The 570,470-nt window shown below is 46.6% G+C and overlaps 15 protein-coding genes and 2 long non-coding RNA genes across 40 annotated transcripts; 7 read left to right on the top strand and 10 right to left on the bottom strand.

Annotated features, from left to right (window-relative positions):
- Window positions 1-385: 385 nt before the first annotated feature.
- LOC135313258 (uncharacterized) lies at window positions 386-5,082 on the bottom strand. Its single transcript, XM_064450829.1, has 10 exons — window positions 4,425-5,082; window positions 4,136-4,290; window positions 3,614-3,913; window positions 3,341-3,504; window positions 2,706-2,837; window positions 1,822-1,955; window positions 1,582-1,721; window positions 1,330-1,497; window positions 889-1,018; window positions 386-657 (listed from the first exon to the last, which is right to left on the bottom strand). Exons 4-10 carry the CDS (start codon window positions 3,364-3,366, stop codon window positions 386-388), a joined length of 1,002 nt encoding a protein of 333 aa, XP_064306899.1. The 5' UTR covers window positions 3,367-3,504; window positions 3,614-3,913; window positions 4,136-4,290; window positions 4,425-5,082.
- Window positions 5,083-52,707: 47,625 nt separating this feature from the next.
- Window positions 52,708-56,161, bottom strand: NPFFR2 (neuropeptide FF receptor 2). The gene is made up of 3 exons (XM_009501539.2): window positions 55,743-56,161; window positions 55,070-55,169; window positions 52,708-54,482 (listed from the first exon to the last, which is right to left on the bottom strand). Exons 1-3 carry the CDS (start codon window positions 56,107-56,109, stop codon window positions 53,642-53,644), a joined length of 1,308 nt encoding a protein of 435 aa, XP_009499834.2. The 5' UTR covers window positions 56,110-56,161; the 3' UTR covers window positions 52,708-53,641.
- On the top strand, window positions 55,869-79,980 carry LOC135313208 (uncharacterized). Its single transcript, XM_064450729.1, has 15 exons — window positions 55,869-55,995; window positions 56,932-57,146; window positions 57,236-57,389; window positions 59,529-59,646; window positions 60,958-61,051; window positions 62,034-62,233; window positions 67,603-75,830; window positions 75,965-76,119; window positions 76,342-76,634; window positions 76,744-76,907; window positions 77,411-77,542; window positions 78,293-78,426; window positions 78,750-78,917; window positions 79,279-79,363; window positions 79,583-79,980. Exons 10-15 carry the CDS (start codon window positions 76,882-76,884, stop codon window positions 79,875-79,877), a joined length of 840 nt encoding a protein of 279 aa, XP_064306799.1. The 5' UTR covers window positions 55,869-55,995; window positions 56,932-57,146; window positions 57,236-57,389; window positions 59,529-59,646; window positions 60,958-61,051; window positions 62,034-62,233; window positions 67,603-75,830; window positions 75,965-76,119; window positions 76,342-76,634; window positions 76,744-76,881; the 3' UTR covers window positions 79,878-79,980.
- A 9,209-nt stretch (window positions 79,981-89,189) lies between these two features.
- Window positions 89,190-90,316, bottom strand: LOC135313207 (uncharacterized). The gene is made up of 3 exons (XR_010372844.1): window positions 89,990-90,316; window positions 89,716-89,895; window positions 89,190-89,375 (listed from the first exon to the last, which is right to left on the bottom strand). It is a non-coding gene; the product is annotated as an uncharacterized LOC135313207 (long non-coding RNA).
- Window positions 90,317-94,124: 3,808 nt separating this feature from the next.
- Window positions 94,125-100,038, top strand: GC (GC vitamin D binding protein). 4 transcript variants are annotated; one of them, XM_064450724.1, is made up of 13 exons: window positions 94,125-94,230; window positions 95,848-95,917; window positions 96,362-96,494; window positions 96,590-96,801; window positions 97,010-97,142; window positions 97,286-97,380; window positions 97,665-97,794; window positions 97,946-98,148; window positions 98,353-98,485; window positions 98,598-98,695; window positions 98,946-99,078; window positions 99,169-99,232; window positions 99,862-100,038. In XM_064450724.1, the coding sequence occupies exons 1-12, from the start codon at window positions 94,173-94,175 to the stop codon at window positions 99,220-99,222; spliced, it is 1,452 nt and encodes a 483-aa protein (XP_064306794.1). In that variant the 5' UTR covers window positions 94,125-94,172; the 3' UTR covers window positions 99,223-99,232; window positions 99,862-100,038. The 4 variants fall into 4 exon arrangements, with proteins under 4 accessions (XP_064306794.1, XP_064306795.1, XP_064306797.1 ...); XM_064450725.1 differs by having other exon boundaries at window positions 99,850-100,038; XM_064450727.1 differs by lacking the exon at window positions 98,598-98,695.
- Window positions 100,039-107,876: 7,838 nt separating this feature from the next.
- SLC4A4 (solute carrier family 4 member 4) lies at window positions 107,877-339,561 on the bottom strand. Of its 9 annotated transcripts, none has more exons than XM_064450721.1 (27): window positions 339,373-339,560; window positions 330,675-330,801; window positions 272,834-272,907; window positions 254,834-255,013; window positions 205,388-205,523; window positions 199,534-199,694; window positions 196,672-196,851; window positions 185,665-185,741; window positions 168,198-168,355; window positions 159,223-159,310; window positions 157,742-157,896; window positions 157,173-157,286; window positions 155,566-155,740; window positions 150,168-150,301; window positions 145,105-145,376; window positions 140,668-140,738; window positions 136,634-136,822; window positions 134,347-134,460; window positions 133,834-133,995; window positions 128,977-129,155; window positions 127,516-127,588; window positions 123,485-123,553; window positions 121,647-121,820; window positions 118,943-119,104; window positions 114,797-114,893; window positions 112,748-112,827; window positions 107,877-111,495 (listed from the first exon to the last, which is right to left on the bottom strand). In XM_064450721.1, exons 2-26 carry the CDS (start codon window positions 330,683-330,685, stop codon window positions 112,784-112,786), a joined length of 3,249 nt encoding a protein of 1,082 aa, XP_064306791.1. In that variant the 5' UTR covers window positions 330,686-330,801; window positions 339,373-339,560; the 3' UTR covers window positions 107,877-111,495; window positions 112,748-112,783. The 9 variants fall into 9 exon arrangements, with proteins under 9 accessions (XP_064306791.1, XP_064306793.1, XP_064306784.1 ...); XM_064450723.1 differs by having other exon boundaries at window positions 196,699-196,851; XM_064450714.1 differs by lacking the exon at window positions 114,797-114,893.
- A 3,664-nt stretch (window positions 339,562-343,225) lies between these two features.
- Window positions 343,226-355,163, bottom strand: DCK (deoxycytidine kinase). The gene is made up of 7 exons (XM_064450710.1): window positions 354,902-355,163; window positions 353,533-353,651; window positions 350,224-350,417; window positions 349,271-349,418; window positions 348,293-348,408; window positions 347,708-347,807; window positions 343,226-344,541 (listed from the first exon to the last, which is right to left on the bottom strand). The coding sequence occupies exons 1-7, from the start codon at window positions 354,969-354,971 to the stop codon at window positions 344,515-344,517; spliced, it is 774 nt and encodes a 257-aa protein (XP_064306780.1). The 5' UTR covers window positions 354,972-355,163; the 3' UTR covers window positions 343,226-344,514.
- A 1,150-nt stretch (window positions 355,164-356,313) lies between these two features.
- Window positions 356,314-403,465, bottom strand: MOB1B (MOB kinase activator 1B). 2 transcript variants are annotated; one of them, XM_064450712.1, is made up of 7 exons: window positions 403,241-403,465; window positions 402,563-403,153; window positions 375,255-375,421; window positions 370,926-371,019; window positions 364,660-364,793; window positions 362,191-362,354; window positions 356,314-361,640 (listed from the first exon to the last, which is right to left on the bottom strand). In XM_064450712.1, the coding sequence occupies exons 3-7, from the start codon at window positions 375,307-375,309 to the stop codon at window positions 361,563-361,565; spliced, it is 525 nt and encodes a 174-aa protein (XP_064306782.1). In that variant the 5' UTR covers window positions 375,310-375,421; window positions 402,563-403,153; window positions 403,241-403,465; the 3' UTR covers window positions 356,314-361,562. The 2 variants fall into 2 exon arrangements, with proteins under 2 accessions (XP_064306782.1, XP_064306781.1); XM_064450711.1 differs by lacking the exons at window positions 402,563-403,153; window positions 403,241-403,465 and adding an exon at window positions 397,746-397,861.
- Window positions 401,830-412,339, top strand: GRSF1 (G-rich RNA sequence binding factor 1). Of its 2 annotated transcripts, XM_064450709.1 has the most exons (11): window positions 401,830-401,872; window positions 403,780-403,898; window positions 404,580-404,724; window positions 405,596-405,751; window positions 406,043-406,183; window positions 407,606-407,735; window positions 410,124-410,284; window positions 410,431-410,555; window positions 411,243-411,378; window positions 411,595-411,678; window positions 412,206-412,339. In XM_064450709.1, exons 1-10 carry the CDS (start codon window positions 401,845-401,847, stop codon window positions 411,651-411,653), a joined length of 1,200 nt encoding a protein of 399 aa, XP_064306779.1. In that variant the 5' UTR covers window positions 401,830-401,844; the 3' UTR covers window positions 411,654-411,678; window positions 412,206-412,339. The 2 variants fall into 2 exon arrangements, with proteins under 2 accessions (XP_064306779.1, XP_064306778.1); XM_064450708.1 differs by lacking the exons at window positions 401,830-401,872; window positions 403,780-403,898 and adding an exon at window positions 404,013-404,218.
- A 2,040-nt stretch (window positions 412,340-414,379) lies between these two features.
- RUFY3 (RUN and FYVE domain containing 3) lies at window positions 414,380-465,926 on the bottom strand. Of its 9 annotated transcripts, none has more exons than XM_064450700.1 (18): window positions 465,552-465,925; window positions 437,846-438,019; window positions 436,384-436,501; window positions 434,557-434,658; window positions 433,438-433,561; window positions 432,705-432,766; window positions 431,530-431,595; window positions 431,365-431,434; window positions 429,176-429,268; window positions 428,382-428,462; window positions 427,608-427,775; window positions 426,779-426,876; window positions 423,192-423,311; window positions 420,204-420,306; window positions 418,316-418,395; window positions 416,966-416,993; window positions 415,891-415,969; window positions 414,380-415,173 (listed from the first exon to the last, which is right to left on the bottom strand). In XM_064450700.1, exons 1-18 carry the CDS (start codon window positions 465,880-465,882, stop codon window positions 415,142-415,144), a joined length of 1,929 nt encoding a protein of 642 aa, XP_064306770.1. In that variant the 5' UTR covers window positions 465,883-465,925; the 3' UTR covers window positions 414,380-415,141. The 9 variants fall into 9 exon arrangements, 8 of the variants coding, with proteins under 8 accessions (XP_064306770.1, XP_064306769.1, XP_064306772.1 ...); XM_064450699.1 differs by having other exon boundaries at window positions 414,380-415,176; window positions 415,895-415,969; XM_064450702.1 differs by lacking the exon at window positions 465,552-465,925 and adding an exon at window positions 457,481-458,164 and having other exon boundaries at window positions 414,380-415,176; window positions 415,895-415,969.
- A 5,179-nt stretch (window positions 465,927-471,105) lies between these two features.
- On the bottom strand, window positions 471,106-472,809 carry UTP3 (UTP3 small subunit processome component). The gene has a single exon (XM_064450698.1). It carries the CDS (start codon window positions 472,753-472,755, stop codon window positions 471,175-471,177), a length of 1,581 nt encoding a protein of 526 aa, XP_064306768.1. The 5' UTR covers window positions 472,756-472,809; the 3' UTR covers window positions 471,106-471,174.
- A 4,480-nt stretch (window positions 472,810-477,289) lies between these two features.
- Window positions 477,290-483,790, top strand: JCHAIN (joining chain of multimeric IgA and IgM). Its single transcript, XM_064450713.1, has 4 exons — window positions 477,290-477,390; window positions 481,112-481,244; window positions 481,794-481,874; window positions 482,357-483,790. Exons 1-4 carry the CDS (start codon window positions 477,327-477,329, stop codon window positions 482,556-482,558), a joined length of 480 nt encoding a protein of 159 aa, XP_064306783.1. The 5' UTR covers window positions 477,290-477,326; the 3' UTR covers window positions 482,559-483,790.
- A 14,994-nt stretch (window positions 483,791-498,784) lies between these two features.
- SDAD1 (SDA1 domain containing 1) lies at window positions 498,785-515,938 on the top strand. Its single transcript, XM_064450697.1, has 22 exons — window positions 498,785-498,971; window positions 499,448-499,552; window positions 499,956-500,054; window positions 500,620-500,730; window positions 501,480-501,551; window positions 501,641-501,741; window positions 503,105-503,162; window positions 504,071-504,145; window positions 504,682-504,783; window positions 505,243-505,312; window positions 506,050-506,153; window positions 506,871-506,928; window positions 507,341-507,399; window positions 507,765-507,841; window positions 508,910-509,007; window positions 509,421-509,497; window positions 509,876-510,008; window positions 511,223-511,320; window positions 511,779-511,972; window positions 512,486-512,570; window positions 512,973-513,134; window positions 515,500-515,938. Exons 1-22 carry the CDS (start codon window positions 498,882-498,884, stop codon window positions 515,548-515,550), a joined length of 2,079 nt encoding a protein of 692 aa, XP_064306767.1. The 5' UTR covers window positions 498,785-498,881; the 3' UTR covers window positions 515,551-515,938.
- A 1,424-nt stretch (window positions 515,939-517,362) lies between these two features.
- Window positions 517,363-530,071, top strand: NAAA (N-acylethanolamine acid amidase). 2 transcript variants are annotated; one of them, XM_064450694.1, is made up of 11 exons: window positions 517,364-517,688; window positions 518,170-518,334; window positions 520,124-520,250; window positions 521,016-521,106; window positions 524,178-524,254; window positions 525,627-525,799; window positions 526,669-526,731; window positions 527,318-527,384; window positions 527,936-527,964; window positions 528,852-528,933; window positions 529,716-530,071. In XM_064450694.1, the coding sequence occupies exons 1-10, from the start codon at window positions 517,471-517,473 to the stop codon at window positions 528,925-528,927; spliced, it is 1,086 nt and encodes a 361-aa protein (XP_064306764.1). In that variant the 5' UTR covers window positions 517,364-517,470; the 3' UTR covers window positions 528,928-528,933; window positions 529,716-530,071. The 2 variants fall into 2 exon arrangements, 1 of the variants encoding a protein (XP_064306764.1); XR_010372841.1 differs by lacking the exon at window positions 527,936-527,964 and having other exon boundaries at window positions 517,363-517,688.
- Window positions 530,072-530,866: 795 nt separating this feature from the next.
- On the bottom strand, window positions 530,867-549,340 carry LOC135313206 (uncharacterized). The gene is made up of 4 exons (XR_010372842.1): window positions 547,657-549,340; window positions 544,062-547,539; window positions 539,725-539,812; window positions 530,867-531,429 (listed from the first exon to the last, which is right to left on the bottom strand). It is a non-coding gene; the product is annotated as an uncharacterized LOC135313206 (long non-coding RNA).
- PPEF2 (protein phosphatase with EF-hand domain 2) lies at window positions 537,422-553,460 on the top strand. Its single transcript, XM_064450695.1, has 15 exons — window positions 537,422-537,645; window positions 541,292-541,419; window positions 541,970-542,027; window positions 543,197-543,372; window positions 544,375-544,489; window positions 545,744-545,790; window positions 546,221-546,508; window positions 546,596-546,745; window positions 547,533-547,868; window positions 549,337-549,522; window positions 550,203-550,345; window positions 550,854-550,960; window positions 552,025-552,188; window positions 552,545-552,632; window positions 553,278-553,460. The coding sequence occupies exons 1-15, from the start codon at window positions 537,585-537,587 to the stop codon at window positions 553,454-553,456; spliced, it is 2,226 nt and encodes a 741-aa protein (XP_064306765.1). The 5' UTR covers window positions 537,422-537,584; the 3' UTR covers window positions 553,457-553,460.
- A 1,436-nt stretch (window positions 553,461-554,896) lies between these two features.
- On the bottom strand, window positions 554,897-570,061 carry NUP54 (nucleoporin 54). Of its 2 annotated transcripts, XM_064450693.1 has the most exons (12): window positions 569,883-570,058; window positions 565,205-565,288; window positions 564,937-565,071; window positions 563,984-564,213; window positions 561,021-561,208; window positions 559,935-560,131; window positions 558,142-558,196; window positions 557,630-557,723; window positions 557,011-557,118; window positions 556,502-556,621; window positions 556,042-556,152; window positions 554,897-555,723 (listed from the first exon to the last, which is right to left on the bottom strand). In XM_064450693.1, the coding sequence occupies exons 1-12, from the start codon at window positions 569,932-569,934 to the stop codon at window positions 555,595-555,597; spliced, it is 1,503 nt and encodes a 500-aa protein (XP_064306763.1). In that variant the 5' UTR covers window positions 569,935-570,058; the 3' UTR covers window positions 554,897-555,594. The 2 variants fall into 2 exon arrangements, 1 of the variants encoding a protein (XP_064306763.1); XR_010372840.1 differs by lacking the exon at window positions 554,897-555,723 and having other exon boundaries at window positions 556,502-556,634; window positions 569,883-570,061.
- Window positions 570,062-570,470: the final 409 nt, after the last annotated feature.

Genomic DNA, 570,470 nt, shown 5'->3' with positions numbered 1-570,470 from the left:
TGGGGGGTGGTTGTTGGGGCATGGGAGGGAGGCTGGTGGGCAGTGGGGTAGGGGAGGTGGGTGGCCACTGAGGTATGGGAGGGGAGGGCTGGTGGGAGGCTGTTGGGCCATGGGGGAGGGTTGGTGGGTGGCTGTTGGGCCATGGGAGGGGGGAGGGCAGGTGCGTGGGCCCTCACTGGAGGTGGGGGCCTGGTCGCGTTGTTCCCCAAACTTAGGGACGCCGGCATGCACCAGGCAAAATTAAACGCATGAGATAGTCTCTGGGCGAAACAGCACTTTTCAGGCCTTTTTTCATGACTGGTCAACTCTTTATTCAAGGTGTGTACAGCTACTGGGAGGGGCACTGGGCCATATTTAGACCATGTACAATTATGACAGTTCATATTCATAGAGAACTTCTGACAGTGATTGATTGATGACCTTGGCAAAAAGCCAGGAGCAGTTGAGCAAGCACAAGCTGGAGCCAAAATGGAACTGGAACCAGAAACCAACTGGAGATGAAGCACAACAGGAACTGGAAGCACAGGAGATGAGTCCAAACTGGAGTCTGAAACACACTGGGGCTTGTTCTTCTTCTTTCCAATGAAGTGAGAATAAGCTGGAGCCACATGAAGAGGAGCTGAAATGAGTCTGAGCTGTCCATAGCTGCACCTGGGCCTGAAAGAAAGGGGAGCCTGAATCAGCAAACCAATCAACATGCACACAGCAAGCTGGACCCAAAACAAACAGAAGAACTAACATAGCACACACACAGAGAAATGGGGGGCTTAATCTAACAGAGAGACCCAGGAGCCCAAAGCCAGTAACAAAACACAAACGAACAGGGCCCAAACCCCTCTGCTGCGAATGAGCCAGAGCCATAAATGAGCTTGGGCAGAAACAACCAACCTGGAGCTGGAGTGACAGTGAACAGGGGCTGAAACAGGTCCGAGCCATCCATGAGCTGCAGCTGTCGCTGTCCGTGAAGCTGGACCTGAAACCAGAGCCAAAAGTGACCTGGAGCAGCCACGAGCTGGACCTGAAACAAAGGGGAGCACCAATCAACAAACAAATCACACACACAAAAATGGGGGCCCAGATCTGGACCCAAAACAGAACAAAGAAAACCAGGAGCCCAAACCAAGCTGGACCCAAAACCAAACAGAAAACGCAGGACCAAAACCAACTGACCAAACACACACACAAACAAATGGGAGCCCAAACCAACTAACAGAACACACAACAGGGCCCACACACCAGCAGACAAACCAACGCAAGCGAACAGAAACAGGAGCCCAAACCAACAGACCAAACACCCCCACACATAAAGGGGGGACCCAAAGCCCTGACCTGGAGCCGCGCGGTCCGGGCAGCATCTCCGGGCGGGCGCAGGCGGGGCTGTCCCCAGCCAGGAGCGGGGTCGCGCGCAGGGCGGGCGGCAGCGCAGGCAGCTCGGCTTCTTCTTGGGGCTCCGCACCCCACACGGGTCTCGGCGTCCGTCTGTCCGTCCACCCATCCCTGCACAGGGAGGGAGATGTGGGATAATCAGCTCCTGGCAGCGCGGCCTGTCCCAAAGAGCCCCCGCAGCTGCTGCCCTGCAACCTGCTGCCTAGAGCAGCCCCCAAGCTGGAGGTGGGAACAAGCTGGAGCCCGAAGCAGCAAAGCGAGCTGGAGATTCAACTGCACTTGGAGATGAACAGGAGCTGCAGCCAAGCCCGAACTAGAGCTGCCTGGAGCTGGACCTGAAAAAAAATGGGTGCAAAAACAGGGACCTGAAGCTGCAAACGAGCCAGAGCCATGAAGGATCTGGAGCATCCACAAGCTGGGGCAAAAACAACCAACCTGAAGCTGCAGGTGAGCTGGAGCCACAACGAACAGGAGCTGAGACAAGCCCAAGCCATCCATGAGCTGGAGCTGTCCATAAGCTGGACCAGAAGCCAGAGCCACAACTGACCTGGAGCAGCCAGGAGCTGGACCTGAAACAAAGGGGAGCACCAATCAACAAGTAAGTGACACACAGAGAAACAAGCGTGAGGCCAGTCAGAGCGGGACCCAAAATAAACAGGGCACAGACCGACTCCAGCAGCCCCGGGCTGGGGTCAGGGCTGGCACTACGCTGGTGCCAGCAGCATCTGGGCCAGAACCCTAGAGCACCCACTCCCACCTCCCCAAATGCCCCTTGCAGCCACAGTGTCCCAAAACGGGCAGCCCAGACCTGCCCAGCCCTGGCTCAGCGTGGGCTGTGGGGATGGGAACCACCCCTGTGCCCACAAACCCTCTGGCCACGGGGGGGACCCTGCCCAGGCAGGTGCGGACCCTGGCCCTGCAGCGCCGAGCTCCTGGGAGCCCCAAGGGACACACCCTGGCACCCTCACCAGCACTGCCCCAAAGGCTCCAGGAACCCCCTTCCCCAAAGGCCCTGCAGGGAGCCCTGCCGAGGTACGGCACCCGCCCTCCCCATCCCTCACCACCCACAAGCAGGACAAGGGGCAAAGCTGAAGTGGCCCGAGCACACAACTGCTCCCTGGAGCTCCTGACTGCCTGACCCCCCGAGGCACGGCACCCCCTGAAACCTACCTGCAAGCCAGCACCCCAATCCCACGGCTCATGGAGGGCTCGCCCCCCTGCAGCACCCAGATATCCCCACCCGGTGCAGTTAGCCCCAGGAGCTGAGCATCCTGGTTCCCACCGCACAGCTCCGCTCGGCCGCGCCTCGGGGCACTCACCTCACCCGGCACGTCCTCCGTGGCCAGTGTCCCCTGGTGCTCGCCGCTTCGGGGCCGTGCTCCTCATCCGGGCGCCCCGATGAGCCTTCCCCAGGCGTCAGCACAGCCACGCCTGTGCGTCGGTCCCAAAACCTGCCAGGAAAGTCAGCGGGCCCCAGCTGGGCACACCCGGGGATCCCGCGCCAGGGGAGCGGGGAACGGAGCACTCACAGGTGGTGCCCCGCGTGCCAGAGCTGGAGCAGAGGAGCGGAACAAGATACGGCATCTGTCAATGAATTCCCAACCGGCCCATGCAGAGCGAGCTGAGCGCCTGGGACGCAAAGCACAGAATCACAGGAGGAAACACTTGCTGATGCGCATGAGGTGTGCGGCCAAACTGCAGCACCCCAAACGTGGGTCCACCCCCTTCAAACGTCCAAGTCCCACACGCTTCACTAGTCCCTGGCACCCACGCTAACGATGCCCATCACAGAAACACTTGGCAAAGCCACTTCGTTTCTGCAGCGGTCTTGCTGCTTGTCTGTTGATCCAGACAACCCTGGAGTCCGTCTTTACCAGAGTCATGTCTCTGTGACACTGGCCGGCGCCAGGAGTGTTTCAAAGCTGCGTTGGAGGGGCTGGGATGGCAGCGTTACCTTGGGCGCCCGGGGGTGTCCCTCATCCTTCAGGGACTTCCACGAAGCAAAGTCCTTGTGTCCAAGGCTGGGCCGTCCTTCCGCGTGTTTCACTTCACCACAAACACTGCCCACGTCTCCGGTAAAGCTCCACCACCTCATCGCACTGCGGTGTAGAATGGGAACTAGTGCAGATTAGCAAAGTTAATACGCTTTCAGACCCCCCGCAGCTCCGCCCCTCTCCCCCGCACCCCCAGCAAAGTCACCGCAGCCACCACCAAAGTCCCCACTCACCAGCGGAGGCGGGAGCGGCCCCAGCGTCACCTGGCTCCCCCGAGCCGTGGCTGCCCCGACGCCGGCAGCCCTGCGAGCGAGCGGCCGTCGTACCGGCACACGGCAGAACCCCGCGGAGCTGCCGGAGCACAGCGACGGCATCTCCCGCGGTCGGGAAACATCACGGCCAGCAGCCAGCGCCGCCTCTGCCCACGGTCACTCGTGGGCTCCTCCAAAAACCCAGCGGCTCAGACGGAAGGTTCAGGCACACGGACGGGGAGGGCTCGCAGATGGAAGGGGGACCACAAAACCCTCCATTTTCTAGCAGGGAGAAAGCAAAGCACGGTAAACATCAGCACACAGACACGCCAACTGCCGTACAAAGTCAAAACTCGCAACTTTAATCTTAAGTTTTACCTCTACACCTTAACCATAACCCCTGGCTGGCAAGCACACGCAGGGGACTGGCAAACAGCTGCTTAAACACGCCAGCTAATAAACCGCATTAACCAAAGGGAGACAAAAGGGCATTTAGTTACGCACCCTCCACCTCAGCAGAAGCTCCTGCAGAAAGGCTGTTCCTGTCTGCGGGAGCTGAAGAACCTCTGCAGCGCTTCCAGTCCCAGCCCCGTTGCCCCCAGCAGCCCAGGGGGCACGATACCCCCCAGCCCTGCTGGGAACCAGCTGCACCTCTCGGCCTTTTGGAGGAAGAAACAAAAACCCTTCATCAAAGTAACTGCCGACACCCGAGGCCGAAAACCAGGAGCAGCTGTGGACAAAGCCAGGCAACGCAAGGCAGGTGGAGCCAGTCCAGGTGCCCCCCGTTACTCACCGTGATTAGGGCGGTGACGGGGGAACCCCCGGGCACCCCGCCAGGCCACCCCACGTCCAGTCCGGGGGTTCGGGCGATGCCCGGGCGCCCAGGGAACGCCCCGTCCGCGCAGCCAAAGGCACCCTGGCCCGCCCGCGGCGGGAAGCGGGTGCGGCCCCGAGCCATCCAGGCACAGGGTCCCGCTTTGGGACCCCGGCCGGCCCAGCAGCGCGTGCCTCACCCGGGGACCGTCCAGCCTGCACGAAAAACACGTTACCCGCACCAGAGCGGCGGCGAACCGGGCGGGTTTGTGCCGCTGGTTACGCGGTGCAAAGGGCCCCGTGACCCGAACCGGGGCGGGCCCCGCCGCCGACCGCCAGACCCGCAGCGCCGCGCAGGGAGGCGCGTGACGTACCCACGGGCGGTTTGGGGACCCCGCCGGGCGCGGACCCTTGTGCCCACAGGCGGGCCCCGCGCCCCCTCCCCGCCGGACGGCACCTGCGTGCGGGGATCCCACGCCCCCCGGCTGAGCCCCGTGGGGATGCCCGGGACAGCGCTGCCCCCACTCGGCTCACGAGGAAGCCCGGAGAAACCGACCACCCCCGCACCCAGACCAGGCCCTAGCACCCCCTTCACGCCAACCCGCCCGTGGGGAGGAGACGGACAGACCCGCGGACACACACAACCGCCCCCCACCTCCAGGCTCCACCCGCACACAGACACCCATCCGCGAGCCGCCGCCCAGCCTAACCGTCCCCACCCCCGGGCCGGAGCGGGCCCGGAGATAGCCCGCACATCCCGCGGAGACCCCAAGCATGAAGAAGAAGCCCCAAGTGTAAAAAAGAGCCCACACACGCACTCAAAAACCTCCCAGAAACCCCCACAAAGACCCCCACTAGCCCCCTCCCCCGCCAGCACCTGCTCCCGCCGCCACGTCCCGCGCCGCCGCGAGCCACCCTCCCGCCGCAACTGCGCCCCCTGGCGGTGACAAGGGGAATTGCGCCCCGGGGCTGCTCAAATACTCGCGCCGGCCAATCAGCGGTGCCGGCGCCTGCTGCGAACGGCCAATAGCAAGGCGTGGCGGGAGGGGCGGGGATAGGCGCGCTCTGCCCAATCAACGCTGCAAACGTCACAAGAGACCAGCCAATCGTCAGCGAGGCGGGAGTACATAACGGTCGTTGTCTCACGGCGTTTCGGTGTTCGTGAGGTAAAATGGTTTTCGCCTTTAGTCGTTTATTGTGTTTTACGTGGGGTGTGGGTTTTTGGTTCAATTTAGTGATTTAAGGTGTTTTGTAGTGTTTAAAATCCCTCTTAAGAGGTATTAAGTTGTTCCTTGTGAGGGTGTGGCTTGGTTGGTGTGAGGGAGTATTTTCTTTTTTTTTTTTTGTAGGAATGGTTAATAATTTTTGTCTTAAAGGTTATTAGTGTGTATGTTTTAGAAATAAAGGTTTTTAATTTTTTGAAGGCTTTTGGTTTAATTAAGGCTTTTTTTCCTTTTTACTTTCTATTTTTAATGTTAGGTAGGCTTTGACATTATTCTGCATGGGTAGGTTGAGAGTTTCCTGTGTCCTATTGTTATAGCTCTTTTTTGGGAAGGGTGTATGCTGAGTGTAGCTGCTGTTGGGAATGTAGTGTTTGTAAGCATCTTAGTTTACTATGTGTGTGTGAAATACTTGAGCTTTTATTGGGAAGATCAGAGTTCTTCCTGAAAATGAGCAATTGCAAATTTTTTCACTGGTGTTGTGTTGTAGAGAGCTTATCTTTCTTTAATTCTATTAATGATCTATTTCTTGTCTGTGAAAATAGTTTTATAAACTGTAAGACAGCTCTAATTTATGTATACCATGATGTCTGAGCTTTTCTTGAGGCTTGGTAGCACAACGGTGGACAGAACTTGTACGTTGTTAAAGCTGGTTTAAACAGTAAGCATTATAAAACAGCATGTAAAGCTTGGAAGATTTAAGATATAAGTAAGTCTTAGAAGTATATCAACTTGGTTTCTTTTAAATAAATTGTCTATCACCATATTTGTCAACTCTTCCTGGAACCACTCTGATGATAGCATTTCCAAAATGCGTTTTCTAACTCTCATCTCCCCCCAGTCAGATAGGGCATGTTTAATTGCCTGGTGCAGAGTGTGCTGTAACTATGAGGTGTAAGGTTGAGCTCAGATGAGGTGGGGTGCTTGTTAGGTAGTAAGTCCTTATGTCAGCAGCATGCTACTCTAGTTATTCATGTGGCAGGGTTACCTGTATGCCCAGGTTAGTTGGCTTGGTGTTGCAGGGCTTAACTGGTGAGCATTGTGTTGTGCAATGCAGATAGGCTATGAGAGGTACAGTGACCTGTGAGTTCCAAGTCCTTCACAAGTGCTCGTGGTTTCCACAACCTGCAGGTAAGTGTTTTTTTCCCCTGTGTGTCTAGTGCTGCTGCTCTGTTGTTGTCTACTAGTGCTTTTTTGTCTTGCTCTTAAATGGTGTCTGAGGCTTCTTGTCTATTATAGCTGATCCAGGGTATGTTTCCCCAGAGAGGCAGGGCTTTTAGGGCCTGTATATGAGTTCATGGGTTTAATTTGAAAGGAGAAAATGTGGTTAGCATGTAGAAATGCTATTATATTTGGTAGCAGCGTTTGTTTAGAGTAGGTGCTTTTTTACTTGCTTTCCATATATAATTATTTTTTGTTACTTATGTCAGTAGGTGGAGTGTGAGATGTACATATCTGTCACAAGTGGATTGTGCATGTCAAAGTAGGACAGAGTTGTGGCTTTCCTGTTCACCTTTCCCTGTTGTGTCTTTAAGTATGTGCAGCCCTGGTTTGACACCAAGTTCAAGTACTGGCTCTGTTGTTTCATCATTGATTTCTATGAAACGCCTTTAGCAGCAGGTACTGTGAGGCATGAGTACTGCTTTTTGATCATTTTTCTCCCCTTTGACTCAAAATAGAGTGCAAAACTCTCCCATTAAAGGACTCCTTTAAGAGGGCACTTAGCAGCCTTTTGTTGAGTGACTTAGTGTAGCAGACTTAGTCATACTGCTAGTTCATGCACTGGGTATTGTCATGGGAAGCAGCAAAGCTTGGAGTGTGGTAGAGAATTGGGGGTCCCTATAGGCACCCTGACCAGCCTCACCTATTACCTTGAGCCACCAGTTCTGCCTGTTGATCCAGGAGTTCCAAATAATTATTGCCTTAAATGGCTGCCCAAACCTTGTCTGAGTCAGCTGGCTGGATATTAGTGTAAGATGCAGTTATGCTTCTCAAGTCCCTTAAGCTGGGAACCGATTCAATAGATAATTCTAAAGACAAGGTCATAATGACATGCAGTGAAAGAAAGATATCAGGTGTAACATTAGCAGCTGGATTTTTTTTTTGCCTGAGCTGTGTTAAAGGTGCTGTATATTGCATGCTATGCAGAGCTTGTTCCTAGCTTTCTGAGGCTGATGAAGTTCCCTATTTGACTTAAACAGCTGATGCAGAAATACAGGGTTAGAATTATTGGGTTTATCAGTGTGCTCTAAAGCTCATAGCCAAGCTTCTTATCCTTGACCACATCTGCCTCAGATGACTCAATTAAGATCACATTTTGTTCTTTTGTCTAATATCTGGATAATTCAGGTAATTAGAGTCAGTTCTTAGACACAATACAGTTTTTTCCTCACAGAAATACTGAGTTCATTGAGATAAGACACAGATGATAATGCGCTGGAACTTAAGGGGTTAATAAGTCTTGCCAGGTGGTTCTCTTTAAGTTCAACTTAAGTGGAGCTCTACCTTAGAGTTGGAACTAGAGTCCTGAAACAAAATAAGCTGTGCTGCAAAAAAATGGTAGGCCTTGGTTTGAGCTTAACTCTAACTATTCATGGTGTTCAGCTGATGTGCTGCCTGTCAGAGAAGCGGAGATGAGCAGACAGAACAAGTTGTAGTTAAATGACTTGGAGGCATTTCATAATAGATGTGGAGCACTGAGGCAGAGCATCCCGTCTGTCTCCTGGGGAGTACTTGAACACTTGTAGGATTGGTCTGTAGGGTACCTCTCTTGTGTGGTGCTTTTCAGGCAGGTTGTGGCTGAGAAAGTGAGTACATCATCAGCTTGCTAAGCTGTGTAGCTGAAAAATAAACCAAAAAGGCTAAGAGGTAGCTGTCTTTTGTCAGGTAAGAATTGTCTTGTGCATAGGTGTCAGATATGTTTGACTTACGGATCTGAGCCACCTGTATTAACTTTAGCTTTGTTTCACTCTTTTGTGCTTTGCTGTCTTGTTCTACTCTGTAGCTGGGACATGAGTGCTGTGCAATATGGGGAATTAAATTTTCAGGAAAGCTGATGGTCCCTGTCTATCAGGTGTGGGGAGTATTTTGACTTAGTGTAGGCAGACTTGCGAGGTACGTGGTGTCATGCTTCCAAGGGAAAGGAGAGAGGTGAACTTCCTAGGCCTGTCCAGATAGTACCTTGTGTTAGTCATAAAACCATCTGAAAGAAATGGATAATATCCCTTCATGAGAAATATACGTAATCTTATTTTAAATTAGGAGTGTTGACCTTGTTTGATTTTGTGTTTGGAAAAGGAGTTGAGAAGCTTAGCGTCCTTCAGAGGAGCTGTCACTGGTCTTGCATATATGCTCATGGAGGACACTTGTGTTTTTGATATTTTAGGCTCTTTATTAAGGGTGGAAACAGTGAAAGAGTTGCTGGTAAAGATGTGTCATCATAACTATGCTATTCCTTCTGTTCTGTGAAAGCAGCTGACCTTTAAGTGTTACCTATTTACGTGTGGTAAAAATAAAGTTGGTGATTTGTTTCTGGTAACAGCAGTGAAAGAGAACAGGTTTTTTTTTCTCATGGAAACCCTTGAAATACAAGTTAATATAAAAAAAACATTTAAAGGTGGTAGTGATGGGAATGGGTAGTCAGTAATGAATATTTTCTGGAGAGTCTTGGTGTTCTTGGTCTAATGCTGTTCTGTCACCAAGTAACACAATTCTCATTTAATGTATTTTTTAATGTCTTGGAAGTACAAATTAGAGACTAGCAGCCCAGCATATGTGATAACTTTCATCTTAAGTGACTGCTGTGCATATGTATATAGTCTCTGAAATGCACATATATTTAAGGTTACCACAGAAAACCTGCTTGGGAGTAGTTCTAGGACAGGAGTGTAATAAAATTAATATCTTAATAGGTAGCTCGATAGTTTTTTTTTAAGTGCTCAAAATTACAATCGACAAGTGTTAATGCTGTAATTTTTTATTTTCCTGTTATCTGCGTTCTCTAAAAGCTGTCCTTAAGTACTAAGGCTAATGCCGACAGAATGCCTGTGTATTGGAGCTCTCCATGTTTGCCTGCATGCAGTGAGGTAATTCACTACATATCTCATGAAAAAATGTGCTGAGTGACATGAGTTCAGGTGATGGCTGCAGACACGAGAAGCGTCATTGGTTGCTGGAAGTGGGACTAGGGGTTCCTGGATAGGGGGGAAAACCCTTTCTGTTCCTGGTCTAGCCAGGAATGATAGTTCTTCTGGGAAGCACAAAGAGTTAGGTGAGGGACAGCAGTCAGAAATCCGGCTGAAGACTGCTTCTCAGTAGTTCAGGTAACCTGTGCTAGAAGTGCTTTAAACCTCAGTGTGCTCAGCACCTGTCCCTTTAGGCTTTTATGCACTGCGAAACATTTTAGGGTATATCAGTTAACTCGGTTAATTGTACTAGCTAGAGATGTTTATGCTAACCTAAAAGCAGTTTTCAAATCCAGCTACTGCAGGGCTTGCAGTAGCCTACAGTGAGAGCAAAGCATTATGAATTGTCCCTTTCAGGGACCATAGCTGCCCATGAGGGCCAGGTCAGCTGGAAACAGTACTTGCTGTCAGCTTATTTTCCTCTCAGGTAGTAGGGAAAAAACACTTTGCTTTACTAAGCAGGTTTGACTGAGGCTGTCAAGTGCAATACAGAGCATCTAGGAAGCTGCTGTTGCTTGGGGACGTGCTGTTTGGTATGCAGATAAAATCCCAGCCTGTTTTCTCCTGGGTTTGATATGCGTTTACAGGAGTAATTCAGTCTGGGTCTACCACCCACTCCACACTTAATCTACTGAAGACCCGGGACCAGTGAGTCTGTGAAGCTTGAGGAAGACAATGAGTTGAGGGAGAGAGGGAAAGGTGAAGCAGTACATGATTATTGCCTAAATCTTTTTCTGTCACTGATTGCAACTGGAAGGGGGAAAGGCTTTTCATTCCTGCTGAGAGCTGTTTTTCAAGTGGGCAGTCAACATGATCCTAGTGATCACTTGTGTGACAGCACTACTCTTGCTAAGGTGCCATTGCCAGCTTGACCACCAGATGTCTGCACTGAACAGAAATGAAATGCAGCTTGAGATAAACGCTTTCAAAGATAGAAACGGAACCAAGTGGCAGGGAGGGGAGAAGCCTAGAGTGGTGGGAAGGGCTTTCTCCCAAGACTGGACACTGTTAAGGCAGGGATGATTTTTAGTTGTTTCTTGTTGATCTCTTGTTTCACAGTCCAGGACTAAGTCCATGTTACCAGAACTGGATGCTGAAGTGAGGACGTATCAGTGTTTGGAGAGCAGGAGAAATGTTCTTCCTGTGCAGGATGTCCTTGATATAGGGCTTGATGGGTGGACAAATCTTCTATTGGCATTATGGGTTTAGGTTTATTTAATCCATAGGTGGCAACATGCGGCTAGCTAAAATGCCTCAGGCCAGAGGGGAATAGTCGGTTGAAGACACTTGCATTTGGATGTTGGGTCATGACTAAAAAAGAGCAGCTGGACCAAAACAAAGGCTTGCTGTGATGCATGTAGATTTGGGTCCTGCCTGGCTGCAGGTCTGCAGCAGCTACAGATGCTGCAGCTTTTGGTGCTGCTGTGTCCTGGCCTGCATGTAGCTGGCCCAGGTACCTTTGGGGTGTGCCCCCGAGTTTTGGTTTGGCCCTTAGCCTCTGTGTCTGGGCCTTAGTTACCTGACAGTTGCATCAGAGCAGGTGGTGCTTGCTGATCAGATCAGAGAATGCAGCCAGACTCTGGGATGTTTCCTCAGGTCTGCAGCATCCTTGTGGCCTGCACCTTGCAGAGGAGAAGCGATGTATCACTGGGAACTTCCTTGTCAGTTCATGTCTTGCAGTAGTACTGCCTAGGATCATGAATCCTTTATACTTCTCATATTATTCCTACCTCTAAACTTTTTTGCTTTTTGTTTCCTTCTAGTGGAAAAGTGTGCCTGCTCAAATCCGGCTAACAGCATGCCTTAAAATGTCTCAGCGTGGGTGTAAGCCCCACTGTTCTGTCAGTGCTGCCTGCTCTTGGTACAGATACCACTTCTCCATTTGCCATCTGCTTGCTGAAGTATGGGAGCTGGGCAGAACCCGGAGGATCCAGGTGAAATTTTATTTTCTGGTTTATTTTAAGGGACATGAGAGATGGGGTGCAGGCATTTGGGAAGAGTGTTTCCCAGGCCAGAAGGGAGAGGTAGCAGGGAGAGTTTCAGTGCTCTAGATCCTAACAGCATTGCAGAGTTCTTGCTTTAGTGGTAGGAAAGATAGCTCATTGGCATGGGTAGTAAGAGGCTGCTAACCTAACATGGACTTGGCAAGGCTTTGTCAGGACTGTCTTGTAAGACACTTTTATTTGAGCTTCTGTCTCAGTCTGTGGAGCTGGTTTTGGTTCCACTGCAACAAGCACAACAAACTAGCATTTTAAAATGGCCAGGTGCTGTTGCCTAAGGGAATAAACATTGGTTTTATCATGACAGCTTAAGTGTAACTTATTTTTAGCTGGGTTGAAGTCAAGTGTGTTGCTACTGTGTAGAGTGATATTTTTTGTTCTTGTCAATGCTATAGTGTAGAATACAAGTCTGGTATGAGAGCAGAGGCCTTGACATGAAAGATACATGGCACACTGTACAGGGTTGATAAGGAAGGGGTACAGGATGACAGTAGAAACCTGGGGCCTGTAAGTAACTCTAATATAGTCAAAGAAATGGTAACCTGCGAGCTGGGTATCAACTTCAGGGGTCTCAGAGAATAAGGAAAAAACATATCATAACCCATGTGTTTTTGCATGTTGTGGGCTGGAAGGTAAGTGAGGAGCAATGCATGAGTTAAATGTAGGCAGAGAGAGAAGGGGGAGGTGCTGCCTGCGTAATGTTTTTCTGGCCAAGGAGTGAGGACTGGTAGATTGGCATAACCTGTTTCCCAATTTAAGTCCGACATCAGAACCTGGAGAGGTGTTTGAAGGGTGAGCTTCACAGTGGAGGAAGGGGTGGGAAGTAACTGACTTAAGTATAGCTGTTAAGTTAGTGCCACCAGGGTTTGCCTGGATTAGAGGGAAAGGCAGTGCCCTGCACTGCAGGTAGCTCCTGTGTGGGCTCCCTGGCCTTCCCAGAGCCATTGCGCTGCCTAGTGACCCTCTGTCACAATCACGGCCCTGAAGAAGCAGCTAATGGCTATGTACTGTCTTTCTAGTCACAGACATGCTGTGTAAGTTGATGGTGCAAGGCTGTTAACTCAAAAATGTTTATCTTTACACTGCAGGGGCTTTGTATTTACAGGATTATTTAATTTCCTATTTGGATAAGCATAAGAGCTTGTTCCTTATCCATTAGGTATTTGGCATGTAGTGTCAAGCAGTGTATTGGCTCTAGTCCTCTCGGATTTTGCTTTTGGTATGACTGTATTTAGCCTTTCATTTATCTGCAGGCATGAAACTTGAATGTGAAAATATATATGTCGAGTTGTGTGTTATAATGTTTAAGAAATTATGAAATGACAAGTTGCAGGTAACCTGCTTATGTTAGTTAGTAGAAATAGCTCTAAAGCTAGCAGTGATGTGCAAGTTGAAGAGACACATGAACATCAGGAGATTGGAAGCAAGTCCCAGAGTTTATTAAAAAAAAGATGAACTTTTCCAAAGTGTCTGAAAAGCTTTTTTCTTAAAAAGAATTAGTAATCAGCACTTCTAAAGGCTTTAGTATTTCTCTTAATGTGTTCTGGGTGAGGTGCTTACCAAGTACCTTACTTAGAGCTGCTGTTGGATGAATGGGTGCCCTTAATTTACGTTTGGCGTCGTAGTTAAACTGCTTTTCAAAACTTGTACTGTAGACTTAATTCCAGTGATACCTATAAGGTGACTTGTGGTGCTCCTAAAACTAGCATTTCTTCCTGCAATGACAGATCACTCATGGATGCAGGGTTTGTTGTCTGTTACAGAAGCAGTTTCTCAGCTTGAACTTCCACAGGCAGAGTCTTCAACTGGGCTGTCCCCAGCTATGCTTAAGTGGTGTTGCTGGTCTGCCTAATCTTGTCCTTTTTAGAAAATATATCTCATGCAGCTTGACCTCTTCAGAAGCGAAGTGTTAACTGTGACAGGCTTGGAATCCTCTTCATGTTACACAGACAGCTCTCACTGACAGGATGATTACTTTTGATTCCCTGGTTGACACTTGAAAAGCACTGAAAGGGCCGTAGTTGCATGGGTAACAAAATACTTAATGGAAAAGCAAAGCCAGGCATGTTTTGGCTTGAAAAAGGCAATTTAGTCACCCTTTTCACTTACAGTATGCTGAGCTCACACAACAGGGTGTAGTGCTAAAGTTAATATATTATTCTTGCTGAAAAGATAGCCAAGTAGCCCAACTTCAATAGAAGAGAGAACTGTATGCAAACCCTTGGGGTGGTTCGTAAGGTTCTGTTTGCCAAAAGGAGCATGACGAATGTCATGGAAAATCAAGTGAAGGATAAGAAGAGACACCCACTGGTTCTCATGAAAAAGCGAACTTAGTTCAGGGAAGCAAAGGCTATTAGGGAGATTTTGTTTGCTTCAGGTGTCCTAAGTACCTTAATACGTGTCTTCTGAGGCACCAGTGCAGTGAAGTTTTCAGCATCAGTGCTTGCTGAATGACGCTGCTTGATCCACAGTGGTTCAACAGATGTAACTATAGCTACGCTTGGCTGAGATGAAATGTTGCAGGCATTAACATGAAAAATGAGTATTTCCTCCTGACAGAGAGCTATGGGTAGAAGCAAAGATGATAGAACAAGGACAGCACCAGAAACAATTTGCTAAGGTAACTTAAATTTGTTGGCCAACCCAGGAGGTACAGCCACTTTGGCAGCATGGGTTCTACAGCCAAGCAAGCAGAACAGGTGTGGGTTAATTCAGGCTTGCTGGCTGAAGGCCTGAAGCTACGCAAATCTCCTGCGGTGCTATGCCTGCTATTTCAGCTCCTCTTCTCAGTACAAAATGGCTATGACTCCTGGACTACGTCAGCTTGTGGCAGAGGCAGTGCCAGTTCCCATGTGTTGGTACTGGGTGTTTGGAAGGAGGAAGGGTTGGGTTCAAAATCTGGCAACAGGGAAAAAGCCTCCCTGGGAGTTAAGCTTTGGGTTGTTTACATGCTTGGTGGTCTTTCAGCCACTGTAGAGAGCAGCAAAATTGGTGGGTATGTAACTCTGAATGTTTTCAGGGAGCACGTTTGCTGGCTTAAGTATGCTTTCAACACATCCTCTGACTCTGCCTGGTATTGGATCAAATAAAATACTGTCATTACTAACTAGTGCTGTAAATACTTCTTTCTCTGCTTGTAATAATTTCAGGTAAGCTTTCCATCTAGCATATGTATGTCTCCTGTCCTCCACCTCTATCATCTAATAATGGCTCTGGGGCTTTATGTGCAGCATATCAATGTTTATAACGGCTAGCTACTAAGAAACCCTGCAAGATTGTATGTTTGAGCACTTGAGTTAGCCACATGGTATAAATGCGAGGTTGTAACCTGTGTTCATGAAGTGTATTTGGAAAGCTTTGCTTGTGCAATAATAGCAGTTTAGTTCAATAACTGAATTAGGATGTGCCTTACTGATGAAAATAAATAAGCTTTGGCTTCAGAGGAATAATCTGATATTAACCAGTGATTTTAAAAATATCTGAAAACGATGACTTCTTGGTCTTGTAAATAATTACCATGCAAGATGTAGGCATCCCTGAAAACATATGGCACTACTGCCTCTTTAGCTCTACTTGGGTCTAGCTAAAATTATTCTCTATTGCTTTAATTGTAGTACTTAAATCCTGAATCAGAGCCTATCCTCTAACGTAAGCCTGCGTTTCAAGTTACCACTAGTAACCACTGCTAGTTAACAACCTGGTAAGGTGCACAGGCTGATGCAGGGTGACTTTTGCAGACTGTCCTTGCTCTTCTGATCTGCTCCTCAGTGATGGGACTGCTGTGTTGCTGCCACCACACGGATGGCTCAGGAGTTACTGTTATGGTGGAGAGTTTTGGTTCATTCCTGTCTGGCTGTGTACTCTTTGGGTGCTTGGTGGCCCTCTTTCTGAGGCCTTATAGGAGTCTGCAGAGTCCGAGTCCCTTAGCATCTCACAGGTCTGTAACTCTACCTGGGTTTCTATTTCCAGTTGAATACACTTGATGTTAGGCAAACTTTGCTCTTCATCTCTACAAGTATGATGTGACTGCTGGTCAAGGCTATCTCCACCTTAGCCATGAATGGTATGCCTTTGGGAGGCGAGAGGCGAACCTGGATTGAGTTGGTTGGTAAGGTATGGTTCTGCCAAGTTGTCTTCATGTTTCCCTTCTGAGAGCTAGATGAGCTCTTTCTGATATAATACAATGGAAGGATACTGACCTCTTGGGGGCTGGAAGGCTTTCTGTTATTTTCAAATGCTTTACCCTTCGTGTTCTTCTCCAGAACCTGTATGGATGAACAGTCAACTTAGTTATGCAATGGTGGTGTTCCGCTTCTTCTGCAAGCATTACTCCCTTAAACTGACAGAAGCAGCTTTGCTTACATGAGTAATGTTGAAAATCAGCAAATTGAACACCTCAAACATGGAGGTCTTGTTGGAAATTGCAAGTCTTAGGGAAGTAACGCCTGTTCGTTGTGGATATTGGACCTAATATGTGTTAAACACTTAATGGCTTAGGATCACTTCTGTTTCTCTAGATGGTGGTTACAGTTAACACCAAGTCACCTTTCCTAGAATATTTGTCAAGCTAAAAAAGAGAAATGAGCTTGGCAGAAAAGGACCTGTGGAACAAAGCAGAAGTAAAACAAGTGAAAGCAGAAACACAAAAATTGCTGCAGGATCCTGGCATCCTTGTTGTAAGATGGGTGTAGTAATGAATTTAAGGGCAGTTGTCCTGCCTATGGTGAATGGCAGATAGATAAGAGCATGGGCAGAGAGCATCTGGCAGGAACAGTTTTTAGATCTACCACTTCATTGAGATTCCTCCTGGTGGATCTGTGCTACTTGAAGTACAGAGACAATAAATCTTGAACTACCTGTTCATTCACTTCTTGTTTAGCTTGAGATATGTACTTCACAGGAAATTCCAGAAAGCTCCACTTACTGTAGTGGCCAGAGAGACAAGCAGCTGAAGCTGTTGACTGCCCTTTTGTTTACAACCTTAACATCAGTTGCTTTTGATTCCAAGTAATCATACATCATGCTTGCATTCTAGGTCCTTGCTTAAGGCTTTCTAAATGTGGGAAGGTAGCCTGTAGCTTCCCATTTGTCTGGAGGACCTGTTGCTGGAATATTCCCATTTTAGGGACTTGTTTGAGTTCCCTTGCCAGAAAAATATCCGGGTAAGAATGGAAATGAAGAAAGCGCCCTGACTAGGATGCAAGTATGCCTATGCCAAGCAGTGTGGTTACTTCTTGGTATGTGTTCTCCAGAGAGCTGGTCCAGTACTGTCTGCTCTTGGTTGCTACTGATGGCTTGTTCCTCAGTGGTGGCTGGTAGCCAGATGGGCATGTGTTGCTTAGATGTGGTAAAAGGCAGAGCAGGGTCTTCATTGGTGGGATCGGGGTGTGGTGGTGAAGCAGAACCTTGGTGGTTAACTTAAGCTTCAGCCTTTGATGATGTTTGACTAAGAGGGGGAAAAATCACACTCTTGGTGTTGATTAATTGTCTTAATTCACTTGTTGGATGAGCAGGACTTCTTGTTGCAGACATTATGAGCCCAGATACATGAATCTTTCCTCTTCAGAGAAGCATTGCCCACCAGTGTCATCCCCTGCCTCCATGACCTGGTAAGATTTTATTCTTCTGAGCCCTACATGCCATTTCTACAGGCCTGTGTTCAACTCTAGCTATTGCCTACTGCGAACATGTTTGTGTTGCAGCTCAATAAAGTCAATTTCAGTGTTCACTGTCTGTTACTTCTTTATGTAATGATAAGATCTGCTTCCCTACTATATCAATTGCTCTAAATTATTCCCCTGCATGCACTTTGTTCTGGTCCAAAAAATGGGATTAAACAACAACCTTTCCTATTTACTGGATAATATAGCCATACTGGGGATCTGCATGAGTGTTCTATTACAGAGCAGGCTATTTACTCTAACCTTAATACTATTTAATAACATGAGCAGAAGCTAGGGTTTGTCTAGCGTGTCTAAAGGGCTAAGGCACTTAAGTGCAGGATGAGACATTCTGAAGTGAGTAACAGGTAATATACCAGGTTAAGGCCCACAGTGAGAAGAAAAACAGAAGGGAGGTCTGTTTCACTTCACTAGCCAGCAGCTTGACATGTGGGCCTGTAGTTGAAATGCTTCACAATAAGCAAGAGGTAGAAAGGAATATTACTGTTTTTATAAATGAACACTAAAAGCTGGTGAAATGTTACTTTTTGCTGTGTAGTAGTGCCTGTGTGCATAGAGAAAGTGTGCTGCAGTGAATTTCAGCGCTAAACCAAAGCAGCAGCTGTCAGAAGGGTTGGCTTTGGACTTGCTCACGTATCTCCTTAGCGCTGTACAAGGTGCTAGAACTTGGCCTGCTCCTTAAGCACTAAGGGAGAGCATGTAAGGATGGCAACTGTCTGCTTGCCAGCTGCTGCCTCATACCACAGCTGTTTCTTTTGCTGTGGTTTTTCCTTGGTATTACTATTAAGGCTTAATTCTGAAACAGCAAGCCACGCAATCTTCTGGTTCATGTCCTCATTGAACTCTGAAATTGCTCACAGAATTAAAGGCCTTTACAAGCCAGTGTGTTCACAGCTTATATCTTCCTTTCTGTGCTGTTCTTCAACTGATTCTGGAGACAGGAGTGTGGGTTTTTCTTTTCTTGAAGTATGATGTGGTAGCTGCCCAGGATCTCCACTAAAAATCTCAGGCCCATGTTTTATTAGATTCAGCCAGCACAAGATGGGAAAGAGATGGTGAGCCAAAGTTAACAGCAAGGTAGATAGAGTGCCTTAGTGCATTATGCATAATATTAGGTGGGGTATGAGGGGAGGCTTGGAGAATAGTAGCAAATAGAGCAATCTGGAAAAAAGACCTATCTTGGTAAAAGAAGAAAGCAAGAATGTACTTCTCGTCTAGTTTCATTAGTGATGTGAACATCATAAGCATGCAATGCTAAATGTATCTAGGGCACGATCACTGTCCTTGTTTTGATTAATCATTTTCTCCTTTATTCTTTGGCCTTAGTACTGTCCTCTTGACAGAAGCAAAAAATACTTCAGTGTAGTAGCTAATTTGATCGCAATCCAGTGATGAATCAGTTAAAAAGGGGGAAAAGTGCAAAGGGCATCCTATTGCAGAGAAGTTTTTAGGAAGAAAGTGCAAATAATTGGCTGTGTTTACATGCATTTCTGTTAGTTATCCTTCCTGTTACCAGCTGGGCTGTAGAGACATGCTTAGCCTGTGGTTATCATCTGAAAGTGATGTTACTAAATTTGTCCCAAGTTTCTGAAAGGTTAATTGCAAATGCTCCTTTTCTAATAGGAAAGGTCAACTTAAACGACTTCTAAACACAAAATTATAGGTGCTGTCCAGGATCAGCATCTGTGTGGTTATGTATTATTTACACTAGAGACAGTTGAGCATTTGCCTTACCTGCACAGGTCAGTTGTATTTGATGTAACAGAATTGGTGTGGACTGGCAAGGCACAGATGTTTTAATGTTTGCTGAAAAGTCTTGAAGCCTTTCTTTGTCATGTTTTTGAGGTAGTTCTCTGCCTGGTTTCTCCCTATAATATATGTTGGTGGATTCCATCGCAGGGTGTTTCATTTTCTTCTCAGCCTTCAGTTCTCAAAGGCTTTGGGCACAAAAGGTTCAAACACAAAAGTCCAGGTTGTTTATTAAATGGAGTTGGTTGTCAAGAGATGTCATCACCCGTTTGACTGAGAAAGTGCTTTTGTTCCCTTACTGCCATATGATGTGCAAACTGACTGAACAATATCTGCAGAAGGAGGGGAAAAATCTTTGACTGTGATTCTTGTAGCACAGCTCTGCGATCAGGGAGCAGAATTAAAATATAGGTGTTCTAAAGGGATTGAAAGGATTTGCAGAAATTTTTTGTTCTTTAGCAGAGGGAGAGTTTTTGACTCATATTTTGCTCACTGACTTTTTTGTCTTCCCTTGTTTCTGATAACTTAAATTATTGCAGTAAGCTGCCCCAGTGCTGCACCTGGGGGATACTCCTGTTTGTTTGTTTCAGGTTCAGTACTTAAGTGTTTCTTGTGATCCAGTGTACTAGAGACCTGTCACTTTGTCCAAAGTAAAACATCAAAGAATTGAATAACTAACATGGGCTTTATAATGGAAAGTTCTGTTAAAATTAGGCTAAAAATATATTAATGAAAATCAACATGCTTTTTACACCTGAAAGAGGAATAAAAATGTTGAATTAGGGCACTTGTTTACTTGGCTGTCATGTGTAATTTTTATGGAGAAACACTCTATAGTGAGGAATCACAACAAAAGTGTGAAAATCAGGGTCCTTCGACTTCCACAGTGTACTTAACTTTGTTGTTTTCCCCCTTTTTCAGGACAGGAAAAATCACTTAAGGTGGCGTGGCTATGCTAAATACTTAGTGCTTGATGAGCAAAAACCAACATGCTCCCTGCCCCAACAGCCTGTGCTGAAATGGCATCTAGTTCTAACAATGATATGGGTTAACTGGGAGGGAAGTTTTTACCAGATACATTTCTTTCTCCTTTCTGCTTGAGAAACTCCAACAGACATTTGGGAGTTAACCCCAAATGACATTTTAAAACTTGTAATTTGGCCCTACATGTGTCCTCTGAAAAATGGTAGAATTTAGGAGGCATTTGAAAAAGTCATTTTTGGAACTAATGCTATTGGATTACTTCTACAGAAAAGTATGCTTCATTAAGTCAAAAACATGATAGACATCATATACTGTACATGTTTGCAATTCAGAAACAGGGGTAGAGTCAGACCCTTGGGTCATGTAATTTTCTGCAGTTTCATTGTTTTAATGGGGTTGAGACCACTTACATGAGGTGATCAACCTCAGTGTTGTTTTCACATTTAGGGGTCTTGATGACCCCTTAAATGAGCATTTGTCTCTTTTCCTCTGTTTTGCGTCTTGCATCACAGCTTGCATTTTCAGTTTCTCTGCTTTTTCTTCACTGCCTACAGCTGAGAACTGAAAAAAAGCTTTTGAAATGTGTAGGGCTGGTGATACAGTACAGTTTGTTCCAAAGCACTGCCTGGAGGCAGATTTGAAGGCGTCAAAAAGAGCAGCTATGAAAGAAACATCATGGAGATGCCACGGAGTAATGAGATCAGAGTTTCCCTGTTCTTTCCATTTTGTAGAGGCTGCTTATTTATGGATGAAGAATTTGGGAGCGACAGAATTCGTTTTATAGCTTTCCAGACTGTATCACATCTGTCCAGAGGATGACTCCTGGTGGAAAGCTTTCAAGAGCAAAACAACTTCAGAACTTGTGTGTGTATTTTACATGAGATAGACACTTAGGGGTTAAATTTAAGTAACGCTACAGGGCTTTATCTAACACATTAAGAAGCAGTCTTTTTTCTTACTATCAACAGAACTTGTTTCTGTAACAGCAGGAATACACTTCCTCTTTGTGTATGCTCCGCATGTGTCTACTTTAACAGCATTCCGTATATCTGTACCTATCTATAATGGAGCTTTATCCACTGGAGCAATGTAGGAATTTCAGCAAATTGCTTTTCTGCTTCTTCAGTCCTGCAGACCGCTTTTAGCCTGAGGCACGGTCTGCCGTGCGCCAGTCTCACAGGAAGGTTGATTCTTCTTGGCTTTTTGGTGGGTGTTGAGGTCAAAATCTACAACGTGGGTCATTAGTCACGAGATGAAGGGCCTTACTGAAATTAGTGGTGGCATTTCACAACTTGACTCCCTAGTGGTGATAATTATATTTTGTGATACTCTCTTGAATCATGTCAAGAGTCTGTGGCTCAGGTTAGGTAAGAAGCATATTTTGGTGTTAATGGTGGGGTTTTTAGTTCTGTTTTTTTCCCAGCTGAATCATGACTCTGGAGATGGTGCATGTCTGAAGTACTTATTTATGTGCATGTCTGGACTTTTTGTTGGAGATACCATGTTGAAAAGGATTTTTTGAGAAGGTTCAGTGTCCTGCATGTGTAAGTATCAGCAGCTCCGTTGCAGGTGACAGATATTGGGCAGTCTAGTAGGTAGCAGATTTTGACTGTGGTTCATTAGCATTTGCGTAGTGTCGTTGGCTCCTGCCAGGTGACTGAGCCTGGGGTCTGGAACATCAGCTTGTATCAGTGGCCTGCATGTGCTTTAACATCATTTTTCATTTTCTATTTTTTTCTAAATGGCAGGTGATAACATTTTCCCAGATTTTCATAATAGCCCTCACTTGCAAAAGGTAATTTAGTTGTGTTTCCTGCAGATTTATGCTGGTTTATGCAGATTGATATTCTGCCCTTAGCTTGCCAAATGCTACCACCCATCCTTGATGTGCGCTTCTATGAATAGTCTGTGTCATTCTACATGATGGCTTTGATTAGGGGTCAGAGAAGTGAAATTACTTCTTATTATCTGGAATCTTTCCAAAGAAAAGTGGGCTGTTGTGTTGCTCCTCCCAATAATCAGTCAGAGCATATGCGAGTACCTCAGTGCTAGCACAGTTCTCCAGATAATAACGATGTTTGAGAGACTTAAGTATTAATAACTACTCCATTGTCACTTGATTGCAAGGATTCAGCCCTACAGTTGGACAATTAGGAGGAAAGGAAGGAACAGAAGTTGACTGAGGAAGAAAGAAAATGAATGCACTGAAACTGTGAGAGGGGGGTGTGCAGCCAGGGCTCTAATAAGACATAAACTAGCAAATCTAGCTATCTCAATAAAATCATCAATTACCTCCTGCCAGTCTTTTGGCACTCCTGTTATATTTGTAATTTTACCACCTGTTTCCTTTCAGGAGGAAAAAGAATTGTCTCTTTATCTTTGAGAGGCTGTGAAGCAAAGGAAGTATTTTTCACTAGGCGGCCACTTGCCTGGTTTTGTCACCCTTGCACTCCCACTGCAAAGCATGTGGAAATGGCTGGGAGTTCTATGAGGGTAGTCCAGTAGTCCTGTTAATTCACTGTAGTCAGAGGTGTTCTGGAGCACCTGAGGGTTTATTCTTTCTTCTGAATTTAAGTCAGAAGCAGAAACCTGGTAAAATGTCTCGTGGATTATTTGATCAAACTTCTTCCTTCCTTTTCTCCCACTTGAGTCCGAGAGGTGTATTTGCTCACAGGCTCCAGTGCCATTTCTGCTCCCCTTGCACTTAGGAAAATAGTAACAGGACACGGCGTGGGAAAGACAGCTGGTTTAGTGCCTTTCAACAATGCATTTGCAAGCATAAGAACAGCTCCAAAGCTCAGAGGGCTTCAAAATTTGGGAATTTATTCTCAAAAATTTAATGAGGTGAATCTGTTTTCTGGGGCAACAAGAAAACCCTTATTTCTGGAGTTACCTTGGCCCCCTTCTACGTAACATGGTATCACTACCTATTTGATAACTGCTGTTATTCTTAAATTGAAAACTAGTATTTTTTCTGTTCTCAGGCAAGCCAACTAATTGCCATGGAAGAACTGCTGTTATTCATTGTGCAGACTTTTAATTATGTTGTTTGATTTACTGTCAAGGTTATTGTTATGTTCTTGTTTTCTTTTCAAGCTGTCTTTGGCATATCTCTCTGGTGGTATGGTAAGGAATCTGTTTCTTGCCAAAAAGTCTTAACAATAGTTGCTGTTTCTTGGTTTGTTGCACTTAATTGTTTGAAGCAATGTTAATATAATGTGGGGAAAATATCAAGTTAACATGAAGTGAAACCCTTTTTCTCTAATTGCTTCAAATTATTTGAAGTATTACAAGAGAACCGTTGAAACTAATGCAAGCATGCTTTGTTTAACCACAAAAATACCCAGGAACACTTGAGTTTTAGGGCTGGAAAGGACAAAGTGTTTCTTGTGAGGCTGTAAGACTTGCAGGACCAAGATGAGGGCACGTTGTGGAGATGATTGATGTTTTGGGGTATCGATAGCTGCTCTGTGGTCCCGGTTAAAGCTAGAGTCTGAGGCTGGGAAAAGTGAACTAGAGCTGATGTGGCCATAGCGATCTACAGGAAGGACCGATTTTTTCCCATTAGCTACTAACATATTTTAGAATTGTGAAGCAGAAGCACTCTGGCAAGCTAAAAATAAGATTTTGACCTCGTTTTGTGGAGGTAATGGATGATTGTTTATTGAAAATAGCATGCCTTAAGTGGCTTAATTAGATGTGGTACTGTGCACTGCTAATGGTCAGAGTACAAGTAGGGAGGGCTGAAGAGCAGTTATTTCCTAATATATCACTTTGGGCAGCAAAAGGAAGACACACCTCTGGTAATAATAGATACATTGCAAGCTTTGCAGAAGGTAAGGATTAGAGTTAGAATACGGTAAGGAAAGAAAATGAGGTTTAACTACTCAGCATTTTGAAGAGCTGACAGATGCTGATGGAGTATTGGAAGGAGTGAATGATTACTGCTGTGGATGGAGATTTGCTATGTCCTTTGCTATGTCTTGGGAAGCTTTGGAACTCAGAAGATTTTGTTCTCAGCAATGACTCTTGTTAATGACAGCGAGAACATTCCAATTGGGGTTTGGTATATTTGTGCTCACCTACGAGTACTGAGGAGGCCAAGGGAAAGTCGGTTTCTGAGGTTACTTTGAGGCCTGTAACCCTTCAGCAAAGGCTGGTCCCTGCAAAGATTTCTGCTTCACAGTCAAACTTGACCTTTCCCTGTATTTCCAAACTCTACAGAAAGCTTGACCTATTACTGTGTAAAACCAGCAAGTGAAGATCTTGATTTACTGGTCCATCTTGTACGGGCTGTAGTGCTAGGAGGGACTCTGGGCTGTGCCAAAGTCCCATTTACTGTGTCATCATTGGATCTTGTTTTAGAATTGGAGTCTGTGGCTGCAAGTCCTAGAACTTAGGAGCTTCTCTCTTCTGGTACCGATTGCAAAGTTTGTGTCACTAAAATGAGTGCCTACTTTTGTGGTGATAGGTAATTCATGGCAGATTATGGGGTAAGTGTATATTGCTTAGCTTGGTTAAAATTTAGATTTAGGATTAGAATTTGGGGCTGTTCAGTACAAAATCTTATGAAGTCTGAAGGACTGGAGTGATGATTGTTCTCAGCAAAGGTAGGTTATTAATATTAGGTCAGGTTTTCCTGCAGCTATGGGCAGGAAAGACAAGGCTTTACTTAAGAATTTTGAAAGCAAGGACTCTATGACTGTTTATTTATGAGTGTATATATAAGTCTTTCAGGATTGGGACAAGGACTCTTCCAGTTACGGAGCTGTAATTGGAGGTGTTGCAGTTTTGAGCAATCCTGTTTCAAAATTACAGGAAATTTTCAAGGATATTTCAAGAGCTCCATTTGTAGCTGGATCTTGCTCAAATTGCAGCGATCAGGTGAGGGCTCTTACTGGTAAAGCCTAATGCCTTCTTGTCAGCCTAGCTGCAGCTGTAACTGTCACATTGTGGCTGGGACAGCTTTTCCAATAAGCCGGAGGTAACTAATGGCTGGTGCTCCGGAAAGCAGGGACCATACAGTTATTAATCTTTGCAAAGCTGAGATGAAGGCTTTTAGAAGTAGTGCGGAATTATTATCCTTGTGTTTTTGTTGAGGATGTGTTAGTCATCGTGAGGGATGTGCAGCAACATTGTTGGTTGGGCCTGCCGTTCCTGAAGGAGAACGTTTGTTCTGCAGTAACAGCTTTCCGAGCTACGGGCTCCCTTTCTTATAGCTTTGCTACGAGTATTCTGGCAATGTTCTCATTGGGATTAAATTCTAGGATCACACTTGAGGTCAGAACTTGGTTTCATGGTAAGAGAGACTGAGGAGCTACATTTCTAAATTTTGCATTATCTATGTGATTAAAAAGAGGTAGTAGTCACAGGGGCTGATCGTTTCTGAAATATTTTCCAGTTACAACTGGCATAACCACATGAGGACTTGCTAATGCTGGTACTAGAAGAAATGTGGCTCTTATGGATTTTGTGCTTATATAAGTAAAAGGTTCATGTTGATAGAAGTGACTGTACTGTATTTAAGATGGATTCAGGTAAGGCTCAATGTTCAGCTTCAGGCTTAATGCTTGGGTCCACATGCTGATTTGAAACAATATTAGGGTGGGTGGCAGCAACCAAATAATTGCTTTGTAAATGAAGAAAACCACAAAGCAAGCAATAGGGAAATAACAAATCTCCAAAATCTGGAGCCAAGGACGGAAGCAGCTTCCCATTAACTTAGCACATAATAAACGTGTAGTTCATAGACTGGACCCCAACTAACATGGGATAGCATATCGGCATAGAGGGGTCAGCTCAGTGCTTTGCAAGGCACCAGCGAGGCTCGCTTGGTTTGGATTGCAGTGGTGCAAGGGTGTTGCATGGCATTCCTTAACAGTCAGGCTGCTGTTTACTGTAGGCTTTATACAGATTATATAGGTTTCCTCACCCTTTTTATTTTTTCCCCAACTGATGCTGCTGAGGCTAAGAATGGAAATTTGTTTCATCTGCTGGATGAGTTTGGGGGTTGTTTTTAAATGGAGAAGCTGAGTCAGACAGCTGGCTGCATTTCCTGGCATCCTGAGATTTTAAGTGGAAAAAAGGTAGACCTGGACATTTCAGGGGCATTGCTGGTATTTTTCTCTCTTGCTTTGCCTGTTGTGGGCAGTTTACTCTGGGAAAAAATGAAATACCGCTGGAAAAATAAGGTAAAACCATCTATCAAAAGAAATAATGCTATTTAGAGAAAGATCAAACCTGTCTGAAACAAAGTGTTCCTCTGTATGGAAGTCTTTAATGTGATGCCTCTGCAGGAGAGGCCAATTGCAGGGCAGTCTGTCTACAAGACGACTGGGAAGAAAGGTTGAGTGCAGGTAAAATATCTGCAACATAAGAGATTTGGGTAACTTTCTCAGCATTCAAATGCTTTTCCAAATTGCAGTTTCCAGCCCCAGAACCCACATGATATTTTGGGGCTTTAGGGTAGATGCAAGAGTCAGGCAATGCAGTCAAACTACAGCTTCTAGCAAATGACAGCTTAGTAGGGAAGTTTTTGTTACTAATTGTAAGCCAGGGTTGCTGATGCCTCTTAAGCAGAACAAAATTTTCTAGAAAGACTCTCTTTTCCTAACTAATTTCTCTGTAGGAAAAGCTCCTAGTAAAAATCTACAGGGGATGAAGAGAACAGATTTCCTTTAAATCCTCTTAGCATGGGAAAAGAAGAGGAATTGTAGTGTCCTCTGCCAATAAATTGCATACTTTAGGCACTCCTTTTGTCATGCTTATCATCCACATGAGGCAGTTTGCTTTAATAAAAGTATTTGAAACTCTAAAAAAAAAATAAATGTGGAAAGTAGCAGTGCTTTGTTATGGAAAAGCAGAAGTTAGTGTATTCCCTGAGTATTGTGAGATTTGCTTTTAATTCTCCCCGGTTTAATCAGAATTAAACAATATCAGGAGAAAAAAACCTAGATTTGGGTGTTGGAACTGGATGATCTTTAAGGTACGTTCCAACCCAAACCGCTCTAAGATTATGAAGATGGCAGAGGGAATGTTGTTACAACCGGTTACGCGTGTGAGGAAAGCAAATCCCTGTTGTTGTTATGCTTGATAACCAGGGAAAAGGAAATAAATGTGGTCTCATGCTTAGAATGTAGGTTTCCACTGTCCCAGAAGAAGCACCATTTAAGGCTTTAATGTGGTTTAACTGGTTCAGTCATTAACTGCTCTGGCCTGCAACCAGCCCTTCATTTTCCCAGTTATAGGTTACATCAGCCATGTGGGCAGTCTTGGATGTAACCTGGGCAGCATGGTAAGGTATGCTCCAGCCGTGCTGTAGGCGTGTGCTTCTCAGCCCCAGATTAGACTGATGAACGAGCCCTCTCCTCTTGAACTACGTAATCTTAGGCTTGCCCTTTATGCTTGCAGTTCCAGAAATGGAGACCTGTGATCAGGGTGAAGGGGTCAGAGCAGAGCTGCTGATGTACTGCACCTCTGCCTGCCGCTGAGCCAGCCCTGGGATGAGGAGGGACACAGCTGTGGCTTCTCTCTGCATCTGAAGGTCCAGCTATCTTAGGCACAGGTTTAAGGGATGTTTTTCAGTGCATTGGCTGACACAGTAAAATTAAGTGAAATGCACTGGGAAATCCAGACACTGGCTAATGGTTGTTCTGCTAGAGGAACCTCCACAGATAAGACTACTAAGGAAGTGGAGAATCTTGAGATGTAGCTACTGCTGTGGCAAGGCAAAAGGTGCAAGTTAGTATTGGTAAATGTGATAGACTTCTAGGTATCTGATACCTTTGGTCAGTGCTAGGCAGCGAGGTGCGTTTTGGTTCCACAAGGAAGATACTATTTTGCAGTTGATGCTGCTATTAATGATGCGTAAAGATGCTTTGAATCAGGATTTACCCCTTACAACTCCTCAACTGTCATTGTGCCAGTAGAGAAGAAGAAAATATTTGTGGCCTGAAAGATGCCAGGTCTCTCTTGGCTACTGTGTTGGAAGTCAAATGTCTGCTCTACGGTAATGAGGGTAGTAGATGGTGTGGCATCTGATATGGCTGAGGTGACCAAAAAACCACCTGATTATCTGCTTTTTGAGAACTAGGTTTTTTCAGGGTATCTTGAAAAAGGTGTTCAGAAGCTGTCCCCAGAACAACGAGGGATGTGTGCAGTGTGCCGCCTTATGGCAAGTGGAAGCTGATCAGGATGAAAAAAATAGGCCTGTTCTTGCTGTTACTTATTCTGATGTTGGGCAAGCCTTACTAATTTTGCAGATATTCAGTGGCAATGCACTTGTCACTTGCTAGGTGCCTCGGCAGATACTCTACAGCCTGGTTGAAAGCTGTGAATAGCAGTCACAGCTAAAAGTCAGTGGATACACTCTAAGATGCTAAAAAAAAATAGTCCTCTAAAGCACAAGGCCACAGGCACTTCTCTTAGGATGCTTTCATTAGTGTGCATATTTAATACTGCTACTGCTGTGCTTTGGCTCCTAAGCTATGAAATTATTATGTGAGCATGAAATGATTAATGCTTATGGACCAGCTGGATGGTGCAGTGCTCACTATTGGAAAGGTCGCAGAATAACGGATGCGTCCACATTCAAAGCAGGATTTTAGTTGTGGGCAGAAAAGATGATCTGACTAGATGTACCACAAAAAGGAGCAATCAGAAAAAAAATAGACATAAATGGGGAATTATTCAGTGCACAAAGAGTGATAGAGAAAATACACGTGACCTGTGTCAGTAGGCAGTGTTATGGCATGTTAGAGCTACAGGGAGACCATGTGGGGTTACTAGGGGTTGACTGTGCCCTCATCACCTCCCCTGATTTTTATGACTTAGTGTGCTTCCAACAAGGGTGAAAGCAGTTTGCAGTAGCTGCTAGTTGGGTAGGAGCACATAAAAGCTTTTGCATGAAGTGCAGGATGATATGTGGGCAGGTGTACCCTATAGCAGTCTTTGTTACAAATAATGTTGCTGCTTTTTTTGCTCCCAGACCTGCTCATAAATTTAGGTGTATACTCTTTTCCTTTGCCCTTCACCCAGTATTTTGCAGAGACTTTGTGTGTGAGTCTGCATGTTAGGAGGGAGAAGGCTTTGCTGTAGCCAGGTGTGTGGGTCTATTATCTCTTTTGTTTTTGGAAAGCATCCAGGAAGTATTCCTTTTGCCTGCAGGATTATCACTCTATGGGACCTGCTCCCTCTGTTCATTGACAGAATAAGGCAAAGCTCACCCATGATATCTCAATAAGCCTGAAGCTTAACCAGAAACCCTTACCATGGTTATTCTGGAGGAGAGGGGAGCCAAACTTGTATAACCTCAATGGGGTAGAATAGCAGGCCTGAGTGTTGGTCAGCACACTTGCAAGCCCTGTAATACCATATGATGAACCGTGCAACCCATGGTCTGTTTGGAGGGCGGTAGAATGTTTCCATTTTCTTCTGATGGGAAATAGTTGACTCAAGTGTTAATCTTGAAGGCAGCCTTTAGTCAAGTTCAAGGTTAACTTGTCTGAGAAACTTTGTCAGAAGTTGTACTGCAGCATCTGTTCTTCTAGTTCTGGAGGTTGTTGGTACTGTGGAACTCGGAAGCCTCAGCCATTCTTGCCCAGAGCGAGATTTATGTACTTGGTAGTTTGCTGTTGGAACCAGTGTAATCATGGATTTTCCTGAATAAAGCTAGCTTTCATTAGTTTGTCTGCAATTCATGCCCACTAATGTGTTTTTTCTTAAGCTGTTACCTTAAGGTCTAATGTAGAGTGTCATTAAGAGAATACAATATCATATCAGTCAGTTTGAAAAATAAAGCGCATGCAGATTGCTTTTCTTTTGAAAGTTCACATCTCACAAACATCCAGACCTCTGGGCTATTGAGCACAAAGGAGTGCAAAAGCATTAGTGCATGTCTGAACCCAATGAGAATTTCATTATTCAAAGTGTAGGCTTTCTGTAGGGCCTCTTACTGAGGAGATATATATTTACACCCTCTTTAGGGAAAGTAGGAAAGTGTACAGAATATATATTTCATTCACACAGTAAGGCAGTAGGTGTATTAAAACTGTGCAGATTTAGTGCCTGCTTACTCTTCACAAATTAATTTGTCTAAAATGTTTGGGAAGATGCTATGGAAGAGATGGGTCTTGCTGCTCAGCCCTGCTGTCATTACAGGAACACCTGCAGCTCGGCTACTCGGCAGTGCCCTGCCTGAGTTGCGGAAACCACTTCCCAGGCTGTGGGAGGGTGATTATGTTTCCTGCTGAGGCAGAAACACCAACTGAGATCAGTGGTCTCTCTGCATATTCTCACATTTGAGAGATGCTGTGTATGCACCGCATGTCCACCGACTTGAAAACATCCCCTGCTTTTAGGATCCTGCAGTTCGAACAAACAGAATAGGATGAGTGTGTGAATTACTGTCCTAGGCTGACACAAGCAAGCCTGGCAGGCTAGCAGTTGAAGCGAGCTGTCTTAGCTTGCCTGTCCATCATTTCCCACCTTTTGACGATCAGGGGATCGTGATCCTACGAGTGTCTCGCATGATACGAATTTTAGTAGAAGCAGGACTGAGACAAGTCAAACTTTTCCCAGCTGGCAGACAGGAGAAATGTTGACCTTTCTTCAGAATGCATGGGCTTGAAACCTGTTGCCTAGATGAGAAAGGCCCTAAGCTCAAAATAGCACTGCTCTGGTTAAACCCTTCTCTTGTGTTGGGAGAAGGTTACAGGTTTCATGTATGAAACCAGCAGTGATGGGGCCAGAGTGAGCTGACTGGGTGCACAGAAGTGCAATAAGTTGAGTCCTATCTCATGTTCTGTGTGCCTGTGTGGCACAAGGCTCTTCTGTGTTGCTGCCAAGCTACAGTTGAACAGGCTGGATCAGGTTGACAAAATTTTGAAATGAGCAACCATAGAGTTTGGCAGGGATTGCAGAGGCAATTAATACTACTTTGGACCTTTTTCCCCTGAAATAGTCTTTCTGCTCTCCTGTCCATTCCCCTTCATCCTGTCCTTCTGCGAAAGGTTTGTTAGTGAAGATGGGTGTTGTGTAGCCTCTGTTCTTGCTCTGGCATGGATGTCAGTCTGTCCACATTAGTATTCAGCACTTGTTCTCCATCAGTAAAACTGAGATGGTCATTATTTCTGCCTCTTCACGGTGTGTTTCTAATTAACTTCGGAGTTCCAGTGCACTTTGCAGTAATAAGTATTTAAAGCCCACAGCATTGACTTACAGCCTGCGGTCTCCGGATGTCTGGAGGTTTAAGATCCTTGTGTGTGTCATGAGAGCTAAAAATGAAAGGCAGTGTATTCTAAGTAGGTTTAGTTTGACATTAGGAGAGAGGCAGTTCCACTGTAGGGTCCACAAACAAAGCAATTTTGATGTGTTTGGACTTAGTTGTGGATGTAGTATCTTTGAATTTAATCATGTGCCTTGTGTGCATTTGTATGAGGATCATTATTCATCACGCTTCTGTCCATACCATCTGCTATAGAATCCTTGTTATATTGATAAGGTTTTGGTGATTGCTTACAGGTTACAGTGGAAACTTTGGACAACGAGAAGCACAGACAAAAGAACTAAAGGGAGGATGGGAACTAGACATAAAGCCAGGAACAGATGGAGTCAGGTGGGTTCCCAACCCTCAAGGTTTGCAAGTGGGACAGGGTGTTTGGGCTCCCCTTTGGCATAGGCCAAAGTGCTTTGCAAAATGTGCGTGCCTGGGAGGACAATAATGGAGCTGTCTACAGCCAGGTCCCATACCTGAGCACATATGCCCCTTTCAGCCCAGTACGCTGTGTCTGGGAGCAGTTAGTAACACTTGCTGCAGAGGAGAGGCTGTAAACCTTACTGCAGTAAACCGTAGGCAACCTTCCCACAAGAGCATGAGCTTTTCTCTCCACAGAATGCAGAGAAGGCTAAATGTGCAAGGTCTGACCAGTGTGATAAAATGCTTAGTGGAGCTGGCTCTGCTCCTTGCTAGTGTGATTGTTACACTGTGGATTAGACTGTTTATTAGTGGTGTCTGTGCAACAGGATTGCTTGGTGCCATTGGTATTTCAATAGTTGGAGTATCAAGTAGCAGGAGTTCCGGTAGGGCTGCACTGCTGAAAGTAAGCACTGAGTACAAAGCAATGCTGAGTTTAACAATGTTTTCCGTATGTCATGTTAGAAATGCAGAGTCCAGATGGGAATTAGTGTGTGAGCTGTTCGCTGGGTAGGAGATTTTGTCTCGTGTTAGTTATGTCCCTGGCGTGGCTTACAACTTCAGCATGCAGGATCAATTCTTACTGACTCCCATCAAGAACTGAGCGTACGTCTTCAGATGAGAAATGTCACCCTCAGCTGCAAAAGTATCTTTGTGGAAAAATCTATTGAGTATTTTAGGACGAGTATTAGCTTTTCAGGAGCTGTTAAATTTACACTGGTATTGTAGTGTGCAGTTCTGGGTAACTATGGTTTGCTACTTTGTACTGTTAACTTGCTCAGCATGCTTCTCATAAATGGTTTTGCTTTTTCTTCTAGCTGTGTTTACCTTCTTTGCCCACCATCTGCATGTAAAGTTTCGCTACCCACAGGGTGATGATAGGAATAGGTTCCTTCATTACTCTTCCTTGACAGAGCTCTCTGGGCTTATAGGGCTTGTTAGAAGAGTTTTTCTCTTTGCAAGGAAATGGTCATTGGTACCTTTTGCCATGTGCAGTGAGCTGTCAGCTGATAAAATTACTGTAATGAGGAGGATATGCCATGGGTCTACAGACCGCTGCAGGGTGTATTGAAGAGGGGAAGGGAAAAAAGCACAGAGGAAAAATTGACATCGGTAGGGAGAGGGTTCAACTTAACACAATGATGTGCAGCTCCAGCAATGGCAGGACGGGATGAGTGAGCCTCAGGGCTGCGTTCACATGGATGTCAGTGAAGTGGCCCTGGCAGAGACAAGAGGCTTCCAGCATCCAGGATGACAGAGGTGTCATTCCTAACAGGAATTTGTGTGCTGTAATGAAGAGTGGAGGCGTGCTTCCTTTTACTGGTGAGGGGCAAGGTGCCTTGCATGGTGTTCCCTCAGTCCCTCTGCACTCCTTGTATGTCATGGTACCCAGTTGTTTGCCTGCCAGACAGGGCTGTTGCAGCATCTTTGGAAATTATGCAGTTCTTGCTCCCTGCTGTCCGAGCACCATGTTGCTAATGCTCTGCTGCTTCCTGCTTGTGCACCTCCTTTCTGAAGGCTCAGATTGCTGAAGAGTGCACTGGTGAAAGCTGAGTTGAAAACTAATTTTAGAGCTTGATGGCACCTTCTCTTGCTTGAGAAGAACCTTGTGCTCTGTTTGTATCTCTCTGGTCTTGCTTTTCTCCTTTTTTCCAGGTGGTTTGGCTGGCAGCATATGATGATGCATTGGCTGCCATTGCAAACAACATACAATTTGAGTATATTCATGTGTGAGAGCAGGGAAAAGGGAAGAAGCAGGATTTTCTCCATACCTGATGCCTGAACGGGTAGTATCTCTTCTTTCCAGTGTTATTCACTTAAAATTGTACTATACCGTATAATCCTATCTGCCTAGCTTTGCCTTGGTAACAGTAGCAACTATAAATGCAGAAGAAATGAGTGCTGCAGGTTTTATCAAAGATATCTCTTTGGATTTGTTAAGTAATAGAAGGAAGAGATACGCGAGACAGACAAAGACTTGTTCCAAAGCCCCAAGTGAGGCAGTGGGAAGGCTCAACTGTTTCTCAGAGGCTTTGCATCTGCTGCTAAGCCTGCAGAGCAGTGTAATGTTTTGTGCTTTGTGGTTTATTTGCAATTACTGTACCAAGGCACTTTGACTTGAAATAATGATTATCTGTGTGCCTGGGAAGTGCCAAAAATACCCTGGTGGTTCTGTGGCGCATGACCGGCTCACATCCGAGAGTTGCTTAAGTCTCATTTCACTGAGTTTATGGAGGGCTGATGACTCCTTGCAAAATAAGGCTGGAAATGCTGTGGCAGTGTTCTGTTGCCAAATTCTGTTGCAGCTCCTGAACTTAAAATAAAAAAATCAGGAAAAGCAGTTTCCCCTCTGCCTGTGAAATTTTGTGTGAATGTGTAATGAACATGAGAAATATAAATGGTGTCATAACCAATGTAACTTGAGTTTTAGTCCTCATGGTACTGTAGAATCGGTTTTAGGGAACAGTAATTATACTTGTTCTTCAGTGCTTAGGCTACTTGTGACATTAGGTCAGGTACTACTCTTACTATGGGCCTTAGGGCATTGGCAGGCAAGAGTTGTGCCCTCAGTTCAGAGGGCATCCGGGCAGTGGCTGCAGTTACAGCTTGTGTCGGGATTTTTCTGGATCAGAACCCTCTCTGCTTGGACTGAAGGCATCTGAGAGCCAGTACCACTTAAAAATCTGGGTTGGTAGGAATGTGATGAAGTGCCTTTTCTTAAGATCTCTTTAGGACTGTGAATACTGACCACTTTCCCCCGCCCTCCACAGAAGTTAGCAAGGTTTTTAGCTCAGAAGGAAGAATTAAACCTTTGGATGCAAAAGCTAACAGCCAAAGACTTTTCTAAAACCAGCCTTTGTAAATCACATGAGGCTTCCAAAAGCCTCCTGCAAGGCAAAGCTCCTTTTTCCATCTTTGTCCTTGTGGGACAAAGAGTAAAATAAAACAGCCATATTGATATCTGCTTCGTGACTAACGATGAAGTAAAATACGTGACTGATTTTAATTGTGCATTCCTAAACAGTTTAAGCGTACAAAAGTAATAAGCTTACTGCGTCCGAAAGAACCATCCTGCTGCGCAATTACCATCTTTTTTGAGACAAATTGCAGCTTTGTCAGAAACGAGACAGATGTGATTTTAGGCTTCAGGAGAACCTTAGCAACAAGGTATTCTGCTATTTGGAAGATTGTGGAATATAATTCATCTCTGGCAGGACTTGACTGATTTCTCTATATTTCTCTACACTTAAATACTGGGAGGCCAACTAATTCCTGCTTGTACACCAGGTAGGTCAGCAGTCCAATGATAAATCAGAGTATGTGGTAACTCAACACACTGGAACTGTTTTTATATTTTAATGTGCCTTTTCTTACTTGAAAAATACTTTCATCTATGCCACTTTATTACATCTGAACATTTTCTGTGGATGTGAAAGGCTCAGTGCAATAGAGGCAGAAAAATCCCATGCATGTGATTTCCTTGGAAAATTTGGTATATTATTTATAACCTAGTATTAAGCAATGCTTGTCCAGTGTCCTGCATGCCCTCCTGGCTCTTGAACCAGCAGAAAATACTTAGTCCAAGTACTACTTCTAATTAGAGAAGAGGACAGCATTCTTCCCTAGTTGCCTTTGAGCATCTCACTATGCCTTGTCTGTGACCCTTATTGGCACCATGACGTGTCAGTAGCCTGGCATACCCTCTGTCTAGTGCTTTGGAAAATCAAGCAGAAAAGTAGAAGTAGGTGGAATAGTGGCGAAGGACCGAGGGAGGGGGTGCCCTGCGTGTGCAGGTTGAAGGTGTAGCTCGGGGATCAGGTAAGGGAGGCTTTGCTGCACATGTGGCAGTGGTGCTGGGTTGGCTGTTCCCTGGTGTGTATCCTGCATGGGGTGAAGCTGAGTTACAAGTGTCTTTTGTTATTTCTGGTGATTAAGGACACTGCTTAAAAACAGAAGCAGTGCTTGAAACCTGTCCTGATGGTTGTCCAAAATAAGGTGCGCTTTTGCTGCAAAAGTAGCAATGATGACCCTTGAAACTCCCTGATTTTCCCAGTTGAAAAATATAATTTATGAAATATTACTACCCTGTAACAAATGTGTACAACTGAGTCTGTCTTAAGGTGTGTGGGGAACCTATCTAGTCACAGGTGCGTTATCTTAACAATTGGCCTTTTTCTCCTGCTCATTTTTTCACTGTCTTGTGAACCTAAAAAACACAGACTATTTCCAGAGCTGTTTTGCACCTTCAGGTGAGCTGGATCAGCATGATATAAATATTCCCTTTTCCCTTGTCTTGATTTTGAGTTCAAGTCATCAGTAGGTTAGTCATTAATGTCCAATCTCATGGATTGAGTGTACTGTGTACACAGTCACTTAGCTCACTGCTCACAGACACAAAAAGTGAAGGCCATACTGTGTTTTATATGTAGATTAAAGCATTTCTCATAGCCCATACTAAAATAAAGCTACAGTTTTACACCACACTTTAACTTATTATTAGGGTTTTGTCTACTATTCTGCTGGCAAAACTTTTAGACAAATATGAACACTTACTTCACAAAGATAAGTAGTGGATGCAACTAATCAGATTAGACTGACACACTTATTTAGTAAGGTGAAGAGGTGTGATTTTTCTGGTCACAAGTCTGGCAGTGGCTATTTTAAAGAGCAGCAAACCAGTCCCTGATGTTGCTCTTCTGGTCTGGAATTCTTTCTTTATTAGTGTGACATTTAAGGCCATGAAAAATGTAAATGGTCTGTGTGTTGCTCATGCTGCTTAATACTTTCTCACTTGGAGACAAGCTGAGCTGCAGTCACTGCAAATGCCACCTCACCTGGGGAGTTGTGTACTTCTTGCAGCTATTCACAGCCTGAAACACAAGCTCATGTTTGTGCCTTCTATACTGTCTGAGCGTTGTCTGGAAATGTGCTTCAAATGCATCATCTGTGTCAATAGTCCTATTGTTCCGGACCGGCGGGAGGGAGTGTTGTTGAAAGTTTAGGCTTGTCTGCTTAAAAGTTGCATTTGAGAAGTCACTTCAAGTTTGAACCGGTGCTTTCATATATATGTGACAGTCTGTTTTCTATTTGAGGTTCTCATCTGTGGTAGTGCTGATAGTTCAACCTTTTAAACTCAGCCTAGCAGATCAAAGACTATTATGTGAGTATTTCTTTATACTTTCCCTTGCAATAGCTTAATCTCTGGACTGCCATGAACTATTTATCTGTTTCTCTTTGAGAAAAGCAAATTGCATGGGCAGTTTGAAAAGGAGACCGTAATTCTGTTATGACACAAAGGTGCTGACAGTCTAGTCTGCCTGTGCAACCCAATATTGCAATATCCGCATAGCCCATGAGAAGACTAGTCAAATATTATTGAATGCAACAAAAGTAATTCATTGAAGAGGTTTTCTGATTTGCAAATCAGTTGCCAAATAGAGTTTTGCCTCAAAGCTTTTCACAGGTTCTGATGATTGTTTGGATTATTTTGGAAGTAGAAATAGCTGGCTTTTTCGATCTGGTGTGTTAGATTTTGGAGTGACAAGGAGGAAAATGATGGGGGGGAAAACCCCATGATAGTTACTTGCAGATACTTTAAGGATTAGCAGATCAGTAACACACCCATGGACCGGGCTGGTTCGAGGCTGTAACTTCTGCTTGGTAACATCATCTCAAATCTTGTAATCTTCTTTTGAATTGTATTGGAATGAAAAAGTTATTTTACTACGCAATGAGATGAAATGTTGTTACATGTTTACCTTTCAGAAACTGGCCAGGCAGACCACTTAAAATCAGTTAGGCTTCTAGAAAGCATCATTCAGATCAGCAGTTTTTTAATGAAATACTTCAACCTTGACAGAACATATACAGTTAACTTAGGCAAAAATACTGTCTAGGTCTGGGAACAGAGTGTCCATGAAAGAATGAAGCCCTGGACTTCCTGACTTAGCGAACTCATCTTAGTGCAAGCAAATGGTCTTTATTCCATCTTTCCCATTATTCTGATATTCTTGCTGTGCACAAAGAAACGCCTTTCCAAGTATGACTACACTTCTTAACCCGAGACCTTTCCTTTCCATATTGAGTCACCAAATCAACTACTGCACGTGGAGCTAGTGCATTCACTTCCTACTTAGGCATGATGAGCATGTTAAACACAGACAAAATTTGTCTAACACTTATTACACTTCAGTTCTTAGTCTAGACAATTGCAAAGACTAGAAGAAATTTTCACGGCCACAGAAACCCTTTTGACTGTCCGTTCTGTCTGTCTGTGGAATTACACAAGCTGCTTAAATTAATCATTCATTTATGAAACCTAATGCTGTCTGAGCTAGGCTGGAGTGTGGCCTGACAAGCTGTGGGGGAGCTGCCTTTCCAGAGAGGATTGAGTCAAGCAGGACAAACAATTGATAGTTTGTGATGCTGGGGAGCTGGAGGCTGTTAGGCACTGGGTGAAACCCCCCTATGAGGCATTATCTGGGCAGGTGGGTCTTGTTTTAAGTTGTCTGTAAACATAAGGATTTCACCCACTGCTCTGGCTGGACGTACTTGTTTACCAGTGTTAAGTTTGGCAAGCAAAATATAATGACCTGTGCCTACTACTCATTGTTCCCCTAATAAAACTCAAAAGCACGTGTTGTTTTGGGTTGGATAACTTGAAACTGCCTTTTCAATTTTCTTAGAGAATGAAATTACCTCTCTGAATTGGGCTGAGTTCTTCCTGCAATGGACTGTCAACCTGCTCAACTGCAGTTCTGAAAACTGCCTTGGGATGGTAAGGGTCATGTCAGGTCTCAGATGGGATTGCAGTCAAAAATATTAAGTCATGGCAGAGTATGATGACAGGGCTGCTCCTATTTCTGATTGCATCTTTTGATCTGACAGCTATTTGGCAAAAAGAGGCAGGCAAGGAAGTGATTTGGAGCTGATAGTTCCAGCGTCTTTCTTGCATGTACAGCTATTTCTGCTTACTTGGTGACAGAGGTGTAACTGGCAGGTGATGCAGAAACGGAGCTGGCTGATTTCGGGTGCAGAGCCAGCTCAGCCACCTCCCCATTGCTGAAAAAGACACAAACCACCTCAAAGACAAATCTATTATTACTTTCGTCCCCTTGACCACCTAGATGCCTTTGTAGATTTCTGGGCACGGCTAGCTAAAGGTGTGCAGAGATGCCTGTTGTTGCATAGATCACCAGCTCCTTCGGTGTCCCTTCTGCCAGGACAGCAGTTTGTTTCCTTGCCAGTGCAAATTCTTCTCAGATTCCCAAAAAGCATCAAAGCCATGAAGCGTTAAGTAAAGAAGTGGTGACTGGAAAAGCAAGAGAAAAATAAATGTAGAATAGAATCAGGACTAGGCTAAGACCTGAGTACAGCGGACAAGAGGACACTTCACAGGAGTGGAGGTGCTGCATAGGAGTGTGGCCACAGAGACTCACACGAAATCAGACAATATCCTGAAATGAAGTCCAAGTCTGTGCCGGAGCCTTCCCAAGTCCCGCAGTCCACAACGTCACCCCTCCTTCAGGCAAAGAGATTTCTCAGGTAAACTGGTGCTTGGCTCCTGCTCTACTCTTCTAATATGTAATTGAGGACCATCCTTTGCAATTCAGAGAGCTTCATCTCTCTTAAAACTCACTTGTATAAATCACTTGGATCTTAAAAAGTAAAGCCTTAATAGCTGCCAGTTACCCTTCTTTTTACTTGGAAGATTGGAAATCATTCTTAACTAGGTGAAATATTTTTTTAAATTTACCCTTTTTCTGCCTTTCTGCTGATAGATCTTCTGTTCCTGTCTTTGAATTTACAGGTATTCCCTGTGTCACTTCACCTGCAGCAATGAATTCCTTACAGCTCCTGGCTTATGGTTGGTATTAAGATGGACTTTCCTCGTCTTGTGTTTTTTAACGCACATCGTAGCAAGGCAGTTATTTCAAGCCAGTCTGACTTCTTTTCCTGGAAATGGACTTGTGCTGTTGGATATCTAGTCCAGTGTTTGAGAGTCAGTCTCAATTATCTACTTTCCTGTTAGCGTTTTGAAACAGGTGTAATAAAGCCAGCACCATCCCCAGTATGTGCCTGGATTTAACCAAGTGAAGCTCATGAATGCTTGTCATCTGCATGAAGGTCATCCAGGCTGTGAAACATTTTTGTGTTCAAGTACTGGGTTTTTTCCTCCCAGATGATAGAGATGTTTACTGAGGCTGTAATTCTGCTTCTCCGTGCTGTGTATCAGTCTGTATCAGATATCACTTAGTGCCCCCATCTGGCACTTGCTATGTCATTGTTGATCCACAAATTTCCAGCCTATTTAGCACTGAAAGAGCAGCGATTTGCAAATGTATAGAGCTCTTTCTCACACTGAGAACTGGTGTGGGGTAGCCAGGGTGGCAAATGTGATTCAGCGTGTTTGGAGCAGTAAGCAGCTGAGCAAAGTTCAAGGGCTTCCATTTCTTGTCTGAAAACTTCCAAAATGGAAATTTTCCCTGGGAAATGTCCCCATGGTATGTCATGAGAACTGCAAGGTGGGACTCTCATCGTCCTTGGTTTTTTCCTGAGGCCAGGTTCCTGCACGAGTGCATCTCCCACAGTGCAGAAGCTGTCTCTGCCCTTGTTGAGGCAGTAGGAATGATGGCTTGTGAGTACAGATGGGGTGCAGTTAGCCATTTCTGCCAAATGAATTCAACTCCTACGAAGCAAATATTGCACTAACAAAAATTTCCTTTGCTATGAAAGTTATCCTTGATGAGTACTTCCAGTCTACCCTCTCCCACATTGCCAGCTAGCACCAACACTGTGAGCCTTTACCAGGGTGAGCTGAAAGCTGGCGACCTCTTTTACCATGCTCGGTTGAGACTTTGAGCTCTCTTTGGCCTTTGAAATGCTATGTCTGAAGAGATGACTACTATCAGTTAGTGAGTCTGCTCACAGCTAGGAGGATTCGTTTTGCATCCATGCAATTTTGCTTACGACCACACATGCAAGCTCCTTTTCTAGCAGGATGTTTGGACATGGATGTGCACATCTGTTATGTTGGTAACTGACCATGGAATCAGAGTAGCTTGGGTTGGAAGGGACTTGTAAATGTCATGTAGTGACTGTGAGTAACTGCTTGGTGTTTAGTTCTTAATAAAATAGTGCATGACAGGTGCCCGCAAGACAGTTAGAAATGCTCAGACAGCACTTGTTCAGTCAAAACCCCACAAAGCTTACTGTCAACCTTGTTCCAGGGACTTGATGTGAGCGGCTCCTAGCCAGGAGAAAGCTGTGTGCTCTCCTCCTGTTCACAGATGCAATGGTCAGTCTGTGAATGTAACTGTTATAGATTCCTCTAGCATTAAGGGAACTATGTAAATACACAGATGTTCTCTCTCCCAGCTGTTTCTGGAGGTAGGGTGGTAGACTGTAATCTGTCCTTCAAAGAAGATGTTGGTGCAGCCTGTAGCTGAATGCTGACGGGGGTGATAGTGGAGCTATCTTAACACTAATCTTCATTTGGTGAAAGGGGTTAAATTTTTCAAAAAGCTGGGATTTTAGTTAAAAATTACATTCTCCTTCCAATTATACCACCACCACAACAAAGAAAAAAAATGCATTAGGCTTTTATAAATTGTAGGTAAGGTGTATTGTAAAGGAGAAACTTAAATATATCTTGAAACAGAGGATTTCTGCTACACCAGTGTAAATTCCAACAGACTACTGCAATGAGCATCATCTCGTCCTTACCATTTTCTCATTGCTGTTCTCACTTAAGTATTATCTGAGTACTTTAAGTAACCTGGCTGGTATCTGATTTTTCTTTTCACCTTCTCTGCAGGAGTTGCTTGGCAATTGTACACATGGTTGGTTTTGAAGACTTAATGCTTTTTTAGAAAGTAGTTCAAGAATAAGTTAGAGCTGCTTACTAAACCAGGCTTCAGTGTAATGTTTTGAAGTTAAGAGCTTGTAAAGAAATGAACGTTGTGTAATGGTAACTCAGAGGAAAACTTTCATTGGGTAAGTGAAAACAAGCCATGGGAAGGCAAACAGAAGACAGCGGCACCCTTGCTAAGCTTTTGACACATTTATTACGGCATAATTTGCTGGACTCCCTTGATATTCTGCTGGTGTGCGATCATGTCATTTTAATGACCTCTTTTTACTACCCAGCAACAGTGTTTACTTTCCCTGTCAGTGTAATTCTACCAATTAGTATCCTTTTTTTACATCAGCTTAATATTTTAAATGTTGTCTTTACCTTGTGGCAGACATGCTAGCTGCTGGCTTCTTACTCTCAGCGGAATGGGAGAGCAGTATGTGCTTAAATGGAGGATGATTAGTTTTGTAAGTCTTCCAGATTTGCAGGGTGTTTGCCAAGTGGTTTTTGATTTGCTTCAATATCAATGCCTATGACAATGACAAGTTCTGTTTACTTTCCAAATGAGGCAAGCAATGACATACACAATTTTTAGAAGATGGTAAAATGTCTCTTAATTTTTAGCAGTATAGTGATGAGTCAGTTAACATTAACAGTATACCTACAAATGTCATGTGTGAAAGACTACCTTTTCTGCTAAGTAACACACGGATTTATAGAGCAACAGTCCTTGCACCCAAAAGCTTGCACTGGAAAGGCTGCAGGTAAGTCATGAAGGGTACCAGAGAGAGAAAGCCTGGACCAGTGTGTTACTGTTGTCAGTTCAGAGTGTGCAGAGGGAAGGGGAAATATTGAGAAATCATCGGTTTGTTTCTTTCTAAAAAAGCATAGAGTTACTTTTATTTGTCTTTAAGATTCTGAGCTCTTAAAAGCACACTTGCTTAGGAATTGCTCCTAACATAGGGACAAGTGTAAAGCAGGTTATATTAATAGGAGTACAGGAGACATGACATACTGAGGAACTTGGGTATCATACTTGGACTCACATAATATTTTAGTGGTCAGCAAGTGTGTTGTGATCCTCTTACCCCTTTAGTCACGGGTTTGTCCACATACATCTTATACTCCGAGTGCCCAACAATGTCTCTACTTGATGCAGCGGGTGTCCGCGGTGTCATTGTGTGGCTGTGCCCACCCATATAGTGCAGCTCCTCCACTGTGTAACTGCTGCTTCTCTTACTACAGGTCCTGTTCAGGTCAGAAGGACAAGAGTACCTACCCTGTTGGAGCTGCTCCAACTTCAGATCCAGTTGAAGCCTCAAGAACTTGGGTAAGGAGAATCCGAGTGCATCTTGGAGCTTAGGCCGGAGTCCTGATAGGGTTTTTCACTGAAAGAGGGTAGCTTTCATCCTTCTTTATCTCAGCTTTAAATGTTGTCTTCCTCCATCCAGAAGTGGTAAGGCAGAGTGTGGTTTCTAGAGCTTGCTGGCAATCTACTGTCCTCAGACTACTTGTGAATGGAGTGAGTCTCACCAGGTTGTGTTTCTTCTCTGCCAGCAAACAGGCAGCTCCCCACCTCTCTGGGTGCCTGACTTGCCTGACTTAAGTTATATGTTCTTGGCTGGGTGCCACCATGTTGGGTCTCCTGACCCAAGTGGAACAACACAATTCTCTTCCTGATGGAGGCAGAATTCAGAGACACCTTCCAGGGTAACTATAAAAGAAACCATTGGTGCTAACAGCCCAAACCTGCAGTTTTACCAACTCTGAGGGAAAAACTGAAGTACTGAGCATTTCCTGAAGACATCACCTTTCATCAGGAATTAAAAAGCATGGTGGAAAGGAAATGCCTCATGTGATTTAGCCTTAACTCATGTAGCAGTTGCTGAACAGTGACATGGAAATGAAGATGGCAGAGGTCATAAGCTTGAAAAGGCAGGGTGGAAAACCTTAGCCAAGAGAAGAAGTCCAGGCAGCTCACTTTAATCATAGAAACAGCTCAGTCCCAGAGGTCTGCGGTGACCTGACAGCAGGATAGGTCAAAGACCGTGTCTGTCATGAGAGGGTCTTCCAAGTACTGCTGACAGCAGTATTCACAGGGACCAGCATGAGAGGTGTCAGCAACAGGGTGTTTAACTGTAAAATTCCAGCCTCAGACTTGGTGCAGGAGAGATTTTTGCTAGTAAGCAACATAAGAGGAAAGCACTTTTCTGCTGGTGTTGACATGCTGAAGCGAGATGCAGGGCCTTTGTCAGTGTAGTTTTGCTTTGCTGTCCCTTTGTAGAGATATGTTAGCTTTGTAACCAGCTGTGTGTTTGCTGCTGTTTGTGCTTCTATCTTTGTACCCTGACAGCTGTTGAAAAGCTCGATATTTACAAACTGAAAACTTCCTGTGCTGTGGTTTAATAAGCACTACAGTGTGGGTAAACCACATGCTCTCTGGCTTTCACAAGTTTCCATATTAAAATATTGAAGAGATAACATAGCTGTAGGAAATTTTTCTTTCTTTTTTATTCTCTCCTTTCATAGAAAACATGTCTATGGTCATCTTTGAGACTGAAGACTCTAAGAAAGCTCTTTGCCCATGGTTGGGCAAATAGTTATTATCATTTTCAGGCAGTTGTTCCTGCTTGTCAGCTGCTGCTGCAAATTCAGACCAGAGTGCTAGGCAGTGTAACGCCAGAATGTATATAGTGTTCAGTTCTGTTTAGTACAAGCTGTTATAAGACACATTGATTCATCCCTGGAAACTGAAGCTTGCCTGATGCCAAGTCTAAAATACTGTGTTGAGAAAGCAGGAGGTTAGAGAAATGCAAATACAGCTGTAAATTCTATGCCTTGTTCATCAGAGGTTGTATTGACAGGTGTGTATCTCTTGCTGGTCATGTGGGATTTTTTTCGTCCTCTTGAGACCGCAATTTCTGTAATTAGCCTTCAAAATATGGAAGGTGATGGACCAGAACTTTCATTCTCACAGAAGCTGTCAGCTTAGATCTCCTCATCTTCGGCAAACTACTCATATGAGGCATCAGCATGAACATGCTTGGTGGGACCGAGCACCTGCAAGCCTTGCTGCGACCCTATGGCAGGGTGTGTGGGGTACTTAGTACCTTTTCAGTATCTGTTCCTTTTCCAAGGAATGGTTCACAAACAGTTAAATATCACAGGCAAACTGGGGGCTGTATGTAAGGACAGCAGCAGAGCCACAGTAAAATAAATGAGATCTGAACTGAAAGATGGGCCAGGAGGATTCTGCCATAGCCTTAAAATCGTTTATTACCGTAGTGTGGTTTGGGGCACTGATGAACAGGGAACTAATTTAAAGAGTTGTCAGCTAAAGGAATGCTGAAATATAGAAATTCTCTGCATCAGGAGAGCCTTGCAAAGATGTGTCTGCCTGGGATTTTGAGACGAGGTCCCATGCTGTCTGTCTTACCACATCACCACGGGCAGGTGAAAAATGAAGGAAATAGAAAACTGCAGGAAGTACAGAACACAGAGAACGGATTTTTCTCTTACTGAAGAGGGCAAGAGAAGGAGGTGGGATGCTGTAACTGGTTACAGACTTCCAGTCTGCCATTCCTGTCAGTGCTGAAGTGGCATAGCAGACCTCTTCCGGCATCAGGGAACACAAGTCCAGTGACACATGAAGGGCGATGGTTGTGAATTAATGCCAAGGTTTTCAAAACTGGCTTGTGCTTAGGCTGCTTCCACACTTTTGGAGCCTGATGAGAGTCTCAAACTAATGCCCAAGGAACAGAGCACATAAATATTTTTCACTGGAAAAACTTTGTGGGTGCACTGTCATGGACAGGGACTTATCCTGCATGATTCATGTCAGTGAGGTTATGAAGAATTCGTGTTTGCAGGACGGAGAACTTGGCAGTTCCAGAGCAGTGTCTTTAGTGGGTGCAAAGAGATTGCTTTTCTCTTGGACTTGGGCAACTGTCTAGGTGAAGTCTAAGTGGCAGGAAATCCTTCACATTTTTGGTGGAATTTAGGACTTCAGTATTCTACAGTAATATGCCATGTCATCTGATCTACAGAACCAAGCTTTAAGAAGAAAGTAACTTTATTGTCTGTGAGCTGACGGACTATGAAGAGTCAGTTAGGTTTGATCCAGTAAGTACAGTTCAGACTTGCTTAGTGTGCTCTTATGTTCTTAACTTGAATGGTCAGATGTTGTAATAGCAAGAAATAATCCCCCAGATGGGTAGAGTGTGAAGGGAGAAATGGATTATACATGGACTGCTTTTGGATCTTGAGTTTCTGAGGTTCACGGAGACTGCCTAAGATTATATTTTCAGATGGGAATGGAAAAAGTTTTTGGCAAGATCTTTTTATTTACTTGAAAAACACTTTTACTTGTTTGGACTATTGAAAAAGATCCACTGGCTGTCTAGCTGACTTCACCTCCCAGCTTGCCTGTCTCTCTTCCTCTTCAAAGTCCTTCCTGGAATTTTTACTATTTCCATAAATTTTTTTTATTTGCAGTTCCAGGACCCCTAACTGCAGCCCTCCTTGACACAGGTCTGTGTCATTACTCCAGTTATGTCACACTTCCAGCCCCATCTCTTGTGCCTCCTTGATGTTGCCAAGCTTTGTTTTGCTCTTTGTAAACATAAACGGTTGTCAAATGCTTTCCTGCTGCAATAACTTTTCTCTCAAACTATTTCCCTTCTTAATCCTTCATGTCAGTGTCTTCATGCTCAGTTACCTGTTAGCTTCTGTATTGTTTCCCACTCTTTATTCCTCATTTTACATTAATTTTGCACTTCATGTCCCCACAGAGGTGAGTCACTACAAACAGGAGAGCTAAAATCCATCAGTTGCAAAACCACCAGCTTCTCCTACTTGAGCAAAGGAAGGTTCACCACACCGTACCTCCTGTCACCTGCCTGGCTCAGGCACTAGACTCTAAGAGTGTATGTATTCCTTGAGACTGGTGTCAGCTTTCTGCCTTTTGAGATACATCTGTGCATGTACCAGAAATTCAGGGTTAGCTCAGCTGCTCCCTTAAAGGAACCAAAAGACCCCAACAGGGTTTATACTGATCTTGAAAGCTGATATTTGCTTTTAGGCAAATTGCAGTTGGAATATTTCCCCTCTATTAATTACACGTAATTTTTTATCTGTTTGGAGTATCTTGGGTTTGGTTTTGGTTTTCTGGGGGGATAGAGATTCAATAAGGGATGTATATATTTTTTCCTAACCATCAGGTCCAGATCTGAACCATGTTCAAAGGTTGAACTTCCATATTAAAGTGTGTTCCATCCTTACGTACCCTCCATGCAAAGAAAAGGTATTTGGTTGCTATTTCTTCTACAAGAACCCTTAAATATTGGAAGAAGGCTGTATTTTGCCCTTCAAACCTCATCAGTCTTCTCTTCCTTAGAAAGCACAAGTCTTTGAAGTCAAAGATGAAGGGCTTCTCTCACAGTGATATACTCCGAGCCTCTTGTCCCTGTTGCTGTCTTTTAGGCTTCTTTTGAGTCTGTTCTCAGCTTTCTGAAATTGCAGTGCCCAGCCCAAACCATACTAGGGCTGAAAGGAGTAGAATGACAACCCTGGTAATACTTCCAACTGTTTAATATTAGCTTTTCTCTTTGCAACACCATTGCTGCTACTACCTTTTCAGTGCTCTCCAGTTTAACCCACCAAAATTCCCAGATCTAGTATTGCAGTATTGTTACACAGAGTAATCCCACTTTGTATTTTTAGATGTAGTTTGACCATCTTCCATGCAATACTTAATCCTTGCTGATTTGGGATAATTTCCATCTTTGAGCAAGGATATTGTACTGTCTCCTAAAGCTATTGCCTGAAATAATTTTCATGACTTATCATATAAATGGTCAAAATCTTTTAGGACTGAATCACTTATATAGTGAAGAGGATATTTTTCATTATTGATGTAACTGGTAAAAATATTTTAGTAGATTTGAACTTGGATAGACTTATGTGACGACAAATTGAACCATCTTCCACTGAGAATGACCAACTGATAAGTAAGTTTTGAATATCATTTTTAAGTCAGCATCCAGTGTCACTGATTTAAAGCGACTTCCTTCATGCCACAGTTCCTTAGTTCCTTAAAGTAAACAGAGCACTGTAAAATGCATGCTCTTCTCAAAACAGTCTATATGTAACTGTTTCCTTTTCTTTTATTATGCAGGGAGGAGCAGGGGCAGGCTGCACCAGAAGGGAGGTAATCCAGGACCCAAGGCTGGCAGCAGGGCAGGGACCTCCCAAATGAGGGCATAGTCCCACAGCATCCAAATGAGGAGCAGAGTTGGTCCTGTCCAGGGTCAGCCACAAGCCAGATAGCCAGAGCAGCCTGTAGCAATGAGGAAGGCCTGCAGTCACGCAAGCTCAGTAAAGCCAGGTATGACATGGCACACCCGCAGTGTCACTCAAGGAAGGGCCTGGGCCTGCTTTTAACTTCAGCAAGATTAGTTTGAGTTGATTTGTACTTCAGAAATCTCCACGAGCCTTTTGGGAGGATGGTTTTCTGGGGTTTTGTCACTTCATGTGACGGGGACAGGCAGGTTCTTCTAAGAATCCTTGGTAGAATGAGAACAACTGGCCACAGGACTATACTTAGCATCTTTATATAATACTAACTCTAATTCTAGCAGAGGATTTCTAGCAGTTAGTATAGCTTTCCTGGTACGCAATATTTCAGCTACCTACACTTGTCAGTTACCTGGACCCTCTGCGGAGCAGGTCAAATAGTTAATAATGAGCATGCAATAAAATCTTAACTTAAACACTGATGTTAAAAAGCACACGAGTCAGTCAGTCTGCAGAGGAAGAAGGATGGGAGGCGGTCTTGTGGTACTCCAGCTGATGGTGTTCCCTATATCACACAGGGAAGCATGAAGGCCTTAGCAGTTTGGCTGCTGTTGGATCTGCTTCAGAAACCTTCAGATAAGCTGATGTATTCGTACCTCTGAGTTTGGTCTTTACCATCTCCATAAGTTAGGGGATTCTGAAGAGGCTGCCAGACAAAGTATGTATTTGGTCTGCAGGAGACGGCAAGCTGCAGGCAGTAATGGCTGCGCCATGATCTTTATTTCCTCATGTCCATTGTGTCCTGCCTGAGGACACAATATTTCTCTTCAAAACAGAAGCTGAGGGAACACAATATATTGAGGATTTTAACCATATCTCTGTCTCTGTGGACTTTACTTCCCTATCTAGTAATTTGCTTCAGCTTCCAAAGCAATCTCATTTTTAACTTTGTCTTTTTCCTATTCCGGGCCATTTCTTTTGATGCCAATAAAGAGCTCTTGACAGAACCAGTATTGGTTTCGTATTATGGTTTGTCGTAGGGAGAGTTTTCTTTTGACAGCATTGTCTGTTCCAGTAACTGTTAACTCCCTTACACTCGTTTATTCTTGTTTCTTTTCCAAAGAAATGTTCATCCGGTTCCATGCATTGGTTGATATTTTCTTGATCCTGAATGCAGTCCAAATCTATCTTTGGGAAGACTTGCGACTATAGGGAATTTACAGCACAAACACCAGCAATACATTTTACCTAAATGGTGATGCCCACAGAGGGGGTGAGGAGCGGAAAGAAACTTAACCTCAGCTTCCAGACACTCTAAAGCAGTACCAAAGTTGGTGGCAACAGTGTTGTACAGCTGGTTTGCTCTGCTGTATTACATTTGTAGGCAGCATATAAATGTCCAGTAAAACACTAAGTAGAAATGTATTCATTTACAAAGGCTCTGAATGCAAATAGACTGAGTTGTTCAAATGAATAGCATATATTTGAAATGTCGTCAGGCCCAAATATAGATAAATATATTCACAGATTTCAGTTAGGGATTTGTTGATGTGGATTTCCAAGTTACATAACAATATGAGTCTTCATCCAAAAGCAGAGCAGTATAAAAGGATAAATCAATGGTGTTGAGGCTAATGAGAATGCTTAATATGTGGGGAATTTAGGAAGTATTTAGGAGTAATGTGACCAGGCAGCTTAAAATAGATGAGGCTGTGGAAACTTCGTACCTTACTTGTGGCAAAGGATGTTTGATTCTAATTCAGTCTGAGTGGAAGGCCTATGTTGGTTACCTGGGCTTTTGTTGATACATGATAAATATATCTGATGTGTTTTGAGGTCTGTGGTCCTTTGAGGCAGGGGTTCCAAGTCATGAACTGGCCCTGAGGACAAGCAAGTGGTGTTAAGGTACAGATCCTGTATTAAAAACAAGTTGAATTACCACTGTTTTTAGCATCATTTGGTGCTGATGAAAAAATAATTTGTGATAAAAGCCTACTAGTGAGCATCCTGGGCAACAATAGTGCAAACCTAAGCATAGACCTAGACCTGCTCCTCCTTTTGTGAAATAAATCAATTGTTGGAGAATCTTGTGACCTGAATAGATGTAAAGCAGACACTTGGAGAGGGTTAAGGCAGGTCAGGTGCTAGAATAATCCAAACTTGCTCTCACAGTTGGGAGTTGCTCTGTACTCATGAAATGAAGAGGTAAGGACTTCTCTTGAAAACAACTGTTTGGTAAACCTTGGTGTTTTACCATTAAACTCTCAACTAACTATTGAAAGTGCAGTGATGTCTAAATGGCTGTGTGGTTGTGAATCCCGTAACCGAGCATGGTGACTTTTCATTAGTGCTACTGGAATCACAATAAAAGAGAAAGCAGTACAATGAATAATCTAATTGAGCCAAGGATTGTCAGAAGCCAGAGGACAAGCTGTTCATAGATGGTTGGTTAAGAATGCACCTTTGATGTAGGGCCAAGGGGAAAATGCATGTCCAGCGAGCGAGTGTACCCTTAAGAAAATTCAAGTACTTCGTTAAAACCTGTCCCCCTAGAGAATTTTGTTTTCCTTTCAGCCATGTCTCTTCAGTTCATAGAATCACAGAATGTCTGGAGTTGGAAGAGACCCACAAAGGCTAATTACTTCCTCAGACAGCATCTCCTGAATGAAACATTTCTTTTCTTAAAACTTTTTTACAGTTTTTGTTATAGTTACAGATGAGTGACAGTGGGGTTTGTTGTTTTGGGGTGGCATTTGGAGAACACTCTGAAATTCCATTTTGAAAAAGACCTTTAGTTTTGTCATACAAGCACAACTTCTGCATTAGGCACAGGCCAGTGTCTAGTGAAAGCAAACCCTTCAGTGGCTTTTACTTCAGCATTCTTGTTCTGCACTGAAATGTTAAGGATGTCTTGAATCACCTGCTTGAACCAAAACACATTGAGGTGTTTTTGTTGTCCTCACACTCACTTAGAGTAATTTTTGGTTTTTTGGGTGTTCAGCTAAACTGAGATGAACATGAGCATATACTTGGACTTCAAAATAACCTTGAAACATTACTGAATCATTTGGAAGAACAAAATGATACAGGTCAGACAAGACCTCTGGAGTTCACTCAGGCTGTAGTTTCAGTCAGGCAAACGTGTCTTTGATAAAAGCTTTCTGAGGAGGAGAAGAAAAACCCACCTACTGTAAAAAGCAGCTCTCTCAAGTATGAGCATATTAAATTTTACTCTAAAATGAATACAGGACATGTACTGCAAGACAAATAGCAGCCACCCTTCTCTTGCTGCAGCCCAGGACACAAGTAGCTTTCTGGGCTGCAAGCATACATTGCCAGCTCATGTCTGATTTAACATCCCTCCCTAACCTCGAGTCCTTCTCCCCTGGGATTCTCTCACTCTGTGGATAACCCAGTCTGTATTGATATTGGGATTGCCCTGACATGGGTGTGGGACCCTGCACTTGGCTTTGTTGAACTTGACTATGTTTGCATGGGTCTGCTCCTTGCGCTTGTCAGTGTTCCTCTGGCTGGCATCCCTTCCCTCTAGAGTAACAACTGCAGCACTCGGCTCGGGGTCATCTGCAAACTTGCGGAGGCGTGCTCGATCCCTCTATGTCCCTGAGCAAGGATCTATATCAGCCCCAGGTTGGACATAGCGATAATCTTTGGGAATCAACGCAAGGCAACCTTTGACAGGCAAAACAGATCTCATTTTTCTCAAACTACACATGAAGGACAAAGGGGTGGATGGAAGGGCTGCAGGAAGCGTGGAGTGCCTGCAGCACCAAAAACCTTCGTGGTGGGGTTTTCAACACAGCACAAGGGGATCAGGTGTCCACGTTTAATTAGATCCTGTGAAAATCCCAGCCTAGGTAAAATGCATTATAAAAACAATCTGTGAAATCAGACCTGTTCTGGCAGCTTTTCTTCCTGTTACTCCCCAGATGTTTTCCTTACTTTTTGGTATTCAGAAAGGAACATAGTTTGGGATGGCACACCTTGAAAAGTTGTCAGTTTTCCTTAGTTATGCAAATACATTATGATGTGAAAGGTACTCCAGTTTACCTCAAGGAGGACTGCACTTGGGAGGAACCTTACCTGGTAGCTGGGCCTTACAGACCCTCACAGGGTAAGACATGGTGGTGTTATAATCCTATAGCAGATCTGTGTAGGCTGGTCTTCGCGCTAAACTGCATTTCTCAGTGACTTCAGGAGCCTCTCTGAGATGCTTCTGAGATTGCTGTCTGTACAGGCCGAGTTCTGTCAGATCGAACTGGCCCTCAAGGTGTTTTGTCTCCTGCTAGTATTGAAATTGCAGTATTTTTAGGTGACTTGTATCCCCCAAAAGTAGAACTGAGTTTCCCCCCAAAATGTACCCCAAAAGCAATTTTTTATCTCAAATAGTTATTCTCAAATTTTCACTCTTATTTATTTGTCTAGATGAAACAACAATATCACAGAATTAACAAGAAGGGTGACCAGAAAGGGGAATAAACAGAACATGACTGAAGATGCTTACTTTTTGTCATTTGGGCAGGAACCAGTTGGCATTCAGAATGTCCGGGCAGAAGCAACATGAGTACAACCACAGCGAGACCCAGGAACTGGTGAGTTCAGTTCCAATACTCAGACTGTATCTCTGCTATTTCAGTTAACGAGAGTTATAGAATAACGGATTGATAAGTTCAAGGAAGAGGCTTATGCTTCACAGAAGAAGCTAAAAGAGTAGTACCAAGGATCTGCTGCTGAAAAAAGAGATTTTATGGTAAACTGAGAAGTTGAGTTTATGGGATTACTCTTGTTTTTAGCGGAGGGCTTATTTATAAATCTCGTTAGCAGGTATTTTGGTCTACAGGTAGAATTATTTCCTAATGCCACGAGGGGGATCCCCTCAGCCGCACTGGCTCGGAGCTGCCCTGAGCCCCAACAGTCAAACCCTCAGGAGGGGGCATACGCTCAGGGCCCTCGCGATTCCCTCCTTTTTCCAGCTCCACAGTCTAGCTAGATGCTACAAACAGCAACGATGTTTTCATCATCGGACACCAGAAGAAAACTGTAGGTATTAACAACAACTAGCCTTGCATGCCAAAACGTTACCGTAAATATTGTTCGAGCAATCGTATTTCAGCTGCTCTGAGAGATTCACAGAAGAAAATGAATGAACGTTCTCCTCTTCATCAGCGAGTATCCGGAGTAATTGTATCAGAGTCAAAAATCAGTTCTCTTTTTCTCTTGTGTCACAATAAATGGAACGTAATCCTGTGTTAATCACGTCTTTGCTCCAGCCCAGTTCAAGAGCAGTGAGTCGTCACTGACTGCAGGGGAGTTGCCACTGGTTTAGGCTGGTAGGCTTAAAAGGCTGAATTTGGTTCCCCACTTATATCAAACTTTCAAATATTATGTGAGTTGCGTATCTCCTTCAAAACAGAAACATCTTGACAGTTTTGTCAGAAAGGGCTTGCAGAGCATGAGTTTCACAACGCAGTAAATAATCTCTGCTAGGCATAAATCATTTGAATAGTTCATAGCGTGCTTCACTTAATGCCATCGTTGCAGGGCTCGTCTAGATCCTCCATTATCAAATCCTGCGGGTTATTCACCCAATTTCCTTTCTTAACTGTCTTCCCCTCCTCCTTAGCGTTTTGGCAAGCTCGATTCTGGGGTGTCTGGTAGTTGGCAGCTGGCAAAATGGCATTGCTTTGGCCTCGCTGAGAGCAGACCTCCCTGTGAACGATCTCTCTGGAGCAGAGCTGAAGTTTAAAGGCTGCCTGAAAGCCTCGGCGAAAGTTTTCGTTGAAGAAACCGTAGATGATAGGGTTGACGCTGCTGTTGAAAAAGGCCAGCCAGTGAGCAAAGGGATAGATATAAATGTTGATGATCTGCAACTGGATATCTGAAAGGTTGGTGTAGTCTGAGAGCATCATCAGAGTCCACAAGGGAAGCCAGGACAGCGTGAAAAGCAAAGCTACAATAATAAGCATTTTGATGACTCTTTGTTTCTTCTTAGACACACTGTGCCGCTGCTCCTGGCTGTGTTTTCCCGCCACGGGCATTGCTGTGTTGAAGAGAGCAATGCTTATCCTAGCATACATGATAATAATGAGCGCCAGGGGCGCCAGGTAGATGTTGGCAAACAGAACCGTCGTATAGATCTTTCTCATTCCCGGGTTAGGCCAGTCCTCCTGGCACCAGTATACAGGGCGGGTTTCATTGCCATAGCCAAGGATCACCCTGAAATGCTTCTCCTCTTGTACCTGCAGCATGACTGCAGAAGGACACATGATTGCGACAGCCAGAATCCAGATGACCGCTATAACGGTGACTGCCGTTGAAATGGTCAGCTTCTGCTTGAACGGATAAACAATGCATCGAAACCTGTGGCAAAGACAGCAGCGATATACGTGGAGAAGCCATTTAAGGAGTGCTTAATCAAACAGGTAAGCACATATGCACATTTTAAGTTGTATGGTTTTTAAAAAGCATAGATGGAATAATCTCCTCGTCCTACATAAACCAGTGGAGTTGCGTTTAGTTGCTCCGTTTAAAAACTGTGTTGGTAAAATTAATCTTGAAAAAAAGTCACATTTAAAATTCTGACTCTTAATTTAAAATGTTAAAATTTCCTTGTTTTGATCTGCCTCTATATTGCCTGCTGTTTCTGCTACTTAGTTTAACCAAAGCAGGTACTAGTGCCTCTGATACCTAGCTTAATAGCTAAGGAACAAACCAATTCCAGGCAGCCTGGCGAGCCCAGCTGTACCATCTTTAAGAGATACCAGCGCAGGAGCAGATTGCTATGGCTGCTCTTTAGGCCTGGCCACGTATTGTTTTGCTTAATAGCCTTAGGAGCAAAATATATCTAATCTATTGCAGCGTTGTGTGGATTAATGAATTGGCCTCAGCCTGGTCAGGTGGCCAGAGGAAGATGAAAGCGACGGTTTACGGTCTCTGCATCATCTTACCTGTCTACGGCGATAGCAACTAGAGTGAAGACAGAGGCGGAAACAGAGATTCCTTGGACCATGCCGCTCACCTTGCAGACCAGGCTCCCAAACGGCCATCCTGGAAGGAAACAGGCGATTGAAATTGCCGCTTTCTCACTGCAGCGCTATGCTTATATGCGCAAGAGGAAATTTCCTCCCCAGAAGTAATACCTTTCTTTTGCTCTGTCAGGCCATAGCAGGGGTTAGGGAGGCAGAGGTTACGTAAACAAATGCTTTGCCAAATGTCTCAGGTGAGTTTCTGATGTTCCAAAGAACCGCAAAGCAAACAATTGCGGTTTAACATCCCCCTTAAAATGAGATCTTCAGACACGAAAGGGAATCGACCGCTACAGTTGCTTGTTCTCTGTATCTGGCTCACAGCATCTGCCACGTCTTCCTAAACATATAACGTGGTAGTGGGAGAATCCCTTCCTAAAGATGAGGGATGTGGAAGTCAGCAAGGACATCCCCAGTCAGAAGGTGGATTAGAGGCTCGTCCTCCTTGCCTCTGACTTCCAGAGGCTTGAAATGCCTATAAAGCCCACTCAGAAATAAAGCACCTGGCTCTCAGGGCCGCTGGGGAGGCCAGCACTCAGAAATGCAGGTGAGTCCCCCTCGAGCTCTTTCTGCCACACGGTGCGAACCAGCCTACCTGCAATGATGCTGTCCAGGAGGGTGGTGGGCATGCAGAAGATTCCCACCAGTAAATCGCTGACAGCCAGGTTCAAGATGAAAAGGTTTGTGACTGTCCGCATATGTTTGTTCCTCAGGACGATAAAGCAAACCGCTCCGTTGCCGACCATACAGAGCAGGAAGATGAGGAGGTAAGAGATGATGAAGACAGCTGCCACCGAAGGCTGATGAAGGTAGAAGTCCACATAGGAGATGTTGCCTTCTAAGTAGAGGTACTTGTATGTCCCGTTATGATTCGGCGTGTGAGGCCAATCAAATGAGGAGTTTGAGTCTGTTTTCTCGCTCATGTTGTAATGTGCCTTAAAAGATATTTTTAAAAAGGTCATTTCACTATGCTTGAAATGGATCTGAAGAAAAGCGACTCGTTTGGGTATACTGTGTGCTGGAATACATGCAAAACTTAGGTACACTCATTCCTCCGTGGCTTATTTTAACAGTCCGTGTTCTGAGCCTCCCCAGATAGGAAAAGCAACAAATACTATCAGTTTGATTTTACAACACAGGTGTACAAAAGTGACCAGTAAGACTGCTGAAGGTTTTCTTCCTTCTGCAGGCTCTATAAACAAAGTCCTTCCTTTCCCCAGAGGAGAGGAAAGCCAGGCAGGATGTAAACTGGCCTATTGTCTTGTGGCAAGTAAACAAACCCACAACCTGAACAGTTTGTTTTGAGGAAAAAAAAAATGAAATCTGAATTCTTGAGAAATCCATTTACTCAACAGCTTGAGTAATCTGGCGCTTAGGCAACAGTGAGATTGCTGAGCCATGACAAACAGTGATTAAATTAAAGCTTTCTGAAGCGGCACAAGCCTTCTGCCTGAATGTATCCAAATCTAATCCCGTTTCATTGAAAAAGAAATATTTTTGTGTACGGTTGGTGTTAGACCACAGTTGATTTCCCTTCCCTGCTTACAAGCTACATAGATCAGGAGATGAGCCTGCAAACATGAAGGACTACGCTGTGTTTAAAACGTGCTGAAGTTCAAGATAGCTGGATTCATTTCCTAGCTCTGCTGCCCAATTCCTGCGTGATCTTGGGGAGTTCCTCTTCTCTCCCTGTTGCGGTTTCCTGCTATAAAATGTGAGTGATACTTTTCCCACATGGTTTATTTACACTGTGAAGTAAATTCTCCCGTTTTATATTTTATTAGATTACTGGTGGCAAAAGCTACAAGCTTCTTCTAAGAGAGAGTTTTTGCAAGTCTGAACTTTCTTGATATCGTATTGTCTCGGTTTCAAGCTACAAGTATCTATGCCCGCTGTGTTGTAGTAGCAGTGCTTTTGCTGGTGCGACGGCTTGAACGTAAGGGGGACAAGACTTTTTATTCGACTGCTTGATGGAGCTGAAAGAATCACTTTAAGGCAGGTAGAGAATTTGTACGCCCCAAACTTAATTCCAAATTTAACTGATTGAGATGAACTTTGTAGGCCATAGTCTGTTTTCTTGCCCTGTAGAACCTGTAGTTACACGAGACACTGCACCAAAATTCCAAATCAAATCTGAACCGTGACAAACTTCTGACGTGTATATTGTGTAACTTGTGTAGAAATGGTATCGGTCCACGTAACAGGCCAACACTGGCATCTTGACTTCTACAGCTGACACCAGGTAACTCGACTTGGAAGCAGCATTAGAAGTTTTTTTTCCACATTTATTTTATCTACCAGATGGAGAAGCCTAAAGAGGCAGCGGGGTGGAGGAGTTCCTAACTTAAAAGGACAGCAAAATTAATGGTGGCAGAAAGCACAAACTTAATGTATGGGTGCGGGTGCCTTTAGGTCTTTTCTAAATTCTTTAATATAAATCCAATTTCAGTAAAGGCACAAGTATCCAAATCCTGATGAGCTTGTATGTGAGGGAAGGAAAGTGCTGGCTGCACCTCTTTCCTTATGAAAGGAAACTCGGAGCAGGCCCTTTTTTGTGCAGCTGAGGTGCCAGCTGCCTCCCCAGCTACCTCATGATGACGAGGCGCGTGCTGGTTTTCCCATATCTAGGGAATAATGATGGAAGGTGACATTCTGTTGTACCTCCACGTAGGGCATCCCTCACTCTGGGAAAAGAAAATGAGTGTTAGGTACCAACGCTACAAGGGCAGGTGTTTTTTTATTTCATTCTTCTTGCTGGATTTTACTTTAAAAGAGTTTCTGATTTACCTTTTGCCTCCCTGCCTGTTGTTGTCTGATATATTTACTCACTCCAAATTCTCAGGAAAGCATTGCAGCTTTTCAGTATTTTGCTTGTCAATGAAATTCAGTAACATCAAAGCCTCTGCAAGTGTCTTACTTCAAGGTAGCAAGTGTAGTAAAGAAAAAATTTCTTCTAATATGCCTCAGGTTTGGCATAAGCAGAGTAGTGAAAAAAACATTGTGTTCTGATGTCTTCTGCTTTTTTAGAAGTCAACACCAGTACAATGTTTGTAATGAGACTGTATTTTTACGTATTCATTAAAATGTCTCCACGTTAAGGTAGGTAGACTGGAATCTCTCAGAAAAAAATGGCTGCCTGTATGTCTTAAGAAAGCAGCATATACGAGCTAGTTGTAGTAGTTGTGTATTCTCTTCAGCTGTCCTTATGGAGAAAGGCTGTTTATTTCTTTGGTGTTTTAAGTAACGTGTTTTCAAAAAGATTGAAAATACTTTTATTCAGATGTATGTGCCAAATGCTTTAACTAGCCAGAGATCAGACTCAACTGCCGTAGAAGGTGTTTTAATGCCAATTTTACTATTTCCTCCAGATAGCAGGTGCTGATGCATTTGCATACAAACATGCCTGACACGAAGAGCATCGACAGAATTCAAACGTAGATATTTGACAATAGTAGTTTACGCTGTTCCTTTAATCACAGATCTGGAGCTACGCTTTATAAATCCCAGGAGATGCTGCATCACAAATAGCCCATTTAAAGCTCAGCATCTCTCGCGCTCCCTTTTGACCCGTGACAAGAAATAGACTTGTTGCTCACTTCCCTCATCTTCCCCCAGCCAGTTTCTCAGGGTAGCAAGGAGCAGGAGCCCAAGCTCTCCCTGCCCAGGGAGATGGCCCTCTGGATGAGAAGCAGAGCTTACCACAGGAACTTTCTTCACTGGGAAAGGCAGTGGGGTGCCTAGCTTGGCGTGGCTATGCTGGATGAGGCCCAAATCTGTCCCAAGGAATCTAACACGCCAGCGTTTGCTCCGTAGCTCTAAGTCACTTTCTGAGGCTGCCAACCAATGGTATTAATCTGGTTAGAAATGCGAGGTTCAAGCCTTCTTTTCCTGAATGCTAGTAATGAGAGTAAGCAAGGAGCTTGGTTTAACACAGGGGAAGGCAAACAGCAAGAAATGGAGCAGGCACTGCCAGTAATCTGACGCTTGTTACATGTCTGGAGCAAGCAAAGCAAGGGATGGAGCTACCCTAGACTAACGGCTGCATTTCAGACAATAAATGCAGCTCTATGAAAAAAACCGGAGTTCTGCTCTGTGCAGAGTGAGCCCAAGACTTTTCCTCCTGGTAGGTCTCATGTTCGGTTTTGAAGATTTTAGCAATGAGTAGCAAACACACCTAATCCCAAGGGTTTGGAAAAAGTCAGGCCCTCTGCCCCTTCTCATCCTCTAACAAAAATAAACCTGTATTTGGCTCCTCTGAGGTCTCACCTAAGTTCATGCTCTCTAACGTTTCTCAGCAAATAGGACAGCCACAAATGTATTCTTTCTATTATTACTGTTATAAATTAACACTAATTTTCTTCTGTAAACCTTTGCTTCCCAGAGGCGGTGGTTTCAGAAAGACATTCCAGCTTGGGGAGGATGGCTTTTGCCTCACGCTGTGTTCTGAGTCTCCGTGACCAACGGGACCTGCGCTGTCACGAAGCAGCCCTGCACATGAGGTAGAGGTGGCTTTCGGTCCTTGCCTTCTGTAGTTTGGCAGTAGTTCTGTAGTTGATGGTATGAGGGAGTAGTTCTTTGTCATTCCGTGATAGAGAAGCATTGTTCCTCTGTGCAAGAACAGAGAAGGAGTATCTATGGTTCAGATTTTATTGCGGCTTTGCACCTTATATACACAACCATTCACAGGCTACAGAGGCTTTGCTAGGCTTTTTACAAGTACAAATTGTTATGCAGGTAGTACTAATAGGAGGCATTGGTCCCAGGAATACAAACTCTTGTGGGTCATTCCTGGGCAATGGAAGCGTTCTAGTGAATAAATGAATTAAAGTTCTGTTCATTAAGACAACTGAAATGATACCTTATCACACTAAACACAAGGTGAATAATTTTAGTTATTTTTTGGATGCATATCTTAAAATTTCTCTTTTTTCCTGACAGTGCATTGTAAAGCAACAGCTTTCAATCTTTTCAGTAACCAACTCCAGAATAGTTTTTGTTCATAACTGATAAACAAGAAGTTGCAAACAGCCTCCAGGCAAAAGTGGAGCTGTGTCTGCTTGTCGTATTAGTCTGATCACAATTCTATTAATGAAATTTATATCATTGTGGCTGTAGCAAACATGGTGAATTTGCTGTACAAATACCATAACTTAGAGGAAATGAAAGAGGTAGATGGTGTTTTATTATATTGAAGCTGAGGTGGAAAAGGATTGGCTGGAAGGAGAAGGAAAGGCACTGCCTTGTGTTTTCACAGTGTTCTCTGCAGCTAAAACAGACAGTGATAAATAACTGAGAGGCACAGAGGACAGAAACATAAGTCATCTAAGAAAATGGAGAAAATAATGCAATGCATTAATCTTACAAGATAATAAATAGAAGTAATTTGCTTCCACATGGTAATTTGATAAGGGCATGGCCTCCCTACTTAATTTAATGTACAAGAGGAAAATCTGTAAAGAATTAAAGCAAGAGCCGCCACTAATGAAAAACTGCCCAGTCCCACACACTCACTTTCTAAAGACACAAGGCTCATACGCTCTTGAAATCCCAGTAGCAGCACCCACGTACAAGTATGCGGTCTCAGGTCTCGTAGTGTGACCAGGACAATCGCATGCCACTGGATATGGAAAACCAATTTCCTATTTTTTACAATAGCAGTTGAACGTAATTACAAAGTGAATGCAATTATTTTTGTTGTGTACACGGAGGAAATCTGGTAACCACTGGAGTCGGCCAGCACTGCTTCACCTTTGTGCACAGCTCTCTGGTTTTATCATCTTGATTTTTGTGTTTGTGAAATCTCACGACAGATTCTTCTCAGGCTTTAGAAGCTGAAACAAAGATAAGGAACCTTCAGAGACAGACAGAACAGAAGCATGTTGTCATAGAAGAAAGTTTGATGTGGTGAGTGCTAAAAAATTTGTTCTTCCCTTGTCCTGAGCTCTATACCCAGTCATGGGTCAACTAGAGAAATTCTCTGGCGACCCTGGAAAATGGTAGCATCTCAGGTCTGCTGGAAGGTTAGAAAATCCTGCTTACAGAACGCAGCTGCTGAGGGCTGGCAAAAATAGCAGTACCTCGTTCTGGGAGTGTCTTAGAAATCGGGAAGAGACAAATGCATGGATTATCCTATGACTCGGTGGATCAGAAAAAGCTATTGACCAAGACAAACAACTTGTTCTTGCCTAAGAAATAAAGTAGTCTGAGAATGGGCAACGGTCACAAACGACCTCTGTCTTGATGAAAAGTAATGTGTTTTGGAGGAAGCAAGAGCAGGGAAAGGGGTCCTATTGCCAGCCAGGCACTTGGGTTGCAAAACACCATTTCCTATGGAAACCAGCTGAAAAACAAAACACTGTTCAACAGGGCCACACTGCACAGCAGTATGCAGTGAGGCAGGAAAAAAACCTCAGGGGAACCACTGGCTGTGCGGTAGTATTGTGGACAAGGGTCTGGGTTTGTACCAGGTTACCAGCTGCACGGGAGGCAACAGCAGCATGACATACAAAAATGGCAGGCACCCTAATAGCAGGACAGTAGCTTACAGCACAGATTAAATACCTCCATGCTCTTCAGTACTCAGAGCTCATGTCACTTGTTGCATTTAGTTCTGGGCAATTTAATTCAACACAGATTTGGATCAAGTGCAGGAAGTCTATGGGAAGTCACAGGCAAGATCAGAGGCTCAAAAGTATGACCTACAGGGAAATATTGTAAGATACGAGGTCATTTCATCTAAAAAGGTAAAACGTGGCAATATATTCTCCCATTTTGCTGTAAACCTCAGAAATGCTTTATCAGTGTGTTATACATTTCAATAGGTTAGACGTGAAAGCTATTTGTCTGCAGTTTGTTGCAAGCAGAGCTCATCTTTGCTCTCTTCCAGAGAAGGAGTGGGGCTTCAGCCACAGCCAACCGATGAGCTCCAGACTGAGGCTCAAGTACGTGACAGGCAGAAGTGCAGACCGTGTCACTGACAAACTGGAGCGCTTGGGTCTGCCAACATAAATGCCACAGGCAAGACAGCCTGTTTGCCACGTCAAGACTTCATTAGAGTATCATTAACTTCTTGGAAATCGTTTTAAGGTACGTTTTAACAGCATTTTGTACTTAATGTCAGTTTCCCATAGAAACAGAAGTGTTCACTCTGTATAAGATTTGAACTGCAAAGTACAAACTCTGAGGTTATTTATGACTTAGAGTAGTAGAACTTACTCAGAATATTCACTTTTTCATACATCAGAATTTCCATGATATTTTATCTGAAATACCTCAGACCATCTTATCTCTAAACAAGCACTGGCTATCACATGGAAACCGTAGGCTTTCAGCTAGGAGAAAGGAGCTGTGAGAGAAAAGCCACACTTAAAGCAGCAAGTTGCAAAAAAAATTTTTTCCTTACTGACGTTTACTTCCATGGAGAAAGACAAATATGCAATGAGAAGCAAATTTCTCATTTTTAAATGAGCAGTCCCAGGGAGACATACCAGTCTTGCTTGAAGTTGCATGCAGAGCTCTTATGAAAGGACTTAAACTGTTTATCCTCCCCTACCAGTCATTTATCTGAGCTAGGACCAAAGAAAAATATTTTGTCAAAGGACTTATTTTTAAAGACCTTAAACTCTTCCTATCCTGTCTGATGATAAAGAAAAACACTGTCAGTGGGATTGCTATCATAAATAAAGCAAGACGTAGTTGCAGATTGCTCATCCACTTGAGTTAGGAATATAAGACATTTTGCCAAAAAGCCAAATCTCAAATATAAATCAGAAGATGCTAAAGGCAGGTAAGGCATTCACAGCAAGTTTGTTGTGTTCCTCTCAGATCATTTTTTCTACTCCGCTTCATTCTTCTGACATCAAATAATGTTACACAGTTTTCAGGTCAAACATTGATTTTGTTACCACACTAAACAAGGAAGAGTAAAGCTGAAAATTGACCAAGGCAAAACCTTGCCTTTCCAAGCACTCCTACCAGTTTGCCCAGAAATATTCAAAATCTGAAGTATCCCATTTGGCTAATAGTTGAATACGGGGTAGAAGTTGCTTGTTTTGCCTTTTTACCCATCATGAAGCTGTAGGACACACTGCACGAGGAGAACGGGGATTGATAGCATAAACAGATACAGTCACAGTGCTTCTAACGTGAGCCGAGCGAGTCCTTGGTTACACAGTGAAGTGTAAGTTACCTAACATTTTGTTAGCACAGAAACACAGAGAAATCATTTTCTGCATGCATGTTATGATAGCTGTAACATAACATACATGAATTCTTGGAGAATTGGAGTTTAGGCTGCTAATCCATTGTGTGTCATTATACTCCTATTTCTGCTTAATTCTTAGTCAACCTTTAAGCTTCCAAATGTAAATTTTTTCTATTTGATGTATCACAGGCTGTTTAAGTTTTTAACCAAAAAATCAGCCAACTTCCCTGAAATAAGATTGAAGATTTAAAGAGGGGCACTTACACAGCCCCTTTATTAAGAAGCCTTAAGTCATCATAAGGTCTGAGCTCCCTTACACTTGGAAATGGCTTTTTGTCATCTTCACCAGCATTCCCCTAAGACCCTCACAACCTAAGTCTCAAAGTTGTGGAATCTAAGGGGTCTTTTCAGCCTTAGTCTTCTCGGCCAGCAGCAGGGGAGGGGAAACAAGGATGGTATTACCTCTAATGTTAGAGGAACAGGGGAAAAGAATCATTGGGCGCTCAGTTGAGTAGAACGCAAGGAAAGCGTACAACACTTTCAGGGCAGGGCTTGGCCTGGTCGTGATAACAGACTTAAACCCAAGCCTTAAATTCCTAGCTGCTGAGTCAGAAACCTAGCAGATACGCGAGAGAATATCTGTATAGAAGTTTCACAATACCTAACTGAAAGCTATTGTAGTTCTTACTGAGGCAAAGTTAAGGTATTAGAAAACGCTTCCTGTGTTTTCTGCTCTGCCGCCTGGTAGTGTTCTTGTCTTTTTGGTGTAGTATTATACTGAAATCACAAGGATGCTGAGAAATACCCTTTTGTAAGTAACTGCCATTTACCTGGTGCTTAGCCCATGTTCAAAGATATTAATACTTAGGTTACCTTCCCTTTAAAGGCTTCACACACCCCCCACTGTATCATCTAGCACTATAAAGATAAATACAGGGCCTGCTACAATAAAGGAATGAATGCTGTACAAGCCAGAACAGTGCAGAAAGCAAAGTGCACTCATTTCATCTTGCCTTTGCTATTCAGACACACATTCAGCAGAGAAGTGATGAGTTTCTCATTAAACTAAGTGGGTCTCTGTGGCTAGGCAGTAAAACTTCAACAAAAGTGATGTAGAAAAAAGGTAATACAGTGAGAGCAGCGCTCTCCCTATTCACCAGGACATGCATTGTCCCTGCACGCAGCAGCATTAACAGTGTTTTGAAAGTAGGCTAGTAAACCCATCAGCTCTTGCTCTTCCCTTTGCTAACGCTGGCTGACCAAACCCACCACTACTCCTGTGAGCCAGCCACAGGGCATGACATTCTTGGTGCCCTCTGCTACCCCCTCCTACCTTACTTGTGTTTGGCCATTTTAATATATTACTTGAATTCGTAAGTTGACAATCCCTAGCTGAGAAGCTTTCGGTAGAGTTAACATATTCAGTTAAATTCTCCCAAGGTCCAATCTTTAAGTAGCACATTTTGATCCATCATGAGAAATTGGCCAGGGACCCCATCTAAACTGGTCTGAGCTTTTTTCACTGGAGTGCTCCAGTGAGCACTTAAATTAATCCACAACACTTATTGCTATAGGAACAGTTAAACGATCACTGCCAGGCTTTCTGCAGCACTAAATTCCACACTAATGGGAAATGAGCCCCCTAAATTACTGCCTTCCAGCACAGCAGCTGATTTTCACTATCCCCAGTCCTTCAATATTGGCTGGATGGTAGGCACAGAGCTGAATCATCTAATCTTAGGTGCATGTTAAGGCTCTGTACATGAGTCACTCCCTGTCAGCACACTCAGGTAGAGATGACAGCCGTGTCATTTGGAGTATTGAGAGTGAACAGAGTATTTGAGGGAATAAGTAAAAGGAGGAAGCAAGGGTAATCATAGTTTAGGTAGAAGCTGAAAGGTGGCACAACAATTAGATGGTCCCAGTTGAGGGTAAAATTGGCAAACCAAATAGGCAATTTCAGAGCCCATCTGTCAGGTTGCAAGCTAATTCAATCGGCACAAAGAAACAGGCACTGCCTTGATGTATTTTAGATGTGTATGTGTCCCCTGCGCAAATGGGGGAGTATGAGGATCCTGTCATAGCTACAGACTGAACAACCAGAACTCAGCCCGAGGTTTGCTGTTACCAAGTTATTAGTCTAGACAGAAGTGCAGTGTGGATGTGTTACTTTTTAGTCCACTGCAGAACAGCAAACCACCGAGAGATGTGGCAAACAAATCTGCTCAGTGTTGTGTCCTCTGCAGCAAGCCTTGAGGGAAGCAGCTAAGCGCTTGCTCAGGAAGCATGGACGTGTCCCCACAGCAAGTCCCATTCTGTGGGATGAGATGATGCTGTTGAGAAGATAGGGTCTTAAGTCAATAATAGAGCATGTTAGCCTACTCTGTCCCCCATCCTTTCCCTGCTGTCAACCCCTCCAGGGAGCTGAAGGGCCAGCATTGCCTTACAAGTCAACACCCAGACAGAGCAGGGAGCAGTGCAGGTAGTTCAGGTCCCACAACAGAACCATTTGCTCAGACTGTCAGAGTGCTCCTTGGATCAAACACACACACAACTGAAATACAACTTTACACTGAAACACAACAGTAACACTAAAACAGTCTGATTTTAAGCCTTAAGTCAAACAAATTGTGTCCAAGTTAGAATTTTATTTAATAACTACAGCAGCTACTGTCACACAGCTACTGCTCTGAGGGCAACCACAGATGACAAGATTCAAACCAGCAGAAGAGTAATTGGAAAAGCAAATACAGGTAGAGATTATTGCAGCCATCCCTCCAGGTGGAGTTCAGCATTAATAACACAGGATATGTAATTGGCTACAAAAAAGCTACTCTCACTATGGCCAACTGAGAAGACCAGCATTAAATAAGAAAACCACAACTATACAAGCATAAATTACAAGAGCTAAACTCAAGAACTAGTGTGCTTGTGACTGTTTCCTCACTTGCTATCCTCAGCCCAGTCAAAGCACTTTCATAATAAGCCAAACAGGATAGCATTTTTTCCCCTGAAACTGAGGGCTTGGGCAATAGAATTTGCCAGTGTTTGACATGACCTCCTGCATGGCTTTTTAAAAGTCAAAAACAACACTTAAAGATGTTTTTTATTTTCTTTATTATTTTACCCATAAAATTGGTTTCCAGCTAGAATTATCCAAGTGGAACAAAAATTTTTGTCCTTCTCAGCCTCCTTTCTCCCACTTAAACAGATGTGAGCTGCCAGCAGTGTAGACAAAAATCATACCAATAGCACATCACAAGGCTTCTTCACTCTAGATTATATCTATGCTTATTGTGAAAAATGAGCAAGAGCCCTATAATCATTTGTTTTAAATCGATTTTAGCATGGAAATGTTATTGCCCAATATTAGATAGGCATGAAATCACACACCATTATCTGAGGTATATTCATTTATTTCCTTCTCTAGAAGGCCCACCTCAATGCAACTTGTGCTAAAAATATCTATGTGGTGTACAAGAGAGCACAGGTATTTTATTTACTGGGGAATGGGAATATATATATCAAAACCAGATGAAGCTACCAAATAAGCATCCATTTCTGACAAAAATCAGAGTGGCAGGTCCAGACTTGAGACAACCCCCCCTCCTTCCAGATATTAGCTGCAATTACCCACTGAATTACCATTCTAACTTCCCAATGAACTACCTTTGGGAAGGAATAAGATGTTCCCTGCACAAAAAAGCAGCCTAATGGAACTAGAACGAAGTCTTAGAATAACAGCTACAAGCCCTGCATGGTCTCAGCCCAGGCTTGAGCTAATGCTGCTGTTTGGGTGACTTACATGCAATAAATAGTTTAAGTCTAATACTGACATTGTTTTGGGGAACAACTCAAAAAGAAAGCCTTTTACCCCCTCTATACCACTTGGTGTACTAGTACTAGTTCAAACCCAGACAGCTGCACGCTTCATATCAAACTAATTGTAGTGTTTACATGGTTTGCATTCTTTATCAGGAATCACTACTCTCAAACTCCCATTTACTGCCTCAGAGACTTGATTTTCATTATGCATAGAGTAATGAACACCACTAAAATATTAAGCCTCACCTGGATAACATAGATAGGTAACTCTAACGGGGGTCAGAAATTTTACATATCCCTACCATACCAAGAGGTAACCTCTCAATAACCTGTGGGGCTCAAACTGTCAGGTTTGTAGGCAATAGCCTGTGTTTGTACAGAAAGCCACCTTATCGTGATCCATTCCCCCTTTCCTGTGTTCATCCAGGCACACTGCATCCTGTCAGGGATGAAAGGGAGAGCAGCATGCAGCTTGAGTGACATGAATGAACCCATCAGTCTCAGCAGCATTGGTAAGCTGTCCTGCGTTGTCATCTCCTCTCTGCTGATGATCCCTGTAGTCACTGATTAGCATCAAGAATTATTTAACTTTGTTACCACTGCTCCAGGACTTGAATGAAAGTAGCTACTGGAAGCTACCCTCTACCTATTATAAGTTAGCCATGCCTATGTATTGCAGCTCTGAAGAGGTTTTTTCTGTTTCACACCTGCACTCTGGAGGCTTCCATCACAATGAACCTGAGTTCACATATTGCACAAAGCATTCTCCACTCCCCTAAACCCAATTCTGTTCAACAAGTGATAGCTGTAACTCAGGTGTGCCACAATAGTTCCCAACAGCATTTGCTTCTGTATTCCAAGCAGCTTATGCTGGAAAGTGAAGTAGATTTGATGGGCCACTAAGCTATCTTACCTGTTAGTGTGATTATATACCTTAACTAACATTACCTGTACCAACCATATTGTAACACGGACCAGCAAGTTGCTCTAACAACCTAGGTTTACCCACTGGAAGGCAACAGCAAAACAAGCCCCCTCTACCCTTATTGACTAGCATCACCTGGTGATTAGTACCATTTTAATGAAACCCTCAGGGTTTTTGGAATTCTGCTGTAGTCATAGATGAAAACAAACTGTACAGTAACTCTTCCCTTCCAAATGCAGAGTTTATGACTGCCTTCAAGAGAGAGAATTTCTTTTCTGTCAATGCTGTGCTCTTGATAGCTTTCATTTACCCTGTCAGAAAGCTAAAATTAGTCAGGTTCCTCCTGCTACAAGGAGACATCAGCCAAAACTTTCCAAAACCTTATCCTTCAATTTTAATGCCATATGGGAAATATTTTTAGTCTATCAAGGGACCTATCATTATACAGTTAAATAATCACCTCTCCTGGTTTAAAGGCATTAACACATCAAATCTGGCATAAGCTACTACTGGACTACAACTGTTAAACCTCCACATAAATAAAGCAATTCTCACCCCGTACACATGAAGCCATGCCTTTGGTTTGTAAGAGTTCAGCATTCAGCAGGTCAGCAGCTCAAGGCACAGCTGTCCTGTTGGCTGTGACCCTGCTAGACTCATCCTACACTGAGCTCCCCCTTGAGGTACCTCAGTCCCATGAGCAGCGACAGCCAGCAGAGACAGCCCTGTTCTGTTTCTTCAGTGGCAGTAGCTGTACTGTACACACATCCTCATCTGCAGGAGAACTGCAAGTTCAGGGTCAGTCGTCTCATGCACTGTGATTCACATAGTAACTACCCATTGATGTGGCTTGATAAGGTCAGATCACAACATGACTAGAGCAATACTGTGAACGCAGTTGAGCCAGCTCAGTTGACTGGTACAAAGCTGCATGTTTTCTCCCCATCTTCTTGTTACTCCTTTGAAGAGCTCTGCAAGCTTATACAGCAGCAATACCCACGCCACCCCCGGCAGCTTGCTACCCACTTGTCTCTCCACAGCCCTCTTAACAAGCCTGTGATTGCCTTTGCCTTTAGCATGGCTGTACATCCCTGTACCATTAGCCCCAGTGGATTCAAAGGTTTAGGTCCAGATGCCAACAAAATTAATGAGGGTGACAGAAGGCCACCATATGAGGATTTGCAGGATATATGCTTTTTGCAGGATAGGCGCTTCAGTCTGAGGTCTACACAATTAGATTGCTTACCAAATCACATAGTACATAAATTCAACCTCAATCTTCAAGAATCTTAGATTTCTGTGGAAGCAACCAGGTTACACCAAAATCCTCATTAGAAGGATATTAACATCAACACAACACAGGATTTAGGATGTGCCATAGGCAAAAGGTCAACTAAGCCAGGATTTGGGACCTGCAATAGCCATAAGGGAAAAATAATCAGATAGCGGCTCTGCCTCAAGCAGCAAGGACTAGAACTAACTTTTCCTCGCTAAGATTTTCTTTCCGAGAGAAGCAGCAACACAGGTCCATTACTTAGGTTTGAGATGCCACCTTACAGGTACCTAAATGCAAGCCTCAACAAATGGTTCTCCATTGTAGGGAGTTACATTCAATTAATTACCCTTTCTCCAGCAAAACACTTGAGACAGATCCCACAGCATTTTACACTAAACAGCTCCCGAGTACGGTTCAGATTGAAATAACAAGGCACTATTCTTTTCTAGATCGAGTTAGGTAACAAAGGTACTGCAAGCTCCAGATGCTTTTTTTCCTACTGCAGGTTGTTGCCATTGATACAAAACCAAGATAAGAGCATGTAAAACTTAGTCACTGAGAAAAAACATGAAGTGACACCTTGGAGAGCCATTCTGATGGAAATGAGTAGTTCATGGGACTAAAATGGGTTGTCCTTGACCTAAAACATCCCAAATATATCTCCCGTGAGAGTTTTCATGTTGATTCCCTTCCAAGCAACACAGAGGTTTAGTTCTCCTCTGGACACGTTTGGTGTCTGATCTTAACACAGTTACACTGCTAGCACTAGCAGAAACACCGTGTGGACTATTAGAGGTAGAGCCAACAACAAACTTGCTCTAAAACACTGTCCTAAGCTTTCCACACCTTCTTTTACAGCAAGGTGAATATAACTCATTCCTGGCTTAGCAGTTTCCCAGACTCAGCAGAGTAACTGTGTTAACCAGCAGCATTTGACAACTGACCCTTAAAACGTTATTTCAGCCCTTGTAACTCGACAACCATTCGTAAAAATCAATCAGGAAAAAGCAAAGCAAGTGACACAAATGACTCTACTCACCCCTCTTCCACAGAAGTGCTCTTAGTGGCCACAGGCCCTTAATAAAAGCCTTGAGCTCAGCACAGCAATTAAGCAGCCAGCCCATTCAGATTGGCACTCTCAGCAGCAAAAGCACAGATGCTGTCCCCTGTCACACACAGTCACCCTTGCTGGCCATACAGCTGCCTTGTCCCTGCTGGTGGGGGGAAGCGTTGTCATGTCTGCCCCCAGGTTTTGAACAACAAAGCCGTTTGGGTCAGAGGCATCTACTGCCACTGCCTTTCCCCGCCCAGCGCATGAAGTGGTCGGTATTGCAGCAGTGCACTCCCTGGAACCAACTTGAGCAGCATGCAGGGGGGACTTGCTTGCCAGAAAGCAGATGCCTGGCATCCCCAGGAGCCCCATGTAGGCTGTGTTATGTCCTCAAGTAAATTGGGACCCACCTCCCACCTCAGAGCAGCAGGATCAGCATCCCACCTCCCACACACAAACCTGTTGCTCACAAAGCTCCTCCAGTTTTACCCCAGCTCCCAGCTACAGCAGAGAGGAAGAAACAGCCCAACCCAAGTTAAAAGCAGCCCCCCCACCCCACTCGATACCCCCACTTACAGGTGCCAGAGCTCTGCAGCAGCTCCTTGTTCAGTGCAGCGAGGAGGAAGACTGCAGCCCCAGGCACAGCAGAGAGGGAAGAGACCCTGCAGCTCCTGCCTGATGCAGGGAGGAGGGAGAGAAGGAGGGACTAGACAAAACAGCCCAAAGCCAAGCTCTGGGGCTAGAGGGGTGTCAGCCGCAGCCACCGCTGTCCTGGGGTGGAGGGGGATCCCTGGTTTGCACATTAGGGCTGGGTTTCTTCCCTATCTTTCATTGCAGAGCCTCACCCTTTTGCTCTTTCTGAGGCATCCCTTTGCCTTAGGAAGCTTGTTATCAGGGTCATGCACTAACAGCTCCCTCAGCAGATGCCAGCCCTCTGACACACACCCCCAGCCATTACAGCTGGGGGGAGCCATCATCCAGAGCCATCCCCCATGCACCCAGCACTCCCCAGCACAGCCTGCAACTCTCAAGCTCTTGTCCTGCATGCCAAGTTACAGCATTTAAACCAAGCCCCTCTGCAGAGAGGGCAAGGGTAGCTTTTCAATCAGCAGCAGGAACCACGAGAAAAAGAACAGTCTGTATGGCCCAGATTAAATCAGTTAGCCCTTGTGTTCAAGACTACATTTTTGCTTTGCCTGTTTCTGCCTCCCCAAAATCTAACTCCCACCCAGACCCCACAGCTGAAGTCTGTAACAGTCACCCCACCAACATCACCAGGAGCTTTCTCTCCTCATACAGCTAAAGGGTAGAGGAAAGAAATCTCAGGAAGGCCAGCCAGTGCTCCACACCCAACTTACCTCTCTGCATCCAGAGCAAGAAAAGAACTTCCAGGGCTCTGTCTTACACTGGAAAAAGCGTCCTTGCTCTCCAGGGGTTCCCCACGGTACCCCTCCAGGGGCACAGGTTACCAACCCAGCCCTTCTAGCTGAACTAAGCTTCCACAGCTAATAGGAGCCTTACCAGAGATCAGGAGAACAAAGGGTTTTGCCATAACACTATAACTGAACTGAGCTACATAACCAGGGTATGCCTGATATTTTATGCCTTCTATAGACGTCAACAGCAGCCCTGTGTTTGTAATGGGGCCATACTTTTACATGTTCATTAAAGTGTTTGCACATTAAGGTTAGACTACGATCTGAAGTCTCTCTCACATAGCCTTTAAAAGAGACAGTGCTTTACTTCTTCCCTTCCACCACTTTCTCTGCAATCTGTACTCTCTAATTATAGAAGCAGGACCTCTTTTTTTAAAACTCAACTTGAATTAATTAAAATTAATTCATTTGTAACACAGCAGAGGTCATGCCTTAGATGTAAGTAGTCCTTTGTTTCACTAAAGGCTGAACTTCACCATGAAAAAGCTAGTCCCTTCCACATGAATCAAACCTGTCTTACAGCATAGGCTTTAAGACAATACTGCAGCCTTGTTTTATCAGCTAGTAGAAGTCACGTACTGCCACTAACTTAAGTAATTCATAAAGATCACAGTAAAACTAGAGAACACTCAAACCTTATAACAGCACAAAACCACAACCCCCCTCCACATGCTCAGCCACACAGTACCTAAGCAGGAATCCAAAGCAGCCAATTAATACTACCTAAAAAAAAACAAAAAAAGGGATAAAATAATAATAATAAAAAAATTACTTATAACACAGCTAGGACTAAATTGAGAAACAAAGCCCCTGGCCTGAGCTTAAATGCAGAGCTGGGGCCAATGGGGAAGGGCGTGTGGGCGGTGGAGGCTCCAGGTGAGGCCGTCAGGGCAATGGGGACCTGCTGGGCACTCGGAATGCATCCGTCAGCAGCTGGAACCAAGCTGCTCTGACACCACGCTGACATCTCCAGTGGTCTTTGTGATCTGTATCGTTAGATCTGACTATGTGGTGAGTTCAGACCTTTTTTTTTCTCACGACAGTAGGAAAAAATTGATGGGCACAGACTATGAACTGAATGCTTACTCTTTGATTTGCCTATTGTCCTTCAGGTCAATCAACAACAGCTGAAATTAGAAAGACCCCTTTAAAATAATAAATGTGAGGACGGACAGAGAAGGGAGAAATAGTTTCAGGTTTTCCAGATCCCAGACCCATCCCAAGCACATTAAGTGCAAGTACCAGGCTGTCAGGATTTGTGGCCAGCAGCACAGAAGCAAGGAGGTCTCTGTGGATTCTGTATGGGGTTGGCAGCGTCAGTCTCGCACTTAGATTAGGTGTGTACATTTTGTTACACGCCTCAGAATACATTGTGAGGCTTGTAATGGTCCCATCTGGCCTGACAAAGGAAAAATATCATCTGAAATTGGAAACACCTCATTCCAAAGAAGCCTTTTCTGCCAGGGAAAGATTGAAATGTCCCTGTTCAGCTGGTAGTGCTGATTTTGTGCGTGAGTGTGCGTACACTGAGGTGTGCCACTGCCTTGGGTGAGGGAACCTGCAGCCAGCAGAGCAGCACTCCGATTTGTGTCCCGCGTGAGTTGCTCATGGATGTGACGGGGTGACTATTTGCTGCCTTCTCCTCAGAAGGGCTCACCAGGTGTCGATGCGCTGCGGGGCTGTCTTGTGGCCTCATTTCTTCTCCTGATTTGGAAGTCCTTTAGCTGTTACAGGGGAAGTTGCTGTGCAGGAGGTGAACTACGCTTGGGCTTGCGGTTATAGACTCGGCTTTGTGCTTTAGGGCCTGAAGCAGCCTGGGACATTGCTGCTGCGTGGGGCGTCATCGGAGCCGCCTGCGATAGCCTCAGAGGATAATGATCCCCTCTCCTCTGTATACCGGAGCAATCGTTCCCAAAATGTACCCAGTGCAGGGTGAGTGCTGTTGATTGCACCTGCCAATAACGTGCGTGCATGTGAGCGGCAGCTTGCCTGCTCCCTGCCGGCCGCTGCGCCTGTCGGAGGGGTCACCTGCCCCCCCAGGCACCGTGTCGCAGGCGCGTGTGCCAGCGCTACGGGCTGCCGCGAGGGGAGGGTGGCCTGGGCAGGCACGGCAATGAATCCGGTGTCAAATTTTGTACTGAGCGCGGGGCCATGGTTTGATTTCGGGCTGTTAAGCCTGGGGGCTCTTCAGTCACAAACACCAGGGAAGAAGGAAGCTCTGGGTTTATGAGCCCAAGGAGAGGAAGCGCAAGTTAGTAACTCGGTGGGACCTTAGGGCAGCACGACACGAGGTATTCCTGATGGGGGGTGGTTTTGGAAGTCCCCAGGAGCATTAGAAAGCCTTCCCCTGCGACAGTCTGTAGCAGTCAAAGCCCCCGCGTTCAGGAAAGGTTAATGTGAAACTGGCCGAGGACGCCCTTTGTAGGAGAGGGCCTGCAAAGAGCTCCCGCCGAGTGGCCCCTGCAGCGCGTGCTGGGGCAGGAGCTCGGGAAACAAACCCAACGTGTTTAGCTACAGGAAAGTATTGCGAGGGCCCCTGTCGCGGGTCAGCTGGCAATGAGGCAATTTAGGTAGGCAATCAGAAAGCACTTTCATAGGGAAACCATAAGCAAACAGTCCCCCCGAGTGTGTTTCATAGGGGATTTTTTCAGCCTGGCAGAAACGCTGCCTCGGGAACTGTGAGCTCTGAGCGAGGCCAGAGGCTCCTGGGCAGCCGCCCTGAGGTGACGTTCCCCGGTGGGAGCACACGCGCTCTGACCGGGGAGGCCAGGGAGGAGCGAGCGCCGGCAGAGGCTTCTTGGGGCGCCTTTCAAAGCTTTTACCCCCGTGCTCCCCTTCCTCCCGGCGTGGCACAGCTGCCCTTTCTCCCCATCCTTAACGGATGGCAAGGCAAAGGCCAGCTGATCCGGCCGCGGCGACGCCCTCTCGCCGGCGGCAGCCGCTGGGGCTGGGGGCGGCGTGTGGGCCGGGGGGGGGCGGCGGCTCAGGGGCACCCGCCCGGCGCTGCCCTCCCGCCGCCAGGGGGCGCCGCGGCCTCTCCACCCCGCCCCGCTATTGGCTGTTGGCCGCAGGCGCCGGCACCGCTGATTGGCCGGCGCGGGTGGGACCGGCCCCGCCCGGCAAGTGCCCGAGGGTTTCGCAAGTCCCGGCGCCAGGTTCCGCTCGCCGCCGCGGGAGCAGGTGCGAGTGTGGGAACTGCGGGGCGTCCCGGTAGGTGTTGGAGGGTCCCCGAGTCCGGGGGTGCCCTGCCGAGCTCGGGGCCCTCTGTCGGGGATGCGGGGTCCCACCGTACCCTTGAGAAGCCCTGGGGCTGCTCAGCAGTCGGGGGCGGTTGGGTTCGGCGAGGGAGTGTCTGGAGCCGGGCGGTGCGCGGCGGGTTCGTGAGTGTCCGTGGGTTCGTCCGTCCCGCGCCACGGGCGGGTCGGGACGCGGGGGATGCCCGGGCATCCCCACGGGGCTCAGCCGGGGGGCGTGGGATCCCCGCACGCAGGTGCCGTCCGGCGGGGAGGGGGCGCGGAGCCCGCCTGTGGGCACAAGGGTCCGCGCCCGGCGGGGTCCCCAAACCGCCCGTGGGTACGTCACGCGCCTCCCTGCGCGGCGCTGCGGGTCTGGCGGTCGGCGGCGGGGCCCGCCCCGGTTCGGGTCACGGGGCCCTTTGCACCGCGTAACCAGCGGCACAAACCCGCCCGGTTCGCCGCCGCTCTGGTGCGGGTAACGTGTTTTTCGTGCAGGCTGGACGGTCCCCGGGTGAGGCACGCGCTGCTGGGCCGGCCGGGGTCCCAAAGCGGGACCCTGTGCCTGGATGGCTCGGGGCCGCACCCGCTTCCCGCCGCGGGCGGGCCAGGGTGCCTTTGGCTGCGCGGACGGGGCGATCCCTGGGCGCCCGGGCATCGCCCGAACCCCCGGACTGGACGTGGGGTGGCCTGGCGGGGTGCCCGGGGGTTCCCCCGTCACCGCCCTAATCACGGTGAGTAACGGGGGGCACCTGGACGGGCTCCACCTGCCTTGCGTTGCCTGGCTTTGTCCACAGCTGCTCCTGGTTTTCGGCCTCGGGTGTCGGCAGTTACTTTGATGAAGGGTTTTTGTTTCTTCCTCCAAAAGGCCGAGAGGTGCAGCTGGTTCCCAGCAGGGCTGGGGGGTATCGTGTCCCCTGGGCTGCTGGGGGCAACGGGGCTGGGACTGGAAGCGCTGCAGAGGTTCTTCAGCTCCCGCAGACAGGAACAGCCTTTCTGCAGGAGCTTCTGCTGAGGTGGAGGGTGCGTAACTAAATGCCCTTTTGTCTCCCTTTGGTTAATGCGGTTTATTAGCTGGCGTGTTTAAGCAGCTGTTTGCCAGTCCCCTGCGTGTGCTTGCCAGCCAGGGGTTATGGTTAAGGTGTAGAGGTAAAACTTAAGATTAAAGTTGCGAGTTTTGACTTTGTACGGTAGTTGGCGTGTCTGTGTGCTGATGTTTACCGTGCTTTGCTTTCTCCCTGCTAGAAAATGGAGGGGTTTGTGGTCCCCCTTCCATCTGCGAGCCCTCCCCGTCCGTGTGCCTGACCCTTCCGTCTGAGCCGCTGGGTTTTTGGAGGAGCCCACGAGTGACCGTGGGCAGAGGCGGCGCTGGCCGTGATGTTTCCCGACCGCGGGAGATGCCGTCGCTGTGCTCCGGCAGCTCCGCGGGGCTCTGCCGTGTGCCGGTACGACGGCCGCTCGCTCGCAGGGCTGCCGGCGTCGGGGCAGCCACGGCTCGGGGGAGCCAGGTGACGCTGGGGCCGCTCCCGCCTCCGCTGGTGAGTGGGGACTTTGGTGGTGGCTGCGGTGACTTTGCTGGGGGTGCGGGGGAGAGGGGCGGAGCTGCGGGGGGTCTGAAAGCGTATTAACTTTGCTAATCTGCACTAGTTCCCATTCTACACCGCAATGCGATGAGGTGGTGGAGCTTTACCGGAGACGTGGGCAGTGTTTGTGGTGAAGTGAAACACGCGGAAGGACGGCCCAGCCTTGGACACAAGGACTTTGCTTCGTGGAAGTCCCTGAAGGATGAGGGACACCCCCGGATGCCCAAGGTAACGCTGCCATCCCAGCCCCTCCAACGCAGCTTTGAAACACTCCTGGCGCCGGCCAGTGTCACAGAGACGTGACTCTGGTAAAGACGGACTCCAGGGTTGTCTGGATCAACAGACAAGCAGCAAGACCGCTGCAGAAACGAAGTGGCTTTGCCAAGCGTTTCTGTGATGGGCATCGTTAGCGTGGGTGCCAGGGACTAGTGAAGCGTGTGGGACTTGGACGTTTGAAGGGGGTGGACCCACGTTTGGGGTGCTGCAGTTTGGCCGCACACCTCATGCGCATCAGCAAGTGTTTCCTCCTGTGATTCTGTGCTTTGCGTCCCAGGCGCTCAGCTCGCTCGGCACGGGCCGGTTGGGAATTCATTGACAGATGCCGTATCTTGTTCCGCTCCTCTGCTCCAGCTCTGGCACGCGGGGCACCACCTGTGAGTGCTCCGTTCCCCGCTCCCCTGGCGCGGGATCCCCGGGTGTGCCCAGCTGGGGCCCGCTGACTTTCCTGGCAGGTTTTGGGACCGACGCACAGGCGTGGCTGTGCTGACGCCTGGGGAAGGCTCATCGGGGCGCCCGGATGAGGAGCACGGCCCCGAAGCGGCGAGCACCAGGGGACACTGGCCACGGAGGACGTGCCGGGTGAGGTGAGTGCCCCGAGGCGCGGCCGAGCGGAGCTGTGCGGTGGGAACCAGGATGCTCAGCTCCTGGGGCTAACTGCACCGGGTGGGGATATCTGGGTGCTGCAGGGGGGCGAGCCCTCCATGAGCCGTGGGATTGGGGTGCTGGCTTGCAGGTAGGTTTCAGGGGGTGCCGTGCCTCGGGGGGTCAGGCAGTCAGGAGCTCCAGGGAGCAGTTGTGTGCTCGGGCCACTTCAGCTTTGCCCCTTGTCCTGCTTGTGGGTGGTGAGGGATGGGGAGGGCGGGTGCCGTACCTCAGCAGGGCTCCCTGCAGGGCCTTTGGGGAAGGGGGTTCCTGGAGCCTTTGGGGCAGTGCTGGTGAGGGTGCCAGGGTGTGTCCCTTGGGGCTCCCAGGAGCTCGGCGCTGCAGGGCCAGGGTCCGCACCTGCCTGGGCAGGGTCCCCCCCGTGGCCAGAGGGTTTGTGGGCACAGGGGTGGTTCCCATCCCCACAGCCCACGCTGAGCCAGGGCTGGGCAGGTCTGGGCTGCCCGTTTTGGGACACTGTGGCTGCAAGGGGCATTTGGGGAGGTGGGAGTGGGTACTCTAGGGTTCTGGCCCAGATGCTGCTGGCACCAGCGTAGTGCCAGCCCTGTCCCCAGCCTGGGGCTGCTGGAGTCGGTCTGTGCCCTGTTTATTTTGGGTCCCGCTCTGTCTGGCCTCACACTTGTTTCTCTGTGTGTCACTTACTTGTTGATTGGTGCTCCCCTTTGTTTCAGGTCCAGCTCCTGGCTGCTCCAGGTCAGTTGTGGCTCTGGCTTCTGGTCCAGCTTATGGACAGCTCCAGCTCATGGATGGCTTGGGCTTGTCTCAGCTCCTGTTCGTTGTGGCTCCAGCTCACCTGCAGCTTCAGGTTGGTTGTTTCTGCCCCAGCTTGTGGATGCTCCAGATCCTTCATGGCTCTGGCTCGTTTGCAGCTTCAGGTCCCTGTTTTTGCACCCATTTTTTTTCAGGTCCAGCTCCAGGCAGCTCTAGTTCGGGCTTGGCTGCAGCTCCTGTTCATCTCCAGTGCAGTTGAATCTCCAGCTCGCTTTGCTGCTTCGGGCTCCAGCTTGTTCCCACCTCCAGCTTGGGGGCTGCTCTAGGCAGCAGGTTGCAGGGCAGCAGCTGCGGGGGCTCTTTGGGACAGGCCGCGCTGCCAGGAGCTGATTATCCCACATCTCCCTCCCTGTGCAGGGATGGGTGGACGGACAGACGGACGCCGAGACCCGTGTGGGGTGCGGAGCCCCAAGAAGAAGCCGAGCTGCCTGCGCTGCCGCCTGCCCTGCGCGCGACCCCGCTCCTGGCTGGGGACAGTCCCGCCTGCGCCCGCCCGGAGATGCTGCCCGGACCGCGCGGCTCCAGGTCAGGGCTTTGGGTCCCCCCTTTATGTGTGGGGGTGTTTGGTCTGTTGGTTTGGGCTCCTGTTTCTGTTCGCTTGCGTTGGTTTGTCTGCTGGTGTGTGGGCCCTGTTGTGTGTTCTGTTAGTTGGTTTGGGCTCCCATTTGTTTGTGTGTGTGTTTGGTCAGTTGGTTTTGGTCCTGCGTTTTCTGTTTGGTTTTGGGTCCGGCTTGGTTTGGGCTCCTGGTTTTCTTTGTTCTGTTTTGTTTTGGGTCCAGATCTGGGCCCCCATTTTTGTGTGTGTGATTTGTTTGTTGATTGGTGCTCCCCTTTGTTTCAGGTCCAGCTCGTGGCTGCTCCAGGTCACTTTTGGCTCTGGTTTCAGGTCCAGCTTCACGGACAGCGACAGCTGCAGCTCATGGATGGCTCGGACCTGTTTCAGCCGCTGTTCACTGTCACTCCAGCTCCAGGTTGGTTGTTTCTGCCCAAGCTCATTTATGGCTCTGTCTCATTCGCAGCAGAGGGGTTTGGGCCCTGTTCGTTTGTGTTTTGTTACTGGCTTTGGGCTCCTGGGTCTCTCTGTTAGATTAAGCCCCCCATTTCTCTGTGTGTGTGCTATGTTTGTTCTCCGTCCAGCTTGCTGTGTGCATGTTGATTGGTTTGCTGATTCAGGCTCCCCTTTCTTTCAGGCCCAGGTGCAGCTATGGACAGCTCAGACTCATTTCAGCTCCTCTTCATGTGGCTCCAGCTTATTCTCGCTTCATTGGAAAGAAGAACAAGCCCCAGTGTGTTTCAGACTCCAGTTTGGACTCATCTCCTCTGCTTCCAGTTCCTGTTGTGCTTCATCTCCAGTTGGTTTCTAGTTCCAGTTCCATTTTGGCTCCAGCCCATTCCAGCTTGTGCTTGCTCAAGTGCTCCTGGCTTTTTGCCAAGGTCATCAATCAATCACTGTCAGAAGTTCTCTATGAATATGAACTGTCATAATTGTACATGGTCTAAATATGGCCCAGTGCCCCTCCCAGTAGCTGTACACACCTTGAATAAAGAGTTGACCAGTCATGAAAAAAGGCCTGAAAAGTGCTGTTTCGCCCAGAGACTATCTCATGCGTTTAATTTTGCCTGGTGCATGCCGGCGTCCCTAAGTTTGGGGAACAACGCGACCAGGCCCCCACCTCCGGTGAGGGCCCACGCACCTGCCCTCCCCCCTCCCATGGCCCAACAGCCTCCCACCAGCCCTCCCCTCCCATACCTCAGTGGCCACCCACCTCCCCTACCCCACTGCCCACCAGCCTCCCTCCCATGCCCCAACAACCACCCCCCAGCACCCCAATGCCCACCTACCTCCCTCCCATGCCCCAACAGCCCCCCACCAGCCCCCCAATGCCCACCTGCCAGCCTCCCACCAGCCCCCCAATGCCCACCTGCCTCCCTCCCATGCCCCAACAGCCACCCACCCCCCAATACACCCCAACACCCTCCCAAACCCAGCCCCGGGCTTTGGCCCCAGAAACAGTGACCAGGGCCCCAGTTCTGAGACCAAAGCCCGGGGCTCAGCCCCCCACTCCCCTCCCAGCCCCACCATCACCCGCCTGGCCCGAGTCCCCGCAGCCCCTGAGCAGCCCCGGTGACGTGTTGGGAGGTGTTGGGAGGCCCGGGAGCCCCGGCGGGGCGGGCGGTGCTTGGGAACTGCCCGGGGGGACCCGCAGGACGGGCCCGGCCCCGGGTGGCCGCGGACGGCCGGGCCGAAGTGACGCTGGGGCGTTGGGGGCGCCGGGCTCCGGCCCTCCGGGCTTTATTCGCCGGCGCCCCGAGAGAGACCCGCGGCTCCGCCCGCTGCTCCTCCCGCCGGGGCACCGGCAGCGCGGCCGCCGGGGCACCGCGTACCGGCCCTCGACACCCGCCCCCGGGGTCGCGGCACCGACCGACAGGCCGCCGCGCCCCGTCCGTCCGTCCGTGCCCCCCGCCCAGCCTCACCTAGGCCCCGCCGGGGGAGCCCGGCCCGGCCGCTGCCGCCGCGGGGCCGCGCCCGGCGCCGCCGAGAGCGAACAAGCAAATGGGGGCCGCCGGCCGCCGGCGGGGCTCAAATGTGCTCGGCCCCGCCCCGCGCAGGCGCCCTCCGCGCCCCGCCCGGCCGCACCTGGGCGGGACACGCCCCTCCGCGCAGGCGCGCTGGGACACGCCCGCTCGCACCTGAGCCTGGCCACGCCCACCTGTTCGCGGCCACGCCCCGCGCATGCGCCCTGGGCCACGCCCACTCGCACACCTGTGCCCGGCCCCGCCCCGCGCAGGCGCGCCCAGGCCCCGCCCCCCCGCGCCCCGCCCCGCGCCCGCGCCCCTTCTTCCGCCGCCAGAGCAGCGCCGTCACTGACCGCAGCGGCCGTTGGTACCGGGGCGGCGGGAGGGGCCGGTTGCCCGGGGCGCGGGGCTCTGGGCCGGGGCCTCGAGCTGGGCTTCGGGCCGTTGTTGAGTCGGTTTCGGGAGTTGGGGCCGGGCCTTGCGCGGGCGCGCGCGGGGTGGGCGGGCGGTTCCGGGCGGTGGCCGCCTCTGGCCGGCGCGGTGCGGGTCCCGGGGCCGCAGGGCCGGCTCGGCGCCGGTCCCGGTCTCGGTCTCGGCCTCCCGCGGGGCGCCGCGGGCGGGAGGGCCGCACTGCGGGCAGGGCCGGGCCGGGCCTCCCTCGGGCGGGGAGCGGGGCCCGGGGCTGGGCCTCCCTCGGGCCCAAGTCCCGCGCTGGCCGCTGCTGCCCGCCGTGCCGGGGCCCCGGGCACGGAGCCGCGGGGCGTCCCGGGCCTGGGCCGGGGAATAAAGGGCTGTGGTGGGGAGGGGTGCGGGGTCTCTGGGCCTGGGCCGGGGAATAAAGGCCTGTGGTGGGGAGGGGTGCGGGGTGGGTCTGGGCCTGGGCCGGGGAATAAAGGGCTGTGGTGGGGAGGGGTGCGGGGTCTCTGGGCCTGGGCCGGGGAATAAAGGTCTGTGGTGGGGAGGGGTGCGGGGTCTCTCTGGGCCTGGGCCGGGGAATAAAGGCCTGTGGTGGGGAGGGGTGCGGGGTCTCTCTGGGCCTGGGCTGGGGAATAAAGGCTGGCCTGGCCTCCTGTGCCCCGGGGCCTGGAGAGGGGTTGCTCTGACCCCCGAGGCTGGGGCTTTGCTGGTGAGCACCAGCCCAGGCCAGGTGAGCCTGGTTTCAAGTCCTAAAGTAGAGGGTGGGTCTCTGCTATGAGCCCTAAAGCTGGCCAAATGAGCCTGCTCTCAAGCCCTAAAACACAGCACTTGGTCTCTCTTTCTCAGCCCTAAAACTGGCCACATGAGCCTTGTTTCAAGCCTCCCCAAATGCAGGACTTAGTCTCTGTTTGTAAGCTCTAAACCTGGCCCAATAAGCCTCATTTTGATCTCCCAAAACGCAGCACTTAGTATCAGTTTCTGAGCCCAAACACACAGGACTTGGTCTCTGCTTTGAGCCCCCAAAACGCAGGACTTAATCTCTCTTCCTGAACCCAAAAACCTGCCTTAGTGACTCTGGTTTCAAGATCCCAAAACGCAGGACTTAGTTTCTCTTCCTGAGCCAAAACAGCTGGCCACATGAGCCTTGTTTCAGGCCCCCCAAATGCAGGACTTTTAGTCTCTGTTTCTAAGCTCTAAACCCGGCCCAATAAGCCTCATTTTGATCTCCCAAAACGCAGCACGCACTTACTTAGTATCAGTTTCTGAGCCCAAACATGTAGGACTTGGTCTCTGCTTTGAGTCCCCAAAAGGCAGGACTTCTAGTCTCTACTTCTGAGCTGTAAACTGGCCCCATAAGCCCCCGGGACCTGGTTTCCAGTTTTGAGCCACAAACGCAGGACTTCTTAGTCTCTGTTTCTGAGCCTGGTTTCGAGCCCAAAATACACAGCACTTGAGCTCTTGGTCTCTCTCTCTCAGTTCTAACACTGGCCAAATGAGCCCAATGTCAAGACACAGGACTTAGTCTCTGGTTTTGAGCCCCCGAAACACAGGGTTTGGTCCCTGTTTCTAAGCTCTGACCCTGGCCAGATGAGCCTGGTTTCAAGCCCTTAACAGGCAGTACTTTGTTTCTGAGCCCCAAAACACAAGTCTTGGTCTCCATTTCCCAGACTTGAACACTTGTAACGGCCTCATCTCCGTGTGCCTGAGTCCCAAACCCCACTGGACCCACTCGCTGTTTATGAGCCCCAAAACCAGTCGCTGAGGCCCACGCTGGCCTGGTGCCAAGCCCCACCAGGCTCTGTTTCGGAGCCCGGAGACCCCAGCAGCCACTGCCCAGCACCGTGGGACTCATCCTCTGCTCTGCAGCCCCCGACCAGAGCTGGCATCCAGCTCCACTGAGCCCCAGGCCTGGCTTTGCACCCCCAGGCCAGGCTGCCAGCTCATCCCCAGCCCGTGGCATCAGCAGCATCACCCCCTGGGGGGCTGCGACGACACCCTCGGGCACGTGGCAGGGGGAGCAGGAGGGGCTGCTCTGCCCGGGGAGAAGCGGCGCTGCGGGGCCAGCAACGCCCGAGGGGGGAAATTGGGGAGAATAAACCCACCCTCAACAGCAGCAGCTTATTCGTGACCCCACCACACGCATAGGACTTTGGTTGAGGTACCACTTTTCTCTCAGATGGGTTCCCCCACAGCTGATCACGTCTAAGGGGCAGTGTTGAGAGTCTACATCACACCCATGGCCTGAGCTTAGGTGCAGAACAGAACAGAGCAGCTGTGAGGCTTCCCTTTACCCAGTGACCAAAATTCAACCCAGGAAACAGAAGGGGGGTTCCAGGTGCCTCATAAGGCTCCAGTCATTCCAGGCTGAGGAAATAAGTGTTTTTCCCTGTTAAGACTAACAAACCCAACCTCTTCAGTGTAAGAAATCAGCCTTTTGCACGAGCCTGCCCTTCCCACCACGGCCAGAGCCAACACAGGGGAAGAGGGGCCACAGCAGCCACCGGAGCCGCTGTCCTCCTCCTCATTCCCACTTCTCCCTCCTTTTCCTTGCTCTATGGGCAAAACACACCAAGTGGGGGGCCTGGGGGGAAATGCCAAGTGCAAAAAAAACCCCCAAAATCAGGTCTGACCTTGGTTTTAACCAGGACTGCTCAGGTGTTATTTAGGCTCAGCTGGAGCACTTGGGAGTGGCTTAGGAGAGGCTTCTCTCTGCACTGCACAGCCCTAGGACTTTGCACAGGCTCAGCCTAAACCCTGAGCTACTCTTGTTTGGGGGAATACAGTGGGAAGGGGCTTTGTGGGTTCCTGTGCTGGGCCCCCCACCCCTCCGGGGGCCGGGCAGCTGCCCCTCACCAGCCGTGCCCAGGGCAGGGAGATCACAGTGGGGGTTTGCCCCCCCTCGAGCCCTTTGTGCCACAAACCCCCCACACGCAGCTTGTTTTCCCCAGCGGAGCCACAGGCACCTCTGGGCTTTCCCAGGAGACCCCACGTGCCATCGCCTGCAGGCAAACAGCCCCGGGGAGCTTCTCCTTGGCCTTTGGGGCATTGAACTGAATTATTTTGGCAACTACGGCATCCCCGTGGCCGGGCGGGCGCTGAAGCCCCCTGGGAGGCTGGGTGCTGCCGCCACCCGCACCTTCCCTGGCAGGGAACCCCACCCCGCTGCGTCCCGGGAGCGGCCGTGCTCGGCCCGTGGAATACGACATTGTACTCAAAGCCAGGGTGCGACACGAGCTTTATTCACCAGAACGTTACAGAGAGCCCAGAGCAGCAAAGCCAGGCTCAGGCTGGGCCCAGCCGGCAAGTCGGGTCTGGGGCACCAGTAACAAGTGACACACGACCCCGCCGCCCCAGCCCAGCCCCAGCCCCCCCACAGCCCCGCACCCCCAGAAATGCCCCGGGCACAGACAAGTCCATCGAGGGCCCAAAGCAGCCCCCCGAGCTCGCGCCGCCTCCTTACCGTGCTCCGGGGCAGGGGGGCGATGGGAGCCACGGCGAAGTCTCTCTCCCGGGTGCCCACAGCAGGGCTGGGCTCTGGAGAGCAGGAGGGTCCCTCCCCAAACCCCAGCCCACCCCCAGCAGCCCGGGCTGAGCCCTGAGCAGGCTCAGAAGAGCCACCCACCTGTGGGCAGAGGCTAAGAATCAGCCCTAAGGGGCTCCTGCTGATACCAATGAAGAGTTTGGGCACCTCCTGATGAGGGGCTGCCCTTTGCAGTGCTGGGGGTAGGTCTGGGCCCCCCACCCGCCCAGGGAAAGCCCAGCTCCCCCTGCAGAACTAGCCTCACCCCCTGTTCGGGCTGGGGGTGCCCAGGCTCACAGTGACAGCAAAGCATTAACACTGCTAAGAATTAACCAACTCTGATGGCCTCTTCCCCCCTCTAAGCGCGCCCAGAGCTCTCTGCAGGGGCGGCAGGGACCCCCGGCTCTGTGCGGCCCCCACGGACCCTTCGCCGGGGGGATCCTGACGGGGGGAGCGGTGGCAGCCCGGCCAGTCCCCGTGCGTCCCCGGTCCCGCAGCTCCTCGGTGCGGTGCCGGGGGTCCCGGAGGAAGATGCGGCGTGGCCGTGCTGTCACCGGGAGGGCCACGAGCCAAACGAGCACCCCCGGGGCAGGGGGCTGGTGCTGCCCAGCGCTGCCTCGGGGCACGGAGCTCCCTCTCGGGGGTCCGCAGTCACTCCCCACTGGAGAAATCGCTTCTCTCGCATCCTTTGGGTTGGCACAGTGCGATGCTTTCCGTGGGAAACGCCCAGAGCGAGGTGCTGGGCTCCCCCGAGGCTGGTCCCGCAGCCCCCACACGCAGCCCAGGGTCCCTGTGGTGCCCCGGGCCGAGCCCCCGCAGCGAAGCTCGAGCCCAGCCAGCCCCGGGGACGCTCACGGGGACATCAGGGCTCGGACACATGGACAGGGCTGGTCTCCTCAGCACGGGCAGGCTCCTCGCAGCCCCTCTCCAGGGCCGCACACCAGCCCCGCAGCGGGTGAGGGGGCTCCCCACGGCCAGCACGGGGACCCCAAAGCCAGCCCCGGGGACCTGCTGCCGTGGCGATGCCCCCAGGCTCCGGCCGCCCCCGAGACCAGGAGCTGGCCCAAGGTGCGGGAGGGCAGCAGCAAATCCCAGACCCCGGCCCCAGCTCCCCCAGGGCCTGGGGGGGCCCAGCAGCACCCAGCCCCCTCCCTGCACCCCGACTGCCCAAAAGCAGCCCCGCCCCCCACCCCCATCAAATGCCCTTCCCCCCTCCGCCCCCAGCCAAGCCCACCCCAGGTGTGGGTCCTTTCTCATCAGTGGGGAAGTGGCCCCACCTGTGCAGGGTGAACAAACAGACAATGAAAAAAAGAGATAATAATAATAATAATAATAAAGAAATATAATAAATATATAATAAATAATAATAATAAATAAAAATATGGGAAAAAACAGGAAAAAAACAGATAAAAAGAGAAAAAAGTGGGAAAGGTGAAAAAAAGACCAAAAAAATTTTAAAAATAAAAAAAAAAAAAAAAAAAAGGAAAAAAAAACCACCATGTAAATATAATACTAAATCAAATAAAAAGCACAAAAATAAAGCAGGGGTGCCAAAGACGCTGCCCCACAGCCGGTGCTGGGGAAAAGCTGGTGAAGCACAAAAACAACCTGCCTAAAAAAAAAAACCCAAAACCAAAAACGAAACAAAAAAAGACCAAAAACCCCACACAAACACATGAGGCTAAGTAAGGGGGGGGGGAAAAAAACACACCCCACCAAAAAACCGACGAAGGCGCCCAGCTGCTTCGGGCCCCGCGAGCCCAAGGCGCCGGGTCCCCGGCTGCCGCCCGCCTCCGGTGCCGCGTGTCGTGGGGTTTTTACCATGAAAACGCAAAGGCTGGGGAGGGGGCGGGGGGGCTCCACTGCATCGGGGGTTACTGCGGGGATGGGGGCACCTCGCGGTGATGGGGCACGCGGCTGTGCCGGGGGGTCTCACGGTGCTGGGGCACAGCCATCGCCGCCAGCCCTCTCCCCCGGCGGGGGTGCCAGGCAGGGGGTCGGGCACGCCTGGGAGGGCTCCACGCACTCGGCGGCCCCGGGGGCTGCTTGGGCCCGCCGGAGCCCTGCGGGTAACGCCGGCCCGAACGCACCCCTCGGGGCAGCACCCGCTGGGCCTCAGGCACAGGCGGCTGCACGGCTGTAGGGCTCTGGAGCGGTGCCTCGCTATAGGGCTGTAGGGCTCTGGAGCGGTGCCTCGCTATAGGGCTGTAGGGCTCTGGAGCGGTGCCTCGCTATAGGGCTGTAGGGCTCTGGAGCGGTGCCTCGCTATACGGCTGTAGGGCTCTGTAGCTGTACACCACTACACGGCTGTAGGGCTCACTGTGTGCAGCTCACACGTATGCCGCAGGCTGTGCACGCCGTGCTGTGGGCGCTGTACGAGGGTGTGCGACCCCCGCCCGCAGCCCCACGCGGGACCCCAGCCCAGGGGCAGCCCTTGGCCCAGGACACGGGGCGGCTGCAGGCTGAGCTTGGCCTCAGCGATGGCGTCCCTGTGCCCTGGGAGGGGGGTCTGGGCCGCAGAGGGGCCCTTTTTTGGCTGGTGCCCGTCTCCAACCGAGCGGCTTTGGCCCCGCGGGGCGAGGGGCCGGGGGGGTGCCCCGCTGGGCGAGGGGCTGGAGGGCACGGCCCGCGCTGCGGGATTTGTGCCGGGGGAAGGCAGCGCTGTGCGGCCCCACGGGCTTTACATCCATTTCACCGCCCCGGGGCCCAGCCCTGGGCACAGGCGCTCACCCGAGGAGCCCCACGGCTGGGCGGGATGGGACGGGGGAGTCCCAGCCCCTTTCTCCCTTCCAGACCCCTTCTGGGAAGTGCCACCCCTGCGGCCGGGGGTTTATGTGCAGCAGCGGGTGCTCGGTGGGGCCGGTGCCGGGTGGGGGCCGGGGCTGCTCCTGGGGGGTCCGGCTCCGGCTGGGCTGGGCTTTGCCCCGCGGAGGACGGGACGGGTCAGGGGCTCAGCTGTTCCTCCAGCAGCAGTTTGCGGCGCAGGCGCGCAGGTTCCCTGTCGCGGGCACACGCCGTGAGACTGAAGCACGTGGGGCTTGGCACAGAAACGCGGTGAGGTCGTGAAAGTAAATATAAGGAAATTAAACTGAATTTTAAAAAATAAAACACATTTTCTTCAGCAAGCCATCCTTCTCGAATCCTTTTTCATGCAGTGATGGCCAAGGGCGATGCCCTGAGCACCACAGCGTCTTTCCTAGATGCCGCTTCCCCGTGTGTTGTGGGACGTGTCGCCTTTTCCACATGCTCCATCGCCGGCTGCGCCTCCATCACCAGCTGCGCCGGCTGCCCTGGCCTGAACAACGGGCTGGGTTTGTTCAGCCCAGTCCCTTCGTCTGGGCTCACACAAGGCCATGACATGACCTGCGCAGGGCGCTGTTAAGTCCCTCTTAAATGTGAATCTCTTTCATCCCCCGTCCGGCAAATGGTGCCACATGTTGCTGTCACCTTTCTTCCTCCCCAGGGATTTGTTACAAAAGCACTGGTTGTTCCTGGGGTGCCGGCTGTCCGCCAGGGCGTGGGGCGCCCCACTGTGAGCCCACGGCGGGGACCCCTCACCCCCAGGCACTGCCACAAGCGCCAGCGGCACCAATGCTTGGGGCTGCAGCGGTGACAGCTGCTCCCGCGGCACCCCCGTCCCGTACCCCTTGGGGTACCCCAGCCAGACCCGAGGGGCGACCCGCGGCACCCCCATCCCGTACCCCTCGGGGTACCCCAGCCAGACCCGAGGGGCGAGCCGCGGCACCCCCATCCCGTACCCCTTGGGGTACCCCAGCCAGACCCGAGGGGCGACCCGCAGCACCCCCATCCCGTACCCCTCGGGGTACCCCAGCCAGACCAAGACACAACCACGGCACCGGCCGGGCAGGCGCTGGTGCCCGGGCTGGGCCCCTCTTGCCCCTGCACCCAGCGGGGTGATGGGCTGGAGCCCCCACATCTGCCCGACTCCGCTCCTGTCGTCTGGGCTAAATATTTGTTTAAAAGGTTTCTTCCCGAGGCAGCTCCTGGCGTGGCAGCGGCCCCCCCGGGCCCGCCGTGGTGAAAGGCCGTTTTCACGCAGTCGTTCCTCCTACGCCGCCCGGCTCGTGGGGGTCCGTCCGGCACAAGAAGGCCTTTGGGGTGCCCGCCGGCCCGGGCGGGTCGCTGGGGCTGTTTCCCCATGGGGATGGGCCGGGGGGCTCCGAGCAGCCCCGGCCCCTCGCCCCTGCCTCAGGCGCAGCCCCCCCGACGTGCAGCCCCCCGCTAATGACCAGCTGAGACAGGACTGGGGTTTCACGAGTTCATTGGCAGGCTACAGTAACGCAGTAATGAAAGAGAGCGATTTATTAGCAGTGATTAATTGGTTTATTATCGTGGGCTGCCAGCGGTGTCCTCAGGCAGGCGGCTCCAGCTTCCCAGGGGTCGCTTGGCACCTCCCGGGGCAGGCGGCAGCCGATGGCCGGGACACCCCTGCACGGGAGGGGGCTGGCCCCATAATTATGGTGCCGTCGTCCTCCTCTTCCTCATCGTCTGCATCAGATACCGGCGACCTGTGGGAGAACAGAGCCGCCTGCGAGTCCCCCACCCCACGCCCTCCGGCCTCGCCACCCCCCCATCGCCCGCCGTCGGCGTCCCCAGGACATCCCCGCGGCGCTGGGGCCACGTGTCGCCCCCCCCTTTCACCCCCCACCCTGGTGCCGGCCCTGGGCCTTGTGGGGGCCCCCCCGGAGACAGGAGGCGGGGGGCCCCGGCGCGCGACGACACCCCAGCGCCGGGTGGTGATGCAGGGGGGCAGCCAGCCAGCCCCCGGCGCTACGGGAGGAGGAGGGGGTTTGCCCCGATAAGGGGCCCGGTGCAGTTCTCCCGCCAGCGGCAGGATGGGGGACAAACCTCCTCCCCGTTTCTCCCCCAGGCACCGAAACGGGGCCGGGCGCTCCCCGTCCCTGCTGCCCGAGCTTCCCCAGCGCGGGGCTTGGGAGGCTGCAACGGTCCCGCACCCCGGGCGTTACAGCCAAGGCAAGGCAGGGGCTTTTTAACAGCTCCGGGCGTTTATTTTCTAATGGCAACACCCTGCAAAGGAAGAGGGGAGCGTAAATCAGCACGGTGACAGAGCCGCGGGCGGCCAGGTGCTGAGGCCGATATACACAGCCGGGGCTGGTGTTACCTGCGCGCCCGCCGCGGGGGCCGGTTCGGCAGCCAAAGCCCCCCGGGCCCACGCCGGGGCGAAACCTTTGCGCTTCAGCAGAAGTCGCGGCTCCTGCTTTTCCTCTGGTGACGAGCACGGCGTTGACCGGCACAAACATCGCTGCTGCCCTGCAAAGGGATCTCCCCGACGCTCCTCCGAGCCTGCAAATCCCAAAGGGAGAGGCGGCGTTCGCTCCCACGACGGCCCTGAACGCGGCAAAACAGGGCTCGGCTCCCCCAGCCCCGGCCCACGTGCGTTTGCCGAGCGACCGACGAAGGCCGCGGCCGCGCCGGGGTCCTGCTCGCCGGGGTGGGCACAGCCGGCTCCGGGCGCAGCCCCGTGGCTCCCCAGCTGCCGATGCCCCGGCGCCCGCGGGGCCGGGAGGAGCCAGAGCCGGCCCTGCAGCCCCAGGATTGCCCCCAAATCCTCCCCCGGGCGGCAGGGGGCCGTGGCCTGAGACGCGGGGCCGCTGCCGCGGGGTCGCTGGCTGCAGGGGTCGGGCCCAAGCGGCAGCTCCCAGTAGGCGCGGGGCGCCGGGGAGCGGCTCGGAGGCCTCCCCGTCGCCCACACGTGCGCGCCTCCTGCCAGCTCTCTGCCGAGGAAATACCTGTTTTCACGGCCTTTTGTCCCCGCTCTCCTTCCCTCTGCAGCCACGCACCTGCACCCAGGCCGGGATTTTCCCCACCCTCAATTCAAACTCCATCGAGGGGGAAGGGGGCTCTCCCGAGGCCGCAGCGCAGCAGGGAAGCCGCGCGTGCCTCCGAAGAGCCCCACGTCACGTACGACCCTGCACGGAGCGGGGCAGCGGCAGCTGCCAAATCGCAGCCCTATAAAGGGCCCAGCCCTGCGGTTCCCTGGAAACCCCGGACGCTGCCTCGCAGCAGCACCAGGCTCTCTCTTGCCGCCCTTTGCCTTCAGCCTCCCGCCCGTACCCGCGGCCTCGTCGGCCGAAACACCCCGAGGGAGCCCGCCGACGGGCCCCGGGCACGGCCCGAGCCCGGCTCGTGCGCCTTTGCCCGCCCTGAATGACCAGCTGGCTTTGGGGGGCAGCGACCAGCGCTTACGTGCCTGGCGCCGCTGCGAGGCGGGGGGGCCCGGGCCCCTCCCTCGCGTCTGGGCACCTCCGTTGCTTTAACCCTCGCTGCCTTCGCCCCCGAGGAGCGGGTCTAAACGGGGACCGCCTGATCTCGGGGGGGAACATCGGATTTAAAGGGGAGCGGGGGCAGCGGGGCCAAGAGACCCTGCCTGCAGCACGGCGTGCACAGAGGCTGGGCGGATTCGGAGTCCAGGGCACGGGGCAGCAGTCGCGCTTCCAGCCCTCCGGACCCGCTTCCCTCTCAGCAACGCGCTCCCCAGGCAGGACCAGCCAGGACCTTTTTGGCTGGTTTTTTTCCTGTTTCCAGGACTGACTTTGGATGCTGGAAGAGGATACTGTGTTGAATTTTCATTCTTCAGGGGGTAAATAGAAAGCTTAGCTCCAAGGAGACCCCGCAGCGCTCTACAACGCTCCCAGCTGGGGCAGGGCTGGGACAGACGTACCTGGGCACGCCTTGGCCGCTGAAGCCTGGCTGCCAGGACCGACCCCCCGGGGCGGCTGGGAGAGCCCCCGAGCACTCTCGGGCTCAGCCAACATGCTCGCAGGTGCCGCTGCAACCCCCCAGAGCCAGAGACACAAACCCAGCAGCTGCAGGGGCAGGAATTTAACCCGATGCTGTAAGCTTGCCGAGGCATTCTCTGGAGTTGAGCTGCCCAGGGTAACAGCCAGCTTCTCCCAGCAGCGTTGGACGCTGCGGATCCCCGGTGTTTATCACCCTGGGGTGGGGTTCATCGATGCTGCCCACGCTCATGGGATGATTTTCTAGGGAATGAGGCCCTGAGGCACGGACCGGCGCCAGCACCAGCTGTCAGGGTGCGTGTTGGGAGACCCAGCCTGGCGTCTCATTGATTATTGTGCCTGACGAGGGCAGTTGTGCAAGAGGTTTGAAGGGATGGGAGGGCAGCTGAGATTTACCTCTAAAATCCTGCCCTCGACGCTGCGTGGGGTGAGCAGGCAGGCATGGCCTGAGCCGCTGCTGAGCAGGGATGGGAGGCAGGACCACCCTCCTGGCAAATATACAGCGTTTCATTACATTAAGTAAGTGCTCATGTCTACACTTGGGTATTTTCTGGTGTGTTTCTCAATCTCGCTTTGATTTACTCCTCTCTGATTCTTCATTAACTTCACCTGCCAAAAAGATGAGAGTGGAGAGGGGGGCAAACTTGTATATGGGATGTCTTACATACATACCTTACACATGCACACGTGTAATTGGGCGTCATATACACACCCTTTCTAGAAGCAGCCGAGCGCAGGTGAGCGCACACACCCCCCCTTACCGTCTTCCAGACAGACACCTTGCAGAACCCAAATCCCACGGGATTCGGGCACAGCGGGATGGCAGAGGCAGCTGCCCATCCCAGAGGGGCTGAATTTGGGGGGGACGCAGGCAGGAGGCCGCCGCCGTGCCCGGGGGAGGAGGGCTGGCTGGTTTCAGCCTGGCACACCACCAGTTTCCACGCCCTGCTCCAGCAGCTGATGAGCCCTTCAGCATTCTCCTGCTTTGCAGTGATTTTTATGAGCAATTATCTTCCATCTGGTTTAACCGATACCTGGGTTTTTGTTGAAAATCGGCTGAATAGGTGGCAATCTGCCAGCACGCTGCTGGGAAATGACAGCTTGACTCATACAGGGTAGTCACAGAAGAGACCGAATACCTGTGTTTATAGCCAAGCAGCCCATTAGCCAGGTTAGTCCCACAAGCACAGGGTAATCAAACCCTCCTCTGACCTCTAATGGCTCCGAATCCTCCTGAGCATCCGCACTATGCCGTGGTTTCTGATTTTATCATTCCCCTAATCTAGGAACACTGTCCCTGTACTAAAGAGCATCTCAGTACAGAGGGCAGATACAATGCAGTGCCAGATTCAGCTCGGTGGGTCTGCTCACAGGGGAAAGCGCCTTTAGTCCCGGAAAAAGCAAGAAAACCCCCTTCCCTGTACTTCTGGACATGCACACGACCAGAGTCATCTCTGTTTGCACCCAGAGCCCCCTCTGGACCACAACTCCTGCTGGACTGTTCCAAGAAATAAGCCCACCACTGCAAGGTTTGTCCCAGGACTAGCAGCAACCAGCTGCCCCAAACAGCTGCAAAACTCGCTGTACCCTCACCTAGAAAAAGGGATATTTAAGATTTGGTTGCTGTAGTCGCGACTAAGCTCTTAAAAAGCACCAGGGCAGCATCAGTCCATCCGCCCATGTGAAGTCACCTGAAAGGAGCTGGTTGTTTCAGCAAACAGCGCTAACCTGCGGAGGTATTTGCTGGATACTTATTTTGCCGCAGCCTCGGGCCATGGTGCCTGCGTCTGCCTTCCTAAGGCTGAGTAAATAAGCCGTTCCTAATCCTGTTGGCTCTGTGCTCCCTCTTAGCCCAAGCGCCAGCCCGGCATCGCGCCAGTGCCACGTACAGCACCCGCCGCCCCTTCTGCTGCAGCTCCCGGGGGCTCCGCCGCCAGCCCAAGGAGGGGGAAAAGCAACGCACGCCCTCCAAAAGCAGCGAACCTTCAGGCAGGCGACACCTGGCCATCGGTCACGTCGGGCGGGAGTCACCCTGACCCAGCGCCCGTGCAACATGGTCACGGTGGAGCGGGACACCGCATCAGGTCACTGTCGCCTCGCGGAGCTGCTGTCCCCGCCTAATCACCTCCCTGGGAGGGTTTGGTGTGCTTGCACCCCGAAAGCGGTGCCTCCTTCCCGGCACGGGGCTGGGAGGACCGTTCCTCAGCCCGACCGCACGTGGCTTTGCACTCGTCGGGTGCACGGGATGCTCTCCTCCGGCACCTCTCCTCTTGTCGTTCACGTTGCGCCCGTCATCCGTCACGGGCAGGAAGACCCTGCGTGAGGTCCCACAGCAATGCATCCCCATTTTGCTGAGTTAATGATTAAAATCAGTCCAATTTTGGAGGCGCTGGCACCCAGGCTGTGGCAGGCAGGCCAAGGATGCTCGCCCTCTGCCCCGCCGCCAGGATTAATCATTCACCCAGCAATTGGCACTACCTCCGTATAAACACCGGGACGGGTTTCCCAGCACCGCTTTTCAGCAGGAGGAGGGAAACCAGCCCCGACATGAGGGCGGCTCTCGCTCTGCTGCTGCTTTTAGGCGCGGCGTGTGCTGAGCACCGAGGTAAGGGCATTCATCACGCGCCTGGGGCTTTGCTCTCACCAGGGATGAGGGGTATGAGGCTGGGGTCTGTCAGCTCCGGTGGTTTTTGGCGGTCTTCCCTCTCCCCAGCCCACTGCCAAATCACTGGGCAGGAATCGGAGGGAGGAAAGGGAAGGCGTGGGATGATGTTTCGGTAGCCAGGACACCCCTTTGGGGTGATGCTGGAGGAGCTGGGAGAGGAAGAGGCTGGGCTGGGGTTGGGGGCAGAGGGAGGAGGAGAGGACAGTGTCGCAGGGCCTGGATTCATCCCTTTGCAAGGGAAAAAAGAGGTTTCCTGAACTGCTTCACAAGCACCATTTCACTGTAAAACCCACCCCTCGGGTGGAAACAACGCTCTCTGCCACCCCTTGCTGCCTTCGCAGCTCCACAGGGAATCATCCACCTGCGAGAAAACACCCTCAGAACCTAATTCTCCCAGACCACCTTGTGAAATTGAAAATAAATGCCACAGCAGGCACTGACACCACGACCACCAGCCTCTGTTCCTGCGAGAAAAGACAACTGCCTTTTACCACGTCTTCCCCTTCTTTCCCAGCACTACCAGCCTTGCAAAAGCCCCCCCCCCCCTTTCTTTCCCACCGAAGCAATGTGACCTTCGGTGTACAGCACATAACCCCTCGGTTTTGGGGAGCTGACCCTGCTCTGCATTGTAATACCAGTAAATACTGGTATCAGTGTTTACCCTGCCAGTACCAAAGTCTAACCAATGCAGTTTGTAGCAAAAATCGATAGCGTTTTTCCAGGGATGAGAGTTGCTGGGGATGTCTTCACTGCTGGCTGCTCCTGACCCCCATGGTCCCATCTCCAGAGCTCCCAGCCCTCACGGACTCCAAACCCTGCCAGAAAAACCAACACCATGCATTTCAAATGCGCAGGAATGTCCATCTGGACATGGGACGAACGCACCTAATGTTTTACCTACAGCTCTCCCAGCTACAGGGAGGGGTTTTCCCCCCCCGCCCCGTGCTTTGACTGCAGAGCTGGAGCAGCAGCCTGGGTACCAGAGGTGCTTCTCCGAGACCGGCAGCACAGCAGCAGCCTTTGCTGGTCTGCAGCGCCGCGCCGGCATCTCCCCAGGGACTGCCACCAAATCTGACTTGAGAAAAGAAGCAACTGAGTAAAAAAATAACAGTCCTCAAAGGAATAAAGCGAGAGCCCTGCAGCCTTTGAACCACGTTCTGTGGTGGTGTGGCATCCCTCATTCTCATGCCGCTGCTGCTCTGGGGAGGGAAGCGAAAAGCGAGACCAAAATAGGGGGTTAAGCGGGAACAGGCTGTTCCCCAAATGATCATTTTCCCTGGCAAAAAGCAAAAAACCTGAGTTATTGTCCTTAGGAGACTCAATTAGGCAGAGCCACGCTGCTTTGGGGGTTTTTTCCTGCAAGGGGAAAGGTTGCGGGACACGAGCTCCGTTGCCACCCGAAGAGCGGGGCGCAGGAGGTGGTACTGCAGGGGGGAGCACAGCGGCGCTGTCCCAGACCCCAGCCCATGCAGGCGCACCGGTCCCGGCTCCCTGGCCGCCACCCAGGCTGCACCCGGCCGAGCCAGGGCACAAATCCTCCTTTTTCTGCACTTACAGGCAAAGCTTATGTCCGGGACAAAGTCTGCCAGGAGTTCCAGGCGCTGGGGAAGGAGGACTTCCGAACCCTGTAGGTACTTCCTGCTGGATTTGCCGTCCCGGCACGCTCGGCACCTAAGCCAAAACCAAAAAGGAATAAATAAAAACAATCTTAGAAACGGGAAGATTTATTCACTCCCTGCAAACGAGGACTCTGATTGCTCTTAACAGGAGAAAAGTTTGCTTCGTTGTTGAACTCAAAACCAATTAGGTGCTTAAATAATCAGGAATTCTAACAGCGCTGGCACGCGATCCCCTGGAAAGGGCAGCCCCCAGCCTGACACCCGCTCCAGGTCTTTCCCGTCTGTTTTGCAAGGAATACGCTGCTGTTTCTCGCAGCACCGCAGCTGCTCCTCTCCAGCTGACGGTGTTAAACCCCATTTGGGCAGGACGATGCTGCAATGCAATTTTTGATTTTTTTTAAAGAGAGAGAAACAGGCCCCCGGCTCATCCTCTCCTTGCTCCCTGCCCCCAGGACCATTATCGCCAACAGCAGGAAATTCTCCAACGCCACCTTCGAGGAGATCAGCCACCTCGTCCGTGAAATCGTCTCCCTGGCTGAAACCTGCTGCACTGAAGGCGCCGACCCCTCCTGCTACGACGATGGGGTGAGGCTGATCGAAACTGGGCGATGCACCTCAAAACCGGGAGCTGGGCGGGGGCGGGATGGCCCCTGGCACGTAACCTCCTTTCCTTCCCGCAGTCCTCAGCTCTGTCGGCCAAATCCTGCAGCGGGGACTCGCCCTTCCCGGACCACCCCGGCACGGCTGGCTGCTGCGCCCAGGAGGGGCTGGAGCAGAAGCTGTGCCTGGCCGCCCTGCAGCACCCGCCCCAGCAGCTGCCCCGCTACCTCCAGCCTTCCAACGAAGAGCTCTGCCAGGCCTTCAAGGAGGACCCCAAGGACTTTGCAGACAGGTAAGCCGGGCTGGGGATGGCACTCGGTTGAGCCCAGCTGCGTGCTGGCGCTGCTCGGCGGCTTGGTGCAATAAGCCGGCAGCAAGGGGTGGTACCTGGAGAGGGCTCCCATCCCCGAGCAAGCCTAGCACCCCAAAACCCCCACATCTCCTGTACCCAAGCACCCGATCCCAGGGTGCCAGGTCTCCTCAGCCTGCCTCTGCCACAGGTTTCTGCACGACTACGCCAGCAGCTATGGCCAGGCACCCCTGCCCGTGCTCCTGGGTTCCACCAGGACCTTCCTCTCCATGGTCTCCACCTGCTGCATCTCCTCCACGCCCACCACCTGCTTCCTGAAGGAGGTGAGGTCCTTCGGACCACCGGGCTCATCCCCATCCTCGCTCCCCAGGGAGCCAGGCAAGCACCGTGCCGATGGCCTGGGAGAGGTGGCTGGGAAAGGCTCGCATTTCCCTTGGAGGACACCTCCATCTTCTTTTTGTGGCAGAAACTGGAAAGACAAACCATCTCCCTCCTCACCCTGATGTCAAACCGGCTTTGCTCCCGCTTCACAGCGTACGGGAAGGACAAATTCACCTTCAGGTAAAAGAGGGAAATGGCCTTTTCTCTCCTCAAACACAGGCCAGGCTGGGAGCACGTTCCTATGTGGATCCTATGTGGACAAATTTGAATTAAGATGTAAAAACAAGCAGTCTGTAGCATCGCGTGGAAATGCTCTGTGTATAGCAGAGGTGGAGAGCGAGCCCTGGGGCTCGCCATCGTCTCCCTCCCGCACCTCTATGCAGTGAAACGCCTGTGTGGAGCTGTTAACGGGGAAAGGGGGAGCCGAGCTCCCTAAGCCCCTCGTACGCCTTGTGCCTGCCCAGCTACCTCACCTCGCTTGCTCAGAAGATGCCCGGAGCTTCCTTTGAGGACCTTTTCCCCCTGGCAGAAGATGCTGCTGAGATGTTTTCTGAGTGCTGCGACTCGGTGGCCGAGGACTGCATGCAGAAGAAGGTAGGAAAGCCAGGCCCCCATCCCCAAACCACCTCCCGAGTCACAGCAGGGGCTTAGGGAGTGAACCCCGTCACAGTGGTGGGGGGTCTGCAGCCTCACCAGCCCTGGCAGGACGCCGAGCCCTGCACACCCTCCGCTCCCCTCTCTGCAGTTGTCGGAGCACACGGCCAAAGCCTGCGGCGCGCTGCCGGCCCGAGACGAAAGGTTCGCCGACTGCTGCAAGGGGAAAAACCTCATGCAAAACTATTTCTGCATCTTGGCCTTGCCACCAGCGCCTGCCCTCAAACTGCCGGAGGCACAGAAGCCGACGAACGAGCAGCTCTGCAGCGAGGAGGGGGCTCGCCTCGCCACGAGGTGAGCGGTACCCGCGGCAGCCGAGTTGCTGCCCCTTCCTTCTCCCCTTGTCTTCATTATATTGTTTGTTTATTATTAGGATAACTGGGGGAAGCATCCTTTCTTCCCCCAGGGCTGCACAGAGATGCGAGAAGCAGCCCCCATCCCACACTGAGCAGCACCGGTAACAAAAACTCGCGTGGCAACTCATTTTCCCCGCTCCAGGTATCTGTTTGAGCTGGCGCGGAGGCACACCAGCGTCCCCGACGCCCTCCTCTGCAAGCTATACGACATCTCCAAAGAAGTCAGGGGGGAGTGCTGCTCTGCCAAGGACACCTCCGCCTGCCTGGACAGCAAGGTGAGCGCAGGGCCGGCTCCGTCGGCTCACCCTGCTCGGCCCCAGCCCCACGTCCCCCAGAGCCCCGCAGAGGCTCTTCCCAGCGTGGTTACAGCCACCCTCTGCCACCCAGCGCCAGCAGGTGGGAGAAGAGCTTGTCCCCTTCCTGGAAAAGACCAACAAGCTCTGCGGGCAGTACACCCAGTTAAATTTCCTCGACTTCAAGAAGAGGTAAGCCTTGGGATCCCCCCCCGCCCAAAACCGGATCAGCGAATGCTGTCAAAATTTAGCCAAAATTTTGAGGGTGCACGAATGGAGCTGGTGGTTTTGAGCCCGAATAGCAGCAAAATACAGGGAAGCACATTGGACATCCTTTGCACCCAGCCCTGCTCCCGCTGCCATCCATGCACGCCTCTCCCCCTGAAAATGCCACATGGGTATTTAACGTCCCCGCTATAACCCGCCGGTCCTCCCGCCGCAGGCTGCGGGACAGCTTGATGCAGAAGATGCCAGGGGCCACCCCCGAGCTGCTGGGGCAGCTGGTGGAGCAGCGAGCAGACTTCGCCTCCACCTGCTGCCCCCACAACTCGCCCCCCCTCTACTGCGCCTCCAAGGTAAATCCACGGCCCCCCACCACCCTGTGCTGCCCTGGTGGCCAGCCCCACGGCCAGGGCTGCCCTTCGGCTCTTTCCCCCCTCTTGCAGGTGAGCGCGGAGCTGGCGGAGGCATGCCGTGGGGGTTCCTGCCTGCTGGACTAGGTGCCCAGAGGTGAGCGGCTGGGGCGGGGGTCCGGCGTGCCGGGGTGGGGATCCAGCACGCCAGCACTGGGGACCACTTCTCCGGTCATGCACGGATGGAGGGGGGAGCGTATGGGGCCAGGGAAAGGGGTCACAGCCACGCACCTGGGGCAGAGCTCTGCGGGGCACGCAGGGACGTTGAAAGGGGGCACGAGGGAGCTGGGCTGGAGGACGCCCGATAGACGCCCGCTTGCACCAGGAGAGGAAGGTGGCCCCGAGCCCACGGCTCCCCGCCGCGCACCGGCAGCACCTACGACGCATTCCTGCAGCTGCAATAAAAACTTAGACAAAGCACCCTCGTGGCTGCTGGAAAGGCTTTCTGCACCCCCCGGGCGGTGGGGAGGGCGGGGAAGCAGCACAGCCCCAAATCTGCAGGCAGGAGGGGGAGGAGGAGGTCCCGGCTCTAGTCCTGGGAGCTAATGGTCTAAAAAATAAAGCAAGAACACTGAAAACAGTGCTCTTTGTGAAAGAGACTGGCTGAGTCTTGGGGAGGGGCTGCAGGCTAAGTGGCCCTGGGTTGGGAGGCAGGAGGAGGGCAAACCCCGGTGGGAAAAGGACAGGAAAATCCCCCAAACCCAAATTTGGCAGGTTTTTTTGCAGGAGAACAAGATCTAAATATACCAAGGAATACAGACAACGACACCTGGATGTGCAGAGATGTGCCCTGCAGAGATAAACCAGCAAATTAAAACCGCCCACGCTCTAGCAGAAAACCATGGATGAGCTGAAGTGACGTTCAGAAGAAAACAATAAATGAAATAAAAGGATACAAACGGAGCAGCGGCCTTACCAATGGGGCAGAGGGACTCCATCTGAAAAGGGAAAAAACTGCAAGGAGCAGTGACTGATGGGCAGAATTGGGGGAAATCAATTTAAAGCTAATTAGGGCCTGAGAAAAATACTTTTCAGAGAGCATTAGCAGACAAGGGTTGCCACAATCACCAGACCCCGCCTTAAGCAAAAACAAGAAGAATCCCCCATTCATATTAGTCCCTCTCTGGCCTGGAGAGCATCATTAGCCCCCAGGTCTCTGCTTAGTTTCCCCACAATGGGAAAAATGAGATGGATGTGGCCGGCGCGGTGCGGGACGAAGGCGGCAGCGCAGCCTGGGCTGCGGGCAGGTCAGCCCCTGCCAGAGTCCCTCCGGCAGCTGCAATGCTGACAACCTCCTCTCTGGGAAGCTGGGGGGATCATCAAAATCTGTCCTCCTCCCCGCCTGGGAGCCTGCAGCGGGTGCTGACGGTGCTCCAGAGCTGCCATCGCTGCGCGAACCTTTTCCTAGGAAAGGCCTCATCCAGGCCCCCACCTTTGACCGCGGCTATCCTTGCTAGCAAAGTTACCCAGGGACCGTGCCAACCTTGTGCCCTGGAGTTGCTGAGACCCCAAAACCCTGCTAGAAATAGAGCAGGGGCACGCTTGGGTGCTGCCAGCATTTCGACCAGGGCAGCGCTGCTGCACCCACCCACGGGCGGCAGCGGCAGGGACAGGCAGGGACCCCTGAGCCCGGGGAGCAGCAGCAGCATCTCCTTGGGGTGGGGGGCACAAGGGGAAAGGAGCCTCACCCCTCTGAGGCTGCGTGGGGTGGCAAGGCGTTATTATTTCTGGGGACAGAACTAGAAAGAAAGGCTAACTTGCTTTCTCTGTGCAAGGCGTCTGTTACCGGGCAAGAAAAACACCCTTGCTCTGCATCAGCACCCAGATGTGCGGCACGCTCTCCCAGCGGGGCGGCGGGCAGTCGTTATCACTAACCTGGGACTTGTCCCTGTTGCGTGGTAGCAGCAGAACCACAGACACTGAGACACCAGTTCCACCCACAACTGCGTTATATTGTGCTTTTGGCATTTATTTTCCAAAACAATTAACAGTAGTTTTTCACCCTCTTCTGTTGGGGTGAGACACCCACATCTCCTCCATACACTTGGCATTGGCAGCGAATTCTCTCACCTTCCCTGGTACATCAGTATGTCTGTAGATGTGTTTCCATTTCAGCTTCTCTCTCCAGGCTGTACCCAAGGCAGCAGCTCTGGGAACCAGCCGTGGTCACCACCGTGCATCGGGTCCCGGCCGGACAGAGGGCTCTATCCCCCCGCTCCCATAAAACCAGCTTAGTCTCTGTCAGGCACAAGGTTACTGACCGGCCCGAGCTTTCCCTCCCTTCCAGCGTCATCTTTGCACCCGTCAAATACAAGATGCACGTGGTAAGGGCTAACAATTACAGAGACCTTCTGGGTTTCCAAGAAAGAAGTGGGGAAATACAATTAAATAAGCCAAGAACATCTCTGCTCTGCGCCTGTTTCTAAGAAATATGCTTTTTTTTAAAAAAAAAAAAGGAAATTAAACCAGCACTGCTTATTACCATTGCAGCTTTCTGGGCGAGAAGCACATACTGCAATACCCCAAGGGTATTTCCTAATGCCAAAAGCGTGGGCACACTGGAGAGAGCAGAAAGCCAAGCCCAGGCTCTCTCCGGAGCAGGCTCCATCACTCATCCCTTCACACCCACAGCACAAAACCTCTGGCAAGGGCTTTGCTCTACACATTTTCAGGAGTGGGCATCACTTGCTGCTGTGGTGTCCCATCGTCTTAGCTATCGGGGGCTTAAAACAACCTGAAGCCCTGCTGGCCATCGGCAGGTGAAGCCAAAGGGCACGGGGATGTTTAGCTGTTTGCTACTCCCTCGCCCCAACCAGGGGCTGAACCCCACCATGCTGATGGGTGTCAGGGGGATGCCCTGAAATGCCACACGCTGACAGCCAAGCTACAAACAAAAAAGCAAGCCCAGGGCATCTCCTGGAGCCACGAGCAGCCTCGACAGCCACAAAATGCTGGGATGGAAGCGTCCTGTCTCCGTCCACATGCCGGCAGGGCGGCTGGCCAGAGGTTTCGGCCCCCAGCTCCCCCGCCCTCGGCACAGGGCTGGCCTGCCAAAGCCCACCCGTGCTTGATGCATTTTGACTCTAACAGCACGAGACAACGCTGCCTGCCTCGGCAGGAGGCTTCGGGCAGCAACGTGGACACTCAGCCCTCTGGATTTCTTTACCAAGAGTGTTTATTAGCATCCATGTTTAGGCTTCTCTTAGCTTTAATAACATATGGGAAAGCCCCGTTCTGCTGCATCTTCCTCCCCACAGACTTATTAGGCAAACAATAACACTGAGCCATCAAAGAGACCGCAGCCACTAAGGATTTCATTTTAGCAATGGGCTGCTTCTTGGAAACAGGTGTCAGGACCTTCCCCACACATCCATCCCCGAGCAGACAGCCCTCTCCATCCCAGCCCGGCACGAAGGACGTGTCCTATTTCCTTTGCACCAGAAGCTGCCCACCATCACCTGGGGAGCTTCCAGCTTTCCAGACGGAGGAGCTATGTGTCATACCATACCAGCAGAAAAAAATAAAGCCAGGAAAGCCCGCAAGCCCGTTCCCCTCCTGAGGAAAACAGCACCTTGGCTGGCAGCAGCCTGCGCAGCACCCGGCGAGGGCTCCCGGGAGGCATTGCACAAGGCAAACGCACCCCGTGACAGCAAAGCCTCCACCGCTGCCACTGCTTACGTGGGGACAGAGAAAAAAAATGAACCCAAAGAGTAATCAAATGTTGTTTAAAAAAACCCCAACAAAACCAAAACTCAATATTTTATTTTTTTATTAAAACCAGCCATCTTCTGAGAAAGCCTGGCTGCTCTCAGCTGATGCCACCCAGGGGCACTGACTTGGCCAGCAGCGCACCCCCGAGGGATTCCCACCCAGCCCTCGGGCAGCCCGGGCAGAAACCACTTCCCTTATCTAGTCTTCATTGCAGTGGGGATTTTTGTTTGGTTTTCTATTTCATTCTGTTCACTGGGTCTCCTTCCTCCTGCCCTCTGAGCCCCAATGAGCACGAGGCAGATTTGCCTCCTGCATTTTTGTCTCAGCAGCTCTCTAACCCATTTCCAAAGATTTGAAACAAGCAGAAAAGTCCTTGTTTATTAAAAAAAACAAACAAACAAACAAAAAACCCCAAACAAATAACACACCCATCCTTGTTGCTCAGAGCAACCCTTTCTGGCTGGTCCGTCTGCTTGAGACCCCACCACCAGGGCACCCAGCAAACCTCAGGCCACCTCCAGCACCCTTCCACCAGGCAGCTTGCAAAGCCTGAGGCTGAGCGTGCCATGAGGTTGGAGCAGGCAATGCAAAAAGGACAGATTAAAAAAAACCACCAAAAACCCAAACCAAACAGCTCTGCCAGGCAGATACCGTTCCCAGTCACAGCCATCTCCAGCTGTTAGTCACAGTAATTGCACCACTGATTAAGCAGCAATGCATTGCAGGCACGGTGGCAGGGTGGGAAAAACAAAACTAAAGGCTTCCAGCCAGGGAAAGCGGGGCTGGGATGGGGAAAGGGGTGACCAGAATTGCTCGAGGCACTAAAAAACCATCAGCGCTGAATAAAACAGCTCCCAACATTTACCTTGCCGGTGCTCGCAGCCCATCCAGGGATGCCCAGGCTCCTGTGGAGAGGAAGGCACATAAATGCTCACTAAGTCATGTGCAGCAGGGTGGCTCTTCCTAAAAATTGGAAAAACCCCTCCAATCTTGCCGCAACATCACCCAGCCTTTTGGGGGAACACAGGGAGTTTCTGCCTCCCTGCCAGGCACCTAAGGCATGGGGGAAGTGATTTGTTCCTGAAGAGCAGGTAAACCCAGCACAGAAGTAAACAAACTGACCAACTTCTGCCTTTTTTTTATCTATACTATCAATTACTAGATCCAGAAAAACATTAAAAAAGGTTAAAGGTATTAGTTTTATCTGCCGCTGAGACCCAGGAGTCTGTTTGCCTTCCCAATGACTCCATCCCCCAGCCATTCAGACCAGAGTTTCCTCTTTTCAGCCAGCCACATCCCTGTCATTAACTTAAGTACACACAAAAAACCACCAGCAATTACACAGGTTCATACCTCCTTTTAATTTTATTTTCCTTTTGCACTGCATACAGGGCTTTCCTAAAAGGAGCAGCAAGCATTTTCCTCTTGCCATGACACCCAACGTGCCTGCAGAGACAGGCTAGGCAAAGGTTTCCAGCCAGCTGATAGGAACTAATCAGCAATTTATAGGGGAGGGGACCAGCTCACAGGTGATGTTCATGCCACCCAGCTCACACCCAGGGCTTCCAGCAGCTGCAAGAATAAGTAATTAATTTCCCCAGGGGATAACCCTGGTGCCCCAGTGCAGAAATGGCTCCCCAAAACAGAGCGGAGTTCTAAAATACCGCAGAACACTTTCCACGCTGGCAAAACAGAGGAGGTGTTGGATAACACACGGCTTTTGGTCCTAGTTTAAGAGCGGAGGGCTTGGTGCTGCCCTGCAAGTACACAGGAGCAGCAGCCAAGGGGAAAAAGCTTTGGGGACCCGCGGCTTGGTCCAGCACTGCCACTGCATCAACAAGAATGTGACCCATATTCCTTAATAAAAAAGTTACCTCAAAATACCTAGATAAGTGTTGTAACGACCCCATCACCTCCTGTGGCAGGGAGGGACAGGGGTTCTGGAGGAGGTGATGCCCCATTACAATTCTCCGTCTCTGCCACGGCCACTCACAGCGCTGCTGGAGCCGGAGAGGTGTTGACGCTGTTCCCCCAGCCCCACATCCTCGCTGATGGTTATTCCTGGCCGAGGAACATCGAATGCAAACAGCAAAGTTTGGTCATGACAAAGTTCAGCCCAGAAACCAGGGGTTTCTTGGAGAAGCCCAGGCCACGCTGGGCTTAGCCTTACCTGTGTGCAGGTGGGCAGGGAGATGCTGTGTCCCTCCCGGGCCTCCTGGCCATGCTCCGGATCTGCCCCACGGCTGCTCACCCAGGTGAGGGGCATCGCCCAGGGTCCCACCCTCCACCAAATGACAGGGCTCCCAAAGCCAGGGGCTCGCACGCCTGAGCCACACAGGACAGCTTTGTAGCGCTGGTCCTCAGCAAACATCTCCTCTGGCTTTGTCTCACCCTGCGTAACACGGAATGGCAAGATGCCCACCCCCAGGAGAGCTGGGAAGGGCAAATGAAGCCCCAGTTCAGCCCAGCTGGGGAACCAACCCTCAGCATCCCAGGGCTGCCAAACCCCCAAGGCTTCTTGCCGGCAAAGGGCCGGCTCTGCTGCCCAGCTGCAGCACGATTCCCACCTGTGCCTGGTGCTGCCCACCCCCCTAAGCCCCATTGGGGCTCCCCAGGGCAGGGCAGGAGCAGGGACCCATGCACGACCCAGAGCTGGACTGCCAGGCCTCCCCGCGCCTGCTCCCCAAAAGCTGTACACCCGAGATATCCCCGTCACACACCTCCCCCTTGCCCTGGGGAGCCTCTTTCCGTGGGCAAGTGTTTTGCCGGAGCTACAACGCAGCCCCAGGGGAAAGACGTGCCACACCAACCCACGTCCCCAGGCCATTCATGGTGGTTGCGTGCCACCGTGAGGGCTCCAGCCATGTCGTGTGAGCAATACTGACTGTTTTCTGAAGGCTTCTGATGCAAAAACGCAGAGGCTGGTGCTTATGAAAGGGGAGACCTGTGGGAGGAGCACCCCAACACCACAGAGGTGCTGTAGGGCCAAGCATGCGGTGCCTCACAAGCTTCAGCATCGCAGCGCTGTGCAAGGGAATTGCCCGCCAGATAATGAGGAAAAAAAACCAGTGTGAAAGGATGAACGGATGCAGACAGCCCCTCCGGCAGACCCAGCCCTGCTCCCCGCATGGCCCCATGGCTGTGATGCTTTTGGACCCCCAAGCGCAGCCCCCGAACGTGGGCGCTGATGGTGGCTCACCCCTTTCCCACCACGGCCCGCTGACAAACTAGCCGACGGTTTCTCTAGTGGTTTTCATAATTTTTCAACCCTGCTCTTCGTCTCGATAGCGTTGGCCGTCTCGAGCTGCCACCAGAAGTTATGCTTGCCCACGCACGGCAGCCGGTGAGCATCCCTCCCCGCTGCCCCTGGGGCAGGTGAAACGGCGGGTGCTGGTGAGCCCTGCGGGACCACGGGGTGGGCCGGACCCACGCCTGCAATGGGGAAGGAGATCAAGCCCACGGGCACGGGCAGATCCTGAAAAGCCGTGAGCGCAACCCCTGCCCGCACCAGGAGGAGGGCAGCGCGTCCTCGCCTGAGGCCTTTTCCATAAGGCACCTTAACCTGTGCAATGTTTTCTCTGGAAATCCCAAGCGATGCTTTTTAGCTGGCTTGAGGGGGGGCGTTTGCGTGTTGGGGGCGGGAACAGGTGATGCTCCAGCCCCACCAGCCCCAACTCCCACCACTGCCCAGGACCAAGCCCCTGCCACCACTGATATCCCTAAGAAAATGCAATTTTTGTAACTGTCCGCTAAAGGCATAACAATGAACTACGCGAGCCCGGCAAAACAGATATCGAGGGCCAGAGACGGGAACGGAGAGATAGAGAAGTGTTTGTTTTACAACTATACCCTTGAGGAGAGCCGAGAGAGTGGTCACAGCAAACATCCCGCCCCAGAAGCTGCTGAGAACGGGGTGACAAAGTGAGCAGTCAAGGAGAACAACTAATAGGGATATAGACAAGAACTAAAACAAAGAGCCCAGTAGGGGAAATATCCTTGTTATGACACTAGAAATCAGGCCCATAGGCCAGAAACCGCCCCCCCTCTAGTGAGTCCCTTAACCTGCGAGCGTGGGTGGTGACGGAAAGTGAGCTGTACTGCTACATCCAAGGGAGAAATAAATTAACCAACTATTAGCTGAGGCGTGTGAGTATTAGCTGTGATTTACATTTAACCGCACAAACGCCTTGTAGCGCGGAGTGCCACCTTTGGGGGTTACCACCCAGCACCCACCTTTGCTCAGAAACGAACTTAATAAAATGCCGCCGCTCCGCGTGTGGTTTGGCGTTTCGCACACCGGGGGAACGAAGCCGCTTTTCGGGATACCACCACCGCGGCGACCACGACCCCTGGCTTTGGGGCGCGAGGGGCCCATCCCTGTTACTGGACCCCTTTTCCACACTCTTTGTCTAACCCCAGGTTTGCCTCAGGGCCCCGCAGCACGGAGCCCCTCGAGGGCCTTCCCTGCACCCCCGAACGATCTTCCGTGGGGTCGGTGAGGGTGCCCTCGCTCCAACGCCGGCGGCTCGGGGAGCCCCCACCTCCACCGGCACCTTTCTGGCTCTGCTGGCTTCCGACGTGGCGCCCAGCAAGGAGCGGCATGGGAAAGGACCCACCGAAAAAAAGCAGGCGTGGGGCCGGGATTTGTACCTGGCTGCCGCCGTCTGCTGCCGCCCCGTCCCCACTGATGTAGGGAGGTGGGGCTCGGGTCTCTTCCCCTTTATTTGTGAACGAGTTACGTCTCACTCTCCAAAAAGCTTCGCTGGATTATCTCCAAAGAGAGTATTTCTGTCGCTAAAACTCACTCCTACAGCCATGCATCCTAAACTCCTTTATGGCTTGTTAAGAGACTTTCCCTACATTTTTCACATGTATTTCTGGGGCTTTTCCTAAGCATCCTCTCCCTCCGGAGTGCGGCCAAGCGTCTCCCCTCGGAAATGGAGATGACGACAACAGGGACACGGGGATCTCGATGCAATCAAACCAGGCTGGGTGCAGAATGAGGAAAAACACACACACAGACTCTCCAATAAATGCATAAAGTTACTTTATTTTCAGTATACATTTAATTTTGAAAAATATAAATGCTAAAATATCTCATCATCTTCATCTTTTGATTCCATAAAAGTCACAATAGAAAGCTTCATAAAACTGTAAAATACTATTATGTTATAAGGAATTTCATGTTTTATATTACTGGAAAAAAAAATCATTTTAATATATTGAAATGTTTTCTGCTTTTTTTTTTTTTTCCGTTTTGTTCCACCATCTTGATCCACTTCATTTTATACTAGGTTTTTATTCTTTCCTCCAAAGCAAATAGACTTACGAGAATTAAAAACAATAATAAAAGTATCTGAAAGTGCGTGTTGATTCAAAAAAAAAAAAAAAAAAACAAAACCACAAAAAAACAACAAAACAACCCAAAGATGTATCGGCCACGATGACAAGCGAGCGTGGGCTACAGAGGCAGGCGGCCACCACGCTCCCGGGGCCGGGACAAAGCTGCCTGCAGCGGGGTGGCTGTCGCGGGGTCCCAGCGGGACCCAGCCCCGTTTTGCTCTGGGCAGGTCGTTTCCTGACAGCTGCCTCTGATTTCTGAGGGCTTTGGGTCTGTCTCCACACCTCTTTCCATAAGTGCTCCCCCAGGCTTTTCCCACAGAATCCCCAATTCTGATTACAAGTAAGTTTTAGTTATTTTCAAAGGTCTAAGAAGTGCGGTGGAACTTTCCTTGTGACGCCTGCAGGCTCCTTTCCCTGCCGGCAGAGCTCCCGGTTGTTCTTTGCGTTGGGTTTTGGTTTGTTTTTTTAAAGGAAAAACCAAGAAAGGAGACACCGCCGCCACCAAAGCGCTCCCGGCAGGCACCAGGCAAGGAAACCTTTCCAGCTCCTGTCACCAGAGCTGCGTGTTTTTCATGGAAAGCTACAGAAACCTTTGTCCCGTGCCTTCAGCAACGCCGCCCTCTGTATGAGCTCCCTCGGGTTATAATAAAAAAAAAAAAGTAAAAAAAAATAAAGAGAGAGAGGTCTAGATCAGCAGGCAACACATTTCAAGTACATTTAACACGGTTCGGGAGTGGAAGACCCCGTTTCTGTCATCTGGTTTCATCTTTCCTCCGTCACTTACCGGAATTCCTACAAAACAAAGGTCTGGGCAAAACACAACCAGCTCCCGCGCGCGCCGTGGGTGACGCTCGAGCCCGTTTCCCCTTTGGGAGCCCCCTTGTCTTCACCAAGGGAGGGGAACCGCCGGCCGAAGCCGGCGTCGCACTTCCCAGGTTATCTGTCCTCCAGCTAGCGGGGCCTGGCAGCAGAAGGGACCACAGAGCCGCTCCTTTTCTGGCCGTTTCCAGCGTCTCCCCAGCCTTTCCCAAGCGGGTTTGGGCTGGGTTCCCGGCGCGTCCCTCCGAGGGTCAACACACATTTCATGGAAGCCGAAAGTGAGACCCCCTCGAGAACGAGCCGGGGAACGCACGGGCGTGCGTGGGCAGCGCAGGCGCCTCTGCAGCTCCACCCGTGCCGCAGCAGATCGAGCTCAAACCATCGCAGTCCCTCATCGACTAACTCATCCTTGAACCTAAGCACGGTAGGGAAAGTTAAGGTGCCCGGCTGCTTCTACAGCACGTCTGGGAAAGAGAACAGCAGCTCTATTCTGTACCTCCCGTTGCCGGAATGACTTCTACGAGCGAGGAGATGCTAGCATTTGGCATGTGAGGTCTCAGCACCATCGTGAGTTTCTGTTTCCTTAACCAACACGGACTTTGGTTTAGCAAAGACAGAAGTGGCAGCAACGTCCCTGTCCTCTGCGGCGGCATTCTTCTCCACTGGGGAATTAGCCCTTACACCTGGGCTTTTTTTTTTTCCCCTCCTTTTATTTTTTTTTTTGATGAAGCTTTCAGCATGTTACACGTAGTCCTCACGTTTCATCACAGAAACGCCTTGGTGAAGTCCAGTTTCCCGAGCGCACGTTCACGTGCACACACAAGGGCGTAGGCGCTACGGAGAGAAAACCATCTCTCCCAAGGCGATGTTTGCTCGCCTGGCTTACAACCGAAAGCCTGGGCCTGCCCGTGCCGAGCCTGCTTGGCGCTGGCGCATCACCGCGTACGGATGGACGGGTCTAGCGCCGAGCACTGAAAATTTAGGGTGAGTTCCGTAGGTGACGGTCAACAGATGTGGGATGCTAGAGGATGCAATGCCTGTGAGCCTGGCCAACACGAGCGGTGGGAGGAACAACCCAGCAGGCCACCTTCAGCCGTCTGTCTCCGCCGCCGCGCTGTCACCGCGCCCCAAGTGCAGCGGGGGGTCGCCTCATGCCTGCGCCTACGCGCGCTGGTGTGCCGGAAGAAATAATTCGAACAATACCGCGTAGGGTAATCAGCGACACGAATACAATCAGCGTCTGACCCCTGACGCCGGTAGCCGGTCAGTATTTCGCTTAACCACCATTAGATTTAAGACTCTTCCTAAACCACAAGAGATTTAAGTTACATCCCGTCTCCTTCACAGTAAAGTTAGGTTACTTATTAAAAAAAAAAATTAAAAAAAAATCAAACAACAAAACAACATGACCCTAAGTAAAACAGATGCTTCAGAGTAGAAGGTGTTAATCAAACTGATCCAGCCCTGTGCCACGTCCTGGGGATTGTGGTGCGGTGGTGCGGTTTTGTTTTGTTTGGGTTTCTTTTTTTCTTTTTTTTTTTTTCTTTTTTTCTTTTTTTTTTTTTTGTAAAAATCACATTGTATATGGTACAATACATTATTTTTTTTTTTTTTTACAGAAAGCCTGGCATCTAGAAAGAAGAGGTAGAACTACTCATAACTATATGTTTCCTGCTGCAGGAAAAATTCATTTTTCTTTACAGTAATTAAAAAAAGGTTAAAAAAATTGACAAAAAAAAAAAAAAAGTCGTAGGTTAGGCCCCCATAATTTAAAGTAATCTAGGAAAATAACACTCTTCAATGTACCTGACGGATTAAGTCCATTAAAGTGTTTCTTTAAAAAAAAAAATTGCATAGGAAAGGGACGTTTCAAAACACACGCTACAACGATGGCAATGGTTTGTCTGTGCTGGGAGTGAAGTACCTTTTCCTTTTCCTTCCCGCGTTAACTACAAGTACAGGCTTTAGGGGCGAGTTAGTATTAGCAGCACTTTCCAGCATCTTCGAGCAGTGTAAGCAAGCCTTGGAATTAGCCTGGAGGTCAGTTCTGTTCTGCCAGACGACAGACAGACAAACACCGATTCACAACTACAGTAACGCCGGTTCCTCCGACACCTCCCACAGGGACACGATACCCGTAACGCCTCCGCCCTCTGCATGCACATGAGAGGTGCGCGCGTGTCGGGGCGACAGAGGCGGCAAAACGAGTCTTGGTCAGCGTGGGAGAACGGGGCCGGGGGGGATCAGAGGAGGTCTGCGGGGCGAGGGTGGAGGGGCAGCGCGGGATGTCTCGTTTACCTATGCAGGTGGGGAGCGGAGAGCGTTTTAGTATTTGGCTAGTGACAAAATAAATTCCATAAAAGATTTAACAGACAGACAAATTACAAAGTAGTTTCTGTTCCCTTGCTCCTCCAGAAATAACCATTGTCTTCAGGCTCAAGTTCTATTCTAATTTGAGGCACAACTTTTACTGGAGTTCGTGGAGGGCTGCGAAGAAAAAGACAGACAAGGTAAGCGTGGGGACCGCCTCCGGCCTTCTCAGCCGTTCTTAACGTGGTCTGCCGTGCTCAGGGCTTCTGCCAGCACAGCTTCCCGGTGACCACGTCCTGAAAAAAAAAAATCATCTACAACTTGCCCGAGAAAACCAGCATTTTACAAACAAAACAGAGGGGCAACTGGTGTAAACTGGGAAAAATGCAGATCCTGGGGCTTACTGGGAAACCCAACAGTCGGCGTCACATCTAGAAACGGTTCAAGCGCCCCATTCCCAGTATCGGTTCCTTGCATTAGCTCTTCATATGATACAGCTTTCTGAAACTGGCAGCATGTAAGTACCAAGTAAATAACCTTGACAGGCAGCTGTAATAGACAGCTGGTCTTAAGATAAGGCCTGTCCATCACATAAGGTAATTTTAATGAGTTGGTCTAAACACTGCTCACGTCGGGAGGTAAACCCACCCGATTTCATTGACTGAGAACCTCCAAGTATCCAGCACTTGTGCTTCACACCAAGCTGTGGCAACACTCATAAACTGCCTTTGAAACAACCTGGTTATAGCCACTGAGATTAATTTCACGCCCACTCTAACACCTGGAAGGGTAGATACTTCTTTGACCTCCCAGAGGACTATTGCTGCCTTGGTCTAGGTCTGACTCCTGGCACTGGGAGGCCCAAGGTGGCCCCAAGGGGCTGAGCCGTGGCTGAGCTCTGAGAAATTGTTACTTAACTCTCCCTTGCTGCAATTTAAGGTTATTATTTACTCTGTTTTCCACCACAGACATGGGAAAACAGATTACTTCCTCCTCGCAACATCCTGTCACGTGACTGAAGGAATGCATAGCAGCAATTTTCTCTCACCATTTGTCTCTATTTTTTTAAAAGCCCAATGAATTAAACTTTCCCCTTGTAGACATGTTTTCTAGTCTCCTCCCGCTTGCTCCGCATATTCCTCAGTTTAGACCCCAAGCCAGCCATCGGTACTGCAGCTGGGGTCCGACCGAGGCTGGCGGAGCCCCCAGGCCTCCCGCCGGCTCTCCACTCCCCGTCCCACGCACGGGGAGGCCGTGTTGGTCATCACCCTGGGACGCTGCAACCCTGCGGAGGGAATTTTCTCCAAGTGCTTTATAAGAGTTTCCTGCAGGGGGACAGAAACTTTCCCTCGTTGACTTTTGTTATACTGAGGAGTAGCCGAGATGCTTCTGAGGGAATCATTATGAAGCGCGTTTTTTGGGTGCTTACCTTGGCATGGCGTGTGAGCGAAGGAAAGGAATTGTATCAGCACGACGTGTGGCGTTCAAGGAATGTTGGTGATTTTTCTCCTGTTGGGGAGGGAAGAAAGTCTTGTTTGTCATTGCCTGCAGCACCGATGGCTTCTCAAGCCCTGCCTCAGCTTCTCCAGTCCACTCTCAGCTATTTGGCCATGCTTTTTTACTGCTGACTGCCTGCCAGATGAACTTCACAGCTTGTAAATGAAAATACTCAATTTCTCTCTCTCTCCTCCAAGACAAAAACCCCTTGAACCGCCAACGTGACCAAAAGACTTATTTCCCAAGGCTTTCACCACCTTTAGGTCTTGACACTTACCTTCTATCTACACCTCATTAGTTACCCCGTGCTCCTCACTGCCGCACCCAAACTCCTTGCGAGCAAATAGGTGGCTTGCTGCCTGGACTGGCTTTCCTTTCCCGACTCAGCGTGGGCAAGTGCACTCTCTGTTAACAATCATCCCATTCTTGCTATTGCTGAAGGAAAGCTAACCTAAGTAGTATTATTAGTAATATACTTTGAATCGCAGAGCACAGCTACATTCAGGAACAATACCACAGTGTTGCTGGCTTCCAGCCACTTTTTGTAGTCCAAGGGCCTGATTATTTTTTTTTTTGGGTGGGGGTGTGTGTTATTTTGAATTAAAAAACAGCAAATCAATTACTGGATTCTAAAAATGTACAAATACGCGAACCAAACACCGCTTGATTCACGGGTGATTTACCCTGCGCTGGCTCAAAGGGCATTCCAACAAACAGGTTTGCGGCAGAATTAATGTTTCCTTAACTATTTCAGCTTGAAAGGTGTTGAAAACAGTGCATCTGACCGTAAAATCCTGTGTGACAGCATTTACGATGCAATTTGGTTTTAGCACATCAGGACGTTATCACAATAAAATGAGGAGGATCTGTTCGGCTGTCCGAGGCTGATGTTGCCCCTTTTTCTCATTGCCAAAGCACTGAGAATGTCTAAATAGTCAGGGAAACGACTCCTTCTCTTTGGCTCTGTTGTATGACGCCAACCCCTCGGTGTTCCTGTATCTAAAAGCCACAGAGCGATGCTTAGGACTGCCTAAGGTATCTAAATGCCATGGGAAGGCGAGGGACTTGGGTACCAGCTCTTCAACTCAAATGATAGTTTAAGGATCTTTAGGTCTGTGATTTGGGGTCCTACCCCTAGAAACCACCAGCCTTGCAGCAGTACTTATCCACTTCTATCGCTCGTATTTCTCCCCTCCCGCCTCATGACAAAACAGCATATTTATCTCCAGGTGGCACCCGATGCTCGTAGTATTTTCAAAAGTCAGCGCCAAGGCAAAAAAGCTAAGGTCAGTTGTTATTCCCAACTCCTCACTTAAAAGACTACAACATGAAAGGGGAAAATGACTGAAAATGAAGATCACGGTAATCAATTAGGGATATTAAGGTAAGAAATCAAAAAGAAACAGAAGAGCACAAAAGCAAATCGCCTAAGAAGGGAAATACATTAACGGTCAACCGAGCACTGCCTTGTCAGTTTAATGCGCAATGCGGATCAATGACACGCTTAATTACTCTTTTAAGCGCTGATTTTTGCAACTGCTTGGCACCTGAGGAAACAAACAGTAATGGGACAGCGATGCAGTTTAGACATGCTGCAAATCCAGAACACTAGGCTCAGAGGAAAAACTATAAATCAAACCATCAGCAGAGTTAACACAAAATGGGAAAGGTCAGAAAAGAGAGGAGGAGGGAGTGAGTGGCCAAGAGACCCGTTAGTAGCCGGATAAAAGCGCTTAAGCTGGAGGCACCAGAGGGAACAACATCAATTTTGTAACGAGCAAAGAAAAAAAAAAAAAAAGCTCACAAAACCAAAATCTGTCATAAATCAGAGGCCTGGAAATTAAAAAAGAGAAAAAAAAGAACAAGATAAAGTACTTCTCAAGTAATAGGAAAGGGTTGTTTTGTTTTTTTTTTTAAATAACTCTAAATATATATATTTTTGTAGAGTCAATCAGGCATGCAAGAGGTTAGTTCTACTCACTGTCGGCAGGTTTGCTATCACTTAGGAAAGGTTCCTGCTCCATGATGTCCATTGGTATTTTAATACTTGGGACTTTTTCTGAGTAGGGGCAGTCAGACTGTGAAAGAAACGTGTACAAGGTCTTAGAATATTTTCACTGCTCTCTCTTGTATAGTCTCCCACAAATTAAAATTATCCTTCATATAGTTTCTGTAGGAATGAGGAAAAGAAAAACCAAAAAAGCATCGTCCAGCTTAGCTGCCTGCTGGTTTCCACTGGTTCCCCACTGCACCCCACTTTCCCTCTTCCTTCGCACTGCAGAATTAAAACAGGTTGAAAGAGTAATCTTGTGTAATTGTCATCATCCCCCTTCCCCACCTCTCCAGCTCCTTTGCCACCAGCTTATAAGACACCATCCAATTCAGCTTGGCGTTGGCTGCAGGAAATACAGATGGAGAACGCATTCGTAGGCAGAAATAGCAGGGCATCGGCTTCTGTGAAAGCTCATCAAAACGTTTTATCCTGCTGTGATTTCTGTTAAAGCCCTTTTTCCCTTCCCAATTGCTCTACGAGGACAAGGGCCAGACACGATATGGCAGAGGTTCCTTAAGCCGGACTGTCTCAACTCCCCCTTTTATTTCAGTCGAGTCAAACCCAGCCTCAGTTACACCCCCATTTACCGTGAAAGCGCTGATCAAACCCAGGGCCTCTGTAAGAACTCGGCACTCCCGGCCAGCCGGGAGGAACAGCGAACCGGAGTCTGGGTACCAGCAGGATTTACACCCCACTGGCTTCGATAATCCACCTGCTTACGCTTCGCAGAAGGTACTCAGATTTATTTTGCTTTTTTTAAGATAAAAGTAACTTCTCATAACCAAGGAAAGGCTGATACTGCATAACTTGGCAAAGGAAGTGAGGTGATATTCGCCAGGAACGTTAACACATCTTTGTTCCTGGAGAGAACTAGACACAGCTCCGAGCATAACGCTGGGTGGAGGGAGGGAAGGAGACCTTCAAGTGAGGGCAGGACAACATTACAGAGGTAAGAGAATTGCTCTCCCTGGATTTTTTTTTTTTGTTATTCTTATTTCTTTTTTTTAACAGAACTGACATACGGTGCAGTATTTCACACTCCAATAGCAAACTGTTTCCTCAGGAGTGTTTTTCCAAGTCTGAGGGATAAGCATAGCTCAAATAACGATGATTCTGCAGAAAAGCGCTGAGGCAATAAAGCCGTCCCCAAATTCCCACCCGTTTGGGGCCATGCTGTGAGCAGAGCGTAGGAGCCGGGCAACCTCTCCAACGTATCACCTTTCAGTGCTAAGAAATAAATGTAAGAGGTCTGTGGAATGGCAATGCTGACGCTTATGGCCTGCTTTAAACCTCACCATCTAAAATGAACAGAGACACAGAGAAAGTATCTGCAGTTGACAAAAAAATGCCCTGACAGGGAGAAGAGACCGTTACACAGCACTTCTGACTCTGGAACTAAATATACTAGCCCAAGATCTTGAAAAACAAAACAAACAACAAACCACAACTGTCTGGCTTTTTTTGGATCGTGCATTTTTTGACATAAAATCGGAGGGAAAACCAAGGCGCTTGAGTGTTCATCAGGCAAATGCTGCGATTGGTTGCACTAGTTCGTACTTGGTAAAGACAAGCTGGAGGGAAAAACGGTGAGATTACTGAAAAACTTTCTTTGCAGCTCCTTTTCCGCTGTCCCCGATTGCTAGCAAACCCCCAGTGGGAACTTCAGGTGAGTCCTAACTGGTGCTGGCAGCAGTCCCCGCTAGGCCAGGTTTTGCCGTACTCCTTCATCTAACACCACTGCATCAGCAACGCCCAGCAATTCTCCTGGCTGAGCTCTGACCGTGTATTGCCTGCCAAATCCCACGGGACTGACTAACTTTGGTGGGGTGTGTGTGCGAATTTCTGGAAGGGAAAGGGTGAAAGCAATCAAACTAATAATGCCAAGTGCTTTCCATTCAGGAAGCTGGTAGAAGCAAGCGCTGAAAAAAAACCCAAGAAGAGTTAAGAACCAACATTTTGCATAAGTTCTCTTACCCATTAGATCAGTTACTGATGAAAAGCCTGAGAAGAGAAGAGATCACTTAAAACACATCAGAGATACGGGAGCCAGGGCTCAGGGTACAACACTGCTGGGCTCAAATCAGTCGAGAGGAGGGGACGGAGTCAAACCTTTGCTGACTATTCGCTATGTACAGCTGGGCGTTCTCTCTCATTTCCGTTTGCACAAAGTTATCTGCTGAAGGAAACCCTTGCCCTCGGCCTCCCAGGAACTGGAGGAATGACAGAATCTGAAATAAGAGCAAGCTTCCCAGGTGGAATTCAGCTTGATGTAACAAGCCATGGATCCAGGCTACCTCCTACAATGCTGCACCCTCACCTAAGAAATCCCTAGTTTCATCTCTTGCAGCGTACATGATCTACTTTAGACAGCATGTGTTCTTTACAGAAAGGCCTTTGCATATTTTCTCACCGGAATAGCCTGTGTTGCCTCTAATGCAGACCTGCAGAGGTGTTACACAGCTCTCACACAAAGAACTCATGTTCTAGCTTGTCCTCCACCAGAACTGAGGTTGCCTTTTCTGTCCTCACAACCTTGAGCAACATCAGGCATCGGGATGGCCTGGGGGAACTCCCGGAGTTGCCATTTTCCTCTTGAGGACGCCAGATGCATTACCGAACACACAAGGATGGCTGATTTGGTAGATCTGCTCAGCGCAGAAAGGATGCAGATGATACCCAGAGAAACCCTCCAAGCACACAGTGAGGCACAACCACCCCACAGCACCTGAGACCCTCCGGTTTGGTGGCAGCGGTGCCACCTTCAGGCTTTGCTGCAAGAAGCCCTCCCGGCAGACACAGCTGCTTCTCGGGGACGTCGCCGTTGCCCAGCTCAAATCAGCTCAGGAGGCCAGGGAGCAAGCGGACCAGCAACCGGTGCGGCTGCCGCTCTGCCGCGCCACACCAGGCTGCGGTTCAAAACCTGGGGCTGCAGGTCAGAGACCTGGGCAGGAGGGCTCGAGAAAGGGCCAGCTGACTTTTCCTGATGCCTGCCTCCTCCCAGAGCGCGACCCCTTCTCATTCATTTCTCCTGCTCTATCAAAATATTGTTTTTTTTTCCCTAGCCTCAGGTGATATTACCCCTGCCTCCATCATAGGAAAAGCCCTTCGTTGTGAACCCTGGACGGTTACATGAGCAGAACAAGTGACACTGTGCTTAGGTCTCTCCGTGTAGCCTTAAAGTTATTAAAGCCTAGCTCCCTTTTCACACTGCAAAAGGTGGTGCTGACCGAGGCAGCCAGCCCTCCAAAGCCAGTTCACACCTGCTATACTACGTGCTATATAGCCAGTGTGTTTAGCACTTCGCTATAAATTTGTAGGATTTGAGTTCAAGCTAGACCTGGGTCAGAGAATGTTTAAAGGCACAAGGACTACATTTCTTGTTATATATACAGTAAAAAACACAACAGTCTAAGGCACATGGATCTGGTCTAGTGAGGTCACCGCGCTTTGTAATGACATAAGCAGCTACGTTTCACTATTTTAGGGCACGCTGCCACCTGAGGTAGGACCAAAGAGGATACTGCAGAAGGGCATGTATGTGTTGAAAATACTGAGGTCATAAGTATTATCAACAGAAAGCAGTCTTTCCTGCAACATGACAGGTCACATCTTTCTGTGCTTTTAAAATGAGTAATTAAAAAAATATCAAAAAAGAAAACCAGGATATTTTCAGAAGTAACAGAGCTGCTGGCGAAAACCATTCTCCTCCTAAAATGTAAGAGACGATGGGGGCGAAAGGCAGAGGAGGGAGAGATGAGAAAGGCAGGGTGATGAAAGGCATTCTAGTAAAGGGCATGACACCTCGGCAGGTATCTAGTGCTCTTGGGGAAAGTGTGATTTCGTTCTTGGCAACGCAAGTACCACCTACCATAGGCTGCTGACGTCTGGAAAAGGGAAGGCAATGCAGAAAAGTTTTGTTTGGGGCCGATTTGCTGCAGCAGCAAAAGACTGAGCAGGCTGGCTTCGCGAGAGGCTGGGAAATCCCTGGCCCCAGAGCTGGGGAGGGGCACGGACCGTCCCGCGGGGTAAGCTAGCTAGAAATGAGTACATTGACAAGAGCAGAAAGCTCCTTACATCATCGTTGTCACTGTCCACACTGCCCTTCTTCTTCTTCTTCTTCTTCTCGTCCTCTTTCTTCTTCTTGTCCTTTTCTGGAATGACGTCGTCAAGAAAGCTTAAGTCATGCTGGGAGAAGAGGTAGTCCATGGCTTTTCTGACTGCTACAAGTGCCAGGATCTGAAAAGACAGAGAGGGACTTCTCAGTCACGTTCTACCTTTGATTGGGAACACCCTGTGCCTTCCTCTTGATGCTGCTTCTTAATCCCACGCAGTTTGATTCTGGTTCTAAATGAACACACAGAGAACAAGGTGAACACCTGGGATACCTCTACCGTCTTGTAAGTCTGAACTGTGACCGCTTCACGTCGAATAAACAGAAGCAACGTACAGAAAAAAAAAAAGTATGTAATCACTTAATACTCCTGTAAAGACAAAGGTCATCTTTAACATCCAACTGACAGGCATCAGGCAAAATAATAGAGAGACGAAAAAAATTAGTATTTTCATTTATTTTTGGATTCAGCCTACATATGCAGGTTCACAGGGGCAGCCTGCGTAACTGTCTTCACTTTTTTCTCACCACTTCCCCAGATGTAATAACTCTTTAGAAATTAGACAGGGGCCAAACTGTGCCCTCAGAGTTTGCGGAATGAAGCTTACTAGGATTGTGGCTGCATGAAACTGGAGGAAAAGCTTTTTCTGGGCAGGACTGCAATCAAAGGCACCAAGGAAGGAAAAGAAGGGACATGCCTGAAATCGGTGTTTACATCAACGCTGGGTTTAACACCACCACCAGATGCCTACCAAGATCACAGGTACGCTTTGCCAAAGGCTACACCGACAGACCGAAAGCTCGACTTGCCTACGAAAAGATACAATCCATTCCTGACAACTGAAGACTTCTTTTAAGATGAAGAGTTTGTTCCGAGTGATGATGATCAATGGCACAAACAATTCCTAGGAAAGGATCTCAAGCCTCCACTTGTGTAACTTAAGACGCCATTACAGACGCGAGAAATGACTCAGGGGGTGGAAAGATGCCACGTAGACACCCATGATTATCCCATTATGAACTACTTCTGTATTAAAACTGCTTTTCCATCAAATAAACAGAGGTTTGGCTATCAGCTGGATCTTCATAAATTGGAATTTATAGTCTTTTTGTTTCTGAGAGCAAATAATTAAAGTTTTTCCATCAGATCCAACTACATCTAAGCTGTGACTGTACTTTCACTGAGTTTGCACCATGATAATCAACCTCAGCAGACTAAGGGTTCAGTCAGATTCTCTTTATTATGGGCAAAGAGTAAGAGCATCTAAATCTTAGATTCAGCTTTGAACAGCAGTACCACAGCCATGAAAAGGCAGTGGAACAGCGCATCAGTGGGAACTGCTGATTTTTAACACCTTTATATATGAGCATGCGTCCCAGCAAGAACATTTGGAGGGTTTTTTTTCCACTTGCATAATGTTTTCTTTTCTCATTTCCACAGCATCAGAGAACAAATGCTTGCCCTTGTTCTGTTTTCTGCTCTCTCCTCCTCCCCCTTAAATAAGCACTGCAGCTCGTAACGGCACCCACAACTGAAACTTTACTTGTCCGTAAACCTGAAACTAGGTGACATTGGGCCCAGATTTCTTAACGGAGTTTCATTTTTGACTTTGCAGCAGTCTGACCCATCTCCAAGCCAGAGTCTTGACATGGCACAATCTCTGTGTGTGCAGCTACGGTCCCATTGGATCCACCAGCCCCACACTCGATCCATTTGGCCCTACGGCCACCTTCCCCCTAGCTGTTCCAGCTGAGCTACAGGTCAGGCATGGAGATGGAGAAGGATCTGCTCCGTGCTCCCTCATTTAGGATCCCTGGCCATAGGTTTCGATGCCTGAGGCAAAGTGTATATATGAACTCCCCTTAACACTTGTTCGGTTTTTATTTGGTGTCAGTGCCTAATTATGTTTATAGCTCTAGTAATACTCTAAATGCACAGAAAGCTGTTTCGCTGTTCCCCTTCCTTGATGTAGAAATACTCTATCAGAGTGACTGCACGGTGTATATTTAAGAAGCAGTTGTTCTGTGTGATGAACATTTTATCTCTCAACGTCCAAAATAAGTTTAACGTGACTCTGATAGGCATTATTAGGAAAAGGACGTGCATCCTACAAACTTAGGCATCATCCTTCCATGCGAAACGCTTGAATCAACATTATTGCCTTTTTACTTAAGTTCAAGGAAAAAGATATTCTTTTTTGCTCTTGGTTTAGCTCACCCTTTCCCTCCACTTGGCACACCTCTCAGCAGTAAGCCTCACCCCTGGTTTATGTCAATTTGTGCTACTGAAAAGCAAGAGAGATGTTTTCTCTATGGTAATTAGTGTGGACTAAAAAAAGGAAAACTACGCACCTCTCATTCATTCGTGCAGCTCAAGGAGAAAACGTGGCAAATCTAACCTTGGCAGCCAGGAACGGTCAAGGCTAACTACGCCTTTCTGGAAAAAATTAACTTTCCAGGCTCATTTTCCTCCAGAGGATTTATGTAAAGGCAGCCACTGCAACACTGACCCCGTGCAGTCTTACATGAGTGCCATGAACGGAGGCAGAGCCCCGAGCTAGGGATTTGACAGGGAGAGGACGGATTTGCCCGTTTATGGGAGGGTATGACCACGCGTGGAAGGCACAGGCTGCCAAAGGGAGGGATGTGACGGAGAGCGTCTCCTACCATGACAGGGAATATGATAGCAGCCACGGTCGACTTGAGGATCCAGAGGAGGGCCAGGCACAACACCTGCAGGAAGGTGAACAGATGGACCCTGCGCAGCGGGACGTGGCGCAGGTAGATAAAGTCAGGCTGGTGTTTTAGAGGCATCAAGAGCAGCTTCAGACGATCCATGAACTGAAAAAGAAAAGAAACGGACATTTAAACAAAACCCAGGATACACAAAATAGGGATACAAAAGCATTGTTCCACTATGAAGCGTGACCTTGAATCAAGTTGCTTGCTTTCCAGGAAAGAAACCCAGCAGAAAACCCAGCACAGCAACTCTACCCTGACTTGTGCTTAACATGTTATATCTCAGCTGTCTCAAGTGAAGGTCTTGGGTCTACGCTATATGGGGCAACTAAAGAGAGACACAGAGGTGAAGCAGCTCTCAAAGCAAGGCCTTGAGGTGCCTTTATTTTAAGGCTCGGGCCTCCACGTGCTCTGGCGATCAGTGTGTAAACCAAGGAATGAAGGTGTCGGTGGAAACTGCTCTGCTGGCTTCGAGAGAATGGGCCTGATGTGCTGCAGCTGCGGACGCAGGGAATTTTCTCATGAAGGGAGCACTTCAATACCCACAAAACAGAGAAAACCCAATGAATGCCCAAACTACAGTCAGTGTCAAACTCTGGGTCACTTCTGCCACCCTCCCCTGCCCCGCTCCTGCCGAGGAAAGACATGCAGCATTTAAAAACAATGCGGCTTTTTTTTTTTTGTCCAAATAAATTGGGAGCAGAGGTCAACAGAGGTGAGGGCAGACATCACGTTACCGGAGAATAGAAAGGCACCTAACTGAAGGGTGAGGAAGACGGGCAGCTTTTCTGGCAGCGTCCCTTGCCCTGTGCTGGACCGGATGGACTTGGAGTTAAACCAAAATCAGGATTTCTCATCGAGTGAAAAACATCCTTGATCAGGGGAAAACAAGCTGCCCAGTCCCCTGACCACCTGGGCCGGGAAGCAGGGGAAATCTCCCCCAGGAGAACCAACCCCAGGGCGAACACTACAATCCCCTCGTTGTCCCCTGCCCGAACACGGGTTTGCTGCCCGCTGCTGAGACCAGATTGATCTCACACCAGTGAATGCAAGCCGCGGCTGTTTCAAAGAATACCCAAGGAAATTCTCATGGTGCTCACAGAACAGGCTGTCTTTTCCCGTTAGAGCACAACCAAGCGCTAAAAAGAAAGGCCGCAATTAATAGGGTGCCAGAAAGCAACAAAACCACTTCCAGCTTCCTCGGGCCAATTACAGACACTGCGCTGTGAGAAAGGCTCCTTACGTAATATTTCCTCAATGACAAAGAAAGGGGCTTGGCTTCCCCTCCCCGGCAAACAGCAATGTTCCCGCTCGTTAACATTGCGGAATAACGCCACCGCCATAAATCATCCTCCCTTGTTTTCCTTCAGCCCGCGACAGACGCTGCGGCAGAGGACCCGAACCGTCCCGGGAGCGAGCCCGGGTACTCTGCGAGCGTACGCTGCCCTCAGCATCGCTGAGCTGAGGGAAGGAAGATGGACCCCAGGTCTTCACAAAGCACCCCCCCCCCTTGCTGACAGGGCCCCGACTTGACCGCTCTCCCGCTGAGCGGCTCGCTCCCCTTTGGTCTCAATCGCAGGACAGCCAGCCTGCGGCAATGTTTGTAAACAGCTGCTGCCCTCCCTGGGTTTCTTGGGAAGGAAAAGGAGGCGATGAAGGAGAAGGGAAAGGCCGGAGGGTTGTGAAAGAAACCCCGCCTTGGTTAATGACTGCCGTCTTCTGGAGAAGGCCCGGCGGCGAGTCTGCTCCCGGCCGGAGGGACTCACCTGCACGCCATTGAGGGAAGCGACACCCATGTAGAGGAAGACGCCGTAGAGCACAGGCATGGGAATGAACTGCGGGGGAAAGAGCAGGAGAAACGGAGTGAACAACCTCCCCATACACAACGCACCGTCAACGCGCGGCGAGGACATGACTCCTAGCCTGTGATCGACTCAAATTGCACCTGCGAGTGGACAATGCAGAGTAATAAAGCGAGCAATCCTGCTGTGTTTTGAGAGCTGCAAGAACATTTGTGTAATTACTGGAGGGCTGAGGAGCAGGGCAGGGGCCGAAGCAGCCCTGCCCTCTCCCACTTCCATTGGGACTGGGACGTCTCCCCAGGAACCGAAGGGAATGAAGCCAGCCAGTGCCAGTCAGTCATTAAATTAAAGAAGAGGTGGGGTAAACGTGTTTCAGTAAGCTTCAAACTGCTTTTCACCTCTTGGGTTTCCGGTGAGACTAGAAGCAGAGGTAGAGAAGAAGAAAAGGCACCATGATCCTGTGGCATGTCCGGCTGAGTAAGCCATGGAAATCCACCCAGAAAGGCTCTTCTTGGGTCCCACCTCAGTGATGAGAGTCATGACAACCAAATCTCTGACTGCTCCATCTTTCGCTCACGTTAATCCATAACTATTCACAAATACAGGACCGTGAATTACTTCCTTCACTGCCAGGAACCGTCCTTTAAACATCCATTTCTGCTCCCTCAAGTGCTAAGCGCTGCCCATTCCTCCACGGTAACAACATACCCGCTCCCCAGAACGAGTAACCATCCCTCCGACCTCAAGCTTTGTGCTTGGCTCAGCGGCAAAAGCCACCGTGCGGCTGCCAAGGAGGGGGAGCGCTCCTCGGCCCCACAACAAAACTGTGCACAGCCAGCGTGGCGGGACGGGAATGGGAATACCTGGGCACGCACCCGACGCAGGAGCTGAGTAACGGCCTTCGTGTGATTTATTTGAACCCTAGAAGGACGGAAAGAGCCCTGCCACCGTCGCCGAAGGAAAGCCTTCGTGCAGTGACGGGCGGCTGCCACTGAACGGCAGCCGCAGCCCAGCCGAGGCTCCCACGCAAGCTGCGGCCAGCACTGCTGCTGTAGCAACACGTGTCTCCCAACCCGAGCGTGTAACTCAGTAGAGAGGCAAATAACACAGCAGTTATTCAGTGTTTTATCGTATTCCCCACCACTTTATTCATCATTTACTGCGTCAGAAACATAGTGCCATGCATATATCCCGGCAGGCCTCGATCCCAAATGCTTGCATTTCTCTTGGGGCACATGAGCACCAAAGCCATCAGGCCACATGCCACCCGAGACCAAAGCTTCCCTGCCTACATTTTTCCCTTCTTTCCCCTGAGCCTCATTCCCTATCAACTCCTGTGAGCTTCCTCACTACGAATTCAACCTTCTGTTGGATTTATTTGCTTCCTTGAGTGAGCTGTGTTGATATTTCACATTAAAAGCCAAATGTTTTTTCCACAGCCTGGGTTCAACGGTCTGCCATCACCGCGCACTGCTGTGGGAAGGGACAGGGAGCCGGCATGTGGTTCACATAGCTGTGGGTGTCCAAGGGATTCAAAGCCCTCACTGGATCTGAGGGATCAGACAAGACAAGATAATACCTCCTCCGGCAAGTTGGGTAGGAGCCTTTCAGAGTTTAGCTTTCTAGTTCATTACATTGTTCTCCTTCCCTCCCCTTCTATTTCTTTCTGTTTTTCAAAAAAAGAAGAAAAATGTCCAAATATTATTTCACCATTCCTCGATACTTAATCCTGTAAATCATCCCTAGGTGAAAATTCACTACATTATCCTGTGAGTAGCAAGCGGCGCTTTCATTTCAGAAGATGATGTTCTTTTGGCGAAGTATTCGCTAACTACAGGGTTGCTGGCTTAGGCACGCCGAGCAAACCTGCTGCTAGCCAAGAGAATTAAAAGTGTATTTATAGGAAAGTGCATGTCATTCTCCTAGCAGGGCCGAGGATGTTTCTGTGGAGATCTGCCATAACTGAGCAGAAACATCAGTGACGTTCAAAACCAGCACAAACACTGCGAAACCCACAAAAGACAAAGATGAGATTATTCTGTGGATTGCCTGCTTTATTGAATTTGGGGTCGTTAGCGTTCAATTTGCCGCTGGCATGAGAAGACTTAAATGTTCTGCAATGCTTTTAGCAAAGCAGTTCTCTCGAGCAGGAGACCCTGCCACTAGAGTTTGTTAAAGGTCCTGAAACGCTGCCAGGTACTTCTTGCTGGCACGTGGGCGAGGAGCGTGCCGATTTATCCTCAGGCGTCCTCCCGCGAGGATATTCCCCATACGCGTTCTTAGGGGAAGCACAGGCGAATAATTAATGAATGAAGCAATAACAGGGGAAATAATAGACCCCAGTGGAATAGAGGAAGAGCGATCTTGCAGGGAAAGGTCACATGAACTAACAAACAGAATTATCACAATCAGGCATTAAATTAAGGGCACGGAAATGCCTGTTTGTGCAGAGGAGGAAACTGTTGCCAAGACACAAACATTTGCTAGCTGTAAAAACAACCTTAGAAATCAAGAACAGGAACACACTGACTTTGTAAAGGCACTTTCTCCACTCTATACACAGGCAGCATCATCGCTCTCTGCTTGCCTCCTCCCTTTCAGGCTCACATCTAACGGCGCCTCACGGCCCCTCTGGCTTCCAAGCTCCTCATGACCAAAAAGTTCTTTGCTTTCTCTAGAAACTCTTCTCCAGACACCCGTCTGCTCCGTCGCAGAGTTACGATGCATGGTGCCACTGTTTCAGTACCTAAGGTACTGCCCTGACACCTTCTGCTCGCGCCATCGGCCTACAGACCCATGGGGACGGGCTCCTGCAGCTGACACCTCCTGTTGCGCAGGTGCTATCTTCCATGACACATGGATAAGCAGGTTTTCCAGTTTCGTTCTGATGATCCACTAAGGATCTGTTTCTCTGTGGCTACATCCAATTTCAGGCCTTGGAAAATACCTCCCCACCTAGATTAAATGGTACATTAGCAGCACATCTGCCCAGAGCCTTGGCTAAACTCACACAAAAAAAAAGGCAGATTAAGAAATCACATTTAATTGCGCCGCTTCCTCCAGAAACATGTTTTCCATACTGCTGAGCTGGGCGTCGCTTCTGAGCCATAAGGCATGTACTATTTTAGGAGAAGCCAGCCTAGAAGAGTTAGGCTGTAAACAAACTCAAACACTCAAACAAACCAAGTCTGATTGCTGTGGTGGCTTTCTTAAAAGAAGCCGGGCAAGCTGCAGGAGCCTCGCGCTGCAGAGGTGTGTGCCCTGGCAGCTGCCCCGGGCAGGGTACAGCTCTGCTACGGCAGTGGCAGTGCTCTCTAAGGTTTTTGGCTAAAACTGTACCCACGGACTAGCACCATCACCTGTAGGCTACGCTCGTTGCCACCAGTTCTCCATATTCTCTCTCATCAAAAAACGCCCCTCTCAGGGGGCCAAGCACATAGCCTATGAGTAAGCCCCAAACTAAGGTTTTCTTCAGGTGTATGTGTGAAGACGCGCGCACACTCAAATAAATGCAAGTGTGTTTTTTAAACCACATATCCATCTGTTAGCCTGTGTCTTCCACAGAGCAGCTCCACTGCACTGCCAACCATCCTTCCGTCATGCGACCAGCAGGCTCTCAAGCTTTATCCGCAATGTATTTTCCATAAAACACAGGCACGGCAGAAGTATCAGCGTGCAAAAAAACCAGAAACCTAACTTCATGCAAACATGGAAGAAAAATCTTAACGTGGCAAAAATCAGAGCCCCCAAGACCGCCAGCCCTGAACTTTGCCACTGTTACTAACTAGCACACTACAACGTTATTTTTTTTCCTTCCAAAAGGTTGGTATTTAAGCTTGCTGGGAACGGTAAAACTGCATCAGTAATTCTCAGCAATCTCCTTTTCGACACTTCAGGGATGAGCTTTTTTAGTAGCATAAAAACAGCCTGACGGTTGCTGTGGCCTTACTTCGGCTGTGTGAGCAGAAGGAGGCAGGAAAGGTGACGTTCCTTACCTTTAGGATGGGAGCCATGAAGACAGACACCCCGGTCAGAATGAAAACGATGACTCCAGTGACTCTCTGCTCCCTGAAACAAAATCACCGGGTGAGCAGGACGGCTTCAGCTTTCGCTCTGGTTTTGCGCCCTCTCAGAGAACTCAAAACCAACACAAAGCCTGACGACTCGGTTTCGCAGCCACATTTTCAAAGCCGACTGGCCGTTACAAGTCAACACCGTCAGACGGGTATCTTGATCTTAACCAAGCCTCGTAGGCCTCTTTTTTCCAACACCAGAGCAGTGTTTGTATGCTGCCTTACCTCCGCTGTTTGTGGATCAACAGAGTACTGCTACTGAGTAAGGAGGGGTGTGTTTACGTGTGAAACATTACAAACTGTTAACTAGCAATCGAAATTCTCCGCATGTCAGTACTGACGGCATGCAAACGGGTAATAAATCATTAGATCTCCACTCTTAGATTAGTAGCATATTTTGAGTCCTGGTCATAGTACTCCAGCAGAGGGGTAAATGGTCCAGGCGTTTATGGGGTGCTGAACGTGCACCTTTATGGGCACCCACAGCCGCTCCCTACGTCCAGAAATACTGTCACCAGTAATATTTCAGGGTACTGAAAGGTAGGCCATTAAATTTCTATTTAGCCGCCTAAACAAGTGACGGGATTTCCAGAAGCGCACCTATTGAAAAGCACTTCAGACCACTTAATTAAGGCAAGCAAATACAGAAAAATTTGCTTGATTGAGTAGAGCTGATTGCTCTAGGCATGACAGGTTTACATTTTTTACCATTATGTTTGCTAATGAATGCCTGTCTGATTTCCATGGATAAGGAACTCTGCAGTAAATTCATCTCCTTTCTCAAACACTGTAAAACTGCGTCTGATCTTTAAGTGATGCGTCTGATCTGAGCCGAATAAACTTTTGAGGAGTTACACGGGGATTTGGGCAAGAAATTGCCAGAGAAATTGGCTGCTAAATCTCACAGTGGGCTTGGAAATACAAAGAAAGCAGCACGGAACTCTTAACGACAACTTTGCCGTGTCCCATGGGCAGCAGAGCTCGCTCCGTAAAGCATTGTGTATTTTGGGGTGACTTCAACGTGCATGCCCAAAGCTGAGTGAGAAATGGTCTAAGCCCCGGTGCGAAGTTCCCTCCCTTTGCTCCCCCACGTTTGCAGAGGCTCTCCCCTGTTTCCAGGCACGCACGTAGTACAACAGTTTTCTTCCTTTTCAAGAAAGACTATTTGTGAAGGGCTGTGCCAGATAAACTGCTAACTGGATGGATCCTCTGCGGACAAAACAAGCTGTAAGGAAGCACAGCTGATCTGAAGATTTACAGCAAATCTAACAGCTATTCCCCCCTGAACCTCTGCACGCGTCCTGCCCGAAGCAAGACCATTTATAGTACAAACTCATCCTTGCAGGCTAACAAGGCGATTAAGGCCTTTCTCGTTTGACATACCTCACTCCCAAAAACTTGGGCTGTTCTCCAGGGGCTGAAGTTTCCGTCTCCATCTTCAAGCTGTCGATGTGAGCGATGGAGATCACGGTAGCAGCAACGTACCAGGGCAGACCCATAAAGGAGCATATGATCATCAGAATGGCCACCCAGAACAAATCCAGATGATATCCAGCACCTTTCTGTGAAGGGAGACAGACAACCTTCAGCTTAATTATTCTAAGTTCCTATGGAAGAGGCGGGGCTCTGGCCCAGGGGGCAGAGGCACACCAAACAAGCAGCATTTCTCCCCCCCCCAGCATCTTATGGCCAACAGAAATTGTCGTAAGAAGTAGCGGAGTAGGACACATTGCTCCTTAAAGGATCAATTACCTGCCTCCCACGGAGAAATCAGCTCTGGCCAGCTCTGGAAACAACAGCATACATAGTTATGCATGGAGAGCATAGGGTAGGAGAGCAGCAGACTTGCAAGCAGTCTGGCAAAAGACCAAGTGCTTGGAGGCTGAGTTGGTACAAGCCAAGCCCTGTGACCAGTTAAATAGGTCTTCACAGAGGTACTTGACACAGCAGGCGATGAGTTAAAGACAATCAGGGAGCACCACCTTCACCAAAAAATGTTTGGCGAGATACACATCCTATCCTGTAAACAGTATAAGCAAGCTCTATCTCTCTATTTTTTTGTTACGTATACACACACGCACATATATATATATCTTGGTTATAATACATTTATAGTGTTCTGAAGGAGCTCTGCATTGCCTCTTACAAAACAAAAACGACACCCCATTAAAAAGTGCTATTTTTAGAATGATGTGTTCCCCTTTTTTAACTGAGGTAACGCAGAGACAAGAAACCCAACGCCCAGCCCCATCCCACCCCGCTGCTGCCTCCCCGCAGCGCGTGCAAAGAACACGACGGCCCGCTGTCACAGCACGGGACAGTTACGGCAGCAAGCGAGCTTGGAGAGGTACCTTTGTGCGCCAAGTCATCTCGCCTCCGGGTAAGTGACAGTTTGGATGTGCACAGAGCTTTAAATGCTCAAGCCACCCTTCAAAACTAGCCCAAAGCCTGATTTTAGTTTTAAGCAGCTGTTGTAAAATAAATCCCAGTGTAATGACATCACGAAGCCTACCTGAAAGCAATCGCACAGAAATATGGTGCCTGCCTAAAGGTAACATTTGCCATTTGCTGTCTCGGAGCGATGTGAACTCCTACGTTTAGGTTAGGAATCAACTGCGGCATCTCGCAGTTGGGACTTCGCAACTGCTCTGGGCCCTGCTCGTTGTGCCTGGTGCTGGTGGCATCTCCCTCGAGTCCCGACCCTAGGCTCTCTTGGGGAAAGCAACAGTAACAGCTGACGGGTTCATACCCTATCGAAAGGAGAAAGCTGCCCTCATTCTTTTCTCCTTTTTAAAGGCCTACAGTCTTCTATTTTTTAAATCCTTTAATGAACTAACACAGGAAATCCACCAATCTCAAGTGCCAAGAGAACTGAAGAAACAAAAGAGCCACCAAAGAAAGGGATCTTCAGAAAAACACTAGACAAATCTCTAAGGCTTGCTATTTTAGAGGAGGTTAACCTTTTTAAAATCCTGTTCAATTTGATTTTATTGGAAAGAACAAAAAGACCCAGGCGGGAAAGCAACCCCGCTCGTCTTAAAAAGCGCTCGTTGTTCTCCTCATACAGGCACTGCTTACCTTGGCTGGCCGGCAGCACTGGGGCAGGCACCCAGGGACACCCTGCCAATACTTTAGCAAGCCACTAGCAGAAAAAAAACCCCATCCTTCCTTTGGCCTGCAGTAGATTTTTTTGTACAGAGGTGTTTTTTGGGGCAGACAACAGGATCAGACTCGAGAACCCCCAATTGAACAAAAGCATGTGCTCACAACCATAATAAAAGAAGCGGTAATATATTTTTTATATTAAACAATACTTTGCTGGAGCATTTATACTTTGCTACTAGAAAAGTGCGCCCAGTGCTGATAGCATAACCACATTCAGTGCCTATAAGCTGAAGAGATCAGGGGCCTCTTCTTCATGGAGGAAGAACAGTGAGTGTAATCTTCCCGTGATTAAGAAAACGGTACGTCTGCTTAGTTAGGTGCAGGAGACAGACCTGAAACTGAGGCCATGTCAATGATCAGCCTCCTCCTGAGGAAGATGTGGGCACAGGATTGAATATATCTGCCCAGATCCAGATGGCAAAAAGGGATGTTCTGAGGGTGTTTTTTTTAAAACCAGCCCCATAAGACCATCAGCCAGCACTCACCACTGCGCACCACGAACCTCTCCCATTCCCTGATACTCTGACTTTCTCCTCCAGGTCAGGCTCAGGGCAATCTTAAATCACACGTCGGCTGTTTAATGTCCATGGTGACCATGTGAATTGAAACAACCTCCTCTTTTTCAAGTAAAAGCTCCATTCACATTTCCAACAGCTCTCAATATAAGTGATGAAGCAGATATCTAAATAATGACCCAGTGTCACCCATGTTTTGAGGGAGTCTTTACTCTCATGGGTTAGAGCACTTGAAACGTGTCCCGTTAGCAGGAAGGGAGAGTCTTCTTTTACAGGAATTTAATATTTTTCAATAGACCTGACCGTGCAGGGAAAGGAAAAACCCTACAGGCATGAAAAACTGCATAGCACCGGTCTGGAAAGTTTATTTTAAAAACATTACTACATCCTGGGCTGTTATATGTCAGTGGATATAAAGCTCTTCTTTAAATAACATCCAACCGTGGCTATGCCCTTGGTATGTCCCAAATCTCTTCAGCTCATTGCTTGTGTTTTGCAGCACTGTACAGCCAACGCAGCTGTCGTACTCGGGCCACCTCTGGCCATACCCACCACAGGGGAGGCCCTGCAATCTCCCCGACACCCCAAAACCTCCTTCAGAGCAGCTGACAGCCACACCGACTTGCCATGCCCGCTCAGGGACGGCCACGACACAGAGACCTCCTTCTGCTGGTGGCTGGGAACATCCACCAGCGATCGTCTTGCATGATAATCGCAGTAACAGGTGCTTGCCAGATCCAGAGAAGCTTTGCTCGTTGTGTTAAGGTGAGAGAGATTTTGGCTTGGATGCAATAACAGAGTGCTGTGCAAATTCAAAGTAGGTCCCAGCTCGGGTTAAAGCAGAGCTCCTGAGCGAGGGGGCCCTTCCAAGCTTACAGCAAGCCTGAGCTCCCAGAAATGGGCACTCTCTGCAGATCTGTGCATGACCTGGTGGACCCACTCTGGTCACCCTCGTTTTCCTTTCCACGCTGATGCATCAGATTCATAAAGTATCCCCTTACAGTCTGTGATGGAAGCGCAGGAAGAAAGCTGACCACAATCACAGCGCAACTTTCTCACCCTAAAACCATCAGCACGTGATAGGGAATAGGGCCGTGACTTTGAGGGAGGAAGGTAGGAGGAGGAAAATTAGGTGTTAAGAGTCATTTGATGCTAGAGGAGAGGTTTGAGTTAGCTGGACTTGAGCCTAGGACTATTTACTCTAGAGAACTGGAGTGTGAACGGCCATTTGGAGTCACCAGCACTATGAAACCCCAGCAGTTTTGCACACCAGCTGTAAGGCAGCAAGCGATCAGACCCTTCTGCTGACCCCAATCATCTTCCTGAAGGCCTCGTTGAAAAAAAATGCCAGAAAGAACGTCTGCCAAGCTTCTCACTGGAAAGCATCCTATCCTTCCTAGGTGTACCCTGACATCAGACCCGGGGACTTATTTTTTAGGGAATGAATAGTTTTGGTAGTGTGCACAGCTGTATTTCCTGGGCGTAGTGGACAGTATGCATTAACCCTACACAAGCAAACATCAGGAATGACAGACATCAACCAGTTCTGACTGCGTTTCATTTAATGATTTCTTACCTCCGGCTGGAAAAGCAGAGCATGCCAGATGGATGCTTAAAGGAGACAAGCATGTAACGTGATGTTTGTGGATAGATGCGCACCCTCTTTCCTTTTCTAATTCTTCAAATGGCAGAGTCTCGCAGAATTACCAAGGCAAAGGACACCTCTGGGGTCAGGGCTAGCAGATTCTGAAATTAACTTTATCCAACCCTCTGCTAAGGTAGACAGTGCGACTACCACGAATAGAGTTGCAGGGGCAGCGAGGTTCTGAAGGCAGCTAGATGTTGTTTACATCGGTGTTCTTGGTAAGACAAGTTTTGACTACCTATACTTAGAAGTTGCCTTTGTCATTCTCCAGTATTTATGGTGGAGAGTGAAGCTCTGGCAAGGAGAGATCCAAATACTGTGAAGATTTTCAGAAACTTTTTGGTTTTATGTTGACATGAAAAGGGGTTTTAAACAAAACTGCCTCTCAAAGGAGGGCTGCTCTAATTTCTTCTGGTTCTAGCCATGTCTTTGCCAGATGAGCAGTGGGTAGGACGCAATGGGTCTAAGTCCTTTCCTTCCCCTAGACGGGAAGGGATAGTTGCCTGGTTTTGTGAAACCCCGCTGTTCCTGGCACGGGACCTGTTTGCGAAGGAAAAGGGAGGAGCAACCCCAAAGCTTCGCATGTGGGAATCCTTCAGGCTGCACAATGGCGAAGCCAATCAAAATCAGTGCTTACTGAACGTGACATTGCGACTTGGCCCTGCGCAGGGTTCTTGCTTTAGGAGGAAGGCAAACGCTGTTTGCGCAACACTCAAGATCTTCAACTGAATCAGTGTTTCTCCCGGCAAAAACTCTACGCTAGCCAAGAAAACAAATATTGCTGTTCAACACCAGCAATGGTGTTTCTGAGGTGACATGTACATTCAACACCGCCACGGGCCCTCCTCCACCTCTAGCACAGGAAAAGCAGCGGGCAGGCTCTCTGCACGCGTGCAAGACACGAAGCACACCCACCTTGAGCTTGTGCTCCTTCCTGTTGACGATGACGGCTGTGATCTGCTGGTCCATGAAGATGAGGATAGTCACCAGCAGTGCAGGGATGGCTGCTGCCAGGTACACCCACCACGGGTTCCCTCCAAAAGGTGGGATAAACCAACCCCTCTCGGGACTGGTTGGCTTTTAAGGGCAAGGAAAAGGAAGTTTGTATTAGAGCAGCGATATAGGAGCGATGATATCCTAAATACACTTGTACACCCAGCAATGGGGCTACAGGGAGACACTTGAGGTGTGCAACAACTTCATCCTTCCCATTAACAGCAACAAAAGGTTTCAGGTATGGAGGCAGGATTTAGGAGATAAATCAGCCAGCCAAATGACGTTAACAAAAAGAGAATCACCCGAGTAAACCGGTTCTTTCCAGATAGCTGACTACTCTCCTGCTTCGAGGGCAAGTCATTTGATACAGGGCAGATGGGTGGAAAAGGGAACCTCTTCCAAAGGCCACCCAACAAGCTGACAATGACGTACCTTGAATTCACTTGGCACAATCAGTTTTGGTGTGTCCACACCTACCAGGGCATCTATTCCACAGAAAATCAAAATGGACAAGATTATGGCAAAGTCACTGATGAGCTTCCGGGCCTGAAACAGAAGTTGATATCGTAAGAGTAGTTAGCACTATGAAACACCATTTCACCCATGCTTGAGTTTCTACGTGATACTCCAGGCTCGCGTTTGGTGGCAATACAAGCTCATCGTTTCTTCTTTTGTAGAAACAAAGGTGTGCATTGTCACGTCTGGTGCCATTTGCCTAATGTGCCTTGGTACTTCATTGTGTTGTCTGAAAGCCAAACAATTAAGCCTAAAAGGAAGTATAAAAACAAACCTAAGGAAAAAGAAAACTGCTTTTGTAAGAGACTCCCACATTAATTCTTCAAGGCATTCTCACTGGTGTTATGCTCGACAGCAGCCAGCAACCACTGGTATGGGAACCTAGTTCCTCTGCAGCAGTGTCTGAAGAGAGCTTTCAGGATCAGCTTCCCATTTTAATAGATGTTGAACATTTACAGATAAACCTAAAAAAATCATGACTTTTTTAGACATATAAAATATTTTCTCCTGTTTCTCTTGCGATCTCTGGTTCTCTAAGGTCCATATATTCATGTTTTCCTACGCAAGGCCAGAGACGGCGTTTTTGACACGAGTCAAGCTCCTTGTGTTATCACAGGACTCCCAAGGTGTGTGGCTTTAACAAAAAATACTGTGTTAACCCCAGACTCCATTCTCTAATTATGACTCATTTTGCAATGCAAATTAATTAAAAAAAAATTGGAAAGGGTAGAAATGGTATTTTACACCAGACAATGGAAACAGTCACAAACTTCCCTCTAGAAGATGGCAAGACCCAAACTTCCCCGACAGATGAGATGTTCTGTAACACTGACAGACATTACATTGCTTTCTGTGCAAGTAATAAATCAACCTGAACAGGCAGGGAAACAAACTAGGCTTCTCAGCTGAATCCTCAACGTGCCCTAAGAGTGCAACTCTACTGAACAGGACAACTTAAAGCTGCCACCGGTCAGACCCAAAATTTAAAGGGGCAGGACCCACTGTGCTTGTCTGTAACTGTGTGATCTTTTCAGAGCTGTTGTTCCTTCCAGGTTTCCTGGGTTCACATGGTTACAGATAAATTGAGCTGCATTCCAGCCCGGATGGAATTTGTTTCCTTTTTATTAAAAATAATAGAGGTTCAGTTGTAACACAGCAGAACAGTAAACATCCATGCAGGACAAATCCCCGCGTGTCAGAATGCCAAAACCGGGGGGGCAGGTCTCAGAGAGAAACGTGGCTTTGGTACACACGGAAGCCGCCAGCTCCCACGTGTTTTGTGGTAACTTGAGCTGGGGAGACAAAACAAGCAGATGCACCTGAGAGGTGCACATAAGCTGGCTGAAAGTACGAGCAATACCTCGTACGAGCTAAGGACAAGATCTGCGTACGCACATATCTAAGTACGAGCAGTGTTATTTAAACCAATGCAGAGGTTTTTCAGGTCATCCTTATTTTGCATCTGATCCTCAGGGAAGAAAGGGAATTTCTGCTTTAGGTCCTACCGTAACAGGTAGACCAGACGTACTGTAGTCGACTTCAACATTTTTGCATCGATTTCTGAGTATTTCAAACGCAATGTGGTAACGTCAAAGATGCGTCTCTGTTATCCTGTCCTATACGGACAGCTCGCTTACACGCTTTTACTCAGCGACAAAGCAAAGGGCTTCTTTTGTCTGCCCCAAATACTCCCTCTGGCTATAAGCAGGGAGAGTTTTGACACAACGATTAATGGCCCCTTTTGGTCTTTGATCTCTGCAGAACGGCCATGCATCCCACCCCGGAGTCAGTGGATCACAGTAAGCTGCGTATCTGAAACGGAAAATGGCCAGCTGAAGCCACGTACGCCTGAAGGACTCTTCTGGTATCTTAAGGCTGATAAGCTACATCATTGTGTATCTCAGCGTGGAAGTGTTGTCATCAGTATCTTTAAAATCCCTGCCACATCCCCATGACAGATTATGGCTCATTTTGGCTCTTCTGCTGCCTTAACCGTGCCCTTCAGAAACACCGAGAGAGTAAAGCTAAGCAATCCTACACATACCTTGGTTAACCAGTACCCCTGTTCCTCAACCAGCGCAACCCGGCTCCCCTGCAAAGCATTTCTGCCTGTGTGGGTGACAGCTATACCAAAAGGAAGGCTGATCTTTGCACTCTGAAAAAAGTGAAGAAACGGACTGCTAGGCTGAAAGGAGATACTTACAGTGGTTGGAAAATAGCGACTGGTCTTGAATTTCTTCAGGGCCATGGAGCAGGTGTAAGTGCCAAAAAAGAGGATGAAAGACATGAGGGTGATGTCAGGGACATACCCACAGTTGTTGCCCACAAGCTGTCCTCCGTATTTCAAGCATTCCTCCTTTGTCAGAGATGACCAGTCAATGGTGGTGTTGTACTGCAGAAGAAGAGAGAACATTTCCATACAGCTGTGCCCGTGCAAACAGTGCTCACGCTAGGACAGGAACGGGGACAGAGCATCAGGAAAAACACTGGGAGGAAAAGGCAGGCACGGAGCAGAGGCTAAAAATCCCTGCGCTTGTGCGCAGGCGGAATGGATTTTAACCCAGACAGAGGGTGGTACTACCTGGGAACTGGAACTAAGGACAGCCTGGGCTTCAGAAAGAAAACAGAGATCTTTTGACCTCTGCTGTGGCCTGCCAGACACACTCCGCATTTTCTCCAGCGGAAAGGCAACGTCGGAAACCTCACACAGAAGCTGGAGCGGCCTGAGACCAACCGCTCCCCACTGCGGGGACCAACAACACCAAACCCGAACGTGCTTCTCTCGGATCAAGACCAGCACAGTTTCCACAGCACAAAATCTCCCTCCTTGTCCTTTCTAGAAACAAGCCTTGAGCTCGCCTAATGCCCGCTGGAGGCTTCTGCACACACGGCGCCGCGCCACACCGCCGTTACTGGGCGTCCCGGGATGCTCCGAGCACCTCCACCACGCAGCGCCAACCGCCCCGGGCTAAGGGACGGGTGCTACGCTGGTGACGGCTGAGTAACCTCGCACAGGGGACAGCCCTGCTGCCGAACGAGCTGATCTGGTCTTGCGGTGCACACAGAGTTCAGCTCTGGGATCCTCCTATCTTGTGGAAGCCATCAGTTTATCGGTGCCCGCAGAACACCAGACATGCAAAGAAAAAACCGACGCATACTGGAAATATGAAACGTTAATTGTGCTCCTCCACACAGCTGGAGTTACCAAAATCCCCTCTGTTTCACAGACCAGCAGTCAGAAGGATGCTGAGGTTCGGTTTCCCCCTCTGCTCTGCCCCCGCAGACCCAGGGCACCCCGGCGTGCCCTCCCCTGGGCACTGAAGCAGCGCAGCGGCAGAGCAGGACTCTGCTGAGCTGGTAAAACCTGCCTGGAGCGGCAGAAATGCCCTAGAGCACCAGCTCACCTGCTGGGACTGAACCCAACACCCCCCAGATACAATGGTTTCCCTTGATTTCAACAAGAGCTGAGGGTCTCTTCCCCACAGCCTTGCCAAATAAGAACCTGCAGTTGAACTTCCTTTAATTGCTGCCATTCTCGTTTGAATAGCTCGTTACTAACGACCGCAATGGCCAGACAGGGAGGCACTATTTGGGTTTCCACTCCGACTGTGGAACCCAGAACCACACAGGACGTGTTAGATGATCATCTGCTTTTCCCCTCTCTGCCCTGCGTAATTCATGCAGGGACAAGGACAGAACAAATGCAAACGCACCAGAGGCCACGAATGTAAAGGTGCACGTAGCAGCAAGGTCGCGGGGCTATTCCAGGTGTGCACAGAGAGCACTGGCTGAGGGGGGGGGGGGAAAGCAGAGAGGATATGCTAACACTAAGAAAAACTTGAAGGATTTTCAGGTACCTACAAAATTCTGTCAGTCTGGGGAGTTCTAGAATGGCACTGTCTCTGCTCCTCCTTTTCTGCATGAAAACCCTAAGGAAGGAAACCACAGTCCCGGGAACCGTGACATCAGAGAGGAAGATTATTTTAAAATATCTCAAAATTAATAAATCCATAGAGAGGAAAGAGTATTTTACACCAAATAATTAAGTTTTAGTGAACTTATCACAAATGTGGCCATAGACTAATTCAGACCAACAAGCACTTTACCCCAAAAAGGATGTTCTTCAGGCAAAAGCACAAGGCACAAAATATCCTTTTGTTTATAAGTGACATTTTTGAGTAGGAACGCCCCCCCCAAGCTTATACCAGGAATCTTGAAAATATATAAGGTACTTGCTGAAGGCAAAAGGTTCATGGCCTCATGTTGCATCTGTTAGCATCTTGTTCGTATGTGTACACTGAAAAATACATCACATCATAAGCATCCACACTGGGTGCTTATAAAGTTCTGGTCTGAAGCTGCACGTAAAGAACTACAGCTTCCTCAGCAAATGTTGCGAATCCCAAGAGCTGACCTGAGGCGTGATTTTGCTGACACTGATGGCAGAGGGGTGAAAAAAACAACAGCAAAACCCCAGCTCTGTGCAGCTGTTTGGCAAAGTGCCGCCACACTTGCTCCCTCAGCACCGCCTCTCTCCGCGGCATCAAGCAGCAGCGCTTTGTCCCTCCTCGAGAGGATCTCTGCAGATCTGCTCTGACTGCTAACTTCGGGACGGTAACAGAGGGGAGGGTGAACGTGACTTTCAAAGCAGGGAGATAAACTAAAATGCAAATATTTGGGGGCATATTTTACATTCTGCCATTTTGCACCTACAGAAATAAGCACCCGAGAGCGTTCAAGAGGTAAGATTACCAACGTGGGGTATCAGAGAGCAGAAAGAGGGCATCTCTCTTCTTTGGGAGACCCCTCAATGTGATCCTGCTTCACCCTCCTGCAAACTGCCTGGCAAGATTTGTACCGGGGCTGCTCTTCCCATTCCCAAAATCCTTGTCCCCAGACACTTGTTTTGCTTTGAAACTCTACAGCATCCAAAAAGGGGCCTGGAAACAGACGTAAGCTCTGCACCCTGGGCTGGACCCCTTGGTGGGGACCAGGGCTGAGGGAGAGCACCCTATCCAGTTTTGGGGAGGAGGGCTGAGATGCTGAGATGACTGTTCCAAGAAAGGAGAGCCTGCAAATGCAACTCCTTGGGTTGTTTTCATGTCTTGAGGCCTCAGTTCAGTTCTCTGCTTTCCTCTTAGGCTTGTCCCCCTTCTCCTGAGACTGGCAATCAAATGCTAAACCCACAAAACCCAAGCAGAGTTGTTCCCGTTAATGGAAGAGAAGTGGCAACGGGCCACTGACGGGCGGGTGGAGGCATCCTGACGGCTGGCACTGTATCGGAGCTGGGGGCTGTTCATCACCTCCCCAGGCGTTATTTTCTGTGGCGGGCAGCTGAACAAGGAGGCCCTCATCTCCCGCCCTTCTAGAGGCAGCCAGCTCAGATGCTCAGGGACCACAGCCTGCCGACGGCAGAGGGGCAGCGAAGAAGGCAAGGAGCAGTAAAGGGCGCACGAGGTGCAGCCTGGCTGTTGGGAGATCTCAGCTGCTATTTCTTCACCCTGTGACCGGTCCCCTCAGGGACCTTGGGCAATGCTCTTGCCTTCAGGTTCGTGTCTCGTGCTCCTAGTGCCTGCAGACAGCGTGCCCAGCTAGGAAACCATTCCCTTTCTGCTGGGTCACTTGATGCCACACAGGAGTAGTCACCACGTGAAAAGAAACACAGACATGTAGGATCTATATTCTTCAGCAGAAAGTGGTCATTCTGTGTCTCAACTTACTTCCCCTGCATCAAACACAAACGTATCTGACGCTATCGAGCTCCGTATCTTTCTCCTCGTCATCCAAAGCTCACCACCAGAGTGAAATGTGGAAACACCAGGGTTAGCTACAGGAACATCAAAGCACGGGATGGAAGTAGGACCTTCCAAAGGAAGGGCTGGCCACAACACTCCTACCATTACCGCCCTGGACACAAGGATCTGACTAACCCCCCGCGAGAACCATTTGCATCCTGCCAACACAGAGAGGTCAGACTGCAAGAAAAGGGGACGCTATTAGCAGGTCATTAATATTATGAAATGGTGCACGCGGTATTCCGTACGCAGGGCTACGCGAAGTCCCTGGGGCACCGAGCGAGCATGCCAAAAGGAGCAGTGTCACGGGCAACGGGGGAGAGCCTGCGTGAGGGCGTTCTTCATGCCATCAACTCCTGCTCTGTTGGCACAGGGCAGCCAAACGCACCGCACTTACAGACTTCAAAGACCGCATAATCCCTGCCCTCCGAAGGGCACTTACCGTCTCAGCAGAGGAATGGAACAGCTCACTGGCCGACGGCACCGTTGTCCTGTTAAATAACGAGCTATTAACTGCAAGAGATAAAGGAATACTGTGAGCGTGGTGCCGAAGCAGCTAGGAAGAAAAGCAAATTTCAACTATTAAATCATTTAACGCCATCAAACTGTTTGCAATCTCTTTGCTCAAGTAAAGTCAGTCAAAAGTATTGCCCCAGAGCGACTCAAAAGCTATCATCAATCACTTAAAAAATGGAAAGAAAAGGCTAAGTGAAATATAATTCAAACCTAACCGGATTTTTGGAGTTCATAGTAAAAAAATTACAGAGAAACAGACAGACAATATAATATTTCATGGTTTTGCAATATTTTTCTAACGATTTCTGCATTAAAACAAATATCCACAGAATGCTCCTAATTATTAATTTAAAATGAATGCGCAACCCCAAAGACATCTAGAAAAGCAAAATGCATTTCAAATCCAGCACAAACACATTTTTTGAGTTAATAAATAAAAAGATAAAGAGTAATTGAATTCAACAGGATGGAGATAATTTATTTGAAGAATGGGGCAGCATTCACGGTGACAATGACACATGTTTTCCTTTTGTTTTCATGGGATTAGAAACGATTTATTTGAAATTTCATTGAGAAATGCAATCCTCCCTGAAAATAGGCCTGCCAACTACGTCCTCATGTTTTATTTAGGTCTTAACATGCACTTTTATGGCTGATAAGAATATTTAAGTTGTATTAAAATATCACCTAGCTCACATTTGTTTAGCTGGATAAACAGTAAGTGCATTTCTCTTCTATACCAGTGAAATCATACTAGGGTCTAAGTAAGTAGTAGAACATCTTCATATGTCGGCAGTCTTTGCCAGGCGCTAGACAAGTAAGATCTCACGACTCTTGCCAAGACACGGGTTTTGCCGTGCCTCGAAGCATGACGGCAGGTTTTGCTGGCAGCATCTTCCTCGCGATGGCAGGGATCTCTCTGGAAAGGCCAGGCCTGGGAACGCCTGCGCAACCGGCGTGGGCAGCCTGCTCCTAAACCCCGAGGGCAGGGAGCGCCGCGCTGCGAGGACGGAGCTGAGCCTGCAAAACCACGCGATCCTTTTCTGGAGAGGTCAGTTTGAGAAGAGGTAGTAAATGTTTCTCAGAGTGCTTCATGTTCTCTTTCTAGCATCTCCAATCATGTCCAAACCCCCTTGGTAGGCTTGACAGATAAGGTAAAAGGCCTTTTGGATGGAGCAGCTTGTCCTCTCTGAGCAGAAACATGCCAGGCGGTCGCTTCAACAAGCATCTTCGTGCTGTCACATCACTACCCAAAAACTGCACGGAGCAGGGAGCAGCGAGCTGCGATCTTCTAGACCCCCAGTCCCCCCGCTGCGCTGTCGAGCCCCCTCGGCACCCAAGCGCACTGCCCTGACACTTGCCTTTTGGCTTATCTGTTGCTACACGGACGCTATTGCTCCTGCAGGTGGATGGAGCGTGGGTCTGGCCGCTGGTATTGCCTTTTAATGTCTTGACCCACGTAATAAAACGATGCGTGTTAGCTCAGAGACGCAGTTTGGAAATGGAAGGATCAAAGGCAAGTCCCCGTGGGACACACCAGGTAATTGCTGCCAGAGCACACACAAATCCTGTTGGTGATTTCAAAGGTATTATTTTAAGGTCCCGCAGAAAGCATGGTGGGGCTGGACAGATGCTGCTCCCCAGCAGCACCAGAAAAGGCCCCTGCGAGTGGGAGTGTGGGCAGAGCCTGGAGCAGAAAGCGAGCAATGCAAGCTAAGGGCTGGTGCTAAAACTCTGGAGCCAGATCTTAACGACACAGAGATGAAAACCAACAGTAAAAAGCCTGAATCAGAGTATGAGGGAAAAAGAGCCAGCTTCACCTGTGGCGTGACAAAAATCAATAAAGCTTTACCTGTTCGTTCTTTGGGGAAAAAACCCACAGAAATCTCCCCCGCTGCCTAACGCAACCCCCGACAGCCTATCAACCACTGCTTACGACACCCCAACAGCAGCTGACTTTATCTGCACTGGAGGAAAAGCCCCGGGAAATAAGTACATGCTACCACATCACGCTTTGTTTCCCAGAACCTGGCACCCCCTTTTGCTCATCTGCCATGTGCATTTTGCAACTCCATTTCCCGATGCAAACTTCCAGGGAGGATAGCATCAAGGATAGCTGACATCCTAACACTCTCTTGGTACCTGCTTACCCACCTGCTGCTGCAAGACCTTTGCAGCCTCTACTTTGCCACCTTATATAGGGCTTTAAAAAATGCAGGACATGGAGAATAAGGCCACCTACGTTTAATGAGCAAAATGTTACAGACTGACTCCCGCTGCACGGCTCTAAGCATCTGTACACAGAGCAAGGCGCTATCTTTAAAAATGAGCAAACTCAGAAAGGCTCAGAAAGCCTCTGGCTTAAACCCTGTCCCGGCTGTGGCTCACTACTTTGCCGCTGATTTACCGTTGCGTGGCAAGAGAGGAAACCTCTGCAACTGTGATGAGCAGCTCATGGGGAAACCTGCTTATTTAGGGAGCAGGAACTAAATCTGTGCCGTCTTTTGCTCATGGATGCTGTCAGGGTTTACGCACAGACACAGCTACACAGACACACGCATTTATCGGTGTGTTCCAGCCCTGCGGAAGGCCAAGCTGTCAGAGTCGTGCCTGACATGCTAGCAGCTATTTAACAGGCCGCTTGTTCCTCTGGAAAATTCCTTGCTTCTGTGCATCACATCCACCGTGGAAGGACACGCCACCAAGCAAGGGATGAGAACAGCCAAAGGACCCAGCCAGTGCCACTTGCTCTGCCAATACTGGAAGCCCAGCACTTGCTGCTTGACACGCAGAAACCTCCAATTACTTGTTCTGAGCTTGTCACGGACTGAGCTTAAATATGGGATCGCTCTGTTCGCTGCTCCGCTCCCAGGCAGTTTGCTGTTACCAATCTTCGCCCTCAACTTCGGCAGCTTCTGAGGCTCTGGCCTTCGTGCCTGAGGTGCAGATCTGCGCAGGAGAGCTTGGTGTGGCTGGAGCCAAGTCCCAGAGGGTTACCTGGACGTATTGCTGTCAGCACCTCCAGTACTATCTGGTGACTCCTATTGGAGGTTTATTCAATGCTACTTGAAAAACTAAGGAAGAACCATTTGGAGATGATGACGATAAGGTCGGCTTTACCCTCTGAAACAAACGTCTGGCGGAGAGGCAAATCAGCTGAAAAGAGAACCGTGGCAGCGAGGGTTTGTGAACTTTATCAAACCACATATGCTGATCCTCCCTCCGCTTGCTTACAACGGTGAAGACCAGCGTTGTATTTCCCGGCACAAATCTCTTGTGAAGCAACGTGTGGGCTTCCTCCACAGGCTCCATTTCCTCTGCACACTCCAGCTGGACCACCACGTTTGCCCAGGGCACTGGGTCTGCGCCGCAGGCGTTTAGATGGGAAGCGGAGACTTTCAATTTGGCATTGACCATTCCCCATCGTCCTAACTCCGAAAAAGAAAACACCCTGCCATTGAAATGGAAGCAGAACCGGACCACCATCCAAGTGTTTGCGGAGATCCTACCTTGAATAACTCCTGTAAGCACACAGCTCCTAGGGACCCAGTTCCTGACACTTTTTGCCCAGAGGCAGCCAGCAGCAACCAGAAGCTTTTCCAGTTTGACAGGTATGTCGAGATAACCTGAAGTTTACTTTGAGCACAAACCAAGTTTCTTACTCTCTCCTCATTGTTTGAAGGATCCTAGGAGTGGTCACAGCTTCCCGAATGGTACGAGCCAGTGCAATTGTGTTTGTATTTGAGTTTTGCAACCTTTTGTTCCCAGCTGTGTTGCCAGATCTATACGTACGCTGGCTACACCTGCCTTGCAGCCCACGCTCTAGTGACAGGCTCAGCTTTCGGATGTACTTCCCTTCTGCTCTAGCAAGGAACTGGTCATGCTTTCGCACTCATACACGCAGCCAGGAGGTGGAAAACTGCCCATGTTTGGGTAACACCCTGAATAAACCCAGCTCCTGCACTTGATGAAAGGGCACAGCGGATACCAGGAGTGACCTGAGCACCACGGCAGTGACCTGGCCACCCCTTTGGCCCCTTCACAGACTTCTCAGAGGAACACCATTCAGAATTAACAGCCCCAGAGATGCAAGGAGGCAAGCGGACAGAGACAGCTTGTCCACTGGTAATGACGCTGACATGAGGAGGCCCAGGAAGGTTAGCTATAAAGTCATTCCAGTTGGCACACAGGGTGAAATTCACCCCTCAGCTTCAAAATATGGCTAAGATAGGATATCTGAAGACAACTGATAAAGAAGGATTAACCTACCTGTTTATTACCTGGACTGCAGCACAATAGAAAAAAAGGAAGCAAATGCAATCTCCTGTGTGCAAATTGAAGAGCTAATTTAAAATTCTCTTACCTGGGTCTGATGGTTCACAGGCACAAGAGTAATGCGTGATATAGTCCACCTTGAACTCGGAGTTGATCGGGTAATGATCTGCCAGCTTGATCATCTTCTTGAAAGCATCGTAAATGAAGATGAAGCTAATAAGGGAGGAGAAACCTTCTTCGGTGAAGCGGGTGAAGTACTTGACCAGGAAGCTGGCGTCAGTAGCGACAAGGATGAGACACTGGAAGGCTGACCAAAGGCCGATCCAGAGACGAAACTCCAGGTAGTCAAAACCGTTGTCTCTGCAACAAGACAGGGGTGGCAGGAAGAGAAAATACCGGGGTTAGATAAATCCACACGGGATGGTGACTTCCCAGTGAGAAGTGGCGACGGCACAGCCTCGGGGACCTGTGCTCATTTAGACTCAAAGAGAGCGTTACCAGGAGCCAAGCTCTCGGTTTTCAGCCAGTCAACTCCATGAATTTATGTGGTGCAGTTCATTAGCCGAGGTTGCAGAAAAGCATACAGAAGTGATCAGTCTTGCTTACGCCTACACTAACAAATGTTACCAGTGAATTCAAGCTCTTTCTAGGCTTCCCAGTAAAAACCCTCCCTTGGCAAACACACACGGAGCTGTAAGGGCCCAAACATCCAGCTGTCCAGTCCAAGAGTAGCTCAATGCTTCCCGCCAGCTGAAGATGTAACCACAGTTTACAAACCTCCTTCAGAAAAGCGATCTCCTGCCAAGCCTCACACTCAAGAGCCTGCATTTCCATCTCGCGGGCCCTTGCACTATCTGCACACATCAAAATACCAGCAGGAGAAGATCAAAAAGTACAAAGCAGAAGATGACGAACCCCGGTGCCAGGATGCGGAGGGTCTGGAGAACCATGGAGCGAAGTGCATCATTCCTTCCTGGGAAGTCTGTTTGCCCCTTGTTTGCTTCTCGAGGCTGCCGTGCCCTGATGGCGTAGAGTCCAAAGGCAGGCTTTTAGGACCGAACAAAAGCAAAAAGCAAGCACCAGAGCAGATAAGGCCCCACCGGGGAGGTTATGGCCGGCTCTGGGGAAGGGTGTGGGGGTGCCCGTCTTCCCTGGAAGCCAGGAGCCCTGCAGTGTTGAAGGACAGAGGAGGAAGGGCAGTTCTCTGGGAAGTCTCAGAGCCAGGGCTCTAACAGTGTCAGAAAGCTCTGGGGAAGGGATGGGGCCCAGGATTTTATCCCTTCCTTCCCCCATCAAGCGTTGTAAGAAAAACTGGACATCTCCCCCTGCGAGGCTGACTTTAAACAAAAAGCAGCAAAAGCCGTCTTCAAGACACCTTAGAAATGCAGGCTAGACCAGATAACCACCCACAGCTCTAAAACATAGTAGCAGAAAAGCACCTTCAAGTCTCCCTCCAAGGCACGAGGAAGAAGGAGACCGCTGATTGCCCTGCACCACAATCCCTCCAGGCCTGTTCGTGGTGAAATGACAGGCGTCGGTCAGCATCAGCTCCTCCAGAGAGCCACACGTGCCTTGGAGAGGTTTTAGCTCAGTGGCAATGCCCTTGGTAGTGTGTTTCCAACCTGGCAACACTGGATGCCTCAAGAGCTGCCTACAGGCTGGTCCCACCGCAGATGGTCTCCCTCAGGCCTTGCGTGGTAATAGCGAAAGATGTCCTTGCGTCTCCCATGTACCTGTTTTTACACATTATTTCCAGGCAGATATGGTGTGCTGTTACACACCTCTACCCTTTGTGGGCATTCACCCACAGGCGGCAAACTCTGCAGCAAGTTTGCTCGCCGCTCCCCAAGCACCCACCACCACCAGAAATCCTGGCTGGGGACGGAGGGAGAGAGAGAGACCGGAGAGAAAGAGATGGGAGAGAAATCAGAGGGGCTCGAGGGCAATTTTCTAGGGCATGGTATAAAACTGCAGAGTAGAGAACAAAAGAGCACCTCCACAGGGGGAACTGCAACCTTGCGGTTCTAAAATGGGAGGAAAGGCTGCAGACCAGGCAAGGTGCCAGTTAAAAGCTTGCTGCTGGGCAGCGTCATGCATTTCCACAAGGATCCTGGGTTGGATGTCAGGTAGCTTCAGATAGGGTCATGCACGGGCATTCAAACCAAGTCTCTGCAAAGCTTTCTCCTTATTGCAGACAAACATCTCAGGGAGGGCAGCAGCCTTCTCACACCGAGAGTCTGACCTGGAAGTGGGGTAAGCAGCAAGGATGAAACAAAGTGATGATTCAGAAAAAGAGAAGGGGAAGAAAAAAATAATGAAAGGCCCCAGTGAAATATCCGGGGCCATTGCCTCCGAGGGCAGGAGCTGCCATCCATCTGACCAAGTGTGTGGAGAAGATGGCTGGCAGAAACCCAGATGGCATCCTGACTGCACACCACTGAAGGACTTCAAAAGGCCTTAAACTCTTGGGTTTTTTTTACCCCTTAAAGTCCTGCAGCACTTCTGAAGCTCACAAAGCAAGTGAAAAAGCACAGGACATCTCGTATACGCAGTACAACAGGCTAAGTACTTCTGCTGTGATTCATTTTCTTTCTGAGGACTCTGCAGGGGAAACTTTCCCAACAGCCTGCTCCTGTGGCTGGAAGGCAGGAGGGCTGGGGTCCTGCTTTCCTGGCGAGCCCAGCGCCTCACCTCCCGCTGCTGCAGCTCGCAAACCCAGGCTCGTTTCACAGCAGGCATCGGAGAGGCTGTGCTTTGCAGCAGAACTCACCGGCCAGGATGTGAGCTGACCCGGGGTGTCCTGTAGCACTGACCCACCCTGCTGGCAACGCGGCCAACCCCGCTTCTGCAGGCACCCAAAGCTAGATGCGTGGCCGGGTACACAAGGCTTTTTCAGATATCTCTTCATACACACACACACACACACACACACAGAGTCAAACTTTAAATGAATCGGTAGATGGGAAGTCTTTCTAATTTTGCTCCCAGCGGGGAACAGGGTGTTGTGAATATGAACAACCACAAATGCATTATTGAAAAATCACAGTACTTGATTCCAATTTCCTTGTGAGAAAGACTCCCTCGAAAAATCCTGCCATTCTACTCCGGCAGGTTGTTAGGACAATAGCTTTTATAACCGGCACCTCCTCCTTGGGTTAAAAATAACCACCTTCTCCCTCTCAAAACCGTACAAAGTGTTTTTCCACCTTGCTTTTCTCCTTCTGTGTGCTGCACCTGGGCTTTGACCTGACCGCCAGATGCCAACAGCTACAGCACATCTATTCCTCATTTTATTCATTTATTCCAGTCCAAGAAAGAGAAGAAAGGTGCCCCCCTCTTGCTCTGCTGCGGAGCTCTCACCAGTCAGCTGCTTCCAGTTCCCCTCCCGGGGCTAGTCTAATTTTCTGCCCATTAGTTCCAGCCTCCATCCCTCCCTGCCTGTGCTCCAGTGCAGGGGGAAGAGAGAGGCTCAAAGCCCGTCCCCTCTGCCTTTCTTTGGCAGGACTGAGCAGACCGTGCCGAGGAGGGCGGCGGTCCCAGGGCCAGGCAGGAGGGGACAGGTTGGAAGGCGCACGTCATCTCTCCCCACAGCATCCTTGACTCCAAGATGAGCTTCTCCCCAGCTTGACATGAACGCGGCTCTGTCTAACAGCAGTCAGAGTGCACTGTGAGGCCATTCAGGCTTCAAACCCGACAGTACTGATTATAAAATAACACCAACTTCGACAACACGGCGGGAGAACCAGACCCCGCCTGTTTCATCCTGCCCTGCACTGTTTTCACACACACGGCCACGAGTTTTATCAAGTGAGTTAAGTAACCAAATGAAAGCATCTCACTCCAAAAGAGTCCAGCCTAACAGTGGCTATGTGGGATCACATGTAAATGTACTGCCTGCCTTAGCAGAAGCTCTGTACCTCAAAAGACTTCTCCGGCATGTAGGATATTCACAGGAAAGACATGATTATATGCTCTCAATTATTTTTGAGTAACTACCCACAGAGATTAAATATAATGAGGATGGAGATACAATTAAACAACCAAACATACACCGTGTCTCCTGCCTTATTGCAACCTGCAGCCATGTTCAGCTTAATAATTCAATAGACCTCTCCTAAAAATAACCACCAATGCCAAGGAGCTGTTCCACGTCACAGGTGACTGCTTTTAAAAGAAAGCCTAGTAACGCCTTAACTCCAGAAGCTCTTGGTTTTGCGTACTGAAACACAAGTCTTTCACAACTTGCAATGCTGTGAACACTCCCTCATGGGGGAAGGGAGGGCTACAAGTCATTTGGGGCGTTTTCTGCAAAACCTGAAATCATCTCCTTGCAAAACACCGCCCAAACTATCAGCAGTCCTACACGTAAAACCATGAATGAATATACATGTAAAATCAGCACTGAATATGCCAGTTCCTTTAGGGATTCTCATTTTATTTCGCCAGCATTGCAAATGTTGTGGAAATGTCGAGATAGTAAGTGCGAACACCTAACAAAACGGGCTCCCTTTAGCTCTGGGTGTCAGCTATCACTGCTGCATCAACGTTAACATGGGGGACGGGGGGAGCAGAACCTCTTTATAACAGTTAAAAGGAAGAAAACCCAAGAGCATTTAATGAAGCACAGCTCCACTGAGACATTCTCGGGACAAACAGATTGATAGCTGTTTCTATCATAGCCACTTTTGCTTTGGTAAGTAATCGTGATTATTTCAAATGAGTACTGATTTAAGGACAATTTTGGTAACCTTGAGACCTGCCGGATTTTGTTAGCGAAATCACTGGGAGCTGGGTTCCTTTCTTTGCTCCTGCAGGAAACACACAGCAGCCAGGGGAGCACATGCAGCGGCTGTGGAGGAACAGCACCCTGACTGCAACCAGTGCAAACACCTCATGGAGGACAGGCCTGGCCAGGAATTTCCAAGAAGCCCCAAGGAGATACGCACCCACACACCGGGCAGCGCTCTGGGACGTGCGTGCCGGTGAAAATCCCCGATTGGATTGCACTGCAATCTCAACAAGGATCAAAGAGATGTTTCATTTCGTGCACTAAATCCCCTCCTTCACCACCGCTAGCCATCTCATTCCGTAGCTAGTATTTCATTAGTGTGAGACATTCCTCCCCTCCTCCCTCCTCCCCCCCGTACTTACTTGCTGAAATTAAAGAGAAGCCGTTCAAAGACAAGGACAGGTCCTGTGCTGCTCAAAATGGTGAGTGGCTGACCAGCGAAAAGGCAAAATATCGCACCGGTGACTGCTGTGCCCAGAAAGCTCTCCAGCACGCCCTACGGTAGACATAGGAGAGAAGTGAGTTCTACTGAATAACCCTTTCTACTAGCACTGTTGCAAGAAAATGAGTAGTTACATCGGTGACCGGCCGCCTGCTGCATGCCGACATGCCCAAGACTAAGGGAAGACCATCTCCTGTCCCCTCCCGCAGCTGCCCACAAAGTCGCACTCGTCCCACGCAATTCATAGTTACTCAGGACAACCCCCTTGTTATTTCTGAGGCCCAGAGTTTAATAACACTGTATTATATTTTAGATTTGACAAGAGGAGGAGAGTGTTTTCAAAGACCACTTAAAGGATTTGAGAACTCCTTGAATGTCTCCCACATCTTTGACGGTAAAAGGCACACGTGTGCAGGGCTCCTCAAACAGACACGGCAGAGTGTGGCCAGAGGACAGCGCTGACACCCTCCAGGACAACGGAGGGTGAGATTTTTTCCTTCTCCAATTGAGCAGACACTCTTTCTAGATCAACAAGTAACTGTTTCAGTAAGTGGGACACAAACCAAACAAGGCTACTTCACCCAGCAGTCATGTGCTGAGACCCAAGTTCATCAGATGTCACCAGCAACGAATAAATCCCGTATTTCATGGACTTTACAATTACCTTTGGTATATGTAGCAAAACAGCTTCGCTGGAGAAGGAAAAAAGCATGCTTGATGCATTCTTGGATTTTCACGTCCAACTATAGCTGGACAATATCTACTTTTAAAATATAACTTGTGGGTGAAATATAAATGGCAGCAAAATGTGATTATTGACTGAGCGTGCATCGTTCTACAAAAATGGCAGAATTGGCCGGACCTCACCTCCTTTGCTCTCACAAAAACTCATCTGTTTACACTTGACTGAGTTTTAAGGAACAACAAGAGCATCATCTACTGAATAGCACGTGCAGCCGTTAGCATCACCCCCTCCAGGAACACTTACCCAACAACCAGGGGCAGATTTAAGCATCGGCTTATGTGCTTCCTTGCAGCTGCAATCGGCAGCCTCATTAACACCGCATGTGCTGAGCAACCAGCAACTAACGGCACATGCGGATCCTTATTTCCATCCACAACAAACTGCAGGGTTGGGGCTGGAGTTTTTCTGACTTATCAATGATAACACAAAGAATTTAAACTAAGTTCTGTGTCTTTCTTTCTTGGGAAGACCCAAGTTACTGTTTACACTGAGGAAGCTATACTCGTACTGTCACGTCAAACCGGTATGTTAATATGTAGAGCAGAAGATTTTTTTTAATATTCTAAATTATTAGCAGAACTTTCTCGAAAGCAATCTTAAAACTATTTTTCTGGCCACAAACATGATCCCAAAATACCAGTGGTCCAGCACTGTTACTGCTGGGTAACTAAAGCAGCAGCACGACAGCTGTGCAGAGAAGCAAAGGTACGGAAGGTTTAAAACCCACCCGCTCCTGACACATTCAGTCACCCGCCAAGCTAGCCAAGCTGCTGCGGAGAGGACAGAAACCACCTTGCCTTGGCAGGAGGCGACATCCTTGGTCCTTGCCATTTCTAAGAGTTATCGGCGATGCCCGTCACTAACGGCCCTTGCAGGGATCGGCGCGAGGCAGATCTGCTTTGCTGTGACACCCCGCCGCCTGCGCACAACGATTGCGCAGGTTTGTACCGGGGACGCGGACAGGAGCCTACGAGCCTTTGCTTGCTGCCTTTGGGGGACCTGTGAGCGTGAGGCAATTGCTCTCGGGGCAAGGAACGGCATTCGCACAGCAGATCCCCTTTGCTCCTCCCGCATTACTCATGGAGAGGGCCCTCGCGGCCAGCGCATCTGGAATCTCTTTTCCCTGCATTCTTCCACGTGTCTGTAGCTAAGAATAGTGTCTTTTCTCAGAAACATAAAACTCTGAAGAGAGCTTTTTAAAGAAACGTTGGCCCTGTCAGGCTCTCCAGGGCAGGCAGCGTGAGGTGGGCGATTTTTACTGCCTGACCCAGCAGCAGTCACATAATTGTTTACAAGAAACAAGAAGCATGAACTGTGATGTGGTAGCCCCCAAAATACTGGTTTTTGTGAGGACAAAATGCCTGGGGGAAAGCTTCCAGGTGCTGCTCCTCATCAGTATAAGCTGGCGTAACCTCGCCTCGCATTTCTGAGTATAAAGACTCAGTGCAGCTCCTGCTCTGAGATGTCTTACAGAAAACCACCCTTCCAAACACTTTCCCTCCGAGGGAATGTGCAATGGTTTGAACAGCGCTTGACGTGAACCTGGACTCTGATCCCACTGAGCGGCTCCCTGGAGGAACAACTTCAACTGGGTGCCTGGGGACGCTTCACGCCGGCTCTGATGATACAGGGGCGCTGGAGCACGAGGAACACGCAATTTTGCTCTTCTGTTGAAAACCTGCAGTCTAAACCCTCTCCAGGCTCCTGCAGCAGCCAAGAGACCTAATGCCTTTTCAAACAAGGATGGTTAATAAGGGTTTGTTGAAGGGAGATGGCAAAGGAAAAGCCAGTTGTGCCCAAGCTCTCTGAACCTCTGATCCACCAGTGAACTGTTCAGAAAAACTGCTGGTACTTCAATTTTAAATCAGTATCTAAATAAAAAACAGTGAATTCAACTGGTTGTTGTATATGAGAAGCAAGTAAATGTTGAAGTGCACAAATGTGCACAAATAACAGACACCGTTTTCCTGCCTTGAGCCTTGGCTATGTTATCGACTGGCTGAAGGGATTTGGTTTTTCTAGCAACTCAGCGATGATTTTCCTGCACTTTGCTCCGCTTCTGGGAACTGAAGCTTAACGGCAAAACAGCTACGGGGAGCGGGTGGCCGGGGGGCACATCCACAGACCCCCCCTGTTGCTGCCAGTGCTGCTCTCTGGCTACAGCCCAACTCCCTCCTCACTGGGCACAAACCCCGGCGAAGCAAGGGGCAAAGCGTTCGGCAGGACTCGTGTGCGGGCTCTGTCTGCCGCTCCTGCAGGTTCTGATATTAACGGCGACGCCGCGTTTGTGTTTGCTGCAGAGCTTCCCCATTACCGCAGCGGTGCTCTTAACTGCACAGCATCAGTGGTTTCCCTTTTCGACATGAATAAATCACTGGGCTCAAAGCAAACTGTTCCTGCAGCTTCCGTTTTTCCATAGGGACTTTTTTTTTTCTCCGAGCAATAGGAAAACTTAGACCGGGTTTTATCTACTGCAGAGAAAACTATGGACTAAAGGCAACAAGCGGTTTCTCTTCCTTCTATCTTTCCCCGCCCCCATTGTGTCTCCCCTCCTATGCAGCTCAGTCTCAGATGTACTTTGGCGAAATGAGGCTGTAACGTTCAACAAACTAATACTATTTTAAATCAGAGGCAGGCAGCACACTCGGATATAATCCCATCAAGAAGGTTCGTGAGGTTCTTGGAAGCATAACCTCACCCCAGCATGAGAGATATTAAATGAAACACATTTATGCATCAATCCCTGGCAGGTGGAAGACAGCAGAGGGGTCCCCCAGGAGCACAGGGATTATCAGCCCTTCTCCTGGAGGCCTACCTTCTTTTATCCCCGCTCTCCTTCCCTGGTGTAGGCTGTGAGCCTGGCAGCACAAAGCCTCCCAAGGAAAGAGGGGCAGCGGCAAAGACCAGCCGCAAACCATGAATGAGGCCGTGCACGGCCACGCCACCAAGCGAATCGGGCAATGCCAGCAAAAGGCCTCCCGGGGAGGCTGTCGCTGCTGCCCCCTTTGCTGCTGGAGATGGGCGAAAGGCGGGGATCTGCTCCCCGGCACAGCCGGTGCTGGTGATCCAGCAGCCAAGCGTGCTGTGGCTTACTGCAAATCCATGTGTCCTACTCCGACACCACGACTAAGCGCAAGCAACGGGACTGTCATTGCTTAATGGGGCGGCGGTTTTACCGTCTGTCAGGTGAATGACATATTTTCCAACTTTCTGCAATGCAAAGTGATTGTTTTTAAAAATATTATTAATTTTTTTTTTTTGGCGAGCATTAAGAAACTCTACTGTCAGCTTCAGTGGCAAAAAAGTATTTTGCTTCTTGATAATAAATGTTCATGGGATACGAAGTAACAGAAAAGACTGTTGGACGCAATACAGTGATTTTGTGCACTAAATCTGGAACGGGGTAACATTTCCCCTTCCTCCCCCTCCTTTACAGACCGTACCTCGTGCAGACGTAGAGCAGACAGACTTGGCTCTGCCACGCAGTGACAAAGAGTGATGCTCACTGGTGGATCCTAGCGGCCTTTCCGTTCTCTACTTCCATTCGCTAATATTTCTTTTTAACGTCATGCACCATGCATTTGTTTGCACGACTGCTGCAGAGCTGAGTTTGGGAAGAGAGAAACTGCATTTGTCCAGGGGAGAGGGAAGCTTGGCGCTCGGCTGGCTACTGCACCTCACCCTAGGCTGTCATTTATCATAGGGGAGTGCAGAGCTCCAGACAGGTGCCCCCCTTTTCTATGTTTGGTTTAATTGAACCTGCGTAAATTCGTAATTCAGCCATTGTCACTGCGAGCTTAATTATTGTTAGGAGATTCAATGTGGCTGTACTGAATCTATCTAAATACAACCTCCTATGTTTTCTTCCTCTTCAAAAAGCCAAAGGAATACTACAGCGTACTGCTAGAGCCTAGCTCTGCTCCAGTCAAACACGAAGGACCTACAGCAACAATAATACAGAACTCTTTCTTTAGACTTCACCCAAAACTGGGTCGTCCTTTGAAGCCCCTACTTTTGTCTTCACGGCTGATCCAGCCTGTCTCTGGATATGCAGTATGGTTCTCAGGATCTGATCTTCTGCTATTATGAAATGCACCTTTCTGAAGGAGCCCCGTTCTTCTCCTGTGTCACATCTCCTGATTTACTGGCTTTCCTATGCATCCTAGGCTTTTCTTTTCACCAGAGAGGCAGAAGTCCGGGGATTGTAAGAGTCACACAGAGGATACAGTGCTATGCTCTGGTGACATGGAAAATCGGAATCAGGCTTAGTAAACTAAATTGGACTGTAACCAAACACGAGGAGTACATCAGAGGAACTTCTCCATATAGAAGAAGCAAGGACCTTCTCTGTCACCCAGGCATCTCTCAACCACCATTTAAGGTAACTGCTTGTATGATTTTCCCAAGGACAGCCATCCAACAGCAGCGAAAGCAAGGCAACTTTCAGCGGAAACGCAGGATACCTCTGCAATTGTACCCAGAATTCAAGCTCTGTCGGTGGGCAAACACCCCTCTGACTGTAGATAACAGAAGACAAATGACGTATCTGTTGCTTCTGAAAGCTCTTGCTAACCTGCATGTTTTCCGTAGCATCACCAAGCAGTCCTCCAAAAGTGATAGCGTTGGTCACCGTGGCCAGGTAGATGAAAAGAATGGCTGAAAGGGCTTGAATATTTAAAGCATCGTAGAAATCACTGGCATAGAATGGTGCTTTCCTCTTTATGTCTTTGATTAAGCCACCACAGAATCTGAAAATACAGGCAAGAGAAGACACGTGTAGTATGTTTTACAGTGAATGTCACCAAGATAAATAATCAGAAATGAGGCCAGAAATGAAGTATTATCCAAAAGGGGTGAGATCATCACATTACATAATAGTCTCATTGCAACTGTGATGGTCCAGGGATATCACTGCGATAGTGTGGTAAAGAAAGGTAATACCTTGAACATGTGATGCAGCCAGAGAGAGACAAATTTCGGGAGCACAAGCCCTACTTCTGCTGAAACAGACCACTGAAGTTTGCAGTTCAGGAAGCTTGTCTGTTGTTTGTTTGTTTTTTTTTCCCCCCAACTGTATTGGTTAATGTAATAAAATATATTCACTCTCGTCTAAATCCCTGCCTAAATTTCTCCACAGGGCAGACACAATGGTTGGGTGAGCCAAACAATCTGCTGAATGGAAAAAATGCTTCAAACTGTTAACCAGAAAAAGAACTAGAAGTAAGAAGGCACGTAAGTGAAATCGTCTTGGAGGACACGAGAGCTCCACTCGCAGACATATTCTTTTTGCACAATCACAGGCAAGACAGTATTTAACTCTTATGAACCCCACGCGGCTCTGACACCGCCAGCATGAAAAATGTTTCTGTTTTGCCTCTTGTCCCCTTGCACGCAGTTCACCACCGCCGCCAGGACTGTTCAGACACTGCACGCAGAGGGGTACACGGCAGCTAGGCACACATTACTTTCTGACCCAGACTCAGGACGTATCGACTGCCTTCTACACACCAAGGTGTAATTTCAAGACTTTCTACTAGACCTTAAAAAAATACAGGCTGGGCGGGAGGGCACAGCGCCACCCCAAAAACCTGCGTGTCGCCCCTGAAATGCTGAGCGCGCTGTTTTATAGCCCCCTGAACTGCACTAACACACTAGGGGACTTTTACATGGCATACAAGCAGAGTGATAAAGCAGAGATCAAGGCCTTGCGCTCTGTTACCTTCTGTATTTCTAGCCCATAAAAGCCTTCATCGGTGCAATTCAACTACAACAGGAATGTCTGGAAAAGGGAACGTCTCTGCTTTTGGCTAAAGCAAAAAAAAAAGCACTTCCAGCAATCTGAATGGAAACTGTGGCTGCACCTGCCGCATTTACGTCCCTTACAGTCCGTCTGACTTCACAGACTTTCAATAGCCAATACCTACCCTGGGCCTTCTTTCATTTTTGAGTGCCTCATTTAAGAGGCTTTGTAATTTGCTGAGCCTGGATGTTCGGAGCCCTTCAGACAGTCTCAGGCTGGGCGCTAAAAACCCCCAGGACACGTTCTGGGGTCACAGCTCAACCTACACAAAGAGCGTGTCAGGGTGGAAAGCAGAAGGGGCGAACCGGTTCTGCAAGGGCGACGTTGCCCCCGTGCTCGGATGACACCAGGTGCGTCACGCTGAGCGGCGCGTTGCTGACCTGCCAGTTCGCTGCAGTTCTTCACAGTCCCCGTGGCCCCCGCCGCCGTGTCCTCCGTCGTGAGGCGTGTCTCCGTTCATCTGCAGATTCTCTCCACCGGAGTACATGTTTTTCCTAGGCAAGAAGGCAAGCCAAACTGAGGCTCACTGCGTTGCCCCACGGCTCCACGAAACGTCATCCAGACGTGGTTCCTCCAGACAAGTGTTCCACAGCCTTGCCTGAAGCCACGTTGTACAAAGGAGACGAGCAGGCTGACCTGCTGTCAGCCAGCGTGGAACGCAGCGTGTTAGAACGACCCGGCAGACCCAAAGTAACCCCTGTGTATATAATTATATGCCTACAACGTCATCTTAAAGGGTACAGAATTGCAAGAACATCCTCCCTCCAGCTACCGAGAAGTCCTGAAATTCTCTCTAGTACTTTCTCAATACAGACAGACGGATGTGGGTCACACTGCTGGCTCAGTACACCTGGCACAGCCAAAGCACCGGCTCTTCCCTTCACCTTTTCAGAACTGATGCGCACTGTCCTTCATCACAGAGCTAAACCTGCCCATCTCCCGCGATTACCTTTTATCAGAAGAAGGAAGAGACTTGGGGGGCTCTATCCTAATGGCCGGATCCCATTCCCCGGGGGGGAGCACAATGACTTCATCCAGAAACTCATCGATGCCAGCGATCAGGTCCTGCCGGTCCTTGGCTTTATAGGCAATGTCATGGAATACCTGCAAGGAAAAGAGAGATTCCATGTAGAAAAGGTTAGCGGTTTTTTGTAGCCCAGACTCCAGAGGCAGCTGCCGAGTTTTATTTGACAAAACCGACTTATTCATGCTCAAAAACCTCTCAGAAAGAATCAGGACACTTGGCACATGGCTGTGTGAACCTCAGGAAAGCCTTGGTTGGTCGGTTAATGATACAGTTCCTTTTCTTGCAGGCGTATTTCTAATTTTTAGCAAAATATACATTTCTAACCTTTTAAAAATGTTACTAAAGCAATTATGCATTTCTTTCATTAAAAAAAAAGTTTTCCTATAAATAAGGAGTTTCAACTGTATTTTGAAAAGACATTTTGACAAAGCCACAGAACAGTGCCAATCTTCGTTTCCCACCTACTTCAGTCCATTAAAAAATAGGTTTTTCAACCCCGTGACACAGAAACGATGACAATATTTACTCAAAATTAATGACAAGAAGCACAATCTAGTTTTACTGAAAGGCCTAGTATTACTGATGAAGAGCAGATGAGAGAAGAGGGGAAGAAGAACATTAATGCTGAATTTTACAGAAGGCTTTTGGACTACTTGGAGTGAAGGTGGATCAGCACACGTGATAGACTTAATACAAATAGTTGGTGGTAAGGAGGAGGACTCTGGGGCTATGGAAACTAGACCACTGCTCCAAGCAGTGGAATGACGGAACACAGAGGAGCTGAGACCGAGCGAGCAGTCATCAAGGGAACTGTACGAGAGCAAAACAACGTACGGAGAAAGCAAGAAACAAACACCGTGTAAATCAGCCCCAGATGCGCAAAGCCCAGGGGACACTGGAGGAAAGAAGCCGTAAATGAATACTGAAAGCCCAGTCATCTCATTGAGGTGTACGATTAGCGAGTAATTGCTAGCTACTCGTGGATAATATATAAGCACTGCCTGAATGAAGAAGAGCTCTGCGATATGTCCTGGGTGTAACCATCTCTGCGGCCGTTACTCGGAGCGCAGCTGCCGGGTACTGTGGTCGTAGAATGTGACACAAGGCGCACACCGCGACAGGACTGAGCCAACAATGAATTCATAGTCTGTTTGAAAGGGTGATTGCTACCAGGAAAATACACACAATGGACAAAAGCTTCCTCTGGTCATGCTTTTATAAAAACATGAGGCCAGATGAAATAATTATGTGAACAGATGGAATTAGGAGGTGACATTTGGATATTCCAGCTCTATGTGTACGCCCATTCCTGCCGGCCACGCTGGAGGAAAGGCCATCATTATTAGTTAATTAAGTGAAATCTGGGAGAACCCGTTTCACACAGGAGGTATCACGACACCTACCTCATCCGACATCAGCGTGGCGATGGCTCGGCCGATCTCGTGATAGGACTTTGCTTTGCCCTTCGGTCCCAGCAGAATGAAGAGAAACCTAACAAAACAAACCAATTGTTCCCATTTAGGGCAGCAAAATGGATCGCTTATTACTTAGACAATATCTAGACAGAAATTCAACTTTAACAGGTTGTGACCCTCGTTAGAGATCCAGAGGCTGCCAGTGGCCTCCAGTGAACTTGGGAGTAGAGATTACACCCTACAGCCCATCGTGATTCCTTGGACAAGCGAGACACTTGCCAGAGTTATTCTCCCAAAAAGCCTTAAAAGTAGCCTTGAGAGCACCACGGCCAAATGCTATCACAGCCCTACGCAGAAGTCGCTACTGTCCAGCAACCTAGTCTTGAGGATGAGGTGAAGGAAGGATATTTTTCCAATGTCCAATACCTGCAAGTGAACTACGCGCAATGGAAGCAGCTCCAGCGCAGTGCGGTCGAGAATCCACGCCCTGTGCGCCACAGAAAGCCCATCTTCTATTTGATATTTGATTTTTTGAAATTTATTTGATATTTGAATGCCCATGATTTATTTGATCATATGTTACTGGCTCCTTGTAGCTGTTCAATCCTTGTACAAGGTATCTGTGTTAAAGGTTCCCCTAGTGCTATTCCAGTGCCATTTACGTGACAATAGCACGGATGTAACTGCTGCTAAACAGCCGGGAGGGGACAGAAGATTTAAGGACTGCTCACTCCGTGCAGCTCCAAGGGCAACACCACACCCGAGCACCCTCTGCGCGGCAGGATGGACCAAGCGGGGCCAGCACAGCAGCAGGCACAGAGGCAAGATGCTATTAATTGTCCACATTGCTCACTGTAAACTACATCGCTCCCCCGAGCTATCAGATAGCACTCTGCGTGCTTATTAATGCTCTGCTGGGGCTGGGATCTCTGTTACGGTTCAGCACCCAGAGTAGCTACCCACACGTGAAGGGAAACCATTAATCTAGAATAGGGCTTTAGCTCTAAATAATTAAGCCTAACTCGTATGCCCTGAATTTCCACTCCTGAGTATACTGTACATACCAGAGACCTGTAAGCTCATCTGATAGTTTCATAGTCACAGCTTAATTCTTAAGCAGGCAACTTGATTCTTGAGGGGTAAAGCTACTCCTGTGGTAGGCACCATCAGAGAGGGTGACTGCATCTACAAGGTATTATGAATTCGTTTCTTACACGATCTCTTTGGGCAGCAACTACGTCTGAGTCACTGATAATGAGCTTGAAAACCACCATGATATGGAACCTTTGGAGAAAGGAAATTACTGCTCTTTATCTTTCCCACCCTCACTTTTGTCCGTGCTAATGAGCTATGAATCAGGGCTTGCCTACATGACAATATGATCTAATGAGATTCCTTAATGGAAAAGGCTATACATGGAAAATGGATGCTTCTGCCAATAAAATTGCCTAGCAGTTGTGCCAGAATAACGGGAACACTGGTGAAAGGTGGCCAAGTTTTCCAACCTCTTAACTGACGCTCGTTAGAAAAAGTTTTAAGTATGGCCTTAAGTTTGGATCTTCAAAGTTACCTAGATCCTCCTGGCTTGGAATGAACAAGAAACCAAACCAAACCCAGAACAAAAATAAAAACAAAATCAAAACAACCAACCAACCAACCACAACAACAAACCAAACCAAGAAACGTACCATTCAAATAATACTTAATTCGGGAAAGACCTAAGCCTTTTCTTAGACACTCTCAGTTCCTGAACAGCATTTCACATGCAAGGCCAAGGTATCAATGCTGAAATGGTAAACGCCATTACCTCCTGTAGAAATACTCTTGATTTCACGCTGCAGACAGGTGCCAAGCTAGCAGCTACTTACTCACACAGCATCTATGGCCTGGGGTGTAGAAACACAGGCTTCCTATAAATCCCCTGTTCAGATTTGTCCCAGAAAAGATGATTTGATTCATGGCTATAGGATGAAAATATATCTGTGTTCATGCTCACCTCTTTGCCTTGCTCAGTGGCGCGTTAACAAAGCCCCGTTACTTCTGGTGGCCATCTCACACAATGGCCAACATTTGGTGGCCTGTGGGATTTCAAGGGAGACCATCGTACCAGTCAGATGGCGTCATTTCAAGCGTTCAGCCTGGGCTGGACTCTAACTAGTGACCTTTAGATCCAAGTCTCTCTCCCTCACACTTCCACTCATCTTCGCAATTAGCAACAAAAGAAGTCACACGGCAGGAGCCCAACTTCTCCATTTCACCTAATTTAGCAGTGACTGGGAATTACTGGGACAATTTTCAGCAAACTCTGTATCAGCACACGTTTCAAACGGAAACACTAAGAGCTGCTCAAAACAACTTTAAAGCTTCCTGAATTGAGCCTTCTTCCAATCACAGCTGTACCTTTCAATCAGTAATGGAAAAGAATCACACTATAACCTTTGGTAAGTTGTCTCATCTAAAACCTCTTGCATTACTTCCAGCGTGAATGTGGGTTAGCTTCAACTTCCAGGCATAAATTTCAATTGTCTCTCATAGCTAGATTGAAGAACCCTCCATAATTAAACTCCTTTAAATATCCTCCCCTATCAATCCAGTCACCCGTAGCCATCTATCTGTCAGTTAGGCTAAGCCATTTGAGGCTTCTCTCCCCTCTTTAGTCACTTTGATGGCTCTTCTGTGAACCTTCTCTGACGTATCCGTGTCTTCCTTAGGGAAATCATGCAACAGCTGGCAGTTTCTCAGTGAAAATACATAGCTGAAATCACCTGCGCCACTCAGGAACTCTATGTGAGCCTGCTTTCCTGAGGAAATGACCTTAGGAGCATTGAGTTAGGGGACAGGACTTCAGGTGTGGACGAGCACGGCAAGTCCTAGGAAACGAGGCAGGATGACGAGGAGAGCTGGGACTACTGCCGTGGTGGAGGGAAAGGACACGGCACGTGCTTCTAGGAAAGCTGGTTTCAGTGGTTCCGGCACTGATGGACTCATCTCCTATAACCAGGGGTGGCCCCAGCCCTTCACCGACAGCATCACCCACGGAAAACTGGTACTCGGCACACGGCTCTGCCGCCTGTGCACTCCCTCCCTAGAGGGAGAAGCCGACACGGGGCCAAGCTAAAGCACAAGATGACCAATTGCTCTGGGCCACGGAGGCACCCTCTTCCTTATTTGTCAACCTTTACTATCTTAACTGTACATTTTCTCAAGAGCTGCTGATAAAATGTGAAACGCAGCAGGGTTGAGAGGTGTGACACCTCACCAGAAGTACTCCCCTTACAAGCATTGTATTGTACTATTATTTTAGCTTCCTAAATCAAAATATCATGAAGTACTAAGTCAAATGTCTTATAAGGTATATTATGTCTAAACAAGTACTTTCTATTTAAAAAAAATCTAGGGTTCTATAGACAAAAAAGGCATCCAGTTCGTAGTGCAGGATCCATAAATCCATATTAATTGGTACAACTAACAGTTAACACTTCCTAATCGAGTTCTTCATGAGGCTTTCAAGTGTTTTACCTAAGGTTCACCTGGAGGTGACTCAGCTGTACATGCCTAGGGTCATGTCCTGTGCCCTCCCACTACCTCCTGGAACTTCCCCTATTTCATGAGTTATTATAAAACAACATTAAAGGCAAACTGTTCCTCAGCCAACTCTTTTAAAACTCTAGGATGCAAATTTTCCCAATACATTAGTTTTAAAAAAAAGGTTCCTAACTTCAGAAGTTGCTGCTCGGTGTTCTCCTGATCTTTCAGGGGAATGAGACATTTTCATAACCATCTTCTGAAATAATGACATCAGCTGGCTCTCTTCCAATGCATAACAGAAGCACCTGAATGCTCTTGCATTTACTAAAACCAGAAACTCAGTAATCCATTATTCTTTTGACCTAAAGCACTATTCCTCCTCTCATTTTAGCACGCTTTACCCTTCTTAAGCAGATGATGACCACTGACTACGTACCATTTGCCTTTTAATCATACGGACTATGCCACCAACCCCAAGAAGAATAAATTCATCCTCACAGATGAGTAATTCCAATTCGAAATGGACTAACGTGCCCTGGCCAACACCTTGTAAACCCAGCCAATGCACCTAGACCTAAACGTAGCACCTCAGCAGTACTGCGTACAAGCCCAGTAACCTGGGGTTACGGACCTGCTACTGGTGACCACAACCCTCCTGGACCTTGGCGGGTGGCGACACCAGAGACTGCAGGGCGGAATTTCAATCTAGATCACCCAAGGAGGCAGCAATGCTTTACATGCTGTGCTTCAGAGGAATTTGGCTAGAAAGCTCCATGAAATCACATGGAGAGCACACTTAGGAGCCGGGGAGCGAATACAACGTGACAGGCTCCAAAGTCAGTGCAGCACTAATATTTTGCCACCATTTGGGACACCCTGCAAGGATGTAATCTGTAACGTCCCTGCCTATCAAGTTCCCATACGGGGTAAGGGTCGTGGTGAAAACTGTCCCAGGACCAAGCCTCACCATGGCCTCTTTGCAAGCTGACTGTCAGCGCAGGAGACAAGGTCAACCCGTGTCCTGTCCCCCTGCTGCCAAAATTTAAAAGAAAAAAAGAAAAAGAAGAGGAAGAGCAACTAAAACAAGATTCAAGTTCAGCCTGATCATCCACGCCCAAGTCTCAAATGTGGAGCAAGCAAGAGCGGCAACTCCATAAGGGTTAAAGGCACCTACTCAAAGGAAACTCAGCAAGGTCCTGGAGAAAATGTTCTTGAGAGGGGTGGGAGGAAGCAGTCCTCCTGTTGTCGGACACTGTGTGAGATTCCTGCAAGGCATCCAGCATTCCCAACAGAGACACATGCTGATGGGCTCAAGGGCTGAAAGAACAACCTCTTGATGTACTTTTCCAGCAGAACCCGTGGCTTGGGCCGCTGATGAAAGGAGCGCAACCTGAGAGTGCCGTAACGAAAGGAGACGGTGAAGTGTTTGGTCTATCTTCTATTTCACCCAGGTGATCCTTCAAGTTTTGGGCAATGTACCAACACTGCAGGCTTCTCACATAGTGTCCAACACATGAACGCAGCCAGACAAGGGTAGCCCTTTGCTGCCAGAGCTCTGATTTCCCGGAGCAAGTCCTCCTGCTGGAAAGGTGCTAACGGACACAGCCCCGAAACCCATTTCAGTGCTGTAATTAATGAACAAGACGTACATTTCATCCTCACTTCTGAAGAAGAAAAGATGCCTTTGTAGTTAAAAGCTTAAGTTCGAAGGCAAGGGAGGAGAAACTGACTCCTGGTTCTGCCACATGCTTCCTAAGTGACCTTTGGGCAAGTTACTTCATTTCATTTGAGACTTGTAGACACAGGCAATTTCCCAGCACTACATATTAGACTGTGCAAGTCTGTACTGCTTATCTCCAAAAAAATCTTCTCCTTGCTCATTCTTCATCTTTTTTCCCCATCAACATTACATTAACGCAGCAGACCTGAACACGTAATTGCACATTTCTTTTATGAAACTAAAAAGCTACATCTATTGCATTGTCCAGAGGAGAAGCAGCCATACCCAAGCCATGGTGCAAGCACAGTAGCTAAGTGCTTGCCAAAATGAGGAGTTCACAGCGCTGTGGAATTAAATTCAACACGAGAGAACCAAAGTCCTTAAAGGATTTTTCAATCTGATCAGTAAAAAGAAAACCCACCACAGTGAAAGGCTGGGGTCTCTCTGTATCAGTTTCAGATCCCTGATTTTTATTACTAGGGCTGTACGAAAACACCCTGCTGAGAAACTTTTCGTGGAGAGTTCATCAGTTCTTGCTGGTATCTTCTAAGTAAAAATTTACTTTTCGGTAAAGGAAATATTTAAAATCCTTAGCAAGGAAGTGTGAAGGAAAAAATATATAGAAAAATTATGTATACAAGAAAGAGTCACTTCTCCACAGGGAATTTTATTTCTACAAAGTGTCCAAACTTCTGTAACCTACAAGAAAAATCCAAGCCAAAAAACGTGTGGAGGAAGTAAAAAACCAATCAGCAGAAGTAACCAACCCATTTAACTGGAAGTCTACACGTTGAATGCTGCCTACCTTATGCACACAATAATCCTTTTTCCTTCTACAGCACTAGGTCGACACAAATAAACCAAAACAGGGCAGATGCTACAGATATCACAAGCCTTTCACCTCTGCAGGGCTTGGTGTGGTATTTGCTTCCATACGACAAGACTGTGGCGATGTCTACGTGCCCAGCTTATGGACGCAGCCCACACACCGATTCCCAGTCTAATGAAAGCTGCCGCAGCCCTCTCCCTGCAAACCCTGCCCCATTAGTGCTTTGAGAAGCAAAACGTCAAGATGGCTTCGTGCATTTCTGCAAGCATTTCTGTTACAGCTGGGAATGCTTCCTTCCTTCTCCCCGCTCCTCGGGAGAGCTTTCCCCATCCCTCTGCCACTGATGCAACACGCCCTGCGACCATCACCTCTCTGGGGCAAGGCACTTAGCTCCCGGGGCGTAGGCGGCGTATCTGGAGTGGCTAAAGAGCAAGAGGTTTGTTCCTAACCCAGCACACCAGAAACATGAACCGGACCGGTGTGCGAGGGCACCTTCGGCCGTGCACGTCCCCGCGGAAGAGATGGCCGAGCGAAGGACACCTCCCCTCTGCGTTACAGACGGGCACGCCCCCGGCCCTGCGCCGAAACCTGGGCGTTTAACCTGAAAAAGCCACATGAATACCTGCTGCTTTCTAAAGAGAGACACAGACGCAGGCCACGCTGCGGTTACTCCATACGCCTGGGTCCCCATACTCCTGCAGCAACCCACAGCGCTAGCTCATGTTTATTTGGAAACCCCAGGTGGCTTTGCACTGCCTAGCTTTGATGGCGTGGTTTTGACAATTTTACCAGGAACTCGATAATTTAACAAAATAAAAGGAGAAGCCCCGAGGGAGCTCGGGGGGGGCCACACCAAAGGCTCCAGCTCTGGCAACTTGCGGAGCCTGCGGGCTGTTAAGCGCACGTCCACAACAGGAACACCCGCTGTGCAAGATGGCCGAGGCTCAGTGCTGACGAGGAGACGCTCCATCATAGCTTGTCTGGGCCCTGATGGGATTTCCTTGATTGAATTTCACAGGATGCAGCCATTGCAAATGGCTCTGCATTACTCATGAAAGCCATCTAATGACGCGCCCTGCTCTGATTACGGCTAGCATTTGGTTGGGAGGACAGCAAATGGGTAATACTATTTCCTGGAAAAAATATTGGCATGGAAGGACATATTGTCTTGATTAATGCTATTGAGTAATGAGGTCGTTCAGCCATCCTAGATCTAACTTCCTGGCTCCCACTACCAAAACAAACAATACTTAATTTTACATCTGCTGAAAAGCATGAGATGTGTTGAAAAAAAAACATGAGTAAGTGGGATTAGACTTCGAAGCTGAAATACTGAAGTACCCAGAGCTCAGTAATACTGAGGAATGAAGAATGATCCTCTACAAAAATTAAGCCACTTCCATCTCCCCATACTCCCACCAGAATACCCAGTGCGTGTAAACAGCTGTTGACGTGGTTATTTTAAGGAGCCGCTTAATGGAACTCCAACAAATACAAACACTGCTGCGTTACTAGAAGGCAATTAAACAAACATCACAACCAGATCATCTTCTGCCTTTGTTTTGTACATGGAAATAAGGTACAGCTTATAACAACCATGTATCTTTCATTCCATACAACGGCCGTGGCTGGTTCCAGTATCAGTCAAGTCTATCCCTGTGCTTTTGTCACGGTACTACGTCTCTTCTCACAAAACCTCACTCGATACAGCCTCAAACCCTCGAGGCATTATTCAAATCACAGCTTTCGCTCTGTATTGAAAGCCCTTGAAACCATTCACATAAAATATGTATTTGCACATTAGTGATGCGAAAGGCACTATTTGAACTCCATCATTACAAGCAAAGTAAACCTTTTGTAAGCTGATACCAAAAGCCCGCCAGAGCCGAGGAACAAGGCGCCGCGGAGCTGCACGGGGATACTGCAAAGCAGCCGCAGGCTCCCCACCTGCTGCCTCCCTTGTCCCTCCCACTGAAGCTCTGCTGCGATCTCTTCTTGGTGCACTTCAGTGCCTTGTAATACTCACCATTTTTCCAGTTCTTACCTCGGTGGGGTGTTTGTGGATATATGTGAAGCAAAGATATACTACCAAATAATGCTCGCACACAGCAGATGTTCTGGACATCTGTACTGACAATTCTTCTCTCATGTGTTACATGATAAATAATATGCAACTGTATAACTAAGGGTAATACGGGTAATACTGCGAAGAATTCAAGCAGGACTTCAGCTTTGCTATTCTGGTTAGCTATATACACTCACTGTACAGCTATCCATATTCAAGCAGTGAATTCAAATATTTAAGAACATGAAGAGGTATTTGTGAGCCTCAGATTACTTTGAACATGAGTCACGATGAATAAAATATTGATATGACATTTTTCTCCGAACCAGTACGCGTTACAAAGCGACAAGCAGCGTGAGCACCCCTGACAGAACTGTATGCCCCAGCTTACCTGACTTTTGTTTTCGCCCCAGCAGGGCTGGGATTGCATCCTTCATCTAATATCAGTTTTTAAGGAGAAAAATATGTTCTGCAAAAACATGCAGAGGGAATGTGAGCTATGTACAGTGTGCATGTGGGTAATCATAAGGGGCAGGAAAAAAGCTCCAGTAGTTGAATTTCCCATTGATAGTGCCCTGTACTGTCAAGTTAGAGTGTGTGTGTATTTTACAGCTTATACCTTACAGCCAAATTCAGGACCCAAAAATTATGAAACAGCTACAGTGAGTTTTGTTACTTTAAACCAATAATCCTGACCGTTGCACGTGTCACATAATGGAAAGCAACAGGGAATGCCTTCTTCTGACCTGGTGTTTTTATTTTGAAAGGTAGAAATGCAGTTTCCAATTTCTGTCCCCTGCCTGGGGGCTGAATTCTCTTACCGGGTAGGTACGGGGACTTCAGTCAGAGCACCCAGCATGACCGCCTGCTGCAGCCGGACGAAGGCAATGAAAGGAGTCTCCAGGAAGTCTACCTCCCCCACCAGCACATTGGAGGCCTCAGCATCACGGGGCAATTTCTTCATGAATTTGTTCTTCAGCTGCATCAGTGAAAGAGGAAGGAAAAGAACCTTAAGTCTTGTTAGGCACGCAAACGGGGATGCACAGTAGAATCTACCCAGCTTTCACCCACGTTTCCCCCTTGGTCAGAATATATCTTTGGCCAATAGGCATCATCCCCACAGAGTGTACTGAGAGACAAACGCTAAGACGATCAGCCCCAGAAGAACAATGCTGATATTGGTGCTTGGAGCCAAGGCATCGCTGAGAAGACGATGTCTCTTGGTGCTGCTGTTTCTGTTTACAGAATACCTGAGATGGTATTATTTTGGGGAGATAAAGGTGTGCACCACTGAGGAAGACGAGTAGATCTGGGAAGGGTTTCAGGACGAAGTGCTGCACCGCCCCGCTGCCTGACCATCCACACGACGGGGAACGGCAGGCGCTTTTACGAGTGACAGTGCAGCTCCGCGTTCTGCAGCCGCTGCTACAGAAACAACTGGCCTGAGGAAAACTAACCCTGAAGGGTGGACGTCAGGAGCTGGGCACCTGCATTTTGCTGCGTACATGTCTTTCCAAGTTCCACGGGAAAGACTAAGCTTCGCGCAGCCTTTTAGGAGCACGTTTCTGAGCCTGCGGCTTCCCCCCTTAATCAAAATTTGCTTGAGGCTGTCCAAAGCCGTTGATGCCATCGCCTGCGCAGGCCAGCACGTGAGGAGTCACCGGGCAAAAGTAGCAGGTTTGCGGGTTCTGAGACTATGCTAATGGTCTCACTAACTGTCTAGGTGAGAGACTGGCTCGTTACTGCTTCCCACCATCACCGCCCAGCCCTCAGCCCTCCCGCAGGCTGCTGCCCCGAGAGTACAGAGCGGGGCAAGGCCAAAGGCGGACAGAGGAGCATATGCCATCATTAGAGTCCTTCTGTCCAGGAGAAACCCCCTTCTCAATCCTACAGAACGATGCTGGATGGCTGCTACATCCCTCACCTCCCAAAGATCTGAAGAAAGAGAGAGCCTTGGGAAGAAGCGAAGTGAGAAGGGGCTTCCATGAAGAAATCAGGGAGGGTTTCCAAGGAAAATAAAAGCGCCAGACGTGGACGGAGAAGCCAAAGTGCAAGTGGGGGAGGATGATGAAAGGAATGGCTGTGAGCGGCACACCTGGCCTCTGCGTGGGTCCTGAGCCAGGAAGGGTTGGGTGGCACAGGGAACCCCCTCCAGACGCTCATGGTGGGGGCTCTGCGTTAACTGCTCCCCCTCCTGACGAGGGCTAGCCCAGGTATGAATACCAAGCAAGAGAGGGGGAGGTGTGTACATCTATCTCAAACCCAACTATTTCTTTGACGTACAATCATATCCACCCTTAATGAATTTCTGTAATTCGTACAACACCACCACAACCATGCGTGCGGAAGTTGAGGGTAAGGGCACTTTTTAGAAAAGGGGTCAGTGAGCAGGCAGGTAGCAGTAAATGCCTGGCTTCATCCTGTGCTTCAATAGCACACAGGAACTCCCTCCTCCATCCCCGCCATGTAACTGAAGTACTTGTAGAACCCCACCACAGGCAGGCAGCTAAACAAGGTTGCTGGTCACTGTGTAACTAAAAGACCTCTCATATTTCCACCATCAATTAAACATCCATTCCTTTATAATTAAGTTACTGCAGCCCATGTTTTACCCTGCCACAGCAACTCCTAACTTGCTCCCAACTCTGTCCTCTGTCCTGTAATACCTTTCTATCAGAGAGAAATTTTAAGAACTTCACACAAATTTAAGTAAATGAACGGCTAACATCTGGAGCGCATGCATATACACCACTCTGCCTGATGTGTTGAAAAAACAGTGCAGCCCAGTGGCAAAGGAATCCAATTCAGCAGAGCCACGCAAAATCCGCAGCAGCTCACAACACGGACGGGCTCCACAAGCTCTCAGAAGCCCCAAAGCACACACTGACTGATGGCTTTAATATTTATGAACTAGAATTCCTTGAGCTCACAATAAAGAATAAGGCGTATGATAATTCCCCAACAGAGCCCTTGTAACTTTAAATTGATGCTGCCAATTGCTCGCCGCTCGATAACGTGTCCCTCGGAAGAACGAGCAGATGACAAAATGCTGGGATGCACGAGTTTTAGGGACACGCTCAGCAAAACCTGCCAAGGAAATCTGGTGCTCATTAATGGAGAGCTTCTCTGCAACAAGACTTTGCTGAGCCAGGGATTGTCTTTGGAGTGCCAAAGCACTTAAGTGCCCTCCCTAAGCGAGTACAGCAGCCACTGCTGCGGACACGCACCCGAGCTGGGGCAAGGCGGCTGCCGGGAGGAGAAAGGTGAGGTGCCCAGTGGCGGCGGAGGATGCTGCTCCTAACCCTCCTTTTCCAGGCAGCACGTTAGGGGTTTTTCCCCGAGCATCTCTAAAAGACACAAAATCACCCCCTCTGCCAGTCCACCAAAGCAAGATTCATCAAACACCCTTTGCCACGCTCACGGGAAGCTCCTCTCTCATGACCCATCTGCCCTCTGATTTTCCCAAGAGTCTTGTTTGAAAGCAAAGAAAGAGCAAACACTTTGGAACTTGCTGATGTTTTGAAACAGGGTTTTTGGAGTTTTCTCCCTTAATTTTGGGGCTAAGATACAATTTCAGAGCAACGTGGTGTCGTGGCAGCAACAAGGTCCCGTGTGGCACAAGGATAAAAGCATAAAGATATCTAACTTTTCTGTTGAGGAGGTAAAAAGACCAGCTGGGAGCAGGAACGCAGCCAGCCGGCAGGCTTGCTCTGACCACCTGTTTATCCCCAGAGGCTCAGGCTACCCTTTCTAACGGGTGGTGAAAGTGTGTATTGACCTGAAGATCAAAATCATTGTTGGAAAAGGACAGATCCTTCCTAAGTGCACCCAGGTAAACAGAGACGACGGTATATGAAGAACTCGCTCATTTCAGCCACTATTTTGTAGCAGAAGAAATTCAACTAGGACACCGAAATGTCTTCCTGATCACTCCAGTAATCCCATTTTCTTACCGACCCAGGTTATTTCAACAATGTCCTTCCCGTGATGCCCTTCTAGCCTTATTCTTTCTTTGTACCCTTACGATCTTTGACTGCTCCTTTCTCCTCAGTAACATGAGCCTGAGTTGTTACCTAAGCTTTTTTTTGGGGGCGGTGATGCTTTTTCTAGTGTTCCTTCACTCTCTTCCTACATTTTTGCCTTTTTCTTCATTAACAGTGACAACAGCTGTGCCAGAAACATGACAGAGGGAGTTGATGAAGCCACCACGAGCATACAGCAGTGCAATTGCACTGCTCATCTTCAAGCTTTCTCATACTTAAACCCAAGTTTTTAGTCTATTTGCAAACCAACACAACCTGATTTTTTCATTTCAAAAAAAGGTCGTATATCAAAGCAAAACCATGTAGTTATTTACTATATTGTGTCGTATTAGAAATTAAGTATTTAGCAGAATTTCTGAACAATTTTTGCTGCTCAATGAATAAGAAAAGCACATTGAAATATATATATTTTTCATCATATTTGGAGTTTAACTCTTCATTCATGGCAAGCCTACCTTAACTGTGGCTCTAAACATGGTGTATGCATGGCCCCTCCTGCCTCCTCCAACACCTGGACTGCAACGTGTTGCAGCCAACGTAGTGCCTCCTAAGGCAGCCTGGCACTGCAGAGTGGAAATAAGCTCTGTGCATTTGATCTAGAGATAGCTGGCCCAGCTCCTGCACCGGGATACGCACGAAGCCATTTTCTGACTGGGAAAGGGAGGCCACACAGAGCCAGACCTTCTGCTCCCTACACCTTGGGTCTTTCTGAGGGCTGTCTGCTCGCTGCACAAGCGCCGGGAAAGCCTCGAGCCTGGGAGCAGCACCGGAGGAGCCGACGTAAGGTGAATCCACCAGCAAGAAAAGCAGCACTGGGACTTCAGGCGCCATATAAGCAGCGCTTCTGGAAATGCAGCAAAGCATCTGTTGACGGGCAATGGGGCTCAAAACTGCAGGGAAGCGAGCTTAGAAGACGACCTATGAAGCCGTATTTATTAATTTCGAGCAATCCTTCCCGAGCCATCCGAATGGTATCCGAGGTCCAGTTCCGTGCTCATCAGCACTACACCAGGGTGCCAGAAGAAATCTACTGGCGTGCATTCTATCGTTCTCATCAGCCAACTGCCAGGGTTACACTCATTTATACATCTTCTCCCAAAGCGCAGCTATAGCTTCATGCTAAAAATAGCTCCTTACAGCCTGAAGGTTGTTCTCCTCATCTCTGCACCTACATACTGACATTGTGCCCCAGCGAACGTGAGCGGTTTCACAGGGCTCTGCAACATGCACCATCCAGCTGACAAACTACTAAGTCCAGCTATGGAGAAATGTCATCAGTTGTGTCTGATTTGATAATGGGAAAACACTGAAGCAGCGGAAGCAGCTGAGTTTTAAAAATCAGCCTCTCCTGGTTCTGTTCCGGTATCTTCCTGGCATTTGAAATCTCTTTAGCCTGGCACAAGACTCCTTTTTCTGCTAGGTTATTAAATTAGCCCCAGCAGGCCTGCTGCACGGCAGGGTGATCTGCGCAGCGCCGCTCTTACCCCCAGCCTTCCCCAAAGCACCAGCAAAGCTCCTGCAGCCTTGGCCACGCTGGTGTGGGGCACCCCCCCACATCTGGCTTCGCACTCAGGCTGTGCCCTCGCAGCCGGGGAGGGATTTCCAACTGTCCTCAGATCCGAGACGGCTTTGTTTTTAACTTCAGCAGTGGCAGAATTAATTTGAAGTTGAAGGCTTTTGAAAAATCCTGCCCTTGGTTGGTTCCCAACCCCCTCGGCCTCACCCTGGGTGGTCTTTGGAGATGCTCTGTGTTTGTCTGGCTAAGGGTGAATGGCGAGGGAGGATGTACTGCCAGAAGCACCGACGGGGGGTAACACTCAACTGGGCTACGAATCCATAACGAGCATTGCCAGGTGACTCAAGGAAGTAGCAAAATGGAAAACATCTCATGAAAAGGCATGAATTATTGATTCAGCAGAAAGAAAACTGCTGGAACAATCCTACTCCTGCACGCTTCAATCAGGATTACCATCAGAGAAAATATTAAATAAACATCAAGGAGCTCTGTGCAGGAAGCCTGGAAAAGTGCTACCAGCTCTTCCATGAGCCCTGTTTTGGAGGAAACTGGGGGTAAAAAAAAAAACAAACAACCAACAACGGGAAGGTGGCAAATCCACAATAAACATTCAACTTGGCTGAATAGGCAAAGCAGGCTTACGCGTGTTGCTGAACAAGCACAGCGTTGGCCCAGACCCAGGTGCCTTTCTGAACCAGAACGGACAGGCAGGATCTCAAGTCCTGCGGCTGACCATCTCCCGAGGCCGAGGGGACCAGCCCCTTTAGGCTCTCCTCTGCCCAGCGTAACTAATTTTGAAGAGCTATCATGATAGTGGTTTTTTTTTTGCTCCAAATGAGTTTTGCAGCACCACTCGCCACTTTCTTATATCATTTATCAGACAGGTGATGGGAAGGGTGCAGTCAGCACTTAGAATCCATTTTGAACCATTCCCTGAAGAAGCTTCAGAAAGATCTGAGTCCTCAGCAGCACCTGAGAGCAGGGAAGGAGGGAGGGAGGCCGCGCAGCTGGAAGCACTACATTCACTTTCCCTGCACTCTGCTAAATTGAGCACGGTTCCAACCCGACCACTTACATTAGGTTAAAGGCCACAGATCTCCAACGCTGCGCTTGCAAAAGGGCACAGCAACCTGAAAATCACTATTCCCGTAAATGTATTTTAACACCCCGTTATCACCAGCATCGCTTAAGATTTATTGGAAATGAAAGCAATTCCCGAGCACACACGGCTTTTATTGTGTCCGCTCGTTTGCTCTCAGGCACATTACTGTGCTGTAGATCTGTGTGCCTTGCCCTCCCGCAGATGCTGCCCCCCCACCCCCGCAGAGGACGTGGCCGCACAGCCTGCGAGGCAGCTCCCAACCGCTGCAGTTTCCAGCCTGAAATGCAGGTGCAAAGGAAAGGTAAGCGGCCAAGCTCGCGGGCCTGGGAAGCGGGAAGGAGCAACGGCAGTCACCAGGGCCAAGAGAGCGCCCAGGTCAGTTACGTGCCCCTGGACCTCCTGGCGAGATATTCAAGAACAATTTAAGGGACAGAGTCAGACTGATTTTCCTAAATTGCTCAGCATCAAATATTTTTTGAAGGATGCAAAGCTTCCTCCCTTCTTTTGGGAGCACCTAGCACAACCGAGAGCGTAGTGGCCCAACAACCGAGAGCAAGAGAAGACGAAAAGGAGCACTTGGCTGAACGCACACATGGCTCCTGCCTGTGACCCCTGGTACACTCTGCAGGCTTGTCCAAGGCAAGAGAATACCCACGGCAAGTGGAAACTCCATTAAATGAGTCATTCGCTGAAGCATCAGAAACACAAAGCTAACCAAAAACCCATGATACAGCACTACATTTATAACTAGAGAAGCCCTTTGGCTAATCACATTACTGTAATGATGCTCCAGACTTTGCAGAGCAGCCTGCAAGGAACACGTAGGCACTGATCTCTGGAAGAATCTCTTTGCCCTTACGTGCCGTAGTCGTATCTGATCACCCCTAGCCTAAGGAAGAGTTACCAGACAAAAACCTCCGGCTGTGTGAGCTGGAGTTCAGGTAAAACACATCACCCGGCTCAGGAACAGCCTCCTTTGAAATTGAGATTACAAGCCTACGAAAGCTTGAGATGAATTGCTCTTTGGGGACGCCGTTCTGCAGCGTGCCATACGGCATCAGCAACGACCGCTGCCTTTGCGCAGGACACCTCAGCGCACCGAGCGCCGCGATCAATGCCTGTTGACTTCGGCTACTCACCCGATTAGCATCGCTCGGATTTAACTGCCAGTTGCGTGGGGAGAGTAGTCCCGACTAATTGAGATGGGACAGAGCTAGTCCGTTCACACCCCATGTTATGCTACCTATTTTACACACGGTAAAGCTTTTGCGGCTACACCCGGTTTGAAAAATCAGCCCTAAGTGACAGGATGGCTGGGACGAAAGAAAACCCGGTAGCGAAGTGTGAGGCCATGACTCATTTGAGCTTTTCTGCTATGGGTAGAGCAGGTGCCTTTATGAGATATCACCACTGTCCTCACCTGATGATAGAGCCTGCCGAGTTTGCAGCAGGGAAGCCCCCACATGCTTATGGCAAAAGGAAAAAGAAAAGAAAACTGTTATTCGGGTCTAACGCCATTGCACAGATGCAGTAGATAGCTAACAACCCCTGGCTCATCCTCACAATAACAATATTACTAAAACAAAATCAGACTGAAAGGGCCACCCACTGACTTCACCTAAGGAAGCTATTAACAGATACTAATTTCATATGCTGCCTTCCTCCAGCCACGCAGGATCCGATGTGCCAGCCTGAATTCCCCTTCCCATTAGCAGCATTAGTTGCTATCATCAGTGGAACTGAGTGACCAAAGCAAATGCCACTGGCATGAGAAATTGAGAACGCTATCAATCTGGCAAATATCAAAGACAGACAGGTTCCAGGCTTTTGTGTAAAAGCCCAGGAAGGCAGCATTTGGCAGTCCCGCTCCGGGAAAGCAAAGCTACCAGGGCTATCCCATCCAGTGGTGAAAATGTTCCACCCCTCCTCTTCTCCTTTATGCTCTTCATCATATTACAGGTGTCCCACCACTTCCTCAAGCCACACGTTTTCAAGCTGAAGACCCCTAGATTACATTTAGCGTCTCCAACAGAGTCCACTCCAACCTGCTCTTTTTCACTCTACTTTTTCCAAGTTCACTATATTCAACAACCTCCAGCGTTGCACTACTAAAAATAGCCAGTGCTTGATGTGGGGACGACAAGAGGAGCGGAACCCATGTGAAGGTTAGGGTACGATTTGGCTGCAGGCTCCTACTCTTGCTTAGCTCACAGTGCAGCAAAACTCAAACCCACTAAATGCAGCTTTTTCCCCCTCAAAGTACAGCAAAACCTGAGCATTTAAAATAAAGACTGACCACGCAGATGACCATCACAAGCCTAACTGCACACACACTGCTTTGTGTAACTGAAGGTAGGCTTAAGGGTCCCTGATCACAGCGGAAAGGGACGCAGTTCCCCAAATTCGTACTGCATCAAACCGAGCGCAACGCAGGGGATGCGCCAGCCTGGCAGGCTGCACCAGGCTGCCCGAGAGCACCAACAAAGGCGCGGGGGAAGAAACCCCTCCGCAGGTACGGGGCGGGGGGAGACCAGGCGAGGGCTGCATTATTTAACAGAGGCCCTTTCAAAATCCCCTCTTTTCTGTTCAGCCTGCGCAGGGGTACGCGCGCTCACCTCGTCACAGCATCGCGTTTCATCATGGGGCTCCCACACTTAAGCACAGACACGCAGAGTACTTAAGAGAGGTTAATTTCCCCAGGAATTTGAATCTGCCTCTGCCTCTCTGGTTTTCTCTGTCTGTTCACTTACACATTTTAAGATTACCTTCCCATAAATTATCCCATCAACCTCAAGGGACACCTTCAACGCTCTGCGTTGTGCCTATGCACAGAACCCCATCGCCCAGGAATGCTTTCGAGGTGCGCTGGTGATACACTGCAGGGAGAAACGATGCGAGCAAAACTGCTCTCTGCATCAAGAAAAAAGGCCAAAATAAATGAAATTCCAGTTAACTGAACTTCCTAGAAACTTTTCCTTTCCTTCAGAAAGGTGGCAGTGATCCGTACTGGAGGACAGAAATTGTCGTTTGAGCTCCGTGGAGGGAAAGTAGGTCATCCAGGCTGACAGACCTCAAAATAAGGCATGTCTGCTCCTGGCTGTGGAGGTGAGTGGACGTTCAAACAGGCAAAGCAGTGAATCACTCCCACCATTAATCACTGGACTTCATTCCAAACAGTGGGATCCCATCAGCGCCCGCCCCATCCATCCATCCGTCCCCCAGGAAAGGCAGGAGGGTTTCTCTCAACAAGGCCAACTTCTTTTTTAACTTTAGAGCTGGCTTTGGCACAGCCTCCCTGTTGATATGGAAACACGGGTTTGAATAAACAGTGCACACACCACAACAAATAAGAAGGGTTTTGTGCCTCTCTCTGACTGACCATATTCATTCAGAGCTGGTTCTTGTCCCATATACAAGCCCTTTGAAAGCGGAGATAACGCCAGGTCAGTAAACTCCCCTTGTATCAACATACACTCATTTTCTATATGCTATTGCATCAGCTCAGTAATAACAGGTCCCTGAAAAAACAGATATTTTTTTTTTAACGTCCCCTTTATTTTACATCTAGAGCATTAAAGAATTCCTGGCGATTCAGCCATTCGGAGCTGCCAAGGACATTTTAACAGAGCTTGACCAAAGGATTTCTCACGAGAGGAGGGACAGAAGTGGGAACAGCAGCGGGAACTTCACCCAGCTTCCTATGTTCCACTTGCACTATGGCAACACAGGAGCTGACAAAGGCTGTAGTTGACTCTTCTCAATCACTTCTGTTCAAAGATAGCACTGAAAAAATGATTTTGTACATTTTCAAATGAAGACTAGGTGAATCAAGAGCTAATTTACAATGCCGGCTCTAACACCATAAATGACAAACTGTCCCCGGGGCACTGCAAAGGGGATTGCAACCTTGTCCTCCCCACAGGGCTGCTCAAACAGCGAAGGGATGTGTCTGCAGGCACGCTGCGGCTGGAGACATCTTCCATGGGACGGGCAGAGTGAAACTCCAAGGTACGCTGCCAAAGGAGAGCTCAGCCCAAACACGGCTTAAGCAATACTAAGTATAAGCAAAGCCACTAATATTTTCACAGATTAATCATGTGTGGATGCTTTTATAAACATTTTCCTGAGGCACTTGTGACTCCAATAACTGCAACTACAAGCCAGCATGTGGCAGTGTAGCCTGAAACTGGCTAGAAAGCTGAAAACCTCACAGAAAATCCTATCTTGATGTGCACTGAAAATAAGAAAGAAGGGAAAAGTAAGACTAGCAAAATGCCCGGGCAGCACCGGGCAAGCCGCCGCTGTTACCGGCACCAGCAGGGGAACGGACGGCGAAGAGCTGGGCGATGAGGAGCACGAAGCCAACCTTCCAGGTGTAGGCATAAACCACACGTAGAAGTTTCGCTGGTGTAGCCACATCAGTCGGCTGTGTGGAAAACCCCCCAATCTCTTGGCATACATAGCTCATACCAGCAAAAGGATCATTTCCCACCAGCGCAGATCACCCAGTTAGGTGGTTCCAGCTGGGATAGGCCATGGGTCTGCCACACGGGCTTGCCAGCACAGCCTAATAGCACTGGTGATCCCTTTGTCCTGCAGACAAGCCTTTAATAAAAAGAAAATGAGACAGGAGCGCGGGATGCCACCAGAAATGAAGAGTGAGGTTTGGGATGCCCCTGCACAGGCCCTCTCCCGGACCCCGGCAGACCGACCTGCTGCGGCCGCCCAGCGCTTTTCTTCCATCCCCCTCTTGTGGGCACCGTCTTTGACAAAAAGCTACCTGTAAGCTGGCAGGAGCTCAGACAAGAGCAATCCAAACAAGCAAGTGGCCAAGAGACAGAAATATAACAGAAAAGCTTATTTGCATTAAATATATAGACGGTGGATAACTTGGCTAAGAAGCACCTAAACCAACATCCAGCTGAACAATCTACCTGTACGTACATGTGTACGTGCCCCTCACCTTCCCCAGGTTTGCTGGACAGCCCACCAGAAGCACCTGGTTTTTCTAGACCTCTCTCTGCTGTGGACCACATTAGGGTAAACCACAAGGTTGTCTGTTGTAACAGCTCAAGGAACCTTTCATTAGGTCTTTCAGTGTGGTGATATTCAATATAGTGTCAGAGAAAAACCTGAGCAAACAGCTTGACCTTCAAGACCTGGAGGAATTGTCCTGCCATGCGAAGTCCTGGTCCTTCAGACACCGCTCTGGTACCACTGTCGTATCTGGCGATAGAGAGCTCGGAGCCCAGGACAGAGTAGGAAGCCTAGATGCTGATTTATTAATTGAAAAACAGAAAAGAAAAAGAAATTGTCCCAAAGTGCCGCTGCCTCTGCTTGCCTATCTAGCTGCAAATGACCGGTGCATTAACTGCAGCCAGCACCTCATAAAATCAGACAAATGAAGGCATATCACTTCTCCCCACTGCCACCTCAGAAGCGGTGTCCTGCCAACACAAATACAATGAAAGGGGACACACCGCTTCTTCCCTAATTATCCTTATAAATTGCCAAAACGTCAAACAAGCCCACAGCAAAAACATGATAAAACAGCAAAACCGAGATTCGGTGGCCTTTATTGAAGCCATTTATCACCAGAGCGGTTTGAGTCAGGGCCCTGGCATCTTCTGCAAGACGCTCACGATGCTCAACCAGCCTCTTTTGCAATCTCAGTGTAACACAGCCCAGTGAATCAAGCCGTCGTTCTCATGGCAGAGAGGAGGCGGCTCATGCAAATTACCCGACTTCAATATTCATAAATAATACACTCTTAACCAGGCATCGCTGTTTGGGTGCTCAGCACTGCTGACAGATACGAGAGTGGCAGGAGGAATGAATCAAAAGCCTTTTGTTTAGCTACAGGGCAAGCTTCCCACACAGGCTGGAGGCGGAAAGGGAAGACTTCCTTTGGAGCTCCCCTTTTTGTTTTCCAGTTCTTACACCTCCTGCAAGACAGCGTCTTTACTGAGCGTGGCAGCGAGAAGGGGAAGAAAGCTTTTATTCCCGTCTTCGCTTCTTCCCCCACAAACCTTCGCCTCTTGTAGACATCATTAAAAATCCTGTTATGGCTTTTAATCCCACGAGCTCTGCTGGGAACCCGACGGGCAGAAAGCTTTGGAACGCTTTGGTGAGCCAATGCCCCCAAATAACAGCGTAAGAGTAAATCAGGGCTGAACGTCTCTTGGAGAAAATACACATATCTCTGCTCAACCAGAAATTCTGGCTGGCTGCTGCCTGCGGATGCTCTCTACCACCTGTTCTAAGCAGGCGAATGCTGTACCGGCAGCACGGCTGCTTCGGCAAAGCTTTGGTGTCCGCACGCTGTGTTGCCACTGACTGTAACCGACTGCGCTACCAAAATAAACAATAAAACACTGTCCCGATCATTTCCCTTTCCACAGACCACCAGTCGTGACAACCAGCCTACCAAGAGCAGCCGCTACCTGCGGTCGAGGCGGGGGGCACTGCGGTTTGTCTGTCGCAGGCACACGACATCCCAATCAATGTTATCGATGCAACTTTTGTGACGAATAATCTGCAGCTAAAGATTTTCTGCAAACTCTCCCTTTTGGTAATTGGCCCTTCCTCTTGTTTCAGCTTTACGATCATTTGCTTTCCATAAATTAAAGGGGCAAAAGAGTAACATGACAACTTTAATTTAGCAGAAATCCCAGCCTTACAAGTAACCCAGGACTTTATTACTTTCAGATTTCCACATCATTTTATGATTTCACCCAGCCTTATTCTGATGGCAAAATTAGTTCATCCAGTCTCAAATATAAGGAGGAGAATTACACAAAGCCAACGAACATGTTCTAACTCCACCATTTTCCATGAAGCAGTCTCTCCTTTGCTAAAGCTGCTAATCTGACTGCTTATCACATGTCCGTAAACACTTTATGTCATAGGGGGAAAAAAGAGAATAAAGAAACAGACGTTAAAGTTATGGCAAGATTTGTTTGGGGTTTTCCTAGTGGATCGCAGTACACTGAAATTGTTTTCAGAGGACAAAATGACAGGAGAAATTAGCGCAATGATCTTAAAATTATCAAAGAACAAGTCCCAGCCCTTGTGTGGCCATCCCATCACGCAGGGCAGGCAGCAGATCCAGATCTAAGTTATATATAAAAATATATATATTAAAAAAATACACATATAAAAATGCTGTCATAAAATTGCTAGCGCCAGGACCGGTCATCCGTAGAGAGCCAGGCCAGTGGAGAACCTTTTGGGAAACCCCCATCCGTGAGCGCAGCCTGCGTGTCGCTGCTCCTTCCTTGCCTTTCAGCCAGCGAGCCTCTTCCCCTTCCCCTTCCCCTCGAGCTGACGGCTCTTTGCCCCGGCAGCGAGGGAGCGGGCAGCACTTTTTTGGCTGGTCCTTTGGAAAGAGCTGGAGCGTCCTCTGTCCTTCCCTGACTCCAGCCTGTTCCAAGAGGGATCCTAAGTTCATTTTCTTTGTGAAAGAGCTTAATAGTTACCCAGTAAGAAGATTAACTCTAAAAAGTGTATTAAGAAGGCAAAGAGTATGAGAAAAACTCTTTGAGGTTCAACACTGGGAAGTTTTCAAAAAACAAAAGCCAGATGAAAGTAAATCCCTTCTGTAAGGGCAGAGGAACCAACCTCACAACAGGGAAATACAGGGAAATCTGAGTGTTCTCTCTGATTTTAACAAAACCATATCTCTCGTCATTCCCACTGGCTGTACTCATGTCAGCGTGCCTTGGGACCACTGCGAATATTGCCCCTTACCCTCAGCGCTGTCTGTCTTCTCAATCATCTTTGCAGTCTGCGAGAAAGGCGCTGAGCTGAACGGGACACCTAACCAGGTTCAGCATCTGTGTAGTGAAGCGAAGCCCGGCTCCTCGTTACACACAGGTTTCAGTCACGGGAAAGCTGAGGGTCCTTGTCTTCTCTCACTCCTCTGGATCACCCAACTCTTCCTCTGTCCCGGAGAGGCCAACCCAATCGCCGCCACCTCCATCGCGCATATGCCTTTCAACACCGGCATCTTTCCCCATTTCTCTGCCAAGTGGGACAAGCAGGCCCTCGCACACCTCAGGGAGGGCATCCTCCGGGAGAATTCTCCGACAGATCTTCAGGGATGCCCCGTGCCCTCTAGCACGCCCCGCTGCCATGCCCTTGGCTAGAACCCACGCAATTTTAACACCTCTCCGCCCTGCAGTGGCAGAAGCGCCCACCTCACCCACAGATGTATGAAAGCATAAATGCATCTGCCCTAGCTTAAGCCTCTTCACAGAGCTGTCTATGCCAGCAGGGCTTCTTCTCCAGCTAGTGAGGCAATTGTCCGAGAGGCACCCAGCCTCTGCAATTCCAGCTCTCTGCAGGGACTGAAAAATAAGCTCAGGAGACCAGGCTTGACAACAGGCACCTCAAAGAAGTGCCTATGTTTGGAGGGATCAGTCTGGGCTTTTGCCTTTGTCACTGAGGTGCCAGCTACTTACTGCCCCTTAACTGGATTATCTAAAAAAAACAACCACCACCCAAGCCACCTGAAAGCAGCCTGGCCCAGGTGACCACGCTCAAGCACCGCTGCCAATAACAGGCCGGCTCCAAGAGGAGGGAGAAGGGGCCAAGTGCATTAGATAACTCACCAACACATGCCACTCTTCTGCACAGAGCCCTCCCCCACCCATAGTGTCCTCTTCTGACCTTCTCCAGGCTTGTTTTGTTGCCTCTAACCTTGAAGGCTATCTTTGGAAAACCTCAGCATGCCAAGAGATCTGCTCCTGGTTTGGCTCCACAGAGAATGATCCCGAACAAAGAATTATCAGGGTCGTAAAATGGGAGACACCAGTTTTCAGCTTGGACCTTACAACAGCAAGGGGAAGGGAGCGGGGAAGCCACAGGTGGATGCCCAGGACCTGCCTGCTTTTCCAGAAGCAGGCGAGGGAACTGTTGCTAAGCACAGACAGAGCATCTCAGAATGGAGAAAGTTAAATATCACTAGGGTGGGAAGCTGGTAGTTGGGTAAGAAGACTTTCCCAGGTAGGGTGAAGGTACTGGAAGGCATTGCTGCTTCAAAACGTTACAGCTGCTTCCAGCTAGATGAGCGTACAGGGCAAGAGCCGTCCTACGGCACGGTCCAGTGTCCCTCTCCACGCTGTCGTGTGGGTGACAACCACAAACCCCACCCCACCAACCTAAGAAAGGGAGGGCTTGAGGTCACACTGCAGCTACAAAGCACTGGCCCCCAACGCTGCTCCATGAAGGGAAAGGGCTAGAAGACTTTACCCTTTTATTTCTTTTTGTTTCTGACTCTGAGGAGCACAGTTCACAGTTTGAAGAGAGAGCTCTGCTCCAAATTTACTTGGGTGTCTTTCTGCTCAGGAAACACGTACTGAAACGCAGACTAAAGGAGTATGCTGGCTATAGTAGCGCTACACTGTTAATGGCACCATTCCAATTCGCATTAAAGGTTGCAGAACCGAAAATTAAGGATGTAGGTAGGCAAGAAAGTTATTGAAGGTATACAGAAGTTTGTTCAAAGCCCTTCCTCCTTTGAAACACAGGCACACCCCTCTCTTTGCAAAAATAGCGATCGATGAAAGAGCTTAGGTCCCGGTCCTGCTCCAAGCAACTGTTATAAACCGACTTCAGCCTGTTGCAGTTCTCATACACACACAAATAAATTAAAATTGGAATTGCCTCTTTCTCCAGCAAACTCATACCTCTCTATATGGCCTCATTAACTGTCAAGCTTCCAGATGGGATACCAAAATAATGAAAGCCAGCCACTCTGCTGTCAAGGCATGAAAATCTGTTCTCTTTCCAGCTCCTGTTGTCATAACACGATGGATTGTTCCCTTGCCTCCTGTACGGCATGCTAGGTTCTGCTCAAGAAAGTTGCCAGGCACAACCACGGTTTCACAAACTTTATCAAGACAGGAGTTTCAGTCAATCAGTAACGAAAACTGAGATCTAAGGTGATTTCTCAGGCCAGCTTCGAAAAGCATAGAGTACAAGGGTTCCATTGTGCAAAGTTCATCAGCAGGACACGGGCTAATTAGCTAAGCGGCTTTTTGGAACTAGTTAGTTTTCAAGTAACGGTTTTCACTACAAACAGTAAGGCATTATCTACACTGGAAGTTAAAAACATTGGAGTGCACTTCCAAACTGGATTTATTAACAGATTTCTCTGTTAGCAATATTGAAACATCTATTTTTATAGCCAATTCTACACAAAAATCTATTATCTGTGTGCGTCCAGAGACACTTCAGCAGGAGCGGCAACTGAGGCTCTTTGCACTACCGAGATCTACGAAGCCCGCTGCAACATTCAGACCTAGTTTTCTGCTAGTCCATCTACAAGACCCCAATTATAATGTGATTAAAAATATAAAACATAGCAGTCTTTCCAATTAAAAAAAAAAAAAAGCTATTTTACAGTCCTACTCCTTCCCGAGGTGTGGCTGCATCTATTTAAGGAAACAGATATTTTGCAAATACATAGATGTACGCTACATCTATGACACTGAGATCAATGCAAAACATGTTGCCCCCTTCTCTTTCCATGAAAGTATATTTATTTGTATAAATATTTTTTTTTCATTTTTTAAAATATTTAATTGCTCTGAACTCACTTTTCTACATTGATTACGTTGCTGTGTCCCTTTAAGGCAGAGTTGCACTTCGAGAAGATTGCAACCAGCCATCATTTGAAGTACTAGAGTCATTCTTAGCTGGCCAACATTACTGGCTACCCAAATAATTTTCCAAAGTAACTCTCATTTGCATTCAGAATAACCACGGGACTAGAGAACGCTGAAAGACATGAAAAAAAAAAAAACAACAAAGATTCTCCGAAAGAAACGGTCACGCTTTGAGAATAACCCACTTTTTGAACCAGGACAAAGGTTTTTTGAAATTTGCACAGAGACCTTATTCAGACCCCAGTTTTCTAAGAGTTGAAATAAACTCACTCTTACCCCTCAGACTCTTCAGCTCTCCGAAAGGACGAGAACAGACACAAAGACAGCCCATATGATATACTGCAAACATTACCCTAATCTAAGAAATTGGTCAAATTCATGGAGACGTGGCACTGAAGGCCAGTTGTAACTTTATTACTCAACTCCACGGTCCTTCCACGGTTACCTGTCAGCGCAGGTGCCTTTCTATAGCGGTGCACAGTCACACAGGCTGAGCTAGCATCTGCTATTCCACCAGCTGCTGTAGTAGGGACACATTTCCCTGAATGCTCCCCATCTGCCCCATGGATTTACCCACAGCCCTTGTGAACACGCGTGGAGTGCTGCAGGACCGTAGCTCCCGTGCAGACCCTTGCTGTAACCCCTGAAGACCCTCTTCTCAGCAGGAAGAGGATCTGAAATACATCAATATCTGGATGTCTTCCCTCCTTTCTCATGGGCATCCGTGAGACACCATGTACATGGCGTCACTTGCTTCGGGCCTTGCAAGAATTTAACCTGCTGTTTTCAAGGGCTGGTGCTTAAAAAGTGGAGGATCCATTCACAGGTCTTGGAAATATTCTACTTACCTTGTTTACCCTCTTCTTCTGCTTCAGTTTTGTGGTACAGAGGCTCTTTCCCTACCATCCAGCTCCTAACCATACACATCAGCAAGCAAAGTCTGAATCTGAAGCTTACCTGATCTTTCTCAGGCTTGTCAGAGATGTCATTCAGACTGGTGGAAGTCAGGTTTCTGTGAGTCATGCCTGGGCTGCCTGTAAGAACAACGTCAACACCAGTTAAAGCACCTGTTTCAATCCAGGCAGAAGGACACAGAGGCTCAGGCTACAGCAACACCCTTCCTTGCACAAAGGAGGTTCATGTGGGGAGTTTAAGACCCTGACAGGCTGCTTTCTGTGACTTTACGTGGCACATGGGATATTAAGATGCTAACGCTACATCGTCTCTGACCCACAGTGATCCCATGACTCTTAGGACAGCAAAAGAGTCTAAGGACTTCCCATAACTCCTGCCTGTGGGGGAAAAAGCAAAGCAGCAACCGGCTGCTGACACTGATGCTGCTGGGTCATGCAGGACCCAGTCACAAACCTGTCCCTCAACAGGGCTGGGACCCTTGCGGTCATTCCGACCTGCAAACCCCTCGCCTAAGCTCTCCTACATAAGTGGCATCTGCCCTACACTCCTCAGCATCCCAGCCTTCGGTACGCAGCTCAGGCAGCGAGGGAGGTTGGTGGCTCTTGGTCCTTCGAAAGAGCCAATAATAAAAATCTACCTTTCTTCATGTAAGCTCATGAACCTTAAGCGCTTTACTCATTAAAACAACGTGTGCACCACGTTGATTGGCCAAAAGCCACCAATTCCTGACACCAGATACCCCAGAGAGATGGAGAAAACCTCCAGAGACAAAGAGCTGAAGCAGTTCACCTCCATTTCTTTTTCCAAGACCAACCACTCGCCTGTAAACCTGACGTGCTGGCACTTGAACGCTGCGGAACAGCTAGCAAGGAGAGGCTTGCTCCCTTACGGACTACTTACCCTGCTTATTCTTGCGTTCTCAGAGACCACCAGAACATATGGAAATAGTTCTACAGAACTTGGGAAAAAGCCCCATGATTTCAGAATTCAGTTCTACAATCCCACTAAAAGCATTTGGAGTTAAAACTGGAAAGGGCTGTAATTGTAAAAGAAAAAAGATAATTTAATCTATATCTATCTATATAAAAAAAGACTCTGGATGGATACTGTATCATAAACTACAGCGGTCAGTATGCATTTTTTTAATTATTCTGAAATTTTCCCATCCCGTCTCACGCACGCTTGCAGAAACCAGAAGCATAGCAACAGAAGCTGTTATCAGAGAGTTTCTGACTAGGAACCTAACTGGAAAGACAGAATATACTGAAAAAGAAATGGTACTGAGGCATTTCCCAACTTAGGCTATGTTTTGAGACAATATTGATTAGAATTATGCTTCAATATTCATACCAAAATGGATGTTCAAGCTTTCAGTGTTCATCCGCTCCCAGTGCAAACAAGCTCTAGAATAAAACAGCATACTGGGCAAAAAAAGAGGGGAAAAAAAAAAAAAAGGAAGAGAAAGATCTGGACTCCCAGAGCTGGGCCTCCTTTACCACATATTCAACGTACGTGGAGACAGACTCTTTCTTATGAGCCACCTGGAATCTCAAGATAGCTGCTGTTTGTTATCGCCACATCCAGCAACCTCAACGTAGCAAAAGCCAAGCACAAGCAGAGAGATCCAGTATTACAAAAGGGGGATCCCCAGTTTTTCCTCTTCCTGCTGTTGTTGCGAGCCAGGTTTAAGACCCCACCTGTCTCTTCAAAGGTTTTACAAATATATTTGCTCATAGAGTGAGAAATGCCACTTGGAAGACTGGTTTAAGCTACATATATTTATATTACTAACCCATTCTCCTAATTAATTATTAGTAAGCCAGACTTAGAGATGTCCACAAATTTTGACTGAATGCTTGATATGAATCTGTAGGTAGGAGATAAACACGTAAACAGAACAGGAGGAAAGCGATCAAACTTGCTCATGCATGATGTGTCTGTTAGATGGCTAGACATTACTTTGTTCCTAACACCTTCTGGATACGCGTATTTAATAAATAATTCTATTCAGTAAAAAGCAAAGCTGGACAAAAAAGCCTGCAACTAAACCCAGGTTATTGTAATCCTGAAGCCCATTATTGAAAGCCAGGGCTCCTTTTTCTTGTATGGTGCAATTAATTATCTTCTAAAGGTTGCACAGACGTTGCCAATTCTGGGAAATCTTTGATGAGTATATAATGTACCCATAAATTAAAATGAAAGATTGAAGCTCCATGCAGAGATGCACGCAGCTGCTTTGCAAATCTGAGCCAATGATACCAAACAAGGGATCCAAGAAGCACTTTCTTTAAAATGCAAAGCTTGTTCACGCCGATAGTCGGTGTCACGCAGCTCAGTGACTCCAAGCGAAGTTTCTGTCCGTTTCTATCACCTGACTGCTACCGAGGGAGAGAAATTAAAGGAGAAAGTCTTCGGCAGAGTTAAACAGATCTGGAGAAATTCAAAGACCCGTGGAGATGGGAATACAGGTGGGCTGCTGTCAGAGCTGGGTACCCCACACTGCCCACCTGCCCAAGGCCAGGTTCGGGAGAGCTGCTCTTCTGCTGTGGATGGTGAGACAGCATTGCAGAGATGGATTTCCTCTCGTCCTCTTCCTCCTGGCATGGCTAACAGACTCCAACTGAGAAGGAACTAAGCATGGCTTCCAAAAAGCTTTGAGCAAGGGTACAAAATACTAATGATTTTATTTTATGTAGTTGTTTAATGCTCTTTCAATGCTTTTTCTTCAGAAGAGCTGCACTATGTAGCTGTAGAGAAAGGCATCTGCTGAAGGTATCCCTGCAGACCGCTTTGGTGGTTTTCCAAATTTCTAGGTCCAGTTCTGGCATAAACAGACTAAAATCAGGGCCCACAGCTTTCTGAGCTGGTGTTTTTCCAGATTACAACATTTGTTTGCTTTGTTTATTAGATGTCCAGGGCTGAATGTTTCTTAGGAGATAATTACCCTTCTTTCTGGAGGAAGCGGCTAATGACTTGATCGCCTCTTGCTAGCAGCGTTTTTCTCCCAACACGATCAACATAACCACATCAAATGCAGAGCAGCTCTTCTCAAGGCATCTCATATTTATTCCCTACCTGGGCAGACCCATGTGCCAAAACACCTGACTGCCTTTTCCAGTTCTACCCCTTGATTTAATAAATACCACACTTCCCTACAAACATGACCTTGGACTATACTCTAAAGCCATCGCAGCTACAGCAGCACTAGCACTGCACGGCTCGACAAGGGCAAGCGCACGGAGCCTAGACGTGAGGGACGTCGGACACAGCCCCGCACAAGGAGCAGGAACCTCCAGGCAGAGGGCTCTTGGGCAACTCCTCCTGTCACAGAGCGCTTCGGACGAGGAATGTCGCCCTCCTGCCCTCAAATCCCTCGCTGGCAATTCAGCGCCGCTCTCATATTTTCTCTAAGGAAACTGCTTGTGAGAGAGCCGTCCTGTTCCAGTCAGTGACAGAGCTCCTACCGGGAAGGAGGAGCTGAGCCCAAGAGGAACGCGAGCCTGCACCTGCGCTCATTTCTGAGTTATCCCCACAAAGAGCTGTGAGCACGTTAGCCATGGCTCCAACTTCTTGGCACAACACACAGACCTTATTCACTCCCTTTTTCCGTCATCAGACTGGCCTTGCATGAAGAGATCTGAGCACCAAAACTTTACAACGCACTCTTTGTTCTTTGGAGGTAGAAAGCGTCTCATAATCCCAATTTAAACAGGGCTCTCACAGGTAAGACGATTCCTATCTCCATCTCCTTGCAAGAAACCTTACACTTAATGCTGACAGCCTAAACCTCTCGAGCACGTAATATGACTGCTCTCCAGTGAAGTCTGGTGTCTGTGCATATCATCTTTTGAAGATGCCTTACCAGGTCCTCAAGTTCAGACTAGTCCCACTCATTACTGACTTTGATGATCTCCAGGACACAGGCTGGAAACCACAAGCTTCACCTTTAACCAGCTTTGCTGACCTAAGGAACTTGACAGTATCCCAGCCTCCATTTGGAAGTTTTCCCCAAAACCCTGAATTTACCTTGACTGCCAAGCAAAGTCACTAACAGAAAAATGCTGCTAGAAATGCAAGACTCGACACGTACAACGTTGGCTTAAAAGCCATTTGGCTTTGTGGACACTGTGGCCCAAATCTGTACACCCTAAATCCCTTCTGACTCAGGTTCCTAATGGTTGTGCACCTTTGAAGACCCACAGCCAGGAAGGACATGTCCAGTACTCATTTTTTTACATTTTTATAGCAAGCCTGCTCGTAAGAGTAATCATACAGCAGATCCAACTGTTTTGGGGTTACAGTGACACGAGGCCATCTCAGTCTCTGGGGTAAGCCTTGCAATACCACTTCTGAGAAAGACCTGAAAGAGGGGAAAAACCCACTGTTAAAAACTAGGGAGTCCTCAGGCAAGCAGCTTCTCTGAATCGAGAGGAAATACGGGAGCAGAAGGAAGCAACAAGCCTCTCAGTCTCCAGGCTCTCAGAGCCCTGAACAAAGCAGCAGAGTAAAATGATTCTGCTGCCGAGACCTCAGCCAAAGCCCTCGGCACACGATGTTCACCCTCATGCAGTTTGCTAAGGCTAATTTCCTGATTCAGGCCTAATTTACATTTCCGTCTCTCTGGCAAAGGCGATGCGAGCCTCTCCTTGGCTGTGCTCAGTTAAGTCCTGGTGCAAGAAGGAAGGAAGGCAGTCCAAACTCCCCATGTTATTATCTCATTCTACTAAGAGGCTTGTCAGTCATCTTTCACGGGGAATAGCCCGAAATCCAGATTTCTGTAGATCGCTACGGCCTACAAAGAAGGTCTCTGTGCCATCAGCGCAAGGAGCTGTGCCTTCCTAGGGGAACAGCTCGCTCCTGTGTGAACAGCAAGGCTCCTCGTGAGTAATGCTTTACAAAGGATAACCAGAGAGAAGCAGGGCCTGAGAAAAGTCCAGCTCATCACTGAGAGATAACGCCGGCGGGGCCTGCTAGCTGTGTGACAAAGGGAGCCCATTTTTTGTATTTAATTTACATGGAAATTAAAATATTTAAGCTTGTTGCAGTTATAATATTGCACTGGTGGTGAAATTAATGAAGCCCTTTCAACAGCCAAAGGATACTTCAGTAGACGCCAGAAATGTCACTAGATGGCTTAGGAGGGAGGCCACCGCCAGAAGGGGCGTGCAGGCCGACCTACCTATTTCATCCCAGGTGAAGAAAAAAAGAAAAACAGAGTGAAATAGAGCAGCGGGAGGAGATCGTGGGGCTAACACAGGCACCCAGAGCAGCAGCCATTCCTCAAGCAACGCTTTGCAGCCTTCCCACTGTTAATGCAGCAGCAAGCGTTAGGAGACCGGCTGGTGCGAGCCACCCGTTCCTCTTCCTCTCGTCTCCCCCAGCCCGCCCGCCCTCACCCCTTCTGCCCGTGACTTACTGAGCCATCCCACGCTGGGGCTGCGCTGCACTCGCATTTCATCATCCAGCGTGCGGGTTGCTAGGCAGGGCACGGAGCTCTCGAGCGGGCTGCGTGCTTGTGCGGCGCAAGCAGGAGACAGTAGCAGCAGCAGCAAAGAGGAGGAAGAGAGCAAAGTTGAAAAGTCAAAGGGAAAAACAAAAAATGCAAGAAAGAGACGCTCAAGCAATTGCACAAGCAAGCCTGGAAGGAGGCGGAGTGTTGGGACAGTCGCAGTTACACACAAGTGTGCCTTCCCGCATAGTTCGGTGACCAAAGTGATAAGCCTACTTGTTGGGAGCACACCACCTCCTCCGTAGCTCCACCCTTCAGCTGGCAGGTCTGGAGCCAGTTTTCCATCCCTGGTGCCTAAAATTCAGGCATCTTAGAAGCGGATTTCCAGGAACTGAGTAAGGCAGCTGCAGCACTAGCGCTGAGCAGTCCCAAGCTGTGCCGTGGTCAGTAAGAACAGCAGACACACAGCGCATCTGAAAAATGATCAGGTCACGTCCCTGTAGGAGCCAACTTTGAGCATCCTGACCACGTACGCACCCAGGCACACCAATTTGGGCTTGGAAATACGCGCCCTAGCCTGCAATGCTTCAAAGAATGCAAACAGCTCAATACATTGGTGGGGTTTTTCCAAGCATTCCTTGAGAAATATCTCATTCCTGACTTAAACGTCTCTCCTCCTGCGCTGGTATTATCGGGCTGACACCATCACTGAACTCTCTTAAGGGACTGAGGATGCAGTTTGTATGCAAAACACGTAACTGAATAAAGCTGAACTCTAACATAGGATAAAAACTTTAGAGGAGAAAAGTTTTCGGCTGTTGCTAGCTACCCTCTCAGCGCATCAGCCAACGCATTGCAGGCAGCCAAAGTGTTATTTTAACTCAACTGTTTCCAAACTACGCTGTCGGCAGAACAAAAATAAATAACGTTTATGAGGGGTTTGGGCAGCACAGGCACCATCCGCATGGTGACGGGTTATTTATGGTGGTTAAATGCTCACACTTACACACATCACAGTTCTCTACAGCCTCTGCCAGCTCGGTTTTAGCAGGATCCGACCGCTTCTCTTCAACGCTTTTGCCAAAGGGCTTTTGCCAAAGGCTCTCACAGGTGTTAAATTACACAAAATGCTGGCGGGCAGGAAGCTTTTAACCAAAAATGTCAAAAATGCATAGCAAATGTCACCACCAAAGCACGGGTAAACACTGATCAGACAATCCTCAGGCACCTGCATAAGGAAGGGTGACCGCGGTTCTCATTTTATACAGTGGCAAACCTGAATTACAACCCAAAGGTGTGCCGGCTGGGCAAGGACTGCTGGAGAGCTGCTAACGTATACGTACGTTATTTATAGCAGGGCTTCGCGTCAAGTGCTGTACCCAGGGCCAGGAAAGGCCACAAAGAACCCTTAGAAAGCCAGTCCAAGAAACAAGGCGCCCAAAAAGACCTGTGAAAACACACTGCAGGAGTTCAACTGAAATGTAAAATTGAAACGTCCTCGTGGAACACTTCATAGAGCTCAACCTTCTGCCAATAAAAGAAACGAAAAGGGTGGTGTCTTTGGAAGGTAACTTTGAGTAATTACTTGGTACAGCTTTGCCTGCTCGGCTTTTTGATACTCATCTTTTTCCTGCTGAATGGACAGCAAAGGAGTGCTTTGATTTATCCTCCTCCGTCTGTTGCCACACAAGAAATTACCATCTTTTGCTCCGTTTCTTTCCCAAGAGCAAAAAGACCTCTGAGAAAACATCCTCCCACACGCATGACCCAAATATCAATCTTTACAACACAGCAATGAATAAAAGGCACTCAGCGCACACCTTTGCCGCTCCAAAGTTCCTTGTTTCTGCCCATCTGATTGCTGCTTAGTCTTATCTTCTAGAAGAGCAGTGAAATGAAAGAAGGGGTCGGAGGATGACTCTGCTAGCCAGGGAACCATTGGCCCAGGGGATATTTCCAGATTTCAGATTTAACAAATACCCTTGAAGAATTCTGTCATTATTTAATTTGGATTTTAAGCCCAACTGCCCTGAATTTTTTTTAAAAAAGGCAGGGAAATCATGGGCAGAATCCATGGTAATGACATCACGCTGAAGTGCCTCCTAAATAAATGTTTTTGAAAGTACTTTAATACATGTAGGTACGTATCAACATCATCGGTTCCAAACCAATTGTGATTGCCCAGTAAGAGCCAGTAAGTTGCATGACACCTTTACACCTACAGCAGGGTCTGGTTCAGCTTCAGTAGAGATCGTTTCATTAACAACCCTTAATGAACACACAATAACCGCGTCCGTTAAATGAGCGGCGTGCTTCGTAATTCACATCAGCGCGCTTTATGGGGAAACTAGCGATGAGAAGTTCCCCCCTTTTAACAACGGCAGTAAAGGCCAGTCGAGCAGAAAGCCGAGCCGCTTCCCAGCCCTACCAGCCCGTAACCCTACTGCGCGGAGGGGAGCACCAAGTGAGGCGCAGAGGGGCTGTCGTTCTCACGAACCTGGCGGCAACGTGAATATTGGATGGAAGTTTCGCTGGTGCTGAAATGAAAAGGTAGACGCTGAAAGGAAACACCTACCCGGAAAGAAACTCTCGGGGAAATTTATGAGCGCTTGGGGCTGATGGCACTTTCATTACTGTGATTAGCCACGTTGAGAGACAGCTGCACTCCTGTGGGCCGCATTAAATTTTTATGTCTAAAGGACAAGTTCTGCCTTTAGAAACACGTGAGAGGCACTCAGTGCATGCCAGGGGGCATGGTATGACTTGATCAAATATATTCTCGTGTTACTGTTATTTATTATTTACAGTTTAATGAAAAAGTAACAACTATTCATGAATTATCTCCCTTTGTATCTAAGCCTCTCCCTCCTTAAGTCTCAAAGCACTTGAACTGTCATGGAACATAATGTATTACATATTCTCATGAAACATAAACATCCCAGGTGGGGAAACAGAGGCAAAACAATATGAAATGAGTGGTTGAAGGTCAGCCAGCAGGCTAAGCAGAGCCAGGGAAGAATTTCTTGAGAATCAGTCCAACTGAGACAGTTGGCCCCTTTGAACAAGAAAAAGAAATGAATGAAAAACAAAGTCACCTCGGATCCCAATAAAGGATGCCCTCGGCCATGAAAATAAGCAGGGGCTGGAGCGAGAACTTAAGACGAATGCCCTTTGTCAGCGTCACCCTTCCCAGGATAAGCACGCGATTATTTTCTCCTTAACCAGCCTGAAAGCCTAGCTCCGGCACAGCGAAGAGACAGGGCTTAGCATCTAAGGTACAGCTAAATAATACACTGAGCATGATTCACCTTCAAACCCCTCCACTAAGTTTTAATTTGTCTTTAACACTCTGAGGGTTTGATGGCTCCTCAAGGAAGGACGTTAACTGCAGAAAGGACGAATCTGACATTCACCAGCTGCTGACAAAAAGCGGAGGCTGTTGCAGGCATAGGGTGCAGTAAAAACAGATGCAATGCAGAGGTGGAAGGTGGATGCATGCTGTAAACGGAGACCATTTTAACCCCTTCAGCTAAGACTCTTGTTGTGTCCCTCCACGTTAGCATATCCCTCGGCGTCGCAGTGCCTACCTGCAGGAGCGGGGTTTGGGGCAGGAGCCGAGAACCGCGGGCACGGCCCACCCCACGCGGGAGGTGACCGAAGCACCCAAGCGCCGCGCGCTGAAGTCATGTCTGCCTTATGTTTTGCCTCCCATACAGCATGGCTACAGTCCAGGATCCTTCTCCTCAAAGCAAACCTGTTCATCTTTTCAAAGGTCCAAAAGGAGCTGTAGTCACAGAGGTGGCAGCTGATATCTATAGACACCACCACAAATAATGCTTATGCGTTTTACCTGCAACGGCCGTGAGATGTGTGAGATGCCTCTCACACAAACAGCGGGGAGGACACAACGGAAAGCCCCAGAGCAGGTACTGGAAAGAACGTAATGTCTTAATGCCAACTGAAAACAAACACGGGTTACCCGCCGGGTGCCCAAGCCTGGCACGACTGAGGCATCCTCCGGGCATCTGATTTAAGTGCCTGGCTGATTTTAGGGCAAGAAGCTGAGGCACCTACAAATTTTATGCCTGACACTAATGGAAAATGAGCAGTGGACCTTGAGGAGCTACGGTTTAGCTAGAGCTCCTGAACACCACCCCTCTTGGATCTGGCCCTCCTCAGGCGCTCCCACCTGTGTATACTACCCAGTCAGCACAGTGTCTGCCCAAGGCTTGTGGGAATTTGCAGGCCAAAAGCAAAGCTTGGTGATGCCCAGAAGAACCCTTCCCCTCACTGCAGTGCGCTCTGGAAGAGGATCCCCTGTCTTGGGCTTGCACCAACCACCTCAGCTGGCCATGCTGAGCTCCTTCCCCACAACTGGAATTTATTTATAACGCTCTCCAGAGCATCGTCCCTCTCTTTGCTCCATTGGACTCCTGCAGGGATATTCACCGAAAAGCTGCGCGCCCAGGACGTTCCCTTGATTCATGTCATTGCGCCTTTGTGTTAATCACTTAGGCACTGCATTAGCAAGGCACTCGTACGTGACAAGATGCACCATCGAGAGCAATAAATATTCTTCGCATGCACATACACACCTGTTGCAAAAGCAAAGGATGATAAAAAGTAGGAAATACTGATAAAGTAAGAGAAAAGGTTAGGGAGAAATATTAGGGTGAGTTTTTGAAGCAGAACACAGAAAACTAAGAGGCCTTAAATGTAGCAAGAAGAAAATAATTCCTTCGCTTGCTTTCATTTCTGGGTATTTTAAAATGGCAGCTTCTAGACAAATTTCCAGACTGCAAGAGGAGGCAGTTGACAGAACTCCAAGACATGAAAATAGGCTTAAAACTCCTCTTTTCTGATCACCACTAGTAGGAGGGCTGCGAATCTCAATGTACGGACAAGTACAGAGCCGCTGCCAAGGCCTCTATAGCTGTCTGCATCCAGGCGCACACACACTTCTACGGACACCACTATAGACACGGCACTATCTATCGTGCCATATTGTGAGAGAGAGACACATTCACAACATACACCACAAAACAATTTTAGGACGAATAAAGCAAGGTGGAAATCAGCTTTACCCACACTGGACAATGATTGTATGGCAATAAAATGCAAGCTAGATGTTACTACCACGTAGTTTTTGATTAAGAGTGTCATCGACACCATCCCTTACAGAAATCAAACACGCGTGAAAGCTTTGTCTCTGCCCAAACGCTTCGGATGATCGGCCTTTTAGTTCAGGCACGGCTGGAGTTTTTTTGTAAATCTCTCTTTCCTGTGATGGTTCCCACGCCATCTCCTACGCACCAGCCGCAAGAGCATCGCCCTGCCTTTCCCTGCGCCTCCTGCACCCTGCTGCCTGCCTGCTGCCTCCCCTCCTCTCCCACTCAGTCCAGTGAAGATACGGTTAGAGCGATGTGCCACGGCCAGAGCAGCCTTCAGAGCCCACCACTGACGCGGTTATCAGTACGGGTCTCGCTACACTAATCGTGGGTTAGAAAAGCATTGTCAAGGCAACGCAGTTAGTTTTTGGCGGGCAAGTTTGGTGGGTTGCTTTAAAAGGGAAGGCTATAGCCAGTTAGCCTCTGCATTACCATTATCGGGGTTGGTAAACATCCTACTTGCACTGGAGACGGTCTTTCCAATGTCAGCCAGAGAGCGCAGGTTGGACTTCTTGGTCTGGTGCCGGTGCTTCCTGAGCAGCGTGTAGGTGACTTTGTCCTTCAGTTCTGATTTCAAAAGCCCCGTCTCGATCTGATTGTCAACGATCATTTCTGTGGAACGCAAAGAAAGGGGTGAGGGAGAGGAGGGGACGATTAATCACAAAGCACAAAACGCAGCTGCATCAAGGGAAAGCAGGGGGAGAGGCAGATCATTTTCACCCTACCATTTTGAAGGCTTTCCTTCCCATCTCAAAACCACCAGATTTCACCATTTTTTAAAAATTTGGAATCTCTTTTAGACATTTCTTTCGAAACAGAACGTAAGCATTTCCACCCAGCAAAACCCATCAGCCACCAACACACACCTATTGCCCTGAGACTCCCTTCTGTTGTGTACATACGCGCCACTGAGCCTGTTCCAACTCAACACGTACCCAGGACGAGACGCTCTTAGCTCAGAAAGGGAATCTGCTCTGACCCTCTATTTCAGTGAAGAAGCTACAACTACATTGCGATTTCCAGTATGCTCCCAAAAAGAACATGGTAAAACTTCTATTGGATTCAACAAGGCCTGAGTTCACCTCGCAGGCCCCCAGTAAAACCTAATCTAATGATAGGAAAAAGTCCCGGAGATGGGTAACTAATTAAATCACTCGCTCTCAGAACTGCAGTAAGATGACGGCAGCTACTCAAGGCAGAGCCTGCTCCAGTTGTCACAGGATCTAACACGTGGCCTTGCCTTTAACTGAATCTCCGGGAAAAAAGGCTCCCGGCCCACTGCAAAGACACTTCCCATTCTCTCCTTTCTCTTCCCCTATCCCAGAAGGGGAAAAAAAAGGCAGCCAGATTTATTAAGAATCTCTATTGTGCATTGAATCTCACATTAAGTTGTTCCCTTGATTACTTCAGTTAACGTGCTGTCCCCCAAGGGAAAGTGGCAGCTCTTATTTGTCTACCAGTAACTTTTATTTGTGCTAATAATAAGAGTTATGGGAAAGTGGAGGCAGAACATGCATCACATTTGCTAATTCAGTGAGTCAGAAAGTCACCTTCTATATGCTGCCCAAGAATTAATGCCTCTTCAAATCACCAGGGCAAAAAGGCTGGTTCTTCCACCCCGGCTCAGAAAAGGATGGTTACAGGCACGTAGAGGTACGGTTACACAAAATGTTTGGCAAAAGGTTGATTTTTGTCAAGTGCCATTTCTCTACACGTTTCTGTTGCTCATATTTTTTGCTAGTGAGTTTTGGAATACTTCCTTCAGAACAACATGTCTGCCTTCATCAACTCTATCCTTCTCTGTTTGGCAAGCATTTCTTCCCTTCCATGTTTCTGATATGAGACAGAGAGAGCTCTAAGTTTTCCTTTCCTGCATGTCACTGCTAGACACCAGCCAAGTGATCGTGATTAAATAATTCTGGAAACCAAGACTGCAGGCTTCTTGGACAGCCCCGTCTATCTGATTAGGGATCTGGGCCAGCACAAGTACCCCAACTCAGGACAGTGTTACAGTGACAGCAGCCACTGATTTGTCATTTAATCTCCCAGGACTTAGATTTAATTTGGGTGCTGAAGAAGGATATTGAAGGTGACATCTCAAAGCGACTTCAAAAAGAAATTTAATGTTTGAGAGTTAAAGTTTTGTACCACTGACATCAGCTGCTGTCTTCTGAAGCACATTCAGCTTCAGCATAAAACTTCAGAGGTTTGGTTGGTTTTGGTTTTGGTTTTTTTTTAAAAAACTTTGCGAAGCCGTGCATTTGGATGCACAGACACAGAAATAAAGGAGGATAAATGCCACCATAAGCACCTACAAAACTAAGCTTAAAACTCTGTAGATAACTTCAGAGTCAGCTTTTGTAATTCCAAGTCTTACAAACTAGTGCAACACCTCATATTTGATAATTTCACGCCAGGACAATTTTGAGCCTGCTTCCTGAGATGATAGCTCAAAGCACAGAGTTTTGGGGGGTGTGGGGGTGTATTTATTTTTGCTCTTCTGCACCTCTTCACACAATGGCTTCTGAACTCAGCATTTTGGGTAAATGCACCTCCAGTGGATGGCTCACTTTTAAAATTTATTTTCCTATGTCTTCTCCCACGTCATCGGGAACACGGTATAGCTCTCGGCAATGTCACTACGTGTCATCCCAGGCCATGGCTGTTTTGACTGCAAAAAAAATTGCCATCCCATTCCACAGAGTGAAGCATCAGCTGGTGCTGCGGCTGCTCTTCGCTCTCCTCTGCCGGAGGGGAGCCCCCCATCCTACACAGAGCCTCGCCTGCCGTCAGTGGCCCACGCTGGGACCTCGGCCAGAACCAGGCTGTGGTATAAGCACGTGGGCCAACGCTCTGCACGAAGCAGTACTTGCCAGGTGCCTCTATCCTGAGCGAGCTGGCCTTTTACATGTTATGTTTCTGGCAGTGAACATAAATCAGTGTATGCTATTCCTTTCACCCACGTGTAGTGATATCTTAGGATATAACTCAAGATATGTATTTCAGGATCCAAATGGTTCTGTATAATGACCAAAAATTAAGCACTAATTATCCTTGAAGTCAATTCTTTTACTCTTCTTTCCAAATTGAGAACTTCTTTCACTGATCTGTTATCCTTCTCTAGGTACTTTCTAGTTTTCCCTTTCTATGTACTCATTAGAGGATTATTTCCTCATTTTCCTCTTCTATTCAATAAGCAGCGCTTTCATTAAAGCCATCAGTGAAACCATCATCAGGGTTAACAAAAATTCATAGGGAAGAGTTGAGGGAAGGAGCCAAGGCAGCTCTACTTACCCACCACCTGTGGGAGAGAAGTGGCCTCCATATCCAGCATTATCGAGCCTTTCTCTATACACGTCCTTAACTCAAACAGGCTGTGCAGGGACAAGGTGGCCACGTGAGGTTTGCTCCATCGCTCCCCACCTTGTTCTACCTTCTCCTCAAACTTGATCCACCTACGAGAGGGCAGAGCGACGAGACCGTGTTAAAGCAGCCGGCTCCTCGCAGACATACATCTCGGACAGAAGCGAGACAGCTCAACCGTCACGGCATACCGACAAGTTCAAGCACAGGCATTTTCCCACACGTCTCCGAGGCCACAAATCCACGATCAAGTTGCAAAGGCTTAATGAATCGGCATGTGTCAGCTGAGCGGCCGCAATGCTCTGCCTGCTGGTCAACTATTGCAAACGGGAGGTAAAACGTGTTATCTTTAATAGCTTTCACCAACACTAAAACTGACACCACCCTTTAGCTGATGTTTGCTCCAGGCCAAGAGTACACAGGCAGCTTCAGCGACTCAGCTGAGACCTGGTTGTTGCCTCCCCGGTTTGCACACCCGGTCCCTAACAGGACACTGCATCAAACCAAGCACAGCTCCTCCACCGCCGCTTCACCAGGCCCAACCGAGAGACAGAGTGGTAACTACATTCACACTTGAATAATCTCAGGTGAGAAGGGCTGAGCACCACAGCTCCACAAAAAAGCAGGGCAAGGGGGAGCAATCAGCATTTCTGGGAATAAGGTGACTTGTATTCGAGCATTCAAATCCGGACAATAAAATCTGAAAACTTCAGCCGCTGTCAAAACTCAGCAGCACTGAATAAATACTGCCCCGTAGCCACAGGCTGGCGGGAGGCAAAGGGTGGAGGGGAAGAGCACCTCCCAGCCAAACCTGAAGATGTTGTTAGCAGAGCAAGCGAGCCACCAAAGGAAAAGACACAAATTAAGGGGCTTGTCATTTCCCTCTCCACTCTTTAGCCGTTGTTTAATGATTTAACAAAGTAGGTCTGAAAAAATAGGAAAGCTCAGCTCATCTCTAGTTGAAGATTAGAGCAAAGGTTAAGTTCTGTTCTGTGCAAAATACTCCTGACACACCTAAAATGATGTTTCAGCTCCCCGAGCGCCAGGCTGCAGCCCGCCTCCACCTCCACGGCTTGGCCCCGCTGCGCCCGGCCAGGGGTCTGCACGGGTGGGCGGCCTGGGACGGAGCCACCAGCTCCTTCTGCGGGGTGGAGGAGGAGATCTCAGCCGGCTCCCACCTCCCCTGCGCCGGGACGAGGGAAGAGACGCCGCAGGCCCTCTTCCTTTATTGCAGCAGCCAGCTATGGCTTTGGTATCAGCTCAGAGTGCAGGACAAAGGAAGCGTTTTAATATCACCTAATTGCAAAGCAGAAGTGCTTTTTAATCCTGCCTTGAGATACTATTTTAATATATGTGGAAAATGAAAATCCCAGTGACTAATATAAGGGGATTATTAAGACAAAAAACCACACATGTAAAGGTAAGGAAGCTCATAAATTGGTTCAAAAGAATATTATTAACACCAAGTGAAATTATATTTAATCCTGAAAAAATGTGTTACTTGAGGATTAATTAATTATGCTTTTCAATTGCAATAATCTCTTTTTGAGACTACTTTTTTTTTTAAAGCTGCTTTTAAACTCAAGCTAAAGGTCTGAATTTGATCTCAGATTAATAAGGTTCTATTTAGTTCACAAAATCCAGGTACTTCCCAGGACACCTAAGGGACCTGGGCAGCTGCAAACCCACGGATTTCAAAGGCAACATGTTAGTGGGACTGAGACGCAGTTTACCCTGCAACAGCACGAAGGCTGCAAATTACAAAGCGTTTGTCTTTTCGGTGAAAGCGTATTCTTCACTACAATCAGTATTTGCTTTCTGTTTACTTTCCTCACTATAACCCACAATATAAACACAATAAACCACATTTAACTTACAAACCTGTTTGAACTAGCCCCCGCTCCACTGAGCACAGTCCCCAGAACGCCACTCTCCCCAGGGAGCCTTCAAGCCCATCCGTTTCAATGGGGATTGAAAGCGAGGTGCCTCCAAACACCCTGAAGCAGCTTTAGACGCTTGGTTCTTAAGTCCCTCCTGAAGCCCTGGTGCACACCATCTCCTGCCAAGCCAGCGTTAAGCAAAGCTGTCCACGTGGCTTCCCATACATTTAACCAATGCCGCCTTCTTTACTATTTTTTTTTTTCCATCTGTTTTTGCACAACAGCTCGCTCACAACTAGAAAGTTTCACGGGCAGCTGCAGAGCACAGGAAAAAAGTGCCGGCCTACCAGCGTGGAGGGTAATGGAGAGAGCAAGAGAGACAGCCGCAGGGTTAATGCTTCTTATCGCGTGAGCATAGAACGGTGCAGCTCTCGGGAGCTTCCCAAGCATTGAAAGCAATGCTCTCTGCAGCCTAGCAGCAGCGTACTGTTTCAGGGCAAGAGATTATCTCCACTGTCATTTGAGAAAACAAACAATCAAATTACCTTCCTCCTTTCTATCCCGCTCTGCTCTCGACAGCTACATATTCCTCCTGTCTGCCAGCTGTACTTCACTTACTTGTGACCACACCCGAGAAGCAGCAAGGTGTGACATACAACACCCACGGTCTGCCAGGGCCCTGGAAACAACGCTGACGGCTCCAGCAAGGCTCTCCTGGTACTGGGGACTATGGAATTGAGGTACCTCGCAAGCAGCATTGGCTCCAAAGGGCTGAGGCTGGCGAGAAAAAAATCCGGAGGCAACCAAGTGCCGCTGGTGGCAGAATACACCCTGCACTCCCAGCGTGTGCCTGGGGGCCAACGGCACAGTCCATGTATGCATATTGTGAAGCCGGCCAGCATCTCTGCTAACCGGGATGCAGGAGCTTTTCCTTTTTTTTTTTCCATTTTAGAGCATCAAAAAGGATTGGATAAAAGGTGTGTTAATGTTATAATGTGTAAAAGGGTGAAGGATAGAAACGTACTGCCTGACAGAGCTTACGTAATAAAATAAGACTGTAACAGAAGACTAAAAAAAAAAAAAAACCACTTATCCGCCATGCCACTGTCCTTTCGTTCCTTTGCTCTGTAACCTCATGCTCTTTCTACCATCTCCCTGCCTTGTAGAATGACAATCCCCACGCTACGGTGGGCACGTCTTGCTCTCCAAATGGACTGTACTGAGCCTCAAAACAGACTGGTGGCTTCCAGCTGCTGCAGGTCTCTTCCTTTTCCTAGCTTGCTCTGTATCCTGTAACTACCGCTGAAATGCAAACACGCGCACGTTAGTGCAAAGGCTTGTCCATCCACACCAGGTAAATCGATTACGAGCGCCAACAAAACGAACAAGGAGTGCCCAGTGACCCAAATCTTCAGGTTACCTTTTAACAGCAATAAACCTTCCCTTTTACTGCTCTACTTCTAACGCGTTTACACGGCTTTGTTGTGAAACCCTGTGTACGCTAAGGATGTTTTTCCAAAACGGCCCTTTATTGCGAACGGTGGCGCGACGCCACGAAGCGCCAACAGGCCACAGGAGCGCGCAAAGGAACACGCCACCCTCGCGCCCTGCTCTGTCAGAAACGTCCCCATCTGCAGGGGGACAACTATAGCCCGTCTGTACTGGGGCTGCAACACAGGCAGCTCAGCTCACAAAAATCAAGAACCAGGATGGGCAACTAAAGGTCCCCTTCTGGGAACATCTTTTATTTGGTAGCTTTAAGGTTCTCGCTAGAAATTTTCTGTGACACGTACCATTTATTTTTCTATTGCCCAAAACAGCTCTGGAAGGGATGGTATCATTTGCTAGATACTTTTGATACAATCCTCTTTCAAGTCTTGGACCAAAGAGCTGCAGCGAGCGGCTCAGCTGGCAGCTCCCCTGCCCGCTGAAGCGCAGAGCTGGCCAGCTTTAGCCAGTATGGCCTGCTGCAGGAGCCGCTCCGTAGCTTACAGCAGGTTTTGTTGTGCAAGATCAAGTCACTTCAAGGAAGCTACTGAAAAATCCTGAACAACCATACACTATGCAAGATCGCTATCAAGAAAATAGCATGCGAGTCAGGAGGGTGGGCCAAATTTAGGAATTACACAGTGCCTCAAGAGGGTGCTTAAAGCATCTACTGTACATATGTATCTTTAAAGAGAGAATCGTATATACAGCTCCATCCAGCACTTCTACCAAAGACGTGTGAAAGCACGTAAAACCAGAAATCATTTGCCAGAGAAGAAGAAAATCTCCCTTTTTCTCTACAGGCACCTGACAGTACGAAGAGCGCAGGCACATCCCACTGTAGGGTCCTTTCAACGCAAGAGCGAAGAGCTCCTGACAAACGTCCCGCCAGAAAAAAAAGCGCTTTGCGATCCGTCACGCAGGACTCGGGGCACCTGTCTGCTGATGGCTGCCACCTGTGGACTCAAGGAAAACAGAGCTTCCCAATATTCATACTGCAAAAGAGAGACCAAAGAGACTGCTCGATAAGAAATAGCACGGTAAGGTCTGAATCGTGGAAAAGCTCTAACAAAATGTCACGAAAACGCCTTCCCAAAGACCTATGCCTGGCGAGAGGGAAGCACAATTTCCCGTGAAAAGCAGAGGTGGGCGGTACAGATGACAAAATGCAAGTACTGAACTAATGATAAGAGAGAAGAAAAGCAATAAAGGGAGAAAAGGATGACCAACAAGTAAGAAGTTAAAGAGTAAAAGGTGAAAAGCCTTTAAATAGGTTCTCCAAGTGACCGAGAAGTAAAACTAAAAGAAGATAAGGGGGTAAAGGGGTAGGTGGTGGAGCAGTTCATTAAATCGCAGGTAAAGAAGATTAAGGTAACCAAACAACACGGGCTAACTACGAACACAGGAGGTACCCTTAAGACTGGAAGGTGGGGAAAGAGCTTAGCCCAGCCACAATAAAGGAAAATGAAAAGCCCCAGGGTAAGCGATGGGGCTTGGGAATAGGGAAGGTGGAGCCCTGAACCGCTCCCCGGCTGGCTGAGCGCCTCTTTCTGGTGGGACATTTCAGGCCTTCACAGCAAACAGGCTGCAATTAGGGGCTTACCTTTTATGGCAAAACCCAAGAAAGGTATCTTTACTGGATAAAACCATCAAAACTTTTTAAGGCTAGAGGCTAAACAGCAGCCTTTAGATCACAAATCCAATCCAATGGCTCTTTTGGTGGTGCTCAGAAATAAACTCTACGTAACTTGTGTCAACCAGATCAAAAAACCATGCCAGTGTTTTGGAATGGTTTTTTGACCAAACCAACAGCATTAGCAAAGAAACAGGCAGAGAACCTAACCAAGAAACTCACAGCAGGCAACCCAATCCAGCATTTAACACGCACCTTGAGTAACTTCCTCAAAAGAAAGAAACCTTTAGGGTTTTTTGCCTATTTAAAATGAATTTCAGCAGTAACTCGCTAGGAGAGGGACACTGTCAAAATTTCCCAACTTGTGGTGCGTGGTGGGGTCAGGCTCAAACCTACTTTTGGCCAACGAAATTGAAGTAGTTTTGACACACCTGCAGAGGCTTTATTCAGGCACCCATTGCTGACAGCTCCGGCCAAGACATCAGCATTCTTTGCAAAGCACTAGCAAGCCCATATGTCTGGTGGCTCTCCATAGGCAAACTACGCAAATAGATCTGGCACTCCTTTTTTTCCTAGTTTTTCTTTTAAAGGAATATTTAAAGATATCCTCAGTTTCCCTCATTTACCCAAGAAAGGTTCTTTGAGCTACACAGGCTCCTTTCTGTGGATTCCCCAAGCGACCCTGTAGCACAGCTATTACCCCAACTGAATGCTAAAAAAGCATTTCCTATGGGGGTCCTGTGCAGCTGCCCTTCCCTTTCAGGGTAAAGGAAAAGCGACCCACCTTGCAGTCTCCTTCCATTCCATCTCTTGTCCATCAACGGCCAGAAGTTCATCCAGCTCCGTGAAGAGCTGCGGGGGCGCCGGGCTGTCATCTTCCTCTCCGAGGATGAAGCGGATGCGTTCGGCAGCAGGGGAGACTGCAGAGGTGAAAATACTGCGGTTAACGGCCTGAGAGATGACCAGGGACGTGCGGCTCCTCTCCTTCCCCTTCTCCCCAAAGCCATTCAGCTGTTTCTCCACGCTGTCTTTTCCATTTGACATCCTAGTCGCTGCGGACGGAGGGGCGTGAGTGAGGGTACGTCTATCTCCCTCTCTCGCCTCTCACTTAACGTCTTAAAAGTTCAAGCTGGGAGTAAAGTTCAGGAAAACTTGCCTCTTCCTACAGTCCTTAACTATGTCACAGCAATTTGCAGCCCTTGTAAAAAAAAAGCACTATCAAGCTCAAAACCAATATGCTCTATGGTGCGTGCCCAAGGACCTTTCGTACTCTGATCAGCTGAGATCCTTCGCCCCCTTTTTTATATGACGTAAAACCAGTTTCAGCCAAACTATTTTGGGGCTTGCTGTGACAGCATCCCATAGCTGGCTTTCCCCTCCCTGCCAACAAGGCTCGGGCTCCCATTGGCCTGCGAGGCAGGCTGTAACCTCCCCAGACCTACTGCTGGAGAACACAGGAATATTTAACAGAAAGGTTGTCTCATCTATACATGAAGAATGCGACCCACCGCATTTAGTCAGGCACCAATGCACTGAAAAAAAACAACTGCTCCCATTGGGAAAAGACTTCCCATTTAGGCAAAAGAAACTATGTTCAACGCATGCCCTTCTCATAGTGCAAGCAAAGTTCATTTACATTATTGGCTCGTGAAAAATTAGCAGAAACCCTTTCCTGGTTAAGAACCACACGTGATTCAAAATTAAAACCCGAGAACATCACTGTCCGCATCCCAAGACCTAAGGGCATCTCCCAAAGGCAGCTGGAGCTCATGCCACAAGAGCCACCTTGCTGGATGCCTTCTCAGGGTGTACAGTTTTTTTCTGATCCTATCACCTTAAAATGAAGGTGTGATCATGTGAGATTTTAAGACAGACATCCTTTCTGCTGAATGTTTATTAGCATTAGAGTTAAACAGCAGACTATGAACTTTGAACAGTTCTGCTAAAAACTCCTTTCTTTTCAAAAGATCAGCTGTCTGTCTGTTGCAAAATAATTAATTACACCAGGTGTCCAATCACCATTGATTTTTCCAGGGTAAACAAAGTCTCAAGTTGTAATGTGAAAAAAGGAACCAGTAAGAAACATGCCCTTTCCTCCCCACCTTTTTGGTTTTTTAAAAGAAACTTTCATAGCTTTCTTCTTAAACTACGAAGCAAAGGTTGATGCAAACTGATTTCTTCATCAGTTAGGGTGATAATACTTTCATAACATAAACCAGATTTCCTTTCTATTGAAAGTATATTTGCAGCCATAAATGCCCTTGCAATTCCCTGGGCATCCAAGCATGCTGCCCCACACCAGCCCTACAACTGAGGCAGGAGGGATCACTCCACACCGAGCCACGCACCTGGAAACCCCTGCAGCACTCGGCCCGGACGGTACGGGGAGCACAGGTTGTGGGGCACCCTCGCACCTACCACTCTTTTGGCTTTAAATGTTTATAGAGCAGCCTCGTGTCCCTTCTTTAACATCCCAACCCAGCACCAGAGAAGGCAACCTCTGAAGAGGTCTTCAGAGGACCCCATGTCTTGCTAAATAGGCTGGAAAGTGATGATGATCTCTCACTTAAACGGGAGCAGGGACATTCACACGCCCCTCCCTCCTGCCGTGAAGTCCTCAGCAGCATTGCCTTCCATCACAGAAGCACAATCCCATTAAGGAAACCTATGAAAGCCCTGACCACCCCTTCGTACAGAGCACAGCAGTGCAGCCTCTCTCCTGGCCAGCTAGGCGTATCCACCCGTGTTTGCTAACACCGCCGCCGTGTCTGCACCGGTGAAACCCGCTCAGGCACCACAAACCGGTGCTGGTCCACACCTCTTCCCAGAAATCCCCATCTACTCTCCCCCTCCATTTTCACTTCCCTGAGACGCGGCCCCTACAGCTCTTCTCTGCAGCCCTGCCGACCCCCAGGACAAATAGTTAACTGCACGTACACCCCGGTGACCGCGTATCGCCACTCCCTTCCCGAGCTCGTCGTTTCAAGGGTACCGTTTCATAACCGCAGTTGCCTTAGCCACGACCGCCCCAGCCCACGTGCTGCAGCAGCCCTCCACCGCAGAGCGGCCGGTCTGCGCCTCTGCCACCACATCACGCTGCCCACCATTCAGCGAGATGCCCAGAGTGGCTCCACAAAGGCTTTCGCATTCCCTATCAGTCCTCCCTTTGAGAGAACCCGTCACCTCCCACAAACCCAAAAGCTTTCCTTTGATATGCTCCGAACAGGAGAGAAGAGTATTGCTAAGCTGGATTTACAGACGTTTAGTTACAGAAAAATACATATTAACCACCGTGGTAATTAGCACTCTTACACAACCACTAGTTCCTACAGATTTTCTTTTTTTCTCAGAATCTGTGAGGTGCATAATGAGCGTTTGATTATTGTACTCAGATGTAACAGACGCACTTTGCAGAACGGTTCCAAAATGTATCTGCAAACACAGAACCTGATGCATGAAAATTGTCCTTGCAATTATAAAAGCAATTTGGACTAAAAATCTGCATCTAAAACACCTTTAAAACAAACATTAGTCTAAATAATTAGGATTATCCTATTCTAAAAACACAACTAGGCGTAACGCTTGAGCTCGCCTTTGTACAGTCGGTCCCAACCAACCACTGGGGCCAGAAGCTTGTGCTGAAACCAACATACCCCAGCGTCAGGAGGCAGGGTTCGATTTCTGCACGTGCTTCAGGGCAGAGGCCTCTCACTAGGTGTACATAGGAAAAAATACCTCTTGAAATAGAGACCAAATATTCAGGTAAGGCCTTTAAACACAGAGAACTAAAAGACGATGCCTGGCCGAAGAACACACAGAACAGCTTATTGCAAGAGGTCACAGACTTCCATGATCTGCTTCTCCATCTACCCTTAACTGGTTTGAATTCAGCTCAAGAACACCACCGTCGAGCGGTTGCCGCTCTCCAGCCGTTCGGTGGTTTCGCAGCGGTGGAAAGGGCCTGGGGAATTGCAGCGGGACGACCACAGCTCGTGGCAGATGGTGTCTGAACTCTGCTGTCACCCTCCAGCCGAAGAGCAAGACCTGCTGGCGGAGTGCCCGTAACATGCATGTTCCATCATCTTCCCTCTCGGTCTGCACTCCTGACTCTCAATATGCTTTTGGATTCTGAACGGAATTTAAATATCACAGCTGGAAAAGCAATAAAATAAATTTACATCCTACTGCTTCAAAAAGCAACGTGGAGCACAGCAATCAGTTGGATGGAAGAGCCTGTAAGAGAAGTGACCGCGGCGCTTCCAGAGCTGCTGGAGGCCTTGGTTGCAGCCAATGGGAAAATTCTCTCTTTTCAGTAATTTTGAAGTGGTTTTATTACACAGAAGTGTTACCCCTGATCCTCGGATCCCCTAACACGATAATGCCACAACCACCCACGACATTTTGCTCACTGAGCATCGTGAGAGGCGTTACAGAAGCGCTCCCACCAAACCTGGACGCGCACCATAGGTCACCCCTTCTCTCTTTTCTTCTTTCTTTTGCTTTTGCTGATTTCCTATTAGCTGCATTTAACACAGATGATAAGGTCCAAAATCCAATTAAGGAATTTGCTGGGTCACAGGTCTCCTATAGCTCACTTTACCACATGTTCTTTATTGCGATTTTGTAGGTTAATGGGCCGTTTATGGGTTGTTTATGTGCTCTCTTTTAGCAAGGAGAACATATTTTCATCTTAATCTCCGGAGCGAACACTGTGTGCTCAGCGCAGGGCAGACAGCTGAGTACCAGGCTTAAGAACTGGAGAGCAATTAGCCCGGGGGGTGAACTCTGCAGACCTCCCCCTGCCTGACCTTTGAGCATCAACCCCACCAGCCTCCCCCAGCCTTGACCATCACCTTCGCTTCTACCTAATCCATCCAGTTTAGGAGCTGCTGGAACCAGCGCCATTAACGACAGGATCAGCTGCCGCCGCCGCTAAGTCTTTTTAGTATTATTTTCCTCGCTGTCTCATTCAAGAAACAACCTGACGATGAACAGACATATGTAGCAGAGAAAATGCTAATCCACAGATTTAGATGGCTACGATTATATTTTTCCCCTGAATGGGAGGAATTAAGGTATTAATTGCAGATGGTAAAATGCTCCAATGCAACATTTGAACAGAGATATCGCCATCTGTAAGCGACCCTGTTCCCTTTGCTCTTCTTGCGTTCAGTCGCAAGCGCTCCACGAGGCGGCTTATAAAATACATCACTTGCAGAAGAGAATGAACACATCAGCAGTTTCTCCTAGTTCAGTTCAGGCCAATTACGAGTACGATTTATACCCTCGGGTTCCCAAAGGCAAAATCAATCTCCATCAACAAAGCGAAATCTCAGGGAGCTCAGAAATAGAGAGAGACACATTCTAGCGCGACAACCTCAAATCAGCCACAGATGAACTTCCCAGCCCGACGTCGGTCCCACTCCCGCAACCGCTGGCTCTGTTGGGAAGCCTTCCCTCCCTCGCTGCCCGGCACGATGGAAGAGCAGGCGCGGCGCCTGTGGTGCTCCCCGCTGCGCACGGAAATGCCGGGGGGCTTCGTGCTACCGACCAGTATCCTAAAGTCACCTCCTGCTCCAGTGCCAAGTTACAAGCGCCTCGCTTGCCGTGGCTGGAAGTTGTTTCCGGGTGTACGATGCTGCCTTGGGTTTGGGGGACGGGGGGGGATTCATTTGTGTTGATGTACAATTAAACAGCCTCTTCTCCAATCAACCAACACGGTTTTCCTCCTGTTTTTTCAGCTTCTTGTTGCCTGTGACGCTTCCATACGCCCTTGGGACCTGCACCTCAGTCAACCGCTTCCTCCATTCAAGGCCAAAAAGACCATCTCACATGAAGGTCTCCATTACTCTGGGGTACATCAGCAGCTACAGAAATCCCCAAAAGACCTGGTGTAAATCCTTCCTCAAAGCCTGTGGTAACATTATCAAGGAAGGCTATTTGTCAAACGTGCTTTCCAAATACTTATTAAAATAGGACATGATTATACTGCCATTAATTTCTGGGGTTGCTCTCACTCAGCCAAAACCTGGTTCAAATCCTTCTGAAGCCAGAGCAAGCTAGTTAAACCTGTGCAGGCACTGTCGTCAGATTTGAAGTCGTTTTCTTTCTAGTTCAGCTGACTTCAATTCCAAAACCAATCCATTACCCACAACAATTTTAATTGTGTGTTAATGTCTATGCAAGACCTTACGCAGTTTAATCATTTCCCTTATGATCTATACCTCTGATCAACTGCCATCCATTTTCCTGACCGTTCTTGCATAGACAAGCCCCGGAGTTTGAGTGTGTTTAGACGCAGTTCAAGGCATTATCTGGGGGTAAGTTTCTACTACGGATAACTGAGGACAAAACCCCATGCTCCAGTCAGCATTAGCGATGCGAGCAGCAAACCAGGCAGTTTTATTATTCTAATCCCCCTAACAGCAACAACCCCTTCTCTCTCTCTAGGCTTCACGCCTTGCAGATCACAAACAGCGAGACACAAGGACAGAGCTCTGCAGGCTACGGACAGTGCAAAGCTGCTCCGAAGGACAGGAGGCCAGGAAGAAGGGCGGGGGCGGGGGAAATCACAACTCACTTGAATTTTGATTCTCCCTTCGTACCGACTCCAGCTGCAGAGCAGACTGTGGACACTTACCATCTCCCCTTGGACCCCTTTCACAACAGGGGTGTCATCAGAAGCAGCAGTAACCTGGACCAGCGCCGATTACACTTTGCTGATAAGACCAGAATTCACGCTATCTTCATTTCGCAGCAAGATTCTTGCTCTGCATCTACCTGGCTTGATTAATGTAGGCAAGAGCTAGTTCAGCTACTCAGTTTGGCAAGAACTGCTTCTGAATCGAGGCCAGGGTAAGATTTCACAGTGAGAATGAGAGATAAGACTTAAGAGCACCACCTAAAAGCATGCAGGAAAGGCTTCTATGGCTCACAGTTTGACCAGCCTCCTTGAAAGACTAACCCAAACGGAGTCACACCTAAAACCAGGAGCGACTAAAAATCATCGTATGGGACATCTTCACCGGTTCATGTCTGGCTTCTGACACACCGAGCCAAGGCCACAAGGTAAGGCAAAGGATGCACTTGGTTTACTAGCGTTTCTGAAGCACTGCATAGACTCTCCCTGCTATTCTTGCACCTTTACGGGTAAGAACTGTTATTCCCATTACAGAAGAGATAAAGGTCAAACTAGGTAATACCAATTTCTGCAGAACAACCTGGCTGAGAACTGATTTCCTGATTCCCTGAGTGCTCTATCAAGTGAAAGCATCCTGAGGCGCCCCTGAAGAAGTCAGCTGCACCGAGATTTACACGTGGCATCTGCTTCACAGACCTGTTTGCACCTGAGAACGCTGCTCGGTGACCGCACATCGGGCCTTTCCCAGCGTCTCGCAGAACCCACCTCTGGATGATCAACCCTCCAGCTAATCGCTCTAAGCAAGCGTGAGATTTTCTTTTTTGCTTAGTTTGTTCCTTTTCTTACAAACGATCACTTTTTGACGCTGCACTCAGTGCTGGCCGGTCACAGGGCAGATTAGACTTGTCCACAAGCTGAGCTTGGCAGCCTGCGGGGAACACTCGCCACGCTACCCAGCTCCCAACCCCGGGCCATTTCTTTCACGACTAGAGTGGGTACAGAAGTGGAGAATGCTATTCAAGCTGCCTGATCCATCTTGAAGCAAATATCCCCCCCCATCCCTCAATCGTGACCCTTTACAGCACATAATGAATAGCACTGGCTGCCTCTCGAATAATCCATTTTTTCCTGGACTCTTGTACTGCATGGTTGTACACATTCTGCTGTAAGCTCCTCTGCAGCATGTGGCATATATTAAGTCTTTGATCTGCAAAAAATCTTCAGCATTAGACAAATGCTTGCTAATAACACATTCTCTCAAGTGCCAGAAGAATGGCAGCTTTTACATAACAATTTGCTGAGCACTCTCAGCTCCTTTTGTCTTCAGTGCTCTTGAGATCATGTACGAAAGTTTTGTCTACAGATATTTTATTGAAACATTCCTTGGGGATACAGGGACAGAAAAAAAGACCCTTCTTCCAAAAATGTCTCGAATCGACTCATCTACAGCAGACAGCTCAAAACAACATCACCTAATGAAAAAGCTGGCCAGCCTGAACATAAAAGGCACTGCCTATAAAAGAAGTCAGACTGCTAATTCCAAGCACACAGTTATGCCAGAGAGGCCATCGCATGCTATACCGCCAGTCTAATTATGAACTCCTCCCAACGTTGTTCCACGCAGGAGAGGCTGTCAATAACTGTTGGCAAAGTTTGCCCGGTTTCTTCAGCTGCAGGCAGTAACAACGGTGTCCATATAACACGTCAGGAGCAGAGGCAGCTGCATATCCCAGGTGAGATGCATTATTGATAGCCTCCCACAGATACACAATTAGCAGGTTGAGCCAGACTGAATGTTTAATACATGAACGACGCGAGACTCTGCCTGCTCAAATCGATGCAAGGTTCCACCGACCGCAAGGGTGCGGAATCGGGTGTATGTGGGTCGCGCAATTCTCCGGGTATGCTGCAGCTAGATGCTCAGCAGCAGCGACTGGCTTCCTAACTGCTAGAAAACAGGGAATCTCTCTTTCTCTATCACTTTTTTTTTTTTTTTTCATTTTCTACATTCACCGAGTGCCATTTTTCATTACATCAAAGGCAGCGATGCCCCTGACGCTTCTTTTTACTGAACAACTAGCCCATGCTTCTGTACTGTAGCCTGTGCCCTGTAACAAACCGCACTGTTTATAAGCCCTGGCATGATATAAACTACATAACAAGCAATTCATTACAAAATATGGATAACAACGGTATTTTTTGACTAGCCCTGGAGGTCAGCCATCTTACTTCCAAGTTGTGTGAAACTGCTACAGCAGCACATTTTTAAGGAGCTATTACCGAGCAGCTGCCAAAAAGACTTTAATAAAGAAAAAGCAGCATCTAGAGAAAGCCTGGCTTTTTTCTGAGCTTTGTAACATTTCCCACCGTCACACAGATACGAGATGCTGTCTGGCACCACACCTCCCTTGGACCTGAGTTCAAGTCAAGTCTCCAGTTAAACCATTTAGCAGCACAGTGGCTGCCATATATAACAAAGTTCAAAAATTGCTCCCTAGTTCTCAGCGTTTTTCTTTTTCTTTGGCTTTTCTCTGTTTTCCTGTTTAAAGCAGTATGGCTTTCACAGTCTCTTGCAGAGACGTGCGCTGTTTACCTCTCTGGAATCCTGCCAGGGTTGTATTCTAGTATCTTAAACGTCTTCACCACATCAGTGACCGTGCACAACCCCCCTCCCCGTACCTCCATCGGCGTCAACAGCACAACGTGGGCACAAAGCATAACATAAGCTAGCACAAGAGAAAATACCTGTCCCTCTGGCGAGCAAAATAAGGTACCATTTTCTTTTCCAACACTAACGGGGCTCCCTCAAAGACAATTTTAAAACTTGTCTTGATGTGATGCAGTCCTTGAACAAGTGTGGTCATCTCCTTGCGTCAGCTACAAGCCCTCCTGCCTAACTGTTAATTCAGTTTTCCCCCAATCATTTACCTGTGCCCCTTTTTTTAGGTAATGGCGAGAGCACAGTGACATTTTTAAGGACACACCTATAACAACTCCGGGCTCTTTTTCTGGATTTAAGCTTCCATGCGGTGACAAGAAGAAACTTCCCTTCCCTCTCTGCGCTTTAAAACCCGCCCTCCGGCTGCAACAGACAATTTTATGCCTATTAAGCTCTTCTCACAAGCAGGATTTCATCACTGTCTGTTTGTCCAGTTCAATCAATCTCCATATCAGCTCTGGCCATTTCAGCACTTCTAGAAGCCTTCTTCAGTGAGGGCTCGACAGGAGACAACCGACCCGCAGAGGACGGACGCCAAGCGCAAGCGTGCAGGGGTTTTCATTTTTCATTCCTGTAGCTTCGGTGCGTGCCGAGCCCGCTGTCCCACGTGCTTTTCAGCCAGTGTCTCTGGCTGAAATGGAGCCCATCTCTGTTGCCAGGCAGTATTTCAAGGAGTACTGAATGTCTCTGGCATCCAGCACTTTTTGCTTCCAACTCCCTTCATTCTGCCCCGTTTTACGTGTTGCCAAATACCTCGTCCACTTCAGGCATAGAGGGAAAGCGCGTTATTGTTCCTTACTGTCGTTACAGCAGACCAACTGGTGTACGGGAGCAAAATGCACACACTGAGAGCATTCCGCAGGTTGCTATTTCTTCACGATCACCTGCTCTGCCTCAAACACCACGGCGGAGAGAGATGCCACAGGCTCCCAACAGCCACGAGGCTCAAAAGCACAAGTTATCGCTGGGAGAGAGGAAAGAGGGAGAGCTAAATAAATTAGGTCTGATTTTTCCATTGCCTTGCACACAGGGCCATTATTTACCAAGCGGGTATTGATGGCCGGGTGCCAACCCTGTGGTTTCATCTGGCAGAGGTGTAAGTGGCAGGACGAGGCGCTGGGGGTCAGACACCCAAGCTGGGTACCGCAAACCTGGCCAGAGAACTAACAAGAGAAGCCCTATTGAGGCGAATCTCGTTTTCAAGGCTGACAAATACTTCTTCAGCATCCAGCACGTGACCTTTTCTCTGCCAAGTGTAAAACTATCAAAGGTGGGGTTCAGTACTAGGCATCGTTTCGGGCAGCAATGAGTACAGCTCTCCTGCTTGGGTTGAATCAAGAACAGCAAAGGGGCACTGCAGCGGTTGACAGCGGGAAAAATGAAGATACAGATAAACACGAAGAGGTTTCTCTTACTGATGTAGCTAGAACTGGTCCTCACCAGAGCTGGTGGTGGATGGGGAAGGCACTCCCTCCTCCCTTTCTCCAGGGAGATGAGGAAGCCATGTTGGCTGTTCCGACAAACGCGCATCTCCACACTAGCAGCACTAATGTGTGGATTTGGTAGCCTAAATCCATTCTGAGCTTAGGAGGCCACCTTATCTTCAATATCAGCAGGAGGAAGGCGCCAACCTCCTTTGAGATGGGTTGAAAAAGCTCAGCTTTTTTTTTTTTTCCCTTCACCTTCTGAAAAGCTTCATTCAGCGACAAACTGCCCTTTTGGCTCTTAAAGGTTAACAGCCACTTATCTAAAAAGCCGCAAAGCCAGTGTGAGAATTCAGACAAGGCTTTCATTGACTTGGAGAGCAGCAGGATTTGGCTTGACAGAGCGCTTAGAAAACCAGTTAGTTTCATGTTTGGATGCTGGTTTTCCTCATAATTCCCTGCTGCAGCGAAGCAAGTTCGATCAAGTAGATCCATCTCTTAACACCTGCAATTTTGGGTGACTGCATTTATTCCCTATTTTAAATCCTGATGAAAGCCTGTCCTCAGCACTTCCCTCACTTGGCATCCCTGGAGACATTACTATCACCCTGATGAAATTGCCACCCTCCGTTAGTAGTGTGGCAAAGCAAAGCTTTTGGTGGATAAATCACTTCTCTGAGAGCTTTTTCTTTTTCCCTCTGAGTCAAAACAATTCAGAAAAGGGCTCTTGGAACAGTCTTTCAGTAGCAGAAAGACCCTATTGAGACACAGGCACAATAACCAGTTTCGTTCCTGCCTTTAAAAATTAACCACCATTAAAACTTGAGGCTCGGAGTGGCTCCAGGCTGCCAGCGGCACGGTCCTTCCAACTGCCTTCTCAGAAAGAAACTCCTGATTCAACTTGTTCTGAAAAGCCTGGTGACACCTCTGCAGCTCTTGCACATCACCGGTTTCCCCTTGCAACGGCAAGTAAAGTTCAAGCTTCCGCCTCCTTTTTACTCTTAGCCTCACGGACTTGCCCCCCGCCTCCGAGGTGAGCACTAAACCTCCACAGAACACGATCATGCTGGAAAAAAACAGGCTTGTTGGCTCACCGACAAGGTCCGTGCACAAAGGTTTGCACCTTCAGATGTGCCCCGCTACTCTGGAGCGGAACCCAGACAGACCAAGACCTGCAAACCCATCCCTCCGCACAGGAGAAACCCAGTTGCTCAGTATCTCTCGCACAGCGAACTCGAAAGGTTGCATAGTTGGATCAGCTGCGGGCAAGAGATGCACATAGGTCCGTGGTTTGGGCCCGTTCATATAAGCCCCCAAACGGCAGACGATGTCTCATAAGTGAGCAGAAGGGAGGTAAACTGGCAGGCTATCACACAGCGGGCGTTTGAGCAAGTGTCAACAGCAAAAGCAAAGGAGAAAGGAAAACAAGTTGACATAAAAGACATTTGTAAAAAAAAAAAAAAAAAAACAACAAAACCAAGAGAAGGCCAATGAGATGTTCATGAAAAGCGATGTCAGGCTAGCAATATATACCCTTCCTTGGCTGCGAGTCAGCTGGCCAGATTCTGCGGTTAACCTTGGCGTCTACTGTGCAGAAGAGGAAAGAGCTATTCTCATCAGCCTCCAAAGTACAAGAAGGAAAATTGGCTCAGGCGAGGCAATAACTTCAGCGCATTTGCTGAGGACTCACCTATTCTGGAAGGTAGTTTTATGGCTTTAAGCAAATTTCTGTAATGCAATCAACTAAATATAAGTATAAAATATTTCCACTTTTGGGAAATGAATATAGCTAGGATCTATACTCGTCAAATTGTCTGCAAAAAAAATAACAGACCATTACCCAGTCTATTTATACAGTACAACTAAGCCTAGGCCAGCTTTCAGTAAGTGACTGTACTGTGATTAAGAGCAATATACTCAGGAAAGAGATACTGCCAAAACTGTGGAAGGAAGAAAGCTAGTTCAAACAAACCTAGCTTCCCCCCCCCCCCCCCCCCCCGACGGAAAAATGAGAGATCTGGTATCTAGAGACGCATTTGGAGACCACTTAGGGAATGTGAAGCGAGGCGCACAGAGGTAGGTATACTTCTACCAAAATAACAGGGGCTCAAAAGCGGTAAGGGAGCACAAATGGACAGAATCAGGAAGCAAAGCCCCACTTCACTGTACCATTTCAGATCATCTTAGTCCAACACAAGCCTAGGTCAAAGCAAAACTAGCAAACGTAAGGCAGATCCAACCAAAAACTGGAGAATAAGTACAAAAGGCATACGAGCAAAATTAATTATTTAAGAACATTAGCAGCAGGAGCTTGAGAACCGGTGGGTGACCCGGACCACCTCGGAGTGAGAGAGCCAATTAAGAGGATTAAAGATTTTGCAGAAAAGCAAACGAGCCGCTTCTTGTGTGAAACTTCCCCACATAGGTGGGTGGGAAGACACTTAACCTTTTTCAAAGGCTAACACGTGAGGCAGCTCGGACATGAAGGTGTCTGCAGAAAAAAAGAAAAGATAGAGATGGGCTCCAAAATAAGCGCCCAAGACCCCTCGTGCTCACACCTCACAAGACCCTGTCCTGCCCCAAGGTTTTAGTAAGGTCTGGAACATTTTGTACAGCCTGAAACCAAAGATGACAATAACCAATCCAGGAAATCACCAGGAATTGGCACCCAACTAATTTAACACACTTTACCACGGGATACCACCTACTGCAGCAGAAAGAAATTATTTAACCTGATTTCCATTTCTTTCTAGATTCCAGGTAGTGCCCTTTGGAGGTTTTCTACCACTGTTCAACCACACTGAGGTTCCAAAAAGTGCGCAAGGTTAGGATGCCTTTATTTTTCTTCCACTACTAAAAACACAGCGAATCTGAGCTGCCGCAGCCTGTTTGGACTTACACAGACCGGGGCTGCTGTAGTTAAAAACAAAACCATTAGCAGAGTTCTCGGAACCAAAGCGCTACTTAAGCAGATTTTTTTCCCTTCTTTCTTCTAAGCTCCTAAATGCAACTTTAGCAATTATTGCTTTATGTAATTGCCTAACATTTAATGTTTACAGCAACATTTTACAACTAATTTACATGTAGTTCACTAAATGCTTTAGGGTTAATTGGTCTTTTGTTGTGCATTAAGTAGCTTGTTAATTATTAGACAGTCGGGAGGAAAAAACAAGTAGGAGGTCAGTTCGAGGATGGCTTGGACTGAACAGAACGACTGCTTCTCATTAGCGACAGGCACAGGGGTTATTTTTGCCTAAGCATTGACCTTCCTAATGGTCAATGCCCTGTTTGGCCCCAAAGCAGGCAAGCCGTTGGTGGTGTTTTAGAGGATCACGTTGTCTCCTGTGTTCCACCTGTGAGCAGGAGGATACCTCATGTACTGACCCTCATCGCTTACACCATGGGCATGTGAGGAGAAGGTGGAACCACAGGAGCAGAGACAGAGAAGATGCAGTTCTTTGTGCTTGGCTTGAAGAACGTAACCGGGAAACTGACCTTTTTCAACACGCTTCAGATGAAATGGGTGGAACGAGGAATGCAAGGAGCATTCAGAGGGATGTTTCCCTCGGCCAACCCTAGACGACCAAAATCAAGCACCCCCATTTCCCAGTTTCTTGACTAGAGCACACCCAGGCCATATCTCAATAGCACATTGTGGCACAAATAATTTTGCATGACGTGTGCTAAAAGGGAGGCTCAGGACACGTGCGCATTCTCTGCTCTGAGCGCTGTCAGCCCGGATGCATCCAAACAGATCAGAATGATTTGAAAGGTAAAAATAATCAGTGTGCCTCCTCGGGTCTCTGTTCCACCTGCACTTCTGCCTAACCAAAGAGCGCTTTGGACATGATATCCTAACTTAGAAACCAACATTAATAACTTAATTACCAAGTTGGCCCTGCTCTGAGCAGAGGTTTGGACCAGATGACCTCCGCAGCAGCCTTCCAACCTAATTTATTCTTTTCCATTAGCGAACTCCACATATAGCTAATCTCCACTCCAGTTATCACATCTGCTGCCCAAACGTGAGCGCTTTGCCAGGTTTTCAGAACAACTTTCAGTAATGAAGAGAGACTGGAAACCCCATGCTGGTTTTAATGATCTGCTTGGCTTCGTGGTCTGGGAGTTGAGATCAGAAACTAAAGTAACAAAAAGCCAACTCTGTATATTAGAAGTATTTGCAAAAAAAAAAAAATAACCAACCCACACAAAAATCAAACCAAATGCATCCAACTTGAAAAATGTATGTGCTGTCTTTTCTGTGCAAAGCGTGCCCAAGGCTTCTTCTCACCAAGTGCTCCAGCTCCAACTTCTTTGGCCTTTGGTAAGATGGAGATATTATTAACCACGTGTCCCGTAGCAGCCCAAAACGTTTCGTTCAGGAGTCCGCACCCAAATGACTCTGGATGCTGCCCAGCCATACCCAAGTAGGCTAAACGGAGACACCAGGAGCGATTAAACCAAACTGACTGGAGGCTTGGGTTCAAAGTGCATTAGAGAAATCGCATACGTTTCCTGCACAGACATTGTCATTCAGAATTCAAGTGACCTTTACCAGGTATATCTTGACTGGAGGTATTACATACTTAACTCCATGAAAGATATCTTTTTTGCAGGACCCTCTACGCTAACTCACTCTTTGGAAACGCCAAAGGCTGCCCCAGCACAACCGGTCTGATTCCACGTGCTGTCCCTCAAGGCCAGCCAGAGGCAAACAGCAAAACAGCTCCAAAACAACACTGCTTCCTCTGCATTCGGGGAATTGACCTCAGCCATCTCAGCATGGAGTCAAACTCTACCTGTACAAGAAGAATAAAACAGCCAGGTAATACTAATAATCTTTTAAACGACTTGGGATGGAAAGGGCAAACCAGGAATGAGCAGTGTTTTCCAAAATGTATTCCACCGCAACAACATTTCCTTGAATGTAAACCGCTTTACAAGTACTGGTCTCCTTAGGGTCGGTAAATGCTATCTTTATTTCTTTTTAATTGGTCCCACTGCATTTGAAATTGCTTTTTGAAAGTATAGTAGAAGAATATAAATATGATGTGTTGAAACACTGACTTGTTAAAAGACAGGAATTAAACTTAAAAACTCTGCAGTTTTACTGTTGTTCCAATTTCATTATTTAGAAATAAAGAATGTACTTGTTTGTTTTTAAATATGCGATTATTAAGAAAGCCTTAGTGTGTGGCAAGTTTCTGCAAATCATTAATTATTATAACTCGGCAAGGGGTGCTGCTGCTTTCCTTCTGACCCCAGGAACACGCACACACTCCGGGTGGGTTTAAGAATAGTAACATGGCAACGTCACCCTTCCTGAGCTTTAACGCCTTCTTGCTCCCAGCACTTCAGCCGCTCATTCCCCCTTCCCCGCCGGCATCAGCCGTCTGTGCTTGGCCCAGCCCGTTTTGCAGATGCAGCGCAGCGCACGGCCACAAAGCCAGTTAAGTGGCCACAAAACCAGTTAGCTGGCCACAACGGTGAGGGCAGGCGCTGATGTTGGCAAGACAGCAAGGAGTCGAGGTGCGACGGGAGCTTCGTAGAGGAGACGTGCCCCCAACAGGAACGTGACGCTGAAGTTACGCACCACCCAGCAGAAGCGTGCCGTGCCGTTAAGCGACCTCGGACTGCGCTGTCAGAAGTTCGCAGCCCGGCAGCTGGGCAGGGCTCAGCTAATACCGATATTCAAAGGACCCTGTCCCGGTGCCAAGCACGCAGTTCGTACGACAAGGGTCGCTTTGTCTCGCATCCCCCTCCGCCTCCCAGCACATGGGAAACTTCAGAAATTCCCTTGCCGAGGAGAGCAACTAAGCTGAGTAACTTGGAATTACAGGCTTTCAAGGTTAGTTCGCCGCTGGAGCCAAGACATATTTCCAGTGCTTCTCAGGACTGAAAACCACCTTCCACTTTTAATGACTTGCCTTTTATCTTTAATAAGGGATTAGGAGTTATTTTTCCAGCTAATACCTTAAAATCCAGATAATCATAAAAGCAATCAGTAATACCCAATATATGTTAATTACTCATTTTCTTCTCGTCTCTTGTTGGCATGCTGTCACTCATGTACATTACTTTCTGATAAGGCTGCAAATCAAATTCAACAAAAGGCATCAGGTCCTCTAGGGAGTCACAGGTTTAGACTTGGGGGATTAACAGCAGATTACATCTGAGGCGACATCGAAGAAAACATCATTATGGCCAAGGACATGCTGAACTATCCAGCCAGCCATTTACCTACGCCCGGACCTGCGATCTTCCTGCAGGCTAACTTCCCACCGGAGTCAAACAAATCATGAGACTGCTCTAGGACGAGTTACGAGGCATTGGACAGACTTTTCAGCTACATGGCAACAAGGGGAGCCGAAGTTGTGCTTGCCAAGTTATTCCCAGTGAAATGTGACCCTAAAATAATCCGACATTTTCCCTAATAGGCTACACTGGCCTTTCCAAAGGGAATCTACAGGAATAGCAGGTGTAGAAGCTTTACGTTCAAGATCAGACAGTGGCAGAGGGAAAAGCTGAAGGTGCTGGAATAACGACGATGAACCGCACCTTACTCAGACGTGTAACACCTATGACTGCAAAAGATTTGAATGGATGGGATGTCATTAAAAGACATCGTCCTACTCTATACCCTCTGGAGGACGCAGAAATGCAAGCACCCAGGCAACTTTCTCCTACCGAGGTTTATGAGAACGCTGGACCAAACGCTGCAGCTGACACTTCCCACGCTGCTGTCCCGGCTCAGGAAGGTCATAAAACATAGAATGGTTTGGGTTGGAAGGGACCTTTAGAGGTCATCTAGTCCAACCCCCCTGCAGACCAGCAAGTACTGCTAGGAGAGCATGAAGTGAAGGCGATGCTTCTGCAAGCGCAGGAGAGGGAGGTCCCCCAGAAGGCTGAGTTCCAGATAAAACCCTCAGGTGCAGCCCGCTCAGGAAGGAATTCTCACCATCAGCAGCAAAGTACCTACAATACAGTTCCCACAGCCTGTTTCTCAGGTACAGAGCCACTGATGAGCCATTTCAGCCAGCGACGCAATCGATTCTTACAAAAAATGGTGCTGCTGGTAAGCTAAAACCTCTCAAAACAAGGCTTTATATGAGTTTCCACTGACGCCCTTCGCATATAGGATGTGTTACATTCATGTAAATAGTTTGTTCCCACAAATAACTGCAATTCTTTGGCCGTAAGCACTGGTCCAGTTGAAATCATTGCGTATTTCAAAAAGTCAAAGCCAAATGTTTGAAAATCCCCGCTTTTGCTAGAAATTATATCACCCCCGTTGAAAAAAGCTGTCAGAGATCACTAAACCCCAACCTTTTAAATCAAGGAGTAGCACAACTAGCCTGGCTATCCACCCCTTTGCATGAAACAAGAGAGTTACTAAATTGGAAATACTTACACCTTGTGACATAGCAGACACCCAGAAACTAGCCATCTGCAGCTCTCAACCCCCCCACAGGAACACAAGGTGAGACTGAAGGGTAAAAGGGGTAAATATACGTTCCACCGAAACCTCCCTATAGCACAAAATTAGGAGGCGAAGATTTTGGTGAAGAAAGAAAAAAATACATCTAACACAGCACAGATACTGTAAGAAGGAAGCACCCTTCGTTGCTCACAGCCATCGCATCTCTGGTATAAATCACTAGTCAAAGCCTTCTCTTCCAGATTTCCACCTGCAGACCACAGAATTAGAGACAAGCCTAGGTTGGAAGAAACCTCTGGAAATCATCTCCTCCACGCAGGGCCTTCGGTTAGGCACCCAGGGCCCCATCAAGCCAGATTGAACAATTCCAGCGAAGGAAATTGCACCACTTTTCGCTCCCATGTTTGCTCTCACAGTGAAGAGTATTTTTCTCATACCCAGATGGAATTTCCCCTGGAGCAGCTCATGCTCATTCCCTCCGGCCCCATCACTGTGCAACCTCCTGAGGATCTCTGCGTATCGGAGAGACAACGGGCTTCACTTGCAGCTCTCCGAGGGCACTGCGACCGCATGGACACAGCCAACGCAGGCTAAGTTTCAGGACTGCCCTTTTCTGTCCAGCCAAAACCTAATTCCACTTTATTGCTTGGTTTATTACTTTCTTCTTCATATCCCAGCAGCGTGCAGGAAGATCACAATGGCGTGGTTGTCCTACATCCAGTGCAAGTTCTGTTCAATCCCCGCTCCTCATACTCAGACTGGGGGCAGGAATCGTTGAGGCCAGTCCCTAACATGGATCAGGACTTCGGATGCAGGCTGAATCGATCCGGGGGAAGACGAAAAGACTTGGGAGACTTCAGCTATGAAATTCAAAGGCCTCTCTACTGCACGTGTACAGGCAGGATTTCACAAAGCTCAGACTTCTGGGTAGTTTGGACAAATTTTCACCTGGGCAATAACTAGCAGACAGATCCAACTGTTTTCATTTCAAGTGCCTGATGTAAAACACAGGTGGGATCTAGTTCCCAGAGATGAGGATCACTACAATTCTTTTTTCTTAGGTTCTCTGAAATCTTTCCTAGAATTTTAAGCAGAAATTTATCCCTGCTTTCCTTACCCCTCCGCTTCCCCAGAAGACAAACCTGAGCTCAAGGTAGATACCTAAATGGAAAACTCAAGTCCTAACGGTTACGTTTTGGCAAAGGCACAAGCCGGGACCATAGATGCTCCATTGTAATTGTTACGTGCTATTGCACCACTGTGAGAAAAGAGTTAAGAAACCGTTTTAGTGTTGTGTTTCATGTATAGGTGGCCAAGATGCGAGTAAACTACTACCCATATGCTTCAATATTCAGATTGCCTTTGCTGTGACTTTATGGCCCTGTTGAGTTTATCTTCAATGGCCCTACAAGTATCTGACTCCAAGGTTTCCCCACTCACAGAGGAGTATTGCACTAGCAACTCATAGTTCATTGGATGCTATGAATTTGGAGAATTTCCTTGATCTATCAGAATATGATTTGGGTGGCAAGGGAAAAAATGCACTAGCAAGTACAAATGTACCTACTTGTAATTGCAGATAGCGTTTACGTTCTGCCCTCTGTGTGGTAATTGCTTCAATTGCCTGACTCTCAAGAGCTTAAAACTGGCTGCTTTCATGCAGCTTGCTTTCCAATTTTAAAACCATACACCACCCAACTTGAGGGGAGAGAAATAGCAAACCATGCCCTTTAAATTTTTTCATATTTCCCTGAACTTTACGCTATGAGAATTGAAGCACCCAGTGAACTTAGGACAGAATTTTTTGAAAAGTCAGCAGGAATGGCTTTAAAAGTCAACATAGGCGCAACTGTCAGCATCCACATCTTCGACCCTACAGCAGCAATAAAGCCTGATCAGAAAGAAGTGCTTAAAAACAGACCTCTGACGAGCTTTCCATCGGACTTCTCTGGCATTACAGCACCCCTAAGAGCGTAGGCCAGGCGAGACGCTTAGCCACTGGCTCGTACCACAGTTCCAGTCGTGTAGGTACTGACAGCGTGCACTACCAGCCTCCATGGGAAACAAGTTCTGATGTCCCAGGTTTATGCTTCACGTGCCTGACTAACATCAGCAAGTCCCCGAGCCCCCAGACCATGAGTTTAATAAAATACTGAGAAGGAGCAACACCACACCAAGGGAACACATAAGCTTTGCACTATCCAGAAACGAGTTTCATTATCTTGCACATCAAAACCAAACTGTCTCCATCATATTCATCTATGCTTTCATGTTAATGCATCCTTCAGTTTCAAGACTACAGTATTTGAAATCCCAGCTCTCTTGCTAACACATGCATCCCGTTGAGTTGACTTCCTGATACCCCAAAACACCTCCCCCTGTAATCTCTGGAGCCAGCACTCACGTAACAGCGGGCATCATCTGGTTCTTAGCTCTATTAATAGAGATTCTGCCTGTAGACAGTGACCGTGGCCAGGGCAGCACCCTGGGTCACGTAACACTGTGCGTGTTTCCTCTCTCTGGAGCATGGCCAGCACGAGCCAGCAACTGCAGCGTCCCAGGGGCCCGCGCAAGATGTCAGCACCCACAGCTTTTCAAGTGAGAATAGCTAAGGCGTCCTGCAGGAGACAGCCGATAAGTACAGAGACTTGGCCCTTTCCTGCAGTAATTACACTGTTGGTATATACACAAGGATGAAAGGAAGCAAAACCTGCTCCTGTTTTCAAATGCAGCTGACTATCCCTCATACAAAACACAATTAAGCTGTCAGTTCCTTCAAACCCCGGTCACAGCCTTCAGCTGTGCTTTTGTACGGACGACAACTCCACGCGTTCATTTTAACTTGCCTAAACACAACTTGCTTTTAAAACATATCTAGTTTGCATACAGGCTAATTTTTAAGCTTCAAATGATCTCAATCTTACCAATTCATCTTACACTTCAGCATAGTTACCTTCCCTCAGCTCTTGTGCGTAGCTGCTGACGCATCAGCTACCTGCACGACGACCAGCCAGTTCCCATCTTCTTCAGACCCCAACTCTCGACATTCGCCCTTTCTTTCTCACGTCCTTGGAGCTGACACGGCATTTGCCAACCGCAGCAGCGCAACTGCTACAGCGCAAGTCTCAGCGTAAGCAAAAAACAAGTACCTTTTTTGAGTATCTTTACATCATGGCCACTTAACACATATAGGAAAATCAGCTGGAGGGCTGAAAAAAAGGGAGATGCTGGCGAAGCTCTGGAGAAGGCCGGTCAGTTCTTTCATAGATTTGTGATTAACACCCGATTTTGGAAGGAAGCAAGCAACAGCAGAGGTAAACTGGCCAAGATCACCCAGAGGGTTCATGACAGGGAGCCAAAAATGCAGCTTGGCTCGCCTGACACCGCTGCAGTGGCCTCTCCATTAGATGATATTGCTTATTACAGGGCCATGCACGCTGATCCCTCTCCTCTTGCCTGGTGTTTTCCACAACACAAGAAATGCTGTTTAGCGCAGGGCCCAGAATGAATTCCTCTCCTATGGAGTTAAGGATGAGCAAAGGTACGGGGGGAAGGAGAAGTTGTTAAAATTTTCTAAATCTTTTTTTTGTTTGTCCACATCCTAGAGCTTGCTGGTAAGAAAGCAACTCCTTATTTATCTATTTGCATCCTTTTCTTGGAAGTTAATAATATTTTTAAGCAGAGCACGTGATTTTAGGGACAGGTGTGATAAACAGAAGTGGTTTTCACAGCACTGAAAAGCTTGCTGGACTTGTGACTTTTCCCTTTCGTTTACAAACAGCTGTAGGAAACCTCTGGAGAAGTACAACAGTCTTCATAGAGGACCTCCTCATCTGAAGACATGCAAGTCAGGTTTATTCCTTTTCATATTCCATTTGGCAATGGGGTAGGCAAGAAGAATTGCACCTTGGAAGTGATATAAGCAGTGGGCCCCTCACACAAGAATTTAGCTCCAGCAAGTTGGAGAACTATTTTCTTCTGGCATGGATGCAAAGAGGCATCACAAAGTGAAGCTTCTCTTCATAGCACTGCGAGGGGCACCGCATTCCTACAGGGAAGATCCATTACAAAGGCTGCGTGATCGGACCACCGAATCCCAGCTCTGGGGTCTCCCGTCAACCCAAAGAAAGGGGGGACCTCTGCAGCCACAAAGCACTCCCGCTTTCGCTACAGAGGCCAGGTGTTTCTCCCGAGTCCCCAACCACTACGCACCCTTTAGTTACCTTGGAAGGTCACTCGTGATGCCAAAGGACCAGAGCTCAAAGTCATTACTTCAAGACAGCCGTACAAAATTTGTTCATATTTTTGTCTAACCACTTGCTTTTAAATACTTTCTTAATAAACTCATTTCAAAACCAACAAATGAAATTAAGACCTGAACTATACCATAATCTACCAAGAACGTGAGAACTAATGAGAAAGCACTGAATGAAGAGCAGAAAGTACATGTTTGATTCCAAAGACTAGGGCAAGTCAAATTGCTTAATGCAAGTGAGAATCACTAACTAATCATCTCAGCTGAGACTATGCAAATGTGCTAGACTCGTTTTTGACAGCAATACCTTCTACAGTACGGAAAGAGTCTTATTTTCTGTTTATTACGTTATTCAACTCATTAAAGAAACTAAATGAAAGGTGACAAAACAGGAGAGGTTGTCTATTTCTTCTGAATTCCGAGCTACAAAGAAGGGGTAGGAAGACGAGATCTAAGGAGAAGGGGGAACTCCACTAGCTCATAACGTCAGATAATGCTTCCCTTGATTCCTAAAGGGATTTCAGCTGAGGGAAAATAAAACCAAACCCCAAAACCCTCAAGCAGTTGCACCAACACAAATGAAGGCAGCCTCCCCTTGTATATTTTTAACTGAATTTCCATTTCCATCCACGTAGAATTTGACAAAGATTATATAAAAAGGTAGTCCTCTCGATCTCCAGCCGAACACCAGCGTGAACACCTGAACTTGGACACCTACCAGTGGCGTTTGCATGCAAGCGGAGCGTGCAAGCTCCGATGGGAGTCACAGCCCAGTTAAGCAACAGCGCTGAGGGAGCAATTTGGCCGAGCGGCCAGAAGGTGTCTGCTTCAGGGTCTGCTGAATCACTCCCCGGACTTGACCGTGCAAGTTCACTACATCGCCAGTGACCATAATGGCAATTTAGAAATGCTTGTACTGGATGCTGACACCCACACAGAGATGCCTAAATTTAGGTGCTTGGGTTCTGCCTCTAGTAAATTAAAAAATGCATTCGTTAACACTTTCTAATGCACAAAAATTAAGATGCTGAATAACTGTAGATTAGATTATGTTATATAGATTTTAAACAAATATTTCTAAGTGAGACTTTGCTGCCAAGATGGAATGATAGTTCCAGTGTGAAAGAAATATGAACATCAAACCAATCACTGAGAATCAACTTCCCTTTAGGAAATCATGAAAAGTATACAGCCAGATTCAAATCCATTATTTAAATTAAAGTTTCGTTCTCGCTGATTCAAATCACTGATGACTCCAAGACTTTTTCTAAAAATTTTTTAAGGTAAACCAGGCTCCCTGATCAACTCTCTCATTCGTTCCTTTGGCTACTGACTTAAATTGTCCAGAGCGAGATGTATGTTTTCACAGCTCCAGGAAAAAAGAAACATTACCCCAACCAACAAGGGAAGGAGCAGTCAGGAAGCGAGAGGCAGCAGGGAAGCTGTGGAGTGGAAGGAATTCATTGAGAATGTGTGATACACATGCCAAGACACACAGGGGTTCATCTCAGCCATGTCAGATGGCAGAACGCTCAGAGTTTTATTTGTGTATGCAAATACACACACAGAGAAGGTAGGGGGGTTTGTTTGGGTTTTATTGTTTGGTTGTCTGTGGGTTTTGTCCTTTGTTTTGTTTTTTGTTTTGTTTTCTTTTGTGTTTTTTTTTTTTAAAGCTTGGCTTAAAGCCAATTGAGTTTTTAAAAAGGGACAAAAAATTATTTTAAGAAATATGCAGTTGATTTTCAGGGAAATAAAATTCCCCTCCTCCCCCTACCCCCAAGTTCAAAGTATTTGGTTAAAGCTACAGGTAAAACCAAGCCCCGACACAGACAGAGAAATCTCCTCATTTCCCCAGTGCTCTACAACAAAGTGCCGGGCAAACTTTGCCGGGGATACAGCTCAGAGCAACACGAATACCCGTCATTGAAATCCCTTTCCAGGAGCCATCGCACCTCGCTACGTCACATACGCCAAAGAAGTTTTGACTAAGGGACGTGAAAGTGTTTCGGGCTTCATTTATTTCAGAGCGAGCAAAGGAGGTAAGAGGAAGAACCGCTGCTTGATGCCACTAATGCATCGACAGAGCCTTGCTCCAGCAGTCTGGAAGGAGCAGCCTAGGCTATGAAGTTGAAAATCACCTCCTGCGAAGGGCCGCGCTCATCTGTACCGAGGAAATGCTACCGAGTGTTTGCTGCCTTCTTTTTTAAACAAGAATAATTCAAAGAATCTTGAAACCTTGACCAATGCTGTAGCATATGTGAAGTCAAACTGAGGACAGCACACGTGCTCATACATCAACACCAGTCTGGTTTCTTCCCCTGAGTTTTTAGTAAATGGATTTCACGCAGCAGCAAACTCAGGAAAAAAAAAAAAGATAATGAAAGAAACCTGCCAGCGACCTGCTGTGCATTAACTGCTGTACTCGGACTACAGCAGCACCGCATCCACCCGTGGGCTGCGATGCGAACATTGCGCACTTCTCAATATCCCAGCCTTATCCGACAACTGCATCCCACGGAAAAGTAACTTCAGAAGAAACAGGCAGGGACTATTTGCTACATGTATTCAACAAATGCATTAAAGAAAAGAACGTGTAGGGGGGGGAACCAAGGTCAGAGGCTGGTTTTCAGGTGTTTCGCAACTTTGCGGCAGCCGAGAAGCCACAGAGAAGCGGACAGCTCTTTCAGATACCTGTTCCCTCGACCACATCCCAGGTTCTTGTGCTTGGTTTTGAGATTAAGTCAAATATCTGCCAACACCATCACATCAGACATGGGAATGATTCCATTCGCTGCAGGTTCACAGACAAAGGAGGGCCTGGTCTAGATAAATAAAAAAAAGCTTTTCTTGAAAACACGTTTGGTTTTTATCCCCCGAAGAGACAGGAAATTGTGAGCAATAAACCTCAAGGATTTCTTTTCTCAGATTACTGCATTTGAAAGCTGTCCTCAACTCGAGATTCCCATTTTAAGCACATGCTTTGCATAACTCAAAGAAAATACGTGACCTTGATAGGAAGCAAAATATCTCTTGCAAAACATTTACTCTTCTTCCTGCTATGCGAAATCTGTCTGTTCTTCCTAAACGAAGGACACCAAACCCACATTACTCCAAAAAATGTCACACCGGATTTAATCGGAGGAGGATGTTTTTACAACAAGTTAAGCACTGACCTTATGTTTCTGAAGCCGTGGGCTTCCAAGAACAGAGCATCTTCCAGTCCGCACCAAGTGCTGTCTTGGCTATGTGGGCTTTTAACAGGCGCTCGCTCCCCGGTGTCAGGACAGAGACACTGCTGCAGGTCCACTTGGATGAGCTCCACCGAGCTCTCCATGCGTCGGAAGAGGACAGTTCAGAACCGCCAGGCAGATGTGGCAGGGACCGACCCTCTGGCTCGCCGTGTCAGCCATGCCCTAGGGCCTCGGGGAGGCCGCCAGACACCCCTGGTACTGTCCCAGCTCATCCCCGTCAGCTTAGGATTGAAGGTGTCATTGACTACAAGAGCAACGTACCCACAGCAGCACCAAGTTTCACTCGAAACAAGCTTGGGTAGAGCTAAAGGCTTCAGTGGCCCAACTCGGGACACCCACGTGAAGCTGCTCTGGTATGAGCCACAAAACTGATCTCACCTCCAGCCTGCGCCTAAGAACACAGCTGGTACACTAGGAAATATCTTTCCCTTTTTTTTCCTGCAATGGCTACTTTCTCCCACCCAAAGGGATTGCAGGGATATTAAAATAAAACACCACTGCCACAACAAAGGTAAAAAGGACAAAAAAAGATAAAGCCCACAGCTGCACTCTGCAAATGACTGCCAAAAAACCGCATACATGCACGGGAGCGGCACGCAAATGAATTGCAAGCGTACTGCCTGGGACGTGCATACGTGAAGCTGCTTCGCTTCTGTGTGCCCACAGTTAAACCCGCACGCAGGTCTCGGGCAACCTGGGACCACTCTGACCCTGGGTGACAGGTGAAACATAGCACCGCTCCCCCCACGCAAGTCACCGTAAATGCGGCCTGGTCTTCAGAAGTTACGAAAGAGGACTTGCCATTCCAATTCCTTTGCTTTTCGTGGCATAAAACGTCCTGGTTTTAAACGTTTTTTTAAGAAATAACACACTTCCCAGTGCAAAACCCAAAGCAGGCAGATAACCCTCTTAGATAAGCAGATAAGCAAGTATGCATGCTGGCTTACTTCTGGGATATTTCACAAGTTCAGAAATACTAGGGTTAGGATTTTGTTTCCAAGATACCGCTTGTCAAACAAAGCATCGCTCGCTCTGCTACCGCACCATATCTCCCTTGCCGACAGGCAGGGCTTTGGATACCCCCGCAGACCTGCCGTCTCCTCCGTGTTCCTCCCACAGACTAACTCAAGAGAGACCAGAAGTCCCTCTTGAGACCCTCGGTAGGTGCGCTGCTTCTCTGCTTTTCCCCCAAAGGCACACACTAACGTCCACCCGCAGAACCCACAGTTACGATGGAGAGAGAGGCAGGAGCTACCGGCACCCCTTCTTGCACAACCCCCTCCGGAGGGTGTTTCTTCACAGATTCCACCACTTCTGCCTCAAGGGCATTTGCACCAGTACCACCTGACACTGTCCGACACCCCTACAAAGGTCTCAAGCCTTCTTACAACCTCCACCTAGGGCCTTTCCTCTTCCAACCTGAAGCTACAGTGGCAGCTGCGTTGAAACGATCAACCCCTGCCAGAAACGAGTCATTGACAGCGGCGGCTCCTGCACACGCCGTGTCCAAGCGAAAGCTGACCAGGCAAAAACCTTCTGTCTTTCCATTTCTTACAAGCACCGAGTTAAAACGCTTACAAAAAAGCACAGCGTCACCACCACTTCCAAACACGGCAGACAAGTACAGGCAGCGAGCAAAACCGCTTGCAATAAATACCATAAGCCTGACCCACACAGACCCACAGTCAAAAAATGATGTAAAATTACAGAAGATAATCAAAGGCGAGGCCTGTGGCTACACATGCTATGATCTCAGACTTAAACAGTCGCCATTTTTAAATGCCCAAAACAGTTCATAAATGTTATTCTCACCAAAAAGGACTTAAAAAAGAGAATTGCTTGCTGAAAACCAGAAGAAGCCTTAAACGCTTCTAAACGGTGTTTTACAAGTAGGAAAACCGAAGTCATTAAAATGCGACATCTGTTAATGCTAGTGAAAACCAAGAACTTACTGATTTTGGTACCAGTGCCTCAACCAAAGGAGAAAGCGATGATGACAAACCCAAGTCTTGAGCGAATTCATTGAGCAGGTAACTTCATTTCTGCAGTCACTCAGACTCTCACCACCAACTTCACTGAGAACGGAGGTAACCCCAACCCTCGGGGCTTACAAAGCTCTCCCCTGGAGACCTCGTTTCCAGACAAAACCTCAGAGCAAATCACAATACTTGTTTCCGAAGTGTGCCGAAGTCCAGCAGGCTTCAGTCAAAAAGGACATCGATTTCCCAGCCTCCAAATTCAGAAGTAACCCAAGAGTAAATACTGTACATCTCCCTTTAAAGAAAACAGGTGACAGGAAATACAAATGCCTTTTCTGGTCAGTCTCAGCCTCACCGTCCAAAAGTTGTTGTAAAATATTCGTTACCAAAGGTTCAAAAATAAAGAGCCAATAGCTCCACGTATCAGTGGAGCATTTGCACATTTGTTAGATGAAGTCCTGCCCGGCATTCCTGAAATCTACAAACACACAATCCCTCTTACCTACCAGAAGGCGATCTGGTCTGTAACTCATTACACGTGCATATTAATATTACTTCACCTTTTGACAGTTCTTTCTATCTTCAAAGCCCTTCAATTTGATTAAAGCAGCCACATTCTCTTTTTGACAACAGGAATGAACAGGTCCTTTGCCAAAGCATTACACCTTCCACTTCTCTGCTCACTTCTGTGCCAAATTCCTTGGCAAAAGTGGCTATAAACATAGGAACTTTTATCAATAGGTTTTTAACAATTAAAAGTATGTGATAACCGCTGCGGAATGATGAAGCAAATACCCTAGTATTTTTCCATTTTCTTCTAAAAAGTCACAACTGTGTTAACAAATGGCAAAACTATGAGATTAGTCACAGGACAGTATTGAAAAGAGTCAAGTCACAAACCTTAGATTAGCTGTAGATGTAAAGTCGTCAAACTAATTACCCTCCCAACCCCAAAATAACATTCAGTTGCACTTGAGGGCTATCTGCTGTCTTCCAAAGCATTCAGAATTAGCCACGGAGGGAGAATTAAGTTGCCTGCAGGAAGGTCTGCTTCTGGTGCGGGACAGCAGTTTTGGAAAACCTAAGAAATGGCTCCACCAGCCTATTCTTTACTGCAAACGACTGATACCCTCCCTCCAGAAGGGCAAAGAAAAACCTCTTAGCTGGCTAATAGGTGTTATATCCACTTTCAGAAAACAAAGGGTAAGAAAACACATCCACAGCTCCCCAAACACTGCCAAATTTCAGTTATGAGCCTAGAGCTCCAACTGTTGTGAAATATGGGATGTCCTGAAAGTCAACACTTTGCACGGCCGGTACCAGCTGCAAGCTGTTAACAGTGCTCAAGTCCTCCGCAGGACTTGGCTTCTCGGAAAGGAATTAACAAGGATATGGTTTGTTAAAATCTATTTTGCGCTAGTGACTGAAGAACAACGTTATGCAAAAGCTGGGTAACACTTTTTTCGTTAGCAAACTGTACCCAGTTGCTGTCTTCATCGGCTTCTTAGTGTTGAACCCTCCAATAATTAAGAAGCACCCCCACTCCATAAGAGTGAAAACCGCTTTGTGTTCTGCAGGCACAGGTTTTGGGCAAAAATCCACTTGTGTTACCCCTTTCACACGGAAAAAAAAAGAGCACATTTAGAGGTTGGAAACAAAAACTAAATGCAAAGGAAATGTTTGCTGGAGCAGCATGAGCACAGCTGGCTGAGGCAGCTCCGGCCAACAGGGTTAGCTGGGGGACCCTGACCCCCACCACCAGCTCTTGCTGGACATTTTCCATGTAAGAGAGGGTCAGCGCACAACTTCCCAGCAACAAGTGGGAAGAAACCTGGCTCACTTGTCACTCAGCGAGAAGGTCAGCAACCGCATCACTGCTTCCAAGGGCACCTCGGGGCTGCTCATTGCCCTGACTTCGTCCGACTCGAGAAAGATCCCAGCCCACAGGGATCTGGCCGCGAGGTTTCCCTTTTTTACAAATTCTTTTTCACCACAACAGGGAGAAACTATGAAAACACCCAGCATTCTATTTAGTGACGGCTTACCTGGCATTAAGACAAGTAAAAATAATGGGGAATATGAGAATGCTCCTCGTAAGTAATGCTGGGAGAAGAAAGCCCTTTTGCATTACTCTACGGACAAAGGGAGACGAGGGCGAGCTATATAGAGCACGCTGGCAACTTTCCAGCAAAGAGATAGCCCTGCTCATCCTCCCAGGATCAGTTTACAGTTACTCTGGCGAGGGGGGAAAGCTCTCAGCAGAGCCACGCTTCTGGAAAGCTGCACAACTCCAGGGTCATCCAGGGTGGTGGGTGGGAGGCAGGGAATTGACAGTCCAACTCCGGTCCCATTTGTGCTCCGTTTCACCCACTTGTGACAAAGGAAATAATTCTTCGCTTCTAAGACCCTGTGGTCATGAAAAAATGAGCTAAAGAAACGGCAAGAGGACGGCGAGAATCCATACCAGAAATAGTCATCTGGCAAAGCCGTGCTGCTTGCATCATCCCAGCACGGCAGAGCAGCCCAAAGCACTCCCTGAAATCCAGCCCGCTCCTAGGTTTCCCCACGTACACAGAGCAGCTCCAGTTTGGCAAACTATTTATATCAGCAATCTGCACAGCACTTCAACAGATGCTCAGCTTTAAATATGGATTTAAAACTTCTTGAAAACAGCCAGGCTAAATATATGCTTTAGGTTAAATTTGTTCCTCGGTGCTGTCCTGAATCACAGCCCTCTGCCTGCCGGCGCTGCTCCCACAGGTGCTGACAGAAGGCGTACTGGCAGTCTGTCCCTGCACCTCTGAAGTCCCCCCAGTCGTTACGGCGAAGCACGACCAAACCCTAGGAGATGATGCTGATGCTGGGACGTTAGCCCTCCTTCCACAGTGAGAAGTCCAACAATCAAAAAACGCTCACATTTAACCCCAAATGCGGTTTTTGTCTGCAGTTGGAAGCTTCTTATTTATTGCCAAAGTATTAAAGGAACCCACAAGACAGAGAGCCATCTCATTTTGAAGGCAAACAATTAACTAAAAAATACGGCCTGTTTTATGCGTGCATGCATGTATATTTTAAGCAGACCAGGTAAAAGAACTGGAAATCTTCCCTTTTCACCACGGCATAAGTGTCACACTGACACAGCTAGAATGAAAACCAGATTCAGATTAGTAAAAGGACTACAGCACCATTTATTTGTACAGGTCCCGAGGCATGCTGTTCATCTCCTAGATCTTTAGCTGTTACCCTGTTACCTCCTCCTCATACCCTGGCATCTATCTGCGGTCTATCCACGCGTGACACGTGTCACTTGTGGGAGCTGCAAGAAGCTGCAAAACCCTTGTGGCCAGGCCAAAGGAAAAATGTCCCATTTCAGTGATTACTCTAAATTAGGAGTTTAGAGCCTGAGCTTGATATCTGAACTATGTGGCCGACACAATTTAACTCTAAAAAAAGCACGTGAATAATTTACATCAGCATATTCCGTGGTGATGTAGCTGTTTCTTTTGCCTCCCATTAGGAGATGTGATCCTCCAAGCCCTAACAGTCTGAGGCAGCCCATCCCCCCAAAAATCCCCATTTCTTGAAGCAGACATGAAACAACTGTTCTGGATGGCACTACTATTTTACTGCCACTAGGAATGCGGAGTATGTTTCAGCCCAGCTTTAATGCAAAGCCTAGACTAATCCCCCTAGAGAGCTTTAGCTAGGCTTTGCCAAAGGAACAATTGTTGCCATTAAATAAGTTTATACTGTTTGGTGGTGAGCATTTTCTTTCTGCAGAGCGAGCTCTTATTCCCACGATGAAATGCATGCTGGAATGAAGTCACTTGACTACATTTCTTTTTTCTATAGACTCATCCTTCTGAAGTTTCCCATCCTAGGCAATTTACATAGAAACAGGCTGGAACAAGAAAGCCACGATATACAAAGTAGGCAGAACAAGTCCCAGACAGATAAAGGGAAACCCAAATAAGAGCAAGTCCAACAAAACGGGGTCAGACATGTTCTCTAGGAATACCCAAAGCGCAAGGAAGAGTCAGTGCCCAGCAGAACATTCGAGTCAGCGCTCTGCCTGCAAGCAAGGAGCAGGAAGCAGACTTCCTCTTCTCTTCAGCGTCTGGAGCCCGACAGATTTGCAGGATGCCCCAGAAAGCTTTTAGAGGCCCAATGACCACTCAGCAAAGGTCACACATCAAAATCTTCCCGCACCTATGAAACTCCTTCCTAGCCTCGAAGTTTCCATTGCCATCATGGACTTGAAACCACGCGGTTTCGTGCAACTTCTATAAGCACATCTCGTCGGGAGCACATCTACCTCGTCCACGTAACTGCCCCCCCAGACGGCTCCCGAAACATGTGGCTCTATCGGTTGCCATCTCCCAAGTTTATTTTTTCCGCGCGGCAGTGATGAGCCAGTCTCACCATCACCCACAGACCACAGTAACCATGAGGTGTTTGACTCTGAATACAACGGCTCCCACGCCCTCTTACCAAGACACCACCAGCCACCTTCCACAGCATTCAGCCCTTTTAGTGTGAATTAACCTGCAATGTCACTGCAAGGACACAGTGCTGCCCGTCGTGAGCTCTTCAAGCCCGTCTTTATTTCAGACGGGGAATTCACAGAGGCTCATCGCCCTCCGCCCCCGTACAGTTCCTGGAGAGCGACTCACTCATCGGGACTGCGGGCCACGGCAAAACCTTAATTTAGCTTCTCCCAGTCTGCATGACACCTATCTCTGCCCTCATTTGCTGCAGGACACTTGGTAAGCGTCTTGATATCTAAATCTTCTGTTTCCAGTACAGCTTTTCTGACCTCTCTGCACAAAAAGCTGAGCACACAAAGTTTTCACTGCCTACAGTGAGCTCTTCTTGACTATTCTTTCCTGTGAGCGGTGTTACTTAGTGTGTGTCCTTTTTTCCTAACTGATGATTCACATCGTAAGAGCTACTTGTCCATTTTAAAACAAAAACAAAAATTACCCCCAAACCCACAATGCTATCAGTGCTCCACAGCCAAGGACCAAACTGTGGCTGTAGCACTGTAAACTGTCATTATTTCCTTTATCGTGTACATAAAGTCCATCTATGACCTGTATCATCTATCCCCCCCGCACCAGACAGTATTTGCCCAGCTCCCACAGGGCCAGGCACGCCAAGACAGACTTCTATCATGATGGGTGGCTCTCTGAGGCTGGCTCCCCGTGGAGACCAGCTCTTCCCTTTTGCGTGCAAGCAGGTTTTGACACCTATGCTTTCTGCTTCATTTTGACCTTCCAGCATCCTTCCACTCGCCCCTGCTTTTATATCAGGAAAATGGTTGGGTTCCAAGGAAGCAGAAGCACAGATCTGACGGCCGCAGCCGTCTGCTGCTGATCCCAGGTTCCCAAGCAGAAGCGCAAAGTACAAAATAAGGACACACACTTCACCTAGCAAAAAAAAAAAACCAAACCAACCAAACCCCAAACCCCACATAGCTGCAACACAGAGGAGCCAAGTTATTAATCAGAGCCCGAAACCCAAGCCTTTTAAGTCATATCGTTATGAAACTGCTCCTGGAGCATGAACACAACGGAGAGTAAGTGCCGGAGGTCTCCACAGATCAGGATGCTCAAAATACCTCTCCTTTCATGCACAGCCGTGCAATTCACAGGGTATTGCATACCCATAGCTCAGAGCTAAATCAAACACCCCTCCGCAGTTGGATGAACTCAGTTCCCATTACTATATTTAAATATCAAGGTCTCCACTTGGAAGCAAGACTTGAACACCAGCCCAATACCACAGTCAGGTTGAGACTAGTCCATTCATATGTTTCTTTACAAACAGAAGGAAAGGCTCTGCTGATTTATGCATACTTTTATTTCCATTTAACTGCTGAGCTCTACGCTACTTTTCCAATGAGTACACAAACCATAAGGCAAAAGGCACCAAAAGGGATCTGCCTTTTCATAGTCATAAATCTGGCGATACAAGTACAAACACATCTATAAAGAATCGCTTACATTTCAGTTAACATCTGCTTTCCTCTTCAGCTTTCAGATGACCGAGCTCTTCCCTACACATAACTTTGATGCACTTATCATCGTTGTTTTAAAGTTCCCTCAGTGGGTAAGAAATCAGCAAATAAATGCAAACAAAGGTTCTCCCCTGCTTGAACAGATGTTGGATCAGAATTCAAAGCTGAGCAGAATAGCCCACAGCTCTCAAAGCTTTCATTTCAGGTATCACACATGTTTATTTTAATGAATATACCATTTTTCTGGGAAATGGCTAACATCAACAACGAAGAAAGGAAATAATTTGCAATGATTAATGTACCAGGGCTGAGGCCTTTTCCACCCTATCGTGTTTATTCTTCAGGTTGATGACATTGGAATTTCAGTGTCACTCAATTTCCATTTCCTTTGGTGGTGGTTCTTTGGCTTCTGGTCCTTCAGGTCACAGGTGAAATAGTTAATTTTGGCTTATCAGAAAGTCAGAGAGATAAGAGACTCGGAAGAGGTGAAGGAAAGGCAGTTCTCGCCTCTCGATAAGTTGCCATTTCTTCAAGTCATCAACACATTCACAATACAGCACCTGCTCTAACGCAACAGAAACTTCCAAGCAAGTTCGCCATCCCTAAAATAACCCTGGCAGAAAGAGAAACCCAGGAGCGGGCCCTTGGACAAGACCCACAGCTGCAGAAGACTCAGCCTGAAGAGCAATCTTTCCTCAAAAGCATTTGTAAGGGTATAATGAAGATTGTTTTTCATGAATGATGACAGGAATGTATTTATTTTAAGGTTCACGCTTATGCGAGCTAGAGCTCCAGCAAAGCGCACACTGGAGCGATACTCTGTGGGGAGGTAGAAAGACCACTGCTGTCAGCAGGGGATTCTGTATACAATTTATTTACTTTTTATTAAGACTCCCATTTTGTCATGCCAACCTACCGGCATCTGAGTAAAACAGGTTTTTGGCCTCAAGATCTCTGGTTCACCCTCCACATATTTCTTAATCATTTAATTCCCTAACAGCTTCCTTGTGCAATCAAAATTACCTGCATTATCTTGGTGCCAGCCCAATCCGGAGGAGGAGATAAACGGGGGGGATGCCAAGAGGAGAGGGGAAAGGGCCCAGGAATGACTGGTATCAGGGAGAAGGGAGCAGCATTGCGGTTCTGCAGACATCCCTACACCACTCACCACGATTCTGCTAAAACGTCTGTTGATCCTCCTCATTAGATCAGCAGCATCTGCTGCCATCCAGAGAGCAGCCATCTGTGCACTCATTTCCCAAACCCACAATCCCAACTGGAGGAGGTTAGTAGGTCACGGGCATAATCCTCTGCACCTCCCGGGATGAGGGGAGACTCAGCTCCACGCCGCGGGAAGCGCTCGGAGAGCCCCTGTTTTACACACCCTACCCTGTAACGCTTCCCCTGCCAGCTGACCTCAGCTGCACCCGACGTTTCAGTCCCGAACCTGCCTTTGTCCTCGACCAGAAGCAAGAAGCGACAGACAAATCTACAACAGCTCTGCTGGCAGATAAGCAGATTTCAGAGTGTGGAAAGAAAAATAAAATAACAAAAAGGACACCAGCTTAAAAAATAACTAGACTAAGGATCAGCATTTTAAATGGTCCCAACAGGAACAGTTCAATGACACTCACAAGAGCCAACAGAAAACACGAAGTAGGGCTTAGAGATGTCCAGATGTTGGTTATATTTACATTAGAGGATTCTGCTCAGAGCCTCTATCAAGACTTCCTAAGAATGAAACAATGATTTTCAGTTGTCACAGGGAACAAGATCTTCCCAGTTCACAGCTCTATTTCCAATGCTCCCGGTCGTGACAGACCCCGAGCCTGCCTCGTCCCTCCCTCCATCTCTGCTTCAATACTTACGGTCATCGGAACCCGCTTCTTTCTGCAAGTCTCTCTGGAAACCGAGCTGAGTGGACACCTTGCCACCTGCCTGACCAACTCCTACACCAGCCAGTCACTTTTCTGCCTGGGTGACAATGACTGAACAGGGACAGCAGAGAACATCTATTACACAACATTTCTACCAAATTAGTAAGGATCTCGATGACAGCCACTACACCTCTCGCTGTTGGTACGGTACTTGCCATCCAGCAGCATTCACGCCCAAACAGCATCCACACTGCACGCACGCACCTACAAGGTAAATATACCGAAGCGATGTGACGCCGCTGCTGACCAGTTTGCCCGTTAATCAGTTAAGACTGAGTCTCATTTGAAGAAAGCCGCGCTTTCTGGCAAAACATGAGCCAGAAAACCCACTGTATGAAACGCTGTGTATGAAACCTAAGGGGAACGCTGAAATAGCTACCAGGCTCAGTGGACAGGGCCAGCAGGTGTGCTTTGAACCCCTTCAAACTCTAGTGTATATATACACAGAGAAGATCCCGGAGCTTTCGGGATGTCTTGTTCCCACACTGTCCGACAGATTTGCATAGAGTTTAATCCAAAAAGGGCAGCTTTACAGTACCAACCATCACCTGCACAATTTAGCCCTTCTCAGTATAGAAATATCTTTGGCTTCAAATCAAAATGCTTCTAAATGAGGTTTTTTTTTTCCCCACAGGGTAAATTCCTTAGACGTTTCTGTCCCTTAGCAGTTTCACGTGAACACAGAGAACAGAATTAGGCAAAGAATTAAGGTGGCTTAGGTAATTATAGCGGCACATGCTATCAGTTCAAGACAGAAGATTAGCACAGCGAGGCTTCCAGCTAAAGGAGGTCTTCCCCTCGACTGCGAAAGGAACTGGCCTTTTTTTTGCTTTGCCTATCTCAAACATGAACAGCGTACCATGTCCAAGTGGCAATACACACCCTGTTCCCGGGGAAGCTTTTTCTGGTACTTGAAACCTGAAGAAGTTTCAAGACTTAAGTTGAAGAACCACTTTAAAGCCACAAAGTAGACAGCTACACTCCCTGTGGCTTTAAACCCCATGTGAAGTTTATATTGAGCCGTTTTCCTCTACATCTAACATGACTAATTGCGTCACCTTTGGCCAAGCGAGATTTCTAATAAAAACTGCCTCGTAAAGGAAGAAGCAGCAAAGACCATTCTTAATCCAGAATGGCTTACTTGTAAAGCTGCAGGCAAACATGCAGTTCATCAAGGCAGAAGCGACCAGTAAATGAAAATGCTTCGTAGCACTCATACCTACCGCAAAACGAAGGTATTTTAAGACTGATTCATCGCTTCATTTTGCGGGTCATTTTCTCTGCTCTGCCCAGACCACACTTACCAAATGCACAATCCTCAACTCTTATTATTTCATCTCAAACTGTACAACAATTAATTCAATATTAACCAGATGGGGTCTATCACTTTAACTTGCCTCTCAAGGGGATGTTAAAGCTATAGAAGACTCTTAACTTTCACTTAAACGAAAAAATATTTGTATCGGTTCCTCAGATTGTAGAGAAAACTCAGGAGTACGGCAGGAGCGCGGCAGCGTGCGGGTGTCAAAACCAGAAGGCCAGCTGAAACAACACTCCTTTCGTATTTGAACTTCATATTCTAATTAATTTTTGTTATTTCAGGATCACGGATTTTGATCACTGAGTTGACAACAACATAAGTGCAACTGCTCAACAACTCTACCATCTATATTGGTGTTATTACCCTGGCAATGTTTGTGTTTTAATGATGAAAACGGTGGAGGCAGGTTTTAAAAAATACCTGAAGAGATGACGCTGTGCCTTTAAAATGCACCGCACCTGGAAATAATCCTCATCAAAAGCACATTATCATTTTTCTTGAGAAGAAAATTATCACTTCCGTTGCTCCCGTCTTCCACTGCTGTGGCTGCTCCCACATCCAGAAATCTCAGCAAGCAGAAGTCAGAACCAAACAATTTTATCCTGGCCTCTGCATGGGTGGAAAATTCTCTCCTTTATACTCACGTTATTGCAGGCCCAGGCATTTGTGATGGCTTCATGTGGGCACGTTACAATGCTGATCTTTTTTAAACTCTTTTTCAGACTGGAATCACTTCTCAGCACCAATCTGACTGCACCACAACCAAAGGAACACTGAAATTCCCAGAAATACAAGACGCTTTTCTAAATCCTACACGACACACCCGAGTCACACTTCAATAAACCTTCATAAGCCAACCAACTCCACTGAAGTACCTACCAGCCTCAACGCAGCTACAGGCGACTAACATGAACACAGAATGACATTACCGCTACCTGAAACACAATACGCAAGCAGGAAATAAGTACATCTTGAGCGTGGCATTTCAGTCTACGCTGCTAATTTCTTTTGAGGAACCACATGTGATCGCAAAGATAGGCTTGGTTCCGTTTGCGTGGATAAAGTGTCATTCGTTTCCTCACTTTTGTGGCACTTCAGAGCCTGGGGAACGCACGGAAAAAACTCAAGAGATGTTGCTCGAAAGAAAAAAAAAATGTTGCTGATATTGGGGAAAGGAGAAAGATGTCGGAAGCAAGCCGAGATGTTCTGCCAGGGAACGACCTGGCTGCACAGACACCTGAGCTCACAGCAGCCTGCACGGTGCCCTCAGCACCTCGGCAGCTTGCAGTGTTCCGGACAAGAGGAAGCCCAACAGATGGGAGCTTTCATCCCCTTGGTTTTCAGCCCCTTGTCCTCGGACCCTGGTATCAAGCAGAAGCCTGGTGGGGAGAGCTTCGGATGTCACAGCAGAGGAGGAGACAAGTTAAAAGTCAGGGAGCAGAGTTTGGAGCTTCCCTTCGGCAGGGGTCTTTCTCAAAGCAAAGGACTTGCCAGAGCGAGATGCAAAATTGCACCTATGAAGAGTGCCAACCAGAGAGGATAACACGGGAAATGCTGTTACATTAGGATGAGATTTATTTTCACTCACACGAGATCCCTGACATAACTGTCCCTTTGAAGACTTTCAACACCAGCCTTTCAGGACTTGCCAAAGGCGCACAGGGCAGCTGGTGACAGGACGAAGCTCGGATGCCATGTGCCGCATCCAAACAGGTATGCACACGTGTACTTCTGATGGGTGCTCGACTGATGCCTAAATTTAATCACACCTAACACGCACATAACTTATTCGGGGACAACTGCTTCTTTTCCCTGACTCTTACTCTCAAAAACAACTTCAGAAATGACCCTGAAGGGAAAAATCACAACTACCATACCTTTCTGGACAAGAAAAGAACTAATCCTCTGCACCAGAGGCACTCGGTTATTTCCCTTAACAACCAGCATTGCCAGGAAAGATCACTTTCTGTTATTGGGCAGGGGAGTCTCAGCGCACGCCCACTGAGGGAGGAACAGTTTAGCCCTGCCTACCCAAAATTTGGACTTTCCATGGGAATAAATTACAATAATAAAAAAAGCTCCTTTCCCAGCTGTCACAAGCGAGGCATGAAACCCTGGCAAAGATAGGAGAGTTTTGCTCCATGTCAGAATGAGAGATTAAAAACACACTTCAACAATTATTTTAGAGAACATACCGAAAGGTGGAAAGGGGAAAACGTAACACGGTGGGTGCGGGCAAGGGCAAGGGAGCATACTTGGCAGGAATAAAAAGCTGCAGCGTTTGCTTACCTGGAAGCAGGGAACAAAAAGCAGCTGCTTGCTCCTCTCAGCCTCCCGAGAGCAACCGGCCCGCTGACGGGCGCCCGCTGGCCCGCTCGCACGCAGCAGCTCTCAGGAGGGCCAGCCTTCAGCTGCACAGCGAAGGCAAAGCGAGAGCACCAGGCAGCTCAGCACCGCTCTGTGCTGTCAGCCCCGTTTCAGCTATGCATTTACCTAAATAAGGTGGACATTACGTGTAAGGGAAGTGCCAAGTGTTTTAAACAAAGCTAAGTGTTCCTAAGAAGCCCTTACATGATCGGCATATGCACAAGTCAAGTTAAAAAAGGAAAAACCCAACACTTCAGAAAAGAGGTGTTGCAAAGAAAGCAGTTTTTTTAATTAGCTGTCTGAGAAAAACCCTGTACTCTTGCCAGGAAGAAAAAGAAAGCCTTTGCCTAGGGTGACAGCTCACATCTAGACCCAACCTCACATCACCATGTGCCTTCATCGTATCCAAGCGCTTCAGTACGAGCTGTGAGCCTCTGCAGTTAGAGCGGAGCCGCAGGAACAAGAGAAATGCCCTCCAGACCATCTCCCTCTGATAACAGTTGGAGTAATTAACGGGTGAAAGGAGGTTGGGTTTAGCTGCTGCTTGAAGTACCTCCCTCCTACATGTGTCTCTTCTCTGTCACCCCCACACCTACAAGAAGTCCTCCTAACTGCCAGGCAACTGCGCCTTCAAGTAACCTCTCCCCATCGTTCCTCTGGATTTTTTCAGGGCACACCCACCCATAACCCCCCAAATATCCATCTTGAAACGCAGCACGACTCCAGGTTTGTATCCCCTGCAGCAGAAGGCAAGAGAGCTTCCTGACCCCGCAAAATGAGACAACCTGCCAGGGATGAACGCGGTCCTGCCTTAGAGGAGCCTGACCCTCTCCAAGGAGGTCCCTAACCGAATATTCAGGGCCAGGACGCAGTCAGCTTTACCCTAGGTTGTCAGATGGCCAGCCCAGGCAATTAGCAGTCTCTCCCTGCATTACGCAATCTCTCCTTTGCAGGGTGAGAGCAGACGCGAGGGCTGTGTCAGCAGGCGATGCCGGTGCCGTGCCCGCTGCTGGCTCTGCGCTCGGCAGGCACGGCTGGCCTCCTCACCGGCACCTCTCCCACTGCCTGCCTGCCCCGAGCACCTTCCCATGCCCTCTCCCATTACCTCAGCCAGCTGCACCCCAACAGCTTCTCTGATGGGCCCCCAGCTATGCAGAGGGCAAGTCTGCAATCGAAGCAGTAATTATTTCTGCGTTTACCTCTGCAGTTCCACTACGTATGACCTAAATACGCTACTTGCGGCATTAGAGATCGGAGGGGCACAAAAAGGCACGCTTCGAGTGCCTCCACCACCTTGGACCAATCCACTAGCCCGCTGCACAGTTCTTAAAGACCAAAACACCAAAGATTCCCTTACATTTATGGGCAAGTCTCCCTGACCCTCTTCCTTAAAGTATTAATATAAAAAAATTAAACTATTTGACCACCCTGCCTGGTATTTTTCAAAGGCTCTCAACACTGATCTGCCATTGCTCTTACTGTGGTGAGCCAAAGCTTAAAGATTTTGGAAAATCGCACCCCATGTCTTGAAGAGCCAGGAAAGAAATTGGATTGCTGAAAAACCCAACAACACTTAATAGAAAGAGGGCTCTTGGCACGGCCCTGACGGCGCTGCATCTGGCCTGCTAAGGCGGTACATTTATTTCAATCCTGTAGCTGTCTCTTGCTATTTATAGCTGCTAGCTTAATGAACTTTCAGGGTAGACACCATGCCTGAGCCTTCCTAAATTGAGGTTTAAATATCTTTGTTGAATTAATTCAATCTCATTACGGATGGACTGCTCCACAGTTGGACTAGCAACTTCTGCTCCTCACTGGAAATTAGCTGGGACATTCTCCATAATGCAGGATCTTTTCCTGCAAGTCAGGCCCTCTGAGTTGGGGAGCAATACTCCATTGCACATAAGAGGCAAGAAGACTGTTTAAGAGCAGCCAAGGAGATCAGAAACACATTTTTTAAGAGACGTGCAATTAAACAGCCACCTCGCACTCAACTTCAAGACAAACAGGAGCAATTCTGGAAGTGTCGCAGGCACAGGCATTTGGACAAGCAGCCTCTGCTCGGGCTGCAGGCAGGCGTACCTGCAGCTCGGGCGTGCTGCGTTCTCCTCAAACTGCCACACAGCTTCGTAACCCCACCTGCAACTTGTTTCCCATTTTGCGTAGAAGCGCTCCCGAGGAGGGGCAACTCTGCGCGGGAGAGCTGCAAAGCTTGCTCTTCCTAAGGAGAGGCCCGCCACAGACAGCCTGCAAAACCCCTGCCAAATGCATCGTGGATGTCAAGCAGATTGCATGTAAAACTAGAAAGAGATGGTTTCCACACGGGCGGACTCAAGTTGCTTTTTCCACGAGCGGTTTCAAATAGAGCCTTGTCTCTGGTTCGGATGCCGTGCCAGGGACAGAGCCTGCCGTCTACTCCTCAGCTCATGCCAGGCGCTCCCTGGACGTGAAGGCTCGCCCTGGCCCCACGCGTGTTTCGCAGCGCAGCCTCAGCACGCTGCTCTGCATGTTCTACCTATCGCATTTACGAGAGGCAGACTTGCCTACTTCAGTGTCCCGTTTAAGATGGTAGATAAAAACAATGTTATTTCAGGTCTCGCGTAGGCAAACTGTTCACAAGCGGCGATACTGAGCAAAGGGGCAGACGTACGTCACAATATGATGGTTCTCAAGAAACGTAAAGCATGAGATGAACAGACTGTAACTTAGCCGCCGGCGGGACAGCTAGTGATGCAGGAACACCTGCAGGCGTGCTCAGGTCTTACAGCTGCCAGCAGGAATTATGGACATAGTAAAACACTTTAGAGAATCAAGAGCACAGAGGAATCAATGGGCATTTCAGCCCCATAGGTGGGCTTTCTTTCCTGATAAAGATCATGTTGGTGAGTGAGAGAACACAGCAAAAAAGCAGAGTGGCTTGGCCTCCGGGGATACCCAGTTCAGCGGTACTGCACTCGTCAGACAGACGTTAGAAAACCATTTATAGACACACACAGAGTACCACTCTCTTGTCTAGGCACTTAGACCCACTAGAAGACCTGAAGCACCTGAAAGGACCAAAAAACGTATTCATTACGCAAGAAGCAAGCCATCATGTAAAGGAAACTAAGGCTAGTACTGCCATCAACTTCAGGGTGCCCCACATCAACCAGAAGCAGCAGATTAAAAATGAAAAAGCCTCCAATTAAACAAATCAGCGTGGTGAATTCATGCTACAAGATTGCTCAGCACATCATCTTTGACATCGGTAGGCTTCTCGATAAACCGATCGGTGACTAACCAGTATTCAAAAAAAAAAAAAGGGGGGCCAACTGATGTTGCAGTATCTGTCAGGTTCAGACAATCTGTTAGGGATCATTACAGCTCTCTCTCCACGTCAATCACCCTCCCGAGCACTGGTCAAACGCAGGTATTCAGCAGCGAAGCCTTAGCGCGCATACCCAAAACTGACAGCAAGCTTCAAGCAAGCAGGACTCCCTGGAGTTCCAGCTTTCCTAGCCCCGGATTACACAGAACTGACTTTTGAGAGAAGGCTGCATTTTATATTAGAAGTGTTAAAAGCGCATATCAGCCCGTAGCGAGGGCTGACGCTTGGCGATCATTACAGAGGGACACGGCGGTGCCTACACAGCAAATCTGATCCATCCAGACCAAGGCTCACCTTTGCTGGGAGAGATGCACTCCATGCAGAATGACAGCACAAGCCTCAAACAGTACCTTAATGAAATGACTCTGCTGCAGATGTTTTCTCTTTCAGCAAAATGCTCCTCCTAACCCACATCTGAGGGCTCAAGAGAGGTTTTTTTTTTCTACTAAAACCTTCAAGAACTACTGCTGGTGGGCGGAAAAGGAATTTCTCTGAGCAAACTGCAAACCTTTAATGGGATGACTTATCATCCCTTCCCTCTCTCGCTGTACGGGTCCTCTAGAAACCACCCCGACAGACAGATCCAGATTTTCAGCCTCTTTTCCCTGTTTCTGGTTTTGTGTCCTGTAAACAGGATCATAGCTACACCCTTCAACTGGTAAAGAAAACCTTTGGTAAGCTTAGCCCACATGTGACCATATGCAGAAGAGCTGCAACTAACAGGGTAAAAGGCAAGATGGCCTCAGCTCACAACCACTTATCCTCCTTTAAAGTTTTCCAAAATTTAGATTCTGCAGTTGTATTTATCCATTTGTCACCATTTTGACCCCTGCCAAAAATCAGGTTTTCCTCCTTTCACGGATGCAAGCAAGCACTAAGAAAATTCTATTACAACACACCATTTATTTGCTTCATGGGCCCCTCGTTATTGCTTGTTGCTTTTGGGTGCCAGTACCTTGCTGAATCCGCTGCCAAAGCTAAGTATCACAGTCATTTCTGAAGCCCAGCACTGCATGGGGCAGAGAACCCTGAATGCCCATTTCCAGTAAACTATGAACACTGAATTTCCTTTCCTCCCACTCCATTTTCTTAAGCGTTATGCTGAGTTTAGACAAACCTTCCCCTTTGGCAACAACAAGTTTTCAGCCCCGCAAGTGCTTTTAACAAGAAGTCAGTAAACGGTACAGTACCGCAGCAGGGCTCTACACACCACAGCTTGTGGGATAAAACCTTTATGCTTGGCCAATAGCATTAAAGGAAAAATGTACTCTTACATACCTTCAGCGAAGGGAACTCCCAAGACTCCCTCTCGGTCTTTAAAGGCAGGGCACTTGCATGGATACATATGTGTTCATACCCATGTAAAATACTGGGCTCGGGATGAGGATGAAGACAGGCTGTGTTTACAGCTGAAGAGTAACGTCAGCAGGCAGCTGACCGTCCCATCAAAGCAAATTCCTTCTTTATCCCATTTCCACGTAACATTGATCAAAAATGAAAGTCGAAAGAGGGTAAAGCCGGCAGCCAATGCGACTTCGTGATTCAGAGGAGAAAGATCTCAAGAACGTGAGATGCTGCAATCCACTTGCCTGTTGCCTTCTTGCCATAAACTGTGTGCATCCTCCCCAAACCTGGGGGCTGCACTAGCAGCTCTGCAAAACGTCGCAGAGCGGAGGAGCGAGCATCACTTCGCATCAGTGCGGGGCACACAAGTGCCAAGCCCACACCTTCTCACCCCTACTTTTTAAATTGAGAAGAAAAAATTCAAAAGAGAACTTCCAATCTGTTGTTACCTATGTTACTGGCATCGTTTTTGTGATTATCTTGTGTAAAGTGCCTCAGGGCTTGAGGTGAGGTCTAGTATTGCAAGCCATTACTTTATAGCTTACAATACTAGTCCTTGACTACATGTGAAATTCCCCAAGATATTTTGGAAAGGGACAAGTATTTTGTATTTTGGGGTTCTTGCTCTCCATTTGCTTGGATGCACCTTTGCCTATAAAAGGACTCTTACCCCAGCCCCTGAATTCAGAGTCATGAATACACACAGACAGATTCTTACCTTCCAGAAACCACAGGCCACGCACAGATCAACTGAACAAAGATGAGAATTTCCATTCTGTCAAAGAATCATACATTTTTCTGCTTGTTTCTTCTGACGCGGTAATCGCTCACATCAGCCCAAGTCTGTACCCCGGACCCCAAGCACTTCTGTTCTAAACACACTGTAAGAGCTTCAAAATAGATCTGCAGCTTCCTTAACACGTACCTTCCGCACATGCCGCGCGTCTGAGGGGCACAGAGCTGGGCCAGCCCGAGGCCAAGCCGAGCAAGCTCCGCGCTAGCACAGGCACCTCTGCAGAGCACCCCATACCGCTGCGTACATCAGCGTGGTGTCTACACGCTGCCTGCTACGCCAGCGCTTACTGAGAGACGCGAGTTCCTTGGGGCTGAGCCAGGAGGACGAGCCAAATTAACCTGAAGGGCAACCAGACAGTGAGAAGAAACCCCTTCCCAGATCAAGCAGAGACGCATTTCCTTATGGGAAAATCTCCACGTGTCTGTAGTAAAGAACGAGGAAGAGGGAAATGCATTTAGACTGGGGCCTGTCCCAAAGAAGAAACTTACATCTGCCTTCCTCGCGCCTCCCTTGTCTCATCCCTTGCAAGTAACAGCGACCTATACCATCCGCCTTGTACTGGGGTAAGCAACTGGCCAACCTGAGAGGGCAGAACCAGGCCCGGCGCCTGAACCCACGCCAGCGGACGAGCCTCCTGTGCCTTCTCACCATCAACGCTCTTCTCTGGCCAGCTGAGTCTTTCCTTCACACCACCAAGTGCCTTAACCATAGTTAACCACAGACCAACTGAATGTGCCCATAACACCAGCAGGTCCATACGCCAGCCATCAGCGCTACAAAATCACTAAACCTTCCCTGTGAAAACCCCATTTTACTCAGCATCTCTCAATAGGCTACCCTTTCCCTTCTGCACTGTTCTGACAGCATAAATCTTCATCTGTTTTCCAGCTCTTCTGTGTGTTTTGGGCAGATAGAAAGAGGGTATTTAAAGCCCACTTACTTATACTACAATAACATATATATATATACACACACACACACTTTTTAACCTCAAAAATACTTGCATGCCAGCTTCCTGGTTGATACAGAATAACCACTGCTGTTTCCTTCTTACTCGTTTTAAGTGGAAGCCAGGGCCAGGCTGGCTAAAGGAGGTGCTTTTAGACATAAGGTGCTGGTACACTTAATCTGGAGCACGGATTTGTAATAGTCTGAGGTTCAAGGCAGCCACATTTCAGCTTGCACCAGTGTCAGCAGTCCTGCCTGAGAACAAGGGTGTGAACTCCAATTTTCTCTCCGAGCACAGAAACAGCCCTGCAGGCCTGGAATATACTGAAAGGGCTCTGCAGAGGGAACACTGCCTTCCAGCTTCCTCCTCCGTGTATCAGAGAATATCCCTGTCTGGATTTTTGAAGGAGGCATCCTTCCCAAGCAATAATTTACTTAGGATAAAACATATCTGTACACGTTCAGTTTCCCTACCTCTCTCCAGAGCCGAAGGTTGTTTATAAACTACCAGAGACTGGCTTCTTTGACTGAACTGGACACAGATTAAAAAAAAAAAAAAAAAAAAAAAAAAAGAGATTGTCATTTCCAGACAGCACCAATTCCCAAATAAAGCAGCACAGCTAGACCGGTTTTGAACTGGCACAAAATGTTTATAGGGAAGGTTTGCATTTCGGGACCTGTTTATTGTCTCGCCTGTATCCACAGACATGTTTCATCAGGTTCATTTGTTGTGGGATGAGCAGCTTGACCTGGTGAGTCAAATCCAGATTTGGTCAAAAACTGAATGCACAGTTTTCACCAGAGAAGCTGAGAAATTGTCTTCAGAGAAGATACCTAGGTTTAGGCTCCACAGTCCTTAGTCACAGATCAAGAAATAGAAGTGATGTATCAAATTTCACCAACTATGTTATTCAAGATTTTTCAAATCAAACTTTATATGCTTCTCCTTATATTTGAAGATGAAATAAACTACAGATTATATACAAGCTGAACTGAAAGTGTCTAATACTTGGTGAAGTTAATAACTGCAAAAATCAATAAAGAAAAGGAGCTATGTAAATGATAGATTTTATGGACTGAGATGCACCGGACCTTCCTTCAAGATTTCTGGGTTTTCTTCAATGTAAAATTAGGCTTTGCTTGTTTTAAAACATGGTTTAAAAAAAGAGAATAGATCAACCCAAAAATCTTCCAATTCTAAGGAAAAGTCTGAAACTTCACCCCAGTTCAGACCCTTCATCTCATCATTAACCCCATGAACAGCACTTCCATTTTAGTATCTCATGAGACTCGCATACACTCATCACCTCCTCTACAGCCTTTCTGAAGGCAGTGTCCTACACGTTGTATTCACAACACAGTAATCATTGAGCCTCAGTCTCTGATGGGTACCTGAAGCCTGCGTGAATCTGACCCCCTTTTTTAGTGGCGAATATAGACCCTGGTTACAGCCGGCCGTCATGCAAGCGGTGTTATGCAAAGGTCATTAACACAGCTGCCCCAGCAGCCCTTAATCCTGTGAACTGCAACACCCTGGCTCTTCTATTCTTGGGTGCCTTCACAAGAAAGGCTCTGAGCTGCGTAACAGGGCACAGCGGGCTCAGGATTTCCTCTTTCCTTGGTGTCCCGCACTTCTTTTTTTTCCCCTCTCCTCTTCTGATGACGTGGAAAGACTGCGTGCCCCACACGCACATCCAGCAGGCCCCTGCAGAGCTGGCCTAACTCTGACAGATGCAGCCCCCTTATAATCACCCATCCCTTTCAACTGACCTCAAGCATGTTAGACTAATGCTCGCTCTCTGGTGGTCTCCACACTCTGCATTTCACTTCTTGCTTGGTTTCTGTTATTTTTCCCCCTTCCAAAAAAAGAAAGCAAAATCCAAAACTCCCTCCTTCCAAGCCACGATGCAGCCAGTTCTCCGCTGGCCAACTGGCACCCCTACTCCATAGCAAGCGCCTTCCCTCTGTCCCACTCCACTAAGCCACAGGGTTAAGTCTTAACAGATAATTCAGCTGCTTATGCCACATACTCTACACGACAGCTGTCTCAACTGTAGGTAAGATATTTCATTTCAGCTTTCTCCCAATTCCATTAGAATAGCTGTTCAAAATTCCCCAATTCTTTGTTTCTAATATTCTTAGCCCTCTTTTGAAACTGAATTTGGGCCACGTATCCTTAACTCATTGACAATTAACAGACAAAGATTAAAAAACCAGGGTTATAACTGAGGTTTCTTGTCGTGGTTGCCAGTAACGAATATCAGACTGAACTGGTGAGACATGCTTTCCTTCGTCTGAAAAGAACTGGTCTTCTCTTGGACACGCTTGCCGTAACTGAGAGCAAGCACAGCACCTGGATACGTGGCACAAATAAGCCATTCAGACCCTCAAAAAGCCTTCATCAAAGTTCTGGTAAGAGACTTCTAAAGCTGGCACGGTCTGAATATCCAACAACTGTCTCAGATCGACAACCACCTAAGAGAGAGAGAATGAAAAGGAAATAAAGAGCCATTTATAAATGATGGAGAATATCAGAAGAGGGACAGCAGAAGTTTCTGAGGGAAGCCTGGTGTTCCTATATATGCGGGACTAGAGAGGAAAGGGTTGTTAGCAAGCAAAAGCAAAGTGTATGAAACAATTCAGGTCACCTATGAAGACAAGAGTTTTGGAAGGGGAAAAAAGCTGGGGAGGTGAGGCAAGAAGTAATTCAACATTTGGAAATTCAAGACAGTAATCTGAACTACTCCTATCCTTTACAGTGTTCTAAAATAACTGCGCCAGCTTGTAAAAAGATCCGGCCACCAGCACAAAACAGCAAGTCCCTGCAAGAGCCTGGTCAAGTATCTGGATACGTGAGATGGTGAACAATAGAGAAGTAGTTACAAATGAGGTAGTATTGCATGGGACTATTGCATGGGACACACTGAATATTGTGTGGTATTTAAGTGATCCCATTCCAAAAATACATTGTGCGAAGAGGTCAAGGTGGAAAATTCCACGGGAAAATTCTTAGATAGAGATGAAAAGTCTGTGCATTTTTTTCATTCAGATAAAGAACAGGATATCGATGCATTTCTACAGATCTGGTCACTCGCATGCCAAAGCAGAAAAGAGATCTAATATAAAGATTACAATATCCAGATTTCTTTAAGACATGCAATTATGTCTTTCGGTGTAAAAGCAACTCCTGTTTTCTGAGAGCTGACAAGAAAACTCCCTTGGGACAACCAGGGAACTACAGCTACAAAGAGCAAACGGGCTTTGTGATTTGCCTTCCCTTCCAGTTGCTGCTCTCTGAAATATCTGCACCACCAAGAGTAACAGCCCCTGGGCTAAAGACATGACTGATCTGATCCCACGTTACTATCTTTATATGCAGCAACTGTCCAGCAACATAATTTCAAAATGAAATATTCACATATTTCTGCAATCAAAGATCAGGTCGTACGACCCCTGCTTGCTCCCCTCTCTCTCTCTCTCTCTCTCTTTTTCCTGTGCAGGAAGCGTTTTCCCACTTACAAACAAGTTCTTTAATGAAATTCAACCATCTGGTATTAGCCTCAGTAATCTAAACTATATCATATCCTGGGCTGTTCTCCTATATTCAAACCTTGCTAACATGTCCCCGTTTTCACAAGCTGTCGCCATCCCTCTCCCACTTCTACTTAAGCAGCCACCCCCCAGACTTCAGAACAAGCTTGTGGCCAACAGAGAAGACAGCAAGAGGAATGGGACTTTATGAGAGCCTCCTACGAGGGCTGCGTAGTGATGATACTCGATGAAGATCTCTCTCCTCTGGTTAACAACTGTAGTACCAACGGAGGTGTAAGGCATCCGAAACGGACCTCACCTGCCTATCCAAATTCAGATATTCAACCCCTACAGATACTCAACCGTACAGTAATGCTACAATTTACTCTTCTTTTCGTTTGCAAAACTTAAACTGGTTAATTACTGAAGGGAAGGACTTAGTAGCCCCACAAGTTATGGATACAACAAAGCCAAATCCCCAGCGGGTATGTTTCTAGCTGAAACCATGGGGCACTTGAATTCTAGAGAGGGTGCATGTCCCAAGAGCCAGGGCAGAAGCTGCAACAGATCTGCCTCGGCATCTACTCAGTCTTTGCGTTTCCTTCCTGCCTCTTGACACACAGTGTCAAATTCCTTTTTAACATTTGGCCTGTCCCTGGCTGGCGTTAGCTCAGGAGCACACTCAGGTGATACAGAGGGATGAAATGTCTGCTCCAGCCTGTGCCTTTTCCAAGCCACTGCAACCATTCAACAGCAACTGATTAAGACTACTCCGACCCCGCAACACGAGAGGACTGGTTTCGTGGATCCAGTTTCCTCCACCACGATCAGACCAGGAGCCGATCACTAGACAACAGACCATTGCAGCGAGCGACAGCTGAAACCAGTACTTACTGAGCGGTTTAAGGATGCTGCTGCTTGTCTCATCAGCATTTTCTACGTCTGATTTGTCGGAGTAGTTCTCAGAGATTTTCTCCTTTTCTTTCTTTTCTTTGTGCCCAGGTCGTCTTCTGTGACGCCTCCTTCTCCTATAGCTCTTCGGCACGTGGACCCCAATGTAAATAGTGTGATGACCTAGGGAACACAAGCACAGCAAATATTAACTCCGACTGTGTATAATTTGCGCATCACTGGCCAGTACAGTTCATGCTGCGTTTCATTCATACAGGCAAGCGAAGTATCTCTCTTTGCTGGCCTAACTTTAATTAGGACTATGTTTCTTGTCTCCAAACGTGAGCTAGGAGCTCTCTTTGCTACCATTTGGAAAAGTATTTTTTTGTCCAATCACTTCTGCAAGTGCGTGCCAGTGCAGACTCCTGATAATTATTCTGTCCTTGTGACTCATTTAAAAATAAAAACCACAGAAGGCCATCATACTCGTTTTGCCATATTTAATGCACCGCCCCTGAAAAGCATTCTACATTAATTTTGCCATGTGTTTTACCAAATGCATTGGCTGGATTGACACCTACCTTGTGCAAACTGATGCAGCTTAATTGAAGAGCGAAGAAGAAGAAAATTTACAAAATTGACGATGCAGGCCATTGTACAACAACTGTCAAAGTACCACTAGGGTATTATTATAATGCAGCAGACAAGGAAGGACTACTAACGTAAGCTATTGTAAACTTCCAAGTACTCGACACTTTCCAAAATAAAAATTAAGTAATAAAAGAGTAAGTGCCAAATTTCATATGCTGACTGTAAACAGAAAGTGCGCCTTTTCCCTTTCGTAAGGCTTCCATTTCAAACTAAAGCACTTCAACTACCTTTGCCAATTGTTATGTCTTTTTGATGAGTTTGATAAAAATGTTTTATTTTCAGGGCTTTCTGCACTTCTTCCAACTTGGGATAAATATCCTGCCTTGTGGTCACAGAAAGCATTTACACGCCTTTTTCTGTGCCCAGATAATGCAGATATTTTACCGTAAGCTTTAAAAACAGCTCCTTCAGATTTAACTCTTGATAAATGATAGCTGTATTCTATGCTTTTGACCAAATTTGGTTTCCCCACTCACATCTCAGTGTAGCTAAGCAGAGGGTTTCAGATAAACACACATGCCCCATTACTGGCTGAAGCACATTTATCTGAATGGATGAGCCACAAAAGCACATAAGAACAAATGTATTTATCTGTAGGTACGGTCATTTACTTTGGCTCCCAGCGGAGCATTTCTGCAGAGCCGTCCCTCGGCAGAGCCACCGTCTCGGTCACCCCACACCCGTCTATTCTTAGCCTATGCTTACACCTGGCATGAATGCATGGCTATTAAAACCCCACACCAGCATACCAGATGACATATTCAAGAGAAGGCAGAGGCTACAGCTTTTGGGGAGTTGCACTCCATCCCGCTGCACTGTCCCACCCCGAGTCATTTGGCTGGTGCCTCCCCAGGGAGACCCCCCGAAAGCTGCCTCCAGACCCCAGCCTCCGTGACTGCAGTGGCTTTGACCAGGAAGCACGGGTAATTCACCCCTCAAACCTGACTCCAGCACCTACAGGTATCTGCCACCAAAGAAATTCAGCCAAAAGGCTCTCTTCAAACGTGCTCCACAATGTGAAATCACATCACTCTGGAAACCACGGGAGCTTCTGTCAAATGGGTGGGCACCCAGCAAGACGACGGTGACGATGGCGGCTGAAGCCAAACGAGATGAGTTCTGTGTTACTGGGCACAGAGCCCTCCAACACCTCTCCGTTGAGCCCAGAGCAGCGTCCGCCTCTTGCGGCACCCATACTCCCTTTTGCTCGGGGATAAGAGTTAAGTCAAGCGAGTAGCAGCCTTGATAAAACAGTCACGCACTTCGGAAAGCTGGAGAGAAAACTGGCCCTTGCCACTGACCCGTCTCCCCCAATTTTCCCTCATTACAGAGCATGCACTGCTCTTTCCTTTCACCTGCAAGCTGCACCTATTATTACCGTTTGCTTTTCAGCAGCATTAGAAGGTTCCAGATGAACCACCTATCTGCAAGACACGGGAAGCTGCTCTGGAAATGCCAGCGCAACAGTAAAAGCAGAGTCGGCAGCCACCAGTTACCTTCGCTCCTAAACATGGGTCTCTAATTCCTTGTTATGATAAATCCAGTCTCAGAGACTGAACAACTGAAGGTTTAGGCACAAAACACCCAATTTCCATAACAAACTGCGTTTACCATTTCAAATTCCACCCACTCTTGAGGCCAGCTGTGCAGTCTGGAGAGTCCTTCACCTTTTTTGCCTGTCAATTTTCATACTAAAAGCATCCAAGGTCTTTCAAAAAGCTGCTTGACCAGAGTGGCCCTCCTTGATGGCAACTTTAAAATAGCTAAATGAGCTCCCCAAGGGCTTTGCAAATCACGCCATGATGAGCTGTATGCAAGGATGGGGCCAGAAGCTTATGAAAACAGCTCATGCCCTACACATATTGCCACTGTCTCTGATCCCCATGTACACAAGTGCCCTGCAGACCAGCAGGACTACCGAGGGATGCAGGTCGCCAGCAGTGGCTCCTCTGAAAAGCAAACGCAGAGGACAAATTAGAAGTTTTAAATGCATGCTGTTGTCAAGTTCCTCAAGTATAAAAAAGCACCTGAAGAAGCCTTCTTAAATACTGCCTTCTTAATTCTCAAAGACCAACAAAATGAAAAGGAAAAAATAAAACAACTGTGCACCAATAGGATCACTTGAAAAAATATGTTCATCCGCAGCCTGGCACCAAGCCTGCTACATTTTGGCTCCCCAGTAATTTGTTATGTGGAAACTGTACTAGAAAAGAAGGCTTATAAAGAAATTCCCTTCTCGCTCACAGACATGATGGTGCGACAGCACCTGAGATGATCCTGAAAGGCGCCAGTCACATCATCGTTCTGGTGGCTGGAGCGCTACAGCAGCTCAAGTTTACATACTGGTGCTAGCTACACAGAAGACCACACTAAATAAATAAAACAGATAGACGTATATAAAGATATATAGCGTCCATGATACCAAGATATAAACTAACCGCTATAAAGGGTTAGTGAAAATCCCTCCGAGTGGAGTTAGAGTTACTTTTTAGCTGGCATTATCTAGGCTGAGAGAGCACAAGGGCACCACTACACGCGCATCTCCTGCTGCTGCGGGGTGCCAACAGCTGGACAGCTGTCCGGTCCAGTACCGTGCACTAACAACTCGCCACCTCATGGAGCAGGACAAAAAAAGAAACAGAAATCCGGGGTCGAGCAAGGTCCGAAATCTGGCAGCGCAACAGTGATGGAAGAAAAGGGACCCGGCGCCTGCTGCCTCCAGCCCAGCGGTCTTTGAGAGGGAACGCGCAGAGCCGCAACGCCGATGCTGGAGACGTCTGCAGCAAGGCCTTACAGATCAACACCTGAAGATGGCATTTAGGTCTAGAGTGTCAAAGGAAACCAGGAAAGCTATTCCAGCAACTGGAAACATCAGCTTTAGCGTGGCAGATGGCATAAACGCCGCACAGGGACAGAGAAGGGCAAATCTCAGCTGAGCACAAGCAGGAGCTGTAGGGTAAGGGTGGCCCCAGGACAGGCAGGGTAGCGGTAGCCGTTCCCAAGGGATTCTCACAGCCAAGATCGCATCCAGAAGCAGAAGGATGTGGTGATTCCGGTACCTGTATTAGAACCACATCCTCCTTAGAATCACTTCAATTTGGTGGTCAGACTGATAATAGAAACACATCAGAGTAAGCCTGTCGTCTTAATACTTTAATATGCTGCCAACAGAACGGGACAATCTCTCTAATCTTTTGACCACGTGTGCACAGTACAGATTTTGGTAATATGAAACTAAGTTGCATATACGCAGGGAAACATCTGCACTACTTAGCTGCTTTTCCCTAGTCTGCAAGGGAGAGACTTAGTTAATGTTGCTTCTTGTGTCCCCCCACCTCCCAGTCTGTTCAGGGAGGCCAAGCGAGACGTTTTTCCTATTCTGCGGACTTGAAGCGCTTGGCATGTGTTTATACTGTTGCAAACGCTGAGATAAACTTCTAGGCTCCCTTCCCAAAGCGCCTGGAAGGAAACAATTGACACATACACTCAATGCACTGGGTTTCTGAGACATTTCCTACTCACCGGGGTAACAGAGCCTTTCCCATGAGAACCACTGACTACAAATGGCAATGCCTGATAAATTTAACGGGACGCACATGCACTGCACTGTTATCCTACGGCTTGGTGGAGGATGGGCAGCACAGAGCCGAGTGGTAAACTTCTCCTGGTAATCCAGGTCCCGCTCCAGCCCTACCTTTCTCTTGTACACCCGACGCAGGCCACCTGCCAGTTTCCTCTTGTGGTCCCTACTGCATTCACAGGCTTTTCTGGGGGCTCCTCCCATCGCCCTCCCCCAGCAAAACGATTAGCTTCTGTGTGGACCTCAGATTTTTAGAGCTGTTTCGGTTGGCCAGAGGCATGTATTTCACAACACTAAAGTCCCGCAGGTAAGATGCACGGCAAGACCTGCAGGTCCAAGTGGCACCTTTTCTTTTCTGAAGGACAGCGGCAGGTCGTGGCTGCCTCGAACTTACACCTGCTGCAGCTAAAACTTTTGAAGTTAGCTTCTTGTGCCTGAGGGCAAACTTTACTGGGCACCTAAATCAGAGGAAAATCATTTCACCTGATTATTAATAGAACAAGAAATAGTCATCATCAGAGAGGTATTTTTCCCCCTGGGAAAAATTCTGGTTGAAACCACATCTTTTGCTTTATTAAGAGCTATTAAAGAACAGCAGCTCATGATTCACAGTCTAGATTTAGAGCCTGGGCACAGGAGACTCCCTGAGTCAGTTTTACTGGTGAAAACCCACTCATGTATTACCAAATTTAAGTTCTGCAAAATGCAGCATTCCCTCCCTGCTTGCAAGAATATCTGTTCATCTCTCGTCTCCATCCTGGCCAAGCATGGTCTTGTTGACGTCCTGGGAACAAAACTATGTGAATCTGAAGTCGTGCACGCCGCGCGAGCCCACGTGCTGACCGCAGCAGCGCTCTGACAGCGTGCACAGAAGCAAGCGGCTCCAGACACCCTGCCTCAACCAGTCAGGCCCCCAGGCATACTGCCTCAGTCCAACGCCATGCTACTTCTTTTCGGAGTTATTCCATTTAAGGAAATGTGGGGGTTAAAGAAACAAAGGGGAGGAGAAAAGGTGTACTGGAAAATAAAAATTGTGAGAAATCTGCAGGCAGAAAGTTGGCTGACTTGGTAAAGCTTCAGCTACCCAGTAATTCCTTGTGTGCGTTTACGTAGCCAAATCTGTACGTTAGCATAGCCTGATTGCCTGCTACCTACCCAATCCCAGCCTCCTTTCAGGTGCTCGCTCCCCATCACCCGCTGAGGGCTGCCAAAAGCTGCACAAGTAGGAAAAGCCGGGACCTGCATGAAACACCTCCATACCTGTAACTGTCTCTAGGTATTCTTGCAGTCAGTGTGGCACAAGGCTGGAATCAAACCCGAACCATCTGCCAGCGAGGATCCCTTTCTGTCCCAGGAAGAAAGGATGGCAGTTGTTTAGAGACCGAGAGGCAGGGCGTATGTGCAATGCATGCACTGAGCAGCCACCCTGCCCGCCGCTAAGCGGGGGAGAGTGCAGCTGCGAAAGGACCAGGACAAGCCCGGCATCGTCAGCTGAGGAGCTGGTTGAACGTACGTGAAGAAGAGACCTTGGGATCTGCCTGCATGAGAAGTGTGCTGGGAGCAGGGGAGTTACTCCATATGCCATCATGTCAGCCCCAAACCGGACATCCCAAGGCCTGCGAAGCACAAGCCATCTATGTTTTGCGAAACACGTGGATCTATTTCTGCTACCATGCAGGAGGCAGATGACAAAACGCATCTACATAGGAAGAAATCCATAGTTCAAGTGTGCTTTCCCAAACTAGTTCTGGAACTACACTTGCCTTAAAGAGCATTATCACTTCCTACCGTGCCCTTGGTAAGAAACCAGTTCCTCCCAGAAGAATCATACAGAACAGACCTGATGCGTGACGCACCTACGGGGAGTCGTAGAGCTCAGGTTTCTCGTGACGTTTGAATTTAGGTGATTCTGGGTAGCTTTATCCTGCAACAACAGTCTTTCCACAAAGCCTTTTGCATTGAGTACATCAACACCTACATGTAATAGATAATCAGTGGCCACGGTGGCAATCCAAATGGAACACAGGTTTTCTGGGAGTACCCTACAGGAAATGCAAATTGAAATCTCAGCCTTAGCAGGAGGAAAAACAAAAAAAAAAACAGAAGACAAAAGGTAAACCAGCAGACTCGATTAGATTATCAGAGTGTGGTGATACCTTTTGTGCCCAAGGTGTCTGCATTCATCTGGACACTGAGCTGAGTCTACACCTTTCTGCAACCTTAGTGCATGACCAGGTGCAGATTTGAAGGCTGACACCGTGTAAGACTGAAATTATTTTTTCATTCCAGATATCTACAGCCAAACGAACAAGCAGAAAGAGATGACTTCATTTATGAACCTCTCCATTTTTAAGCACTAACTCTTCTAAGAAAATGCTCTATGGCTTTTGCTTAGCAAAAACAGAACTTGGTCATTTGGAGGCAGGAGCCAAAAGTTACAGGATCAAAGGATAAAGTCTGCCTGGTGCGTAATATCTGAGAAGGAATCCCTTCCGCATGACCGGGGTTGTTGAGACTTAGAGCCTGGTCAGCCTAGCCTATAAAGAATCTCAGACTTGCACCTTAGAAGGAAAAAAGATCGAAACCTAACATCAAATATTTATCAAGCAGTGAAAATGAGCTGAGTGTTAGCAGTTTTCACCTGGACCTTGGTTTTACCTTCAAGGTTCCTTTCCAAAGAACAGGGAGAGTCACATTAACCCCGATAAGGCTCAGAGAGGCTCACGTGGTTACAACTGACATGTCTACACAGCCACCCTCTTCTCCAGAAGCTCTGGCCATTCACGACACCCACACTGGGCAGCCGTGTGTACCCAGGCTCTCAGAGGAGACGGGGAGAGATATTTCAGGCCACCCAAATGAAGGGTGTTGCTCAGGATGCCCAACCATTTAACTCTGGGGCACAGCTGACCGATAATAAGACACAGACAGGTAAAGGTGTGCCCTTCTCTGCCCATTTCCATAGCCTAGCTATCAGTCTCATACCTGGATGGAATTGGAACACAACACACCCTCAGGGCAAGGAAGCTTTAATTATTGATGTGGCTTCTGACACATCCCAGGAGCATACGGCTTTTACTCCTTCCACTAACGAGTTGCTAACTTTATGAAAACTTGCTCCGTAACGATGTCTAACATTCAGGAATCTGCACCTACCGCAGCTCCGAAGTCACTCGCGACAGGCAGGGGATGCAGCCCGCCACGTGCTCCGTCAGCAGAAGGCGGCACGGCACGGCACCCCTTTGGGGCTAAGAAGAAGGTGTCGGCGTACCACCAACCATGCAGCGAGACGTGGCAGTAGCCAACGCGCTGCTGGGATTATAGCCAGGCTAGCGCAGTGTTTAGCAGCTGCTTTTCAACCCCGGGGCTGGTGGCAGAAGGGGACTTCTCGTTTCGTGCAAGATTCAAAGGAAATAACTGACATAAAAAGCTGATGGCCCAGAAGGACAAATATATCACAGGGATGATCCATTTTAAAGGGGAGATACTAAAAGTAGCACTAAGCAAGTCCCAAACTAAGCCCTGCTTAGTTTCAAATCAGCTCAAGAAATAAGAACAAAAGGCCACGCCGTCACGTGCCGCGTGCCCTTAACTCTACCTGATTTTAAAGGGGTTACAGGTGCCAAACACCTCCCGGGAGCGGTGCAAGCAGAGGAGCAGGCGCAGGCTCTCCACCCCGACCAGCTCCACCTTCCAAGGACAGGGCTGTCCCCCTGCACGCCCAGGGGCACACGGGATGGGACACGGTCTGCGCGACACCCCGCTTCAGAGAACTGTTCCCACCAGCAGAACAGAAATGACTCTCCCAGTCCCTCCTACGCAGTCATCTTATTTCACCCAAAAATTTCCCAGGAGTGATCTGAAGGAGCGTTAATTTCCACACAGATGAAAACACAGGCCACAAAAACAACAAACGGGAATATTTTCCATGATACATTAAGACGGTGTAAAATCTGGAGAAAAGACATGGAAATTCGCAAGACCCATCAGTGAGCATGGCTGGTTCATCAGAAATAAGGAACACCGTGACTCCCCCTAGCACTGCCCAAGAGCCAAGTACTATTCCTGTTAATGCATATGAACACAGATACTGAAACTCAAGAGAAACCAAGCCAAAACCATAAGCAAACCCCTAGACAGGCTGACCAGGCATACTCCCAAGGCTCACCACTCCATCCCCACAGGGTTCTCAGAACGTCCTGATGTTCAACTGACTGATTTTCCAGGCAAGTATAAACTTATAGATCAGGTAAACAGCAGAAGGATTCATTGAGCTCTTTGTTTGTTGAAATCTAAACATGCTAACTTACCAGCTGGAGTTGAATCAGATCCAAATCCCTCCTGTTCCCCACAGCAAAATAACCCTGTCAAGCAGCAGGCCCACAGAGAAGATGCTTCCCTCCAAGGAGAGGGCAGCCTGCCGAGCTGGAACAGACTCTGCTCTTTGTGTCGCTGTCACGACTTTATAAGGGCAGAAACAATACATCTGTGCCTTACAGTGGTGATGCTCGGGCACGGAATTACCTCTCTGCGAGAGGCTCCCACAAAGGGAACCCAAGGTCTTTTGAGGGACTGAGCGCAGACTGACACAGGACCAGCAAGAGCAGGTGGATGCCTGGAGCTGGACAAAGGATGCTGGGTAAGAGACTGGCTGAGAACTGCAGAAGAAATCATGTCTGTATGGAAAAGACAGGAATAAACTCTTACAAATCTGTAATCTGGTAGCTGAAAAACCCTGAGATCAGAAAGGCCCGCAGGCGTAAGGGCCTTTAAAACAATAGTAGTATGCAATAAACTAAGTCTGCCATGGTATGTGGCAGTTGGCCAAAAGGGTCAGTGTGAATCCGCCAGGTGACGGGTCCAAATATGTGCAAAAGGACAGCCATAAGGCTGAGTAGGGGGTTCACAACAATAAATGCCATCAGGAGAACAGCCTGCAATGAGAGAGATGCAGTAAAAGGGCAGAACAAGAAAACAGAGGCTCCAAGAGAGGCAAACCCCAAGATACTACGTGCAACTGAGAGATGAAATCGGAAGGGACAAGATCAGAAGCAAGACGGCACTCTCCAGTTCTGCCAGTTCTGACAAAAGAACCCCGAACTCGTGGCTAAGATAAAAGCATTCAAGAGAGGATGCAGCATCAGCAACAAGATGCAGTTATTTCATCGAGCAGGGAACTTGCCCAAAGATCATTTGACCTGCTTGCATTACCGCACTTCATATCTCAATATGCAGTCCTTTACTAAAATCACTACAAGGGGCGGGGAACTGAGCTGCACTGGGAAAGGCAGCATGTGAATCGGAGATTTTCTTCTTCTTTTATAACATCAGGCTTCTAGAACTTCAATATCTTCAAAAGGTCAGTTTAATCTTTATGTAGAGTGACCTCTGCAGTCTTTAAGAGGTTCGCACGTAACAACGCTGTAGTTAGCCAGAAGGAAAGTCTTCCTAGCCATCTGTCTAGAGCTTGCACTTCCCAGTTCAAACGTACGCTCTCTCTCTACACATCGATGACCCAGACTTGAACCGCCAGATTCCTAACAAGACTCAGAGGCCGCTCCGGCAAAGCATGTTTAGAAGGTGAGTTAGCACTGTGCCCCAAAGAACGGGATGGCTCTAAAAGACGGAGCTCACATAAAGTCAAAGTCAAAAACATCTAAACAGGATAAGAAAATGAAAAAATGAAATGAGGCCTTCATTTGACTTCATGAAGATGCTACAAATCCCATTTGTTTAGAAGGAGCAGACCAAGGCAGTCACCAAAAACTACGCTAGAAATTGCTAGGAAAGGATCAGAATATGAAGCCCAGAAGACACGATGACGGCTGTAAGGTACTACTCCATGTCAGGAAACTATAAGCAAGGTGGCAATGAATAGCGGGAGAACCTTGTTTAGACAGAACAATAAATATGTGTTTGGGGTATTCTCACCGAGCTTTATATAGGCCATTGCGAGACTCTTACCCACAACCCCATAAGCTGCTTTTCTTTCTCTCTTCTTTGGAGCCGTGAGAGGTTACAGAAGCCATCGAATCTGTCCTGCTGTGATCTGATCTAATCTGGCCAGTACTGCTTGGATTCCACGGGAAGAAAAGGAAGACTTGAACAACGCACGGCTCTGGGGACCAGGGCAGAGGACAGGAGCCATGCTGGACTGTTTGGTTTAAGTTTTAGGCCAAGCTGTTTGGAAGCACGGTACCTTTGAATTTTCTGGCATCTGCCTCGTGCCCTGACCACAGTTCCTTTAAAATTAAGTCCCCTTCCAAAACGCCCCAAATGACCCCCCAAAACTGCCCATCTTGGCGTCGTTTTCCTTATTTCCATCTCATTAATGACCAAGGATGACCAAATGAATACCCAGCTGTGCTGGGCACTATCAGGTTCACGGATGCAGGTAGGTTTTAGACCACCCTGCGATGTAAGTAAGAGCTGTGGTATACTGACTAAGGCATCCAAGTGCTGCCCCCACTTCAGAGGAAGAACCTCCAACTGCTTTCTGGGTACCAGAGGTTGGCTGCTGCTTTACCACTAGCACACAAGCAACAGGAAGGCACGCCGCTGAAATCTGCTGTCCAAACTCTGAAGCTAACACCGTGGTCCTCTTAGAGCCTAAACACTTAACCGCCGCCAGTGGCTGCGTGGAGTACCAGGTTGTCCAAAGCCCGAAGAGCAAACAGGAAAGGCTGGGTGCGGGATAGCAACAAAACCAAGATACACAACTGCAACCTGCCAGGCAGAGATCTACACCATTCTGTTTCCTTGGGTTTGCAGGTGCCAGGCAGCTCATGGGAAGTCCTCGTAACTGCCCAACTCTACAGTACTGCATCGGTAGGAAAACGGCCCTGCTGCAAGAGAACCTTGATTCCAAGGCTGCGGTTGAAATTAAACATCTAGAGGCCGTGGTGTCTTTATGAAAGGCAGCCTGCGGCCGAAGCCGGGGTTGCTAGAAGGCCGAGCTGCTGCCAGCCGGGCACTGTGAAGGAATGCAAACACGATGCTCACCGGCGGGAGCCCCATTCACACAAAGGCCTCCTGACGCCTCTCCAGCAGCACAACGCTTCCTTCAAGGAAGCACCGTAGTTTCCTACGTCCCTTCTCAATCCCTCTTCACTGCTAAGGAAGTTCTCACAGCGTTATGCAATCCGATTAGGAATATCACCCAAAGGCAGACACCCTCACGAAGGCTGTGACTGTTTGCTGTGGCCAAGCTTGGAGGAACCCAGCCCTGACACAGGGCCAGGTATCTTCCACTTTCTGCCTCTATATCTTTCCCCATTTGCCAAGCAGGTTCTGTCGTTTATCTTCACTGCTTCTCTATGCCTTGATTTATGGCATGGAGTATGTTGTGTCTTAAAAACCTGCCAATTCAGTGAACAGGCGAAAACCATGACAGAGTTCACTAAATACAGCCAAACAGAGCAAACACTGGCGTTACACATTTTACAGCTGTGACTGGGCCTCCCCAGTACATTTTGTGTTACTTTTTCATTTTTAACATCCCAGCAAAATTCAGGAAGGGTATTCAGCACATTAGGGCTCACATCTGAAGTCTGAGCAAAGGCTGTATCGGTTCTTCAGTCTCCATCCTGAACTGTCATACCCAGTATTATTGTACCTTAAAAAACCGCTGTTGGGCTGAGGAAGATATATAGAATGGGTGGGAGAAGACAGTCAAACAAGCCTGAGCTTGAATCCTAACTGAAATGACCCAGGAGAGAATCAAACCATCACGTAACCAGCAGATGCACGATTACACCACCAGCCTGCACGCACGCTGATGCTGGGCAGCACCTATGGAAGCTGAAGCACAGAAGAAGAGAGGGCTTAAAAAGGGACCTTTATGGAGTCGTTATCATGAGCACACTGAGAACAGAGGCCCATGCCCCTGGACTGGGCTCCTGCCCACGTCCAAGCGCCCGCTCTCTCTTGGTAGGGTCCAGCAGCTTCAGGAGGGTGCTGGTAACTGCAAACACCCGTGCAGAGAAGGTGCTCTATCGAAGGTTGTAAGGTGCCATGTGAGGGCCGCCCTTCTAATTAGCATGACCCTCAGCAAAATTAATGTCTCCGCCAGGCCAGAGAGCTGATGGTTGTTTGTAAACCCATCAGAGACAGAAAAAAGCCAGTCACTGTCAGAATGGTCCGGAGACACCTTCCTTCACTGCCACGTACCTTATACTCACAGCACGAACCAGTGCAAAACTTATCACCGCTTAAAAGAAAACACAACCTTTCCTTCACAACGGGCAAACCGCATCACATATTGACTCAGCTGCTCTTTCAACATTTTCTCCATTTCTCCCGCATGCACAGCCACCTTATCGCTACCTTATGTAAAGTCAGTTTATCATCATCTGAACTTGGACTGCAATTTTTCTCACAGAGCTCGGTGCAGGGCATCAACACCTTCTCGCACAACACCAGCAACTTTAAAGCTAATGCTGATTCCTGACAACACGTGAAAGGCCTCTGCAATGACCAGAACGGTATCCCATGCAATGACGGGGGACACAGACAGCTCCTGCCAATAGCAAGCCCGCTCATAGATTTGCTAACATCAAGTTAACAAATGCCTGAAAAGCACTATTACCTTAATGACAAAAATTTCTGAACAAACCACTTCAAGAGTGATTCATATTTCACAGACCTCACAGCATTTGTACTATTGACTTCATTAATCCACACGCACAAAAACCGCTCCCAACTTTTCCATAGGGACTTATCATATTATGAGAAGTCTGCAGTGAAGCCATAGCACTAGACCTTTTCATTTACGACACTCCAGTTAACTGCACATTTCAGTATCCTGCAAAGCACCGTGCGGTATTAAAGCTGGATGGGAGCTCATCTGAAACCTTTCCTCCAGATACTTCAAAGCTGAGAGGATCCAAACCACCCGTCTTGTCTTTACTAGCTGTGTGGGGCAGCGTTTAGGTCCCAGCCTGTGCCTGCCATTCCCAGGTCGTGCCAGCTGCTGTACAGAAAGAGAGCAAAAAAGCAGTGCCTGAGTCCTCACCGTTTTGCTTTAGCATGAGCAAAACCAGAATTCATTTTACCAAAGCAAAATACAGCCTTCTCCATCTCTGCATATAAATTAAAGGTACCAAAGAATATTAATGAAGTACATTCTGTGCCAAAGTGGTTATTTTTTTCATCACATTTATTTCAGAAGCAACTAAAAACTCTGATGTGAAACAGGTCTTCTGGTTATTTCTGAAAAAGGAGAAGGTCTGCTTACAGGCAGTGATCAAAAACTGAGGGCGGGGATGGAGAGAAGAAAAAGAGAACAGAGGAAATGGGTAAATACAGCTTATTTCTCCTACCTTCTGCCTGCTGTTAATAAAGGTAAAGATTTTCACAGTTATCTTCACCCTTTCAACCTCTCTCCCCATTGATCCAACCATCAAGTAATAATCTTAGGCTTAGGGCATCACACAGCTTTCTACCAGCAAAGTGCAACAACACAACGGAGTTGAGAATAGCAAGCGAGGAGGAGGAAAGCGTGGGGAGCAGCCAGCTGAAGGGGGAAGGGTAGCTACCGAAAGTTGTGACAAAACCCGTTTCAGGGTCTCTGTATAGTAAATCCCACAATGATAACAGGATCCATGAAAAAGTTTCGACTGTAACAGCATTTTTCCCCTGAATTCACTCCTGCAACGGCCGTATCCAAGAGACACTCTACTTTGCACATCTTGTGAAATGCAGGACAACACATGTGACACGAGTGCCGGTCCCCTTCTCCTAAGACACATGGGCAGGGTGCTCCTCAGGCCTTCCAGCAACAGAGCTGTCAGACTTGAAATCAAGCATCCTCCGCCCCACCATGAAGTCAGGGTGGCAGCAAGCCCGGGGGAAGTTACGCTTAAAGAGCCAAGAATACCTTATCTCAAAGGATAAGGTGGAGCTTTACTTTTCCCCTCTTGCAAAATTGGTTATTAAGTAATCTGTTTATGTCACACATACCAGCTCTCCTAACAGTGGCATTACAGCAGTATGTCATTACCTTCAAGGAAAGGAACGTGCAGTGCTCTAAATGAATGGGAATGGTTTTCTCGCACAGGAGGTTCAGCTTAGGGCAGCGCCTCTTCCTGATTTCCCCCAAGAAAGCCTACGTTTTCGCACTTGCTTTCCTTCCACGCTCCGAAGCGGACCCAGGCAGATCCTGCGGCCCACTGAGTCAGGCTTCTGGGCACTGACGTGCAATGTCAGCGATGGCCAGCGCAGCAGCTCTTCCTAACTAACGTGCACTGAATTAACCAGCTGAGGCCTCCCACTGATAAAAGACAGCAGGGGGTGAGGTGGAATGGAATAATTTTCCGATGTCAACAAAATAGCAACACGTTCCAGGGTAGGACCAGACTGAGGTACCATCTTAGGGACACATTAAACAATCTCTGGAACGCGGCCAAAGGGACATACTTCTGTCAGGTATGCACGGTTTCTATTAACATTAATTTACTCAGCAAGGGCACGACCGACAATTGCCCCAAGCTGAAACTGTCTCAACAGCCTACTGACCATAAATGCCTGGTTTTCCCGCTCCTTAAAAAGCAAAGTCCTTCCTTCTGCCCCACACCTTCACATAATCAAATCAGCGAGCGATGTGGTAATTCAGAGCTGCTATCCCCATCTCACAGACGTAACGTGAGGTTATCAACTACCAATAAAATGACACCATTCCGTTTCTCTCTTCTTGTGAGGAATGCGCGGAAGAGGGATGGCTCAAAATGACACCTTGGTAAGTCTGTCTTCATCTGTTTGACATCAAACCGAGACACAAGCAACAAAAGCAGCCTGCTTTCTAAGCCCCTTATAATGTTTCGCAGTAGGGTTTCCCCGTTCTCCCCTGCAAACTCCTGCAGCTGGGGAATCCCACTGCCCTAACACTACGCTGTCAGCTCTCTTCTGACAAAGGTTACAATTCCCCTTTCCCTAGCAGAAAGAAAATAAAACAGTCTCTCCTCTCTGCTCAGTTGTTTTTCTTTTCCTACAAGTTTAGTGAAATGAAGAGTAGCTTTAAAAGAGCCTACCTGAGAAATCTGGTCAATATTGACTGCTAGGTGCAAAAAAATTATTGGGAAAGGAATAGAAAGAAGAGGCAAACAACTTTATGCTGTGTATGTTGTTTCCTCATGAGAGCAGGCTAAAAATAAAAACTATCAGAAAAATAAAATATACCTGGAGGTAACAATTCCACTCGCTGTTACCTTCTTCTACAGAGGATGCCATTACTGTAAGCCTTTTAGAAAAGCAAGTTATAAACACCCCATGAGAGTGGCTGAAGGAACAGAGAGCACTTCAGAGCTAACACCTTCAGGTCTGCAGACAAATGCTCTCCTTGAAACCACTCCACTTGCAGTGCAGAAAGCTAGCAGAGAGATTAAAAGCATCTGCAGCACGAGTCAGCCAAAGGTCTTCAACCTCATGTTTTAGCCCTTCCACGGTGTCTTAAACTGAAAGAGCGCAGATTTAGACTGGATATAAAGAAGAAATTCCTCACTGTGAGGGTGATGGGGCACTGGCCCAGGTTGCCCGTAGACGCTGTGGGTGCCCTGTCCCTGGCAGTCCCTGAGGCCAGGCTGGATGGGGCTCTGAGCAACCTGGTCTAGCGGAAGGCGTCCCTGCTAGCTCTGTTTGGAACTTGGTGATCTTTAAAATGTCCCTTCAAACCCAAAGCAGTCTGTGAGCCTACAACTCATTCTATACATGCAGACTATGACTACGTGGGGTGCATACTGGATACACACATATATTAACTGTACTCATATACAGGGCACACACCCAGGTAGAGAGTTAAATGTAGCTGAGGACATGCGTAGAATCATAGTATCAGTTAGGTTCAAAATCTTCCCCTCTAAAGGAAGTAAGACCTCTTCAAAATGCCAAAGCCTTTAATGATGACTTGCGCTGTGGTAATATCCCAAATTTGCCAGGTACGCTGCGAATTCAAGGCTGTCCCACTCCAGAAGAGTGGAAAGGCTGAGCAGCAACTCACAAACCGAATCATATGTGCACCGTACATGCATCGTGACACCGACAGATGCTACGGCGTCAGCACCGGCCCCGCCACAGATGGCAGCTCCTTTTGTGATTTAGCTAGGTCACTCGCCGAAGCCTGGCGAGAATCAAGGCTCTGCCTTTAGCACGAACAAGGGAATTAGCTGGTTCCAGAGCTCCGAGTCTCTCCGGAGGCTCAGACAAGCAGCTACAGCTCTCGGAGGCCTGTCGCGTGCAATTAGGAATACTTGTTTCACCTCCTCTTCTCCTTACCCCAGCGAGATGAACTGCAACTGGTCTGTTAGCCCAGCGAAATCAAATGAGGATGAATTCCATGCTGAAATGCGGAGATAAACACACCACATCTACAAATGTTACTTAAAGCATTAACCACAGCCTTTTTCACAGCACCTGCAGACAGTTGAAAATGACACTCCTGTGCCGCTCTCCACAAACAGCAATTTGTATTATACTCCTGGAGTGTCACATACGGGCAATACACACCACAGCAGCATGTGGCAACATTTAAGACAGTAAAATATAAGAAATGTTCTCCCTCTCTCCCCTCTCAAATGCTTCTGCTGTGCCAAAGCATCGATTATTCTACAAGCAGAAGGCTAATACAAATCCCCATCACTCCGACCCTGCAGACAGCAAATGGCCTAACATGATGATTTATAGCTACTGAGCACAGATTACTTCATACAAGAGAAGAAGAAAACATAGCCTTTTTCATGGAAATGGCTGGTTTGATGTGCTGGAAGTGTTCTAATCCATCTTTTTGGAGATGATTTTCTTTCATGCTGCTTGATCCTTTACTGCCCATTACCAGTGACATGGCTGTAACCCTACACCTTTAAACCGAGAAGCCACAGGCATTTGGTTGCAGGTGAAGAAAAGAGGAAAAAAATTGGCTAGCTAAGCCAAGAGGGAGGGAAGAATAGCACTTGTGAGGTGAAATGCTGGCCTCCTTTCCCTTCTAGGTAGAGCACATACCCTATCGTCCTTTCCTCCTTCTCCCCCACTAGTTTGTCAAGCACACAGTCAACTGATCCTCGTAAAACAAGGAAAAGAGAATTTGCTGCAGATAATTCACTGCTATCAGCTTAAAAATCTTCCACAGAGAACCTTAACCTAAACTCCTTTAAATTCCTTTTACCTTTGGGATTTCACAACATTTTTAGTTAGAGAGAAAATAAAACCACTTTCAAAGGAGCCTGCTCTTTCCCTAAGAAGTGAAGAAACTGTTTGCTCTGTGGAAAAGCCCCTCTTCAAGGGAAAAACCCTCCCTTTATTCCTCCTAAGCTAAAAGGATAACCCAGGCAAACATCCCCTTGCTGCCTTATGTCCGCCCCGACACTCGGTACAAATTCTGCTTGTTTTTCCAGTTCGCTTCTCCATCCACAGCACCTGCCACCGTATTCCAGCACATCCAAGTGCGGTGGCAATATAGAAGTGTTGCCAAAACTATATTCGTAGGGGAAAGAAAAACAAATAGCCCTGATATTTCACGGCCACTATGCAGACATGATTTTGTGGGAAGTAGAAATGGGTGCCAGCAGCATTTAACGCCATTCACTCCTGAATTTGAAGAAGAGGATTTCTTTAAAAAGCCAGTTTCCCCCCGATCAAGCTTACCCGTGTTTCAGTCAATTTTAGGATTAATTACTCGGCAAAACAAAGGAGCCCTTTCTCTCCGCTATCCGACTGTGCCGATCGTACGTACAAATACAAACTGTGAAGGTACCCTTTCTCCCCAGCAGTCCAAGGTCTCTTACCTTCCACTTCTTCTTCATCACATACATGTTTAAGGAAGGAAGCCCCTCTATCCAGTACTGCCTCGTCCTCCATCCTATAGTAATAGAAAAGAAAAAAGGAATGCTCAGACTTCTCCTGGAGTGAGCTATTTGAACCAGCCCAGGTCCTGGGCAGGTTAACTTGCAAGCTGTTGTTCATGTTCCTGTGGGCGCTCCTGTTCTCCTTCCCGTGCCTGCTGTTCCTTCATAGAGCTCCTTTCAAATGCCGTTTGGTTTAAGCTGGCCTCACGTAGCTCGAATTCTAACCTTGAGAGGACATCAGTGGTGACAGGTGTGAGGAAGGTAATCCCAGATACAAGCCTCTGGGTTTTTTTCCTGTTTCTTGTTTCTTTTTTTTGTTTGTTTGTTAGTTTTTCCCCCTCCTCCTTTTTTTCTTTTTTCTAAAAAGGACTTAAACACACGCAGGCAAGTTTGGGACCGTTTATGCAATAGCCAAGAGTTTGTGGAATGCCAGTTTCCCTTTAAAGTTCTTCTAAAAGACCTCGGCCGCAGAACCACATCTACAAGCAAGCACGCACGCTACACACAGACATACACACGCGTTCGAATGCACAGTGGGAGACCAGCCTCTCAGCCGGCCTCTTAATACCAGCAAAGCACCCTTGTCTGCGGAGAGACAAGCTTTGTGTCACATGTTGGCCTTACAGAAATCTGACATATGAGGATTATCCCAAGACTGAGTTACAGTAAGTCAGACCATCACAGCAGTCATTTATGTGTGTCACCCATTCATTCATCCATTTGGGGACAGGTTTTAGGAGTTGCCCCCTTTCCCCTCGCCTTTTCCCTCCACCTCTTATCTGCTTCTCTGTATAGAAGAGACTCCTAATTCTACACCTTTGCCGTAAGAGTCGTCCTGTGGTGCTGCCCAGAACAGGTGCTGCTGTATTTCACCCACAAAATAAGACCCTGCATGCTTTCCAAGGGTTCACCTGCAAATTCACTTTTGACGACCAAATATTAAAATGCTAAAATAACAACAACAAAAATATCTCGCTATATTAAATCACCTCCTTTCACACCACTTAGAGGCGAAGCACACGTTTGCTGCTCACTGGACAGTCCCTGTGGAAGCTTTCTGTCTTAATACAACTGGAGACCGAGCTGGTAACCGTTTTTCCTACCAATGGCAAGAAACAGGCATATGGGGGTAACGATCAAAAAACAGTACCTTTGCCTTATATTCCCCTGGATGGAACAGGGGCAAACTCAGTAGAGCAAAAGACAAAGGCTTCAGAACATCTTCACATCCATATCGCTTCCACTCGTGATCCCACAATATCCTCCGAATGCAGTAGCAGCAAACATATAATAGAGTCTTTTAAGGGCACATACAAATACAGGAGTATAAAAACCGAGTGGATGAATACCACAGAAATCCAAATGTCTGAGGATATCTACCTTGCATGTCAACACCTACCTGAACAAGAAAAAACCAAACAAAAAAACCCCAAAAACCAACAAAAACCACAAAAAAAAAATTCAGCCACAAAAGAAAGTACCAGAGCCCTCGTTTTCTGAAAGAATTACCACAGCAGCCACTCTCCAGTCTTTGCCAGGTTTCTCTCCACCTCAAGCACCTTTATTAACATGCCATTGCCCTCATCCTTGGTTCTCAGCTCCCATGAGCAAGTCTCAAATACTTTACAGATAAAAAAAGAACAAAGCAAAAAGGGTCCGATTCAAAACCATTAACTAAGCTTTTGGAAATACACATTTTGCATCTGGATTATTGGCTGGCAGCAAATAATACAGCACCGCACCCAGAAATGAACTCGAGCATCAGCTGCTGAGCTGAGGTCCAATGCTAACACCTGGAACAAGGCCCACCTCCCCTTCACACAGGCTGTTTCTGCCCGCGCTGTCTGCAAGAGACGCAGAAGCCAAAGGATTTGAAGAGCAAAGTTTCTCTGACTGAAGAAAGGTACCGTTTCACAGGCAGCTGCGCCCTGTGCAAAGGGGTAGGATGTGCTTCTTGCCAAGAACACACACAGAGCCAGCACTCGGGCACGCACACGGAAGCCTTCCCCAAAAGCTCCGGTCCTTCGTTAAATTATTCAAGCCTATTTATGCATCTTTTCTAAGGCAACAAAAGGGACCATATTTCATGGCTGCTCCCGCCCGTTTGTGACGGTTGTGAAGGAACACCCCAATTTTTATTTCTTTTAATTTTGATTTTTATTCCTCAAAAAGCAGCACAGTAGCTACTTGCTATAAACACAACTGAAAGCATCTGGAACAGATGGGACGGGATTTCCAGCCCAAACACAAACCGCGCACGCTTTATTACTCCATAAAGTCTGTTCTTACACTTTCACACACACCATGCCTCGGCATTTGCCTCCGTTCCTCGAGCACCGACACATTCCAGCCCCTCAGCATGTGCGTGTGCGTGCAACCACCCCTGCGCATCCCACAGCCCCAGCTCAAACACCCGTTTTCCAGCGCCAGTTTCTCCACGCCACCTTCGGCAGCACCAGTCCAGGTGCGCAGCACCCGAGAAGCATCAGCCTCATGGCGGGGAGGAGAGGGAGAAAAGTGGGGACAGGAAGGAAGGGAGCAATTTCCACTGCCTGCAAGGAATACAGCGCTGACAAAAATTCACTGGGTGCCATCCACCCGGTGGAACGTCTGCTCCATTTCCCCAGCGCAGCAGTGCACCCTGCCAGCATCGCCCTGCCCGCAGGGGAGCCCCGCTTGCTGCGGAGCCCTCCCAGGGCAGCACCTCACCTGCAGGCAGCAGGGCTGGACCCCGCGCTTCCCCCCACCCTCCCACCTTTCCTCCCTTGGATCAGCGTATCACATCGAACTAACAGCTGCGCTTTCTAGCTGCAGACGGGTGGAAGACCGCTTACAACACATTGCGAGCCCGATGCTTCCCCCGAAACGTGCGCAGAGCGGATCCGAAGGAGCTGGGGGGTTTAAAGGGCCAGGAATAGAGCTTGGGTCGCCTTGGCACGGCGCCCTGTCTCTAATCCGCAGGAGTTTAGTGATTAGACTCCCAAGCGCCACCTCCCTCAACTTGGTCTTTTCTGCCCTTCTCAGATTACTGCAGGATTTCTTCAGGCAGAAGTCTAGCAAGAAAACATCCTTTATGAATTTGCACGGGGGAAGTATTTCAGCCCCCTGGAATTTTTCATATAACATGACATGGGAGTTGCAGAAATATTAAAAAAAAAATATACGTGAAACAACAGCAAAATCTTCGCTTGGGTCTTCAGGGGAGAGCTGGCAGAGTCCAACCAGTGAAGCACTGCAGCAAGAAAAGGTATTTTCACCACCCCCTGGAGAAGACACACACACACTGGGTAGAGGTAAGAAAGAGTTTCAAGTTTTTTAGGGCCTCTGACCAGAAATGTGCCTTAGTTTAAGCCTGGTTTACGAGTTCCTTGTAGTAAGGTAAAAAGCAAGGGACATTCAGACACTTTTTATCTAGAGCCGCATCTTCAGTACCGTTACTGCAATGTTTTGGAAACAAACCTCAAAAAATTAAAAAAAAATATTGTTTTTTCTATTTTTAGGGTCTAGATCTAAGCAAGTCATGTACTCTGACGAAATATACTCACAAGTAGAAACCTATGTGCTGCTTGGGTGATGGACCTTTCTGGGCAGATCATTAGATGGGTACCAAACATCTTTAGAAGCGACATTATGTGTCAATAGGATTTTAACCAGCATCACACACAGCCTACCCAACGCAGCATGCAGCTCGAACCTAAATTTGCAGACCGCTCGCACATACAGCTCACGGAAATAGTCTACTCAAAGAACAGGACCAACTTAATACCAACAGGGATCGTGAACTTGGTAAAGGAGAGACAAGTCAGTATAAGGTGGGCCAAAGCGAAGGAAGTCGAATACCACAAAGCAGAAAAGAAGATGAGAAGCCTCTTCCCCAGCGAGCAGAGCACACCCTGAGAAATGAGCAAGGGCGTTCGTTGCCCTGCTCCCAGTAACTTTTGGGGTAACAGCATTTCTGAGCATTCAGCGTTAGCATAGCAAACCTGATTTGGGTTCTGAAGCAAAGCTCTGCGGTTCAAACCCAAATTATCAGCAATAGGCTAAAAAAAAAAACCCAAAAAACCCCAAAACCAATTACTCAGAACTCCTTGCCTCCTTCCCCTTGGCTAACGCTCATCTGACAGTCTCTGTTTTGCTCATCACATCAAAAATTCTTCTCATTATAGGTCTCCTTGTTGTAGCGCCGAATGCTTGCAACACGTCTTCAGAGCAGCAGGTAACCTCGGCTCTACCGTCCCCAGTGCTAACCGGGGCAGAGACCCACAGCCAGCCCTCCCGCCTCCCCAGCCGGGGCCTTAGTAGATGGGGTGCTGCCACCGCCCTGCCGCGGCGACGAGGGGCTCCCCGCAGGCAGAGGGGGCCCGGCCCAGCGCCCCGCTGCTGCTGGCTGCCTCCAGGGACACTGTCCCGGCCTTCCCACCGGCAGTAATCAACACCAGCGCTTTCGGTAACTGCGTGATTTATGGCAGGAGAAGAGGGAAACTAGTGTTTGGCATAAATAAAGCAGAAGGGCTGATGTGGCAACGCGAGCTGTTGCATGGAGATACAGCTCGCTCCAGCGAATAAACGCCTAATGTCGCTGGGGAGCAAGAAACAAGAGTTATTACTTGCTGATAAGCTTTCAGATTCTGCCCATTTCAAACATCTTTTGCAATCAGGAAGAAACTCCAGCAAACTCTGGACTGAACAAAGACAAAGAAAACCGGAGCCAGCACTGTAACTAAAACGGATAGCATAACGCAGAGCCCACGTGAAAGTCCCATTTAAAGAACAATCCTTCTGCAATAAGGCAGGGCACAGAGTGCGTCAACGGCTTCAGGGAGGAGAGAGAATTGCAAACATTGGGTCACAGAGCAGCAACGCCTGCCGGCTGATACAGCAGCCCTGACAGCGAGGCTCCAAAAGGGTCAAACCTGCTAACGAAACACGCCTGCCCAGCCACGCTGCACGACAGCTCCTGCTCTACAGCTCTTACGCGCAGGTGTCTGGAAGCTGTCTATGTTCGTGGGAAAGGCAGGTGAAATACCATCTTCCTGAGCACACAGGATCAACCGCCCTCGTTTGCTTCTGAGAGCCTGGCATCGTTCACCCGGCAGGACTTTCTTCCACAGAAAACTGCTTTCTGCAAGGCTCAGTGGGAGCACAACAGGTGGGGATGCGGGGGGAGAAAAGAGGCAAAACCAAGCGAACGGCACTCCAGGCATCCTTGGCTAAGCTGTTTGGCAGGTCTCACAATCCCACGGGGATTACACCTGACCCTACACATACACCGTTCCCCCTCACCATTTACCTCCCAAACACAAAAAGGGGAAACTGTCCAGCACACGAGTCATTTTAGCTCTTAGAGGCTGAAACGGTAAGTTTTCAGCTGAGGACTCTACAGCACCCAGCAGAACAGGCAACCGCCTCTGACAGCTTGATCTGTTTGGGCACTCCAATGCCCACCCCACAAAGGCCTCCTGCACCCCTGCGACGCCTCCCTGTGCTGCTGGGAACAAACCCAGGGTGACCATGTGCACATCCCCATCAGCTGCAGTTTTGCTGCCGGTAATCACGAGCAGAGCTTGGAAAAAGAAACGCAACGTGGCTTGCAAGGAACAGCCGCGGGTACAACCACAGCCCCACTCCGCATGGCTGCCCACAAGGTGTGAGAGGCCTGCTCACGACAACAGAGTCCTTCGCCGGGCTGAGACACGTCCTCCACCATCAACGCTACTTGTGACGTGCGACATCGCTCAACCTTCAACAACAGATGGAACAACACGACCTGATGGCTCCATCTAGATGGCAGCACCAGCTAGACCTGGAGGCTCACATAGACGGGACACACAGAGCCTGGACCCGAGGAGAGACAGAGGTAATAGTAAGTCTTTTCTCTGCAACCTGTGGAGCATTCAGATACTGCGATGATAGCGGCCAAGTAAACAGGAAACTAGGAAGGAGACTTGGTCCCAATTGATGCTCTCACAGCCCATACGCAAATGCTTGAATAAACAGACCGAATATGACCGATTCCTTTTTAGGGGCTAGATGTGTTTTGTTTTCCTCACGTACTTGCATATGGGCTCCATCACACAGAAGAATGAGCTTCTGACTATACTCAGCATGGTCTGGTTGATGCACTTTTAGAACGCATTGCCAAATTTATCTTGGATGCATTTTCCCCTCTCAGCTCTAAAACAGCATTATTTACATGCTTTCTCAGCAAAAGGTTGTGCTCACCAGGAGCAGAGGAGGACAGAAGCCTCTGCTTCCTGCAGAAACAACTTGCACTATAATGTTTTTAAATCCAAACATAAACCCAGGTTCTTTTAAAATAACTCTCGATAATCAGCTAGGAACTAATACCCAAGATGACTGCTTTGCACAACGCAACCGAGGAGAGCAGATGCAGAAAACCTCATCTCAGCTCTTCCCCCTCCTACACACCTCTTGGCTGAATGGAGAACGCTGTTTCCCCACTTCAGAGCAACGCCAATCATCTCCTGTACATAACCGTGAGGCCACTACAGATGCTACAAGACTAAAACCTGTAAATGCAAGCAAGGGGCTAAAGCACCCTTTGTTCTGGACACGTAGGAAAATGCTGGAACATACACGACCTCAAAGGAGCATTGACTGTTCATTTGTTTTGGGCTGTGCTTCACCTTTTTGCAGCACCAACTCCTACTTTCTAGTTCCGATGAACTACCAGCACGTGTTGGACCACGATGCATACAACACGGCTGATGATTAATTGCACATGCTGTAGCGAATCAAGGAGGAGGCAAAAAGAAAGCAAGCTTTATCATCGTGCTACCAACTTACAAGAAACTGCACACGTTCTGGATTACTTATCTTTTCAAAGGGCACATGAAAACTCAAAGGTTCACGGTTGCTTGCTCGTGTCTCTCAAGCATGACAGTGACATAAGCCTTTTTTTACTTGACAGTGAAGCATGCTTGTGACAGGGGCTTTGGAGAAAAGACGAGCACAAGGCAGGGTAAGTACACCCTTCACCAGCCCATGTAAATCACCGAGGTTACGCTTCCCGTCTTCCCCTCCCTCGAGGTCCTTTCCCAGAAGCCCGCCGAGGTCAGAGTTACAACAAGAGGGCACGCACAGGAGACGCGCCACCAGCTTTTGCACAGCCAGGCCTGCGTCACTGGCGGAGCTTTGTAAAGCAGTACGCGTCCTGCGCCCACCGCTAGGCTAACGCTCCTGCAAAGAGCTGCAGGACCGCTTTGCAGATTTCGTGCTATTTCGCTTGCTTTCTTCTCTTTTAACCACCCTCACGCTCAGTATGTTCCTGAGAATAAGTCATTTAAATAGACACGCTCTTTCAGTGCTTTTTCTCCCTCAGAAACCTCCTTTCCGAGAGGCTGCCTCCCCACCGGTACTTCAATGGCGTTTTCTGCAGGAAGCCGTTTGCCTTTACACTGCTGCCCCTTCATTTGGTTCAAATATTTCCCCTGTCAACTCGGTGTGGTCTCGTCAGCAGGTTATGAAGAACTAGAGAAAGCCACAAACGAAGGCTACCTCTGATCAATCAGGCGGCATCAGGTAGAACACAAACACAGATACTGGTTATTTACTTGAAATGTGTCGGGCACGTGTATTTTGCTCCAGAAAAAGTAGCCCATTCATTCAGTAATACTGTGCCAGGCTATTTAGATTACTGAAGGCGGGTTTAGAATGAATGAGACCTTTTTGAAAACAGGGGGAGTGTGAGGGGAGGGGCTTCTGTTGGGTTTGGTTTTTAATAAATTCCCAATTAAGTCATCTCATTGTTAGGTGAAACGTTTCACTCTACAGAGGTATTCTGAGGGACTGACGTAACGTCCCATTACAGGGCTTAAGTCTCGGTTCTTGACTACATCTTGTTTTCAAAAACTCTTACTGACTGGAACGTCAAGAACTTGAAAGGTTTATCTCAACTCACGGGTGAAGCCTATGAGAGCACCTTCCTGAAACCAAGGGAAGAATTATTTAAATTTACTTTGACAAAATAAGCTCCATCATTTGGATTTCAATTTAGATCTCCAACAACTTCAGGAGAACTCTTCAACTTGGATACATTCCAAAAATGGAATAATTACTAGGCAAAAATAATTAGGAGTGAATGAAACTGAAGCTTTCTTCTGCACAAACAAGAAAGTAACGTTATCAAAACACGGGAATACAAGTGGAGATATTGGCGCCGGACCCTAGCGTAGGTGTAGCAGCTGAAGCCACTGTTTTATTATATTTAGATTGCTTACCGTAAAGTGACACAACTCTATAAAAAACTGATAAAGCCAGCTGACTGCATACTTTCATTTCCTTCTCTTAAAGGAAATCACAGAGGTGTAACTGCAGACGTACCAGCAAGGACAAGTCTACCTTTCATTCAGGCTGAATTTGAAACAGGCAGCGCCTCAGTTAAAGCCCCCTCTCCGGCAGGACGAGGTGAACCCCTACAGCCAAGCACCTGGCTCCTGACATCTTCCACATACACCTGCGATATTTCACATAGCAAGAGCCAGGAGAAGGTATAGCGACACTCTGAAAGGAACTCAAGATTGCACTTATGTAGGAGCTTTATGAGATGAGCCAGTCAATGGGAAGAAGTCGTTTCAGACTGCAATTATGATGAATATATCTGTCGGAGGCTAACACAAACCAGACATTTTTGTAGCTTAATTTGGTGCGGAGCATGAAATATAAATAATAAAAAAGTTTCCTCTAGAGGCAGAATGGTGACAAGGTTTAAACCCACAAGCAGTAGCGGATTTTTCCTGAAAAATTATTATTTAAAGACAGCCTGCGGGATCTGATTTTTTTCTTCTTTTTGGCCATTTATTACTGCAACAATGTCGTGTCCCACATAGTTTTTGTTACAGTTTATGCCTTATAGGCAACTTCTTACTTGACCATGTCTTACACTTCCAATTGGCTATCCCTACCTTTTTTTTCCCAGTCTTGCATATTGATGGAAAAAAGAACAGTGTTCAATTTTGGCATGAAAAAGTTCCTAAAATCCCCCACCTGCTTCTAAACACTTGCGTGGGATAAAAAAAAGGGTTAGCTAAATCTTAGGGGTAGTTCAAAAATGGAAAAGTGGCAGATGGAGAGAGCCTGTTTCAGGAATGGACTAAACAAGAAGGCTAGCATGTAAAGGTGGCCACAACACACAGCATACGTTTGCCCCATTTAAAGCAAATTAGGCAGTGCACAACAGATTTATAATTTAGCATGTGATTTGAGGCTCAGTAAATCTCCAGAGGGCTGACTGACGAGAGCGTTTTCATGTGCTCTTCAAGTAAACCCGTGTCTATTTAAAAACAATCCTGTTTTATAAAGTAGTTGGTCTTCGTTCAAGCCTCGTGTAAGAGCCCTTTTCGAGAAATCTGTGCCTAAGTGTATTGTGTCATAAGACTGGGTATCACGGACTAAGAACCGCCTGCAATATTACAAGTATGTATTTTACATCAGCTCAGCTCACTACTGCAACGGGTGCAGGACTTCAAAAGAACATAATTAACAGGGGTTCTGAATACACCTATATATAGATACATATATATCAACCTAGGCAAGAAAAGAGCAACTGTGGGAAATCTTCCCAGCACCTGCTGAATATTGCCTACACAGAGTCTCAAAAAGCAACGTACGCGTAGCTTGGACCTGCCACAGCTTTTCCTACCTCCAGACAAGGATGTTAAAGTGGGCGTCTCTGCCTTTTCAAAGAAAAAGGTTCTCTGAAATGGGAGTTCCTCGGTTTAAGTCCATTTCCCATTCAGCGAAAGAACAGGCCGTGAGTACAATGTGGGGTGGGGCAGCACACCGAGTGGCACCATTAACCTAGACCAGGTTTTCTCCAGGGAAGACAATCCAGTGCACCCAGTCCTGGGTTCCCAGCAAGCAGCTCCCGCGCTTGTCTTCCCATGTGACTGCTTTGGGGGAAAGTCTCTTCTCCGTAACAATAACCCCCAGCACACAAAACAACCCCAGAAACACGAAATGCTCACTTATATCGTAATTTCACTTCTGTAAGTACAATTTGGAACTTTCCCCTTCCTTCAAGCTTCATGCTTTCAAATGCACAACTCCGAGCTGCACGTTTTCCTCTCCATCACCTTCCCACGCATCTCTGAGATGCTGAAGTCATTCTAAAAGCATCACAAAACTCTGGACCACCGATGTTAATATCGGGCCTGAGCCAGGCCAGGCCCTGGCCAAGCGTGCAGTACAGAACGTACGCTGGCTTTCTGCTGGGAGGAGGACAGACAATACCTGATCCAGCACAAAGCTCGACTGGCAGAGGCAGAAAGCCTGGTTGTATAAAACGTTTTGGACGTATCGGAAGCAGCCAAGGGAGCTAACGCACTTTCAGCACTTCACAGAGCGCAGTCACAGCATTTCTGATCCAATTCTCTGCACTCTCAAGTGATAAGCGGTTTCGCGATATGCTGATTTCAAAAACATAATCCAGCATAAAGGATATTTTTAATATGGATGATTTCAGTAATCTGCTTCAACACTCAACCTCGTAGGCAGCCCGCGTGGCAGAACCGTGCAGCACAGATCGGCGCTACACCAACGGGAACTTCCTGAACCGTGCTTATCACCAAAATCCTCACGCAACTACAGAGCTTGCTGCCCTACCATAGACTGAGACACGGAGAAAGCGCGTGACCGAGAACCATGGACACAGAAAAAGTGAATGACTGGGAACCATGAGTATGTCAAAGGTTTTGTTTGATTTCTAAAATGTAGAGGCCTTGCCGGGTGGAGGGGAGAGAAAAAACAAAAAGGAGAAAAAAAAAAAATCAGCCTCTGCAAACCTTACCTCGTACTAGATGAAAGTCCCTGTAAGATTATGTCATTTCTGCAAGTTAGACAAGCTACTCAAAAGTAAGAAGGGATGTGATACCATTTGAGATGACACCAAAAGGAGTGCGATCAGGGCGCACAGCTGTAAAACGAAGACGGAAGAGGCAAAGTCACCCGATCTAAACATCAGCATGCACACACAATCCAGGCGGGGCAAAGGCAACTTCTTCAACAATACGAGACAAGCAAGACGACCGGTGGGCTCTGAGAGACTGAAGGGCTCCGAGCTAACCTCATCCTCACTGGAGTGACAACTGCTTCTCCGGAAGGCTTTGTAGCGACTGTTCCCCAGGGGAGATGAGACAAAACCTTCTCTGAAGAAGGTCCCTGGCATTGGTCCCAGTGCTAATTTAATAATAGTCAATCAAAACTAATGCAGACCTGATGGCTCGAATGCAAATAGCCAATTTTCAAACTAAACACCATTTTTGCCTCCACCAGCTGCACTGGGAGGGGGGGAAGGAAAAAACCAAAACCCAACAACAACAAAAAAAACAAAAACCCAAAACCACAAACCAGTGCACACTTACTGAAGGTGAAGAAACAACATTTCCAGGGAGAAGAGAGCAGAAAGAAATGCAAAACCAAGTTATTTCAAAGTCATCTGAAAATAAACTGAAGAATTTAATCGCTTTCTCTAATATAAGCTCTAGTCAGAACAACAGAAGAACATAAGTCACAGCCCACAGCACCACAGAGCCATTCCGTCTCTCAAGAGCACCAAGTGCTCAGCAAAAAAGCAACGATGCCAGCGCAAGCCCCAGGACCCAAAGGATGCAGGAATGACACCCACGAGGACCATCCAGCAGAAGGGCGAAGGCGAGCAACAATTCCTTTCTGCATTGCCACAGCAGACCTGCCATCCTGCTCGGGTCTGTGTGCCTCCTGGAGGCTCCCATCAGGCTGTTGGGACAAAATCACCGATGCCTGATCCCTGCCTGTATCGCTAACCAGACTTATATCCACATGCAGGGAAACCTTGCTGCTACTCAAAATTTCACGTCACGGTATCAGAGGGGCAGGTTCGTATGTCGTTTTGCCAATATTATCAGACAAAGGAAATAGCTGTCGTAGAGCACCGACAGCCATTGGGATAAAAGACAGTCCGGGGGAACCTGACCACCGCGACCACTGGCCTCACAAAAGAGCTCATCCACACATTCACTCCTTTAACAGCACCTGCAAAGAAAGCAAACAGAGATTTTGCACGCTTCTCAATCACATTCCCTGCAGTGGGCAATCAGGGCTACCTTCGGGCACCCCTTGCCCTTCCACGTGCTCAGCTGATATAGCCATGAGAGCAATGCATTGCAGTGACCTGTTTACTACCTTGTCTTCAACATCCGTGGTGCCAGCAAACAGTAGACCAAGCCTGTGATCTTTAAACTCAGACCTGCAGACTATCAATTAGCCATTAATGAGAGTTTGGCGCAGAGCAGGCAGGGGCACATGATTGTGGCTTTGCTGCGTTAGTCAGTGAACAAAACGATACGGGTTCTTTCACCACCAGCACACCAACTTCAACAGGAGGAACATGACACAGCATAAAAACAGAGTGGTATAAGCAGACAGCCCATGATCCCGCATAAAGTCGATCCATTTAGAAATGTTAAACTCACTTTACCAGCAAGAAGAGTTTGCTACTGGACTGGCATTTTGCTTCATGGGAGGGTAAGGTTCGTAATTTGGTTCAAAGTGCCCTAAAGCTGGATTTACTGTAGCCTCCAACCACAGCCAGGAGCGCATAACTGAACTGCTGAGCGGGCAACTCCCAAGTTTTAACAAGACTGTCCTCTGGATGACATCCGTTTAAGGGCAGCCTAAAACAGCCTTACTCATATCAGCCTAAAACAAGACCGAGAACAAAACAATAAGCCAGAGCTGATAAGTAGTTTCTTGCCAGAAACTGTTCACAGCTACTTCTTACAAACTTTCTTCTAGCAACCCATTGCCACAGAAGAACAACTTGCGGGGAAAAACTGGTAGGAGCACAGGGATGCTGATAAGCAGCACTGTTGTAGGAGGCTCCGAGTCCTCCAAAGTAACCTGAAAACTAGTGTAATGATTAACGAGCTTGTCCAGAAGACCAAGCAGTTTTCTGGAAAAGAGAACAAGTGACTTGAGCATAGATATTTCTTTCAGACAGTGTCTGAAACACCTCACCTGCTCTAGGAACAGACTTTGAAAAAAATCATTCTTCTGGATAGAGGCAGCCTAAAAAATTCGGACCACTTGCACCTTCCGTTACCGAAGGAAGGCTACTCGTGTTACTCAGGCTCCTGTAGCACTTTTACAGCCACTCAAGCAAGTTTGTCGCTAGAATGAGTTCCTCTCCCTGCATCAGTAGCTGTCTCCTCGTAACTCCAACAACTAGTCCATAAACACAAACTTCCCAGTCATCCCTAAAATGTTCTCTTCAGAAAGGAGAGGTTTCCCACGTTACTGTGCAACTCAGCCATTTACCAACGCAGCTTTGAAGCCACAGCATTTAAAAACAAGCAGGATATATGAAAAATATTTTCTAGCTCCCTCATTCTCTTTCCTCCTCTTCCTGAACTCTGTAAAGTAAGAGTTCCTACTTCTGCTTTATGAACTATAAACTCAAAAGCATCTTCAAGAGCCACAGTTATCGTTAACACGCTCCATGTGATATACAGCCTACAAGAAAACACTCTCCAGGTTGGTTTTAAGTAGAGCACGAGAATTAGCGTGTGGTGCACACAAGAGTCAAGTTACGAAGGTAACGGGCCAGGAATTGCGTGCCAATATCTGACACACAAGCATATTGGACCAGGCTTATTTGTTCATGTCGATTACCCGCTGTCTGCTCTCAGCCTCTTTTTCCACACTCACCTGCCTAAAAGACTGGAGGCAGACATTCTTTGGGAAGAAACCACAATTCTCTACAGCAGGCCTGAAAGAGCTGGTTTGCTTTGGTAGCACATATTCATAATAGCAGAGCAGGATAAACACTTCTTTTTTAGGCTGACAGGGCCAAGGAAATGTTTTACCTACTGATTTTAAATAAATTAATAAGTAAATAAAAGATGAAAAGCATTTCTGCAGTTTGGAGTATCAGGTGTGGCCGCAAAGCAAGCCAGTGTGTCTGGGGATAGAGAGGGCAACGCAAGGCAACGTGCATGGTCAGCGCCCATTCAGCTTAACCTGCCCTACTTGGTCATCACCTGGCCTCTCCGTAACCGTTCCGATTCATCCCCAACTCAACAGAAATCCTTCCGACCGCTACTCCTGGGTAGCGCACCTACACAAGTTGGGGCCTGCAGATTTCACCGGCCCTATTTAATGAAAAATCTCCATTCCAGTAGACCGTACAACGGTGGCCAACTCCAGCTAATTTCCAACAGAGTTTGGATACGAGGCTGCCTTTTGCCCTTTTCTTGATAAGATTCTCAGTAAGGTAGAGAGATAAAAGGTACTCCTCGGTGACTCTGGCCAAGTTGCACACACCTTAACCATCAGCTGCAGGCATTTTTTAAATGCAGAGTATAACCACCTATCGCTGAGCCCAGATCGTAAATCTTCATGTAATCACAAATTTCTTGGAGGCACCTGTTAACAAGGAACAACTTTATGCCCAGCACCTAATTGCAACACAGCTGTTTAAAGGTAAAAGGAAAAAAGTCTATGGTAATATTAAATCCCAGTTATCTGCACCCATTATCTTGCATTTTTTTATTGCTAAGTGGAATGATTGGTCCGGGAACAGAGCCAGCAAAGTTGGGCTGATACCACAGTTCAAGACTCCATAGACGTAGTACTGAGAATTTCAAATTAAGAATCCTATTCAGCAGCGCACTGACCTCTTTGTGAAAAACACCGGGTACCTTTACTGAGTTACAAGACAAGCCTCCCCAGGAAAACACTAAGCTGTTTGTAACCCAAGGCATTATTGTACCAGGAATACTTAATACAAAGGTGTCTTATTCATCATTTAGAATTAGAAGGCAGAGACAGGTTCAAGAAAGAAGGCTTCATTTGTAGGAAAGTAATTACAGAAACTTCGAGAGTTGACAGAAATCTCTGCGCACTCCCACATTTCTCCACCGCTGATGGCTCAGAGGACATCGAGGTTACTTGCCGGGAGATATATTTTGAGCACAATGAATTTCAGTTGGTTTTGCAATGCTTTTTAATAAATTAAGTTGTATACCTACTGTTCAGCAAACTACATTGGCTCTGGGCTCTCCTAGCTTCATCTTTAATTTGAGTAATTATTTTAAAAGCTGGAGACATGATCTCCCTTTATTCAGTGTCTGGAGAGGATTCTGACACTGTAAGATATAGTTGGGATTTCCACCGAGTAGTTTTGGAGCATATTCCCTTTCAACAAAAATTATACATTGCATTTTTGGCAAGGAAGAGAGATGGGTGATCCAAATAAAACTTACGAAATACGGAGGTTTTTCTTTTGCAGCAATTCCTGCTGTTTCACTGTGTTATTCGCAGGTCCAAAGTGTCCATCCCAGGTTAAACTATAGCATGATCATCACAGTTACGTGCCCACCCCTCTTATTTAGACTGCAAATAGGAATAAGCCATTAAACTGAGTAGTCAGAGCATCATGGTCGTTGTTCAGTGCCCACAATAGTCAAGGAAGGGTGCCTGGGCTTGCCTACATTGTCAGTCAAGCACGGGCCCGAGCCTACGCTCAAGCCCAGGCTTGCTCACATTCTTTCCATGCTCGCAGGCTGTCAGGCTTACCTTCAGAGCACTTCGAAGATGGAAAATTCAAGGCCTACCACAAAGCCCAGCAGATCCAACTTTTCCTCCTTGCCACTGGACACCCACAAGGTCTCAGGTGCAAGTTCTAGTGCAGCAGCGGGAACCACAAGCCAGTCTCGGCAGGCAGAGTGCACGGACGCTCCCTGTGCGAACCTGCTACGAGCCAGGGAAGCTCTGAGCCACCGGGCTTCGTGCGCCAAAGCCTACTCACAGACCCATGCTTCAGGTGCAGCAGGGACATTGCTTGGGACAACAGGACTTGGTGCAGGACAGATCCCTCCTTTCCCCCGCAGCCCGCTCAGACTGTTGCTCTCAAACATTCTCAGTCACGCATCCCACTAACACAAGAACTTCTTCGGGTACCCAGCCTTCGTTTTGCTTTCAAGGCTTTGCTACATTTCCTTCAAATGGTTCCTATATTTTCATCCATATAAATACATGATTTTAAAGAGCATTCTATCATTTTGAATGGATCTATTTTCAGTTTAAGTGTTTCACAAAACTTTAAATTCTTTTTATGGTTACACAAGCTATCTACATTAAGCGGAGCGAAGCATCTGGCAGATTAATGCATTAATCAAAGGAAGCCTTTTCCGAAATCAGAACGCAGAAAAGGCACATACCTTCTCTACTACGCTCACCAAAATACTTCTTTTGTCTGACGTGAGAGAGCATATTCCGGACTCTGATTTACTCTGTTAAGCTGTCAGAATCCACCTCCCTGGGCACGGTTAAGTATAACACATACCATCGGCTGAAGGCCACAGAAAGTGTTCTCAAAGCTTGTGTGACATGGAAGGCTCCTTCCAAAACCCAGCTGCAGCTTTTCAATATTTAAACTGATCACTTACCATTCATAAAGGGGTAGACAACGTCAAATACTATTCTATCCTGAGTGAGAAGCATTTACACAGTTAAAGGAAAATCTTTGCATGTATCACATTCCTGCAGAAGTAATTCTTGCTCTTCAGCAAGAATAATCTTTTCTTTCCAAGCACATTTTGGTGATGTACGTGTCAGTAATACACTGGAGACAAACTCACTCCGAAATGGAAAGCATTTAAAGTTAACGCTCTGCTAACAGCATCTGTTCAAGACGTTTTTTCAACAAAATTAGCGATGTCATGTGACAGGGCTACAGGTGAACTGTGACTGAAAACACAGCCCAGACAGTCAGACTAGGTGATCGTCGTAGGTCCCTTCCAGCTGACATATTCTATTCTACTCTTAATACGTATTCTCTTCTACAATCTCTCTAACACCACCCTTCAAGCCCCTATCACAGATACGCTGAAGACTTTGCACTGGTCTTCAGCTGATATCCAACCCTACCCCGCAAGCAGCTTGTGGTTACAATCTAGACTTTGCTCCCACACCACTCCAACCCCGCTCAATCAGTAGTTCTCTCCACTTGCTGCACTATCTCACCATGCCCTTCTCCTGTTCATACCAGCGGAGCTACTCACACCGGACTCAACCCAACGCAGCACTTCCCCGTGGCCTTCGAGGCCAATCGGCTGAATTGCTTCAAGGCCAGAAGTCACCTGTGCTGAAGTCCTTTGCAGGATGAAGGCAACAGCCCCACTGAAATGAACATCCCACAAACTGTAGGTACCAGAATCGGAGCCCACCATACCGTCAGCAGCCACGTAAACCGTGCTGTCCCACTCCGACAGCACGGCTCCGGATTTCCAAGCTTCCTCTGTGCAGCAACACAGATGCTGACTGCGCTGGAACTCCATTCACCTCAGCGCCTTTTTAAGCTTACCTATCAACAGCGTTGCACAAAGGCATCTGGCACTGCTTCCGCAGAACAGCACATTCACACCTCGCCTGGGACAACGCTCCTCAAACTTGGTTATTACTCACAAAGCCAAGCCTAACAGATCATGAGATGTTAAACAGTTTATGTGGGGCTAACTCCCAGGGCACTACGCGCGGCACTGTTGTGCCATCAGGGCTTTGGAACGAAGCTTCCTTGGGGACAGAGAGGAACAAAGTGCCCATCTATTTTTTCATTGCGATTATTGTTCCTGCCTAGAAAGACACACACGCTGGTCTATTGAACAGGGCTACTGTTCTTTAGCTGTGCTGTTTGTCCGCTGAATGCGGGAACTGTCAGACGTGGAAGTGATATCAGACTATTCAAATTGTACAAGAATTTGGGTAAAATCCACTGCGTGATCACTACATTTGCCAAGCATGGGACCTAAGCAAAATTCACCCATACAGCTCTTGTATATGAGAAATATGCTCTCATTCAATGCCAGTGCAACGAAGCAGGTTTAACATGCTCAAATGTTACTTTTACTTGAGCTACTGAGCAACTGTTTCCCAACCTCATTCTAAATACAGAGTCTTCTCACATTTAGCAACCTTGATGAAAGATCCTTACGCATACGTAGAAGGGTTGACAGTGTGTCTGAAGTGTTGTATAATCACAGGTACAATAAAGGCAGTTCCCTCCTGCAACCTTCTGTTCAAGGTTAAGAGTTGAAATTGGAGACTCAGATCCATAAACCTTCAAGAGATGATTAAAATGAAGTAAAAACTTCAAAAAAAGTTGAGGTGAAAATTCTCTGACCTTCAAAAGCTGCACACGCCAATGAAAAAGACAGGCCCGCTCTGTTTCCGCACCTACTCTACCAAAGAGACAAAACAGGAAAGTTTTCATAGAGATGATTACTTGGCATGCAAGACTCCAGTCATCGTCTGTAAGTTAAGATTACACACCTGCACGGTCATCAAAAAGTTTGCATGTTTTCCTCAGAAAACAGTCGTAGGAAGAGATAGAGTATACCACAGGAGTAAATTTTAAGTGAAAAAAGCCAAAGCCTTGTTGCACATGCAAACCCACTAGGATTTCTTGCACAACTCCAGCTCACTGTGATAACTTCTAAGAGAAACTAAAATTCAATCTCCTGTGGGAAACATACACATAAAATTTTTAGCCCCTTTCATCAATTCCACAGATCAGCAGCAGTCACCTTTCCCAGGGGAAAAAGAGCGGTACCATTCCCACCATGGCCCCCACAGTTCTGAGCACAGGTTTCCACCCACAACTGTCTGTGTCCGTATTCAGGCAGGTCACGGAAACATCCAGGTTCCAGATTTTGTGGCAGGAACACTCAAACTGATCAAATAAGAAAAGTCTGAAACCACCCTCAAAAAAACCTGTGGCAAAGAAAACCTTAGCTAATAGCAGGGAAAATAACAACTGTGTAAGCTGAAAAAGGAGTCTTTGAAATATGTCTAAAGAGGAGCAACACACACAAACCTGCTCCAATTTATGAAGAAATGCAATTTATTTCACAGTCTCCGGCTGGACCTGAGCTTTTCTCCTCTGACACCCAGACAAAATATCCACTACCAACTGTACCTTGCAGGAGTAATTTGTTTACAAGGTGAGGAAAATGATATCATTCTTCAAGCCAGCATTTTATATTTCAGAATATTTTCATTTATTATGGTAACATTTTAATTGAATGAAGCCATTTTAATAATTATAATTAATAACAGAATAAAGTTATTTTAGTAACCCTCACTCTTAAAAGGAGTGTTTCGAACAACTCCCACCACCACCAAGTTCAGTTTTTCTTGACTTGCTTTGAGATGCGAGATGTGTGGATCAGTACTTATGGAAGGACAATTAAGGCTTATTACAAGCCAGATTTAAAACAGAGTACTTAGGAAGCATATATTATATAGGAGCAAAATAGAAATACCGTCGCTGTTGCCCTGTAAATGTAGTTACATAACAAAACTAGGATTTGAAATGCTGTGACTTGGAAGATTCCCCCCACTTCCTGCAAAAAGATTTCTTTAGGAGTAGTAAATACACAGTTTAGCCATATTCTGCCCCCCCAATCTATACAAATAATACATACACACACTCTGAAAAATAAAAATCTCCCGTCAGCCTTTGTTTTACTTTTTCAGCAGAATTAGCTCTGCTGACAGCACACACACACACACACTCTTCTGGAATTCAGATGTTGAAAGTTCATTTGAGTCACAAATTAAAGGGATTGCCATTTCGGTGATGTCAAATCATGTCTTCTGATTTTTCAGGTGAGAAGATCTGTTAAAGATAGGGCCATTTGCCATTTCCTCCCACGTGCTCAGAAGGATCAAGTCATACTCCAACAGTATGCATCACAGCTGCCTGTTGTATGCTATGAGTCCTCCTCTCCTTTTATTTACACGGCTGTAAATTTGGGTAGAAATCCACAAATCCAAAACAAACAGAACTGAAAGCCAAGAACCAAGATGTAAATTTCTCTGATTTTCTGATATTTCTCGCATAAAACTCACGCAAATTCCCCTCACTGACAGCCCCTGTGGCAACTTCTGAAGTTCCTGATGAGAAAAACTAGTAATTGGAGGAGAGTAATTCAAAGATATTTCTAACCCTTCGGCTAATGGAATTAGGCAACTGAAAACCAAGAGGACAAATGATACCACGGGGCTTCCCAGCTCGGCCGGCGCTCAGTTTAGAAACACCTGATGCAACGGACAGCTTGCGTCCCCTAGACCCCAAAAGGCTGGTGCACGGTCCTGTACTAAATGCTTTTATTTCACAGGAGGTATTTTCATCGTCACTAATATCACACACTAATTTTCAAGGCTTAACAGTTAACTCCATGTCACAGTATCTTTAAGCTCAATCTCCGTGCAAGCTTTGACCTGAAAGACTATGGCCACTCCTTGAAGCCACTATTCGCTATTGAGTCATCAAGGTCTCGAGGGAGGATGGTAGAGATTTACCGGAGAGCAAGCGCTCCAGCAGGCTGCGGTACAGATTTAGCGAAGTTTTTTTAAAGTTCCATAGGTTTTTACTTATGGTACACACTGTTTTATCACCGGTCTAACACTGTCCAACAGCAATAAAAAGCATTCCTGCTGCAAACTGCATGCAAGCCTGAGCAAACTCAGTAGAACCAAGATGCTACGGCAACTAAAAGTACAAGGGCGGGGAGGGGGGAAGCATTGCTTTGAATCGTTGTAGGACTTCACCACAACCGTGATAATTTTATTGCTGTATTTTAATTTCAAGCCACACAGTGAAACGTAATTAAGACCTCTGCTTCCCCATTCAGGTTCTGCTATTTAGAGGGAGCACAAAAGAGAAGCTTTTCTTCCACCAGCAGTAGCACAATGACAGAGACACACTCCTTTATCAATATTAATTGTAAACTGCTATTACTGCATTTTCCAAGAGCACTCCCTTTTAAGCCTTCTAAATGGATTTGAAGCCAGAAGCAGCTAATTGACTTTGAACGAGAAAACCTGATAGTAGTTATCAGAACCCTTTTAATTTGCTCAAAGCAAAAGTTCAAATTCTAAATCTAATGGACACAGAGAATACGTGAAAGGCAGGTTGCTGGAGCGTGACAAGGATGCTATCTCGCTAAGGCAATGAAGTCATTTTTACCAGCGCCGCAGAGGAAACGACCCGATGCCGTGGCACCACAGTTAGAGCCCTGTGAAGGCCGTTTTTCAACGAGGGATCTTAAAACCCAGCCTAAATTCCTCTGGTGCTCCCGACCCATAAGGAGGAATCCAAACACAAGCCAGTAAAAGCTATGCTATTGTTGATAGGGAAGCATAGAACAATCTAATAACATAAAATTAAATTGAAATAAAAATCAGAAGACTAGCAAATCCACGCTAACAGGCCGGCACGTAGGCACACAGGAGCATCGCTTTCTGCACCCACAGGGCTAAGTGTTTCCAGGCATCCACCTTCCTGAAGCATCTATTTCATCCAGTGCACCTTTGCTCAATCAAGGCAACACCTTGCCCTTGCAATTGCTCCTCTCCAGCAGGACAGCACCTCTGACTGCTGAGAACCGGTACCGGAAAGAAGCTGCTTACAGACTCATCTGCAGAAAAATAAATACAGGTTTTCTCCTTCCTCTCTCTCACAGCAATTTCCTTTTACAACCTTGCCCAAAACACCTTCCAGCTTGTTATTTATTACGGGTCTTCAAGGTGGCAGCACAGTTAAAAAAAAAAAAAAAAAAAATCCTTCGGGCAGAAACACAGACGGCTTCCCCAGCGTTGCTGGAAGAACGCCTGTGTGCGTGAGGAAGGCGCCCTCTCTGATAAACAGGTAGATCAGAAGACAAAAGGAGTTACAGATCTTCCCTTCCCACCGGGATGTTGTTCTCTGAACTGCACTTTGTGCACAAATTCAACCTTTTCTTATCGAGGTAAGACATCGGTAGCTGAAACATTTGCCCTACACCCACAGAAGGGCTGCGAAAGCGCATTTTGAAAGCTCCTCTGCAGACCTCCTTTTAAAAACCTGCTGGGAGGAAAACCACAATACAGCACCAGTACACAGGGGTGTTTTCTGACTGCAGTAGAAATTCAAGGTTTAAATTCGTAACATGGAAGTTTAAAGGAAAAATCTTCACAGTTACGAGCTGCAGAAAAACCTGACGGACCTTGCTGGGAGCTGAATGGATGTGCAGAGGGTGTTACCTTGCTAGGAATGCCCTGTGCACACAAATGAAAACTTCGTCCCTCCTCCCCTTAACTGAAGAAAAAGCCAAACCATAACTCACTTCTCACCCCACCTTCAACTTTGGACATCAGCAACACACCGCGCTGCCAGTCCCTCCTGGGCTATCGGTCATTCCCCTGCAGTTGCCAGCCCCTTGAAATCTTAAAAACACAGCTTAGGGTACCCTCTTCCTTACAGTCCAGCAATGCTTTTACAAATGTGAAATTCACGCTCAGCAGGAGTGAAGGATAAGTTACAAGTAAATCCTTCCCACGATATTGTTTTGGAAACTTAAAAGTCTGGGTTTACCTCACAGCTGTATCTAACAGGGGTGGGAATCACAGAAAAAGCATCGCTGCAGATCGCGCTGACGCTCGCCCTTTGGATCATACTGACACTCACAGGCAGGTAAAGTTACTGAGAAGTAAAATCACCAGCTGGAATAAAGCCTTGCAAAACAGCACTCTGCGGTCTTCTGGCATGACAGAAGCCCCCCGGAAAGGTCTTTCAGCACTCGCTTCGGCACTGAATGGCAGGCAAGAGGAGGACTGACACGGGCTGTGACAAATGGGTTCACACACATGCAAGCATGCAAACAAGCGCACACTCAGATGCAAACAATCCTGTTTAGTCATTCTGCATACGAGTGGAAACTATTACGACAAAATTAAGTCTGTCACAAAAAACCCCAAGTAGTTGGGGTTTGGGAGCCTGCAGTGTTGGGGGCATTGTTGGGGGGGGGGAGTCTGTACGTTGCTCCTAATGCACAATTTCCTTTTGATTATCAAGCAAAGTAAGAACGTGGAATATTTCTGCAAACAATCACATCAGTAACTGGGAAGTAGCAAGTTCTATCCCCACACACAATATGCAACTCTGCAAGTTTTGTTAAATCCAGCTAGCCATGTACATTTCAGGAATAACCAAAACATTAAAGCCACTAAGCCTAAACAGAAAGTCGCGTTCGGGAGCAAAGCAAACTGCACCTCCCTGAAACGAAAGAGCGCAAGGACCCGTACTGCGCGGAGCCGCTCTCCGACGGAGGTGGTACTGCTAGGATCTGCCCCGGAGCCTGACCTCGCTGCTCTTTAGGCACCTAACCTGACTCCAGGCGCAGCTCTGGGGAACGGCGGACCAGAGCCTGGCACCTCTCCCCATGCCGCGCAACGCCACGAAGCTCTCGGCACACTCGAGTACACCGGCTCCTCTGGAACGCGGGTACCGAAAGGATGCGCTCCTGACGAAAGGGAAATCCATTAATAATTAGCGTTGTCGTAAAACAAAAGAGAAAAAAAAACTAAACCAAAGGTACACGAACAAAGGGGTGATTAAATTCTCATTTCCACGTTTGCTCTGGAGCAGAGCGGCTCTGGGCTGCCGTGCTTCGCAGGAAGCTCGCAAAAGGGAAAACAGGCAGCAAAGTCTCAGCTAAGATGATATCCCCATACGGCCATGTACCAGGTGGAACACTAGCAACTCGGGAGGAAATACCATTTCCTTGAGCCAGCTGCTGCTGACAGCTTACTCGAGTGAAGATTTACCGAAAACGTTAAAAAAAAAAACACCCCAAACAATAAGCTTTCCAACACCACGAAACATTTTTAAAGTTACCACCAAGTAAGAGGCGCCGGACGAGGGCACCCACAGAGACAAACTCCGGAGGGGAGAAGGCGAGGGGGTTGAAGCCCGCCTCCCCGCCCGCAGGCTACGAGCGCCCGGGGGTCCCGGCTGGGGCTGGTGCCCGCGGGGGGGCCGGCGCCCCGGGCAGCCCCCCCCGCCCCCAGCTCCCCGCTCACCTGCGGGGCTCGGGCTTGCGGCGCTCCTCCAGCGCGGCGGCGGGCGGGGGCTGCGGGGGCAGCCGGCGGTGGGGTCGGGGGGTTCAGCACGCCGCGCGGGGCATGGCCGCGCACCCGCGCCTACGGAGACACGCACAGGCACCTGTCCGCCTGTCCGTCTGTCGGCGCTCACGGCCGGCCGGCTCCCCGCTGGCGGCCCCGGTCTGCCCGGGGAGCGCGGCGGCGGCGGCGGCGGCGGGGCCGAGCGGCGGGGGAGGCGGAGCGGCTCTGCTGGCGGCGCCCGCCCCGGCCCGCATTTAAAGCCGCCGGCAGGCTCGGCCGTCCCCTCGCCCGCTCCCACCCGCTCCCACCCCAGCCCATCCCCTCCCCGGGCCGGCCCCGCCGCTCGCCCGCCCGCCGTCACGGGGCCCCGGGGCGGGGAGGCCGCAGGAGGAGCCGCCGGCGTTGCGGGTTCGCCCCGCCCCGGGGCTCGGCACCGGCCGCCCGGGCACGGCCGGGGCAGGTGCTGCGCGGCCGGGCCGGGCCCTGCCCTGCGGGACCAGGCCCGCTCGCCGCCCGCTCGGCCGACACGCGGCGGGACGCTGCTCCCCGCGCCCCGCTTCTGCAGCGCCTGCCCGCGGCCCCCCCTCCTCCTCAGCCGCCACCCCACCCGGGGACTGGGGGATCCTGGGGTCAGCGATGGAGCCACCATCCCACCCGGGGAGAGGGGATCCTGCCCCGGTGAGGGGGCCACCGTCCCACGGGGGGAGTGCGGGACGCTGCCCCAGTGATGGAGGAAGGGGTGGTACAGCAGATGCCCCACCACAGCTGGTTGCAGGCTTTCGGAGAGCGTATCCCACTCCCACAGCAGCAACCCTACCCCTGAGAACATACAACGGAGGTAGCACCTCGGCCAAAACCACATACTACAGAGCAAAATAGCAGGAACAGCAAAGAAAACATCAGTCAGTTCATTATCATTTTGCAAGAAAATGGTCTCTTTCCTGGTGCTCCTCCTGAGCTCTCAGCAGGGCAAGGCTCACCTAACACCAACCAGCCTTTGCTGCCCACGTGCGCAGCCTTAGTTCCCACCGTCTCTCACAGGCACATGCTTCTATTTCCACTAACTGCCCTGCAGAAAGTTCTTGCCAGCCTGGTGCTGGAAGAGAGCACTAGCACCACTACCCCGCATCTTGTTCACTAAGCTGCCTCTCTTATGCTCAGCGTTACTGCCCAGGCCAGGGTTATGAGATCCATAAGGTAACTTTAATCAAGGGGGCTCTGCAAACTGCTCACAAATAACATGGCAGACCAGCAATCCATCATCGGGAAAGACACGGACCCTCTGGGGAACAAAGGAGACGGCTGTAGCTCTGCAGAGGAAAAACCGCTTCTTCAGCAAGGTTTAGGATTACCACACAGCAACTGCCTCTTCAGTTAATTCTCAACTACCAAGCTCCGCTTTTGTCACCTGTTTAAATTCTGTATTAGGGAATCATACGTAACCCATCGGACAGGCAAAAAACCAGCAGCAGCAGACACCACAGCACTTGCAGACTGGATAAAGCACAGCAGAAGCCACCTCCCTGCTGAATTCCCCCTCTCCCTTCTGCTGCTTGTCACCTCTGCACTTTTCCCAGCCTCTGAAAACTGGTAACTGCCTGCCAGCTGCTGTCCCCTCACCGCCTTTCTGATCTTTTCCTGAAAGACCTCAGACCTGTGGTCTGCGCATGAACTGGTCAGGACTTAAGCTCCTCTGCTGACTTTAATAAATCAAATTCCTTCAGTAAACGCTGTTAAACAGTCAATGGGTTTCCAGTGGCTCACTGGCAGCATAGCCATGATGTTCGTCACTTGGAGCTATGTTTCATTTCAACTAATGACAGCGCCTGTATTAACGTATGGAAAGCACTCAGTCAGCTGAGAAGCTTGGTACACTCAAGGCCTAACCCAAATAACTATATATCATCTCCTCTCCCGAAGGCGTAGGCGACGGCTCAGAACCAAGGGCTACTCTCTCGACGGTTTGTCTCCCTAGTGCTGTTGCAGTCGGTTTGTACCTTCACCTTCACTCCCAGTTATAAATGAACTGGGAAGCTCCCGAAGAGGAGACACATTAGCCACTCCAGAAGATTGCTGTTGCTTCTTGCCACTTAGACAGCTAACGGGGGGTGTCGCATCCTCCCCAAGCGCTTAGATCCCTCCGTGAAAGCACCTCCTGCACGGCCCTCAGCAGCTGGCTCTTGGCTTGCTATTTTAGTAACAAATCTAAATAACTCCCATACCGATTCCATCCCCTCACCGTTCATTGCAACTTAACCTGCTGTCATCTTCAACCCATGGATTTAATTTTCTGGCTAAAAAAAAGTTTTGACATTAGGATGCGTGATTTTAAGTCAGTCTTTAAATATACCATCACTACATTGAATGATCTAAAACCCTACCAAAACCATTTCCAGGAGTCCTCAAACCAAGAGCCAAGGCAGTTATCTGGGCCAAGTTTGAAAATGAGTTCACTCTATGTGCAGAGGAACACCCAAATAAAATGACCTAATGATCCTGCCATGGTGATCAACAAAATAAAACCCCATCAGCTGGAGCCGACCCGTCCAATGTACCGTACACCTGTACCTTTTAGGCTTTACTTCTACAATCTGGCTCCCATATTCCATCTTAAAAATTACCCAGTGCTTTCCAACATTTTTTTCTGTTTGGTTTAATAAATGGAGATAAGCTCATCACCCAGGACTACAGCCTGCTAACTTTCCATTCACAGAGCAGACGACGAAGGAACAGTTTTGTCTGGGGCGTCTTCGGCTCTCTGTTCTTAACCTGCCTTTCAAGTCCGCTGCCTTCAGCCCCGTACAGAAAGACTTTGTGAAGAAAAGTTGTGCCGATGGCCTTCTCTAAAGCCGACCTCCCGCTCACGACTGAGGCAATAAAAGCCTGCTCCAACAATGGCACAGAACAGGACGCCACGTTCAACTAAATGTCCGCTGACACCCAGAAATTATGCCTCTGCCTTCTCGTGCAGCACGCAAGTTTCCCTGTGAGGCCCCGCAAGGTATCATTGTCAATGACAGCGTTTGACATGCGTACAGATAATGAGAACGGCCAAAGTTCTGATGGTAAAGATCAGAGAATACACACATGCACATGCTCAGTGGAATTGGTAGGGTAAAACTTTCCCCGGGGGCAGGTTATTCCATAAATATATCTTGCAGCATTTCTGGTAGATTCCTCAGAAGCCGCTCATGCTGACCACAGCGTTGTCAGTCAGAGACGATGCTGATCTAGATGGAAACTGGCAGCTCCTGCATTTCCAGGGTTTTGTGCAGACTACCCAGTGATAAAATATTTGCATTGGATTAAGTCAGGAGTAACTCTGTCTAAGCCAGGAAGTTTCAGAGGATAAAACTGTTTCAACAGAAAGAACTAAGTACAGAGAGACCTCAGTTACACTTGTCTAAGAGGCTTTTTGTATCTTTTCCTTTGTTGACAAATGGTCAGTGCCAAGTCATCATTTACAAAAGCAGGCTGGACCCTGAACACACTTGTGCATGCAAGTAATCCTCTTTACATCAACAAAATCAATCACGCATATTTTCAGGACTCACGCCTCGATCGTGGCTATTCCTAAGGACCCTGAGGTTTCAGGGGTTTTTTTTGTTTTAAAAAGATACAGGTAGGCAGCTCATTCGAGCACTTGAATTCAACGGAACAAACTCCTGCATTACATTCCTTGGTATTACAGCTCAATTAGTCCAATAGCACCAATTTCTAAGGGCAACCATGAAAAACAACTCTGTAGCTCTCCCATTTGTATTCCCTACTTGTGTTCAAGTCACCAAGAGTCAGGACTTGTCTGTCCTTTCCATCCGCTTCCCAGGAAATCTAGACAGAACTCAACCTCTCAGCAAGCCTTACCTGACAGCTGGGTATTAAAGGTCTAGTGTAAGTAAACCTATTGGCTTTTGAAACTAGATTAGCAGGTTCTGCATTTTCTAATAGCCCTGTCTCGGTTAGCTGCAAAACCAACATTCAACGGGGAGCTGACTTCTCAGACTCCGTAAGAGCCCTAATTCAGCCCCCTGACTGAGCGCCTGCCCACTCACTGCCAAGCCACACGCAGGGCCCAAAGAAGCGAGTTGCCAAATTCCTGCTGACTTCCCCTGCACTGGCTCACGCTTTCATCTCTCTAAGGAGGGAGAAACAGAAGGTGCTGAAAAACATGCAGCTGAAGTAAGACAGAACCCAATGCTGGAGGCTTAAGGGTTTTTTCACCATGTGCGCTTGATGTGCTTATCATTAATAATACATCACATCTGCTTGAGAGCAATGAGCAATCCTGGATCACTTTGATAGCCATATAGGCCACAATAGCCTCCTTATTCACATAGAAGAGAGCTATGGGGACTTACTTCATGGTCTGGGTCAGTTGCTTCTGGTACCTTCCAGTACTCCTGATCACTTCTGATAGCATCACATATTCACCTCAAAAGCTTTTCCGGTAGATCTCTAGTTAAGGTTGGAGGTTAAACACTTGGAGATCAGAATATATGAAAGGAAGCGTTGTGTTCTACTTGACCAGGAAGCAACACAAGTCAGTGCTTTGCACAGATCTGTAAGCAAGACCTGCCAGCCTCTTCCCAACTACTACTTCTGGGATTGCATTTTATAGAACACCTGTATTTCCTTGCAGAAACATCCCTTACCTTTCCAGCAAGAGCAACTCCACACACAAAACCGCGGTGCCTATCACATACGGTAACAGCAGGGCTGCAAGGAGACCCTGAGCAGCTCGGGCCAGGAGCAGAGCAGCACCAGGCAGGCAGCCTGCTGTGCTGCTCGGGGGCCCTCTGCTGGAAACCTCCCCCCCCTTGGGACCCGGCCACAGGCACCCCCAAATCAGCAGCCCCACATCTCCCCGGGAGAGCCGGGCTGGCACAAACCCCAGCTCCAGTCCCCAAGAGGGGTGAGTGGCCGGTACCCCCTTTGCCGCAAGCAAGCTGGGCTTTCTGCAGGACGGCTCGAGCGCCCCGGCCTTGGGAAGCAGCGGAGAAAGCTAGTTGCAAATGCCCAAAGCTGTGTCCTGCTCCGTGCTAGAGGGAATGAAGCCAAACCAGCCTTTGGTCAAAGAGCCAAAAACCCAGGGCTTTGTTAAAAAGAAGTGTGTTTGTTTATACACCCACAAAAACCATCAGAGCATGGGATACCGAAACACACTCTTTCACCACCTACAACTGTTGGGATACTGAAAAACAAATATGCACCCTCTCTAGAATGAATCAAGGGGGAGAGGGCCGGGGAAGGGAGCAGCCCAGCCGACTACAGCGCTTCTGTGCTTTCAGACACATGGCCTCTTCTCGGCTTCAGAGCGAGTTCATGCCCAGAGCAGGCCAGAAGGGACACAGATTTTTTTCACATCTCAGGACAGAAGAGAACTCATAGGGCTGAAGTCCACCCCCTTTTGCACAAGACTAATTGTATCTACATGAAAATGGGGTACAGAACTGGCAGCCCTTCTCTGCTGTACGCTAGATATGGGTGGGCTGCTGATGAGAGAAGCAGCATTTACATCAGGAGAATTTGTTCTTTTCCCAGTTTCTCCCCCCGCTGTCAGTTAGATGAGTTTATTTCTGTTCCTCGTTCCTCAGCTATTGGCAGTCTGGGCCAAAAAAATGGATCCTCAGAGGTATGGGCCAACACACCCTCCAGTCCTTCTGTACAGCATGTTTACTATGGTCCAGACCGATTCTTCTGAGCACCAAAGCCTTACAAAGTAATAACCACCATCTTTATCAAAATCCTTCTCGCTGTGCACCAGCTCAGGAAAGCTTCTAATATTTAATCGCTGACTGGAGGGACGTGGAGAAACCTCCCACACTCTCAGCATAAGGCCAAGTCCACCAACAGGACTAGCATAATAAAACTTGCAACTTACTGACAAAAATCAGCAGCCCCCTCAACAAGCCTTCTTACGCTCTGGTTGAAGATACCTTCCACAAGCCGACAGCGATAGGCATTAGAGCTGGGGGACTACGTACATCAGGAAAACAAACTCTGCCCTGCTTCTCTAAAACAGAATCCTTGCCTCTCCTACATTGACAGCATCTGGTCTCGAGCACCGAATATCCTGCAGGAGAGAGTAGCTTGAATAGCAGGTCACTGTGATCCTCTTAATTCAAAACTACATCTTTACCTGATGCAAAAAAGAATCCCAGCTGGATACATAACCGTGGCCGGGTACCAAGCCCCCGAAAGGTGGAACACGGTAAGGCGATTCTGAAACAGAACCTTCCTTCCAATGCAATTGTTTACAAGAGATAGCTATGCCTAGAGCTATCATCTAAGGGATTAAAATCTCATAGCTTTCCAGCTGGTAACATCCAAGATCAGATATTACAGTCATCTTCAAAAGGTGCCCTATATCTGACAGCCTCCATCAAATGGACGTGTTCTGCAGAAACCTCCATGGGGTTTTGGAGATGCCAAATGGCAGCAGCAGGAGCTCCAAAATACAGCATGCCACAGGAAAAGGCAACTTCCTTGTGAAATCCCTCCTGCTGGGAACGCTCTCTTTATAAAGCAAACACAGCCAGAACCACGCCATGGGATCTGAAAGGCTTTGCTTATGGCTGAATGTGATGAAACACAACAAAGCTTTTTTGATGGTATAAGCCATAAAGCGAACATTTCTAGGAGATGCCTTCGATAAACACGTCTGTCATCTCCACAACCATGAAGTCAAGGTATGGATGGCTCCCTCTGCATTTTAAAGGCAGCATCAATAACAGGTACTTTAGCAACTTCTCTACCTAATCCAACCATATATACACCTGAGTGTCCTTCTCTTGTGACAGGTATTGGAAAAAAGCTATAGAACTATTACATATTGAAAAAAGCTATAAAACTATCATAACTGGAAACTACACAGTGAGGTCCACAGAGATCTATGTTGCTTGCTTCCAGCCAATTAATCATTAATTGATTTCCAGTACAGGTTAGGTTATTGTTCTAGGAACATTGTTTTCCCCTTACTCAGCCAATTTAAACAACAGATACTCATCTAAATGTTTCTTCTCAGTTCATCTCAGCTCTTTGCCTTTAACCATTTTCCTACTGCAATAACACAGACTCTCTATTCCCGGTGAACAAGAGCGTTTCCATTGATTAGCTTCTAAACCGTTGCCTATTTTTACCCCCTCTGGGGAGGCCTCTTTTGATACGGAGAACAAGGCTAGACAGCAGCGAGTGGTGCTTGCAATGAAGTTGAAGTAACTCGATCATATTTTCCCCTCTGTCATTTCATGTCTAAACTCCAGGTCACTTTTATGCAGGACACAATTTATAATGCTTTATACCAAAGGTTGGTTTGGTTTGGTTTTTTTACACCCCCCCGCCCTTTTGGGAAGGACTTCAGATTATTATCTCATTCTCTATCCTGGGTCATCAGAAAAATCTGCTTTTCTTTTGAAATAATTCAACAGCGGCATCATCATTCACTACTTTGGATTTTCACATCTCTTGCTCTTTCTCTCCTCTATTATATAAACATATCCTAAACAAAACATCTAAAAACAAACATTGGCAGGTCATACTTAGCCAGCAATTTGCACTCTATAAATAAAGCATAATGATTTTTAAATTATTTGTTTGGTAATTCCAACAGAAACAGATTATTTTATAGCAAGCAACAATTCCCCAGGAGCACATGCAACTCCAAAAGGTCTTTGCCACTTGAAGACAGTCTTAAGAGCAAAATGTCCTAGGGAAAAAAGCAGCAGAGTGAAAGTGGAACTGGATAGATGTGTTGTCCAAGGCAAAACAAGGCCAAGAAAAAACAACAACAAAGACACCCTGCATAAAGTGCTTTTGATCTTTTCCACTCAGAGATTACGCCCAATCGCAGCAGAAACCAATCGCAACCGTTATTAGCAAAGGGTTTGCCCTGTCCCTCTCGGTCAAACAAAGGCTGAGCCCCAGCAGCTGCGACACCTTCGCTACTGCTGCCGACAGCATTCCCACGGGAAGTTTCAGGTGCTGGGGACTATTTTTGCAATGGGAAGATCCTGACAACAAACCCACTACCAAGAGCTGCCCTCTCTCGTCACAACATTCTGTGAGGGAGCAGCACTGCTGCTGGAGCCCTTCTCCCACCACAACACGGTTCCACGAAACGCCGGAATAAGGAAAGGGGAAGCAGAACACAGCGCTGCCTGCGAGATGACTGCTCAAAAGCCATGAGGCCAGAAGGGAAAAAGCATCGTGGAGAGCTGGCTGCTCTTTCAACTCTCTTCCCAGCCCAGCAGCCTTCTGCTACAGCAGCTTCTGCAAGCTCGGGCAGATAAGAAGTAGCCTTAGGTCTTGGGGATTCATCACAAAGGAAGAGAGAAGCCCAAAGAGAGATCACCCAAAGGAAACACTCTATCTGAAGACCTTTGGATCTGAAGACCTTTAGGAATTAAAACCTTCCCTGGCCAACCCTGTCAGGTACTCCAAACGTTGTTCCCCAGTTCAGCAACAGCCGAGCTGTGCGCTTCACGCAAGGCAACACCAGCCAGCTCAGAGGAACAGCTCTGAGGAGGAATCTACCCACAAGACCTGTTGCTGAAACCACCTATTTAAATACCTCTCGTGGTTACCTCCAGCAGCAGTCCCTAGATGAGGCTGCAGCAAAGAGCCCATATCAGAACAAATCCCTATCTCGTCTCCATGGGAAGGAGGCGATTTGTTGAGCACAAGTTCAAGGGCAAGGACTGCCTGGTGCCCGGTGCTCTGCAAGCAACAGTAAGGGCAGGCAGCGGAGCCTGGCTGTGAAGCACCTCAGAAGCACTCATCTGCAAGAATCGCTCAGGGGACCAGGCTGCCACGTCCAAGAGAGCGATGAAGGATGCGCTTGGCCTCAGTTTCTACAGGCTTCCAGTTAGCAAAATAAAGTCAAGGCATATCAGCTAAAGACTAATAGAAATTAAGGCACTGTATGAAGTAAAAATGTGCAGAAACAATATCTTCTGCCTTAAAAACTAATAAACTCTGGCTTCACCTCGACATTTATATAGCAACAGGAGACAACTTTCTTGAGACAACATTCTGTTCTGTGTGCTTTACGTGACTCAGGGCATGACAGAGTGAAGGGACAGCATGTTCTGGTGGAGCATTTTAAGAAAATAGTATTGCTGTCAAAGGGCAAGCTTTCATTTTATGCTTATACAACACCAGAATAAAATATTTCCTTTGGAGAATCTCACATATCATTTTATTAATGCAAACATACGAGGCATATCTCCATCACTCGGAGCCTTGAACTTTTCGCTTGCATTTTCCCCCCACACTCACAGTCGCGTCTCAAAGCTCCCATCCTTCCCCACCAAGGGAGAGGACATCCTCGAGGCACCTACCAGGTCTTCCTCTGAGACTAGAGCATTTTCTTACAAAGCTATTTTCTGCAGTGGAGCCGCAACAAATTGCCTTCCAGGGCATGATTTTGTCTTCATTTTCAGCCTTGCTCTTGGTGGGGAAAATGCTGCCTGAGGCACTAACATCCTTTGTTTCTCCACTGCAGCAGAGACAGCATTAACACATGCCCCAAGCACCGGTGGTATTCCTAGGCCTACTGTGCAACCATTCCAGGTGCCACCTATGCCCTGGAAGTAGCATTAGCTCAACCCTTTCCCCCCCTGAAATGTAGTGACACTGGATATATATTACAGTAAGGTCCCAGAAGGGTGAGGGTCCCACTGTGGTTTGAAGACTACAGATGCAGAAACAGAGCATCTGCTTCTGGGACGCCCTCCCTAACTCAATCCAATGGACAAACCAGGCCAGTGGCAGCCAAAGCCAAAGCGTTCAGAAATGGGAGCAAAGCCAACACCACATCGTGAGCTGAGCGCTGGCTTCAACTAGGAAGGCAGGGGAATGGTGCTTCTGTGCAAAGGGGGCCCCCAACACACACCGTCTAGAAATTTCTGACTAGCCTCACAGCTGCTTCTCGTTGCCCCTCAGCAAGCATTTTACAATTCCCTGCCCAAAAGGAACTGGGGCCGTCCCTCGGACTGGGTCACGGCAGCCTCCTGAGGCAGCAGAAGTTGGGGAAACTGTATTCCCAGCACTCAGGACAATGCCTTCTGGTCTCTTCTTTCTACTTTGCCGCCCATCTTATTTTGAGGTTGAATTCCAACTTCCTTCTCACATCAAGACTCCTTACCAAGTTGATGGGGAGATTCCAGGGGATATTAGTTGTTGTTTGAAATCACTTCAAAGGACCTTTTTTCCCCGCTTGTATTAATAGCCGGAATGAGGAAATTGGTTTGGATTTCTTACTTATATCTGCTCCCCAAGACTTTGCGCATTGCAAAAACCCATCTTAAACCAAGCCTGTTTCTATTAAAAGGCTCCTACTCCACACAAGCGCTCACACCCATTCCTTTCCACTTCCACACATATCTATAGCCCCGCGTTCCAACTGGCAGCCAGAGGTGCCAGAAATAACCACAAGAAAGGCTGCCATGAAACCTCCAGCCAAGTTTTGAAAATCTAGGCACTTGACACAAGCATCTATGCTTGGAGTGCTTCAACTGAAGTCAACCTGAACTGGGTTTTACAGGGTTTGCATATCACTGATCAAATGTAAAAAAATGTAGATGCAATTACTTTTTTTTTTTTTTTTGTCTCTCTCCATAAAAACATGCAGGATAACAGTTGTTCTACAAGCCTGTTAGTGCATACTTCTAACAGTCTGCTGATGTTCCTGCCCCACTGGTACTAGCTAATGGCTGGTTGTCATTCTTAAGTGGCTCCCCCCCGCTTTAAAGTCTACGCTACAGTGATTTTGGAAACTGGGTCAAAATGCAATTACTACATTCCCATGCTTTGGGGTGGGGAAAGAAAATAAAAGGAGGAAGAATGGTAGGAAGAATTACCATTGGCTGTAAGCCAGCATTATACTTCTCGCATTCTCACCTGCGCTGCAGCCTAGAACGGCCCTGAGCACTCCCACAGCAGGCTGTTGTTTCCCAGCAAGTGGGTTGTTTCCCAGCAAGGGAGTCAGGGAAAACCCTGCTCTGTCCTAACGCAGGGTTTCCTGGCCAGACCCCAGCCACCCCTGCCCTCACATCTCTGCTGTAGGATGGAAGCAGGCACAAGATGCAGCCGGTGCCAGGGGACAGACCCAGAGAGCAGGGCAGCAGTTCCTGCGCTGGACAAGCTAGGCTTGTTCTTTCAGCAAGCAGCAGTCGCTGCCCTGTGACTCTCAGTCTCACAGGGAAAGCTGTAGCAGCCAGCTCAGATCTCCAGAGCTCCCTCTCAGCTTGGCAGTCCCAACTTTTCCCTTCCCATGGTATAAGTGATGTACCCCAGTACTTCGGTTCCCCCACTCCACCAATAAGCATTCCCTGGTCCCACATGGCCAGTGGGCCTTTTCGAACTAATCATCAGCTGCTTCCTACGTGACCTTGCTCCTCACTGACTTGCATCTTGCAGAGTCACTCACATTCTTGGACTAGCAAATTATATTACTTCTGCAGAGATATCAACTGACTCCCTGCATTTTTCCTCTCACCCATAAGTTTGCACAAACCAACTAGTCGCTCATTACAAGCAATCAGCTTTACTAGAGGCATCTGCTTTAGGTGCCATCGTCTTTGACTTCAGCTGATGAAACCTAAACTCTGCTTTTTCATGTAAACATTTTCCACAGGAGAAGGAAAATACTTGCTGTGTTTAGACATGCCCTTATTGTCACACATATAACACAACCTATCATACCTTATCGAATTGCACATCTTCAGCACGCAGATTGTTTGTGACGACATGTTTAGGAGGCTTTCAAATATGGAAAAGAGAATGACTCAAAGCCTTATTTATTCCACGTCTTCCTAACAAGGTCTGAGAAACACAGAGCCCATTATACACGTCCCCTGTCTTCCTCCGTCTCTCATTGTTTCCTGCACACGCAGTTATCACAAACCAATTCCCTTCGCTGCTCTGCTCCCCAGCTTTGTTTTCCACAGTTCTCAGAACATCAGTTCTAACTCTGCAGCATTTGCTGGCTCTTCTCCAATTAATAATTGCAGTTTAGAGCTGGGTAGTTATGGCTGCAGATTAAGGCCTAAAAACATTCAACAGTTTCCGAGAGATACAGACGTACAACCTTCCTTTTCCTTACTCTGAATACAGTTTATCTTGCTATCACAACGTTCCAGGGAGATACTATGCCACTTATCTTAATGATTTAAACAGATCAAAAAGTTGGCTCAGCAAGAGCGTTTGCCACTGACAGCAAACCACAAGCCTGATGTTATCCAAGTAGTAACAGTAATATGCTAGTGCAGGCTGGGCAGATCACACGCAGGATAAAAAAAAAGACTTTTCATGAAATCACTCTATAATCATGCACACAGCATCAGTTAAGCAAGCAGTAACACACGGCAAAATGGACAGGTTTCCACTGGATGTTTGTATTCTTTCAAACGTGTTGCAAGGCACAGGATTTACATCCACCTGAGAAAACCCAAGAGCTTGCTTTAAGAGGACTCACCAGCTCCTAAGACTGTCTAGAAAGCTCTCCTGCATTACAGTAACAGAACCTGGTGCAAAAAGATGAGAGAGGCTTATACTGGTCATGTCCTGTATCAACATGAGAAACTCTCTGAAATACCAAATCTCTCACAGAGGGAAAAGGAAGCGTAAGGATTTCAGACTGGAAGTCACCACATCCCTCCTGAATTATTCTGCCTCTTGTTGTCCAGCCCAAAGCAAGGCTGCCCAGACCTACCTCCAGTCCGTCCACAGACCCAGCTGCTCCATCGAGTTTCCTTTAGCAGGCAGAGAAACAGTGATTCGCAGCAGCTCACCTTCCACATTCGCTCCAGCTCAAAGAGAGAGGCAGAGCCCAGCAAACATCGTCCGAGTTCGGAGGAACACTTTTCAACTTCAGGTCCGTTATGACATTTACTATGGCCCCCTTCTTCCCTCCCCTCTGCCCCCCCCCCCCAGTGAAAGAGATCAAAATAGTTCCCCCCTGTGACATTTTGCTTCATTTGACCAGTCGACTGTGGGAGCGTGTCCGGTAAAGCCACTGAAAGCCAAGCAAGAGCAGCAATGCTTGCCACCACCAGGGTGAGCGCAAAAGTAGGGGCAACACGGTGAAAACCCAACCTTTCTACTGCCAGCAAGGAGGACGTGGGGTCCGGAACAAATAGGAATATCCCACTACTACAGTTTGCTTTGTGTATGCCTTAGGTGTAAGCTGAGCTCTTCACCTAGTGACATTGTAACTAATACGTGTCAGCTATCTGTCCGTGGTCCAAACTGCCCATCTTGGGCCTGACTGGAGCTAGTCTGGCCTTCTCTGCAAGCACCTGACCCTTCACCCCACTCACCTCATTTAATCCCTTCCCTCCTCTATTCCTCCTGAAAACACGGTCCCCTCAACAAGCCGACCACGCTTACTTCTACCTAAGCCCTTACCCGTGCTCCTGCCGTGGGGCCCCGCCGCCTTACAGCAGCGTGTGCGCGTACGCGTGAGGACACAACACGACCCCAGCCGCCTTCGGGAAGCACCAGCAATAACGAATTTTGCCGTGCTGAGAAGGGAGAGCTGTGTCCAGCTCCAGATGAAGACTGGATCGCACCTGCCACCAAAAAACAAAGGAGGGAACAAAGCAGGGCTGGAATGGAGAGCCAGGAGAGTTGAGACTGCTAGTCACCTTGCTGAAGGAGGAAGAAGTGCCTTGGCGGTCACTAACAGCCATCCCACCCGCCCAGCCCATGCCTCTGAGGTCGGCTGCAGCAGCCAGGTTGCCTCCTCAGGGCGTCAGCACAGGCAAATTGCCCAATTTGCCACCCCCAGCTGTCTGCTGCGCTAGGTAACTTCACATCTCAAACCTTTGCATGCATGTCTCCATGCTAGGAGAAAAGCAGAAAGTCTTCACAACCAAGGGGCAAGCAAGAGAACAGAGCTTCCTTCGTTTTCTTGATGTACATAAGCATCAAAGACACTGGCAACCTGTGGGTTCAGCCACGAACTCCACAGTGCTGCTCCCTTACATCACTTACTCTTCATGGTGTCTGTACTTGCCTTCATCCTGGTTCTGTGCCCAACAGCAAGGACTTGCCTACTCGCTCAAAAAGCGAGATGTGCCTCCACACGGCTCCTATCACAGACACTGAGGTGGCTGAGATTTTCTAAGTATATTAACTCCTCTCAGCCAATTCTCTCAGAACACAGCATACACCTTACTTCCAGTTCTCCCTAAACCCATCACATACCTTACTTAGCAGTTACTTCTGGCAGACAAGCAAACAGAGCACGTTTGCCTTCTTTTTCAAGGCAAGTGTATGAGATAAACTACATAGCTTGAAAGCTGTTCCCTTCTCCCCTCCACCTGGGACTTTGCAAGTCGCCTGCAAAGCATTTCATTTCCAGCATGAATCAGCTCAGATCATGTATGGCTGAAGTCCTTTTTCTTTTTTCTTTTTTTTTTTTTTTTTAAGTTGTTGAAGCAAGCGTAGCTGTGGTAACAGCAGCTTTGATTATAGTGTTTGTATATTATTGCACAAAACTTGCCAGCATCCTGCTTTGCTGTACAAAGACAGACTCAGAGACAGTCTCTGCTTCAGAATGTTTAGTATCTGTGTGGACCAGGGACACAGAGGAGGTGCCATCATCTGTGAGTTACTGATGGAAGTACAAAGAACGGATTTATTCATCCACAGCACGGAGGGAACAAAACCAGCTTCAGCCCCACTCCTGTGCCTTGCCCATTTTCTTCTCATCCCAAGATACCTCCAGGCAATGGAAACTCGTTATTAGCCTCCAGTTAAGCCTCAGAAGAGATTTTCCTTCCATAATTAACTCTTTACAACACCTACTTTTTCTTGCTGCCTTTTTGCTGGGACTTTTGAGAAACAGAGGAAACAAGTTTTAAAACATTTAAACATGTTTTTGATTTAAAGGATGGTAATAAGCAATAGAAATAACACTCAGGCCAGCACGTTAAGTGCGCAGTGCAGAAAACTCTGCCTGTTTTTTGCCCCCAGAAGTTAGCCAACGGATAGTTTCCACAGGAAGAAAAAAATTCCACAGGTCTGAACGCTGTGATACAAGGCCTTTCGTTTACAAAGCTACCTAATACATAGCTCCCCTAAGCAGCGGCAGAGTCAAACAAGGAGATAGCTTTTGTGCTTGCAGCTTCAAGTGTCTTTCAGGCAGTACCTGACACACACAGGCTTTCCTTCTCAACCTCCCAGGGCGACCCCTATTTACCTCCCAGCCTATCTTCTTCTGACTGCTTCCTCTGTTACACTGGTACTTTTGCTGGTTCTCTCATTTGCAGACTCTCCAAATCCTTTTATTGCCTCATTGCTGCAGTTCATTAGGCCAGTCGCCATACATGTTCTTTGAGCCGCTCCAGCTCTCCTTCAAGCCTGGATGCACAGCTGTAGCCCCCCAGAAGTACTTCTCATCTCCCGCAGCCTACATACATACCAAAGTTAAACAGGGCCCTTACAAGTATCTCAAGACTAATGCAGCTCTTAAGGCGCACCCCATTCCTTCAGGAAGGGTTCTCCCAATGCCACCGCTACATCTTCCCGCTTGAAGCTCCCCAAATAAACTGCCAAACTTACCAACACAAGACTAAATGAGGAACAGAAATCGCAGTGCCAAAAAACAACGAGCCTGGTTTCAGGAAGCGTTGCAGCAGAACAAGAACTCCACAGCCGCACAGTACAAAGCGCCACACTGCACGAGCTCACCCTACCAATGCAAGATTTTCAGCATTTTATGGAGCAATGTTTATGACTGACTAGATATCATCTATTCTGCCACAGCCAGCTTGGTGTATTCCCGTTTATGAAACCGAAACATGGCTGTGTTTTCGTACCTGGTCCAAATGAGGTCGGTACTGCCAAATGATCTGATAACACATACAGGTCTGATGCACCTGAACACGTAACCACAGCCTGATAACTAGCCTGTCAGGTTATTCTGTTTTGGGGTTTTTTTTCTTTGGAAAGCTGGAACGGCACCCTTACATTAACTTGTACTTAGGAACAAAGCCAAAGCAACGTTGCTGCCAGGCCAGGAACACCTAATGAAGAATTGAATAGTGCTGAATTCAGATGTACAAGAAAAGAGAAAAAGAATGAAAAACACAGAAGAACAACACAGCAGAGTATTCAGCAGTTATCCCTCCTTTAAGACGTAACAGTTTGTAAGCATTTTGGGTCATTGGAAGGAACTTACTGTTGGTGTTATTAAAAGCCTGTTTGGAAGGGTTAATATTCCAAATTCAGTGTGCAGCCATCACAGGAACCACGAGAATTTAAAATTCCTCGACTCCATGGAAATTAATACCAGGTAGGGGAGGGTGCTTTAAGCCAAACAAAGCTATTTTTAACTACATATTAAAATGTCCATTTCTGGCTTCTACAGCTAGCACAGTTTTCTGACAAGTAACAGGGCATACTAAAACTTGCTGTGGCACTGAACGCTTGAGATGTGCCTTTAAAGATAAAACTCAGAAGGAGATGCAAAGGTTATGTGAAAGCCAATTCCTTCCCTTGAGAGCCTGCTTCACAGTGCAGGACATACAAAACCTACCCCTGCTGAGGCAGGGCGTGCACCAAGTGCCAGGAAATAGGTGCAAAGCTGTGGCAGGAATATGCTCAGGAGGAGGCAGCTGATGATGAAAAGATGTGTTTGAAAGCCACGGTAGAAGTGCTTACATAGCAGTTCACCTGCTCTGCCTCAGGTAAATTCAAGACACCACTACCAGTTTCTCCTTCTTACCTACAAGTGACAGGAAGAGGTACCAGGCACTCCTTTTCAGAGATACACAAGTAGGCTTCCCCAGCTCAGCTGCCCGTGTTCAGCAGCAGCAGATGCCAGGAAAAGTAGCCCTCAGCCTCTCTTGGAGAGAGAATTGCTCTTTCTACTCCTTTCATCAGCAGCAGTCCCTCCCTCCCACCCTGCAGAGATGCCAAAACACTGGAGATGGGAGCGGGTTGTTCCCACCCAGAGGCCTGCTTGGTCCCTAAGACCAAGCAATGCTAACCTCTAGTCCACGCTGCGTGCCCAGTTCTGGGCTCCTTTCTCCAAGGGCCTCTTTGGGAAGAAGGAAGCAAGCTGTTTGCACCACCCCACCTTGCCTAGCCTCTGGGGACTCTACCAGAGGGCTTCTGACCTCTCTCACAGGGATGACACATTGAAGTCAGATCACTGCTCAGGCCAGCTCCCTCCCAGTCTACTAGTTTTTGCTGCATGCCAGTATTGCCCTCTAAATCCCTACTAAAAACATGAACGTTCTCTTGAAAAAGACCCACACTTCAGTCCCAAATGTATTTTAGAGGTGTTTCAAAAAGAGAAAATAAAAAAAAAGGAAAAAAACCTATTTAATCTGGTGTAATTGTTGAGGTAGCATTGAGAATCTCTTTAAAACGCACTACTACATCCACGTTATAAAGTTACTGGTTTATAGATACCCTGGCTTCAAGTCTGAAGATTTGCACCACGCACTTGCTGAACGTATTTTACTCATCTGATTTTTGGTCAGTATTAAGGGAAGGATTGTCAAGAGCTCTAAAGAGGACCTGTCACCATTCCTGCTGGATCAGAGACAGGTAATTTAAAATTACTTTGAGGGATACGTAGTTAGGCTATTAGAGATGACTCAGAGGCCCCCACTGAGTCCCACACTACAGCAGTGAAGAAGATATGAAGGAAGCAATGGGGAAGAGAGAGAGCAGGGATATAAGGCCCCCAAATTAATACTGGTGAGGAAAGGAGGGGAAAATGGTATTCAAAGAAACGGACAGAATAACATCGAAGCGATAGGTTCTGCTTGCCAAAGGAGGGTACGTGTCCCAGCCCTTCAGAAACAACAAAATCCCCTACCGGCTCTAGGGCTTGCTCTAGTTCCCATTAGGGTCAGGCATCCGCAGCTTGTATTTATAGAAATGCGTTGTCCTCACCGCACTGGCTCTTGTATAATATTGCAGGCATCGCTTCCCTCTGCTTCCATTATCTCAGATTACATGCAGGCAGCGCAACGTGATGCACTGCGGAAAGCGACACTGCCCAGCTAGCATGCTACCAGTGCTGCCCATTAGTCCTCTCAAATCCTGCCTAGCGATGACAAGCTGCTTACACAAGCGCCGCGTAGCAGGGGATGGCAGAGGTGCCCAGTGGCTAGGGCACTCATCTGGGACAAAAAGGATGGGCAATTTATTCCTGAGGAAGCCACTATCCTGCTAAGCGGCCTGAGCAATGGTATTTTGTTGCATATGGCCTGAGTTTCCCTGTCTGTAGAGCGAGGATAAAGACCCTAAACTCCTTTGATAAGGCACTTTGAAAACTACAGAAAAAAGGAATTCATTTCTTTGTGTTATTAATACTCAGGAAGCGCGGAAACCTGCCCCTCTCAGTTGTTCTGCCAGTGGGACCAGGATTTCACTCAGAGGCCCTGACTTGAGTTTCAGAAGAGACCCCTGAGTTGCCCAGAAACCCCAGTCAAGTTTCTTTAACTTCTTTATGCTTTCATTTCCACATACAAGAAGCAAGGAGAACTCCCTTCTCAGACAGTCTGAAAATTAATGAACACAGAAGCACAGAGATCCTGAAGTCGAGGGAGAGTGTTCCCAGCCACGCACTTCAGCCGCTCTGGAAGTAAAGTTGTGCACAGCCCTAAAGGTGCAGGTTCATTTCCTACAAAACTTGACATAATAAATCAATTTACAAGTTCAAGACTCTTAAAATGAACTGTTTAAGAATTTTCCTGCTAACACTTCTTTTTTTTTTCCTGCTAACACTTCTTTTTTCCCTCCTTACTTTGTTTTCAGAATGCTTGAAGAGTCTAAGGCATCGAGTAGTAAACAAAATGGAAGACTTAAGATTAAAATTTTTTTCAGTAACTTTAAAAGCTGAAAGCAAAATGCATTATATTTGTCAGCATATTACTGTCACTGCAGATTCTAAACAATCCACAGTAGACAGCAGATGAAAACAACTTGACAAACCTAATGCATCAAGTTAAAAATATCAAAACCCAGGTTTGAAAATCTTTGAGCTTGCCTTTTCAAGAGGAAAAGGAAGGCACTGTTTCAAAGAAATCAGCTGTGCTGACGCAGGGCTCCGGCCTGGGAGACATCAAGTACGTTACCGTCATTTACTGGCCTGAAGGACTGTCGCAGTTGAACTCCTAGTCCTGTTGTGCCTTTGGTGGGAGAACCCCTGCCTTGAAGAGCTTACAGACAAATTAAGTATTAACAGGGAAATGACAGCAAAGGGAAAAAACAACAAGGAGGGATGAAGCACCCTGTATAAGGAGCTCCACTGTTCCACTTCATCTTTCTTCAGGCAGTACTCCGTCCACACCACCGAGTACCCAAAAGAATTATTTTACCACCTGAAAGTGCTTATTAATTTCTATTATTCTTCTGGGATTTCTATTTATCTTTTGCTGCCCGCTCTTCCGCACATTGCAAGCCATGGACTACAATCCGGTTTAACATCAACAAATCATCTGGTTATGTACTTAAAAGACGGGTTTTTTTAAGCACCTTCTTTGCGATAGAGATAATCACAGACAGAGAAGACAGAGGTGACTTACAGCTAACCATATCATAATATATCATGTCCAAAACCTGCCCCTCGCAGGGTAACACCACCCTCCCCTGCTGCTAATGGTACAGGGGGCACATAATGATGCCTTGTTTAAGCAGGTGATTTTGTGAGACCTGTTTACGTCACAGTTTTCTAAGACCTATTTCACATTCAGGACATAGCGTGGCATTTGAAATGGTTCACACTCCTGTGCGACCAGAAATGTCATCAGGAGTTCTGCTTCGTCAGCTGCTTCACCAAGTTCCCAAATATCAGCAGAATACTCGCACGTCCATGTGTCTCAACACCTCTTTGTGCACAGCTTTGTAGGAGGCTGTTATGGTTCGAGTACCGTACCTACATGCTCTCTGCTGCAGAAACAGGTGGCATTTTGCGATTTGGTTGTAAAGCAGCGCCTAACTCGCAGACCGTGTGCATCGTTCACTTGAACCAAAGAGAAATCATCTATATTCAGACTAAATAATCCAACCCAAACCCTATTTAAATGCCTATCAATTGATATCCCTAGTTCAGCAGACCTTTGCTACCAAATACAGAAAAAAACCCCCAAAACCTAAGATCTCTGTTACGAAGCTAATAGTACCTTTCCACCAGTGCCATCCATTATCCTCCATCTTCCCTCCAACAACAACAGATGACCCAACCACTGCTTTAACCGGGCTTTCTTGTCTTCTCCCAGCTGCTGGCACACAAGTGGGATAAAAAGGAAGCCCAGATCCTACTAGTTTCCTGCAATAAATTCCCTCTTCCTAGTTCTCACAGCCTTACTGCAAAGCTACGAGCAAAAAGAGCCTGTCAGACTAACCAGGGAATCGGGTAAAATCTGGTAGAACAAAAATTATTTGTTAAGAGGTCCTAAGCATCAGAGATGGAGGGGTGGGGGGAAGGAGAACGCAGCCATGAAAATAATCTGCAAGGGATGACTTTCCTTTTCAAGGCAATGAAAAAGAATTGCATCATCAAAGGTGCAGGCCTCCCTGCTTTGTCCTATGTCAGTGATTTTGCCCCTTGAGCCCTCCTCGCCAGGGAACGGATGGGAACTTTCATGCTGGTCAGACCGCAGAGATCTTTCGCGTTGACAGTCTAGTCTCCCCTTTATTAAGCACGGCACGTGTGTGATTATGCAGGAAGATCTAGACAGAAACAGCACCTCCTGGGCTGTAAGTTATTAGCCAGCCTCCTGTCTTCGGTGTATCCTGTCCATATAAGATTCCTGCAGTGATCTACACCCAAATATTTCCCCCCCACCCCCATCTTTGTTTTCTCTTCCCTTCCAGCTACACACACACAGTTTCACTCTATCCTTGCTGGTATCATATCTTTCCATATCCTTAAAATTTATTGCAGGAGTTGCTGCAGGATCTAATTAAAAGCGGTTATAATTAGCTCTGTAGTATTCCTTCTCACACTTGAGCTTGAGTAATCAACTAAAGACGCCAAAACGCAAAACACAAGGGATTTTATCTGTGATGCGAAGACAAAAAAAGAGCTGCTTCCTCTCTGAGCTGACACCCAACTGTCACATCTGTAGACTTGTCACCGGAACACTGTAAAACCTTACGTGCCACAAATGTCACCTGCTGAAGTAGCCCAGAGCCAGAACATCGGTTTCACTTCTCTGAAGCCAAAGAACTTGAGCACTGTTACTTCCAGGGCTGCTGTGCATTGTTAAAAGGTCACCAGAATCAAGAGCTCTAAAATGGTCTCTGCAGTTCTTTTTAATGAGATCTTTCTCCTCCTTCTTGAAATGAAAAGCAGTAAAGTTTAATTTAATTTAGTAACCATTATCTCTGAGTCTCAGCTGGCACCCAGTAAAATAGGTGGAGGAACCCACTTCTCTGGAAATCACTCGAAATCCTTTCCTAACTCAGACTAGCGTCAGGTTGAAAAACCTACCAAGGCCTTTTCTTACTAATCAGCTGAAGAGTTCAGATGACTCCCTCTTACTTCAGTTAGAGTGGCAAGACATGTTCAGTGGCGATATAGCAGCTTGCTGGAAAATCCTCCCTCTTCTGCCAACCTGCCAGACTCTGTTTGTTGACCCTGAGAACACAGTACAAGGCTAATCTATTTACCAAAGCACTTTTCCCCAGTGTGGGATGGAGTAAGGTGCGCCTGGAAGAAGAATAGGCAGTTAGGCAACGAGGGAGTGCTGCTGCAGGCATGAGTGGTTTATCTTCTGTTTGATCTCTTCTGCTAAGGGAAGACAAGAATGGACGTAATAAATCTGCATAAATACATGAAAGAAACAAACAACTGCCAGGAGTCTGGGGTGACTGGGGAAATGAAGACAACTCTATTGTTACCTTGCTGCTCTGACACACTGAAAAACTCACATTATAAAAAGCAGTCATCATAAAGAGAGTGATTGTCTTTTTAAAACGAAGAAGCATCTAACTAAAAACCAAGATAGAATAAAGTGAGAAAAATTATTCAAAATTAAAAAAAAAAACCCACCACACAACAAAACTCCCATAAATATTTTTGTGGGAATGTTTCCTGAGGAAGCTTGCCAGATTCCTTTGTGTGGGAAGAAGAAGAAATATTTCTAAGATGCCATGGGATCAGAAAAAGAGTGCCATGCATGGAGATTCCTACAAGTACTTTTACCAGTGTTTTAACTAGGATGTCTGTTCCTTCCTGCCTACACAGCTTGAATGCTATGTCATCCTCTCTTTTCCTCCATCATCCAGGTTCCTCATCTGCCCCCATTTTGCTCCCTGGCGCATGGCATTTCTAAGACTCTTCTCCAGCCTCAGATCTCCAACCCTCCCCAGACCTCTACCAATGCCACAATTACTCCCACCCCTTACCTATACACGTTACTTGATCTCTTTGATGAGTTGTGCAATGTTTATCCACCATTTGATCTTCTCTGATTGTATCATAGCAACAGACAACAGTTTATGGAGGATATTGTGCGAATGCTCTCCAACAGAACGCATTTCTGAGTCCTGCCGGTTTCTTGGGTAATGTTACACTCTTCGGAACAATAATGCTAGTCAGCACGTTATTTTAATTTTATGCTAAAATTAGAGCAGTTGACCATTATTTATTTCGAGTCGACTGGTTTTACTGAATACCAGGAAGCAGCGAGAATGTGCCACAAGCATCGCAACCCATAGAATTTCATCTATGGCATTCATGCAATACCGTTTGCAAGTCTAAGCTGTCGGAGCAGAAAACAGTACATGGCAACCACGCAAAGTCAAATCTAAATGTGGTCACCACATTCCTTTATCTAAATACATTTATAAAAGGGAAACCTAAAGCCTTTAGCTTGTGATTCAGAAGAGCTTCTCTGACTTGTAAAAAGAACCATGTTCAACCAAAGACCCCTGAAGTACCACAGGAAAACTTAAACCATCTTCCCTGTCTCTAGATAATTTGATAAAAACTACACCACTACCTATATTCCGCCGCCGCACTAAGATCGGTAGCTGTAGGCACATTCCTCGCCGTCCGTGTGTCAGCATCCCCGCAACAGGTATAGGGATGACACAAGCCTGAAGCCCTCTCAAAGCCGTCCACAAACTGTTATCACGAACACAGCACAAGTGATCTGTAATACCAGAGCTGTAAAAGCATGAAAAGTGGCAGTTTAAAAAAAAAAAAAGAAAGGGAACGGGGTGGTTCTTGCTTTTTAGGGAGATCGAGCTCCTCAACCTTCTGCATATCCATTTCTCACCTAGTGCTATATACCAACTCACACGGGAAGTAGGTTTTAGTTAAGTCTGAGGGAGTCTATCTCTCAAAACTTCAAGCAAAAACAGGAATCAAAATTTTTAGTGTGGCCGCCCTGTTCTCCTTCGAATCGCTCTGAACACACTTGGCGTCATTAGCCAATGTCATAAACAGTGAGTCAGTCTGCTCCTCCGGTAGCTAAATTTCTCCAAAGGGAGTTTTGATCACCGGTGAAACAGAGTCTCTTTTATTGCTGCCAAAGGTGCAACAGCACTAGGAAATAGCACTGAACGCAGCTCCCACGGACTTAGGGAAGAGAGAATTCGTATGTCTTTTCCTATGTACAATGGCGTAACACCAGAGTCACGATCCTACACAAAGGTCTGCGCTGCAGCTATACAAATTCCTCCAGGTGAATCCCAAAGTGCTGCGGTTTTCGTAGCTGCTGACTGAGTGCACCCTGTCTCCCAGGATAGGCTACATTCTAGCAGCAAGCAGAACATTTCAGACATTTCTTACCAAATCAGTCAGGCAGGTATAACGCTTAAGTAATATTTAGCATCCTCATTGATTTTGTGAGCAAGAATTCCTGGAAGCCTTAAAACAACAGCCTGTCTTTGGCTTCATAGGGAGAAGTGCCTAAAACTGCAAAAGTACCCAGGCTTTGCCGTTTTCTAAACGTTGCTGGTAAAGTCCCATCAACCTCTAAGCAGCACGTCTCCCTCGGCAATGGAACCACGCTCTTCATAATACTTACAAGAGTCCCTGCTTACAGAAGCAGTGCCAGTATCTCTCCTGCAGGCTCTAGGAGAGATCTTGAACTTTGGTTTCATAATCCGGTGTTTTTTTCCCTTATTCTGTAAGGGCCTGCTTACATCTAGCCTCTCTTTACTGAATTCTCCTCTGCCAACCCTGGGCAGGCACAGCCTGGACGAAACCTGCTTATTCTTTTCGGGGTTTAACCTTTCCCTGTGTGCCTTCAGCTGGCCAGTTCTGTATACTCCACCCAGTACTACAGAAACGCATTCTCATACGCAGCACCTGATGCAGTCTCTTGTCACTAAACACCAATTCCCTCCCCGCTCCGCTCCTTTGCCAATTAATAAATCAAGGGTGACTTAATAGAGTGGATGAAGAGGCAAACTTTTTTTGACCCTAAAAGACTGTAGCTTCTCCTCCAACTCCGAGTGCCTTAAAGCTTCCGCCATTGTTGTGCACACCGAGAGCTCTTGGCAGGGCTTGACATCAGGTGGAAGACTCACTTAGCCTGGGATGTGAAAAAGCAAGATTTTCTCTTTCTTTCCCGGCTGCATGGTGTTCAGTTGCCAGCTGAGGCTGAACCACGACACACAGATAAGATCCATCAGCAGTAGAGGAGACAGAAAAGAAAAATAGAAGTTGTTCATCCATTTCTGTAGCGGCTTTCCAAAAGTCCGTATGGCCTTCCTCAGTGAATAGTGACACACGCACACACAGAGCAGTAAGATGAAACACTTGCCCACACCCAGAGTTACGGTACCTATCTCTGAACAGCTGCAGGCAAAACAGCAAATACACTGTGGACCTATATAAAAAGTGACAGTGGAAGCGGCGCTGCATGGAAAGAGCTGCCGCAGCTCCAGACCGGTGCCGGACTCGTGCAGGGTACCATACGGACAACCTGCAGAGTACCAGTCACTGACCTCTAGCATTTATCACCTTGGTTTACAGCACGACACGGCAGAGGGTGTAGCTACAGTGACCAAAAGCATGTTATAATCACATGATTATGGCATATTTTATCTATTTTGCAACATTATAAAAAACAACTGTCAAATATCCATCATATCCTCAGCCAATTTTCAGCTATCCTTCCACTAAGGAGGAATTAACTTTATTAGTGAGAAAGAGCTTTATTGCACTCAGACATTCTGTCCCATGTTGTCTGAGCCCACTGAGGACAGAGGTAACAAAACCTAGTGTATTATCTATTTTTGGCCGCACAGCCAGTGGAGTCAAAAAAAAAAATTCAAGGAAGGCAAAACAAGAACAACCAAAATAACCTGAAATCAGATTTCTAAACTTCAGGCCTTTTCCAGTTTACGCATCATGAGTAATTTTCTGATGTCCAAGAGGAGACGTGAAGGTTTTCTAATAACAGGTTGCGCTAGTACAGTCAGATTTCCTTGCTTAAATAGGTCACTGACTTCTGGATGTATTGTGTATATTTCAAACCAAAATGCAGCGCCTTCAATTCATTTTCAGATTAGCTGCTAATACTTTCAAACAGAAGGGCCCAAATATACACAATAGCCAGGCATGGATACATGCTTATCCATTTTTTAGTGTCTTCAACGCACGCTTTCTTCACAGTGTAAGGCTTTCAGTGAGATTCTCAATTCCTTTTGTTTTCTTCAGTATGGATTAGCATCCAAAGCAAAAATCATACTGCTGACCAGTTTACAAATAGTTTGATAGATTTCCATGTCCACTGCATCATTGTGATATTTTATAATCTGCAAAATTATCCCAAAAATTGTATTTTACAACACCAATATTTACAATTTAATTCCTTGTAAGGTAACAAAGTGCCCTCTAAAGCAATAAATCTAAAGATGTACTGGACCTCAGATTTGGTCACCTACCAAGAAAAATAACCTCTCTAAAACTACACTGGGAGCAGGAAGGAAAGTAACAAGAACTGAGACTTAGTCCCGACTTACCCTGCTCCCCCCGCACAGCAGCACAGTGGGGAAGGGGGCAGGAATGTGCTGCTAGAGTCAGGGTGAAACTGTCCTTTTTGGCGACAGTATAATCTTACATCAGAAATATCCCATTCCCCCTCTGTCTTTCTTACTAATATCTCATGTCATCAGCACATGGAAGGGGAAGGAAAGGTACTAAGTAATCAGATACACTAACTCTGTTTTACGGGAGAAGCCATTGAGTTTCAGACCATGTAAATAAACACCTGACTGTTACAGAAGAGCAAGGACCAGAAACAGGTTCGCTGACACATTCTAGAAATAAACACGGCTGTTCCATCTCCGTTATCAGATGTACCTGATCTGCACCTCAGCAGGGTCCACTTTTCTAAGCAAGCAACATCACGTCTCAGGATGACAGAGCTCTCACGACCTTTATTGTTATTACCGTTATCAAGGACATCACAAAATGGTGTTCCTCGGAAGCTCAATTTGGCTTTCATTTTCTACTGGAGCAAGGATTCAGTTTTTCCTTTCAATTGTTTATTATTGTAGGGATCAGCCCGTTTTAAGGTGTTTCATGTCATGACTTTTTACACAGAAATAGATGCTGATTCACTGGAAGAAGACAAAAGATGAAGAATCTGAAAACACTGCTGTTAATACTACTAGCTAAGCCTGCACCGCCACAGTCTACAGATGTGGAATCCTAAGGCCTGGAAAAACTTGGTTTTAATAACTTAGTAACACCTTGCTCTTCACACTCATCCTGAACACATTCAGTCCTTCAAACCAATGAATACATGGCAACAGGATGAATTTTCTTCTCCACTGCAAACAGGTAAAAACTCAAGGATAGAAATGCAGTTCCAGCACTAAGGATATGTTGGCTGCATTGTCCCTCCCATTCATTAGAAGACCTAGTTCTAAACACCCAGAACAACTCTTAAGAGAGAGACTTTCCAGGCAAACAAGCAACTGCACTTCTGCTCAAAAGCTCTTTTACATACCTATTTTCCTACACTGTGAGAGTCAACATCAACCACAATCCAAGCCTTCAGCATGTTTAAGCGAGACCCACCGGAAACGCGTCACTTCTTGATAAACCACGCTCCGTGTGAAACCTCCGTTCAAGCATCTACCATCTGCTGGGTGAGGTCACCTCTGGTAGAAGCAAAGGGCATTCCCACCGTGACTCTGGGGCTTTAAAACATGTCACAGAGAGACAGCAGGACAGCTGTTCTCTGGGTAGACTGTCCGGCGCGGGTGTCTCGTCTCCCAGTTCCTCCCAGTGGGAGAAGACTGTCCCAGTCGCCTGTCCGGGGGTGCTGCTGGGCGGCCCCCATGTCTCCGCCGCCGCCCTTCAGCACCACGGCCAGCGGCGGCGGCCAGCGCCCCGGTGCCCCGGCCCGGTTCGAGGGGCCGGCCCAAACCCAGCGGGGGCTGGCAGGGGCACAGCCAAGGCTCGCCGCTCCCAGGCACGTCAGGTGCTTCAGTGCGAAGGAAATCAAACGTTACAGGCAACCCCGAGATGGTTTGCATCGTCTTCAAACCTCATTTTCGTTTTCTGTAAGTAACCAAGTTTCCCAGATTTGTTTTAAGCTGTTTTCCTAGTTCTGCTTTAAGTTATTTTCAACCTAACAGTACTAAAGGAGGTGTTAAAGGTTGATTTGGGTGTAATAGGCCTCAAATATTGAAGGGCTTTATATTTCTTACAGTTCCTCCGCCTCCTGCGTCTATGTGCCAGCATCTCCATTTAACGACAAGCATTACCAACACTCAGAGTTTACACCTACCCCAACTTAATAAACCAAACTTACTTCGAGTTATAGGTTTCTTTCCATTTTAATGGGGGTTTATAATATTATGCAAGGAAGACCTATTTCATATTGCTAAGTTGAGGAGCTTATCTACTAAAAGAGAATACTCACTATACACCACATTAGAATGAGGTCATTCTTAAATGTAGTTGGCCATAAATTAAACAACAAAATTACCACGAAATTCTAACACTTTCGTGAGAATACTCTGCATGACACTTACACAAACAACTTAAGCTTGTATTTAAATGCCAGTCTGATTCTCAAAAACCAGCAGTTATATCTTCATCACATAAGTAAATTTGAATTTAACTCTGGGCTGAGTTAAAACAAAAAGCCAAACTAGCCATGAGCATCGCAAGCCACTTTCACCCCTGCATTTTCATGTTCTTTGTCTACATTTTGGGCTGTAATTTCATATTAGAAGATAGCAGCTGCTGAAAGGCAAGCTTTAGCGGAGTGCTTTCTTCATCCTAATCCTATCCTGGTGCTCATTCCCTGGGGAGCTTTCTCATGCTTGCTCTTTTGCTTTTCTTGCAGTCAAAGGCCCGCAAGAAAGCAGGAAGAAGAATTTTCCTGCATGCAGCTTATGCTGCAGAAATGCCCACGTTAACCTAACGTCCCTCACACGCACCTAGGCACTGCAGAGTTAGATTCCCAGCTGCGTTATTTTTATGCACACTTTGCCCAAGTGTTTACTAATTGGGGAGAGCAAGGCCAGCACTGGCAGAAGTAGCGGAGTGCCTGTTCTGGGTAGGCACCAGGTCTGCAGACACCTGCCTGGCAACAATCCCTGTCCCGCATGGCTGGCATCACACCCTTTTCCCTACTCGGGATTAGCATGTAATTTGTCTGTGCATCAGCTCTTCCCACCCAGTGTCTCCAGGCAGCTGCCAGTGGCTCTTCCCTCCCACGAGGCAGATTGCTGCTGGGATGACGATCTAATGATAGGCGCTCGCAGTTAGCAAGCTGTTGGAATCCCACAACAGAACTATAATAAGCACAGGGCATGACTAAACCTGAAGCACCGTCTACTTTTCCAGTGGCATCATGCCATAACCCATATGTGATCAGGAATTTAAAAAAAACGTGACCCGCATCCTCTTTCAATTCCTTACCCCTGTACCAGCAGCCCTCGTCACCCACGCAGCTCCCTCTAGCCAGCAACCCAAGTGGCTTTGGCAAGCCATGTCATATGGCGCGGACGTCCTCCCTGCCAGACGGGGAGATGGCAACGCGTGGCCCACAACCAGCGTATCATGATGCACTCTGGCTGAGAAAGTAACCCTGCTTTCCTTGCCCTGCTCCTTTCCTTGCTCAGTGTTATCCCTCACACACTAACTAAATGGGGGACAACTTGAAATTCCGTCACCAGAAGCTACAGCCAGCCCACTGCTGCATAGCTGAGCCCGCCCTAATGTGAAATCAGCGTTTCTGCTTGGCCGAGCAGAACCTTTCTTATCCCGCCGCCACTCCATACACACCCTATTTCAAACTTGTTCCCACAGCAACTCTCGTAGTTAGACATGCTGACTTTAGTTGCAAGGTCACAGAAGGCCTAGTGACAAGAACACACATAGCCAAAGTTTCTCATCTGAGAACGGAGAAAAAACTAGCCGGTAAGTAACAAAACAATACTGCTCGTACCACTAAGCACTGCTCTCTCGCCAAGGAATAAGCCATTTCTCATCCAAACTCCACCAAGCAGGCAAAATAGCTGGCGGCACACTCTAAAAAGCATGAAGAGAGTGACACCTTGTACCATGTAATGGTTTCCTTTCAGCTTTATTATCAGCCCTCTGGCTATCACTAGCTCCTAATAACTTTCCTAAATCTTTGCACAGACATGAACAAGGCAAGCTGCGAGTAGTCAGTCGGGAATTTTTAACAAGGAATGCCAGGGCTGTGAGCTGAGAAGTCAGAGTTAGCTCTTCCCCGGATGACAGGAGGCAAACCAGCCACATAGGACGTCCTCGCAGCTTTTGCCTAGAAAAGATGCATTCCATCTCAGGCAGTGAGCTAGCCCCAAATTCCTGCAGTTAACCCTTAACGCTCTGCCCTCCGTCGTCCCAGCTTTCACAAACACACCTTGGATAGAAGTCATTCAAGCCAATCCTCCAATCAATGCATTCTGCAACTTGGATTTTACAACTGAGAGGTCACAACAGTCATAGCCTATAACTTTGCAGAAAACAGTGATGAAACACGCACATGCACATACGTAGGCATAAATACACAGTTACATGCTCTTTTTATGAGAGCAGCAACTAGATGAAGGAAGAAATCGTTCCTTTCTGAAGTCACACACTGTTTATTAAAACTGCAGTTTGAAGGCAGTCCAATTCTAATCTCTTCCTCTGACAGAATTCCATGCCTTAAACATATACAGTATGTCATAAATACTACTGAACTTTGCCTTTTAAACTCCTAATCAGGTAGGCTACTAGCAACAGCCCCATTTTAAATGCATGGTAAAAGGCAGATAAAATGACATGCAGTGGCCTGTTTAAGGTCAAGGAAGCCTGAAGGTCAAGTCAAACAATACACTTAATTTGCCTTTTTTTCGTAGTTTTTTTTTTTTTTTTAAACATCAATACGTTTTGAACAAGAGTCTTCCGCCTTCTTCATTTTTAGAAAGAAAAAGGAAGATGCCTGAAGCCATCTCAAACTGCGTGCCTGAAAGCAATACTACTCGGAAGCACTAATGATATTCAAAACTCCCTCTTGACCAACACCTTTGTTGCAACACTAGAGCAAGCTCAATTTTGAAAGCTTTCTGCTAAAAAGCACTTTCCTTCAGGACACAGCTTCAAACCATCCCCTAGCACCAAATATAATCACGTGGTCTTCTTTCTTTGGACGCTGACTCCGTGCAATCCCTGATCCTAACAGTGTTTGTCTCAGCAGATCTGAGGCTCAAACTTGGCAATTCTGCTCCTCCAGGGCAATAGCGGGAATGAAGTCAGATGGCGCAAGTTCTCACAGAGCATGGTACCGCATTTCTCTGAAATGCTTCTGTTTTGACCTCAGTAACTACATAAGCTGTACATACACATAGCTTTTCTTCTGGACTTATTACTCCTTACCTCTGGAAAAGTCTGTCGAGACTCCCTCCTACGGTGCATGGGTACACATGGTCACTCGTGTTCTCTGGGAGAAACTGTCTTCCTAAAACAACTTCTGACTTTCCTTCCTTTTTACTCTTAACTTTCTACTTCCTTTTAACTCTTCATTGCTTCATTGGATTTTCAGGTGAGCAGTTTATTTGAAATATAATTGTACAATTTAGTGAAATCTCCAAGACATCGGTTTAGACCAAATCCTTACCTACTGCCTTTCGGACTTCGGGTTTGTATCCAGATTGGCGGTGTTGCTTTCTTGCTTGCTCACCGTTCTACAGCCTTTACAAATATGGTCTCCCAAATGCCCACAGCTAGCCAGGCCACTTCAACTTTCCCTTCTTGACCAGGAGCCATAAATTTCTCATAAAATTATAGGATGTTATTACACAACACCCCCACACTTGTCAGTCTTGAATCCCAGACCCTTTCCTTTTAAAAAGGCTAGTCTTCTACGGGAATCCCTTAACCGTACAGGTCATGCCTCTTAAGAAAAACCACTTTTTATGCTGGCCAAGCGCAAGACAACAGCACCCTCCAGCGGCCCCTTCTTCAGCCAATGCTTTCAAAGAGCTATGAATGAATTCTGAGTACCTCTCCAAGGGGTACGCGCCTTGTGAGGCTTAGAGAGGATTTCTCAGAAAGACCAAGGTGCTTGAGCTCCCTCGGTTTCAATCACACAGATTATTTCCCCGAGGAAGCGGGAGTTCACTTCCAAAGGGAATAAACCCGAACACCACAGATAACCAAAGAGACGGTCATTTCTCAAGTGTTAGGAGTCTCCTGTTTTCAGACAATGCTGAGCTGCTTTCCACAGATACCTGTTGCACAGTCTCCTGTGGCTGAGAACTTCAAACCGTTACTTAATACAGGTCACTCTAACAAAAAGTTTTTCTATCTAGGAGCAGGCCCCCTTCTTCAGCAGTCTGCAAGCAAGACTTTTGGAGAGAACCACATAGGAGTCCGTGACAGAGGTCCTCCCTGTTCTTTGAGAAAAATACCAGGAATAATCAGGCAATGTAGCCAAATGCTTACGACTGGTTATTTAATAACGGGTGAAGAAAGAAGTTTCGGGGAAAAGGACGGACATTTAAGCGAAGCTATGTGTTAATAGTTGTTCATATAAAACAACAAATTGGGCATCTCCTCCTATTGCATGATTCCACAGCTGCAAGTTCTACAGAATCCAGCACTGCCTGACAAAGAACCTTGTCCATGTGAAGATGCACGTTCATAGCGACTAGAAACTAAGGTAAGAAAACAGCAAACCAGACAGCTTCCAACACCTGCTCCCTTCATCATTGAAGGCCACTGCACCTGTTGGTGACCAAGGGAGCTTCCACATTGGTTAAGAGCTAAAGGGCAGTTCAAATGTGGTATTTTCAATCTGCTGGTCCCTGAGTGCTACAGACCACAGAGGATCTTAACCACTCTCATTTCAAGACAGAGCAGAACACACTAACTTTCAGATGACACTCCTGAAGTCTGTGGTATAGACTTTGGGTTTTAGAGCGGAACAGTACTACCCTTGGAGATCAGTCTTGTTTGAACATCCATTCAATTGCTCGGCAGCTAGGACCAAAAATCTAAGGGGTCCGTATCCAAGCTCTGGTTGTTCATCAGCTGCTTGGATCATACCTAGCATTAGAGCACATCTTAGCTGTTACCTTAAACTAGGGCAGGAGGGGACATTTTGAACAACAGCCTGACTTTTGGAGCTATCACCCTTTCTACCTCACTACGTGGTCTCCAGAGACCATCTACGCTTTGGCAGAACCAGCCTGTTTCTGGGACTTTTTTTAAAATCGTAGAATCATTTAGGTTGGAAAAGACCTTCAAGATCATCGAGTCCGACCATAAACCTAACACTGCCAAGCCCACCACTAAACCATGTCCCCGAGTGCCACATCTGCACATCTTTTAAATACCTCCAGGGGTGGTGACTCAACTTGGACTCGAGCAGCGGGACATCTCCTTTCTCCAGGACACAAGTTGCATTTGAGGTCACCTAGGCCTCTCCTAGTCAGCCCACACATTGTTTTTGCAAAATAGTAATTCCAGCTTGCCTATGCTGCTCTACTTTCTATAATTTACCTAGGACAAAGGGTTATCTCTCTGATCTTTTCATGGGTGATGCAACAACATGTTGAAGGAAGATCACTGTTAGCCTAAATTCCTCCCAGGTGCCTTATAATTATAAGGCACCAGTCACAGGGCTATAGCAATAAAACGAGAGAGGTTACCTTTAGTTATTTGAGCCAAAAGACAATTTACAAAAAAAAAAGAAAAACCAACCCCAACATAAACGGCAGCTGTATAAAAAGCAGGAATAAACACTGTACACCCTTGTTACGGAAAGAACTGGCACAATCTCATCTCAAAAGGGATTTAGGTGCTTAATTGCCTCTGCAACCAATTCAAACACTCAAAATTCCTGAGTCTGTGAACGTAAGTGCAGATTTAATAATAAAATGTTCTTTTACCAAAAGAAAGACGGTTTAAAAAGTCAACTGTAATTAAATGCTGACAGGTCTCTGAGCAAAAACCTTTTGTAACAGTAGCACGGACACAGTGTCCCATTGTTAATGCTACATTTCACACTCTGCAGGGACCAGTTTTCCTTTTCTTCTGAGGCATTCCTCAGGCATGGAACAGCCCAAGAGTCTAATCCCACTTTCCTTTAGGTTCATAGGACCACAGAGGTTCTTCCCACAAGATATTTTCCGATCACTCTACAACCCAGGGCACACTTGCTCAGCCCACAGCCAAATCCCAAACGCTCCAGAGGATGTCTTTTTACCTTGACACAAGAGAAGCAGTTTATGTTTTTCCTCTCTTCCCGTCATATAACCGCAAACTGGAAGTGCCCAACCAAAATATTAAGTTATGTACAGCTGAAGCATATTTTGGCTGTGGATTGGTCAGAAAGAAATGGCCACAGCTGTCACTGTGGACTTCCTCTGTTACCTTTGATGCATTTCTGCTCGCTCTTTGTACTTCTCAAATAAGTCACTTTTCAGCTTTACAGCAGCATACGCTGAAGGATTCCAAGAGTCTCAGATACTGCCAGCCACACCAGGAGCTGTACAGGTGCCTATGACAAATAAAAAGAGATTATTTACCTTGTGCCCAGAGGCCTCTGAAGAGCCCAGGGCCAAACTGCAGGAAAAAAAAAAAAAGGACTGTTCATTGCCAGCGAAACAGTCAGCAGCCCAGCTGAGCCAGGTTTCGGCTTAAAACTTTTCTCAATTAGCTGTGCAGGCCCCGGGGCTCTGTCAAAGGTGGATTCCCATAAAGGCACCAGATCAGCTTATTATCACAGAGCAATGAGAAGGTTTTCTTTCTTTCTGTGGCCAAGACAAGAACACATAGGACTTGATGGAGGCAGTTGAATTATTATTCTATCACAAGCATTGGGCTTCTGCTCCTACCTATCCTTGCTTATACAGCAAACGCCACACACACCCCCTTTCTTAACAAGTAGGAAAGGGAAGAAGGACTCTCAAGGAGGCGGATGAAATCAGGTGGTTTGTGCTGTTATGACTTCAAGAGTGACCAGCGAGACCAAGGCTATTTTGGCCATCATTAAACCATCATATTAGCCAATCTGTTCTTAAACCACACTCGCTGGGATAAAGGAGGAAGTAAATGCAAGAGACAAGGACCAAGGCCACAACAGCCAATTGGAACAACAGAACCCCACCACAACACACATGCACACAGCCAAAACTGTTTAACCCATGGCCAAATCTGAGAAATCGAGAAGTTGAGCGCCAAGGACAGTTCTCAGAAGGATCAGTACATCAGTACGGGAATGCTTTTCAGGAGTCAGCCTCCTTCCACCCAGAGCACACACTGATGGTCCTTCCCCACATAGGCCAGCTCTAAAAGACTACCAAGAACAAGAACGTCCCATCACGCCTCTCTAGCATCCTCACCAAACAAGATTTGGGTGTAAGGCCCATTTTGCCAAGTCTCTCAAAGGCTTGCTTAAGAAGTGACCACCAACCAAAACCAAGAGCTATCATCTGACTTAGGAGTTACTGCTGGGCTTCCCATTCGCACTGCCTTACTCAAGCTCCCTCTCCTAAAGCCGAGTTTCCCTAGTCCTACCTGCTACGCACAACTCCCGGGGCAGGCTGCCGAGCAAGCTGCTGGTGCCTTGCCTTCTTTCCTGTTCCATGCGTGAAGCCTTAGCGCACACAGGGCAGGGGTAAAAAGGGGGATGTGAGCATTTCACCATTATTAATGGCAGTGTGCCCTCTTTGAACCAAAAGGCACACACCACCGTAGCTCATCAGAGAATAGGAATGGAAAGGGTATGGCACTACCATGGAAACAAGCAGCAAACAGTCTGGCACTAAAAAAAACCCACAAGGTTTGTATCTTAGGTCATGACTGACTGAACAGGAACATGCAGATCCAGCCTCCTTAGCTCGGAGCAACACAGCTCCGGAGCTTGATAATCTATTCACATAGCAAGTGATGAAGACAAGACATTCATAGCCCAAAGAGGAGTTTAGGTCAGTTGCAAAGGGCTCAGGACACAACTGAGACCCTCTAAAGTCAGCGCGGTTAATGATCATACAATACACTGAGCACTTCTGAGGCTTTTAACTCAGGGGGCCTGGGATAAACAGCTTAGCTTGCTTTTCATTTTTCCTTTTCACCTTGGGATACCTCAATCTCAGTCTGGTAAACTCCAAGGGTCTAAGCAACCCCAGAACGACTCTCTACTTCAGGTCATCTCCTCTTGTAATGGCCTGGGTACACAGCCATGCTTCTAACTTCTATGCTGGCTACCCTAATTACCTCCGTTCCAAATCCATAAGGCGAAATTATCTCAGCAGGAAAGAGGCAGCACAGGGAGCAGATGTGTACAATGACACCCACTGGTTCTCAGTCATCTGGGATGGACACGAATTGGCCAGATTTTATACAGAAAACCTTCAGAGAATCTTTCTACAGAAGAAAACCAAAACCCAGACCCCATGTACTAAGAGATTACAGGAAAGGCAACCATGAGACAGCAGAAACTGAAACCATAATTAGCTGTTATGATTACTGACTGCTAACTATGTCGTGTGTGGTTACAGAGCAATACTCCACGTTTGCAATCACTGACTGACTAACTCTGGCTAGATGCTGCAGGCACATTTTTTCCATAAATGCTACAATACCTAGAAGCTCCTCCTAAAGCCCACGCAGAAGGTGGCAAAAATCTGTCAGGGGCTTAACGGCAGCGCCAGGCAAGAAGCAGTCCTGAAAGCCCAGGCAGCTTCACCTTATGTGGTCACGTAGAAGCCACACTCGTTCGCAAACCTAAGCATCACTAAGAAAACAGACCGACAGTTTACACAGAGATGGCAAGCGAGTTAGATGACATCCCCTGATGATGAAGGGGCGCAGGATTAAGCCCAATCACACACAATCCTCGAGTAAGAGTAAAGAACGATCCTGGCCTGTGCCAGGTTAGGTGGAGTCAGTGACAGAAGTTAAGTGAAGCATGTTAACACGGGCCACATTTTTCTTCTAAGACAGATAAGGAGAGTGCTAGAGGGCTCTCAGCAAGGAGAGAATGCAGTCGGCTTCAAACAGTTGTGAAATCTTTGCCTATTTCCAACCAGCTGCTTCAGTGATGGGAAAGGATGAGCAACTGTTCCTGGACTGGGAGGAAAAAATAATCAGCTTTCCCAAATCATTATGGAAAATAAACCCAACAATAAGTTATATAGAAACAGGAGCTGCCCAACAAACCTCAAATGACATGGTAAACTTGGTGAGAATCGAGTGGAAGTAGGAAGCCCTTTTTGCTACTTTCCAGCTGGTACCCAAACATCTAGTGGAGGTGACGGGGAGCTACCCAAGTTCTGATTACACCATTTTATCCATAGCAATTAAAAGGAAGTAAAATCTTTTGTGAGAAAGGGCTCAGTAAGTCTCTTGTCAGAGTCCCCACTTGTGACAATCAAATATTTCCATATAACCCCTTCGATCCCAGAAGACCAAATTCCATGAAGATGTCAGGCAAAGCTGACAAGCCATGGAAAAGGAAGAAAACACTGAAGGGTTCAGGAGGATGGAGTTACAGAAAAAGATTACAAAGGCCGCAGGCTGCCTTCATAACAAAGGATATACAAAATTTGAACATGTTAACAGATAGAATTCTGTGCAAATAGTGAAGTCTGTGCTACAAGCGTATCAGAAACCAGTTCACTCAAGCCACTATATGATCAGGCCAAAATATTACTAGTGACTGTTTTGATGGAGCCTGTTCTAGAAAAAGAAATCCACAGTTCAGCCAAGCTACTTTTAAGTTCTTCAATAACCTTTTACTAACTCTCTACTGCCTCTGAACTTTTTTTTTGATCCACTCAGAAGACATTTATCTAAGTCACACAGCACCCCACTTTAAACAAACAAATAGATGAACACCGATAAAGAATTTCATTAGAATATTGCTGCAAATCACTGGAGGTGGGGGCTGTGCAACATGATATCAGGGGCAAGGAGCACACTGCTGTGGTAAGCAATTGGTAACAGCAGTTAGCAGAAGAGATCAGAAATGGGCCTGGGGTGGAGATTTTCACTAGCCTCTAGATAGACTCCCACTCTACGTGAATTATAATCAAATCCATTAATTACAAGGAAGTCGTAATGCCCTTTTCCTTTGCTTAGTCATATCTAACCACACCCAACTGCCTACTGACAGAAGACAAGCAAAGAGCTCTAGGGTGAGACGGATCTCTAAATACTCTAGCAATGCGTCTTCAGGAACAAAGGCAGTTTGTCTCCACATTATTTATACTTGCAGTATACTTTTCATCTTGGTGTCTCAGCAATAAGGGTTTTACATTCCCAAAGTAACTTTTTTCAAAAGTGGTAAGAATCAGCCCCAGTCTGCCCCTCGTGACATCGCTCCTGCTGGAGCAGAATCTGCTCAGGGGGGTCAAGGGGGAACGAACTTTCTCACAAAACAGACATTTAGGCACATGCCCTCTTCGAGAGGCTGTGCTCTACGTTAAACATCTCATTTCTCCACCTCCCATCAGTGACTTTTAAAAACTGAATATGTTTATTCTCAAACCCGGCAGAACTAAAATACCAAGAAGGAAAAAATGAGGGAAAAAACCACACAACTGGTATCCAAAGCACAATACTTCAAGTCATACGAGTGTCAGAGCAAACCAGCGCTCTAACCCCTTTCATTAAACATTTACAGCAAACTCACCTGCATATCTCAATCTCAAGCAAACAAACCGAAGTCTGGAGTCAGATGTGTTTAGCTGGATTAGAGATCACTTTCCCTTTCCCCCCACCAAATTAGAGGCATGAAACAGAGGTAAGAGTCTCAAAAACACTGTCAGGTTCGGGACCGAGAATGACTCTTTTCCAGGTTCTTTCTGAGCATGTTCTCTTAGCTGAGAGATGCTATTAAAAAACCAAAGATAAAACCCCACACACTAACTTGATGGGTTCCTCTATGACAGTACGCTATATACCAGGAAAAAAAACCAACCAACCCAAACCCTCATTTCCCTTACAACCTGTGATTAACCAAGCCCTAGTTCAAATAAATAGCTTTGCCCAGGCCTCTACACTGAGGCCAAGTCTATGCTGAGCTAACTGTCAATACAGCTATACCTCGCTTTACGCCAGCAAAGGGCTTGCAGGGCAAGTATAGCCTCTCCTGGAAAAAATGCACTTTTGCTACAAGACCTTACTCCGGTCTTCCCAGGCAACACCTGCATCGACAGAAAGATCTTTTGAACCAAAGTAACCGTGCCAGCAGAAGACACGAGACAACACAGCCTGCCAGATTTGTAATGGCCTTCATTCTTTAACCTATCTTTATCTGGCAGAGAAAAAATATCAGTAGATCCACTTCAAGGCAGCTCTTATTCACTAACTCTGTCAAGGGTGTAAATGGCTGACCATACTACCGCCACTGGAGCATTTAGGCCCTTTAAAACTGCCTCCTCCTACTCACTTTACCCTCCGGTGGCAGCATTATCCTATCATCTCCAGTATCTAGATATGGAACTGATATGGCAGAGCCACTATAGCCTTACAGCAAGTCTCCTTAGCCCCATTAGCCATCACCTGCAAGAAGGGAAACACAGGACACTTGCCTTGGTAAGTGGCCCAGGGCATACAAACCTTCTACACAGGCAGAGATAGAGAAAAGGAACGATATTACAATTCCTCAAGGGACTTGTGCTCCCCTTCCATTTTATTTCTCCCGTTGTTAGTCCCTCAACCGTCTAGCACGCAGGAGCCAGATTTGCCTCTCCCTTGCACTCAGCTTTCTCTCCCTCCATTCTTCCTGTTAAATGGTTACCAGCCTTTATATTACCCACCCTGCTTCTGCCGCACCAAAACTCTGCAACTACAGGTTATTCTTCAACTCGTGCATTCTTCATCTTCCCCTTTTTTGTGAGAGGGCAGGTATTATCATCAACCAGCAGCAAACACCTCCCCATCAGTAGTTCACTTGAGTACCGATTGTGAGAATCTGAGTGTCGTTATCTGAACGCCCTGCTACCAGGGCTGAGTACACCACCTTTTGAAGCAGTTTCTCACCTTCCAGGGGTCTTAAATTTGTAGTCTGTGTCCATTGCCACAGACAAAAGTTGGCAGAAATCATATTTGTAGAACTTCTAAGCGGAGTCCCCTTTTTTCATGTCATTTGACAACTCCCGTGCAAGTATTTCCACTTTCTACATCTCCCAGATGTGTATTTTTTGCAGCATCAAGCGTCATTTACAGAGACCACATCCTGGTTCCCACTAGTGTCAGATCTTATTCAGATAAAAGGATACACTCTACTCATCCGTTACCAGTTCACATCTTACTTTTCAGTTCAGGTTTACCTACGCATTAATTATGTCCACATTCATAATGAAATTTCTTTCACCTAATGCCTGTCTCCACTCCCTCTCTTTAAAAAGAACAGCAGCGAAGAACTTCCGTTGAGCCCTCTCCACCCTCCCAACCATTCATATAGCAGTTGAGAGGTTAAAAATACAGAACAAATCTTAAGGCACTCCTTGTTATCAGCAGGGCAGGCGCTGCCAATGAGTCATGCTCAGAAAAGCCGCCTGTCCAACACCACATACTGTCAGCAACAGTCACAACTAGAACCAAGGACTTTCCAATATTAATGCTTCTGTTATTATTTCAGATTAAAGCTATTTCACAAACAGCCCACAGTCCCCTTAAAAAAAACACACACACGCAAAAAACAAACAAAACACCTAAACCCAAGCTACCTACAGTCGTAATAGCCATTGTTTAACCAGTTCTGTGATCTTGGAACGGTTAACCTAGGTCAGAGACAGCACCAAAAACAAAGGTTAGAGTTACACTGGGGTCGCACGAGCTCCCAGACTGATGCTGCTCACGCAGAAGCCTGCAGGGCAGATGCAGAATCTGAAGCGCACTATTTTCATTTGTGGCATGCACCGAGGAACACACACTGCAGCTGAGATCTTCTGGCAACTAAGGAAAGCTGACTGCTTTTATACAGTGTCGTAACACGTTATTCAGTGTATTGTACGCAAAATACACTGGCAGCTCATCAAGTTAACGGGATTCAGAACAAGTGACTTTGAGAAACACAGCAGAAAGGCAGGACATCAAGAAAAACCTTGCTAGTAACGTTAGCTGCTAGGCTTTCTTGCCTAGAAATCCATACACTGAGTTGGCAACAGGTGACAAAAATAGAAAAAATAAAGCTTTCTTCTATCTCAAATAAAAGGAAGAAAAAAATAGGGGGAAAATCCCCAAAACCGCAGCCAATTTGCATGGAGTAATGCTTGGAAAAACAGATCTCATTACTTGCCCTGATCAATGAACACAGTGCTCCCTTAAAGAGAGGCTCTAAAGACCATTAGGAAAACATACCACCAAACAAAACCCCCCAAAACATAATACCCTGAAATCAAGAAGCAGAAATGGAAATCTGTACTTACATTTAGAGGCTAAGAATTCTAGTATCTATATCTGATTTCAAGACCTTAAGTATTTCCTAGTGAGAGACAAGATTGTTCAATGAACACACTATTCCAGCCAGCAGGAAATGCTGTAGGACAGATCTAATCTCCTACAGAATTGCCTTCCAGGATCTAAAGCCACTGCAGCTATCCAAGCCAAGGATCCGTACGGTAATGCCACTTGTTTAGCCTAAGTACACAGGCTCAGACCGCAGGAGCTCAGGAGGTAAAACGACGGCCAGGGCAGCGCAGGTATCACCATCCCATGTACAGGATGTGGTAAGGAAAGGAAACGTAAAGGGTTCAGTCTATGGGCAGCAGCGTGACAGATGCAGGAGAATCAGGTTCTATTCCAGTGCTAGAGACAAGCAGCATACAACAACAGGCGAACAAAAACCCCTCAAAGACAGCACAACAAACGCGGAGACAGAGAAGATGGCAGACAAAAAGTGACTAAAAGGAGGGCTCTGCAGAGGGACTTCAACATATCCAGAGACCTTCAGTCCATGCTCCACAGCAAGCACACAGAGAACTGCTACTTTTTCAGCAATGCTCTCTGACCTAGTGCCAATATGATTCCAGCTGGATTGTAAAGGCAATCCCAGAAGCAATGGTAACAGCAGAATTTAAAGCCAAAAGGGCACCCAGATGCTGGAGATGTCCTCACCTGAGAGCAACAGCCAAGTGCTGACCGTCAATAAAACATAAAACTAAGATGCAGTATCCCTTGGGAGTGTATCATGGGTGAACAACATTGGGAGGAAAGGGAATTTTCAGAGAAAGAGCTAGTGACTCATCTCTGGCACAGATAAATTCCAGCAGCCCCACTGCATGCACAGACTAACGCTAAGTCATTAACAGATATCAGCGAAAAGCCGTTACTTACCTGAGCTGAACAACCACAAACGGGATCAAGACTCTAGCTGTATCGCACAAGTTTAAGTGTGCAATATAGCCATAAGACTTGGCAGACACAATCAGAAATAATTTCTAGAGCGTACCATAGCATCTTAGCATCGCCAAACATCAGTCCTGTCCATGCCAAAATGCTGAACGGGATGGGAAGCCACAAGCAACAGAACAATCATCCACCAGACCACAGGCATCACAGCGTCCTCTGAGGAAAAGCCTAGCCTTGTGCATAAGCTGTGATTACGTTCAAAGGGGACGGAGAGTAAATCTCAGCAGGTAAGAGCTGAAACTGCGAGATCAATACACGCTTCACAGCTGAACGTGTACAAATAGCAGGAGCGCTCATTAGCTACAAAAACCCGATTGTAAGAGTACACACAATAGCACGAGGCACATTGAAAACAGAGACTGTGCGAGAAAAGGAGGGCTCCCAGCCACAAGGATTCTCAGTTAACTCTCCAAGGCACAAAGCTGCCCAGTTCCACAAAACAGAGCTATATTCCTTTGTTACAATACACAGCAAGCCTACCATTCAGAAAGTTTAAAGCAGGCTCCAGCAAGAACTTCAGCTAAAGCAGGCATAAAAGCTACAGCATCCTACCAAGCTATCGTCAGACTGAGGTTACAGCACACCGCAACAGAAACACCGCTCGAAACAAGATTGGAGCCAGTTGACACGATGCCTCTCCCTTAGACCATAATAAAGCAGAGACAGCAAAGAAACTGTTGACATGGACAAGCACACGCGACATACCTACCCAACTACGCCAGACCATTGCAATAAACCCTCATGAAACAAGCAGCGGAGCAGACCAGGAATGGATACATAAAAAAGTTAAGTCGTGCTTTGTAGGACAGCAGGTCTCATCCCGAGGTACGGCACGGACAGGCCACAGGCGCCCGAACCAGACCGGCGGTCTGCTGCAACAAAACAGTCAATGACCTGAGGCCACTGTACCCAGCCGAGAGGATCAGGGTAAAGGCCACGAGCTAGCCCCGCAGAGAGGGCGAAGCCAAAGGTGCAGAGGGAACCTATCAGAGAGCAATAACTATCGTTTTCAGAAACTACCAGGGGCAAATCTGCACGATTATGAAAACAAGCACGCTGTCAGCACACATCCATAGTCAGTGCTGAAGCCAGGAGTCAGGAAGAGCCCCAGCAATCATGTGGGCTAACATAGAATGGCTCAGAAAAGAGAACTAGAAAACCTCTAAGATACCCAGCTGGAACAGAGGCAGAAGCCACATCCTCAAGTAGGCTGCATACTAGTGAAATTTTGGCTTTAGCAAGTCTGTTACAACCTGTATGAGATCATGTTTTTAACATGGTTTTAAAACATTATTAAAAGACAAGTCACAACAACACAGAAGGAAACTGGAGAGAAAAGCACAAAATGCAGGACAGAAAAGGCTGGAGAAAGCACAGGAACGTGCTCTGAAAGAGCTGCACTGGCGATATCTTTGTGAACTGAGTTATTTACAGGAACCAACCGCCTTTTTCCAAGTCCGTCAGCACCATTAGCCAGCAAACATACACAGTGCAAGCCAGAGTGCCTTGACATTCTGGAGGTGCATATATGCAAGGTACACCCTGCCCAAAACACTGGGAAGAGCGTTCAGAAGAAATCCAAAAAATGGGCAAAAGCCTACGTTCTAATTTAGCGTGCATTATGTTCTTATTTACGCTGCTGTCATATTATTTATAACCATAGACTGAAACCTAGACCTAAGAACAAAAGTCACCTCCACACAACGGCCTAGACTTTTAGACCCTGCACGTTATATCGATTTTACACCCTCACCAAACACCAGCCTAAGGTAAAATAAATCACTCCACCGCTTACTCCCAGTATGGAATCCACGCTCCTTGTCACTAATGAGTTTCTACTGAGCCATACTGAGTATGGCTCCTCATTTCAGAGGAGCCATACCCGTTCAGGCTTCCGTGTGGCACATCAAGCACTGTGCGTGACTTCAGCTGGTAGAATTCACAACTGCGTTACCTTCCCGGGGCGCTGCCAGCATTAGTACTGCTTGCTGTCTGCGTTGGGGCCTGACAGCTCAGCGCTGTAAGACCGTTATCGCTCAGACACATCGAGATTAGTGTTATCCATGTGCTAATATTCACTCACGTAACAGAAACAGCTGGTGGCTGCACAGAAGACCTTCTGGTGTCAAACCCCCTCCCATTAGCTCAGCCTTCTCTAGTCCTTCACTTAATCCAATGGGGACTTGCTTTATTCCCCTCCCTCCAGCTCAAGGTTTATCTCATTCAGTAGAGTATTTATTAATCGGTTTACTGTTTTTGCTCTGGCAAAGCGAGGAAGCCACCTCTTCCTCCTTTACCTCTTCCAAAGCCGTTTGCTGTTAAAACACTAATGCTCCTCTCCCAGCCAGCTCGGCAAGCGAGAACTGAGGATACGATGACCTCGTGTGGCAGATTCTGCACAGAGCGGCGTCTCCACTGCCACTAGCGACGGGGACTGCCGCACCGTTTCTGCCAACAATTTTTATTTCAAGATCAAATTTATAATAACTTCGCAAATGGTGACAGTTTTTGGTGGCCATGTTTTTTTGTGAACTAACTTCAACAGAAACAACATTGCACTGAGAGCTTTTAGTATCTTTAAAAACAAATAAATCATTTCTATCGGCCATGGATCTAAGCCAGCGACCCCTTTCACGAGGGCATCAAAGCATCCCAGTGAAAAACTTAAAACCAGGGCTGCTTTCATTCTCAATTATTTAAGAGAGCACTTCAGGCCTACGGAACAGCCCGCCAATAACAACTAATCCTCCCAGCCTTCTGAAGACATTAGGGATGGAGAGACTGCGGCAGAGGGTGATTTACCCATGGTCACGCAGCAAGTCTAACGGGAGCTGGGGAAACCACCTTGCAGTAGTCCCTACACCTAGCTATGCGGAAACCTCTGGGTAATAGCAATTGCACACTGTTTCCTCCTGAGATCTAACTTCATTATTACTACATTCTTCCCTGGTCTATGCTTAACAGTTTATGGTGAATTTCTCCTGTGTCATTTCTATTTCACAAATAGAGTCCCAGAGTCTTTAATTGCTGGAATAAAGTACAGAATAATCTCAGTACTAATCACATTTTCTGTGCAACTCCATCATGAAGTCTGCTTAAATAAATAGAGAACAGTAGAAATAGACAACCGGCACAAAATTATAGAAAATTAAGTTCTAGTTACAAAACTGGTTGCTATTCTAAGAAGCTTAAGTGTAAATACACTAAGAGACTTAGAATCCACTATACAGAAAACAACTACAAGAACTGAAAACAAAATGAGGCAATATGTCCATCGCTCACACATGCACTTGCACAGCAATTAAAACACCATCAATCGATATTTGAATCTGTATCTTAACTGGAAAAAACTTAACAAAACCCACATATCGATTTTGTTTCCCGATCGTGATGATGCTTGATTACAAGCAGCAAGCATTTCTAGCTAGTTCCATCATGGTATCTCTTACCCAAGGGAAAGGGAAACATACATGGCACTCAAAAATCATCATCGCCAAAGCGTAGGTATCGGCTCAGAAACTTCCATACCTCTAACAGGCAAAAAACCACCACAACAATCCTGTTCCTGGGAATAGGCTTAAGGAAGGAAAAGAACACTGACAAATTTGGAATTCAGAGGTGCTGTTAGAGCTGTGAGGGCTAAGGCGACACACAGACAGAGCAGTCTAATGACATCCCCGCTTCTGGTTGTGCTGCGCCTGTTCTCCATGCAAATAACTGCAGCTTCACCTACTTCAGCCCAGCATGTGTCAAAGCCCTGAGATGCCTGAGGGTGAGTAGGGTGCTTTGGTTTTGTTGTTGTGTTTTTTCACCATGGCAATTAAAAGCATTCTAATAATTGATCATGACTTGGCTCCTTCAAACCCAAACTTGGCAGTCAGAGATTTTGTAAAACTTTCTGGAAGGGGATGCAGATAACCTGCCACAGAATTTCTGTGTGCTCTGTGATGGGTTTAAAAACACCCTTTTATCAGAACTCAGGCTTGTTCACTCCTTGCAATGAGCACTCTCATTCCCATTCCTTTAATTAAATCCAGAATTTTGACAGCTGAAACTGTAGGAATAATTGTGCTGTTAGTCAAAATAAGTTGTTACTCTTCAGACTGTTGCCAAGAATGTTGTAAGGGCTTCTATTATGTGTTTCAAGTAGACCTCAACTCAGTCTTCATCCATTCCACCTCACTGCATTTCTGGAGCAAAGATTTTAAAATGTTTCCTTTTACTAAGCAACTTTGAAGTCCAAGTAAGATTTTCTATAATACTATTGCTCCATTCCACTATACCAAAAATATTATACAGCACAATTCTACCCATCACTAAGTTGTACATATGACACATTTCATACAATCCTGTGCCTCACACCCATAAAATCATTTCCCAAACACAAAAACGAACTGAAGACAGTCACAGTGTTTCAGAAATCTTAAGAGAACTTGCCCAGCAAATACACTGAGAATACATAATCTTAAATTCATCCACAGTACTAGTATTACACACCAGCAATCTACAAGATAATTTACTTTATGAGACCAGGGAGCCAACACTTATCAAGCACTGAAAAAGTCTTTCCAACCACTTTTATTTTTCAGTCAACAGTCAGAACACACCAGCACAATTCCAACCACAAAACAAGAAAATTTAATCTCGAATTAGCAGGTAACACAGGCACCACAGTAAACAATAAAAAGCTTTACAATAACATGTTGCTTTCAAAAGCCAACTGTGCAATCATTCAGAAATGTTTACAGCAGAACAAAGCAGCTCACTTGAGATGTGTACCCTGCGTGGTTTCTAATTTCTGCATCTGAAACAAAAAGGGCCCCATTAATAAAACAAGATGCAGTAGAAGAGCAGCTGCTCCACAAAGGTCTCCCCCTTCTTACTACAAGAAAATGAGAAAGGACAGCCTACTTCATATATTGCAATATCTTGTTCAACAAACGCAGAAGCTGGAACAAAAGCAGGAAGCCACCTCTGACATCCACAACGTGACTGAGGAAATGTTTAGAAACATGTCATTTACAGATGGAGGCCATTTGCAAAGCTTTCTTCTTCCTTTTACAGTACCCATCAAGCAAACATACCCCTTTAAAGGAAAAGAGAACTTACCAACAACCAAACCCAGGCCTATTTTCTTAACAGCTTAATAAAAGGAAAAATACCAACCCCAAACATGCTAGAGAATGGAAAGCCTCTTAATATCCTAGTTTGCAGCGCACAATGGAAACCAATCTAAAACCTAATTTGGTATGGCTGGAATTCTGTACAGATTTGAATTTGCTTTAATTCAAATTCAATTGTTGTAATCTGTTTTCTGCAAAGAACTGCATCTATTTAAATTGTCAGACCACTTTTTTTTATATATTACAATATAAAACTCCAGGTTATATTAGAATTCCATCACTAGCAAAAATGGGGTTTATTTTTTTCCTCCTCAGAACAGTGAGACATCCATTACAAATCAATTCCTCTAAAAAAACAAAAAAACACTCGAGATCTAAAAAACCACTACCTTCTTGAAAATTAAATAGCTACCGGCCACAAAATAAATTAAAAAAATACAGTAGATACTGCAGAAGAACTTGTCTCATTAGAAACAGGCACAATATTTGGGAACTCTCGGAATTCTCATATCTTCAGAATTTGTGTGCGTTGCTTAATATAATACTGAACAGACCTACTGATTTATTTTATGATTTCCCTATTCACAAAGCATGTTTGTTCCTCACAGTGAAGTCAACAGGATTGAGTCCTGCCTCTCCAGAGGCCTTCTATAAAAGCAGAACTTTTTTCAGCCTTAGATCGCACAGATGTTTGGAACAGTTTGACTCTGCCTGTGCTTCAAAGAGGATTACAAGGTGCTCAAAAATTCTTTGACCTGCAAAAAGAAACAGATATTGTCAAATCACAGAAAGTATTTCTCAACAGAAACATACAGCAGCTACACTTGCCTCTCCATCGCTTTATGCTTTACTGTTACCTATGGAAACAAGAACTGGGGAAAAGTCATCTGAGGCTTGGCTATGCCATTTCTTGTCCATCAAGAAATTTTTCAGCCACGGTACCTGTAATTTAGCAGGTGCGGAGAGAGACGCGTTGGGATGACGCCCACTCCTCCCATGGTCCTGAACTACAACCCTGCATCGCAGAGGAATTATCTTAAAAGCAAGTCTAACCTAAACACGAGGAAGATAATGACCACCTCAGAAGAACAGTCATTTGGAAAATACCAAGTCACGCCCACTACCAGAACACCGTTCATAGTTCATGTCAGTGAACTACCCACTGCATCTAATGAGTCTGTTCCTTGGAATCTGAGGTTGGCAAATAAATAATAGAATACGCAGCAAAATCAAAGTACTTGAAAAAAATCTGATACAGTAGAATGATGCCATAAATATTTCAGCTACTGTTGAACTCCATTTCCAGTATTTAAAGAGTGGCTAAATGGCTACAGCTACCTAAAAATTAAGTCAAGTTCTGGCCCATACAAAGCTAACCAGAACCCCGAGTCAGAAGTCTGGGATCCTACAAAGAGGAGCAAAACCTAGTACAGCACCTCAAATAATCCATGCAATTGCCTGAGAACTGGGTCCAAAACAGGCAGTGTGCCAGGCAGTGTGCTAGCATTACGCTTCTAAGTGTGGGCACTTCAGACATCTTCAATTCAGGTCACTACCAAAGGTTGCAGGAAGACAACGTGGTGAGAACACACTTCCCGCCACAGGTACACGTGCCTTTTTGTTGTGTCCCCTCCACTCCCTCTCCCCAAAAACAAGAGGAGCAATTACTCCCTCCCTTTAAAGCATAGCACGGGAACAGGTGGCAGCAAGGGCCAGGCCACATTTTTGAGAATAGGACAACCCAGCAGACACAAGACCCAGGGAATACAGGCACATAACTCCTATCTCTCAATTTCAAAAGCATCCCAGCACCTACGCTGTGCTATAGTCTGAACTGGGAGCACTCTCCTCTCCGGCTGCTCAAGCTAGCCTACTGCATAGAAAGGAATCAGCAATTCACCAGGGAACGTTTTGGCAGAGGCTCTCATAACACAGAGCGCATCTGTAAATGCTTTGTCCAAATTCTTGATGTGAAATGGAAACAGATCTCCGATCACATTCTCCAGCTGTGACCCTTCCCTTCCTAGTTCAGGGCTCAAGCGGGGGAGGGGGGGGAACCAAGAACCCCACAAAACAAAATAAAAAGAGAGGTCAAACTCCATCACAGAGTGAAGGGAACATTCTGTGCCAATGCTCTAACTTGAACGGTACCAGGAGAAAGCCACCCTCCCTTCAGAAACCGGCAACAGTAATACTGCGTGATGGGCCTTATCACAATTTACACAAGGCATAGTTTCAGGATCGGTCTCTGAAAGCGACTGTCGCAACAGAGTTGAGAAGGAAGCACAAAGGTTTTGGGTCCCACAACAGGCCAAAGCACCCAGCCTCATAAAGAGCACAGAGGTTCTGGGAGTCCTCTTAGAAAATGACAAAAAATAAGGCCAACCCAGGGCTGTTGCCAGTTAACCTGACAGCTACGCAGGAATAAACTCCTTTGAAATCCCTGCTGAGGTGCCAGAGCTGGGCCTTATCTCATGGTGCAGATGGGAAGCACATTCACTCCACAGCTGCCACATCCAGTTGTTCCATCAATTAACAAACTTAAAGAGAACAAATACGATGAAGGCTGGTTTTAATCAGGTGAACAGTTCTACTTCTCAGTCAATAAACTGAGATCAAAGGACAACGCTGCTTTTCTCGTGAGGTAAACAACATATTTCCAAAGAGCAGAAAAACATGCGTGTACCATTGCTACTGTCTGTAACTCATTGTACCTACTCAAATGAAAGCCAAGTTGTCCTCAGCTGAATCTCATCATGATTCAAACAGCAGACACCTGAGCAGTTAAAATGTTGATGTTTGGCCTAGCTTTAAAATATGTATTACACCTTATGGTGCTAAGGATTACATCTTCTTAGTGCAAGTATTAAGCTCAACTCAAATTTTTTTTTACATCACATACACATGCTTTTTCCACGCCTTCAAGTAAAACTAGAAAACACTTCTGGTATATATTCGGCATGACTTCCTAAACAAAGTCAAAAGCTACATTTGCAAAGCACTCCCTGAAGTTTCAGATGACTGCTTTTGAGCAGGATTTTCAGCAACACTTCAATAAACACAACTGAAGGGAAAAAGTTTAATGGTAGTGACAATTTAATAAACAAGACTGAAAATAAGCAGTAACGCAGCAGGCTAAAAGACTGTCCATTACCTGAATGTAACTCCATGAGTTAAATATTTTAGGACCATGATTATACAGTGAGGTATATTTTTAGAGCAAAGGATAGCCATTTGCATTAGCTGCATGCCCTTTGCTGTGACACGCTAACCACAAGAGAGGATAGCCTGTACTCTTCTGTTCAGCTAGAAATACCTGCAAAACCTAACATAGTTTGCCACTGGCTCACTGCTTTGGATCAAAATGCAGCTGCAGGTTCAATAAACTCATCCTTCAATTTTCCATTGTAATGGGTTTGTACCCTATTTGCACAGTACCTGGAACCGAAATTCATTTACTGAGTACTGCTGTAGGTTAGACACTTTCACACCTAATACAAGGAAGACTTTACCCCAGACATCCACAGCTCAGTCCTGTGCAGCCTCCTTCCTCTCCCTCAAAGCCACCCCTACCACATTTCTCAGGATACCTGCACAATGTTAGAAGCAGGACCAAGCGAATAACAGTTCTTTTAAATGGTCAAGGGTTATTTAAATTAGAAGTTATATTTGCAAACAAAGCTACTAGTGGAAGTCTTCTCAAACAGGCCTGGAATACTTCCTTTCCCCTTTTTTTCCCTTTTTCCTTTTTTTTTTTTAAATGGAAAATTCATATAGGAAATGGCATGAAGAAACACAGGTTCTAAGTCTATCTGACTTCAAAGACTGCTATGCTCTGAGATGCAACAAGTATCCTGAATTCATTTTGACATGCTGGCAATAAACCTAAATCATCATTTGGCTCTTCTCATGAAATTTTACCTTTCCAGTCATGTGATTGTATCTGTCCTTCTTGCTTTTGAAGTCTTCATTAACATCTAACGTTAAAATGGGTATTTCCTGTAGATATTCAAAATCCATTCTGTATTAAGATAGGAACAAAAAAAATATTACTAGCTGACAAAAAGTATGCATCATTCAAGTCTCCGTCAGCATTTTCATAGTTAAGAAACCCATAAACGTAACTGCATATTTAAGTTACAGCCATGAATCCTGACTATAAAAGAGCTGGGATTTACAGAGTGGCTCCTAGGATATATAATTGATTCTTGAACACACTGTTCCCCCAGCACCTAACGTTAAATTCAACTGCCTATTAAAATTGTTTCAGCTGAATCCTCTGCTATTCAGAGCCCTACGTCACGTAAACTCAAGGCACGCTGCACGTCCTAGCAGTAATTAACATGCTGTAAAGCCAATACTGCTAAGGAAGTACAGACAGAAATACTCCTGGAGTTTAACGTCACATATCATACGAAGAGCTGGAGTTCCACTGTTGGAAAATGCATTATTGGACATCCTTACTAACATTTGTCCATCTTCAAGTAACCATTAAACAAGCCCTACCGCAGCGTCCTATGCTGAAGCCAACTTTCGTGTTTGTAATGAAGCTTCTCCAGATACTCCATGGTAATTTCTTGCTCTTCGTCTCTTCCACGCAAGTAAATCCTTTGTAAGCATTTCTAAAGGTAAAAGATGCAGGATAAAAAAGAAAAAAGATAGGTTGTTTTTGCAGACCTACAGAGGAAGTGTGGTTTGCTGGAGTTTTTTTTGCCAACCCTTCCTGCCGTGCTCAAAATGCCACTCTTCGCCAAACATGAATATATAGCCTGTTAGACAGGCATTTAAAAATCTCATTATATATTTCCGGCTCTCAGAAACCCAGATTTCAAATGTAGTAGATCATGTGTTCCTGTCCCAAACACATCCAAAGCCTCAATATCAAGCCAATCAAAACCATTTAAAACTGTTGTACTTTGTAATTTAAATGTACATTCTTGAGTTAAAGAAAAAAGAAAAACCCCTCAAGACTGAGCCTAGAAAAAAGCCCTCAGAGGAACGCTAGCATGCTACATTACGCTGTTCGAAGAATATTCTTTTTTTAAGTATTTCCAGACTGTCTCAGTCATAACTCAAGTATTACAGTCTTCAGGGGAATACTACAAACTGAACTGAACTCTAATCATTACGACTCTTACAGTGAAAGATAAGGGTAGCCAGACAGATAGATAAATCTCAGCAAGGTTTTGAGAAAACACATTTCAAGGAGAATTTCTCAACTGTTCCCTTGCCCGAGACGTTTAAAGCAATTCCCAGAACACAGACACAGCGATATGCCATGTCAGCTGTGACCTCATTGGAGCTGACCGCAAGCATTTTATTCTTTTGTCGTTAAAAATGGTCTAGAATCATAGTTAAACCCTACTTTTCTGTTTTGTTAAGAAAAACAATACTACGGAAGCAGAGACAAAGATCAAGTTTCACAGGAAAGGCACAGAACGTGTACTCTCATTCTCTGTGCGGTCATAAACTTTTATTCCCCACCTCAGGAGCGGCTCTGAGATAAATGATCCCATCCAGCGCTAGGCTTTGACCAAACTGCTTATTCATCCAGTCGTGCCAGTCTTGGTAAATAGTCCATTCAGTTTCATTCATGCAATCGGACTCATATAAATTAGCTGCAAAGATGTACCTGTGAACACAAAATAGTTATGTAAACACACATTAGCTTGAACCTGTACAGTTATCACTTTGTGTGCCTGAAGTACTGCCCAGTCGCTAGAAAAGCGGCCGAGCACAGTAATTCCGTATGCCCGTTGCAGTTGCCCACAGCAGCGTCCACAAAAAGCAGCGCCATTCGCAGCTCAGGTAGCTGTTCCGGAATAATCTACAAACCACCACTGGCCTGTACGCTGTTGTCATTTCTTTGCAGTGTGTTAGAACACAGCGAACACCTAAGGATTATGTGATGGGCTTTAGTTATCACATCCAACCCTCCGAATCCAGAAACACCGGGGACAGCGACATGAAATAGCTAGACCTGTTCCAAGAAGCATAAAAGAAAAGAAGACTGAGCAAAGGAAGCAATTGCTCGACTCTTCTCGATGCCTACTCCCCTCTTTTCTCTGAGGGAAAACGTGCATGCACAAATCAAAGAACCTCCCCACAAAGAAAGAGAAACTACACATAGCTAATTGAGGTCATAGAACCAACTATAAATCCTCGAACCAGTAATTTTACTTTGCTGTCAACGCTGATAACACAAAGATAAACCATTTACTGAGGTTATGGTGATTCCCCTGTATCAAAACTGTGACAAAAGGAGGTACGACACTTGGTCACGCTCTGCTTTTTATTCGTTTATGTATTTTATTTAGGAGAATTTTGATGTTCACTTAGAATCATAGTAGATGTCTCTGCATTCTGTGATTCTATGATTTATGCCTTTTATTTAGGAGGATTTTGACCTTCACTTTAGGGACCTCAGTCCAACGTACCTGTCACTGTAGACAGATCGCTCAAAGAAGACCACGGGATTCTCCGCCTCACTGAGTTTGCCTCCAAGGGCTCTGAGCTGAGCCCGGATCCTGCTGAGACATGCATACGTCTGGAAAGTGAAAGACCACCTCTCTGGTTTCTCATACATCATCTGAAGCACGTTCCTGCCACCCTTCTGTGATGTAGTCAGCTCCTGGTTTTAAACAGATACAGCAACCTTTAAGTTGAGAATGTGGACGAGTAAGGTAAAACAGAATTCCTCTATGATGTTAAAGCTGTTCAACATTTATTTTAGGTTTAAAGCTGCATCGTTTACCTCTCAACCGTATCTGTAATGCAAGATATAAAGGGCAACAATGTTATTCCTCCCATTGCACCGAGCTGAATATGCAACTCTGCAGCCTATAATGTCAAAATGCTCAAGTAGCAAAACACTTTGATCATTATTTACAAGCTTTAATAAAAGAACAACATCCTATCAGTACAAAACATGGTAGCAAAACCCATGCTCTTTTTACTCTGGCATGTATGAGTTTAAAGTTGGGCTCATTTTGTTTTCCCATCAATTAATTACAGTTCCTATGGTAACAGCTGCTGATGCAGCACCTTAAGATACGATTACGCTCTTATCTTACCTGGGAGGCTCAGAACACACTCCAGGCCAAAGATTGATCTCCCTCGTGGGCAGAGGGCTAAGACCTTGAGACAACCGCTAAAGCTCATGGAAGCGGAAAGCTGTGCACCTCGGTTTTACTAGAGAACATAGCCTACCAAAGATGACTGCTTCTGTCTGAATCTTTTTGCTACATTAACACCAAATCCAAATATTGACATCTTTTCAAAAATCTAGAGAGAGGGGTCAATGCCTAGGTGACAACAAGTAGACATTCTGGAATTCCAGGTTTCAGCCTCATCTCTAAATCCCTGCAACCATTCCTGCACTAGTAAAACCAAACACGGCCAGCACCTCGCTCTGACACCATGGCCAAGCAGCACACAAGGGCAATATCCACAGCACCCGACTTTCTAAGCCTCCAAAAGGAGGTAGCTGCATGCTGTGCACTGCTGGCAGAGTCCCTGGGCTCTCCTACTGCCTAAACTGTGCCAGGGAACTGCATGGAAGAGCCCTAGCTGGCACAGGAGAGAAGTCCGCTAGGGTCCTGGGATGCGGCCTGGCTCCGCCGTTCGGGATATGCCCCACTACTCTCATCGAGTAGAGAAGATGCAGCTACAGTGACCTTTCACAAGTCAGAAAACCCTTATTTATCAGTGTCACCAGTAAGAAATAAAAGATATAGACCTATCCTATGGAAAAGATTCCGACATCCTTGAAAAACCCTGTATTAAAACGCACAACACTAAGCCATCTGAAGTATTTCAGGTTCAACTTGCGTAAGTACCAACAGCTACAGAAGCAGTAAGTCACACCTCTTTCTACAAACACACACGTGCGCACAAAAATTAATGTAAAAAAAAATCTTTTTATTTTCTGGTACTGTGGGACAATGAAAGTACCAGCTTTACTGAAGATGGAAAAGTGAAAAGTCTACTTTTTGGTATTAAGCTATATAAAAAAAAAAGCAATAATCAAGACCTTGATTGCTGATAACCTTTCTCAGAAAAGGGAAGGTAAAAGGGAAAAAACAGGCCAAGGCCTGTGGTTCAGGCTGTACAATATTCTTACTAGAAACCAAACCGGCGTGCGGGTCGGTGCTGCTTTATGGCAGCTGCTGCTGTAACTGCGTGAATTAGCCCGCAGCAAGGGGAATATTACAAGCCATCGACAACGCACATGAGACTAAAAGACACCCACGGACACACACAAACAGCTTAACGCACAGAGTACAGTCTTGTCTTTTGGAACCCTTTTTTAAGGGTTTCCTGACTCATTTTAGGAGTCTTCTATAACATTGTATTTCTGCAAACCAGCCAGAGCAAGAGGAGAAAAGAGCAAATTAGCAGGTCCAACTTCAGGGATGATTGTTATGGACACGGAATTCTGTTTTAGCTTACTGGACCTGGCTGGGATGGAGTTAACCTTCTTCATAGCAGCCCGTACAGCGACAGGTTTTGTGTTTGTGGCTAACACAGCATCAATAACACACCTATATTGTGGCTATTGCCGAAACAGCGCTTCCACAGCATAAGGGCTTTCTCCCTTTCCCACTCTGCCGCCCAGCAAGTGGGCTGGGGTGGGCAAGGAGCTGGGAAGGACACAGCCAGGACAGCGGACCCCAACCACCCAAAGGGATATTGCACTCCACAGACGTCACACTCAGTGGCTCAACTCGGGCACTGTGAAAAGAGGGAGGGAAGGGGTTTGCCTTCCAGGGGAGCTGTTACTCAGAGACTGGCTGGGAACTGGTCAGCTTCCAGAGGTAAGCAATTGCCTTTGCACCACTCCTTCCTTATCCTCTCCCTGTGTTAAACTGCCTCTATAGCAACCCATAAATTGTCTTCTTGCCACCTTTCCTCCTATTGTCCTCTCGGCACTGCTGGGGGCAGGTGAGCTGGTCTGTGTGGGCCCTTAGCTGCTGGCTGGGGTCAACCCACTACAGTAATTAAAAAAAACAAACAAACAACAACTTTAACTTGCAGCTTAAGCCTATTAAACCAGCTTGTTATCTTAGTTCTTAAAAGAAAGGACTTTAGCCTGGTTTGTATTTGGATTTACTTTAGTATTGTGAAGAAAAAAAAAGAGCACGCTGTCTAACTCTGAAAACACACAGCTGAGGAAGTTAGAAACAAACCGCCTCCGTTAAAAGTTGACATTCAGTACCCAAAATAAGTGGTACCTCTTGCCAGATCTAAAAATGAAACATCTTTTACATCTGACCAGAAACCGTCTACGCAGCAATGACTTTGGCCACTAGGTAGCAGCTGGCAGAAAAACCACCACCATAAACAAGTTAGTAGTAGTTTGTTATTTCCTAAACATTTTAGAGGATGCCTTCCAGGAGACCTGGGCAACCTCTGCTCTCACCTGGTTAGTTCACAGCTGCTAGAAGTAACTTCTGCCTAACTTCTTTTCATCCCTTGCTTTTATACACAAAACAGAACAGGCTTTTACCTCTTTTAGAATCTAAATCCTGATGTTGAATAACATGTATTCCATAATTCAACGAGCAGAGTGGGAAACAGGAACTCACATGTTCTGATAAGAACCAGCAAAAGCGTTGCTATCATATGTTTTTACTAAAACACCTAGTCTATCAGACACATTGGTGTTCTGAAAATGAAATTGGCAGAGGTGGAGGGGGTGGTTCTTACTTATTTTACAAGTTTGACCTTCGTTTCCTTTACTGTACCTCAGAATCCTCTTCAGAGTTTTGCTGAACATTGCACCATCTAGCTACGGGCTCAGGAACGACTTCCCACTCCTCATCAGCTTCTTTGAGAATTTTCACAAACGTCGACTTCCCTGCAGCTGGACAAAAAGCATTCAGGACGGACGGCAGTCAAATAACACCAACAGCGTCGGCATTATTTACCTACTCTACAACTCTAGTTTCACATCCCATAAACGAGCCTCCCACACCCACGTACTTTTGACTTCAGGACAAGCATGAATCAGAGACCACTGTATACCACTGACCATCAACTAATTAAGGAACAGGGGTTTCCTTTTTATTTTGTACCACACGATGCCAACAACCAGCGTAACAAAAATCAATAGTGACAACAAGTCCCTAGAAAGTTACATCTGTAACTTGAAAACCGAGCGTTACATTTTTGAAGCCACTTAGCAGCCCAGTCTCAGGCATGAAGTTACAGTCTTCCTACATTATTTAGGAAGAAAAAAAAGCAAACAATGACAAAAAAAGTGAAAATGACAGCTTCTCAAACGAAGATACAAAGCTGCATTATGAGTTACTTCCTGCAGCATGGAAGTCGTTAATCTGATAGCCAACTGAAAAAAGGCTCAAGAAATTTTAAAAAGAGATAGTTAAACTTGACTGAGACCAATCAGTTTGACTATCAAGCACCCAAGGTTGTATCAGTGCATGAGCTACCACCCTGGCTTCTCCTACCCTCAATTTTAAGCACAGCTTCTTGCAAAAAAGAAAACCACCAACCCAAATTAACAACAACAGTAAAAGAATATCTCATTACAAAGAGCCCATAATTTTTCCTGCTCTTTACAAAAGTTAAGAGACTTCTTTAGTCTCTCTAGAGTAGAGATTAAAACTAAGAGGCAAGAGAGTGGTCCCAACGAGAACAGGTTTGTCTCGGTAATTAGCAGGCATATGGAACACCCGACAGCCTACATTTACACAGGTGTTTTACACTACAATCAGGAAGGGTATGGGAGAAGCTTTGCCCAGGACTTCAACCCATTTTGAAAAAAGTGAACCAGATAAAACTGTAATAGACAGCTTTTCTTTTTTAATTCCCCCCTCCCCTTCCAAATCTCGTTATTTTTATACTATTAACTCCTAGGGTGCCAGGGTGAAGCTTCCCAAGGCGTTAACCAGCTCGTACCTAGCACGACCCACCTCGTCTGGCCGCCTTAGGTCTCCTCGCCTGACTAAAAGCCTTGTTTCGCAGGAAAAAGGCGAGAAGCAGCAGGTGGAGGCGTCCCCGCCGCCGCCGCCAACCACGGGGCGAAGGGACCCGCCGGGCGGCGGGGAGAGGGGCGCCCGCGGGGCTCCCGGCCTCCCACCGCCCGCCACTCACCGATGTTGCCCTCCACGGCGATCTTCTTGACGCGGCCCTCCCGCCGCTCGCGCTTGGGAGGGGTGGCCATGGCAGCGGCGGGGAGCGCGGCGCGCGCCTGCCGGCGGAGCGGGGGGGGGCGGACGCGCGAGCCTGCTAACGGAAACCAACCGCCGCCTGTGCGCGCCCTCGTTCAAATTTGGCGCGCGGCGGGTGGCTTGACGGGCCGCCCGCGGACGGCCCCACGCCTCCCGGAGCGCGGCAGGGCGAGGGGTCGAGCGCGACGCTGCGGATCCAGGCAGGGCTGCGGAACGACAAACGCATCGATTTGGGGGAAGTAGCGGGAGCAGCCACCCCTGACATGAGCTGCTCGGGTCTCAGCGCGGCGGGACCCGGCCCACCTGGGCTCACGGGCAGCCGGGCCCAACGCCCCGGGGCACAGCTGCCTTACACAGCACAAAGCAGGGGTACGCACCTGCGGTCAGAGCAGGGCAAAGGCCACAGAATCCATGGAAACGTGTTTTCAGCAACCATTTACATTAAATATCTTCCAGAAATACCTTCAAAGTGACACAGCGGTGGGACTGTAAGGAGAGCAAGGCCCCTTGGGTAGAGGGTTATCGCTGAAAACTCTACAACCCCCCCAAAACAGCTACCAAAGCCATACTTAACACATTTCCCAAAATACCATCAGAGGGTTGGGGCTATTTTGGCTCTCACAGGACCAAGCTAAATAGGTAAAAATCCTCAAACCCCCAAAAGGGGCGCAGGGAGCACAGCAGCCATGACCAGAACCCCTCCAAGCTTCAAGTGTCCTCCCAGAGGAGGCCCAACCCGCCACTTGTGGGAGTGAAGAAAAACCCCGATTCTTTAGCCGCCTTTTCAACCTGACGGCACAAACGGCTGCCCAGTTTACCACGGGGCAGGGTGCTGTGGGGCTACGGGTGCAAGGGGAGGAAGCGGAGGGGATGGAATGCGGACGGGAGGGTGGGATGCCTGCAGTGCTGCAGCTGTCAGGGGCACAGGAGGCTTTCAGGAGAAATAATGGGGGGGGGAGCACCTGTGCTGCCAGGGGCCTGTGTTTCTCATAGAGCCACTGACCTGAGACATCAGAGCTCTACAGCTGCAACAGGACACTCTCCTCCTCCGAGCTGCAAGTAATGCAATACTAAACTTGTTACCAGGAAAGCCACAGCGAGCTGCACCTGTGCCAGGTAAATTCGGGTCACAAAACAAGGAAATGCAAAGGGTATCAGGGTGTTTTATTGCTGTTGTGTCTGCCTGCAATACAAATATTCACAAATTCAGGACAAGGCAATTACAAAAATCTAATTTGTATGCGTAATGTTTTTATGCGTACAATATACAGAAAAAATATCTATCTACAGGTAGAAGATAATTTAGAAACAACTTCAATGAAGAAATAAAGACAATCATGGTCAAACATAGCTATTTATTTTCTCTTATAAACAGCCTTCAGTTTCTTACTGAAAAAAAAAAAACCCTAGAATTTAAATATTTTGTCCCGTCACATACAACAATCTGTATACATTATTTACAACTCTCAAATAAACATGTTGCAAATTTTCAGACATTCACCTTTTTTAAAAAAAAAAAAAAATCAAAAGCTGTTCTTGTTTGAAACTAAAATACCAGTCAGTGACTACAAACTTAAGCGATATTGGCACAGTTAGCTTACAGTAAGGGTTCTCATCTTCCATTTTGTATTTTACACCATGTTTTCTCCCATTTATTTCAGGATTCTAAAGGAGGAGGAAAGGTTAGTGTTGCTTTTGTTACAGTTTTTTTTATTAGTTTTTGCCTTCAAAAATGGCCTTTTATCGAAACCTCATTCACTTCTATTGCATTCTTCTCTCTCTTCTGTTGCACATCGAGCTATGTGCTTCTAGCTACTGAGCAACACAACCACAGCATACCATAGTAAAACGGCCATGAAAATAAGAGTTCCCTCCGCGACACGTCTCTGAAAAATGTCAGAAGTTGCAAACGTACAAAAATAATGAGTATAGTTTAGTGGCTATAAAAATTAATTTCCCCTAAAAATACAATACTCTATGAACACTTTGGGGAGTGGGTTCTTCAAATAAAAATGTGATTTGATATTTACCTAGACTGCGATCTTAACCTGGCGAGGGGAGATTGTAATAAAAGCAGGAAAACAGAAAGGGTTAACGCTTAAAACAGCCAACGGGAGTCTCATCTCAAAAGAGAGGATATCCAGGAAAAGATGACAGGCATCCAACAAAACTGCTAGTGGTTTTAGTAGCGCAGCTGGGAGAAAAAGACAACCGATATCGGCAGTGAAGGAAACAAGATTCAGTGTAACAGGGAATCTTTCAGGGAAAGAAAAGCAAGGAGTCCGTGTTCATGCTGCAGCTTTTTAAATAGTCCGACTGAAAGGGGGCGGTTTATGTACAGTAATACGGCACTCTGGCAGGGAAGAAGGGGGGAGGGGGTAGCAAGAAAAAAAAAAACAAACCAGCTACCCAAAAAGGATGTGTTTGTAGTAAAATTGGGTCTGGTGATGCAAGAGGAAGGGAAGGGGGGCGAGAAAGAGAAAGGAACCATCTGAAAGGTAAGTAAAGTCCATAGCAGCAAATAGGTATCCTTACCTGTTAAGTGAGCGTCGGGGAGACTGGGAGAGTGTTCAGTACCTAGATACTGAGTAAGGACAGTGCTCCTCTTTATCTTAAAGTCAAAGCAAAAGTTCAAAGCTCTACATTGCATAGTAAGCAGTAAAAGAAACTTGATAGTTGCAGACGGGCCGCCTGCCCCTGGAAACCTGTTTTCTCCCTTCACCTACCACCCAGCTAACTACGACAGCAGACCGTGGCATCTGTATTTTCTATTCGCACGATTAACTCATATCCCTGACTTGAATTGGAAAGACTTGAAAAATTATTTCTGCGAACACGATGTATCCGCGCCATCTAAACAGTGTCAATGCTGGCGACGGCGGCTGAACTTGATCAGCTTAGCAGGGTTTGCCCCATCCCGTCTCGAGGTAGATGACCTCCTGAAGTTACCACCCCAATCCCTGACGCGGTAGCTGAAAAACACCCCGAACCATAGAATTTAAGGGCCCTACCACAGCGGAAGGCCGCAGCCAGCGCTGGCAGCCCAGCCTGGTTTAACCCCACCGGCACTTTCCGCTCCCGATGACAGAACAGGCACTCGACGCGTAACAGAGTCTGTCCGTGACGCGGGCCTAGAGCAGCGCGGGGTTTGGCCAGGGTTCGTTTCTCTGGGTTATAATTTAGGGGGCGAGGGGGCATCCTCCCCTTTCCCCCCAACAATGCACTGTTTTATAAACACATTCACCCGATCCGGATTCCGTCTGTATGACATGGCAACTTTAGTTTAGCATTCCAATGTGCCCTTACTTCAAGAGTGTAAACACGCATCAACTTCTGGTCCCACATCTTTTTTAAGGAAAAAAAAAAAAAACCCAAACCAAAAAACAACCAGTTAAAAGCTGCAAATATAAACAGCAGAGGGATATTAAATCCCAAACACTGCATACGTATCTTTAACGTTGTTATTTTTCAAGTGTTGTATAATTAAACAATGTGTTCATACAGCTGTCAGGCAAATCATGATCTCCAAGCTTTTATTACACGCCTAGAATCTGTTCTGTTAAAGTGTTTCCTACTGGTGGATACTAAATACAAAAAATACACTATCCACCTAAGTCTTATGTTTTTTAAATCTAAATTTTTTCAATTTTCTAATTCTGGTTGGCTGAACTGCAGCAGATGCCTCTGAATTTCTACAATTGGCTATTTAAAAAAAAAAAGAAAAAAGGAAACAAAACAAAACAAGAACCACCACCACCACCACCACAACCCCAACCTTCCAGAGCAGAAGTATGCCAAAAATGACAACTACTGCCCTGGTAACTCACCAAGCAAATCCTCACTTCTAACTATTTTTCTCTTTGAGTTTCTTGCTGGTACATGACATGAAACCAGTGAGACAGCTTTAAATCTAATGGAGGATATCTCCTACTTAGCACCTTGGAGCAGGCTTCGGCCACTCTCACCTTCTGCAACGTGGTACCACGAGCTCCAGCAGCGCTGGAGAGGCGCCTCTGCAGCGAGCACTATCAGCACAGTGACCATGTACGCACAGCCTCTTGAGCAGCACTGACTCAACTCGGCAAAGAGGTTCGCGTTGGAAAGTTTACAGGATTTTTAATATCAAACCGCCTCTGTAGCTGGAAATTTTCGGTCATTAAACACCGCTCAGATAGAAGCACACCTAAAAGGCTGTGCGTGCACGATCACGTTCTTAAATTCAGCTTCCTGCATGACTGCAGTCTGTTGAAAATAGTGCAGTTCAAACCTGGGAGTTAAGCTGCTTTTGTGCAGTCAGGTGGACGCTGAGTGCTCCCCTAACTCTGAAAAGATGATAGTCTCTTGCGTAATTCAGTCCCGAACTACAAGAGCCCTCCAACCCCGCACCCAAAGCCAGCACTGCCATCCTACTGCTCCCAAACCAGGCTCATGCAGTCATGTCCAGGTCAGACGTCAGGTATGCGTCTCGGTTAAAAATAATCCTGCAGTTGCAATGGCATCACGAATGATGCACGCAGGCTGTACAAGTACTGCATTCCCAGCTACCTTGTCAAAAAGACCACACAGCACGCAGAAAGGATAGCGCAGCAGTGAAACAAGCACGTAACGCCAGGTTCTAGCTCCATACTAGGTTCTCTCAAGTGTTCTCAAGTCTGTTCAAACAAGAAGGAAAAAGACAGATGGAAGAAGTAACAAAACATTAAATTGCTTCTCCAGGACGCAGTTTAAGCAGACTGGGAAATTTAGCTCCAAAGAAAATAACATAGTTCTTAAAATAACCTTCAGATGCTTCTGAAATACATCATTTAACTCAGAAGTGGCAATTCTAGTCTCCCAAATGAGTGTATGTTTACTACTGGGCTTAGAGGTTTATTAGCTGGCTGTACTAACGGCCCCTTGCACGTTTTGCAGGCTGCCACACAGTATTTTCCACTTCCCTCAGCATTTTCAGTCAAGCAAAGGTGCACGAAACGTAAGCTCAACTTTCCCGTCGCATGCTAACCTTGGCTTCACCTGTAGATTTCAGAGGTTCAAGAGTCAGCCTAGCGTCCACCACTCAGTTAAAGTCTTCATGTTATTCAGGTCTCAACATGGTGTTTTTGCAGAACCGCAATCCTGCAAAGCCTGGCAACAGTAAAGCACCTAGCATACTGTATTTGGCAACTAGTGGTATCATGAGACAGCACCGTGCAGAACCTAGTACAGATTTCTTCGAATCCAAAACACTACGGCTTTGACAAGACCCATAAATGATCGAGATAGCTAGTCATACGGGCTTCTGCAACGGGAAACCTGCCTGACCAACTTGCAGCACAAATTCCCAAGTCATCGTCTGTGGATTGCCCCGGAGGTTAACTTCTCGCAGACGATTCTCTTTTCTAGTTTGAGAAAACCCAAGGCTCGAGAGGCAAGGACACTAACCTGGGTGGGGGGAAGGCCACATTTAGACTTGTTTTTTCTTAGACACACAGAGTAAATTGCAATCCACTAGGAGTTCACCAGTATGTCCCTATTACTTTTCCCAACTGCTGTAGCTCTTTGGAGATGGGCTGCCACTTTAAACGGGGGAGAAGACCGTCACACTAACGTAAATCCAAAGTGGTCCATGAAATCATATTCCCTCCAAGAAACACTTCCTAGTGCAGAAGACATTGGCCACCAGAGCTCCTCCGCAGAGGCAGGCTTTTTATTCGTAAATAACAAACCTCATTTCCCTAGGTTTTTTCCTTAGTATTACCCCAGGGCACCTGTTTATATTTAATATTTTCCCTAACTGTGTTTGTGCAAACCAACCATTCATTTGGCAAATGCTGCGAAATTTAACAAAAGCGCCTGACCCAAGTCGATGCTTCCCTGCTGACAAAATAAAAGCAACTATGAAAAGCCAAAGCCAACGGCAACAGACACGTAACTACTTGCTAAGCACGGGTTCTTTCTAATTCTGACACCACCCTCATCGTTTCGCTTCAGTGACTAGAACTTCACTGCTTTTCTTTATAAGAAATAACTAGCTTTGAAAAATTCTATATTTATCTTTAAAAAATAAGACAAGTATTTGTATTAAAAGCTGGAGATCATTGATTTCAGTAAGTTATGGCTTTTTTTAGTGTAAGCATATATATATTTCTCTCAAACAAGTAAGTGTCCTGGGTGTTAGTTCATATTTTCTGTTTCCAGCAATGTTCAGTATTGTATGTGCTTTGCACCTCAGAAGTGAGTCTGCCAAGGCACTTAGAGAAGGTAAGCAAGTCTTATAGGGACTTCATGAGAATGGGCTACCACTGACACAATACAAGAACCCATCCACCAGCAGAGTCAATCCCCCAGCCAAGCATGTTTCCTTTATAAACACTCAGCACCTGCTAAAATTCCACAATGAATAACAACAATCAAAAAAAAGAAAGCTATTTACCGCGTGTCACTAAGATAAAAGATTTCTCCTAATAAAAGCACAGAAAGTAGATCTTGGCTGTCGTTAGTAACAGCACAGGTTTTCGTTTTGTTTTTTAAAAAAACAAATGAACAAAACACAAATACCACACGCTTGCTTAAAGAAAAAGTGACTTCAAGAAATCCTCTTCCTTTTATCTGTCCTTAGAGGTGAGTTTTTCAATCAGTTCTTGAAGCGGTGCAAGTTCTCTTCTATCAATAAGGTTGAATTCCTGTAACAAGGATGAGGAGAAAAACATACATACAGAGTCTTAGAAATTATGTGGCAGTAGGCTCTTCGAGCCCAGGCTTAGCCACTACAGCATCTTCTGCCTGCGTGCCGTTGGCTGACCAGCAGCGTTCAACTGCCTGAAGCTTTTTCCCCCCGCTTATAAAAAGAGAGCATCATCTTACATTTCCTTTCTTTATAAGCAGAGGGGAGAAAGTAGCTTTGAAGCAAGCTCGCTCTTTTCAACCTAGCTTCAGTTGCCGTCCTCCCTCTTTCTTGTGTTAGGAACTACTGTTCTACTCAATTATTTGGTAGGGAACACTTTGGGGTATTCAGTTTTGTTCCAAATGAATACTTAGTTGAAAACTTCACCATTCCTTGAATGCTTCTGGCAGTAAATATACATAAAAACGGATTAAGACACTATCTTAGGGTCCTGGAGGTGTTGACTCTCCTACAAACACACCAGCTGTTAAGAAACTGAAGGGCAATCACTTTGATACACCACTTCTTCCAGAATGTAACTGTAACCATAATGCTCCTGCCACACTTACCTGAACAAAAAATATAAAGTGCTTGAAAGAAGTGTTAAGGTGTGCCTCTTCCTGTAGCTGGATCACTGGATCAAAGTGCTGGTGATAAATGTGAGCATAAACTCTGAAGAGACGCTTCAAAATTGTCTTTGCCACTGACATGAAATTCTTTGGGAATGGTACACCTAGAAAGAAGAAAACAGATGGCTTATTTTGAAACGCCCATGCCACGTTCGTGCATTTTCAAAGCCATTACAACCCAACCCCATCTCTTGCACAAGAAGGGCTGTTCCGTTTCACTCAGCAATTCCAGCTGTACTTAGGCTGAAGCACAACAAGAAGCTCACTCAAAGACCAGAAGGCAGGTTTCCCTCCCTTCTGTGGGCCAGTGGCTCATGAACTTTTTTCGAAGACAAATCTGACTACGTTTCTATGCTGAACCCTCCTAGCTTCAGCTTCCGGCTACTAAATCTTGTTATGCCTCAATGCAGTTCCCTGAAGAGACTCTTCTCTGGCTCAGAATCTTCCTCCCTTCTGGCAGGATTCAGGTACCCAAACTCAGGTACCCAATGCGCTTACAGGTGCTCTCTCAGCACCTGCCTGGCCTCTGACGGCCAACGCAGAATAGGGGACCTCTCCCACAGGCTCTCAGCCTCACTGACAGCTCCTGCCCGTGTCCAGGACACCACAGGGTACTCCGAGGGACACCAGATACCTTTGTGTATCTAACTGAAACCACCTTTGGTGTCAGCCATCGAGTTTGACACTTCTCTCAGCTGAGGTGAAATCAGCAATAGGCTCGCTTCCACCCATCTTGCGCGCAGCAAAGAGACTCCTGTTCCCATCCTGCTCGTCGCCATCCCTCAGCCACAGGCTACTGCTTCCTTAACTGCCTGCTCAAGTACTCCGAAACTTGCTCATTTCAGTGAAAACGATCCAGGAGAGGTAAAATCAGTTTCAACAGCAGACCTTCTGTCAGTGGACAGGTTTTATTAAAATAGGTTAGGAAACCACAACCTGCTACTGGGAGCACTCATCTTTTTAGTTGACACATCCACAGGTTAAAAATGATATGTATCAACCATCCTACAGGATTAACCTCTCTAGCTTCTCATCACGTAGCAGTTTTCCCAGTCAGCTCAGTTCTTTGGCAGTGTCTCCCATCGCTGGAGTCCTCTTCGAAAGCCAGAGGCCCAAGCTGGACGCTGCAGGCCGATCATGACCTCATCAATGCTTTAAAACCCTAGCACTAAAATTTTCATCCTCCTGCTCAAGCTTGCCCCGCTTAGATGTACATCGCGCTTCCTTCGCTGGCTGCTGCATCGCATGGGAAGTTCACATTTAGCTGGTTATCCGATGTGGCCTTTCAGTCTCTTTCTGAATCGCTACCTTTCAAAAACACATCCTACTAAAGTAAAGAAGTCTTCAGTACAGCATATGCTGCAGTTAAAGAAAGATCAAGATCGATACAGTCTTTTGAACACAATTGCAATAACTATAATTAATATCATTCCTGTCAGTAGTGGACTTCTAGTCCAGCTCTGAACTCTACCCTAAAACACCAAAATGAATGCCCCAGTATGCGAAGAAACAACGCCCACATCTACTGAGCAGGGAGGATTTAGCTTTTTGTCCCTTCTTCCCAAACTAACCAGCTTTCTCTGTGTATCTGCTTCACCGTAAGTAAAAACAAAGGCCACCTGATACAGACAGGTGGCCCTGTCTTCTCTGAAGAGGCTTACTGAAATTGCGTCAAATGCTTCATGAACTATTCACGAAATAAAAGCAATTAAGAGATCTGCCTTCCTTTTTCCCCAGTGGATCATAAGCCTATGAGGACTGGTGTACTGGAAGGCTGTCAATTAGGAGCTTTAGAACAAACAGTCCTTCGTGCCTCTAGAAGCAGGGTCGTCTTCTTGTTATTGTTTCCAAATGGGTGGTTGTTCATTATCCTCCTGCCTTTCTGACAAAACCTCTAAAAACATACATCTTTCATCTTCACTTGAAAGGAGAGAAAAAAAAAAATCATTTACTTAAGATCAAAGATGCAATTCAGCTTCTTTGGAGCGAAGTCCTAGGAGAGGTTCCTCATGAGGACCAAATATCTTTCCAGCATCAAAAAGCTGCCAGCTTGTACCAATTACTGGTTGTAAGGGTTTGAGACCCTCTGCCTTATTTCTAAGGAAACAACCCACTATTCAAAATGAAAAAAATATCAGATTTGATCAACACAGTTAGTTATTAAATAGAAACAGGACTATGGATCACACATGGATCACGAGTTCATGTACTACCACATGAATTTAATCTTAAGAAAGAAAAGTGCCTTATATATATATATATACACACACACACACACATAAATCAAGTAACCTTTTAAAGCTGCCCTACTCATCAGTCATTTAGGAGACCTTTTAATGCCCTATGACTTGAATATTCCTGTACAACTGTAATCCAAATACATTATTCAATTTTACTTATTTACTTTACCTATTTTAGAAGGAAATAGCGTTTCATCATCCAGCTGATCCTGGACCCAGGTCATCAGGTAATCAATGTACTTTGGTGCAGAGCACTTAATTGGTTTCTTTATGTTTGTCCCATCTGCCCAGTGGTACTCATATCTGGGTTGGGATGACAACAACACGACATTTCTTAGCACAAGTGAGTCACTCATATCAAGGCCTGGAAGGCTGCTCTTCCTGCTCCACTCCCCGTACTCCCACACCCTCCCACAGCCCTTCCTTGGAACTAAGGTCCAAACACTCCCGAGCCATCTGCAGCTGCTCTGTACCCAACCTCCCCAGTGCAATCCTGCTTCAGCTGCACTCTCCCCCGCACTCCATCAAGGCCTTCAGAAACTTCATCCTTTAGAGCACAACGTGTTCGTCCTCAGTTGCAACACTCCTGCCAAAACGCACTTGGCAGCCTGCAGTCAAACCTGCACCCCTCTACATCAAAAGGTGCTGTACCAGTCAGTTTCCAAACCCTGAAAGGCCAATAGCTACTTATTCTTTTTAAAGCTTACCCCCACCACCCCCCTCCAAAAGAACATTACAGCCTGTTGAAGTGAAACATCAAGATTTTACATGAGATTCTCATGCAAATAAAAGCTAGGCTGCAGGGCTCAAATCAGCGAAGGCACCTGACTGCTTTCTAATGTGATATTTCACCCAACCCGCCCTTGCAGTGGGCTTCTCTTCACCTCCACTGGCAGAGAACTGCAAAGCGAGAGGCAATGCTCAGCAGCAGCTGCCAGCCAGCCACATAAACCCTCTAAAACTTATGGAATTTCTTTACAGTTGAATTTATTCTTCTACGTTTGTCCACTGCTACCATGCAGCACACCAAGATTCAGAAAAATCCCAGTTTCCAGTTATACCACTGACCCACTTGATCGTTGCAGGCCAGTAACTGTCTTTTAACTTAATTTTTACATCTGTAGATAAGGTGATATCACACCTTCACAACCACTGACATGACTATGGAACAGTGAAATGCGTGGTCTTTTTATCCTTTTCCATTCACAGCGCTAGTCATGTTGACATCTTTTATGCAGCACATTTAACAGGTAGATTCCAGCGTCACTCATTTTACAGTTAGCATTTTACCCTCAGGAATTTAAAAAGCCATGGAAAAATGTACTAAACGGCATCCATTTACATGCACAACCAGACAGAAACAAGTCCTCATGAAATTTGAATGGAACAGATATTTTGACTGGCTTGGGGAATGCAGCTGACACGCATCCAGACCCAGGAGAAGATGGGCTGATCTTGGGAACATATAGCTTAAAAAAACCGAACACGTTTGACATTGGGAGTCTGACAACACCAGCTTTCAAGTGAACCACGGTGTTTCTTTCTATGACTTGCTGAGTACAAATGCACATATCTTAATATTTCTCGCTAATCCGTAACACCCGAGCAGTTCCTTCTCATCAGCACAGAGCCGTGCGTAGCCCTCTCTTTTAGATCTGCACACAGCATTATCTCCCACGTCGGCTTTAAATCAGCCAGACTTGCTCAGCAAACCAGCATTGCTGCAGAACGGCTATCCATGGGGCGAGCCTGCTGCCTAGCCAGACGTGAAAAGGACTGCTGAGTTCTGCAGCTCTGAAATCCCCCCAGAGAAACAAACCAACAGTGATTCAGACTAGCTGCAACAGCTCCTCTTTTAAAAATATACAATTTCAAACAACCAAACAAAGTATACAAGGATAGTGATATCAGCTCAGTCACACCCACTTCATCTACAAGTTTAATCTCGGTTCTTTTAAAAAGAATTAGAAGAGATGTTATTAATGGTTAATATTTCTTCTTTTTGTGGAGGATAATGTGCTCAATTTGACTGTTATTCCTTAATACAGTAGTAGCATACCACAACACTTGGGCTGCAGCCACCAACTTTCCCTTGCTATCTCCAATTAGTATTCCACGGACACTGGAGAAGGTCTTCTATTTTAAAGATTATACACATCATTTTACGCAAAGCTGAAACTCTATCTGATAAATCTGGCTTTTAATTTTGTTTAACAAATTCAGTTTTGTCAGAACAGTAACTGGGAGGACATTTTCATGATAAACAAATTTTATGAGTGATTACGAGCGTGCTGCTCACAATGGTATAAAAAGATCCCATTTTTAGAACAGCAACAAATCAGAGGGTCTGAAAGCATTTTAGAACTGGATCTCAAAACACATGCAAAAATTCCATACGCGCTGAATGGACCACACATGTCTGGATTTCTGAAAAATCAGTATTCCTCACCACCCAGTATTAGCCTAATACTGAGTTTTAAGTGGTATTAACGTGGGACAAATACCAACACTTAGCTGAAGTGCCAAGTTCAGTCTTGAGACACAAGACAACGAGCTAAATTACATGCTAAAAATCTCATCCTAATAACACATACCCAAAAGAAACCTCCTTCCCTCCCCATCCCCCAACACTACAGCTTAATTCTGCTTTTTTGAGTTTTTTAGAGGAAGGAATGCCATAGAATGACCCTTTAAGTAACACAGCTCTTGAGAAACAGCAGATATATCCTGACAACAATGAAGTCATATAGAGAATCTGGAAGTATTCGGGCTCCATGCAGTGGGCGTAATGTTCACGGTTGTTCCTAAGCTGTCAAAAGGCTTAGGGTTCGCAAGGGAGGAGAAAATGAACTCTTCCTACAAGGTACATTACATCCCTGAAAACAAATCAAGAATCCTAGCCCAACTTGTTAAACAAAAAAAAGAAAACCAAACACACAGAGAAAAATGCCCACATATTAGAATCATTTGAACTGCTACAGGAAACGAAGGGTAAAAATCCCATTTCTAGCTCAATCTTGGGAGCCCTGGTGATAAAAACAAGGTAACCTCATTGTGGCAGGCAGTTCCTCTACAGAAAATACATTTTTAGAAACCTCTACTGTTTTCAACCTGAACAGTAGAGGTTTCTAAGGGCAAAGCAATATGTGAAGGGTCACACAAGAAATACACAGTTCACAAGTCCTGGGGGGAAAGTTAAGAATCCCTAACAACTCTGGTAGAATCCTCTCGTACTAATAAGCACAAGTCATTTGCCGTCTGTAAACACAAAACCCAACTATGCTTCTCACACCAGAAAGTAACCCTAAGTATAAACAGTCATAGGACCAGCTCCGCTACCACGCAATTACACGTACATGGCCTAAAAAAAACAACAACAACAAAAAAAAAACCCAACAAAACAAACCCCAGCTTGACTAAAGCTGCTACCTTGTCCAACAGCAAGAAAATACAGTGGCTCGGTAACGCCTTTGAAAAGATTCACAGACATTTATTTGGACCTATCATCTCTAAACCTCAGCAAAACTGTATTGCATCAAGACTGCTGAAAAATACTACTTCTGTTTTGTCCCTCAGGCATCAAGTGACACAGGCACAGAGTGGAGCATCACGAAAAGGCAGGAGGATTGAATCGCCGAGAAAGACTGGGTATTTCGTAAGACCTGATTACAAAATTCTTTTTATATTTTTGCTGCAGAAGGCAGCACACGAACATTCAATTACACCATGTTACGCCCACAGAGGATTTACGGGAGCTGTCTACTTTGGAGCGCCCAGCTATTCCGAGTCAAACAACAAAAACAGAAGCACTGTGGACCAGCAAACCTCAGGACAGTCAGAAGGATCTCACCAACGTTAAGAGTGAGCTTAGTGTACTCACACAAATGCCTAAATATGGATTTTAGAGCCCTTGGTTCAGACATCCAGCTTTGAAAATAAGAAGGAGCCATGTCCCTCCTTTGTGTTCTCACTGAAGACTTACAAGCAGGGAAGAAAACAAAGAAAATGCCCCTCACCCAATGGTGGTTAATAAACATGTAACTTCTGTGCAGATTCTTAACTTGTTATCGTGCCTGTTGCACTGATGGTGATACTGCAACACATGTCACAGCAAGTGATAACCAACGTTTGTTTGGGTAAGAAATGGCTTGTCTTTGCTGAAGTGGAAAGAATAGAACGTTACCATGAGTAATCATATGTTTTGGAACACATTAAACCAATACTTTTTTTCAAATTGTGAAGACAGTGAGCTGTGCAGCAGGAGAGGGAGATCTGTTCTTGGTCTTTACGTCAATGCTTAGCTAACTCAGTGTACTAACACCCTCATACAAGCCAAGTCAGCAGTCCTTCCAACAAAGACAAGCCCAAAACAAATGAAAGCGATCCCACAGCACACAACAAATTACCTGCCTCAGCTAAGCCCTTCTGTTTAAGAATGCTACTGAAGAGAACCAGTGGGCCAGAGAAGTAGCCATACAGGCTGAAGCACTCGCTTGAAGGTAGCCCTTTAGAGAAGATAACCCTCTCTCTACGAAAATCTAAATACAAAACCCTCCAGACATGAACCTAGGTGACCTGTCTGTTGCCAGGTCCAATTTTTTTTCTTTTAAAGGGGTTTTAAAGGCAGGAGACCAGTACCAGGCAGTGGACACAGAAAGCATCGCACTTCTGCCCTAGCTATCCTATCCTCTCACTTCAGACCTTTGGTTTAATTGTTCTGCAGACTGCTACAAGTTTGTCAGTAGCGCTATGAAAATTGTTGGCAAGCCACGAGTTCTGAACAGCCACCTATGGATGCACTAGCACTCACAACCCTTTTTTAGTGTAAGGATCATAAACGCCTTCCCACTGGGAATGCAAAGATCAGGCTTGAGAGCCACAGAGTGCTTGCTGCTTTTGGTTCTCTCCAACTACTCATGCTACGACTGCCTAACCTGTTTCAAATGACCTTATGTAAGTTGTTTCGGCTAACTCAGAGCCTTTTGTGTGAAACAGGTGAGGATGCAATACCAGTGGCAGCTCAGCCATGGATGTGAGCAAACAGCAACCTTCAGCCTAGAAGCACTAATGAGCACCTAAGACTCAACGCCTCTTCAACTAATAGAGCTTGAGCCAGAAGAGAACAGGAAACAGAGATAAGAAATAGGGAAGAAAATACCCTCCGTAAATATCACTGCTTTCACGCTGACAGGTTTTCAGGCAAGTACTGCTGGAAAAAAATTTAAAAATTGTTGCAGGCCACTTTTTAAGTGAAAGAAAACCACACTCAGTCGAGGTAAAAAACACTGCTTTTGCTCCGCTGCCAGTCTCACAAATCACCCATTGCTGCGCCTGCCCAGCCTCGGCCCCTCACGTGCATGCGCTCTTCCGAGCCTTCACGAAAGCCATCCCTGAGCATGGGTGGTAGCTGCAGAGATTGGGGAATGCTCTACAAGTTCTAGGGACAAGACCACCTAGTTAAAATATTGGCAGAATGCACCTTCTACCCTCTAGCATCTCTCTTCTACCCTGCTTTACAACTATTTGAGTAAGACATATATTCCTGTCAATTTCTCTCCTCTTTGGAGAGAAATAAACTGTTTAGTCTGGCAACCAGACAGCTAGCCTTTAATAATTAACCTCCACCCCCAAATAACTGCTTCTCAGCACACAAACAATAAAGCAAAGAAATATTTTCATGCTCTTATTTAATAAACTAGAGTCTGTTCTGCCTGCCAAAGCACAAAGCAAACAATGGGCTATGTTATTGCAGAAGTTTGTCCCAAAGTTCTTCTGCGTAATGGTAAACTTCTGCTCCTTTTGTATTTTCAGCCCTCCCTGCTTTGCAGCGGCAGGCCTGCCTGCCCACACTGGTGCTGGCATTCAGCAGCATCCTTTTTCACCTTAAGAATGTAGTGCCACAGCTTTTCTCGGTCCGTCTGGCTGCTCTTGCCTTGCAGAGCTCCTGCCCTCTCCGCCCTGCCGTCCCAGCAGCACCCTTGTGCGTGTCCTCCGCTCTCCACCACACTGGCTGGCAATTACTGGCTTCAGACAATACCAACAAATGTCACTCTAAAGGGGGAGGAAGTGGAGGAGAGGACAGGGTAGGGGATTCTCATCCAGACTAAGAACTGCAGCCAAGCTTCTTCCTACGATGCCTACTCAAACACCTAAAAGAAAGATTTTGGTAAGCCCTAACTGAACTCTTGCCAGGCCAAACAAAAAAAAAAAACCCAAACTACCAAACAAAAACGACCCCAAGAAAACATTTTCCACTCCCCACTCTCTTACCAACGGTTCAATTTTTTTCCCTCCACACTTAACATGAGAAGACATCCTTTCCGCCCACAGTAGTTACCTTATCTTTGGCACTCAACTGAGCTAGTCTCAAGTTTTCAAATGCAAAATGATCTCAAGAATTGAACACTCTCATCAACATGTGAAAAATAATCTTACTTTGGGCCAGCAGACATCACAGGGCAGCTCTCCTCTGTGCAGAAGTCCGTAATGGTTCCATAAAGCATATTAATCTGGTTGAAGAAGTCGACAGCTGTAAAGCATTTAAACCATGAATTAACACTGCAGTGTAATGGCAACACAATCTTTCTACAGCCTTAATTGTAAAGCACGCAACACTGAAAAGGGTCCTGGAATATTTTTTGTGAAACAACTTTGTTGCTGTTATTGCTTTTTAAGATCTGTTATAAAGGAGATGCAGAATGCAACAACCAACTTCGTCGAACAGCCTCTGGCGATAACTATTTAATTGTTCAATGCAGCAAAATTTTCATTTGGAAGAAGAAAAGAGAAAGAGAAAGCCGAGTTACTTCCTTTTCTGAAAGTCTGGCGCATTTTATTAGAATCTCAAATTCTATTGGCAAGTCTGGAATAAAACAAAGATTTTCGGCGTAAACTTTCCAACTAGGGAGAGCTGTTACTCATTAGGTGGCACTGACTTCCCTCAGGCTTTGGATTGCAAACTACTGTCTTTTCAAAGAACATTTCAAAGAATCCCGGAATGGTTTGGGTTGGAAGGGACCTTACAGATCACCTAGTTCCAACCCAACTGCGGTGGGCAGGGACAGCTTCGGCTAGACCAGGTTGCTCAGAGCCCCATCCAGCCTGGCCTCAGGCACCCACAGCATCTCCGGGCAACCTGGGCCAGTGCCCCATCACCCTCACAGTGAAGAATTTCTTCTTTATATCCAGTCTAAACCTGTGCTCTTTCAGTTATGTCACGGTCAAACACTACATGTATGGGAGGTGGGTCCCAAAGTCATGACACAGGAATAGTTACAGTGCTGAAAACTTCTGTTTCCTAGATGATCAATGAATTACCACAAATCAGTATTTAGTCCATAATGTTTCCTCCTTAAAAACTGTTCTTGGAATTCTGTCCTGGGGGGTTATGGCTTAAGTTTTGCTGCGTGTTTGGGAAAGCAGTTCTCTTAGCCACAACTTTTAATGGTCTGCAGTTGAACTACTGAAGTAAAAGACCAAAAGTTTGCATATCTAATATTCCCATAGTTCTTACTACTTTAAATAGGGGCTTGATTACTTAGAACTCCTTGAAAGCAAGGCTCTTCTTCAATAACCTAACAGCAGGCCCTGCTCTTAAGAACTGTGGTCACTGTAATCGGTTTATAAAAATCCACTTTATCTCCCCTCAATGAATGCCCCCCCCCTTGCACCTGCTGGAGAGCATAGCACGCTATCAAGGTATCAATCCATAAGTTGATAATTTCAAAACATCTTTCAGACAACAGCTGTCATGAGTATAATCTGGCAGGTGATCAATACTAAGCACTAGGAAATAAGATTTTACGTATGCTGGGTTAAATTCTTATGACTAAGTGCATAACATGGTTCCAAAATAACAGTTTTACTACACATTCCTGCATTCCTGTTTCCCTTATCCTGCAGTGGTTACTGTAAATTCTGCTTCGGGATGAACCCACATAATACAAGCACACAGGAACTTAACTTGTGGGACTAGCCTTGGTGTCCTTATTCATCCATTTTTATGCCTGGATGAAACCGAGCCATCGTATAAAAACCCGGTGCCACGCCAAAAGAGAAGCCAGCACATAACTGGGTAGCCTATCCAAATTCGTGTTCCTTGCTTACCTCTCTTATGGAGATTGACAGTTTTGCTGTAATGAAATGGAGATCGACATCCTAAATGTAAGCTCTAGCAGATACCACATACTCTGAAAGTAACTGCTGGCTGAAGGAAAGGGTGGGTTAAATACTGCAGCTCCCCCCACTGATTTTGCCAGAGAATAGACATCAAAGATGACACAAACATCATGGCAGAAGTTACACTTACTGTTGTGCAGATGCGAGATATGAGCTACAATGGCATCATGCAACTTTCCAGGTATCAAAAAAGGGAAGCCAATAAAAACTGGTATGGCATGCACCTGGCACAGCTCATCTCCAGCGACAAAACCTTTTCCCCCCCACCTTGTACAGCAGAAGCAGAAAAACAGCAAAACAATATTGGGAAAGGTTGATAAAGAAGTTGCAGACGACCAGGAAGACTCCTAAAGCTTGTTTGGGTGGGGGAAGGAGGCAGTTAACACCCAAGGTAGCAAGAAGCTGTTATATACAGCCCTTGTTCCTTAAGTGCACACAAAAACTGTTAATTAAATTTCCATTCCCTGCTCCCAGTAGAAACCACAGCCCGATGTTTCCTTCAAGGCGAGCGTGTTCAAAAAATCCCACACAGACTTCAACAAGATGACTGATTATTGTGAATCCCACACTTGCAAGTCTCAAAAGGCCATGAGACACACCACCCATCCACCAAAGCCAGCAGCCTGCGACAACCAAGAAAAATGCAAGAACCTCCTTTCCAGCATGTGCAAAGCTGTACAGTGTCTCTGCATGTTTTCGTTTCCTCTTTTAACTCATTGTTCTTAAGTTTCCAGGGCTTAGATTATTTTTTCCAAGTGCCTTTCTGCTCAAAGAAGTGCACACTGCCTGGTGCTCTGTTACAAAGATACAGGAAGACTTACTTCTGAAATTATTTTTTAGAGATTTCAAACAACAAACGGATTATATGCTTCTCAGCTTTTTTTTTTTTTAAAACATATTTGAAAAATCAACATGCACATCAACTCACTACCACAGGACATCAGTAAAGCTCAGAGTTGAGCAAGAAGTAGAAGAGCAGAGCACGTTTGCTCCTGTGCTCTCACTGTTGTGAAGGGCAAAACCAATGACATGAAGTGACACATTTTATTTCCTTACTAGATAGATATCTCAGTCAACAGAAGGGGCTCACAGCTACCATTAACTGGTACTAGGTGTGGTGGAGGCATGCTGTAAATGAAGGGAGCACATAATCAGTTAATGACTTCTAGATAAATTTAACATGAAAAACCCACTTTGCTGCGGGAGGCATGAGAGAAGACCATTTCATTACAGAATGCAGCTCCCACCCTTTTGCAAGCGCTTCGCTGCCTTTTGCCACCCAGCTAATTTAGCAGTCAAGTCATTTGGGAAGGGGATAAAACACCACTGCCACACAGGAAAGCAGGGACATGGAATGGAGGAACCACCGAAAGGGAAGGACGCCAGCAATATATGAAGCATCTTTAGTAATGCTTACTCATAAAAATGGTCTGGCTTTTTTTTTTTCTAGACAGTTTCGCAATACAGCGTGAATCAATGTAGAAGGAACAGTGTCAGCAATTTCAGCATTCCCTGGAAGCAGCTGCATGTCATATACTAGAGTGCCGCATGGCTAATTAAGAACCGGAAGGTTGAAGTCTGTATGACAGTTGTGCTTCCCAAACATGGCAAAGAGCATAAAAAAATAGAACCACATAAATCATTAGAAGACATTAGTCCTGAGCCTAGTTTATACTGCACCGCGGTGCACCATCAATACCATACCATCAGGGAAGCACGCCAAGCGAAAGACACAAAAGATGATGAAATACCCAGACCGTTTGTGGTAGCCAAATCTCTGCACGGGCTACAGACCATGATAGGACCTGGGTTAATCCATTCTTTAAGAGCAGAAGGCAGGCAGCAAATTCATGCAGCAGGGAGAGGATGGAGGAGGAAGTCAAGCAACCAGAAAACACTAATTTGGGCATCATTGTTTGGCCTGACCTAGTGTGAAAGGAGAGAGTTAGGACAAACGGCTTTAGAGAAAGGTAAAATAATGACATCAGAAACTCATCGGAGCAAAGGCTCACAACTCAGCAGAAACAAAAGGAGGGAATTAACCTTAGGAAAATTGCAAAGATTGATCTCTGGGATTGTTACAGGCAAAACGAAAGCCAGGCCACACACGTGACTGTAGACTTTAGCGTCTTTTAAACCCGGCCCTCACACTTAACTAAATTCAGGTTTTATGCTTAGCGTGTAGAGGCTTCACTCTACCATTGGGTAAAACCCTAGCAGACAGAGAGCTAGATTCAACATATTAAGATGGCACTGACAGGCTACTTTCTAAAAACAGCAGTGACATTTCTACATCAGCACTTGTTTGCGATCAAGTGCTCAGACTTTAACCACTAAGAAAAGGAATTATTTTGTTAACAGGAACATATTTTTGGCTCAAGGAGATTAAGGAGTTCTTGTCTCTACGAGAAGCTCTGCATCTGTCAGCTCTAAATGGTACGACATTCACCTCTCCCAAGCGCAGCAGAGTGGTGCATGCAGGACAGATGAGCCTACCCTGCTAGAAAGGGGTACGCAGTTGTCCTCCCACGAGTGTCAGCCCACATTCAGCACCCCCACTTGCGAAAAAAAGGTTAGCTGACTCACTGTTAACTGCAACCCATTCATTTAAGTCTTCACCCTCTGGAAGCATAACGGCCATCCGGAGATTACCGCTTCCAAGCGTGGCTTCGGCATGTTTTAGCAGCTCGTACTGGTGAGACCCCTCTGGAATATTCTTCTTTGGTTTGAAGGTTTTGGAAGAGCGACTACCACTGCAAAAGGGAGAGGAAATATTTAGAGAACTCTTGGAAAGGGAAGGGAAAAAAGAAAGGAGCGGACAAGTCACACATAAGCATAGGGTTAAATACTTTACCCGCTCCCATATTTTCATGTCAAAAAAGGATATTTAACAAAGATTGGGACACAAAAGTAACAGGTGCTTTGACTTCTTGTTTTAAACAATTAAATGGTTCTCCACTACCCTGCCTTCTCATCTGCTCACCCTATTGTTAAGGCAGCAGACAATTAGGAACGCTCAGACTCCCTCCCCTCCCTCAGCAAACTGTATCATGGGCAAGATGAGATGAAAAATATCTCCTTCCCTAGAATTTGGACAGCTATGCATCAAGGATAGCAGCCCAGCCAAATCGAAACCTTCTTTACTCTGAACAGTCATGAAGCTTGCACAGCAATTAAAGATGCTATTGATTTCACAGAAAAACACATGTTCTTTTTCTAACACCCGCCTTCATGAGATCTGACATGTCATCACACCTGCACAAGTGTAATAAGAAGGTAAGGACAGCCTGTTCAGATGCCTGTCTTTTCAAATCAGGTATGACATGTTAAGCAGTTACTATTAATTCCTCAAAAACAAGCTCCTGTTGTTTAGGAAAGCGTACTTTCTGCAGGCCTAGCTGATTCAGATTATCTTAGCTACCAACTAAAGTAACTTTTCCAGTATGTGGTATTGCCTAGGAAGTAGTTTTTAAAATACAGTTGCACAAAAATACACAAGCACTTTAGCTGAAGACTGATACAACTCTATATCTTCCACAAACTTTCCATGTCATTTTCCCCTGGTGTCACAACATTCAGACTTTTTAGTCCACCAGTTAGGCAAGAAATAAGAATGACAACATTTATAACTTTCATATAAATATTTTTCTTATCTATAATTTTGTTTTAAAAACATCTGACAGACTTAGCAAAAAGCTTGGACATTTGAATTTTACATGATGGATGTGAGCCAGAACAGCACACTAACCCCTAACATGTCAGGAACATGACATGTAAAATTGAATATTTGCAGAAAAGTGTCAAATGAGCCAGTAATCGTGAATGTTTTATAGTATCAGCTGAGAAAATATTTCTGTCAGAAAAGGAAAACTGAGCTCCAAATTCCAATGAAAGAAAATGGAAAGATGTGAAACCCAGACAACAGAATTTTCATTCCAAATACTATCCAGTTCTCATTTCTTTATATAAAAGACTTGGCCAATTTTTCACCATCTCTCTACAGGACCAAACACAAGTTTTGGTTAGAAGTGCTAAGGGCTCTCCCTAGCTCACTAAGTATTCTAATCTGCATGTTTGAACATGCGAAGGTTGTAACTTACCTTCGGGGCAATGCTAGTGTCGCTACGCTGCCACACAGAAGCTCTCTAAGAAACTTAATTCCGCGTCTCATTTTCCACGCCACACTACAGCCATCAACAGAAAATTAACAAAAATCATCCGTATCTACAATCCTTTACACCAACAGCTCTAGCAGAGACGCAACATGCACCAAAGAACACAATAAAAGTGGTTCTTTCCAAAACACGGAATGACAGGTGATGGGGAACGTGTCATTTGCCAAGCATATGACAAAACGGCCTAAGAGCTCCCTGAGCCTCCGTTTAGACTGGAGCAGGAGCAATGGAAGAAGAAAACATACTGAAACTGGAGACACATCATGAGGTTCCCCAAATTCTTTCGGGTAGTTTACAACATCTTTGGAGGTGCATCTCTGGGTACTGAACAGATCCCACGAGCCTGGCTGGTTAAAGGTTTTCATGGTCCTACCTTGGCTCTCCCCAGCTACAAACAAGCAGCAGCAGCATCCTCCCCCTCACACAGGCCTCCAGAGTAACCCTGTTTCCTAACCCTCGTGAAGAAGCACTTGGCTGGACTAACACGGATCGTGGGTTTATGCAGTTGACGGGCCGCGTCCATTCACACAGACACCAGAACAATACTAATGCAGTCAGCTACTAAATGCAACTAAGAGCCAGAAGTCAGAAAAGCAGACGTATGGTTCCCATATATTCTCTTACAGGACACTTCTAACATGTACACACACATTTCCATTTCACCCTAAGCAAGGATACCAGATGCAAATCTTAAATAAAATAATTGCCTCCCAGTGGGAGTGAGAAGCTTTCGCAGCTCAGGGAGTTCCCTTTGCCTCCCACCCCTCCAGCCACCTGCATTTGTTGCCAGGCCAGGTTCAAACCAACTCTGAAGAAAAATCAACTGAAAGAGACCCACATCTTTTAACTGACTGCTTAACAAACAAAAGTTTTTCTCTTCAGGAACACATCCACTTTATAGCCACTATGCCAACACAGCGGGTAAAAATACCACTTAAAACATCCAGCAATTGCTTTGCTGTACGGCTGCGCGGACAGAGCTGTCGCAAGGTAATATTCACAACAACTGAAGAGCAAGAGAGACTGGCATCGTTATCTTTCCACGTGTGTCAGCGTAAGCAGAAGAAAAACAGCGCATGCTAAACACAAGCACAGGACCTCCTATTTTGCTCACAAGATTTCGTTCTCACTCCGTCATAACTAGACGATGAGGGAAACCGACTGCTAATCCTTTCATGAACAGGAAACCAAAGGTTTCCACAGACTTACCACCACCCCAAAGCTCGGGTCGTTTGTTCATCGTAAATCAGAAAGGACAAGAAGAGATTCCTTCCCTTCCCCGCTGCTTACATAGAACCCCAAATTCCTAAAACTTAAATCCCCCTTTCACCACATTTCAAACTGGAACCTACGCCAGCTTCTCTTTCGCAATACTGTCGTTTTCATACAATGATGAAGACTGAAAAACTTGACTGCTGTAACTGGTCTGGTGCAGCTGCCTGAGGCAAGACCTACCAGCTCATCGCTACTGGGTGTGCGGAGCTCCCCGAGCGTGCTGAGGAAAGCTCTAGCCAGACAGAGGGAGCACCTCCCTAGAGGATACTGATCACAAAGGGCAGTACCCCACTTACAGCTTCAGCAGAAAACCTTTGTTGGGGACAAGTTGGTATAGAAACCTACGAAGCAGTAACTGGGAAAAGGTTATGAAATAAACAAACCAAGAAAGCGTTCGGATTTTATCAGAAAGAGTAAGCCAACAGAAGGGGTGAGGGTTCAAGAACAAGGCACAAGGAAAGCACGGTGAAGGAACTCCCCAAATAAAATATTTTATTTTGAAAAAACTCTGGGTAGGAATTCACACCGTACCCACCCCAGATTGCAATCTTGCCAGATAACAAGCCAAGGCAGCGCAGATCTCATCAGCGGAGATCTTCTATGGTCAAGGAAGCAGAGAACGCACAACACGCTCGAAAATCATTTGGTACCGCTTAATCGCTGCTACCCCCTTCCCAGGAACAAGGGGTTTCTTCCCATAAGCTGGCAAAAGCTGTACCAACAGATTCGACAATGATTTGGTCTCATCGACTACCCTAAATAAGCCATTCCCTATTTGCCTCCGCTGCCTTTCTGATCGCTACTTCTCAAGTTCAACACAGCCATCCCAAGACAGCAGGAAATGGCCTCACGCAAAAGGCAGGCAGGCAGGCATCCAGAAGGAAAAGTAATTAGGGTAAGTGCAGGCTGCTGGCCGTCGTGTGCTATGTAAACATCTGCAGTTTTGGCAATAATTTCTCAGAATTCCATGCATTTATGCAGTTCACCATACGTGAAGCCAGTTAACGGCATGCACGGTCATACATGCCTTGATACAACCAGAAGTTCAGGGACTCAACAACCTAATACACTAAATCCCTTACAGGGCATGTTTGCTTTTGGGAAGCATAACTGCAAATGTTGCTGCAAACATTATTTCAGCTACTCTATTAGTTTGGAATTTCTCCTACTATTTAACCAAAAAACATCCTCATTTATTTATGCCTTAGCACCATCAGTTAACCACCCCTTCAAAAGGTAATTTTATTAAGTAATCCTGCTTCCTCCCGAAACCCTGACCACAGCAGCGTCTTATTCCTGCTGCCCTCCATTATGATACCCAACACTGAGCTGAAGGCATCTTAAAAAACCCTAAAGTATCAAATAATACAGGGGTTTTTTTCCTATTATGTCTATCTGTTACATGTGACAGATATTAAAAGTCACCTTGTTCCAGGTCTATTTTCTCAACTCCTTGGGTATTCAGTGAAAAAAGTAACTTCTGTCCGGTGGCCAGCAATACACACAATAAAGCATGTCTTCATCAGGTGTGACATTTTATTTCCACCTACATTTCATAACAGAATTAGCTCTATCTGTGAGCCATTTCTCCTGAGGTTTTAAAATGCTCCTAGCTAGAAGGCAGCACCTGCCTTTCCGTTAGCAGTTTCCGAACTTTCCGAGACTCACGTTAACACACAAGTGATAAGGGACAGAGAAACCCTCAGAAATGCCACACTTAAGATCCCCTTTTCCTTGAACATAAAAAGGGCGCAAAATGGGGAACACATTGCAGCACCCCCACAATTTTTCACAACCAACTTCTAGTCTTCCAAGAAGAACTGACTTCTCAAAGAATTCTTGCAACTCCAAGGTCATTTTGTTCCCTTCACTCCCACATCCAACTTCTCGAGCAAATTATGCCCTTCTGCTTTTATAGGTAAGTACAGCTACAGCAGTGCCAGATGCAGTCCAACCTAGCACTAAATCAGGCAATGTGTTTAAAGCAATTGACTCACAGAGCCGGGACGAGTCTGGAAGCCTGGCTGGGAAGCCACACCTCCGAGCCACAAGAAGCACTTCCCACTGTCAGAAGCCCACACACTGCCAGACCTCACAAAGACGTCACAACTTGCTTGTAACCAAGAACACAAAATATCCTCCAAAGCTGTAATTTTATCTAGTCATCTGCTGACGGGGAGGGATTTTTAATCATGCAGATTCTGCAGGCTGTTCTGTCTTAGGTTAGCAAGATGATGATTCCAGAAGAAAGGAAAATTTTCAGGCGTCCTGTTTATACCGCACTTAACAACTGCCTCAACAGCCCACTCCAGCCTCAAATGCTGCACTGGCAGATCTTTTACAATCAAAGGAGCTAAATATCCAGCCTCAACTCCTGCTACGCTTCTTGTTAACTGCGGGAAAGGAGCCGGTTAAACCTTCGTGCTCCTAAGAGAAGCGCTTTGGCTGGCCTGGCTTAGACCTCCTCACACCCAGCTATTTGTGCACTGGTGTCTTTCAGTGAAGCTTCTTACCTATTTCTATGAAGGCTGCTGCATAGCCAAGGAAACCTGAATTAGAAGAGAGAAGTTTAAGCTCCTTATGCATAAAACTTCAGACTTCACAGCTCGTTCTTACCACAGAACTAACCTCAAGCTCTTACCTACTGTTGTGTCTAACACAGCTCAAACTGACAAGCAGAAAACCTCGCCCTGGATCTAGCGTGCTTCACAACCAAGCATATGGATGCAGACCGAAGCACAAACCCTGCCTCTAACCAGACTGCCAACCCATCCATTTTGCAGCAGCACCACAACCTAAACAACTGAAATACCAACAGTGCTCCATAGTCTTCCTCAAATTCCTCGAGTGAACAAAACCAGGCCAAGTTATCCCATAACTCACCGACAATTCATTACAGCATCTTAAACTAATGCAGTCCTTCTGAAATATGCGGTTACAATGCCATCGGCAAAAGGGAAGGAGAGGAGATGCCACCCTGGAGAAGATGCAAGAACCTGACAGCCTTTCCCTGCACGCCTACTTGCACATCACATACCAAAGTGACACGTTTTACAAGAAATTGAGATTGTGTTTTAAAATATCACAAGCATTCAACCTCCACGGGAAGTACAGAGAACACTGCTCCTCCAATGCGTTCCAGGCTACCTGTAGCTCAAGAACACAGTGCTGCAATTACCATAAATCGTTCCATACAGGGCTCATCAGCGAACTGTTTTATCAAACACTGGAAGGGGCAGAAACTTGCCCGAGGGAAAATAGAAAACGCTGCAGTGGCACCATTTTCAGGATACACCTGCCGCCTATATTCTTCTAACTGGTATATAATGCTGAGGCCCTGGGATATGATCTCACTTGCTTTCCTTGGCGGAACGTGTGAGTAATTAACTTCTGCAAGTGTAGCTGTACTGCTCAGTCTGTCCCAAAAGTGGTCCAACAGAAATCAGCCCTTCAAAATATTCGTAAGTGCTCAAGAGATTCTGAAGCCGCCAAACTCAAGACAGTTCACAGAACATTTACCTGGGGCATGGAAACTTTTCATATTTCAACTTCTGCTTTTTCATCTTCAAAGGCCTTTGCAAGCATTAATTAATCCTCACAAGTATCTTTGAAGTACGTTTCATTAGCGTCTTGTTAGACGCAGGGAAACTGAGGCAGCGACTCATTGCCAAAGGCCAACTGGTAAATTTATCAGAGAAGTCCCAAGTTTTAGTTCTGTACCTCCTTGTCTCCTTTCTCCTCTTTTTAAACCCCGTTACACAGAAACGCTGTAAGGCGAGAACCAAATTCCAGAAAAGCAAATATCTCAAGCCTTCAAACAATAATATGGGGCTTTGAATGATAACCTCCCGCTAAGAAAACACACATCACATTATGATCACGTTAGTTTCCAATAGCCAACATGTCAACATAGAAATCAAAATAAAAGCTCAAGCTACCTTTTGGAAACCAAATCAACAGTTGCAGAATAGAAATGCGTTTGTGTGTGACAATCACAGCATCAGAAGGACAGCAGGTAAAATTAAGTCGTACATGATCAAAATATGCACTGACAAGATTTAACTTGAGCGTTTCTATTTATAAAACCGAGTAGTCACAACATTTCTGTTCTGAAGAGAGACAGTGTGCGAGCCACGCAGTACTTTCTTCAGCTCTTACAATTCCAAAAAGTCAATTATTTTCTAGTCAAATTCCCACTCATTAACATAAGCCTGTCTCAGCCAGTTCCCTTTAATTTGCAGGTAACAAATCCAACCTAAGAATTCAGGAAGCAAGCATTCCACAACCTTGCGTTCCTTTGACATACTGCCATGCAGCAGGTCTAAAGACAAATCGTTACCGCCAACTTACGGTGGAGAAAGATGGCCAAGGAAGCTTCAGTCCCATGCTCAGAAGTTACAGGTGCAAGGGGCCTGAGAAACCAGTGCTTCTGCCAGGCTCTGAGGCAGGAGGAGAAACCCCGGGGCCCAGCTATTCAAGAGCTATAGACAATTTTGCAACTGCTGTTCTACTCCTCGGTATTACTTCCCACGAAAATGACCATGAGACCCTTTCAACAGAACGGGCTAATGGTTTGAAATGAGACATGGTGCTAGAAGTCCAGCCAACTCTAATTCAGAAGGCTCAAGTGCTCTGGGGCAGTACAATACTGGGTTACAACTCAAGAGTATTTGAAGGCTGCTCAAGACAGTCTGAGAGTTAAAAACCATAAAGCATACAGGTAAATAGAGACTCCAACTGCACAAGCTAATAGCTCTCATCCTGAAAAGCGTCCCTCTCTGACAACTCTTCAGATCCAGTCCCTGTATTATTCTGAACAGTACTAAAAGCAACATGCTTCCACAGAGTGCTCCCATCTCACAAAAAACAACTTTCATGAACATTGAGCTGTAAAAAGTATATTTCTCTTCACATGGAGGGAAGCACAGATTCTGCCAAGATCACTAAGCAAATCAAAGCAGCTCGCCAAGGAAAGAGTTAAGAGCTAACTGCTTACACAACATAGCTGCTCTCCCTAAAGGTAAGGCAGTGGTTAGAGAGCAATTCCAGGCCCAGCGTTTTTGTTTTGCTTTGTTTGTTTGCCTTGGTTTGTTTTTTGGTTTTTTTTTGTTTTTTGTTTTTTTTTTTACAGAAGAATCAGTTGCACTGACTTGAAACACTTCCATGGACACGTGGTCATTCCTACAGAAACAGAATACATGTTGTTTCATGTTTATACACTCTGTGGTAGGAAACTAACTGAAAATACTTAGATCAATGGCACGCCACTGAAGTTCTCCAGTGTAGCTGGAGTGAGATATAAGAATAACCTCGATTGTGTACTACACCTAGATGAAGTCCCTGAAATTAGAAACATCAATTAAAAATGTTGAAAGTAAGGGTGCCTAATAAAGGAATCTTCCCAAAGCTAGCACTGCACTTGGTAACCAAGAGGCCTCCGCTCCATAAGGAACATCTTTGTGGGATTCACTCACCTACTGCCTGCCCGAGCCACAGCCAGTTGCCAAGGCTACAGAAGCCGGGTGCCACGCTTTAGAACCCAAGGAATTGGAGCCAAGTTCCTTCTTCCCGGATTGCAGCATGCTCCTTCTGTGGCACTGTCATTAGGAAAGCTGTATGGAACATCTTCAGGAACAAGTACTCGATTCTGCCAAAGTAATAATTAGGCTTCCAGAGGTTTCTGTGCAAACCCACCCCCGTCATATACCCACGGTGGCTCCAGCTCACTCCAAAGCAGGATCACTTCCTACCCTAAGCTCTCCTTTCAGACACCTGGCCCCCCATTGCAAGGAAGGGAGCTTTCTTTCTGCCTCCTGGGCAGAAGGCTGGGGAGAGCGGCTGCAGCCCTCCAGGGGAGGCAGGCAGGCCCTGCTCCACTAAGCTCCCCTTCTTGCAGGCGCTTCTGCCAAGCACAGCGAAGCTGCCCACGGCAGCTGCTTCCCTACAGATCTCTGCAGCAGTTGCTTCCCCAAAAGCCCCAGGTCCTTCAGCTTAGAAGCTCAATGAGAAATTCAGATTAAAAATAAATAAAGAAATCCCAAGGTAGCAGATATAGACCACCACTTTCCACAAAAGGCAAGGTACTTTCAGAAGAGAAAGGAAGGGAAAAGCTTCGTTTCAAACACCATTTTTTTTTTCATGTATTGAACACCACTCTTAAAAATGCCACAAGCAGACACAAAGCAAAATGTTTCCTCATCTAAGAAAAAAAAAAAGTATCACAGAGCAGGTGGAATTTAACACAATGTTCTTATCTTTCAGCACATGGGATTGACAACGATGGCAGTACAACACAGGTTGCTCCCAATAGACCAGCTTCTTCAGGTGTCTGGCAACGGAATAAACACAAATCCAGGCAAAACCCTGAACGCCACTTTCTTTTCAGTGAAACACTGTAATCCATCCTTCCTTATCCCACCCTTTTTTCTTTGCTACACCACAGTTAAATTTTCTATATGCTTTTCAACCTGAACATGCTTCTCAAGGGCTATAGTGACTATTAGAAATAGTGCCTTCTTCTACTAAAGTACTGACAGCGAAATAGGTATTTTTATGAGATTTTTAATTCTCTACCCATCAAGGCAGTGACTAAAATCTGGCTTCCCCTTCTCGGAAAAATTCTTCACAGACTCAAGTTCCACACAGGATGGTATGAGAGGAGATAGATGAAGAAGTCATCTCATCAATAGCTCTTAAAAAATGCAGCTATCATGATACACAAGACCCTACATGTTGAAAGTGCAGAAATTTCAGATGATTCACATCCAGCAAGGAGAAGGTTATTTAAGGTAGCCTTAAGGAATGTTTTTGCATTTCCTTGTCCCAACCATCACCAACCAGTGTTGAAAGCTGTCATAAGACGTACATGTCAACATTCTTAAAATACATTGTCTTCTATACAACCCATTTTACAGTCAGCAAAATCATGCCAACACGGGATTCGTCCGGCACGAGTCAGATGCTCTTACGTGCACCAGAACACAGCTGAAGACAAACTTTTGCTGGCTGAGCTATGCCTAGGGGACAGGTGATCGGCCTTCGGCCATTTAACTCCTCCCTCTGACACATGCCCTTGCCTCCCCTGCAGCAGCACGCTCTGTGCCAAATCCACAAGGATGTGAGATCGCCACAGACCGTTTTCTAGCCGAGTCAGGCACCTACACTTCTCTGCATCTGTCCGCCTCCGTTTTTCCATCTGCGAACTCAGAATGAGCCTGTAAACAAGGGGGAGGTGTTATGCTACAACACTCGCGTCTACTACAACCCCATCTATGTAGGTGGGAATGGCGTTCCTGCTGTTTACCCAGTTGGATGCAACTCTTCTCCCAAGTAATGACAATTCCTAATGCAAGGAACACGCAAGCGTCCAGAACACCATTCTGTAACCAGGAAATCATCATCAGCTTGCTATGCTCACACACAAAACAAATTCCCTTGTTTCATTTACAACACTATCATTTAATACACTTTCCTCTCCCGGAAAACCCTCAAAATAAATAGAGCAACTCTCAGTTGACCTCACTGGATACTACCAGAGCACTCAAAAACACAGTTCAACTAATCCCCAGAGCAGCCAACATTTGCAGAAGTGACTCACCTTCTCAGGTGTGGTCCTCTGTAAGACCAACAGCAGTGCAAGGAGAGAAACAGGCCAGAGACACAAGAAGACCTATACAAGAGTATCCATCAGATACTCCCAATATCTGCAGTTTTGAATATCTATTTGACACTCAAAACTTCGATGAAAAACAGAAAAAGTACACGTTCAGCCAACCCTACTGACTTGCAGAGGCAAGCAGGCAGAGATGCAGACAGCAGAGGAACTGGAACGTGTCTGTGGTATAAAATCCGGAGCCTCCCAGAAGGCTCACCCTGCATGTGTTATGATTACCGCTGCACTGCGGCTCCCAAGTTTCTCCACAGACTTTTTCAAGAGCTTTAAGACCACCAAACATCACTTGAAACAAGTTTTCCAACTTGCAAGAAAGAGACTTTCAGCAGAGACCCGAGTGTCTTTGCATGCTTTCCCGTCACCCATTTAAAATTCTGTTATACGAGAGGAATCAAGATTATCTAGAACATTTTGCTGCACACTACCAAGTAACCAATGACTACCTTGAGGCAAACGCAACTCCATCTTCACTTACAAAATTTCTGCCTTATTACAAACAGAAGTTAGATTTTCAAGAAAGCTGAGGACTGGTCTTGGCTGTTTTGTTGGGTTCTTTCAATCAGATCCAGGTTCCTCAACTATTTTAATACTAATATTTCCTGTGAACACACACGCATATATATCACAGAACTGCAGGGCATAATGAAAACGAGATTTATTTATGCAGATTCTCATATCCTAATACTCATGTGCTATTTCTTTAAAAGAGCGGGCTACTAGCAGCTTTGTAGAAGGTAAACACAAAGTATTCCTTCCTCTCCAACTGTATTGTTTTTTCGTATGGACCACAGAAATGCAGTTCAGTTTCTTTACCATTTCAGTCATTAATTAGGCTCTCTGCAAACTAACTAGCACTGTTTCCTCACTAATGTTCCGCTCTTTTCTCAGGAAATCCCTATTTCTGTCAATTAGCATTAGCTCACTTAAAAGGGAGGGCACAGCATGAGTTCAAACGTGTTAGAACTTCACCCAGTTTACGCTTCAAAGTTTAATTTCCACAAACGCTCAAACCTCAGTTTACCACATGAACGTACTGAAATCATTCAGTAGACATAAGTGCACCTCTTTTGTAAAATCTACCCTTTCCCATACATAAAACTTGGCCCTAAAAAGCCATTTCAACACTTATTTCTGCTGTACGTGAGCATACGGCACATTTTTCTTTGAAGCAAGAGGACTCAAGCTGTGAATAACGGACTACTGAAAGAAGCTGAATGGCGGCTGCAAAGGATGCCGTAGGTCTCCTGCAGTAAGGACTGCTGTAGGAGCACTCAGGCCACAGAGAATGCAGCTGTGCCCCATGGCAAGCAAATTCAGAAACTAAGTCAAATGCCTGTGACAGAAGATTATGCAACATTTGTTAACAAAAGCATACCTACTCGCCCCATACCCATGGTAACCTGCAGAAAGGCTCAACCCTGTGAGGTTTGCGTCCAAACCATGTCAGACAGTCTCCAGCTAATTTGTTACTTGCATAATGAAGACACAGACCCAAAAGCAACTGCAGGAAGACCATTTACGTAGTTTTGAGAAATTGTTAAAACCTGTCACTCGGATGTTTCCAAGAAAATGTTATGTTCTGAAGGAAAACAATGACACAGAGGGAAAATGCTTGGTAACATATGTGGGAGCAAGGGTGACACAGCACGTGTTACGCAGACGCATGGAAACATGAAAAGAGGTATCAGACAACTCAAACGTCACGCAGAACGTAAGGGAACAGAACAAAATTTTTCTTCTTTTTCAGAGGGAAGCAGTAACGTCTAAGTCCAGGCCTGGCAGTCAGAGTGACACCACCAGCAAAGGGAAACAAATAACCACAGAATGCAAGCATCCACAGATGATCAGACATCAAAACTAGAAAGTAGCATTCCAGATACAACTATACAAATTACAAATGAAATGTAAGGAAATATATAAAGTTACGAGTCTGGGTTATTTCTTTCACTTAGACATCTGTGTTTAAAGAAAAGATACTGGAAACATTAATAAAGAAAGAAAGTTTACTAAACCATTTAAGTAGGCAGGAAGGAGTTCAAGATCTTTCAACAAGTAACTGAAAAGATCATGAAGTGGCCTGGAGAGCTCCAGCTTGCCTCGGGCAGCCTCGCACACTGCCAGCCCCAGAAAGCACCGCCTGCCTCGAGGGGCAGGAGGAAAGGGAGGAGTGTCAAGTAAATGAAGCAGGTGATTAACAGTATTTGCCTGCCTATGATTTTTTTTACTGTAATATTTTTTCAGTTTGATGAAAGGACTAAAGTGCCCTGTACAAAAGGCATACGCTATTTTCCATAGCAAACTGCTCCTCCTGCTAGAGATTTCCTTACACTCAGCTAAACTCTCTTTATGTGTTTACATTACTAATGCCCTCTGCATCCTAAACTGTATCTGCTGGTAACAGTCACGCCCTTTAAATACATTTAAATAAGCAGGAAGCAGAGATTTTCAGAAAGCCCTCTACAAGCCACTGAGGATGATAAATTGCAGCAATAAAAGTTTGGCTATAGTATCAAATTAGATCCTTACTTATACACCAAATATAGTGCTTGGAGAACATGCCTCAGAACATGGACGGTTTCCCAAAATGCTGATCAGTGCTTTTGAAAACCAATGCTTCATGAATGACTAAAGCAAATCTAGTCCTACAACCTAAGCAATCGCAGCATGGTGTTTAAAAGGAAAAAAAAATTACTAACTAAACCGTTTAACAGTTTAAGACAGCCTTCAATCCTTTTAAACACAATAAAAAAACCAATCTGTTCGTGCATTTAGGAAAAGGGCAAAGTTAAAAAAGGAGAAATTTAACGACATTTTAATGGGGGAGGAGTCACTTTAGCACTTTATAAAAGGCCGTCTTTTATTGTGACCCACACACAAAACAGGCCAATGAGATGAACACGGCAAATGAGAAATACTTGGCAACTTCCCAACAGAAAACCTCAAAGCATATATGTAAGATTACACTTACACTTCGATTAATAGGTAAAAGGAGGTCTGAATTCAGGAAATAACAGAACAATCATTAGTGTCAAGAAATAACACAGAGAACAACAGGAAGAATAAAGGGACAGGACGCAGTAATGAATAAGCTAACAGCTTTCCAAAAATACACTGCATTACCTCATCACCAAGTATTTCTTACAAGATGGTATTAAATATGGGGGATGTGCTGTGTGTAACTGTTTTCAGTAAAATTTGCTTGTGTCTTGCAAAGTATCCTAGCAGGAAAATCCAGCTGTCCAAAGCGTCTGACGGGGAACTATAGCTCCTACATACACACGAGAATGTTTCTTTTGAAATTATTTAAGCTTGAGAGTTGAGTCCACAGTCAGTTTAACTGTTCTGCGGTGAATTTAAATATACAGATTTTTTCCCTCTTTTCCACTCAGAGTGCAGCAAGAAATCTGAAGAAGAGGTGTCACCCACAGAAGTTAATAACAGGACTTAAGAGAGACTTCTTTTTTTTATAAAAGTTACTCTTCAGCATTAGAAAAAGCAGTGTTTTGTCACCACAAAGTACGACAAGTGAAAGACACTAACGCCATTTTGAGTCCTGGATCTAGAACACTCAGCAAGTCCCTCAAACAATTACTCCATTCAAGCAAAGCCAGGACTCTGCTACTAAAGGTAGTAAAAACACAATTAAAACACCAGCTACCAAAACCAAACATGGGTTATTTTATTAAGGTGAATATAGGAAACCCACCCAATGATTATCTGGGTTGAAATTATTTCCGTATCAAAAATCAGATGTCTCAATTTTTAGCAAAAGAGACATGTACCAAAGCTTATTTAAGCTCATTTATTCTCTTTGTCATAAAGAAAGGAATTTAGACTTGTGACACAGACAACAAATCCAGGCATTATGAGTTCTTATCTGCAAGATGTTCTTGTTCACTGAGGAAGGGATTAAGAACTCGTATGTCAGGAGTGTTCCTATCTCGAGGACACAAGCAATTAACTCTGGAGGTAAGCTACCAAATTTAAAGATGAAATGCAACGACAGACCAAAAAAAAAAAACCACACAAGTATGTGGAAAAGAAGCAAACTTCAAATAAAACTCAACTGAAATATGGATAGGATCACAGGAGGTATGTAAGAATAACAAAAGGAATGGATTCCTGCCAAGGAACAGCTGTGAACTGGAGAAGGAAGAGACGAGTGGTTGAACAAGATAGAAGTGTCTTCATTAAAAAAAAAAAAAAAAAACAAACGAAACAAAAACCAATCAAAAACCATACCAGAAGGAAAGTTGGGACAAGCAGCTAAGGTCACAGTTGGATTTCAAGATTAATGGGAAAAGACAGAACAAAGGAAGAAAGACCATTACATTTACAAGTTATATCAGAGTGACCCAAGTCAACGTTTTGAAAAGGAAGGCCTAAATGAACCAAAAAGCTGCACCTGACCCTTAGCTTTCTCTTGAAGAAAAAAAAAAAACCCACACCTGCAAGAGGGTATTAATTCACTTCCAAGTACTGCTTTTAGAAGTTTCAAAATATATCTGCAAGGAAAAAAAACTACCGTTACCTTCGTGAACTCACTGTGAGAGACTGTCTTTTTATTAACACAAAATTCCTGTCACAAAGGCGTGAATTCACTGCCTGCTGACTCAGGCTACCTATCTGAAATGAGAAGCGAAGACTTGAATTAAACTGAACACATCTGAGATGCATAACACATTTTACTAGACTGCAGACAACTGGGTATCAGGTCCTGGAAGGTATACAGCTAGTCAGCTAACGAAGAAAAAACTTATTAAATTACATCAATTTGTAATCAAAAAAACAATTTCAGCTGCACAGCTACATGCCTCTCTAGACAACTAATCCCCAGCTCTCATTCTCTTCTTTCCAATATCTTCCCCAAAACACTGACCCAGGCAGCAGTGCCCTAGGAAAGCATCTGACAGATCCGCATGCAGACTGATCGCCACGCTGGCTCTGGGAAATTATTTGAAAAATTACAATATTAACTTTGTGGTTACTTCTTTATCATCTGCTTTAAACTGATCCAGAAAAGCTGCGCACACATGGTTTTGGATAACCTAGTCGGAACAGGCCGGAACTCTGGAGGGAAATTTATAGCACCCCGGTTAATTTTAAAATTCAGTGTACTTCCTTCCAGGAGAGGTAAATGCAACAGATGTCTTCCTCTGGAACAAAGCCCCCCTAAAAACTTGAAAAAAATTCTTTTCTTGCCCTTAGCTGTCTCATAGAGTCCAGAAAGGACCTTTCCAGTTCTTCCTCCCAAATGCTTTCAGCATTATTCACATATGTTGGCGTTCCTACAGCACAGCACGGTCCTTCACACCAGTATAAATATGTCCATCACCACCTCTCTCCAGTAACATTCACATATCAGGCAGCAGGCGAAGTTACAATGCTGACAGCCAACATTCACTAGTGCCACAGAAGCGCTATGAAAGTGAAGGGGAAGGAAATGCCACATTTAAAAAAAGCAACACACAGAGAGATGACAAAGCAAAGCACTGCAGCCTGATAATCCCACACCATGAAATTTACGGGCTAGAAAAATGCTATAAAGTCTGTGAAAAGCAATTAAGTTATATTCAGTTATAGCTGAAAAGAGATTGAATATATAACCCACAATCTCCCCCTCTGTGTACCTGAGCAAAAAGAAAAGCCAAAAACCAAACAGCAAGCTCCTAGCTCACCTCTAATAGGAAGTGGCTTAGTTTACAAATGCTAAAAGCATCGCAAAGCATATCCTGCAGTTCTGGTTGATTTGTGGGTCAAAGGCTTATTGAAAGCTTTGGCAGCACTATCTTTCTTATTGCTTACTGTGGAAGACTTAAACTGGCATAATTAAATGCAGCTATTTACTTCTCTCAGAAAAACAAGCAGCTTCATTCTGTCAGCCTTGGGCGCAAAAACGTATTACAACACTTGCAGCTCTTAAGCCACCCCTTGGTGGACAAACGCTTCTAATATTTTATCATTTTCCAAAGAAGATAAAAAGGACTATGTATCTCTCAGGACATGTACAGCCTAAGATTTAACTGTGACCCCTGGGCTGTCCTTACCAAGGCTGGCTGGTGCCATTAAGAGGTCCTAAATCCAAAACCTTGACAGAAAATTATCAAATGCTTTTGGCACCTTTTCAAGATTAAAAACTAAGCCACTTCGCATGTGCACAAATCCTCCCCTGAAAGCCGTCCTGGTGCCGCTGCTTATTCGAGTCTGACCGATGTTAATAGCTAATTGCACAGGTTCACTTACAAAGAGAGAAAACAAACAAGGGAAAACAATTGTGGCATAGAAGTAAATAATTAGGAAACAATTAAGACCAGACATCACTGCCATGTAGTAAACGTAACTTTCACACTGAACAACATCTTTCTTCCTATGGTTTCTTTTTTCATTCCAAACTAATACTGAGAAGGAATCACCTAACAACATTTACGTGCCAATCGCTCACTCCATCAACTGCATGTTGCCCAGAACAGAGTATTAGCAGCAAAAGGTTTTTTTCAAATGCAATTCCAAGCTCAGACATCTTACAGCCTGAACTGGTCTGCACAGCTCTGTTATTCCGAGGCAGAGTCGTTCTTTCCAAAATAAAAGCCAGGCGGCTGCGTAATCTCAGCTTCGCAGCCCTCTACCTCCAACCTTACTTGATAAGGCAGCAGCACGCATGCGCTGCCGGCTACAATTTATTTCCATTTCATCATATGCAAACTTGAACAGCTACTTTTTGCAAGCATATGCTAGCTTACCACAACAAGCAGACACTTCACCAAACTCATCAAGAAAGTCACTGACAAGGGAACAGCAAGAACTCAACAATCTGAACAGGTAGTAACGCACACACTGAACCCAACGAAACTGGAAGGGCAGGGTTGGTGACACAGCTAAGCTTATTCGACTGCCAGATTGCACAGAAAGAGGAAGAAGCCTCCTCCCCGTCTTTTGCCATGTCCAGGCACTCCTGCTGCTTCCATTATTCCAACACCATCCCTCATGTCGCTACACAATGACACCAAGTAACTAAAGTAGCAAAACCCTAATCCCACCAAAAAGGAATTAATGGTTTTCTGCTGGTTTAGCCTCTTCAACCAGCTCATTAGAAGGATGAGAACAGCCTCAGTAAGCTTAACCCTATCAGCAATCTGCACCCTAACAAACTGTTTTGGGGTCTTCAGCGAAGGTAAACAAGGAGGGAAGTAGAGCGACAAGCGCTTTGAAAGGCCTTTTTCAGGACAGTTTGAGCATTGTAACTTGAATTGTACCACAGGCAGCACAAGGGGCAACATGAACACCTCTAAGTTTTTAATTGCTACTGTTTCTGGAAGCCTTCTGTTCCTTGGTGCTCCCCTCCTTGAAAGTGCGGCCGGCTGCCAGCTGAGGGGCAGATCTTTTGACAGCAGGCATTTCAGAACAGGAATTAAACACAGAGTCAACATCAGAAGAGAAGTGTAGTGCTTCAACAACGTTAAATACAAGTTTCAGTTAAAAGCATATATTTCTACAGCCAATAATTTAATGAATCATAGAATCATTTAGGTTGGAAAAGACCCTTAAGATCATTGAGTCCAACTACTAACCTAACACTGCTGACGAAAGCTATAAGCACCTAACCAAAAAAAAGAGGAGAGGGAAAAAAAAAAAAAACAAAACATTTTACCTTCTCTGAAGCTCACTGTCAGAGCTGATTCCATATAAACTCTACCTCTAAGGAATCTTTTTCGTTTCCTCAAAACTCAAAATTACTGTTACCAAGATTTATTTAAAAAAAAAAATCTTTAAAAAGTTGGCAATAACTGCAGTTTTCTCTCCAATTTACTCACAGGCCAACTCAAGAGACTTCGTTCCCAGTACTCTTCCAAAAAAGAAAAAGAAATTGAACACATGACAAATGGTACTGGTTAAACAACAGATTTTGTGGCAAGGTAACACATTCACGTGTCGAGAGCCTCTACCCTGATCTCTGCTCCAGGAACAAAGCCCGCACAATAGTATTACACTAATCAAGCTAAAACTGAAGAAAAACAATACGTTAAAATACAGGGAGAAAAACATCTTGATGTTCAACAAGCATATATTTTCCCTTTCTAAGTCTGTAGATGCCTAGATGTTGATTTTCAATGATTGAAATGCCATTTCAGAAGTGTCTGAGAATCTTCTGTGGGAGTCCTTGAAAGAGGAGATAAAAACCGCATCTCCAAATTTTAACTAGAGAAGGAGCACTCCCAAAGCATTTGGTTGCTCTCCAGCTAGAGTAAGCTGAAAAACACTGCCCGCTTTAGAATTGGCTTTCATTTGGTAAGTAGCAGAAACTCAGCATTTAGGAAACCTGAGGAAGGGGAAACAACTAATAGCCATGACATTCTTCAAGAGCAGGAGCAGACTGGGAAATCAGGAAGGCCACAATGCTTGTCCATCTGGAAACAAACACACCAGCTCTGATTTTGGTATTACTCTGCAAGAGATGTAAAGAAAAAAAGTAATATCCCACTTGACCTTCTGCACATACATACAGACACAAACTATGATTTTAATTAAATTTTAAAATAAGGAAAGAACCCACACACACCACGAGAAGCAGCTCCTAGGCTCCACCGCGCTGTATAACAAGGCAGAGAAGGAAGAGCACATCTTTCCCCCAGTTTGGTTTACAAGTTAGTTTTGCATTGGTTCACAAACCCATGTGCCCCAAACAACAGCTACTCATCCTCACCCTTACTTGCTGTTTCCATCAGCTGCTAGTCTTTCTAAGTCTCATCAGTTACGACAACTTACAGGAATCTCATTTTAAAAAAACTGTACGCTAGAATTTTCTGCGAGGGATTTACTAATACATAGATGGCTTTTATTTTCCCTTAAGAAAAGACTATTTCATGACTTGAATAACAGAACCAAATATTTTCCTTTTAAAATTTTAAAAAGAAACTATTTTCTTCAAGCTTCTTTTTTATATAAGTTTTGCCAGCGTAGGATAACACAAGCATGTTACCATATGGCACGCCTACCAGAACTATCTTTAATTTTTTTCCTTGGAGATGTAAGCTAAAGTACCTGCAACTCTGCTGTAATCTCCTCTCAGAGAGAACTTTAACAAGCTGGATTTTTTTGGAAGTGAAGATATTTTCTAGTCCAATTCCCATTTTTAAATTTTTTTTTAAAGATTCAGGATCACCAATTCAACCATTGGAGAGGTTCACAAAGTCTTTTCAGAAAGGAAGAAACAGATCAGAAAGAGCAAACAGTGGCGCTGAAAATAACAATTGCTGTCAAAACCGACTTGTATTAATTCAGTAACTCGTCTTACAAGACAGTCTTTTTATAACATTACCCATAACGAGAGAAGACAATGGTTTCCCTTGATTCCCCCCCCACCCCCCCATGTAGCTTTATATGTCACTGGCCCTAGCAACAGCAAAGAATAGCAATGGATTTGTCAGCGTTCAAAGACCGTGCAACGGGTGCGTGAGGGGGGCCCCAAGCACCCTGTGTTATCCAAGCACAATCGCCCCGTTATTTGACAACAAGCAAGTCCGCAAGCAGAACACGGCTTTTGAGATCGTACTTGAGTGTCAAACTAACAAACTACAGCCAAGTTACTGACGATAAAACGGTGTGACAGGTTCACTGCAATTTCGAAAGCATTTCTAGTTGAAGTACACAAGGACAATCTTCGTCCGCCGCACCTTTATTGAGAGTTCAAGATTGTGAGTCAGTTCCTAAGACGACACAGTATCACTGATGCAGAGAAATCATCACAGACAATCAACTTTCCTACCTCCATACCATGGAAACTCTCAGTGAAAAAAGGGGTGAAAAAGTGAAAAAGTAATATGAACAACTACGTCAAAAGTACTGTGACAATGTCGGGGGTTTGCAGCTCGAACTACAAGTTTGTACGACTAATTCTGTCAAAGTGTAAAGATATCCAACCACTATCTTTGAATAACTCTGTCAAGTTAACATGAAATTCATGTTTGACAAAACGTGATGCTAACTTTCTGGATACTTTAAAAAAAAAAAAAAAACCCCAAAACCAAACTAACTACTTGCCAGTAACACAGAAAGTTTCCCTGGTCTCCCTGAGGCCTGCCAGGCATATTTTAAAATTATTTTTTTAAAGCCATTTCTAGACTGCAGATGAGCAAATTAGGTGCTGTCTACAATGCTCTGCCAACAACAGCTGAGACAGCTTTGCCAACATTTCTCCCTTCGCCAGGCGGTAACTTCAGTTTACATTTCCATATATCATCCAGCAGGACCACTTGAGACAATGGAGGTGGGGGTAGAGGTTTGCTTTCCTAAGTTTCAGTAGGGTCTGGAAAAAGAAACAAGCATCTCATTGCCTGTGACAGAGGGTGGAAGGTTTCACGCTTTTCTGTTACTGGTTAGCCAAATGCCACAGAGGGAGGCTCTCTAATTTGCAAACCAGACTCCCAGGACACCACCGTACTCAAAACCCTGTCCCCCCTTCCCCATTGCAGCAGCTGAGAATTATGAAGGAGGGGGACAGCTGGGCTTCTCATTATGAGCACGGCGCCTGAATCCACGGACAGTCATTTGCAGCTCCCACCCTGCAGCTGATAGGTGTCTCTCAAAATCTCTCTTGGGGTCAGGCAGCACGAGCAACGACAAGCAAGCTGGGTTGGTACGGCGGAGTTAAAAGATAAACGCCTTGGAGAGATTTAGGAGGAAGCCAGTGATATTTGTCTCCATGAGAACCCAACTTACTAGAACACTCCAGTTCCCAAGATAAAGTATCTCCTCTAAAAGCAGCCTGCATATACATCTGTTGGTTATCAATATAAGCCTTTAACAACTGTCAGATATCATGGCAACGGTCCCACTAACTGCTCGCACGTAACTCTGAACGTGCAAGAACGCTCAGCAGGGCGAAGTCCTTAATGGAGCTCAGCTCTGCAAAGGGCGCCTTTTTCGGCTGCTTGGATTTCCCTTCTTTCCCTAGAGCACATCTTCACTTTAATTAATAGGTCACTGAACCGGTTTATGTTAATTATCAGGAGTACCTCGTCTTTGTTCCCAAGGGGAGGAACCAAAGTTCATTCGGTTGTTGCCTACGAAGCAGAATTGCAAAAGGTAAGGTTTTGCGCACACCTAAATTACCAACGATTCCTAAGGGAGCTTTTTTACGCCGCAGTAAACAATTGCCTTCTCATTAGCAAGGTGCCTCCTGCCAGCCATCCCTGGCCGCCTGCTCCCACCAGATCACCGCCAGTCATCTGCGCAACCATTACCTGAGCCTGGAATTAACTTTTAAACGCCGCTGCTCACCAACCCTCCGTCAACGCCATCCACTTTTTAACTTATCTACCGCGGATAACGCTACGGGCAGCAACTTCTGCCCACACCGTCCTTGGGGAGGGAAGCAAGAAAAAAAAAATTAAAAAAAAAAGAGGGAGAGTCCACCAAATCGGGGTTTTTCCCCCCTGAAGGCTGCCCTTCCACCTTGCAACACAGCACCACCCGGGAAGGTCTCCCCCAATACAATTTCTTAAATAATAAATTGTTTTAAATGCAGGTCGTCCCTGCTGTGGGACACGCCCGGGCCATGAGGGAGGTGGAAAGCCCCCGGCCGCCCCGCCAAGGCCCCCGGGCAGCCGTTAGCTCCGGCGGCTGAGGGGGGCGGCCGTTACAGCCGTTCGGGGCCCCCCGGGGGGACCGGGGCACAAAGGGAGAGAGCGGGCAAGGCTCTGCTCCACCGCCGCGGCGGGACGGAGAGGCGAAGAGGAGAAGAGAGGTGGGGAACGAGGCGCCATGCCGGCGGGGAGCGGCCGCTCCGCTCCCTCAGGGCGGCGGGCGGCGGCCGCGTCCCTTCGGCGGGCTGCGCTGCCCGGCGGGACGGGGTAGAGAAGGAGAAAGGGCCCCTTCTCCCCCTGAGAAAGGAGGTCTCTCCCCTCAAAAGCCGCCTCTTCCCCGCGCGCCGCCGCGACCCCATCCGCAGTAACTCACAACAAGAAGCTCATGGCGATGGCGGCGGAGCGGGACCGGCGGCTGCCTGGGCTCGGCTCGGCGCTGCTCGGCTCCCAATGGCAGCGGCGGCGCAGGGCGGGCGGCTGCGGGAAGAGCGCCGCGGGGCGGGGACACGGCCCGCCGCCGCCTCCCGCCCGGCCGCCATCGCCCGCAGCCCTCCCCGCCTCGCCGCCCACCTCCCCTGAGAGCACCCGCCGGCGGTCATCTCTCCCCCGGCGCTGCTCTCACCCTCAGATACCGCCCTGTCCCCCTTTTAAGACCCGCTGCCCCGGTCCCTCGGACCTCTCCCCTCAGACACCCTTGACACAGCCATCCCCCGCGTCCCTCCAGACATCCCCTCTGCACCCAGGCACCCCCATCCGCACCCCGCCGCCTCAGCCCCAGGGCCGGCACAGGCCTCCCTGGAAGCGTTTCATAGAATCACTGGAGAAGACCTCTAACATAATCAAATCCAACCGTCGGCGTATCCAAAGGGACCAACGAGGAGGGTGCTGCCTCCTTGGGTAAAGCTCCACAGAGCATCCCAGCTGTCACTGGGCAGTACTTCTTGGGCACGGGCATAACATAAAAGCCCCTGACAGCCTTTAGGTAATCCTGGCAGTGAAATCCCCGTGGTTTCGAACCCAATGTTGCAGGGGAACAGTGAAAATTACCTCAGCAATAGTGCGGCCTGCTGGTATTCATCCCTCTTCTACCCCAAACCGCCTTCCATGGAGCAAGGCCGCAGGGTATGGAACAGCAGTTCACTTTAGCATGTCATGCCAGGGACTCAAAACACATTATAGTTTCATAATTTAAGCCATCCAAGCTTCCTTAGGCCATCTGTCCTCGTTCTTCAGGGGCATGACAAAGGGGTTCAGCTACCCAACCCACAGATAACCACCACAGTTATAAAAAGAATGGGGAGATCATGACTTCAGCATTTCTGCCCTCCTCACTCACCCTTTTTAAAAGAAATACGTCAAAATAGCTTCTAATAGTTCTACACAAATGTTTGATTTGTGAGCAGTTTTTAACTTGGCTGGCTAGGGTCAGCAGCCAGCTAAGAAAGGACACACCTCAGAAGCGAAGATACAGGCAGCTGCAAATGACTGAGGTCAAAAAAAAAAAAAAATCCAGTTTTTCTTACAAACCCTTGGCAAGTCCTTCACCTGACCTCTGCCCTGAACCACCCCACCCTGTGCGAGCGTGGTTAAAAACTGCATGTCCTCCATTTGTGGAAATTTAAAGCGCAGTGTAGAGTATCATTTCAGCATAAGTTTTCAAATATGCGCAGTCGCATCTTTGCTGGCAACAATTACCACATAGCATGATATTCCCAGGCAAAGAGGGCTGCTCCACAAAGCGCAAAACGAGGGCATGCAGTGCATTGCAAAAGATGTCCGGCAGCTCATGTGACCCCAGATGACAGCTGCATGCCGTGTTTTTGGGGTCTGGGGACTCTGCTCTGGGAATCCCTACCTCCCATCCCCGAAGCAGGAAGGATGCTCTTAATTTTGGGGTTTGTCTCAGTCAGTTTATATGTTCCAGGGGAAACAAAGATACACAGCAGCATCCAGAACGCTTCAAAATAAAATATTATATCCACATCTAACAAGGACCACACTGTAGACTAAGCCACATCCGAGTGCCACCTCTTTATGGCAGAAATAACCATCCCAGGGTGTAATTTCATGTGAAAATCTGCCTTCGTTTAGGTCTATAAGAAGCCAGCTGGATTTTGGAGAGGGGACAGGACAGGCAGCACGACCCCCAGAGACTCCCTCCTGCCCCAAGGGGATTCTGCGAGCCCTCGCAAGCCCACAAAGCTCACGCTACTGCAGGTAGGCCAGAGGAAAACCCAACAGCTTTGGGATTCATTATCAGGCAAATTCAGTACATCGAAACATGCAACGATCCCACACAGCGTTAAGTTTCTGCACGGCACGTAAGGGGTTTCAGCTCTAATGCTTTACGTGGCAACACTGACAGTCGTCTGCTTCACTCATGTTTTTAAATGCTGAAACTGCATTTTCCACTTTTCTGGCTCTGTCCTTCAGACCAAGTCAGAATGCCAGGTCAGTGCATTTCTAAATAAATCAAAATTACACTACTGTTTTTAGGACATTTTTAAAATCAAGTGTTCTACTGGGCAGCAAAGGCGTAATTAAAAAGCTCTTAATGACATCTGCAACTTTCCTTTTGGCCGCATTAGTCAAAGCAGGCATGAAACGGGTCTCGGGGCACTTTTTAACAGACGCTGTCAGAAGAAGTTGGCCACGTAAATCAAAATCAAAAAAATATTGCTGATCTTTCTGGCACATTCATGTCGGGACATGAATAGCCCCTGTTCTCTATTCCCACCCATACGCTTCCTTCTACCCACAGAATGTCTTATTTTAGTGGCAAGTTAAAATTAAATGTCTGTTACTGCAGCAGTGAGTAGGAAATACTTGGCCTGGGTGGCCGTCAGGAGAAATGCTTACGTAATGTGTACATTTGATGTCTCACATTAATATCGGTCTATTCGGCGTGGCTAAGGGTCAACTGAAGCGCTCCCCGCAGACGCTGCCGATACGAGGGACTGGCAGCATGCTGCAGTCTTACGTAAGAGCCGAAGCGCTCAGTTGCTCCAGGAAAGGCACGGTGAATGCACCCATGGCCTCACGCCTGTCATTTTGGTTTATCCATTACACTGTAGAGCTTAAAGAATTACTCTGAAAGGGCCCTCAAGCTGACAAAGTGCTTTGGTCCTGAACTGAAGTTTCCAGTTTTTGCAGCACAGCTCGGTAAACACAGAACATTCCAGCTGAAAAAAGTTCTAAAATTAAGATCGCAATACTTAATATGTATGTTATCAGGAATACAAAAAAAGGAAACAAAATTTTTGTTTTGAAATGTAAATAATACAGTCTGTAAATACTAAGCTCTGTAAACATTCTCCCCACATTCTAGATTAAACCGATAGCATCCATCATTTTTATAACGGCATACTTGTTTGTGCATTAAGGTGAGGGATTTGATTTGTGAACAAGAACTCCCTGGAAGACTAATGATATAAATGCAGTGAAGCATTTAAGTATAAATATCATATTGAACCCATGGTATGTACTTGATAATTATTCTCAACAAAAAACGCAACGTGCGAAGAAATTACAGCAACTATGAGGTTATTATACCGCGGTCCTGCAAGTCACCATAATTCCGGAGCTGGGATACTACAACTCAGCAGCCTTGTTACTACTGGACTGTAGAGAGAATAAATTCGTCCCTCAGTTGCCTTCAGCGCTGTTACGGTGCTAAGATGTGTGTCATTCCTGCTACGATGCTCATACGCTTTAATAATAATATCTCAGAAATAAATTATTTGTGGAGGACCTGTTCCACAACTCTCAACAGTGTCTACGGTGTGGCCACCGACTGCAGGGGGGTGCACGCTACTTAAATTTCCCCACGCACACTATGGTCTCCTTTCTGTTTTCCAGAGTTGGTGGGCTCGCTCAGGCTAAGGATGCTATCTCCTGCTGAATGCCAAGAGAGTTGCAGATGAGCAACTGTGTAACAGGCCCATCTTTCACAGAAAAGGGTGGGAACCCCACCGCTCAAGTAACTTAAAGCTAAATGCACAATTTTGGAAAATACCACAACAGAATAGAAGGTCAATTTTTCTTGATGGCAGATTACACAGAGTGATAAGTAAGATTGCCCAATATAAGATAAGCATTTTATTTACTATTAGCTCAGAAGATTTTTCTTTTTCCTCTGATCAAACTAAACCATAGCTGGTATTAATTATTCCTAACAACAACCTGTTGAACATTAGGTATTGAAAAATGCATCTTCTTAGGTAGAAAAATCTAACTTCTTGGTCAACAGCAGTACAGAAGGGCATTTCCCAAGTCTTTTTATTTTGACTTATGGTAACAGATTTCCTATCCTAAGAATAATTCATTCAACATCAGTTCTATCGAGCGAATAAATGCCAAAACTATTGTCCTAGGCTGATTTTTTTATAAATCTGATCATAGGTGCAGAGGCTTCGATCCCTCACATTTGCTAAGGAAGCTGTGAGATTCCTGGAAAACTTCAGTGCCAACAGATGGCCAACAACATGGTGCCCTCTAAAGGTAATTCACACACACTGCCAAGCTACGAGACAAACAGCAGTGGCATATTTTTTACTGTACTTGGGAAGCAAATATATTGAAGGGAAAATGGGTGGAAGATGCGCATCTTTTAAAGAGGCTCTTCCTTGCACCCTCCTTGGTTCATGAGAGAGGAATGCATATAGCATCCCCTTGGTCCGGAAGATTCAGGGATCTGCTTAGTCAATTAAACCTAAAGCATGAAAGCCAATCTAGATAAAGATAAGTGTTCAAGACTAATTCCTGTAGTTATTTTAATTTTTTGCTCCTATAAAATTTGCTTGCTTATTTAAAGAAGGTTTTGAAGAGAAACCTGACACAAAGACTAAGAAAACCTGGAATGTGAACCACTTGAGCACTTGAGGTCAACATTCCTTTGAAAATGTGACTTACCTTGAAAATTCAAAAGAATTGAGAGTGCTAGTGTCATGAGACTGTGCTATTATCAAGGTAATAGTCTGGCATATGAAAGTTTGTTACAAGAAATAGTTTATAAAAGCAAAAAGCCAGCAACAACGAGACGACCTAAAATAGCTTGCTAACATGTTCAAAAGGGTGATAAGAAACATCAAGGCTTCTGAGAAATTAATGGGTTGGCAGTACTACAATCTGAAAGGCCCAACACGGTATTTTGAGTGATAGTCTGGAATGGCTCAAGACCACAACTCTTACTTGGTGATCCCAAGAAATCCAGGATGCCGGACAGAAGAGGAAGATCTTCCCTGTCACGTCTGTCACCATCTTCCCAACGCTGGGGCCCACGTGCCAGGAAGGCCTCGCGTGTCCTTATTCTGAACAACCACTCGGATATCCTCCACAGTGTCCCTTGGCTTCCACCACTGTTGGGTTCGGGGTTTTTCTGTGGATTTTTCTATGTTGGTTTTGTCGGGCTTTTTTTGGCTTTTCTCTTCCTGCTCATTTTGCTTCATCCAAAGTATTTTTCTTCTGGGTTCAGCATGACCTGCCTTCCCCCTGTGTGCACTTAGAAGCCAGTTTTGCCTCTTCCCCCTTATCCCTTAAGACAGATGCAGCAATAACAGCGGGACTTTTTTTCCAGATCATCTGAAAGTCACATGCTCCTCACAAACAGGTTCAGCCAGTACTGCCTCTAATATGTAAGGCTGTCAAGCTTGGATGGGAGCAAGGGGGGAAAAAATCAGCTCTATGATAGATGCCTGCAGGGAAGGGGTGCAAACGGGTTGTCGTCCTTAAGTCTGACTGAAAACTTCACATTGCAGATACAGTGTGGGGTTGTTTTCCTTCCTGTTTTGTTTGATATAAAAAAATATAAAAACATTAGGTGTTTAAGAAGCACAGGGAACTGCTTGAGCAAGTCCAGTGGAGACCTACCAAGATGATGAGGGGACTGGAGCATCTCCCCTATGAGGAAAGGCTGAGACCGCTGGGTTTGTTCAGCCTGGAGAAGACTGAGGCAGGATCCTGTCAATACTCATAAATATCTGAAGAGCAGGTGTCAGGAGGATGGGGCCGGACTCGTTCCGGTGGTGCCCAACGCCAGGCCAAGGGGCCACGGGCACAAGCTGGAACACGGGAAGCTCCCCCTGAACATGAGGACAAACCCCTTCCCTGTGCGGGTGCCAGAGCAGGGGCACAGGCTGCCCAGAGGGGCTGTGGGGTCCCTTCCCTGGAGACATTCACCCCCCGCCTGGACGCGGCCCTGTGCCCCTGCTCTGGGGGTGCCTGCTCACGCAGGGGTGGGACGGGGTGAGCTCCAGAGGGCCCTGCCAGCCCCCGCCATTCTGGGATTCTGTGGCAGAAACTCTGACTGAACATAAGGCGGTAATAACTTCCCGCGAACCCCTGACCCCCGCGCCTCTGCTGAAGGCCGCCTCGGCTGCTCAGCGTTTCACCGCGCCCCCTTCCCGCAGGGCCTCTGCTGGTCACAGCGGGACGCCGGATAGCCCCGCCGCCGGGGCCATCGCTTCGCCTCCTCCTCCCCCGCCGGGAGCTCTCCCAGCCGTGCAGCGGCCGCCGCCCGCACGCAGCGGTGAGTAGCGGCGCCCTCACCCCGACAAGCGCGGCGGCGTGCGCGGGAAGCGCTTCCCTCCCGCGGGTGGGGGGACCCCGCTCCGCCCGCCGCCGCCTCCCGGCGAGGGGAGGCGGAGCCCCCGCCCGTCGCCCATGGCCGCCGCCGCCGCAGCGCGCCGCGGCCTGGCCGCGCTGCTCCTGGGCCGCAGCCTGCCGCCCTGGCTGCGCCCGCCGCCCGCCCGCCGCCTCCCCAGCGCCGCTGCCGCCCTCCTCGGGCCGGGGCTGGGCGCGCCGCGGGCTCCCGCCCCGCTCTGCGCGGCCGCCCGCCGCTACAGCCAGGTACGGGCCGGTGGGGACGGGGCATAAGATGGCGGCGGCGCGCGGTAGGCAGCGGGGACCCCGCCAGGGACGCGACCGCCACTGCCGTCGGGCGGGAGGCGGGGGTCGCCGGGCCTTGGGGCCACCCCGCAGCGGGGCCGGGGAGGCGTGCGGGAGGGGCGGCGGGGCCCGGCGCACTCAGCGGGTGGCGGCTGCGGCCTGCGGCGTGGGTACGCGCGGCCTGTCCTCCCCCCCCACCCCGCAGCGGCCCCCCGTACCGCCCGCCACCCCCCCACCGCTGGGCGCAGGCGGGTACCGCCGCTGAAGGCTGCGCCCCTCCACTTCTTAACACGGCACTTTTTTGGTTTTTTTTCGGGGACAGGTCACAGATGCACCATCCCAGGAAGGTCACCTCTCGGAGCAGGAGCCCGAGTCACCCAGGGCAGAAAGTGAGAATGTCTTCCTCATCCGGGCGCAAGGATTCCCCTTCTCCTGCACCGAGGAAGATGTGCTTACCTTCTTTGATAGTACGGGACTTAATTTTCCTGCGTAACTGTTCGGTGTGCTGTTATTGAACCCAGTGTTTAAAGATTAGTTAGCAGAAAGAAAATGGACAGATCCTTAGCCAGAGAAAGACGAGTTTTAAATATTGCTGCAAAATTATTCACAGTTTACACATATCAACATAATCGACTGCCAAGACTGTTGGACAGTGACTAGAAACTCATCCTTATGGCATTTTATATTCAACTGAGCAAGTCTTTACCTTCTTAATCCGTGTCCCCACAGGCAATCCAATTCAAAGCGGTTCTTTTATAAAACGTTACGGTTAGCTTTTTCCCCAGCTCCCCTCTTTTAAACAAACTGGGCGGTTTTTACTTAGGAGTTTAAATTTCAGTGTTGCATTCTGAGCCTAATTAATAGACTTGGGCATACCTTCTCAGGGCTGATCCCTCCATACTATAATATTATGATGCCTCTTTCCAGAGTAGACTAGATGGTCAGATCCAAGTTTTAAATGGTTTAATAACCTGCTGAACTAAACTAAGTCAGTTGGCAGTCCTAGGAGGAAAGGACAGCTATAGAGACTGAAAAACTATAGCACTTGTTCTTAATTTCAGACAGAAACAATTAAGTTTACCAACAATATGAGTAGATATGTTATCCAGTTATACAGCTGTGGAAGCTAGTAGATGTCAGATCAGTTTCTTACCTGTGATAAACAATCTGTGTTAAGGTTAGCAACAGGAGTTTCTTATCCTTTGTTTCAAGACAGTATTTTACTCTGCTGAGGGGGATGCCTCTATGGAGAATGTTCATTTTTCATCTCCAGTTGCAAGACCCCCACATTTGATGCAGTTGCGTATGTTTCTGTATTGTGTGTTCCTTGATTTCTAGGCTGTAGAATACGAAACGGTGAGAACGGCGTACACTTCCTCTTAAACAGGGATGGGAGACGCAGGGGGGATGCCTTGATCGAGCTGGAGTCGAAAGCGGATGTCCAGCGGGCCTTGGAAAAGCACCTGAGATATATGGGCCCACGCTATGTGAAAGGTGGGTTTGAAACGACAGAAGTTACACTGGAAGAAAACTCACGATAAAGTGTATAAGAAGAGTTTGAGTAATAAAGCGGGCTGGCGCAGAGAGGTGCAGGGTGGGCAACAGAGCAGCAAGTTAGCCAGCGAGGCACTGTTAAGCCAAAGCTTCCTAGGCTGGACAGGAAAAGCAAAGTGAGGGGCACCGCTGCAGGACCGTCGAGTATGGGGCAGGGCGGGAAGAAACTGCGGAGTGCCACCTCCTGAGTACCGTGAGGGAAAACGCGCTTTATGCTTCTCTTCCTTGCAGTTTTTGAAGTACACGACAGTGACGTAGAGGGCTTACTACAAAGCCTGCGGGATGAGTCACAAGCCATAAATGATGGAGTTGTGCTACTGAGAGGCCTTCCGTTCAGCTCCACGGAGGATGATATCGCAGATTTTTTCGCAGGTAACAGCCTGGTCTGTGCTCTTTGGTTATGAGGCGTTAACTTCTCCAAGTTGATGCTTAGATAGGCTGTTTTTCCCCCAAGTGAGAAAGGCAAAAGCTCACGCAGCCTTGAACACCTTAAACAGTAAAACGAGTTGCTCTCCCCCTGCAGCTAGAAGTAACTACAGTTTTCTGGACAAGCTTTTGGCTGCAAGGGTTTCTTGCACCTTTGGCTTTCTGCAGGTCTAACCTAGGATCAGTATTTGCAGCACTCGCTTTTGGGGCCAGGGGAAGCAGAGAGAGGAACCTACGTCCTCTTACCCTCAATTGGATTGCTACTGGTGTGTAATTTGGCAAAGTCAAGAGAGGCAAAAAACACCTGTATGATAGTTACAGTCCAAGTGAACATGGCACGGGCACTCACAGCTGGATAATCACCCCAGTTAGAGCACGTATCCCACTTAAAACTGTTAACAGCAATTGTTTTTTATTTATTCATGGCTGTGAGAGTTAACTGCACCACTTCTCAGCAGAGCAAGTACTGCCCAGCATGTGTGCACACGCTAGTGTCCCACACTCAGTGCCTGAGCAATCCAGGTGGTTGCTGCTTACATTCATTAGGAAAGAAGCCTTTCTAGGTTTTACCAAATAAACTGACATTTTCTTAGGTAAAGGTAAAGTTGTAGACTAAACCAAAACGAGTTCTTCCCCCCAGCTTCTTCCATTGCAGGACGGCGTGCACATGGAGTCCGATAGCACTAAGGCTCCTAATAGCTACCATCATGCCAAAAGCAAAGGCCACCTCTAATAACCTTTTCAGTTGATAACCAGTAGTTTAATATGTTTGAAGGCATCTAGTAGCAGAGTTATCAGGAGATGACTAGGGCAGTGTTGTGGAGCAAGTAGTTCCATGTCTTCAGGAGCTTGGGGAGAGCCTTTGAGAAAGTAGCAAGGCGCAAAGAAGTACGTGGTGTGCAGCCCAGGGCGCTCTCTGTGTCATGTCAGAGAGCGCTATTGACTGGATTACGGGCTCCCCAAGAAAGTGTTATACAGCACAGAACTTCAAGTTCAGTGAATTTGGCCTAGGTTTTAAAGAGATGGGAAAAAATTACCGTAATAGTAAGAGAAAACGTCAAGAACATTTGTGCTCTGGTCCTCCTTGTTGCCTAGAACTTGCATTCACTTGTTATTTTCATAGTTACTTGAAGCTCCAAGTTAATTTGTTACTGGCAATTCAGCCTTTTGTGACAACTAGCTTAACGCAAATAAATTGGAGTTAAAAAAAAGTTTAAAAAAGGTACGTACCAGCACAGGCAGTTGTTTGAGAACTATTTGCCCAATTGGCTTGTGAAAAATCAGAAGAGTAGGGGAAGAAATGCCTCTTTGAGCTATAGCACAGGTTCCTGACAATGTAAATGCCTTTTTCTCGCCACCCTTCCACAGGTTTGGAAATCCTTGACATAGCTTTCGTTTACCGGGGGGAAAGAAGAACAGGAGAAGCTTTCGTGCAGTTTGCAGCTCCTGATATGGCAGCTAAAGCCCTGTCACGACACAGACAATATATGGGAAGTAGGTAGGTGCTTCACTGGGGGTCACGAGGGCAGAAGGACATGGCGTGAAGCATGCTGCGTGACTTGCGGCCTTGGGCTATCCCATATTCACATTATTATTAAGGAAGCTTATGCCTTTGTTACCCTTGAAACCTAGAACTGAGACTTTAGATTCAAATTTCAGTAGAAGTCATACCTAAATCTTCCTCGTAGTGGTGTCAGCCTGTTCCTTTGTGGCTTCAAACATTATTTTTTTTTTATTAGCATCCTCTGAAATACTGTGTAACCCAGGTGTTACCCCCTCTGGTGGTGTTTTCTTTAGGATGTTGCCAAAACTGGAGAAGAGAAGATGAAGCCTTTTGCAGGCTTCTGGGTGCTGCAGAGGCACCTTCAGTGCTTGTAGCTTGGGGGAATTTGGCGCCTCTCACAAGAAGTCTCAGTTCATTTTAAGTGTTCCTGCAGGCAGTTTCCTCCCAGCAAAAATGAGGTGGTGGCATGGAGAGTGGGGAGCACTAGACAGACACCTCTGCCCCAGTCACAGGTGCGCGGGGATCTCCCTCCTCCAACAGACAGTTGTCCCTGCCAGATTTCCAACAGGTTCCCTGGTGCTTTCCACAGTTTGGGCAACCCTCACCCTTCCCTTCGGCCCCATACCAGGCGCGGTCAGCATCTCTGCTTGGAGAGAACATTCTCCAAAGCACAGCACACTGCTCACCTCTGGCTCGAATCCGTTCCCGAGGCTGCCTCCTGGTCAACGCCGTGCAATCATCTGCCTCTTCGGTGCCCACATCCACCCGGGCTGTCTGCCTTCCTCAGGAACTCATGCATAACTCTTCTCTTCCACTGCACCAAGCCCTGCGCCCCATGCTTCTCTCACAAGAGCCTCTCTTTCTCAAGCAGAAGCATATACCAGTATTTTCCTCAGAATCCTGAGCAGCACTCGGGGAGTGGAAAAAAAACCCAGAACCCTAAAATGGCTTTTCACCTAGTGAAGTGTCTGATTTTTATAACCCACTAAGTTTGCTTCCTAAATGCCCGGTAGCAAAAGACCTCTCCAAACTTTACCACTTCTCCTACACCACACCTACTTCCTTCTACTTCCTGTCCCCAGTCTGTGTTTCCTTGTGTGTGTCCCCCCACCCACATTTAAAGGACGCAGCTGCTCCGTAGGTGTGCCCCGTAATTGAATTAACTGACACGCTTCCCTCCCTCCCATAGAGATTAATTACTTGTCAATCTGCCATTGATTTTTCCCTCCTCACGAAGGAACGGGAGGCAATGTGACTCACCGACCCGAGCTCACACACCTGTTTCTGTGGGATTAGCCAAGAAACCGAGTGGTTTCCAGAACAGCTGTCAGTTTGCTCCGATTCATTCTTGCTGGCTGTCGGTTTCAGCGGCCCTCAGCCGTGCGCAGTACTGGGGCTGAGCCCGGCGTGGGGTTGCTTCCCTTCCTGTAGCCCGTGTCCTCAGGACGGGAGGAAGGCCTCGCTTGGGCATCCGTGTTCTCTACTTCATCGCATTATTCCTTCGGTGCTGGGGAATTCGCCCGATTTAGCGGTGCTAGGCCGATGGGAGGGAGGCCCGGCTGGGTCTGTTGCCAGCTCGCTGAAAGATGAGTGTGGGCAGCGCTGAGTTAAGGGGTTCTGGGGTGGGCGGGCGGAAATACAAGGCTTCATAATACTATACTGTGACTGAACCTGCAGATAAGGGGTGGTTGTTGGGGTCGTTTGTGCTTTTTTTCCCCTTTCTGCAGTGTAAGTGGGCTCTTGCCAGAGTCCCGTCATGTTGCATTATGTATTGGTGTTAGACCCACGACCCCGCAACATTTTATCATCCATTTCATAGCAATATGTAAAATCTTACTGCTCCACTGACGTGTTTGAAATGACCCAGTGCAGCTTCTGTGGCTGCCTGTTCCAGTCATCTCTTTTGGGGTTGGGTGGGTTGTGGAGACGGGACTAGCGCAGTTTGCAGAGCCGCAGTGAGGGGAAACCAGCTGCTCACGGACGGGGCAGCTCAAAAAGTGCCTCTGAAAGAAAGAGAGACCATTTTCCAAAGGAAATAAAGCCATCTTTCTGTGACAGAACAGAATTCTGGCTTGTAAGTGGTTCATGCTGCTCCTGTAAAAACTTTGTGCAAGGCTGTAAGCAAAAGCCTTTGTCCAGCCCAAACTGGTAACCCGGCTCACAGCACGTGGGGTCAGACGGGGTGCGGCTGTCAGGGCAGGTCGGAAAGGGCGTTCATAAACATAACTGTGCCATTTAAATTAATTAATTCCTCAAAACCATCGCTCGCCATACCGAGGCTCTCACACCTGGCACGTGATGAGAGCCGAGGCAGGAGAACGTCCCAAAGGGACTTTCTCAGGGCCCTGTGTTCTAGTTCAAGCGGTTTCCTTTGGCTTCTAGGTACATCGAAGTGTACGTGAGTAGAAAACATCAAATGCAAAGGCACATGCCTTACGAGAAGCAGCTGGCGACCTACCGCAAAGCGGGATTCGAACGTGAAGCTGTTGCTGAACAAAGTCAATTGACCAACCCGGGAGGCTGCGAGGCCAAGAGAGAAAATCGTGAGTCCCTCCCTGTCGCGCGCGTGCCTTGAGGCCTCTTCATTTTACCCCGACGTCCGCCGCGAGCCCAACCCTGTGCAGCTTTCACATGAGGGAGGGGATGACTGCGAGCGTTAATGATGTTTTTTTTTTCCTCCGTTCCACAGAACTGTGCAGGGAAGGAACGGAAAGGTCTGGGCACGTTTCAGAACCTGCGACCGCCTCGTCACTGCTTCACTTTGTCCACATGAGGGGTTGTCCCACCCAAGCTAGTGCCCAAGACATAATAAATGTGAGTAACAGCGAGCGCGTGAATGGAATTCCGTTGTCTTTGGCAACACAAACCCTTGATTAAATTGTAGTGGAATTTTCATTAGTCTGTGTTGGCCCTCGGTGCCGCGTGGCTTCAGGCTGCACGCGCTTGGCAACCCGCGCGTGCTGAGGGTCACAGGCTGCCCCGGTCGCCGCGGCCTCGCGGGCACAACGGCGGTAGGCTCGCCGCCATACAGAAGGCTGGCTTGAAGGTTGCTGGGCTGCCTTCCTAGCCATCCCCTTGACTTGAGGAGCTGTTTATGATCTCAGCTACGGGTCAGCGTAGCTGATTGTACAAAAATGAATTTCACAGTCTTTTTTTAAATAAGAGTTTACTTCATTCTACTATACAGTGTCACAGAGCGAATGGCCCTACACTTAACAACTTTGACATGCACAGAACGTGTGTGCGTGAGGCTTTTTGTTCCTGTCAAGAATTACTCTGGCGGGAGCTACAGAGGGTGGGTGCCTGCACGCGGGGGCACAGCTTACTGGGGTGTGCCACGGCTTCCCCCACATGGAGAAGGGGCTTCTTGCTACTCACGAGCTCAGCCTCCCCCAGCGCTGGGCAGGCTTTACGAGTGAAAAACATTGTCTCATGGGAACAGGGTGTGGTACTGTTCTAGTTCTTTCTCACCAACCTCTCTTCTGTTTCTCTCCTGGTCAGTTTTTTGCCCCGCTGAAGCCCACAAGGATTATGGTAGAATACAACTCCCATGGAGACGCCACAGGAGAAGCGGACGTGCATTTTGAGAGCCAAGAGGACGCAGTGGCTGCGATGGCTAAGGAGGGGTCACAGCTGCGTAAGTAGAGCGGAGGGGCTCTTACAGCCCTGAGACTCCGCGCTCGGGGTCGTTTGGCACAGCTTGTCCAGTTACTGTTAACTCCCTGTGCAAAAGACTCATCTTACCTGTAGATTTTTTCCAGTTAGCAAGTAATGTGACACTGGCTTTGTGCAAAAAAAGAAAGTAACACATACAAGTCCCTGAACAGAACCTGCCTCTCAAATTGTTCCCCAGAGTGCAGTGCCATTGAATTGTTCCTGAATGAACATCCAAAGGCAAAAGACAACTGCTAGTGACAGTGGCGTGGTCTCACCCTTGGTAAGTGCATCGTTCGCTGCCGTTCCTGTTCCGGTTTTAGGAACTCCGGCTTACTGTTGCTTTGGATTTCAGCTAGCTTAAAGGCTGAATTTTAGAGGGGCTGAAGGGGATCGTGGCGGATAATCCGAGGTCAGGCAGCGCGCCTGGGTCCTCTGGCCTGCAAATCCAGATTCCTCAGGCTAAAAGGCGGGTGGTGAGGGGGCAGCAGCAAAGGGCGTCCCAGGTCTACAACCCCGAGGCAGAACGTTCGAGGAAAGAACCTTCCTGTGACCTTTACGGGCAGCCTGGGCCAACTTGCAATGCTTCCATGCATTGCCTTCCGAAAGTGAGGGGCGCTGCCCCCCAAGGGCCCGCCTGCCCCCACGGGGGGCAGCTCACCCTTTCTGGTGAGCTCTTAGAGCACTGCCAAATTCTACTAGCCTATTATTGGAGACAGTAAGTGAGAATAAAACACAGCCGTGCATTTGGAAACAAGGACAGCTGCAGCAAGGTAGTGATTTTCCCTTTTTCTCTTCCTTTCTCTTTAGGCCTAAGCGAACACATTCCGTGGGTATGAGCGTAAATACCGAGTACAAGTGTCACTGCTCAATAGTAAGGATAAACTGTATAAAATTTCATTCACCATTGTATGGAAGTATGTAATAAACTGTGTTGACCTGTTGTGGAAAGACTGTCTGTTGCGAAAGCACAAGCAGCTGGGCTGGAGGAACAGCAGGTGCTGCAGGATGGGGCAGTTTGAGGCTCCAGCTGCGTAACGGTGTACAAAGTGTTAATAAAACACCCGTATTTGCAATTAACAAAACCAGGGCAGTTTAAGATCCTCATACACAGAGTCGGCAGTGTAGCCAGTCCCTCACTGCTCCCACCACGCTTCCCTCAGTCACCTGCGCATCCGTCATGCCGGGCCCGGTTTGACATCCTTCCGCAGGCGTAGGCAAAGCAGGGCGCGATGGAAAGACCACTCGAGATGCCATTATAGGTGATCAAGTTTTTATTATTGCTTGGAACAAAACGAACACCAGAAAACCTGCCCTCCGCTGCCCGCCGTGCCGCTGCCAGGTGTGAACCCCCGCTCCAGCATTACGAGCACCTGAGCAAACACGGCATGAACATCTGCAGCTTCGCGAAGCATCGCGTCCCCTCCTTGTGGGCAGGGCCGGTGCCAGGAGCCCGAGCCTCCGCGAGGGAGGCGAGCGCTGACGCAGGCAGCGAGCGCAGCCGCGCTCTGACCTTTCGAAATGCCACTTTCCATTACAGCCGCCAGAGCTGCATTCTGCAGGGGTTTCAGCTGCCTCCCGGCTCCCTCACAGATCTCGCCTTGCCGCAGGGGACCTGCTCAAGAGCTGTCCTGCTTTTCCCCCATGAACAACAGTCCAGGCTTCACTCGAACAAGCGGAGTGGCAGCCGCTCCTGCGGGGGGGGGGACAGTCGTAAGCCCGGTACAGGCCACAAATAAGCTGTCGCTTTGGAGCTGCAAAATGCCGGACAGAACCAGCATTGAAATTATTTACAGTACGTGCCCGGTGTCCAGGTCAATCCTCTAACGTGGAAATTGCTTGGGTGTCGCTTTCTCCCCGGGGGATGAGTCACACTGGGTTGGGATGAGGGAATTGGAAATCTCAGATGTGCGCAGCACAGACAGAACCGGTAACTCTCAATTCAGTATCTTCTCCACCTCTGGTGTCTCACCCCAGCGACGCAGCGTGCCCACACCCGCACTGTAGCCCTGTCCTATTTCAACACCGTTTACAGCTACTGATCTACTTTACGGGAGAGCACCAAGGAGATCATGTGGTAACTATGCTGGGGGGAGGGGGGAGAGGGGAGGGAAGAGCAGAAAAGGAAGAACCACTTCGGGCTGCCCCCCTGTGAAGGGCTCTGGCGCTGAAGGGCGCCAAGAGAAGGTGGAGAAGTCGGGTGGCTGCAGGCACCCACCAGAGGGCACGAGAGGAGGGCAGCTCCTGGCACAAGCTAGCACCAGCCACGCAAACAACCTCAGCTCTGACACGCTTTTTAATGCGGTTCCAAGCCAGTCTAATTAATAGAAAATCCCCTCTGAGGAATCAAACCGCTAACCCCTAATAAAATTTGTACAAAACCAAATGCATTTGTCACATATAAATACGCCAGTTTTCTAAGGGCTACAAAACAGTCTGTGGTCTTAAAGACTAAAGTAGGCTTCCAGTACAAAACCGACCGAACACAACTAGGACATGCTACGTGCTTCACGAGGAAGCCACCGCCACCGCTTTTTGGAGCAGCACAAAACTCCTTGAGGTAAGAGCAACAAACAATGATGTAGCACAAACTGTGAAACCTCTTCAAACTGTTTCAGATTAGAATTTCTAGTAGGAGAAAAGCATTCCCGTTTCATCTCACCTGTGTTTGCATCTGAGCAAAATAAAGTGGAACACCCGCCTTATTGCAACGATTTCTTCCCCGTGCACGAGGGGGAGAGGTGGAGCGAGGTGGCCCTAAACCTCCTGTGTCACGATGAGGATTTGGTACCGATGCACACCAGGGGAGGCAGCGCAGCCGCAGCCTTAGCTTTGACCACCCTTTTGTAGTCACAAAGTCACAGCGGGGGTCTCGGAGGGGAAGGTCAGAGGTGCCCGGAGGCGCTCCCATGCCAGATCAGTGCAGCTCATCAATTCTCACATCGAAACTGCCTACACCCCCCCACCCCCCAGAAACACAGAAGAAATTTCACAGCTTTATTTGATTTTCCAACACTGATTTGCGTAGCAAGCCCACGGCCAGAGGGCTGAGCGAAAAAAAATGACACTAAGAAGCATTTATTGGCCTCTTACCTGCCCTCCTTACCCCTGGCACTGATGCCGCACGCCTCAGCCAGATTGTCCAAGGCAGCCGGGAGAGGGGAAATGGTGTTTCACGTGCAGCCAGCCAGGAGAACTAAAAACACTCCCGTGGCGCTGCCGGCGAGCCTTTGCACAGCAGCACGCTTTCACACCACACGCTGGAGGACGAGACCCTTCCCGACCTGCACACACAGACACACGCATGCGCACACAGAGCTCTGTTTTTGGGGGAGGGCTCCCTGTCCTCGCTGCGCCCTGAGGCTGCCCGGGCACGCCCTGGGGATAACTTGCGGTGACGCCCCCCAAGCCGCTCTCCCCCGCACAAGCTCAGGTCTGAGCGCAGGCAGGTTTTTGTACAGGGAAGGCCCAGACTGTTGTTTTAGTCACAGGAGACTGTAAACACCATGAAGCTGCTTCCCCTCTGACCTCCAGCGAACACAGGCAAGTGTCTTCTCTTCACGTCCCCCCCAAATAACTCCAGAAACCATCGTCAGCAACATCCATTTGTTGGTCACCTCTCCCTGCAAGCCGTCCCCTACAAGGGACTGGTCGAATACTGCTGGATGAGCTGCTTGTGGCAGGGATTGCAGACGCGCTCGGGGTTAATGCTGGACGGGAGGGGCAGCTCGTTCGCCGAACAGGCTTCACAGAAGATGCCGCCACAGTTCTTGCAGATGTTCTGCAAGAAAGGGGAGAGAAAAATTATAGAGAGATGCTCAAAACACAAACAGCACAAAGAAACTGATTTTTGCCTCTCATCATCATTCCATCAACCCAAATCCCCCACTGGGCTAGAGAAAGGTGCTCCAAAACCCCACTTGGGTCCCCCTCTGCAGACTCCAAGTTTGCTCCTGTGCTCAGGACCAGTTTCTAGCAAAGCTCCTTAGGTCAAATGGGAGTAGGTGAAGGCTTGTAATAGAGCAGGTAGGAGTTACCAAAAATTAATCATTTAAGTTTTAATTGACTCGGTCTAGCACAGCAGTTGTCCTGAGAGGTGCCTGTAGTCCCTCTAGATTCACACTGTAACAGGCTGAGGAAAGGAAGAGGGGTTTAGCCAAGAATAAAAATGAGAAAAAAGGCAAGGTGGCTTCAGCGGAGAAATCAACAAGCCTTAACACCTACTCTCACTTCTGATTGATCCCAGAAGGAAGAGCAGCTTCTTCCCTTTTTAGTGAAGTGCTCAAGGGGAAGGAAAACCAAACCACTGAACACAGAGTGGGGAACCCTCCAGCAACCTCTGTTTAACAAGTTCACTTCAGGGGTAAAGTGGACTTCAGCAAAGGGCGGATTTCTTGGTCCCAAGCCACCAGTAAGACATCTGTGCTATTCAAGAAAGAAAATCAGAGGAAATGCCCGTTCACCAGATGACAGATGACAATACAAGTCCCCAGAGTTACCTTTTTTTTGCTTCGGCTGCTTTCTTCCTGGCAGAGCTGGCAGATCTCGGCACTTCCAGGTCCTGACAGCTGTTCCTAAACCCCAAAAGAAAACCAAGACTTTCTGCTTTACGCAGCTCTCCACATGGCACGTGTATTGGAGCTCTGCCCCTGATCTGCACCTTACAACGGGGAGGAAGATTTCACACGCTTGTGTCTTTAACCCCTCTCCATTCCCAGCACAGCTCCCTGCGGCCACACAGGACCGCTGTGCATTTGCAGGATGATCTACCCTTGCGCCGGCTACACCACAGGGCAGACGGGGAGGCTGCGTCAACCGAGGCCCAGGCAGCTCCATTTCCAGGCCGAGACCAAGGCTGCTGGCCTGGCAACAAGGCAGGAAATAAGGTTGGAAAAGACCCTTAAGATCATCGGTGCTTAACGATGCTACGATTCTATCATCTTTTTCACTGTGAGAAAGCTGACAGATGGAGAAATTCCCCAGAGACAGGACACAACGCGAGTGTTGCAGCATCCCATGGACAGTCAGGGGTCTAGCCGTGCTCCGCCAAGCACCCGGAGGAGAAAGAATGGATTCTGGTCAATTTGACATACGTGGAAAGAAAACAAAACAAAACAACCAACCAAAACACCCCTTCCCTCGAGCCTAAGAGCACCTGGCAAAACCCCAGCCCAGACCAAGGAGGTTGAACACTGCCGTTTTCACAACTACTAAATTATGTTCTGCTTTCGTTGTTCTTTTTAGACACAGCAAGCCAGGAAAGGCATGGGGCAAAGGAATAACAAAAGGGGTTAATGTTCGGTTAAAAAACAACCTGGTTGTGCTGAGACGGCAAAATGAACTCACGTAGGTTGGCAGCGCTGCCAAATAAAAGCCTTGCTCATGAGATAAGCAGCGCTTTCCCACTAGGGAACGATTGCTGCTATGGGCTCTACAGACAAATCCTCACCAAGGCAAAACCTGATGGACAAGATTCAGGGTATTTGGGCAGGGAAGATGCTGCAGCGACCCAGGAGCTCCCTCAGTCCCCTGCCCTTCCGCATTTCAGTGCAAGAAAAAGCATCACCAACCTGCTCTTCCTGTGCGCTGCTCGGTAACCTGCAAGAGAACACCATCGTCACTCGGAGCTGGCACTTCAGTCTCCACTACGCTTAAGAAAAACACCTGGACTATCAGAGAATTCCCTCATCCTGTCGTTTTGGGGTTTGTTTCTTCAAAGCCACGCTCCCAGGTCTGCTCACGCGAGAGATGAGGCGCTCACGAGCTTCGTCAAGCAGCGAAGCCAAGAGGCAGCACGTGACTGGTGCTGTTTAGACACGCAGCACCCCCGGCTAACTGGGAAGAGCAAGAGGAAAACTTGCAGAACACCTTCAGGAGAGCAGAGCAAAGGGAGCAGGAAGATACAAAAGGCTGCTTAGACAGTACAAATGCAGTTTAGAACTAGCTTTAAACATATTACTGCGACAAGTCTGATCCCCTACGTCCGTGACCAGGCAGCAATGGTGTGTTTTGAGACTCTCCAGATAAATCGGCAGCCCGACGCTCACGCTGCTTAAACACTCAAGGTGAAATGGGGGTAAAACAGCATCTAAGGCCTGGAAGGTTTCTATATCTGCTGAAGCAGATTTGAATCGAGCTTATGCTATTTTTAAGACAAAACTTTTCTGATTCAGTTTATGTTGGCATTCAGCGCACTGCGTCAGAGCGCTGCGGTGCCTCGCTGCCATTCAGAGTACTTCAAATAGGCTGTTACCACCTCCAAGCAAAGTCCTCACGGCAGAGCTGGTCCCTCTGGCTTTTAAAATGTATTCTCAATTTAAAACCAAATCTGAAACTTAGCTTTGAAATACTACACAAATCCTACAACAAGAGTCCTCCTCTGTAATCCAGAGTTTAGAAACACATTACCTCAACGACGTTTTTATACAACCATTTCCTTGAAATATTTTTTTCAAGTTCTTTTTCTCCAGCAGCTTCTATTCTTGTCCAGAAGCCACTGGTCCCTAGCTCCAAATGCCAGTGGTCCACCAACCCTTCTCCTTTTCCCCACCAACAAAGATACCTCTTTGGACTCAAGCACCAAAGGTCCAAGTCTCTGCAGCATTTGGCTTATGGAAGGTCATTAAGTAAGAAAAATCAGTAAACAGGAGATTTACACAGAAACAAACTCAAAAGGTAAATGGGAGACAGGGCTTTTCAGATCCAGAAGCGCTGGTGGCAAGCAGTAGCACCTCCGTCTTGCCTTTGAGCGCTACGAAAAAGCAGCAAAGAGACCTCGACAAAAGGCATAAGGTTGAAAAAATTCTTTTTAAAAAGAGAAGCTGTGCTATTCCAAACTTCCCATCAGCAAAGAAATTAGAGAAGGGGAAGCAGGACTTAGAAAAGGAGAAGGCAAAACTGAGATGTCTATTCTTCCATACTTGTGTGGCAGGACGCTGTTCTCCTCTCTTAGCGGCTGTTTCAGTTTAGCGCTTTCCTCCTGGATTTTGAGCTTCCCATCCTGCCAGAAGGAAACATTTACCCATCAGATAACTGTATGAAGACGCCAGTTTCACCCCTGCCACGCTGCAAAGGGAGACCCGACACATCCATTTCGGGAACACCGAATGCCCCTCCTTGGCACAGAGGTGTACCTGGACACGGGAACGTGCACAAACACCAACCCGCCCCGGCAGCGGCTCTGCACCCTTTCCTTTTGCTGTGCACAAAAAGGTGATTTCCCATTTTAGAGACGGACTCTTAAACATGTCCGATGAGCTCCTTTTACTAGAAGGTACAAGAAACTTCACAGTCACCATTAGTTATTTGAGCGGCGGAGGTTGAAAAGGTAAACAGGCGGAACAGGCTTTTTAAAGCCAGATCAGCGAGACAAATCCTCTCAGCCAGGAAAGGGGACCAATCCTCCCCTCCGCCCCGGCTAAGACCTGGGTCACAGCCGAGCCGTAAATCTGTGTAACACCACACAAGCACGGCTGCCAGAACCCAGCCGCCCGCCGGCACGGTAAGCGCTGGCACGGTCGCCCACGCATGCACTACAGCGACTACAATCTCAGCGGAGCTCTTCAGTTTGTGCGAATGCAAACCTCCACCAGACCAAGCACCACCTACGAGTTTCACGGCAAAAAGAGGAGTCCGTTTTGAAATGGCTTTTTGCACGTTGGCCCCTTCACTCCTAGCGGGAACACCCCGCTGGCACTACGGCGCTCGCCTACTGAAGGCCGATAACCCCATGCAGTAACCTGGTCTCCAGGCCAGTGACAGGCTGTCAGCAAAGGAAAGCAGCTCTTCTGCCTTCCAGAGAGCTAACCGGCTTTTCCTTTCCAGATCAGACCACCAAGTTTTGGGTTTGGGGGTTTCTTGTTCTCATTGTTACCAGCCAACTGTATCGCACTTACCTCCCGATTCCTTCTGCTGAATTACAGCTCTTCTGCTACAGCAAACGTGACTTTTTGAGATACGATTCATGGTGCATAAGTCACTTGAAGTTATGTGTAAAATTGGTTAAAAAAAAAACCAAACCGAATCATTCAAGCAGCCCAGGGGAGCCCCGTGAAGGCAACTCTCAAGTGCAACAGCACACAAGAGAACTATGGAAACCACCTCTATTACTTCACACTTCTCGTGGTTACAGGTTTCGTCCTCCAAAACAACTGTTTTACTGCCAATTCCAAGCAAAAGAGCCTGTTTCATTTTACAGGAAAAGCTGCAGAGCAGATTTTCACTTTCAAAGGCCAATTTACTTCTAAAAAGGGAGTTTCAGTTGGGGACTATGAGTTTTACTCTTGAGATGAACACTGCACTTGGCTTTAAGGAACACTGAATTCACTCATGCGCAGCACTAAAAGAGCATTGAAAATTATTTGTGATGCCCTCAAGAGATAATTTTATATTCCAAGTTTTACTATTTACCTCTTTCAGGAGAATTACCCTTTTTACGATGCAAAAAACAAAAACGAGCCCGTTCACTTTTCATAGTACGTAACCTGTACAGCATCCCTCCTGCTGTATTGCACTTGGTTTTATTAAAGCAGTGAAGGAAAACCGCAATCACTGTCAAGATCGTGTCCGGTTCCCAGCTTGGAAGAGGAAACCGGTGTTCTGCAGTCAAGTGTATCGCTTGCAATATTTTTGTGAGGCTCAACTCAATAAGCTGCCTATTTAGTGTGTGTAAAAAAGTGTTCCAAAGCTCATTTTGTTATGGCACATCAACCGCTCATATTTATTGCCTAAAAAAGCTCCGGAAAAGCAAACAATCGAAATGATACTATACTCCAAACACAAGCCAGGAATAAAAAAACCTCATATTACCTGTCTTAGCCAATTCTTTGCGCCTTTTTTGTTTTCTTGGCTGCGCTGTTGACTGTGTGACCATCTGTCTCTTTCCCGCTTCAGTTCCAGTTCAAGGTAGCTCCTAGAACGTCGAGGTGGAATTGTGAATAAAGGCTCTGGCTTTGTAACACTTGACATCGAGAGCTTACGTCCTATTAACCCTCTCTTTACACTCAAGCAATCAAACCCCAACTCAAGAGCTGAAAACTACCTCTTCGAATAAAAAGTTGCCTTGCAGTGTGTGAAGCCATAATGTGTCAGGATGGAAAAATCTAGGAGTGCTTCATCTAGTTCTAGTAAATTTTTGCAGGAAATAAAACTGTAGACTATGTCTGCAAGTCCTTAAAAAATACTTAGTTATCCATCTATTACAGAACTGTTGATCAGTGCCCCGTTCAAAAAGACTTTCTTCGGCACGTCATCTGCTACAGGACAGGCTCTGAAACCAAAGCCAACATCCTCGACCACTTCTCCAAACCATCCAACACAGGAGCCTGAGAGCTGTGGCAATTCTTCTGACACCGCATCTGAACGTGGGGCTTTGTCCTCGCGGAGCAGCCGAGGGCTTCCCACCAGGAGGGTTCTGCAGCCTGCTCTGCTGCCGACGTTGGCTGAGCAACAGGATACGAGCAGGTCAGCACATGGGCTTGAATAGGAGAGGCAAGCCCTGTGGGCTGAAAACGGGATGCGTGTGCTGTTTTACAGACTGCAATCCACTCCCTGGTCTAGCCTAACCTGGAAGGAAGGGATGGCACGTGCTCCTTCAAGACTGCTGAGCATCTGAGTGCTCATCTGCTCCGCTACACCGAGCCGCAGGGAAGAGACATGGCTGAGCGCAGCACATTCATATTCGGGAGCACAACTAATCGTCAAGGACGGACGGACGAGCACGTCTGAGGTCCCTGTCGCAGCCTGAAGAGGGCTGAAGACAAGCATGACTCTAGGTCTAGCTGTGGATCGCAGAGCCTTTACTCTGGGCCACCAGAAAGCTCAACGCCACCACGACTGCACCCTGCCTGCACGTGACAGCGACAAAGCTTTGGAGCACACGGGCCATCGGGGACCAAAGTGCCAGAAACCCCACTTTCTGAAATAGTTACAAGTGAAATACGGTAGCTGCTGTAGGGAACGACCCCTGCGCCCCAATCTAAGCCTAGAAAGTGAGTATCTGCTGGTAAAAGTAGTGGCAAGGCTTGTACTAAAAAGCATGCAGAATCCTCATTGCTGTTAAAGCCAACAGCATCCATTATTACCCTCGTTAGCCTCCATACCACTCCAACCGTTTTTCAAGTAACTCATTACGACTACAACCTCATGAATTACGTAGCCTAACTGAAGCAAGTAAAGCTGGCGGAGACCTAGATCCAGAAATGAATCCTCTGACATTTAAAAGCTAACCGGGAGAATTCTTCTTTATAACTTGAGATAAAACCACCAGCACCACAAACACGAAAAGCCCCATTTCCTCCTAAAAGAATATCATTCAAGCCAGACTGCCCACCACAGCACCCTCCAGAAACCCACTGCTTTAGAAACTCACTTCAATAAAGCAGTACAGCCTCCTGGTAAAGGAGGCTCAATCGTTACCATGCTGTCACCTTGATTTAGCTCGAGCAAGGGAAGAATCAGGAAGGGTCTGACTGATGCAAAAACAGACCAATTTGCAAACGTCCTCCCCAGGCAGCTAAGCTGAACTACTCGGTGTACGGTGCGTACGCAGAGAGGATGCTCTCCCTGTTTATACCCAACACCACCGCTAAGCGCACCCACGCGCGCCCCGGACCTCGCACCAGCCTCTGATAGAAGCCATTTGCTGGCTTTGCGGGTACCCTCAGTAACTTTTTGAAAATGGAGACAAAAAGCTGTGCCAGGAAGGGAGGAGGGGACAAAAAAACATGCTTCCAGCAACACTTCCAGATAATTCATCCCAGTGACCTTGCAACAAACAGAAGATGCGTCACGGCCACAGAAGGAGCGACGCTCTTCTATTTTAAGGTAAGAGGGTTTCTCTGTTTTCCTGATACTGGTAAACTGACGATACTGCAGGGGAAAACATGATAGCTCTCACCAAGTTCTCTACATTTGGTTCCCAACTTTTTGATTGCCTCCCAGCAAAACTGAGACCAGTTTCAGCTGGACAAAAATAGAAAGGAAAACAAAATCACAGCGCTGTTTGTCCGACTGACAGCCTGGATCGCTTCCCTTGCTCCCAACTCTTCAGCGCTAGCTCTAGGCAAAGACTTCGCTGCTACATCCCTGCTGACGAGCCGCGGTTTGTTTGCTTTTTGTGTTAGCTTTGGAGTCCAAATTACATTGTTACGAGTCTGATGCAAAGCTAGACTTTGGAGAGGTCCCTGCCGCCCTCGGAGACCTGACCGCGCTTTGAAGCACACGTCCCGCTAACTCTCACCCCCTAGAGCAGGCTAACCTGCAACGCAACCTCAGCGCAGACTGAGCACCTACACAGCACCCCAAACGGGTTTTGCTGCGTGTGGCGATCCCTGCCCGGCATCCCTAGCGCTGCAGGCGCTTGGAAGAGACCGCTACTGGCAGATGCCCAACAAACCTAACCGCAGTGCGGAAAGAGCCCCCATGGACATTTCTGTGTTCAGAAAAACATTCTGACGTCTCGTTTCCACCCAAGAGAAGTTCTGCAACCTGCTCCCGATACTGCAGCGCCACGTAAGATTTGTACTTTTGCCGGTGGCTCCTGCTGAGCACGTGGTTCTTCGGCATTTTCTTCCAATCTGATTTTTCAAGTCGCAACTCTAAAGACACGCACGTTAAAAGACTTGTCACCTCAAAAAGCATTTCACCTCCCCAGAGCTGATGCCTGCCTGGCTTCCAAAACGCCACTTGTCCCTCTCCGCCTCCAACCCCCACCTCCCTTTTGCGATTGCCCAGCCCGCTTTCTACTAGACACATTAAGAACTGCCCAGAAAACAGATTAGAAAAGGTTCTCTTCACCGCTGCCTGGAGAGCTCTTCCACTTGTAGCTGAAGGCTGTTGATTTTGTCCCCAAACTCCTGCTTGAAGAGACGGTTGTCCTGCTGGGCCAACTGACGGTCCTTCTCTGCCTGTCGCAATCTGGATTTGAGCCACATGAACTTGTGATAAAAAACAAAAGCCATGGTGGGGAGGAAGACCGAGTTTAACCAACAAATAAAAAAACCCAGTGAAAAGGTAAAGCCAAAAAAAAAAAAGGAATGGTAAAAACAATGGAAAGGAGGAAAATATTTTAAAGAAAAAGCAAAATGTAGGTGAACCAGGCAGAAGCTCTGATTTTCAATAGTTTTTATTCTACTACTACAGTTTACAGCCATTAGATGAGAAACAGAAAACATCACTTTTATCCAGATTCAAAGCAAACCTCAAGTACACAGAATTTTAAGTCAAATTTGATTTTAATTTACGTTACATTTCAGCTTTACACATATAACTGGAACTTGCAACATAGGTTAGCTACTATATTGAGAATTAGTGCATTTTCCTGGTCTCTTCCACCGACTGGCACGTTGGCTCAGGCGCCCAGGTGTTAGGACACCAAAGCATTTCCCACTTCGGGCCTGACATCAGAAACGGCCAGATTTTTACTTCTGGCTTATTTTAGCATTACTGTGACAGCAAACAAAACCAGCCCAATCCCCTATTTCTACAGACGAAATCTGGGGAGGGCCAGGGGAGTTCGCTGTTCTAACTAGCTATTTGGATACCTCGATGAAAGCTTCCACCTTTTTATTGTTGTTTTATTTTTCTCCAGGTAGTTAAAATGAGTTTCTAGTAAAAGGTTACTGAAGGTTAAGTTCATACGTCCAAGCATGCGACTTGGGCATCGCGTAGAGATTTAAAATGGGTCTCCAAGTCTGCCCGTGTGCGGGAGTCCATTAAACAAGCTAAGCGGTGGTACACGCTCGCGTACAGGAGGACTAGGCTGAGCTTCACAGATTTTTAAAAACGTACCTAGTGAGAATCCATAGGTGTTCTTTCCCCAGTTGCGTGTCAGTCACCTTTGCCACCCGCTGCCCCAGGGAGCCCTATCCCACAGGACAAAGGGAGAACCGGCACCAAAGGACTTCTACAGGCATCTCGCCAGAGCAAAAACCCCTTACCCAGCACTGAAACCCCCCAAGTGTGATCTTCCTGAAAGAAAAAAAATAACCTCTAGGAGGCCTTGTAACCTAAAGCCGGTGACAGGCCAGCACAGTGAACTTCTGCGGCCACAGGGAAGAGGATACTTGTCTAAGAGTCCAAGCTACAGTTACTTCAAGTTTTGCACTGGGGTGTTAAATCGGCAATTATTTTTCCTACTCAGAGCTGTTTCCAAGCTTTAGCTGTTCTTTCATTAGCAAATTCCATTTGTATCAAGCAACAGAAACTCAGAAGCAAATGAAAGAAGTGTAATAGTAAAAGGCAACTCATCCTTTTAAACCACTAAACTACTCAGACAAGGAATGGTCAAGTAGCAAGTTACCATTTCCACTCCCCACCACTGCACATTTTGTTCCTTTTTTGTTTTTGTTTCTTTTAGCCGATAGAGTATAAAGATCAGATTATTTTTTGTAAAGCGTGTAACCTCCCTTTCTAGGAAGAGGAGAGACCTACCAAAACACCTCTCCTCAGCTTCCTTCTGTCGGGAAGAACCGCAACGTACGTTTAGAGGAATTTATGGCAGAGGTAGAAGGCAATGCGAAGATCAGGAAGTTTCCACTGAACTCACCACTCTATCATGTTACTCTAAGACACCTAACTACTAATTCTGGACACATGAAGTTTAAAGGAATAAGGATAAGTCGTAAGTGCCCACCCTCCCACCAAGTCACTAAGGCAAAGTCATTGCAAGCGGATCTCGGATACAAGAGGGCTGGTCTTGACGGTGATGAGCTATCGGGTCGCGCCCGTTTGTCTGGGACTCGGGGCTGAACCCACAGAACAGAAGTGGATGGGTAACGGCTTGGGCTACGCACACAACTACTTTCAACAACTTCCAGGGATGCTTTTTTTTCGTCTACTTCACAAAAAGGGTAACACAGAAAACTAGTTGACTTTCCAGAGCTGGCCAATCTGATATTGGCTTGACCAACGCACCTAGTATCCATAAATGCTGAAGACTTGTGCTGCTGTATACGGTATGCATCACCGGGATGTACAGAGCCACATATCTCCCATTCCTTATGCTTTTCTGGAGCGTTTATTGGCCAACTCATCGGTACTTTAACATAGTTTAAATGGCAAAGTTAGGGATTGTTATACCCGACTCTAAACCTCTGAAGAAAAACTCACTGATTTTAAAAATTCAGCAAATTCCAAATCAACTTTAGGTGACAATTAACATTTTTAACAGTTGCTTTTAGCAATTCTCAAGTTCTCCCCTCATAAATGAGTTCTGATGTCAGAGCTGTGAGGTGACCAGACATAAAAATGTCTAATGATGCTTCTGGATCAGTTTGTTTGCTGCACTATTTAAGGTTTTTGCCTGTTTCACCAAATCCTTTTCACTGTGTAAGTCAGAATGAGGAGGATGAGAAAATGGAAAAATAAGAACAGCAAGAGAAAAAGAGCAGATCAATTAGCTGAGTAAATATCATTAAACAGCACAAAACACAAGTTTTCTCTACAGACAAAATGACCTTTTTCATAAAGAACCATTCACAACATAAACCCTAAACTGAGACCGTTCATTTAGTGCAATGCCCTACTCACTAAGTCAGTCCCGGACAGGACAGGTTGCCGAGAGCTATGCTTTCCCCTGATTTTCCCAGAGCTCGCACGACAGTCAAGGCATTTCACGGAGGCTCAAGTTCTGGACCTTTGGCCAAACCACGGCAAGGCCTGGCTTCGAGAACAAAGCGAAAGGGAAAAAGGAGCACTGCTCCTTCTCGAATCCATCTGACCTGGATGCTGAGGCTCTCCTAATTTCATGAGGATTAGTAAAAAGGAGAGCAACATGCTCATTATGGTGGAACTTGTCCCAGTCTAAATGGATATTATACCTACGGGCTACCTTTATCAACTTCTAGCAGCAGCCAGGCTGCCCTCTCGTCTTCCTCTCTTTACTTTCACTTGAGGATTTTTTCCAAGTTCACCTTCCTCACAAAGCCGTTCATAAAGAGAGTGGTTCAGTTGGGGGGTATTTTTTTCAGAACAGTGCCAGGGAGATCTGGAACAACCAGGCAGCTCCGAGCCTGGCCTCTGCTGCACGCCTGTCCTTCCTGCTCCCACTGTCATACTGCCATTAACAGTCAAGCACTTCTACAAGGTCATATCTCTATCTTTTATCAGCGCTATCAGAGACAGTGATTGGCTTTTAATGACTGGATAATGTAAAGAAGTGCAGCTGATGCAGACAAACAAAGCTGCTATGTTCATTACTGGTTCAGTAGTATATTTTTTTTCTAATGGAAGCCCTCCTGAGCATGCAAAACATTGCTCCTAACAGCATCTCACTAAATTACAGCTCTCCTCACTCCGACTCTCACCTGGTCCATTCAGGGTCAGTGGGGCACTACCACTAGAATACACATGTTATTTTATATTGTAAAAGTTTCGTTTTTTACCTTTGTTCAAGCTGTTTGATGGTGGCAGCCATCTGATTTGTTTTTTCTTCCAAGCGGCTGTTTAATTCACTCTTCTGTTTCACTCCCATGTCTGAACTCTGGAAAAAGTAGCATTGTGGTTTGCAGTAAAACCAAAATGAACCACAATAAATCACGCTGCACGTGAAATGAGAGGGGCAGAAGCCAAAGAGGTGGGACAAGGTGCTCAGAAAGCAAATGCCAGGTCAATATTGCAAGGACAAACATCTTGCCATGCAGGCGTGGGCTACGTCTGCACCCCACAATAGGGCAACACCGCCATCAGCAAAGCTTCCTGTATAATATGTGTTTCTGCAGTGCCTGCTAATATCATTCCACTGTTTTGCACGCAAGGATTGGCCCAAGGAGAGCAGAAGCAACTCTCTCCTGTTCTGAAGTTTATTTTAGGATTTCTTTCTGAGCATTTTGTGTTGCTCTTTAAGACTCTGCTTTTGTCACCACACGGTAATGTATGTAATTACACCATCTGCCTCCAAATACTAGACTGTACTGGAATGGAAGCTACCGTGGCTCAGGTTTTATAGCACGAAAACAGAAAAAATACTTTCCCCAGTAACACAGATATATTCCTGCATCATCATGAGTCCTTCTGCAGAGAAACTGTTTGCCTTTAGCCTCTGATACGTTCAGTTGCTCAAGTACTACAGCTTTCTTGCAGCAAGACAGAAGTGCGCAATATGGCCAGTAACACCTCCACACCTAGCACCTTTTAAATAGACAGAGGGGGAAAAGAACAAGAGCAATCACCTTTATCTGGAATTCACTGCCTTTTATTAGCTTATTTCCCTACCTGCAGCTTGAAAGACAGCTCATGCTTTAGGGCCCTGAGATCATCCAGTTGCTGTCTGAGCGCCACCAGCGCATCTTGCTTCTCGCAAACATCCTTCTCCAGCATCTTCATGGCTAGCTCCATCTCCTGTCGCATCCCGATCTGCACCTCCAGCTCTTTCTCCACATCCTGGAACACACGGGTCAGTCAGCACCACCAGCCAGCTCTCCTCACCACCCGTGAGCTAACCACCCTTCACCGGTGCTCCTGCCAGCACAGTCAGCACCTAGAAGCACGCTGCATCGCCACAGTGTCGCAGTTACAGAAGTGACCCATCAAAGACAATTAAGGGCAACAAATCCATGTTTTCAGGCCAATATTAAAGCAACGTAAAGAGCATTACTGGCAGAGTCAGGAAGTACTATACAGGCCCATCTTCCTGATGGAGGAGACCAGCGAATAGCTGGCAGACTTTTATTTCCTAAAAACATCCTGCTCAGGCATTTTTGTCCCCACCAGCTAAACACACTGTATTGAATAACAGTTCAGACAGCAGCAGCATCCTTATCTGCAGGGAGGTTTGTCAGACCCAAAAATGAAAGTGCTCTGCTTGTTCTGAGAAACAGACCTCAAACTGACCGGTACAGCCACCAAATTAACATTGCTTCTGAGAAGACTGGCTCGGATCAGACTGAAGCAGGTGGGCAAGAAAGAAATCCCCTGGCCAAACAGTTCCCAGAGTGATTGACTTGAAAAAGCCATTTCTAGTGAGCTCCAAGTTCACACAGTCCTTACCAGCCGCAGCTGGGTCTCCTCCTTTAACTGTTTTCGTGCCTCAGTCAGCGCATGTCCGTCAGCAGTTCTGTCTTTAGTGACCTAAGTTAATGAAGACACCCAATTAGCCTGTCATGATATACTATCAACCCTCACATGTGCTGATTATGTGCTTTTCCCACCACTTCAAAAACAAATTCTGCAACTATCAGAGCTCAGAGCTCCGTTCAGTTAGTGCAGCTTCCACGTGAAATGTCCCTGTCTCCCTGTTTCCCCAAGGCGCTCGGTGCACTTCTATGGATATGAAGTAAATTTTCAGAAGTTTCACAATATACTAAGTACGGTTACAAAACCCTAGAAGAAGATGTTACAGATTTTAAAGCTAAAACCAGATTCTGCCATAGTTACTAGCCCTTTAAGTAAACCAAGAAAAAAAACCCCACTGGCGATTCTGCCCCTTGATTTCCACAAGAATAGCATTTCAGGCCAAAAAAAGCAGAACCCCTATGTCCAAATTTTTCTGCTACCCCCTCGGTAAATCATCCTTCCTCCTGTCCCTTCTGACACCTCCGCCCAGCAAGCCAGGAACGTGCTGAGCTAGCTCTCGGCCCCGCGCACGCTCGCAGTTCAATCGGCCATGGCGAGGCAGGATTTACTGCAGCCAGGGTCCATCTGTTACCCTCTGCGGAGGACCCACCGGGAGTCACTCTTCTCTACTGCAGTAAGGAAATAAAGTTTACTCCAAACACCCCTTTCTCAGTCAAATTTGGGCTGGGACTGCCCAAAAGGTTCAGCACTTGTTCACACACACCAACCTTACGATTGGACTCTAAGATGTAAGAACTTTCTTCTTTAACCCGTTCCATCTCTTCTTGCAGGGTAATAATCCTGTTGTTTGCAACTGCAAGCTGTGAAAAAAACAGAGCAACAGTAACATACCAAAAATATACCATTTTTTGACCGTTTTTTCCCCTCTCCAGACACATTTTCTGTACTCTTTCTTTTTTTTTTTTTTTAACAAAGAGAGGAAAAAAAACCCAACACATTTTGAGTGGCAAAAGACAGCTTGGCCTCTAACATGGAGAAAGGCTACCTGAAAAAGCATCAGGTAGTGCCAGCGTGATGGATTTCCGTTATTAGCTAAAACAGACACTTGCCAACCTATTTCGGTTCCTGTGTTTCAGTAAAGTTATTTACTTTTTCAGGTCTCTGCCTCCCAGACTGCATAACACCTGGGTAGCACAACTCAACAGAAATCCTCGGTCCATTCCCCTTCCCTTGCCAAAGACAACAAAAGGAAAAATGTGAGCACACGGCAGCTAACTTTTGTTGACTTCTAGCAATTGAAATGTATAACCCGAGAAGGAATACTTGCATGGGTTTGCTAAAGCTTCAGTAGTCTGGGTACACTGCTAGGTATAACATCTGAGCTCTGAGACGCTCAACGTTTGGGCGTGAGAAGCATGATGAGAACCTTGGTGGAGGAGGAAGATTTGGCTGGAAACGGAGGATCAGTAGAACGCACCACCCTTACGAGACAGGACGTCTGCCTCAGAAGAAGTCCCAATGAAGACATCACCACAAGCTAACAGATTACTGGGACTGTGAGGTCAAAGGCCAACATAACTTCAGAAAACTCATCCTGGCTTTGTAAATCATAACGTAGGGAAGCCTCGCACACAAGAACAGCTCAGTGACATTCCACAAGATCAGCAATGTCATTAAGTGACAAACCCAGATCGAAGTTACCCTGATAGAAGCGTGAGTCTTTGGCACAGCTGAAGCTAACCACACAGATTTATGTGACATGTGACGCAATTCATTAACTACACCCTGCAAGTAGCCCGGGTTGGCACAGCGCGTTCCAGTGTCGCTTAAATTCTTACTCCGAATAGCAGGCAGACTGCGCTAAAGATCCATGGAAGTGAATTACTGAAATCGAAAAATACTTCAGTCAACATTGCAACTGATCTCACGGGTACCGTGCCTAATGGGCACGGCACTCATGCTCGGCAGGTAATAAATCGAAAGCCACTTATAGTAGCGATGAGAGAGGCAGCCTCTACTGCAGACCACCTTCTTAAAATTAAAATATTTTAATTGAAAAAACATTTCTTACTCCTTAATCGGAAGAGTGGGTACACTCATTTCCATCACTAAAGTTTCTCATCATTTGGAGTACAGGAATTAGAGTAAATGTTCAATAACTAGACACACACCCCTCCTTTAATGAGGGTAAAGGGGCAAAAATGAATTTCTATTTCACATTTGTACTGCAAGAGCACTGAGACATCCCACTCAACATCATTCTGCTGAGCTAAGTGACATGCAGAGACACTGTAAAACCATTCGGATGAGAATTACTATCACCCATGTGTCAGGGAACTGACCCCAACAGATTTCATTACATTTATGGCATTACTAATGAACTGTAAGACCAATTTTAAAGCACAGGTTACACCTATGACTCACGTACCAACCACTTTTCATGCTCAGACTGAACAATTTTTTATCTATATTGATAATTTCTCCTTAACGTCTTGCAAACTGTGACAGGCTAGAGAATAAGTTAATGAAACATTTCAATTACTATCTTTACACTGTAGGAAACTTCTGCACCTGTCAAAATAAACAGACATCTAAAAACTTCTTTGTCCTGTCTGGACATCTCAAAACCTAGGTGAGCTGTATGCCATTCAAAATCATGCCCACCATACAATTTATTCTAAGACATCTTCCAAAAATTCAGAAAGCACTCAAAGACTTCAAAGGGGTCAAGTGTATTCAGCAGCTTTTAGTTTTTAACATAAACGTTCGGCTGTTTTTCCACCTCAACATCAGCAGCAACAGCCATTTAACTCCCTGGCAGCTCCAGTTATTCCGGTTCCATTGCTAAACACTCATCGTTACGTAAACTGGAAATCTGAAAGTATCTCCTCCCTTACCTTTTTAAACCCCAATTCCAAAAGGCCAAAACATCAGGTGATTTTTCTATTACACTTACCTCCTCGGTCAGTTTAGTGTTGGATTTTTCTAAGGCATCCACCTTGGCCTGTAGGTTGTTTACTGTAGCACTGTTGAAAAGGGGAAAAAACCCACAGTAATTCCTTCTTTTTAAAAAGCCATTTTTCTATACTATATAATAAAGAATAAACAAATCACCTCTCACCTTAAATGTCTATTGAGTTCTTCTACATAGTTCTTCTGGTCCAAAATAGCAGTTATCTGACCATCTCTGGAAAAAAAGAAAGTTTCATTCAGCTCAGCCATCTGGATTCAAAAAACTAAGAGACACTGTTAAAGGTCTAAGAGGCGATGTGGCCAGATAACCTGCATACCCAGCGGGTACCAACACCCTAGGTCTCAGGGAGTCTACGTGATGCCTGTGAAATAGCAACGCCCAGGTGTGGTCTATGCCTTTATAATCAGTCACTGTCCCCTGATTTCTCAGAAGCTGCAACTCCTACCTTCACCTAGGTGACCTTCGGGCATTTTGTAACACACAAACCAGAACGATTAAGGCAGACATTCAGAGTACAGCAGTATTTCAAAGAAAGAATAACCACCAGCTGGTTTTGCACTACATTTATATTGGACAAGAGTCAGCTCAACAAAACCCAGTCAAGGAAAAATGTCAACAAATGCTTGTTTTGCATGCACTGCCAGCAGGAAATCTGAACTGAAGAAAAGCATGTTCTAAAAATGAAACTATAGGTAAAGTAAGTGCAGCCAAAACACCTGATCCTGAGGGATAATTATTAAATATATAACCTGAAATTGAACTAGCAGGACTTCCTTAGAAGAAAGAAGTACTCCTGAAGAACCTCAGAGAACCCCAACACCTGCTCCGTGCGTCAGCGTGCCCACACGGTAGTTTTCGGCCACTTGCTCTGAAAGTTGCACAGCTCCATTTCTGTATGTTGGCACAAGTACTTGAGCCTAGTATTACAGTTATCTTTTCCAATTGGAGGGGGTTTTTTTTGCCCCCTAAGGAAACCGCTATCCTGCTAGCCATACAACTGGTGAAGGCTACTAAGCTGCTTACCGAAAAGGCTTTAACGAGCAGCAGACGTAACTCAGCAGAGGGTCACTTCTCAAAATACTTCTATCTTCAGTTGCCAGTTAAGGAAGAACACAGAATTTCTGGGAGACTTTCCTTTTTCCCTGCCCCACCCCCCCCCCGTATTTCCAATATCTTATTTATATATTATGATTTATCATAGAAGAGAAAATCCCTTCTAAGTAGGTTTTTCACTAAAACTGTAATGGCTTGCAGGGCAACCCGGAATACTTGAGTACCAGTTACCAAGAGATAAGAAGCAGGGCAATTGTGCATGTACCTACCCTTCACTGCCTTTCGTGCTGTTCCCATCTTTCAAATACATCGAGAAATCAATAACTCCAACCTAGAAAAGAAAAATTTGCATTGTACATGAAACACTTTTTCTAAATCTACACGCTGTCTGTAGTTGTGAAAGTTTAGAATTGTTCAGTTAGAACATCAGTACACGTTGTATTATAGCAAGGATGCATTATACCAGTAATCTATCCAAAAATTAATGAAAACATGGCATATTTCAAGCAAGAATATACCAGGGTAAGCAGCAAGTTGGCAAGCAAGTCTTAGGACATAAGAACAAACCATTACCATCACCCTATCTGTATATACGCTGCTTATGCAAGCCGGAACATAAGTGCTTACAGGCTCATTTTCTTTTGTTGAACAGCTACAATGACCTCATCACACAGCATGAGTGAATTAACAGTTCTGTCCATTTCTCCCCTTGTTCTGGCTACGTCCTTCCCCATTTTTGCCTCCTTTTCATTTACTACATTTCACTCCCCAGTGACCTGCACGCAGACCATAGCAAAGTGTAACAGCAAAGAGAGAACCGAAATCCTGAGTCTCTGATCTCAGCGCTGCCAGCTAACTGAAGACCACAATCATAGTAACAAGCTTGTATGAGTCTTCCATTACTTAGAGTAACATGTATTTCACTTGATCTAAGTCCTCTACAATGGAAAATTCTTCCAATTTAATTGAGCAGAAAAAAAACATTAACTGAATACTCAGTACCTGTGAGTCCAGGTCTTCTCCTTTCATGCAGAAGTTTGCATCGATGACATTCAAACCTACTAGGAGGCCAGCAATGATCGCACCTTCTTCTTCCATCATCAGTGCATTAGGCTCATAGAATTCACTGCAGGATGCACGGCAAGAGAAGACAAGCGTGACATCTTTAGAAGTCAACTAAAATCATGTCAGCTAGCATGGGATCCCTGCTAGTTCACATTACATCATAACGCAAGCTCAGCCTAACAAACCCAGGCAGCGGCACATAGTCCACACTGAAATGTTCTCCTACGTACTATCAGTGTACTCCTGGTCTGACTGAACAAATCTCTCTCAGCACAATAAGTCTTTAGGTGAGGCAAAGACCCCGTAAGTAGAAAACCTGGTCCCTCAGCTGTTGAAAGGTCATGGAAAGTCAACGTAATTCTCACGCAATGGTACAGCACATGGAAAATTTAAGACTGGAGCTTATTGTTGGAGCTTTTTAAAGTAGCATACTTCTACTACTCTAATACCTACTTTATTAACACAAGGCACCGCAACATTTTCCAGTGGACAATACCAAGTTCTCCTTTCTAGTCCCAAGTTGGCTATGGATTTACATGGACAGCCAACAAAAACCTACTTGTTTGAGTGAAGAGGCACCAGCATATTTGTGAAATCCTACTGCTTTACACAGACATAGTAGCTCAAATCCATGGACGTTCAATTGAACTGCAAAATTATTGCTATTTTAAGAATGGGAAGCAGAGACAGAAGTGAAATGACTTGTTCCAAGTCTGATAATAATGATGTGACAAGGTCAGAAACACACCCAGGGCCAAGATCTTGCAGACAGAGAATGCTGTATCACCGCTATAGAAATATGTCACCCGAACCACCTCTTTGGAATAAAAATTTGTTTTTATTCTAATGGGTATTTGAGACAAAGTGGAGAAATAACAGCTTCTGAATTCAAAACGAACAGTAAGCATTTTTAATGCCTCAGAGAAAGCTCTGTGTCACAAATATTACCATTTCTCAAAAATAAGTACACGCATACTTTACCGTCTGGGTGTAGATCGTAAAGATCTTACCAGTGGGCAGAACTGAACCTAACCTGAGAGCGAGCTCAGCGCTCACCTGAGAAGATCCTTTCTGTTAATCAAGGCTTTCATGTACTCTGAAAGTTTCTTCTGCATTAGCGCCAGGCGAAGCCACGCTCTTCCTCTACCCACAGGTGTCCTACAAAGGCCAAAAACAAAGTAGTTACAGACACACTGCAATGCACTTTCCCAAACAGCTTCAATAACCCCATTCTGCCTGAAGTTTCTGCATCTCAAAGACAGAGCTGGCACTGATAAAACAGGGAAATACAAAGTATTTAAGCACGAATAGTTAGACAAGTTTATCTAAGCTGTCACTGCTTCTCTCAAAACTAATTATGTATTTCTTACTTTACTAAAAGTATTTCCCTGGCTTTACTCCTGCTGGATGCTAGCACATAGACAGAGATAAGCTGCTTCAGTGCATCACCTTCTAATTCAAAATCAGTTTTGCGTACAGCAGGTCAGAAGAACATGTGCATACTTCAGCACAGATGCCCAAGCACCACTCCTTCAGGTAGGTGTTAAGTTGAGCGCAAATCCACAGAGACAACTGGAAGCACAAATTCAATACTGTTCTCTTCAACTATTCTGAACATCAACACGCTCGCAGGATGCACTGGGTTATAACCACAGCCCTTCCCTCTGTTTCTCCTGGCAACCTGAAGCACGCAGCTTTAAAAATACGATAACTGATATGCTGCATCACAGCTCTGGCTCATCTACCCTGGTGTGCTGGCCAGGAGCCAGCTCCAGATGCTCCCAAGGAAGGCATAAGTCCCCCGTGTCGAGGAATATACTGAATAGAAGACAATTTATTTTTCATCTCCAGCAGTCAGCCAGCTGTCTTGTACCAAACAGCACGTGGGGCACTTGATTTTCTAACCTCAAGCAGTATAAGCAGCAACTGCTTGTGAAAATCCTCTTCATTACTCCCCGTTCTTCACCTCACTAATACATGACATGACATTTCCCAAGGCTTAGTACGAACGCAAGGCTGAGGTTTATAAAATTATTCTAAAACTTTTCTTAAATTTTTATTTATTTAACGTTTTAATATTCTTTCAGAACGGGTAAGTGTAACAGGAGCTCTGGCACAACAGTGTAGGCGCCCCACGCTGGTCCTGTACGCTGTTCCACGAGTCCTGCACAGATCTCCAGTGAAAGCCCTTGTCCATACGTACATCGCTAAATACTAACCTGAAAGAAGCCGTTACTGAATCTATTCACCTCTTCTTTCAACAAAGAAGAATTAATCCTTAGCTCTGCTACTCATATAAAAGTTTCCTTATACCTTTTTTTCTATTCCCCAGGCTGAAAGCTCCTGACAGTTTCTTTTTAGCATGAAATAAGCAAACCTGAATGTGATGGCTGAAATGACTAGGACATTTTTTAAAGCAATATATACTTAGCACAGGTTTTTTTCCTCCTTTCTAACATAAGCTACTATCTTCTCCTACTTTGGTGACTGAGCGTCCCTCACACAAACTTTACAAATTTACCTGATTTTATTTAGGAGAAAAATTACTTCTATCAGCTTCAAAACTATTTAACCTGTAATCACCTTCTGTCCCATTCCCTCCCTCTTCAGGAGAGTCAGTAAATGCTGTTCCCACTCCCGAGACACATCGTCACTCATTTAGTGCTAGCAATAAATGCACTGCTGTCCATAACACCCCACACACTTAACAAATAATACATCCTATCCTCTCCTCCTGCAGTTCCTTGATTAACAATGAAAGAGAGCAATGATCCATTTTTACAGGTGTATTCCTGAAGATGATGACTGCCCTTCCTTCTCTCCTTCAGGAGCCTTCTTACAATAAAAAGCATACGTACTTATGCAGTAAAAGACAGTACTTACTTCAGCCCTGGGAGGTCCTTAACACTTGCTGTAATTTCTGCAGCTTCAGGAACAAGTTTCTCTACTAGTTCTAGAGGTCCCCAAAATGACTTATTTTGCCCAAGAAATGTCTTTTTGGCTAGAAAAGAAAGAGATATCAAATGAGCCTGTCAGGCCCGTGCTGACTAAATATATTCTCAAACACGGTCAGAAGTGGGTGAACAGTAGACAAAGGTCACCAGAAAGATTTTTCTGGGACTGCTGCTGGGCAAGTAAAAATGATGAGGTTTAACGCCCAAGTGTGGCAATTACTGGTGTCATTCAAGTAAGGCAACAGAAGCTCAAGACAGATGCCAGAAAATATTCCACACATCCCCATTATGCCAAAACCACAGCCGGCGATAACCAGCAACTTGGGTTCACTGCTAGATGTCGAAGTTTCTACTAGGGTGCCGTCACTGTCCCTAAGTGACACTTGATGTGCACGGTAATATTCTCTCACCAACCATCGCATTACGAGGACAAGGAGCACACCACTTTGAACCCGCTCCTTCTCCACAGCTGCCAGGGCCTTCTCCGTGCATCCTTTCCTCCCTCCAAAAAGCTTTCCTGTGACCCCTAGGTTCTAACACGAGAAACTGATTTTCTTCTTCCATAGTTCTTACTGCTACTTCACAGCAGCAGTGCGAAGGCCGAGAACTCTGGTAAATTCAAACTTGTGACGTGCAGCAGGGACACTGGCAAATGGATGAACAAAGCAGCTGAAGAATACGAGCGCTTCTCCCTTGCACAGTGTTACCTTAACCAACACAGGAATCACTTCTGCCGCGTGTAATGCTCAACCGACTACTCAAGAAACGCTGCACGATGTATGTATGGGTGCTGAGATGAAAATCCTCTGCTTTTCATCTCAAGTTACTATCGCGCAAGGGCAGCACATCAAAAGAAGTAGTCTGGTACTTGGCAATTTTAGTGGTGACTTTGCATTATACAGTTACGTATAGGCTCTGCTTACTGTTTTAGAAAGCAGCTTAGAAGACATTAGCTGCGCAAAGCCAAAATCATCAGTTTTGACAAAACTATTGAGAAAGGACCTCCATGTTGCAGTTCCTCTTCAGCAAGAGGACTGTCGCGCCCCTGAAGCATGAGGAAGCGCAGGAAAAAAAAGAGGAGTCACGAGCCTGCCGAGAAGCTAATTTTATCACCGATCTCTTACTTATGCTCTAGTAATCTGAAAAGCTGTTTTAAAAAAGGCAAGCACCTGCAACAACTGTAAACTTGCAGTGTTACACCTCCAGCGCATTTTTTCCCTTCCTGTGGCCTGTCATATCAACCGGGATCACAGCAGTGACCCTGCTCAGCCTCTCTTTAGTCTACTGTAGGTGATAAAACTAGCTATTTTTTTTCTTTACAACAAGGTTGCTCTTTCTCACTCCTATGCTGTGACACCCAGCCCAGGAGGAACCCTCTCAAGCAAGGTTACCTTTCAAGCCGTGTTTAAGGCAATGTTCCATCACAACGAAGAACTGCTGAAGAGGTGCATAGTCGGAGTCCAGCGTCCTGCCCAGATTAAGCGCCGATTCTATCAACCCCTTGATACTCAGTTTCGCCATGTTCATCAGGTTCATGCGTTCATTAGCCATGAGATAATTAGGATCTATTAAGATAAGGAAGAGAAAAACCTGTTGAGTAACAACAGCTATTTTTAATGCAATAAGATATCCAATCTCTCTTTTTGTCCCTCAGCTTTGAGGACATTTTTAGGGGCAGTGACAGTTTCACATGAGGCACTATCTTCAGGCCTTTTGTCGAGAAAAATCAAAATTAACTAGCATTTTACAGCCGGAGCCACGATAACACAGGAATAGGTGATATAGCACATTAGGGGAGCCTCAATACTCCAAATAACTACAGAAGCTGTGAATTTTCAAGGAAGAAAAGTTTCAAGACAGCCGTTAGTATTGTACATTACATCCTGACAATGTGATAGTGAATGTTACGGCCGTCACTTGCTCCAACTCAAATCCCCAGCTACGCCCAGCAACTGCAAACCCAGTAAGAACTCTCCACTTGTGATCTGTTCTTCCATCTGAAGATAACCGCGAATCCACGTAGTTAACAGTCACCGTTACTAAGAATACAGACTCCGAAGAAAAGTTAGATGTGATATTACACAGGATTGTAAAAACCAATCTTTGTACATGTAATTAAAAAAACCTTCTGTATATTTTCTTCTGTGTACTTCTGCTTAAAGCTAATGAACACCACCTCCAACAGCATCCATTACGCTTGGCTTTTAAGAGTATATGAACACCACTACAGCATTTGCTTCTACCACAGACAACTACTGGCACAAAGTTGTGCTTTGCTTCAGTTCCATGATGCAAAACCCACTCAGCGCAAGCTTACCTGGTAAAAAAAAAAACCATCAAGCCCCTCCCTCGGTACTTCTGGTAGCACAACTCCACCTACAGCATATCCATGCTCCTGACCAAGACAGATAGAACAGCAGAAATCTCCAGTAGGTTTGAAATCTGCGGCAATTTTTACACGTACCCTCAAAAAGAGTATGGTGCTGTGGTAAAACAAACAAACAGACTTTTTTCCTTAGTTTAAATACACTTTGAAGTTCAGTTTGCTGAACAGATCTAAACGTTATAAGACTTGACTTAAACCATGTTAATAATCACAGCTTTCTCTTCTTCCCTATCAGGGCAGCAGCAAGACACAGGAAGATAGAGAGACCTCCTCTCCTCTCTGATCAAGCCGTTTCCCCGCTGGCCAAGGTCCCGCAGCGGCATGCCCCACGCAACACAGCACTGCCTCAGCCCAGAGCCGCCCTGCACCCCCTGATCCCATCGGTAGCAAGGCACGCATCCAAAGGGATTCCGGTCAGGTGGCAAACCAATTGCTGACGCAAAACTAAAGAAACTGAACAAGGCAACTACATGGGAAATGTTCCTTTGGCTACGGTGATTAGCTAAGTCGTCTGGACAGGGTGCTGGGCCGTCTTGTCTAGGCTGTGCTCTTCCTAGAAAGGTTGGACTAGATGACCCCTGAGGTCCCTGCCAACCTGGGATTCTGTGTGATTTCAATTACGGTAGGGTCCATGGACACGGCTCAGAATTAGGGTCCTGCTCCACAGGAAGCCATGCACATTCCTTAAGAGTGTCAAGAGCTGATGCCTCACACAGACCTATACTGAAGCCAAGGGTACCCGTATGCTTTTTGAGGTAAGGCGCATGGTTTTCCACGTGCCTGAGAGATCTGCGACTGCTGCGTGTCAACTGGGTCAATACTACCTCAATTAAAGAAAAACCCACTAACAAACAAGAATAATAGAGGGGTGCATGAAGCGTGTTCAAGACAACTAGAATCTTACAACACTTAAGAGCTAGTGAACACCTGAGCTGATGAAAGCACTTGAGGAAAAGGAAAAAGCAGACCTATGCTTTCAGTTGCAGTCTCAAGAACTGAAAAATATTTTCATGACATGAACTAATTAAAGGTTTCTTCTTCATTAGTCTGCTGTGAACAACCGTGCTCTGCATATGCAGTTTATCTAATAATCTCATCTTGCAAACCAATTAACTGTTATATAGTATGATACTGGATACAATCCGAAACATTTATTCCAAAAATTAAACCCTAATACATTATAGCATTGTTATTTGTGCTGGAACATATAAACATTTAAAACTGAGTCTAAAAGAGCAGGGTAAGGAAGCAAATATGACTTTTATATACTAAGACTATCCAGACAGCTTTAAGTCAACCCAGACACTTTCTGCTTTGACAGACTGACCCTAATGTGCAATTGAGATTCTCTGAGTCAATACCTCCTCCAACTTTCTCTTTCTGGCTCTAACTGGAAAAACTCTACCTGTTTTACTACACACGCCATGTTGTAAACCTTAAAAAGGAAAATCTTGGCCCTTAAACTTCGCCTTTCAGTGCGATTTGGATTTCAGTTGAAATAATCTTAAATCCTCAAGACACTTTTACTATTTAAAAATTGTTGCTTCTGCAGAATAGGCATGTTTTCTAACCAGCAACCTTGCACGTGGGATATAAGTGGTCATGACTGGACTGGACTGGCATCCCACTAGAATGACAGGTTAAAATACTCAGCTCATCTGTTTCCTTAAAACACGGAACCTCCCAAGTTTCTGAAGAGGTAAAACTGTGCCCACAATCATTCACATGTGAACAGCATGAAAAGCGCAGGGTTCCTGAGAAGCTTCCATGAAGGTATTTTCAAAAGCATCCACAAACCTCAGGAATCTTGTAATTTGTTTAAAAGATTAAATATGTACCTAGGAACCTCAAAGTCAAGGAAGAATTCAATGCAATACTGGATCTCTGAGCCTTAAGCTGTGACTGTGGTCTAAGTACTTCTGGTGACAATATATTTTATTGTTCCTTATACTGAATTACCCTAAAAGAATTACAAAGGAACTAAAATAAAGCTAGAACTTTGATCAAATGCAGGGATTCATGAAACACTGTTTATGTGAACAAATCTGCTCAAAGTAATGCCAATTAATCAGTATTTCAGCAAGGTTCTCCATGTCCTGAATCCATCTTAAATAAAAAATCCTAACTTAAAAGCAACCTAAAATTTTGAAAGGCTGCTTCTGTGTATGGAAGAGAAATGGCATCTTGCAAACGGTTCATACTGTATTCAGGTTATCTGAGATACATTAATGGTAAAACACTTGCTTTCAAAATAAACGAGCCAGCTGTCTACAGCGCACTCAGTTTCAGTTAAGCAAATTCACATTAGGAAAGACATTAGTTCCAGCTGCTCAGACTGTGAAATCATGAACACATGTATAATTTCAAATAAATGTGGAAAGCAAATCCTTAGACAAATTAAGGACTTTGATCATTTTAACTGTCGTCTCCTTCGCCTCTGCTCTGCCACACCGCACGGTGCAGAAGGTGAGAAAACTCCTCTGAGCCGAAGCGCTCTCTCCACAAATTATCAGAGTGTCTAAAAGCAGCAATACAATGCGCATTTTTCTCGGAATAATTCATTTGCTTCTCTCCCGGCAGCCTCAGGCCCTGGGCCGGCCTCCCTAAAATTCCACTGCAGCATCGCCAAAGCCCTTATATCCAGGGAGGATCCTACACGAGCAACAGAGAGGGCAACTCTTGCCGCAAGTCGCAGGGGACCCAAGCAATTGCCATCCTTAGGGTCAAAGCTGCAGAGGGGTACAGGGAGCCGCAGGCGCTGCCTGCTGCCCCAGTTCAGGTGGGCGTCAGCGGGTCTGTGCTAACAGACTAGCTTATGGTCACGGTGCCCAGGACGTGGTACGCGCCCCTTTCCCCCACCCGGGTTGTAAGGGCAGCTGCCTCCAGCTGGACGGCATGCAGCAGCGAGCTGGGGGACGGCGCAGCATCTGCCGCCTGAGCTATTTGCTTCTTGTGCATCATCCAGTCACGATGAACAAATAAGCTAAATCAAACCAAGGCTATTTTATTGCTGTAAGAAGAAATAGGGGGTTCTTCAATAGAGAGAAATCGGTGCTTTTTTAAGCTGCTTCTATTTCAGTTGAAGCTTTCCTGACATTCCCTCACATTCATGTGGCTCACCTGCCTTCCAGCAACGCAAGCCCCTGACTAGCAGGTCAAGGATGAGGTGATACATATGGTGCACATCATGCAAAGTCTCTTAAAGGTAAGCCATGATGAAAATCAAAGTGACTATTCACAAGTGAGAAGCAGAGGCACGTCTGTTTCGACAAAAGGATGTTTTATTCTACTCATTTTTTGCTTCTATACTCAAAAATTCAACCTGTCTACTCTGAGGGACTGCGGATACACCAGAAAGAAGCTGGACTAAGACCATCTTAAAAAAATAAGATTTCATTTTGGTAAGATAAGTGACATCTTCACGGGGAGTTTAAAAGGTTGCTTCATTTGTTCTTGCTATTATATCCTTAATGTTGACTTTTGAGGGGGGAAGCACATCCACGTCAGGCACCCATCAGTCTCTGACCGATCGCTGAGGCAGGCGGTTTCCTGCATGCAGCAGGCATGTAGGAGTTATAAGGAAACAGAATGGGGTGGTGGTCATAGGAAACAAAGATAGAGGTGAAAACAGACAAGACACAAACCTCAAATGTATCCCACCCTGACAAAATCAATGCAAAATCTCTGTACAATGTTTAATGGAAAAAAAGGGGGGGGGGGGTACCTTTTTTTTTCTCATTAAAGACTACCTTGGATATGGCCTCAGCTGGAGCTGCTGGGGAAGCAGAATTAGCTGTTGTGCCAGCAGAGAGAACATCTCCCGTGGCTGACGGAAGCCTGCCATGTTTACGAGGCCACCAGACAGAAGCCCAGGCACATAACCCAGCACAACAGCCACTACAGGCGCCATCCACAGAAGATGACCAGCAGGAGAGGGGTAGTTAGTGCATCCACACTGATTTTTGTGCACAACACATCCCCCTTAAAAAGATTTATACCATCTGAGTTTGCACGTATAAATAAAAGTAAATTCTGCTATGTCATGACTGATGTTGCTTTTTGCTTCTGCCAGAAACATCCTTCAAACTATTTGCACCGGAAGGTTTTTCCTTAGTCCTAAACCAGGCTGCATTACTTTGTCATCCTTAATTAGCAGTTATTCTAGCAATAATCACAACGACATGCTCTTAAGACAGATGTATCTTCACAGCGCTGCTCATACTTTATTTCTAACCCCAAGTCCATAACATAAACATGCTTCACTAAATTTCACAATTTTGCTTTACCGAGTTTCACGTTTAAATTGCTCATCTGTGCTATTTAAAAAAAACCAAAACAAAAGCAGCTTTGGGAGAATTAGATGAAAACTAAATAAAAAACTGGTAAGAAAAGAGGCACCGTGGGAAGTGCAGTCTGCAACACCTCCGAAAACACTCAATGCACAGATCGGCCAAAAGAGCTGAAACCCATCTGCTGACCTTACTCCTCTGGGATTTTAAGTGTGAGAATATGGACTGACGCCATAAATCTTCTAGGTATCAAGAGCCCCAGCTTTAGCTCCTAATTTGAGATTGCCATTTTAAGAGAGTTTGGCTTTCTACATTCTTCCTAATGGCCAGCACTTTAACCTGTCAGCCGCAAAAGGAAAACTCCTTTCTTATTGACACCTCCAAAAGGTGTATCAGGGTTTTGCACTGCCAACACTTTCATCCTAAGCAGGAACGGTTGCATCTACTCATCAAATTACAAATTTACTTGAGTGCACGCTAAATTGGGGATTCAACTGTTTCACTCTTGCGCCATTTTTAAGAACCAAGTAAAAGCACTATAAAAAAAACTCTCTCATTTAGTACTTTGCAAGTTTTAATCAAAATTTGCAATACAAGTTCGAGAGTCACTTTTGCCAAGTCTTGAGGTCATTAGCAGAAATGGTTCAGAACACCTGAAGCTTCCAGGTGATTTCTGAAATATTTTTTGTAATTTAGCTGCCATATATTGCTGCAACTTTTTCAGTTGTTTGTATTGGGCTCAGGAAAGTAATTGTCTCCGAAGGCATTTATTATAAGGAAATTAGCCCCTTATTGATTCAGTTTTTCTACCTCCACCTCAAGTAAAAACACCCAAAAACACTGAAAGCATTTTTCAAGGAACATTGTAAGCACATATTTCAAAAAAAAAAAAAGTAAGAATTTTGAAGCCAAAACTGATCACATGGAACGCATGAAGGGGCTGATAAAATTTAGAAAAAAAAGTCCATCCGTTTAAAACGTAAATTAAATACAATTGCAAGAGCAATACATAGACCCAAGTGATCAGAGAGATTTTCTTTAACAGCAGCAGAAACAAACATCCACACAGAGCGCAACTCGCACAGCAGGGATGGGCTACGAACCCGGTTCAACCACACAAGCACATTCAGAAAGCCACAGTTACTGGCACTGGAAAGGAAAACTGTATTTTGCACTCAGGTTCTAAATAATAAGTCAAAAACCATTCATTAGGGCAAATAATAGCTGAAAGATGTTGGTGTGGCACGCACCTTCAGTATCATCACGCAATTGCTCCACCACATCTGTCAAATCCTCCCAAGAGTCTTTGCAAACAGCAAAAAGAAAGGAAAAGAAAGAAAATGTCATGCAAGCCATGATCCAAAGGAAAGATTCAAAATCAAGGTATAAGGAAAGGATAACTGAAAGGGAGATTTGCATAATACGAGACTTAATTCACAGTGGGAAGAGATTTGCAAGTCAAAAGGGTTTATTAGTCTGCCCAAAGCAATACACCAAAGCTTTTTTTTTTTCCCTTGAGAGTCAAATTAAGGTAGGCTTCAGTAAAGCTTTAGAAGCTTTGTTTCTTTCTGCATCGACAAAAGCAGCGTTTTTGTAAAGCACCATCTAAAAAGCAAGAACAACATTATTTTGTTTGCAAAATCAAAGCACTGAACTTGTGGTATTTATGCAACGTCAGCATTTCCTTCAGGTACCTCCTACCCAGCCCCAGAAAGAACCCCCAACAAGGAAATACAGCCACACATGAAAAGCAAGCACATTTCAGGAAAAAGACACACTGAGGACATTTTAAATAAGGTTAAACAGAGCTTTAACTCTGTTATGACCATCACTCCAAATGAAAAATCTTGCAGAGGTAATCCAGCTGAGCCTGGACAAGGGTCACAGGTTTCACATCGTCATTCTGATGATGACTCAAGTAAGGCCTCAATGAGGAAAACACCTCTATCTCCTTGCCGGGTGCCTGCAGATGGCTGACAGGCACAGGGAGGGGGTAGATAACCTGGGAGAGGAGCAGGCAGGACAAGGGAAACTTGTTTCAGCACGCCTGCTGATTCCCTGGTTTCAAACCCAGGAAACAAAGCCAGACAAAGCCGTGGAGGGTCTGAACCCTGTGCGATTTTCAGCTCCCTACTTACGTGCCCGCTCTCCCCAGCGCTCATTTGCGATCGGTTGAAGGTCCAAAGCACAAGAAAGGCTCTATTCCCCTTTACCAGCCAACCGTGCCGAAGTCCTGAGCAAAGTACACATATTACTAGGACCTCCTCCCTCCCACGGAAAAGCTATCACCAGCCTCCTCCTGCCACAGCAGGAGCCAGCGTTGGCTAGCAAACAGCATATTCACAGTATGTAAAGGGAAGAAAAGAAAGTTGTATCAGTACGACTAACAATTCAGCTGGGTCCCCGAAAGCTTCCTACGCTGCAATACCATTGACCAACAGTCTTCTCATCCTCTGAAACTGTTTTATTCACGTAGCTGATTTTTAGCTGTTTTCTTCCGAAACCAGAGGTTCAGCTCTTCCCCTCTGGCTAAGCATTACTGCAATACTAGGAACAGCAGAGGACCACCACTCCATGGGTCCTCCCACATACCCAGGCTGAAGTGATCAACTGCTTCTGATTGAGCATGGATTCCTCCTCTTCTTGTCAGGGGTGAGGAGGGAGGGAGGGACAGACAGCGAGCACAGATTCACCTACCTCTGCTTGCTACGAGCAACAGGGAGTTTCCGTTGAGAAATTCCCCGCTATTGCAAGAACAAAGCCCTGGTGACGCTCCTGCTGCCACCAGCTTCCTCCCCACGCTACGCTTACAGTTTTTGGCCTTTTACTGCAGGTGTTAGAGTTCTCTGTAGGTTCAGGAGACTGTTTGTAGCTCACAGTGCAGTGGTGGACAGACGTGTCTCAGATGGCTTCCTGAACCGTAATGCACTCTTACCTTGGGGTGCTACGGATTAGACTCGGTCACTCATGGGGTCACCATCACCCCTTTCCCTTTCTGTTTTTAGGACTTGAAATGCAGATGTTAGCGTGGTTGAGAAATCCGGTATTTGTAGAAAACGCTTTGCCTAACAACACGACAAACAAGTTAATATGGCTAGTATTTTCGAGGATTTCGAAAAATGAATCAGACGAGAACCCAGCTGCACATGCAATCATTTAATAGCAGTTTCCATCACAAATATCAGACCTAGGTCCCGGCCATTCCAGAACCCCTAGCTACTGAGATTGAAGCCAGATAAGGGGCGTTTTGGTGATGATTTCAAATACTGAGGGTTTGCAGTTTTTTTCCTTATTCTAAAGTGTGAACAGTGAAGAACATCTTATAACCAAAAAAAAAATATTTATCACGGGCTTGGTAACTGGGACAGAGATAATTGCCAGGCCTCACCTGACCTTTCACGGGATCTTTCTCACCTTGATTTTGCCACTTTCAACTCCTCCCTACACGCACCACACAGCCTCCAATCATTAATGCTCTCTACTCCTCTGAGCCTTGCTCCGCTCCATATCCAAAAAAACACTCAAAACCTCCAACCTCCTATGACAGCTGTTAACAACAGGTAGCGAGGCTGACACATGGAAGAACAGGCTTTGCTTTCTCATCACTAATTTTTTATTTTCTAAATCACCACAGGAAATGACTTCACTGTATGAAGTCAGCACAGTCCAAGCAGTCGAGTACCTCACCTCGTGTAACACCTGGGCTACGTTTCACAGAAAGGTCTAAGAAACCTCTCAGGACTGTGCTGGCTCTATCTGGGCAAATGCTACCCACTTCACGGTGAACCATTAAGGGATTTTTGTTTTTAACCCTTAACAAGTGATTCATGTAAAGATTACAGACAAATATTTTCTGCTATTATATCCCTACAGACAATAATCCTACCCTCTTTCTAGCAAGAAATGCTTGCAAGAATTACATTAATTTATATCGGCACAAAGGCCCTATGGGATTCGTACAGATTTAGAGGCAAAAGCACACATTTAATTCATACTTCCTTTCATATTTTTTATTTCTTCATGCATCTAACTGCAGTTTGCATACATTTCATTTCTTCTTTTTCCTTGTACGGTTTTCCCCACTTGTCTGGAATTTCTACCAAAAAACAGAAGGGAAAAACCCCTTCACACACACCCAAGTAAAGAAAGAAAGAAATCACAAAGACCTGCAACGTGATAGCTGCTGTGCTCCTAAGGCAAACTCAACACTTCTGATTATTACGGAAAAATACTGAAGCCTGGAACTGATGTGTTCCAAATTTAGAAACCAGGACGACCAAGACTTAAGTCTTCCTAAAAGGATTGCCTCGTTCCAACTGGATTCCCAGAAAGATTAGCTCTATAGAACTGAATATCCCACAAGCGAGTTCTTTACAAAAGAACTGGAGTACTTATCACTGATGCAGTAATCATAAAAATCCCATCTGTTATTTCAACAATGAAGTTTTCCCGAAGTTACTCTCTTCTCGGCGCCGCTGACACAGCGGCAGCCTTTGCCCCGGTTTGACTACCAGAGAGAGGCCAGCAGCAGCACAGGCCTCCGTTTGGGCCGATTTACCCAGCTTTGCACTGGGGCAAGAAACGCCTTACAGCGAAGTGCCTTCAGCTGCAGGGGTGCAGTGCAAGTTCAGACACTCTTACTGCCAACCACGCTGTCTTCCAAGTCCCCTGTCAAATTAGGTTTACCAAAGCATTTTATCCTTTGTTAACAATTAAATACAAACCCATCTTCATGAGCAGGGATATTAATGTATGGGAAGAAGCAGCCTCTGTGTTTCGACTTTGTTCCTGCTAATAAGAATGCTTAAGAAGAGGTGGCGATTAATGAACAGCGAATGATTACATATGCAGTAAGAAAACAAAACTCCCTCCTAACTTTATCTCCCTCACTTTGCTCATAGCTTAATTTTTGGGCTAGTATTTCTGACAAACATACGCAATACCTAGTTGCGCTCAATAGTTACACTGAAATTTGGAACCACTCGTGCAGGAACGAGAGATATCCCCAGCGGATAACTTTCCCATGCAAATAAAAGCTGTTAGAAATAAACCCTAGGAGAATGTACCAGCATAAAAAAATTATTTCATGTTGCTATTAAACCAAAGAAGTGTCTCATGATTTTTTTTGAAGACTTAAGTTAATAGCTTAAAACAGCATTGGGTAGAAAGTAAAGGCAGAAACCTTTACAAATATTCCAAACTACCACAGAACCTCTCCACCTCCCACCCAGCTGTGCGCTGCAACACAGTGCTCCTGCACCTCCTGGCACAAGACGGCTGCGAAATGGTTCGAGTCCAAAGGCAACACGGCCGAGCAGTGAGCTGCCACACGACTATACAGTGCTGACAAAACGTGCTGTGTGCGTAAGCTGAGTACGTGAAGGGGAAGTCGAGGGCTTCCCGCCCTGTGGGCAGGACAGGGATGAATACAGCATCTGATGCATGTTACGGGGTTTTTAACAGGTATCTCATGAGCAGAAACCAGCAGAAGTTCCCAAACAGACAGCAGAAGTATCCCTGTGATATTTTACATAAACCTAAACCAGCACTGACCATGTGCCCTTTAATAAACATTGAGAAGTTCCCATAGTCTGGAGCTGCCCAGAAGCCCACAGATATTCCCCTCAAACTGCCAATACAGAATGCCTTCATTAAGAAATACTGTGCGATGAACTTGATCCCCTCAAACACAGCACCTTCGCCTCTCCTGGGCTACTACCTACTGGTAGACTCCCACGATTTGCAGCAAGCCCAGCCGTAGAACTGCAAGTTCCCCAACACGCAGCTTCCCAGGCCATCCATTTTCTGCCTACGTGCTGTTTACTTCCATTAGTAAATACCTTGTGAGTGCAACTAGGAGGATGGAGTGCTCCAAACTTCTTCTACAGCTACGGCATTTTTTCATGTGTAAAGGAGGATGCTCAGTACAAAGCAATGGATCCACACATCCTTTTTATAGTTTCCAAGCACAATGTATCAAGTTCCTCCAAAGACAGACCAAATAGGTCAGGATTTTTTTTAAGTACAGAAGTTCGTAACGAATATATAAGGAGAAACTGAGAAGTCAGTAAAATATGAAGCTAACCAGCACCCATTTTGGGAAGCGAGAACTGAGCTTGATACAGAAACTACTCAGCAAGGGTGAAACATCAGTTATGCAGCTTTAGCTGCTATGACAGGCTTGACCCAAATCTGTTAGATTTTGTACAGAAGCTTACAGAAAACTAATTGTGCTGCACAGCAATAAACAAAAACAACCTCAACAAGACCAGGGTCCCCATATTCTGTTTATCAAGAAGGAAATGGGTTATTTTTTAAAGCTCGCCCACAACAGCAGTCGAGATAAATACTAAACACAGCAGCAGCTGAAGGCCAATACCAGCGAAGACAACTGGACTGCACTCAGGCAACGCACTAGGGTTAAATCCCCTTGGCTCGTGCCTGGTCATTTGCCATGACTGAAACATGTTTACCGAAGCCCTAATATTCAAAGCGCTCCAGGAACTTTTTCTTTTCCCTCCAGAAAGCAAGGTCCGCCCCTCCATGCCTCATTACTGTGCCCGAGTCAGGGCGCCAGGGGTTTCAGCAGCACTTCTCACATTCACTCAAAGGCACTTCCAAGTTTAACTCTAAGCGAAATGCTACGGCGACCGCCAGTCTGACCGTAGCTGATAGCTTCCCTGCCAGATATGCCTCATTATGCCCTACCTAGGAAAAAGTGCTGTCCATGTTCTAGAGAGGGATGCTAATGGAAGAACTGCTGACACATGTGCTCTTTAGAAGGTTAACTATAGGATTATTTGTCTGATTTTAACTTACAGTCTTTTGCTCTAACCACTCGCTGGGGTTTTGGGGGCCAAAGCATCCCAGAACACAAGGGAAAATTGGAAGAGCTTAATAAGAAATATTGAATATGCATGACAAATTGCATTCACTTTTTTTTTCTTTAAGACTAGCACATGCTCCTTCATTGTATGGACAAATACTACTATTATCATGAAATTGAAGCCTACAGTAACATTATTTTATTTATCTAAATTATATTATCTCATATTTCTTGCCTTAGGAATGATAAATAATACATTTCGTAAGAAATAATTGAAGTAGTCGAGAAAAAATTAAGTAGCTGCTGTTAATATCAGAGGTATGTAATGATTTTTTTTCAGATTAGATCTGCACATCAGGCAGGTCCTGAAGTGTCGACGGAGAGAAGGGACCAGCAAATAGAGTCTCAGCATCACGTTCCAACACCTTGCAATCTAAAAACTGAGGAAGCAACCAGACAGCCTGCAGCCTGGAACACCAGGAACAATCTATAGAGAATGTACAAAGTAGCCTGAGAGAAAACATTTTTTACAACCCAGTACATAAAAATCCCATCTTTAAATATATACTATCTAGAGAGCGCCTTGCATAAAGAAGGAAAATTAAGTCTATTCATCTCACCCTGCAACTTCTGTCTGGGAAAGCTGTTTTCGAAACAGGAAGGGTGAAGAACAGATACTAAAAACACCTAACACACATTCTCCCGCGCGAGTACAGCTGCACCAACATGTGCCTGCGTGCAAGTCCTGGCCACGCTTCCAGAGCAGGAGAAGGAAACAGCGAGCACACAGGGCTCTGCTACTGCCTCGGGAAGCCTCAGCTCTCCTCGGCCGCCTACAGCTGTACTTTGCTGATGCAGCTGACCTTGGCACTATCTGCTCCCTGCAGATTAAGGGTTAATTGTGTCTATTTCCTCTGACCACACCAAGCACATCGACTCAATGCCTGCATTGTTATCCCACACCTACTGTCTTTGTTCTCTCAGTTAATGCATCCCAATCCAGCATCCAACTGCCAGAACTGCTTTAACTCACATGATAGTGCCAACAGCTTGGGCTTCCATTATAAATTGTGACCACTGACTGCAGCATTTTAGTGTAAAACTGTTAAGACTTTTTTTTTGGGAAGGCCATTGCCGTCACTCTTGTTTCAACACATGCTACTCCTCACTCAGCAGCACCGGCACCGCTGACTGACATGATCATTTTTCCTACACCACGGACGCTTTGACGTAAATTAAGGCTCACTCTGCATGGAAAGAAATAGCAGTGACAGATCTCCAACTGGGAAGAGATAAAAAGCAAGTAAAAAAGTGCAGAGGACTCGGGAATTCCAAGCCCACTCTCCATTACACATACAGGACAAGTAAATAGCAAATGCTCACCACGCACATGAATGGCATAATCCCACCCTCAGTTTTAATCCTCTCCCCACAAGTTTAACATCAGGCATTTCTGTGTGTTGCAACTGTGTGGAGCTACACAGAAAGTTTCTCCGCAGCCAGGCCCTTTCCAGAGGGAAACCCATGACTAACTGCCATGGGAAATCTCTCATTTTATTCTGGCACTTGATAGTTTGCACAAAGAAAAGAAAAAACAATACCCAGTTCCCCACCCCCCAACCCCCATCTTTCACTTCCCACCTCAGCTGACACCTAAGAGGTTTCTCTGCAACACTTTTGATTAATTATCTCTGAGGGAGATAAACCCGGCCCACATTTCCCAGATCTGACTTTATTTAGACTGAACAAGCTTATAAGAGCAAAGAAAACAACTCTTCATTGTAATTTCTTAATTACAGCATGGAAAATATTTACAAAAGCTTAGAGCTGAAAATATAAGCCAGAGTCGCCCTGATGCAGGTCTCACCCTAGCGTTGTAGGGCACTCGCTCCCTCTCCTTCCCTGGATCGCTTCCCATCAGCTGGAGGACTGGCACATCGTACTAATTGTCCTGAGGAGCTTTTTAAAACTTAATCTTCCCTCGCCTTTGGTTCAGGGTCAAGTGTCCATCTTCTCTCAGTCATTTCCCTTCCCTCCAGGGTTGTGATGGCATTCAGCATAAATACAGTAAGCAGGGCATCTCCTCCATCCCCGGTGAGATGACCATCTTTATCACATTACTTTTCAGTACGTGCTGTCTGGATTACATGACCTAACTGCTATTCAAAATATTTATGACCATTAACACACTGTAATTCATTTATCTTGCTTATTTCTGACTTAACATTTGTTCTACTCACTCTGATCTCCAGCTCCTTCAAACTTTTCACCTGTTTAGGGGTTTCTGCCACTGTACCTATTTTAAGATGCACTTTTCTAACAGAAGAAGAATCTCACACAGTTACTGTCAACACAAAGGTCCCTGATACTCTCAGTACAGTGTTTACAGCAGATTTGTAACAGAAAAGGCACAATCCCCAGGAAAATTCCATCTCCCAACAGTTTCCTTTCCTATTGCACGCTGAGAGAAAGCCTAAACCAAGATAACAGTTCCCAGGGTTTCTTCCTAGGTGTGCTTCGTTCTCTGCAGACCGATGTGGCTCTATACCAGGACCGCAACTCCCCCAGTAGCACAGCCCAGCAGAGCAGATGAGCCCTCACGTTGCACGGTGTAGCTCCCCACCAAAAATAAGGTGACTCTCGCTCCCTCTCCCCATGCGAACCTAAGTGCCAAAGCGGCCGCCAACTTGCAAAACAAAATCCTAACTAATAAGGTCATGCTGCTTCCTTAAGCCCTTTTGAAGTGTGCAAAGAAATGTGGAAAAATACTTGGAAGAGAAAATGGAGAGAAAACGTACAATCTGAAGAATGATTCAAGAAACAGTGCAATAGATTAATGGGCAGGAGGTATCTGAGTGTTGAGAAGAGCAGTTGCCTTCTCTGAAGTGCCATACAAGTCCTGTTCGGAGCCTTTTACACAAGCATGCGTCTAAAACTGAAACTTTTAAATTACTGGTCAAAAAAGAAGAAAAAACCTGAAGCTGGCTACCAAAAATTATACTAGGGAAAAGATAATTTCATCTTTGCTTGGCATACACTTACCACTCTAATTCCCCACTGTAGTGCAAACAACAGGATTTCTATTTTTCTTAAAAAAAATCCCAAACCAAAGATGAAAACAAAAAAGGGATACTCAAATCCTTGGCAGTTTTGAGTAAATTCACACCATACACTTATCATATGTATTCCTTCTCTTCTCAATGCTGATCCCATAAGGATTACAATTTCCATTGCTCTGATGTGAAGCTCTTCATAAAGATGGCTGATTACTCAAAGTAGAAATTGAACATCCAGTAAAACCGTCCAAGGCCATTTTGCATTTCAGTTCCATAACTTCTCCCAAAAGTTGCTATCAGCGTTTGATCCCGTATACACATGCGCTCTTGAACATGCCACAGAAACACAACCAAAATATTTTTCTCACCTGAGTCCCTAAAGACACCTCAACGATCATTACACATATTGCAAACAAACAGGAGCTTAATAGCCACGAGCATCACATTTCATTTTGTGGTGCCTGCAGAGCACAGTAAAGTTCTGATTACCTAATTAAAAACCACTGCTTGTTTAAAACCCAAAAAACTCATTTTGTAAGCCAAGCAGATTTCCAGTATATAGCAAGATCAGCTCATTTTCATACACGCAGAGTTGTTCCAAGCAGCTGGAAAAGAAAATTTAGCAATAAAACCAATTAATTAAGCATCTATCTTACATGTCATATTGTATGCATATAGTTGCAAGGAAGTCAGTAACTATGCTAACGCATCTACCCCTCTGCTACATCCTACTCTTGATTTATATTTAAATTTTGCTCAGAGTTACACTCAAACTCCAACTCCACGGCAGGAGCAGAATGACTCCAAATTTACACTGTTTCATCTCGGGTCAGAATCCTGTTTCCCAAAGTATACTGCCTTTGGCTTAAGAAGTAGCCGAATTTGGCTTGGTTTTACTCGAAAACATCACGGCCACAGAAGGTTGCGTGTTTTTTTCCAAGCATCAGTGAGTAAGACCACGATTACCACCACGCCCTTACACTCCGTGCTCCCTCCCCATCCCTCCAGCTCCTGTCGCAAAATTGGCCTCAAGGAGGATTCTTCCCAACAGGGCCATGGCAAAACAGCTCCCGAGGAAAGGGCTGACAGCAGGTCTGGCCTCAGAAATAATAAGCACCAGCTGCCTCTCTGCTTGGGGAGCCCTTGGAGCACAATCAGGACACAGCAACCTGCCTCTAGCTCCCCCTAACAACCCAGTTCTAAGGCCTGGCACCATTAAAACTCTGCTTTTGCTGCCCCTCTCTCACTGGGATTAAAACACAGTGTTCCAGTGACGGATACCAAACCACAGCAGGTAAGAATCACTTACTTTATCCTCTTCCTTATGTTTAAACTGTCATTCCTAAGTAATCTGCTCAAAAAAAATCAACTAAAAAGAAATAAAACTACCGCCATTGGAGAGAAGAAAAAAGATGTACTGCAGCTTCTTGTTTAGCAGAAATCCAGTTTACTTAGATATTTTACTTTTTCGCTCTACCTTTGGTATAGCTACAGGGGGAAAAAACCCAAAACTATCTTTAAAAAGGGAGAAGTCAGACCATAGTCAATCGTAAGAGGCAAAGCCTGAAGGTGTAAGGCCTGTAAGACTACCCAGCTGAAAGAGCTGGGCTGCCCGAAGAGAAGCAGGGGACCACTGGTCTCCCCTACAATTTAACAACCAAGCCATCACAGGGTGGTACACAAGAACAGCCCAGCACAAGTCTATGGCAGTCTAAACTCTCCAGGCTAATTATCATCTTTTTCCATCGCGTTTTACACCTTCCTCATCCTGCATGCTGTTCGGTTCTTGACCCTCTGTCTTCTCTTCTTACTTCCTCACCGCCCTGAACCGCTCTCTTCCTCTTCTCGCTATGACACCACGGGCTGCCTGGCAGTTCTGGGACACAAGGACGGGTGCGGACACCCACGAGGCAAGGCTAGGAGCAGAGTTTCTGTTCATCCTCAGCACGACAGGTGCATGGGGAGGAGGAGGAAGGCAGGAGGGCTGCTCGTGGGCTCGGGGCACAGCAGATCAGAGAGTGAAGAGAGGCCAGAGGCAAAAAACTCTCAGGAAGCAGCGAGAGCTGAGGGACAGCAACTGAAGGCTTCCAGACCTTATTTCAAAAAGCTGTGGGATTTGCTACTCCAATAGATTACTTTTTTACATGTCTTGATTTGTAAGGAAAAAAATGCAACCTTTTGTTATGCCTTTGGCAGAACTCTAGAGAGCCTTATTTCTTTTTCTTCTTCATAAACCCTACCCTTGTACATCAGCTTTATGGAGATATTACAAGACATGCCAGCCTCAGCTCCAAGGGCTCCTGCTTTTCTTCTCGGACAAGCCCTTGGTGTCTGCAAGCCCTGTCATCTCATCCCCTCAACCCATGCATACGCCGAGGACACAGCAGCAGTGCTGGTGCAGCAGCACCAGTTCGAACGCTAGGGATAAAGCTGTGTCAGCTTTTCTATTATGAACACTTCCTCCTGACCTTAATCTCTGTTAAAAATGTGACTTGGGTCCAAACCTTCCACCCAAAACAACCAGTCTTTCAGCCTTCCAACAAGCAGCCTGGATTTATGAATGTATAAACAGGTCCTCCTTTATATGTCAAAAATGAATAAAAAAATAAATCTGGCAATGAAATGAGCAAACTATTATCTAACCCTTTCTGGTACTTGCAAGAGAATGACTGTAATTGCAGCTTTAAGAACTGGTTTTCCAGTTTTCAGGAAGCATTAGTCTAGCGTTAGTGTTTCAATTGCTTACATCAGCAGGCAGGAGTGCAATCTGTACGCTGTAAGGACACATATTCAGCACATTTCAGAAAGACAACCCACAAAAGCTCTATTACAGACACTGGATTCATCCGAGCCTACCTTCCCCGTGAGTCTGCTCAGAGCAATAAGGCAGAGAGGAGAGATGTCCATACAAAAATAAGGATCTAAAGAACTGACTCACAGTGTGATGGAGAGGTTTTCCAGGCTATGTATGATAAGAGCCCTAGATTGCTTAGAAGGTCATTTACTAACTACAGCATCACCAGTGAATAGAGTAGTTACTATTTATGAGAGAAAGAGAGAGAATATATTGGGGGGTGGGGGGGGGTGGAAATCAATCCACCTACACTAGAATGTACTGTTAAAAAGCCCAAGACACTGAAATCCAAACACACATGAACAAGACCAAGCAAGGTCTGAATAAGCCTGTGGCACAGAACAACATGGGAATTGGAAGACAGCTGAATTATTGCACACTTGGCTCAACCCTGTACTCGCTGCTCTGGTTCTGCCTTCCTGAGCCTGCAGTACCTCCCTGAAATCCTAGGACAGGCTTCAGAGGGAGTGTTAGTCCCTGCTTTTCAAACTTGTCTAGCATCCCACTGTGTGACTAAGAATTTGGCAAGCATATCCAAACCCGAGGGCTGCTACCACTGAAAGCAGCTGTCACATGGAAATTAAATAATCACCTGGGAATTGGTTTTGAAGCTCAAATCATCACCACGACTTAAGTTACCTCATCCAGCAAGACAACAATATAGTAAGACATTACTGACTTGACAAGCCAGCATCAAACGGGTCAAGCGGGACTATTTGGCAGAATCGCACTTCAGTAGTTAGTGGAAAAGGGTCAGGTGCGAAAAGATGGAGCCCCTCACTGTAAGACAGAAAGACACTTGAAATCCAGCAAGGGGCACTCAGAACCTGGCAATCTTGGTGACCACAGGAGCGCTGGCTACTGTGCAAGATTCCTGCAGGAATTCATTTTGTCTCCTTCTTCCCCACTTTTTTTTATTGGCGGAGCAATGCACGGATGTCCCCTGGTGTTTTCAGTACTCACAAAGCTTTCTATCCTCATTGACGTGACCTGGTATTGAATAGTTTTTACCATCAACACAGATCACCAATCCTTTTTCAAGAAGAAAGCAAGATGTGTTACAGCTCCACTTTTCAGGCTTCTCGGCCATCATAAACAACATCGTGCTCAACAGAAGCGAGCTGGAAGACTTGTGATGGCATTATCACCTGACAATATGCATAACTGCGTAATCACTTGGGGCTTTCCAAAAACTACCAACTGACCGTACGCAGACGCATGTCTGTGTTTCGCCAGCATGCTCCACTTGTAAAAGCTGACAGCTAATAAAGCTATAAGCCCTGTTTTAAGAGTAAAATCACAATTAAATGTATCGCTGAGCACAAATCGTGGTTATGTTCCTTCCCGAGACACACAAACCTGATCTTTCCAGATCTGTCTCAAAAAATAACAATAATTAAGCTCAATCTCGCTTAAAGGGGTGGATTACAAAAGACGCAACAAATTCTAAGGGCGATCTGAAGCACCAATTTGGCTTTCTAAGACGTCAAACGGGGTCCAGGTTTTCCAGGCAGGACAAGAGCATCTCAGCCCGGAGACACCCCCTCCCAACTCGTGCAGCGGTTGTAACAATGCGACGGCTGCAGGGATCCCGAGGCAGCGAACCGGACCGTACCTTCGTGGGTAGGCTCTGGGTCGGGTGTCAGCGAGATGTCGTCCAGCTCCCGCAAGCAGAGCCATTCTCCATCCATCGACACTCGGAATTTGCAAAGATAGATGGTCTCCATGGCAGCCTGAGTGATCTTGTCTGTGGTGGGGGTTGGCATGTCGCTTTGAGGCGTCAGAGCAGACATGATGACTCAGCTGGTACAACAACAACGAGGGGGGGGAAATAAGAACTAAAAAGAAAAGCTTCTGAAGAAGAAAATAAGAAATGCCTTGCTATTAAAGGACAGATATGCTCAGGATTGCACAGGCTGCTCTGGCCTTTGCATATATATAAAGCAAGGTAAAAACGCTGCTCCTTCACGCTCGTCTCTTCCTCCCTCCTTTCCTCCAACTGTCGTCGTCTTCAGCTATGCTAGAGGCTATTGATCCTAAGCAACCACAGAAAACCTGGCTTCTGCATCAAAGACAGGAGATAAGGGAAAAAAAAAGGTTAAAAATATAAAAATAAAAAAAAAGCCAGAAGGATGAAAAAGAATGGCTTCCTCTGATGATTACCCAAGCAAAAACAAAGGAAGACTGTAGAGACAGATATCCAGGTTTGCTGAAATCAAACTGCTGGTCCCTTTCTTCCCAGATACGCCAGGACAGCGAGTGCTGATAGGATTGGTTGTGCGCAGTAAGCAGGGTGTTGACCAAAATGGCTGACTAATGAACTGAACTGAAAATTCAGGCTCATGTGATCAGCTGCTCCGAGCGTAGGGCAAGCAATTCCCACGATGCTTCCTGGGCTCTGCTGATGCAGGGATGGCAATTAGGCTCTCATCAGCCACAGCACCTTCTCATCAGGCTATGCTAGGCAATTTGTGAGCAAGCATAACGCGCCACGCAGATTTCTCCTCGTCGCCCCCACATTACAAAGGAGCGCAGACCAGCAGCGCGGGGAATACAGAGGCACATTTGTATTCCTTTCACGTGCCTGGATGTCACTACATGAATTAAATAAGTACCTTTGTTTTCACAGTAGGTGTGCAAGTTGCAGTTTACATTTTATTCGCTGAGCAACCTTCTCAAAGGGTATCTTTGAGCTAAAATTTCCCACATACAGAAGAAAAACACCATTAGGATGGATTTATCCTCTCAGGGAAACAAGGAGGAAAAAAAGATCGGGCTCTAAGCACTTCAGCGATGGAAGACAGCTTTTTTCAGAGGGCACATGCACATGGAAGAACAATGAGGGGCAACACCACAAACAGAGATAGCAACTTGACTGAATAACACACTTTGAAAGCCTCATCTGAAAATTGGTACCGCTCAGGTGAGACTAACGAAGAATTATTACCTCTCAGCAGACAGAAAAAGCAGGCTTTCTATCTCTCCAGAATAAGATGCCAGTACTACATTGCCCGGTCCCTTCCCAGCTGGCCCCATCTCCTCCGTGTCCCCAACCCAGGCAGCCCCACCTCCAGGGGAGAAGAGGTCCTGGGTCAACAGACACCCTTCTTATTCCTGAGGTCACTATTTAACCAGGGCACCGGACACCGATTCACCACCTGCTTCAACTACGACACAAGGCAACAATAAATTAGCTTATGTTACTCAATTCCTGTGTGGCTCCCGTGTATTTGTGGCGAGCAGATGCGCAGCGTCCATCTGAAATGGATGCCTAGTCCCCCCGCCACGTAAACTCAGAGAAGGCTGACTGTTCACCAAAAAAGTCTACTGACAGAAAGACATGAGTGATTAATGCACGGGACCTTATTCATTCTCTGCACTTCTTCCCTACAGAAATACTCAAAAGGGTGTGTGTCTGTTTCTCAGGCATACAAAATACAAAACCTGATCCCTTGATAGAGAATTCACAATGCCAATGCATACAGCTTTTTGAAGAAGAGCACCCATGATGTAAAAACCTCATAAAACAGGAAAAAAGGGTTAAGAGCTGTTGCAGTTGCTTTCAGTGAAAACTTCCTGCACGGTGCAAAACACTTGACTCAGCAACTCTTTCCCCCCATTAGACTAAAACAATCAAAGAGCCACGCAGCGCATTATTACAGTGAGGCAAAGGAGAATTATTTCACAAACAACAACAGTTACCATTGTGCCTTCTCCCCAAGAAAGAATGGGCTTTATAAACTGTGCTGACAGCATTTTACCTCATATGATATTTATACATCCTTTCCTCAATGACAACCTCTAGTTCTAGCACCCCTCTTTGAAAAGCAGTGACAGTCACCACACGCAAACAGCTACAGGCGAACAGCTGTTCCCTCTTGCTAACCTTTTGAAAGGGTCTCAACAAACAGCAAATAATCCAAAGAAACCCTTTAGAATCAACAAAGTACCATAAGCTATTGGGCAAGCTGTTAGCCAACATATCCAATTATCCCACAGTTTAAGGGATTTTTTTTGTTTTGAAACAGAAGTACCAGCAGCATTCAGTGTAGCCCTGCAGCACCTGTTCCACAACATGGGTCTTCAACTGAATTCAGCACTGGCAAGTGACCCACATGCCAGGATCACAGCGAGGTTTGCTAAAAAAATTAACTCTTCAACCTCAACCGGTTTTCTTTTAAGCCATTTCCTCCTCCTTAAAGTGAAAATATAAAAGAAGCCAGTCTGCCCCTTCCAGCTCACCTGTATTTCAGGCTCCTTTATGCAATGTTCCTGCTGCAAATACTGCATAGAGGATATCTGAAGTACTTGATAAATATTTTTCAGCTTTGAATAACTTCAGTTTATTACTGTGTTTTGCCCAAAACAAAGCTTTAGACACAATATATCACCTAACAGATTTTGAACCATTGCCACCCTGAAAGAACCTGAGCTACTTCACCTTTGTACAACCGTACTTTTGCCTCCTCTAAGAAACAAAAATGATATGAAATGTGCATACCCTTAGAAGCGGCAATGAGTTCTATTGGCTTTTTTTAAAAAACAGTGAGAAGCTCAGAACTCATTTTTCAAGCCGATTTGTTTTTTTCTTGCAGAGTTTTGATGTGGCCATGTGAAGACCCAAGAACTCTTCGACAGTCCAGGAGATGGTCATCTCCATGTTCCGGTACGTAGCTGAATTTACACCTGCAGTATAAAAATAGAGAACTTGCCTTCTCAATACGGCTTGCAGGGTAAGCTAGGGCAAGTAGCAAAGCCGTAACAAGAACAGATAACGTCCACAGGTCAGCTACAGTATCATGGGAAAATAAAAAAATCTACTCAGAAAACAGAAAACCAAAACAAAACCAGAAGACCCCAAACAGGAACTATCCTCTGACTTATCAACCTGCAGAGCCTTTTACCACCACCTGGAAAACACAAGACAAACCTTCCCCTACCCCCATCCTACGCCTCAAAGTTAAAGCGACACAGCATCTTATTAAGAAACAGAAGAAACATATCGAATATTTGTATTTTCTAAAGCCTCTGATAAAGCTACCACGCAACTCAAGGCCAAGTGATAAGGCTCCATCAGGGTTCAATGAGTGGTCAAAGGACAAAAGAAAACCAAGCGTAGGTATAAACCAAAGGGATGTTATTAACAAAAAAAAAACCAAACACTTTCTCAAATGAGCCAGACAGCCTTGACTGGTCTGAAAAACCCTCGTATCAGCCACGGTTTCTCAAAAGCAGATAGAGCTTTGCCTATGTTAAAAAACAAGGCATTTTTCTGCAACAATGTTTTCAAAACAAAAGAATTAGAAATTGACTGTGTTGGAAATTTAACCATCTGAACCCAAAGCACACAACCAGCCACTAGGATTTGAAAGCTCAGCTGTACTGGGAAGTAGTATTAGCTTTAAAAGCTGAGTAAATTAGAATAATTTAAGCAATAAACCCCAAACAAATTCCCAAACAACCTTTTGGACTCTGGGGGGCACCTTTGGGCGGAGTTTTACTTGCAGTGCCAGCCAGCCGAGCTTCAGTCATTCGGAGCAAACTTTCCCTGATCGCTGGGCAGAGAATGCAGAGCGGCCATCGAGCAAAACAGCAAAGCTGGGAGATGAGGTTATTGCTTCAGGTAACTGCGCTGCTGCTGGTTATTTTAAAGTCGCAGGAGACCACAGAACCATACAAAAGCCACCAATATTATACAAATGGGAACCACCGCCAAAGGAAACTGTCCGATGGCAACAGCTCAGACACGCTGCTGAGCTCTAAAACAGCTGCTTGGAGCGTCTGAGAGAGACTACGATGCCAGAGGTAACGCCATGCAAGCAGGATAAAAATTATGAAGAACCACAAGCCTTTGTTTCGCAGTCTAAGACAAGCATGAACAACAAGCAGGTTCTTGCAAGTTCTTCTAAAGCCTGTAACCTGGTTGTGGCTGCTGTACCAGACTAGGCAGCCTGGTCCAGTACGGCAGCTCCCACGTTTCCAAGCAAAGCAATTCTGATCTTCCTATTTTCTGCCCATGCTCTTGCCCGACACATGGAAGCCTCTTACTAGCAAGCCTATGAAAGTGGTTTTTACTCCCCTTGCCTCTCTTTCACCTCGGCTTCAAGCCCCCAACAACACGCTGTCCAACTGCCCGTTAGTTCTCTCAAGAGCTGCACCGGTTGTGATGATTAGAAAAACAGCACCAGGGGTACGCCTGGTTCTGGAACCAACGGAGCCGCTATTCTTCAAAGCTCAAGGTCACAGGCTTCCAATAGCCTCTCTCCGGGCAATCTCATACGTGGAATGTAATCTAAAAAATTAGTAATAAAGCATCTACGTTGCAAAGTCCGTTTCTGACTCTTCTGCCAGCACAGATATGCGCATTACGTCAAATAACAATGGCACACTTTGAACCCTACACGCTAAAAACACGAGTGGGCAAAAGAAAGCGTAACAACCCAAAAACCAGTGATGCTATTACTTAATTCCTGAAGCAAGTGACAAGCCCGGTTTTCGTCTACCTACTGTGAAAGACAGAGCTATTATATAAGGATTCAAGTAACTCCCATGCTGTTTGGAATCATCCCATCTCTCTTACCTGGTAAATAAGGCAACTTGGGTAAGACTGTAAAAGATTACTTTGAAGGGAAAAAATATGCGTGAAAGAAAATCTCTAGAGAAAATAAAACTGTAATAAAGACACATTCTTATGATGTCGTTCTTTGTTACCGCACATTTCTCATTTATGGTAGTCACTGGGCTTCAGTTCACCAGGACCACAAGGCTTGAACCACTGCCCTGTAAGCCAAGCCTCATGCCTCCGCCTGGGTGCGAAAAACCCTCGGGCTGACTTCTACAGCCCGAAGCAACAGTTGCAAGCAGAATCCCAACAAGTCACCCCTCTCCAGGAAAACCCTAACGCAGAGCTACGAAGGCTGTTATCAGTTCACAAGCAGCAAACATACTTCTCCAGACTTTCAAATATGAAGTTGAACAGCCGTACAGTACCCTTCAATCCTGTGGCGAGACCTCTCTCGAGGGAATGGCTTAATGGTTGTGTTGAAACAGGGAAAAAAACCAGAGTTCAAATAAACCTCCAGAATATTCTGAAATATTGACTTTTTGGTATGTTGGTCGCTACCTCCACTATAACACCTAAGTGTCAACACAGAGTAATTATTTTCATTGCTACTTGTAGAAAGGACAACCTTCAGGCACGAACTCATGATCCAGTAGGGAACACCCTTCACTTAAATCTCTGCTTTCAGTTCACAGCTACAGAGAGAGGGAGGAGTTTTTATAGGGCATATAACTTTTATTTTAATGCAAGCACAAGATGCAAAAATAGCCTTCCTGACACTCCTCTGTTTATCTTAACTCTAAAAATAACCCTAGCACTGAAGAATCAAGGGAAGCAGACATGAACAATCACCTCAGGTACTATTGCAGAACAAGGAGAAGCAGATCAAGAACAGTCGATGCCAAGCTGTCATACATTATGGCAGCCTGAATTCACGGTACTGGAGACAAGCCTGTGAAACGGGGCTCCACAGGCCTCCGAAGGGTCTCCCCAGTATTACCAACACAGGACAATATTTATAAGTAACCTGGACCGCGATTAATGCCGCCGCACTGCAGTGCTGCACGAAGTAACTGCCATGTAGAAGCGATGCAAGAAGCTGTGACACCTGCAAGGCCACCTATTGCACAGATGGCCAGGATTAAGTTCACCTTAGTTAAACACACAATACCCTTTCTGCACCAGGGTGAAGTTCTACCCACCGCTTCAACAGCAATCCCAAAGCAGCCAGTGAACAAGCAAAACTCCGCAGCAAAGTCCACTGCTCCTGCTGCTCAATGATGAGCAAACTAAAGTGGCTTTTTCAGATATGAGGACTGGGGGAAAAAACAAAACAAAAACAAAAAACCCAAACCCAACTAACCAGGGATGATAACAAAATTGATTTACAGACAGAATTTGCTCCAGAAGAAACAGAGCCCAAGACACCATGCAAATAGATTATGATTCCTGTTCCCTTCAGGCACTATCATCACTGCATCAAGCACTCGGTCACCGAGCAGGCTTTGACATACGATATTGCACAAGCAGCTATTACCTCCGAGACCGGAAAGAGCAAGGGAACGTTAACACACACTTTATAAGGCTTTCTCGCAAAGCTCATGTGAATAGCCACCGCAGAGTAAGGCTAACAGGAGGGATAAAGCATTGCTCAGCCGATGAGTTTTTCCACTAACTCCTTGTGCACAGAACGCGCTCATCTCAGTGCCTCGGTTTTGCCACATCTGCACAGACATCATCTTACCATCAAATTTGCACAGTAGAAGCACGATGGCTAAGATGAAATGTTTTCTTAAAGGCTTCTTTTTTATCACAAATAGCTCAGTCCCTTGCACGCACACCACAGGACTAGAGCGGGTAAAGATCTCCTGATTAAGGTAAAAAAAAAATGTAAAAACAAAGGTTTTGACAGGAAGCTATCAGTTTAAAAAACAACTCAGCAGGGAAGGAGTTTCGGACTGCAGACAAAAGTTTGCAGAGAGGGACAGCCCTTCATATAGCTCAAACCAAAGTTTGGTCATTTCGTCTGCTCTTGGTATTATGGAAATTGACAACTTACCTCACTGGTCACAGCTCTGCTGAGTAATGCCTTAAAGTAGATTAGCTTTGAAAGGAAGGGGGAAAAAAAGAAGACACCCACCCCAAAATAATCAGCTGATGTGTGAATGAGCCCTCACCTGGGATGTAGGCAGGAGGAGACAAAGCAAAGGCCAAAAGCTCCCACACCCTGGCCCAAGCCCAGGAGATGAAGCTACCAGCTATTTTCAAGACAGATGGATGGAAAAGGGAAAGTGTCTTCTACATGCACCCATATACATAGGGTGTTTTGTTTTTTAAAGCACACACAGCAACTACTTCACAGTACTCCAGCTTACTCAAATACACCACGAGAACATAACGAAGAATGTTACCAAGCAGAGAACTGCTTCCTACCCAACACGCCCCGCACGAGCGCTCACGTAGCAACACGCTTCTACCTTGCCCAGCAGCCAGCACACAACGCCCTCGCCCCAAGTTTGTTCTCTACGCCGGCGCGATGGGGAAGCCTGAGCGGGTGTTTCCCACCCCCTGGCTGCATCCCAAGCCAAAGACAGCTTGTTAGATTTCCAAGGGCGGCACAAACTCTTCCCAGAGGAAAGGGTCCAGAAAGGAGAGAAGCCTCCATAGCGCTGGTCGTGCTGGGCTCATGGACCAGCGTTGCTCACCAAGGCACATGCTAACCGCCTCTGTCCAGAGCGGTTTGTCTGTCCCTTCCCTGCCCGGCTCGCACGCGTGCTATGGCTTCCCTGCTGCCAGGCCACCACGACGCCCGCGCAGGCCCCCTTCCACTGCAGCCCTGCGGGGTCGGGGGGAGCGTTGTGGGGGAGAACACCCCATTTCCAGGAGCCCGGGCGTACCGGGGCGGACGCTGCTAACTCATCCCTACTTATCCCACGCGTGCTAACGCACGGCCCGGAGCCGCTCCCCCGCGGGCTGCCTCCGAAGCCCTCGGGGCACGGCCCGACCCACCCGCGGCCCTGCCCCGGCGCCTCCCGCCGCGGCACCGCCACACCCCGGCCCCCGCAGGGAGGCCCCCCGCCGCCCCCCGTCCCCCCCTGCCTGAGGCAGCCCCGCAGCTACTCACGGGTACCGGAGCCGCCGGCTCCCTCCGGCCCCGGGTAGCTCAGCACCAGCACGGGCAGGGCGGCCCCGTCGCGGGGTGCCGGGGGTCTCCACACGCCGGGCGGCGCGGCGGCGCCTCCATGGCCGGGGTACAGGAGGAAGAAAGGCGGGGAGGCAGGAGCCGCCTCGCCTTCCTCCTCCTCCTCCTCCTCGGCGGCCGCTGCCGCCGCCTCCTCCTCCTCCTCCCCGGGCTCGGCCCGCCGCTCCATGGCGGGGAGCGGCTCGGCTCCAGCCCCGTCCCGGGAACTTTCCGCCAGAGGCGGTAGAAGCGGCGGCCGCTCCGCCTCCGCCATCGCCGCCCCGGGCCGCCGGGCCGGGCCCCGCCCCGGCCGGGAAGCAGGGCCGCGGCCGGCCTCCCTCCGCCTGCGCCTCCGCCCCCGCCGCGGGGGGAGCGGCGGCCGCGGCCGGGGCTTCCCGCCGCCTTCATTTTTCCCTCAGAAACCTCCCTGCGCGGCGGGGCGCGGAGCCCGGCCGTGGCCTTACCGCAGCGGGGCCGGCGGCAGCGGCGCTCCCCCGGCCCGGCCCGGCGCCCCTCCAGGGGAGCAGCTCGGCTCCCCCCCGGGCTGGGTCGGGCCAGGGCAGCAGGCCACCGCTCCCAGCCCACGCTGCCTGAAGGATGGATCGCAGAAGGCTTGGTTATCATGGATAACCAAACTGCGATAGCTTCTCCAGGCGGTGCGGAGAGGACCTTGTTTCCCCCCCCCTCTTCTGAGAGGATATTTTCTTTTTTTCCAAGCTTCACAGCCTTAACACTTTCTTTTTCATTGCTGCCTATTCGTCTTTCTCACACTTTAAGGAAAAAAAAAACCCTTACCACAAGCCCACCTAGCCTTCCAGCATAAGCTCCCAGCCCCGCCACCCTCACCACCCGGACTGCTGGCTGCAGGGAACCAGTTCAAACTGAAACACTGTCCCATCACGGGTATTTCATGGTCTGTTCCTACACCGAGACAGGAGGAAGGGTCAGAGCCCATATGCAGAAGGCAGATTTTAATCTTAAGAAACCACCTTCATACAGCAATGAAGAAGTCAGACTCCCACGTGCTTTAACTTACCCATGAAGCAAAGCCCATCTCCTGCCCGCTCCTCGCTTTCCCGAGGCCAAGATCTCATGGACATTGGTGTTTTCCAGTCCCTTGATGTCCAAATATATTCCTTATTATTAAATCTACCAAATAGGCAATACTCATGGGAATTTCACTTAGAAGATTGTCTTTCTGAAGCCAGAAATAAAGGCTTTTCATTAACGCAGGGCAATTAACATGGACTGTAGCCTTATCAACCAGCAGGGAGAAAGAACATAAATCTGCCCGTCTTGAAAAGAATATCCTGCATTCAGTGCACTTAGGTTAAGCTGAAACATGTTGGTTTTCTTTTTAAATCTTACAGAAAAACTGTAAAAGCAGAGCTGTAAAGGCAACCGATTTCTAGAAACTGATTTTTCCAGCACTGCCCCAAGTCATGCAACATATTGCAACTAATACAGCAGCTACTTTAATCCATCTTACAAATCTCAAAGCTGAACATTGGAATTTCTATTTGCCACTGCTAGTGAGAGTAAAACAACATCCACACCATTGCTCATAGACTATTATGGAAGACAACTAGAAAAGCCTTGACAAAATTTAAGGCAGCAGCACATGTATTTCCATGCGAGTTAATATATTTTCCTTACTCTGTATAAACAGAAATTTTGGATCTCGAAGCAGAAAGCATCGCTCACCTCTCTGCCTCTGTACTCTTCCTGCCCAAGCTTCCACAGGCAAGCCAGGCTTACCCTGGATGCCTATCACTCACAAAGGATTATGTTTTCCAGGTGTAGAAAGACAACAGAGCAGCTCATACCTCTCCTTAGAGCTTTCTACATGCTGCCCTCATGCTTTTTAAATACAAATCATTTATACACAAGCACGCACAGGACTATCCCTTCAAGTAGCATGCTCCAAGCAAGCAGCTGGAAGGGACACAGGGGCAGGTATCCCCACGGCTGTGCGGGGCGGTTCAGGGGAAGCCGAGCTGTTGCTTCTAACCTGCTGTCTAAGTTCTAACCTGCATTAGGTGCTGCTGAGGCAGACCCCACCACCCGTCCTTTCTGAGCAGGGCACCCGGCACTTGCTAAGCAGGAGCCTGGCGAGGAGGAGTGCCAGCCCATGGCTAAAGCACGTTGCCTTCTCCAGAAACACTACTGAAAGAAGGGAAGAGAAGTGTAAACTGTGCTGCAGAGAAGTGCTGCACTTCTCACTTATTGTCCTGACCATCATCTGTGCTCCCTCCTCTATTTTGCATGTGTCCATTTTCACAGGGATCTTCAAAACCTATTTACCACCAGGGATTTCCCTTCAGCGTAAAACAACTCTCGAAGAAGCATTTCTTCGAGCAACGTTAGAGTGTCCCCTCTCCCATGGCATTAATAATCACTCGTACATAAAACCATAGAGGGAAGACCTACTTAGGGCTTTGTCCAATCTCTGAACTAACCAACTGAACATAATGCCGTGTTTAATCTTCACGAAAGCGGGTTGGCGCAGCAGCCCGGCGAGACGTGCTGTGCCATCTGCTGGCTGCCTGTGCTGGGTGTGCTGATACGCGGCACTCCCTCTCGCCTTCAGCCTTCACCAGAACGTTTCTGGGGAGCGCATCCGTAACAGCACATTGATTTATTATTTCCCTTATTTATTGCTCTGATGGAAGTTGCCAGAATTCTGCTTGCCAGATGCCTGAAGCTTTTCCAAGGAAAACAAAGCCGCCTGGGATACTTACAGCTTGCCTACACATCTACAAAAGATCATCAGCCTTTCATTTTTACACAAAGCGTGACACATGCATGAGGAGGTGCTATAGTAATGAGCTCAATTAGCATCTCTGCTGGACATCTTCCACATCCCATGTGATGCCTGTTACACAACACTATCTATCCGTCCCCAGAAAAAGTACCTAAGCTGCCTTTTTTCCCCAGCACGATGGCTTTTACTGACCTCTTTGCAGAGCCGCAGGAGCGTAGCTCAGCATTATCAGTGGCAGCCTCCATCGTGATCCCAGCACAGAGTTTAAAGGCACAGTTTTGGGAAAAGCTCTAGTTGCCTCTTTACTAAGGTTGGAACCCATTGAAAGCCACACATGTCTCACCAGGAAGAGCAAGAGGCTCACGCTGTTGATTGCTGCTCACAGTAAGGGAGGAGTAAGCACAGGTGAAGGACATGTTTATCCCCACAGGTAATGGGTTACACATCTCACCCCAGGGGCCATCAGGTTACAGAGAGCAGTGCTCAAATGAGAAGACACCCTCAGCGACCTCTTCAAGCCAGCCACACTTTTGCCTCTGTGACCCTCGCACAGAACAAGGCCCTGGGTTAGGCACCCGCCCTGGCCCGAGGAGCTGAGCAAGCACCAGCTTCCCTAGAAACACAGGGCTCAACTGCGATTTTTGTCTCAAAACACTTGCTGCCAGGAAACCTCATGTTTCAAATATTCTTTGGCTTTTGACCTCGTACAAGAGCGCTAGCTCCATTTTGCTACATACCAAGGACCGTATTAAATTTCCATGTCCCAGGAGGTTCTTTTGATATTCACATCCTTCCTCTCCTTTGCAAGGATTTTGCCATATGAAAAGCACGTATAGGCTCACCCCTGGCCACTTCAGGATCTGACAAATTAGTCCTTATTCATGCGCTTACCTGTGACCTTTCCTCTTCCCATACAGACACCTGGTACCGGCGCAGGCAGCAAGTCCCAGCACTGACCTCAAACACGCAGTTTTTCATCTCTGCTGCCATCAACACTCCTCCCGCCCTTACAGTACTTTCCATTACCCCTTGCCACACGAAATGCCACGGCTCTGCAGGCAGGCAAAGATCTCCCACATGATTTCATGGAGGGGATCAGCTCCCAGTCCTTTGTAGCCTGTTTCTGTGGAGCAATATATTAATTTTTTTTTAATGATGCAGCCTTTAACAGCAGTTTGGCCTGTCAGCAGCAGGGGGCAAACAAATGCAGGGCCATTACAGTCAGCAGAACTTGTTATTTCACCATTTTGTCCTATAGATCTATCTACCATACCAGAACCCGCTCCGAAATTGCCATGCATAGCTCCATATCCCATGGATCTGGAACATAAAGAGACTACGGAAAGTCTCCTTCCTTCTGTTCCCCTCTGTTCCGCTTAAATTTGTTGTTTTTCTACCTCTTCTTTTAACAATCAGCTTTGTAGATTAACAAAATACTCTCCAGTCACCATTAACAGCATGTTCCCAGCAGAAACATGCCTAAGATGTAAAGGTTTACATCAAAACCTATGGAAGAACATTTCACTCGCAGAAAATGAGCACAGCGCCAGCATGTTGGAACCACAGCATCAAGCCTGTGGCAGGTTCAAGAACACAATGCTCATATTTTGGCTTCCCCATAGACTATTGCACACACAAAAAAAACCAAGCCCCAAAACAAAACAAAAAAAACCCCAACCAACCAACCTAGCTACACTACTGCTTCCAGAACACAAAAAAGCATTTATTGACAAGACAATTATTCTCCTCAACCAATTTCACATGGGAAATGATCAGTTGTACCTTGCAAATGCTACTGGTACACTAATCAAGGCATGGGCTCCCCTAAACCTGTCCCAGACACAAGTGCAGGTCTTACCCAAGACAGCATTTGCTAAACTTTTAAGAAAAACTGATCCGTCATTCCTCCTTTACAGCCTGAACTGGAACTGGCCGCTCCCAGCAAGAACCTCGGTGGGGGGTTAAAGGTAATTCCATACCTTCTGGTGGGAAAACAAGCGAAACATTTTCAAAGTCTACCTTCAAACTGAAGACATTACCTCTTACCCACCTGTCCTGTATCAGTGCTATGTTTGACCTATAACAGCAGGTAACAGTTAATATATTTATCATAGAAGAAGTGAATGTATTTACCACAGATATAACTAACTATAAAATCCAAAGGAGTCCCGATTTCACTTTCACTGAATTCAGGACGGGAAACAGTATCTCCGGCCACATGGGGTTTACGTAACCGCTTTCCGCTCAGTTACAAAATAAATATTTCAGAAAGCCTAAAAGTACTTAGTTCTTAAACATACGAGCACAAGGAGTTAATCTGAACAAGAATTAGAGAAAATGCCATAACCACACACACCTCATTCTGCAGCTCAACACAGGAAAAGGATGGACCAGAAAAAGACAGTAAAAAGAAGGCAGAGAGCGCTGCACGCATCCCATCCTCACCCGCCCTCGGGAGATGCCTCCATCCCACCCCAACCCCCCATCGGTCCCACACAGCCCATTTCACTCCCTTCGCTCGACCCGTCCCTTACAGCCTCTCAAGGCCAGGATTTACAGCATGGAAAAACAGCATCGCAATAGAGGAAAACCCCTTAACACACAGGCCGGGTGAGGAAAGGGCCCTGTGCTGCTTTTAGAGGTGGCACCTTCTGAAAAGCATCCTCAGGAAAAAAGAACCAAACCCCAAATACCACCCCACCCCCAGTTTTCTTAAAAATAAACCCCACAACATTCGTAATAAATTTTTTATTGGAATCAGTAGTGCTACTCGCAGCTCTCAGAAACAAAGCACGGTAAGTATCACTGAAGCTTCCTGCTTTTCTTAACTCCGGCACGAATGCCAGATAGTTCCCCATCATATCTGTGCAATTCCCTCCGAACTTCACGGACCTGGCCTTTGCGGCGAATCTTGGCTCGCCGAAACTTCTCCCGATGCTTGACCCTGGGGTTGCGATCAATCTTCTTCCTTCTGGGCGTGAGGCCTTTGTTCTTGATCATCTGGTAGGTCACACCTCTCTTTTTATTTGGATCCTCTCCTTCCAACTCCGCTTCTTCTTCAAGCGTGTCTTGGTCCTCAGTCCTCTTCCTCTTGAGTTTCAGCTTCTCCTCCATCATCTTGTAGTATTTTAGGGCAGCCTCTTCATCCATGTCCGACCCATCTGACGGTTCTTCAGCAGTAGCCTGGCTATTAGCAAGCGCCGGAACGTGTTTTGGTTTGTTTTTCTTAACATCCAGTGGGAGAAACACCGCAAACTTCTTCTCCTTCCGTAATTTAGTTTCCTTCTTATCATAGTAGTTTTTCAAAAGCATACGAACTTCTGAGGATAGCTTCTGATCTATAACAGCAAGGTCATTGATTATATTTCTATAAGTAACCAGTCGCTCGATAATGGGGTGACTATGAACCGGTATCCTCTTGGACTTCAAAACCAAGTAGAAGCTGATATTGGCACAGTAACTCAGGTAGAGATGATACTTGGTCTGCAGATAGCGACTGCCTTTCCCCTGTGGGATAGTGCCGTTTTTGACCATTTCCAGCAGCGGGTGCAGTTCATCCTTGAGCTCCATTAGCTTGACTTCAAAGTCCTCAATCAGTTGCAGGAGCTCAGGAGACTCCTGCTTCAGCAGCTTCAGCTGCTCCTTCTTGGAAAGGGCCTGCAAATCCTTGTCAATCTTCTGCCCCTTCCTGTCATCTGTTTTCTGCTGCTCAGCCAGATAGCCCTGGATCACATCCAGCCCGTAATCATCTTCCCCTAAGTCCTGCACCAACCGCCTCTGGATGACTTTAGCCTCCTGCTCCTCTTCCTCCTCCTCAGCATCAACTTCTTGCTGGCTGCGTTTGCCCTTGGCCTGGGCATCGCTCCCATAGTCTGTGTCATAGTAGAGCTGCTTACGTTGGCCCCACGAGAGTTCGTGGGGGAGCCTGGTGTCCTGACGGCGCTCCTCCAAGTCGCTTTCCATGGACAGGTCCCCATCGTCATCTTTAGCCTCACCTTCCTCCTCCCCTTCTCCATCATCTTCCTCCTCCTCCCCTCCTCCATCCTCTTCTGCACTAGGGTCCACATAAAGATCCAGCTCCTGTACCTCCTCCTCCTCCTCGGGCAGCTGCAGCCCCAGCACTTCTTCCTCCTCCTCCTCCTCCTCGCTGTCCTCCTCCGGCAGCTGCAGCCCCAGCACTTCCTCCTCTTCCTCCTCCTCGCTGTCCCCGGCCTCCTCCCCGCTCTCCAGGGCAGCCATCACCGCTCGGAACCGCGCCTCGTGGAAATCCTCCACCTCATCCGCCAGCCCCTCGGGGCCCGCCGGAGCGCCATCCTCCTCATCCTCCTCCTCCTCGGCGGGGCGGGCCGGCGGCCGCAGGACGGTGCCGCGCCGGGTCCTCATGGCTCCGCTCCGGCTCTTCCGCCGCGCTGCTTCCGCTTCCGCTTCCTCGCCGCCTTCCGGTCCCGCCCTCCCGGCCCCGGGCTGGGACGGTGGGGGCGGGCGGGGAGGCCGCACCCCACCGCGCCCCCAGCTGGCTCTGCTTGCACGGCGTCCCGCAGGGGTGCCTGGGCGGAGCCGCGGTTCGAATTTGATCCTTTTCTGTTAAACAGCTGATTTATGGGTTAAATCACTCCAGCTCTGGCGCATACCGGCGTTAGTGCTTCTGCTACTACACTTCTAATAGCGTAACACAGACCCGTAGGGAGCTGCGTGGCGGGGCAGCCGCTGAGCAATGATTTTTTTTCTCAATAGTGGCAAGTATCAGCAATAAATAATCCCATATAAAAAAAAAAGAGTGCCTTTTTTCCTCCTCGGGGGTTTTCCTTCACCTAAAAGCACCGATGCATACAAATGCGGTCTGTATAGTAATCTCACGACAACGAAAGAAAAAAAAAGGCAAGATAAAAAGCCCACCTGACATCTGTCCCCTTGTACCGAAACTTCTCTTTGCTCAGTTCCCTACAGCCAGACCAAAGTTTCAGAGAGAAAAAGAAGTGTTTGCAAGCCTCCCTGGACGCACCTGAGGTACACATATTAACGCTCCCAAGTCCTTCCCCTCACCAAATTGCATCTTTACTGGGATGTGGGCACCTCCTGGCAGCAGCCAGGCCCTTACATCTGCCTTAGCAACCTATTCCTAGATCAGCCGCCAGGCTGTAAGGCCAAGGCAGGCTGCAAAGCCGGGCTGCTCTGCTTCCCCGACCTCTGCGCTCCTTGGATCCAAGTTTAGTCCCAGCTCAGAAACCCAGAGCCTGACAAATTAAGCAGGCACATGTCCTGGCAAGAGGAGTTCTGGGTAGAACCAGCGCAGGTGTTTTTTTTCTCACCGCAGAACAGGTGCGGTTTTATTTATAAATACTCCTGTCCACCTTCTTGTGGAAAGACATGGCAAGCAACTATTCAAGTTAACTGAAACAGAGGGGCAGCGCACAGCTTTACTCACTTTTTGGTGTTTCATTTGCATTCTGGTAGATCTGATGGCAGACCAATCCCACTTACGAGCCTTTTCTCTGACACGCTCAGCTTCTCTACCTAGTCACCTCTGGGTTCAAAATTTTCCATGTTTGCTCTTGCACCAAAGATTTGTTTTGCTTCAGACTAAGACACCTCTTCCAATTTGTCCATGCCAATTCCCAGGTATTGCCTCTCCTGGATACAGGCCTGTGTGAGAGAGCAACATGAATAACATGGTTTTGCTAAGTGAGAGGTAGCATTCATTTAATTTGTTATCCACACCTTGGTGGAAATCCTCACTTTATACTAGCCACTAAAATACAGCCATCCCTGCTGATCAGGTTTGCTAATCTTTCTGCATAATCCTACCTTTTTTGTGTGTGAAGTCTGTCCAGAGAAGTCTGCATTCGGTCTCTGCACGGTTAAAATTGCAGATAACTTTTGCTAGTGTGACTTACAGAAACCCGGGCCTTCTGTGTGTCCTTGACAGTTTCCATCCAACTGCCCTCACCATGTAGCACTCTCATTTTTTTAAAGTCTGCACTTTCAAAATTCAGAGCCTTAAAAAAAAGAAGAGACCAACTCCCACTTGGACTCTCAGTGATGTAAATGTCATTGACATGTTGGTCTCTCAATCCAAGGTTAGTTTCCAAGAGCAGAAAACAAAGAGCATCTACAGACATTTGAATCTCATTCAGGACTTGCTGAAAATGTCATCTACTTCTGGTGAAGCTGGAGATTACCTCTGATGTGCATTAATTTGTCCAGTTATCAGGAACTTCTCAAGCCAAACCACACTGGCTTGCTATAAGCATCAGTGGAATCACCCCGATCAAAATCAGTCACCACTGCAGGTCTATTTTAATCCACCATTTTCTCTGCTTCTGAGTAAGAAATAAGAAAAGAAAGCTGTAGGACGGACTGCTAGCGGATGGTGTGTTATCTGGAGATAACCCATGCCCTGGTACAGCTGTTCACTCCTCACCCAGCATAGCAAGGACACACAAGGAAACAACTATTTTCCCTCACTTGATCCAGGCACCTGCCCAGCTCCTTACTCAGCATGTCCAGGGCCAACTGGAGGTGCAGGACACGTGTGAGGAGACCGAGACTACAAGGCTGGTTCCCATTTCTTTTCAAATTCTCAATTATTCCTCCACTAGCCTCTGCCTTGCAGTGAGGTTGGGAGTCTAGCTCCCCACTCAGGCCAGAATTTAAGCCTGGGGTGATGGTTTGCCAGCCCCTCGCTAGACTGCCACAGTTTTTGAACACCTGCTTCCCCAGATAAATTTCTGATCATTCACAACATGTCACACAGTAAAAAGGGGATAGCGCATAAAAGTAATAGCTCATAAAACAAACCTTCCTCTAAAGAGCTTGCAATCTAGATAGAAATCCTCAGAGACATACAGGTGGCAGATTGGGACTAAAAATAGCTCTCATGCCACCATATACAGACCAAAGGGACTGTATGCAGATGTGTAGATTTAGCAACTGAAATTCAGATACGCGGAGCACCGGCAGCCAGGGAAAACCACCGAAATCAACACAACCGCACACAAAAATCATTCTGCTCAGTCTCTGCCTTTGGGTTTGAAAATACTCACGGATGCCTGAACTCAGATTTTACCAGTGCCACATTATCAGTTCAGTTTGGCAAAACAGAGCAGAAAAGGCCTCTTTTGCATGCGCTTTGTCCTGCTGCCTGCGTGCCCCCTTCCTGCGGATTTCTTGAAAAAGAAATAAATTAAAATCTCCTATTTTGTTACAGAAAACCCCTACCACCCCACGGTTAGCCAGGTTTATTTTTAACCTTCTGCAAAAGATGGGGCAGAGGGAACATCTTGCCTCTGCTTCACAGGAGAGCTCCGCACAAAACTCTGTTGGCAATACTCTCTGGGGAGGGGGAGAGGAAAGAAAAACTTTGCTCTCCTGAAGATGAAGGCCTAGTGAGAAAACAGCATTTGTCAAGAAGAATTATGGCATAACCTGATGCCCTCCTAGGAGCTGGGCTCGCACCCATCATCCCCCACCACATCCCGGGGGAAACCTGGCGTATCAGCACTGCTGATGCAACACAAAAGCTCATTGCATCATGCAACTGCTGCGTGAGAAGTTTGCACTAGAAAAAAAGCTCAGGACGCGGATTCGAGGGCCTTTGAACAGCTCTAGGGTTAGGAATGCAGCCAGCAAGGTCCAAAGGAAGGGGAGACAGCCTGTAAGGTGGCAGGGTGCTCTTTTAGGAACTGGGGTGCCTGGCAGCGCTGCCTAATGGCTTTAGCCTCTTGGGGTCCTGGCAAGAACAATGAACCCCAGGGAGCCAAACGTGGCAGAGGCTGTGCGAAAAGCCTGTGTCTGGTCACAGGGCTGCTGCTCTGCTCCCTAAGGAAGAGCTGGAGAACACAGGGAGATTTACCACATGCTGCTAATGCTCATTAAGAGGAACATGCATTGCAGATAGCAGAAATTCAGGGTACACTGATGCAAGAACCCTGGCTAAGAATGGGCCCATCATCATCGCCCTATGCTCTGCCTCCCCTCTCATCTCCTGATGTTGGTGTTTGGAGTCCCTTGCTGAAAAGCACTATTAATACTGGGCTTCTCTTAAAAAGTTGCCTTTTCTGCGCAAGACGCATACACGTGCTGCAGAGACAGCTCTGGTCATTGCAGGTTACATTGCAATGTTTGTGTGTCAGAGTTGCACAAGTGATCCCAGATGTGGGACAAAAAATCCCCAGGTCCTCTCCAGAACTCCCCTCCTTCCAGAAAAGTCTGCTTGCCCAGTACCTCCGAGTTTGCCTGAGACCTGACTCAAAGCCCATCATATACCACAAATCCCATGGCATCCCTTTTCCATTCATAAGGAAAGGAACTCCTCCATGCAGTTGGCAAAGCTGGAGGAATAGTTCAGCCTTGCTGCAGACCTGCTATTGCTTTATACTTCTCTTTCCCCTCCCCTCTCTCATCTTGTCTGCTTTGACTGAAAGCTCTTCAGAGGCAGGTCAAGCCCTTCATATATATGTTTACGGATAATCAGGTGCAAACAGCATTCTGATCTTGTAGCCTGAAGTGTTTTTAAGATGAATCAAGTGACCTTTAAGTCTGATTTCTCAAAACCAGGAGCCAGAGCTGTGACCCCTTGGCTGTCTAGAGACTCCCTTGCCTTACACTCCTCAACTCCCAGTGGGAGAGTGCCACTGGCCCTGAGGGTAAGATGTCCCCCAAGGACCAGGGTGGTTTTGCGCTCCCTTGCACTCAGCAGCTTCATTGCTTGTTGGCGATGAACAGAACAAAAATGCACCGTAATAGGGCAAACCCCTGCCCCCCTTCATCTTTGAAAGCCAGAGGTCTGTGCATTAAACCTGCCTGGTTTCAGTCCCCAGCCACATTTTCCACAGTGTCGCTGTGAGCCGGCTGGGCTGCTTATTTTAGGAAACAAAAAGCTGTACCATTTGCACACGCCCTTATAGGCAGACACGGGCTCTCCACTCGTGTTCTTCAAAAGAAGGGAAGGCAAGATGAAGAGCTCTTTGTTGCTGTGCGTGGCCTTGGCCGTCTCCTTGGGGTTCATCCTTGTGGCAGGTAGGTGAGAAATGAAGCGCATGGAAAACCGTGCTTGAGATATCAGTGACGGGTTTTGTGGTATCAGCCATTAATAATTTTAACAGTCAAAAATCGAACTTCAAAGGCTGCTCAAGAAGTTCTGCTTCGGTGGTGCTCATGCACCTCAGTGTCTTTCTGCACCAGAGCTGTGTTTTTAATTGCTGTCCTTGAGACTAAAAAAGTGTGATGACTAGCTGCAATTTTAAAACTTTGATTAGCTGTTTTTGATCGGGTTTTTGAAGCAACAAACCGCAAACACGCATGCTTGCTTTTCTGCAGTGCTAGGAAGCTTGAAAGACTCTTACCTGCCTGATTTAAAGGCTTCTGAAATCTTCCTGGTAATCCTGCTGTATGGCTACAGCCAACTTTATTCCTGATTAAACTGTAGTTTATCTTGTAACTCCACTGAATCTCTTGGGAGGATCTCGGTTTAGACTGAGATCACACTGCCATCCCAGCAGACTCCTCAGTGTGGTTCACAGGTAACAGGCACTGGCTCTACAAAAGCCACCCACATTCACATGGTGGATCTGGTCCGCAGGGTTCAATCCATGCTGAAGGATAACTATCCCTGCATTTCCTCCAGCTTTTGGGAAAAGGCATCTTATTGCTTAACAAGGCAGGTCCTTGGAAGGTACTGCTTCCTATGACAAGCAACCATTAGCTGAAAAGGCAGAAGACATGGAGGAATACTGTGTCAGTTCAACCCAGAGCCCGGTCTGTTCTTCCCCATTCATACGCTTGCCTTAAGGTAAATATATATACGCATAAGCAGCTTAGAGGGGCATTCCAAACTGAGTTACATGCAGCTGCAGGAGTGCTGTTTGTACTACTAATGTTGAAATTAATATATTTTTGGTCTAACTGAGCCTCTTTCTATTTTAATAAAGTAGCCACTTGCACCTGCAGCAGAAGTCAAACATTTATTTTTGGAATGCGTTTGCTTCTTCACTATGCTGCAGATGGGTTTTGTTGGGCTTCACAGTGTATTACAGGACAACCTAATATTGGAAGATGAGAAATTTTGTGCAAACGATCCCTGCGTGAGTGTTGAGGAGAGAGGGCACGCCGTGCTGCAGTAAATCGTGCACCACAAAATCCAACCTGCGGACATTTAGGGGGGGCATTAGGAAATTTTGTATTTAACTACCTTTTCCCCAAAGGGACTTTACTGGGTGACACACAGAAGTATTGCTGACAAAACTACCTTTTTTGCAACTTTAGTTTTACTGTAAAAAATTATGTGGAGTACCTCTAAGTTTTATGGTTAGTGAAGCCAAGAGTATTACACAAAGAATTAAATCAGGACCCTATTTTTAGAGTACAGTCACAAAACCCTCCATATGTATAAAAAAGTGTATTAATATAATTTTATAAGATGAATTCAAGAGTGCTGCCAAAGGTTTTGGGACAACTCCCAAAGCCAATAGGATCTGACCTGAATATTAACAGGCTTTGGATTAAGGGCTTAAAAAGAATTGCACACAGCATTACCTAGAATACAGTGACAGAGGAAGCTCTGTGTGAAAGAAAAGAAGCCAGAGACTTTCTATAAGGAAAAAAAAAAAAAAGAAAAAAGGCCAGGACTAAAGGAAGCAGAGACTAAGGAGGCTTTTCTAGTAAGCTTCTGCTTCAGAGGAAAAGGTTCATGTTGAATGGTGACTTGGCAGAGAGGAAGCATGCAGAGCAAGATGGGTATAAGGAAGGGGTATAAAGAGACAAGCACCATTAAACTCCAAATAACATCTCCACGTCAGATGTGCTTACGTGTTTCTACCTCAGTGGGGCACACTGCAATTGAAGTATGGCTGGACCTACGCTCTGCACATTTTGCAGTGGCCGGCTATGCTGGATGCTGTACAGAGAAATGCTACAAGCCAGCCCTTGCTGTAAAGGGCTACACAATCTGTAGTGGGACAAGTTGCAGAGAGATGAAGAAAAACGTGAGAGGACTAGAAAGGGCAACATCTCCTACCTGCCTGTAGCAGCTTGCTCCACTCCTCAAAGCAAGGGAGCAAATTAATTTCCTTCCTGATCAAGCAGCTCTGCAGTGAACCTTTTCCAGAAGGTGTTCTGCTGTCAGTTGTCACAGAGACAGCATTTGTAACCAGCAGGTGAATTATGGAGTCACTCTGAAGCATCATTTCACACAGCTTTTGTGCCTTTTTCACAATTATGAGGCCTGTGAGGATCTCAGTCGATCCCAGTAGAAAGGAAGCAGATGAGACCAGCATGTTGTAGGGGCAGGAAGAGACCTCTAAGAAGCCTTAGGCAGAAAATCTTGAGCACTATCCCTTTCACCCAATAGCAACAGGGTCTGTTGTTCATAAAACACAGCAGCTTTGGACATGGAAATTAAAAAAACCAGACATGAGCTTATGCACTATGTCTGCTTCCTTACTGATCCATGCTTTGATAACTCAAAGTCATCCAGCTGTTAGGACCAAAGCTTTTAAGTCAAAGTGACTCTGAAATCCTCCTCACATGCGATGGACACATGTTTTCAGCCTGTTTCTTCTTTCTCTCCGTGGTTAAACTAAGGGACAAGGAGAGTAGGCAAGTCCCCAGAACTGTGAAGTCCATCTGAGCCAAATATAAACTGTCCTCATCTTAGGCACAAAAATCACTGTGTTTGGTAGTTCTAACCAGGCTAAAGGTGCTGATGCTGCAAAGTGATGGCTGTGAACTTGATTTTAGCAGCATTTAGAAACAGAGATGTAAAAACAACCACTTAAGAGAAAGGTGTGTCTGTGTGAGCTTTTATAAAAAGCAAGGCTGGCTTGTTATGGGTGAAGAGACCAGAGGCTCGTTGTGTTGGAGAAAGTCAACTAGCAAAGAACAAGCTATTTCAAATCCAACTGCTTGCACAGTGAATAGGCAATGCACGCCACCAGGAACATTCAAAGAGTCTCTGGCTGACGGGTGGGATCTTTTACCCTGTTTTGCCTGAGTTTCATATTGAGTAACATGCTAGAAGTACAGAAGACATAGCCAAGCTGGTTCTTCTCTATTTGAGTAAGCTCCTTAGCTGCCAAACTCAACTTCAGTATCAAGAGAGGACCAGAAAAATCAGCTCAATCCCTGCAAACCATGACCATCCTAAATGCCACTTATCTTTCACTGCCACGTCACCAGGCTGGCCTTCTTGCTGGGTCCTGTAGTGCTTTTTGGCCCCTGTTCCCTCAGGGACCGGAAGGACAACACTCCATTCAAGAAAAACTAACACATTTGCCACGTTGGCAAGGTCAGAGACATTTAGAGGCCACACCCAAACTAGGGTTTGGACTGCTAGAATAGTAGTGGTGCATGATAGAGGAATTGGGTAACCTGTTCAGTTAGGGTAAAAGCAGCACTGCAGCTGCCAGGTATAGCTCGAGGCTTCCAAGGGGACTTGCTTCCCATTTCTCCAGAAACCCCTGCATGTTTGCCCTTCCCTCTAGCAACACAGCATCCATGTTCATTGTTTTCCCCTTCCCGGTGCCATCACCTCCACATACAGAAGCATACCGTAGACTGAGCAGGTAAGACAGCTGACCTCACCTTCACCAAGGGGCTCATTGGTACCTGTGGAAACCTGGACTTTTATCAGTCAAGATCCCATAATGGTGCATGTCTGGCATTCTCATCACTTGGCTGTCTGCTACAGCAGGTTTCAAGGTTTTTCTTATTGACCCTGGGATTGCATATCCTATGCTCGCAGGTTTTCCACTGGACTCTGAGGATGAGCACGTGCTGGTCAATAACAAGTGTCAGTGTGTAACAGCGACCTCAAAGTTGGTCCCCTCCAAAGACAATCCCGGTGAAGAAATCCTGGAGAGAAACATACGCATCATGTAAGTGGCAGACAAGTATTACATGGAGTTAGTGAACAGGAGACAAAGTGTTGTGGGAGTTTCCTTTTCTTTGCATGGTTTCCCATGTCCTGGCATTGATCGTGTGAACTGTTTTCCCCCACAGGTTGCTTTCTATGGTATCCTGGAATAATTCATTTCGATTCTAGCTTAAATTAAGCTACCTGGTGTTTGTCCCTTCAGATACAAAAAGCATCTCCATATTTTAAGCAGTGCAGTACTAACGCTACAAAACAGGCTGGGGAAGTAGAGTGTAACATTTCTACAGTTGATCTAATCTGAAACCCAGCTGGGCCCATGACCCTGGACTCATGTACCCATCCGTTAGCAAACCTGCTATTTTTCCTCTCGGGAGGGCTGTTGCCTTTGAGGGCACAGAAGGGCCAAGACCTGCTGGTCCCAGGCTTTGCTATGGAAAAGGGTCAGAAAGTAAATAAGCTGAAGAACAACATGAGAGTTGAGCATTGTTCACAGTAGTCCCCTGTTTAATAAGTAGTTTCAGCAAGAGCAATTCTCTTCCCTCCTTTGCAGGGTCCCCCTGATGGCTCGAGAAAACATCTCCGACCCCATGTCCCCACTCAGAACCACTTTTGTCTACCGCATGACTGAACTGTAAGTAGTTTTATTTACTAGGTTTGTTTCCTAAGACTTAACCTCCCCTGCAGCATTGCCCACATTGCTCAGATATGTGCTTGAAGGGCAGTAGAGAAGGTGAGGCGGGGTGGCAGAGGGAAGTTTTCCCCACGGAGCCTGGCTTTCATGTTGTGTTGCAAGCCAGGAAGTTATCTTCATGATTTATTCACATAATCTCACATTTACCGGGAATATTTCATTCTGAGCCCTGTTTATCTCAAATGTATTTAATATCAGCATATTACGCATGGCCTGTTGAACCCTCCTTTTTAGGGGCCGGTCTTGCCAATAGCAGTTTGACAGCACTAAAACCATCTGGCTGGGAGTTCCTGTGTAACACCCGGAAAGGCCACAGTACCTCCATGGCTGCATCTGCAGACAAACAAGGAGGATTTGGGTTTCACCAGGGGCACCTTTTCATCACAACTGTTAACACTTTTTCTATTCCCCATCTTTTCCAGCTGCAAAAAATGCGATCCTGTAGAAGTTGAGCTGGGTGGTGAGGTATACCAGGCCCAGCAGAGCACCTCCTGCAATGAACCTGAAACCTGCTATACCTACAACAGGAACAAGTGCTACACCACAACCTTCCCATTCCTCTACCACGGGGAGGTGAAACACGTTCCAGCAGTTCTGACGCCGGCATCCTGCTACGCCGATTAGCTCAATCCACTGCTGTACTGATGCCTTGCTGCACTCAGTGTTCCTATTGAAAATACATGTATAGCACCGTAGTACCTGGATGACAGTGTCCAAAATATCAGCTCCCGGAGTAATGCCAACTTGCCTTTTCATATTGTTTTTAACATCCAATGAGTGCCATCTCCCAAGAGCAGCTAATGGTTGCTATAGAGTCTGTTCTCATAACCCCAGCACTTATCTGCAATGCCATTATTATATATCTCGGACATATCCCTGTATAAACCAGGTCCTCAGATGTAAATCAGTAATTCCTTTGACCTCAAGGCAACTGCATCCGTTTACAACACTGGGGAACCTGTCTTTTTTAGAGTCTTCCATCTGACTTTATCTGAGCAAGTCTGCCACGGACATCAGCAGGAATGTCCATGTACTTCCTTCTCTCCCTGAACCATCTTAAGCAAACCTCTGCACAACCTTTATAAAAAGCCCTTTGATTACACTAGCAGAATTTTTGCCATTATCAGAAGTCTGTCATACAATCTGATCTGACAGAAAAGATGACAGATGAGACCAAGAATTCAGATTTCAAAGTTATTTCAAAGCAATTGGGCATTCTAGACCATTCTAGCACTTTGACCATTGCAAGCTTCCAGTTTTCTCCTATGTTTAGAGATCAAATGGTGCCGCTACCCTGAAGTGTTTGGCAAAGTTGCCAGGACCTCAGCTGTGCCAGAAACAGTAAATTCTTCTACAACATATTAGGTATTTCACTTTCCAACTTATTTCCTGATATTGATACCTATTTCCAGCTCTGCTCCCAGTTCAATCGATAAAAAAACACCCAAGCTGGTTTTAATTTCTTTTCTTCCTCATGTTGCATTTAGAGCTGCAAGAAATTCCATGAAGCTGACTCAACTGCAAGAGCAGGACCCTAGTTAGGGACTGATTCCTTCTTTCACACCAGCGGTCTCTTTCTTACAAGAAACCCTCACCAAATAAGGGCGCTGATTCTTTATTGCACCTTACACTGGGTATTGCCCATGGAGACACCATGTGTATAAGTGCATCAGGTGTCCAGCATTACATTTGGGATGGCTGGTATGTTTGTCACTGTTGTCACAAGTTTATTGTAAAGCCTTCAGCTGTTCTGACAAGTCCTTATCTGGCTTCACACATAATTGGAATAATGAAACAGCAAAAACCTTATTCCCATAATAGTAGCTTTGTTAGTGAAACGTTAAATAAACTTTTTTTCTGCAGCAGTCTGTGTGTTATATTCCAGTTCAATAAGAATGCATTAGGAAAAGCCAAATCTATGATCATAGTCTCTCTTCCTTCACAGTTAAGAAGCTCTCCCTAAATAACTGCTTATACTTAAAGGCAAAGCCTCCTGAAATACCGGGATAGAAATATTATGATGCACTTGCAGAAACTACAACAGATTGAGGCTGAACTGGTTTATGATTTCAGGATCAGGTCCACATTACAGAGCTGCTTCAAGGCCTGCTTCAAGTCAGTGCAGGATTGGAGTTTAGAAACCCAAGCATCACTGAAATCACTCTTAAAATTGCAATCTGCAGGCCAGAACCTTACTTCACCACTGTAAAAAGTACCTTTAAGACAGTTATGTTGGGGGCTAGTCATTCATATGCAAGGTCTCTGTCTTGAAGAAAAAAACAGTCCTGTGGGGGCTGAATTTTGAAAAGCAAAAGAATAGAGAGGACTGAAATATAAATTATTCTAATATTGTATCAGAGTTATGGAAAACAAACTTGGAAAAATAACTTTTTTCCCCTTCATGCAAAAAGAGAGCCAATTCAAAGGAATGCAAAATTCCAAGGGAGGCAGATTCACATTAACTCACAACAGGCCTGGAAATCATCCTGCAGCACCTCTTGGGAGTCCAGCAACACCAGCACAACAGACTGCTTGTGAGAGGCATTCAGGAATAGGGAAACCAAAGTGCAGAACCTTGTCCAAGCAGTTGTGAACAGCCACTGGGAATCAAGACAAAAGTGTTCAGCAAACTCCCCATATGCTTTTCAGCTTTATAATAAAGTAGGATTCATTCCCCCCGTCTTTTCCAACAGGGAGAAGCCTAAACTGGCAGGCAGCCCTGCCCACCCCTTTGAGTTTTAAATGGTAACTCAAAGCAACACAGCAAGTTAAATCAGGCTCTGAATCCTTACCCAAAAGACCAGGACAGTATAACAGGAGTAAGTGAGGTCTGCTTATCCCTGAAAGCATACCGGGGAGGGCCTGGGACCTTGTAGCCAGGGGAAGAGGTGCTGACAGACAAGAGAAATTTCCCTTGCTGGGGGTTGTCTTAGATGTGCCAACAGAATCATGTCCTGCTTTGAAAGATCTTGTCTCTCAGACTGTGTGGCCACAACTTCAAAGCAGGATTTTTTGGTGAGCCCTGACATCAGGGACAACACCGCCTCCCTTGGTGTGAACTCCTCTGTTCCGTTCTCTAAGTGACTATGGCAGGACAAGGCTTCCCACTTGAGCTTGTGATACTTTCCTACCAGCTCCATCTTTTTCTTCACAGGTCAGGTTGATTCTTTAGCTGCATGTAATGTTTCTTGGGTAGTTTGTCTTAGTGCATTTAAGCTAAATTCATTTTGTCTCATGCTTATAGGAATACATTTGTATATTATCTCCTCACAGACTACCTATAAAGCTATAAAACTTTTTCCCGGTCTGTCCTCCTTGTCCTAAATCAGTCAACATTGCATAAGCAACAGAACAGTAAAGAGGGATTCCTCACTAGTTCTTTTAGGAGTCCTTTTTAAAGCACAGTAATTTATCCTCATAATCCTGTTTCAATTTTGACCAAAAAGTTTAATTCGCAGCACAAACTGCAGCACATACCAAAGCTGAGCAAAACAAATACTTGAGCTCAAAATGATTGTTTTACAGTAGGCAATTCTGCAAAGAAAGCAGCTTATGACCATAACCAGCCAGGCAGAGCCGCAGTTTAACTCACAAATAGGACATAGGGCCACGGGACCACCCAGTTCCTGCACTGTAGAGGCTTCAGCTGTCTTTATTCACTGTTTTTGGTGTACTAATAGATAACAAGCTATGATTGTCAGTGGCCTCACTATATTAAGCCTGCTTTTGTCAGTGCAAGTTTTGTCCATGGTGCGCTTTTTCTGCATAAGAGTACTGCTTTGTAGGCTCTCAGGGAGAAGGCTTCATGTTTTCCGTAGGTATATAGATTGCAGCCAGTTACGCCGTAGAGAATTCAGAGGTCACTTAGTTATATTTTCCAAAGCAGTAAGCACAATGCGGATGCTTAAAAAACCCAAAGTTTTCTGTGGACCAGGATCTTTGACTAAGCCAGCACACTACAGCACAAGACATCATGAGTGCGTTCTCGCCAAGCCTAAGCAAGGCTAAGCTAGCTAAGTGGTTTGTGCCTGGAATTTGGTAGTCCAAATCCCATCTTCCAGCTATCTGGCCACTTCAGAAGTAACTCAAAACCACCTTTAAGTTTATTCTAATATAAGGATATTGTTTTAGGAGCAGCTCAGCTACTAGTTTCTGTTCAAGAGAATTTAGACATCTGTATTAATTCATGGTCATGAAAGAACCTTCTCTTTTTTCGTCCTACCTCTGTAGACACTTTCTTGCAAGCTTTGGATGCCTTCTCTGGAGCTCTACTCATTTTCTCTAGGCAGCATTTTCAGAAGGAACTGAAACACAACATTAAACATCAGCATGATTAACAGCCTCAAATGACACTTAGCAACTGAAGAAAAAAAAGTAAAAGTACATAAAGGGTCAAAAATCCCATGCACATATTACTCAGTTGCAGCTGTGGCTTATGATATGAGATCAAACTCTGTCAAGACCCTTCTCAGGCATTCAGAGGTTGCAATCTGCTTTGCACCCACGGTTAACATATAGCACTGTCTTCTGCCCATGCTGATGGCACATAAACATGTCAGCCAGGCAAGCTGCAAAGCTATACGAGTCCCAGGCGTAGATCAAAACACCCACTCAATTGCTCCCAGGATGGCACTTTGTACCGGTCCTTCGCGCTAAGCCTGAACAGGGGGATCCCAGCACCAATTTCAAGACCCCCCTGCTGAATAGAGCCCCAGCTGCCTTCTGAAGCCCCATGTACAGTTACACCAGTTCCTCCCCTCCAAAAGCTCCAACACATGGAAGAGAAGAACTGCAGGTCCCTCATCTAGGTGGTTTTACAACCAGGACCTTGGGGCAACCCAGCAATAGCCACAAGCACATCAACATGAGGACACAGACAACCCCCTCAGCAGATTCTTATGACTCACCTGAGGCTTTCTGTTGCCCTTCCTTTTCAGGATTCCCTTGAAGGCCCATGTGCTGTGGAGCTGTGAGACTTTCATCTGCTGAATTAATTTAAAGTGGATTGAAGTAAAACATTCAAAATTAATTTTTATTTACAGTTTCCACACCATGCAGTGTGTACCTGCCCAGCTCTCATGAAAACTTAGCCAATGAGTAAGTTTACTGTTAACAGCTCTAACTAGTTCAGATTTGATTCCCCCCCCCCCCCTTTCGAAAGAAAGGAGTTGCTTTGTGAACTTGAAGGTTTTTTTAACAAATTATAACCTATGGTCCTGTAATCTGATGTCCTGTGTTACACAAAGTCACTTCTCCAAGCACCTTTGGTAAGGAAGGCAGGATGAGTTACTCATTTTTCCAAGTAAGTGCACCTGTTGTATATTCCCAGGAGGAGCAAGACAAAATGAGATGGATTCCCATACAACCATAAACTTTCCATTTATTTTTAATGAGTGTTAACAAAACTGTAGCCTTTGCTTTCTTCCAAGCTCAGCTGTTCCCAGGCATCCTCTTTGCAAAGCTTATTCCTGTGTTTTACAGACAGCATTTTTTCATAACACAACACGAGTGACACCTGTCATTCAGCTCACCAGCCCTTTGCATGTGGCATGATTTTAGTCACATGCAACTACTCAGTTTTACCTTTGGAAGGACTGCCCTCTAGAGCATGAACAATGTCTTCCCTGCTGTCTAAGTGTGAAGATGGAGCACATTTTCTTTTTTACATCACAAGGAAACTAAACCTACACCTAAATAAATGCAGCAGTGGAAAAATTGCCTGCCTCCTCTTGGAATTCCTTCTAATAACACCTTGTACCACAGCTGAAACCAGCACCTTTGTGAAGATGGGCATTGCAGTAGAACAAAAGGAAGATACAATCACCCTAAAACATTCTGAAATGACAATTGCTTGCTTTCGGCATATGAATGCTTTTTGGACACATAAGATACCAAGAGTATCCAAGGAACTAGATTTTAAATCTTGAAGCCAACTAGATCTTCAGTCGCATTTACATGCCTTCTAAAGCTGTTGTCCACATATAGGTGCCATCAAGACACAGTCTAATCCAAGTGAAGGAGCCTGTGTGCGCCTGGTTATCTCAGCTGGGCTAACATGCTATGTTCCACATTTATTTGTGGCTGTCAGCCACAGCACAGTGCCCAGAGACATTCCCGTCACAGCAACATCTCTATCTCATGGCTATGCCACAGAAGAACGGTATCAGGTTTTTTTACATTCAGAATACCTTTTCAGAGTGGTGTTTTGCATTCCTGAGGCTATTGATTGTTGCCTCTGGAGCTTCTAATGGTTCGTTTGCTTTCTGTTTTCTCCATGATGCAGGATCAAGATACCACACCCCGTATCTGACCTCCTCCCATTTTGTTTGGGAAGGGACCTACAAAAACACCGTTGCAGCATTCTTTCACCACATTGGCATTTGTCCCTCGTGCCAGAGGCAGTACGGACTCTGTCCCAGAACCTGAATACCACCTTCTTGGAAAGCCGTGTACATGGCGTTTTGCCTCGAGACTCCTTGCCGCTGCAGGTATTAATGCAATACAGCCCGAAAGAGCCTTTGATTAGCTGCAGTGACAGCCGTCACCACACAGCCAGTATTAGACAACAGCCTAAAGCCAGATCCTGTGTTTGCACGTAACCTTTGGATCACAGATGCTGTAGCTGACCACTAGACATGACATTTTTTTTTTTTCAACGACTAGCTTGAGCAATTTGAACCAGTTGTGAAGACCGCCTTCGCAAACGGAAGGAGTGCACCCGCTATATCGAACAGTATAGTCCCAAGGTTTGGATGCAAGGCTTGAAATAACCTGCTACCTTCAGAATAGAAAACCCTGAAATATTGAAGCTTGGAGCTGTATGTGCCCATCACTATGCCTTCCTGTCATTACTAAAAGTGCTTAGGGAAGAATAAAGTGACACCACTTATTTTGCCTTAGCTAATTCAGCCCGTAGAACTAACCACCAGTGAGGCTGTCCCCTTATGGTTTTGGATCACATGGAACTAATCCTGACTTGTCTCTGAACAGGTGGTGGGATTACAATTAATTTATCAGTATCATTGAGGATGGCAAAGGAACCTATCTTTCAATGAAAACTACTCCCATCACAGGTGGATGTGAACTTTAATGAAGTGATTAAATTCCTTCCTCCACTAATCCCATCACAGCAAAGGGGGCATTCAGAGCCATTTGTGTTGCTGTCTTCATCTTGTCCTGTACTCACCATACTTGAGTCTTGGACAGTGTTACTTTGCCTTGTGTGTCCTCCATATGATCCAGCACCTCCTGAAGGGGTTGGTTCCCCTGTTCACAGGCACTGTAGCCAGTCTTGCTCTTCAAAAGCATTTCAGGATCCAGGACACCAGCAACCTCTCTCAAGAGCTGCAAGCCAAGCAAAAAGCCAGCCTGTGTTCAAAAATAACCTCACTGGAAGAAGTCTGCTTGGGGACTGTGTGAAGGACTGCCCAACATGCAAGTCTCCTTGGGTCTACTGGCAGTTAGAGCAGTTCATGGTCCAGAAGCTTCAATTTATAGAACTTTTTCCAAAAGCCCTAAAGCATTAATTGCGAATTTCCCAAAGGATCACTCCCTTTGCATGGGGTCTGTTATGTTAATTCCCACTTAGCGGAAAGTTTGAAATATATGGACCAGGGAACAAGCACAGTCAAATTCAACAGGTGCAAGTAAACAGTCAGAGCCATTTACAGAGCACTGATAAGTAATGTCTTGCTCCTAACAGAACCAAGATGTTTAATCCCTTTTTCTTCTCACAGCATGACCACTGAAAATTTCTGGAAAAGATGCCTAAGCAATAAATCTAAAGACGGGTTGAGTATTAGAGGTAAGTAACAAGAACTCCTTTCATGCTTTTCCAGCCAGAAAAGGTAAGTATGCGATACATCTTCAAAGGAATGTACACTCAAGGTTAAAAAAGCATTGCTTTGCTCCTCAGATTCTCCAGATCCTTGTAATTGTTAAGATACCTGTAAGCGCATCAAAACCTGGGATCATCACAGACCTCCAAACCCTGATCGACAACTGAAAGCTAGAAACAAGACAGTTCTAGACAAAAAGATCTTTCTTTAATTAAGCACACATAGGGCCTGAATACACTGGGTGCAAATCTTGAAGTTGTTGAACCTCAGACCCATCTCAAAACCTGAAAACTAGGTCTAATGGTAAATATGAGCTGTTTTCTCCTCCTGAATCTGAATTACCACATGTGCTCTTACTACCCCTCATCCTAAGAAATGCTAACTTGCATTACATTTTTAGGTTAGATGGAATCAGACATTGCATTAATTTCCTACTGAAGTATTATCACTCTTGTCAGCAGCAAGACCAGAAGGTAGATTTGTTATCAACAATATAGACTCAGCAAATAGAGAGTGCAATCCAGAAAGACACACTAAAGTGGATTCCATTAGGCACAAGGCTCCTGGGGATTCTCTTGTCCATCAAGCTGATAGCAGAGCTTAGGAAGAATATACAGCACAGGTTTAAGACAGCTGTCACTCCTGGTCACTAATAGCTTTTTTTTTTTTAATTAAATCACAACTACATCTCAGGTGTTTGTCTGCATGGCTAGCTTGCCACTCACAGTTTAGAGTCTGGCTTTTACCACATACAATGCTTCTCACACCAAGGAAACACTTTAAAAGGCACAGCTCTTAATTTAACTGGGAGGGGTGGGGGTGGGGGGGGGATGTTTACAACAGCTCCCCTGTGCTGTCACTACCCTGCTGATGTTTTTGGAGCTGATTTCTCAGCCTTTTCAACAAAGCCTGTCCATATTCAATGGCCTCCCTGTAAAGAAGGCTGTTAGTTAGCACTGGTCCCGTGTAAAACAGCTTTTATATCTGCTGAGAATTTCTGATCTCCAGAAAGCATGTATGGAAAAAAGTTTTGGGGCAAGCTTTGATACCCTGGGGCTGCAACAGAACAAGAAGCTAAGAGGGTCTCTGTTTTACTCCTTCAGCAATTCATGAATCTAAATTAACAGCACGGATCCAAGAGTGCCCAGAACTGCTCAAGGCATTACCGGACACAGCACTCAGGATGGAGGCTCAGCAAGCTTTTCCAGCCCTCACTGCAATGCTGAATGTACTTTCCTTACATTTGTATCACACAGCAAGGGCCTGGGAGGTGTGGGAAACCACTGAAAACAGAAAACACTTGCAATTGCTTCACTACAGTTTAGAAACCAGTAACTTCAGCAGCATTTACACTGCCATTGGCTAGTTTTTGTCAACATTTTTGTAAACCAAAGACTTAGAACTCAGCTGTGAAGTACAGTACGAGAAGGAAGAGTTAGAGTTGTTTTCTACTTTTACTCTGTAATCCTTCTAAGGCATTATAAGGTATTCGGTCAAAGAAAATACTTTTGGCATATTAAAGCAACCTTTAAGAAACTAATTTGTCACTGCAAACAGGTCTTTGCTATTTGGTTACTATTGAGGACACACTGGTTTTGACCTTTAAAATTTGATCAACAAAAAACTTACTCCCTTCAGGTGAGTCAATAGTGATATATTTGTGCTGTCAGCGAAGGAACACCCCTGCACGCAAAGCTGAGACTGAAAATCCTCTAGTGCCACATCGATTGCTTCACATCAGCAGAATCAACTGGGATTGTTCTTCTCCCACTAGAGCTGCAAATGACAGAGCCATTACTCTAACATCACCTTATTTTGTTGAACAAGACACAATTAGTTACTCTGTCTCAGTGTGCAAGTAATTTAAGAGTCTGTCACATAATCCCAAAATAAATATTTGTGTTGGGATTTGGCACATACTGCTTTTTTTCTTAAAGGAAAAGAACACTGACCCTCTTCTCAATCACAAAAATGCAAGAATTAAGTCCAGGAAGATAAATTCCCTGCAACAACTGAAGGCCAGGGGTTTGTACAGAATTTAAGTGAGATGTGAACCAGAAATATACTCTACTAATTTAACTATAACCTGCCAAACATTCTGATAACTCTACTCAATCTCTCGATGGGATAGAAAAAGATGGGGGCTGACTGCAACAAGGTAAGCCCTATTCTGCTTTTCCAACTGTTGCAGTCCAGTACAGAAGTGCTTTCCCCAGATCCATTGCCCAAGAGCTCGCAGGCTCCGCTTCTTGCGGAAGGAGCCATCCAGCTTACGGGCTTGGCTGAAGCCCGTGTGCCAGACAAGCAGTCACTGTAGGTAACCACTGACCTAGGTAAGACTGAGGAGTCTGGGTGTGGGCAAAACAAACCCAGTAGCCGCTCATCTCCAAATTCCCAGCCTATAATCACATTACATTTTACTCCATCCATGAACACTGCAACGCCAAACACTGCTTACTTCATTAAAAGAGTTACTAAGAAACAAGTATCTAATGCCCTAATAGTGACCTAGGTAACACCTCCCCACCCTTGTTTTAGTTTCTAATGCAATGTGATTTCTTGATTTACTATAAGAGCACAAAGCACTACATGAAATTCAAGTGTTTTAGATTTTTTTAGAACCTACTTAACCCATTCATCAACTAAGCACAAAAACCTAAACTGTTCAAGTATTATAATAAAAAACATTTTCACAGTAGGCTGTTGGATAATTTTTTCTATACTTTCAAACAGTTAAAAAACAATGAAAACCCAAGCTTGTTCTCTATAAGGCGAACAACAACTACACTCATGTTCAGGACCATTATATAAGAAAAAGTGTTTCTTAAAAACAGCATTTTACCTTTATTAAATATAAAACACAAAATACTTGAACTCATAACACTAAAACCGCCCCCAGAACCTTAATAATTACATTTACAGCTCAGAAAATAACCTAGAAGAAAACAAACAATATTTTTTACATTGTAATACTACTATAGGATTCTTAAAAAAAATTTTTATCTGTTACATTAATTAAGCAACCCTACTCACATTAAATGTAGGATTTACTCCATACCCTTATCCAAAAAAACCACAGAAAACAAAACTTCTATTTCTCTTACCACAAAAAATATTAGGTTCACTAAGAACCACCCACCCCCAACCCCAACAAACAAGCAGAAGCACCTGTTTCCCCGCAAATTTAAGCATTCCTGTCTTGATTAGCTCCTGGAAATCAGACCAATGAGTGTGCAGGAGAGAAAGGGCTTGCATTATAAATGCTCACACTTTGCTGTTTGCTGTATAAGCATTTTGTTTTTCTTTAATGTTATCGAGAAAATAGTAGAGGAAGTTTGTTTTTTTAAGTTTTTATAGGCTCCTTTAATTAATACTGAGTGAAAAAGCAAGGTAAGTGTATGGTTTGGGTTTTACATATTTTGTATTACTATTAAACAGCTGACAAAAAGAGGTTTTACAACAATCTAGCTTTTGTGTTTACTTAATAAAAATTTTTATAACAGAAGTATAGGCTTATTTTTTATTGAAGGTACTATTTACTTTTTTATTTTCAGGAAGCTTTTTAAGCATAAATATTTCTTTACTTGAGAAGTAGCTGAGATACAAAATATTTCAAGTAAGCTGCTTCATAGTTTCAGTAATTTTATGTGTTAGTAATTAAGACAACCTAGCTTTTTTAACCCTATATGGGACCTATTTTTTTTTCTTAGAAAAAAGTTAAGTGCTATTAGTATAGAGATACTATGAAAAAATGACTAGTTTATCTTGTGGTTGTGTTTAGATGATCTGAGTAAAAAGGTTTCTGGTGTGGGTGATCTTAGTAAGTTGATTCCTCCCAACTTTACTGAGAGTGTTTTATTGTAGTGTAACTTTACTCAATAATTTCTGTGTTACTGTGGTTTAGTCCTATGTTTATTGAGTTTTTCTGATTGCTTTTTATAAGAACTATGTAGTCTTATTCTGCTTTTACAAAAACTTAATCCATGGTGAGATATGAGCTCAGAGGTGCTGAGGTAAAGATTTGCCACTAAAAGTGCAGGGTGAACTGTGTTATTTCTTCTGGTCATCTCATTCTGAATTCAATAGTGCAAAACTGCTTGAAAGCAGAAGGCAAATATGTTAAGGTGCTAACGACAAAACTAACTAACAAATGTGAAAATTAATATGTAAAACATCACAGCAACTTTTCAGGTAGCAGAAAGCTTGCTTTTATTGTAGTGAGTTAATAACAGCCCCCAGACAGGTTCTGCTCTTCCTTTTGCAGTCATTTTAGACTGGAACTGAGGCAAAAGCCCCTTCCTTGGCAACTGTGGAAACATGTCAGGGATGGTGGGCTCTAGGTTCTGATTGCCATAACTGAGGTACAGCACAACCTCCTGGCCTTGCCTGTCTCTTTGAAGTCAGCTTCATGGAACTGTTGAGGAACATGAGCAGGTGGCAGGAACCAGGTTATTTTCCCCCATTTTTCTAGACCACTAAGCTGCTTAATCATCAGGTCCTGGATGTTGCTAGCTAGGGATCTCTGCAAGCAGCAGCAGTAGGGAGCCATGAAAAGGAAGGCTAGTCATGGAGGGCTTGTCGGCAAGTGGGTAGTTAATCTCCTGGTGGTGGCTACCTGAGGCAGCTTCCAGCCTTTTGGCTTAGGCTATGCTCTAACAAGTGTCTGTGCTTAATGTAAGTGAAAACGTGTTTTTGCATTTCAGTTGGCACTGAAAAGATTAAATTTGTCATATAATTTTTGCACTAGGACTTTAAGCGACCAGAAGAGATGTTAGGCTACCACTACATGTCTGCAGTGTCCCTGCCAGCAACAAGTCTGCACATATTCCTTCTGAGTTCTGCACATCTTCCTGACCAAATGCTGAGGCTGTACTTTATTTCCAGTACTAAGATTCTCTTGGTACCTGCAACATCTGTAGTGCCCAACAGCTGGAGCATGTCTTGGCAAGGTGCTTCCTACACAGAAACCCAACTCTTCTAAGGGTTTCAAGAAAGCCAGAACTAACCTTGAACCGATAGCTTCACGTGGCCACTGGCAGCCTGTTAGCAAATATATCACAGAAATTCCAGCTGGCTGTGATGTTGCTACATGATAATGAAAAGTCTTTTAGTGAGGGAAGTCTTGGCCTGCTTCAAATGACAAGTAATATTAATTATTTCTAGCTTCTAACAATGCTGTGTTTAATCCTTTACCTTTCATAGTCAATAGCTGGCTGTGTGTAAGACTAATTATTGGATAGAAGTTAATTAGTAATTTAAAGTATACTACATAAAATCAGTATGTAAATCTTTGTTCTACAGTGTAAATAAGCAGTTATAGATAAGAAATAGACTAAGCTATACAACTTAAGAACTACTTTCTATTGCCTTGCTTTAAAGGTGAACTAATAAAAGACACTGAACTAAAATATTTGTTCTTTTTGAGACTTCACATTTAATGCTGACCACTTCTGTACACCCATTATTTGAGATGTTTTGTGAAATCACTTCCCTGTGAAGGGAAGGGAGTTTGACCTGTAAGGAGTTTCATACTGTCCCCCTGCACTACTGAAGCCACTATCTGTTGTTCCTTCACCCTGTACTGAAGTACCTGAGGAAAATAACCTGCAGCTGCCTGTTAGACAGTGAACAGCTGGGGAGGGAGGAAGAGTGTGGTATGAGCTGTTGGTATTTAGGGACTTCTTGTTAGAGCAAGGGTGGCCCATATCATTGCCCATGTGTTATGGGTCAGGCAGATGAAGAGGAAAAAGCAAGGTCTGTGGGGAATAAGCAGCACTTGGTAATAAAATTTAATTTTTTAGCTCTTTGCTCTGTTGTTCTGTGTCTGGTTAAATTAATCAGGGTGTGTAGCTCATCAGCTGTCCTGAGCCCTAACAGTTGTTGAGCACTGTTCATACAGAGGAAGTCATCCTTGCTCTGTTTTAACTGGAACTGACTTGACTCGCATGGGGTCAATCAGAGGTGGCCTGGTGTGTTAGCCCCTTGCCCAGACCCTCCCATCTTTTCCTAGGGGGAATGCTGCATGTGGAGAAGTGTCCTGGTCTCTTGTCCATTGCTGCATGCTTTTGCCAAACCCTTCCCCTGTAACCACTGCAAATGTCTGTCAGCTCCTGCTGTGCATGTCTAGCCCAAAGATGGGGAAAGCAAGGATGTTAGATCTTCAATTAAAAAGAGTTGATATACCTCATCTATTGTTTCAGGCTGTATGTATCACAACAGGTATCTACTAAAGTAGTTTACTGAGGGCTGCGCAATGTATTTTACATAAATAACATAATTTGGGTTGTAAGTCAGAAGTCTTAGCAGGATCAAGAGCTTTCTCTTGATTAAGTTATTGCAGCTCTAGAGTAGGAATAGTAATACTAGTGTTGGGCATAATTTTACTCATTTTCCTGGCATGCACATGACACACTATCAGTTTTCTTTAACATAGCCTTCTTCCACTTGACTGACAGTATCCCTAAAAAAGCCTTTAAAAGCCAGCTTTTCTAGATAGCTAGCAACACTTAATATTTGCACAGCAACCGCATGCCAGTTTTGTTACGGCACTCCTTCAGGGGAAGTTGTGACTCTTCCCTGGCAGCCAACTGCCCATGTACAGCTCATGTCACCATACACAAAGCACTCTGATCTGCAAAGGCAATACTGCTCCTCTAGATGACCATGACCCTGTCTTGGGCTCTGAAACCATAGGTGATTTGGTAGCAGGGAGCACAGGCTGCGTGCACATGCTTATGACTTAAATATACTTTGATTCATCTTCAGTGTATATCAACACTGAATGGAAGTACTGAAACTTACAGGAGAAGAGCTGATTAAACAGTTCTTGTTGCTTTTTGCTCCTCTTCCTCTGGCAGTCATTATTTAGGAATTTACTTGGGTTATTGCCTTCCAGTTAATTTCTTTGCAGAGTCCTGCTGCACAAATCTATTGCTGCCTGAGCAGGTGATGTAAACTGGTCCCTTTTGAAGCAGTATGGAAAGTGAAATTTCACCTGTTTATTTTAATGACAATTGAGCAACTTCATTAAAAAGGAAGAGGGAATCCATCCATCTACTAGGATGTGTCCTCAGGCTGTCATGTCCCTGTTCTGGTTGGTTGGTAGGACATCACCCTGGACCAATAAGTATGGAGTAGGGAAAAAACTTAGAGTGGAAGTACATGCTCAGAAACTTATTCATAGTTTTTTTTAACTAACTCCGGGAGCTGTGCAGGAATGCGACAGAAAATCTTTTTATTCTGACCATCATAAGTAAAATATTTTCTTGTTCTCCTCTCCATGCTTGTGATTTTCAGTGCAATTCAGGTAGAAGAGAATTAAACCTATTTGTAGCACTGATCAAGGCTGATTTGCACTTATGACGCTTTATAGAGCTGTAAAGTTTGTTGAAGGAAGGCACATAAATGAAGAACTAAATGGGTCTAAAGCTGTGGTTTCATATAGCAGTTCCCAAGCCAAGAAACCAGGTTAATGAGGTGCTTATGGCCTCACCCCCATTTATTGGCTGTTATCAGTACCCCACCCATGTAACTTGATTGCTTGGCCAGTCTAAGTATAAAAAGAAGGAACTGCTCCTGTAAGAAGTAGGAAGGCAGAGCTGATTGTTGGGTGGGATTTTTTAAAAACTAATTTATCTGAAAAAGGAACTACAAATTTCAAGTGTAAATGTTTTTTAAGAAGTATTGTATTTGCCATGCTATTTCCTGCATGCATGTAGGCACCTGGTGAAATGGCAGGGCACTTGCTTCATCATTCATGAATGCAGAGCCAGGTATGTTTCCAAACTACCTGTGTTCTCTGGAACAAGACAAGGTCTCTGGGGTTTCTGTTTTTCTAGGAAACTCGCATTTCCAGAGAAGACAATGCCTCTGCATCTGGAAAAGTTCCCACTTTGTCCAGCTGAAGTTCTTACAAACAGTTGGCCTGTTTCTCAGCAGCACTACCTGCAAACAGAGATGATGTGAATATGGACATCACCTCTTCAGCTGCGTAAATTGTATATGAAGTATTAAACATGGTGTTTGGTTTAGGGGAAAAAAACCCAAAGGCTGAGCTTTAAAAGCTACTGGGATTTAGTGCTCTCAGAACAGAAAACATGAACAGGACTTGATGTTTTGTCATTAAATAGTTATTCTTTAGACAGGGAACTTCTTACAGAGCTGGAGTCCCAAGGCTCCATATCAAATAATTGATGTGCTGAATATGACCTGTCAATGCCTAGCATAGGACTTACTACTTTGATCATTTTACAATGAAATAATGAAGTGAACAAGGAAGAAAAGATGCTTTTGAACACCACTTCTATGCAGGTAAAAGCCAGACTGAAGGCCTTCTTGAGAAACTGGTAAGGCTTTTTAAGTTGTTTCATTAGTGTTGGGCTCACTTACAGATGACTTTGTCTTTATGTTCTGAAGATCTACTCTGGGCTGCAAGAGCCCTGGGCACTCCAGCCAGAGATCAGTGTGAGCACGAACCTGCCCAGGCTGTGCATGTACCCATTGCCCTGAATGTAGTGAGTAGATCATGCTTTGTGGTCCTTGTGTGTGCTACCTGTGGCTGTGTGAGTCAAAACATTCCACTCCTTAAAAGTGGGGAACCAGTGCTGATGGTGGCCTTTGCCTTGCATGCTTAGGTCTTGGCAGCTTGTCAATAACATGTATTTGTGGCAGCTGTCATGAGAAACAAGACTGTTAAGGGCCAGATAAAATTCCTCAGCAGTGTTGCTGCACTGCTGGCAGCAGTTATTGTTTAAAAGCTGACTTCTCCCCAGCAAATTAGGAGATGCGATTCAGCCAGGGTGAGTACTGGAGAGGTGTGATGCAGGTGAGGGGGAGAAACTTATCAGAATACCTCAGAGGAGGAATCTACGTTCACTACACGTGGCTCATATTGCGTTTAACTTCGACAGGTCGGTAGGAAGAGGTGCCAGCAAGAAGCTCTTTTTCAGGCTGTCTTCCTCTTGTGAGAGCGCGGGACGTGCCTCTCCCACAAGTTTGTCCCTCGGCGGCTCCGGTCGGGGAGGGGCGGGCCAAGATGGCGGCGCCCGGCTGTTAGCTCACGTGTGGCGGGCAGGGGAGGCGGCGGTGCCGGGTCCGGCTCGGGGACGCTATGTCGGGCCGGCAGGGAAACAAGCTGCCCAGCAACCTGCCCCAGCTGCAGAACCTCATCAAGCGGGACCCGACCTCCTACACCGAGGAGGTACCGAGCCCGGGGGGGCGGCCCCCGGGGTTCCCGCAGCCGAGCCAGCCTGTTGGTCTGGGCTTGGGGCGGGCCTTGCTGGTCCCGCAGGGGACCCGGGCTGTGGGTCTGGGCTTGGGGCGCGCCTTGCTGGTCCCGCAGGGGACCCGGGCTGTGGGTCTGGGCTTGGGGCGCGCCTTGCTGGTCCCGCAGGGGACCCGGGCTGTGGGTCTGGGCTTGGGGCGGGCCTTGCTGGTCCCGCAGGGGACCCGGGCTGTGGGTCTGGGCTTGGGGCGGGCCTTGCTGGTCCCGCAGGGGACCCGGGCTGTGGGTCTGGGCTTGGGGCGGGCCTTGCTGGTCCCGCAGGGGACCCGGGCTGTGGGTCTGGGCTTGGGGCGCGCCTTGCTGGTCCCGCAGGGGACCCGGGCTGTGGGTCTGGGCTTGGGGCTGGTCTTGCTGGTCCCACTCAGCAGCCACCGCCTGCTGTGTCTGCTCAGTTCCTCCAGCAGTACCACCACTACCAGTCTCATGTGGAGATTTTCACTTTCCAACCGGACAAGCCCAGTAAGGAGCTGGCTGAACTGGTGATGTTCCTGGCACAGGTAAGCTGCTGCCCTTCGAGGGATAACTGGTGCTGGTCTTGAGCCCTTCAAGGCCGCAGTGCCGTTGCCCTGAGTGGGAGGGTTGTGGCAGGTCGAGTTTCACCTAATGTTGCTGCTACAGCCATGATGGAGTTGCTGTGAAACTGTGTGATGACCAAGATTTCTGTAGTGGTGGTGTCAGTTTCCAGGATGGCAAGTTTTTCTTCTGAGGATTGGTAAAAATTTTTAAAAGGACTTTTTAATTGCACCATCCTTTTTACATCTGGGCACTGATGCTAACTTAATATCCAGTGTGAATATTGAACTGTTATATGAGTGATTGTAGGTACCTCACACCTTCCCAGGGTTCTGAGGTGACCCAGGGTTTCCACAAGAGATTTCAGCTGGGTCTGTCTCTACCCAGGTTGCCCACTGCTACCCAGAACACATGGCCAACTTTCCCCAGCAGCTGAAGGAGCTGCTCTCCTACCACCATACAGTCCTTGATGCGGACCTGCGCATGGTAAGACCCACACCGAAAGGCGTTTTGGGCAGATGTGTCCTGTCGTTAAAACATACCCTTCACGTAGAATCAGAGTTTTGACCTCTAAGATCATCAAGTCCAATCGCCAACTCAACACCCCTCGGCCTCTTAAGCCATGTTCCCAAGTGCCACATCTACATGTTTTTTGAACTCCTCCAGGGATGGTGACTCCTGCACCTCTGGGCAGCCTGTTCCGATGCTTAACCGCTCTTTCAGTAAAGACGTTTTTCCTTATATCCAATCTAAACCTCCCCCGGCACGACATGAGGCAGTTTACTCTTGTCCTATTGTAACTTGGGAGAAGAGACCCTTCCCCCAGCCCCCACTCCAGCCCCTCTCAGGCAGTTGCTGGGAGCAAGAAGGTCTCCCCTCAGCCTCCTCTTCTCCAGGCTAAACCTCCCCAGCCCCCTCAGCCGCTCCCCAGCACACTTGTGCTCCAGATGTGAGATGAGAGCTTACAGTTTGCTGTTTAATTTTTAATAAAGGATGGGAAAGGGGGGGTGCGATGAGATTTTGGTTCTGATTCCCTGTTTCTCTCTTACAGACCTTCTGCAAGGCTTTGATCTTGTTAAGAAATAAGAATCTAATAAATCCAACGAGTTTGCTGGAGCTCTTCTTCCAACTGCTGCGGTGTCATGATAAACTCCTACGAAAAGTAAGCCATGCTTACAAAAACCAGTCTTGATTGCCAATGGGTTTTGACCAACAGGCCAGAAGTAACGCAGTGCTGGCAGGCAGCTCTTCTCCTTTCCTCAGCGAGAAAATAAGTTGAAAACAGCTCTGCTTTTTCAGTAGGTGACAGTGCCAGCGGCAAGACGTGATCTATGTGTTTGATTAGTAACGGAGTGTGCTGTTAACATCTTTAATGTGCTGCTGTAGGCTTGTCCTGCATCCAGAATTGAGCAGCTTGGAGGTGTCTGCAGCTGAAAACTGTAAACATGTTGCTGTCAGAGCAGGCTTTACTGAATTCTTTGAGAACTGCTGAGGAAAGCAACCAAACCAAAACTGGCTGTTAGGTAAAGCCGTGTTGCCGGTTTTCTGCCTTAAAAGTGAAAATACTTGCTTTCTGCCACCAGAACAACTAAGCCGGCCATCGGAATGTGCCGGAATGAAACAGGGTGGGATTTTTTTAAAGCCATGCTTCATGCTCTACATTTTTCTGCTTCGCTGTACTGAAATTAAGTACACTTTTCAAATATATGGAAGTTAAGCGTACATGAGAATTTACAGGATAACTTCCTGTTGTTTTTTTCCAGTGGAACTTGAAAGGTAAAATAATGACCTCAGTGGTGATCAGCTTGGTCTCTTGTTTTAGTGCTTGGGGCTTTGGGAGAGCAGTAATCTATCTGTGGTGTTCTCTGCGTGACTTGAGTGGCTTACTCCCTATGATCTCTCTATTTACAGACTTTGTATACTCACATCGTGTCGGACATCAAGAATGTCAATGCTAAACACAAAAACAATAAAGTAAACACAGTAAGTATTGCAGCTTTCAGATGTACTTCTATTTAACTTCTTGATATGGTGAAAGACACAGGAAAAATGGTTCCGAACTTCTTTCTCAGACACTGCAGAACTTCATGTACACTATGCTGCGGGACAGCAATCCCACTGCTGCAAAGATATCCCTAGACGTGATGATTGAACTCTACAGAAGGAATATCTGGTAGGTCTAGCAGGCTCGTATTGATTCTCTGTCGTGGGGCAGCCTCCCTGACACCGCCTGTGGCACGTAGTGTAAATTGTAAAGCTAAATACATTTATCTTCTCTGTGTTCCAGCGGGGCTGTATTTTGTGGAATGTAGCTTAGCTGGGAAGAGATACTGTCACGCATGAAGTCTCAGAGTTACTTAGGTTGAATCTTTCATGTTATAATTGAAAACTGCGTGTAAATTGTATGTATTGCATTTGAAATAGAAGCTGGGTGCAGCTTGTCTTTTCTGAGCTTTTGCACATAAAAGCTGCTCATATTGACAAACAGCTTGTGTTCAGTGGTAAGAGGAATTCTAGGTTTGCGTTTTTTTTCCTCCTGTTCTCTTAAGTCTGTAAGTTAATTCTAGAAGACTAATCTAATGGGTGCTTTGAGTTTTGGGTTTTTTTGTGATGCTATAATATAGTTCCTGTTTTTAGTAAATAGCAGCCTGAAAAAAAGTTGCCTAGAGAAGTACTGAAAGGAGTACAAGCACATGCAGTACTGCCAGTTCCTGTCTTGTACCTAATAGCTTGTTGAATTCTTCTGTTGTGTTAAATGTCAGAGCAGGTGGTTCCCAGCAGTAAACGGCATGAGAAGATGGCAGTTTGTTTGCTCCTGCTTGCTTCTTGACTGTAAAAGGCTTCTAAGCCGTGCAGTTTGTAAGTCCTTTGCTGCTCTTGGCTCTTGCACAGAAATGAACTGTAGAGAGGTACAAATGGAACATGTGGTGCTGCTGGTGAGCTGTGTGTTTGGTGCTTAGGTACCTCCAAAGCAGATCGCAAGAGGTTATTACAAGGGAGAGAAAATGGGATCTGCTGAACAAGGGTTGCTGATAGGTAAAGACTTTGGCAATTTGAGTAAGCAGGTTTGTATGGGAGACGTGGTATAAAGTCAAATTTAATTCCTGTAGATTTATTTCTTAAGAACTATTTGTAGAGCATAGTTTCTCAACCATCCAGTTGATTTTCTAATAAGTTAGAATTCTGCACTGATACTTTGTATTTTACCTCACAGGGGGTTTATTTTCTTTTTATCATTAGAAGAAGTGGTAATTTGTATCCAGTTATTTTACTGGAGGTTCTCCTTTCTGCCCTTTCAGTCAGCGTGAACTAGATGGAATGCAAGTTTGTGTGTGTTGATTTATGTGAAGCTACTGCTATGCTAGAAGAAAAAGAAATGACAGAGGCTTAAGTTCTTTCCAAATCTACTTGGAGTATTGAGAGACTTCATTCTGTAGAAGCTTCCTGATCGTTAGGAGTCATATTTCATGAGACTTCATTTTCTGAGAATTACCTGAAATTGCTAGACTTAAAGGTAACATTATGCTTTATTGCAGGAATGATGCCAAAACGGTAAATGTCATCACAACTGCCTGCTTTTCCAAAGTGACAAAGGTGAGAACAGAAACCCCTTGGTGAAACTAGATGTTACTCAAGCTTCATTTTTCCTGTGGATGCAACTTTTTATTTTGGTACTGTAATTGCTAACAAGCTTCGCTGATGATTTGTCTTCTGCTTGTTCTGTTTTCAAAATGCTGCTCGTTGTGGGTGGAGGTGGCATTTGGTTCTTACCTGTGGAGGGGTAGAATTGGAAGCTTGTCTTAAAATAAGTGCAGGCTGGTGTGGGGAGGGTACATGTACTTTCCGCTGCTGCTCAGAAGAGACTGTCAGAATATGAACTGCTTATGATCAGCACTGTATGGCTTCTGCTTGTTAAATGTGAAGAGAGCTGCTGTCCTGCCTGGGGCTTGAGTGAATCTTAGGCATTTTGTCATCTGTGTCAGTTCTGCAGTGCTGGAGGTTTTAAAAACGAGTATCACGGTTTGAGAGAAGTTCTTCCACTATGAAGGTCCAAAAGCTGTTCCACTCAATAAAAACCAACTGATCAAAATTAACAAAACCCCCCACCAACAAACCTACATAAACTAATAAAAGTTTGGAGTTTTGAGGTGTGTTTCGGCTATCAGCTGTGCAGGAGTTCCTAATAATGCTGGCATGCAGCAACTAAATTGAAATTGCTTTGCAGAATGATGGGAAGAGAACTTGCGTCTTGAAACTTGCTCCATGCATTGTGGAAGCTCAGCTGATTTTTGACTCTGTGCCTGTGCTGAGGATGGGCTGCAAAAACCAAGCATCTGTAAAACACCTGTGGCTTTCTGCCTGTGATTTTTTTGCTTTCTATTAGCATCTGTGCTATAAAAAATTTGGGAGAGTCTTTGCATAACTAAGGTGTGGATGTAGGGCTGTTGTAAATACTTTTGCCAGTTATTCCTGCCCTGCATAAACTTACTTTGCTTTTTCAGGTGTTAGTTGCTAGTTTGAAGTTCTTCCTTGGGAGAGATGAAGATGAGAAACAAGACAGTGACTCAGAATCTGAGGTGGGTGTTGTGATCCCCTCTTGGTTCTTCAGACTCTAGTAGGTCTGCCATCTGAGTGACTCTGGCTCTGCCAGTCTGTCTGATCTGTGTTACTTAGTTATCCATCTTGGTTCTTCGAGATGTTTCTACGCTTCACAAAAAGCTTCACTGTTTTTGACAGCCAGCCCCAGCTGATAGCAGGATGCCTTTGCTGTCTAAAGGCTAAGGCTAAGAGCTCCTTTGCTTTCCTCCTCTTGTGAAAGAAGCAATTCACTTTGAAGACCAAAGCAAGGGCTGGTCAGTCTGGTTCATGAAGACATTAATTGCTAGTCGTGTAATGTAGAGTTGTGGGAAGAGGATTTCACCCTCCTGTTTTAGAAGCTGGTTTAATTTTTTAGCTGTCAATTTTGTCTTCGGTTTTGCCTTTTGTGCTCCGCTCCCCATTCATGTACAAACAAAAATAACTCAGTTATCTTGCGAGGGCTGACAGTCTTCTCTGATTCCTGTTTGAAGCCTCATGTCCCCTGAGTCTAGTTTTCCTTGTGTTCTTTCTGAAGGACGATGTTCCCACAGCCAGAGATCTGATGATGCGGTATGCAACTAATAAGAAAACCACCAAGCGCAAGAAGAAACTGGAAAAAGCAATGAAGGTTCTCAAGGTGAGGAGAGTGGCATCTGACTTGCCCATATTTTAGCTTAATCCTTCAAGTGCAGACATCTTGTTGCCCCTCTTGACTTAGCTACATTTTGTCACTTCCCCTGGGCGAAGGTCTCCGAGTGTTCTAGCATCCTTGGCCAGGCACATGCTGTGCTGGGCTGGAAGAGAGCTGTTCTGAAACAGACTTAAATCTAAGTTGTGGTGTAGTTCAGCTCTGGGCAACCTTTTGTGTGGTCCCTTACTTGAAAGTATGTGGTGTCTTGATAAACAACTTATTAATGCAGCTCCTGTTGACTCTTGGGTCAGGTGGCAGAAAACCTGATGTGGTTGAAAAGAGTGGTAGTATAGTTCTTAAAGCACCTCTTTTTGAAAAGTAGAATGGTAAATATCAGCCTGGAACTGAAGCACTTGGCACTTCCATAGAAAGAAAAAAGTCTCTTCTACTCTTTTCTTCATGCAGAAACAGAAGAAGAAGAGCAAGCCAGAGGTGTTCAACTTCTCTGCTATTCACTTGATTCATGATCCCCAAGGTAAGCATGTATTGTATTTTGTCTCCTTTTCAAGGTATGTGTTAATCCCAGACACAGAAGGTTAGACACAACTCTGCAAGGAGAATGAGTGCCAAATACATGAAAATGTCACAATGTGGAACTTGCAGTGTACTTTATTCTAGAGGTTCATAGCTCTGCTAAAAAGTGAGATCAGTCCTGGTATGCTTGTTGCAGGGGAATACTTGCAGATAGTCATATCACATCAGGTGCTTCAGGTTGCTACAGATCAGGATGTGGCTTTCTACCTCTTGTATGTGTGAAGGCCATAATTTGTGTGAAGGGGGTGTAGTTACCTACTATAGATTCTTTGGTTTGCCCTCTTCAAAAATATATTTGTTAGTAGTCTGTTTGTCTAATATCACTTGATTTGGTCTTAGCATGATCTAGTGTACCTCTGCAGATTTTGTTGCTGAGTTGAACCCAAAATGTAACTTTAAAAAAAAAATAAATCCAGCTTTAAATACTTACCCTGTGCTTGTGATAATGTGGAACTTGAAGTTTTCCTCTTTACTGAACCTGTGCACTGCTTTAGACCTTCTAGATATGAGGGAAGAAAAAAATAACCATTGGGAGAAGTGTTCTGGCCACCTCTAATTTGTCCTGTGCAAGGGCATTGGGGCTTAAAAAACCCCAAACTGACTGGTTTTTTAACCTAATCCCAGTTGAATTCTGCATTGTGCTCTTCAAGTCTACCACAAATCTATTGTTTCTTCTAGACTTTGCAGAGAAACTGCTGAAGCAGCTGGAGAACTGTAAGGAAAGGTTTGAAGTGAAGATGATGCTCATGGACCTAATATCTAGGCTAGTTGGGATACACGAGGTACATACTCTCATAATCTTACAGTGGTCTGACAGTAGCCAGCCTGGTTTAGGTGGTGATGGCGGCCTTTGGCCTCGTGCCTCTGGAAAACAAGGTTTAATTTTGCTGTATGTTTAAAACTGCAGTTGTATGGTCACAGTTTCCAGTGGGCCTTGTGGAATGGTGAAGTGGTATCGACCTGTGTGGTACCAAGTGAGTTCAGCTGGAGAAACTGTTGGTGTGGAATAGCTGAGCTGTGTAACAAATTGAGTAGAATATGTCTTTTTCAAGAACTGTGGGCTCCTGGGAGGTTCTTGAAAGGAGAAGAGATTTTCAAAGGAGTCCAGCGGTTGCTCAGGAACAGCACTCTGAGGAACACCTGTGTGATCAAAATTACTGGAGTCTTCTGTTTTGGGAGAGAAGACTGTCCTTGAGGCAAAGGGAAGTGACATGTTGTAGGATCATGCAGTGGAGTGCCCTGCTTTGATTTCTGTGCAGTCTAAGAACCACCAGTGTGGATTTCAGAGCTTGGGGTTGAGCTTTGTATTTCCTTTGTGCGAATCATTTCCTCATCTCCACATCTGTCGAGCTCGAGGTGGGAGAAGGTATCATGCGATAAAATCCAAGGCATTTGGAGAGCAATCTGTGTAGGATCATAGGTAGTTTTACAGCATATCAGCCTATGAAGGTGATCTTAAGTTGAAGGAGAAGCTAACTGTGTTAACTTCTGTCTTGCAGCTTTTTCTTTTTAACTTCTACCCCTTCGTTCAGAGGTTCCTACAGCCCCATCAGAGAGGTAATTGGATATTAATAGATAACAGTGCTGGTCCATGTCGTGTGCACAGTCATTCCTTAGAAGCTGTTCTGTAAGCAAATAGGTAGCGGCACCAATGGAATTAAATGAAACTACTGTCTCCCTAGTTCCTTGTAAATCCTGACTAGTTGAGCAAGGCATGACTGCCTTTTGCTGCTTTCTTTTGCTCTAGTTCTAGAGCGTTTCTTTTTGTCTTAGCTGGCTCTTGAGGGCCGGCACTGCTGCTGGGGTGAAGACCAGTTCAGTTCCTGATGCGTGGTGGGAGAGCAGGAACGGTTGTCCCAGATAATTTCAGGCTGAAATGGCTTTGACACACAGACTGAGCAGCCTGTGGAGTTTATTGGCCGGACTAAGCTGTAGCAATATACTTCTACCCACTTCCTTTTTCTTCCAGAAGTGACAAAGATTCTTCTGTTTGCTGCACAAGCTTCACATCAGCTGGTACCACCTGAGGTCAGTACTTCACCTATCTTTGATGTTAAAAAATGCACAAGAGGCCAGTGTGGAAATACAGCTGAGCGCATTTGTGGTGGGGGGAAGAGGGACTCTGGTCAGACACTTAGTCTTGAAAAGCTTATGGTAATTTTAGCTACTTCCGCGAGTTCCAAGGGATTGTTCTGTATAAGGGGATAAAACCCACCCATGTCTGGTGTCTTTGTTTCTGTAAGAGACTTTGTGTCCAGAAAATATTTGCAGGCTGTAGTGGCAAGTGCTGAGCTCAATTTGCTGTGAAAAGGGCTCTGTCCGTTAATTACATGTAGTAATTTTCACTATTTCATTACATATGCATTAAGCTTATTTACCCTTTTTTCTTTCAGATTATCCAGTCTGTGTTGATGACCATTGCCAACAACTTTGTCACTGACAAGAATTCTGGGGAGGTCATGACTGTAGGGTGGGTACAGTATCTTACAAGAACTGTAAAGCTGTCTGCAAAAATATTTTTTTGCACCACCTGCAACTTACTCCTGTCACTTGTACTATGAAGAACCTGCTTGAAGGAAAGCAAGTTAGGGCAATATCTCAGCATAAACTTCCCTTATTTTGTTGGCAGTGTTTTAAATTCCCCAGAATGGTGGGATTCTGTGCGTACTGCTCTGACTTAACTGCTCTGGGTTCCATAATGGCATAATTTTTTTTGCTTTGTTTGGTCTTGTGTTTGTCTTCATTCCTGGATATTTTTGTTTCTACTCTGAGAGCAGACCTCTTGTATGTGAATTAACATACTTATATATCCTCAGTCAGTGGCTGGCATCATAGTTCAGGACTGGTGTTTTGCGGATGAAACTTCATCACGGACAACAAATTTAAACGTTGCTGTTGCTGAAACTAATGTACTTTGACTAGTCAAGATAGGTGTTTGTGAAAGCTCTGGTGTAAGTGGAGCAGAGAATGATCAGCACATGTAGGAGAGCTGAACTGTCCTTGAAGATGAAGCACTCGACAGGGACAGACTTTTGTTTGTAGACAAGTCGTGAATATTTTGTGAGCTATTCCTTTTCCGCCTGGCATAGTTTTAATCCAGGTATTTAGTGTACTAAGTCTGTGCATGAAGATAGTTTAAAAGGGAACTTGTGTGAGCCCATAGGCTTCTGTCATGCTGTCCTTAGCCTGCTTGTGGTTGACTCCAGAACTGGCTTTTTATTTTCTTTAATTTGTTGCTTTGCCTGGTGATTGTTCGACTGTTTTCCTGCCTGGCTGGACCTAGACTTCAGTTGCAGAATCCTGAGGCCCAGGATCAGACAAAAAATAGCAGGAGAGTAGACCATGGGTTAAAGATGGAGGGTTTTAGATAACTGTGGCTTGGAGAGCTCCTTGTGATGTTGTCATCTGTTAAACTAGATGTTGTGTGACAGCTGGATAAAGTTCTTCAAGTTGCAAATAATTCAGTCTATTACTGGGCTGGTGGGAGTGTCTCTCAGCTGTGGTGCTCAGAAAATAATTCACCTCTAAATTTTCTTAGAATCAATGCAATAAAAGAAATAACTGCAAGATGTCCACTAGCCATGACTGAAGATTTGCTTCAAGACCTTGTTCAGTACAAGACTCATAAAAATAAAAGTAAGTATATTACATAGATACGACTCCTAAGTTTTTTCTCCTGTGTCATCTGGTCCTCCATTGCTATGTCCTTCATAATAGTGATGTCTTATTTGCTTTTTATTTTGGGCTGAGAGGTATAATTTTCAATATGGTTGTTGCATTTCTCTGGAATTTGAGTGTGTACATAGGAGTCAAAACAGGCAAAGGTTGTTATGGCAGGGGAACTAGCTGACAAAACTGGAAAAGGGTAACTGAATGCTAATTAAGATTTAGCCCCCAGTAAGAGCTGGATCCTGTGTTGGAGAAATCAGAGGGCGCTCTAACTTCAGAAAAGGCATAAGCAGACAGTAAATACTGATTACCTGAGTGGGCTTCCAGTTTGCTCAGAGTTCTGTTTTTCTGTACTTATTTCGGACTCTCTCTCTGGGTAGATGTGATGATGTCTGCAAGAACTCTGATACACCTTTTCCGTTCTCTGAATCCGGATATGCTGCAGAAGAAATTCAGGGTAAGTGCTGCTTGATGTGCCTTCACCATAAACATCAGCTGATGTGCTCAAAAATAATGACAAATTATCTTGTAGCCTTTTGAGAATGAGGTGGAATCACGCCTGCATTCTTCCCCTGCCTGCTCCCCTGCAGCCTTCTGACACGCTCTTATTTCAAGATTTTCTGAGTGGAGATTTATCAAATGCATTGACAAAAGGATTGTGCTACTGAAGCTTGACTATCTTCCTAGAGTTAGTACAAGTTTTTAGTAATTGAATATCTTCACTTATTTAATCAGGCAGAATTTACCTTATCTACCCACACCCTCCCACCAACTTCTTTGACGGATTTGTGGGCATTAAAATAGTCTGCTTAACATGGACTTTGATAACTTGCAGGGTAAGCCTACTGAGGCCTCACTGGAAGCCAGGATTCATGAATATGGAGAACTGGATGCCAAAGACTATATTCCAGGAGCAGAAGTACTGGATGTTGAGAGTCAAAAGGAAAAGGGAGGAAGCCAGGAAGAAGGTTGGCCTTTTCTTTTTTTACCACTTCCTTTGAGCATCATTGTCACCAAGTTTTTATTCAGATCTAAAACTTGGTGTTGGTACACTTCATTTGCTGCTGTCATGTGCTATATGGCTTGCATGTGTCTGAACTGATAGAGCCAGGAGAGTTTGGCAAATGAAGCCTGAGGGCACTGAAGATATTGCGGTGGGGGTGTCCTGGAGGAATAAAGACCCTGTGGTGTCATGTTTCCTATGCATGTGAGTGCAGCGATTACTGTAATTACCTGCTTTGGTTTCTGAAGCTGATAAATTCAGCACATCAGTCGGTTTGAACAACAGTGAAGAGCAATGCATATGCTGTAGTATGTAGTACCTTAGCTATAAATGGCACTGCTTCCCTCCTTGGTTTAGATGGCAGGGAGAGGGAACACGTTTACTGAACCGTGCAATAAGAATTAGCATCTCAACTATTGTATTTCTTCAGAGACCATCCCAAATGCAGTTTTTTGAGGATCGGTAACTTCAGATGAGTTAAGCTTTGTAAAGCATAACATTATGGTACGGCTTGCTGTGCCACTGCCTTGTGCCAGCTGCTTTGGGTATTTTCTGTGGTTGGCTTGGTTTTGAGTGAGGTGTATCTAAAAGCACCTCCTGTGAAGGCTCTGATCACCGTTGTTACAGCTTTGCTGAAAGCTCATAGTAAATAGGGCAACTGCAGCTCATGGTAATGACACAATATGCCAGGTGTTTTAAGCAGTCATCAGAGGGAGTGTTTTCAGAGATCTCATGCTGCCATATGCAGTTATGCTATAAAAATTGGTGTCCATAACTGAATGTGTAGGTGATGTGGGTGTGCTAAGAAATCAAAGCTGAGGTTTTTTGCACAGCTCTGAATCAGTTGCAAGCCAGATGGAATTTGGTAGCTGATCTTGCCAGTGGAGAGCATGGGAGTTGCTGGTCTGTTCAGCTGTGGTTGTCTCCTGAAAATCATTAACAGAGTGGTGAGATGTGTGAAGTACTTTATGTCTCTGTAATGTCTATGTAGTGCTAAGGCTGGGGTGCCGAGACCCTGTAGCTTGCCTGTTTGGTAAGCGTGTCACTGGGCGTAAATGCAGTTAGTGGATAGATGATCAAAGGTGGGAAGAGCTTGCGATCCAGTCTGAAATTATTTCAAATGCAGACAGTTAAACTTAATCTGTATTAACAACACTGTGCGCGTCTTCCCTTGAACAGATGGATGGGAAAGTGCTAGTCTGAGTGAGGAAGAAGATAATGAAGATGGAGAGTGGATTGATGTGCATCACTCCTCAGATGAGGAGCAGCAAGAAGTGGTGAGCTCCGAGTGTCTTCTACCCCAAATACAAACAAGTCTGGTTAATAGCAGACCAGCTTCTGTTGCTCTGTACCTTCAGGTGCCTGCTCATAATTAACTATACAGGGCTGTGGAGGAACTTGACCAGAATCAGTGAGGTTGAAGTATTACTTAGCACCTGTGCTGAAGTAGGTGTGTTCTTGGGGAAGGGGGGGATTCTGTCCCAGTGCTAAATTCCTTAAAGCTATATTTACTTGAGTGCTTTTTTCACTCTGAAATATGAAGGAGTGGAAGTACTTCTTTCTTTGAAACATACATCTTGAATATAAGACACTGAAGAATCCTAACAGCTGGTTATAGCATTTCCCAACAGCATTACCCCTACACAAGTGTTTGGGAGGCAAAGGTCAAGGGTTATGGCACAGAAATGGTTTGCCAAGTTCCTGATTACTCTTCTTTTTGCACTTCTTTCAAAAGGCAGAGAAAGTGAAAAGCATGCCCATAGAGGAACGAAAAGCCAAAGCTGCAGCAGTCAGTACAAGCAGGCTGCTAACCCAGGAAGACTTCCACAAAATACGCCTTGCCCAGCTCTCCAAAGAAATTAATTCTGCACCTGGCAAAGCTGCGAAGAGGAAAAATATTGAAATAGATGATGAAGAGGAGGAGGGCAGGTAGGACATGAAATACTGATGAGTGCTTCCTCTTCCCTATGCTCTGGTGATACAGCTTTAATAATTGCACACAGGCACAGAGCTCTGCTGTTGGTCGGTACCCCCTGGTGACACGAGAACAGCCACAGCTGTTCTAAGCCACAGCTTAGAAGGGCCCTCCTGGCCTGGGGGACTTGTTTCTGCCTGGGAGAAAAGACATGAGAGGCCAAACGGAACTATGGGACTGTTTTGCTTGTGTTTTGTTAGCAGCAGTTGCATGGTTATATCGTCAGAGTTTCTTAAACTTAAACTGGTTAAAGCAGGACTTGAAAATGTGTCATGAGAGACTTCGGTAAGGGTTGTCCCAAGTATGAGGATTGGTCTGAGAGAAAGAACAGAAGTGCTTGTGTGAAAGGTCTTATAGGAAGACAACGGCCTAAGAGATTAGTGAGAGACAAAAGGTTCTGGAGGGCATTTTCATTGCCAGACACAGTTTTGTGTCTGATGGCTTTTTGTGGGTTTTTGTGTGTGCAGGGGAGAGTTGCTTTCACTCAGAGATATTGAACATCTGCACAAGAAGCCTAAATCGGACAAGGAGACCAGATTGGCAACTGCAATGGTGAGCAACTTAGCTATTGCATATCCTGTCTTCCCAGATTTGGATTTGTGTTTTCCTCTCCTGTGGGAGGAGGAGGTGGTGGGGATGCATCTGTAAGATGGGTGCCCAGCTGCCATATGTGTTCTGAGAAATGTTTTGTACACTTTTTCTGCTGTTGCATCCGGGCTGTAACAGACAAACAGCCTCTTGCTGGTGACAGGTGACAAGGAAAATACAAAGACAGACACACCCAGTTTTCACTGTGACTTAACGGAGCCAGCATGGAAGAATACATGTAGTGTACACCAAGTCATACTGAACCTGGATTTATTACTGCTGTAGAATCTGTCACCTTAGCAGCTGATGTTAACTGTAGGGAAAGGAAAATGACTCCCTGTTATTACATTACATTGTCTGTTCTAGGCTGGAAAAACAGACAGAAGAGAATTTGTGAAAAAGAAAACAAGAATTAACCCATTTGCCAGCTCTTCCAACAAAGAAAAGCAGAAGCACAAGAACTTCATGATGATGAGATACAGCCATAGTGTCCGGACTAAAAATAAGCGTTCTTTCAGGGAAAAACAGGTAAGATTTAATGTTGAAAATAGACGGGGCAGGCTGAGTGATAAACATAAAATGCACGTGAAGTGCTGTCTATCCTGTGCCCTGTCACTGCTGTTTATTGGATTGTTTAATTACTGGGAAGGACTGCGGGTGAGGTGGCTTCCCTTGAATCCTGCCCCAGAGGAGGTATATCGGAGACTGTGGTGGTGAAGAATGCTTTTGTCAATCTCTCTTTGAATATGTATTGGTGACTAAGCCGTGTTGCCAAGTCATGTGCAGGTTAGGAAGGCAATGACACTGTGGCTTGTCTTCCTTTGTATAAATTAAGATCATATTACAACCCTCACTATAATTCTGTACTACAAGAAATGTTTCCCTGATACAGAGTTGTTTTTCAGGACAAGCTTTTAGGGTTTCTTCCCTCTCCATATTCTTCTTTTGACCTTTCTCCTGTTACCATCATAGTACAGACTGATCTGTCCTGGCTTTGAGGTCGTCTAATAGCTTGTCACAAATGTACTTAAAAGCACAGACAAAAATGCTATTTATTGCCTATTTGAAACTGTTTAGAAAAAATAAATCCCTTCAGTTTAGCCTGCCACAGTAGTTCCACAACTTGCTGCGCTCAGTGGTGAAGCCATGCCCTCTTTTCTCAGCTATAAGCCTGGCCATGGGCTGATACAGGATTCAAGACAGCCCTTGTGAGAGGATATAAAAAGCTACAAACATGTATTTGGCAGTGAAGTTACGTGGTCCTGCAGGCAGCTGTGCCAAGGGTAGCTGAAGGGACATCTAAAAGCTGAGGCAGAGACTTTGGGGGATGGCTTTGCTCCTGAGGGCATTGAGCAGGGAGCCCACAGAGCTTCCTGAGGTGTCTGGAGTTAGATGAGAGAGTGTGAGAATGGAGTGTGGACTGGAGCCCCCCTGCTCCTGTGATGCATCTCAGCTGGGGATAATGCCTCAGCTGTGGCAGCTGTAACCAGAGAACTGGTGTAGGCATATTGCTGTGCCCTGCTGCGTTTCACCTTGCCAGGGTAAGTCTGTACTAACAACTATCTACCTTAATCCTTTTATCTAACCTGGCAGGTGGCCAGTCTAGGGTCTTATAGGGTGTTATAGAATTGAACTCCTTTGAATGTGTTCCAAGAAACACTTCTGGAGTAATCCAAGTATGCAGGGGTCTTGTTTCTGTGTGGTGTTTATTTTTGTGGTGTTTTGCTAGTTTCTGTGTTGTGCTAGAGCGCCGCATTCAGATGATACTTCAAGAAACCCTCCTTTGTGAGTTGTTTCTAGGATCATATAATTAGGATAATGTATATTTGTCTCTGCCAATCTGTTGCCCTAGAAAGCAGCAGGACTGAAATGGTTTATAGATTCGGTAGGGAGAACATGTCTTCACTGTCACTGTTAAACAGTAAGACCTGGACTACTATCCTCTGTAGACTTTTTCTTCTCTGCCTCACCCCAGATAAGGCTGACCACATTAACCCAGCTCTAAAAAAAAAAAAACAAACAAACAAAAAACAACCACCAACCCATAAAATGTTGCAAATGAACAAGTCAGGCACTTCTAGGAAACTGCTGTTGACAGTAATATTTATACTTGACTGGCTTTCTTTAAAAAGCTGTCTTGATAGGTTTCAGTCCTTAACTTGCAACTAATGTTTCAAGTTTAAATGTAATCGCTGAACACTGAGAAGAATTTTTTTCATTCTGTCCCTAAAGTTAGGCCACACCATCAGTTCTGTTGACCAAGATTTGGAAGTACTTTATAAAAGTGGGTTGAAGTACTGTAGTTGTAGGATACTGTGCTTTGCTGCCCTCATTGGTGGCAGAATAAAACTGACTGCTGTCTGTAGTGCGGAGCTAAACCCCCCCATACCAGCTGAACTGTCTGAAATACACAACCAAGTCTCTTGAGTGATATTGCACTTGTAGAAATTCCAGCATCCATCCTTCCTCCTCCTTGAAAAGAAGCTTTGTAATACTCATGGAAAAATGCCATTTAATATTACTTACCTCTTGGCTGGATTGAAGTTTGTCTTCTCTTCTAGTTGCATATGAGTCGGTACAATAACAGTTTATATGGCTCTCATCTTTTTCATTATATAGGATTTGCTAATTATGTACTGAAACACTGTTTATGAAGCCCTTTAGTTATACTGTTCTTCCTTTAGTTATACTGTTGATTTTAGCTAAACCGCCACAGTGTTTCTGCCACTGTAGTCGTTAGCATTCACCAGTTACTGCTCCCAGTTTTAGCTGATAAGCTATTAGTGTTTTTCTCTAAGGTCGAAGAAATTGAAAAGGGTTGTTGATGTGACAGCAGTGTTTTCTCCTTTCTTAATCTTCTTACCTGAATACTCCACTCCTCTTTCATATTTAGCTGGCTCTTCGAGATGCACTTCTGAAAAAGAGACGACGGCTCCTGAAATAAGAAAACAGTAATGGAGAGTACTACTTAATCACCCTTGAAGGAACAGCCCTAGAAATGGTTATTTCCACCCACTGCCACCCCAGAGCTAAAAAGGGACTGGAGTGTCTTAGGGGTTTGTTCTGCTCAGAATTACAAATTGACCAATTCTAAGGTGCTTGATGTTGCATCTACAGGATGGATGGAAGAGGCCTTAATCCTTGAAGGATTTCAATATTTTTTAAAGCATTCTAGGGAAGGAAGAAATGATCTTTTATTGAATATAATTTACTTACAGCTGGTTTTGTATGTGTAAGTATTGAAACATAAAACCTTATTGTAAAAATGTTTAACTTGAACTGATTCATGAATAGGTAATTTGAAAGATAAAATATTCTGGCTGAGTCTATAATGTGTGTGTATGTAATGTCTGTGCCTGTCTTCGGGATGTGATTTTTCCAGGTGGAGTAAGCCATTTTAAGTTGGCTGTTTTTTACCCATTGAATAATAATAATAAAAACAAATCCTTGTAATACAGGTAAGTTTGAGTGAACAGTGGGGGGGGGGGGAAATTTAACTATGGTTTATGAAGAAAAGAATAAAATTAGTATGTGGGAGATGGCTTTCATGTTGCCATTTAAAGGTAGCACAACCTGCAGAATATTATTTCCCTATATCATTGCATCTCGTGATGGGACTTGGTGTCTGATTTTTTGCAGTATACATGAGAATAACATGGATCTTTACATCAGAGGTTTAACTCTGGCTTCAGCCATTACCTCTGCTGCGACCATCAATGGGTTCTTTATACCTTACCTAGTCACCTGTTTTAATTGAAACTTGAGGGAGTAAGTTATACTACTGTTCTGTTTGAAATGGATATCGTTGTGGGGTGGAAATGGGTGCCATATACTCAGTATAATGGGAAAGCATTAGCTGGGGTGTGGTTTTCCTTTCTTCTTAGGAAACCAGGTAATGTTAGTATCCCACATGAGGGAATTCTCTCAGCCTAGGCATGTTTATGTTGAATACACAATTGTATTCACTTTAAGTCCTATTCTTGTATGTTTCTGTGTTTTGCTGTCAGGTCTTGCTTCCTAAAGCAAACAATGCTTGTAGAGGCTTCAGGGAGATAGAGAAGAGCAAAGCAGAAACTTTCTATGACTGCCAGTGTTTCATTCAAATTGAATGCTCCTGCTGAGGGGAAGGGCAGGGACTGCTGCTTGGGAATGATAGCAGTGTGCTGGTTAGATGGAAGATCTGTAGCTGGGAGCTGGAGAGGTGTGTGGATGCAGAGGAGCTGTGGTGGTACAGAGTGTGGAGCAGGGGCTGAAGAGACCACAGCAATGGGAGGTGTGGAGTATGAAAAACACACTTTGATTGTTGCCTTTTCATTTAGGGGAAACGACTTCTGAGGCTGAAAGGGAGAGGCAATTGATTCTTTGTCTCTGGGGTTAGGACTAGTGGCTAGTCTCGCCTCTTCCCTTTTCTCCTGTGATAATAGCCTAGGACTGGGGTTCAGCAAGCCAGGAGCTGTCAGGTTAGTATCAAGGGTAGGGAAGACAAACCCTACTTTGCAGAATGAGGATGTTGGGCTGCTCTTTCTAAACTGTTTACCAAAACACAGGGCAAATGGAACATGCATTAACCCCCGCCTTTCCCCCCGCACCTTTTTTTTGTATTTTCGTTATTCTCCATCACACCCTCCGTGCAGTCCTTGCAGTGAGGTGAGGGGGTGCCGGCCCTTCGCCATGGTGGGGGGGCAGCCGCTTTCTCCGGCCATGGGACGACGTTCCCCCGACTACCGTTAGGTGTCACGGCGGGAGGAGGGCGGCCGCCGCCATCTCCCGGCCCTTCCCCTTGGGCCGCCCATGGCGGGCGGGGTGAGGACCCTACGGCTGCGGGCGGGCCGTGGGGCCGCGGTGCCCGCCGACCTGCAGCGCCATGGGGCGGGCGGCGGCGCCGCGCTCCCGGCTGTGGGGGCTGCTGGTGCTGCTGTGCGCGGCGGCGGCGGCGGCGGCCCCCCCCGGGACGGCCCCCCCCGGGACGGCCCCGCTGCGGTGTAACGTGAGCCTGGACAGCCCCGCCGAGGAGCGGTGGCTGCCGCTGCTGCGGCATTTCGATCCCGTTTTTCTGCGCACCGCCGTCGTACGGGTCATCGAGTGAGTGGGGGGGGGGGGGTGGGGGGGGGAGGACGGGGTCCCGGGGCGGGTAGTGCGTGAAATGGCGGCGGCTGGGGCCGAGGGGGCAGCGCTGTGCCCGCCCGCCTGTCAGCCGGCCCGTTCCTCCCCGGCCGAGCGGCGTGAGGGGCAGCCCCGGTCCCCGTGGCCAGTGATGCTGCGCGGCTGCTGATCTCCAAAATTCAGGGGTTTTTTTGAGTGGCGGGAGTAAAAAACCCTCACAAGAAAGAAGCCTGTGCGGCACGCTTTGCTCAGGCGGTGCAGGCTTCTTCGGGGATGTGCAGGGGGCGATGAGATTCGGTGAGGGATGGGATGCGGGCAGGCAGAGGCTGCTCCTGGGTGGTCAGCATCAGCTGGCACAGGCTGACCAGAGAAGTGGCAGGCTCCTGGAGTAGCTGACTGCTGGGCCTAAGCTGCAAACCTTGGTCTGTTTCTCACCTAATGCCTTGAGTGTATTTTGCAGTCAAAGGGTACCAAAATGGGTCCACAAAGTCATTCAGCCGATAGCGGCGGAACTGGAATTCTTTATGCCGCAACCCTTCGCGGGGGAAATACGGGGACTGTGCAAAGCCTTGGGAATAAGTCTTGGAGATGGAGTCCTGCTTAACTTCGCCTATGAATCTACTGCGTAAGTACTTACTGAATCTGGTAGAAAAGGCTGTAGAGGTTCATTTCAGTTCAGCGTGGGAGAACATGCAAAAAGGCAGGTGAAGACACGTGGCAGGTGATTCGCACTGTTCACTCCCGTACCGTTTCCTGTATTCGGCTGGAAAGTTTTATCCTCATTAGGCAGTTTGTGTCCTGAATTAAAGGAGAAATTGAGAGTGTTTATCCTTAATAAAGGTAATACATAGCTGTAATCTGTTTGCATGTGTATACCTGTATAAATGTATAAAAGTATGAAAACAACTTCTGCTAATAACAAAGGGCTATCCATTCAAAGCATTTTGGTTTGTTCACCTTCTAATATGTCATGTGTTTTTCTGTTGTTTAAATTGTCATATTTCACCAAAAAGAAACCTAGAAGTATTAGCTGTAATCTAATTATTTAAACCATTCATTTCAGAGGAAGTTGCTTCCAAACAATTTTCTGGATGAATGTTTGCAATGACTAAATAATGCAGTTTTTTCATTTGCACGGTGGAAAATGGGCATAGTATTTTTATGACGGTAAACAAAACCTCAGTGGAAAAAGATACTCAGTTTCATTGTCCTTTTTTCCCCTTAGAAGCATCTGCAAGCAGAATAATAACCCTTGGTGTTGCCTGTGAGGATCATAAAAATATTTCTCCATAAAGCTTTTAGAAAAAGGTGCATGCAGCCACTTGTATGCATGTTGATTATTTTTTTCTTAACGTGTAGTATTCAGTTCAAGTGATCTTTTTAACATATGCATTAGTATTGGGTAAGATACTCATTGAAATGTTAGCTTTCTTAGTATTTTACAGGGGACACTTAGCATTGTTTGCCCTGGTAAGGCCCACAAAATTAATTTTCTCAGCTCTAATCGTATTAAAACCAGCGGAAAAAACCTACTTGTCTGCAAAATTTTTTACCTTCATAGTTTTGAAACATGGTGCTGTGCATTACTAGAATGACAAACTCAAAACTCCACAGGGAAAAAACATTTTTAATTGCATGCTAATTCAATATACTTGATAGAGTCTGTTTTGATGAAACTGAAACTTATGAAGAGAAGAATTTTAGCACACTTCCTGGTCTAGAGAAGGGGTTAGACTCTTATTAAGGTGGCCGACACCTTAACAACAACTGATGTTTTCAGTTTGAAAGGACTTACAACTTCTAATCTAGGTGGGATGAAAAATACAGATGGGAGCAAAATGGCAATGAAACAATCTATAATTGTCAAAATGAAATCCAGAAAGTTTTAAACTGATACTTTGTGGACTTTTTTAGATGTCAGCTTTTCATCCTGATTTAGAACAGTATTAAAATGAATTTTTTCCAAGTGGAAAAGCCTGGTCCTCATGCAGACTGTAGTGCAGCATTTGACTTTCTAAGCTGGGTGGGACCTGTTAAGTTTTGTATGCTAGACCCTGTGTGAAAGGATATCCACCCTTACGGATACCTTGTTTAAATCACACAGGACACTGTAGCGATGTGCAGTTATGCAGAGCTTCGTCAAGCCTTTCTACTCCTGCCTTTTTTTCCCCAATTCAAAATTAAAACCTGTAAGAAATTTTATCCAAGTGTAGGATGAGACTGTTTTCTTCAGTTTGGAAGCATAAGTATTAATGACATAATGCTAACTCCTATTTGTGTGCTTAACGTTAGTCACACACTTTGCCAGACACAAACTCAGTTACTCCTGAAACATTGAGCTAATTCAACTGTAATGTTGAAAGCGTAGTCATGGCTTTCTCTTAAATCGTTGTTTTCGCTTTTTGTTTTTAAAGGTTCTGTACTAGTATTATTGCTCAGGATGACAAAGGAAACTTTTACCATGGTCGGAACCTGGATTACGATTTTGTCGATATATTAAGCAAGATTACAATTGATGTGCAGTTTATAAAAAGTGGGCAGGTATCATCTGTGGTTGATACGTTTGGGTGGTGTTCTGTGAGAAGTGGGGTGTGATCTTACAGCTGCCTAGGCAGTGGGATTCACTGTGGGAATGTGGTTCCTGTCCCAGGTTTGCTGGATTATTAGAGCACAGTGCTCGCACTCCCTGGGGATACGGGATGAATACTGGTTTTCTTTGCTTTCTGGACATCCAGTTTATGGCAATAAACTGCCAGAAATAGAGCAGCATAATCTGGTATCTTAAGATCATAATTTGGACGGGGATGTTGAAAGGAAGGAGTGTCGAAATATTAAAAGAAATACTACAGAATACAGGAAGATCAGTTTTGGCAGAGACCGATTCTAAGGCTTTTTCCTAAGGCCTTGTTAGTTTTTGTGACTAATCTGTGTGTTATATGAAAATTTCCAAAACTGACCTGGTTGCTAGTGCAGTCCTTGGTAGTGTGTTTTTTGTTTTAAAAAATATTCATTAGTCTGTTTTGCAAATGGAGAATTCTTTCTTTGTTTCTTACTTGGGTACTCGCTAACTTGCGTAAAACTTTGGTAGCAGTTGGTGATCATTAACAAATTAAATGCAGTGCATTTTGGTCCTCAGTGGTTTTATAACATACTTCGCAAGTTCTATTGTAGTTTAAAGCTAAGTGTTTTGTGGCAGCTTATGTGTGAAATTCACAGGAAAAAGTATAGGATGCTGCTTCAGAATGTTGCTTATACTGTAGTCTTCTGTTCCAGAATGCTAAAACACTGCATGTTTCCTGGTTCCAGGTAGCATATCAAGGCACCACATTTTTTGGTTACGTAGGCTTATGGACTGGACAAAGTCCACACAAGTTCACGATCTCCGGTGATGAACGAGGTAAACTAAACCAGTCTCCTGCACTTGATGTTACGTACACTATTTCAGTTGATTGTCACTTGCCCTGACCCTTCTCCCGGAGGGAAGAAATACGATTAAGGTTGCCAGGAAGGAGCTGGAATAAAATGACTTCTCTGGCCCTCGGGGGTTGCAACCATATGTGCTTGCCAGTTTTTGATTGCTGTATAGGGGAAAGGCCTTTGTTTGTCAGCGCAGTGTCACCTCAGCTTTAAAGTGCCAAAAGAGAACCTTGGGGAAAGCCTTAAGAGAGAAAGTAATGTGGTCTGTTCAAGAGGCACGATTGGAAACAGCAGAGGAAGGGTTGAGAGAAAAAGATGTGGTTGTGCATAGCAAATAAATATCTGCTTTCCTAGTTCTCTTCCTCTGTATTGCGTGCTCCTCTGTCCCCATAAGGCAGCTGGAAAGAGGATGGGAGTTGACCTGCAGCGTGCCTTTTGGTGTGAAGACTTTCATTAGATGAAAAATCTAATTTAAATGAACCTAATCTAAATATAGGGCATTGTTTAGGAGGCATGGTATTGTTGGGTTGATGGTTGGACTTGATGTTCCTAGAGGTCTTTTCCAATCTTAATGATTCTATGAATCTATGAAGCGGAAGACCAAGATATCTAGGGGAACAGCAGCAGGGCTGGAGAGAATGCATGGAGATACTGGAAAGGTGGCTGAGGAGAGATGTGGTAGTAGAGGAAAGTTGAGAGAGATCCCTACTGAGAACTAAAACTTGATAGCAGAAGGGCTCCTAACAGTCAGGAAGGTAGAGGAAGGGTCATGGCCTTTTCCATCAGTGCTTCATTTTTGCTGTTATAAGCCAACCTAGAGCTTGGTTTTGCCTCTTCCATCCCTCCCCTTCTTTCTTTTCTTTTTTCTTCTCTTAAGAAGCAGACACTTTCTATTGTTCTTTATTGGCTGTTTGTTAGAACTGGAAACAATGTAGTCCAAGTTTGAACCAACATTTAAAGTTTCTTCTTCACTTGTGATTGTGCTGATTTTTTTTTCTTTTTAATCTTTTATTTTCATTAGACAATCTTTGCTCTTCAAAAAATACTTTTTAGACATTATGCAAACAGTATTAGCTGTATGAGTTATATATATATACACACTTATTAACTCTGAGTAGGGATTCTGCTATGGAGCACGTGTACCTTGTGATTCCCGTTTCCTCTGTTTAATACTGCCTTCTTGAATTCACTAGATTCTTTCCACAATTCACACTTGTGCTTAAGGGCCTCCTTCTGAAGCTAGTGTAGTTACTTAATCCTTTTAAAACTGGAGCATCTTGGGCTGATACCAAGAGATGCAAACTGCTTTTAGTTCATACTAATGTCAGCTTGGAAGTGAAGTCTTCAGTGTATCAAGTGTTTGCAAAAGGCTTGATTCGGAACATGTTGTGCATCAAAGCCCTATATCTGCAAACAGGCACAATTTGAGGACAAAACCAGTGCTGTCCTGTTCTGTGTGGTGCTTCAATCCTCAGTACAAGGGTCATCTGAGACAACAGCAAGGTGGTTTAGTGTGTGCACCAACCTCTTCTCTTTTCCTGGTTCTAATAGAGGAATCAAGTACTGCACACTTTTGTGTGTGTTGGGCGCCTCTTGTTTGTCAGGAGCCGATGTGCTGTTGTCCACCTGTGTGCCTCAACTGCAATCACTACTTAACTACAGACAAGACGAATTCACTGAACACATGCTGTGCTCCTGTAAATCAGCTGTTGCTGACTGCCTGCTGCTTTATCTGCTGCTGTACAACTGAACTAAAAATTTAGGGAAACCAACATGTGAGCTGTAGCTGGAAGGGGGGATGACTTCAAATTAGGGTGAAAGTCTGTCAAGTGACAATCATACTGTTTCTGCTGGCTGCTTCTGCTTTTGACCTTCTGTTTTTCAGTTATAACTTTCTCCAGTAACACAAACACTATCACTACCTCTTTCTTAGCTGTTTCATGATTTCTGTGGAATTCTTCCTGTTGCTGTCATATTTCAGTAAGATGAATAATGAGGTGATTAATGCTAATAATTGAGCTGACAGATGTAGACTAATCTATCACATGAATAGACCAGCAGTCCTTTTGGAAATACGTTACCAAGTGCTAGTCCCTGTTACAGTCACCTTTGACTCTTCGCTGCTTACCATTCAGCTATGAATAAAAACGGTTTAAAAACTGAGCAGCTATTAAGTTACCAGTTCTGGAAGGGATGTGGTAGTTTTTGATTGCAGTTGCTAGCACTGGCAAGTTCTGAGAGATACTGGGCATTCTCTGTACAGTGCTGAACACTGCCGTCTGTTGTCTGCTGTACCTCTGACTCCCTGCCATTTTATGGCACCCTCTTATGGCGCTGGTCACAGGAATATTGTACCTTTTGGAAAGCACCAAAAAGCTAATGATGGCTGCTGTCATTACAGGTCTGAGGTGCTTTCTGGAAAGCAGAGGTGTTAATCTGGCGGTCCTGGTTGAACTTCAGTTGGGATTATGTTGTTTATTTATATTTCACCTGTACTTTCAGCTAGGTGTTACACACTGTTAGCTGCTCTCCTGAAATGTTGACTTTCTATGCTGATAAAGAGCTGCCCTGTTTCACTGAGGATTTAGCTTTCTGTGGTACTTCGATATCCAAATCTAATGATACAGAAAACAGCATTTGAAAGACAAATGCTGTAAAATGAGGGCTTGCCAGGGTACGCTAGCCTGGTTATGCAGCCCATCCTGCATTTTTTTTATGTATAGGTATCAGTAAAGTAATAGAAAAGAAAAGGAGCTCTATCAGCATTCAGTGTTCTAAACAGTGTTGATAAGCTCAAGATGGTACTGAGGCTCTGATTACTTTGAGATGGTGTGTGATTTGTTGGTTCAGTATAAGCTGCCCAACTTTGATGTTTTTATGATACTGGTATAATTAGAGAATTACAGAATTTATTGCACTGATCTCTTGTAATGCAGTAGAGGGAAACATTGTAGAGCTAGAGATGGCAGGTGGAGAAGAAAGAGGTGGGAGGATAGATTGCACAGAGCGTACATAATTTGCATGTCTGCTAATTTTTCTCTTTTTTTCCAGCGGGTGGTGGATGGTGGGAAAATGCAATAGCTGCTTTTCTGACTCGGAATTACCCCGTCAGCTGGCTTGTCCGAGACGTAAGCGCATCGAGTTACTTTCTCATAATTCACAGTGATATCATTTGTACTTGCAAACTCCTGGTAAATCTGATGTTCCAACTTGTAGTTTTACAGAAAATTCAATAAATTTATTAATAAATGCATTTCATAAGAAGGGATAGGTATTGTCCCCAAACGGTCAGTGATGTGTATGACAGGCCGTTCCAGCCTTTCGGGGGGGGCAATCTCTACTCAGCACCAAAAGTCTTGATGAAGCTGTGCAAAGACTTCCTTCCTAGGGACTATTTCAGGTAGCTGTGATTTGTATTTCAACAAATTGAGGCAGCTGCGCTCTTAGATGGTTAGTATCTGACTTGGTGGTTATTTTACACTATGTTTTGATATGTTACCATATTACAAATGCACTGCTTACTGGTGAGCGGCAGGAGTTAGGCTGGTATTTTGTATAGCACGTTTTATGAATGCTGTGTTAGGGCACTACTGAGGTAAAACAGGTCTGCTGCTTCTCAGACTCATGAATTCCAGTAAACATGAATGATATGGTTTGTAGGTAAATGCCCTGCAAATCTGGGATATCTACTGGAGACTTTATTGTTCATATTACTTGAGTTTGAGATGTGACTTGAGGCTCTGACTCAAAACTACTAGCTGCAGTGTTGCTGTCAGAAATAATTGTTCTCCAGGGCTTACCCCGTCTTTCTGAAAAATTTCGTTTGCACGTTCTCCATATTTGTTTCTAGTCCCTGCACAGCATTCATTTTTAAAGATCTGCTTTGGTAGGTTGTGGCCCTATGCCTGAAATAGTAGCTTCACTGGCTGCGGTGGAACTGTCAGTTTATGCTAAGTTAGTCACCTGGTTACGGCAGGAGAAGGCAGGCTTGCTGTAAGCAATGCCTCTGCCATTGTTGCTTAAGTCTCCATCGTTGTTACCTAAGTCCTCTTAAACCACTGGCAAGACAAAGATGTGGAGTGGGTTCTTCTCCACTTTCATCTCTCCCATTGTTCACATTGAAAGACGTTGCTAAGGATTGAATTTGCAGAGCATGGATATGCCTCTTTTTGAATGACAGATTTATCAGCTTCTTTCACTTCTCACCATATACAAAAGTGTATGTATATGCCTGTGTATAGGTGTATGTACACTTAGTTTTTTGTTAATATTTACTAAGCTGGGATTAATGAGTTCATTTACTAGTCATACACATTTCATGTGTATACGTTAGTTTGGAAAATGATTTTGAGAGAAATACTTTTAAGTAGCACTTCACAGTCAGTTGCTGTTTTCAAAAAAGCTGGACCTTTCTGTCTTTTTAAGGTGTCCCAGTGCTCATTTTTGTGCTTGACTTTGTTCTGTGATCCTTGTTTCACTGTGATCTCCTTTTTGCACTAGACCCTGAGCAGAGCAGAAGACTTTCAGTCAGCCGTTATCAGACTAGCAAGCGTTCCCATCATTGCTGAAGTTTACTATATCGTAGGAGGGGTGTCACCCAAAGAAGGCATGGTCATAACGAGGAATAGAAGAGGGCCTGCAGATCTCTGGCCTCTCGATACTTTAGGTGGAGCGTAAGTAGAAAAAGAAATAGTTTATTTTGTTTTTTAATATTCCTTCCTGAGTGATACGCAGGGTTAGTGACACAACTTCTTTCAGAGACCCAGGCTCATCTATTAGTAATGCTTACAGCGGGATGGGGAAAGCTTGAAAGCTTCTGAAAGGAAGTCCAGTCCCTTCTCTTTGAGAAGGAATCACACCCCCTTGTCCAGTTGGAGCAGCCCAGAGGCACAAGGGTAGAAAAAACATCTGTATGTGTTGATTTTTGGTTTTTAGCCAAGTTCCAAAGGAGACAAGACTTTTAAGGGCTTTTCCTGTCTGTCTGCCAAGTAATGCACCAGTAAGTTCAGCACTTCGAAGTTAGTTTTCACCCAATGTGGTAGAAAGGTTGAAGACTCAATAACTCTTACTATGAATTTTATGAAATCGGTAGCTTAATATATGGAGTTACTAAAGAGTTGCCCTGCAGTGTGAAACGGCACGTAACGAGTACAGTCAGCCAGTAAATACTGGCTTGGCAACAGTCAGATGGCCTGTTGGCTCCGTGTACTCCCAACTGAATGCTGCAGGCTGTTGTACGCATTGCCATAATCTTTTCTCTGATAGTCTCTTTAAACATCTGATCTTGTTTTTATTGTAGTCAGTAGTTGTTTTGTCGTGGACACCAGCAGGAGCTCAGCTCCTTTGTCATTTGTGTTCAGTAGTTCATGGTAAAGGCTGCCATGTCTATCAACATAGGATTCCTTGGGCTTGCAAGAGACATGGGAGACAGGCTTTTGAAGGGAGGGTTTTTCCTTTTGGCAATACAGAGAGACTGATTCTTGGCGTTTCCTAATTACCTGCCGATTTGCCGTTGTCTGCTTTTGTGTTTGTGTTTTTATAGGTGGTTTCGTGTGGAGACAAACTATGACCATTGGAATCCTCCTCCTCCTTTTGACGATCGAAGGTAAATTTAGTTTGGAGCTCTGTGGTGAGGTAACACTTCATTTTGAAGAAGCTGGAGACTTGGGTGTTCCCTTCTCTGAGCAGGTGTTAGCTTGTTGAGCAGGCAGCTTGTTCAGTTTTTGTAATGCCACCCAAAAGGGAACCGATATGGTAAGGAAGGATATTCATGAATGCCAGAGGAAAGTCTGCGTGTCATTGCATGGCATAAAAGATAGAAAATTACAAGGATAAGCCATGTACCAAAAGTTTCTTAATAAAGCGAAGTTTAGTAAAAGTTAAAGGATGTACATTCCCAGTGAAAAAGTATTTGGCACTGGGAAGGCGCTTGCAAACATAATACAGTCTTTAGGCTGTGTAGTTTGCAAAAGGCTGTTGGCAGATCCCCTGCTGGCCTGTACTTGATGGTGTAGTAATAGAGCAGCTTAAGCAATATGAGGCTAGGTTCAGTCAAGCAGAACTCAGGATTATTTTAGGCTAAAGCAAGCGTTTCAATGTCAAGGCATTTAGTGAGACGTTCTTCACATTGGTGCTTTGGAGCCTTTGGAACACAGAAGTATGTTTAATAATACTGCGTTGTTCTCCTGCAGAACTCCAGCCATCAAAGCTCTCAATGCTACTGGACAGCATAACATCAATTTTGATACGCTTTTTAAGGTATTTAATTTAAATTCTGCATTGTGACTTTGACTTAAGATTCTTTTTTGAAGCAGAAGTGCCGTCGCATTTTTGTTAGGGTTTTAAAGGCTGTGCCAGGATGGCATGGCGAAAAAGGCGTACTGCACACTATCTGCAGAGTTTCAGACTGATAAGTAAGTTTGTTGAAATGTTCCTGAACAACTGTGTATAGGCATTTTGTAGTAGCCTGCCAATCCAAGTGGGAAGTGCAAGAGGTGAATCCCATCACCATCATCTTTGTGCAGTTGCTTATTTCAAGCGCCATTAGAAATATTCCAACAGGCAGATAGTGTGACATGAGGGATATTTACCACTTAGTTCTAAGAATTTAGACATTGCGCATTTCAGAGGGCTTTTAAAAAATGATTTTGTTAAATGGTGTGATGTTTAAAAATAAAAAACCACTAAGATAAATCCTTGACTTTGCATTATTCCTGTGCTGCATAACTTCATCCTACTGCTGCTTCTAAACAGTCTTGTAATTCCCTCTTCATTTACCACAATGACAACTATTCAAACTTTCTGTACAGGTGTTGTCAGTGAAGCCAGTCTTAAACAAGTAAGTATTAGATTCAGAGATGTTAATCAGTGCCTCCTGCCATGCTTCAGGCCACTTAAGTCAATCACGAACTTCCATAGGATTTTCCTATGTGTCTGTCTGAATATCTTGGCGTTTCCCAGCTTAGATTGCTGCTTGCGCGTGTGGCACTCCACTTGAACAGCACTCTTCCTCTTTCATTGCCACGCCAGCCGAGAACTTACACTTGGTTAGGCTTAGTCTGGTAATGGGACTTCCTGGGAAGTCGTAGTGAAACAAATGACCGCTTAGAGGAGTGGCTGGACTTTGTGCCGAGTCATTTGGGCCTTTCACTTTGGAACCTTTGGATTTGTGTTAGCACTGCAAATGGCTTTCTCTGGAGTTTCTGATGTAGCTCTGCTTAATGTGTAAAGGGGAAAAAAGTAAACAGGGACAGAGCTTTTAGGTACCATTTAGTGGATTTTTAACAGATATTTATTTCACTATACCATTATTGCTCTGCATTGTTGCACCAATTGCACCTTTGCAGGTTATCCTGTCTTGCTTTAGTTCTATATGGAGCTCACGATATTCTCTGGATCAGTCATTCGCATTAGAGCTTGGCAATGGCTTCTCCACAGTTGACAGCAGGACTTCGGTGTGCCTGTTCAAATCAGCAATACTAATTTTTTATACAGTGATCAAATGGATGTTGAAGTATGGTTCCTTTGCTGTAGTAAGCCGGGGAAAAAGTATTAAAAATTTGTGTCAGTGTCCTTCTTTACCAGTCTCTTTCCTGCTTTTCCTAACCCTTCTGTACCGAAGCAGAAGGCTTGTTTCCCCTAAAATTTGTTCTGCTGCTTTGCAAGTTTTATAGATTATTCTCCCCTTTGGAATGTCACTCACTTTTTTTCCTCTTTCCCTACCAGTAACACAGTGTATACCACAGTAATGAGTGCTGCACTTCCTGAGAAGTATCAGACGTGGATCAGAACTGTGAAGTGAAGAGGTGTAAGTAGCATGCTGGCACTCTTAGCTACTTGTACTTAAATAAAAACTTCAGCTGAAGAGTCACTGAGGGACAAAGCACTGCAGTGGCACTCAGGTGACCTAGTCTGAATTCCTGATTTTGCCCTTGGTTTTTTTATCAGCCTTGGGTAAATACCTTCCCTTGTTGTTTTAGAGATTAAGTACTGACTGACTTTGCAGAACCCTTGGAGATGATCTTAGGAAAAGTGCTTTATCAGAGAGGAAAGAGTGGGTGGTGTTGAGACCTAAATGTAGGCATTCCCTCTGTGAAGGTTTTACCTATTATTTTTACCTGTCCCCCTCCTGGGATGCTTTTCACATGTCTCCAGGTGGTTGGCTAGGACAGGAACCCTGGTCTGAGTGTGCTGAATCCCAGCAGGAGGGGATCAAGCTTAATTTGTGATGGCTAGTCACAGATGACTGAATGTTACCATCCTTTGAGGATTTCATTGTATGAACTTGAATAGAAGTCTAAGTGCTTGAACTCACAAGGTGCCTCATGCAGCAGCTTTAATGTGTTCAGAGAAAGACAGTAATTTATATTTATTTCTATTCCAAGGAACTCTGGTTGTGTTTTTGCCAGGTGCACAAGAAGCTTTGTTCCAGTTTGAACAGGTTTTTAAACTCCATTACATTTGTAGCAGTTATATTGGACATTTGGTTTTAGCAAGAGGAATTCCTTTCTTTTAGAGGTTCTGAGGGGTTTTCTTTCTTAGCTTTATACAAATCCGTGCCCTCTTATTTATGTCTTTTTATTTCAACAGACAAAATGAATGAAAAGCCGAAGCTTTCCAAGACTGGCATATGCTTTTAAAAGCACTCTCACAAGCAGTACAGTTGTTTTAGCTTATTAATTACATCAATCATTCAGGAAATCATGGCTTGTTAATTCTTTTCACTGTTACAGATGATACTGTTAGTTAACTCTAATGGTGGTTTCACTGATTTTTATTGTAACTATATTGATGTTCTAGCTTATGCTGATGGCTAAAAATTGCTTTTACAGTTTTTGGAAAGAGTTGTGCAACTTGAATGTACTTACATGCTGACTAATAAAAAACTTTTATTTTGTGTGGCCTGTAGGTCTGAATAAAATAAAAATATGAAGCTGGTACCTTAATTTATGAAGACCTGTGGTGTTATTTCTGTCATCATGCTTTTCTGTGGTCTGGGGAGGTTTGTGGTCATAAGCTAAAGAGGGCCAGATACTGTGCCCAGAGGGAACTGCATGGTAGGAGCGGGCTGACCAAATGGAGCTCTGCACAGCTCTGTTACAACTGCAGAACAGGGTTGTGACGGGCTCTCATGCTGTTTAAGTCGTTGTTGAACCACCTCATGCCATTGTGTCCTCACTTGCTCTGTGGGACCTTGCTCCACACAAAAATTATTCTGTCACTGCAAAGGAATGTGACTTTCCATGGTGTGAATCCCACTGCAGCCAGGGTCTCTCCCCTTCACCTGTGGTTCGCTGGTGTGCAGGCTGTTCAGTTGTGCTTAGTAGCCTGATCGAAGGTAACTGAGAGCATAGAATTGACTGGTTCTGTGCACTAGGTGACGGTTGTAGCTCCCTTCCCAAGTGCTTGACTGCTTGAGGGCTGACCAAAAGTTACAGCAGGTTCTGAAGGGCATTGTCCAAATGTTTCATGAGCGGTGCCAGGCTGGAGGTGTCACCCCCCTCTCCAAGATGGCTGTTCCGGTGTTTGACCACTGTGTGTGTAGCTGTAGCCTATTGTGCTTTTTTCATCAGGAATCTGGGGCTGGTTTAGGAGTTGTGATGATAAATGCTCTTCTGCCCAGTACAGGGGGACAAGGTTGTGATGAGAGAGTAGTGAGGTTAGAAAAGGGATTGTTTCCTTTTTTATATTTGAAAAAAGCCTTCAATGGAAAATTTACAACTAATTTCTATAGTGCAGAGGTTTTGTTTGTCAGTTGTGCTATGACAGCATATTGAATTCAGGTACTTCTTGGGAGCATCCCAGAAATACAGAAGGATTTAGAGAGTCAAGACCAGTGGAGACTCACATAAAGTTTAGAGGTCCCATTCCCCAGTGGACAAAAGAACTGCTCATGCCAGCATGAGTTTTATGTGGGAGAAGTAGTATGATCAGAGTGTTAGCGCCCCATTGCCAGTGATGTGCAATGTTACCTGAGGTGTTCATGTACTGGTTATGCAAACAGCTCCTGAGAGAGCTTTCTGGAGGTGTGGGCCCTTTATCTCCTTGTGCTGAGTCAGGCTAAGGGTCATAACCTACTTACCTGCATCCTCTGCTTCTGCCTGGATCAGTGCATTGCAAGCTTTGCCTTGACCCAGTTAGTTTGTACAAGGATATTAGCAGTCATATGCCAGAATGATACATGTGACAAAGAGTCCCTGGAGGAAGATGTAAATGACAGCGGTTGCGATACCTTTGAGATTTCAGAATGACGTTGCTTTAATTGACTCTTGATCCCAGCAAGTTTTCTTTATGTAACATCCACCTGCAAGTAAAGACAGAAGGATCCTTACAGGTGTAGTTTTGCAGTCATCTTGACCTCAGCAGTGTTAGGCTGATTATCTCCTGGCAGAGGTGTGCACAGATTCTCAGTGGTATATGAAGTTAATCAACTGTATTTGTTTCAATGTGTACAATCAGATCTGGAGGGTATAAGGATTTTGTATCTATGAATATTCAGGAAATAATTGCCTGCTCCTGTCCTGTTTAAGTCTCAGCTGTTCAGAACTTGCTCAGGCCTAGCCACAGAGCAGATTAATGAGGCGTGGGGGTTTTTTGAGTTTTAAACAAGAAAAGAAACTAGATTTGAAGCAGTCTCTTTTTAAAAAAATTTTGGTTTTGTTCTCTTAAATTATTTTCTTAAAAAAGCCTTGTATTTAATCTGTTCATAAATGTTAAGGCATCCTGATTGCTGACAAAATAAAGCCTATATGCCAACGTGAACGCTTCTCTGTTGTTGTTATTTTGCTGACTGGAAGGGTATGTAACTTTCAGGTCTTAGTTTAATGTCCTGTTAAAAATATAAACATTGAGTGGTAAATGACACTTCTTACAACCTGGATGAGATAGGTGTGAACCATCATTTAGATGGTTCACTAGATGTCAAATGTATTGAGCTACTTTTGTCTAAGAATTGCAATTTGATGAAAATACAGAGAGACCGGATTGTTAATACCTTATATAAAAGTATCTTAATGCTGGAAACATTAAAGTGTGGCACTGATTGTTTTTGGAGGGTTTGGGTGTTTTGTGGGATCTTGTTTTTTAAAAAAGGAGGATCATCTCTAGTCCTTTGAATTGCTTCCTGATATTCCTGCAGTTTGAGGCGTCATCTACTTTTTAGAGACAGGGAAGTGTAAAATAGGTTTTTTTTCTTTCTCAATGCTGTCAGATTCATGACTTAGTTCTATTTAATTACTTAACAATTCTAAGTTAAAATGCATGATCCTTGCTTCTTCCATCCTTCCATTTCCACAGTGCAGATTCCCTAGCTACAAAGCCCAAAAGATTTTTCAGCCCAACACAGGGAACGGGTGAGATCTTTAATTCATTTTCCTCCAGAAGTCTGCATTTAGCAAAAGACAACTTGAAAGTGTGTAAGAGCTGGCTCTTACGAGGAGAGAGGCCAACATGCTCTATTCCTCATTCGTAATTCTTTTCAGTAATCCTAATCCATTTCAGATCTGTAGCTGTTCTTAAGCATCACATGGGAGAGGATTCTTAAGCCAGCTCAAAACAAGTGTGCAGTAAATAAAGCGAAGGGTCTGCACTTGGTGCAGAACAGTACACATGTTCTGTACTGCAGGTGCTGAAAGACATGGCACTTTCTGCTGCGTGCCCAAGGGAACAGCTTAATTGATTATTTAGATTCTGAGGAGTTTCTGAATCTGTTATCAAGTAAATCACTTCATTATTGATCACTTTGGGTACTGAACAGAAAAAAAATTATAAGTGGAAAGCTTCTATTGTGTTTATCTTAATAAATCCGTAAGTTAGAAATTGGTGGCAAGGTAAGTTGCATTTTTCTTTTTATTTCTCTGTACCGAAGTTTTGTGTTCAGAAGTAGTTACTTAGCGCCCGTAGTTTAGGGTGAAATATCCTTTTTATGTGTCAAGCTGTATAAAACTGCATTTGGGAGTTTTCTACCTGAAAATCTCCTTTTTGCTGCTGCAGTAACTGTGCAGGCGAAGAGGTCAGTGCATGTGTAAAATAACACGAGCTTCACCATCTTGTTTCCAGCTACAAGACGTGCTGAGTCTGAATTACACGTGGGATGTACATAGGTATTTACCCTAGGAGGGCAAGGCAGGATCGTCACTTTCCCTAGTGCTAGCTAGCATTTTTATTCTTGGGAGAAGTATTTGAGTTTTTTTTAATTCATCTGTAGCTCTTAAGCAAACTGTTGCTGTTTTTCTTTTAGCAGAACTTAAAATTTCTGTTTCCCTGTTTTTCAGTTCTTTTCCCTAGTAAGCTTTCAGGAACCTGCTGCATCCTCTCGTGGCCCTACAGATTCTGCTCCTCTCTTCCTTCCGTTGTCCAAATGTCTGGAAAAGTGTCAAGTTAGTGGGGATGCAGTTGCGCACATGATACGTGAAGTGTGTCATCCTTCCTAGGAGCCCTGTTTTGGAGGTAGCTTCACGTTAGCTCGGGTGTTCCTTGCAGGAAGCCTTCGATTCATGGAGGTGGAGCGCCAGATTCTGCACAGATCTGTAATGTGCACAAGCTCAGTGATTGTAGGGTTTGATTCAAAATGCTGTCACTTGCTTTGGTTTTGAAGGAGTTAAAATAATATTTACGTTAAGCCAGGAAATGTACCCAGGCTTTTGTTGTTCTTGTTTTGGGGCGGTTGGTGCAGATGGATTTGTGCAAGTTTACCCTTAATGACTTTTCTGTGGTATTATATGGTATTATGAAACGAGTCAGCAGCTTCTGTTTTATGAGTTGCAAAACTGAGTATATTATCCACTGGCCTGGGAGGTATGTGTGGAGCCTGGCTGTTACGTGTTTGTCTTGCCTTTAGAATGCTAACTCTGGTGAACATGCATCTTTTCTACACGCCTGCAGTCTTCTACTGAGGCTCTCAACTTTGTTGTTCTGTTAGCTGTCCACGTGTGGCTCTTGAGTCCGTGCTTTCTTTGGCGGTGGGTTAGTTCTGCCCTGTGTAAGTGCGTACAGCAGGTTTTATCACCTTGCTTTAGTTGGCATGCATGTTTGCTAGCAGATGCTCCATGCAGCAGCGTATACCAGGGGAGAGCCTCACAGGAATGTATTGCAGCTTCTCAGAAGGCATGGGGAAAACCTGTTTGAGGCCTTCTAGCTGCACCAGAGAACATGTAAACATCTCTGCAGGAGGGGCATGGTGGCCAAGAGCAAAATGAGAAGGGAGCAGCCTGTAGCTGGCTGTTTCTGAGTTGCAATATTTTGTCTCACATGGTCGTTTAACACAGCCTGTATTTGAGATTTGAGACAATGCCACTGTTCAACTTGACCAAGTCTTCCGGGACACATCTTTATGGGTCCCTGTTGCTGTTCTTCCTTCCTGGGTACAGGATTTCAGGAAGGGGAGGGGTGCATGTCACTGCTGGGTGGATGAGGAAGGATCAGAGGTGCTAAGCAGTTGGACTGGCTCTATTTCTTCCTCGCTGCTCCCACCCTTGAAACAGGTTTGATTCCGCTGGAGTCTCTGGTTTACTGCTGTGTGCTCCTTTGCTAAGGCTGTGGCCCTCAGAAAAGTCTGAGGGTAACAAAGTGAAACAGTTTGCAGCTCACAAGCAGGAACTGCTTGGGAGAGACCTGTTGACAAGACTGTTTGCGATACGATAAATAGGCAGGTGCTGTTGCCTGTGCTTGCTCTCTGCAGCTGCTCTTAGGGCGCACTGACACTAGACCCTCCCTCGGTATGGATGGCCAAAATTTATGTTTAAAGTAGGGCTGTCCAAATAACAAACGCTTGTTTATTTTGCAGAAAGGAGGGAAATGAGGACAAGTTTTATTCTGTGTCTCCAAAGGTGCTCTCAAACCTGAGGTCATGTTTTATGAGAACAGCTAGACAGTATCCCCGAACACATCGTCAGCAAGCCAAGTACCTGACTCTGCACCTGAGTGCTTGCTTTCAAATTTGTTCTCCATTTTTCAGAAGTGATCTGGAAGTGGTTTAGTTCTGGAAAAAGGAATTTTTTTCCCCTCATGTTTGCATTTTTAAAGGTATCTTTAAAGGCTCTCACCTCTTCCGAAAAGCTGAATCATCCATCTTCCTTTAAAGCTGGTACTGCCAGGTGCCTAAGCAGCACTGAAATACAGCCAGGCACGCAGGCTGTGCCAACCTCCAGTTGTCCACACTAACCACGTTTTGGGGTTTTTTCCTGGAACTGCCTTGAAACTGGTCCTGTGAACTGAACTCCACTCCAGTTGGTAGCTGGAGTGTGTCTTCTGGTGTCCTTCCATCCGAACAGAACACGAGCCACGGTGTTTCAGTCCACCCTGCCAGGTTATCCCAGGATGCGCTAAGTGGAGGTGCGTGGGGATGGCTGTTTCTAAAGCAAGCTCCCAGTACAGAGCGAATCACGTGTATCATTGCTTCGTTGGATCGCTAACACTTGCTGAAATCTTCAGACTTGCGTCTTCGAATAGAAACTTTTGTTTGGATGGCCTGATGGAAGTTATAAGTATACACTGAGAAATTCTGAGCTTGAAAATTTATTTCTGAAAGGGGATTTGCCTTGTACAGGAGGTTACACCTAAGAGCCTTAACATGCTAGGGAGTCTGATTTTTGTGGTGCAGTTGTCCGTTTGAGTAGGTAACAATCTGCAAAGTTCTCAGAGTACCTGCATTATATAAGTACAAAGGCCATAAAGCACTGGATGTAATTGGGCATAATTCAGCAGCGACTTCTGGCAATTTTTGACACTGATATGAAATGATGTTGATAAAAGAAAATAGAGTAACTAGTGTTTTGTTGAGAGCATTGCTACGTATCTTCCTGTTGCATCACCCAGTTATTGTGAAGATGCCATTGTGCAATTCGGCATTCTGGCCAACGTAGAGAACTTGAGCATTTCATCTGCCTTAGAGACTTCTCCTGCTGAAACGTTGCTTAGCATGGCTCTTGTTCCTGAGCAAACGCTGCACACGCACCTTATACAACACCGGACGTCTTCCTCCAATTAGTGTTTGTGCAGATCTGTAGCTATTTTGAGAGGAAAGATGTGGGTTAGGTGGAAAGAGATTGAAGGAGTCAAAAGGATTGCCGGAAGTGAGAAAAGGAGAAGGACTTTTCCCTCTGCTGGGGAGAAATGTCTCTGTAGTCACAGTGCTCTGACCCTTCCAAATCCTTTGAGCTGTGGTCTCCTGCCAGCACCACACTTAACATTTTTACAGGTGTTTATTTCCTTCCCTCCCTGTCTCAGCTTTCTCTTCCCCCAGTTCTGGCTTAGGATAAAAATCTGTGTAATTCTCATGTGATACAGCCTGGGACCACTGCAGCAGTAGTGCAAGGAGTTTTGTTTCGCCTACATGATTGGGTTTAGTTTTTTTCAGAGCAGACATGTCTGACTGTGAATGACGTTCTGGTCGTCCTCAGAGCGACAGAGTTCAGAATTTGTCCTAATCTTGAAATAGGGTCCGTTTGCTCTGACCAGAGCTTTCTGCAGCAGTGAGGTTACAAAAGTCTGGCTGTCCTGTCCTTTCATACTGGCCCAGATCTGAGCAACTGATGGTATAATATACTCCCACACTCAAGCAGATCCACGAGGTGAAGGAAAGCAGTGATTAACAAAGCTGATTATTTTCTTATGATAGCTGATTGTTTTTTAGACTTATCTCCCTTCTAGCTGTGGTACTGCAAATACATTTGAATACCATCTGTGTGTTCATCCCTCATAATGAGAGTTATCCTTCGCAGATGGCTATATGCGTGAATATGTCTGCATATACTGATCATTAATGAATCAACTTAAAGACTTTTATAGTTCTTAATGAGCATCGAAAACATTTTTTTTTTTCCCTGCACGGTGTACGACTGCCTCCCATGTGAAGTCCCATGTGGTATTTTAGCACCTTCATCCAGGTGTTTCAGCTGTGCATGAGGAAGGGGGGAGGTAGCATGAGGATTTGGAGATGGAGTCTGCTCTCAGAGCTCAATCAAGATTATTTTATCGTAGCATCTGAAATGAAGGCTCAGGTCAAAGACTGCCATATTGCTAAGAGACAGGAGCCTAAAATTAGGCACATGAAGCGTTGTGAGAGTACACGAATGCCTGATTCATACATCTACTGTCCAATTACAGTACATGGATATGCAAACTCTGCTGATTTTATATGATTAGGAAAGGTGCTGAAATGATTCCTTTTAATTGAGCTGACTTGAAATTTGAAACGGTGAGACAGAAATCCTCACCTCAGATTGTCTAGGAGACAACAAGGTAGCTGGAAAAACCTCGTAGCGGTAGATGTGCTTGGGCACAAGACAGGTCATCTGCTCGTTGACCTTAAGTATTGATATATTTAATTATAGATTCTCAGCACTGTGGGACATGTTGCAGCTGTTTTGATTGTGACCGAATGGTCTTTCCTGCATCCCTTTCGCGGTTCTGGTGATACTGGGCCAGCCTGCATCGTTCTAGGAGCACTGGTTGGAGAACATGGGATCTGGTAGTTCTGTAAATGGCAACTACAAGTACTCCCTGCAGAAGTCTGAAAATGGTGAGTGATTCTTTGAAAAGTGATCTTTTCTTGTCTGCTCCTGCGTGTGCCTTTGGGAGATTGCAGGGGATGCAGTTTTTTTCTGAGTTACCTGGTTTTCTTGATGGTATTGAGGCAAGGTTATGTCTTTCAGTATCCTGTGACAAGAAGTCTCAGCTGTCAGGCAGAAGACCAACAGGCTTAACAGCTATTTGGAGCAGGACTAGATGAAAATCAACCAAAACCTGACCAGAAATGAAGCAGCAAAAGCAATTCTGTTAGAAGTAACATCCGCTGGATTAACCAATTTCTGGTTAACATGTGTGGTGTCATGTGCTGACAGTGAGATAGATGATATCACCATCTATCTGCTGCTTTTGGTGGACTCTGTTTTTAAAGACTCTGTTAGCGGTGCAGGACTGATAAAGCAGAAGCATTAGCAAAGCCAAAATAAATCTAGTTCTAAAGAAGGTAAGATGGTGTGGGTAAGAAAAGCTGACAAGCAGAAAGTGTGCTTGTCTTCTAGCTGCATCGGTGCAATGCTCTTAATCTCTTCCAATAATCTAGACTTTTTTATGGCCCTCAAAGCTGTAATGATTTATTTTTATGAAACCCTCTGTGTGATAGTATCAGTTTTCTGGGTGTATGCTTAGGTCTGCTGTGGAACAAAGGGAGTTTGTGAGTGAGACTTTACAGATGAGGAAGTGTAAAACAGTAAAATATTATTTCGTGTGTGAATCGTTCAGTCATCAGCGTTGGCAGGACAGCACTGTGGTGCAAACTGCAAGTGCTTTGAAAGGAAAAAGAGCAATTGCATTTAGAAATGAAGAAAGCAGGAGTGCTGTTGTGACTCAGCCTGTTCTGTAATTTTTCTATGTTGAGAAACACCTTTTTCTTTTTTAAGTAAGCTAGACTTGCCTATTGCCTATGGCACTAGAGAACCGTGCATTAATAGTTCAGGGCTTTTTAATGATAGTGGCTTGTCTGTAACAAAGTATAACATAAAACTAGTTACGTATTTGAAACTCTGCATTACATCTGATACCTCATCAACAGTTCCCCACGACAGTAAAAACTCTGTGAATTTCTTGCATCTGGTTCTCAAAATCCTTCAGACCTGCTGAGCTGCAGATATGGAGCGGCTCAGGACCTTCCACCCAGGTATAACGTGCCAGGCGGTGTCCTGTCCGCCTTGTGCAAGGCCCAGAGGCTGTTCCCTATGGAAGGTGTAGCCAGCAGAGCTCTGTTAAACCGGCCCTGCACTTGAGTGAAGAAGGGGATGGGGAACCCGAGAGAGGGTGCTGACTCCCTCCTGTAAGCTGGTTTGTGAACTGTACTACTAGCATGGACAGGCATATTTTAGTTTGAGTGCTGCCGCTTTGGCATGCTTTCAGTAGCTTATACAATGATGTATGATTCCGTTTACTGCTTGGATCCTCATAAAATGTGGATAAATCTCTTTCTCTTTCTTTTTTATTATTTTTTTTCTAAACTAGTACAAACACTGCCAGATGAAACTCACCCAGGTAAGCTGGTAAATTAGAATACCTGGCTTTTTTCATTTGCAGAGTCAGTCTCTGTAAAAGTAGTGTAAAAACCCCAATGCCTTGCCCATCTGGAGCTTAAAATGCTGTGGATGGGGGTATATATGCTCACTGTGCGCTTGATAACGAGCCTTCCCTAGACTTTAACGTTTCAAAGGATCTAGTTTTCATGGGTATATATGTGGAGTCACAAGGATGAATTTCTGCTTGGGATTCAGGTGAAATACATCTGACTCCGACTGCAGTAACTGGCCATTTACCCACTGTTAGGGGAATGCGAGATATTTAGAAGTGGTTTGTTTTAGAGAGAGATTGTGACTGTGATCCTGGTTACATGCCAGCCAAATTACGGTGCAGGGAGTAAGGCAGCTAGTGTTAAGTCTGTTATAAACGAGGCTTGAAGAGGTAGCATCAGGAGCATCAAACTGCAGGGAAAAAAGTCAGCTTTTTAAAATTTTTCATAGCCAGCAGAGCAGTAAGCATTTTCTCAACAAGATATAAGGCTCAGGCAAAGAATACATAAGTTATTCTTGAATTAAGGCTAGGCAAGGCTTACCTTCTTGCCCATGACGTCACTGTGACTCAGTTCCCCAGCTGCACAACAGCAACACCTCTTCCCTCTTTGTGCTACGCAGCTCCTAGTGCTGTAACAGTAACATAATTTAGGAGGGGTTTTATTTTCAATGCATTAGCCGTCAAGATATCTTTAGGTAAAGGTCGATGTTCCCTGCTGGTTACATAATTAATGCAAGCTAATTGAATTAATGCGATCTCTTTGTCTCTTGCCAGCACTTAGCAGCCTTTGGGGTAGGGGTGGGGGATTTCCTTCTTTACAATAAAGTTCTTCCACCTCCCCATTGCCCTCCCTGCTTTGGTGAACATGGCAGTGCTCTCACAAACCAGATGCCAAGGGAATACAAGCTTCTGTGGCGGGGCTAACTGTAACTCTGTTGTCTCCACTTGATTTTGGGGCCGGCCTGTAGATCGAGCAGTCAACCCCCCCTCCCTCAGCTAAAGATGACACAGAGCAGCATTGTTAGAAAATGTTTTAACCGTAGGGCTCTAAGGTAGGGCTCCAGAAAGGAACAGGAGGGGACACAGAGCATAATCAAGAGAGAGATGCCAAGTAGCAGAGCTGGTTGGCATGGTGCTGTAAAGTAACCAGGTGGTCCAAATGTGGTCAAGACCAGCTAAGGAGGAGGGAAGAGTTTCTAGAGGTACATGAAGTTCTGTGGCAGAACTTGAAAAAGGAAATGGGATACTGCATCAACGTACTTCGCTTTAAATATGCACACACCCCATCTGAAATCATCTTCTAATGAAAAACACCGGAATAGGGAAATGCAGAGGAATGGTTATGTTATAAAGATCAGGGCAAATAGTCATCGTTTAGAGGGAAGAGCCTGGTGCCAGCGCTGGCTGTGGGCTGAACCACCACCAGGCACCTGGAAAGCCCTGGCACTTCGTTTAAGTAAGTGGCCAAAGATCTGTCTCCCTCTTTTCACTGTGGGTGTTAATTTTGTCTTTATTTTTTTCCAAGGTAAAGGTATGCTAACATTCATGCTAATATAGATCTCTTCTGAAGTTTCTTCAGAACTGCAAAAGCTAAAGTATTTGTTTGGCTTAAAGGAAGATAGACAACCCCCATGTTTTTAAGGCTCTGGAAGGGGACTGGGTGTCTTGTTTTCCCCCAACTCTTCGTGTGGCCTCAGTCAAATCTCTGGTTTCCTGAAGCCCCAGTACCTAGGCTGTAAGATGGACATGAAAATGATCAAGGGAGATAGAAAAGGATGAAATTGTCTATTAATACTGAAGAACATGTTTGGATCTTTAGGCCCTAATAAGTTGTTTTTACCGCTGGTGCTGAGGAGGCAGCAATGATGGTTAGAATTGCTTCAGAAGTCTCTAGTCAGGAAGGGTCAGGTCAACCTCTTGCAATACGGTGAAAAGAAGTGGGTGTTTTGTTATCCTTAATATTTAACTATCAGGATACCTTTCCCGAAAACTTGCTCCTGAAAAAGAAAGGTCCCTCTTCAATTTTCAGGGTCGGGAAAGGAGCGGTAGCAGGGTACCTCAGCTGCAGCCACGGCAGCTCAGCAGGTTGGTTTGGTTTTGTCCCCTAGCTTTCAAGGCAGCTGTCTTGATCCAGCAGTGGTATCGGCGCTACGTTGCTCGGCTGGAAATGCGCCGGCGTTGCACCTGGAGAATCTTTCAATCCATTGAGTACGCTTGCGAGCAGGATCAGATAAAGGTAAGGTGCCAAGGCAAAGAGTCTGTAGGAAAATACATAGGAGGATGGTTTCTGTGCCACAGACTCACTTGTTTCTGGCTGGTAACCCTGTTAAGTGCTTTGGTGGGCTGAGGACTGGGTTTCCTGCCCCTTTTTAGCATCTTGATTTCCTGCCTGCTTGTGTCTGCTGAAACCCTAAGTGTTGGGTCTTCAAAGAAAGACATAAGGACCATTCAACATTGTTTTTCCTGAGTCTGAACACAATAGGTGAGCCTAGTTGGTTTGTTATACTTTAACTCTGATTAATATTCTCTTATGTGGTTGCCTTGCTGCCAGGGAGGGAGAGGGAGGGCTTATAGGTGTACTTCTGTCTGTATGGCTGAAGGTAAAGCTTCTTTTTTGACTTCATCACAAGATATTCAAACCTAGAATTGGTATAGTATGCTTTGTACATACTGGACGACATGAGAAGGGCATAGATAATACTTCCAGAAGGAAGATCATGTTAAGATACCACTCGGCAGAATTTCCTTCCAGAGTGAATCATGACGGGCCCTCTCTCTTCTTGCAGCTTCACAACTTCTTCAGTTACCTCGTGGACCACTTCACACCAAGCAGCAGTAAAGAGAGTAAGTTTCTGTATGCCATTTGTAGGCGTGGCACTGGCGGCTCAGAAGGCTGCACCCTGTGTTGATTCGTAGCCCAATGCTGGCCCTTCAGGATGGGGCCAGAAGACTCAAGAGAGCCTAAAGAGCGATGGCATCAGGAATTTGGATAGGGAGTGAATTGTCTGGAGACCATCAGAGCTGTGTGAGGGATGTACGGTAATTCCTGCTCCTTAGGAGCTGGAAGGGGGAATAAAAGCTCAGGAAGTTTTCTAAGAGCAGTGTTAGAAATCTACCTTTTTTTCACTGATCCCCAGCAGTCAGGGCTTTGCAGAGTCCATTTCTGAAGTGAGAGAATCCATCTTTATCGAACTGTGTTCTAGGTTATCTACTGTATTTATATTTAGTCTCTCACTTATAATTGGGGCAGGGCAGGAGGGAGAAGTGCTGTGGAAACCAGCACAGTATCTTCCTGAATCTGCAGAAAGCATTATATTTCTCAGTGCTGGGAAATTGCTACTGAGCTTAGCTCTGAAATCTGATGGTAGTAAGTCAGAATTAACTATTGACTTTGCTGACCGTAATCTACTGAAGTTCTCGCTCCCTCCTTTCAAACTGCCACTCTTTTTCTCACAACCACCCCACATACTTTACAGTAAACCCCTGTTGAGGAAGACTTTTTTTCAGTGTCTGTGTAAAGCAAGACAATAACGGCCTGTTCCTTGAGCTGGACTTTGAGATGTTACAGCAATAAAAATCCAATGCGTATTTATACCAAGTTTGTGCAACACTGAGAATGTAGGTGCAAGCTTAGAAAAAACAGTGGGATGCAGGAGACAGTTCCTTATTGTACAGTTTCCGTTTGCATGTAATTGAAAATAAGATTTCAGTTAGTCATGGCAACCAATGCCCATCAGCCTCTCCCAGAGTTTTGCAGGAACTAGCGTAGCTGCCAGCACTGCCTGACACACAGCACACAGAAACTTGTCCCTGCAGCCTTTTCCCCACTGCAGGTTCTGTAGTGGTGTCAGACTAGGAGCTAGCCTCCGCTGCTGCCATTGCTCATGAGCTCTAGCCGAACCAAACAGCTTTTCTTTAGCAAATTATTAGAACGGTGTATTGAGCCAACCTAACTTTTTCTTCTCTCTCTCTTTTTTTATAAAAACAATCAAACGGGCCAATCTGCCGTCCAGGGGATTTTATCAGTCGCATGTTCGTAAGTGGGGAAAGCTTCAAAGAGGCAGAGCTGGAAAAATACTGTGACTATGAATCCATGGAGGTGCCAGACTCCTACACTGGACCTCGTCTCTCTTTCCCACTCCTTCCTGACCATGCGACTGCCTTGCTGGAAGCTTTCAAACAGAAACAAGTAAGGATCCCAAAAGGAACCACGCTTTCCCCTTCTCTGGCAGCGGTGTAGGATAGATAATTTGGTTTTAGTCTTCCGAACAAGCTCAGCTGACTGGAATATAATGAGGTGGCAGGCCATTAAGCAAAGGTGGAAGGAAACAATACGGTATTTCCCCCGCCATAGGAACTTTTCTCCTTTCTGAAAATGCCGTTCTGACAAAACTGAAAACTTTGTAGGTGTGCGCCAATATTAACCTGAATTTAATTTCAAAAGGAAAAAAAGCCCACAACAGTCCACGTTGAAACATTCTATCATTTTTTTGTTGCAATTCCTCAATTTGTAAAAAAGTACAGGATGGCCTAGATGGAAGCAGCTGATTAAAAGTATGTTTTGTGCCATGCAACTTTGAATCAAATTTAAAGTGTAAAATGTGAGTTTTGTGATGAGGAAGTCCAGCACAGGTTCAGCAGCACTAACAAGACAAGTCCTCCTACAATTCCAGTGTTCTGCTGCCATCCCTCTGCCAAGGTGCTGAACTGCAAAGCAGGCCAAAACAACCCTTCTCCAAACCAAACAAGTGTCTTGACAACTATTAAATGGCTACACCCTGGCTTTGAGCCAACATAACTTCTGCAGGACACATGGCAGATTACAGTCTGGTTTAATATGGAAAAGGCTAAGAAAGATCTAGTGGAGCAATTCCTTACCTGTGGTACTGGGCTGGCGTTTTGGCTGCCCTAGGAGGTTCTGTTGCTTGACCACAGGGTGCTAGGGCTCTCTTGCCAGCCCTGCCCGTGCTGAGGCTGGGCGGCTTTGGGTGAGTCTCTTCCATCCTGCTGTTGTCTAGCATTTGCCGCATCTTGTCTGTAAGCCCGTAGGTCAGCACTGAGCGTTATCCCGGTGACAGTTTCTGCCATCCAGGCTATCGTGGTGGGCCCTTGGGTCCTTTGGAGACAGAACTGCATTGCTGCTCAGAGGTCACTGATTTCCTGCTTTAATCCCTTCACTTTCTCCTAGTAGCAGCTCCACGCTCGCTATGTCTTAAACCTTCTGCATGAGACCAGGAAACACCTCAAGCAGCTGCCAAACATCAGTCACGTCTCCACCTGCTACAGCGAGGAGGTCACCGTATGTGGTATGTCTGGGTGGGAGGGCACTGCACAGCGTCTGGGGCGGAACGCTCAGGTGGAAGGGGTGGGAAAGACATAAAATGGCAAATTGCCAGCAATGACAGGCAACTGGCGGTCTAAAATAGCCAGGTTTACCCTACGATGCTGTATTTGAGCTGCTGCACAGGCTAGCCTGAAGGCTGGAGGGAGCATTTTGCATCATGGCCCTATTTCTACTTGGTCTGGAATGCGGTGGGGGTGTTGAGGGAAGGCGGTTTGTCTATCTGTAGTCTGCATTTGGCTTCCATGGGAGATTTTGGGATACGTCATTAACAGACCCTGCCCCTAGATGGTGGCATTCAGCTTGCATAGCGGTGCTGTCACAGTGATTATAAAAATGCAAGTTGCGGAGGAGGTATGTACAGAAAATATAAGGATTTACATTTGTCTAAGGGAAGGTGAAGGATCCTAACGCTAGCCTGTGGCTCTTAAAATTGTTACATGTTACAGCAAAGATTTAAAGAATTTTTCAACTGGCTTCAAATTTGTGTTTGTTCTGTCACCCCAAACTTGGTGTCATTTTACTAAACCACAGAAACTGCACCCACTCGAGGACTGGCCTCAAAACTCAGTAGTTTTCTGTCCTGTTCTGTGGCCTCGTATTACTTAAAACAATCAAGTCCTGGGGCTGTTTCGGCCGAGTCTTCGTTAGCAGCGGCGTATTCACCCAGATCCAGAATACTAACATGTCTTTGAGTCCTATCCAGTAAATTTGAAAGAGACAAAGCTTTTCACCATTATTTTCCTATTCTAGGACAAATGTTTAAACTTTGAAATATTTCTGAAAAATAGGCACTTAGTGCAGACTTCTGCGTGCAGTCAGTCTCTGGAAAACAAACCCCTCCCTCCAATATGATGTGAAATGAGAATTTAGTTTGATTATTATTTTGTACGCAAAGCTTTCTTTCATGTAATGATCGAAGTCAGTTTCTTGTGCCGTGTTATGTCATCATAAGAGAGAAATGAACAAAGCTTCCGAAACAGAGTCTTCAGAAGCTGGTGTGGGTTTTTTGCTGTCCTCAGGCATCAGCTCAAGCCTTTACATCATGTCCTTTCCTTCAGGCACATTGCCTCAGCATAAGGAAACTCCTACCTCGAACTTCCCAAAATATTTCAGTGGTCATTAATTTATAGAGATGATACTTCATAGGCAGTTATTTATAGATGTCTTTTTAAGGTAAAGGTAAATATATTGCGCCTTGTCTGTTTGTGCCTGTTAGGAGACTTGCACGGCCAGCTGGATGACTTGTTCTTCATATTTTATAAGGTAGGCACTGTATTTGGAGAGGGAGGCTGGCCAGGCATTGTGAGAGGTATCGCATGGGTCATGCTGGGAAGTGTTCGCAAAACTGGGCCCCTCACCTGCAATTCTCCAGGTCAATTAGATCGGTTTAAATGGCTTCACAAAGCAGCAGCTTATTCCCTTGCTGGCTTTGAAATCTGATGTACATGAACATTTGGGGAGCGCCAGTGGACGTTTTCGGAAGTGCTGATACCAGCGGCAGCCCTTCCTGACTGCCAGCTTTCACTTTTCAGTGCATTTGCCACTGGGAGCCTACAGGATAAAAATAAGTCAGGATCTCTTGTATAAGGTAGCCTGGGGCAGGAGTGAGAGAATGTGCAGCTGGGGCGGGGAGGTATATGGAGATCATGGGGAGGTCTCTCTTGTAACATCTGCCTGTTCCTTGCTTTTCCAGAATGGCCTTCCTTCCCCTTCCAAGTCCTACGTGTTCAACGGGGACTTCGTAGACAGAGGCAAACAGTCCCTCGAGATCCTCATCGTCCTCTTTACCTTCCTCTTGATCTATCCAAAGGAGGTTCATCTCAACCGCGGGAACCATGAGGACCACATGGTCAACTTACGGTATGGGTCCTGTGCAGGGCTGATCGCGATGCCAAGGGTGTCGCTGCCAAATCCCACTGAACTTGCTTTCTCCTGTTCCTTTAGCTACGGTTTCACCAAGGAAGTAATGCAGAAATACAAGGTAGGCATATGTTTGTGTCGTCTTTACCACGTGAGATGTGGACTTCGAAAGCTTGATGCTTCGTCTTTTCCTTTCTGACCTGGACAGGTGCACGGGAAGAAAATCTTAAAGATGATCCAGAATGTCTTCTGCTGGCTGCCCCTTGCCACCCTGATAGATCAGAAGGTCCTCATTATACACGGGGGCATCTCTGACACCACTGACCTGGACATGCTCGAGAAAATTCAAAGGAACAAAGTAGGTATTATTTCCTAGATACCGCAAGAGACAACAATGTTGCTGATTTGTGGTGGGGAGCTTATTTCTACATGTCAGCTTGGCTGTTGATGAGACAAACCTAAACGATGGTCTTCACAGACAAACTGTGTTTAGGTACAGGCTTGGAGTGGATTGCTTTGGTTTAATAGTGTGTGTGCAGGAGGTGTCAAGGGAAGAAGCATTCTTGGCTTCTGGAAGGTGTAAGGATCGTAGCCAGGGAGGTGCTAGGTAATGGCACGTGTAAATAGCTGTGCTGGTGCTGACTGTAAAAACACAGTAATGACGAGACTTTGTCCCACAGTTCCTTAGCCTGTGTCCCCCCATAGATTTCCACAAGGATTTTGAAACTTGTTTACCTTGTCTCTGCCTCACTTGCTAGTTGAGAAAGCTACTTCCTTTCTCCAAATCTAATGGCAAGCAGTTGCATGTCATTAGTCCTTCCCTCATTCTGCTCTCTAGTTCCCATTGCAGATTAAATCCACGTACTCTGCCTTTTGTGAAATGTCTCAGTAGCATAAAGTCAGTGAAGAGGAGCTAGATGTGTAAGCAGGAGAGCTGTGGGGCCCCAGCTGTAAACCAGGAATGTCAGATCGAAGAGGACAGCACTAGCAATCTCCCACAGTTGATCAGCATTTGATGGCAGCAAAGGGAATTGAGGCTCGGAGGTTTGGGTCACTTGACAGTCTGCCAATGGAAGATGTTAGAGCTGGAGATGTAGGTTTCCATGTGGTGTGACCTTCTCTCTTTTCTCTCTTGCCTCTTTCAGTTTATATCTGTATTAAGAGGGAAGAAAAGAAAGGAATCAAATAGAAATGTGGAAATACAGGAATTAAACGGGGAGAGCAAAGCAGAGGCTGACCCAGCAGGGAATGAGGCAGCCCCCAGTTTACCTCCGCAGCCCCAGCCAGCCCAGGCTCCCAGCATGGCCAACAGGCTGGAGTTCTCCAGGTGGGTCCGGCAGACGGTGCAGGAGCAAATTGAGTGGTGCCGCCGGCTGGTGGACATCAGCGAGTCAGAGGAGGAGGAGCTCACCTATTCCAGCGTTGTCTCCATGACAGATCTGGATGGGCCGTGCTGGACACGCCAGGAGGAGTGGAAGCAGGTGAGTAGTCTAAGTGGGGCCCGGAGCTCGGTGGGCTTGGGCGCCTCCTACAGTTTTGCCCTCTGTTATGAGGAGTCTCAGTACAAAACATGTGGGTCAGTGCACAGGCATCTCTGCAGTGAGATTCTTGCTGCTTTGTATAGTGGAGCTGAGGAGCAACTCAGTGTTGAAGTGCCAGTGGGCAGGCTAATGGGGTTTGTGCTGTTTTGTACCTACTGCTCTGTACCCTGAGACAGCCTGGCATTGATCACTCAGTGGTAAGTGGTCAGGAAGGGCTGTACTGTGATCTCTGCTGCTCGGGGGTGTTTCATTAGATACCTGCGCTACACCCAGCCCATCCTGTGGCATGGCTCCCTTGCAATTGAAGAGCTGTGCACAGCAGTCAGGTAGGAGAACGTGGGCTGTGTGTAAGACGGGTGCTAGCTGCCATTCTGCTGGTGCCTTTCTCCTACCTTTGCAAGTCAGCCTCTTCACTGGGCTTTGGGCCTTCTGTGCTCAAGGCTCTGTCCCAGCGTTTGTCCCTAGCACAGCACTCAGCTGTTGTTGTAGAAATAAAAGTGCTGCTCAGGCACAGAGTGGGGCAACAGGCTTTCCTAATGCACTGCAGGGGAGAGAAAGAATAGACAGGCTGTAGAGCTCAGCGGTTGTACCGCTTACTCTGTATGTGGGGTGTCCAAAGTCAGCTCTGTAGGTAATGAACGAGCACATTGTTTGCTGACGAGCGAGTTGTGATCTTGGGTAATAAGAGCAGACTGAATTGGTTTTAGCTGGGCTGCACTGCAAGTAGATTGCTAGGCAGGTCAGAACCTGGGAACTTGGTTTCCTGTTTGTGTTAGACCAGTCTGTCCGTAAGCCCCTTCTGCGCGCTCTGAAACCATCGTTCCTTACTTCACGTTACATATGACATCCTGGCATTGCACACCTTATCAGCATAAAGCTATATATTGAGGTCAGGGTTAAAGAGATTAAACTTTAATCCAAACAGTGGTTACTGAATCAGCACTTACTTACATTTGTGGAGACTGCCGAACGTCCTGGCTAGAGAGTAAAGGAGTTTAATACTAAGCCTGCTCATGGCCTCAGGATCTGCTGGGTGTTCTTCCCCTGGGACCTGGGCTTTGGGATGGTGGAGGACAGGCAAGGCTCTTTGAAATCTTAGAGGCAGCAAAGGGAAAGCTTGTATCAGGCCTGATTTATGGACACCCCTCTTTCCCCAGGCACTACGGGTGTGCCTGTAGCTTCAGGCCAACAATATTGTCACCTCTGTGGTGGACAAGGTCTGTGACAGTCCTGCAGAGCAGTACAGTGGTTCAGCTGGGATATCGGCAACATCTCTGTTTCCCTGCACTATGGTAGTAGCAGCAGTCCAGGGAGGGAATCAGAGACCGAGCTATGTTTGCTTAGTAAACTTTGGTGGGCGATATCTGCTGGGTACGCTTTATTCAGTGAACTTTTCCAATCCTTTCAGATTTTAGACATTCTCTGGAGTGACCCCATGCCTCAGGAGGGCTGCAGAGTAAATACGGTACGAGGTGGCGGCTGCTACTTTGGGCCTGACGTGACAGGGAAGATCCTTGACAAATACAACTTGCAGTTCCTCATCCGCTCCCATGAGTGCAAGCAAGAGGGCTACGAGTTCTGTCACAACCGGAAGGTCGGTGAGAGGGTCAGCATGAAGGATCCTTGGGTTTCCATCCTGCCAGGGTGGCGGTTCTGTGGTGGAATGTCTCAGCTCTGTATTTCTTCCAGTGGGGCTTTGTTAAGTACATACAAAATCGTTGAACAGCGTTATTGGGAGTTAGCGAAGTGTGTTCCCAGCTGAGGTCTTAGGTCAGGACACTCTGGAGCCACCTGCTCTGCTGGGGGCATCTGCTGTGCAGGCAAAGCATTCGTGCGGGGTAGCTGAGAAAAGATCTGAACCCTTCTGTGCCACTGCGCCCATTTAATCCAGCTGTTTCTGAAGATGACGTACGAGTGGGTGTTACTAAGCTGCTGCAGCAAAGTTGTGCTGCCGGAAGATTCAGGGTCACTTCAGTGACTTCAGCAGGGGCACTTTTGACTCTGCTAACTGCAGTGGAGAGTGGAAGTTTGCTGGGACAGTGCAGTGAAATTGCAGCCCAGCCAGACCCACATGAGACCAGTGTCGCCCTCGAGGAACTCACGCCCATAAGGCTTCCAGGCCAGCCATCACCTCACTCTTCCTTTTCCACATAAAACATGGTGCTTTCACAGTCTGTTGACTCCAGATGGGATCGGTTGTGTTGTTTTCACTGATACACATGTAACAGAGGGTGCATGTACTGATTGTAAACACTTCTCTTTTTTGGAGGTTAGGTGCTGACCATATTTTCAGCCTCAAACTACTATGAGATTGGCAGCAACAGGGGAGCCTATGTGAAGCTGGGACCAGACCTCGTCCCCCATTTTGTTCAGTTCCAAGCGAACAAGACAGCCCATACTCTCACTATGACCCAAAGGCAAGGCTTTCCAGTTGCTCTGTATTCACCAAGCCAAAATTCCGAAAGGGAAAATTCTCAAAGTTTTGGGAGCTTTGAGAAAGCTTGACTCCAGAGCTGAACTTTCACAGCTTGATTTACTAAATAATAGCGCTAGAGGGAAGGAGTCAAGCTTTGTGCAGAAATTACTGAGGGAGGCTCAGGTGTTGAGGAGGGAGCGTTACAAGATGAGGATGAGACTCTTTTTTACAGAACGCTGATTTTCCAGCTTCTCTTTTCATTGCTGAGGTTACCTTCTCCTTTGTTACTTCACAAACTGATGCAGGGATTCAGTGCATTCGCTGCGGGGAAGCATGCTCCAGACATGCAGTGCCTTGTCACGAGCACTGAGATGCAGCTGTAGCTGTGCAGAGCAGTTGTGTGAGGGTCTGGGCAATCCACGGACAGGCCAGAGGACTGGGAAGGTGCAGCTTCTCTTGTGCTTTGTGGCAAGTCTTTAATGTGCTTCTCTCTTTTCTGCATCTTCCAGAATCAGCAGAGTAGAGGAGTCAGCCTTTCGAGCCTTGCGGGAAAAGCTCTTTGCTCACACCTCAGCCCTTATCAGTGCGTTCAAGGCCTACGATAAGGACAATACAGGTAAATCTGAGCTGAGGGATGCTCAGGTTAATTCCCTGGTAGGACAGGGAGCAGGTAAGTTGAGCGTGTGGCTGGTTGCGAGGCTCCGCACTGATAGTTGCCAGTCAGTGACTGTCACAGGGGCAGGCTGTGTCAGTCTGTGCCACAGTGTGGGGTCACCTTTGCTGTTATTCAGTGTCTCTGTTCGGAACCTGTTAATGCCTCAGCATGGCATTATAATGAGGGGGTGTCACAGAAGGAAAAGGTGATTAGCCTGGTCTGTAGCAATTTAGGCTTGGTACTAGGAGAACCCTTTGGAACAGGAGTATTGATGAAGCATTGGAAAAGATGACCTTGGAACATGTCTGTCGTGTATCACTGGGCAAGGGCTGGGTGGTCTCTAGAGCCCCTTCATCCCTGGAGCCTAAAATCACTGGGAAGAGGAAAATGAGGTATGTCCTCCGAGGCAGAGTTCATCATCCTCTGGCTGCCAGGAGTGCTTTGCTGGTGCAGCGACCAAGATGCGTTGCTGAGATCTGTCCATTTGTGGGCTTGGGAAGAAAAGGGACATAGCAGTTGGCGTAACTGCTTTCTTGTAGTTAGAACTGCTTTCTTGCTTTCTTCCTCGGCAGCAAAATTGTTCACAAAAGTCCAGTTCTAAACTAGGGGCTTTATCATGTTCCTGGGTCACTGAGGAAGTACTAGCGCAGCTGTGTAGGCAGTGATCTGCAGAGGGGGCCTGGCTGAAGGCCACAAATTTGTAATGAAATACCCAAAGTTAGTGTCTTCCCATTGTTCAGGTGTTTGCAGCCCCATGGCCCTAACTTCTTGCAACAATTGAAAGCTTGCTGAGGCTGGGGGGAGCAGCGAGCGTGCCTGTGCCTGCAGTGGCTGATGTCCATACAGCCACGTAGGGTTTTTCCTGTACCAAAGTGCTCAGGTATGCCATGCAGAAATGACGCTGTTGCTGTCAGCAGCGTGGTAGACTGCGTATGTGTACTGTTCTGCGCTTTTTACTTTGCCTTCCTGTGTTTTCAGCTGCCCGTCTTTCAAGAGGTCTCCCTGGCTCTCCCTTTTCCTTACAGGGAGGATCACGCTGAGCAACTGGGCGACGGCAGTGGAATCAGTCTTGCACCTGGGATTGCCCTGGCGAATGCTGAGACCGCAGCTGGTGCGCAGCACCGTGGACGGCATGCTGGAGTACAAGTCCTGGCTCGACGACTTGGCCGTGGAGCAGCGGAGCCAAGAGGTAAGGGCTCGCCCCCTTCCATCAAAGCAAAGCAGCTCACCAGATCCCCAGCATGTGGAACCAAACATGGTGCGAAAGGAGAGCGGCTGGTTCTGGTTCCTTTATAATCCCAAATCACACTGAAGTCGATGGAAAAGCTTGCGTGAATTCAAGCATTCTGGAGGCCTTCAGTCCACTGTAGAAACAGATGATGCATGTGACATCAAAACCTAGAGGTAGTTTTGGATGCAGGCTTACAAGTAGGAAAACTATATTGCATTCTCTGAGTGGCAGTTTCTTGATTACACCCAGCAAAACCAGCTCTGCAACGGTTAAAAAACATACCCCAAGTCACTGTCTTCCATGTTGTCTTTCAGCACATCCAGTCAAGTTTGTTGGAAGTCATTTATCGAAACAGATCCAACTTGGAGACCATATTCAGGATCATAGACAGAGATCATTCAGGTAAGCAGAGGTGCGGGGGGTGTTGCTCACTGCATTGTATTTCATCCTACTTTGGGGCTTCCTTTAGTATGAACAAAGTAATTTTTATTTAACTGTTTAAGGCTTGGGTCTTCCTCCTCCCTCACTTGGGGTTATTGTCTCAAATTGTCTGAAATGCTTGTGCAAATGTGCAATGATATGATGCACTTTGAAGGACTGCGTGCAGTCGAGGTAGAGAATTAACAATGGTTTATTCTGGAGGAGCTCAGCAGAACAAAAGTTGTGATGAGAGCAATGACAGTAACGCAGCATATTCGGGACCTTAAGAGTTACCTGCCTTCAAGAAGCTGTCTCCATCAAATTACATTGGGAAAGAGAAAATACAAGTCTTTTTGCCTTCTTTTGTTCCCCCAAATTTTATTGTGTCTCTCTAGTGCTTTAAGTTGTACTTTAGCCAGCATCCTGCACACTAGAAAATTGAGTTGCAGCATGTGAAATGTAGATTACAAGTGATTTCTTTCCTTCCTTTAGGGTATGCGGGCAGCAGGAGTGGGATGAGGGATCAAACGTGAGCAGGGGTCCCTCCTTGCCTGCTGAGCGGGGCTGAGTGGCAGCAGTGCTGGTGGTGACCTCCCCCTGATGTGGCTGTGCTCTCCTTCTTCACAGGTCTCATCTCATTTGAGGAATTCCACCAAACCTGGAAGCTGTTCAGCTCCCACATGAACATTGAACTCACGGATGACAGCATCAACGACCTAGTTCGCAGCATTGATTTCAATAAGGATGGAAACATTGACTTCAATGAGTTCCTGGAAGCCTTCCGCCTTGTCAAACAGTCACAGTAGGAAGAACCTGGTGAGGGTTGCCATGTCCGATGCCTTGACTGTCTGTGAAGCCAGGGGGACAGCTTCCTACCTCCTGCCGAGCGCACCTGCAGATACGACGCAGGGAAAGGGAAGGCAGGTACCTGTAGCCCTTATGGTTGAAAACAGTGACTGCCCTAGCCACCAGCTGTGATCCACCTGGGGAAAGTAACAGCTAAAACAGATAAGCTGCACTTCAGTTCTGACCAGTTCTAAAAAGGAGCTGTGTTTTAAGTAGAAATTCCTGCTCAAAGGGAAGATGCAACTCAGTTTCTCATGTCTATGACGAATGTTACCAGTCTATTCAGAGGTAATAAAATGGAAGTAAAGGTATTTCTTGTAGGCAGTGTTTTAACCAGGTAGCAACTGCTCGAGCACAGCTTTCCTTTTAATAAAGAGATTTTTCTAGATTGCTGGTTCTCGGCTGTTCATGCCTTCTCTGCTTTGTCAACCCTGGTGGCAGCAGTGCTGTGTCAGGGGTATCACCTGCTTTCCCTCTGTTGTTGCTTTGCTGTGCTAAGTTTGACAGTACTACAGAAAGGCTAAGGGGCAACACTTTGCAGAAACAATTTCAAACATGCGAAACGGGCTCTAGTAGGGGGCTTTCTAAAGAAACCGATTAAGACCAGCTCTTTTTCAAAGGCCAGGGTTGTAGATCAAGTAGGCCCCGCTCGAGCAGCCATGCTGCCTGTTTAGGATATTTTCAAAACATGGTACGATTGCAGTTTAAAAGTGGGGAGGGGGTTGAAGTGTTTGCAAAGAAAAAAACCTGTCTATTTGTCTTGAAGATGCAGCAGAGTGACCCTAGCAGGGGCACTGTGGTAAAAGACTTGACTTTGACTGCTGCGCTGACCTTTGAAAATGAGAATTCTGGCCTCGTTAGCTTTCCAGTAGGAGCTCCTGCTAGAACCTGTATTGCACATTTGAGATACCCGATTAACTGGAAATCTGCTTCCAAAACTCCCACAATACAGGCTTTGGCCTGTGGAGGCTGTCTTTGTTTTCCTCTTTCAAATGTTCTAAATGGACTTTTTTTTTTTGTGGCTAATGAACAAAATGATTCCACCTCTATGGTGTTTGAGTTGTTTCTGCTGTATAAACTCCAGAGAACACTAATTTTGTTTCAGTTTCTTTAGGTGATTTCTGTAATGAGGGAAAAAAGGCAACGTGGGGGGAAAACAAAGCTCTCTGTCCCATGCCTGCAGCAGCCACCGGCTCTGCAGCACTTGGTACCAGGTATGATCTGAGGGACATAACCTTGTATTTTAATTCAGGGGACCGAAGCTGGCACGCAGCTCTGTGGCATCGGGTTTGACAGCCTGTTCGCTGGGGGGCCTGGAGGAGAGTGAAGTGCATTAACCTGGCATTGTTAGCGGTTTCACGGCTTTCCTGATGTAGCTGAGAAAGAGCCAACACCATGCACAAGTTATTACAAAGTCAAGACTGAATTTATTACTCTCCAGCAATAAAAAAAGACAGAAGACAACATTTAGACATTCTGTCGTGATTTGCGGGGCAGCAAAGTTTTGTGTAATTCACATACATAAAGCGGTAAAAACATAACCTTCAGATCGTTGCAGTCTTAAGGATGGACAGAAACTGGAAACATCAACTTTCTGCAGCTTGCCCCAGTAATGTACTGCTATTGCAGAGACTGACAGAGTTACAGCAACATACATATCTGTAATGATTTCAATTAGCTGTTTACATAATGATGTTACTTGATTGTTTTGACAAAAACATGGAAGCGGGCTAAGCTTTCCACAACTAAGTCACAAGTGGAACAATTCCCTCGGCACTGCATTTTTAGGACAATGTTGTTGTAAAAAAAAAAAAAAAGAAAATGTACAATAGTACATATAGTTTTGTAGTAAAACAGTATCTGAACAGATTCAGTTTTCCTTCTTTTATTAAAGCATATACAGCTTTATAAAATATAAACCTTCCAAAGGTCAAGTTCAAAAGCTTAGAAGAGGCTTTGCTAATTCTAAAGATAACAGCCCAAATACCATTGCTCATAGAAGATTCGTGTTTTATTTTACCTCAACGGTTTTAGCCTTGGAAGGTGAACTATGAACTCGAGTAACATGTTCCATGTAAGCGCAGCAGCATCCACCACGTCAACTGAAGACTCCTCCTCTGATGGGAATGCTCTCGTTCAGCCCATGTTCTATAAGTTTGATGTCCTCCAAGTCATCCTTTATAATGCTGATCAGGTGACTCAGACCTTCTTGCTGCTGCTTCAGATGCTGCAGATAGTTTAAAAACCACCATGAGCAGAGTTCCACTTCCTAGATTGTAAGTAATATTTCTCAAAGGTGCCAAGTGCCTTGGCACAGTTTCTCTGCAAGAAGGTAAACCAGCAGTTTCTACACCAACAGCCTAACTGCCTCAAGTAGCTCTGCTCAACACCTTGAGGCACCATCACCAAGAACAATAAAAAGGACTTAATCATCAAGCGATGACCAAAACATGACATTCTAGATACAGCTCCCAAGTTAGCGCGTAGCTGGCTTAAATTACCCAACTTCCAAGAGTAACCCAGCATCTTACCCAGCAATACTTACTTGCTTGATTTCCCTTAAGAGGTCTGCGTCTATGTAATAGCGCTCTTCAGCCCGCACTGCACCAAAGTGGTTTTGCATCCTGATTTGGGACATGAGCTCATTCAGCCTGCCCTGGGAAGAGAAACAGGCTTAAATTAAATGCAACTCATTTACATCTGTCAGAGCTCCAGCATGTACCGCTCCTCCAGTCACCACAGAAGGAAGCATTGCTGCTTTTTCCACTTTTACATTTTTTTTTTGCAAGACATGCAAAGGGCAAGCAACTCCACTACTTCTCCCAACTCAAAAATACTTAAACCCCAATCAGTCATGCAGCAAAGAGCTTGATGCTACAAACTAGGACCACCGTTGGACTTCTGAAAGCTTTTCAAAAGAAATACATGTATGCATGGTTTGCAAAACTTGCATTCTTTTGCGAGGAAAACGCAGAGTTGTTGGCAAAGTTCTGTTAACTACCCACCTTGAACTGCGTAGGCGCGTTAAGTTCACACTGAATTGTATCCAACTGAACACGAAGCTGCTCTTCATCCGCTTGAATCGCATAACCGCTTTTCCTTTGGATCTCCTGCTTTATTAACACCTACAAAAGAAGCCTTTGAGGTTCATTAGAGAAGACTTTGCCCACCTCTTTCCTCACTAGCCCATCCATGTGGCTCTCTGCCCTTCCCCCAGCATGTCTGTCATCAGATTTGTTCTGTCCTTTAGTCTGCGGCTCCCAGACCTCAGTCAGCGCAGTCCCGTGGCTTCTAAGTGAGGGAGAAAGTTCCCAAAGCACTAAGACAGAGTGCGCCCCTGATGCTTTCCCTGACAGCTCTGCCTGTTACTTAAAGCAACACCATTTAGATCAAGTCAGAATTTCATTCCCAACATTGACGATGTGCAGGACTGCACAGGGCATCCTGCCCTTCTCAGTTTGCCTTCTGGACTGGACTGTGTGTCAGAACAAGGCGTTTAGACTGTCCATGTTACCTGTAACGTTCTGTGCGAAAGCGCCATCAGCTTCCTTTTGTACTGTGCAATTTTTGCCATAGTTGTCGTTTGGTTTTTCTGCAGCTCACTGATATCTTCTGATATTATCTGCAGAGGAGATGGAGTCAGTTGGAAGTCATAACAGTTTCTGATAACGGAATACATTAGTCCTGATTTGAAACAGAGAGTTTCAAACCAATCCTCTGTCTAGTAACTTAGTGTCCTCACCAAACATGCTTTCAGAAAGCTTTTTGCTGGACCTCTACTATTCTGGTTTCTATTTATTTTCATATGCAACTGGGATTCTCAGAAGGCATCAGAAAACTGGATGCCCAGATTAGAGTCCATGCTACTACAACTTAATTTGGCTGGTTTGAATTAGTCTATAACAACACAGCAAGCTTGAGCCCGAACAATCCAAAAGACAAAATATACCGCTCATATTTTTGGCCAAAAGATATGATTAAGGAATGTATTAAGAAGTGGTGATAAAGAGTCATAGCCCCATGCTCATGGTTCCAGTTCCAGTTTTCAACACCCGGAGGCATGGCAGGAGGTTCATTTAATAGCACATCCTTTGTCAACAGCAAGTGGTCATGGTAAAGTTGAGAAACCTTACATCTAAACGAGTTTGATGCTGTTTGGTCATCTGATCTTGGACCTTCAATCTTCTCAACAGTTCCTTGAAACCCACCATTGGCACAGGAATAAGCCTGCAAGAATACAAGTATTTCTTACAACACGTTTTTATACTAGACACGTATATTAGACAGGTATGGATTAATAATTATGAATATAGTCTAAAGCTACAGGTGATCTTGGCCTATTATAAATTAAGATAATACATAGACAAAAAAAAAAAAGGTCCCAATAACTAGAGCATAATGGAGGACACCACAACTCAAAGGAATGCAAGTAAGGCTCTTGATCCTGACAACCCTTAAGTGCCTAAATGGGTAAAGGGATTAGACAAGGATTTCTAGTAATCCTCACTGCTTCAAATGAGATCAGCACTTGACAAAGTTATTCTCTAACAAGTTTCTCAAGTTACCTGAAGGGTACTACACAACATTATATATTTCTCCCCTTTCCAAGTCTTTTTGTAATACTCATACAGACCCTTAGACTTACTTGTCAGGATCAGGATTATCAACTTTGGCTTGTTCCCATATGATAGGATCAACACCTTAAAAAAATGAAACAAACAAGGTTTTACTGTGGATAGACCTGAACAGATATCTCGTCTTACAGCTGTTAAGCATGAAAAATACTAGGAAATATACAAACCTTATAAACTATGCTAACCTGAATGACTGTTCAACAAATTAAGGTTAATTCAACACGGGTAGTTCTTAAAAGCCTTGGTCCTGGACTGTGGCAGTAAGTTCAGTCCAAAAGGCTGCCAAGCACTTCCACTGGTTTGAAAGGAACAACTCACAGGAAATCAAATCAGACAATTCAGACTACAGGGGAAAAACCTCTGTTGGTACCACTGTATGCTACACTGGGGTCATCTTTCCTCTTCAAGTTGCTTATTGTATTTATTAAAAAAAAAAAACAACTTTAAAAAAATCAGTAATTAAGTGATCAAAGTACCAAACCAGGTGGCAAAATAATCCCAGTAGGCACTATAATGGTTCCTAACTGAATTTGTCTACAGATTTTATCCATTGGCAGAACATTTGCTTGTTTTGCCATAACTGCTTCACTGGAGAAACACATAAAATAAAAGCAGCCTAAGAGTACATGTACATCAACATCGTGATGCAAGTTATGGCATTCTCCAAACCTCACTGCAAATCAGATGAGTGTATAATGCACATAGCTGGGTATGCTAGGAAAAAACTAAGACAATGCTGATGATGTGAAAGCAATGGACTTTCCAACCAGGGACATGCAAAAAAGAAAAAAAAAATTGCTGGTAATTTAACAATTTCAGGCCAGCTTAAAGAGAAGACCAGAATGGTCAGCTACTGTAACGTTCCTCACAGCACAACACTCCATGTCATTCCTCATAAAACTTATCTTTATACCAAAGCTCATCTCTCAAGGTGTGACTGCTTCTCTAGCGCTCAGCACCAACACCTCTTCTTGCACATCTTACTGCTTGGTGAGCCAGCCTACGAATTCAGCTTCCTTCTCAGCCATGGGCTAACAAGATGTGCCCAACCACTGGTATGCAGGCCTGACAATACATCTCTGATATTAAAGAAAACCAGCTTGCTTCTGCACAAAGCAACTACTTCTCCCCAACGCTGCAGCACCTGGAAAACACCGCTGCTTGTCTCTAATTTTTCTGCATGAGTAGGCCAAGTTCTTTTTGCAAACCAGATAGCGTAACCTTTGCTGTGTATTTAAACACTACGGTCTTATTGGACTCGCTACATATTGTCTGTTATAAACGGCAGGCTGCTTTCCTTGAGCCACTGCAGGGAGTTCACTGCAAGTACTACACAGGATCCTCTAGACTTTGAGAATAAGCCCCACTTACCCTATGAACTGGCATTAACAGCACTTAACTACTCCAAAACAGAGGTGTCTACATACTATCTGTGGCCACATACACAGGCTAAGTGACCTCTCCCAAAAACTAGCAAGTAAATATAGAACATGATTATTCTGATATTTAACTTCTTTTTTTTAATTGGACACGTTGAAGCGATTTACGATGGCTGAATCATATAGTAGGGTGTTGCATAGCATGTTACTGATAAATTGTAACTGTCTTGGTGGATTACAGTGCACTTCAGTGGGAAAACTGGCTGTAATTAAAACCACTACATCAATATATCAGAGTGCCTTGGAAACTTATAGTTTTAAGAAGTGTTTTCCAGTGGCCCAACAACTGCATTTTTCCTCGAGACCCAAACAAGCCCCAACAGCAGAGGCCCAGCGGTGCCCTGGCGCAGCCCCAGACCACGTACCGGCAGGAGGGTTCTGCAGAAGCTGTTTGACTTGTGCCGGGGAAAGCTCTGTTCTGGCCATGGAGAGGCTGACCCCCAGCTGCTGCAGGGATGATTTTATGTTGGCTTGTTCAAAGTGGGCATAGAGGGTCGTTGCGGGAACTCTCCTCGAAGTGCCGTTGGGTGAACGCTCAACAACGTAAATGATCACTTCTGTCCTGAGCGAGACAAAACGTGTACTGTCAGAAAAATGTCAGCACCGTATAGAAACTGACACAATAAAGAAGAACCCGAAATCCAAGTTACCACTTCTCCCAGCTGACTCTCAACTTCCTTCAGCTACGATATAAAGCACCAGTAAATGCTGGGTTAAACACAGCAAGGCAGAAAGGGAAAAGCTGTAAATACCCTGTGAAATTACATTCTCAGCCCTCTCACTCCAGTTTTAACAACCGTATTATATGGTGATACTAGTACTGCATTAAGAATAACCTAAAGCCTTCAGTCTTTAAAACAGGATGAACAAACTGTGGGAAAGTAAGACGCAGAAATGTCCATGTGGTGAATACTTGAGGCAGACTAGCTTGAGGCCCCCAAACAAGTCAAAGCAGACAGCACTCCAACATAAAACACACAGAGCAAGCCAGCTCAACTAGCCTTGGAATAACTTTCCCACTGAAATAAATGTTTGTGATATGGAACGCTGCACAGACCCTATTACTACATACCCCGATGCCCTTCCACCTTACATGTGGCCAAGTAAAGAACACCTCACAGCTCCTAAAATACTAAGTATTTATCCCACCCTCATGGTTAGCACCCTCATCTCCAGTTTCTGCTGCTGAGCAGGGTCTGGAGAAGCAGATTTCCTGAACTGAGCTGAGGTTCTCAGCTGTGCGCTCCCAGAAAAGCAAGTAACATATACAGCAAAGATACTGGACTTAACGCCTTAAGAAAGAGCAACACAAAGGAATGAAAGACACAAAATCCAACTCAGGGTGAACAGGTCTAAAATCAAGGAAAAAAGGAGACAGAGTAGACTAAGCGCCAACCCCTTAAAACATGCAATATCAATTAAAAACACAAAGCTGCGTAAAGTTTACATACTGGTCATCAGGCATCGTTTTAACACCTTCTACGTTGACAGTGAGGGTCTGGTTTCCGCCCAGAATTTTGTGTAGTGATTCTACAAGCTGCTGCTGCTGGCTTCGAATATCTATTTCTTTTCTGTTAAAGACCAAAACCACGAGGCCATCTTCATCTTTGTTGTTGGGCATTAAACTGTAACCCACAGCCTACAAATGAAGAAATGAAAACCAGGGATATATGACTTACCGAAAAAGCGTATCTATGCGGCATGGAGGGGAAGGGCTAAACCCCTCAATTTTTAGAGCGACTGGTTCAAAATATAAGTTACAGTGTATTCAGAAATGCAAAACCAAAAAATCAACCCCTCTTAAAAATGTTCTCTCACAAGGCCATGCGTAGAGTAGCTTTTGAAACAGTTCAGATTTTTTACTAAAAGTTTGTAAGTATCCACTCCCATCTAAGAAAAAAAAATTTAAAAAGCTATGGCTTGGGAAGTGCCAACTCAGCAGGCTATTTATGCTACTTCAGAGCTCATATCAATCAGGAACATTTTACAAATTTTTATTTTTTCTAAGTTGCAAAAGGAAACAGAGGACCAGACTTCAATACAGAAAAATTACCAGAGTTCCAGAAGAGTTTTACAACATTACATTCTCCAATGCCTGAATGAAAAACAGTTACTGGCATAATCTAATTGTAAGATAAGCCAACTGTAAATCCTTATGGATTTCTTAGCATCTTCCTCCTGTAGATCCAGACAGTTTGCCTGGCAGTACAAGTCAAAACATGGACACCGAATATTTCTATTAGGTAAGACATGCATCAAGTAAGCTTCTCACACAACAACTTGTAACAGCCAATTTTCCCTGCGTTAGGAAGTGTCACGGGTTTTTGTACAATTGCTGATAAAGTTTATTGTTCTCTTTATCCTTGCTGTGACGAAGCTGCAGGAAGGTTAGATGTTTAATTCAACATCACAATGTTGCCATCTGTGCTAAGTAACAGCGTGCTTTCTCCGTTTCAAAAACACCCGTTGGCTCTGGTGTAAACTCCCCATGATTTATACAGGAGGCCTAAACTGTTAACTCATTACACGCAAACGCAGAGCGGCAGTTTTAATCTCATCTTGCCCATGAACCGTCACACCAACATATCACTGGTGACATGCTGGACAGCGGGTGCTTTTAAGACCCTGACGCTGCATGCGGGTGGGTGACTTGCTGTGCAAGCTCAACTGAGGAGAGAAATGAGCCTGAGAGCCCGCTCTTTGTCAGCGGAGGGTAATTCCCTGCGATGGCGAGCCTCATGGAATCAGCCTTCGTCGGCTGGGCTGTCCTGTCATGGAGCACAACGGTGACAGCTAAGGAAGAATTTACTTTCACTTCCATAGTTGTGAAGAGGCCCAGACTGTGGGGAAAGACTTGCCAGTATGCAGAAGACTAAATCTCCTTATGTGCAATGTAGTGCTAAGACCACGCATACATGACTCCTCTGGAATTTCTGCTTAAAATAAATAAATATTTATTTCACAACTTCTTCATGCAATTAAGTATTTTCAAACTGTAGCAGATTTTTTTAACTTCATTGCGGTCCTTCAAACAATGGCCTGTATCACATCATCAAGAAAAGCATCTGTGTAAGAGCCGCATTCCTCTCATTTGTTCTAGCGCTGGAATCAGGTACTAGTGGATTCTCTGAACACCTGTGAAACCCTTCAGGTAATGCTTCATTCTTATCAGATGTCTGATGCTTACAGAGGCAATACACCAAACAAGCTTATGATGCTTTGCTCCAATACCTGTGCTGCCAACTCCCCTGCTATTTGTCTTAGGCGTCTGCCATCACTAGCGTACTTGTGCTTCTCCTACTTCACTTAAGGTACATGAATTCATAACAGCATTAGTAATACTCAGGTCACGGGGGCAAAAGTAAACCTAGTATGTGGCATTGCCTAACTTGAAAGGTAAACTTCTCCTTTTGGTAAATGAATTTTGCATCGCACAAGTTACTTTGAAATTTTTCTCACAGCCCAGAAAACTCTAAAGCTGTTTCAGGCAACAGCTTACAAGAAAGTAAGTTTTCAGGTGCATTATCAACAAAATATTCAAGCTACCACCTAAACAGGTAACGCAACAGAAGCCAAACATTTGTTATGCAGCCACTCAGTTGCTGCAGAGATTTTACGTAAGTGTCACAATATTCATAATCAAATTAACCTATTAATGCCTATGAATTAGGCATTAACCTACATTCAGGCTAGAAAGTTTGTGCTTCAGAGAATCAGCTTGGGAAAGGAGGGTATCACCATGCCTGACCCAAATCCACTTTCAAGACTGAAGCTGAGCAAGAAAGTCAGCAGGCACAAGAATTGTGGAGGATGAAGAGCTACATATTCTTTGTCAACATGAGAAGCCAGATCTGGTACTGCTGATGATGTAATACAAGGAATGAAGTCAGCTTTAGCACTGACAAGGATAAAGGCAGAGGAAAGCTGAAGGCTGCTGTATTCAAAATGATATTTACGGGCCAAGACCGTAGAGGGTTTTTCTAACGTAGACAGATCAATGAAGAAAAAGCCTGAAGTTCTTACTCCAAATGTTACAGTTTCTTTCAGATGTGAAGGTTATTTTAAATAGCTTCTCTAATATTATAACCTGAACAAATACACATTAAAATGCATTTCCAGATATCTGCCCCAACCACACAGGCACTAATTGGAATGCTATCATAGAAAGGGCTTCATGATCCACACAGGCACTCGCTACCTAGCAGCTCACCAACACCCAGATTTCCAGCATCCATACATCTTCAAACCTTTTAATTAGCACACATCAGAATTGTGTGCATTACCTGGAAAAAATCCTGTTTCAGAATATTCCTGACAGTAACAAAATCTGAGTTAATGCTCACGGACCCTCAGGCCCTCAGCGAGCAGAGGAACTGCTTCAGAACTGTTTGTGGGCAGCTGAACAATTCCATACCTTAAATCTGCAAAAGGGGTTCTCCTGCGTGAACTCCACTGGAGCAATGTTATTGTTGAAGTACCCTTTGCCTGTTCCCCAGAAGGCCTGAAGCTGGTTCCATTTTGCCAGAATAGCATCTCTCTCATCTCCTAAGAGCGTCGGAGCCGAGAGGGCACTGGCTGTATTGATGAGCTGGTTCGACTGGGCAGGTGTCTGAGCAGGCTGGCTGAACAAACCACTTCCTAGTGCTGTGGCGGATGAAGAAAAAACCAAATCAACTCCTTTGCCAACCAAGACAGACTCGCTTGCTGACACGTGCCATCTGCGCATCACCGGTATCACGTCTTCTCACATTTTGAGAAGCAAAATAAATGCACAGAATAAATAAATCACTATCAGATAATGTATTTTTAAAGTGCCTTTTTACACCCAGTCTTCATCAGCAACAGAAGTTCCTGAATGCTGAGTTAGAAGATTTATTCTTTTTTTCTTTAAATGAGATGTCTATATTCACCCATGACATCATGTGGTGCCTTCGGTATCTAAATCTGAAGGGTAGATTTGTTATTATAAATTCAGTGGACTCAGAGCCTGCAGCTGGTCATTATCCAACTCACATTTAAACTAATCTCAATGCTTTTTCTCCCTTTCTAGTAATGCCATGACTGCAAACATCAATTCTGTGACTACTCTTTCTACTGCCAAAACAAAGGGGTGAATATTGTTATTGGAAACTCAAGGGCGAAGCTCAGAAACTTGCTTGAGCTCTAGTTTAAGAAAAAAAAAAAAAGGCAAGAACTGCTAATGCAGGCACTACAAAAGCCAAATTTCTGAGAAGTCTCAATCAGTCAAGAGATAACATGTAACAACCTCCTGTTATAATATACTTCTGACCCCTTACTTGCACGCCTGTCCTAGCCTCATGCTTTTGTTGCTCAGGAAGGGGTAAATCAAGAGAAGGCCATACTTACTGGTCTGTTGCTGCTGGGTACCGAAGCCTCCAAAGCCCAGCCCAGTTCCCAACCCGCTACCCAAGCCAGTTCCAGTTCCCGTGCCAAAACTAGTACCAAATCCAAAGCCTTTGTTCTGGGTAGCACCAAAGAGTCCTGGGGAAATAAGCAAAGAATTATTGAGAAAAAGGAGGAGAGTAGTACCTATGAAATGCAAAACATGGTTGTGAAGGGCTGACGCCCTACTGTTTGTTATGAAGGGAATACTTAAAGACCCGTGCGCTCTTACCGCTGGTGCCTGTATTGGTGGGAGCAGAAAAACTAAATGCTGGTCCTGTGGTGGTGGTAGTTGTCCCAAATCCTCCAAACGCACCTAACAAACAAAGTTTGCGAGTAAGGCACACGGCACGCTGTGCGTGGCAGCTACGCAGAACGTAACAATAAACTGCACGCTTCAAGGAGGGTTATGAGAAGTGATGGCGACAGATGGATGTATTATGTTACAAGCATGTAGTTCACATTGATCATGGGCATTGAGTTCATTCTCTGAGGAAATGGGGGAGAAAACATGAACCAGAAAGCCAATGCATCTATGGTATGTCAAGAAAGCAAATAAAAAAGCAACAGTTAACTAACATCCCGTTCCTTTACAAGCAGGACATGCTTTCCTGAGTAACAGATACAACTAGTAATAGTATTTCTCAGATTCATTCTCAGGAATACATCTAGTCAATGTCGTTGCTAAGTGTTTAATAAACAATCTGATGTTTTGTGAGCTTTGTAAACATTCCTAACCTCTTCGGAGCAAAACCAGAAACAAACCACTGAAAGCCTGAGGCTAGGCTGCACACAACTGCTGTGCTCACACCGGAATGCTGTCACAGCAACCATTTCTTACCACACACAGGTAAAAATCCTACCAGGCTGTTTTTTAGGCCTACTTTCCCTATCATCATCCCCGCTACATCTCATTTTGAGGTTCAACCACAATCAGAGGAAGACAGAGGCAAAAGCAGTCAGCCTTCCACAGATTTTCTGGAAAACCAGTCCCTGGCTAGCAGGAGGAGACTTAAGCGAGGGCCTGAGCCCTGCTGTGCCAGGGAAAGCCCCAAGAAACCCATCTTCCCCTTTTCCCACTGAGAAGAGGTGCCCCAGCACAGGGCGGCTGTACCCAGGCAGGCACGGCCCCGCTGTGAGACCGCACAGGTGCTGGGTGCCACCACACCATGCCTTTGCTATGGCGGTACAGATGCACCACTGGCCCAAGGTGCAGCCTGGGGACATCTGACTAGCCCTGGAGAACAAAGTCTCTCCCTTTCAAGCTGGTTTTACATGTATTCTAGTGAAGAAAGACAGGCTGCTACAAAGGATTTGACAAAAAGATGCTCCCACTGCTAACTCGCACATCAATAGCAAAATAATAATAATAAAAAAGTCTCTTTAGACCTACTACCCTTACTGTCCTCTTGCATACATAGAAAATAAAAAGCTTACACCACAGCTGATGTGCAATCACGTTTTATTTTCATTCAGCAAACATCTTAATGTGAGTAGATATAACAAGTTGTTCCCTGTAACGTTCAGGTTGGAGTCCTACCAGCAAGTGAGAAATCCTAGCATGAGGACCATCAGATGACACAATTTTTAGGTAGTTTTGTACTCACAGCAAATTCAGTCATCCGTTCTTGAGAGAGGCCCTAAGAGTGCAAATTGCTAAACAAAATTAAGTGTCCGAGGTCTCTTCCGATTTGTTCAAATTCAGCTAAAGAAACACAGTCCAATAGCATCCATACCAAATAAAAACAAAATCATATCCCTCGAGTGCACAGGACAGGTAGGAGTACGCTAACACAGGGAACAATGACACGGTGGGATGAATAGAATTCCTATACGAGCAGCGGCAACGAGACCCCACGGGATAATTCTACGTGAGTAAAAGCGTTAAAAATCCATGCAGTTAGGCTTTTTTAGATGAAATGGAAAAGATTTAACTTGAGATTACATCAGCTGATCACTCAGAACTGATGAACCTACGTGGGGTTTTCTTAATTGATACCCAGCGCAGGCATCGTGCACAAGACCCTCCCAGAAGCGCAGGGAGCCTCTTAACGAGAGCCCGGGATGCGTGCCATTTCAGGGTGCAGACCCGTGCTTCGCAGACAGAGATCACAGCGAGGGCTGTCCATTTTGTGCTGATCGTATAAAATTTGTTTCTCCACAGAAACGATCGAGGTGTAGTACATTCATGACAGCCAACGCAAGGCCAATGAGGAGACACGGGGGAAGATGAAAAACATGATTGCAGTAGTCCAAGAATCTCATGTCAGAAAAAGTGGCATTCAGGCCCAGCTCTGCGACTGTTCAGGATTGCCTGGATCCGAACGGAGAGTTGCCGTTGCCGTTTCACTAGGTAATGAAGGCTCAGCTTTAGGCTGGGCCAGACTGGCAGGTTACTGCAATTCATTTCCATTTCAGAGAGTGTTTGGTACATGGTTATTTTTCCTCAACAGCCATTTCTTGACAATTTAATAGGCAAAAAACCCTACAAGCCTATGGCTCTCAAACCACTTTGACAGCTTTTATCTCCAGACTTTACTGGATATGCAGATTAGTACAAAACACAGATTCTCAGTTAGGAATGTAATTCTTGGACCCCTGCTCTTAACATTTATTACAGAACAAGTATTTAGGCATTATCTACCTGCACTTGCCAGACTGTTACCAAAATTGAATGGTGGAGTTGAGGTAGTGGAAACACCGAAATTCCCAATATTAAAATTCACTGCAGGATTAGCAGTTAATCCGAAACCCCCAAAATTAAACCCACTGGCGGTGGAGTTTGTAGTTTCAAGCCCACCAAATCCTGACAAGCGGGAAGCAGAAAAAGAGCAAGGTAACATTAGTTCTAAGTAAAAGGTAGGTTCAGGAAAGAAAAGCTAAAATATTTTTCCATCACCACGGACAAGACAGGCATAGAGAAAAACACGAGTAAGATATTAACTGGCATTAAACATTATTTATTGAACATAAGGAGGACAGTTGAAAGCATTCTGTTTAACCCACTCTACCTACATCACTGCTGTCAGCGTGTTATTTTTCAGCTATAAAATAAGCTATAAAATTCCCCATCTTATTTCAAAGCCATACATGAAAATAGCCATGGGATTCAACGTTCCTGTTAAGAGCAATTTTTAACCGCCTAAGACTGCTCAGAGCAGCATCCGGACTAGTGCAACCGGTACCAGCATAATTATTTCATAAGCTATCAGGAAGGCAAGAACAAACCATCTTCACACTAATGCCATACCCACGTGTGAGCAGCAACAGCACAATAACCGCAAAGAACGACTCCAGCGGCTGAGGCACCGTGCGTGCCTCGAAAACTCCAGGGCGGACTTACTCAAGTTATATTTGCAACATCTGTCCCCTCCAGCACATGCTGGTGACTTACCCAATGCATCCAGGTTTTTCAGCGCTAAGAAAAATGGACTAACACAGCAGCTCCCCTATTCCCTCCCCAGGAATAGCTGATAACAGATTCAAGCTAGACAGACAGATGGACAGCGGGAAGTCCTGCGGTGCAATCCCAGAATTCCCTCCAATATTGGCCCGCAAGAACAATAAACCTTGTAAAAGTGTATGAGCAGGACAAGATTATCTTTTACTTTAAGATGGGGCCAGAAAGTCTGTGCCTGACAGCCAGCATCAGAGTGGAAGCCCACACAGTACCGTCCAGGCAAACTGCAGTGAAGATGGGCCCTGCCCAAAGGGTTTTATTCAGAGCATCTAGTCTAAGAGCCAATGTACAATTACTCTACTACGTGAGAGTGATGAAGGCTCTGGATTACTTTTCAGCAAGACTAACAGTCAACTGACAATGGTAGAACAAGTAAGAGGAGAAAAAGTCTTTCTTCCTTTACAAGTTAAACACTGTCTTTTACACTGCTCAAAAATTAACTTCCAAGAGCATCTTATCCAAACGGGGACAATCCTGCAATCAGAAGCAATGATCCGAGTGAGCTGGCAGCGTTAACCAGGCACCATCGTGCACGGCCGCATCACAAGCGCCGTTAACAACCGACTCTTCTTCCAGCCCTGGACGCCTCCCGACACGGACCCGCCACCCTGCGCAGGAGCTCTCCACGCGGGAGGAATTAAAAAAAAAAACAACAAACAACAAAACCAAACCCGAATAAAATCCCGGCCGGGGGGTGTTTCACCGAAGGCGGGCGGGAGAAAGCAGCGGGGGAGCTCGCTCGCACTTCACCGGCTCCCGCCCAGAAGACACGAGAGGAGACGGCCACACCCGGCCCTGCCGGTGTGTGCCGGAAGGGCAGCTCCGCGCGGCCGTGCCCACCGCCCTCCGTTTGGGCATCGGGGACGGGCGGGGGACGGGCGGGGGACGGGCGGGGACCGGCGGCGACCGGGCGTATCCGCCGCCACTGACGGGATGCCGATGGTACTGAGGGGAGGGCGCGCGCTCCCCGCCGCCGTTGAGGGGCTGCGGTTCTCATTGGCGGGGGGGCACGCGCTCCCCGCCGCCGTTGAGGGGCTGCGGTTCTCATTGGCGGGGGGGGCACGCGCTCCCCGCCGCCGCTGAGGGGCTGCGGTTCTCATTGGCGGGGGGGGGCACGCGCTCCCCGCCGCCGCTGAGGGGCTGCGGTTCTCATTGGCGGGGGGGCACGCGCTCCCCGCCGCCGTGGAGGGGCTGCGGTTCTCATTGGCGGGGGGGGCACGCGCTCCCCGCCGCCGCTGAGGGGCTGCGGTTCTCATTGGCGGGGGGGCACGCGCTCCCCGCCGCCGTTGAGGGGCTGCGGTTCTCATTGGCGGGGGGGCACGCGCTCCCCGCCGCCGCTGAGGGGCTGCGTGTCACGTGCGGGGGGTGGGCACACGCGCCCAGGATCGTTGGGGCTCGGCTACCCTCTCTTCCCACCCCCAACCCGCGGCCCGGGGCCCCCCGCGCTCACCGGTGGGGTTGGCGGCACCGGCCCCCGCCGTCGCCCCGAAATTGAAGGCCATGAGCTGTTCGTTGGCGGAGGGGGGGGGCGGGGGGCGGGCGGCGGGAAACGCGTGCAGCACCCGGCGGGTCCGACCAGAAACAAACGTGCAGCGTTTCCGGCCGCTGTAGGGAAACGCTTCCGGGTAGCGCCGTCGGTCTGGGGCAACGGAGTGACGCAGAACGTACAGGGGCGGGCGCCGCGTAGTGACGCACGGTGGGCTGTACCACTGCGTGTGGGCGGGGGGACGTCGGGTGGGGTGGGTTACACTCACGGGGGACGCGTCCACCCGCGGGGGACACAAGAAGTGGATGAGGAGGCTTGAGGTTTCCTTTCCCTCGTATCGGGGGAGGGACTGTGGTTTAGCAGAGATTTAAGGAATATCTCGCGGGGAAAAACACTCTCAGAAAGCAGGTGGTAGGACAGAAGTAGGGTGGCGGTTTAGTAAAGCGCAGCTTGAAGTGCTGCGTCATGTTAGGGAAAGAAAAAACCAGCAACGCTGATTTGGAAAGCCAAAAAGCTTCAGGAGAAGCCTGGTTCAAGGCAGAGCCCAGGGCC

This window comes from Phalacrocorax carbo, chromosome 4 (genome assembly GCF_963921805.1).
Source record: "Phalacrocorax carbo chromosome 4, bPhaCar2.1, whole genome shotgun sequence".
In the NCBI taxonomy this organism is placed as follows: Eukaryota; Metazoa; Chordata; class Aves; order Suliformes; family Phalacrocoracidae; genus Phalacrocorax; species Phalacrocorax carbo.
This window is presented reverse-complemented; position numbering and strand designations above follow the sequence as displayed.

Bases quoted from the DNA above. Each gene is read 5' to 3' on its own strand.
- NUP54 (XM_064450693.1), bottom strand. From the start codon at position 569,934: ATGGCCTTCAATTTCGGGGCGACGGCGGGGGCCGGTGCCGCCAACCCC. The intron at 556,153-556,501 runs GTGGGTAGTTAA...TTCTCTTCCCAG, and splicing joins ACGCGCCTACGCAGTTCAAG to GGCAGGCTGAATGAGCTCAT. The intron at 555,724-556,041 runs GTAAGTATTGCT...AACTATCTGCAG, and splicing joins TCTTAAGGGAAATCAAGCAA to CATCTGAAGCAGCAGCAAGA.
- LOC135313258 (XM_064450829.1), bottom strand. From the start codon at position 3,366: ATGAGGGACACCCCCGGGCGCCCAAG. The intron at 2,838-3,340 runs GTAACGCTGCCA...CTTTCCTGGCAG, and splicing joins GACACCCCCGGGCGCCCAAG to GTTTTGGGACCGACGCACAG. The intron at 1,019-1,329 runs GTCAGGGCTTTG...CCTTTGTTTCAG, and splicing joins CCCGGACCGCGCGGCTCCAG to GTCCAGCTCGTGGCTGCTCC.
- UTP3 (XM_064450698.1), bottom strand. From the start codon at position 472,755: ATGAGGACCCGGCGCGGCACCGTCCTGCGGCCGCCGGCCCGCCCCGCC.
- GC (XM_064450726.1), top strand. From the start codon at position 94,173: ATGAGGGCGGCTCTCGCTCTGCTGCTGCTTTTAGGCGCGGCGTGTGCT. The intron at 96,495-96,589 runs GTGAGGCTGATC...TCCTTCCCGCAG, and splicing joins CCTCCTGCTACGACGATGGG to TCCTCAGCTCTGTCGGCCAA. The intron at 99,079-99,168 runs GTAAATCCACGG...CCCCTCTTGCAG, and splicing joins CCCTCTACTGCGCCTCCAAG to GTGAGCGCGGAGCTGGCGGA.
- LOC135313208 (XM_064450729.1), top strand. From the start codon at position 76,882: ATGAGGGACACCCCCGGATGCCCAAG. The intron at 78,427-78,749 runs GTTGGTTGTTTC...CTCCCTGTGCAG, and splicing joins CAGCTCACCTGCAGCTTCAG to GGATGGGTGGACGGACAGAC. The intron at 79,364-79,582 runs GTTGGTTGTTTC...CCTTTCTTTCAG, and splicing joins CACTGTCACTCCAGCTCCAG to GCCCAGGTGCAGCTATGGAC.
- PPEF2 (XM_064450695.1), top strand. From the start codon at position 537,585: ATGGGATCTGGTAGTTCTGTAAATGGCAACTACAAGTACTCCCTGCAG. The intron at 544,490-545,743 runs GTATGTCTGGGT...TGTGCCTGTTAG, and splicing joins CGAGGAGGTCACCGTATGTG to GAGACTTGCACGGCCAGCTG. The intron at 546,746-547,532 runs GTAGGTATTATT...TGCCTCTTTCAG, and splicing joins AGAAAATTCAAAGGAACAAA to TTTATATCTGTATTAAGAGG.
- DCK (XM_064450710.1), bottom strand. From the start codon at position 354,971: ATGGCCACCCCTCCCAAGCGCGAGCGGCGGGAGGGCCGCGTCAAGAAG. The intron at 350,418-353,532 runs GTACAGTAAAGG...GTTTAAAACCAG, and splicing joins ACTCTGAAGAGGATTCTGAG to GAGCTGACTACATCACAGAA. The intron at 344,542-347,707 runs GTAAAATTTCAT...TTCTTTTTGCAG, and splicing joins ACAATCACATGACTGGAAAG to GTCAAAGAATTTTTGAGCAC.
- SDAD1 (XM_064450697.1), top strand. From the start codon at position 498,882: ATGTCGGGCCGGCAGGGAAACAAGCTGCCCAGCAACCTGCCCCAGCTG. The intron at 501,742-503,104 runs GTAGGTCTAGCA...GCTTTATTGCAG, and splicing joins CTCTACAGAAGGAATATCTG to GAATGATGCCAAAACGGTAA. The intron at 511,973-512,485 runs GTAGGACATGAA...TTGTGTGTGCAG, and splicing joins GATGAAGAGGAGGAGGGCAG to GGGAGAGTTGCTTTCACTCA.
- RUFY3 (XM_064450699.1), bottom strand. From the start codon at position 465,882: ATGGCGGAGGCGGAGCGGCCGCCGCTTCTACCGCCTCTGGCGGAAAGT. The intron at 434,659-436,383 runs GTAAGTACTGTC...TGGCCTTTGTAG, and splicing joins AAGGACCTCCCAGGGCTGAA to GACACCTGTGGGTAGAGGAA. The intron at 416,994-418,315 runs GTATGGAAGAAT...GTTCTCTTGCAG, and splicing joins AACAGCGTCCTGCCACACAA to GTTACCGAGCAGCGCACAGG.
- JCHAIN (XM_064450713.1), top strand. From the start codon at position 477,327: ATGAAGAGCTCTTTGTTGCTGTGCGTGGCCTTGGCCGTCTCCTTGGGG. The intron at 481,245-481,793 runs GTAAGTGGCAGA...CCTCCTTTGCAG, and splicing joins GAGAGAAACATACGCATCAT to GGTCCCCCTGATGGCTCGAG. The intron at 481,875-482,356 runs GTAAGTAGTTTT...CATCTTTTCCAG, and splicing joins GTCTACCGCATGACTGAACT to CTGCAAAAAATGCGATCCTG.
- GRSF1 (XM_064450708.1), top strand. From the start codon at position 404,033: ATGGCCGCCGCCGCCGCAGCGCGCCGCGGCCTGGCCGCGCTGCTCCTG. The intron at 407,736-410,123 runs GTAGGTGCTTCA...TTTGGCTTCTAG, and splicing joins AGACAATATATGGGAAGTAG to GTACATCGAAGTGTACGTGA. The intron at 410,556-411,242 runs GTGAGTAACAGC...TCTCCTGGTCAG, and splicing joins GTGCCCAAGACATAATAAAT to TTTTTTGCCCCGCTGAAGCC.
- NAAA (XM_064450694.1), top strand. From the start codon at position 517,471: ATGGGGCGGGCGGCGGCGCCGCGCTCCCGGCTGTGGGGGCTGCTGGTG. The intron at 517,689-518,169 runs GTGAGTGGGGGG...TGTATTTTGCAG, and splicing joins GCCGTCGTACGGGTCATCGA to TCAAAGGGTACCAAAATGGG. The intron at 518,335-520,123 runs GTAAGTACTTAC...TTGTTTTTAAAG, and splicing joins TTCGCCTATGAATCTACTGC to GTTCTGTACTAGTATTATTG.
- NPFFR2 (XM_009501539.2), bottom strand. From the start codon at position 56,109: ATGACCTTTTTAAAAATATCTTTTAAGGCACATTACAACATGAGCGAG. The intron at 55,170-55,742 runs GTAGGCTGGTTC...GTTTCCTTCCAG, and splicing joins CCTGGACAGCATCATTGCAG to GATGGCCGTTTGGGAGCCTG. The intron at 54,483-55,069 runs GTAAGATGATGC...TCTTTGCCACAG, and splicing joins GTTGCTATCGCCGTAGACAG to GTTTCGATGCATTGTTTATC.
- SLC4A4 (XM_064450714.1), bottom strand. The intron at 255,014-272,833 runs GTAAGAGACCTT...TGTGTTCCCTAG, and splicing joins TGATGAAGAAGAAGTGGAAG to GTCATCACACTATTTACATT. The intron at 199,695-205,387 runs GTGGGTCGCTTT...GCCCTCTCGTAG, and splicing joins GAATGGAAGGAGACTGCAAG to GTGGATCAAGTTTGAGGAGA.
- MOB1B (XM_064450711.1), bottom strand. The intron at 371,020-375,254 runs GTGAGTCAGCTA...AATGCTTTACAG, and splicing joins TGAATGGGTTGCAGTTAACA to CTGTCGACTTCTTCAACCAG. The intron at 361,641-362,190 runs GTAAGTGTGGCA...TCCTTGTTACAG, and splicing joins ACTTTATATTTTTTGTTCAG to GAATTCAACCTTATTGATAG.